The sequence below is a fragment of the Xyrauchen texanus genome, chromosome 11, assembly GCF_025860055.1.
Source record: "Xyrauchen texanus isolate HMW12.3.18 chromosome 11, RBS_HiC_50CHRs, whole genome shotgun sequence".
Taxonomy (NCBI): domain Eukaryota; kingdom Metazoa; phylum Chordata; class Actinopteri; order Cypriniformes; family Catostomidae; genus Xyrauchen; species Xyrauchen texanus.
In genome coordinates, this window is record NC_068286.1 from 18,653,259 (window position 1) to 19,229,974 (window position 576,716).

A 576,716-nucleotide genomic window follows, 5' to 3' on the forward strand; every position below is an offset into this window, starting at 1 on the left:
CCAAACCTGCATAAATAATAAATGAATAAATGTAATAATAAAAAAATAAATAAAGGAATAAATGTCTTGATAAAACAAATATAATTAGTTTTTAATTAAATTTATTCCTGAATTTATTATTGTATGACTTTATTCCTTTATTATTTTCTATATTTATTTGTAACTTTATTTTTATTCTTTTTAACTTCTAATTATTTATTCATTTATTTTGCATATTTTTTAATTATGTGTTGATTTATTTTTTATATTTATTTATTCCCACAAATATTTATTTCCATATTTATATATTCCCATATATATTTATTTATTTATACATGTATTTATTTTGACTTTTCTGTGTGCAACATGGAAATGAGGGAGGCGGTCCTTGCGGAGCTCAATAAAGCAGATGGACGTCCCACCTTAGCACCCTCTGACTCGCACATATTTTGAATATGCAGGGAACGTTTTGCAGAGAGTTTAACAATCCAGAATGTGCTACGACATTCATACCAGCATACAGCTCTCCCAAAACATCAGTAAGCACCTCTACTCTAAATGAAACATAGTTATTTGATGCGTGGTTATCGACTTCATTATAAAGTTGCGCAACTCTCTAGAGTAGATATATGTGCAGAGTCAGCTATAGATTTTTTTAATTTTTTATTGCAGAACGTATATATACATACATAAACGATCAGGGAAATGAAGCATGGTTGTATCTTTTACAATGAACAATCATAACAACAGAAAACAATACTATGGATTTGCAGACATCAAAATATGAGAAAAAAAAATCATTTTGTGGTTTTGTTGAAGCAACAGCTCCCCATTTATTTTGTGATTGTAGTATAATCAATAAATCTTGAATTGACTTAAGCTCTTTTGTTTTTAGCCCCACAAATAGCTATAGTTCACACGATATGGCTATGACCTAACATCACATCAAAACAAGTCAAGCGTAATCGAGCACAGGCTTCAATACAATAAGCAGGACCCGCCCACATCATTATCAAGACACAGAAATGTAAGTATAAATACAAAAATAACTAAATGTGGGAATATTTAAATATCTAAATAAATACATGTGGGAATAAATAAATATAAAAATAAATGAATGCATAAATAAATAATAAAAAAATTAAAAAAACAATTGATAGAATATAAAATGTTTTAAAGAATAGAAATAAAAAGAGAAAATAATAAATAAAAAGACAAAATAATAAATAAAGGAAAAAAAGTAATACAAAAATAAATTCAGGAATAACTTTCATTAAAAACGAATTATATTTGTTTTATCAAGACATTTATTCCTTTATTTATTGTCTTATTATTACATTTATTTATGTATTTATTTATTATTTTTGCATGTTTTGTCCTCCATATGAGTGCAGCTGTGACATGGTCTGTTTCTGCAACTTTAGCGCTATTTTGAGTCTTATGCAACTAAATGTACAGAAACTTCTTTACTGCTAATAATTGCACTGTTCAGAAAGCCTAGTCAAATGTTAATGTCATTTCCAACTACACATTTTCAGAAGACAGCAACCAACAAGTTTGTATTTTATAACAAAATAAAGCTGTTTCATTTACAAATTGTTAATTATTAGTAGGCTATGGAAACACTGTGCTTTTTCTCTCTAGAAGAAACGGAAACTATTATTCATCTCTTTTGATTGTTTTCTTACTACTTTTGTTCTCGCTTCTGTACTTCTTGCATTTTACCACATTGTTAATTTTTCTGTCACCAGTTAAAATCCATGATCCCGGTTCCGGGATTTAAAATTACGTCAGTAATAATAACTTCCAATTTTAAATGTATGCGGAGGAGTTATGAGCTCATATCTGGTACCATTTGAAAGCTTAGAATGTCTACTTTCTTGAGATATGCATCACTTTGGCATTTGTTTTACACTAAGTAACTTATAAATTAATAAATTACATAGTTCCACCCATCAAAAGTCGTGTCATAATTATGTGCGTTTTTGAATACATATGTCTTCATATCGCTCAAATATGACGCACATACAAACCATGTATCAAATGAAAGCTCTCATTGCCAGTAAGAAGTTCCAATAAGTCTTTTTATTGAGGTATAATCACATATCTAAAACACTTCGAATGAATCATGAAGTATACATTCAACATTTGTAAACGTACAAGTGAAATTATTGAATATTTGCCGTGCTACTCGCACTAGACAGCACAGTTAGCCAGAAATGCTACATAATCCTTTACCTTAGGTTATTCTCTGCAAAATGAGCCGTTTTTCAGTGTTTTCTGTGGTTGTGTGCCCAAGTAATCCCTCGATATGTCACACGAGTGCAGAAACACCACAAAGTAATGTTATATGATATTCAACAATCCAGGAAAATATGTAAACATCCGATCCGGATAAAGCATATATTGCCGTAAAGCTTAGACCCTCCGCTTTCCGGCAATGTCTCTCAAGATCAAATAGACCAATCAGGGGCTGTGATATTGCATCCAGACTGTGAAGTGATCACTGGGTAGTTTACGTGCCCAAAACACAAAGACGCGTCTCACCAGACATCTGAGCGCATATTTACCACTTTCAACAGTGTTTTATGTAATGACAAAGGGTTTTCTGTAAAATTACACTGGGATTTTGCATTTATAGCACTGTATATGGGTATGGGGAGACTTTAGATTTGGGTAGGCGTAAAGTACACCAAAAAAAGGTAATATTCCTCCCTTCAAATAAATTGAAATAGATATTAAATAAAACATGATACAGACAAAATTCCTTTTTCAGGTATTTGCTGACATCTAGTGGAAACAGCCAAAACTATCTGCTTGCTGCTAGGGTTTACAGGGCTTGAGTTTATACACTTTCAAAAATGAATTTATATAAAAAAATCAAAAAGCGCCTCTTTTTTTAGGAGGGTTATTACTGTTCAGACAACATATATTATTATTTTTTTTAATTTTTAGCAGTGTTTTATGCAACTTCAAAGGGTTTCCTGTAAAATGACACCAAAACTGTGTATTTAGGCCAAAGTATGTGGGAATGGGAAGCTTTTTAATTTGGGTAGGCCAAATCCAGGCGGAAATCCCCAAAAATGGCAAGGATCTTAAGAAAAAAAAAAATACGAATCTGGTAATTATGGGTTAAATAATGTGTTAGCCTAAATTTTTATGATAGGTAAATAAATATGCATATTCATAAGGCAAGGTATCTTAAATTCAAATAAATTCCTAACATTCTTGCAATTGTTTATTGTCTTCACTTCGGAAAATCTAAGGAAAGAGAACATCCATTATTTTTTTAATTAATTTTATATGCATTTTACTTTTACATTTACTTTCGTTATATCCTGTTGTTAAAATAAGCAATAAAATACATTTAAAAAAAAAACTAGCGACCTGCTGTGCAAGGTGATTACACGAGGTAACCGCTAGAGCGCAGTGGTTAGAGGTTTGGTAGTGAGGGCTGTCGGAAGCAGACTGCAACATTATCTCATTCATATTCAGAAGCCAGGCCTTCATCACTGGAAGGATACTAAGCAATGTCAGCATTTCTCAATTAACATTCATGAGCTTATACTTCGCCATAGTAGGAAAGGATCGACCAAATTCGCAATAGCATACTACCATTTACTTACTATTTCTGCCAAACTCGCAAGAGGGCGCCAAATTTCCCGCCAAGTAATGGTTTGGTCATGGTGGTCACTGAACTTGAACCACCTATTTATATAGATGGTGAGCATTGCCTGTTTCTGATGGTCTTTGTCGCAAGCGTGGTTGACGTATTAATTCATTATTAGACATTACAACTGGACTTTTGTTTTTACCTATTTATTTATTAAATGGACGGTGTGTTCAGTTGTGATAAATAATTTAAAGAAAATATATATACATATATTTAATATATATATATATATATATATATATATATATATATATATATATATATATATATATATATATATATATATATATATTATTATTATTATTATTATTATTATTATTATTATTAAGACATTTGTAAAAGTAGGCCTATTTTGTAATTTTTGGGGGTTTTAAATGTGGTTCAGGGTCAAAGATCTTTATAATCCTTTGGAATAATAATAATAATCATCATTTCGCGGAGTGAGAAAGCCTACATAAATACATTATTTAGTGTAAATCAGTGTTAGGAAGACAGGCTATAAAGCAAGGCAATTCAGTGGTATAAACTTTATGAAGAATAATCAGACTTTTATCCCTCTTTTATCAGTGCGACTATATTGCATATTTATCCAGTTTAATTTTAGTATTTTACCCCAAACAGTGCTTTGACTATTGGTTTATTTCCCGAAAAATATTTATAGAGAAAACTGTATTGTAAAGGACAAAACTGTTTAGCTAAATAGACAACACCAGGTGTGCCAGGCACTGTTTTCAACACAGGCTCCGTTAGGGGGCAGTATTTGAAACAATTTCTGTTAATTTCAGTTAAAGTTGTCCTTTTATTATTTTGAAAATTGTAAGAAATTTTTATCAAGTAGTGAAATAAAAAAAAAAGTCAAGGTTTTTGTTGTGTTAATTATTTGCATTAATATAACTCTTGCTTTTGATCTATCTACAGGATTCTGCAGATGTATGTCAAACAGGACATCACAAGATTCACAATCTGTCAGAAAGTGCACTTCTCACTATGATGTAGAGGCCTACAGCTTGAGTTTTAAGAGATGTTTTGGTAGCTAATAAGGAAATAAGAATAGTTATAAATTGTGTAAATGAGCTTAGCAATCCATGTAATGGATTTGCATCATTGCAACAACATTCTGAATGAACAAAATAATTAATCTTGCAAAGAGGCACTGCTACTGAGCTTGCTGTTCAGACATCCTGAACTAATTATAGCACTCATCGCATTTCCCTCCATTGCTAACCGATAAGAGTATCACTTTTGGTTTGTATCAGCATGTCTGCTCTTGCCAGATCTTGAGTACTCATAGTGCTGCACCACACATTAACAGGATGTGCTTCATGTAGAAATCTGAAAAGAAGAGCATGATACAAAAGCCTAAAAGAAAGAACGGAGAACATGTTAGGCCTGTAAATTAAAAAAGAAACTGCTCTTTTTTTTTTAGACAATTATCTGGTTGGTAATACTTTGAAAGTCTGAAGGATGCACAATTTATATTATTATTAGCCAATTTGGATAAATTTTATGCTGAATAATGCAACAGACCAATGTTTTGCCAGTTTATTTAGCCAGGTGGTGTGTTGTTAAATGTCATCCCCTGACTATTTTTTTTTTTAAATAATTAATGTTATAATGCTCAAAATTTTCTGTTGTGCCATTTATATCAAGCTCAGTCATTCCAATTACAAGGAATCATCTATTTTCCCATTAAAAATGTTGTGTTCTCTTTGTTGTTCCAGTTTCTAAACAAGATTAGGGAAACTCAAGAACAAACATCAATACTTCACTCCTGATTAGAAAGAAAGAAATAAAGAACTTAAACAGCTTGACGACATCTGAAAAGTATTAAAGGTATATATCACATAGTAAGTTGGTATGTCTTATTCTCTAGACCAGGGGTTTTCAAACTGGGGCCCAGGGACCTCCAGGAGGGTGCTTGGGGGTCCAAGGAACATTTGAAAGAAAATAAGATATTTCACAAAATGTATTTTTTGTTGTTGTATATTTTTATTAATTTTTTAGACATCACTTCAGTCCATTACAATGGACTTCAGGGGATGAACAGATGTCAATTCCAACCATAAAACATTGGATGCTTCATATGCCACTGACTGAACCCTGGACTGAAATTACCTGCTGGTTGAACTGCGATGCACTTCATCATCTTGATCTAATGATGGACTACAATGGCATACATAGATTTCAATTATTTGCCAACAAAAGACTTTATCGGCCAACTAACAAAGGACAATGCATCAATGTGAACTTCTGCAGTTAATCCAGGATGGACTTCAAAGACATTATAACTTACTACAAAATCTTTGTATAAACACTGGCCCATAACACTTAAAAATGATGACTTTAGGGCTGTTAAAGTTAACTTAAGATATTACTCAAATTTGTTAGATTTTAACAGTTTTTAAATATATATAGCTTTTTTTTAACAGTGTTCTCAATTAAATATTGGCTATCCATTTCCTTTATCTTTCTAAACACTGTTTCCAAATCACAGTCTTAATGATTCACTGTCAATTTAATACAAAATAAATATTTTCCAGATAATATTCCAATTTAACACATTTTGGCTTTAGTACAATGACAATACAAAATCCACGCAAACTATATTTCTGACACATGAAATGGCTCTTTATACATGAAAATGTATATGAAATTATATTTTTGGAAGAGGGTCCCTGCAAGGGGATAATCTTATTTAGAGTTTCTTAGCATCAAAAAGTATGAAACCCCCTGCAAGACTGGCCTACTCTTCCAATTCAGACATTGAGTCAGCTCCTCCAATCACGCCTTTTGTGCTCAAACATACTGTGTTCAGGGCACTTAAAGAACCATTTGGCCAATTCTACAGAATTGTTTGTCACCTCTGATTGTCTTTGCTCTTATCCTTCCCTATTAAAATCCAATAGCAAATTGTGGAGCATGGGGATACAGGAGAATGGGAGGTGTTGATATCTTCAAATAGAGATTGGTAACAGTGTAATGCTAATGTGTGCTACTGTTTTCATTAAGTCATCCATTTTACATCAAAATTACATATTGTTTGCACCAATGATATATATACAGTATATGTAAAAATATTTAGACATTTTAACGGTAAAAGACTGTAAAAATGCTACAGTAAAACAAAATGTTAATTGGTTAACGGGTAGTTACCTTAAAATATACGGTACATTTTTAAAAATATATTTTAAAAGACAATTCATGTAGTTTTACGGTAAATTTTTGCACAAATATTTTATGTAAAAAGTAGGATTTTCGTAATAAATAACAGTAAAAATTATGTTAAACAAGAGAGTACATGTACTTTTTACAGTAAACTATTGTTAAAATTATAATACAAAATAATAATTGGGTATTATATTTTATAGGAATAGTTATGTTTCTTCTTGTTATTAATATCAGTTATGTACATTGGGGTGTTCTGTGTTATATTTGATGTAGTTTAGTTAATGTTTATTACATTATGTGTAACCCTGATGGTGTTTATTTTTTGTGTGAGTGACACTGAGCACTGTCTCTACATGTTTATTGCTCATTGCTCCACAAATTGCCTCTATTGATGAATGTCATCATGTGCCCTTTTGTAATTGCTACAGTGATTAACAATACATTATAAAGTGAAAAGCAGATTTTTAAATTTCTAGAAGGTTAATATATCAAGTTTATTATTTAATAATATAAACAACGGTAATGCACCGTAAAATATGCAGGTAAAAGAATGTCAAAGTCAAAATGACATCCCGTAAAGCCTGAAACCCAGTTACCATATTTTTTACGTTGAATTTTTGGCAACCACAGCTGCCAGTTTTTTACCATAAATTTAACAGGATTTTTTTTTTTTTACAGTGTATATATACACTCACCTAAAGGATTATTAGGAACACCATACTAATACTGTGTTTGACCCCCTTTCGCCTTCAGAACTGCCTTAATTCTACGTGGCATTGATTCAACAAGGTGCTGAAAGCATTTTTTTGAAACGTTGGCCCATATTGATAGGATAGCATCTTGCAGTTGATGGAGATTTGTGGGATGCACATCCAGGGCACGAAGCTCCCGTTCCACCACATCCCAAAGATGCTCTATTGGGTTGAGATCTGGTGACTGTGGGGGCCATTTTAGTACAGTGAACTCATTGTCATGTTCAAGACACCAATTTGAAATGATTCGAGCTTTGTGACATGGTGCATTATCCTGCTGGAAGTAGCCATCAGAGGATGGGTACATGGTGGCCATAAAGGGATGGACATGGTCAGAAACAATGCTCAGGTAGGCCGTGGCATTTAAACAATGCCCAACTGGCACTAAGGGGCCTAAAGTGTGCCAAGAAATCATCCCCCACACCATTACACCACCACCAGCAGCCTGCACAGTGGTAACAAGGCATGATGGATCCATGTTCTCATTCTGTTTACGCCAAATTCTGACTCTACCATCTGAATGTCTCAACAGAAATCGAGACTCATCAGACCAGGCAACATTTTTCCAGTCTTCAACTGTCCAATTTTGGTGAGCTCTTGCAAATTGTAGCCTCTTTTTCCTATTTGTAGTGGAGATGAGTGGTACCCGGTGGGGTCTTCTGCTGTTGTAGCCCATCCGCCTCAAGGTTGTGCATGTTGTGGCTTCACAAATGCTTTGCTGCATACCTCGGTTCTAACGAGTGGTTATTTCAGGCAAAGTTGCTCTTCTATCAGCTTGAATCAGTCGGCCCATTCTCCTCTGACCTCTAGCATCAACAAGGCATTTTCGCCCACAGGACTGCCGGATACTGGATGTTTTTCCCTTTTCATAGCATTCTTTGTAAACCCTAGAAATGGTTGTGCGTGAAAATCCCAGTAACTGAGCAGATTGTGAAATACTCAGACCGGCCCGTCTGGCACCAACAACCATGCCACGCTCAAAATTGCTTAAATCACCTTTCTTTCCCATTCTGACATTAAGTTTGGAGTTCAGGAGATTGTCTTGACCAGGACCACACCCCTAAATGCATTGAAGCAACTGCCATGTGATTGGTTGATTAGATAATTGCATTAATGAGAAATTGAACAGGTGTTCCTAATAATCCTTTAGGTGAGTGTATATATATATATATATATATATATATATATATATATATATATATATATATATATATATATATGACAGTTAAGAAATATTTGAAAGCTTGTATACATATATACAATTAATTTCAAATAAAAGGTTTGTATGTGTGCTATCTTCAAATACTTTCCAACTACTGCATTGCTCTAGGCATTTCAGCAGAAACCCAGTTGTCAACCCCCATTGACCTTTCAGTTGTCTGAACAGAACAGCTGAGAAAGTTTTTCACAATGAATCTTGAAGGCCACAATGTTTTATGGTGGAACTGGCTTGAACTGCCCTACTCCAGACTAAGGCCAAACAACTGAAGGAAAAGCCCAAATATGTGAGCTTATTTTCATGCACACTGGCACATAAACTTACGTATATTTAGTGGCACCATTGCAAGTTTTCTGCATTCACTAAGTGATCAATGTCCAGAAGATTTCATGACAAACAGCAGAAAAAACAACAGCATATGTTGTAGCTTATTGTGCTGTTACAATTCAGATTCTAATGGATATCCCAAAAGTTTTCAGCGTTTATGTATTAGTCTAAGAATGTTAAGAAATTTTATCAGCTTTAAATATTCATAGTTGGTGCATAATGCCTATAAGTCTTCTGTGAATCTATATGGATATTTACTAACATTTAGTGTCATTTTGTACCTCACAAAAGGTCAGAGTATCACTTGATCATGTACGTTTACAGCAACAAACACGTCACTAGCTGTGTAGATTGCATTTGGTAGCTATACTTCAATAAACTGAGGGTAGATTTATGGAGATAAAACAGTATCAAAACATCTCACAAATGCACATGACAATCCACAAATAAAGGCAACAGATCCACATACGCTCAGACAATCCACAAATGCATGCAGCAGATCCACACACATACCTGACAATCTACAAATGCATGCAACAGATCCACAAATGCACAAGGCAATCCACAAATACTCGCAACAGATCCACACACAGACAAGGCAAACCACAAATGCACTCAACTTATCCATACATACATATCAATCCACAAATACAAGCAACAGGTCCATGCATCTGCTCAACCCACAAATGCACACAAGAGGTCCACACATGCACAAGGCAATCAACAAATGCACGCAACTGGTCCACACATACACAGCAATCCACAAATACACACAAGGCAATCTACAAGTGTACACAATAGATCCGCACATAGGCTTAATTCACAAATGCATGCAGAATGCACAAATAGAAGAATACACATATATAAGCTATACAATGATGTATTTGCTAACCTTACAGCCCTCAAATGTGCACACAAATACGGAGACCTATACCACTGATATTCTGCCTCAAGGATACCCATGAACGTGCTTTTGAATTTGTGGATTGTTTTGAGACTCTAGTTCCACTGCCTTGATTCACAAATACAAGCAAGCTGATCTAAACCATCTACCGTTCATTTGGCGCTAAATGATGATGTAACCCGTGTTCTTCAAGTTGTCACCAAAGTACCACGATAACAGTTCATAGCTTGTATATGCACAGCCATCATATCTAAACGCGATATGCATGCAGCCAAGTCTGCTTATTAGATGCCAATGCATTTTTCATTCACACAAACAGCAACTCAAACAGTCTTTGAAGGCACATAATATGTTCTAAAACAGAGCCAAACTATCACAAAAGCACAGTTTTAAACTTGTATACTCACAGTGAAAACATGCTGATCAAGCGTGATTATCCGATGCATGCAGCCAAGTCTTTTCTACATTGTACTTACATGTCACACACGTGCACACACGTGCACACACACACACACACACACACACACACACACACACACACACACACACACACAATGTATGAGAAGTCACATACAAGCAAATCGGACTGCTGATATTATTTGTTCATTTGCCTTTTACAGCTATGAAAACTAAATAAATAAAACAAATACAGTACAGCAGACATAACACATTTGTTCACATGTTTACTATATTATATATAGTATTTTATTTGATTTATAACAAGAAATCAAATATTATTATTATAATTTTTTAAATACTCATCACTCTTCCCCCCTCTACAGTGTGCAGTGTCACGTTCCAAAAATAACTCACTCCAGAGGGAATTTAGACCCTACTCATGAAAATATTACATTAATTATAAATGATTAAATTGTGTATCCTAATCTTTTTCTAGACTCCTCCCTCATAAACATGAGGAACATTTGCAAGGATGCTATGCAAATGCAGAATCAAAGAAATCAAAGCAGTCCATTTGTAAAATGGAATATCTTTGCTCACTCAATTGTTACTTCTAAGTCAATCACTGATTTTGCGCATAATGTATTACCCCTGTACTTTAAGGGATCTGCCATGATGCTGTTTGAACTTTAAGATATTCCTTATACATCTTTATTAAAAAAGATGCAATTTTGAAGTATGTTGTAATGTAACTTCAGAGACTTAAAATAAGTTAGAGAGCGAGAGAGACGCTCGTATCCCTGTTGTGTGTGTCTGTTTGTCTTATTGTTTATGTTTGTTTTATGTTGAGTTTTGCATGAAAACTTTATGTTGACTGTTAAGCTGGTTCCTGCTTCCTCCTTGCCTGTCCTTTGCCTGTTACACTGGTGTCAAAACCCAGGAGGGAGTAGGGATGTGCTGTTGTGGAGTCCTCGCCACTGCCATCTGCCAGGGGAGCAGACTGGTGGCGCCCCGGCCTAAATCGGGTGGGGGAGGAGAGTGAAGAGGAGGAGGCGTGGCCGGGCCGTGATGGAGCATGGTCGGCGCTGAATCAGCTGATCAGTGGGAGAGCAAGTTAAGGGGCAGCGGGATATGCCGGTTCAAGAGAGACGCTCGTGGCCATGTTGTATGTGTCTGTTTGTCTTATGCTTTATTTTTGTTTTTTGTTGAGTTTTGCATTAAAACTTTATGTTGACTGTTCAGCTAGTTCCAGCCTTCTCCTCGCCTGTCCTTTGCCTGTTACACATACATTTGTGAATCAAGGCCACGGAGCAAGAGTCTCAAAACAATCCACAAATACAAAAGCACATTCATGGACATCCATGAGGCACAATACCAATGGTAAAGGTTTCAGTATTTGTGTGCATATTTGAAGACTAAGTTAGCTTTTATTTGCACATTCTGATGCATGCATTTGTGAATTGAGCTGATGAGCAGATCTGCTGCGTGCACTTGTGGATTGTCTTGTGCGTGTGCTGATCTGTTATGTGTGTATGTAGATTGCAGTGTGTTTGGATCTGTTGCATGATTGTTTTGTGTGTAGGCTATGGTTAAGTTGAATGCATTTGTGGATTTCCTTGTGCTTGTGTGGATCTGTTGCATGTATTTGTGAGATGTTTTGATACTGTTTTATCTCCATAGCTTTTATGTTCTTAGAAATCAAACACTAAAATGTATTGGTATACACTTAGAAATCAATTTGACTTTTGTTATGTAAATTGACTTAAGTGACATAATAGGTAAAAAGCAGGGGACTTAAAAAAAAAGATAAAAAAAAATAAAATAAATGTCGTGGTTTGTTTTTATATTAAGATTCAAAATATGAGGCGATTGCATCATGGCTTTCAGCTTCACTTCCATAAATGCTAACCATCTCTAAATCGCTTCAGCCGTCAGCTTTGGTCCCACTGTAATGTTAGGTTGTGGCCACTCTATTTCTGCCCCCTTAAACTTTAATACCTTCAAATTCTCTCTCTCTCTCTCTCTCTCTCTCTCTCTCTCTCTCACTCACACTCTCTTTTATATAAAATGTTCATGGAGAGCATAGCTAAGACAAACTGTGCCTTCTCTCAGTGACATCGCCATATGTCTCAGAGCTATTTCAATATGAAAATAAAACCGACATATTTTCATTGATTCAAAAGACTTACCCGCTCACTATTTTAAATCCCCCTTGGAACCAATAGCTGGTGAGATCAGAGGCGTCGTCATCAGGATCTCATGTCCTAAGAAACGCGACTGTTGTCAAGAACAGCCAATAGGAATTCGATACTGAACCAAGATAGTTGCTGGCATAGACATAATAAATACATAGACGCCCTATTGGCCGCTGGAGCGTACGTCAACGGGCCGCCATATTGCGGAGGGCAACATTCCCATTTCTCTCATAACGGGAGTTGAATAATTTACTATTTTTATTATTGTCTATATTATTCTGCAATTAATATTACATTGTATTTGCTATTATTATATTATACCACTTGCGATTTATCAATCTATTATAGTTACGGTGTTAAATTATTGTACTAGTCACTATTTAACTTATTAATTTTTGTTGACTATATTCTGTAATTAATATTTCATATTCTATTGCTATTATTATAGTATTATACATAAAATATATGCTATTACCTATAATTATTATATTATTGTACATATGATATTATATAATTATACTATTCATTACTATTTTATTTGCTGTCTACTGTTTGTTTATTTTATTGACTATACACTAAACTATTTACTATTACTTCTCACTTTATCTTATATTTACTATTTGCATTGCACTGTAGTTGGACCGTCCATATAATATGTATTATCATAAAGGACCCATCAGTTATCTTTGTTATTGTATATTTGGAGTATCTATCTGTAAATATCCAATATTTTAGTGCTATAAAAATACAGAAAGCACCTGCATGTGTGATTTGCTGATTTGTTTTATTTTCTCAATGGCTCAATTGTAAGCACAAGAGAAGCTAAAATCGGATTAAAGACAGAAAATGTTTTTTCCACAATAAGAAAACTTTATTTCATTTAATATGAAAATTAAATTATATCTCAGTATGGGGGTCTTCACAATTCTTATCCAAGAATAAAAAGCCAAATACATGACAAGCCTGAGCTTTGACAATTCCTTATTTAAAAAATAAAATGTTATAAGTCTAACTATCGAGATTTTAAATAACTAGAGATGGAACTTTCTGTACACCATGTACGAACCACTGAAATCGGTTGATAAATGTAAACGTTATTTTTGTTTTTATCCAGAAAAACCGCAACTCCCCCCTTTTACTTGCATTTGATTACAGCGCAGTCTTGCCCTCCGCAAAATGGCGGACGCGTTGACGTATCGCAGCAACGTTCCAAAGCGGCCAATAGGGCGTCTATGTATTTATTATGTCTATGGTTGCTGGTTCAAATTTGAATGTGTCCTAACCAATCAGAAATGCACTCTGAGGGTGGAGTCTATGGGCATTTAAACATGTTTGTGCGCCCTGAAGCACAGCGACAAGCAGTTTACAGCGAGATCACGTACATTCTGTCGAGTAGTTGAGGTTGGTTACAGGTAAGCGTTTCTTAACGTATTCGTTGTTTTAAATAAATATCTTAGATGTTTTGGGGAAGCCTCTAACCAGTATGAATAAAAAGATGACATGCTTTAATCAAGACTTTAATATACTCTTATAATCTTGCGGAAAATAGTATTCAAGGAAATCCTAACATGTTTTTAACGGTTTCCCCACCTCCTTGAGAATCTTTTTTCAGACATACTTGTATTTGTTTTTGCCAGCTTGGTGATCTTGTTAAGCGTGTAAGCAGCCATGACTGGCTGTTAGGTTTAGGTCGCAACGGAGTGTTGAAGAGGCTAAAACACTGAAGGAAGAAACAAAAGTTCTATAACTTCGTTGGAATATTTTCTACATGACTAAGAATTAAATGAGGTGTACTCGAAAGAAGTATAACATATATTTCCTGCAGTTTAGGCGGGAAAACAAAATGGAGTGACGCTTATTGTTCTAGTTGTGACCGGTTGGAAAGGAAGCAGGAACTTGATCGGATTAACGCGTTTAGTGAGCCATCATTTCTACATTGCTTACTAACGCGTGCGCATAGGGGAATATCGTGCTAATTGTTTTTTTTATTTTTACTGTGGTTTTTTTTTTTATTTTTATCACTTTTAGGGTGTTGCAGCCATGGGTAAAGATCCTAATAAGCCCAGAGGGAAGACGTCCTCTTATGCTTTCTTCGTGCAAACCTGCCGGGAGGAACATAAAAGGAAAAATCCAGGGACTTCGGTGAACTTCTCAGAGTTTTCCAAGAAGTGCTCTGAAAGATGGAAGGTGAGTTGAACAGAAGTTCTGTAATGGTTTTCTGGGGGTTGGTAGTAGTAGTAGTAGTAGTAGTAGTAGTAGTTGTTGTTGTTGTTAGGGAGGGGGTGGAGCAGAATAACCCTGTGCATCTGTTACACAAGTGACTGAGACATATGTGGGGCGGGAGGATAAAGAGCCACACGCTGCTTCTGGCAGCATCTAATCGGTCTAATGTTTTTCAGACCGTGTCCTCTAAAGAGAAAGGGAAGTTTGAGGAAATGGCCAAAAACGACAAGGTCCGCTATGACCGGGAGATGAAAACTTACGTACCTCCTAAAGGTGCAACAGGAGGCAAAAAGAAGAAAGACCCAAATGCTCCAAAGAGACCACCGTAAGCAGCACACAATATACACCACTTTTAGCAGTTGCTTTTAATCTGATGTTTTGTTGTAATAGTTTAACAAACCCCCTTCATCAGATCCGCTTTCTTCGTATTCTGCTCTGATCATCGCCCAAAGGTGAAGAATGACAACCCTGGCATTTCTATTGGTGACATTGCAAAAAAACTTGGGGAGAAATGGTCTAAGCTTTCACCAAAGGAAAAGTCTCCATATGAGCAGAAGGCCATGAAGCTCAAGGAGAAGTATGAAAAGGTAACCGCTGCCCTTATCCTAGTTTTCAGTTTTTGATGACTTTTGCTGTTTTGGGGTTTTTGCTTAAACAAGTGTTTGTGTACCAGGATGTCGCTGTATATCGTGCTAAAGAAGGAAATGCAGATGGTGGCAAAAAGGGTGGCCCAGGCCGGTCGGCAGTGAAGAAGGCTGTGGTTATGGATGATGATGATGAGGAAGAGGAGGAGGACGAAGAAGAGGAGGAGGAGGAGGAAGATGATGATGAGGATGACGATTAAACTATCAGGAATGCTTGAGCTGAGTTATTTGCAAAACAATGTGAATGCATTTTTTAGCATTTAAATGTTTTGAAACATGTACAAAAATGTGTGTAATTTAATACATATTGAGGTCATGTGCTGTTTTGTAAATGCAACAGCTTTTTTTTTTTTTTTTTTTTGTTTAAAAGTACTGCTTTTTGTCTGATAGCTGTGGTTGCTTTTGCTTTATCGTTCCCTGTTTGATGTTTCTACTGCTGTTTTATGAAATGAGGAACAATTTAACTTATGTAGTGTCTCAATTTTTAAACTTTGAGCTTTAAAAGTTTTGTAGACTGAAGATAAATTTTTTTGTTTATGTAATTTTTGTATATTATGACCAATTCCCCTTTTCATTGAGTGCAATTTTGACTTCATTTGAAATTATTAAAAGAATTTTGCAGAATCTGTTCCATATTGTGTCCAACTGCATGGTTATTAAATATCACTTTGTTTGAGATGTGAACACCATGATTAAATAATTGAGTTTGCACAAGCTATACTGGCTTACATGGTATAAAACTTGCCTCACTCTCAATGACAAGTTAAGGGCTTAGCAAGTACGTTAACATGCTAAAAGTAATAAACTTATGCGTGCAAGACCTATGCTCCTAAAACTTTTACTTTTGTACCAAGAACCTAGGTTCTGAGTTGGCCACAAAATAAGTGTGAGGTCGTCAAACTATGGTGTGAAAGTTGAGGACCAAGGTACTATTTTATTATTGGGTTGATGAGCTTTTGCATGAGGAAGAATTTAATCTTTCCACTTGAGTGGAGAACCTAATCTATAACAAATGCACAAGTAACCTCACCGGGGACAAGATTTAGGCTTAAATGCACTAATGATTGACGTTAAGTTGTTTTGAACTGGCTTATCTTTTTTTCCAATATCATGAGGCCTTGTGAAAACGCAGGACATTTAGTGTAGTCCTGCATATAGGTCATGCCCTGTGCACTTACAATAAATTGTAAAACCGACCTTTGCTCACCTAGCATCAACTCCCATTGCATTTAAGATCTTGCATCATTACTGTACCGGTTGTTATTCTTTTTGTTCAATTGTGTGGGTGCGCGGAGGTTCAAATGAAGGGTGGAAAAATGGCAAATAAAAAGCTTAACTTTAGAATTTTTTTTTTTCATCAGAGGGTGGGAGCAAGAATGCAAACTTAAAGAATCCCTATGTTCTTTTAAAAGGTCTGCATGTCAGTAAATATTAAGTGCTTCAACCTGCCAAAGGCTGATATTTACAATCCAGTAAAACTAAATACAACAAATGGTAAAAATTTTCCATTTATTTGAGAAAACATCTGTTATAAGTTAGATATTTACACCTTCATTGGGAAGCCCACAGTATCTCAATTTTGAAATATTTACATTGTACAAAAACAAAAAAATATACACGATGCAATTCTTTTAAGACATAATTTTTTTTTGGCCATGGTTGGTAACATGTCCATTAATTATAGCAAATCAATCCTTGTTTGTGAAAATCAAGTCAACATCCATTCCCTCCCAACCAAGCAGACATCTATGCAGTAGACAAAAATATATGTATATCACTTTTTTTTCCTTTGTCACAATTTTCATTTTGACTCCACTCCCATGCTTTACCTAGATAACATGGTAAGAAAATATGCCACTGTGCCAAAAACCAACATTTTTCAAGTGGCAGGATGTCTTGTCAAACATAATGCAGGTCCAGTGTAAAAAAAAAACCAAAGAAACAAATGCATTCTAGTAGTTTCCGGACAAACTGTTCTTTATACTGGAGCAGCAACAAGTGGTTTTAGATCATTCATTTTTGCACATGTTCATCTTTGAAATAGAAAAAACATTGTTAGATACATTAGACCCCTCCAATCCACAGATTCCAAAGAAAGCCCATGCAATGGGGATAAACCGATGTAAACATTGTCTTCAATGGAGAATAAAAAAGTTAATGATCAGAGTTATTCTGATGATGACTAAAACTGCATGTTCCTCCATTAGTCATATGTCTACTGGTAAATCCTGTTGCTGTAGACAAGTCAGTTTTTATTCCTTGAAGCACAGTTGAGACAGTAAAGCCTGGTTCTCAAACAGCCACAATATTGTTCATCTCCCACTTCTGGGAGCTCTTGCCGTTGTCACAGCCAGCGATATAAACCTTGTGCAAGACATCAGAGCGATCCAAGCATTTCCCCGTAGGAATGTGTGTGAATCGATGTAGATCCTGGAAGAAATCGGGGGAATTGAAGAATGGAAAACGCAAGGTAAAAATAAAGCGACGATTAAACTGATGATTATTGACTGACTGATGGTTTTGTGGAACACTGACAAAATGAAAATGACTGATTTGTGGTAAAATTATTGGTGCGATATACAATATATTACACCAAGGCTGCATTACAAAAGTTGTTCAGTACCCGCTGTCACATACCTTAAAATACCTCCACTCAGTGTGCTCATTCAAATTGCAGTGTGTTATGATGACAGCAGATCCATCTTCACCTTTTGTCAGGCACTGGTCATACTGCATAAGCTGGTTGGCTTCATTAATTCTAAAGAGCTGGTGCGGCAACAAAAATGGGCATAAGACATGAAATAAGGAAACTATCAAAGCAAAACTGTTAAATCCCTTTACCTGATTGCCTCCCATTCTATGACAAGGCCCAATCTCGACATTGCCACCATTGGTGTGGCCCATGCTGTCTATGCAGTAGCTGGTCTCATACCCACGTATCTATTGAAAGAGAATGTAATAGAACGATGATTAACACCATAGATTGCACTGCAATCTTTTTGTTGGATTTTAATTTATATATCACCTCTCCCCATTCTACATTCTTTGGAGGCAGTGGGTAGTATAAGGGGATGTCATAAGCGATCTCTTCCATGAACCACTTGAAGCTCTTGCAGCGATGCTCCTCTCTGAACTTTTTCAAGATGCTGATGTCCCCATAGGCCAGCGTGAGAGTCTCAGGCCGACTGGCATAGAAATAGTCCTTATAGTCATCCCACCATACCTCTACCACCCGCACATAGTTCTAAACACAGCCAATAAGGAGAAGGCAGGTTAGAGACTGGATCTAAAGTGTATCACCATTGCAGATTACAGAGAAAAATCGTAGTTTTCAAATTCAACAGAGTGTGATCATAGATTAAAAGGGTTTGAGCTGACCTTAAGTGTGGGGGAAGAGCCTACATGAGCAGGAGGTGGGTTTCCCTGCCAGCCCTGCAGACGGTAGATGTGCCCCACCCGAGAACAAGGCACAAACAGAAGCTGCCCACCACATTGCCAAATCTGCAAAGGACACACAGCATGGCAGGGATTCAGTAAGTGTGCGCACACAAGCACGCACAGACTATTTAAATGAATAGTTCAACCACAAATGATGCCCTTTTCCATACAAAGGGACTGGTCACCCGGGGCTGGTAAGCTAAAAAAGTTCTCTTAAGCCATATGATAGCTTAGCGTGAGGAAAAGACTAAACATTTAAATCAATATACACTGAAAATCTAAAGTATAAAGAAAATCTTCCCCTCCATAGAAGCTCTCAAAGTTGATTTGCAGGGGTGTAACAATTCATCGATCTGGATCAATGCATTGGAGTGGGCGGTCGCTCTGAGGCATGTTTTGTGGTGTGATGGGAAAAAGGTGCTGTAAGATGTTCCTGGCAGGCTACTCTGCCTTACAGGCTTCTTATGGATCAGATTAGGGTGGGCTTAGGGCGTCTGCTGCCTGCCAGGAACAACTCTAGTCTCCTTTGTACAATAGACGTTTTGTGTGCTTCCATGGCCGCGGTTCAATGACTGGTGAAGCTTTCTATGCTGGACCATGGGTACTGCTGTTTTTACCATTAATTCCACTATCAAAGATGATTTTTAAACAACAAAGTTGAAATAATGGGGACGGATGGTTTCAATGAAAGCATATACCACAGGTGAACAACCTCATAGCTTGCAGTAAGTCTGCCTCTAAAGGTTTATAAGTTATCATTGAAAATCGATTTGTCTAAGGCAGGTCTGCCCAGTACGTCGATCGCGATCTACCAGTCGATCGCAAAGGCAATGCTGGTAGATCGCACAAAATTTAAATGTACTTTCTTTAAATTTGAATAAAAATAAATATAATGTCTTTCCTTCTTTTAGTTTCTGTCTGACTTGCACTTGACGAGTAAATATTGACCAGGTGAGGTTTTGTTTATTCAGTTGCCATGACAACTAGGTTTGCGCATACGCGCCTTCCAAGGACTTCTGAGAACATAGCGCGAAATTGCGATACTATTAGGATTAGGCAAAACTGAATGGAATCAGACAGTTTTGCCTAATCCGGGCAGTAGCATCGCAATTTCACGCTCTGTTCTCAGAAGTCCTTGGAAGGCGCGTATGCGCAAACCTAGTTGTCATGGCAACTGAATAAACAAAACCTCGCCTGGTCAACATTTACTCATCATCAGAATAAGGTAAATACCCTGGCTATTGTAATCTATTGTGCTGTAGGTGTTTTGGGTTTAGTTTTAAAACTGAATGATATCAACATTGAACATTATTATATATTTTTTTTATTAATTAGAAGATTAATTCCATTTAGGGATACATGCAGTAGTCCCAACAAGCATTTTCTTATTTTAAATGAAACTGTGTTTTTTTAGTTGGTAGATCTTAGTGAGTTGGTCATTTAAAAGAAGATCATCACACAAAAAAGTGTGGGCACCCCTGGTCTAAGGGATAAATAAATGTGATTTTCACTTGTGGAACCAGACTGTTGAGCTCTATTTTGGTTTTATGCAAGCTGGTCACCATCCACTTATATTGTATGGCAAAGTAAACATGAACCTTCTAATGAACATTGTGCTCCACAAAATAAAGAAGCTCATACTGGTGTGGATTGAGGGTGATTAAAGACGGAATTTTCATATTTAGGTGAAAAATAAGGTACTTGTGAACTCAAAATTTCCTTGTACGCAAGCTCTCATGAAAAAACATCAACCTATATTTACAATTGAAAGACTATTACCAATTTGACTTAAACTTTTACCTTGTAAGATATCTCAAAGTTTTCACCTCCCCAGATCTGAAGGCCTGGATCATAGAGACCCAGCTCAAAGAAGAAATCTCTCTCTATTGCAAACAGTCCACCAGCCATGGCAGGAGACCTGAAACACAAATGTACCTGTCAGGAATGTGCCCTTTTTACTTATCAAACACACGTACACACGCTATGTTAGAGCATGAAGACACAAAGAGATGGCAAAATAATATTAATAATAAAAAGGTAGTGAAAAGCTTACAATCTTCACAATATTAAGACATTCTATGCTTTAAAATGGACATTGTCCTGCACAGACAACAGTACAGCATAGTGTAACAAAAATGACATTTTACAATTTAAGCAGCATACAGGTTTTACCGTTTTATGACTGCCTGAAAACTGCAGTACACTTTACAAAAGACAAAACACATTAACTACACGTTATCAAAACATAGTGAGTGAAATTGGTTTCTTAGGCTAAGATCCATCCTGCGACAGTTGGGTTTGATGCAATTATGCTCAGATACAGATAAAACAGTGTTGAAATAACAGTAACTACAAAATTCAGGTTTAAGCCTGAATTATCCTAGCCTGAAATTGAACCTAGTAATTTCTTTACCTTCAGTCTTGCTGTAGTTACTGCATTTTGCCTTTGTGAGGTAGTTATGCAAAGTCATTACCACAAAGACAATGGAGATTATTTATTAGACGACAACAGATTTGAAATGACTGCATGCAAAGAGAGGCAGGAACAAGGATTGTATGATTCTAAATTCTAGTAGTGCGTAAGTAGCTGAGGGAACAGAAGAGCCATAGTGGAGTCATAGATAATGAAGTATTTTATTACAATCACTTCATTGTTTTATGACCCCTTCATAGCAGTTAGTATAAAGTTCTTGCAGTTTAGAGTAAGTATATTTAAAGAGCTGATCTGATAAAGAAGCAAAGGTAAGCAGACCACCACTAATCTTTGTAAGAAAGAGAGACAATCATTGCCCAGTCTTTGCCCTTTGTCTTGCAATTATGCTCTAAATTACCGATAGGGCTCAGTTTTAGTTATTCTCTTCTGCTTCTCCTTGCTACCCAGAGGCACGCGTTTCCACAGCATGCTCCAGTCCCATGCTCCTCTGGCAAAGCCATCCTCATCCCCGCCTCCCTGGGGCTCGATGGAGAAGGTCTTGCCGTTAATGGAGTCTATGAGAGGCACTGTGCACACCGTTCTGAGCATAGCCACAGAGGATGGACGAGGGGGCAAGGGGGAGGTCCATGCAAGCAAACACAAGCATACATATATACAAAAACACCACATTCTCGCACACACGGGAGGGGGAGGGGGTTGAGACAAAACAGGAGAGAGACAGAATGGGTTTAATGATCATGCTTCAGGGAGGGTGGAGTCAGCGTTTACCGATAAGGCTCGGTCTTATGCTTTCTCTTTGCTTTCTCCCTGCTGCTGAGAGGGACCCTTTTCCACAGGAGGCTCCAGTCCCAGGCGCCTCGCGCCAGGCCGTCCTCGTCCCCGCCCTGCTGGGGCTCTATGGTATAATCATTGCCGTCTATGTAATCTATCAACGGTACTGTGCAGACCGTTCTGCAACATTAACACAACATAATATTAACAGTATACTTCAGGGTAAGATCAATTACAATTCACTTTACCTGTGTAGCATAATACTGTACAAAAAAAAAAATAACAATAAAAAAAAAAAAATATATATATATATATATATATATATATATATATATATATATATATATAGATGAATTAACTAGTTGATTACCCATTGAAGGGATAGTTCACCCAAAAATGAATTCTCTCATTATTTACTCTCATGCCATCCCAGATATGTGACTTATTTTCTTCTGCTGAACACAATCGAAGATTTTTAGAAGAATTTCTCAGCTTTTTAGGTCCATACAAAGTGAACGGGTACCAAAAGTTTGAAGCTCCAAAATCCACATAAGGCAAAATAAAAGTACTCCAGATGACTCTGGTGGTTAAATCCATATATTCTGAAGCAATTTGATAAGTGTGGGTGAGAAAGAGATCAATATTCAAGTCCTTTTTTACTATACATTCGCCGCCTCTTCTCATTTTCCTCCTCCTGTTTTTGGTGATTCACATAATTCTTGCATATTGCCCCCTAATGGGAAGGGAGGACAATTTATGACAAAAAATTACTTCAATATTTTCTCACCAATCATATCACTTACAAGACCTGAAGACATGAATTTAACCACTGGAGTTATATGGATTACTTTTATGCTCCCTTTATGTGGATTTTGGAGTTTAAATATGTTGGCACACATTCACTTATTATGAGGACCTACAGAGCTGAAATATTCTTCTAAATATCTTAATTTGTGTTTTTCAGAAGAATGTCATACACATCTGAGATGGCATGAGGATGAGTAAATCATGAGAGAATTGTCATTCTTGGGTGAACTATTCCATTAAGTATTAAAAAAATAAAAAATAATATTGATTGTGCACTCTATGAAGAGCAATTTCAAGCTAATAAAATATTGTAGGACAGAAAGAAAAAAATATATTCAATATAGAAATTTCCATTAAAAGGTTTTTTATTTTGCCTTAAAGTTCAACCAAAAATGAAAATTCTGACATTATTTACTCTCCCTCATGTTATTTCAAACTTGTATGTCTGTCTTTCTTTTACACAAAAGTGATGTTAGGCAGAATGTTAGCCTCAGTCACCCGATCACTTTCATTGCAACTTTTTTCCGTAAAATTAAAGTGAATGATGACTAAAGTGAATTTGTTTTTAGCATCTCCTTTTGTATTACATGGAAGAAAAAAAAGCTCATACTAGTGACATGACAGTGAGTAAATGCTGATATAATTTTCATTTAATAAATTTTCATGACTGGCAATCACAACAATTTCAAAGTTCCATGATTTTGCAAGGTTTTCCCATGACTTTGGGAACCCTGTATCCATGTATATACCGGAGTATACCAAAATAAAACTTTACTCCAAGTTTCAGTGGGCATAAAATCAGATCAACAAGGCATACCTGTCCTTAGAAATGGGGGCCACCAGTGGGGCGTACCAGTTCAACCCAACTTCACAATGAGCATCCAGGTAGATTAGCACCTGAGGACAGAACCACTGTGTGAGACAAACCAAGACATACATTCATATAGAACCTTTAAACAGTGTGTAGACTATGGGGTCCAAACCTGTCCCAGAGTGGCTTTGCGGGCTCCTATGCTCCTGGCCTGAATCAGACCCTCTCTCTTCTCATTGCGGAAAAGTTTGACAAGTCCATTCCATTGTTTTATGTACTCTTCCAACCTCTCTTTAAGATGAACTAAACAAAGAACACATACAAAATAACCTTAGGCTTTGTTCACACAAAGTATATTTAAATGTAGTCATTTTAGTCAATCCGAATGAATACTATCCGACTGCAGTATTGTTTATGTGTACTCTGAACTTTGAAATCATTTACAAATATTTGTATTCTGAACAAAATTTCTGCATGTGCAGAGTTGTCATGTTTTGAAGAAGCAGAGCAAGCCACCAAAGTCAGTAATGTAAAATCCTGCCTGGCTTACCAATATTAGCCTTATGCCCATTCCTCCTCCAATAAAGAGGCATCTCTGGATGAGAGTACGTCAGCTGTCCTGAAGAGTATACTTCATCTGAGCGTCTGTGTACAGAATATGTGACGCAAATCTAGTCATCAGCAGAGTGCTCGAGCACTGAATGGGTCATCTCTAGAAGGGATTACTCTTTCATCAATCTCGCGAGATTCTATAATTCTACAGATTATACACAGCGTTTGAAGTTGCAGAGCAATGATGAGCACTAGTAAAATATTGTTTTAAACTGTCGGTTTTGATAAATATTCGTTCTTGATGATCAGTTCAAGCTCTAAAATAATATTTCACATTAGTAATTTGCTAACTTCATATATGTGTGCTACTGTTGATCATGCGATATTGTATGTCAATGGAGAAGTACATCAATCAGTGCCAGAAGTAGGAGCCTGACTGGGTGGTCTAGTGGTAACTAATTCGCCCAGTGCATAAGAAGCTTAGGGTTCTAATCCACCGATATGCAACTTTATATTTTAATTATCAAAGATTGCATCCACCCCTCAGTGGACCTATATCTTGAGTGGGGACACATTTGTTTGCATTTTTCTATGGGATTCGACTGGAAAAGCGCATGAGCTGCGGAACTCGCAGCAATGAGGAAAGCTTGCTGCCCATTCTTGATTCCTCAAGTACATCACTGTGGCACATGTTGTACTTTTGATAAACATAGTTAGCTGATGAATGGAGTTACACATACTTAGACTATACATAATAGACTGTGCATGTGTGAGAAGCTGACCAAAGACACGACCCACTGAACAAGTGCAGCTCGATTTTTAAAACCGCCGTCTTTGTACGTGCATGCCCCTGGAATTATTTGCACGAATTAGAGCGTCCACAAGGTGGCAACACTCACATTTGAGCCATTGTTGTCACTAAGAAGCACTAGAAGATGATGTAATCACTGGTTTACAAAAGGAGACAAAGGTCAGGAGACATGTGCAATTGTATAACTCGAGTCTGAAGGACTATAAAGATATTAGGGATGCTCCGATCAGGATTTTTACAGCAGATACCGATCACCGATCTTCTTGTCACCTGATTGGTCGATACAGATTCTGTATGGCAAGCCGTTTTTACTTTTATTCATATCCAGGATATGAATTCTTGATATCAACAGTTCAATTTTCACTAGTTAAAATTATAGTTATTGATATCAGGAATTCGATATCTACTGGTAACAATGGCAATTTTTGATATCAGAAATTACATTTCCACTAGTAACAATGCTAATTCTTGATATCAACAATTACATTTTTACTAGTTAAAATGCTCATTCTAGATATCAAGAATTGTATTTCAACTAGTAAATGGCAGCCTTTTGAAAGCTAAACTGTTTTCAAAATCAATTGTTGATATCAAGAATTGATTTCTTAATTGTTGAAATTCCAATTTCACATATCAGAAATACAATTCGTACTAGAAAAAAACTTTATTTTTGATATCAAGAATTCAATTGTCATTAGTTGAAATGTCTATACTTGATATCAACATTTTAATTGCTACTAGTAACACTGCTCATTTTTTATATCAATAATTCCATTTTCACTAGTGACATATGACATAGATATTGTTACTAGTAAGAAAGCCATTTTAGATATCTGAAATTATATTGATATCATAAATACATTTTCAGATATCAAAAATAAAATTTTTTACTAGTAGCAATTCAATTGTTGATATCTAGAATAGACATTTTTACTAGTAACCACGTAATTCTTGATATCAATAATTCACATTTTTACTAGTAACAATGTAATTATTGATATCAAAAATGATATTTCTACTAGTAAGAAATACAAAGCTGATATGTGTTTTCGGAATTATAACTAGTAAGAAATCAATTCTTGATATCAACAATTAATTTTGAATGGCAGCCTATGGTGACATTTCACTAGTGAAAATACAATTACAGATATCAAGAATTATAGTTTTTACTAGTTGAAATTCAATTCTTGATATCTAGAATGAGCATTTTAACTAGTGAAAATGTAAATGTTGATATCAAGAATTAGCATTGTTACTAGTGGAAATGTAATTTCTGATATAAAAAATTGCCATTGTTACTAGTAGATATCGAATTCCTGGTATCAATAACTATCATTTTAACTAGTGATAATTGAATTGTTGATATCAAGGACTCATGTCCTGGAAATGAATAAAAGTTAAAACGGCTTGCCATAATTCTGATCATTTCACCTTTTATCAGGATCTCTGTCATAAATGGCTATATGTAAGCTTTCTGCACAGTCACTGTTAACTGAATGTTCCTCTTCCCAGTAATATCACTTTGCCTAGCTTTTGCTGACAAAAATCTTTATTTAAAATAAGACTTAAAAACAAGTATAGGCTAATAAAATATTCTGTATATTAAGCTAGATAACCCTATAAAATAAAAATGAAGCTTATTGTCAAACTGAAGACAAACTGATAGCCCACAAGCGCAATTAAAGTTAAAGTAAACCTATTATGGTTCTTAAATGTGCCTAATTTTGTTTACATGCATCCAAGGTCAAAAAACACATGCTCATAATTTAATTCGCAGCACTAATTTTTTTTCCCAGAGCAAAAATGACTCGTTCAATGGTCCGTTCTAAAGCATTCATTCTAAACTCCTTTCATAGAGCCTACTCTGCTCTGATTGGTCAGATGACCCAGCCTGTTGTGATTGGTTTACTGCTTAGTGTAGTGTTTGAGGGCAGATCAAAGCTGTTCGCGAGCAGCTAATGAAGACCAGAGGTGGGTTTTTTGTTACCAAATTACGTAGGTTAGTACAGGAAGTAAGTCTGGAATTACTAACGACTCGTTTCAGATGTTGGGAGTCAATAACTCCACTTGTCATGCACTTTGATTTTTGAAACTTTGCAGACTTTTTTACATCCACAAACAGCTATATAACACACTACATGAAAGGTAATATTTGAAAAACATAATAGGTGCTCTTTAATGTGATTTTTTTTGGTTATTGATTCATTGTCATTAATTCATATAATTATTATTATTCCTTATTTAATTTTGCATTATATTTAATACATAATATTATGGCATCTTAATATTGTATAAAGAATTATTATATTTATAAATTCCTTCCCTGACTTTTCATTTAGTTGAATTATTGCATTAATAGTTCATATTTCACTTTTTGCTGCTTGAACTTTAATGAAGTTAACACACAATCTTTCATGAGGGCATGAGTTGAAAGGAAAGCGAAGAGAGTGCACGTTTCTGGACTCTATAGGTGCTACTATTGTTAATGCTGTTAAATCTGGATATGTAATGAAGATGTTTGAATTACACCACATCTTGTAACTCACGTTTTTACTGAGATGCTTTTGACCAGTGGAGATTGAGAAGCTGCTGGTGTTATGGATCAACTAGGGATCTGTTAACTGTGGATTCGGTTAATGTCAATTGTCAAGGAGCAAAGAAAAGATGTTTTGCACATTATAAAACATTTTTGGTATCATTAAACCAAGTTTTTTCATCAATGTCTGTTCTAATGAATTTCACATAATTTTTTAACCGTTTCACAGTGTACCATGGTTGCCCATGTTAACTTGGGACATTGGTTTGAATGGGAATGGGCAATTACATTTGTCAGAGCAGTAAACCGCATGTTGAATTAATTTATTTGTAACACTAAAGCCTCGTATGGTGATATTTGTTAATAATATACTTTCAATTCTTTATAATGAATAATGGCTTAATTAACTAATAGGTTGAGTAACTTCTCTGACAAAGTGAATGTGTATAGTAATTTTAGATGGGACACTGGTCCAGTGGTAAGTCATATTGGCAGTAAACATAGCGATCCGGATTCAAATCCCGATCAATCAGGACAAATTTGAAGCATTGCTGCAGATTATGATGTATTTTTAACAAGTCTATTGAAAACTATTTTGTAAATCACATAGACAGACATAATTTATTATATTGTTTTAAATCAATCAAAATTGCAACTGAATCTAATGCCGAGTTTACACTTCATGATTTTAAGGCCGATTTTCGATCGCCGACAGTTTTGTGGAGATCGTCAACAAAAGCCTGAAATCGTATGCAAATCGGAGCTTACTCCCGTGAGCGACGATATCAAAGTATGCACTATCAAAGACGTGATTTGAGAGAAACGCAGAGGCATCGCCGATGTCAGCAAAATATCTAGGATGTTAAATATCTGGACCTGTCTGTGATTCCAAATCGAGCAATGTGAAATATGTTTTGACTGAAATCTACAGCCAATGAGAGAGCAAGAAATGGGTCACGGGCAGTTTCAGTGGGAGGAGTCCTGATGTAAGGACATCAACTAGCATTGCTGCGGTATAAAGAAAGTCTCATTGGACTGAAGAAATGGAGGAAAAATTTGTGGAACATTGGCAGGAGCACAGCGCATATTTGATGTTTCATCTGAACTGTACCACAACCGGGTGGGGAAAGAGAGGAGTTGGAGAGAAATTGCCAATTCTATTGGACAGTCAGGTAAGCAAATAGGTCGATTTTTCAGTAGGAGGTACTTTTTCATATTGTATTTCATATTTAGGTGATTAAAAAAATACACATCATATTCTGAAATGCATAACATATGATCATGTATTTGTTTTCATATCACTTCTCGTGTGTACTGTTGTGAAACGTAATTGGAGTCCAGGCAGAGTTGTCGTGGATTCGTCAATAGTGAAATGTGTTCACACCTGTCGCCGATTCATAGTGTAATTTGAAAACGCTACAACTTCCATGACAAGACAGACAGTTGTGTAATATGAACGGTCCCACTATTCAACGTCTTTTAAAGTCCTGTAGTGTGTAGAAGGTATAACAGATAGTAATTGCAGTATACTCTCCTAAATTTTCTGAGAATGGTTACTGAGAAGAAAAATGTGAACTACATTTTCTAAAGTTTACAGGCTTTTTAAAATTGTCAAACAATTTTACAACATAGTTGTAAAAATATGTCAATATGTTTCTGAAGAACTTTCTCAGAATACAGTTTATTCTTTCCCAATGTTCAATTTGGCCTTTGTGCTTGCTCTCCACCAAAAATATTGCACTGTTCTGAAAGATCATCTTTTGGCAGTGTCATGGGTAGTCAAACATACAACATTGTCATGCACAGAACCTTTGAAAAGTAAAAGATGCTATAAAAGATTCTAACACACTACCCCTGGACCAACACACCTTATCATGTGACCATACAGCCACAATAAAACCCAGTATTCTCTGAAATGACTTCAGTAATGTTTTCCCAGTTTGAACTGAGACAGACACCGAGTAATGGTCTGTACTCACTCTTTCGTGAGGTGCATGCCTTTTTGCATGAGTCTAAAAAGGAGATTTACTGGCTTTTTGCCCAGCTGACATTCAGACCCAGATTTTTCAGAAGGCAAAGCAGCAAGACTCTGTGTTTGCTCAGTAGTCCCTCCGATTGGCTAGTGATAACAATCGTCAAGGTAATTCAAACACGCACACCATTCATTTTCAAAGAGGTGAGCACCGCATCTAGGGCTGGGTATTGAGCTCGATACATTTTAGGCACTAACCGAATTGCCTCGAGTATCAAAAAAATATCTTGTCGTTCATTACCAAATTTCAATACCTAAGGGATTAATCTAGTCAACATCAGTGATAAACATATAACATGCTAGATGTGCCAAATCTAAAAGTGCCGGTGATTGGCTGTGTTTAGGCATCAATGAAAAACACTAGTTTACGCCAGTTACACCCAGAGATGCAGCTCACACGTGAAATGTGGCTACATTTCACCAGGCTCGATGCCAACAGCACGTGATGCAATATTTGCGAAAAGATAATTGCTGCCAAAACCGGCAGCATGACAAATCTGATGAAGCACTTGACAGTGCACGAATAAACTTAAGAGCAGAAAGTTGCTCCGTCTTTGACTGCAAGAAGACCGAGCCGGTGCAGTCATCCTCTCAGCATCCTCCTGCCACAGAGCTTCCTTGAACATGCCCACCACACGAGTCCTCCTCCAAAACTACTGATGAATGCAGCGGCGCCATGACTGGGACTCCGACAGGTAAGGTTAACATTTTGCAAACAAACCAACAAACAGAATCGGCTAACTTGTAGTGGTAATGCTTGTGTACATGTTAAATTAATGTTTCTGTGCGTGGTGATATAGTCCTATAAACTGGGACCTACATTACATTAGATATTGTTTGGATGTATGGCTAAAGATAGCTAGCTAAATCGATGCTAAAAATGCTTTAAGATTGACAGTAACTGATCAAGTTTAACTCACATTAAAGTAGTTATTTTGTTAAACCATACTTATCCTTAGGTTTGGCTGAATTAACAGTCTTCACATTAATGTTATACCCTCTGCCCCTGCCGACCCTGGCATGAGGAGGACCAGAAGGCTCAGGAGAGGAGTCTTTGAGTCTGTAAAAAAAGTAAACAAACTAAAAAAATAAAACCAAAGTTTTTTTTTTGGTAATGTTTTTAATCTAGTTAAAACAGATTTCATAAAATTGGTATCGGAAAAGTATCATTTAGGAACCGGGCAAGATATCGGTATCTCAATTTTTTGAACGATACCCAGCCCTAGCCACATCTATACATATGTGTATGTGCGGGGAGACAGAGACAGACTGAAAGGACTTTAAATTGATACGCATTTCCCTCGAACGTGAATCTCAAAAACCGCCTATGACACAGTGCAACTGCTACATGTAGTACAGGTCCTTCAGATCTATTGCCGCAAACCAGTGCTGAGGATGGATGTGCGATAAGATCTGTTTCTGAGTTAAAATTTTTAATGGCCGTGTCGAGAGCATGCGATTCAAGCATCTCAGAACTACAATGGGCTGAAGCCCGCAGTCCTTTTCCAGAATGAGGAATAACGGTTGTAAAACCTGCTGTGTGTCTCGCAGTCTGGAACAGTCTCCATCATATTATTATTAGATAAATTAAAATAATTTGGCCCACATAAGATGGCATTTATTCCAAACATGGCCAAGCAGTGTGTGCATGCATGCAGGAGAGAGAGATTTTGGCTATTAAATGTATTTTTTAAACATTTAAAATATTTTTGGGGATATATTTAATATTCATAATTGTTTTTGAAAAGACGTTATTTTATATTGGCTACTTTATACTTCACTTGTAATAATGTTTGGTTAGACTTTATTTAAATGTGTCCTAGTTACAGTGTAATTACATAAGTAATTGCTTATTATTACTAATTAACAACTTGTACTTACTAAAGGTTTAGGGTAAGGGTTTGGTTCAGGGTTAGTTGAGTGGTGGTGGCGTAGTGGGCTAAAGCACTAAACTGTTAAGCAGAAGGTTGTCGGTTCGATCCCCACAGCCACCATCATTGTGTCCTTGAGCAAGGCACTTAACTCCAGGTTGCTCCAGGGGGATTGTCCCTGTAATAACTGCTCTGTAAGTCGCTTTGGATAAAAGCGTCTGCCAAATGCATAAATGTAAATGTAAATGTAGTTTTAGGGATGCACCGAAATTTCGGCCGAGAAAAAAGGCCGAAAATATATACCTCCTCGCCCCGCCCCTCAGTGCTCAGATTTCAATCTGGATCGATCTAGCCCTTATCACAGCGCTACCAAACAAAGGCCGATCATGTCAGCGGTGTGGAAATTCTTCAAAGTTTCTGATAAGGACATCAAATTTGCGATCTGCAGTGTTTATTCAGCAGAACTTTCAAGATATACAGTGAGGAAAATAAGTATTTGAACACCCTGCTATTTTGCAAGTTCTCCCACTTGGAAATCATGGAGGGGTCTGAAATTGTCATCGTAGGTGCATGTCCACTGTGAGAGACATAATCTAAAAAGAAAAATCCAGAAATCACAATGTATGATTTTTTAACTATTTATTTGTATGATACAGCTGCAAATAAGTATTTGAACACCTGTCTATCAGCTAGAATTCTGACCCTCAAAGACCTGTTAGTCTGCCTTTAAAATGTCCACCTCCACTCCATTTATTATCCTAAATTAGATGCACCTGTTTGAGGTCATAAAGACACCTGTCCACCCCATACAATCAGTAAGAATCCAACTACTAACATGGCCAAGACCAAAGAGCTGTCCAAAGACACTAGAGACAAAATTGTACACCTCCACAAGGCTGGAAAGGGCTACGGGAAATTGCCAAGCAGCTTGGTGAAAAAAGGTCCACTGTTGGAGCAATCATTAGAAAATGGAAGGAGCTAAACATGACTGTCAATCTCCCTCGGACTGGGGCTCCATGCAAGATCTCACCTCGTGGGGTCTCAATGATCCTAAGAAAGGTGAGAAATCAGCCCAGAACTACACGGGAGAAGCTGGTCAATGACCTGAAAAGAGCTGGGACCACCGTTTCCAAGGTTACTGTTGGTAATACACTAAGACGTCATGGTTTGAAATCATGCATGGCACGGAAGGTTCCCCTGCTTAAACCAGCACATGTCAAAGCCCGTCTTAAGTTTGCCAATGACCATTTGGATGATCCAGAGGAGTCATGGGAGAAAGTCATGTGGTCAGATGAGACCAAAATAGAACTTTTTGGTCATAATTCCACTAACCGTGTTTGGAGGAAGAAGAATGATGAGTACCATCCCAAGAACACCATCCCTACTGTGAAGCATGGGGGTGGTAGCATCATGCTTTGGGGGTGTTTTTCTGCACATGGGAGAGGGCTGACTGCACTGTATTAAGGAGAGGATGACCGGGGCCATGTATTGCGAGATTTTGGGGAACAACCTCCTTCCCTCAGTTAGAGCATTGAAGATGGGTCGAGGCTTGGTCTTCCAACATGACAATGACCGAAGCACACAGCCAGGATAACCAAGGAGTGGCTCTGTAAGAAGCATATCAAGGTTCTGGCGTGGCCTAGCCAGTCTCCAGACCTAAACCCAATAGAGAATCTTTGGAGGGAGCTCAAACTCCGTGTTTCTCAGCGACAGCCCAGAAACCTGACTGATCTAGAGAAGATCTGTGTGGAGGAGTGTGCCAAAATCCCTCCTGCAGTGTGTGCAAACCTGGTGAAAAACTACAGGAAACGTTTGACCTCTGTAATTGCAAACAAAGGCTACTGTACCAAATATTAACATTGATTTTCTCAGGTGTTCAAATACTTATTTGCAGCTGTATCATACAAATAAATAGTTAAAAAATCATACATTGTGATTTCTGGATTTTTTTTTAGATTATGTCTCTCACAGTGGACATGCACCTACGATGACAATTTCAGACCCCTCCATGATTTCTAAGTGGGAGAACTTGCAAAATAGCAGGGTGTTCAAATACTTATTTTCCTCACTGTATATATACAGAATACAGCAAGAGAGTTCTACTGGAAAATGTCACAACTAGCACAGCTACAACACAACTTGAGACGTATAGCTGAACTACGCCAGAAGCGACAATCCCCTTGACTATGGTCGCATTTAAAGACGGCTTTCCATTGCTTGCGCGGATTGCGCACAGGTATTTATCTGCCCAAGCAGCACAGAGTGAGAAACTGTTCAGTGCAGCATCTCATGTTCTTGATGAGCTTTCTGACAGGAGAGACTGTCAGAACGTTTAGCAACTTTTGTTCTTGAAGAGAAACCTGTCACTTGTACTTAAATAGAAAGCGGTCCAATTTGATGTGAATAGCAATTACATTACACTTGTTCTTCACTTGAGGATACATCTGTCGTTTACAGCTGAGGTTGGATTTAGTTCAATTACTGCTGTTTTGCACAATCATTTTCACTTAAATTGCACATACGTTTACATAAACAGAATAGAGCACTGATCTATATATATATATATATATATATATATATATATATATATATATATATATATATATATATATATATATATATATATATATATATATATATATAAATAATAGATATATATATAGATCAGTGGAATAGAGGCCCTCTGCCATTCTGTGTTCTGCCTGTTGTTTTAATTAAAATTACTGTTGCATATTTAAACTTTTTGAAAGATGTTAGCTAAGTTCATTTCTTGACTCTTGTTTTGCATATAATAGTTTTCTAAAACTTTACATTATTTGGATAATTGTTAATAAAATCTGTAAAATTAGATTTTTACAGAACTGAAAGAAGAATAATATTTAATATAGTTTTAATATATTTTTTGTCCAATTTTGGTGTGCTACTTTCAATAAAAGTGTGATTTATTTTATTGGTTTGTAGTTTTTCAATTCAGATTAATTAAATTCATGAAATTAATGAAAAAGTATAAAATTAATACAATTATACACAACATTTTTTTTTTTTTAAATAGGTAAAAATTTCGGTTTCGGTTTTCGGCCAAGTGCATCCTGGATTTTCGGTTTCGGCCCAGAATTTTCATTTCGGTGCATCCCTAGTTAGTTGCTTGTAATTAAACATAATTGACTGTAATTAATTTTAGTAATTAAAGCATAAAAATGAACAGATATAGTAAATGCAGCACATTACACGGTTTTGCAAGTGTGGGTCACCAGTCAAATCTGTTATTTCTTGCCCTGGACCAAGAAGGTTTAAACCAATACTCCGGGTTCAAAACAAGTTCAGCTCAATCGACAGCATTTTTGGCATAAAGTTGATTACTACAAAAACTTATTTCGGATCGTCCCTCCTTTTCTTTAAAAAAAAAAGCAAAAATCTGAGGCACAATGAAAGTGAAAGGGACCAATCCATACACTTTAAAATACTCACTGTTTCAAAATTATAGCCACAAGATGTAAAAAAATATGGGTCTTAGTGTGATAAAATCACTTATTATTATTCTGTGTTAAACTGAATCAAATTTTACAGCTTTGTTGCCATGAGGACGTAAACCCTAAAACCTCAGTAAAAATTATGATTTAATCAACTTAACAGACCAAGTTTTTTTTAGAGAAGAATTAATGTAAGTGCTTTTAAAAATTACACACTTCAAATTTCTTCTTTTAAACCCTACAAAAATTGGTCACTTTCATTTCCATTGTAAGTGCCCCAACTAAAACCAAGATTTTAGTTTTTTAATGAAAAGGAGGGAAGGGTCAAAATTGCTGTGGTAATCAACATTAAGCCACAAATGCTGTCGACTGAGCTTAGCTTGTTTTGAACCTGGAACATTCCTTTAAGAACCCTTGTTGCATTACATTGCAAAGGACACAGATTATCCCTCAAAATCAGAAAATGAAAAAGTCTTCCATATGGGCTTATATGTCCCATATGTTTAGCAACAGTTATACCAGATATTGAACAAATCGATCTGATTTGAGTGAAATAAATAAATAAATAAATAACAGTGCAGAGCAGACAATCCTAAAGATCAGATTTGAGGGGGAAAAAAGCACAAATCATAATTGTATGTGGTGTGAACAAAGCCTAACTGGCCTTAACTACCCAGAGCTTGAAACATTTTATCCAATGACATACATAAAATCTACATATCCTTTATTGATTCTGCAGCACTGGATTCATTCATAAATCCCCTGCGAAAGATCTCTCAACGATTAATGATCCCCAATCCACACAGCCTGCATGCCCCATAATAATGAAAAAGAGCTCAGCATTCATCTTCAGTCAGACTGCCTACAGGTTGTAGCAACTGGAAGACTCTTTCACTTAAAAATGCAGTGCAGAGTCACTAGAAATTGATTTCTAATAAGTCATTAATCACTTCCCAAAACCTGAAAAACCAGTATCTGCTTAAAAAGACAGTGACAACACAAAACAACAAGCACATGAAAATCACACGTAGCACTGGGAACTTTATCAAATGATCAAAGAGGTTTTTAGAGGACTGAAGGGTATTAAAAAAGCAAACATAAAGGCGCTAAGGGGGGCATTTGATGCCATGCAAGAAGCAGACGTGTGAGCGACGAGCTCTGCGCACTTTGCTAAATTTTTTATTATTCTCATGTTATAATCTGGTGAAATTCGATACACTCAGTTACACATATGCTCTTTGAGGTAAACATGGCAAAGAAGTCAAAATCCTCAGGCTCTGGAGACATTAAAAGACACAAACGTGTTCAGGCCTACAGGGGACTCGATTTGGATGGTGCGGCGGGAGAGGAGATCCAGTGTCAACTTTCCAATATGTCGGTGATGCTGATGAAGGTTTTTGCTGACTTGGAGAATCTAGCTGTATTACGGCGATGGAAATACAATTCTCCGAGTTGGTTACAAGAGTGGCAGATGTTGAGAAATGAATCGATTATCTGGAGTCATTGGAGTGAGATTTATGCGCTATTCCGCCAGCGACCAAAGTTGATTTGGAACACGTTCTTGGAATGCTTGATGATCTTGAGAATCGGAGCCACAGGAATAATGTCCGAATTGTTGGAATTCCTGAGCATGAGGAGGGGGTGAAAGAGATATGGTAAAATTCCTAGATGAGCTTTTCCCGAGTCTGCTTGACATAACAGGCCATAAACTGGAAATCGAGCGAGCTCACAGAGCTTGATTGTTTCACTAACGGGGAATGTGGTCTTTATCATTTCTGACACACAATACATTTTTCTAATATGACAATGTAGAGCGGAGGAGGGCAGGGCCGGGATGGAACAATGCACACCGGTCCCCAATCAGCCTGATGGGGGCGCGCGAGGGATAAAGGCGGACGGTGACAACAATTCAAGACAGAGAGAGAATTACAGGCAGCTGCTCTGTGTGTTTATATGTTTGTGTGTTTTTTGTTCATTTCTTCATGAAACTATTATTTATATTGTCAAGCTGGTTCTCGCCTCCTCCTTTCCCTAAATCGCTTTTCAGACAAAATGTCAAATGTTATTATGAGTGGATTGTCTCTCTCCATGTGGAATGTGAATGGGTTGGGGCACGCTATAAAAAGAAGGAAGGTTATTACTTTTCTTAAACATAAGAAATATTATATAGTGTTTCTTCAAGAAACTTTTCTCTGCAGTAAGCTGAAACATTTGGGAAGATATGGGGTGGACATGTTTTCTTTAGTGCTGGCACAAGTAAGAGCAAGGGAGTCATTATACTGGTAAATAAACATCTACAATTCAAATGTCTCAAACAGTTAAAGATAAATTAGGGAGAGTAATTATTGTTTTAGCTGAAATGGTTGATTTCGAACATTGATAATCTGGGCTTTTTTATAGATCTTGAAGGGATGTTGCAAGCCGCTGGCACCACTCATGATATAATATTGGGAGGAGACTTTAATCTGTTGATGGATTCAGTCCTTGATCATAGTGAAGCAAAAATATGTAAGCCTCCTAGAGCAGAATTGACGCTTCACAGGATGTGTAAAAATCTTGGTCTTGCATATTTTTGGAACCCATCTGGTAGGGATGTATCCCTTTTGCAAAATCCTGATTTCCAACAAATGTTAAAGACTGAAATATATGTTTATATGAAGACCAACTGGTCCTCAGTATCCTCTGTGGGCGTGGCTTGAGAGGCACGTAAGGGGTCGGATCATACAGTATGCCTCATTCATCAAAAAATCCAAAGCTCGAGAACTTGTTGAGTTGGAAGGAAATATTAAAAGTGCAGAGGCAGAGATGAAGCGTCGTATGTCATCTGATGTCCTCAGAGAATTGACCCGATTGAAATATAGATATAATACTATTTTGTTGTGGAAAGTGGAGTTTTGGTTATTCAGGGCAAGACAGTCATAATTTGAGTCGGGGGACAAAGGAGGATAACTTTTGGCTAGATATATAAATAAGAGAGAGTTTTTTCTACCATTCCTTCAGTGAAATCTGCTGATGGTGAAATTCTATTTTGATCTCTATATTTCCACATCTTCATCTACTGATGAAGATATCAGAAACTTTGTGGAACCATTAGTACTTCCTAAACTGATGACTGAGAAAAAAAAATATCTTGATTCTGAAATAACCTTGGAGGAGCTTGATGAGGTAATTAAGGCCCTGCCTACAGGCAAGGGAGAGTAAGCTTTGCCGCTGCGTTTTTCAAATCTTATGCTACAGAACTGGCTCCACTTTTGTTAGAAATTTATATGAAATCATTAAAGAATGGAAAGCTTCCGCCAACAATGACACAGGCCCGGATCAGTCCGATTCTTAAAAAGGACAAAGATCCAAGTGAGTGTAAAAGTTACCATCCAATTTCCCTGATCCAGTTAGATGTAAACATTTTGTTAAAAGTTTTGGCTAACAGATTAAGAAAAGTTATGACATCACTTAAACATATAGATCAGGTGGGGTCTACTTGAATTAGGTGACTTATCAATATCATGTGGTCAGTATCAAATGATCAATCTCCAGTCGCTGCTATCACACTTGATGCCGAAAAGGCATTTGATATGGTAGAATGGGATTATCTTTTTAAGATTTTGGAAATGTATGGGTTCGGGAGTACTTTTATTGGTTGGATTAAGTTAGAGACACCCTGTAGCAGAGGTACTAACAAATGGACTAATTTCAGATTATTTTACTCTGGATAGGGGTACCCAGCAGGGTTGCCCTCTTTCCCTATTATTGTTCTGTCTTGCCCTTGAACCATTAGCAGACGCAATAAGAAAGGAGGATGATTTTCTAGGGGTGATTGCGGGAGGTGTGGCGCATAAACTTCTGCTTTATGCAGATTATATTTTATTATTCGTCTCCGGCCCTACTAGATCTATGCCTTGCCTCCACAGAATTATTAATTCCTTTTCCAAGTTCTCAGGATACAAATTCAATTAGTCTAAATCTGAAGCATTGGCTTTGACAGCGCACTGTCCAGTAATGGCCTTCCAGTCGGGCACCTTCCAGTGGCCCAAACAGGGCATTAAATATTTGGGAATTTTATTCACAACAAATTTGTCTGATTTAGTCAGAGTTGATCCCTTAATAAAAAGGTTTTCGAATTATGTGAACAGGTGGGCTTCATTACATTTATAGATGATTGGGAAGGTTAATGTTATTAAAATGAATTTTATTCCAAAATTCATCTACCTGTTACAGTCTCTCCCTATAGATGTCCCCCTTTCTTATCTCAAGCAATTTGATAGGATAGCGAAGTCCATAGTGATGTTAAGCATCCCAGGTTAAATTTCAATAAGTAGCATAAGCTGAGTGACAAAGGTGGGTTAGGCCTACCCAAGATTTTTTTTTTATTATTATGCATTCGGTCTCAGACATTTCGCTCATTGGTTGCTTCCAGCTGAGAGAGCCCCTCCCTGATTTTGAATTGAAAAGGAAGTTCTTGCCCCTATCTACCCACTGCAAAAACTTTGAATAAAACTAATCGGAGAAGAAGTCACACCCTGTTATCTTGCATTTACACTCGATATGGACAAGTGTCCGGACTGTTAATTCAGATATTTATTTAAACGTAGCCTTGATCATATCAACCATAGACTATGTATTAATAAGTCCCCTTTCTGTTGGTCAGATTGGATTGTAATGGGGTTAACACTCTGTGACCTATTTGAGAGTATTGAGACCTTTTGAAAATTTGGTTCAACATTTTGGGATTCCCAGATCTTAATTTTATAAGTATTTACAGCTGCGTCACCTACTCTGCACTGTTTTTGGGAGTGGCACGCACCCCCCTAGAGTGGCAGATACTCTGGGGGCTAGGATTCTACAAAACATCAAGGGTGCACCTTATGCAATTTAAGATTCTACATAGATTTTATTGGACCCCTTTTAAATTGTATAGACTTGATCTTAAGGACACGCCCACCTGCTGGCGATGCCATTCAGAAGATGGAGACACCACCCATGATTTTTGGGGGTGTGGTAAGATACAGTAGTTCTGGTTGAGGATCCAGAATTTTATGGGTGACATATTGGGTACTCTGATCTTGTTTTGCACCAGGCTCTGTATTTTGGGTGACGAGGCAGTCATTGATGTAGGAGATAAGTACATGAAGAATTGGATCCTGGCCAGTGTTATGGTGGGCAGACAGTTTATCCTTTGAGGGTGGAAGTCAGCTGGAGCCCCCTCGTTTCGTAAGTGGTGGGACGAGATGGCAGGGTGGCAGCTTGGGAAGAGCTGTCATATAGAAGGCTAGGCAACATGGATATGTTCATCAGGAGGTGGGGCAGCTATTTGGCCTTTTTGGAGGGCTCTCAGGGAGGGGCAGTGGAGGGAGATGTGTTGTTTTAAATGTGTGTTTTGTAGCCTTTTTGTTTTTGAACATATACTTTTTAAAAATGTATTTCTAAATATTTTCTACTGTTTTATTGTGTGTTTGTGTGTCTTTGTCAATTTTATTTGACCCCTGGGGTATCAGTTTGTGTTGGGTGGTGGGGTGGGATAGTTAATGTTCGGGAGGAAGGGTTGTAAATAATATAATGTGATTTATTATTATTATTTTATATATGTTATATGGAATCAATAAAAAAAATGAAGAAATTATATATATGAGAAATAAATAATGGTGCTAAAGTCATATTTTGAGGAATGAGGTGAAGCTTATCCAGGTTTTTGCTTTCTGACAAGTTAAACTGATCTTGTCCTCTGCCGGTTTTGCATGAGAATCAGCATTCTAGCACATTCTGCACTGTTTCCTGTGATTGTGATAGTTGTAAATACATGTATACCTCCTCATGTACCCCACACATTTTTTGTATGGTGTACAAAATACAGCTTTAATTGTCTTATCAGACAACCTCAACATTTAAATTTGTCTGTTGTTGTCCCAAACATGCTCAGACTTTAAATAAAACAAACAAACATTGACCTCATCCTATCGGTTTAGATGTATAGCATATATAATATTATGAGAATGCTTTTTTGATTTTGCTCTACCTTCAATGAGATGACGTTAAGAAGACCCAAACATCAAGATGATCCCCTGATTAATTACACTGAGGGTGGGAATTTGATTATCATGGGTCAGAAAGCTAGCAAAGTAGAGCTGAACTTATTTTATTGTTTTCTTTTTACTTTTAATCTGCTACCATGGTCAACCAATAGGTTGAGAAAACAGTAAAAAAAAAAAAAAGAAGTAAAGAGTACACGCATGCTATTTAATTAATAAATTAAAACATGGTCGGTTTTACCTTTGTTGCTAAAGTCATCAATCATGACAATCTCAGCCAGGTATCGCCTGGGAGTTCGTTTGATGACACTGTGCACTGTTCTCATCAGGGTGGACCAGCCCTCATTATGGAAAACAATGATCACACTGGAGGTGAGGAGGTTGTCATCATAATGCCAGTATTTACACCTGAGGAAAACATGCAGGAAAATGCACTCTTTACTGGAAGTGAATTGTGATGTGGCATACAAGAGTGTGGTCAGGGTGCGCACACTCACTTACAAACACACACACACAGCTTATAGGTATTATTCACCAATAAATGAAAACTCTTATCATTTATTCACCCCCATGCCATCCCAGAGGTTTTTGACTTTCTTCTGTAGAACACAAATTAAGATTTTAAGAAAATTATCTCAGCTCTGTAGGTCCATACAATGCAAGTGAATGATTGTCAGATCTTTGTAGCTCAAAAAAATAAAAATAAAATAAAAATCATATAAAAGGACAAAAGACTACAGTGGTTAAATCCAAGTCATTATAATAGGTGCGGGTGAGAAACAAATAAAAATTTAAATTCTTTTTACCCTAAATCTCCACTTTAACTTTCAGATGTGAAAGTGAAACAGGCACCACAATGTGACTTTCAGAAGTAAAAGTGAAAGTGGTGATTTAGGGTAAAAAGGATTTACATTTTGATCTGTTTCTCACCCAATCCTTTTATATATACTTTTTGTGTCCTTTATATGATTTTTGATACAACAAGTCAGTAAATGACAAAAGATTTTATATTTAAGGGGGTGAGCTATTCGTTTGTATCAGCAGTAAATTCTTACACACATCTCTCCATGCAGTGGAAGTATTTTTTTAGACAGGAAACAGCAACCCTGCATACAGCTTCCTCTGCACATGGGTGAGCAATGCACAGCAACACTTCCTCATTCTCCCTTTCTAAGCTAAGCTCTAAGCAAAAGTGTAGCCTCATCCAGTTGAATCCAGTTCCAGAAAGTATTTATACAGTTGCATGCAAGACTGGCAGAAAGATGGTACTTAAACTATGAATTGCACCAGCTTGATGCTATTCTTAGGAGGTTTGAGCTCACAGACACATCTCATACATTAGAAACATAGAGAGAGACAGTGAAAACAACACACACAGAGAGAACTGCTTGAGCTATGGAACCTAAAGGATATACAAAATTGTAATGGCATAATGAAATAGAAAGACACTGCCTTTGTTTGTTTGTAGGTTCCAGGTGGGTTATTTGCATTAGGGCTCAATGCAGCACTTGTATGTGCAAGTTCTTCAAAAAAGGGCTTGAGCAGGTTGAAAAATGTGTTTAAACGAACTCCGGCTACCTTCACCAAATATGACATAGGCATTTTGCATAAAAAACACACTCATTTCCCTCCCAATACCATAAAGATTTCCTTGCACAAACCTGCAACACACTAAGCCAGAGTAATGCTTTCTTGTTTAGTTTTTCTTTGTCGGATTTAGGTTTCAATGTTCTCGCGTAAGCAGTGTCATAAAGGCCTAAATGTTACATGGAGCAGTAAAGCTATACTCAACTGGAAGAGCAATTCACTCCCTTGACGTTCAGTCACACTAGAGATGAAGGGTGTGCTGCACTATTCATAAACATGTTGATGACTGCACCATGCTACTGCCATCTAATGTTAACTGTTCTTCTAAACCTTAAAATAAAGATGCTATTTATTCTTATGTGTTAATTACTTTTAGTACCGAATATCTGTGCAAGAAAAAAGCTGGTTTGGACACTTATCTGAATGTTTCTCATGATCCTAAAATCTTTACAACTAAAGGTTCATGCTTCAACACTTAAAATATTCTACACAAATATAAATTGTGCCTCTGTATGAATTTCTTTACAAACCAACATTTTAATAATTTGTTCGTTTTAAATGGATGAGTTGAATTGGAAAAGCAGCCAAAAAGTCAAATTTCAAATTGGGTGAAAGTGTGCCTCCCCCTATAGAGAACTTGAAGACAGCCCCCCCCCCAGCACTAATTAGGCTATTATTATTGGTACTACTAGGCTGCTGCTACTACTACAAAACTACTTTTTTTTTTCTTTTTTTTTATTAAGATAAACTTTTTTTTATTAAGCTATCAACATTCCATTTTAAATTCAGTTTCATTTTGAAATAAGTCATATTTTTTCAAAATATTTCAAACACTTTTGTCTTTCTTTTTAAAACATATTGTGAACACACTTTGCAAACACATTTTTACCACATTCAAGCAATTGGGAAACAGTTAAAATTAGCCTTCTAAACAGAATCCTCCACAGTCAAAAAACTAAACTAATATTCTCAACAGGCCTATAACCAAAGAGCCAACAAAATCAGACATAGAACCAGATCAGCAGGATGGACAGCTCTATTTTCTGATCATTGAACAGATAAACCTTGACGGTCAAATAACTAAACTGGAAACATGTTCATTAACAGCCACAGGCGACTAACGTTCTCAGTTGAATAAGAGATATTTTGGAGTTCTCTTACGAGAGGTTCTCTCGTATTGCGTAAGCTAGCTTACGCTACGGGAAAGATTAATCTTTTCTGAGATATTGAAGCCAAAAAATTATCCTTAATTTTGTATCCATTGTCAACGCAGTGCAGCAACTGCATACCTTGAGCGGGCTAGCTAGGTTGCTCTGTGGCAACTGCCGCAGCCTATAGACGAACTTGAGTGAACTTGTGTCCAATGACAGGCGCCCGCGCCGTCACTGTACCAAAGCCCGCCAAAATGGGCGTGGCTAGAGTGCATATAAGCGTAAGTTCGTAGGCTGGAACCCTGATTTTCATCTACTCAGCGAAGCTCTTCGCATCTCTGAACTGCAGAAGCCGCGTCGCCGTTCCAGGGGCATCTAGCAAGCTTGGACAGCGCTCGAAGAAGCCGGCCGTCTTCGCCACCTTCAGCCGTCCTGCGAGCTACGCCATCCGGCGACGTATCCTTTATAGAGCAAGCTAGTTCCTCAGCGAACTTCACAAAAAGAGCAACGAGCGTCTTTTTAAAGATGCCTCGCACCACCTGCGCCTCATGCTGCGCCCCTCTCAGCGCCAGAGACCGCCACCTCATATGCGCTCTCTGCCTGGGACTGGAACATGAAGAGCTCGCCCTCGCTGACGGCGGATGCGACCTCTGCGAGGAGCTTCCGACCCTGCGGGCTCGACTCGAAGCACTCAAAACCGAAGCCGCCGCGCCGCCTTACGTTTCGCCACGCAGAAAGAAGCACCGCTCCCAAAGGCTGCCGGAAGCAGTGTTAGAAGCGACTACCTCGCCGGAGCCTCTCCCTCGAGCCTCGCTTTCACCCTCCCCGCCCCCCCCGGGACGCGCAGTTGCCGCCGAGCGGCCGCACTGTTGCCATCTCGGATGACGAGGCGGAGGATAAGGGCTGCTGTTCCATCATGGCTTCGGACAGCGAGGAGTGGTCAGGCTCCCAAGCCTCCTCCTCGGCCCAGGAATCCAGCAGGACCTGCGCCGGAGTCGAGGAAGAACTAACGCGCCTCCTCACACAGGCTGTCGACCGCCTCGGGCTCGAGTGGTCACCGCCCTCTGAGCAGGCTCCCAACAGACTCAACGGCTGCTTTCTTCAGAGCCGTCGCCGCGCGGCGCCCTGCCGGAACTCCACGCCAAGCTCTCTAAATTGTGGAACGCGCCTCTCTCGGCCAGGAACCGATCCCATGTCTCCACCTCTCTTGCTTCGGTGGACGGCGCCACCGAGAGGGGCAACTCTTCCATCCCCCCGGTCGAGGATTCGGTAGCAGCACACCTTTGCCCGCCCTCCGCGAGATGGCGGTCTAAGCCAGTGCTCCCGTCTAAGGCCTGCAGAACTACTTCCGCCTGTGTTGGCCGCGCCTTTGCCGCCGCCGGCCAAGCCGCATCTGCTCTGCATTCCATGGCCGTTTTACAGATCCTCCAAGCGGACCTTCTCCTAGAATGGGATGAGAAAGGCAGGCACCCAGAGGCTGTTTCAGATCTAAGGAGCACGACGGATCTCGCCCTTCGCGCCACCAAAGCTGCAGCCCAAGCCCTAGAAAAGTGCATGGCCGTGCTGACTGTGACCGAGAGACACCTATGGCTAACGCTAGCCGATATGGGAGAAGCTGAGCGCTCCACGTTCCTCAACGCGCCGCTCTCTCCGTCCGGTCTCTTCGGTTCCGCGGTGAGTGGCATTGTTGACCGTTTCTCGGAAGTCCAGAAAGCCACCCAAGCCATGAATCTCTTCCTGCCTCGTCGCGCTAGCTCCTCTGCAGGCCGCCCACGTGACCAGCCTCCTGCACAAGCCTCTTCACAGCGCCCAGCTCAGCAAAGCCAGACTTCTCAGCGTCGACAGGGCGGCCGCCCTAGAACGCGCTCAGACAGCCGTCGCAGACCGCCGCCCCCCCGCGGGCCTCGGCCTAAGATTGCGCTGAAACCTGAGCAACCGAAGTCCTCTTAGCTTTGTTAAGGAAACGACGGCTCAGTCCCGCCACGGCCGGACCACCGTCAAAGCTTCGCCCCCTGTCAGTCCCCTTCTCTCAGGCTACTGCAGTGGTGGATTCAGCAGCCAACAAGCCGGTGATACTGCCCGCTTGCCTGCACTCAAATGCCGTTTTCACGGCGAACAAAATAAATTTTGTGAAAAGCAAACATGCCTTATGTGTAGAAAATGTGCCCACAATCCAGTGTTCACCCCTACACACAAGCATTACACATCCCGTGTCCCTATCAGAGCCCACGCACATAAAGCAGGCACAGCTAGCTCGAGTGTTAGTCAACAAACGCACCCACGAATCCGTGCACGCGCCCCTTCTCTGCCCGCTCTGTCACACGGCCAGCAAACACCTCTCTGTATTTAAGTCCCATGCCCGTGACTATGCTCGCGCATCACTTCACAGATGTAACTCTTTCCCCATTCACCTCAATCGGGAAGTCACTCACAGAACAGCCCGTCCCTGCTGTCTGCGAGCAGTCATGCATAAGCACAGTAAGCGCGCTCACACAACTCTTCCCAGGGATATCCAAATGGGTGTTAAGCACAATAAAACAGGGCTATTTGCTACAGTTCGATCGCCGCCCTCCCCGCTTCAGAGCGCGGCTCGAAACTACTGTGAACACGGAAGCAGCCTGCATGCTTCGTTCAGAAATAGCAAACCTTCTGTGCAAAAGGTCCATAGAGAGAGTGCCACCTTCTCTGAGCGAGTCGGGGTTTTACAGCCGTTATTTTCTTGTCCCCAAGAAAGACGGCGGCCTCAGACCAATATTAGATCTCAGGGTTTTGAACAAGGTGCTCGCAAAAAGACCGTTCAAAATGCTTACAATCAGGAAACTCCTCGCGCATGATGCGCCAGGGGACTGGTTTATTTCTCTCGATCTGAAAGATGCCTATTTTCAGATTCAGATAAATCCCGTCACAGGCCATTCTTGAGATTCGCCGACGGCCAGGTTTATCAATACACCGTCCTTCCGTTCGGCCTGTCTTTAGCACCCCGTACTTTCACGAAGTGCCTGGATGCGGCTTCGCACCCCTGCGGAGTCAGGGCTTGCGAATTCTGAACTATTTGGACGATTGGCTAATTTTGGCACAGTCACATACGGAGCTTCTGTCTCACAGGACAGTTCTCCTCAGTCATCTGAACAGTTTGGGTCTTGCAGTCAATTGGACCAAGAGCTCACTACAGCCCAGTCAGGCAATTTCCTTCCTTGGAATAGAACTAGACTCCATGGCGATGACGGCTCGCTTATCTACACAGCGCGCGCGCCGTGTTCAGCGACTAGCCGTGTCCTTTCAGATGAACAGCCTCACGCCTCTGAAAAAATTTCAGAGAATGCTAGGTTACATGGCTTCAGTCGCAGCAGTACTTCAGCTGGGTTTACTGTGCATGCACCCGCTTCAGCATTGGCTGAACACCCGCGCGTCTCGCCGGGCTTGGGCCACGGGCCGCCAGCCGATCAGAGTGACTCAGACCTGTATCTCAGCTCTGCAGCCCTGGGCAGTGGCTGAATTGTATCAGTGGGGAGTGACGATGGGAGCTGTATCTCGTCGAAAAGTCATCTCGACAGACGCGTCCATCACGGGTTGGGGCGCGGTCTGCGAGGGCTCTCCGGTTTTTGGCCTATGGTCAGTTCAGGAAAAGCTCCTTCACATAAATTGTCTGGAAATGATAGCGGTCGAGTACGCCGCGTGCGCTTCCTCCCGGTCATTCAGGGTCACCACTTCCTGGTCCGTTCGGACAACAGATCGGTGGTATCCTATCTAAACTGTCAGGGCGGTGTCAGATCCAGGAACCTCTTCCATCTGACAAAACGCATACTGAGTTGGTCCCAGTGCCACCTGCGCTCGCTGAGGGCGACGCACGTGCCAGGCCACCTGAACGACGGCCCAGACAGACTGTCCAGAGACAATATTTCCCCAGGGGAATGGTCCCTGCACGGTCAAACAGTCCAGAAGTTATGGAGCATATTCGGCAGAGCAGAGATAGACCTCTTTGCGTCAGAAGAGAACTCTCACTGCCCAGTATTTTTCTCGAAAAGCGAGGACGCGCTGGCCCAGGACTGGCCCAACCGCCCGCTTTATGCCTTCCCTCCCGTCTCGTTATTGCCACAGGTAATGCAGAGGATCAGGGAAACGCGTCACTCAGTGCTCCTCATAGCCCCGCGCTGGGGGAATCAGACATGGTTCCCGGAGCTTACGCAGCTGCCCCGTGGCCCATTCCAGTGAGAGCAGATCTCCTCTCTCAAGCTCGCGGCACGATCTGGCATCCCCACCCAGAGCGCTGGGCGCTGCACGCGTGGGTGATCAACGACTACCCGTCGCTTTGCCAGAAGGAGTAATAAACACTATCATACACGCTAGAGCCCCTTCCACGAGAAGACTCTATGCGTCCAAATGGTCTGTGTTTTCAAAATGGTGCACCGACAGAGACCTGGACCCACGGACATGTGGGGTGTCGTCGCTGCTCGTGTTTTTACAAGAGCTGCTGGATAAGGGCAGATCCCCATCCACGCTCAAAGTGTACATGGCGGCCATCGCGGCGTTCGCTGAACCCCTGCACGGCCAGTCACTGGGAAAAAACGAGCTGGTCATCCGCTTCCTCAGGGGAGCTAGAAGGATGAACCCCGCGCCCCCATCGGTTCCTATCTGGGATCTTTCTGTAGTTCTCGAAGCTATGAAAGCCCCCTTTCGAACCGCTTCAATCCGTGGATTTGAAATACCTTTCACTCAAAACCGTTTTCTGACTGCCCTGTCATCAGTTAAACGTGTGGGAGACCTTCACGCGCTGTCTGTCAGCGCTGCGTGTCTTGAGTTTGGACCAAGTGACTCCAAGGTCATTTTAAAGCCTAGACACGGCTATGTCCCCAAGGTGATCGGTACTCCTTTCAGAGCACAAATCATTTCCCTATCGGCGCTGCCAGCATCCGATAGCGAACGCGACGCCAATCTCCTTTGCCCAGTCAGAGCACTGAGATTGTATACTGCGCGCTCCGCCTCTTTCAGACGCTCTGAGCAGCTTTTCGTTTCGTTCGGAAGGTGCACCAAGGGTTTCGCCGCCTCGAAACAGACACTGTCTAGGTGGATAGTGGACGCTATTGCTGCCGCGTACGCGTCAAAAGACCTACCATGCCCGTTAGGCATTAGGGCTCACTCCACCTCTAGTGGAGTGAGCCCTAATCGTGGGCATGGTCCAGCGGGATTTCCATTAACGACATATGTGTGGCAGCGGGCTGGGCTTCCCCCTCCACCTTTGTCAGATTTTACAATCTGGAAGTGCCCGCTCTGCAGGCAAAACTACTAGCGGTTTAATACGCTACAACTCCCCTGGTAAGCTGCACTGATGGGACACATTCCACACAGACCGGCACCGCCGCTCTGTCTTTTCCTTCCCACTATGTGCTTATGTATTACACACACACTGGCCCGCACTCTTGCCGGCCAAATATTATTTCCCCACTCACAAGGGCTCCCCCGGGTCCCCCCACCCCCGGGGCTCATGCAGTGGATGCTTGGCGCGCACAGCGTTGACAATGGGTTCCCGTAGCGTAAGCTAGCTTACGCAATACGAGAGAACCTCTCGTAAGAGAACGAATCGGTTACCTTACGTAACCTCGGTTCTCTCTAGAAGAGGGAATGAGTATTGCGTAGCCGGCCGTGCTCGCGCCACGAGCGATTTTCGCTTCATTCAATGAAAACCAGGGTTCCAGCCTACGAACTTACGCTTATATGCACTCTAGCCACGCCCATTTTGGCGGGCTTTGATACAGTGACGGCGTGGGCGCCTGTCATTGGACGCAAGTTCACTCAAGTTCGTCTATAGGCTGCAGCAGTTGCCGCAGAGCAACCTATGAGCTCGCTAGCTAGCCCGCTCAAGGTATGCAGTTGCTGCACTGCGTTGACAATGGATACAAAATTAAGGATAATTTTTTGGCTTCAATATCTCAGAAAAGATGAATCTTTCCCGTAGCGTAAGCTAGCTTACGCAATACTCGTTCCCTCTTCTAGAGAGAACCGAGGTTACGTAAGGTAACCGATTCGATTTTAGGCTACATAAGCCAGTGTTTCCCATCCTTTTTTCTTCCATGCCACACGTTTTACGCCTACAATTTTTTACAGCACACCACTATGCCACATAGGCTAACCATCGTCAATATTTTTCCTTTTCAAGAACTTGTCCATGTTGTCGTCTTAGTAGCGTGTTTACTTGTAATGTTTGAAATTCGGCTATTAAAAAAATAAATAAAAAAAACAACAAGATGTATACAGTGCTTTCTCTGGGTCATACAAATTCCATCATAATATATTACCCGTCATATTAATTGTCATATTTTAATGATAATAAGTCATTTAATAGCTTTTATTTTCATTCACATTTTCATTCTTAATCATGAATTTACAGGACGAGCATATAGCAGATTATCATTTATTTATTTATGAAGAGAACAGATGATTAACAAAGACACAAACCAGATTAAAGTTTTTTCCCTGCAGTGATAGTGGAGACCACTAAAACACGACCTATGAACAACACAATATTACAAAAAACAATAACGATTAAAATATGAACAAAGCACATAAAAAATGAACTGAACAGAACTCAATCAACAACTCAAACCTTCCTCCTGGTCCGCATCGACTTAAACTTGCCTGTGCGTAATCAAACGCATCAAGGGAGACTGATGCTGAGGCAATTGTCATTTGCCTCGGACAGACCACTTCTTGTGGCAGTTTTAATTTGGTTCTGGAGGCTGAACCCAGCGTCAAGTTCCGCATCGCCATCCACATGACAAGAGTTGCAGAAAGCGTCACAGAGTGGCGAATTTACCAGTTTGCCACGTAAAAAATCATAAGAAGTGCACAGTAAACATTGAAAACATGTATCTGGAAGAGAGAGAAAAAGCTTGCATTTGCTTTGAGAGCAGAAAATGATAAAATGACTAGTTTAGGTCCAAGCGTTTTCTTGGTGAATTTAAATTAGTTCAATAACTGGGGTCTCTGATATTCGTAAACGATAAGGTCATATTTATTTAAAATTATGAGACATTCAATGTCTCTTCACAAATTTGGACAGTTATTAAATATTTGTTGTTGCTTAGTACTCTCAAAAACATTATTGGTGAAGAAAAACTTGCGTGTGAAAAACACTTTGGTGTGACGTCACTTCATAGAATTCAATGTATTCTGCATCGCTGACGTGAGTCATGTGAAAAATTCTTAACGCGCATAATTATCACTTATGTCACATTTGCACATTAATCATTGCTCTTCACAATCACAAAAGTGAACGATTGTGGTTTCAAAACGGCGGATTTCTCCGAAAGGAGATTTATTATTATTTTCATGCATTTATTTATTTTGTGGAATTTGATAATTTTCCAGGGCACACCTGACAATCTTTCACGGCACGTGGCACAGTGGTTGGGAAACACTGACTTAAGCCAACTCATCTTTGAAAACATCAACATCAAACATCAACCAACATGGACAGCGCTGTTTTGTCACAGTATAAAATGTGTAAAAATCTCTTCCATATAGGCTTATGTTAAGCAAAAAAATTATAATTTTCATCACCCCTACATCAGTGGGAACAATGAGTACGACTTTTTGATGCGCACAGGTGATCGATGCGGGGCTGCGCGGTAGAAAGGAATAAACGTAAATCGTCCTCCACCTGCAGTCTTGATCGGCATTTGCATTTAAGCAGGGTCAAAGCAGAAAACCCGCACTTGCATAGCCTTTCAAGAGAGGTGGGGAAACACAGTCACTACAAAGAGATCCATTTTGCTACATGTACATGCATAACATGCAAGCTAGCAGGACAGATGTGTGCAGACGTGAAGCGTTTTTTCCCCCCACGCTGCGCCTCCCTGGGGCTCTGTGGCGCCCCCCCCAGGGGAGGCACGCCTCACCAATTGAAAACCTCTACTCTACATAAATAAGCCTTCTAACTTATTTCTATATTATAAGAAACTGACAAACAAAAGATTTCAGAATATTTCAGAACATGCACATTAGAAACAAGCCTGCACATCCCGTTTGAGAAATGCATGCCCATGTCATTTGCTGTTCTTAAAACTTTTAACTAAGGGCCACAGGCAAGTCCTTAACTTTATTAATTGACATGCTGTGACTCACACGAAAATAAGCACATATTACATAGAAGTCCTCAGAGAAAACTGGCCTTGCCCCTTGAAAGATTCAATTCAACAATTGACCGATATCATATTTTGAGAGTTTGTTTTGTGTTAATGGCATGACTGGATAATAAACTGAAGCAAACACAGCACAGGTTAAGAAACCACTGAAGTGTGAACAGTGACATCTTTTGACAAATTTGGAATCACTGCACAGTATAGTCACCAACTACACATGCCCAATAACAAAGCTCCGCCCACCACTGGAATACTGTTGCTCACTCAGGCAAGCTTTAAGGAACATCTCATATAAATAAATTGCAGATTTCTATAAACAGCAAAAATTATTAGTAAAATGTGCTCATAAAGAGGCAATTAAATCTGCCATTTGTCAAGATAGAAATTGTTAAATTACACAGCAGCAGGGTTAAAAACTGTAGCGACTGTGAAATAAAATAAAAAAAAATGAAAATTACAGCCAAAGAGAAATTATAGCCTACTAAAAAGTGAAAATGTTCACGTTTCCTAACATTCCTATAGCCTACTCACTATGGTACTTTCAACACTTTATACCCTCTGCAATAGCCTGAATCAGTACATAAATGGATTAACATGAAGTTATTTGTGTTAATTGATCTTGGAGAAAATGTAGGTGTCCTTATTGAAGCTGCAGCCTACATATTAATTTGTGAATGAGAGATGACAGTTTAATTTAGAGCATGCACCTCATAACATTAAAGCCTTTTAATGTAGATGGCCTTCATGCCATCCCAGATCAATATGACTTTCTGTCTTCTGTAGAACACAAATAAATATTTTAGAAGAATATCTCAGCTCTGTAGAACCAGGATCCAAGTGAATGATGGCCAGAACTTTGAATCTCCAAAAATTTAAACAGGGTTCCCAATCTTTTCAACGCACAATCTACCAGGACATTTCCAGGATATTTTATGTGCCACACAGTTGTAATATTAAAGCAAAAACACACAAAAGGCCATTCAAATTGTGGTTAATGTAAGGTAATTTTTTATATTTATATTTGTCAGTTTAATTAAATTTCATCATCAAAATGGTGTCTAATAAAATACATTTGCTAAAACTTTAATCAAAAGGAAAATAAAATTATTTTTATTCATAACATTTTCAACATAACATTATTTTAAGTGCTTTGCTTCAATGCTGCACAACATAACTTCACAGATGTGCAATATCGCTCTAAAACATTATTGTTATTTATTTGCATTATATATGATCTTTTACCCATTTCATGGATCCATTTAAATCAAGCGTTTATTTAGTAGTTTCTGTGTTTTTGTAACAGTAGTTTCTCACCTCCAGATAAGCAGTTTGCTATATGTTCCAGTGTGTTTTTTGAACCCTAAAAAGTTGATTTCATTAAAATAAAACAGGATAAACTGAATGTGCTGCACGCTTCAGAGCACTCTGCTCACTGTCATCTACTTCAAACATACACACACCAAAAGCATGCGTGATGCTCATGAGAGGTGTTTTCATCGTACAAGCGGCAGGCTTCTCACAGTCATTTTGAAACACGCAGCACATGCAAAGTATATATTTATGTAATTAAATCACAAACGTTTGCAGTTTAATAATCGCACTAGGATATACTTGATTTATTTTGTATTAAAAAAAATATGTCCCCCATATGACAAATATTTAGAATTTCAACCCTAAATTCAGTGACATTCTGCATTTTATAGCTGATGCAATTTGTATGACTGGATTCAGTGATTCCATCCATGTTTACATATCGCAGAAATCATAAAGCCCTACAAGTGGTAACGGCCATACAAGACTCTGATAATTGAATACTGAAAATGAATTTACATACAAAGGTGTAAAGGCCAGTGTTTCCCAATAATGACATATACTGTTATTTTTTGTCAATATCAGAAAAAACAAAACAGCTATATCTGTGATAGCCTAAGCATTGTTAGCACTTGTTAGACACTTATTCATATTCTTATTCTGCTGTTGAAAGTAATGAAGAGCATGTGATTTTATCATTCGCAAGTGATCTAGTAAAAGCTGCACCATATTTGATTGACAGGTGGTGTATGTGTGCTAAATATGCGCATGTGTTCCGAAAAATGCTCATGCTAATGCGCACCAGAACAGTCATATTCACAATTCTTGGTGAGGTATTCACAGAAAGTGATGTCTAAAGTGAACAAAAACAGGAGAGAAGAGCAGATTTGTATTAAAATGCCAGACTTGTAAGTAATGAAAGATAATAGACCTGCTGCTATATATAGTGTGTCATTATAATAATTAATCAACCATAACAACAAAACGAGAAATCACTCACTGCTCTTGACTGTATAACTTTAGCTTTAAAAATTATTAATGTATTATAATCATACAGCGAAGACCAGTAGTAGTTTTATGTTGCATTTCATTCTAAATCTTTCCTTGAATACTTGATAGCCTACTGCTGTTAAAAACTTTTAAAAGTTTTTTTTTTTTTAAGGTTTTCTGCATTTTATTAATTTGTATTTTTTGTTCTTTTATTTTTAATCTATTTCTATTCATTGCTGTTTTTATTGTTTTTATTGCTTTGACTTCCATACGTAACATAATATAATGACCATATGACAATAGCCTCCTCCCCTACCCAGTGCAGTGTAAATTTCTGTCACAGAGAATTGAGTTGATTGCATAGGTACACTTTAAGAAAACATGTAACTTAAATGTACTTTTTTAAGCAAATGACTGATTTATTTGTCAGGAGGACAAACACATGATAATGCTTAATGTTGAGCCCTGGCTCAAATGTATGCGCTAGTCAATTTTGTGTTTGACCATTTGTTAACTGCGTTTAACTCGGTCTCATTTATGCTTTGTGGGTGTGACTTTATTGCAGTGTCATCACCATTCATATCTATACAACCAGTGTGTTTATGATTAAATTACTACTATAGCACAACATTGTTTACGAGAGCACAAAGTTCTTCATAGGTTTAGCCTCTTAATTTTGCTGTCAAAGTGCATCAGATTAATGCATTTTACTTTAAAATGTACAACACTTTCTTATGGGAGAGGGGGTGTGGGTGGGGGGCATGCACCAGACCCCCTAGAGGGTCTGAGGTCCACCCACCACAGTCTCACAAAATCCTGTGGGAAACACTTAAGGCCACATCACCATGCTACCAACTCGGGGTGTGAATTTTCAAAAAAAATCTGTGGTCCGACCATCATTGTTGTCTAAAGTTTACAACTAAAGTTTACCAAAAAATGCACTATATCAATACATTTAACAAAAACCTTGTAAACGACACAATCATATTAAAAAAGTAATTAAAAAAAGTTTAAAAAAATTCCAGCAAATATTTTCCAGGACAAATCATTCTTTTCCAGGACAATTAGTTTTTTTTTTAAATTTTCAATAATTTTCCATGACTGGAAAAATGTACTGCGAAATGCCAGGTTTTCCATGATTTCCAAGACGTGTGATAACCCTGTTCCATTGTTTACCATATATAGTAAAAGTTTAAAAAAAAAAGGACTTAAAAAAGTGAAACCAGTATTTGTTCTTTTTAAGTGTGTCAAAGAATGGCTTACACTGACACCTAGTGGCATGATGTTGCATAATTCAAAACAGTAGCTTTCAGTTACCCTTGTAGGTAGGATTCATTTAATCCATGAATGAAAGTGTCCAATAACAGGGCAGTTACTGAGATTAAGCTAGCTGTATTCAGCTCATGTGATCCTAACATGGCTGGCCACTGATGGGACACTGCCCCATGTAGAATAAAAGAGCTTTATAAAGTTAATGATTTGACTGAACTCTTCATCACACATGAGTTGTCATGATTTTATAAATATGTTTCAAACTGACTATTAAATTATTTAAAAGTAAAAATTTTAAATGGGGAAAAATTTTTTTACTGGGTGCACCAATTAATATTTATCTGTTTCTCACCGTGACCTATAATATAGTTTGAGAAGACATGGAATAAACCACTGGAGTCGTATGGATTACTTTTTTTGCTGACCTTATGACTTTTGAAGATTCAAAGTTCTAGCCACCATTCACTTGTATTGTATGGAGCAGAGATATTCTTCTATAAATCTTAATTTAAGTTCTGCAGAACAAAAGTAAAACACATTTGGCATGAGGGCGAGTACACTATGAGTGAACTATACCTTTAAGTTGAAGATTCAGAAGAAAAAAAACGAAAAAAAAAAACTTTATACTCTTCATAAGTGTTCCAGAAAATGCATTTTACCATATTTTTGCATAAAGTATGTAAAATTATGTTTAAAACTAGACTATTCAGACAAACATCCATAGACTTGCATTAAAGAGCAAAAGCTTGTCTGATAATATAGCGGACAGGTATGATTGGTCAGTAATGTTTTAAGGCAGGTATTAGCAAAGGGTTTACTAAATTACGGAGCTTGTCAAAACCAAAACAACCTGACACATTAGGGCTGCCAAATAAAAATTTGAATATTTGTCGAATTTAAGAAGAAAAAAAAAAATGCACATTCAAATGCTAAAACTGTGGATTAGAATTTTGCATGTGTGCCAAGAACTGACGATGACCTCAGATCAATCGCATTCTTGCGCTAAAAAAGGCTAGACAAATACAGTTTAATAGAAGCAGGAGTCTCAAGATGCTTTTTAAAGTTCTTTTTAATTAGACACAGCCTCTAAAAAACAGCACTCTTGCACAAGATGCTGAGTAAACAAAAACAAAGGGAAACAAAGACTTTCGTCTAGCATGCGTTTACATAGAAAGCATTTGGTGTGAACAGCCCCTTACAGTAGGTGGAGGTCTTTGGCCATTGCGTCTTGCTCTCTTATAAGCATTTCTCAGATTAAGCAATGGGTTTTTATATGCTTTGTCAGGAAAGGAGTTCATAGTCTGAGCCGCCTCACCACAGAGTTTAAACGAATTCCACTACTATCTGGGAATATTGCTACCCTACATACAACTGTAATGAATAAAAAAAGAATTGGTATTTTGCAGTTATTATGGATCTAGAGTATGAGGTAGTAAACTGTGGCATCGGTGCAAGTGTAACCAACGTGTATACCAACGACAGTAATAATGTCACAAAGAGAATGCTGGGAGTGTGTGGTCTCTTTTTCCAACTAACGTTTAGTGTCAATACTCACATGTTTACACCCCTGCTTTTAAAATAAAAAAAGATAAAAACTTCATTCAACAGAGGTGCCCATTTTTTCAGCACTGGCCTGGATCCAGACACTATATAGATTGCTCTATTAGAAAAGTATTTGTTTTGTTGGATAAGGTGAGTGTTATTGATTTTGAGTATTAAAAGCATTCTGACACCTCCAGATCAAAACAAGAGACAACCAAATAACAATACATCTTTGACATGTAAAGTTTGACAAGTGAATTCGTTTCTACTTAAAAGTTCATATAATGATCGTTAAACAGTTATCAAAGCCAACCATTCAGGCTCCTCTAGCCAATGCCCTGAAATGATATCAACATTAACAAAGGTACTATAAAACTACAACAATGATCAAGTTGCTGTTTTTATCACTCTCCTTGGTACTTTTACCATCTGCTATTGCACAATACAAAGTGCTCAATGCTTGCCTTGAAGGTAGGCAGGGACTAAAAACGGTTCAAGGAAAGAAAAAAACGAAAGCTAATTAAATTTTGTATTCTGCCAAACGTTATTGTGGCAGGGCGGAGGGCGGGGCCGGGTAGTGATTATACACACCCGGTCCCTTATCAGGCTAATTAAGTCTCCGAGAATGATAAAGGCCGATGGCAGATGGTGGTGCGACGAGAGAGAGATAGTTTACGGACATGTCCGTCATGTGTGTTTGTCTTTATGTTTAAGTTATTCTTTAAAATATTTTTTATATTGCCAAGCCGGTTGTCACCTCTTCCTTCCCATGGAACTCCTTTACACTGGTGCCGAAGCCCGGGAAGGAGGAGGGATGCCCGTTGCGGAGTCCTTGACACTGCAGTCCACCCAGGGGAGTGCCGCTGCCATCCACCGGGGGAGGGAGTAGAAAAAACGCCCGGACGTGGTGAACGGCCGCCGTCCGCGAGGCGAGTGGTGACTGGACTCCCCGACCACCTGGAGAGATGGAGCCCTGCCATCCCCCAGAAATGCATAGGGGGTTGTAGGAAGACCGCCGTCCACGAGGGGAGGAGGGAAGTGTTTCCCTAACACATGGAGCAGTAGGGTTGCTGCCAGGGGCAGAGGAGTGTCCCCATGAGTCGCCGAGAATGCGGAGGGGCGTTCTGACCGCCGGGGGTCGTGAGTCTGACTCGGTCCATCTGGGAAGAGCGGCTGACGTCTGCCTGAGAGGGTGGAGAAGTGATCGAGGACCATGCGACGGTGTATCGGAGAACCGGCGAGCAGTTTTTTTAGTTTTTTTTGTCATCTCTCTCTCTCTCACTGCCGCTGTGTGTTGGCCTTTTCCCTCTCATTTAAATGTTTGTGTTTTTTTTTTATTATTTCTGTTTCCCTCCCCTTGTCCCCTCCCTCGTCCAGGTAGATGGAGATGACCTGCCGGCAGACCAGGCTTAAAGCACGCCCTCCCCCAGGGAAAGATGGGTTGGGGGGGGTGGTGGGGGGGGGTGTATACGTCAGGCCTGGGGCTCACCAGCCTGAGAGAACGAGGGAGGAATGTGGCAGGGCGGAGGGCGGGGCGGGTTGTGATTATACACACCAGGTCCCTTATCAGGCTAATTAAGCCTCCGAGAGGGTTAAAGGCCAATGGCAGATGGTGATGCAACGAGAGAGAGAGATAGATAGTTTACGGACATGTTGGTCATGTGTGTGTTTGTCTTTTGGTTATTCATTAAAATATTATTTATACTGCCAAGCCGGTTCTCGCTGCCTCCTTCCCATGGAACTCCTTTACAGTTATCATACATTTAAAAATGGAATCACAAGTCCCATATTTTTAGCTAGTTTTTTAGACCACTTGTTTCTCTTGTGATATCACTGCAACTATGCCGCTAACCAACCAACCACCCTTAACACAGTGATTTGGTTAATAATAAGGTTATTTTTCATACTTTTATTTCATTTGAACAGGTTCCCAATAGGGGTGTGCATTGTAACTGTTTGTAATATTTTGTTAACCACGAGGTAATCTGGTGATGTGTTGGGAGTCGGGAATAAAGATAATTTATTTCAATGGAAATGGGTAAAACACTACTCAAAATAGCAGGGAATAAAGTGCACAGTGAGCTATGATCTTAAATGGCACAGTACCACCATCCCTTTCAAGGCAAGTCCGTCCACTCAGCAGCCATCTTTGGAATGCTCCCAGGCAGCTATTTCTATACAAGTGGAGAGATGGAGCTGTGCAGCTCCTATCTACTTGTATGGAGAAAGACTGAAATCTCCAGAACGGTTGGTCAAGATTATGATCAAAGAACATATTTCAACTCAACAGTAAAATCTGACAACAATTGACTGATAAATTGAGCTTCTTTAGCTCATATCATGCAAAAAAAATAAGAACGCCATTTTACAGGCTGGTTCGCTGGTTCAGAGTTCTTGAGTTAACTCTGTATCTAAAAGGTGATTTGACTCTTTTACCTATGGCATGGGACCTGTGGTCCGTCTTTGCTAAACTGTCTCTGACAATACATACAGTAGATTTTCAAATGATAAAATCACTCACATTCAAAAGAACATTTCACAGCCTGCATATTATTCTTAACCAACGGAAAATACACCATTTAAAAGAATATTCTGTGTTTAACATAAATTAAGCTCATTCAACAGAATTTGTGACAATGTTGATTACCACAAAAAATTATTTCAACTCGTTATTTTTCTTAAAAAATCTAGGTTACATTGAGGCACTTTCAATGGAAGTGAATGAAAGCCAATTTTATAATGTTAAAATACTTGCTGTTTCAAAAGTATGGCAACAAGACATAAAAGGATATGCATGTAAACATGATTTTAGTGTGATAAAATCACGTACAAACCTTTTCTGGGTAAAGTTATAGCCAATTTTACAACTTCATTACCATGACGATGTAATGTCAACAAACTCTAAAATGACTGTAAAAATGTATATTTAAACAACATTACAGCTCAAATAATCCACAAGTTAACAGAATAATTAATCCAAGTGCTTTTATAAAATTAGAAGATTCACATTTCTGTGTTTAAACCCTCAAAAAACTGGCCACATTCAATTCCATTGTAAGTGGCTCACTAAAACCTTGATTTTTGCTTCTTTTTTTTTAAGAAATACATTTTTGTGGTAATCAACATTATGCCACAAATGCTGTTGATTGAGCTTAACTTGAATTGAACCTGGAACATTCCTTTAAGTGCCAAACTGTGCTCAGCCTGTACAGGTTCCATGAGGCAGCAATGCTAGTATTGCCATGTGCATGGATTTACACTGCTGAAAGCAGTTCAGAAAAAAAGAGCGCAGGTGTCTTGAGATGCATTTATAAAAGTTATTTTTAAGTTGATATGGTGCCTAAAAATGTGGCAGCACGAGATGCTGAAAAAGACATTACGGCATAATAAAAGTGCTATACAAATAAAAACCAAGACATGAAATAAAAAAGTGAGATGCAGTGCAATGGTCAAAGGTGACTGTTCAGCATGTTCAGATTAAAACATTTAGTTCTTTGACCCTGCTTAGGTGATTTTTTTTTTTAATACAATGCAAAAAATTCCATTAATAGCTGACACATTTAAATAGGTGTCCTGAAATCACACCTGTCTTTGTGATAGCTCTAGCCTAAAAATTATTATTATTATTAATAATAATAATAATAATAATAATGATAATAAAAAGAGTAAGGGGATTCACTTGCACTATTTTAACTAATCAGAAAACTAGAAAAACTTCCTGCCTCTGAATGATTTTAAGCATTTGGTTTAGCAGACATATCTGTGGGGGGTGGGGTTTTGGAGAGAGGGTATGTGGTTGAAGGGATCAGGCTTTCTACCTGTCTGGCATGAGGCCATAGAATATAACTCTACCATGTTGTAATTAAGTCATAAAGGAACCATTACAAAGCAATGGAATAAGTGCCCAAACTGGATGCCCTAGTCAAATATGAAGTTGGACCTGTTGATAATACATCAGGTAGTTTGAGCCAGATAATCCAGCCTTCCGGCTGGGAGGGAATGAATGAGGGACTGTGGCTTATCATTCACATGTGACGTGGCCAAATAGCATTTGTGTGGCTGAATTATGGCAATAATGCTGCTGATCCTATTTAATATCTGGAACGTTAGTTATCAAGTATAGCTCACTGAATACACCTTGTACTGAACTGACATATACATAAAGCACAGTATTTTATATGGTATACCAAGGAGCTCCAAAAACTAAAATTAGAAATAGTTCATCTGTTTTAGCCATTCAAATTTTTTCGTTTTATCTGTGTAGGTGTGACCACACAAACACAAAGAAAACCAACATGTTAAACCTGACTGTCTATATTATGCGAGTTCTGAGCAGCATAAAAAGCATTTTTAAATTGAGAGGCATTCAAATCCATCAGTCCAACACATCCTAAAGCAAAATAATATAATGTGGTGAATACTTCATGAAGCAAAAAGCTTTTTAAAACAATTCAAAACAAACAAATGAGGCTCAGTTGTCTTACACACTTGTTACCGCCACACCCACATGCATTCACATTTAGAGTGACTTGCGTCCTTGTACTTACTCTTCATGCCTCAAGTCGCCCACCGTTCGATCCAGAGAGATCATGTCGCTGACTACCATGTTAAAGCCAAATTCCCTGATGCTGGCCTGGACAGCATCTTTGTACTCTGGTCCAAGCACGAACGATTTGCTGCCCTCCCCTGGTCCACCCTGAACCCCCTGAGGCTCAGGTTCTTTGAGCTCAAAGTTGCCAAGAATCCCCGTCTTCAACACAGGTTCAATGTACACATTGGTGTGGGGCTTGAAGGTGATGTATTGCTTCTGGATGACATTCTGCTGGTTCTGGACTTTGAATCCGGGGTTTGGCTTGTCACCATTTTTCTGACGAATGGACTCTAGGTCGACCTCAACTCCTTCGACGTGGGGCCATGGAACGACCGGCTTGAACTGGTCAGCCATGTTATTATTAGGAGGGTTTGGCTGCAAGGGTTTACCTACATCTCTTCCTGCCTGTAATGATATGACAAAATGATGAGACACAGAGGAAACTGTGGTGGTAGCATTTGCTAGTAGTTCTCAATTATACAAAGTCCATCCATATACAAACATTAAAAGAAGCAGTTTGAACAATTTCACAAGTAAACATTGATAAGCACTAAATATGCAAAAAGCAAACAAATTTTTCCTACTGTAATGAGTAAACAAAGACGAGATTATTCACAAGATGTTGAAAGTTGATAACCACTAGTGACAGACCAATATATCAGCCAGGCTTATAAATCCGCCGATATTTGGCCATTTTGCGATTATCTGCATCGGTCGGTAACCGTGTTAAGCTAATAGAAGTGCTATCTTTCCCTTATGTCAATTCCAAAATCTACTGAAAAATGTGTCAATGAATTGTCAACACTTTCTGTATTCAAGTTTTTTTCTTATTTTTAAGTTTTGGCGAATTTGAGTAGACATTCCTATAAATATGTATTTGTTTAATTTTAGAAATTTTGTTATTAGATTGCATTACATATATCAGCATTTATATCAGCCATCCTGCTCTCTTGATATTGGTATCAGTCCCATACCCATATTGGCGGACCACTAATTACCACAAAAACTAAAATGAATGAGGCCGGTTCATAAATATTAAAATACACACTATTTAACAAGTATAGCCACAAGACATACACTTTATATGTGTTAACATTATTTTAATGCTATAATACCTTATTTGTATAAAGTTATACCCAATTTTACAAATTCCTTGATATGACAACTTAATGCCACTAAATTCTAAAATCAAGTAAATCCCTTTTTATATGACACTAAAATTATAGTAACACTTAAAAAGCATGCTTCTTGTGGCTGTACTTTAAAAACAGTGTGTATTTTAATGTTCACTTCCATTGAAAGTGCATTACAGTTAGCTGTCATTTGGGTTTAAAGGAATATTCTGTATTCAAAACGAGTTAAGGTCAATCAACAGCATTTGTGGTATAATATTATCACAAAAATGTACTTTGACTTGTCCACCCTTTTCTTTTAAAAAAAAATAAAATAAAAAATTACAGTGAGGCACTTTCAATTGAGGCGAATGGGGTCAATTATTTTTACTTTAACTTATCTCTAACTAACAGTAGTCTTTTAATTCATGCTTGCAGAAATATAAGTATATTGACCCCCAAATAAATACGAAGACCTATTTTTGAGTGACTCATATCTATATTTGATACAATAAATACAGCTGGATTTACAGACACTGAAAGATCAGACCAAAAAAAAAAAAATCGGAGATAACTTCTTTCACATAATAATACTTGATAAGCAAATAGTAACTACAGTAACGGCCTTCCGGGTTAGTGATACATTTGTTGCCAATGAGGATGTAAAGAGACATTAAGCTATATGTTAGTAGCTTACCTTTAGATCTGTCTTTAATGTTTGATTAAAATGGAAACGTCTCTGTGTGACATATATAAATTAATTCTGGGCTGTAAAAATGCAGCGGTCAGTCTATCTAGCTGCTCATCTCCATGACAACCACAGCAGTTAGCATGCTAATCATCATGCTAGCCGAGTGTTCCTGAATACTAACACAGTAATTCATTATCAACACGACAATCGTAGTGCAAACAAACACGTTTCACGATAACTGACAATCATTAAAGCAGTACTTTACCAGTCCGCCTGCAAACGGGTGATCGTCGCCGGTTTTCGGTGTCAAGGAAGACCAAAGCAAAACCAGCCCCAAAAATGTGCCGATGACCAGTAAACTTCGAAGGAGAAATCCAACTTTTAACCTCATTTTGGATAAATCAGTTGAAAAATAAGCAGAAAAGAAAGCAAAGGGGGCTAGCTACCAGAGCTAGCGCCGCTCGCTCGCTCGCTCTCTCTCTCTCTCTCTCTCTCTCTCTCTCTCTCTCTCTCTCTCTCTCTCTCTCTCTCTCTCTCTCTCTCTGACTACCCCCTTATTTAATTCAGTTAAACTCTCACCGTCCTCTGTTTCTGCTAGTAAAGAAAGATGTTAAAGGACAGCCCGACAAAAATTACGGGCGTGTGTGTGTGCGCGCGCGCCATGAGGTCAAAGCACACACGGATATGTGAATGAACACACACGGACGTGCAGCATGATTGATTAGCAAATAAAAATGCCATGATGCAAGACACGCGATTGGTTGTGGTGACGTGTAAAGTAGACTTCCACAAGTGCATAGACAGACATTTACGTGAACAGTTATTTCAAATGAGTTCATTAGACTGCCACTCTTCAGCAAGCCATGCTCGAAGACTTGCAAATAACTATTCCCGATGTTCTTCTTAACCCAGATGAACAAGGGTCAAATATCAGTGTCTTTGCATGACCTTGATTCTGGTGTTAAATTTCCTAATACATAAGGCGCATAGCTGTTCAGACCCTTCATATTTATAGTGTTATAAAAGCACTTAAATATTTAGTTAAAACTCATGTATTATTTGAGCTGTAAAGTTGTTTAAATCGTCATTTCACAGTCATTTTAGGGTTTTAGAATTTGTTGACAAAAAGTGTGTAGCTATTTTATTGTTCAAAAATTGGCCCCCATTCACTTCTATTGTAAGTGCCTCGCTGTTACCCCGATTTTTGCGTCTTTTTTTAGTTTTTTAGCTTAATTTCTATTGAACCTGGAATATTCCTTTAAGGCTGAGGTGGCATTTTTCTGAGTGTGCACACTGTGTGTGTATGTGAGAGAGCAGGATTATGTGCAGTGCTAGGTGGATTACTTGTCAATTGTAATCCTGTACTGATAACAAAATACATGACCACAATGCAGTCAGTAACGTAATCTCGTACATTAAATTTTTGGGGTAATCTAATCTGATTACTTTTGAATTACTTTCAACCTAATTCTGTTTTATTCTGTTACATGCACTTGAGTATGATACTCCTTTTAACATAAATGTACAAAGAGGAAGAACATTTATCTTTTATCTTAGTTCTGCCGAGTCACACAATGAACAATTGTGTGAAGTTATACGTTTCATGCAGTGGACTGGATTGCATCAGCAGCAACAGTTGAGCAATAGGTTTTGTTACATATTGCTGCACATTTTGCAGTTGAACTACTGTGTACACTAAGGGCAGGACCGTTAGAGTTGGCATACACTAGATCCTTAGAAGCAATTAAGTGCAATGTGTGAGCTGCACACCATTGGTGTAATTTCATTCTTAAAAATGAAGATCCAGTGGTTAAATGCTGACGTAGACTGCTCCATCTTCACCTGGCTGGCTAGTAGCGAGTATCATTTCTGAGTGCAATACACACAACCCTCCCCCAACCCCTCTCTTCCGAAAACACTCTATTTTACTGAACGTATGCGGTGTGCTGATTTAGAATGAAAAATATAAAAGACTGAAAAAGAGAATGATTAGGATGATCAATAAATTATTAACAATTAACTGCCGTTGCCCTGTTAATATGTAATCATGTAATCTAAAATAAAGTGGTCTGTGTTCTGATTATAAGTATTTAAAAGTGTAATCAAATTACAAGTTGTAGAGACTTCAAGGAGGACACAGGAAAACAGGTTCATTCAACCCAGGTAAGTGTTAATTGCCCCTGTGTGTGGAGTTTTACTCTAAGATCAAGAATGTACTGAATTTCATTCTTGCTATCTGAAGGTCCCTCCTCCCAAGCTTCACGGATGATGTCGATCACCCCGCGTGGGCGCCGCCCATACAGCAGCTCGAACGTGGAAAAGCCGGTAGAGGCTTGCGGGACCTCTCTTACTGCAAATAACAGGGGGTTGAGCCATTTGTCCCAATTCCTAGCATCATCTTGCACAAATTTACAAATCATGTTCTTAAGGTTTTTTTAAATAGCTACACCAGTCCATCTGTCTGCGGATAGTAAATGCTGGTGCAAATCGATTTAATACCCAATAATTCATAGAGCTTGTGTAGTGTCCGTGACATGAAAGTTGTGTCCTGATCGGTGAGAATTTCTTTTGTAATCCCCACCCGAGAGATTATTTTGAAGAGTGCCTCCGCAACACTACGTGCTGAGATGTTGAGTAGAGGCACCGCTTCCGGATATCCCGTTGCATAATCCATTAGGGACAAATACAAAGTGATGTCCACGTGCTGTCTGCTCTATCGGTCTGACAAGGTCCATGCCAATTCTTTCGAAGGGGACCTCGATCAGTGCAAGGGGGCGCAATGGCACTTTTGGGGTGGCCGGTGGATTCATCAGTTGACCTTCACGGCAAGCCTCACACTACCTGCGGACATCGCCGCCAATGCCCGGCCAATAAAAAGGGGCTATTAATCAGTTCAGTGTCTTTATTTCCCCTGACCTGCCATCGGATTATAATGATTATACCTGAAAAAACATTTCCCGGCGGTTCCGCAGTATTAAGAGCTGGGTTGTATCTTCATTTGTTTGAGTGTCCTGCATTACTCTATACAACCGCTCATTTATAATTGCAAAATAGGGATATGAAAGTGCGACATTTGGCCAGAGTTGTTGACCATCAATTACTCTCACTTGGTCTTAGGCATGCGTGAGTGTTTCATCTTGCAACTGCTCCAAAGCTAAATCCCCTTCGGGAATTCACCTGAGGATGGGAGGGGCCACAGCCTCTCCCTCCCTCACATCATCATAACATGGAGCTGAAGAAGATGGCCCCGGCTCCGCCTCCCCCGCCAGAGCATCGCACATATCACATCTCATCGCTGTTATGCAGGACCCATCCGCACACATTCCCTTTAATAAATTCCTAAATTCTGGCCAATTAGTCCCCAAAATCAGTGTATGGGTGAGGTGGGAACTAACTGCGGCCTCCACCCTATGTTTTGTTCCCTAAAATTTAAAAACAAAGGTCACCGCATGGTATTTGTGAATATCCCTATGCACACACTTCCCCCTCAACATTTTAGCTGTGCCCAATGCCTCGGGTTGAACCAAGCATTATCTGGTACTCTCTGGCTTGATCGGGGGCAGCCTGCGGGGTGTCAGGGATCCGGGCCACAGTTCCCACCTCCATCACAGCACATTCCCACCTGTGTCGGCGGACACTTCAATCTGAGGGGGAGAGCGGCAGGGCACTGTCGAGGCGGGGAGGTGTGTCCACCACCTTACTAGGGGAATTGGTCGCAGTGGCAGAGCTACTTGCCTCCGCGGGGCAGGAATGGGCTCTGGGGAGAGAGCAGAGTGAGAGGGAGGAGGGGAACACACAGGGGGAGGGGGAAGAGAGAGAGAGAGAGAGAGGGAGAAGAGGGCTCTTCTGCCCTTGGGTACGCCACCATATGGTCCTCTGCATTGTCTTCCGCCCCCATTTTTAGGTTTTGGCACCAGTATATAGACTTCAAGAAGGACACAGGAAAACAGGTTCCTTCAACCCAGGTAAGCAGGCTTTTATTGGCTTAAACAAGGGCTCACAACACTCCAGCTTCACAGTAAACTTCAGCTTCACACTAAACTTAAAGCTAAACTAAGCTTGTACTTTATATCTTATATCACACTTCAGCTTCAAAATAGGCTTCCAGACTCTCTCTCCCCTGCTGGCGGTGTGGCTCTTATAATGCCACTCTCCCCGTGCTCACTGTAATTAGAGACAGGTGTTAGTCATAATTTAGCTCAGGTTTACCACTTCTCTCTCTCCGGATGGGCACTTGACCACATCCCCGCTGCCACACAAGTACTTAATTTTTGTAATAATATGATGTAATCCATGTTACATTTAATCTGTTACTACCCTGATTATGTGTAACACTGTCCTCTAGTTATGACGTACCATAATGATATTGCACACACACAAACATTATTAGATCATAATTGATAGCTGTTTGTCTAGTTACACTTGCTAAACCATTGTTCACGCTAGTGTTGTCAAAAATACCGGTACCAAGTCGGTACTGAAACAAAAACATTTTTATGATACCAGAATTTCTGAAGGTACCAGAGTACCGAGTACCGGGTCTACCCGGTACCCATGCAGAGTCGGGAACTTTTGAACTCTCACAACAAGCAAAAGATGGCGTCAAGCAAAGCTGCAGCGGAGTCTCAACTGAATCTTGTCAAAAAGAAAAGTGGGAAAAGCCAGGTTTGGAAAAGGGAAATAGATCAGAAAAAACCTATTTGTAACGCTGCTTTCGCAATTTTCTGACAAAAGGAGGAAACACATCAAACTTAATAAAGCACCTGAAAGACAAGACACCTGGATTAATTCAAGCAACCAAAGCAGGTTAGTTTAAAAGCATATTATCATTTGCATTAGGGCTGAAACGATTAGTCGACATTTAAAATTACGAGAAAAATCTTCATTGTCGAATAGTCGTTTGATCTAATTTAACGTAAAAGGAAATCATATTAAACTAATGACGCGTGAGAGCAGCACTGCAGTTCACGCCTGACGGAGGAGAGGAATAATTACACAGATCAAAGTCCAGATGCACTCTAAACTTTCACAGCTTCATCTTATGTAGATCCCAAAGTATTAGGGAATTATAAAGTAAATTCTGAAGCAGTCTCGTTGTGGAATAAGCGGAGCCGGAGCTCTTTAAAGGAAACATCCCGGCGTTACATGCAGTTATATTTAATGTGTTATAGCTTTATGTATTATTATAGTTCAAATAATACAGAATGTTAATAACTTTAAACTCAGAAACTGGCATTTCTCTGTGTGGTAAGTGCCTCTTCAATGAGTTGCGCAAATGTCCCGATCTAAGGGGAGAGATTGAAACTGCACCCAGCTGAGAGAGACTCTGCCTCTGGGACACTCATCCCTCGAGCGCACACACTTAATGCAGCTAAATTAGAACGCGATTGCTCACGACTTATTTAATCATAATATATGTCACTGTGCATTTCTTATGCAAAAAATGGCAAAATGTAGCATTATTAATACGAGAGCAGTTTGCACATTGTTTTTTATTCATTCTATTGTATGCTTGTTTATTTATAAAAAATTTAGTACTTGGTAAAAACTTAAAGTAAAAGTTGCAAAAGTTGAAGCAAATCTTATATAAGTGTTCAAAAATACTTTAAGCATACATTGTACAGTTTTGTTATAATTCAAAAATAATATATTTAAATTAAAGTGTTGCTCAATGGCATATTTCTGTTCTTCGTTCTGCTGCTAATGTTTTGTTAACTTTGTTAATAAAAGAGTGTTGTTTAGTAACCTGTTCTTGCTTTGGTACCAAAAATGGTATAGAGTACCGTGAAATTTCAATGGTATTGGTACCGACTACTGAAATTTTGTTCCGTGACAACACTAGTTCACGCTGAAGGTAATTGAAAGCAAATATGAACTGAAAATGTGAGATCTGTTTTATACGATCTTATGAATCAAGATCATGTCAATCAATTTTATGTAGTCCAGTGTGCAAAAGTACAGAGCTCAAGTATATAGTTCTCACCTGTGTGCATTGGACACATACAGTACATATTACCAGCAACATAGGCTACTCTATTAATTCCTCAAAATCTCCTCTTGGGGGGGTTGCAAAATGGGATTAACCACCTTGTGTATGTAAACACACGTGCTCTCTCCCACACTTTTAATGGGATAGTTCCCTCAAAAATAAACAGTCTCTCATCATTTACTCACCCTTATGTTATCCCAGATGTGTATGACTTTCCTTCTTCTGCAGAACACAAATTAGGATTTTTTTGAAGAATATATAATCTCTGTAATTCCATACAATACAGATGAATGGTGGTCAAAAATTTGAATCACCAAAAATCACATAAAGTCAGCATGAAAGTAATCCATAAAACTCCAGTGGTTAAATTTATGTCTTCAGAAGACGTGTGGTTGAGAAACATCAATATTTTTTTTATTTTTTATTTAATTACATTTGTAACTATAAATCTCCACCTTTGACCAGCCCTGACCAATAAATAGGTGGTGATATGCATTAAGAATGCAAATTGCCAAAAAAAAAAAAAAAGGAGTAGAAGAAGAATGTGGAAGTGAAAGTGGAGATTTATTTGAAAAAAGACTGATGTGTTCCTTACCCACACCTATTGCTTCTGAAGACTGGTTTAACCACTAGATTTAACAACTTGAGCAGGGGTCGGGAACTTTTGTTCACTAAGAAGTTGTAAAGGGATCAATGGAAAGGAGGAGGAGAGAACCGGCTTGACAATATACATTTTAATGAGAAACTTAAAACAAGGACACAAACACACACACAAGACGGTCATGTCCGTAAACTATCTCTCCCGCACGATCCTCTGCAGTCGACCTTTATCCCTCTCGGAAGGCTTGATTAGCCTAATACAGGACCGGGTGTGTAGGATCACGACCCGGCCCCGCCCTCCGCCCTGCCACAGAAGTAAATTCTTTTTATTTTTGGTTGATGCATTTCTTTTTTTGAAAGAGCCATAGCACAAACTAATACTTTACTATTTTCAAAACCAAAGTTTTTCAATAAAATTAAATATTTATATTTCACATAGACTACTCAAAAACACACAAAAAAACAAATATGCAAAAATGAATAGGTAACATGTTGCAATTTGGAACTGAGTACACGTGTTTGTGCGGGTCTCCATAAAATTACTTCATTTTACAATTGTTCATGAAAAATGTTGCTTTCCTTTTGGGCTAGGCGATATTCTAAATTCAAAATGCACTTAAAATAACAAAGTAATTAAAATATCTTATGTATAACCACCTCCCCAAATCCAAACATTTACCATCTCCAAGGGCCCCACTTGCTTTCATGCAAGCATCCATCAACCACACCAGGTGACAAATTACTAATAGCCTACAAATTAAGAACTAAAGACAATTATAAATGTATAGATAATTATAATAATCATCATAATAAATAAGCCTAATAAATTCCCTTGTATTCCCAAAATAATGCTGCCAAATGTATGTTCTTATCGAATGTGTTTGTATTGCGTTTTGGTAATACATTTTATGCTGCCTAAAGGAAATAAGTTCTTAAAATAGAACTTAAAGAAATGTATTTAATTATTTAAAGAAATAATTGTTTATTTAATTTAGAAATAATTTAAATTTATTTAAGAAAACATCCAGAAATGTAATCCAGCAAACATCAATTCATGTTTTGCCTCTGCAACATCTGCCCCTGCTTAACTGTAAGGAGATATACCTCCAATATACCTCCACTGCAAACAAGCCTCTATTTGCTCATCTTCTTTGACTTACTGATCACCATGGTGGCTGCTTTATGCAGATTTTGTTACACAATTGTATTAAATGTTCTACTCCTACTACAGCCAGCAGGCCTTTGAGGCTCGCTTTATTTACTACTCCTAAATAAGCAGACAGTAAACTGATCAATTTCCTCTCCCTATCAATGCAACACAAGTGCCATACAACGTCAATACTGTTTGAAGAGGTTTAATTCATTTTAGGTTCCTTATGACTATGTCCTTCAATGGTGCATTGAGCCTTTACTTCACTTTCTGTTTGCTGCTGGTACTGAAATATAAACATTAAACTCAATTCACTAAAATGTTCTACTTTTCTCTCTGATTTGTTAGAAGCCATATCACCCAATAGCTCTTGCCTGGTTGCCCACTAATGCTAAGCAGGGTTGAATTTGGCCAGTACCTGGATGGGAGACCTCCTGCTGGAAAATTAAGTTTGCTGCTGGAAGTGGTATTAGGGAGGCCAGCAAGGGGTGCTCACCCTCTGGTTTGTGTGGGTCCTAATGTCCCAGAATAGTGACAGAGACAGTCAAAAAGTACTATCTTTCTGATGAGATGGTAAACTGAGATCCTGACACTCTGTGGTCATTAGAAATCCCTTGGTACTTCTCCTAAAGAGCAGAGGTGTACCCTGCTGTCCTGGCCAAATTCCCCCCTTTGGTCATTATATATCACGGCCTCCTATAATCCCCATCCCTGAACTGGCTACATCACTCTACTCTCCACCAATAGCTAGTGTGTGGTGAGCGTTCTGGCGCACTATGGCTGCCGTCGCATCATCCAGATGGATGCTGCACATTGGTGGTGGTTGAGGAGATTCCCCTAAACAATGTAAAGTGCTTTGAGTGCCTAGAAATATGCTATATAAATTTAAGGCATTATCAGATGTTCATGCAGCCATCTTTACAGCTTCAGCTGGGTATAAAGTAATCTTGTTTTGTTAATATTTATTCGATTATGCCTGTTCAGAATTTTCCAGTGGTTCAGAGGGCACGCAGAGAGCTGCTCAGATAATACAGTGAAGACAGAGTCTCTGTATTATATACATATATAATATGTATTTTGGGGAAATAATGTGACAAATATGGTTCAGAAATTACAGATGAGTGTTTAAAGTGTTGAGTTTATAAAAGTGAGTTTCATATACATCCTGTAACGTTACAGAGCAGGCAGGACAGGCTAAAGGCAGGACAAGACAAAGATGTATGAGAACAAAAGTGCAATTTTATTTTCAGTGCTGGTATCCAAAAAAAAACGTGAAATAAACAGGAACAGATTATGACTTGACTGAACATGACAAATGAAAACAAAGACTATAACACAACATTACAGGATAATACAATCACAATACTCAACAAAGGACAAAGGCAAACATGAGGGTTTAGACTAGGGTTCACAAGATAACAAAACCACTAATGAAAGAACTGATGAACTGTGAACTGATAAACAAAATAAAGACTAATAAACCAATAACCAATAAGAACAAGACACATAAAACATGAGGGATTTAGAAAACCACATAACTAACAAGCATGACCAGAAACAGGAGGTAATATAATTTCAAAATAAAGACATAAAAAAAAATGCTCAAAAACACACTTAAACATTACACATCCCTGTATAAAGATATAGCTAGTGACAAATTGGAGTAATAAGTTAAAAATACATCTATTAAAATGTATGTATTTGTTTACAAAGTAAAAGTGAAGAACAGGCCAAATATGTATGTAATATTTTGTCATTCTAATGTTGTCATGTAAGTTAAAAGTAATACTCTGTCACTCATGTTTCACCAATATTGAACCATGTAAACCAAAAGAATATTTAAAATTATTTTAATGATTTTGAGACATTACAGAGACTCATAAATTCAGCCTAAAACTCATCTTAGGAGAGCGGCAGAGTGAGAGCATCCATTGCCATGTTGTGCAAGGGAGAAAAGTGCATGCAATCTGAGGTTGATCATTGATACCAGGAGCACTGCAACATCCCAACCAGCTAAAGACATTTTCGGTATCACACTGCGCACATCCAAAGTCTGAGTAAACCATGGATCAATTAAAGGAGTTGAAACTGAGGTGATTGGAGCATTGTATGCTCTGTGAAAAGAAAATCTTGTGGAATTGTGTGAATTTCTAAGTATTGTAGAGTTTGAAAATGTAATCAGCAAATGCCGCTCATTTATTATTTTTGCGATTGTGAGACATCTAAAGAGAGAGGTGCTAGTCTAGCACTGCTAGAAAACTTGAAGAATGAGGGTATGTCAGAACTTGTCTAAAAGACTAAATCTGTGAAATTCAGCAGACACATAAAAAATGGTTCAGAAAAACACAGCACAGACCCTTAAGTAGGTGACTGTAGATTCAGTAGCAAAGGCCGCGGAGCAGGAGAAACTGCAAAAAGAAATGTATATGTTACAGTTAGCCCTGAACAAGCTGATTGAGCAAAAACAGAATGCAGTGAATAGCACGCAGCAAGACACCAGTTTAAATCTGCATCCAGCACCAGCCCAACCAGTCATGCCAACATGGAACAAAGAGTTCAAAATATCAGGCCAGATTGGTGATCCTGGACAAAAAGACAAACTCGCCTTCTCAAGTTTAGCTCATCAGTTTGAATATGGACTGAGCAGAGGGTTTTATGAGTTTGAAATAGTAGATGCGGTAATATGAGCAATAGTACCAGGCATGCAGCTGCATAGTTACTTGGAAGGAAAAACAAACCTTACACTGCCTATGCTGAGATGCATACTATGAGCTCATTATCAAGAAAGGGGTGCAACTGAATTGTTTAAGAATCTTAACTCATATTAGGTTAGGGTAGGGTATGTGCCTCGCACCGTTTACGTTCATTCCCAATGACGGTGGCTCCGGCTCCCGGGCATGCTGAAATGAGACTTTATCCCAAAAAGCTCAAACCCGATCATCAAACATGTGGGAATTATTTAAACAGAGACCAAATAAAATGGTGCTCTGCATGCTTTGTAAAATACCACAGCAGCACAAATGCTATGCATGAGCATCTCAAAAGAAAATATCCTGGGGTTCCCCGAACTCAAAATGATGAGACAGCAGCGTAAGTATTTGGACTATTACAGTGAGTTTTGTCAGATTGTTGGTTGTTACCCAGTGCCTGGGAGTCGTCGTTGCCTCCTTATCTGTCATGTTTCACACAAAAACTCTACGAAGACTCCATAGAGCAGATGCTAATAGCTAGTATGGCAATGCCGCTTTCCAGTGCATTTGCAAGTTGTAAGCTGTTTCTTTATGTGCACATAGATCTATGAATCGAAATGATGTATATTTACATTAACGTTACGCTCTATGTCGGCGTAAGCAACATTTTGCCAATAAATAATACAAAGCATTTCCGATTACAATTGGCAATAGCCATTGAAGTAAATCATACTCAACACTATTCACGGTAACTCATGGCAGAATATGGTAAACAACACCTTTCCTAATTAAGCCTGCACTGCATAAATCATATCTTTTGTGATGAATATTATCATTAGATAAAAGTTAATACATAGATTTCAGGTAAAAAATGTATTTTTGTGTCTTTTTGTGTCTCAGGAAGAGGCAAAGCTGTGTGCAAGATTTTCTTTTTTCCATAAAAAAGGATGCCACTGTATGCTGAGTGAATGATACCCTAAATCTTTTTTTTTTTTTTTTTTGCACTATTTATGTTGGACTCATTGATAGATGCCTTTTAATTCTTGGCACTTTATTTATTTATGTTGGGAATTTTTTAGTATTAAAAATTATTTTTTAAGTATTTTCAAGATTAATGAATGATTAATGGCAAAAGTTACAGTTATTAATTATTAGTAAGTTAACTAAAGGATTAATCAAATAATCAGAAAATAATCAATAGATTTCTAAAAAATAAATAATCGTTAGATCAATCGACTAATTGGAAAAACAATCAATAGATTAATTGATTGAAAAAAATAATCTTTAGTTGCAGCCTTAAAGTGAAAGCCAGAGAACTCATCATACTCATGTTAGTGATGAGAGGCAGACATTTTTATCATTGGATTCAACATTGGAGAACATTTCCTAGTGTTGAAAGTGAAAAGGTTCCAGCATTTATTGAGTGTTCATGCAGAAATGTCATATGAGTATCTAGTCAAAACAACAAAGGAAAAAGTTAATGTGCCTAAACACACATCAGTACAAACTGAATGAAGAGTGCAGACATGCCCATCAAAAGAAGAGACTGTTTATATTTGAGCCTGACCTACAGTGGACTGAGGGATTGGAGTTCTGTGAGACTCTTATGAAACTGCTGCAACAAACCTAATCACACATCATTGTCATTGTCCAAAACCCCACTTACCATGACATAATGTTAGCAGGCAAAACCGTCATAGGCACAGTGCACCCAGTACATTCTGTGTATCCAACTACTGCTTGTGAGGAAACATACCTCACACCTGTAAAAATCAATAAAATTACAAATGAATCCAACAAAACCCAGGACACAGCTTGGGATCCGCCAGAGAACTTGAACCATCTCAGTGAGTCTGAAAAACAAATTGTACAACAAATGCTGGAAGAGAAAGCAGCTCCATTCTCAAAATCTCAAAAGATGATGCCATTGGTTGCATAGATAAACTGCAGTTGACCATTTCACTAAAAGACAATACTCCTGTTGCGCGCATGTACCAGTCAGTACTTAATCCCCTTTACAAAGAAATTAAGGACTACCTGCATGATCTCATTGCACAAGGATGGGTGAAAAAGTCAAACTCACCTTATGCCTCACCTGTGGTATGTATAAAAAGAATGGCAGTTTGCGACTGTGCATCATCTACAGAGAACTGAACCGGAAAACAAATCCTGACCAGCAACCCATTCCCCTTGTACAAGATATTATGGACAGTCATGGAGACAACCAAGGAAAAGCATACCATCAGGGTTTCATTGCCAAAGAGAATAGACCCTTGTCAGCCTTTGTAACACCATGGAAATTATATGAGTGGATTCACATACCCTGTGGATTAATGAATGCTCCTGCAGCCTTTCAAAACTGTATGGAAGTACCTGGAGGATCTCAGAGACTATATCTGTGTCCCACACCTTGATGACACTTTTGTTTTTAGTAAGTCTTTTGAAGATCACGTCAATAATGTAAGAAAGGTGCTGCAACATATGAGATGATATGGAATCAAACAAAAAGTAAATCTAGTAAATGTGAGCTGTTTAAAAGTGAAGTGCGTTACCTGGGAAGGATTGCGTCTACCGATTCGTGCTGAATTAAGTAAGATAAACACTGCCAATACTGCTACAGTAATAGCTCTGAAAGACAAAAGACCATGCACTGTTGGACCGTTGAGAGCAATCCTCGGACTATTAAGTTACTACCAACAATACATCAAAGATTTATCATGTATTGCTGGTCCGCTTTATAACCTGCTGAAAAGGACAGCTGAGATTGAGGATTTAAGGAGACTAGAGACAGACACTCTAAAAGGAAGAATAAAGGAGTGCTTTCTCACAAGTCGATATTCTGGACAGACAAGCACCAAAGGATACTGGAGAGAATGATCAACTGTTTGGTAGAGCCACCAGTACTTGGGTCCCCAGACTTTTCTTAGCCTTTTATACTTCACGAGGATGTATCAAACCAGGGACTTGGCACTGTGTTGTACCAGAAACAGGATAGAAAACTCAGAGTAATCGCCTAAGGTTCTCGAACACTGACAGCTTCTGAAAAGAATTATCATCTCCACTCAGGGAAATTAGAGATTTTAGCCTTGAAGTGGGCTGTCACGAAAAGATTCCATGATTATCTGTACTATGCACCTACATTCACTGTATACAGTGACAACAACCCGCTCACCTACGTCTTGACAAGTGCCAAGCTTAACCTGACTGGATATAGATGGGAAGCAGAACTTGCAGGCTTTCATTTCACCATCAGATACCGCCCTGGTAAGGAAAATGTAGATGTAGATAGTCTATTCAGAATGCCCATGGACTTTGAGGCAATAACGAAGCAGTGTACAGAAGAACTGTTGTCTGATTGTGTTAAAGTGACCATCCAGGCCGTTTAAGCTCAAGACTTGAATGTGTCATGACAGCAATGATCTTTCTCTATGACTCAACAGAGTGTGCAAGAGTTATGTGAGTAATTTTCTGTCAACGAAATACAACAAGCCGAAAGTGATGATGCCCACACTGGACCAGTAGTACAATGCAAGCTGACAGACACAAAACCCACTGGGCACCTGCTAAAGACATTCAGTGAACATAAGTAAATGTTTACTGTGCAACTGGGATAAGCTTTGTCTGGGAGAAGATGGTTTTCTTCGCAGAAAGACATAACTTGTGTTCCCAGAGAAATACAAACAACGCGTCTTGAAAGAGTTACACAATGACATGGGACATCGAGGTGTGGATAGGACATTGTCATTGATCAGAGATAGATTTTTATGGTCACAAATGCAACGTGAAATTTAACATTATGTAACAAAGAGTTGCAATTGTCTGAAACAAAAGAAACCAGAGCACCATTCACAAACATTGTCACTACTCACCCATTCAAACTTATTACCATTGACTTCTTACATCTGGATAAATGTAAAGGAGGGTACAAATATACCTTAGGCATATTTGATCACTTCACGAGATTTGCACAAGTTTATGCCAGCACACCAAAATCTGCCAAAACAGTTAATGATTGAATATTCAATGACTGTACGCTAAAATTCGGATTCCCCCAAAGATCTGATCACGATCAGGGAGCGGAGTTTGAAAGCCAGCTATTCACCCAGTTGAAGAAGAGTTGTGGAATTACTGGATCAAGAACAACAACATACCATCCCCAAGGAAAAAGACAACTTGTATGTTTCAAAAGGACTTTACTCCAGATGTTAAAGACCTTGACTGAAAAACAGAAAAGAAACTGGAAAGAGTTACTGAATAAGCGTACCTTTGCATTTAACAGCATGTGAAGTTACAGGATTTTCAGCGAAGATCACCAATATTACCCTTTGACTTGCTCTTTGGCTTGACTGCAGCAACAGGAACTACTGACCACAAGGATTATGTAAAGAGATGGAGGCAAGAAATGCAGGGAGTACTGTATATGAAATCACTAAGAGAGAACGCTAACAAGTCAGCAGAAAGGAATAAGAGAAACTATGATGGAAAAGTGAGGAGCTCATGAATTTCAACATGAAGAGAATGAAACTGAGGAGGAACAACCTGCAGAAGTACCTGATGGTATAGCAGATGTGCACGCAATCCCGGGTGAAGATAACAGGTAAATTAGAACAGGCGTACAGATGGCCTAAATGAGAAAGAAGACCGCCAAAGACATCCACTTATTTATTTATTTTTTGACAGAAAATAAATAAATAAAGACATTCACTTATGACTATCTGGGCATGCTACAGTATAGAGCACCCAAACACAATGTCGTAACAGTATGAGCACATAGTCTATGGAATGCATGACTCAATGTACCTACCCAGTACAACAGTATCAGCCAGTATGCCTACACACATACTGAAGAGACCTTGGATGTATCTCAAAGTAAAGAGACTAATGTCTTCTACACACTACACGACTTTCAAAGATGTCGGATTGTGGTACCGTTCATATTACACAACTGTCTGTCTTGTTACTGAAATCGTAGAGTTTTGAAATTTCACGAGGATTCAGCGATATTACAAAACATTTCACTATTAACGAATCCCAGACAACTCTGCCTGGACTCCAAATTATGTTTCACAACAGAGTACATTCGAGAAGTGATACAAGATATGAAAACAAATGCATGATCTTATGTTATGCATTTCAGAATATGATGTGTATGTATTTAATCACCTAAAGGCATCATATATGTTATTGGTTTCAACTCCTACAGAAAAATCTACATATTTGCTTACCTGAATGTTCAAGAAAACGGGCAATTTCTCCACCTGGTGGTGGTACAGTTCAGATGAAACATCAAATGTGTGCTGATGCTCCTGCCAATGTTCCACAAATTTCCCATCCATTTCTTCGGTCCAGTGAGACTTTCTTGATACCGTCACCATGGTAGTTGATGTTCTATCGCAGGAACATCAGGACTCCTCCCACTGAAACTTCCCGTGCCCCGTTTCTTGCTCTCTCATTTGCTGTAGGTCAACGCTGCAGTTGTATTCTGTCAATACACGTCACATTGTGCGATTTGGAATCGCAGATAGGTCCAGATATTTAAAATTCTAGATATCTCGCTGACATCGGCAACGTGTTGGTGCTTCTCTCAAATTGCATCTTTGATTATTCATACATTGTGATCGTCACTGTTACAGGAAGTACCCCCCATTTTAATTATTTCTGTTTCCCTCCCCTTGTCCTCTCCCTCGTCCAGGTAGATGGGGATGACCTGCTGGCAGACTAGACGTAAAGCACGCCCTCCCCCAGGGAAAGGGGGGTGGGGTGTACGTCAGGCCAGGGGCTCCCCAGCCTGAGAGAACGAGGGAGGAATGTGGCAGGGCCTACACACCCGGTCCCGTATTAGGCTAATTATGCCTCTGTGAGGGATAAGGGTCGACTGCAGAGGATCGTGCGGGAGAGAGAGATCGTTTACGGACATGTCCGTCGTGTGTGTTTATGTTGTCTTTTAAGTTTATCATTAAAACTATTATTTATATCGTCATGCCGGTTCTCGCCTCCTCCTTTCCATTGATCCCTTTACAACAGCATTACATGAAATGCACTGCAGAAAACAAAACAAAGGACAATCCTTCTTTTAAGCACACAGTGTAAGTGGAATTTATCTCATTAAGTTATGAAGTTAGATCTGTGTTAAATGTGTAAAGCTATTTTTAATATCAGCTCCGTTTTTTTGAACTACTGTATGTTGGTGTGCTGTTGACAAACTGTAAGAAAAAAGACAGATCTGCTGTATTCTTAGAACACAGGCATTTTACTGAAGTGAATAGATGACACGCTATTTATACATAAAAACTTTCTGACATTAATGAAACTCATAAATATTTTAAGACTAGTATAATTGTCTTTTGATAAAAGTCATGCTCAAGAGCTCAAACTGTAGGGAAAATATACAGTAGATTTGCTTTGTTCTTGTAATGCATAAAAGCTCTAACAAAGTCTCTTTGTAGGTCTGTACAATTTTCTTTTGTGTTTACATATTCTGACGGCCCGTACTCAGCGTTGTGGAATGCTCAGCATACTTCCGTCCCGCTGTGGTCAGCACAAGGGATGTCACTGACATATGGCTTTCAAATACTGAAACAGCAGTGTTGCATTTATTACACCCGTGGTCCAATTTCTGCTGCAGCCATGTCATACCCAGCTCGCAACTCAATGAATGACGGGGGTTCTCCGCCCCCCACAGGCTGTGGTGTGATGGCAGTCACAGTCCTTGTAGTGCGACTGCCTCCTGCTCGGCATTGTAGGGTGTGGGGTACACTTCTGTCCTACCATGGCTAGCTTGTGGGAGGTCTATCCAATGCTGCCGTTGCAATGGCGCACCTATCATACCCAAAGCTCTGCTCTATCGCCGCATAAATTCAATACTAAGCTACTGCTATAGCCACGGAAGACCCCTCTGTCAGCTAATACTGCCGCAGCAGTATTTTACCATGCTTCTGCAGAAGCCCTTTGTCTTTGCTTCACCGCAGCTGTAATGTGCCCAGGCTTTCGCTTCACTTACACATATGTTCAACTCTAGTACCAACTGCGGAATCCTATCCTCGAGCAGTGTGTATAAGACTCGTGACACCACAACTGGGGTGCTCCTTGAATTAACTCAATACATCTAAGCAGTGCAAAAATGCTAAGCCTCATCACACCACAACGGTGATGCAGCTGCTGTCGGCTCAATACATCCAAGCAGCACAAATGTGCTATCCAGGTGGTGTGCTCCGGGCCGTACGACTAAGCCTCCCTTGACAATGCAACTTTGGTGAGCTTTAGGCTGAACTGATCAATATTAAGCCACCCCTTATACCATTACAGCTGCGGTCCTTATCTCCTACAGTCCATTTCAGTCTCCCATTTATTTCTGTTCCTGGGCAGACCCTAGCTCGAAGCTGCCTCTGCAAGCGGCAACCGCCCAGTCTATCCCCAGCTCCTTGCCATTTTAAAGGTGCTCCCTGAGCAGGCTTTTTGTCCGTGGTCTCTCAGAGCTTGCATGGGTAGTCATCACAGCCTCTACTTAATCGAAGCCATGTGTGGTGCACTCTCCATAAGTTATTTTAAGGACACAATGGTGGTGGCTGTGGGGATTGAACCACCAACCTTCTGATTACCAGTTTACCTGTTATGTGCATTAGACCACTACACCACCACCACTCCAAGCATAATTTATAGACATAAAACCAGGCTGGTTGAAACCAGGCTAGTTGTCACATGGTTTACTGCTGTCAATATTTCTCAGGATGGGGTTAGTTTTTAAAGTCAGTTTCTGTAGAGAAACATACCTTGAACGTGAGTGAACATTTCCACTATTTATGCCCAGATATAATATAAATTTAACATTTTAACATTTTGTAAAAACTTGCTTCTATAATGAAGGAAAATGTATACAGTAAACAGTGTTGGGTATTATTAAAAAAAGTGATCAACTCCAAATAATTTCTCTAAAAGTGTAACTTTAATTGTGTAAAAAGTCTAAGTTTAATTACTTCATCAAAAAAAGTAAACAAATTACTAATTTCTATTAAGTTACTTTCTAAAAACCTTTTTGACAGTAAAGTTTTCAAAATAATGTATATATTACCTCCTTGTTCATAATCACAAGCAAGTCATACACCACGTACTTCTCCCTTACAATCACTTTTTATATGGTGCACACCCTTTGGCTGTCACAGAAACACAAATGGATGCACATGTGAACAGAATTCAAGTATTCTACATAAATACAATTATTTTCTAAATATATGTAACCAAAGTAATGTGCTTATTAACTTACTTAAAAGTCAGTAACTTTAATCAGATTACACATATTTTAAATGTAATGTGTTGCACTACTTACTTATTTTGCAATTAGATTAAACCCAACAATAAAAATGCATAAAAAATAATCAGTAAAACAATCAATTAATAAGTAATTTATAAAAAATATATATATACCCTCGCCCTGAGAAGACATTTGAATCTTTTGGTTTTAATATAGTTGAACCTTGCTATAATATATGCCAATGTGGGTTTATTGCATTTACTCAAACATGATGATGATACTGAATTTAAGCTTGGAGGAAACACTTGTTATATGTTATAATTTATAGTAAAACATGTCTTTAAAACTAATTCTGATAACCACTATTAAAGAAAGCAAAGCATTTGTATTATTTGTATTACTATTCAGTATGACACCTATCCTGTCTACCTGTCTAAAAAAAATTATCATCATTAACTCCCATCCCAGATGTGTATGACTTTTTTCTTCTGCACACAAAGATTTTTAGAAAAATATTTCTGCTCTGTTGGTCCTCACAGTGCAAGTGACTTGACTCCAGTGGTTAAATCAATCTTCAGAAGCAATTTGACAGAGTGAAACAAATCGATATTTAAATGTTTTTTTTTTTTTACTATAAATCTCCACCTTTGACCAGCCCTAACCAGTGGGTGGCTGAATGTGAAAGTCACTTCCACACCAGAATGTGGAAGTGTGTAGAATTACAATAAAACTTAAATATTGATCTGTTTCTCACCCACACATATCACTTCTGAAGACATGGATTTAACCACTGGAGTTTTATGGATTACTTTTTCCTGCCTTTATGTCCTTTTTGGACCTTCTAATTTCTGGTCACCATTCACTTGCATTGTAAGGACCTACAGAGCTGAGCTATTCTTCTAAAAACCTTTTTGTGTCAGCATAAGAAAGAAAGTCATACACATCTGGGATGGGAATTAAATTTTTTGGGTGAATTATCCCTTTAAACCAATCCATAAAAAATGACAGATTTTATTATATTTTTTTCCACTATCTAAACATACTATACATATAATTGGCAGGTCAAGATTAAGTTAAGAGCAAATTTATGGAGTTCAAGTATTAGGCTATTTAATTATTCTGTATGACTACATTCAAGAAATATAAGAATAAGCATATGTACAGTATATATATATATAGCTTGTGTTGTTCAAATTGTATATGCAAATATTAACATGGAGTATTACAGTATTTGTAATATGGATAATAGCCTGCTGCCTCTGTTCTTGTAAAGCTCAAGTTACTGAAAGCACCGTCATTCTCATTCATTTGTGCAGCACATTTGATTGAGTGGGTAAGACAGGCTGCCATATTCCATAAAGACAACACAATCTATAATAAACTATCCTTTATTCATTGTGATAAGGCAATAAAACATATCTAGTTTTAAAGAAAGACATTTCAAATATTCATAGTTGCTCTGTCACTAAAGAAGTCACTAAAGAATTTTAACATAAAGGTATAGGCAGATAACAAAATGAAATGTCAACCTGCTTTTCGTTATCCAAGAGTGGATTATTAAAACTATGGAAGTGACTCTGGGGTAAGTTAATTGAAAGAAGAAACATTAGATTATACTTTTAAATCAAGTGCAATTATCTGACACCAATTGTACAGTATAATGTGTGACACTCTCTATGGTGTTGAACAGAGCTGTAATGCAGATAACTGAACACCAGAGAGAGCCAAACCACCACTTTTAAGACTTTTTGTAACGAGCTGTGTATCAGCATCACTTTATCAGTGTAAAGACAGACCACAGTGGCAAAAAAACAACACGTCTACTCATTTTCTGCTTTATTTATAGACGAGAAACTCTGTAACAAGATACATCCCATTGAAAAAAGTGTATGAATGAAATGAATCTCATTTCATTAGGTCACTACCTCACCCCAATTTTGAATACCAGGTATAAGAGTTGATAAAATCAAGGAAATTCACAAAATGTAAATTTGGAAAAGGCAGCAAATAAATAAAAAATAAATATACAGTAAAACAATCCTAGAGAAAAAAAAATAAATAGTAATAAAAAAAAAAACTAGAGCAAATTCTTTCCAGTGTCTAGTATTGAACAAATCCACCATGCAATCTTTAATGACTGATACAGAACATTCTTTCAATGGACTCCACTTTTAAAGTTCTAAAGTTGCTCTGTGTTCCAATGTATAGGAAGCGACCGCGGCAAAGTTTAACCCCGCAGGATAGACAGAGAGAGTCAGGGCTGCCCATTTTCCCCTCGACCAGCAAGGTGCTCTGTGTGGAAGCGTTCCTCCCACCAGCCTTATGTCTCTCTGTTTCTAGTCCTCTCATTAAAGGGCCTGCATTCATTCAGTGTGCTGCAGAACCTTGAGAGGAGCCCAGGGCCAGACTTTAAGAATGTCCAGGCCCACACAAAGGTTTGTGAGAGGTGTGTGTGGGAGCCAGCTGATTGGCTGACCACAACTCCAGGTCCTAAGAGCTGGCAGCGCTGTTGAATTTGTCCAGAACAGTGGCATTGACCCTCTGGAAGATCCACTGCTGAGTTTCAGACTGAGGGTCACACTTGTTCATGAAAATCTGTTTTTCACCAGGGCTACAGTCCATGCAACCACTGCTCACCAGGTGGTACAAAGACTTATCCTGCAGCAAGGTGAAGATGGGTGAGAGAGAGAGAGAGAGAGAGAGAGAGAGAGAGAGAGTTTAACAACAAAATTTATTCAGTCATCATAAAAAAAGCATAAATATTAAACCTATTTCAAGTTCACACATGATCAAAAAAGACGTTTCTATTGACTGCTAGTTATGACAGCAGGCCCCACCAATGCAAAAATTGTCATAACTTTAAAACATATAAAACCACTGTAAATGTGATGTGTGGATTTTTAAGAGAAGGCACTACAGCGCTTTATAGCTCATAAAAATAAAATGTCTGGAACCCCCCAAAAAAAAAACCATACAGATGTTAAGATAAAATGTACATGAAAGTACAAGGGAAAGTTTGTATTTTAGGTGCTGTGCCAAGTCAGCATTTCTTCAAAGTTTTTAAATATCTTAATCACCAAATATGTTGTGAAAACAACAAGTATAATAATAATTAGGGCTGTTGATTTAATGCGTTAATTCTGTATGATTAATTTGACAAAAAATAACATGTTAAAAAATGAACACAATTAATCGCACCATAATAAGGAAGATACCTGAGAAATGCAAGCTTGTAGTACCACCTGTTTACTCCAGAGGGCAGTAAGTGAAATTTCAGCTGTATGAGCAACACACAGTTTATACAGTGAAGAAAACAACCCACAGCACAGACGATGTGTTACGTTCTTGCGTTCAAAACACTTGGAGTGCAAATGCGAACTAAGGGATCTCAAGCTGTATTTAAAGATTGAGTATTAAACTATATTGAACTAAACATTTTATGTTTATGATGCAACGCACCCGAGACACTACACAAGCATGTCTGACGCTTGATGAAATTGACGGGCTCTTAAACAAGCCTCATAATAAATCTCCAACTGATTGACAAATTCACTTGTGAAAAGGATTGCTGTGAACTGTATGTCAATGATTGACTTATGATCAATAATATGGTAGTAAACAATACATTGTATTCTAAAGCCACTTTTTGTATTGTCTTATTAATGATTATTTCTTCTGCCACAAGAATGTAATGCATTTTAATTATCTGAATATTTTTTATTATATATACTGTATATATATATATATATATATATATATATATATATATATATATATATATATATAATTTTTAAATATTTAAAGATAACTATGTATAATTATATATTGATATAAATATGTATAATTTTTATATATTGAATTATTGTTATATATGGGGCTTTTTTAGCAAATATTTGTATATGCGATTAATCACGATTTATTAATCGGGACACCATGTGATTAATTCGATTAAAAATTTGAATCGATTAACAGCCCTAATAATAATATATTATGTATGTATATATAGCTGACTGTGCTAGATTATAAAATGTTCTTAGATAGTAGTGAGATGAAGAAAGTGTCACGCAATGCTTAAAATTTCATTTTAACTATGTGTAAATGTTTATATAAAAAAAAAAACATCAATGAAAACATTTGCCAGAATATGTACATATATAAATTTAATACATAAATATAAATAGATGTAAAAAATAAACATACCTCTTAAAGTGTAGATCTTTGCAGATTAATTTATCATATTTTCACTCTATGTGAGTTTGTTGCATCTTTATATCTGCAGTGTTTTAATTCCTTCCCCAGATTATTGTTGAGCAAAAGTGAAAAGCATTATGCTTTGACAAGCACCATTTCTGCTATCCTTTAAACAGAGTAAGACTCAAATAGCCACAAAGTAATATTTTTCATGACTTATTTTATGCATTTTTATCAACTGTGATCATTATTCAGCAGGCCGCACTTCAGCTCCCACTAATGCTTTATGATACAGTGAGGAAAATAAGTATTTGAACACCCTGCTATTTTGCATGTTCTCCCACTTGGAAATCATGGAGGGGTCTGAAATTGTCATCGTAGGTGCATGTCCACTGTGAGAGACATAATCTAAAAAAAAATCCAGAAATCACAATGTATGATTTTTTAACTATTTATTTGTATGATACAGCTGCAAATAAGTATTTGAACACCTGTCTATCAGCTAGAATTCTGACCCTCAAAGACCTGTTAGTCTGCCTTTAAAATGTCCACCTCCACTCCATTTATTATCCTAAATTAGATGCACCTGTTTGAGGTCGTTAGCTGCATAAAGACACCTGTCCACCCCATACAATCAGTAAGAATCCAACTACTAACATGGCCAAGACCAAAGAGCTGTCCAAAAACACTAGAGACAAAATTGTACACCTCCACAAGGCTGGAAAGGGCTACGGGGAAATTGCCAAGCAGCTTGGTGAAAAAAGGTCCACTGTTGGAGCAATCATTAGAAAATGGAAGAAGCTAAACATGACTGTCAATCTCCCTCGGACTGGGGCTCCATGCAAGATCTCACCTCGTGGGGTCTCAATGATCCTAAGAAAGGTGAGAAATCAGCCCAGAACTACACGGGAGGAGCTGGTCAATGACCTGAAAAGAGCTGGGACCACCGTTTCCAAGGTTACTGTTGGTAATACACTAAGACGTCACGGTTTGAAATCATGCATGGCACGGAAGGTTCCCCTGCTTAAACCAGCACATGTCAAGGCCCGTCTTAAGTTTGCCAATGACCATTTGGATGATCCAGAGGAGTCATGGGAGAAAGTCATGTGGTCAGATGAGACCAAAATAGAACTTTTTGGTCATAATTCCACTAACCGTGTTTGGAGGAAGAAGAATGATGAGTACCATCCCAAGAACACCATCCCTACTGTGAAGCATGGGGGTGGTAGCATCATGCTTTGGGGGTGTTTTTCTGCACATGGGACAGGGCTGACTGCACTGTATTAAGGAGAGGGTGACCGGGGCCATGTATTGCGAGATTTTGGGGAACAACCTCCTTCCCTCAGTTAGAGCATTGAAGATGGGTCGAGGCTGGGTCTTCCAACATGACAATGACCCGAAGCACACAGCCAAGATAACCAAGGAGTGGCTCTGTAAGAAGCATATCAAGGTTCTGGCGTGGCCTAGCCAGTCTCCAGACCTAAACCCAATAGAGAATCTTTGGAGGGAGCTCAAACTCCGTGTTTCTCAGCGACAGCCCAGAAACCTGACTGATCTAGAGAAGATCTGTGTGGAGGAGTGGGCCAAAATCCCTCCTGCAGTGTGTGCAAACCTGGTGAAAAACTACAGGAAACGTTTGACCTCTGTAATTGCAAACAAAGGCTACTGTACCAAATATTAACATTGATTTTCTCAGGTGTTCAAATACTTATTTGCAGCTGTATCATACAAATAAATAGTTAAAAAAATCATACATTGTGATTTCTGGATTTTTTTTTTAGATTATGTCTCTCACAGTGGACATGCACCTACGATGACAATTTCAGACCCCTCCATGATTTCTAAGTGGGAGAACTTGCAAAATAGCAGGGTGTTCAAATACTTATTTTCCTCACTGTATGTATAAATTATGCAAATATACTGCTCATAGGTTTACTATTTGCTGATTTTGTTTATGCTGGTGTTATTGTATTTGTTGTAACTTGCAGTTATTTGTCATTTTGTGATTATTCAGAGCTCATCTTATACTTAATATGTTGTTTTTGGTTATCACCATTATTAATGATTTGTATGTCAAATAATGAGGTCCACTGGAGTTACACAGATAACTCATACTGAAACCATGCCACTGTATAATTACAAAATAAAAGCCATGATAATGTTAAAAATAAAAGCTATTGTATTGGCTTGGCTTCCCTTACAGTGTTTATAAAATTCTTCCCTGCAATGGGGTCCACACGTGCATGTTAGAACCCAGGGCGGCTGCCTATATCGTCTGTAGGTCAGAACGGTACTTGTGCAGCAGCGGGCCGCCTAAATTACCCTGTGGCCCACTGGGAAAACGCCGGTGCTCCCGATGACCTGTCCGCCCCTGTCTACCACAACTCTGCAGTCAGATTACAGGAGTGCAACTGAAAAACCAAACACAGAGTATGTTTTCTCCCTTTACCTAACCAGAAAAGCTGACTTAATTTCATGGCTCAAATGTACAAAATCAAGGAAGCGTGTTGGAGAGAGTGAGTGAGAGTATTAATGAGTCAGTACGTTATCATTTACATTCACTTTAAAAGTTTGATTTCAGTCAAATTAAAACTAAAATGTGTCTTTTCAAAATGTATTATAAATGCTTTAGATCAACTGAAATCAAACCAGTGCGTTTATTGTGAAGTCTGTCTTAAGGCTTATTCAACAGTGGCCTAGATGTGCAGAACACAATGAAATTTACAAAGCAAAAAGAAGTTCACAAGACAAAGGCAACATTCAAACCACAGCTGTTAATTGGATGACAATGTGAACAGCCAAAGTGCTTTGAATCTGACATTTTCAAATCCGATCTGGGCCACTTTCAAGTGTGGAAATAAATTGGCTACATATTCTATTTTTTCTAATGTGCCTTATTTACATAAATCTGACTCAACTTTCATTATTTGTGCACTAAATGTACCATATAGTATGCCTGCTATGGTTTAAAACTTTTTTATTTCAAGTCATATTTTTCTAGTTATTGCATTCTGTTCCTTTTTAAAACAAGAAAGGAACATTATAGGCTTCAAATGTTGGGTTCAGTGGATCATTTGAATTTCACATGGTAAAATATGTGCATGAAAAGATGCTTCTATATTTCTCAAACTTTATCAAAAGTCAATGGAAATATGAAATAATTACAAAAAACAACTCACCTTACATATATTGTATAGAATTCCATTCAACATTGTATTATATTACATTCTTGGGCTTCAAAATTCCATGATACGACTGCAAATCACTTTATTTAAATTACTTTATCCATCTGGTCTTCCCTCACTTGCTGATATTTTATTAGATAGTCATTTAGTGTCCTATTCGGTTTAAAATTATGGCTAATAACAATTTTAATTACTTAGTTAATTAAGTTAATTAATTACACATAGGCTTGCTAAAATAATGAACATGTCTGGGTTTGTTATATGCATGCTCAGTGAGTGTTATATGCATGCGGGTCAGTTAATGAGCGTCGGCTGTTCAGACCAGTGTCTGATATTGGCTGCATTTAAAATGCCATGTAAACAAACCTTATTAAAAAAATCTGATTTCAGCCACATTCAGCCGTGGTGTAAATGTACCCAAATAAATTAAGCCACAACACAAAGAAATGAAGTCACAACACAATGAAATTAAGCAACAACACAAGAAATTAAGTCACAACACAAATTAAGACACAGCACAAATCAATAAATAGTCACAACACAAAAATATTCAGCCACAACACAAATAAATTATGCCACAACATAAAGAAATACAGCCATAGCACAATGAAATCAAGACACAACGCAAATAAATTCAGCCACAAGACAAATAAATTCAGCCACAACACAACAAAATGAAGGTACAAAACAATGAAAATTCTCCCAGCCACTAGGGGGCAACGTTGATCTGATGAATAATGTTTAGATTTTTTACATTTTGGGTGCTTCTCAATCCGAAGGCTGCAGCCTAGTTTGGCTGGATATCTCGGCTGCCACTTCATTTAGCACAGGCCCTCTCAATTGTGATGACCCTTGGAAGGCAGCCTCATATTGCTGTGTTTGTTCATCACCTTCAATCTCCAAAAATCCCTTGCACATTTCCCAATTTATTAATAACATTTTTAGAAAATGAGTCCTTCTCCGTGCTATTGCACGACTGAACACTGTCCTGGTTCATTCCTCCATATCTAAAAAGAACTTGTAGAGGAAAATCATAATATCCACATCTGTCATCTTCAGTGCTGCCTCTCTTCAAAACTTTCATGCCGTGACCGCAGAGGTGGAAACCTTTATGGCATAGCCATGTGCACTTACTAGAACATCAACAGTCTTGTGCTATTGTAGTTTAATTTTGTTGTGGTGTGGCTTAATTTCATTGTGTTGTGGCTTAATTTATTTGTGTTGTGGTTACATTTATTTGTGATGTGGCTTAATTTATTTCTGTTGTAGCTTAATTTCGTTGAGTTGTGGCTTAATTTATTTGTGTTGTGGTTACATTTATTTGTGTTGTGGCTTAATTTATTTGTGTTGTGGTTACATTTATTTGTGATGCGGCTTAATTTATTTGTGTTGTAGCTTAATTTCGATGTGTTGGCCATCATTTTGTTGTGTTGTGGTTTAATTTATCTGTGTTGTGGCTTGATTTTTTGTGTTGTGAACTTTTGTTTGCTTTGTAAATGTAGTTGTGTTGTGCACCTCTGGACCACGTACTATTCACAACAAATCTGAGACAAATTTTCTTGGGCTACATTAAAAGAAAATTCACTCCCAAACAATGGGAGGCGCTTAAATGTGGAGTAAGTCATTTAAATCCAATACACCTTTTGACAAATTCTGCGAATATCTCTTCATGGCCCACTAGTTGTCTATTCTGTGTCTGCGCTGAAAAAAAAAACTGGTGTTTGTACACAGCCCTGGCTCTGTAAATGGGAAAATAAACAAAGTGGATCAGACCGATCCACACAACACTATAGGGAGGGGTATATTTGATTGATAGCAAATCGCTTACTCCACCTTTACCAGGGTTCCCACAGATCCTTAAAAATATTTTAAGTTTTCTGAAATTTAAGGTCTTAAAAAAATCTTAAATATATTAAATAATACAACAAAAGTGTTAGCTATAATTTAAAGAGGCCTTAAATTTGGGAGCCGAATGACAGGAATTGTGATATTTACTCATCTGATTATCAAACTTCAAAAGAATACGATTTAAATAAATAAATGCAAGTGCTGCATTCTTCAAAGTGAAAACGTGGCGCAGTTGTATTTTGTTCAAGAACACAGGGGCTTGTCAGTGTTTCCAGCTGTTGCAAAACAGTTCGTAATAATTAGGCCATATCAGAAATTTATGACAAGCGATCACTAATGATCACATTTTGATGATGATATAGCATTGATGAAATATGACCATGTTTATGACAATGTCTTTTAATTGTTTATATTGTAATACATTATAGATAATTGTAGGAGTGCACATTTTATTTCCTTATCTGTTTGAATGAGCAGTTGGATGCAGCGAAGTGCAAAAATTTCAAAATAAGAGTTCCCGGTGTATTTCAGCCTTTAAAAATTGTTCCACGCTGTGAATCTTTTTTTTCTTTTTTCTGGTTAAAAACTGCATCTGGAATTTAATTCAGTTTGGCCTCTGTCTGGACTTCCCTATCACAGGAAGACTAAGAACATTTCAATTTTAAAAACTACCAGCAGATTACGTCTTTCAACACATTATCATATCAGCAAAATCCAATATTGGATGACCTCTAATTTGCATTTATTTATATAATGTACATAAACAAATTTTAAATTGATACTGTATATGTGGAAAACTTGTCTTGAGTATTTAAACTTGAATATAGCCTACCCAGTTTTAATGATAAACAATGTTAAGGCCATGTTGAATGTGTGCCCCTGCCTGTTTAAAGGTGCAGCATGTAAGATTTAAAAACCCTTATTATTAATGACACCTATGGCCGTTAAGTGAACAGCAGCCAGCTGCCTGTTGCTCACGATCGTGCGCACACACTCCATAGGGACACGAGCGAGCATCGACCAAAACTGACTGAACGTGATTCACCAGCATCATGCTGACAGATGAGGCAGCATAATTAAAATTACACAGTTATGGTTGACAGCCTTCTTGCTCATTGGTAGTCGCTTCCGAATGTCGTTTGTCAATTGCATAAAGTAAACTTTTATCAACTTTGTTGTGTTGCTCGCCACGGCCATATCTTATCGCCAACAGTCATTTGTTGAAGTCGCTGTGCTCTCATTGAAAATGAATGGTTGCTTTGTCGCTGTGTTGCTTGCGGTGTGAATGGGACTTAAGTAACTGTTGGTGTATTGCAGCAATTGTAGCTTCAGTGGCTCCGGATGCGTGACGCGATACTTATCTCATAATCGGTCAGTTTTCTTCGCAGTTCGAAAAAACTAAAATAGGACTGTTCTCCATAAAAAAACCTTTGGACTGTGTGAACAGCACCACAGGAATCCATAGATCCTTTTCAAAAGATTGTTCGCAAAAAACATTCACACAGAGAAATTCAGGCTTGGTTTGAATCCACTTTTACAGACCTAGATAATGTGATTGTAGATCAGCTTCTTCCAGCACATACATTATACACGATAGTCGGACCACAATTGGCCTCCGCATTGTGCATGCATTACATGTATAACCTGCACTTCATCAGCTGACGTCCTTTCCTTCAAATATTTAATTATGCATTGTGTAATTTATATTTGAACAGACAGATAAAGACTAGAGGTTGAGCGATAGCTCTGCTGATAGTTCTGTTTTTTAAATACCGGCTATCAGAAAAAATCAACGCCGATTTTTATTAAGAGGGATTTCTTGTTCCGGGGTCAGCGCTAGAGGGTTCTACAGTTGGAACGCCTTGGTTCTACAGTGTAATAGTGTCCTCTAGTTAAATAAAAAACTGACTCCTCATGGAGTTTATTGGGTCACCTGACTAGGCTATGCAGAGAACACTTCAGAAGCAGATTAAAAACATTGACAGAGAAAAGCCAAGATATAATACACATTAATATTACAGTAATAGTATAGTAAATTAATTATTTATGATAATCAAAATGTAATAGTTAGGTGGTTTGATTATTCATTTGTTTATATCTAATAGCTGCAATAAAGAAATGCTTTGCCTGACAAGATGGAGAGGTTGCTAACATTAGCTGTTCGAATGGTTAGAACAATATTACAAAGTGAAGGATGTAAACGGCTTTCCTTTTGTAATTATTTTTTATAGTTTTTAATAATAATATAAAAACATTTTACTTGTGAATTGTAGCAGATCCGAAGAGTTAATATTTTTGGGAGGTTGAGGGACATCCAGTTTGTAACAGTCAGATTATAAACATGAGTGTGCCGAAGAGGTTTTGTTGCTATGTAGAAAAATAAGTGAATCATCAGTAGCAAATCAGAATTAAATTGTTCCTTATGTGAAAATGCTGCCCGAGTTTTTGTATTTGTTTGACCGATCACTTGCTTCAGAAGACAAAGTGCAAGCACAGTACATTGCATGAATGCACATGCACAGGAACAGTCCATTTCTATTTAAAAAAAATTTGACAATAAGGTTTTTCAATCTTTTTTCCATCTGACAAAATTAACATCTGTCCAAGCTTCCTGTGCTATGACTTTGTTATGTGCAAAATAAACATAAGAGCATGGTAAAATATATACATTTGAAATCTAAAGCAAGAGAGAGAGATGGAGAGGGTGGTAAATTAAAGAGAAAGAATGCAAAATAACTACATAATCAATCTCCTATCAAAAACTTTGCATACGAAAAATGAATTGGAGAAAACAAAGAGTCTCTGCTTGAAAGAGTTTTCTACAGCACATAGGCCATGTATATTTTGCACTAGAAAACACTGAGTATGCCAAACAGACCCAGTGAAAAAATAGGGGATGTGTCCCCAAGGGAGTGATCAAGCTGAGCAGAGGAGGGACATGCCTTCGGGCTTTCGGGCTGCAGTTCTGTGTTGCTCTCCCCTGGGTTGATTTACTGTTCTCTGCGCCTCAGGCAGCTCCACTGCCAGGTACCACCTCTTCCTTTCAACTACATATTTCCTCTCTCTATAGTACCGTCACTGACCTATCTTACAATGACAGTGATTTCTTTGCTTGGCACCTTAATGCCCTTTTGTTAGAGGGAAAATCTGATTTTAGGCTCATAGTACTGTTGCTACAGGGCTAGACAAACTGTGCGAGCTGTGTGCTCAGTCCTATTGCTGATCTGTTGCTATAGTAAAGTAAGATATACTGTATCAATGGCTTAGGGGAGATGTGGAAAGGAAGAAAAGAGGAACAGATAGGAGCGGTTTCCCTTCAGTTTTCCCTTAGAGATGGCATACATGAACATGTATGATGCTGTATGAAAATGTAACACCTAGGTGTGAAACAATGCTCATTTTATACAAGTATATGTAATTTACTTTAGTTTACTGTAATGCAATTTCTTGTAATTAACTGTGATGCATTTTATCTCAATAAATCCCTCCACTCCTAATCATTGATTCAGCAGTCTGTGTTTTAACCTGGAGATAAATATGCAAGTACACTACCAGTCAAAATTTTGGACACACTTGACTGAATTGGTTTCTTATGATCTTAAAAACCTTCTGATCCAAAAGCGTATGCAGTAAAATCAGCCAACAAGTGCAAAGCAAAAATGGGAACTCATTTAATACTGTTTAAAAAAGCATCACAGGTGGACACTTCACAAAGTGGGTTGAGAGAATGCCCAGGCAAAAAGGCGTCACCTTAATAATGAATCTACTTTCTTTTATCTGAATTCTAATATAGCTTTGATTTGTTTTACGATTTGTTAACCATATAATTTCCATATACAGTATTTGTTATTTCATCATTTTTACAACTATTATTCTAAAAAGTGGAAAATAGTAATAATAAAGAATGGGCAACTTTGGACTGGTAGTGTATGTGTATTGCTGTATTACCTTTCTGTAGCTCCAGTGCTGGTTGCCTTTCATACCATGGCAGTCATACAGGGTGACAGGGCTGTTCTGACTAATGGCATCAAAGCAGAATTTTCTGGTGTGTAGAGGATCTCCAGGCCTAATGTCTTCTCTCCAGCCAAACGTGAAAATCTAACCACCCAAGAGAACAGCAGTACTCTCAATTTCAAAAAACATGTCAAGGAATGATCTTTATGTCAATTGTCATCAAAGGATCAGTCACTTAACCACAATTTATGGTGTTAATAAACTACTTTAAAAGTCAGACATCTAGGCTGTTCACACCATTCAAATTTCTGTTACAAATATGCACTAAGCAAAGTGGAATGATCAGGGTTGAAACACCTTATGCAGATCTTACAAACACAAAAAAAAGAACTTTCACTGGCGTCAGTTTTACTGAATCCTATCTTGTTCACATTACTCAAAAACACATGTAACTGGGAGTTGGGTAGCTCAGCGAATATTGACACAGACTACCACTTCTGGAGTTCACGAGTTCGAATTTCAGGGCATGCTGAGTGACTCCAGCCAGGTCTCCTTAGCAACCAAATTGGCCCGGTTGCTAGGGAGGGCAGAGTCACATGGGGTAACCTCCTCGTGGTCGCATAATGTGGTTCGCTCTTGGTGGGGCGCTTGTTGAGTTGTGAGTGGATGCCACCACGAGGACTTAGATCGCATTGGGAATTGTGCATTCCAAATTGGGGAGAAAAACAAAACAAAAACACATGTAACTGCATAAACTTCAACAAAAAACGTGTCTTGTCATCTGTACTTAAGTTTTTGTTCAGTCAACATATCATTGTTGAGTGAAACACACAAATTAAGAAAAACATTAAAGGATGGCCCTTTGTGCACAACATAGGTGAGGAGATTATGTAGGTGGCTTTGTCAGGTATGAATAGTTTGGTGAAACATGTGATCCTCAACTGGAAGCTCTCCTCGTTCTAGAAGGAGGATTCTAATGGCCGGTAAATCCATCTTTAGGTCAGTCCTTCTGTAATGCTGGGTTCAAGGAGAGGAATAGAGGAGACGCAGGAGTAGATAAAGTCTTTTAATCATAAATACTGGAGTGGAACAAACACTGGAGTGGATCAAAACAATAAAGGAAAACATAATAACACAATGTAACACTTCAAGGACTGACAGGGCATGAACAAAATATTTATACAAACAAAGGCCGATGATGAAATGGAGGACAGGTGAGGATGATAGGGAACAGATGGAAGTGATGAGGGCTGTGAATTCTGGGAAATTAAGTCTGGGGGGAGACTTCAAAATAAGTCTCCCCCCAACGAATGAAACATGAGGGAGAGAGACTGTGACAGTCATAAGTGTTCCTTTAATTAAATGCTGAAAAACCTGTTGAGTTATGTAGCATAGCTTTCAAACAAAATACAGGTTCTTAAAAACAAACTTTTGGAATAAATAATTGCATGTTCAGCTCTCATACAGAACAATGCAGCTGCTTATATTGTTGTTTTTATTTATTTTTCCGAACTGTGAATGTTTTTTTTTTTTTTTTGTTATTGATCAAAAATATGGACCAGTCATTAGTGTTCCCTTTATTAAAGGTTGAAAAACCTATTGAGTTATGTAGTATTTCAGGCTATGATGCCAATCCTGAGCTGAAGCCATTCACAATTTCTTCAAGGCTCGAAATCTATGGGTCAGTTGTATTGCAAGGCCTATTAAATAAAAGCAATTTGTTTCTGAAAATATCTGTGTGATTACTGAATGGTTTTCTTGTACACTTGTATGGCAAATTAAAGTAAAATTAATATAATAATAAGGTAACTAGGATCCATAACAAAAAGTTTATTGCATATTGAATTTTTGTAAATTAAGCATAACATTAATTAAACCATAAATATATATACTATGCAATAGTGACATGCAAATGGTGTGTACAGAGATCAAATTTACTAAGATACCTTTAGTTCACACAACAAATGTAAATAAGTTTTGTCAACTTAACATACATTTCTTTTGTACATGCAACACATTTTTGTTTGCTGAGATTACTTAAGCTTTTTTTTTAGGTAAATCCAACATCAAATTTTTTTTGAGTGAAGTGCAATACACTGAGACAACACTTTTACAGTCCCACACCAGTGTGCAAAGCCATATAAAATGTTATACCTGCTCATGTGCCCATGTTCGCTCTGCACCCTCTTTCAGACATGTGTCCAGGCGGAGTTCGGTGCCTGTAGAGCCGTGCTTTGAGTCGACGCACAAATCAGATGCAGCATTACGAATCTATGGACAGAAAAATGTATCTGTTGAGGATTAAAAAAGGTTAACCTTATCGGATTGTCATTTTATTTATCCCAATATAGTAAATTGAAAGGTTTTAAGTAGGGCTGTCGATTTAACGCGTTAATTTAGTGCGATTAATTTGACAAAAATAACGCATAAAACAAAATTAACGCCATTAATCGCAATGCCCCCGGACTGTAATATGGAAGATTCCTGAGAAATGCAAGCTTGTAGTACCACCTGTTTACTCCATAGGGAAGTAAGTGAAACTTCAGCTGTGTGGCAATGCGCAGTTTATACAGTGATGAAAAACACCCTTGAGCAGCAGAACTACACAAACATGCGTTATGTTCTTGCGTTCAAAACACTTGATGGAGCGCAAATCAGAACTAAGGGATCTCAATATGTTTTCTAAGTATTAAACTATATTTAACTTGACATAGTGACCTAAAAATGTTATGTTTATGGTGCAATGCATCCAAGACGCTACACAAGCATGTCTGACGCTTGTTGAAATTGACGGCCCTTAAATAAGCCCTGATAATAATTCTCGAACTGATTGACAAATTCACTTGTGAAATGGATTGCTGTGAACTGTATGTCAATGATTAACTTATGAACAATAATATGGTAGTAAACAATACATTGTATTCTAAAGCCACTTTTTGTATTGTCTTATTAATGATTAATTCTTCTGCCACAAGAATTTATATATATGTATCATTTTTCAATATTTAAAGATAACTATGTATAATTATTTCATCATTATATATTGAATTATTGTTATATGAGGGGCTTTCTCAGCAAATATTTGTATATGCGATTAATTAATCGGGACACCATGTAATTCATTAGATTAAACATTTTAATTATGACAGCCCTAGTTTTAAGATATAAAGTGGGGTCCAAAAGTCTTTGAGACTAATAAAAATTCTTCTAATTATTATTAGTATTATTCAAATTATATTATCAGCATAACACATTGAGTGAAAAGGTTAATTAAAATATGGATGCATTTTTTAATTTCTAAGTAATTGATTTGTCCACATTTTGCTTTAATACACTCAAGATGGCATGGACTCATACATAAATATGTACAAAACCTGATGTTCTATATTTTTCCAGCATAATTTGAGAAAGTTCCAAACAGCACCTATGTGCTTTAATATAAGCAAGGAAATCTGACAGTGCTAACATGGTCAATGTAAGAAATTTGCTTTTTTTCATTAGTGACCAAAAAAAAAATGCAGAATCTTAAAAATGTCTTTTTGACATTTTTAAAAATGTCTATTTATTTTGTATAACAAAATTTTTTGGGGTTTATTTTTTCAAAATTCTAAACCTTTGTTTATTTACTGGTTGAAATTGTATTTAAAATCCCAGATGATGTTTTTAATCTAGTCTCAGATTTTGAACTCGACTGTACAGCATATTATTCACATGTGGCTGAACAACCCGCACCTCCCTCGACCTTGTTTGGGCAGCGAATGATGTGGTGCACCTGCTCCTTAAGAGTTCCATTAATTCAAAACAGCTGTCAGTTAAAACAGCTGTCATCCATTAACTTATTAGGCAGCAAGGCAGCAAGTCAGCTGCCTACTTTTTCTGATGCAGCAGCAAATTGTACCTCTCTTCAGGAAGCCAGCTTCTATTATTATACTGTATGAACTATAGATTCCATCCCCTACTCCTAAACCTACCCCTAAACTTAACCCTCACAAAAAACTTTCTGCATTTTTACAATAAAAAAAACAAAACATAGTTTAGTATGTTTTGGGGGGGACACTAGAAATATCCTCATAAACCACATTTATAGCATAATACCCTTGTACTTACAAGTCTGTAACATAAATAAATGTCCTCGTAAACCACTTAAACCTACACACACACACACACGCACGCACGCACGCACACACACACACACAAAGAGCCGTAACTAAGAGGATAAACTGTGGTGGAACATATTATGCTGTGGAAGCTTATGCATGTAATGCATAAGCTTCCACTGCTAAAATACTGCACTGCATACCAAGTCCATCTAGCAGGCTGTTTCGTCAAATATGTTTTTCTCACACTCATGCATCTTGAACAATCGATGTGAGGGATTTAGGGGTTTTGAGCTCTTGGCATAGCATGACTGTTGAATGTAATTGGAAATCAGTTGGTAGGCTGCTCAATCAACTTGAAGTTCAGCTCAATGCGTGGGTGAATGTGTGACATACGGCAGATGCTAAATCAGTTTGGCATTTTTTTTCTCACTGTTGACTGGATGCATTTGTTGTTAATTGCACTTAAAACACTTTTAGGTTAATATCAGTTTAAACCAAAGCTGAAAACAAAATCTAATGGAATCAATTCAGTTTCAATGGCAAATGGACACAAAAAGTTTTTTTTTTTTTTGGTGAATGTAATGTAATAACCCAGACAGATGCCTTCTTAAAGTTCAGGTCGCCCTTTTATTGCTGATAATTAATGAGAAGGAAGACACTGCACCCGATTTAAGCTGTGATGTCTTTTAAACTGAGTTGAATACATTTAAAATAAAAAAAACATAAAACAGCAAACTTGAAAAATACAAGAAAATGAAAGTGAAAACCAAGGTCACCCAACGCTCTCCCTTGCCAGTTTATTCTTAAAAGCTTATTTTCATTCCTGAGGTTATAAAAAGGAAACATGTATAATTCATTTTCTTGTCTATTAGCAGTCTCTCTCTCTCGTTTGGACCTTCCTTGTACCTGCTGTCGAGTGATGTTTTCAGGACAAGTTATATGACTTTTTCAACGCAGTAACAAAGACATCCATTACACTCTGATTTATTGCTCGATGCATCCAATTTACTTCAAAACCTATTTCAGAGCAGCTACAAATGTGTTCAAATATTTTTCATGAAGCTCTGTGCCAGGCATATTACAGCTTTTCAATGTCAAAACATTATTCGCTCTGTTCCCTTGCATTCATTTCTGTTTTAAATAGAAACTTTTCCAGAATTTGGCAAGAGTTTGTGCAGATCAGAAAGCAACAGCAAGAACTTTTCCTCTCTCATTATTTTTAAGGGCTGCAAAACAGGTCTATCAACTAACTACCAGTTCATACATAGATGAAAATAAAATAAAATGAAATAAACCCTTAGGAGTTTACACTGGAAGAGGAAAAAAGTAAATCCCACAGAATCAGCCCAAATCAGTGCGGGTCTCTCCTCTCTTCTCCCTCTAAAGCCACATGGGGGTACTCTAAAATGGGCCTAAAAACTGTATTTACCCCATAACAGCCTTTGGCAGAGATCGCTGTGGGATGAAAGTCAAGCAGCTGCCTGAAAATTCTGATTACATTTTTTAAAGTGATTTCAGTGCATTGAAGAGGCAGCAATGAAACAGCTGTGGGGGAGAGTATATGTGAATGTGTGTGCAGGTGGACTGGTGGGATAAGATTTGGTTGCATATGGTCGACAGGCTATTTACCTATCTCACCACCCTGTCAGGCGGGGGTCATGGGGAAATTGACCCCTGTCCTCTGCTAAAGATGTGGACAAGAACCTGATTCACTCTCTATCTCTCTCTCTCTCTCTCTCTCTCTCTCTCTCTCTCTCTGTCAGAGCCTGTAGGGGAGGCTAAGAAAGTCCAATGAGGCTCTTTTATTGTGCAATACATAAGGCAGCATGACAGACGGCCAGCACGGGCAGACCAGCTTCAGAGCGTGCCGTATGAAGCCATCAGCCTGATGTCAGCCTGAAATTACTATCATTTTGCCTCAGGAAAGAAGATATTTACCATGCATAAATTTCCCCAGAGCAGGCTCCCCAGCCACATGCCGCACAGACCTTTTTTTGCAATCATTTTACGGTGCTAATGCAGAGTGAGCCAGTAAGTGAAAGGGATGACATGTTGGTAGCTAATGGACTTGTTGGGCCGGCTCGTCTGAAACTATTGAAACCTAAAGGGCTGTTTCCATTTTCACCATCTGTTTGTTCATTTTGCTGTGGACACATACAAACACTTCACTTTACGGCAAGCGTCAGCCCCGCAATTAATTCTGATGTGAAATAAATTACATTTGTAAATTATTACTAGCCATTTCTGACACATCACAGCAGCGAATTGAGAAAAAGAGGAGATGGTATTTCCTTGTGGGGAATTCATTACGGCATGATGTCTGTGAGGTATGTCTATGAGGTATGTCAGCTGTGATTAAAAGGGCCAGCCAAAAGCACAAGATAGGAAATAAGTCCATGTTTATTAAATGCCCCCACCCCACTGTGACAGACAGAGCAGAACTGTTTAAGGAGAGAATTGGCAAGCCAACCTCTCTATGCGTGTTCCCAAGAAATGCTGTTCTTTTACAGGAAACCCAAATGATAATGAATAGCCTGAATAGCCTGTCTGTCTGGATCAGCTTGATTAATACATGTATAACACAGCTTCTGTTTATTAATGGATTAGGAATCAATGATACAAACAATGGTTATGCTGTGATGTCGCTACATATTAGGGAGCACGGTTTTAAATGAGGGCTGGCCGTCTGCCTGTCTTCAGTGAAAAATATGCTACATCTTACCCGGCAGTGCATCTCATTAATCAATGAAGATTTCTGCATAGCTTCTGTGTCATATGCACATACATACACACACAAACACCTGTTCTGTTTTAAGTGCGTAACTAAAACTTAAAAGGCGATGCAAATCAGGTTGTCTATTTAGCACCAGGTTCTCCAAAAACATGCGGTGCCTGATGGGAGAGGGGCGGCACTCATCCGGCCTTGACCCGGCCCCGGCTATCCTGGGTCAATCGGAGACCAGCGGCGCTGTGGTATCGTTACGTTCAGGGGGATTCAGTCATAATCCCACAGATGGTAGCTTTGCACCAGTGGCTCCTCAGCCAAGCACATGCAGCAAATGTCTGAACCTGCGGTTCCTCTCGTACTGAGCAAGATTACTATTGAAACAACACATCATCAATAGGGTAAAACTAACCTGTCTCACGATGGTCTAACCCCAGCTCACGTTCCCTATTAGTGGGTGAACAATTCAACACTTTGTGAATTCTGCTTCACAATGATAGTTAGAACCGACATTGAAGGATCAAAAAGCGACGTCACTATGACCGCTTGCGCCGCCACAAGCCAACTTTTCTGACACCTCCTGCTTAAATCCCCAAAAACCAGACGGATCACGAGGCCCCGCTTTCATTGTCTGTTTTCATACTGAAATTCAAGGTCAAGCGATCTTTTGCCGTTATGCTCCACGGGATGTTTCTATTCTCCCTGAGCTCGCCTTAGAAACTAAAAGTGTGGAAAAGTTATGCAACCACATATTGGTGAACAAAGAGATGTGAGGTTTAACTAATTAAAGTAGCAAGGATGTCCAAAATGAAAACATTCCTAACAATGTATGTTGATGACTGCAAGGCTATAATCTGAAATGCGCGAGCTGCAAAGTGATCGTCTGTGTTCTGCGACTGCTATCGGGTCCTTGAATAGTGTATAACTTGCGAGAAAGGGTATCTGGTGGAGTTTCTGATGCCCCCGTAGGGAGTTGGTGCCCTACACTGACTGTGTAACATGCATGGAGTGGAGGTACTGTTTCTAATTACGTGTTTTCTGTTGCACAAGGCTCACAAGATGACTCGAAATTATTTAAAGTAAGCTATATTAAAATATATTTTATTAAAATGATAAAAGTTGCTAAGATAGAGGTCTACATCTTATAAATTCACAGTTCCTAAAACTTATGGAAACGCGCAATTATCTGTGATTAAATATTTGAATCTGTGTCCGGGAGGAGGGGGCCTTAAAATATTATAATAGAGAGTGGGTGGGGCCTTGGAGTCAAAAACGCTGAGAACCACTGTTCCATGACACATTTTTTATCAAGTGAACAATTGAAACAAAAATATTACATAGTACAACCCATTAAACCTTCAAGGAAAAATTTAATGGTATCTGCCTTGTCTAAGGTCCATAGGGAACCCATTCACCCACCTCTCCCCAGGCAGCTGGCAGTGGCTCCACGGGTGGGTAATATCTGGCCAGGTCCCAAGCCACAGTTTGCATGTACCATTTGAAATCTTTACACTTCAGGTGTTTGCGTAGTTGCTTCTGAGCGGTCAGGTCGCCGGTGGAGAGGTGGCGGTACTCGGGCCGTCGCTGGTAGATGTATTCTGTGTACTCATCCATCCAAGTCTCTGCCACTCGCTTCAGGTTCTGATCAATGTACAGATGGAACAGCATTAATTTCAACTCTACATATTCATTACAGCTGATATTTGCCCTGAAAATCTCTCTCTCTCTCTCTGATATACAGTATCTCATATACTGTGTGTGTAAGGGATTATCCATCCATCCATGTAAATGGAAATCTACATAGACATCACAAAGATACCAGCATATTGTTTGATCAGCGTGTGCTTTGATTCCTAAAGACATGACTGAGAATAATGCACTAGACTTCTGATTATCCAATGTGATTCCTGTATTCTCCCTAGTAGGCGTCTTTTATTAATATCCATGCAGAATATGAATTAGAGTGTCTCAGGTACACTAGGAATGTAGAACACTATAAACTAGCAAAACTGGGCCACTGTAGAGAAAGTCTCTATCCTTTTGCATTTGATGAAATTAGGAAGTTCTACTCACTCTTGCCAGGCTTGTCCCTGAGGGCACTTTGTAGGGGACATACTTTCTGTAGATGTGGCCCACCCTTGAGCAAGGCACGTCATACATGCTGCCTCCGCACATCCACACCTGGAAAACCATTCACACACACACACACACACACACACACACACACACACACACACACACACACACACACACACACTCACGTAGTGTTTCCATGTTTTATGGGGACTTTCCATAGACATAATGGTTTTTATACTGTACAAACTTTATATTCTATCCCCTAAACCTAACCCTACCCCTAAACCTAACCCTCACAGAAAACTTTCTGCATTTTTACATTTTCAAAAAACATAATTTAGTATGATTTATAAGCTGTTTTCCTCATGGGGACCGACAAAATGTCCCCACAAGGCCAAAAATTTCGGGTTTTACTATCCTTATGGGGACATTTGGTCCCCACAAAGTGATAAATACACGCTCACACACACACAAACACACATTTTATTTTATTATGTTTTCATGGTGGAACTTCAATTGTTTTTATACTGAGCTACCCCTACCCATAAACCTTTGTGAAACCTTTGTGAATGTTTTACATTTTCATAAAGGCTTTTAGTATGCTTATTAAAGGAATAGTTCAACCAAAAATAATTTCATTAAACACAAAAATAGGTTTTAGGCAAAATAACAACCAGTCATTGTTCCCTTTCAAAAAATGCAATGAAAGTCAATGGTACTATGGCAATTTGCCTACCATCTCCTCCTTTGTTACACAGATTAAATTTTTTTTTAATTGTTTTGGAAAAACATCAGGGTTAGTAAATGATGACATAATTTTCTTTTTTGGGAGAGTTATCCCTTTAAGCCACTTTAGGATATTTCAACTGTTGCATGGTCCCCACAATGTACACAAAACCTGACTCCCACACACATATACAAGCATTTATACTACTTCACAGTATATACAGAGATGTTTCTGTCCTGCATTCAGTGAGACATTTGAAAAGGAGATACAGTAATGTGCATAAAAAGCATCACACATCACATCTTTGTAAGCTCCTATACAGGCAGATTGGGTATGTCTCAGTGGGAATATGTGGACAGACTACCAAGAAATACTGCTGTGTTTCAACATCGTGTTCAAACCAGAAACAAGCAATGTCCTCGCTGTGGGCTCCAATTATGAATTGACTGGCGCGTTCACTGAAGAAAAGAAGCAAAACATAGAAAGACTTCCAACTGCCTCTCGCTCCAAACTCAACTTTTTCTCTCTTAACCAAAAGAACAGAGAGATAAAGAAATAAAGCGAGGTTTTCAACTCTGCTTCCTTTCTGCCATCTACAGTCAGTCTATCTCTTCCTGTTGCACTAAAGGCAAGACTTTGATGTGCCTGTTCGTATTGAGTATTGGCTCAAGCATGGTGCAGTGTGGGCTCAGCTAAGGCCACTGACACACAGAGGGAGGTGAGACAGCTAAGGGGAGGGGGATTTATATAGCCTCTAGTCTGACGAGTTCTGGCTTCTCACTTCTTCTCCTCATCTCTAGTCACCCGCTGGGCCTGAGAGAGCTGTCTGTGTGCCGATATTAAACCACACAGACCTATCTCTCCAGCCAGCAGAGGGTTAGCGGTCAAGCTAACTTCACAGGGACTATTGTTATGGGTAGAGAATAATTTGAAACATCAGTGCGCAAAGTGAGTGAGAAAAAGCCTCTCATCTGAGGATAAATGAGAAAGCCATGTAACAAATGAAGGTTTAGGAATAATTTTCAAATTTTGTTCACAGGCACTTTCATCATAAAACATGGAGAGATTACTTTAGATATTAAGAGCACTTGTATTGCATTTAGAAAGCTGTCAAAGTCAAACAGATGGATGAAACTTGGACAGAGCGTGGCAGAAAACCAATCGATGGCATGAAGCCAGGCCTAATCTGCCCATATTTTTACTTCAGGTCGTAGATGCATGTTGGATCCTGATGGAGACACTGTATTACAATACCAGATTTCTCAAACAGTCTGAACAGAGTCTAGCTGTGTTTTTACATTTTATAACTACAACAATATTTAAGGTCAGCTGTTAATCGTACAACTTACTGATCAGACAAATACATGCATACAAAATGAGAGGAAAATTATTTTGCTCAGAGTTGCTTTTTCAAAGCTCAGAAGAATTATTGGACCTTGTTTATCTTTCATTTAAGTAACAACTTTGTCGTTGATGTTCCTTCTAAAGTCCCTCAGAAAAAAACAAATAAGAAAGAAAAAATAGAAAATTCTTTATATTCAGTAATCATATTGCACTATACATTGAATGTGAAACTCAGGTATTTTGAGTCTGGAAAGTTTTTGATGAGAAATGCTTGAATTCATATTGAAATCTCTCAATTTCGATTGAAAACTCGATTGAAAAGGCCAATCTAAGCATAGTTTGAGACATGGTTGAGATCACTTCTGAACCTCTAGGGGAGAAACATGCAAAACTACTTGGGTCCTTTTCTTCAGAGAAAAAATCTTGAAGCAGGAAGCTTAAGCAAAAGTCTGAATTTAATCTCAGTTTATTCTTACTGTTGTCTAAAAACAACTGAGATATTAATGGGATTTCATTTGTGATTTTTCTATCTTATGTGAGGGGGAAAAACATTCTGTCATAGGAGAATTATTAAAATAACACTTGAACAGTTTAGCTTCTAAACTATTTTTGCGGTTGCCATGGTTTTCAGGAGAGCCAGAGAGAACAGTGTTCCAATAACTAAGTTCAGTGCCAGCACAATTGAGAGCATAATGAAAAAGAGTGGTGTGGCAGGTATGTCAGAACAGATAAAAAAAACACTTACCACCTGCCGTATCACCATGTAGCTCAAGACCAGTTGCTCACTGAAGCTAAGCGGGGTTGAGCCTGTTCAGTACCTGGATGGGAGAACTCCTAGAGAAAACTAATGTTGCTGTTGGAAGAGGTATTAGGGAGGCCAGCAGGGGGTGCTCACCCTGTGGTCTGTATGGGTCCCAATGCCCCAATACAGTGATGGGGACACTATACTGTAAAAAGGCACCATCCTTCAGATGAGATGTTCAGTAGCTCAGTGGTAAAGATGCTGGCTACCACCCCTGGAGTTCGCTAGTTCAAACCCCAGGGCATGCTGAGTGACTCCAGCCAGGTCTCCTAAGCAACCAAACTGGCCCGGTTGCTAGGGAGGGTAGAATCACATGGGGCAACCTCCTTGTGGTCGCTATAATGCGGTTTGTTCTTGGTAGTTGCACGTGGATGACGTGGTGGATGGCGTGAAGCCTCCACACGTGCTATGTGTCCGTGGTAACGCGCTCAACAAGCCATGTGATAAGATGCATGGGTTGACAGTCTTAGATGTGGAGGCAGCTGGGAATCATCCTCTGCCACCTAGAATGAGGCGAGTCACTACGTGACCACGAGGACTTAAAAGTGCACTGGGAATTGGGCATTCCAAATTGGGTGAGAAACGGGAAATGTCCACAGTGTGATGCTAAAAGCGAATGATTTGTTTTTCTCAAAGACAGATGAGGTTTTTAAGGTTAATACTCTAGCCTAGCAAGTTTTAAATCACCAAAACCTACCTCTCTACTCTAAACCTTGAGCCTAAACCAACCTATAGTGTCATTTAAAGCAAAAATGAGATCAAAAACAGAGGGGATTTTAAGGTTAATGCTCTATTTAGTTGTAAACGAATAAAACCTACCAGCCTTTCCAAAACCTTTAACCTAAACATAACCGATAGTGTCATAAAAAGCAAAAGTGATATGAAAAATGTTATTGCTGAAACAACCACATACTTTTGTGGTGCTTTTATGACATTTTCGGTTCATGTGTCGGCTCGTGTGCTCTTCAAGACTTTCTGGTGAAGGTGGTCGACCAAAGAAATTTAGCTGGTTAAGATAGTTTGGCAGCTTACATGGTGGCAACCAGCATCCAAAAGACAACATACTGGTCTGTTTAACAGGGTTGTAAACATGTTTGAGAAATAATTAATTATTTGTGAATTGCAGGACAGATTAATTAACTCACCTTGAAGGATATTTCAAACTGCTCGCCTCCCCAGATCTCAAGGCCTGTGTCATAACCTCCCAACTCCCAGAACCACTGGCGGTTTACAGCAAACAAGCCTCCGGCCATCACAGGAGACCTGCAGGAAGGAGGAAAGGCCAACATGCTCTATTTTGGACTGATTCTTCATTAAACCTGGAGAACAGTGTGTAGAAGGTCAAAAAAACCACAGGAGAATCTCATAAAGTAACTTCATATTAATTGCAGTGTATTAAAAAAAAGAAAAATTATGAATTAGTTGTGTTGTATTATCTCTCACTTATAAGTCACTTTGGGTAAAAATGAATAAATCAATAAATGTAAATGTATTGATGATATTGTCTTGGTTACATACCTAACCTTGGTTCCTTGAGTGTGAATGAGACCCTGCATATGATTGCTATGGGACACCATCAGAGTGTCATGTGGTCTGAAGCCCTTATACAATCATGCCAATTTACTGGCTGATGGCCCTTATGCGATGCCCCTAGGGAGCTACGCCACAGACTCCATAAATGAGTGCACTAACGAAAGTGTATGACAAGCTATGCAGTGTTTCGTTCTCACTCAGGGAACCATGGTTACGTATGTAACCAAGACGTTCCCTCTCATATGAACTCTATGCTGCGTCTGAACATAATGGGACAGATATAAATTCATGCCATGAGAACAGTAGCTACCAACTTTGCTACCTACAAAGACCATGTGGCAAGCATACATAAGCAAGCTAAATTATCTGAATAAAATAAATTATGGATTTAATTCTGTTCCAATAGAGAGAACCTGGAAAGCAGGAGTCAAACCCTCGTCCAGGTTATAAAATCAAATAAACAAATGTCTGTGGAGAGGAACACCTTGCCGCCACACAAATGTACTCCAAAGATGCACCTCTAGCCAAAGCCCATGAGGATGCCATGCCCCTGGGCTCGAATACCTGAAGGTGAAGGTAATGTGCTTCATAATCACTCGAAATTACATCAATGAACCAATGAGACAGTCTCTGCTTGGACACTGAAACACCTCTGTTGTGGCCACCAAAGCAGACAAACAACTGCTCTGACTTATGCCATTGGCTAGTACGGTCAACATAAACTCACAGGGCCCGAACTGAGAAAAGCATATGTAACCTTTCATGCTCCTCTGAATCAAATGGGGGAGGAGAGAAGGACTGTAAATGAATGGTCTGCGAGCAAAATGTCATAGGAATAACCTTGGGCAAATAGCCCAAACATGGTCCACATCCTTCAAACACCCTGGTGCAAATTGATAAGCACATGTTCAGCCATTATAGTGGCAACATAGATTTTAAGCATTGCCAGGGTAAACCCGGCCCCGAAATGCTCCTGCAAACTCTCTGTACTCCGAGAATGTGCCGGGGCGTTCTGTCTGCCAGGGGCTGGATGACTGCCTCCGATCTGCCCGGGGAGGCACGGCTGTCATCCGTTAGAGGGTGGAGGAGTGGCTGAGGACCAAGCTACTGTGTATCGGAGAGCTGGCGAGTAAGTGTTTTTTTTTCTCTCTCTCTCTCACTGCCGATCCACGTTGGCCTTTTCCCTCTCTTTTAAATTTTACAGAGTTTTTTTGGGGGGGTACTACACTGTTACAGGAAGTACCCCCGATTTACCCCCTATTTTACTCCCCCTGTCCCCTCCCAGATTCAGGAAGGTGGGGATGACCTGCCGGCAGACGGGGCTTAGGGCACGCCCTCCCCCAGAGAAAAGGGGGGGGGGGTGTACATCATGCCAGGGGCTCCCCGGCCTGAGAGAACAAGGGAGGAATGTGACAGGGCAGACTGCGGATGGTGGTTCGAGAGAGAACGTTTACGGGCAGCTGACTGTATGTGTGCATTTGTGTCTTTTGGTTTATTTCTTAATTAAACTGTTATATACATTATTGAGTCGGTTCTCGCCTCCTCCTTTCCCTTAATCCCCTTTACACCAACGTTTGTTATTTACACGGGGAGTACGTTGCGGTGGAGAAAGCTGTTTACTGACAGCAAAAAGATGCTAACACAGCTCATGTAAAGGCATACACTGATTTCAAGCCTTAACCCTCTGGGGGTATTTTGGGCCCTGGAGAAGTTTTTGACATGCCTTGACATTTGTGCTTTTTTCAGTTGCTTAAAAACATATTAATGGCTAAAGTCTGATAACACTGTATTCAGCACAAACTGGGCTACAATAATATGTGAGCAACATGTGTTGCTATATAAATAACGTTTGTGCATGGTTTTTGAAAAAACTAAAATGTTAAGTCACTGAAATTAGGCCATATAACACATACTAAACATTTGTCCACAAGCCTTTTGATAATTGGATCTTGTAGCCTAGAGTTTTTGCTACAAAATGATGTGAAAACCATCCTGATCACTCATTCATACAAAACAATATAGTAATTTAACTTTTGTAAGACAATTTTATTTTTGTTAAGGTAATATGCGAGGAGGCGTGAATGATCATGAATATGGATTGTAATTCACACCTGAGAGACAAAAGACCCTCCCCTGGGCCTATCAATGAGGAATAGAGAATGAATGTGAGGAGACTTGATCAAAAGTTTTAAGTTAAAATAAGAAATCTGACTATACAGTTTCTTTACATAAAGACTTTACTTAATTTTAGACCTACACTACCATTTAAAAGAAGTCTCTTCTGCTCACCAAGACTGGATTTATTTGATCCAAAATACAGAAACAACATTGATATTATGAACTCTTTTTACAATTTAAAAGAACAGTTTTCTTTTTAAATATATTGTAAAAGGCAATTTGTGATAAAAGCTGAATTTTCAACATCATTACTGCAGTCTTCAGTGTCACATGATCCTTCAGAAATCATTATGATATGCTGATTTTCTAATATGGGCATATTTAAAGTGCATTTTACTAATTTAACCTGAACACATATTTGCAAGCAAAAGCTTTGTTGATGATAATGAAGCATTTTAAACACTAGATAAAATATAATCTAAACGTTCATATTATTTTTATATCATATCATATTACATACCATATTTATATTATACAGCATACAATTTAAATACCTGCTTTAGCCAAAACAGCATTTAAATGGAACTAAAACTTGCTTTTTAGGATATATTTCAAATGTCAATACTCGGAATCCTGGCTGGCAAGTCTGTAAACAGTCCCACTAGTAAAATATGTACATGTTTATATAAAATAGCATGTAAACTAATGAAAATTAAATGACTTACTCGTCCGAAATTGTATCCCCGGCTGGATCAAGTCTCTCTTCAAAATACAAACATTCATCGGAGTCCCGCTCTTCTTCTGAGGAAAATGTTGACTCTTCCTTAATATCCTGGAGTTTCCTCGCATGTGTATCATCACAAACGCACAGAAAAAATTATGAAATATGTTTTAATCAAACCTTACAGTCGGAGGCGTGTACATTTGCGTTGATCGTCTCAGCACATTAGCGTATGAATGGCACGCTCTGCTGGTGGGTGGGATCACATTACAGATAATTAAATGGACCGGTAAAAAACTGTACATCGCTTTGTTTCAAACAGATTGCATTGCAGGTGAATATTTGTTTTAAATTTAAATTGTTTTATTTTAAAGTAGACATTTTAAGCTTTGTTTAGACATATGTTTCATGTTTGTGTGATAAGTATTCGCGGAGTTTCAGTTAATTTTTGTGACGTGTTTCAGAAATATGCTCGTGAACACAGAGACTGCTGAAACCTCACCCTTTTTATTTTCTTTATTTTACAAAAGCACAAGATTTTGTTGTTATTTTGAGTGTACACAAATAAAAGTAGACCATTTATAGTCTCTAATGATGTCTAACACTTATCTGTATCCCCAAAATATATATTATATTTTGTATTTTAAATGGTTTCCGCTGTAATGACGAAAATATCCAACAGGACGCGCCTGCGTTTCCGTCGACCCCAGAGGGTTAAGCAGCTTTCTTGCAATAAATGGTGTCCATGTAAACAAGCTCAGTGTCCTCAGTGTCCTTAAATATTGATACAGTTTGTGGACAGTTTTTGAAGAAAGCCTTAAGCAGCTTTCTTGCAATAAATGGTGTCCATGTAAAAAAGCTTAGTGTCTTCAGTGTCCTTAAATATGGATACAGTTTGTGGACAGTTTTTGGCATGCAGTTTATTCTAATGTCATCATGTTTAGAACAAGTGCGACTGCAGTCAAGTGATCCAGAACTCAACAAAGACCCAATACATTGACTAGAGGCAAAACTGATTGAAGAGTCGACGCAAACCCTACTATACACATTACGTATTGAATAAGGATTTACATATATTTTGCCTTACTGGACATTAGAGAGCAGTGTGGAAGACAAGTAGGGGATCAGGATGGAAGCCGGATTCAAACCAGCTTTCCCATGATGAAAACAAGTATTAAATGCATTTAAAATCATACAATCACTGTATTAATGTTACAATCGTATTGTCAACGGTCGAATTGTTTGTGCGTATGGGCACAAGGGCATCCCTGTTGCACATCACAGTGCACAAAATGTGAGAGAATGTAGTAATGTGAATCACAAATTAATAAACAAATTTTACATTCATGCCTCTCCTCAGGCTTCTTTGTTTTGAAAGGTGAATCGTATTCTCCATTTTACAACATTCCCTGATGGTAGAATCAGATTTAAGCTCTAAACCAAATTCTACCCATTATCATGCACATGGTCCAGTCAAGGTTTGGTGGCCGATTCAAGGGACAGCAAAGCATGAGAGGATTGCTGCTAAGCAGATGTCAACCCAACATTCAGATGAGCTGTTATCCCATCTTCATGATTTTTTCAATTTTCATTGATGCTTATTGTGCTCCCAAACATTTATTCAGCTGTTAAATCACATGTACTTATGGGGCTTAAGGCTGCCAATGGGGTTTGAGTGTTGGACACTGGCGGGTTTAATGGTTCTCACCAGTTGCTCACTGGCTTTTGAACCCCAAGACTTGGCTAAAGCAGACATGAAGCAGGTACAAATTGTCTGTTGGTGTAAGTAGTGCAATCTTTTAATAGAGCATGTGGGATGAAATATGGTAACAGTGAGGGAGGAACAACAGCCTGTTTTGGGATTATGTTTCTGCATATAGTGCACTTACACACTACACAGATGAGAGAGGACAGAGAGCTCTGGGTTGAGGGAGGATTTGTGGTGGATTTATTTATTCGGTGTTTTAAGCATTAATGGGGGCATAAAAATAGATGATCTTTAGGTGGAGCCAGGGCTGGACTGGTAATCTGTCATACCGGGCATTTTCCAGGTGGGCCGACGCACTTTTGGGCTGATAATGGGCGGAATGTCCATCGGGAGAACCGAGCGTGCCGGTGGTTTGGCTGCAAAACGTGCCAAATGGGCTGCGATAAGCAACAATGAGTCGCCGCACTACGCATTATGCACTATCGCTCACCACCCCGCAAAACTCAACAACATTAGGCTCACCTTGATATCATTCAAATATGTTTACCACTTTTATATTTTCTATCTAGTATTACCTAGTGGAATTGTCATGTTTAATGAAGGTTTTTAAAATTTGAGATAATACATTGTCTATCAAAAACTAAAATATATTAATTTGTGGTCATTTTTTATTTACTTCATTTTTATTTGAACAATTTAGATGTATTTCAGTTCTTTTTCGTATTTCAGAAGATTTATGTCAGTTAACGAAAACATTAAAAACTTCATGGCACAAGCTGATAGGTTATTAGAACTTAATTTGTTAGTTTGTAATTTGTTAGCCAATCGACTTGATCCCCCTTTGACATATAATGATTTGAGTAAATCAGCTCACATTCTGTAAGCTGATAGGTACAGTTTCACTGCAGGGCGGCCTTTGACATGTAATCTATTAGCCAATCAACTCAAGTTCTCTCTTTGTCTAACATTTACATTGCTTAATTTTGCAGATAAGCTAGTTTCACTGCAGGGTGCTGCGAGAGTTTTACTCTGAAACCCACCTCCTCACCAGCACCACTTGTCTAGATCTGCTACATGGGAATTGTATGTATGTTTATCTGTGCAGCACCAGCATGTCCTACATACTTGATGCAGCTTGCTTAAGTGTGCAGCAGCGTATCCATATGCTTAAACACAGTATGTCTGTGTATGTTCTAGCAGTAGCAAGTCTTCATTCCTGCATACCAGCAGCAAAGCAAATCTCGACTGCCAAGACCAAATCCTATCTACGGTACATCGCCATACATACATAACTTGTCATGACTGAAATTATTTTATAACCTTCATAGACATAACCCCCCCAAAAAAAAAATTAAATAAAACTAAAACAAAACAAAAACATACAAACAAACAAAAATAACAACACACTTGCATTACAGAAGATTTATTTCCTATAAAAAATATAGTGATGTGATTATTGAGTGAACTGTGTTTGAAGAAAGTTCATGGTCAGCATTTAACAATGAACAGAAATGTAAAGTGTTGCTGGGTTGGTGCCCTCGGAGAAGACTAAATGGACTTAAGTTAAACTGAGCCAAAACATTATATATGGTTCATGTGAGAACGAAAGAACAGAGAAGAAAAAGAGTGATAATAGCAAGAAAACCGAGGAGAGAAAGAAAAGAAAAGAGGCAAGCCATAAACAATAATTAGAGGAAAAGGTTTGTGTACAGGTGGCCAAACTAGATGAGCAGCAAGGTGCCAAAATCAATTTACTCTCATGTAATACTCTCTGGCCTCCTTCCTTTCGATTTAATAAGGTGCTGAAATATAACAGTTTACTCAATTAAGGCAGATAATGGAGGAACAAGCACTTCACTGGTGAAATTACCATGTTGTTTTTGTCCCCTCCAACATGCCCACCAATAACAGCAGCTCTAGTAGATAGTGTGGTTTGGTACATGCTGTCATGGAATGGATGCTTGTGTCTTGGCTCTCGCAGACAATAGACTGTGTGGGTGCCTTGCCAGCTTATTGGATGTGTGGGTTTTGTCAGTGGATTGTGGGCTTATTTGATCAGCTGGGCACTCAGCTAGGAGACTTGGAAATAAATAAATAAAGTCGTTTAGACCTAGAAAATGGGGGAATCAGTGATGGGGATGATTGGAGCACCTGATCAACAGACTCCATGAAGCTTTGATGACATGACAAGTTTCCATGACAGCTCGAGCCACAGCTAGGGGTCTTTATTGTATTTGCACGCTCTTGTCTCCCAGTGCGATCATGCATGCACAATGATATGGCACATTTAGGATGTGTCTGTTTGCAGCGATCGTCTGTATCGTATTCAGACAGAGAGGGGAAAACGGATTACTTCATGGGCCGTTCTTGCATGCAAGGTTGGCCTAGAGGGAAAGGTGCTGGGCAAGGTAAATATGTGTAAGTATGAGCAGCTGGTGCTGGATGTATTGATTAGTTATTAAGGCACAGATCTAAGGAGAGAGTGTAGTGTAGAGAGTGAAGAAAAGGCTCTCATCAGGAGTGCTATGCACCACTGAAACATATGACCAGATCAAATACTTGACTAGAGAGGAAAAGAGTGATAAGAAGAGAGAGAGAAAGAGAGAGAGAGAAGGAGGAAGAAAGAGGGGCACCCACATAGATGTAAAACTTCTTGTTAATTATGAGGCCTGTTTCACACTGTACATGAAAGCAGCATGCATTTTTTAAAGCAATCATCAACCACCTAAGCAGAACTGTGTTGTGAAGAATAATATGTACAAGTTTGTTGCATTTAGTGCCTTGAATTCAGCAGAAAACATGTTGAAAATGTACTACACACCTATTTATCAACACAATATTTTGCAATATAGTCTTTTATGAAGCAACATAAAATAATGAAGTGAACTATTCACTAATTGTTTGAAAAAAATTAGTCTGTTGAGCTTGATGCAAGTTCCACACAAAGTGACAGGCAAACCAACAGCACTTTCTATTCAGTAACTCTGGCTGAATAAAGACAATGTAAGCAGCTTGCAGATTCAGATATAATATTGTGGGAATCTTTCAATCCACATTAGTCTGGACAATAAAAAAAACTTTTTTCAGTTTCAGGGTTGGCGTACAAAATGTAGTAAATAAGAAATCACTTTATTGTCTGTACAGATCCACCACTCTGTTATGGCACAAAAAAATGCTGTCAGTGTGAAAGCACAATGCCTATCTGCTTCTGTAGTTTCACTGCTGCGCTTACACACATTGCTTGTGCGTTTGGTGTGAAACAGGCCTGAATATGACAAGATGAGCCAATCCTGTGAGAAACCTGCCCCAAACAGCAGGTCTAAACAAGCACACAGACACGCACCCACCCACGCACGCACGCGCACACACACGCACACACACACACACACACACACACACACACACACACACAGAACCTTGCTCTCTGTCTGTATGTAGGACACACTCTTGGGCAGTTTTCTATCCAGGTCAGGACTCTATGGGGTCACGACCTCTAAGCCCTGTTCAAGCTCATTCATTCCCCTATCACAAATGGCATATTGGCAACTCCACTACTCTCATTTCCATTACCATTCAGCATGGCAACCTAAATACACAAGCATCTCCATACACACACATTATCGCAGAATGCCTCCCTAAGGACTTGCAACCCTGATGTCGACAAGCCCTCTTGGTAGTCTGCTGATCCCACAGAGGGCTTTTTTAAAATAAAAAAAACTACAGTAGGGTAATTGGTGATACTATATACTCTGTATAATAGCATTTATGGGGAGAGTGCTGTTTTGTGACTACAGGCTCTTTTTGGTCTTTTGAGTCAATTCAAGTTCTTTTTTCCTCCATTAAAGTAATTTTTCCCTCATTAAAAAGTTTAAATTTTTTTTTACACAAAGGAATATTACCTCTACAGAATATGCTTAAAATCGTGTTTTAGTAGTTCGCAAGTAAATGTAATCCTGCATTAAGGATAGTGTAAACATGTGGGTTTCTCTCCTGGGCGAAAGGGGCTCGAGGCTTGAGACTCGACCCGAGCTCGAATACCCACCCAAACTTAGATTAGATATTGATGGATAGATAGGAGAAGAAGGGGAGGGGGAGGGATGCCAGAAGGCCTCGATGCCATGTAGAGGTAAGCAGCTGTTTATATACTCTTACTCTGGCAGTGTGATTTGTTGGATTAAATGACTTGCTCCTCCCTAATCTTGCTAATTAAAACTGCATTTTAGATGGCATGATTGTGAGTAAATTATAAGACTGTGAATAGTGCATTTCTACTATGGCATTGGTAACTCAAAACGTATTCTTTTGCATGATGCTACATCCACATAAGTAAAAAATATAGAGTATTAAGTCCAAAATGCTTAAATCTTATCATCCAGCACACAATTGTTATTGTTGTTATTTTTTCCTCCTGTCACTGTTAAAGTGTGTATTGATGCTTTGAAAATATTTTATTTAAAACAAGTATTTCAATCAAGTACTTTGAACATTTTATTGAGAGGTATTTACAATATTAGAGAGAGTGAGAGGGAAAGGCAAAGGAGCAAAGATATTTTGGTCTAGCTAAATGAGCTGCCAGTCTGTGTGGCTCTGCATGTTTGTCCTTTGCAGATAGGCTCTAAGTTTAAGGATCTCCTTTTCTCACTCTAATATAAATAAACATTTGTTCAGGCTGGTTGGAGACAGCACTTTGAAGAAGGCCCCTAATCACAGCTGCCATCGATTCTCATCTCTCCTGACATACATTCAAAGCATCCTTGACAAAAAATAAAGAATACAAGGCATAATTTTTGCATCGTCTTCATTCTAGGCCATCCTTCCCCATTCAATAATGGAAAAAGTGCCTGCCAAGCAGATGCCAATCACAATTTGCATTCAAGGCCTGAGCAACATAAATCCAATTAAGTTCCCCCAAATACAACATTTATGAAGCTTAAATGTCTTTGTGGAGCAAGGAGGACACAGGCTGGGGAGCTCATCAGCTTTTTCTTTCTCTATTTTCCACCATCCCACTGTCCCTGTGATTTCCATAAATAAAAATTCACTATTTATTCCTGTCCCCGGCAAATTCAGCGGGAAGATTTTAATTCTCAGGAGATAAGACCTCCATTTGGAAATGTCCAATTTTGCCTGAATGGGCGGTGAAGAGAGAGAGAGAGAGATACAAAAAGAAACAGAGACAGTAAAGCAGAGAAAGTATGCAGTTAATTGTCATCTATCATACTTTCCAGGGAACCCACTATACCTGGAGAGAGAACTTCATGCATTTTTGTGTGTTCAAGGTATGGTACACACCAAGCAAGTGCATATGTATGAAAGGCAAGGACTGTGAATCACTATTAAAGCATTTGTCCACCATGAATCCATTATGCATTGCTTCCTCAGAGAAAGGCAGGAGATAGGGGACAATGTGACCCCATTATAGAAAACCATCTCTAATGAATAAAAGGCCAATAAGTCTGTAATATATGGAAATGGGCCTGTGCTGTTATCCTCTTCTGCCAATGACTGTGACCAGCTGGCATGGTTAGAGTTGAGTGCTTTCTCATCCTGGCTAGTAGGGGGCGATGTGAGGACAAGGATTTCAGTAGTTCACAAGTTAATGTAATCCTACCGTAAGAACAGTGTAAACATGTTTGCCTCGCTGTCCCTGGAGAAGGGCTCAAGGCTCAAGACTTGACACAAGCTCGAATACACCCCCCCACCCCGGACTTGTTGAATTATTAATGAATAGACATGATGAGTTGGGGTGGTGGAGGTATGCTGGAGGAATCGCAGCATGGATGTAAGCACCTGTTTATATACGCTTACTCTGAAAATGTGATTAGTCAGATTAAATGAACATGCTCCTCCCAAGCTTTGTTATGAAACTCCATTTCAGTAGTTTGCAAGTTAATACTGCCATGAGGATAGTGTAAAAGTGTTTGCTCGCTGTCCCTGGAGGAGGGCTTGAGGCTTGAGACTCAAGCTTGAATACCCCCCAAAAGTAGCCAAGACTTGTCTGTGAGTCGCTAGTGGTGGAGCAACTCGCCCCCAAAAAATGAATGACACCTGAAACGGCGTGTGGGTGAATGTAGGCTTTCAGTGGGGGTCTGCTGTGTGAGAGAGGCAGAAGTGCCTCAGATGATAAAAGAAGCAGTTGCTGCTTGCGGAGGCAGCCTCACACTATGGTCTGCTTAGGGAATAGGAAACTGAGAGCTACAGGATAGATAGAGAATAAGTAGAGTGAAAATAGGTGGAAACACTGAAGAAACAGTGGCGGTTGCTGTCGAATGGAAATGAGCTCTCACAGGAGCTACTGTTGCGCTGGAGGACTCCGCAATGCTCATGACTGGAAGGCCAACCCCCAGCCCCTCTGGAGGAAGGGGTGTAAACCTCCCATTGCCCGGGCAGGTGTTTCCGTGGTGAGAGTGGGCCCCAGCCGCCTTAGACAGGCCCGCCCCGTCCCGGACTTGACCTTATACCACCTCCAGACGCAAGTCATTAAACGGGAGGGGCCCGCGCAGCAAAAGGGCTAACCCCACGGGTATTGGGCTTGGATGCTGCTCGTACTGATGAGCCCATCCTGCGATCAAATGGTGGCCCTCACTGCATTCGAATGAGAGAGTCCTCACAGCGGTATGAATGGTAGAGCCCTTGTATTCATGTAAGAGGGAGGGGCTTAACAGCAGTAAGAACAGGAGGGCTTCCAGTCTAGCGGGGAGGGGCCTTGCAGCATCCAAGGCTGTTTGGAGCAAGCCCCCCGGGACCCTTAAAAAGTTTATTTAACCCACTGGGGTCGACGGACGCGGATTTTTCCATCATTACAGCGGAAAAAAACATAAATACTCCATCATTTTGGGACATACAGATAAGTGTAAGACATCATTAGAGACTATGAAGGGTCTACTTTTATTTGTGTACCCTCACAATAACAACAAAACCTTGAGCTTTCAGCAGTCTCTATGTTTGTGAGCATATCTGAAACACGTAACAAAAATTAACTGAAACTCTGCGAATACTTATCACACAGACATGAAACATATGTCTAAAGAAAGTGTTCATTCTACACTTTACAACACATATAACCTAATTTTAATATGCTAAGATGCATCACATTATGCCTAACTGTGGCTCAATTATAAAATGTATAATAATGTATATTCAAATGTGACTGTGTTGTGAAGTAACCATAAAGAGAAAGTATGTCATGTTTCATATGTAAATGCTTGCATGTTTATGTAAAGAATGTTGATGTTAACAGATGTCATGTCTCTTGCACAAATTTCATTATATAAAAGTCAGGATAAAAGTTTGTTCACTTTTGAGTGGGAAAACTGACAAATCTTAAGAACAATGACTCATTAATCACCTTCAGAATGAAGCATAGAGAGATGATCACATGGTTGTAGCGTATTTAGGGGTTTCAATGAAAGTTCTGTACTGTGTTTACAATATGGCGTCAGCAGGTTGCGCATATGTGGTTAGTTGGCTGGAAGAGTCTCTTTAGGACTTCCTGTAAACTTTTGTAGCCATAGTAACCAACACCAGTGATTTGTGATCTGGGTCAACACTAATGAAATCAGTTTCATCGATGCATATGAACGTCAGCATGTTTCACAATGCACAAATAAACAGTAATTGTCACAGTTTGTCTCCACCATGTTCAAGGACTCTTATTTGAAAGTTTTCTCCTGCACTACGTTTCCCAGAATCCACTGCCCTAATCACTTCCTCTTTATCCCCACCTGTATGCCATTCCCTTATTAAGTTCCCTGTGTATATATACCTTCTAGTTTTGTGTATCAGTTTTGATCATTGGTTGTCAGTCCTTGAACGGTAATGTTTGTACATTAATGTTTGATGTTAGGATTTATTGGTTGTTTCCACTCCAGTGTTTGTTTCCACTCCAGTGTTTTTTCTACTCCAGTTAATATAATGAAAGTATTTAAAGTTTCCACTCCTCCTCTGTTCCACTCAAGGACACCAAACTTTACAAAAGTCACAAGGAATACGGATTCAGTCACTTCATCCATACCCACATGAGCATGGAGCCAACAGCTTTATTCATGGAGCTTTTCAGACAGGATCTTCCTCTCCTGGATTATTCTACGAAATTCTACCAACTCGCTGCTACAAACTCTATATCATATTTATACCTCAAGCCCATTTACGGTATGGGTTTAAATTTTCACAGACCCATAGCACCAGAAGTGAGGACGGCGGTACCACGGTTACTCCTCTCCCAGCTTGCCCTATGCTTTCCACGACTACTCCTTCCTCGCCCTCTGTCTCCAAGGTAACTCCACTCCATTCAACTACCCTAAATAATTTTCTTGGGGGGCTCGTCCTATCCTGTTTCCAGTGGTCGATTCACTGCCACAGTCAGCAGCAGCGGCCATGGTCAGCGAGCCAGAGCACATGCCAGCCACGGTCAGCGAGCCAGAGCCCATGCCTGCCATGTTCAGCGAGCCAGAGCCAACGCCTGTAGTCTCGACTGTCCCAGAGCCAGCGCCTGTAGCCTCGACCGTCATTGTAACAATGCTCACTGCTGACCGAAGGAGAAAGAGAAGGAAGAGGGCACCTTCTCCCCAGTCTTCCTCTTCTTCTGCATTTCCCTACCACCATCTGTCTTGGGGTGCCAGGATTTGGCCATTAAAGGGGGTAAATGTCACAGTTTGTCTCCACCATGTTCAAAGACTCTTATTCTGAAATTTTCTCCTGCACTAGGTTTCCCAGAATCCACTGCCCTAATCACTTCCTTGTTATCCCCAGCTGTATGCCATTCCCTCATTAAGTTCCCTGTTTATATACCTTCTAGTTTTGATCATTGGTTGTTAGTCCTTGAACGGTAATGTTTGTATGTTTGATGTTAGGATTTATTGTTTGTTTCCACTCCAGTGTTTGTTCTACTCCAGTTAATACAATTAAAGGATTTAAAGTTTCTACTACTGTGTTACCTCTGTTCCACTCTAGGACACCAAACGTTACAGTAATGAGTTAAAGTGCACAAATTCTCACACCAATATGTGTAGCGAATTTTGTATGATTAATGTACACTGCAGGGGTTAAAGTGTCATGTATATTATGATTATTTGTAAGAGAAACAGTATGTGTGAGCTAGGAATTAAATTAAACTGTCCTATTTCTACATTACTATGTAAGGAAATTTATAGTGGAGTCAGTCGTGTTTGACAACTGTTATAATTTAGATAAATGACAAATAAAAAGATTATTTGTCTGAATAAAATTCTCCACCATTAAAATCGTAATACAACGTCTCGTTGTATCAACTCACAATTTCTACTGTAGGGAATTAGCTTTAATGAGACAATTATGATTAATTCTCTTATTGGAGTAATATTATTCTCATGGCTTATTGACAATAATATTACAGATAGGTATAGCTTTGAAGCAAAATCTTTTAGAAACAGGGATGAGAGTCAAAATATCTTTAAAATAGAAACATGATTAATTAATCATAACTCTTTATAATTAATTATGAACATTTGGATCGGTTAATTTGAGGTAGCTGAATTAATATTACAATCAATTTATCTGTTCGTCCAGCGAACACTCAGTATTGATCGTCTATCAATTCTCAGAAAGGATATTTCGTGGCCACACAAAAATAACACTTTCTTAGCACGAAGCTGAGATCGAATCGTTAAATTTACATTGATTTACAAGCAGACCAGAATCAACTTGCAAGAATGTAAACAAAGGTTTATTTAACTAAAATACGAACACATAACTAATCTAAACAAAAACATACACACGAAACACTCACACATGGGAAAGGGAAAAGTGAAAATAAAATTAAACCGGAGCAGAATAGGGGAAATGCAGTTATGAAAAGTATCATTTGACCATTTGATAGGACCATCAAGTTCTTAATTAAAAAGCAGCTTTTGTTACAAAGGGGTTTACCTCTTATACTAAACAGGTTCAGTTAGCTACTGGTACAATACTTGCAATTGCCTTGGCTGTTGAGAGAGCTCAGATGCAGTCGCAGGAAAACGTCTTGATGTTTCCTTGAGTCGATGGTGTTCAAGTTGCAATCAACTTATTCTGTGCTGAATGAAGAAATTAGGATGAATGTGGTGTTCATTGACTTTATGGTCAAGGTAGTTGCACATGGCTTGAGGTGTTGAGGCCTTCTGGCCTGCGACCTCGGACCGCATTGTCCCGGTCCCACACGAACAGCAGCAGAGGGAAGAGCGTCAGGGGAAAATAGAATGAGTAAGAATGAGGTGGGACGTGTCTTTTAAATTTTGCTGGATATCCCTCCTCTCTTGTCTGGCTTGACCAATGAGAAAGGTGCAATTTCCAAGTGGGAAATGTTCCTTTGTTTGGAAGCTGACTAATTTGTATGATTGGGGTTAGTTTTTAATGTATGCCCCTTTATGCTCTCATTAAAATAGCAAGCATGCTACATTTTATATTTTAATAATGCATGCTATCAGAATTATATATTTACCACTTTTCAGTGTGTCACACAAGGATTCATTTGGCGGGAAACATGGCAAAACTAATTGTACATTATCTGGTAGTTCTGTCATAAGGCATGCATAAAAAACGTATACAGTCAAATAAAAGATACTATACAAGACAGTAATGATCCTATACACAATGTCCTGTGTATATACATGTTCATTTATAGTTTGTTTATAAATGAACAAAGAAAAGTCTGTGTTCTGGGCTGTATGTCCATTTTCTATGGGGGAAAGTAGTGAATCAATCTTTCTGCATTCCTTGCTTTAGCATGCAGCTTACCTCCCCCCACTTGGAATGTCACTGGTGGTCCACTATTTGCTGGCACAGTGTCAGCAAAGACAGTGTAAAGGCTTGATAATGATCAGTGAGGGAGCAGATATAATGGAGTCTGCTTGGCCCTACTTGGACCTTTGCTTGTTACAGTCTGTAATCTGTTGGCTTATTCATTAAATAATGAATAATTTTGTGTCTAATTGGTCCAGATGCTACATTGTATCTGAAAATCTGCTTCTGATTGGCTTAGAGTCTCTTTGGGGTGTGACCAGATAGAAAGGGCTAAAAAGACCAGCCAAACCCCTCATCGTATAAGTTCTTTTCTCTGCTCTATGACTCACACAATTAATGGGGAGTTGCAAGTCTCCCTTGCAGGAGGCCTCGCTTCAAATCCCCGCCTTATTGTTACCAAACTATCTGGCATCAAAAACATAGACGGAGAACAATTAGTTCTTTCTACGGACCCAGGCAAAGAAGGAAAGCAATGCAAAGAAATAAAACTAAATGCTAGTACACCTCCAGACTTTTGCTAGAAAGTGCTGGTGTTTATTTAAATCCATCAGGTAACCCGACTGCATATTGAAGTATGCAAATTGAGGTATACTAAATGAAGTATCGAGGGTTCAGGGCATGGTCCATAGAGCACATATAGTTCAATTTTCTCTGTTAGAGATAATTTCAATTCACCTTCTGTCACAGCTCACTCAGCAACCTGTTTATGTTTATGTGTGTTAGTTAATGTTGTGGATTAGAAATAAAGTCTTGTTTGTATTCAAAGAGGACTGTGGTATATTTTGATAATCTATTCAATTGATTCTTACAGGTCTATGCTAGGTACTCGAACAATATTCCAACATGTTTTTATATTATTTTCAATGGCCATGAGAATAGTATTACTCTAAAGAGTTAACAGATGTGTCATATAAACTCTGCGTGGTCGAGTGATCAGACGTACAACTTAATTCTTTAATTATTCCCCGAATTTATCATAATTCCCTTCTTGAACTAATATTCCTTACATATAAATTGTAAGTAGTTACAACAAGCCTGTAGTATTACTTATTTAATGGTGGATAATTTTTATACAGATTTCTAATCTGATCATTTGTCACTTATCTTTTATACAATGGTGGTCGAACGTGGCAAATATTCCTAAACTAATTTAATTATACAATTCTTACAGATTGTTGGTGATGAAGTCTGGCAGTTGTAAATATACCCTGCCACAAAGTCGCTAATTTCCTATAAGCTTGTTAAGTGTTTGTAATCCAATATTTCAGGCAAAAGTAGAAAAAACTTAAAATTAAAATGATGGATTTATTTCACCAGCGTGAAACACTTGTCCTGGATGGGAGGAGAGAAAGTCATGTTATAGTCTAGATATAAATTGAAGTTTGTAGAAGCGCTTGCTTCATAGTTATTGGAGCTGCAAGGCGAGGTGAGCTCAAATGCAGTTGAAACACGTTTGAGGAATGATTCATGAACAAGCTGTGATGCAGAGCATGACCCGCTGCTTGCAGAGCCGAATTCGGCTCGTGTCTGTTCGGAAGCAGTATATAGCCTTAGTGAGCTGTGGCATGGTCAGAGTGGATGCTGCTGTGGCAGCGAGCTCGTGTTAAAATGTCTGCACTGATTTGGAAAGATGTTTGTAATTAGAGTAGCAGTCACTTGAAAGGAAGTTTGCTTGTTGCATGCATTTCCTCTGTGTTCCAAATGGAATAAATCATGATAGTCAGGTACGAAGATAACTTCAAATGGAATTTCTGATAATAAAGGCTTAAAAGTGAGTTCCAAATTTTTTGAGCACCCTACTTCTTAGGCCTCCAAATTTCTGATGGTTGGTGGTAAAAACTTTGAAGAGAATAGGGCATGGGAATGATCACAGAATGGAACATGCCCTAGATGAGCTGCATGGCAAGGTAATCAGGCTGACAGGAATAACCTGTGCAGGAGAACCTAAAACGCTGGAGTGTGTTGGAATAATGTTTGAATTAAATGGTTAAACTTTTGATTATCTTGCATTATATTAAAGCTGTAATAGAGCTCAAGTGGTATGAAGCCAGTGCAGTGCCCATTCGCGGAGGCAGCCTCATACTATAGGGACCGCTCCGGATATAAAAATAGGATAAGAAGACCTGTGTACAAATAGCTGTATGACGGGTATACAGTGAAGCAGAGGTGCCATGTCTGCTTCAGTGAGGAAAGATGAGAATAAAAACAAAAACAGTGCAAAAACAACAGTTAAATTGGCAGCCAGCATTGCAACGAAATATGAATAGTGGCTGCTGCGGCAGCTTAGTGAATAACGTAACGATTGTGATGGAAGAGCTTATCTGATGAGAGCAAATGCTTTGCGCAGAGTAGTGTGACATCCAAAACTGTCGCATGGATCTGTTGTGGGTAAGTGGGCAGAGCCAAATGCTGGAGGAATCGTCACAGCATGGATGTAAGCACCTGTTTATATACGCTTACTTTGGTGATGTGATTTGTTGGATTACATGAACATGCTCCTCCCGAACTTTGTTATAAGACTCCACTTGGAGTCTTCATTTGGAGGTTGGAGTTCCCTCAAGGTCAGGATATATTAACAGGTTTGGTTATAATGCAATAGGCGTGTCGTAAAGAAGCAAAGTGAATCATGCACCTCACTTACATTCATGCTGATACATTGGGTTTACAACTCTTTCTTCTTCTCTCAATCAATCTGAAAGAAGTGGGGAAAGAAAGCGCTGACTTCTCAGCAGATCAGTCATTGCACAAACGAGCTGTGATACACATAGATGGGCCCCTTTCATCGTATAACAGCCGGTAAGATCTATATTAAGGCTTCTTAGCTGCTTATTCTTCACACATGAGAATGCGCCAAGCTATGTTGCTCAGCCAGCAGTTGAGTTGAGAGGTAATAAAGAATTAAAATAAAAGGATGGTGGATATTGAAAGCCAGCTGATTTCTGTTCTGTGTTTGAGGGCGGCTGACGGGAGATGCTCATTATGTATCCGTCATCTCGATGCATAGTTTTTTGCATCCCTTTTCAGTGCTGCTGTCTCACAGAGAGCAAAGGGTTCATGGAGACTGAACGGATGCATTTTGTCTTCCTGTCCTATGCTTTTTTTAACCTTCATAAAAATGCCTGTTCCTTTTCCTTCAGAAGTAAAGTTAGCAAACTGGCGAAGGAGATGTTACCCCTCTAGCATCAGGGCTCTGATGGAGGAGTCTTGCACCCACGCAAGATGCTGGAGAGAGAGAAAGGGAGAGACGTCAGCTTAACTTTGGATTGTTAACAGCTTTAGAGGGATGTTATGAAGGGGAGTTTTCACTGAGAATTGAAAGAAAAACTGAATACATGGGGACTTAGTGCTGCCTGATATACTTTGCAACTGTTCATGACAGTTCAGATGTGTTGAATGGAAAACAACAAATCTCTGAGTGGTTTGTGACTGGCATCAAAACAAGGCCTGGGTCTGCAGAATGGAGGGTTTGGTGTCATATTCATGAGCCATGTTTTTCAGGAGCCATGTTTTTCAGGTATATTCAAAAACTTTTCACTGGCTTTCCTGTGAGAGAGACAAAGAGAGTGAGAATCGTAGAACAGATAATAAGGTTAGAATATGATATGAGCAGCTAGGTGTAGTATTTTACTAGTATTATAGTCTAAAAGAAAACACTGGAAGTAGGGGAGCATTTTTCTCCCATTCTTGCTCACTTTTTCTTGCTTAAACCTGAACTCCGATAGAGCTCCAGAAAGATCTATGCCTTTGCATTCTGAGGTCCAACTATCCTTCTTAATACCCCTCTGAGACTGCCATGTATTGATAAATGTCTCAAACTATTCAAACTGTATTACAGAATATATGAAGAATATAACTCCATGTATTGAGTTTCCCCACTTTGTTTTTTCAAAAGTATTTTCGCCAGATGACAAATCACTAAATGATTAAAACTTTAGAAGCTAGTGAAAACAGATCCTTAGCTCTGATGCTCAGATTTTGTTGGTTATTACTTTTTTTAATCAAATGAACAAACCCCTTGAATTATGTAGAAAGCACATTTTAATTAATATTAATTTCTGTAGGGTATGGACGGAGAATCATGAAGTCATTGATTCTGAATGCAATGCACACATTCTTGCGAAGGGTCATAAAACCCCCACTCATGTGACTCGCCCCGCACCCCCCTCCTTAGATGAGTAAGGAATGTGAAAAGTTGAGAGACACACACGTTTCTCACATTTAAAGCCCAGAAGGGCTTATGTTTAAGGAAATATGTTTTTATCCCCGTAGGCTTTGGTATTTCTGCTGTATATCAAACTAGTAAGACTGTTTAGTTGTGTAGTAAAACTCTGAGGATATATATATAGAGTCTAAGAGTGTATATTCACTTTTAAGTGTACCAAATACATGTTTCTTGGTATCAAATTAAACCTTACGACTTGCCCTAGCTGAATATAAATATATGGTTACGTTAAAAATGTATTCTGCTATGTTTTTACTGTCTTTTGAGTGATTAAACCCAAAATCCTGACCCGGTCATAAATTATGCAAATGACATGTAAATGAGCCTTGACAGGACAAAGAAACAATCTCGCGCCCAAAACGGAGGAGTCTCATTGGGCCAGTCCTCCCAGAGGAGGTGTGACCTCCCTGCCTTAAAAGTTAGGCTCCGGCATTGAATCTCTCTCTTGGCTTCTTCCCTCTTATCTCTTCAAGCTCTTCAAGCTTTCTTTACTTTTCTTTTGTGTTACTTTCGTCAGACATGTCTTTTATTTTATTTGCCGTTTATCTCAGTCTTTTATTTGTCTTCGGACAAAGCTCAACACTTTACATTTCTAGAGCAATCCGATACCCTCCGGTGAAAGGACTCTCTCTCAGCAACAACAACCGTTCCTCCTAAGATGCTTTGAACTCCCCATGAGCAACCCATGCTCGGGAACACCTAACAGAAATCCTCCATCTCACGGACCTAACGAGGGCAAAATAAACACGCAGTCTTGTTCAGCCACAGAAAGGTCCATTGTGCAAGTATTATTTCATCTAAATTCAAATGCGTTAAAGTGTGTAACTTCCGTAATGGCTCTTAAGGTTTAACTGTTGTAACAAGTTTGCTACCCCTCTCTTTACTTTCCTTACTGTTTTTACTTTGTTTATTTTATGTTTATTCTATGTTAAATGTTTGTTTGTTAAGTGTAGTGATATATCCTAGTTCCTTGTATTAAACTCAATTATACGCGTGATTGCCTGTGTGTGTTGGTTACAAAACAAAGCCTCTTTAATGTGCGATTTTAAGCTACTGAGCTGATATTATCAAAGTAAGTTAACGTGCTTTTGATGAGTAAGCTTATAACTAGGAATAACCCCTCTGGAGAATTGGATAAAGTAGGTTCCAAATAAAGTGGTTCGGTGGATCGAACTGACTGGTTCGTGTAGCCTACGGTCAATTCCATTACGGGGTTATTAAAATTAATATAGCCTGTCTGCATAAAGTATATATTCCTAATTAATTATAATTCGTTGTGTTTAATTATCTATATATTCTTGAAGCAGAATAAAGGACTATATAAGCCTTCCTTTTAAGGTTTAAGGCGTTTTTACATGTATGGGTGTTCAGGTCACACGGTATGATTAATCATTGATTTCGATCAGTAATATTAATTGTACATTCCCCAAACCTGACCTGTTCACACGCTACATTTCTTTACTGGGTTTGTTTCAAACTGAGGTTTACTTTTTCATTTTCATGTCCATTTGGAAGTCTCATATTCTCATGTTCTTCCAGGAATCCAATATGTAGTGCTGCAATATCATCTGTTCTCTTACCTTCAGTCAAATAAGCAACATCTCTCCCTTACATCCTTGTATTTTTATGTTAGGAAGAGTCAATGACAGTTGTGCTGCATTACACACATTAGCTTAATTCACCATCACTGCCTCAAATGGTGCTTTCTTAATTTCCTCCATAATTCAGGCTCTGATCACTAGATGTAACAGCACTAACTAAAACAGTCTGTATCTTGCCGGTGTACCAGTGAACACTTTGTTAGAAGTGAGGAGAAAAAGTCTTTTTCATATACAGTATTTAGCTAAAACTGAGAAAAGCACCACAAAATTATTCTCTCAATTTATTAGGAATGTTTAGTAAATAGCCTTTGAGCTAGCTATCGGTCTCTCATGCTCTTCACTCTCTAATTAAGGACATCATTTTGTGTTTAATTGTGCAACTCTAGGCCAGTTAGAATTCCTTGGCAAAGACATATGCAAAAAATTGCACCCACCGTGTTAAAAAAAAACCAATCGGTTACTAACGTAACCTCGGTTCTCTCTAGATGAGGGAACGAGTATTGCGTAAGCTAGCTTACGCTATGGGAAAGATTCATCTTTTCTGAGATATTGAAGCCAAAAAATTATCCTTAATTTTGTATCCATTGTCAACGCAGTGCGGCAGCTGCAGACCTTGAGCGGGCTAGCTAGCGAGCTCATTGGTTGCTCTGCGGCAACTGCTGCAGCCTATAGACGAGCTTGGGCGAACTCGCATCCAATGAGAGGCGTCCGCGCGCTCACTGCATCAAAGCCCGCCAAAAAGGGCGTGACTAGAGTGCATATAAGCGTAGTTCGTAGGCTGGAACAATGGTTTTCATTGAATGAAGCGAAAAATCGCTCGTGGTGCGAGCACGGCCGGTTACGCAATACTGCTCCTCATCTAGAGAGAACCGAGGTTACGTTAGTAACCGATTCGTTCTCTTACGAGAGGTTCTCTCGTATTGCGTAAGCTAGCTTACGCTACGGGAACCCTTTGTCAAAGCCGTGCGAGCCAAGCATCCACTGCATGAGCCCCAGGGATTTAAGGGGGACCCGGGGGAGCGCTTGTGAGTGGGGAATTAATATTTGGCCGGCAAGAGTGCGGGCCAGTGTGTGTGTAGTACATAAGCACATAGACAGAGTGGCGGTGCCGGTCTGTGTGGACTGTGTCCCATTAATGCAGCTCACCAGGGGAGCTGTAGCGTATTAAACTGCTAGCAGTTTAGCCTGCAGAGCGGGTACTTCCAGATTGTAAAATCTGACAAAGGTGGAGGGGGAAGCCCAGCCCGCTGCCACACATATGTCGTGAATGGAAATCCTGCTGGACCATGCCCACGAGGAGGCCATGCCTCTAGTGGAGTGAGCCTTAATGCCTAGCGGGCATGGTAGGTCTTTGACGCCGTGACGCGGCAGCAATAGCGTCCACTATCCATCTGGACAGTGTCTGTTTCGAGGCGGCGAGACCTTTGGTGCGCCCTCGAACTAAACGAAAAGCTGCTCGGAGCTTCTGAAAGATGCGAGCGCGCAGTATACAATCTCAGTGCTCTGACTGGGCAAAGGAGATTGGCGCCGTGTTCGCTATCAGATACTGGTAGCGCCGACAAGGAAATGATCTGTGCTCTGAAAGGAGTACCGACCACCTTGGGGACGTAGCCGTGTCTAGGCTTTAAAATGACCTTGGAGTCACTTGGTCCAAACTCAAGACACGCAGCGCTGACAGATAGCGCGTGAAGGTCTCCCACCCGTTTAACTGATGATAGGGCAGTTAGAAAAACGGTTTTAATTGAGAGGTGTTTCACATCCACGGATTGAAGCGGTTCGAAAGGGGGGGCTTTCATAGCTTCGAGAACTATAGAAAGGTCCCAGATAGGAACCGATGGGGGGCGCCGAGGGTTCATCCTTCTAGCTCCCCTGAGGAAGCGGATGACCAGCTAGTTTTTACCCTGTGACTGGCCGTGCAGGGGTTCAGCGGATGCCGCGACAGCCGCCACGTACACTTTGAGCGTGGATGGGGATCTGCCCTTATCCAGCAGCTCTTGTAAAAACACGAGCAGCGGTGACACCCCACATGTCCGTGGGTCCAGGTCTCTGTCGGTGCACCATTTTGAAAACACAGACCATTTTGACGCATAGAGTCTTCTCGTGGAGGGGGCTCTAGCGTGTATGATGGTGTTTATTACTCCTTCTGGCAAAGCGACGGGTAGTCGTTGATCACCCACGTGTGTAGCGCCCAGCGCTCTGGGTGGGGATGCCAGATCGTTCCGCGAGCTTGCGAGAGGAGATCTGCTCACACTGGGATGGGCCACGGCGCTGTCAGTGACAGCTGCGTAAGCTCCGGGAACCATGTTTGATTCTCCCAGCGTGGGCTATGAGGAGCACCGAGTGGCGCTGCTTCCTGATCCTCTGCATTACCTGTGGCAATAGCGAGACGGGAGGGAAGGCATAAAGCGGGCGGTTGGGCCAGTCCTGGGCCAGTGCGTCCTCGCTTTTCGAGAAAAATATTGGGCAGTGAGAGTTCTCTTCTGACGCAAAGAGGTCTATCTCTGCTCTGCCGAATATGCGCCATAATGTCTGGACTGTTTGAGTGTGCAGGGACCATTCCCCTGGGGGAATATTGTCTCTGGACAGTCTGTCTGGGCCGTCGTTCAGGTGGCCTGGCATGTGCGTCGCCCTCAGCGACCAACTCAGTATGCGTTTCGTCAGATGGAAGAGGTTCCTGGATCTGACACCGCCCTGACGGTTTAGATAGGATACCACAGACCAGTTGTCCGAGCGGACCAGGACGTGGTGACCCTGAATGATCGGGAGGAAGCGCACGCAGCGTGCATCGACCGCTATCATTTCCAGACAATTTATGTGAAGGAGCTTTTCCTGAACTGACCATAGGCCAAAAACCGGAGAGCCCTCGCGAGACCGCGCCCCAACCCGTGTTGGACGCTGCCTGTCGAGATGACTTTTCAGCGAGATACAGCTCCCATCATCACTCCCCGCTGATACCACTCGGCCACTGTCCAGGGCTGCAGAGCTGAAATACAGGTCTGAGTCACTCTGATTGGCTGGCGGCCTGTGGCCCAAGCCTGGCGAGACGCGCGGGTGTTTAGCCAATGCTGAAGCGGGCGCATGCGCAGTAAACCCAGTTGAAGTACTGCTGCGGCTGAGGCCATGTAGCCTAGCACTCTCTGAAACTTCTTCAGAGGTGTGAGGCTGTTCATCTGAAATGACGCTGCTAGTCGCTGCACACGGCGCCGCTGTGTAGATAAGCGAGCCGTCATTGCCACTGAGTCTAGTTCTATTCCAAGGAAGGAAATTGTCTGACTGGGCTGTAGTGAGCTCTTGGTCCAATTGACTGCAAGGCCCAAACTGTTGACTGAGGAGAACTGTCCTGTGAGACAGAAGCTCCGTATGTGATTGTGCCAAAATCAGCCAATCGTCCAAATAGTTCAGAATTCGTAAACCCTGACTCCGCAGGGGTGCGAAGCGCCAGCGTCCATGCACTTCGTGAAAGTACGGGGTGCTAAGGACAGGCCGAACGGAAGGACGGTGTATTGATAAACCTGGCCGTCGGGCTGAATCTCAAGAATGGCCTGTGACGGGATTTATCTGAATCTGAAAGTATGCATCTTTCAGATCGAGAGAAATAAACCAGTCCCCTGGCGCACATGCGCGAGGAGTTTGCTGGTTGTAAGCATTTTGAACGGTCTTTTTGCAAGCGCTTTGTTCAAAACCCTGAGATCTAATATTGGTCTGAGGCCGCCGTCTTTCTTGGGGTCAAGAAAATAACGGCTGTAAAACCCCGACTCGCTCAGGGAGGCGGCACTCTCTATGGCCCTTTTGCACAGAAGGTTTGCTATTTCTGAACGAAGCATGCACGCTGCTTCCGTGTTCACAGTAGTTTCGAGCCGCGCTCTGAAGCGAGGAGGACGGCGATCGAACTGTAGCAAATAGCCCTGTTTTATTGTGCTTAACACCCATTCGGATATCCCTGGAATATCTTCCCACGCTTTGAAGCGTAATGTTAGAGGGTGAGTGGCCAAATCGCTCTGATTGCCGCACACAGCGCGCTGAACAGAATGTGTGAGCGCGCTTACTGTGCTTATGCTGGACTGCTCGCAGATAGCATGGACAGGCTGTTCTGTGAGTGACTTCCCGATTGAGGTTAATGGGGAAAGAGTCACGTCTGTTAAGTGATATGCAAGCATAGTCACGGGCACGGGACTTACATACAGAGAAGTGTTTGCTGGCCGTGTGACAGAGCGGGCAGAGAATGGGCGTGCGCACGTATTCGTGAGCGCATTTATTGACTCTAACACTCAAGTGGTTCGTAACCGCTTTTGAGTGTGCTCTGATGGGGACACGGAACGTGTAATGCTTGTGTGTAGAGGTGAACACTGGATTGTGGGCACATTTTCTACACATAAGGCTGGTCGTGTGACAGAGCGGCCAGAGAATGGGCGCCGCGACGGATTCGTGGGTGAGTTTATTAACCCTAACACTCGAGCGGTTCGTAACCGCTTTATGTGAGTGTGTCGTGATAGGGCCACAGGATGTGTAATGCTTGTGTGTAGGGGTGAACACTGGATTGTGGGCACATTTTCTACACATAAGACATGTTTGCTCTCTGGTATGGACACGGGATGTGTAATGCTTGTGTGTAGAGGTGAACACTGGGTTGTGGGCACATTTTCTACACATATGGCATGTTTGCTCTTTACCAGATTTATTTGGGTCGCCGTGAAAACGGCGTTTGAGCGCAGGCAAGCGGGCGTTAACACCGGCTTGTTGGCTGCTGAATTTACCACTGTAGTAGCCTGAAGGAAGGGGACTGACAGGGGGCAAAGCTTTGACGGTGGTCCGGCCGCAGCGGGACTGATCCGTCGTTTTGTCAACAAAGCTAGGAGGACTTCGGTTGTTCAGGTTTCAGCGCAATTCTAGTCCGAGGCCCGCGGGGGAGCGGCGGTCTGCGGCGGCTGTCTGAGCGCAATCGAGGGCGGCCGCCCTGTCGACGCTGAGAAGTCTGGCTTTGTTGAGCTGGGCGCTGTGAAGGGTGCAGGAGGCTCACATGGGCGGCCTGCAGAGGAGCTAGCGCGACGAGGCAGAAAGAGATTCATGGCTTGTGTGGCTTTTTGGACCTCTGAAAACCGGTCAATGATACCACTCACCGCGGAGCCGAAGAGACTGGATGGAGAGAGCGGTGCAATGAGGAACGTAGAGCGCTCTGCTTCTCCCATGTCGGCTAGCGTTAGCCACAGCTGTCTCTCGGTCACAGTCAGCGCGGCCATGCACTTCCCTATAGCTTGGGCTGCAGCTTTGGTAGCGCGGAGGGCGAGGTCCGTAGCACTCCGTATGTCTGCAACTGCCTCTGGATGCCTGCTTTCCTCATCCCACTCCCGCAGAAGGTCCGCTTGGAGGATCTGTAGGACGGCCATAGAGTGCAGAGCAGATGCAGCTTGGCCGGCGGCGGAATAGGTGCGGCCAACACAGGCGGAAGTTGTTCTGCAGGCCTTAGACGGGAGCACTGGTTTAGACCGCCATCTCGCGGAGGGCGGGCAAAGGTGTGCTGCTACCGTATCCTCGACCGGAGGGATGGAAGCGTAGCCCTTCTCAGTGGCGCCGTCCACCGAAGCAAGAGAGGTGGAGACGTGGGATCGGACCCTGGTCGGAAAGGCGCATTCCATGATTTGGAAAGCTCGGCGTGGAGTTCCGGCAGGAAGGAGCGGCCCGGGTAGCAGGTGCTGCTGGCGGCGGCTCTGTAGAAAGCAGCCGCCAAGTCTGTTGGGTGCCTGTTCAAGGGCGGTGACCACTCGAGCCTGAGGCGGTCGACGGCCTGTGTGAGGAGGCGTGTTAGTTCCCCTTCGACTCGGCGCGGGTCCTGCTGGATTCCTGGGCCGAGGAGGAGGCGTGTGAGCCTGACCACTCCTCGCTGTCCGAGCCATGATGGAACAGCCCTTATCCTCCGCTTCTCGTCCGAGATGGCAGCAGAGCAGCCGCTCGGCGGCAACTGCGCGTCCCGGGTGGGCGGGGAGGGTGAAGGCGATGCTCGAGGGATGGGCTCCGGCGAGGCAATCGCTTCTACCACTGTTTCCGGCAGCCTTTGAGTGCGGTGCTTTTTCCTGCGCGGCTGAACGGAAGGCGGCGTGGTGGCTTCGGTCCTGAGCGCTTGAAGTCGAGCCCGCAGGGTCGACATCGGCAGCTCCTCGCAGAGATCGCATCCGCCTTCGGCGAGGGCGAGCTCTGCATGCCCCAGTCCCAGGCAGAGAGCGCAGATGATGTGGCGGTCTCCGGTGCTGAGAAGAGCGCGGCATGAGGCGCAAGTGGAGCGAGGCATCTTAAAAAAGACGCTCGTACTCTTTTGTGAAGTTCTTTAAGAACTAGCTTGCTTTTAAAAAGGATACGTCACCGGATGGCGTAGCTCGCAGGACGGCTGAAGGTGGCGAAGACGGCCGGCTTCTTCGAGCGCTGTCCACGCTTGCTTGATGCCCCTCGAACGGCGACGCGGCTTCCGGTTCAGTGATGCAAAGAGCTTCGCTGAAGAGATGAAAATCAGGGTTCCAGCCTACGAACTACGCTTATATGCACTCTAGTCACACCCTTTTTGGCGGGCTTTGATGCAGTGAGCGCGTGGACGCCTCTCATTGGATGCGAGTTCGCCCAAGCTCGTCTATAGGCTGCAGCAGTTGCCGCAGAGCAACCAATGAGCTCGCTAGCTAGCCCGCTCAAGGTCTGCAGCTGCCGCACTGTGTTGACAATGGATACAAAATTAAGGATAATTTTATGGCTCCAATATCTCAGAAAAGATGAATCTTTCCCGTAGCGTAAGCTAGCTTACGCAATACAAGAGAACCTCTCGTAAGAGAACCTATATTTTATTTGCAACTATTGCACTGCTGAGGGATTCATTGGGAATATTTTAAAAGGTGAATATATGTTTAATGTATTTAATGTATTCTTTTCTATAAAAAGAGGTCTTTTAGTTTGGTAATTTGGGTGTAATATTAATAGGCTTTTACATTTACAATTTAGTGTAATAAAAAATGATAAGTAGAATAGAAACTCATACTTGACATTGATTTTAGTTCTTTAAATTGCCTTATTGTAGACAATGCTATAACTTGTAGCCATTATAAACCTACAGTAGGTCTCAAACATTTTATAATCACAAAATATATTCCAAAAATATATAATAATTTAAAAAAAAACAGGACCACATTGTGTGATTCTAAGTACACGACTTTACAGCGTGGTAGGCAAACCCTAAAAAAAATTAAACTTGGGCTATTCGGTCTCTCAAAAGTCACGGAGGATAGGCTACAATACACATGTAAGATATAATAGGCCTATGAACTGTCATTTTTTTACATTTTGAAAGCAAAACACCATCAAATATATATAGTGGCAGCTGGTGCTTTTTAAAAGTGGGGAAGCACACACTAGTTTTTGGTGTCTGGAATGTTTCTCCCAAAACTGCTTAAACTACAACTCATTCAGTGAAATTGCTCAACAACAATAATTAACTAAAAAAGCCAAACGTGATAGACAAGAAAATTTGACAATATTACAATCCTTCCTGCTTGCATCTCTAAATTTTCTAAGAATATGTTCATCAAATGGAACATATATGTTCATCATATGGTCTGTAGTCAGTAGGAGAAGTTTGTCTTGAGACAATTTTTTTTAAATCGTCTCCCTAAATGTAATAAAAATTCTTATTTAGCTTCATATTGTCACAAATCTACTGGACACTCCCAGCACTAATACTCTACAATCTCTCTCCCCTGAGTACTGATCATCTGCACCTGTCCCTCATAACTGCATCAATCAGCTCTGCGACATAAAAGCCCAATCCTTCTTTCACTCTTTGTCTGGTCTTGACTAAGAATACAGACTTACATCTGCTGGTCAACACATGACATCCTGAAGTGGGGATTAAAATGCTTTCCAAACTGTTTCCCTAACTTGCCTACTCATAACCACCTTTATTTAGTCAAGGATCCTCTTCCCCTCAATCTCAATACCACCACAATTGAAAGCCCAACCAGCTCCCATCCTGTTGAAATCCCTTCATGTTACTCCCACTTCCAAGACGTTTTCTGCCCCCTACGTGCCTCACAGTTACCACCTCACTGACCATGGAACTACACAATTGACATTCTTCCTGGTGAGCCAGTGCCCAAAGGTAAAATATACCCTCTCTCCATTCCTGAACAAAGGGCCATGGAGGAGTACATTGAGGAGGCCCTTTCCCAGGGTTACATCCGTCCGTCCACTTCCCCTGCTGCTTCTACCTTTTTCTTTGTAGCGAAGAAGGATGGAGGCCTCCGTCCCTGCATAGATTACCGCTCCCTCAACAAAATAATCGTGAAGTTCTGGTATCCTCTCCCCCTCATTCCTGCTGCCATAGAATTGTTGAGAGGAGCAACTATTTTCACCAAGCTTGACCTGTGCAGCGCCTATAACCTCATTCGAATCCGGAGGGGAGACGGATGGAAGACAGACTTTGTGACACCTACAGGCCACTACGAATACAGGGTGATGCTGTATGGCCTGGTCAATGCCCCCTCTGTGTTCCAGGGCTTCATGAATGAGGTTTTCTTTGAGTACCTCCATCGATTCTTCATCGTATATATAGACAACATTCTGGTGTAATCCCTGAATGAGACTGACTATCGTCAACATGTCAAGCTTGTGTTGGAGAAGTTGAGGGTATACCACCTATTCCTCAAGGTAGAGAAATTTTCATTTCACCAGATGACCCTCCAGTTCCTCGGATATAATATTAGCCCAGAAGGTATCCAAATGGATGAAGGGAAGGTAGAAGCTGTACGAGCCTGGCCCACTCCAACCACGATTAAGGAACTCCAGCGCTTTCTTGGTTTCACCAACTTCTACCGCCCGTTTATCAAGAACTTCAGCTCCCTCACTTCTCCACTTACCTCACTTGTAAAATCTAAGCCCAAGTCCCTATCCTGGACTCCCGCGGCCTCCTACGCTTTCCATCACCTTAAGGATGCCTTCACTACAGCATCCCTTTTCAACCATCCTAATAACATCAAACCTTTCGTGATCGAGGTAGATGCCTAAACTACAGGCGTATGAGCCGTCCTTTCACAGCAGCAGGGAAAACCATCCAGACTCCACCCTTGTGCCTACTTTTCTAATAAACTTTCCTCAGCTGAACAAAATTACGATATCGGTAACAGGGAACTCTTGGCTATCAAACTGGCACTAGAAGAGTGGCAACATTGGCTTGAGGGAGCCCAATATCCTTTCCTGGTACTCACAGACTATAAAAACCTAGAATATCTCTGGGAAGCTCGTCACTTAAACCCCCGCCAAGCCCGATGGGCACTCTTCTTCACGTGCTTCAAATTTACCATCTCCTATCATCTTGGTGATAAGAATATCAAGGCAGATGCCCTTTCCCGTCTCTACACTCCAGAAGAAACTCATGAGAAACCAGATACTATTCTTCCTCCTTGCGTTATAGTAAGCCCAATTCAATGGTCCCTGGACGATGACATTGCTGAAGCCTCTGCCACTGAGCCAGCTCTGCCAAACTGTCCTGCCGATAAAACCTATGTACCCTCTTCCCTATGACTAAATCTCATAGATTCTTTACACTCCTCCTTGGGCACTGGCCACCCAGGGACCAATAGGACCCTCTCACTCCTTCTCGGTTCTGGTGGACATGTATGGACAGAGATGTCCGAAGGTTCGTCCAGGGATGTATCGAATGTGCTGTCTCCCAAACTCCACACCATCTTCCAGCTGGCAAACTCCTTCCTCTGCCCATCCCTTAACGGCCCTGATCACACCTAGGGATTGATTTTATCACAGATTTACCATCCTTCGAGGGATTTACATGCATTCTGGTGGCAGTAGATTGTTTTTCTAAGGCCTGCAAGTTACTTCCCGTCAAGGGACTTCCCACTGCCCTAGAAACTGTGGAAACTCTTTTTAATCATGTTTTCCAAAATTACGGAATCCTTGAGGATATCGTCTCCGACTCAATAAATTAATTAAAATATTCTAATTCAAAATCAACAGGTTGAAGTGCGTGCCAAAACAATCACTGTTAATACTAGCCATGATTTGTGTCAGCATTTGAAAATTATTAATAAAACTTACCTGTATAATTGAACAGAGAGTACATCCAAATCTTTATAAGAATCACATTTTCCATGCATATGAAAGGATTATGTCACTTTCAGAGATATATGCCTCACATTCAACTAGGATGCAGTTAATGCACAAACTAACATAAGTAAAGTTTCTATTCTTTTAATGAATTGGATACAGCTAATTTTCTGTAACAACTTCTTAGGAATGTGCTGTCTTTGTTGATATTACTGGTGCTTAACAGGGAATATACTATATAATAGGATGCGCAGGGTGGGGGGAGCTGGAGTCCACAGACAGTAGCAGTGTTCTGTGGATATAGCCTTGCAGCATCTTTCTAGTGTTAACATTATAATCAGCAAGTGTGCAGCAGCAGTCAAGAAAGTGTGCATGTAAGACTGTGTAAATGTGTGTCTTTGTGTGTCTGTACATGAGAGAATGAGTGAGGGAGTGGGAGAGTAAGTATAAGCACTTCTGCAGAGGTGATGCAGTGCGCCTGAACATATAAACACACTCTCCGACACACTCAGGAAAGCTGATTTTCTCAAGACCTCATATCCACCCCATAAATTAATCCTCAGCTTAATGCCTGGTGTGGCTAGTCTGGGGCAAACTGTGCTGATAGGGCACTAGTGAAGCCGAAAGTTACAGAGCTTGGTAACTTGGTAAGAACAGCAGTGGAGTGGCTGGGAAAACAAAAGCCTGAACACACACACAAACACACACATACACACACACACACACACACACACACACACACACACACACACACACACACACACACACACACACACACACAATGAGGGAGTCTGTAAATGAAAATGGATCATGTGAATATGGCTCCTGAAATTCCACTGATGGTTCTACACTAGCAGATATTATTAGATATTATTTAGTGATAATAATGGGAGAACAATGGATTTAGCTATATTAATATGTAATAAACAATTTTCTGCCATTTTGGGCTTTTATACAATTTCTGAAGCTTGCACCTTTCTGTCTTCCACAACATAGTGAGCTCCCTACAGAGGCAGAATTTTAAAGGGCTGTGAAACTATAAACTACCTTTTATGAGATGTTATGTGAGAAGCTTTTATTATGTGAGAGATTTGAGATAATGGAGAGGTGGACTGGGGCTCATTTGAGATGCGGTTTGACACCGATAGTCTCAGCTAACTCTATCCATTAATCCTTAATGTAAGTGTTTTATCTGATCAAAGCACTTATATATGTGAATCAACATTGTGGAATAACAGTCTCAATAGTGCAAATGCAAAAGCGCATTCAAGTAGATTCTCATTCGAGAGTTCAATGGCTTGGTATTTATTTGTGCATTAAATTACAGATATAAAATGACCAGTATGTTTCTGTGTAATGTATTGTGAGTTTACAAAACAATGTGCAATATACTTGTGCATTGCATGCTGTTGTGAGAAATTTTGATGCTGTTAACTGCATTCGTGAAATAAAGCTGAGTGAAACAGAATGAGAGTTTCTTTTCCCTCCACATTAATTAATCTGTCTGTTGTGTCTCTCAGCTGTGATGAGCTATAATGCTGAAGTTGTTAATTTAAAGCCGTTTAAAGATATTTTCTAGCGAGCAGCACCACGGTTTATGTCCGTCTCAGGCTGGTGTTCTCCCGCCTGTTTGGTCAGTTCCTTTGTGTGCCTGCTTATTTCCACCCCCACGTTGATTAGCTCCATCACCTGGATCTGATCCAGTCATCTTTCTTTCCCTCCACATTCAAATAATCGTTGGCTCCACCCTTTACGGTCTAATCCTCCATTTTGAAACTAGTTTCCATTTTGAATTCAGTTCACCATTTTGAACCTAGTTTTCAATGTTGAAACCGATTCTCCATTTTGAAACTAGTTCCCCACATGAAGTTTAATCAGCCATTTTGTTTCCTTTGTTACCGAATCTAGACACACACCCACATACATCCATACACTAGCATATAGCTCCACTATATAGTTAGGACTTATTTTATGTTTTTGTGTTATATTCATACAGTATTGGCGGTGTTCATTGCTGTTTGATTATAATACATCTTGTTATATTATAATAAGAAGTACTCCTGGTTGTTTGTTTGAATATTGTGTTGAAGCCAGTCTCTGCCACGTCAAGAACTCCCTTATTACTTCAGTATTATTAAATTGTTGTTGTTAGAAGATTACTATTGGATTTGTATGGCAATAATTTGACTAGTTTCTTTGCTTTTGATTATTAATCACAATACTCAACCTTCAGGGTAGATTTTAATCTATTTTTATCAGGTATTTATTTTTAAAAGACTTGATCAGTAACTTACTATCATTTTTCTCTTGTCAAAGAGTGGTGCCCCGAGGATAGAATTTGATGAATTCAATTCTATTATTTAATTTAATTAATGATTGATAATTATTAATTATTAGTCATTTCTGATAGTAAAATTGATCTAAACAACCAGTAGCACCCTACAGCTTCCTGCAGGGCGCTCGACGCTGGGGCTGAGAGCAGGGCCCAGGTTGAGGCGGAGCTGACTGGTGTTTGGGAGCCGCAGGGGGACGCCCTCAGCGAGCAGACGGAGCACGGCCCGCGCTGGATCGGCGGCAGGGCATGATGTGGGAAATGGCCTCTGTCTGTTTCTTCACCGCCGAGAACTGCTGGGCGAAGTTGTCAACGGTGTCACCGTAGACAAGCTGGGAGACAGGGGCATTGAGAAAACAAGCTTTGTCTTCTTCCCGCATCTTGAATAGGTTCAGCCATAAGTGACGTTCCTGGACCACAAGGGTAGCCATTGCCTGCCCGAGTGTCCGTGCTGTGACCTTCGTGGCCAGGAGGGCGAGGTCAGTCGCCAAGCGCAGTTCCTGCAACACATCAGGGTCAGGACTACCCAAGTGCATATCATTGAGTGCCATGGCCTGTTGAACCTGCAGGAGGCCATAAAATGCAGGGTGGAGGTGGTCCATCCGGTGACGCTGTAGGCTTTGGTGGTCAGTGACGACGTCATCCTACATGCCTTGGAGGGGAGCACTGGGCAATCCCGCTGGGTGGCGGCATTTTTGGGACACAGGTGGATTCTAACCATTCTGTCCACCTGGGGGACGCCCGAGTACCCGTGGTCCGCACCGTCGTCGAGGGTAGTAAGAACGGATGAGCGAGAAGGTCAGTTGTGGTCAGTGAAAGGTGCCCTCCATGACCTCGTCAGCTCATCATACACCTCCAGGAAGAAAGGGACTGGGGGAGAGCGTGGCTGTGAGCGGCGCCCGGACTCAAGAAATCAATCGTCTAGCCGCGAGGGCTGCGGGGATGATGGAGGGTTCCAGTCCAACCCCACGCTGATGGTGGCCCAGGCTAGCATGTCAGCCTCAGACTTGGCGTTCCAACCCGAAGTTGGCAGTCCAGTCGAGTCTTCCACGTCAGACACCAGAACGCTCTCCGATGCAGAGGTGAATTCATCATCCAGCTCGGGCGAGCCGCTCTCACCTCGAGCCCGGACGGAAGTCAACCGAAACCGAGCATGCTGCCATCCCCAAATCACCTTAATTGCCAGCCATGTCGTCCTTAATCCCGCAGGAAGGAGCGATGAGGGAGGCGGCTGGAGTGGCATTCCTCTTTATGAAGGAAAGCCGCGACCGCAATGTTGCCATGGACAAGTTCTCGCAGTGAGAACATGAACCATCCACAAATGCCACCTCATTGTGATCGCAGCCCAGACAGCGTCTATGACCATCATGAGCAGAGAGAAATCGACTGCATCCAGGAACTACACATGGACGGAAGGGAATCTTTACAAAGTCCTGTCCCCTGTCTGGGGGAGGGACATGCAATTTCGTCTGCCAAATTCTCATTGGCCTTTTCTCAAGTTCAGAGGTAACTGAGGCCTTCAAGAAAGTCCCCTAGTGTCCCTTCACTCGACACAACGTCGAAGTGAGTGACAGACGGGAACTAGAGATGCTACTCTTTACAACCAAACAGGTTTCAATAAAATAACTTAGAGGTTTCTTACCAGAGGCACTTTTGATGCCGCTGCACCAGTAGCAGCGTTTCCTGGAAATCAACGTCATATTGTTATGTCTTGTGAACATTATTCTGTTGGTTTTAATTTGTTAAAATTATGGGTTGCATGTAGCGAAGCCAAAATACAATGTCCACACATGTGGATGCAGGGTTGCACGAGGTAAAAGATAAATGCTACTTTGTACAACCTTCACATTGGATTCCTTTAAATGCAGTGGCGTGCCGTGCATTAAAATTCTAGGCCTTCAGTATGATTCATGCCATTAAGAAAACACAGTTTCACAATGAATAAGACACCCTATGGCTTTGGGTATCATACATTATGTCACAGCTAACTAATAATACCAATTGACATTTTAAAAACACATCCACACATGAGAGCCAGAACTTGAAATGACACTTAATGCTCAAGCATGCCTAATTTGAACTAGATCGGAATATAACAGCCCGCAGGCGGGCCTGTGAATGTTACAAAAACAACTATGTGATGTACATAACTGATGTGTGTACATGGGTACACATGCCACATATCTTTGGAAAGCTAAAATTCTTGTGATTCTATTGATATAAACCGTTTTAAGATACAATCACAACAACAGGTACAATCTACATCTTTGTCAGACCACCAACATATAAACAAACAATAAAAAAAATTATGCAACTCACCTATGAAGCCTCACAGTAGTCCACTGATTCATAACATCCCGACAAAAGCGGTCTTGTTACATTGGCAAATGTCCAAACGATCCAATCAATTAAAATATTTAGTCCAAATCACATTATTAAATCAATAAATAACCATGGACTCTTGTTGCATCATTTCAAAGTACCCACCAGCTGTGCCTAATCTTTCACATATTCTCGTCATATCTTCAGTTCAGATGTAAACATTTACTATATCCAGTATCAAAATGGATGCTGCACTCTGACCGTTCAATTGACACCTCATTTGACCCAATAGGAGCTTCCATGTCCTGTCAATAGCCTTCAATAGCCAACCAGAGTCTGTGACGAATGTAAGTGCCTCCCCCTTTCCTTTGTGTAAAGATCGAGCCAATTGCAGCCGAGTGTGTGGATGACTGGTGCATCATATAGCCAATGAAATTCTGAAAACAATGATATGCGGCTTTTGTGGGAAGTTTTGAAGATGCATCGAAGAAGTCCGTGCGCAAAATTGGCTTGCCATTACCAAGTATTTGGGGGGCCGTGCGTAAAAGCTGAAGAGTATAGTTTTGGAACTGTTGACTCTTTTGGAGCTTGAAATATGGCAAAACGAATGATGAAAATAAGGATGTGGTAGAAATTTGCACTCGGCATGAAAATGACAAGTCTGGACATTAAGTATCTGAAAAAAAATATGGATGATTCATCATATATTGACTCCGAGGCAGAGGAAATGTTTCTGGATGGAGGAGACATTACTCAGGACAAGTAAGTGTTTTCTTGTATTTTATAACAAATATTACTGTATATTCTGCATAAATAAGCTTTAGTTTGAATAATGAATACACATTTTGTAAAATAGTTGTGTGTTTCCCCAATGAGTGTCTTGAACTGTTTGTGGGAGTTGTTTGTATTTGTTTGTGCGTGTGTGAAGCTTTAGTTTATTGTTTGTTTCAGATCTAGCTCTATTGGCATGGTAAAAATATGTTTTACATTGCCAAAGTATACGGTATTTACAGTAAATATACATACATGAATACATATTTACATACTTGAAAAGAAAAACGATATATACAAGTTGAATATAAGTTGTGTTTGTGCATGTGTGAAGTTTTATTACGCCTTTATTTCATTGTTTGTTTCAGATCTAGCTCTATTGGCATGGTATACAGATGTTTTACATTGCCAAAACATACAGTATTTACAGTAAATATGCATACATGAATACATATTTACACACTCGAAAAGAAAAACTATTTATATATATATAAGTTGTGTTTGTTTTTTGTTTGTTTGTGTGTGTGTGTGTGTGTGTGTCTTGTTTTACTGCTGACCTTTGGGGGAGGTGTGTGTGTCTTTGTTTCATTGTGTGAATTGCTGAGATGTGAGGACGCAAGCTGTAAAAAGGTAGAATACAGAAAAGATGGTGTGTATTTGACTGTACGTTGAAGTGTTCAAAAGTAGTAGCCTTTTTATCCTAGGCATATGGCTATGGTTACCAAGGGTCCTTTGGAGTATCCAAAAGGCCCTTTTGTAAAACGCCTGTTTGTACCCTTAGAAAAACATGTGTAAAATAATTTTTTTTTTTTGTGGTATTTTTACCACAAAAAAGGCTGTGGTCCCATTGTGTTTTCAAGCGAATAGCTAAAAGATAGTCATCTGCAGGCATCTGTATGCAAAAAAAAAATAAAAAAATTCTGGCAGAAAAACAAACTTCTATTTCATTGTGTTCAAACGTCTATTACTCAAAATCAGTAGCACTTACAGAAATTATGACTGCTGGGGAAAAAACTTTACTTTGGGTATGCCTTGATTAGGCATTTTAGGCTAATTTTACAGGATTGGGAAGAGCGCAGCATGACAATGAACATCTCCTGAACCGACATTCAAAAATCTTAATTTTTCATATGAATCTACCAAGGAGGTCTATAATACCTGAAAAAAATCGATCTAATAATATTTGCGATTTAAATGTTGCTTGCAATAAATTTTGTTTCGTAAGGGTACATGGTTATGCTGCATTCCATGCAAGTTGGATGTGGGATATGCCTTCTTGATATCTCCGAGCATAAATGCATTCCATTCCACAATATTCGGAACTGCAACACTCCCGTTAGCTTAGCAGGGATTTGACACTCATTAGAGATGTCTCCTAGCAACCCAACTAATAAACAATGCTGCAGCGCTAGAATTTGTGCTTCAGGTGTATGATTATCAAAAGAGATTATAATATTTTTTTCACCTGTCGCTGCAAGCTTTTGTTAAACAAGCTTTAATATAATTTATATCGATATTACTTAATAAAGTGAATGTTTATCACTTTGTTTATCTCCCATGAGTGTTGACATGTTTGTGTGACATCACAACAATTTCGTTGTTGCCACTACATCTCAGCGAAATCGGAGTTGAGAATTTCTGCATGAGAAGAGTTGTAATAACTTGTAAAATCCGACTTTCCAAGTTGAATGGAATGCAGCACTTCTTTTCAAAACTTGATCTCTATAGCAACTGATGTTGCTATAACAATGCAAAAAGCACTTGCCAATTTGCTTGAAGTTAAAATCAGTCCCCCTTTAATGATTAATAAATTAAGCAATCACACGGTCATGCAGAACTCAGGTTTGTAAATCCATAGGGATCTCTTTCTCAATGGTGATAGCGGAAGTAATGACAGTCGACTGGTCAGCAAGATCTCGCGCTCTTCGATTTCAAATTGTCACTGCATGTATGTCTCTTAAAGTGTGATTGTGTCACTCAAGGCAAGCTAGAAGGCCTGGACCGGGACATATCCTAAAGATCACACCCACCAAGAACAAATAAATCAATCTGATTGGCTAATGAATCTGACAATCTGACTTTAGTTGCCCATTCATTTGTACTGTTGAGGAATTCTGTGGAAATTCTGAAGGCCTGAGGGGGTGGAGCTCAAACTCACACACTGCTTTGGCTAACAAGCTTGGCTTTGGGCATGTGATTTGTGAAACAGTTGTCATGTTTCACTTGTAAGAATCAAGGTATACATTCTGACTGGGTAAACTTTTTGTTTTTCTCTATTTGTTTGTAGATTAATTAAGAGTGGACAGCGAATACATAGGCAAAAAGGTGATTGAGAATGAAAGAATGAAACCAATTCACTACTGTTTAAACGTGATGGAAGTTTACATGGAGTTGGTGTCCTGCGATGGAACACAAGGACAATTACATTTCAGATCGTACATGCTACGGCAATTTTTTTGCATGAGGAGTAGGGGATTTAAGCATTTTCATATGTTTCAGTGTGGACGAGCCACTTTTGGAAAATGCTTATAAAAGGCAGTGTTGATGGAAAGCGTTTCAAAAATGAAAACGGCATTTTCAGATTTATCCAGATTAATATAGATGTCGTTTTTCAAATTATCTTTTATCATTAAAATTTTCAGCATTTGAGTTATTTTTGTTGTTTATATGCATAATTAGTACTATATATATATGTATTTGCATTGATACATTGAACAAGTTCTAAAACTGTACTGTTTTTATAAGACTATCCACAGATCAGCATTTTGTTTTTGTTAATTATACTGTATAATAGAGATATTAACGTATATTAACGAAAGTCTCACACAGCTTCTTTAATCTAATGAATTTTTTTTTGATCAACAACTGACTGTAACAAACAAAAATGGTGTTAAAACATTATCAATGGCAAATGGATTGTGTGGATCCGTCTATTGACACGCATTAAACTGAAAGAGTCAAACCAAAATTTTACTCTCAACACAGTGAAAGGATCTCGGTTCCAATCTGGAAAATCTATATTTTTAACCAGCCCTAATCCCTATTATTTTATTTTAAGTCATACATCTTGTTTTATAGGTTTAACAAAGCAAAAGGGCAGTAGGCAGCGAGACAGCTCCCTAGGTTTTGGTTTAGAGCTAGTGTCTTACATGCTGGTTAATGGACATGTAAGACACATAATCGTCTTATATGTAACATAAGACAAAGAGTGCATCCTCTATTTATACACATCAATAATAGTTAAAGAAGGTCAATCTCAATATCTCACTGCAGCAGACAGAAATTAGATTTTGAAACAGACTGACAGATCAAAAGTTAGAGCAAATTGGGGATGGAACAATGAAGCGTACAAGAAAAAAGAAAAACAAAAGCAGACATTTCATGGAACACAAGAAGCAGTTAATTGAAAGTGGAGCTCATATCTTTTTAAATTACTGAATGTGATAAAACTCTCCACTGCTTCTCCAGTCAGAGGGACAGAGAACATATTTCTCTACTGTATAACTGTAGATGGTCATAATAATGATTAATATTTAATACATGATAATTTTATCTCTATAAATATTTTAAAGAGCAACTACTAGATTTCTAGGTAACTGTTGTGATTTTCATCATAAAATGTTGTATATTGGGCATGTAGCAAATGTGACATAAAAGTGTCTGTTTGAATGCACTCACTCATACGGGTTGCTTGGGTCTGGTCCCTGTAGCTCAGGTGGGATGGGAATGCGTTTGTAGTACATCTCCCAGTCAAAGGCTCCCCGCATGGCATCCCCCGCCTGTGCCTCGTACCCAAAGTGGTTATGGTCAATCACGTCTATCATGGGACACACAATGGTTTTGGGGTTCTGGGCAATCTGGTCTGCAGGCAGAATACAAGGAGAAGAAAGGAAGGAAAATTAGAAAGGCCACATCCATCATCCACTTCTATTCGCTACGCTCCGTGGAGAGGAGGAGTGAAGAAAAGAGGAGGACTGCAGGGCATCTCAGGAGTTTCCCTCCTCTCCTGGATCGCTTGCTCTCTATCGCTCTGCTCAGCTGAGTGTGGCGACCCTGTGAAATTTAAAGCTGCCACAGCCACCCGGCGATTAGAAACAATTACAGCACTTCAAAGTAGGTTTGCTCCATGGAGGGTCGAGCAGAAAGGACCCACGGACCTTAGCTCTATCTCTGTCAGTCAGCAGCCACTAAGCCGTCCCAGATCTGTCACCCATACTCTCCCTCAACAGCACTGCTCTACTGGACCATGGAGATCTCAGGGACAGAGAGAAAGATAGAGCGAGATTACTTGGAACACCACATATCTTAAACAAATACATCTGTCTAAAACTTGAGGTTAGATATATAGGTGAAACTCGAAAAATTTGAATATCGTGCAAAAGTTCATTTATTTCAGTAATTCAACTTAAAAGGTGAAACTAATATATTATATAGACTCATTACAAGCAAAGTAAGATATTTCAAGCCTTTATTTGATATAATTTTGATGATTATGGCTTACAGCTTATGAAAACCCCAAATTCAGAATCTCAGAAAATTAGAATATTACATGAAATCAATAAAAAAAAGGATTTTAAATACAGAAATGTCGGCCCTCTGAAAAGTATAATCATGCATATGTACTCAGTACTTGGTTTGGGCCCCTTTGCATTAATTACTGCCTCAATGCGGCGTGGCATGGATGCTATCAGCCTGTGGCACTGCTGAGGTGTTATGGAAGACCAAGATGCTTCAATAGCGGCCTTCAGCTCTCTGCATTGTTTGGTCTCATGTCTCTCATCTTTCTCTTGGCAATGCCCCATAGATTCTCTATGGGGTTCAGGTCAGGCGAGTTTGCTGGCCAATCAAGCACAGTAATACCATGGTCATTGAACCAGGTTTTGGTACTTTTGGCAGTGTGGGCAGGTGCCAAGTCCTGCTGGAAAATGAAGTCAGCATCTCCATAAAGCTTGTCTGCTGAAGGAAGCATGAAGTGCGCTAAAATGTCCTGGTAGATGGCTGCGTTGACTCTGGACTTAATAAAGCACAGTGGACCAACACCAGCCGATGACATGGCTCCCCAAACCAACACAGACTGTGGAAACTTCACACTGGACTTCAAGCATCTTGGACTGTGTGCCTCTCCATTCTTCCTCCAGACTCTGGGACCTTGGTTTCCAAATGAGATGCAAAATTTGCTCTCATCAGAAAAGAGGACTTTGGACCACTGAGCAACAGACCAGTTCTTTTTCTTTAGCCCAGGTAAGACGTTTGACATTTGAAGCCCATGTCCAGGACCCGTCTGTGTGTGGTGGCTCTTGATGCAGTAACTCCAGCCTCAGTCCACTCCTTGTGAAGCTCCCCACACATTTGAATGGCCTTTTCCTGACAATCCTCTCCAGGCTACAGTCATCCCTGCTGCTTGTGCACCTTTTTCTTCCACACTTTTCCCTTCCAATTAACTTTCTATTAATGTGCTTTGATACAGCACTTTGAGAACATCCAACTTTTTGCAATTACCTTTTGAGGCTTTCCCTCCTTGTGGAGGGTGTCAATGATGGTTTTCTGCACAACTGTCAGGTCAGCAGTCTTCCCCATGATTGTGAATTCAACTGAACCAGACTGAGAGACCATTTAAAGGCTCAGGAACCCTTTGCAGGTGTATAGCTGATTAGAGTGTGACACTTTGAGCCTACAATACTGAACCTTTTCACAATATTCTAATTTTCTGAGATTCTGAATTTGGGGTTTTCATAAGCTGTAAGCCATAATCATCAAAATTATATCAAATAAAGGCTTGAAATATCGTACTTTGCTTGTAATGAGTCTATATAATATATCAGTTTCACCTTTTAAGTTGAATTACTGAAATTAATGAACTTTTGCACGATATTATAATTTTTCGAGTTTCACCTGTATACTGAATCATCTTTGCAAATAATAATTTCTTACATATAGCTCTTTTTTTTGGAAAATTCCACTCAAAGCATTTTACAGAAAGTGGGGATCTCCTTAATCATTATCAGACCACAGCTTTCACAACTGGATGATGTCAAATTAATAAATTAAATGAAATGGCCATATATATATATATATATATATATATATATATATATATATATATATATATATATAACGGCCAATGTACAGATTTTGCTCTTATGGAAAGAAATTGGTACTTTTATTCACCAAAGTGGCATTCAACTGATCACAATGTATAGTCAAGACATTAATAACACGAAAAATTACTACTACATTTTGAAAAATCCTCCACGTGCAGCAATGACAGCTTTACAGATCCTTGGCATTCTAGCTGTCAGTTTGTCCAGATACTCAGGTGACATTTCAACCCACACTTCCTGTAGCACTTAACAGTGCCATAGATGATGCTGTCTTGTCAGGCACTTCTCACACACCTTACAGTCTAGCTGATCCCACAAAAGCTCAATGGGATTAAGATCCATAACCCTCTTTTAACATAAAAAATGTACTTTTAACACTCACTAACATTTTGTTTTTCGGTTTCAAAAGTGGCTTTTTCTTTGCAATTATTCCCATAAGGCCTGCACCCCTGAGCCTTCTCTTTACTGTTGTACATGAAACTGGTGTTGAACGGGTAGAATTCAATTAAGCTGTCAATTGAGGACATGTGAGGTGTCTGTTTCTCAAACTAGAGACACTGATGTACTTATCCTCTTGTTTAGTTGTATCTGGGCCTACCAAATCTCTTTCTGTCATTGTTAGAGCCAGTTGTCATATGTCTTTGAAGACTGTAGTGTACACCTTTGGATAAAATTTCAAGCATTGTATAGCCTTCATTCCACAAAACAATGATTGACTGATGAGTTTCTAGAGAAAGCTTTTTCTTTTTTGAATATTGCATACTGTGGTAACTAAAAACACAAAACACAAAGACAATGTTAAGCTTAATTTAATGAACCAAATAGCTTTCAACTGTGTTTGATATAATGACAAGTTATTTTCTAGTACCTAATTAGCAATTTACCATGATTACTCTGCTGGAAATGGGGCCTGTCTAGATTTGATCAAAAATTACTTTTTTTTTAAATAGTGATGGTGCTGTTTTTTACATCAGTAATATTTTGTGATCAGTTGAATACCACTTTGGTGAATTAAATACCAATTTACTTCTGAAACAACAAAATCTGTACATGCTAATGTTTATATATACAGGTTTTTACACAAAACAAGATAATTTGGTTGTATAGCCTAATTACAAGAATTACAAGAATAAATATGTATTATGGCACAAATGACGGGCTTGGTTACATGAAGAGTTTACTGTTGGCTTTATGTCATTAGCTCAGCTAGAGAACATTTTCTGTCGAGAGTTGTGGGCTTTGCATTTGTTTACGAATACTGTGTGTGTATATGTGTGCTTGTGCAAGCTGCATGTCAGTTCAAGAAAAGGCCTTCCTCAAAAGCGAGTACACAAACAACCACCTGCGTTCTCCTGCCAACACTCACATATCAAGCTTTTGTTTTCTCTCTGGCACTGAGTATCCACTTCCCAATCGAATCCAAGAACCCGCTTTGCTGTTGTGCTTACTGGAGCAGAATCCTTTTTTTTTTATTCTTTCCTCTATTGCAGATGCATCTAGTAAGTAGTCTAAATCTGAAAACCCAAGAACTCATCTGATGTTTGCCCAGTTGTGAACGGAGAAGCAAAGAAGAATTAAGAAGAAACAGAGTAAATAACTGAGTACTAGGGTACAGATTTAATGTTAATGTAGCATATTAGACCCCGTTTACACCTGGTATTAATATGTGTTTCAGGTGATACGATCACATGCGGTCAGCGCAAAATACATGACTAAACGGGTTCTGAAACAATTTGCAATCGGATCACATAACCCACATATAAATGTGGTCAAAAACAGCTGTGACCACATCACATTTAAGGGGTAAACAGTAATGAGTCCTGAATGTGTCCCAGACAGCAGTGAAGCACCACCCTTTACCTGTCAATCAACCGCTGTGCTAAAACAAGAGTTTAAACTTTGCCGGTTAGCTTTGGCTTTTAAAGGAAATAACCATCTGATCGGAAAATAAAAAAGTGGGTACATAAACAAACTCGAGAACTTCACGGATCTTCTTCAATGTTTAATATCAACACAGACGGGAAGCATTAACATCTGAAGCTCCTTTATTACAAGTAATCCACTAAAATAAGGGATAATTCTGCTCGAAATACTGCGTTTGTGCTTAGATTAAATTTCAGATGCATCTGAGAGAAACAGTGCACCATTTTTTTTGTGCTTTCTTTGTTATGTACAGTATGTCGCCATCAAACAGTGATCCTCCCCTGAAATCCGAACACAAGTGGTCACAGGAGACACATTTAAGTGGCCAGGTGTAAACGGGTCTTGGACTGGTTTCAGAATAATGCTTGAAGTATAAGGCTTAAAGAATTCAACTTGGCTAAACATTTCCAGCACCACTTGAGCTTGTGTGCAGCTTGTTTGTTGTCTTTTTTTTATAATAAATTACTTTTTATTATTATTTTATATGATATAAAGTCAGCAATGAAACACATACCCCGATTTCTTTGCTCCAACAGAACCCCGAAACCCAAAGTGTTTTGGCATCTTTGATACTGATAAATAGACAAAGGTGTTACGATCCTTCATGCCTGCCTTGGTCAAGAAGACAGTACTGCCAGCTTCGTCCGCCCGGAGGAGGAGGAGGAGAAAGGCTTCCGCTCCCCAGTTGACGCCTGCCACGGTCAGCGAGCCAGCGCCTACGCCTGCCACGGTCAGCGAGCCAGCGCCTGTAGCCTCGACCATCCCTGAGCCAGCGCCTGTAGCCTCGACCGTCCCTGAGCCAGGACCTGTAGCCTCGACTGTCCCTGAGCCAGCGCCAGTAGCCAAGACCGTCCAAGAGCCAGCGCCCCCCGAGCCTTCCAGGGCTCTGCCTCTCAAGTCTCTCGAGCCTCTCAGGGCTCCTCTCGAGCCTTCCAGGGCTCCGCCTCTCAAGCCTTCCAGGGCTCCGCCTCTCAAGCCTCTCGAGCCACCCAGGGCTCCGCCTCTCAAGCCTTCCAGGGCTCCACCTCCCGAGCCTTCCAGGGCTCCGCCTCCCGAGCCTCCTACGGCTCCGCCTCCAGGGCCTTCCAGGGCTCTGCCTCCCGAGCCTCCTACGGCTCAGCCTCCCGAGCCTTCCAGGGCTCCGCCTCCCGAGCCTCCTACGGCTCTGCCCCCAGAGACTCCAGAGCCTTCTAGGGCGCCTCTAGAGCCTCCCACGGCGCCACCTCCATCGGCTCCGCCTCCAGAGCCTTCCAGGCCTCCGCCTCTAGAGCCTCCTACGGCGTCACCTCCATCGGCTCCGCCTCCAGAGCCTTCCAGGCCTCCGCCTCTAGAGCCTCCTACGGCGCCTCCCGAGCCTCCTACGGCCCGCCTCCAGAGCCTTTCAGGACTCCGCCTCTAGAGCTTTCTAAGGCTCCACCTCCCTCGGCACCGCCTCCCGAGCCTTACGCGGCTTCGCCTTCCACGGCTCTGCATCCTGAGCCTTCCTCGGCTCCGCCTCCTGAGCCTCCCTCAGCTCTGCCTCCTGAGCCTCCCTCAGCTCCGCCTCCTGAGCCTCCAGAGCCTCCCTCAGCTCCGTCTCCAGAGCCTCCCTCAGCTCCGCCTCCTGAGCCTCCCACGTCTCTGAATCCAGAGCCTTCTACGGTTCCACCTCCTGAGCCACCCATGACTCTGCCACCTGGGTCTTCCACGGCTCTGCCCTCCATGGCTCCGCTACCAGAGACTTCCTTGGCTCCGCCCTCGGAGTTCCCCATGGCTGTCCTATGGCCGCCTCCCAGGCCTCCTGAACCTGTCCTTGCCCTGTGGCTGCCTCCCAGGCCTCCTGAACCTGTGCTTGCCCTGTGGCTGCCTCCCAGGCCTCCTGAATCTGTCCTTGCCCTGTGGCCAGCTCCCAGGCCTCCTGAACCTGTCCTTGCCCCGTGGCCAGCTCCAAGGCATCCTGAACCTGTCCTTGCCCCGTGGCCAGCTCTCAGGCCACCTGACCCAGTCCCCGTTGTGTGCTCCCCGTGGACTGCCTGCCTACCCTCTGTACCCCCTTGGACTGTCTGTCTGCCCTCTGTGCCCCCTTGGACTGCCCGTCTGCCCTCTGTGCCCCCCGGGTCTGCCTGTCTGACCTCTGTGCCCCCTTGGACTGTCTGGTTTCCCCGTGTGTTCTCCGTGGTCTGCCAGTCCCCCCCTCATTCCTTGGACGATTTTGTTTTGTTTTTTTGTGTATGTTTTGTTTTATTTAGAATCGTCTGGAGTCCGATCGTTTGAGGGGGGGTTAAGTTACGATCCCTGGTTGTCTGCCCCGTGTTTTTTGTGTCACCGTCACCATGTTCCAGTCTGTCATTGTTCGCACCTGTTTATCGTTTGTAATCATCCTGTCCTTGTGTATTTAAACCCTGCTGTTCCTCCATTCCCTTGTCGTTCGTTGTCTCAACTGTTGTGATGTCGCTGATGTTCCCGTGTTCCGATGTTCGCTCCCATGCCTGTCTTCCCGTGTTCATTCCTGCCGCGTTTTCCCAGTTTGTGTGCCCGTGAATGTTTCATGTTTTAGTTTCTGTTTGCCCATCGTGGTTATTTCCTTTGTTCCAGTCTTGCTTGTTTTACTTTGTCTTCATTAAAACCCGCACGTAGATCCAAACTCCTTGTCTGCCTCATCCTGCACTCATAACAAAAGGTGAGCAATGCGGTGAAGGTGAAAGATGGCAATTGTTATCAACTGATATTTCTAATAATGTGTTCAGTGTTTCTCCTAGATTTTTTTATCAGCAGTGGTGCTGTTGTGCACGTATGTCCAGGAGCATGCGACAATGGCCTGTATTCACGTGCCTCAGAATAGCTTAAAATTAATAAAATGACCTCATGTTCATAATAGATAGAATTATTCATGTTTGCCTTTTCTGTCTTAATTAATTAATTTAGAGCTTTTGACATTTATCTGTAGAAATCTTTATCAAAGAATGAAATGCCACAACACAGAACATTATTTACACCATTTATTTAAAATAAAGTAAAATGTTAACAATGGCTTCTGCATCGAGATACAGACATTTTCTCAAGATAAAACTTGGTGACATAGGCTAAATCCTGCCTGTGAGCATGTTATTTTTCTGGGCCTTTTGTAGAAAAGCTTTAGGGCTCTTCTATAGGGGAATTGGGTGGTGGGAGGCCCATAGATGCACACACGTATGCAGGTGGCCAGATGCTCTCCCTGTAGTCTGTGAAAACTGAAATATAATTTAACTATCAAGATGTATGTGTACAGGACAAAGTTGTGCACCATTTTAGTCTAAACTTGTACCTGAAATTCCTAACACTGGACAAGTAGGTAGTAATATGATGCAGCTAAGTCAAGTAAATAACATTGCTTCCTATAAATGTAAACGTAATATTACTGTTAGCCTTTCCTGCTCAGCTTCCAGACCGTAGTCAGAAGAACTGGGAAGATGTTTGCTAGGGCTGACCCCCTTCACTTTTCAACACTCATTAGAACTGAATTTCTGGTTGAGGTTTTGCATTGTGTCTGTGCATATGCTGGTGTGTGTGAATGGAATACAGAGTATTTAAAAATAAGTATTTGTTTTGTGATTTCAGGTCATGTGGAAAGACTGTGCTTGTGGAGATCTACTGTATACAGCAGATGACTATGGCAATCCAGGTGTGGAAAGAGTGGACTATTTTTCATTTGAAATCTGCATAGTCAAAGATGGACAAGTCTTCTGATGCCATCAATCAAAATACAACAATCTATTATGTATATCCATTATTCAATAATATCCATTTTTATTTATTCATTTGATCCTTGTGGGGCCACTGTGGCTGCACAATGTTTGGTATTGCAACAGTGAGACCTCCATCTTGTGAGGTTTGGTTATAAGGAAGTAAACACTGTACAATTCAAATCAACTCGATTTTCATTAATTAGTGGATCATATGTATTTATTTTTTCTACTCACAGAGTGAATATAGTGTCAGAAGACTTGGATTATACTACACGAGCTGTATAGTCATTTTATGGACATCTGTTGTTCTTTTTTAAGCTGAATGGCTGGACTCTATTTACTGCAATTTCTTGGAAGAAAGCTCCCCTGGCAGTAATGTTTAGGTGAACTATTCCTTTAATCACAGTCATAGCCCCTGTCACTTTCCTGATAGTAAAATTGTATCTTGTGACTGAATGCAAAGATTGCTGAAATCGAACAGTCTGATCCTATCTTCATTACCTTGTCTTCAGGCTTTTTAACTGTGACCTGCACTCATTGCAGGGCACAGCCTCATACCTTTGGTTTATTAACATCAGGACTGGGCCACGTCCTTTGAATTGATAATTAACTTTGCTGAAGTTTGGGTTGTGGAGTTTAGTGGCCATGACTTGAGTCCAAATATTGCTGATCATCTTCATCAGCTGCTCCTGTGCTTCACAAGTGTGGAACTCCCAACACACATTCATTGCATTGGGGGAAAAGGTCTAAATATTACTCTTATTGCACATAAACAGGCAAAAGGCAGATTCTGCTAGTATATGTTACAAAGACTCATGTAATCATGTCAAATTTGTCCACCTTTTGAATTGTGACATGCCTCCTGCTAGAGCAGGGGTGCACAATACGTCGATCGCGATCTACTAGTTGATCGCAAAGGCAATGCTGGTAGATCGCACAAATTTTTATACAAATAAATATAATGTCTTTCCTTCTTTTAGTTTCTGTCTGACTTGCACTTGAGGAGTAAATATTGACCAGGCGAGGTTTTGTTTATTCAGTTGCCATGACAACTAGGTTTGCGCATTCCCGCCTTCCAAGGACTTCTGAGAACAGAGCGCGAAATTGCAATGCTACTGCCTGGATTAGGCAAAACTGAATGAAATCAGACAGTTTTGCCTAATCCGGGCAGTAGCATCGCAATTTTGCGCTTTGTTTCAGAAGTCCTTGGAAGGTGCGTATGCGCAAACCTAGTTGTCATGGCAACTGAATAAACAAAACCTAGCCTGGTCAATATTTACTCGTCATCAGAATAAGGTAAATACCCTGGCTATTGTAATCTATTGTGCTGTAGGTGTTTTGGGTTTAGTGTTAAAACTGAATGATATCAACATTGAACATTATTATATATTTTATATAATATAATTATTATATAAGATGAATTCCATGTAGGGATACATGCAGTAGTCCCAACAAGCATTTTCTTATTTTAAATGAAACTGTGTTTTTTTTAGTTGGTAGATCTTATTGAGTTGGTCATTTAAAAGTAGATCATCACACAAAAAAGTGTGGGCACCCCTGTGCTAGAGCAAAGACATTACTGACTCACACAGACAGGAAATGGTAAGCTAATCTTATCACTTATAGGTGAAAAAAGTTTGCAATCGGATACTTTTAACAGAATCCACTTGGTCTGAGTGAATTTGAACAAAATCCACTCAGTTTCTGTTTCCAGTTTTACCATGCAATGAATGTGTATGGAGGGTTATTCAACGTTACCTACTTGTGGAGCATAGGAGCAGCTGCTGGAGAAGATTAATATTTTGGACTTACAGCATGGACAACACAAAATTCTAACAAGATTCAATATCACTTTAAAGGATAAAGCCGGTGTAATTTAGTATTTTACTTATTGTAAACATGGCCTGTGAAAAGAGCAAAAACTGCATTTCTTTTCTGTTACTAACAACTATTGTCCATCTCGCCACAACCAGAAATACTTAATATCATGTAACTAATTGAACTCCATGGTATTCTAAAATTAAAACAAGTCACAAACTTGCAATTTTGCTTTGGTCTGCATAATTTATTGTTATGATTATACTTCATTAAGTTGTTTCCAAGAAAAAGTTAATGATGAATTATGCTGATCAAATATAGGTCTGTGACTTGTTTTCACCTTTTTTTTGGAATACAGTATAGTTCAATCAGTTACATTATATAAGGTCTTTCTGATGGTGGCTATATGGGCCATAGCTGAAATGCACTGTAGGTTTTGCTCTTTTCATATGTGATTTGTTAATTCTCTTGAACTTTTATTTAACGTACAAAAGTACAAAGAAATGATTTCCAATATTTTTACTGACTGTATTTTGTAAATATAAACACATTTTGAATGTAATGCCTGCAGCACACTAACATTTTTTGGGACAGAGGCATGTTTATCACTGTGTTACATCACTGTAAGCAGTTCAATGGAAGGAGGAAGCGAGAACCGGCTTGACAATATAAATAATATTTTTAATAAAGAACTACAACCAAAAGACACAAACACACACAAAGGACGGACAGCTGCCCATAAACGTTCTCTCTCTGTCGCATCACCGTCCAAGACAAGACTTCAGCTGCTCAACAGTCCGTGATTGTTGTTGTCTGATTCTTCTCTTCATGATGCGCCATACATTTTCGATAGGAGACAGATCTGGACTGCAGGCAGGCCAGTTAAGCACACATGCTCTGTGTCTACAAATGCAAAATGAGGCCTGGCATTGTATTGCTGTAATAACCATTGACTTCCCGGGAAAAGACGTCATCTTGATGGCAGCATGTGTCTCTCTAAAATCCCCATATATGCCTCTGCATCAATGGTACCTTCACACGTATGCAAATCACCCATGACGTGTGCACTGATGCACCCCATACCATGACAGATGTTGGATTTTGCACTTTTTGCTGATAAAAGTCAGGTTGGATCTATGGCTTTCTTCTTTGGCACGGAGAACTCGACATCCGTTTTTCTCAAAAACTATCTGAAACGTGGACTTATCTGACCACAGCACACATTTCCACTGTCTTTCAGACTGTCTGAGATGAGCTCGGGCCCAGAGAACTTGGCTGCATTTCTGCATAGAATTTATGTATGGCTTTCTCCTTGCATAAGAGAGTTTGAGGTTGCATTTCCTGATGCAGCGGTGCACTGGGTTAAGTGACAACCATTCCCTGTCTGTTGCTCACTTGACGTTGTGTCAAATGAAGTGACACTATGGGACTTTCTTGAAGGCCTCGGTTACCTCTGAACTTGAGAATTTCTTCTTCGGAGCCGAGCGGTTGTGCGATCAGTGAGCTGAGATCACTTCTGTTCCACTCACCTCTGTAGAGTGTCTGCTGTTGGATCTATGGTGCACATCAGCGGTTTTCCCTTCTCTGCACGGCAGTGCCGCTTTGCCCCTGGGCACTTCGACAGCGTGTCTAAGAATATTTCTTAAAAGAGTTTATTTTCTCTAAAAGAGCAAACACACAGCTGGTGTTGGACATCCTTTTCAGGACGCGACTTTGTAAAGATGCCCTTCCGCCCCTGTGTAGTTCCTGGATGCAGTCGATTTCTCTCCGCTCCTGATGGTCATAGATGCTGCCTCGTGTGTCTGGGCCGTGATCACACTGAGGTGGCGTTTGTGGATGGTTCATGTTCTCACTGTGAGAACTTAACCATGGCAACGTTGCAGCCTCTCCAGCTGAGATGAAGAAGGGTTTATACAGCTCTTACTTCATCATACCCATGAAATGCGGTGGCTTACGACTGATCTTGGACTTTTCAACCGGGCCTTACACAAACTCCCATTCAAAATTCTCAAGCAAAGACACATTCTAACTTGCGTCCGGCATCAAGATTGGTTCGCAGCGGTAGACCTGAAGGACGCGTACTTCCACGGCTCTATCTTGCCTTGACACCGACCCTTCCTACGGGTCGCTTTCGAATGCCAGGCGTACTAGTACAAGGTGCACCCCTTCGGCATGTTTGCAGAGGCAGACCTTGCCCCAGTAAGGGAAGTGGCATCCACATACTCAATTACCTTGATGACTGGCTCATCCCAGCCCACTGTGCGCCCACAGGAACCAGGTGCTCAGGCACCTCAGCCGTCTAGGGCTTAAGGTCAACTGGGAAAAAAGCAAGATCGCCCAAGTTCAGAGCATCTCTTTTCTCGGCATGGAGTTAGACTCAGTCTCAATGACAGCGCGCCTCACCAACGAGCACACAAATCGGTGCTGAAATGCCTCACCTTATTCAAGCCAGGCATAGCGGTTCCTCTAAAACAATTCCAGAGGCTCCTGGGGCATCCTCTGGGGTTGATACATATGAGACCGCTTCAGCACTGGCTTCAGACTCGTGTCCTGAGATGGGCATGGCATGTTTATCACCTCCGCCTGCCACCAGAATTTCAACCCCTGGACAGACCTCAGTTTTCCGCGAACAGGAGTCCCCCTACAGCATCTGTCCCGATGCGTTCTGGTCACCACAGATGCCTCCAAACAGAGTTGTGGCGCCATATGCAATGGGCACGCAGCCGCCGGCTCCTGGATGGGGCCCTGGCTGGGTTGGCACATCAACTGCCTAGAGTTGCCTAGGCTGTAATCCTTGCCCTGCAGAGTTTTCTCCCACTTCGAGGCAAGCACGTCTTGATTCACTTAGACAGCACCACCATGATAGCATACATAAATCGCCAAGGTGGCATGCACTCTCGTCACATGTCGCAACTCGCCCGACATCACCTCCTTTGGAGCCAGCAGCGACACAGGTCATTGCGTGCCACTCATATCCCGGGCAACCTCAACATGGCAGCGGATGCGCTGTCACGACAGGGCACGCTCAGCGGAGAGTGGAGGCTCCACCCCCAGGCGGTCCAGCTAATTTGGATAGCGATTCGACAAAGCACAGGTAGACCTGTTCGCTTCCCAAGAGACCTCCCACTGCTGCTCTGGTACTCCCTCGGGATAGACACGCTGGCACACAGCTGGCCCCGGGAGCTGATCTAGTATGCATTTCCCCCAGTGAGTCTACTACATAGCAAGGGTGCTATGCAAGGTCAGGGAGGATGAGGAACAAGTCACTCTAGTAGCCACCCTTTTCACTCCTATTTTGTCCCTGTCCCAACTTTTTTTTTGTGTTGCAGGCAAATAATTGTTTTTTATATATTTACAAAATACAATATAGTTGGTCAGCCCAAACTTTAAAGGTCTTTTATTTGTACTTTTGTCAGTTAAATAAATGATCACAGATTATTGTATTTTATTTGCATTTTACACAACTTTTCTGGGAATGGGGTTTGTATACTGGCCTTATCCTTTAAAGTGCCTCACCACTCTGCCATGAAATCAATTAAAATAACACCCCCTGAGTTTAAACCGTCTGATATATGTGATGTGTGGTTTAGCATGTACTAAAATAATACAAAAAAATTATTCTTTAAAATAGTCTGCACTTATATAAATGGTCTGCACTTATATAGCACCTTTTTAACCTTAGCGGTATTCAAAGCACTTTACACTGCATCTCATTCACCCATTCACACACATATTAACACACCAATGATGGCAGAGCTGCCATGCACGGTGCTAGCCTGTCATTGAGAGCAACTTGGGATTCAGTGTACTGTCCAAGGACACTTCGGCATGTAGAGTCATGTGGGCCGGGAATTGAACCACCAACCCTGCAATTAGTGGCCGACCCACTCTACCACCTGAGCCACAACCGCTCCATGACTAATATTGAACTATTCCTTTAAGTATTTATATTTATATCCTAAATCTCATAAAAAATATATATTTTGGCAGTAAAACACTTTATCGGACAATTGTATAATATAACTACTGAATATCTTACATTTACGCAGATTGCCTTTTAATGTGGCTATTTTTCATGTGTTCTGACATACTAAGCTTGTTTTTCCAATGTCAAATATACATTTATAACAATAAACATTTGTTCGCAATTCACAAAAATGACTTTTTAAAGCCAGATATCTATAATAGTACATAAAAGTACATATTCTGTGCTTATATATTTTGTTGTATACATACATGCCAGGCCGCATCCCAGCATGCCTTTCAAAGACCATACACAGCACACTGGAACCAATTAGAACTTGCCTTGCTGTACCCACGTATCTGGGATGACCGCCTGATGTTCAACCCAGAGAAAAACAGATGGATCAGACCCAAAGACTAAAAACTGAGGTGTTATTAAATCAACAACTGTGATCTGTGCAGAACATAGTAGGCATTCTAAAATAGGTTATAACAGCGTTACATACACCAAAAGTAGTCCACATTTGGAATGCTTAAGTGGCACAGTGGAGGTGCACTATAGATTATATCCTCAATGATTCTGAGAAGAAGAAAAGCTTTCTGTGATAAAATTAAACAACCCATAGACAAGAAACGGGGAGACAGATGATTCTTTTTGTTTTTTAATCAGCCATCTGCAGAGGGAAGGGCTTTGAATGGGAAAAGCAATTGCATTTTGAAATGGCTAGATTCAAAAGAGAAAGATAAGTGCAAAGAACATTCTTTGGAACACTCAGTGGCTTGTGTTTTCTCACAGTCATTGGCATAAAAAATAGTGAAATCTGTGGGTACATGTGGCCAACAGGGAAAGCCGTTTTTATTTGGACTTACCGAGTAGGGGTGGCAGCCAGTTGATGTTGGCTTCACAGTGCGAGTCCAGGAAGGTAAGGACCTCTCCTTTAGCCACCATTGCTCCTAGTAACCGCGTACGGATAAGTCCTTCTCGCTTTTTAGTGCGCATGATACGCACCTTAGGAAACTTGGACATGTACTCCTCTAGATTCGCCTTTAGGTGATCTGTTAAAGAAGAAGAGAGAATAATACAAAAGAGAAATTACTTGAAAGGCTTCACATAATGAACCATCTTTAACATTATACTGTATTATACCTGCTGCATATCTCATTTAAACATGAATAACATACACTGTCACAACAATAACATTGTAACAACATAAAAGGTGCACTCAGGAATCTCTTCCTCCTGAAATCTTTTACCTCTGAGAAATATGTTACGATTCATGTAAATTCACTCACATGAGATGAATTCAGTAGCATTACAAAAGTTTCTAGGCATAGGAGAACTAGGCGATTTCCTACAAGCTTTCGGGAGTGCCAATAACGAGATTGCTGTGCAAGTCGGCAATACTGTAGAGCACCATGCAAGTTGACCCCCCCCAACCCATCAACAATAGCGATCTCACCAAGGGCGCCAAAATGGTCATAAACCACGCTGTCCCACCTTTCAGGTAGAAGAGCCAATCACCTTTTTATATATATATTGTACAGTATATCGCCTGTTAGAATGGATGTGATGATACAGTATATAAGGAATTAAATTATTTACACTTTGAGCATTTAAACTGTGTATTAAAAACCTTTAATTTGATATGATATTAATTGATTAATGGCCCTGCGATAGACTGGCGACCTGTCCAGGGTGTCCCCCGCCTTTCGCCCAATGTTAGCTGGGATAGGCTCCAGCCCCCCGCGACCCTGTACACAGGATAAGCGGTTGACGATGGATGGATGGATGGATTAATTGATAATTTTGCTTGTAAATTTTGTGCAAGCAAAAAAAAAATCTTCTGCCATACTTTGTCATTTAAGTGTTATTATATTGAATCGAGATAATATTGAATCGCGCATCTCATATTGTATATCGAACCGAATCGTGAGATAACCATATCATCTGTTAGTCCCTATCTATTCGTCAACTTGAGAATGCGCATGCGCATTAGCTGAATTTTTAGCGTGATCTGAGCTAAAGCACAATTTATGATACTATTGTCAGATTTGACTGCTTATAAATATGTTCTTTGATCATAATCCTGACCAACCATTTTAGAGATTTCATTCTTTCCGGATAAAAGTAGATAGGAGCTGTACATTTATGGGAGCATTCCAAAGGTGGTCACCGATTGGACTGACTTCCCTTGACAGGGATTTTGATACAACTTATTTTATCTTGGTATCCCCTTGGTATTTTATGGTCAACACGTTGCTCAAAGGATTAAACCTTTAATGTGCTGTTTTTTTTTTTTTTTTCAGTGCACAAACATCTTAAATTATACTAATATGTGAGGTAAACACAAACGAGAAGAGAAACAGATGGAAAAAGTTGGAAATGCACTTGACCCCTTTCAGTGCCAGCGCAAAGAAACAGCAAAGGCAGTCATTTCAAAAGCAAAAAAATTTTAAATGCAGGGAAGCCTTATCTTTCCACACTTTACTGTTTGTTCAATTTCAGAAGCAGCATGAGTTTGCTGCAGCTTGTTGACCATTTGTGCATTATTCAAATCGAAAGCATTAATACCTGCATAAACTCAATCACTGCTTCCCAGCTGCTGTGTCTGTGTGTGAGAGTATGCAAGTGACAGCATGTGATTAGACGCTTCGGAGGTACCAAGTATATAGGCTTTGGATTACCACCAATAACATAAATCCATTAGATGCAGCCATGATTTTGAAGGAAGGTTTGAACTGAGAGGACCTGTACATTTCTTCATTGCATTTGAAAGCTGAAGAGCAGACAATATTAAAGTGATGTTCATGAAAGTGATGTATCTACTGCTGTGGATGCCAATCAATTGTTTCTCGTTTCCTGATTGTTTCCCCAGGTGTTCCTTGTTTTCCCTTGTGTATTTAAGCCCTTGTTTCCCCCAGTTAATTTGTCAGTTCTTGCATATTTTGTTATGCTCTGTGATAGGTTCCCTGTGTTTTTCTTTATTCTGAGTTTTCTTGTTTATTTTAATAAAGCTGCACTTAGATCCTCATTCTTTGCCTGCCTTGTCACAGAAGAACTGACCCAAGATAGATCTAGCAGTGGTCTTCCTTCAGTTGAGCCAAGCGAACCTCCCTTTAATTGAATACTCACGTCTGTTCAGCATCATTGCCAGATGCACTGGATAATTTGTTGATAGTCACTTGAAGTCCATTTACCAGATTGGCCTCCTTGCCCATGAATGGAAGGAATTGCCGGAGACCGGTGTTTACACATGGGAGGAGTACGTGGATTTAATTTTAGAGATGTTTACTTCTGAGAGTACTCATAAAGAGCCAACGCCCATGCCTACCACGGCCAACGAGCCAACGCCCACGCCTGCCACGGCCAACGAGCCAACGGCCTCCTGACCCAGTTCCTGTCCTGTGGCTTCCTCCCAGGCCCCCTGACCCTGTCCCCATCCTGTGGCTTCCTCCCAGGCCTCCTGACCCAGTCCCCATCCTGTGGCCGCCTCCCAGGTCTCCTGACCCGGTCCCCGTCCTGTGGCCGCCTTCCAGGCCTCCTTACCCGGTCCCCGTCCTGTGGCCGCCTCACAGGCCTCCTGACCCAGTCCCCGTCCTGTGGCCGCCTCCCAGGCCTCCTGACCCAGTTCTAGGTTCCCTGTGTTTTTCTTTATTCTGAGTTTTCTTGTTTATTTTAATAAAGCTGCACTTAGATCCTCATTTTTTGCCTGCCTCGTCACAACTACAGTTACAATTTAAATAATTGGTAATTAGAAAACAGTTACATTAAAAAAAGTATTTTGATTACTGAAGAGATTAGTTTGCATTTTATTGTAATTTTTTTACATTTAATATTTAGTCCTTTCAGATGGAAAACATTTATACATATAAATGATGTGATCCAAAGTCCATTTGAATAGCACTGAAACACTTTCTTATGATGTTTTACATTCATACGAGCAGACACAGAAGTAAGTTTGGAGCAGAAGAAAGAGAAATAAACCTTGTGTAAATTGTCATCTTTTCTCTAACCTAAAATGCTATTTCAAGCCATTTTACATGCACATGTTACCAGGCACGATCATATTTTTTATCCATAAAATTCATGCTGGATCATAATTTTCTTTGACCTTTGATATTAGGGCAAAAATCGTATTCTTGATAATACGTTTTGTATTGTTTTCCTGTAAAAATATCTAAAAATACTTAAAACAAGATCAATTTGATATATCTTGTATTAGAAACAACACTGCATAAGATATTTAGGTTTTTTAGAGAACGTATGTTTAACATGTATTTTGTCTTACTGTACTGGCAGAGTTTTTATAGTCAAAACAAGTGAAAAAATCTACCAGTGTTGAAGAAGTAATCCAAAGTATTTAGAATATGTTACTGACCTTGAGTAATCTAACACTCATTACACTTTACATTTTACTGCATGTTTTCTGTAATCTGTTAAGGAATACATTTCAATAGTAACCCTCCCAACCCTGTGTATATATATATATATATAATATATTTAAGCAATATCACACGATCAATAGTACGATAAGGCCCTACATCAGCGCTGCTGTGATTCGGCCGCAGGTCAAGTGCCATAGGTAATTACAGCAGTTCTGATGTAGGGCCATATAGCACAATTGCAAGTGTGATATTGCTTATATACAACAGTTCAATGAACAAGTACATTTTAAAAAATTTGGAAAAACTGAGTACAGTCATAAAAACGCATTTGTGCATGGAACTACTTAATTACGTGACCGATCAGCATCTGCCGTTGCTGGTTCAAAACAAATGATGTGTCCAAGCCTCCGTTAGTAATTCAAAATGTTCACTTCAGAAATAGTATCACGGCTTGTGCTGTTTATAACAAGTCATTGGATAAACAAGCATAGACGGGCTAGCCAGTTCGCAAATGTCATTCACTATAGAAACAGCGATGTCATCCGCCATTTTAAACAGTATGTATACAATGTGGAAACTCACAGAGCACAGTTCTATGTAAACAATGACTAACGGATTCACTTTACTTCACCAACTGGCTCATATTACACACAAAAATGATCTTTTGCCACCACCTGCTGGCTAACATATGTAATTTCAAAAATAAAGACAGTAACTCCTAACACATATGCAATACGCTTACACTTTAGTTTAGAACAGCATGAACACAAGCGGAGTGATACACACAGTGAAGCGTCTGAGTGCTGATGCTGTCACACCATCAGTGCTCATGGAACATCTCTCGCCCAATCATATTTGAGGACCGGAACTAACTATGTATATACAGTTGAAGTCAGACGCGTACATACACCTTAGCCAGATACATTTAAACTCAGTTTTTCTCAATTCCTGACATTTAATCGTAAAAAGATTTCTCTGTCTTAGGTCAGTTAGGATCTCTATTTTAAGAATGTAAAATATCAGAATAATAGTAGAGAGAATTATTTATTTAAGATTTTATTTCTTTTATCACATTCCCAATGGGTCAGAAGTTTACATACAATTTGTTAGTATTTGGTAGCATTGCCTTTATATTTTTTTTACTTGGGTCAAACGTTTTCGGTAGCCTTCCACAAGCTTCTCACAATAAGTTGCTGGAATTTTGGCACATTACTCCAGACAGAACTGTTGTAACTGAGTCAGGTTTGTATGCTTCCTTGCTCACACATGCATTTTCAGTTCTACCCACAAATTTTCTATCAGATTGAGGTCAGGGCTTTGTGCTGGCTACTCCAATACCTTGACATTTTTGTCCTTAAGCCATTTTGCCACAACTTTGGAGGTATGCTTGGGGTCATTGTCCATTTGGAAGACCCATTTGCGACCAAGCTTTAACTTCATGGCTGATGTCTTGAGATTTTGATTCAATATATCCACATCATTTTCTTCCTCATGATGCCACCTTTTTTGTGAAGTGCACCAGTCCCTCCTGCAGCAAATCACCACCATAACATGATGCTTCCACCCCCATGCTTCACGGTTGGGATGATGTTCTTCGGCTTGCAAGCCTCACCCTTTTTCCTCCAAGTATAATGATGGTCATTATGGCCAAACACCTCCATTTTTGTTTCATCAGACCAGAGGACATTTCTCCAAAAAGTAAGATCTTTGTCCCCATGTGCACTTGCAAACTGTAGTCTGGCTTTTTTATAGTGGTTTTGGAGCAGTGGCTTCTTTCTTGCTGAGCAGCCTTTCAGGTTATGTCGATATAGGACTCGTTTTTACTGTGGATATAGATACTTGTCTAGCTGTTTCCTCCAGCGTATTCACAAGGTCCTTTGCTGTTGTTCTGGGATTGATTTGCACTTTTCGCACCAAACTAAGTTCATCTCTAGGAGACAGAATGCGTCTCCTTCCTGAGTGGTATGATGGTTGGGTGGTCCCATGCTGATATACTTGCGTACTATTGTTTGTACAGATGAACGTGGTACTGTCAGATGTTTGAAATTGCTCCCAAGGATGAACTAGACTTGTGGAGGTCCACAATTTCTTTTTATTTTCCATGATGTTAAGCAAGGAGGCACTGAGTTTGAAGGTAGGCCTTAAAATGCATCCACAGGTATACATCCAAATCCATACACCTCCTATCAGATGCTATGTGGCTAATTGTCTAAAGGCTTGACATCATTTTCTGGAATTTTCCAAGTTGCTTAAAGGCACAGCTAACTTAGTATATGTACATTTCTGACCCACTGGAATTGTGATATAGTCAATTAAAAGTGAAACTATTGTCTGTAAACAATTGTTGACAAATTACATGTGTCAAGCAAAAAGCAGATGTCCTAAACGACTTGTCAAAACTATAGTTTGCTCATATTATATCTGTGGAGTGGCTAAAAAATTAGTTTAATTGACTTCAACCCAAGTGTATGTAAACTTCAACTGTATATACTCTACATAAAAAGCATTAGATGCTACATCTCATTTGTATTCACACATAAAGTATATAAATTATATATATATACTGTGTTTGTGCGCGTGTGTGTGTGTGTGTGTATAAACTCAGCAAAAAAGAAACGTACCTTTTTCAGGACACTACATTTCAAAGACAATTTTGTAAAAATACAAATAACTTTACAGTTCTTTATTATAAAGTGTAAAAACAATGTTTTCCATGCTTGTTTAATGAACCATAAACAATTAATGAACATACACCTGTGGAAAATTCATTAATATTTACATTTACGCATTTGGCAGACGCTTTTATCCAAAGCGACTTACAGTGCACTTATTACAGGGACAATCCCTCCAGAACAACCTGGAGTTACGGGCCTTGCTCAAGGGCCCAACAGTGGCATCTTGGTGGTGCTGGGGCTTGAACCCCTGACCTTCTGGTCACTAACCCTGAGCCTCAACCACTGAGCCACCACTGCCCCCACTGCCTCCTCATTAAGACGCTATCAGCTTACATACGGTAGGCAATTAAGGTCACAGTTATAAAAACGTAGGACACTAAAGAGACCTTTTTACTGACTCTGAAAAACACCAAAAGAGAGTTGCCCAGGGTCCCTGCTCATCTCTGTGAACATTCATACTGCATGGAGGCATGAGGGCTGCAGATGTGGCCAGGGCAATAAATTGCAATGTCCGTCTGTCCGCACACACACACACACACACACACACACACACACACACACACACACACACACACACACACACACACACACACACACACACACACACATATATATATATATAAAGCAGTAGATGCAACATCTCATTTGTATTTGTGCATTCATACATAAAGTGTAAACATACATCTACACACACCTAAAGGATTATTAGGAACACCATACTAATACAGTGTTTGACCCCCTTTCGCCTTCAGAACTGCCTTAATTCTACGTGGCATTGATTCAACAAGGTGCTGAAAGCATTCTTTAGAAATGTTGGCCCATATTGATAGGATAGCATCTTGCAGTTGATGGAAATTTGTGGGATGCACATCCAGGGCACGAAGCTCCCGTTCCACCACATCCCACAGATGCTCTATTGGGTTGAGATCTAGTGACTGTGGGGGCCATTTTAGTACAGTGAACTCATTGTCATGTTGAAGAAACCAATTTGAAATGATTCGAGCTTTGTGACATGGTGCATTATCCTGCTGGAAGTAGCCATCAGAGGATGGGTACATAGTGGCCATAAAGGGATGGACATGGTCAGAAACAATGTTCAGGTAGGCCGTGGCATTTAAATGATGCCCAATTGGCTCTAAGGGGCCTAAAGATTGCCAAGAAAACATCCCCCAAACCATTACACCACCACCACCAGCCTGCACAGTGGTAACAAGGCATGATGGATCCATGTTCTCATTCTGTTTACGTCAAATTCTGACTCTACCATCTGAATGTCTCAACAGAAATCGAGACTCATCAGACCAGGCAACATTTTTCCAGTTTTCAACTGTCCAATTTTGGTGAGCTCTTGCAAATTGTAGCCTCTTTTTCCTATTTGTAGTGGAGATGAGTGGTACCCAGTGGGGTCTTCTGCTGTTGTAGCCCATCCGCCTCAAGGTTGTGCGTGTTGTGGCTTCACAAATGCTTTCTGCTGCATACCTCGGTTGTAACGAGTGGTTATTTCAGGCAAAGTTGCTCTTCTATCAGCTTGAATCAGTCGGCCCATTCTCCTCTGACCTCTAGCATCAACAAGGCATTTTCGCCCACAGGACTGCCGCATACTGGATGTTTTTCCCTTTTCACACCATTCTTTGTAAACCCTAGAAATGGTTGTGCATGAAAATCCCAGTAACTGAGCAGATTGTGAAATACTCAGACCGGCCCGTCTGGCACCAACAACCATGCCACGCTCAAAATTGCTTAAATCACCTTTCTTTCCCATTCTGACATTCAGTTTGGAGTTCAGGAGATTGTCTTGACCAGGACCACACCCCTAAATGCATTGAAGCAACTGCCATGTGATTGGTTGATTAGATAATTGCATTAATGAGAAATTGAACAGGTGTTCCTAATAATCCTTTAGGTGAGTGTATTTGATAGTGGATAAATGGTGGCAACTATCAGCTGAATGACATCCACAACAGCTGTGCTGTGCTTAATCCTGAAAATATAATACATTTCCCTTTGAAAAAAATGCATAGTGCATTCAGAACGTTCAGAAACTGAACGTGATTTATGACAACATTTTCATTTTGGGGTGAACTATCTCTCTTAACAATACCTAATGTTCACAGAATGGCCATTTTGGCCAGTCCGAAATGGAGTATCGACCAATTTATTTTTAATATAGTTCCAGAAAGATTGGCAACTTAATAACAGTAGCACTTCAGAGCCCTCAGAGAGTTTGCTGTATATGTACTAAGAGCTCTCTGCAGGCCCCCAATGCAATTATAAACAACCCAAACAGAGCAGGACATCTGTGATGAAAAATAAAAGAGTATATTAGTCGATGGGGAGACAGTATGTGGGTCGTTCCTCTGGTGGATGTCAAACAGCATGGTTGTGTGTGTGCTTGTTCCTCTTGTTCAGTTCTCTCAGGCCAGGGGCCAAACTCACTTCAGGGACTCCACAATCACATCCTCACTGTCTACTAAACTCCAGCAAAGTCACCTGACAATGCAAACTTGCATTCTGCACATTTTTCAGTCTCTCTCTCTCTCTCATTCAATTTCTCCTTTCTTCTAAACTCCCAGGGTGTTTGGCCTTGAAACAAATGGCCCCAATAAAAGTGACAGGCTCAATATGAGTTGCCACTGCACTCTGATCCCACTGAGCTGAGGTGGGGAGAATCACAAAACTTTTCTGTGCTAGTATTGTTCATGTAACTTGCTCACAGAACTCAAAGAGTGGGGTGGATTTTCTTTCTGTCTCATTCCATGTCCTATGAGTGCTTGATTAAAACGAGGTCATAAATCATTGGTATTGATGCGTGGCAGGCCGAGCGGTGGGGAAGGAAGTGACAAATAAACAAATATGAGGAAAAGGCAAAGTTCCGTATCCCACTGGCATATGGCTGACAAGCCATGATGAAGGGCAGGCACATTCCCTGCTTTGACGGTTCGCAGACAGACTCTGGGCCAGTACCTTCCCAACCTGCATAGAAAATTTCATTTTTCTCTCTCCCCGGTGGCCTGCCATTAAGACAGAAAGAGTTTTTTCACTGCCCCATTCAAGGTTTTGATGGTTTTCAGACAGACATATGCCTTTCTGCACCATCCCCTTCACACCAGATTAAATTCAACATTAGGAAATGCGAGACCCTCCTAACAGTACTTCATTAGAGCTTGTTTCTTTGATATGAGAGCTTCAGAGGGGCTAAAATTACCATTGTCTCTGCAGTTTAAACTTAACGAGCAAAAGATTCACACCAGTGAGTTACTAGGTTTAATTGTTGCTGCTTTAGTGGATGGGCTTGCTTTGAACTGAATTGTTTTATTGGTGTGGTTGGAATTAGGCAGACAAAGAATATCCCTATTATAATATGAAAGGCATAAAAGATAATAATTTCAGTTCTGAACATATGGTTTCCTCTGGTATCCTTTTTAGTAAAGTGTCTGAGCTGCAAAGTTAGTACAATGGTTATGGGCACAGCATCGTCACTGCACTATGAAAAAAAACATCTTCACTTTTGGACATTTTGACTTTTTACCATAGATGTGCCAAATTACCTCTTCCTACTGTATGAATTGTGTATCGAAATGATCAATGAAAAGAGGTTTAATCGGTTTAACAATTATCTCCAAGTGTCCATCAAAACAGCTTATGTCTTGCCCTTATGTTTTGAAGATTGTCATCTAATTTACCTCATTGCATACATCGTGCTGGCACTGTGATGTCACTAATAACCAAAGACATTCATGCATGCACAATGTCAGGTGGCTTTAAACAGTAGACTATACTAGCCAAATAAGGTTGCCAGATTACCATCTTTGCAAAACCGTGAGTGAAAGCCAATTCCAATAATTTATGCATTGGACCCGGGAAATGAGCCTCGGAATTGAACTGTCCACACAACATCCGGACAAATAAACCCTAGTCCTAGTAAAATGGAAAGAGAAAGTTCAGATTATATCCAAAAATACATTCTCTAGCAATCGATAACCTACCATCTGAGTTCTGGGAACAGGAACAGTTAGATTCTAGTCTGTAACTGAACATGCGGCATTGTAACCCATGATAATTAAACCGTGCATGTCCACGTTCGCTAACAAAAATCCAACAAGTCCAAATGAAATATCGAACAGTTCACTAACAGATGTGTAATGATAGAATTCTATTTATGGCGCTAAAGGTGACTAATTATGTTATTTTCTATTAATTTTGTAAGAAAAATATTTTTCCATGCTCTTTAAAAATATTTTTTTTGGAGATACATGCTTTTCATCAGACTACAGAATATCTAAAAGGGTCAGTACACAAAGTAGACACAGCCAGTACAAACAAACATCCATGTGAAACTGCTACTTTTCATTAAACCACAAAGGCTCAAAAACCTGTGTGGATTTTCAAGTAAATTAAGAGCATAAACATGACAACTGTAAGCAAGGCGTGAACAGCTAGATGCAAAGGGCTTTGTGTGCCTGTGTTTGTGAATGTATGTTTGTTATTTGAAATTAAAGACATAAAAGACATTGCAAAAATGCATTAGAGAAGCAGGATTTTCAACCAGGGGTCCATGAAGGTACTGTGGGTGTTTAAGAAAGAAACAAATTTGTTTGCTCATTTGCTCATTCCATATTTATTTGTGCATACAAATGACTGATGTATGTCAATAACCTGTAATATGCTTCCTTTTCTGGTTCCAAACCCTTATGCTTTGTTAGTAATGGTTATTTTCTAATTAAAATCATGGACTTTATGGTTAGGTTTACATTTTGGTTAGGTTCAAACTAAGTTTGACATAAGAATATATATACAATGGTTAGTTCCAGTCCTCAAATCTGATTGGACGAGAAACATTATATGAGTACTGAAGGTCAGACACCATCAGCTCTCGGACGCTTCACTGTGTGATTCACTCCGCTTGTGTTCGTCATCCTTAAATAAAGTTTAAGAGCAGTGCATATGTGTTAAGAGCTAATGTAGGCTATGTTTCTATATTATTTTTTTATAATACATATGTTAGCCAGCAGGTGGTGGCAAAAGATAATTTTTTTTTGTACTATGAGCCAGTTGGTTACCTGAAGTGAATCCGTTAGTCATTGTTTACATTGAACAGTGCTCCATGATCGCTCGTATTACTACTACATTACTAAAGCTAGGAGGAAACGGCTTTAAACAAACAACTTCAGCATTAAGGCTCATCACAGCTGAGATACACAACAGACTGATTGATTGCAGAACTCAAAGTGCTTACCTCTTACCGCAGTTTCCACATTGGATACATACTGTATAAAATGGCAGAGTACATTGCGGTTTCTATAAGGAATGACACCGGCTACCGCGAAATAGAGGAATACCTGGACGGCTATTTTACCACTGAGGAAGCTGACCTTCAGAAAGCTGACAGCATCTCTGCTTGGGTTTGACAACAGATGATTGCACTGGCAATCTCTCTCTCTGTCTCTCTCTCTCTCTCACACTCTCACTCTCATACACACACACACACACATACTCAGTTTTTCCTATTTTTATTTTTATTTACATGTTATATAAGCAATATCACACTCGCAATCATGCTATATGACCCTAAATCAGCACTGCTGTGATTACCTATGGCACTCGTCCTGTGGCCGAATCACAGGAGTGCTGATATAGGACCATATCACACTCTTGTGCTCTCTCTCTCTCTCTCTCTCTCTCTCTCTCTCTCTCTCTATATATATATATATATATATATATATATTTTAATTAAGATATATATATATATATATATATATATATATATATATATATATATATATATATATATATACCTTAATTAAATGATAACATCTGTAATTTCATCTATGTTCAGGTAGGGGTTCAATTGGGATTTTTAAGGTGGGGGAACACAGACCTTAAATTTGGTAGGGGTCCCATCAGAAAATGTTGAGAAACTCTGCTTTACAACATTTAATACAATTAACAACTGCTTTTCTCTGGATTAAAGCAGGTTTATCTTTGCTTTAGAAACAATTTATACTTTTACAAAGAGTGTCTCTGTGTGTGGCCAAGTGGCTATTCCAATCAAGTGCCCTGTTTAACAGTCATCAACATGATGCACTACTGAGTCATCTGTCTTGGCATGGTGCATCATTCAACAAGTATTTCTACCTCACTAGCTGTGATTTAACTAGTGCAGGCTTGCCTTAATGAACTCGTTAATGTTGGTGAATAAGATGCTTTCTCATTGCATGTGTGCCATTCAGTTCGAGAAAGGCTAATGTCATTGTAGTCAGTGTTCGGATTTTGTCCCCAGTGAACAGGCACAGAGAATAAAATATCCGTTAAGTGCAGGCACCTTAAGCAATATTTAGCAAATGCCTTTCCCTGTCTGTCGCTCACTTCGATGTTGTGTCGAATAAGCGACACTAGGGGTCTCTCTTGAGAGCCTTTCGCATCACTGATCTATGAGAAAAGGCCAATGAGAAATTGCCAGACATAATTTCCATGTCCCGCCCCTGGACATACGGGTATAAAGGGAGGCAAATGTGTCTGTTTCATTCAGAAATTTTCTTCGGAGCCGACTGGTTGTGTATGCAGCAAGCTGCGAGTCACACACTATTCCTCCCATCTCTGAATATGATTGCTATTGGATCTATGGCGCATATCAGCGGCTTTCTCACTTCTCTGCACAGCAGTGCAGCTTTGCCCCTAGGTGCTTTGACAGTGCAGTAAAAGTGTTATTTTCTCTAAAAAACATATACATCTGGCGTTGAACGTCCTTTAGAGGACGCGTATTTATAAAGATGCCCTTCCACCCCTGTGTAGTTCCTGGATGCGGTAGAGTGCTCTGACGGCCACAGGCACATGTCACACCGAGGCAGCGTTTGTGGATAGCTCATGTTCTCAATGCGAGAACATGACCATGGCAATGTTGCGGTCGCGGCTTTCCTTCCTCCTGCGTCGCTTCTTCCCACGGGATTGAGGACGAACCGGCTTGCGATGAAGGCGATTTGGGGATACTCCGCCCCTCTGCAAAGCCCCGTCGGGTATGTAAAAAATAATCGTCCCCTTCGTGCCCCTAGCACGGAGCTTGCACGCATGGCTCTCGCTTCCCAATCAGTCATGGTGGCTGGCCAGGACCATTCGACTTGGTTATGCAATTCAGTTTGCCAGGACCCCCCATCTGCTTTACCGCAGTACACAGCGAAGATGCCAAATCCCTGACTCTCTTACTCAAAAAGGCGATAGAGCCTGTCCATCCAACCGAGATGAAGAAGGGTTTCTACAGCCCTTACTTCATTGTATCCAAGAAAGGCGGCATCTTATGACCGTTCTTGGACTTGCAAGTTTTCAACCGGGCTTTGCACAAATTCCCGTTCAAAATGCTCATGCAAAGACACATTCTAACTTGCGTCCGGCATCTAGATTAGTTCGCAACGTTAGACCTGAAGGACGCGTACTTCCATTTCTCAATATTGCCTCGACATCGACCCTTTCTACGGTTCGCGTTCGACGGCCAGGCATATCAGTACAAGGTCCTCCCCTTCGGCATGTCCCTGTCCCCTTGCTTCTTCACGTAGGTCACAGAGGCAGCTCTTGGCCCACTTCAGGAAGCAGGCATCCGCATTGTCAACTACCTCGACGACTGGCTCATCCTGGCCCACTCCTGAGAGTTACTATGAGCCCACAGGGACCATGCACAAGCACCTCAGCTGTTTAGGGCTTCAGGTCAACTGGGAAAAGAGCAAGCTCACCCCGGTCCGAGCATACTCAACAAGAAGTGTTGCATGTCATGAACACTGGCCAGGGGCACCTCCCTAGCAGACATATGCAGATCAGCGGGTTGGGCAACACCCAATACCTTTGTGAGATTTCGTACCGTGTTTTCTCAGGTCCGAGCCTGTAGAACTCGGTACACGCTGACAAACTGACCCGGTGGATCGCTTGCACCTAGCGCCCTTTCCCTCCACTGAGGTGATACTGTGCGCTTTTACCCCACAAACTCAGCTCCCTGGATGACTCCTCCTAAGCCCTCTTGTTTGCGAATTCAGCAGAGGAATTCGCCGACCAAGACCAATGCGGGTACTCAATTTACCCTGTACTGGAATAGGTGCTCCACAGGATGGGCTCCCACATGGACTTTTCCCTGTGTGTATTTTCTGCGGTACGGTCCCCTTGCGAACGGACCCGCGTCTCCCTTGGGCAGTCCTCACGGACCCCCGGTTGCCGTGTTTGTAGTAACTCCTACCTAGGATCTACCACTACACCATTCTCCACATGTGCCCTAAAAGCCCATGTGATGTATTTCACCACTCTTTACCTCCCCAAGCCTGGGCAGGTGTATCTCAGCAGGGTCTTTCCCCCTTGAAAGAACAGGAAAACTGGGAAAAATCGCCTTCCCCGATGCGTATGATAGCGTTAAGATGGCCCCAGCCGATTTAACTCTATGCGAGAAACGCATGCTTGGCATGTTGCCTTGATCCCCCTTTCGGGGGTAAAGAACCAGAAGGCTTTGACGATTTTATGTGGCATTGGGGAAGTGTACGTGCAGCCTGGCACAGCCGGTCGCTTTGGCATGTAAAATAGCTTCCCGCTCCTGTGTCAGCAGTACACGTACATGGCTCAGCGCATAGCATGATTTAAATTGTACCCCTAGTCGACAACGTCGAAGTGAGCAACAAACAGGGAATGTCTAGGATATTCCCTGATGGAGGGAACGAGACGTTGTGTCCTCCCGGCCACATCGCTGAACCGAGCCACTGTTGCGGCCGAACCTCACTGTCGACTCCTCAGAAAAATCCTGAATGAAACAGATGCATTTCCCTCCCTTCATACCCATATGTCCGGGGGTGGGACATGCAAATTCTGTCTGGCAATTTCTCATTGGCCTTTTCTCACAGATCAGAGATGCAAAAGGCTCTCAAGAGACACCCCTAGTGTCACTTCTTTGACACAACGTCTCGTTCACCTCCATCAGGGAACAGAGGTTACATCTGTAACCTAGATGTTATTTATAATACACTGTGTTTTTGAAGCCTGCCATTGACCAGTGTGTGAATAAAATAACCCCTCCCCCCCCATTGCCCTGCCTGTTGGCTCCAATTTATTCAACCACCGTTTTCCTCCGGGGGGAGATACGCATGCCCTTGGACCGTTCATAAATCTGTCTCTGCATCAATGTTCAGACTCAATCCCAATTTATTACATTGCCATCATAAAAAGGATGAGAAAACAAGGCCTGTACAGAAAACCCAAAGGGATTCTGAATGCTGAGCAAGGGAATGTCTAACATTGCTTGACAATGTGGCAAATGATTTTGTTGAAGCACTACTCCCCTCTCAAATGATGGGATATGCATACTTTGTTCAGTGTGGTCATCAAAGTAACAATTACAAGGCTCCGAATATATAATAATTCAATGCAAAAAAAAAAAAAAATGAACTTTTAGGTGCTAACTCAAGCACAAATGTCTTTAAATGAATTTCAAGGTGCTGTTAACATAGTCAAATTATTGTGAGTCTATCGTCAATGAAAATTTTAATGGCTATTGAACACGAAGTACATAAGATAAGATTTGTAACATTTCAGGAAAAAAATTAAGCAAGAAAACATCCTGGTTACTTTTGTAACCTCTGTTCCCTGATGGAGGGAACGAGACAATGTGTCGATGTTGTGACATTAGGGGTCACTCTTGAGAGCCCGGAAACATCTCTGATCTTTGATAAAAGGCCAATGGGAATTGATGAGTGGTTTTTGCATGTCCCTCGCCTGAATATACGGGTATAAAAGGGTGCATACCACTCATTAGGTTTTGTGCTGAGGAGCTGAGAATAAGTACCTGGCCATTTCAGCGGTAGTTCAGCAGTGTGGCAGGAGGGACACAACGTCTCATTCCCTCCCTGACCGTAGAAATGCGAGGTCATTCCAAGGGCTGAAGAGATGGTGACAGATCGGCGTGATGGCCATGCGATGTGTGCCATGGCGCAATGCCCATCTCGGCACTCGATTCCTGAGCCAGTGCTGAAGTGGTCTCATATACATCAACCTGAGTGGTGTGACCACCGCCGAGGATGCTATATGCCCCAGAAGCATCTGAAATAGTTTCAGTGGAACTACGGTGGCCTTCAGACAGGCTAGCACTGTCTGGGAGCGCTCGTCCGTGAGGTGCGCCGTCATCGAGACTGAGTCCAACTCTAAACCGAAAAAGAGATGCTCTGAACCGGGAGGAGCTTGCTCTTTTCCAAGTTCACCCGAAGCCCTACCTGGCTGAGGTGCATGAGTACAAGGTCCCTGTGTGCACACAACACATCCCGAGAGTAAGCTATGATTAGTCAGTCATTGAGGTAATTGAGAATGCAGACGCCCACTTCCCAAAACGGAACAAGGGCAGCCTCTGCAACCTTTTTGAAGACGTGAGGGGACAAGGACAGACCCTCAAATGCAAACCGCAGTAAGGGTCTGTCGAGATACCCTAGTGCAGTTCTTTCAGCACCTTGGCTTGGTGGACCTGCAGGAGAGCCATGGCGTGCAGGGTGGAGGAGGCTTGTCTGGCAGCACTGTAGGCTCTAGCTGTCAGGCCATGGATGATAGCTTTGGGTGCCTGTGCCAGGTTGCGGCACTACGCGGGCACAGGTGCACCGCGAGCACCTTATCCACTGGGGGCATCGACGAGTAGCCCCTGGCCACCCCGCCATCAACGTTATTAAGAGCGGGGGAGCCGAGAGTCAGGACCGGGCTGAGAAAGGTGCCACCCATGAACTTGTCAGCTCCTTGTGCACTTGTGAGCACCGCCGCGAGCCCAGATACCAATCATCCAGCCGCGAGGTTTCAGGGGGGAGCAGATGTTCCACTCTAGCCCGTTGCTCGCGACAGCCCGGGAAAGCATGTCTGTCATTTCGGCGTTGGCCTGAGACTGGACTGTCCACTCTCCGATGCTGCGCTCAAAACCTTATCACCTTGACAGGCCCCGAACAAGAAGTCGAACTTCTTACGAAAGTGAGCCGCGACCGCAACGTTGTCATGGTCAGGTCCTCGCATCCACGAAAGATGTCTCCATGTGAGCAGCGCCCAGAAACGAAAGACAGCGATCGTGGCCATCAGAAGGCGAGAGATAATGACCGCAACCAGGAATAACACACAAGTGGAAAGGCATCTTTAAAAAGACGTGTCCGTGTGTGCCTCTCTTTTAGAATATACTCTTTTAGGGAAAATACACTTTTAGAATATACGCTTTCAGATCCGTTCTGCCGAAGCACCCAGTGGCGATCTCTGCAGTGCACCAGTGCAGAGGGGGGAGAAAGCCGCCGTAATGTGCCATCAGGTATCCAGCAGACATGAATGGGAAGCCGTGGGAAATTCAGCTCAGTGAACATCGATCGCTCGGCTCCGAAGAGAAAATCTTGCACGCCAGCTCCCTAATACTCCCATGTCCGGGGTAGTGGCATGCAAATATCACTCGCCAATTCCCATTGGCTTTTTATCAAAGATCAGAGGCGTCTCGGGCTCCCAAGAGTGACCCCTAGTGTCACTTTACTGATACAACATCAAGTGAGTGACAGAAAATAAGCCATACAACACTCTGAAGAAGCAGAATTAAATTGGAGGCATTATCTGGATTTCCTTCTCAGTCAGATGAGTGGGTGATGCCAGTTAAAGATGAGGCCTGTTACTGATGTGCAAGGACAGTATTCATCCTGCTAAACTGCTAAAGTTTGCTGCGTAGGGTGTATGATAATCCAGCCTGCATGCGTTCTGTACAACATTTGCTATAGAAGTAGAACAAAGCCCTGGCCTTGAGTCCTATTGATTGAGCAACTTCATCTGCTTGTGGACAAGAGCAGCAGGAATAACTACAGATAAAGGGAGGCGTGACTTCTCTATTGTGATGACTGGCACCTCTTTCAAGCACTCACAGCGGCAACTGCCTAATCAAAGGGCATGTGGGTAATTGGCCAGGCTATTGTTGGTGAGGATAGACAGAGGCGGTGAGCAGCAAGGTGAGGCCCCTCCATTAGCCTCCCTCCGGTCCTCTCACAGAGCCCACATCACAGCAATGGTTTGTATATTGCTGAGGGGGAAATGTGGCCTTGCTCTTGCTCTCATTTATGGAGAGACAGGGTCCAAACAAGGCAGGTTTTGTTTGAAAGATCCTCCGGTTGCTCAGTGCGGCTCCATTAAAAGAGACACAATCATTCATCTTGGTGTGGATCGGAAAGCAGATTGAGCAACAATGAAGCACCACACATGCTGATTACTAGCCAAATAAGGCACTCCATTCTCTGCGGCAGATATACAGAGAACGAGAAACACATAAATATAGACTTTGTGACACTCTTCCCCATTAGTATTGTGTACAATGCATATTTTCAAGAAAACCAGACAATGATATTCTTTCTTCTGCATTATCAGTGACAGCATGAACAAACAGCAAACAAACTATGGCTTGTTGTATGTTATACTCAGTTTGCATGCTGAATCTGAAAACTATGAACATGTGCTTTCTCTCCATTTCAAAAGGTGTAGCTGAAAAAGTAATTGTATATTTGAGATTATCGACCTCCGGTGCAATATTATGCTAAAAAAGAAAAAAAAAGAAAAAAGAAAAGGTTTTAATATAGCGTCTGTGTTCACTCACAAGGTAGCTGGTGTTGTTTAGTGCTACTTACACCTGCTAGAAATCCACTTCAACGATGAACTTTACAAAATCCCAAAAAAATCTCTACTATATTACTGACACTTTTAACGAATCACCACCGTAAACTTCGCCATTGCCATGACAATTTTTGATCACCTGTGCACAAGAATCATTAATCAGTTTCTGAGTGTGTGACACATTTTGATTCCTGTATAATATGCCACATTAAAGTTTTGTGAAAATAAAAACGAATTTTTATCGGAAAATATCAACTATTCCTTTGTATTATACAGTATTTCAGTTTTCGAGAGGCTAAGCCTCACGTTTTACCGGTTTATCTTCCTTACTTTATCAGTCTAAATGTATTAATTTGAAAAAGAAACTCAACAGGGAATCTGATGCCTGGTTTGGAAAATGATCTACCTTTGTAGAGAAACAATTGCTGAGAGGTACCATAATCACAGATGCACTTGACAAAATTGTCATGTGTAAGAAAATCATGTCTAAGAATGAACACACAAATGTTTCTGGGCTTCAAAGAAACAAGAACCAATTAAAGCAAAACATCTCAAAAGGAATTACAGTATACTATGTAGCCCCTTATGTACTATAGCCTAATGTGGTCTATGTGCCAAAAACATTATCCACTCCTGCTCTAGATGGAACATCTGAGATATAGAGCAGAAGAGAAGTGGCCTTATGTTTGGGTGGTGGTTGTAGGTGTGGAGGGAAATAATAAAAAATAACACAAATAAAAATCAGAAGTCTGGGGAGGCAATCAACGACAGCTCCTGCCAACAATCCTTTCATTGACATCTTCTTGAGAGAGACAAGCAAGCACTGCATGCATAAAATATCCTGCAATAGCTGTCATTTTCTTGAGAGGGAACGCTAAATGTAAAAATAATTGCACTAACAAGTTTGTTTTGAAATGCTGTGGCACACATTGAAGCTCATCATTACAGAACAAAGCTTGATGTGAGATTTTAATACAGATAAACATTTACTGTACTCAGCTAATGCATATCTATAATACATTAGCTGGAACATATCTGGTTTAATTAATCAACAAAAGAAACGAAAGAAAAAAGGTAATTTAATTTCTTTGTCGTACACTCTGATGTGGAGATTGCTCATTCTGCCATATAAGCAAGTGTTGGCAATCCACTGAAGTGTGACAGGTTTGAGCCTGGCCTGTTCTTGGACAGGAGACCCTCTGCTTGCTGAGGGAAATGGTGTTAATGGGGCCAGCAGGGGACATTCTCTCTCTCTCTCTCTCTATGGAGCATTCTGGGAGTTTAGGGAATGTGAGCATCTCACGGGTGAGAAGAGCGTTTCAGGGGATAGTTTTCGTTACTATTCTCGGTTATTTATATATATATATATATATATATATATATATATATATATATATATATATATATATATATATGTTTTTCCCTTTTCTTCTTTCTAAATATTTATGCTTAGTTCTAGTATTTAATTAGTTTTTTTTTTAAATAATCAGAAGAGTAATAGGCATCAGGTGAAAGTTTTTCGGCCTCATGGTGGAGGGCTGGAACGGAGTTTTCCTCCCTGTCTCTCCGCCATGAAGTCAGGTGTGTACCTGACGCCGGAGCGGCAGTTGAAGATGTGCTCGTGGCAATTGGAGAACAAATTGGATTTGATAACATTGTATCTGCATCCAGAATGAACAAGGCCGTTGTGGTTTTTCTAAAGGAACAAAGCTTTGTAAGTAAACTCATCCTAAGTGGCGTTTGGGTAAGTGAAGCTTTTGTTACTGTTTCACCGCAAGTTTCACAGTCAACTAGGGTAACGATATCGAATATTCCACCGTTTATACCTAATGCATGCATTAAAAATGAACTACAGAGGTTCAGGAAAGTGGCAAGCGAAATTAAACTGATTCCGCTGGGTTGTAAATACGAAGTGCTAAAACACGTATTGTATTTCAGATGGCAGGTGCTTATATTTTTAGAATCGCTGACGCTTGATATCTCGTTCGGTGTCAAACACTAAGATAAATCGTACACGATTTATGCGAGTACCAATAATCTGAAATGCTTTGAGTGTGGTAATTTCGGGCATTAGAAAATGGCATGCCCTCTTAAAATGCAAACAGAAGACAATACAAACAAAACGAATGTTGTTGAAGAGGCGGACGCCGGCGAAACGGGGGATGTAAATAAAAGTTAAAAAACCAAGACAGACAATGAAACTGAAAAAGATGAAAATGTAAACAACGAACAGAGCACTCATGAACAAAGTGATTCCACTGAAGATCGAGGACAGAAGGTATCGATTGAAAAAACGTCAGGGAATAAAAGGAGGATTTGTGAAGAGGCTGAGACAAGTGATGCGAAAAAAATCTCATCTTGAGGTTTCTGCTGGTACTGATACAGTTGAAGATCTACCTGTAAACATATCTCTATCTCAGCTCTCTGAAAGCACTGATGTGACTGAAGAGGTGGCTGACCTCATTTTACTTTAGATCGAAATGGAGAAGAACCTCACCCCTCTTCTGCCAATGTTTTACATAATGTCATTAGTAATTTTAATTTGGTTGATGTATGGAGACTAAAACACCCAACAGTTAAGCAGTACACATGGGTAAAGATTTCTCATGGTCATATTTGTACTGCCAGGTTAGACCGTTTTTATATTAATAAGAATAATAGTAGAATTTTTAAATCTACAATTTGTCCAAATGGTTCTCTGATCATCATTTATGTATAATTTAAATAAATGTAAATAAGTCACAAAGTCATAGCTATTATTGGCATTTTAATGTGAAACTGTTACAAGATGTACTCTTTCGTGAAAAATTTGATTTATTTTAGGTTGAGTGGAAAAAACAAAAAAATTCTTATGATGACATTGTTCAGAGGTAGGATGGATGTAAGACTAAAATTATACATATAATACAAATGGTATGATCACAAAAACGTCTTTGAACTTGAAAAAGAGATAAAACAGACTGAAAGCGAGTTAATTGTTGTGACAGTTGGGAAGTTGGAAAAAAAAAGGCTTTAGCCTCTTTGTTCCATGAGAAAGCAAAAGGAGCTTTAATTAGAGCTTGGATTTCTTCTTTAAGAGAATTTATAAGAGATGCGCCAAGCTCCTTTTTCTTTAATCTGGAAAAGAAAAAAAATTATGTTACATTTGAAAGATGTAAATGGGAATTTGACGTCAGATCCTAATGACGTTTGATTTTAATATGGACTTATTTGTAAAAGGACACTGTGATGTCAGATGCAGGGAGGATTTACATACAGACTTGTCAAAACTTTCTAATGAACAGAGTAAAAAGCTTGACTCTGCCCTCCAGCCTAAAGTACTTTCTGAAACAGTTAAAAAACGTTCAACTGGAAAAGCACCTGGATTAGATGGACTTCCGGTGGAATTTTACAAACAATTCTGGAACTTACTGAAAGATGACCTTTATGACGTTTTTAATTACTGCTATCGACAAAACGAATTGCCTACTAGTTGTAAAAGAGCGATTTTATCCTTATTACCCCAAAAAGGTGATCTTGGAATGCTGTAAAACTGGAGACCTGTGGCTGTTTTATGCACGGACTATAACATTTTGGCAAAGTGTCTTTCAAATTGATTGAAACCTTTTTTAGAATATATTGTCAATGAAAATCAAACATTTTGTATTCCTAACAGAACCATAATGGACAATTTGTTTCTTGTAAGAGACATAATAGAAATTTCAAGAAAGAACAGTGAAAGTGTGGGAATTTTTGCAGTTGATCAAGAGTTGGTCATTTTTATTTGTTTAAAATGCTTGAAGCTTTTGGGTTTGGTCAAAGTTTTATTTCATGGATTAAAATGTTATTCAATGATGCATCTGCAATGCTGAAAGTTGGTAGAGGACTTCATCAGGAATCAGACAAGGGTGCCCATTATTTGGGATGTTGTCTATAGAACCCTTACTTTGTAAATTAGGAAAAACACTACAAGGGCCTTCAGTTGAACAAAATGTGGAAAGGCCTATTAAGTTTGTTGCCTATGCTGATGACGTTACAAATTTTATTAAGTATGAGAGAGCTGTGTCTGTTTTAAAAGAAACATTGAATGTTAATGAAAATGCTTCATCAGCTAAAGTGAACTGGGAAAGTGTGAAGGCTTTTTTTCTGGAGAAATTATAAAAAAAAACCACCAGTACTTCCAGGTGGTGTTAAGTGGAGTCAAGAGGGTCTGAAAGTTTTAGGAGTTTTTTTAGGAACTGAAACATTTAAGATGAAAAATTGGGAATGAATGGTGGAGAAGATGTGTAGCCGGTTGTCTAAATGGTCATGGGTGCTACCACAGCTTTCCTATAGGGGAAGAGTTTTGGTTGCAAATAATCTAGCAGCTTCGGCACTGTGGCACAAAATGAATGTCCTGGATCCTCCAAATAATATTGTTCATGAACTACAGAAACTTAGGTTCTTTAGGTTTGGACAACACTGGACTAAAGCTGCCATTTTTTTCTTACCAATAAATGAAGGTGGACAAGGACTAATTGACATCAAAAGCAGAATAAAAGACTTTCAGGCTGCAGGCAGCACAAAAGTTGCTGTACTCATATGGAAGATGTTGGACATACACAAAGTTGATGTTTTTGAATATGATTTGCATTTGTTTTTAATTAATCTAACAGAAAGGACTGAAAAGACACATCTGATTTTTATAGAACAATTTTAAGTACATGGACTTCAAACTTTCACGTGAATAGAGAGACCTGTCTAACTCTGAGCCCTGGAAAAACAATGAACCACTTTTTAATAATCCTGTACTTCAAGCAAAGGTTCTCAATACTAATAGCCTTCAGAAAATCATAGCAAGATCTGGATGCACAAGGATAATGGACTTAAAAAATGATGATGAGTGGAAAAGCCCTGAGGAAATGTGCAATCTGACAGGAATAAAGTCTGTAATTTATGACACATGTAATGGATGAGATATTCTCTTTTTTTCCTTCTGTCTATCGACAAATGTCAGGAGAGGAGGACTTGAATAAAGAAGAGAATGAGATACAGGAGGATAACTTTCCTGAACTCAATATTTCAGCTTTGGTTGAAGAAGAGCCACAAGAGGAATCAATCCTTTCTTTCTGGACTCCAGAGCTACATCGCTTCAAAGAGACTTCAAAGAAAGCATTATATCTGACATGTGTAAAAGTTGCTCATCAATCGGTTTTGAAGGACTGTAAAGAAACAAAGTGGTTAGATATGTTAGGGCCAAACTCTTCTCCTAAAAGGTGCTGCAGGTCATTGTATAAATCTCCCATTGAAAAACGAACTGCAGATCTACAGTGGCGAGTTTTACATTGGGCAATAGCTACAAACAGATCGACCTCACTGTAGAAAAGAAATGTCCATTTTGTGATCGAGAGGAATCAATTGATCATCTTTTTTATATTGTTCAGGACTGAGAGGTGTATTTCAGATTGAAAAAAACTTGGTGAAGATTTTAAAGAAAATGAATATGTGTCTCGGGTTACTTAAATGTAACCCTTGTTCCCTGATAAAAGCGGAACGAGATGATGCGCTGGAAGTGCTTTGGGGAACATCTTCATGTGCGTGACCAGCTGTGAATATGTGTGTAATACGTCAATGAACATTGACCGGAATTTATAGCCTCTGCCGGTGTAATCATTGGATGCACCTGGGGCTGGGCTATAAATAGATGTGTCACCGGAGCATCGTCAGGTATTTTGTCTGAAGAGCAGTCCCGGGGCATCCCAGTGCGGCAGAGAAGAGCAGCATCTCGTTCCGCTTTTATCAGGGAACAAGGGTTACATTTAGGTAACCCGAGACATTCCCTTTACAAAAAGCTACACTTCTGATGCAGCGCTGGAAGCGCTTTGTGAACGAGAATACCCACGCCGCCGCACTGAGGCTGTCCGGACCCCCTACGGTTGTGTAGTGTGCTCACAAGAACGTGAGAGGTCTCAGACACAAGCTTGAGATGTCGACTCGAGGGCATAAGAGCCCGGAGTGGCATGAACATCTTAACTATAGAATCTAATGAATGTGTGCGGAAAGGACCAAACGGCCTCATCACAAACTTGCTGCAGAGGGAGACCTCTAGCCAGGGCTTTAGAGGAGGCGAGCCCTCTGGTAGAGTGAGCCCTGATACTTACTGGCGAAGCTTGACCATGTGCCTTGTACGCCAGGGCAGTAGCGTCCCTCACACAATGCGACATAGTCTGCTTGGAGGTGGCCGCTCCGAATAGTTGTCCCGACTTACGCTACTGGCTAGTGCGGTGGACATAAGTCTAAAGGGCACAGACTGGACACAGTCTGTGAAGACTTTGCTGCTCCGGCATTGCAAACGGCGGGGAGCAGAAGGCTTAGAGAGTGACCAGATGTAGCGTCGCGTAAGGCACCTTAGGCAGGTAGTCAGGAAGAGGGTGCAAAATTGCTTTGGTCATTCCTGGGGCAAACTCTAAACAGGCTGGCAAAACAGACAGAGCCTGTAGGTCCCCAATTCTCTTTAGATAGGTAATCGCCATAAGAAAAACCATCTTGAGAGTCAGAAGTCTGTCAGACGCTGACTCTAGAGGATCAAAGGGGGTCTCAACCAGACCCTCAAGGACTATTGCTAAGTCCTATGAAGAGGTCCTGGTCCTAGCAGGAAGCCACAGTCGCATGGCTCCATGAATGAAGCAAGCGAGTAGAGGATGCCTCCCAAAGGGTACCCTGTCCTTCAAGGTGTGGCAAGCCGAAATGGCGGCCACATAGACCCTGAGAGTGGCGGGGCATGTGCCTGCTGACAGTTCTTCCTGCAGAAAGTCCAGAACTGAAGCAATCTGGCAGTTAACTGGATCTGCATTATGAACTTTTAGTGGAGGAAAACCCATACAGGCGCATTCTGGGCCATCCACGTCCAGCCCCAGGGGGGCACTGGGTGACTCAGGGAGAAGTAGTGGAGACATTGCGCTGTTCATAGAGGTGAAGAGGTCCTCTTCTGCCCTGTAAAATCTCACCCAGATTTGTTCCAAGTGGAGGGAGCCCTAGCACTTAAAATGATCTCGATAACCTCAGGAGAAAGCCCTGTGTACCTCAGTTGGTACCCTTCAGGGGTCAAGCATGAAAGGTTCCACAATTCAGGCCAGGGATGCAATATTGTTCCCTGTGCCTGAGAAAGAAGGTCCTTCCTGTTTGGAATCGCCCAAGGCGAGCCATCGAGGAGAGATATTAACTCCGAGAACCATACCCTGTTCGGCTATCAGTAAGAGGCAAGACCCTTGCTGGCAAACTTTGGCCAAGACTCCCGGGAGCAGAGAAACTGGGGGAAAACGCATACAGATGCATTCCGGGCCATGTATGCGCCATCGTGTCCAGACCCAGGGGGGGCTGGGTGACTCAGGGAGAAGAAGAGGAGACATTGCGCATAGGCATCCTCTACTCGCTCGCTTCATTCGTGGAGCCATGCGACTGTGGCCTCCTGCTAGGACCAGGACCTAGAGGCAAAGAGGTCCTCTTCTGCCCTGTAAAATCTCACCCAGATTTGTTCCACTACCTCGGGGTGGAGTTTCCACTCCCCCGTCGGTATTTTCTGTCTGGACAGTAAATCTGCTCCCACATACTGGCATCCAGGGATATAAACTGCCCTGAGTGACAGGAGCTTGCCCTGGGCCCCAAGGAGAATCCGATGTGCCAGAAATTCAGCTGACGTGAACATGGACCTCCTTGATGGTTTATGTAAGAGACTAACACTGCATTGCTCACTCGCATCAAGACATGGCAGCCTCTGGAGGAAGTATTTCAGGGCCAGAAATACAGCCATCAACTCGAGACAGTTACTGTGACAACCTTGTTACTGTGTCTGTTGTTAGCCGCTTTATTATTGTGCGTGGAATGTACAGAGATTCAGCATCCCCCTCGTGAACTGAAGAGGTGCCAAGGCATGTTTCAAGCTTACGAGAAGGATCAGCTGGATCTGGGGAGAGAGCGAGGGAAAGGGACGAACCCGTCTCTCGCTCCTCAGCCAGATCCATAAGAGAGCCCCACGAATGAAGTGTGGGCGCTGACTCCCGGATGTAAGCAAGGTGAGCGCGAGGCATTTTGCCCGAAAGCAGATCGCAATGCTCGCACCCGCCCCACTCCAACATGAGAGCAGCATGCTCTTCCCCCAAACAAACAAAGCAAAACTGATGCTTGTCCCTCTCGGCCATAGAGCGTAAAAAAGGGAACACGCGTTGTTTGCTCTGACTTTCAGTCATTCTCTCTCTTTTTTTTCTGAAAGTGAAAGGAGAAAAGGTTCACTGCACACTGCCTAACCAATTCTAACTCCTAACAGAGGCAAGAAAGTTTGACAGGCTCGTATAAACACACACACAGAATGATCTCTGAAGACAAAGAATCTGATGATGCTCCGGTGGCGCATCTATTTATAGCCCAGCCCCAGGTGCATCCAATGATTACACTGGCAGAGGCTATAAATTCCGGTCAATATTCATTGACGTGTGACGTGTTGCGCTGCATCAGAAGTGTAGCTTTTTGTAAAGGGAACATTTTAGTTTTGGACCAAACTATAAGGCTTCAGACAGGTGAAGATTTGGTTTAATTAACTATCTAATAGGTGAAAACAAAATTGGCAATATGGGTAACAAGGAAAAAAATGTTAAAAGAAAATGTTTTCGTAGATCCAGAGGGAATTTTAAGAGCTTTTGTGGCTTCAAGGATCAGAGCGGAGTTTGTCTATTTTAAACTGACAACAAATCTGGTTTGTTTTATGGAAACTTGGGGTTTTAGTGAAGTTTTGTGTACTATAGATTATGAGGAAAACCTAATTCTTTAATTTTTATAAATTATTTATGTATTTGTAATTGCATTGTGGTTAGTGTTTTTTTTAACTTGCGTAGTTTTAAGTTATTAAATTTGTATTTTTATTTTTATATATTGATATAGTTTTGTATGTGATGGTGTTTGTTAATTTCAAAATAATATTTTAGAAGGAAAACAAATTGTATAAATAAAGAGGTATATACGTCAATGTCTCTCTCTCTCACTCTCTCTCTCACTCTCTCTGTCTCTCTCAATCTCTCTCTTTCACTCAATCATTCACTCACTCACTCACTCACTCAATCAAAGCTTTGGTTTTCCTAATCTCAGAGCTGCGAAAAGTTGTCATTCGGACAGGGTGTGAAAATGAGTTCTGAACTCTCCCATTGCCAAAACTCTTATTCTTTATGAGTATCTTTGTCCTGCTTTCCACTAAAATATCTAAACAAACTCAAGGAGTATAATTTTTGAGCCATTTGCGTCATCAAATAGATAAGAATATTATGTATTAATATCAAATAGCAGAAATTATGACTTTTTCAAACAGGTTTCAGTAAGATAACGATAACCCGTCTAAAACTTAGGCAGACACTGTATATGTAAAGCTTTTTGAGGTCCAACAAAAGTGTAAAGTAAAAGACATAGTTTATTAATTCCTTCAAAATGTGCTGTCAACTTTCCAATTTAATGATGAGAGCAAGTGTCTGCCATTGACAGGAGGTGACAGAGCACCATGGGAGCTGGTGGAAAATAAAATACTGATGAGGGACAATTAATTGTGCAGAGAAACAGTACAGAATTTATTTATCTATTATTTTTACTGCCTATCCTTCTCTATGTGCAATAGTGTCACAGATGTCAGAAAAATAGGGGGAAAAAAATATAGCATGAAATACAATTGATCTTTTTCAAAGTGGATCAGAGCAGCTGCCATTAGGAACCTGTGATGAGGTGACAGCAGAGACGTCAGGCAGACAGCTCATTCTGATTGGATGAGGGACAGTGAGTCTCACTAGCAATCAGAGAAGATGTTTAAAGCTTAATATGATCGGCTGGAGGATAATGACCTTGTGAATCTCGCTCTTTAATGGTCATTTGATTTGCACATCATGTTAAAACACTCTTAATGTCAGCAGAGCTCTATATTGCCATTTGTTAGATGACATTGAGAACTGTTGTTTGATGAACACTTACAGAACGTTCATGGAGAGGAATAGATACACTAAATCAATGAGCAGCCACAATGAGGATAACATTTTTGTTTTCTTTTTTGTCTGAGTATTTATAGGTCTTCCTTTGTAAAGTGTGGTTCTAGCACATATGCATTTTGTACATTTGGAATTACAGTAGCCTAAAATGTACAATATCAATATATTGACAGCTTCTAAAACATTAACAAATGTTAATGGAGTGGTGGTGGCGTAGTGGGCTAAGTGCATAACTTGTAATCAGAAGGTCGCTTGTTCGATCCCCACAGCCACCACCATTGTGTCCTTGAGCAAGGCACTTAACTCCAGGTTAAAAAAGGGGATTGTCCCTGTAATAAAGGCTCTGTAAGTCGCTTTAGATAAAAGCATCTGCCAAATGCATAAATGTAAATGTAAATGTAAATTAACAAACAGTATATGAAAATCAGTATGAAAATGTTTATAAATGGTTTGAGGTTTATTGAATATTTATTTTCATTGTATTTATAAAAACAAAAATATAATTAAATGATTAAAATAATTAAATAAGTTAAATGCCATTGCATTTACAATATTTAAAAAAAATTATAATGGTTTCTGTTCTTTGCGATGATATAGAATTTCAAAGGCATGCAATTTTAGTTTTGTCCAGGATTCGTAAAGAATTGTACACCTATAAAGTTGAACATGTGCAGGCATTATGCTTTAGACGTACATTGTACATTTCAGCATCTATACAAATCTAAAAAAAAACAAGTATGTTAAATTATATGTGAAAACCAAAAATTACAGTTAATGCTCCATTGATTTTTAAATCAACAAAACCGACCTTCCTAGCCTAAACCTGAACCTACGCCTAACCTAGAGAACCCAAAACCTCATGTTCACTTAAATCATTATCATTATTATTTACAGTCTGCTCTTGAGTGCAAAAATAATTTGTTTAAAAAAGAAAAGAAAGAAAAACAGCTACACTTTTGTCCCTAAAGGCAGCTTTGAGGTGCTTACACACTCCAGGTATCCTGACTTACACATTCAATGCACTTTGTTTGACGGAGACTCCTGTGCCAAATTCAATATGGAAAGCTTTGTCCTTCCATCATAATTAGCAGACAGCCTGGATTGAACAATAGTGAAGCCAATGATTGGGAGGCACAATGGAAACATAAACAAGCGGTGCCATTTTAAGGGTAATTCATCTGAAATAATAAGTCATTTAAATTATTTGAAGCCACACAGCATCAAGAAGACAATTTGAGTGGAACCCCATTATCTGTCCATTAAAAACAATCTGCTTTAGAATCAAATTTTCATTTAGTAATATTCTGTTTGTTTGAAAAGGTAATGTCCCAGACAAACAGCAATTTACACAGTTTAAACATTGTTTTGGTGGCAAGACAATAATATGCACTGAGAAGGCAATACAACAAAATGACATGCCTTGTAGAGCAATTTACAGATTAGCTCCACACAATTTTACCAGGATAAAGGGTCATTTAATAGGATTTTAAAGGTTATTCAGAGAATTCAACCTTGACAGTACTGGTAAATGAACTGCTAATAATGTAAACACATTATTACAATATCAAAAGTGAACATATATAAATATATCGTTTTTTTATAATAGGTTTCTGTAGTCTATTTGCTGTGAAATTAGTTTCTGCAGTCTATTTGTTTTAGAATTGTGTTTGTTCCTTGTAATTTGGCTCAGTTGAAACTTGGACGTCTAACAAAATCATGTTCACCAACACCAACTGTCTCAACTTTAAAGTTCTGTAGAAGTTTTGATCTTTTGTTGTTGTTGTTGTTTGCCAAATCAACACTACTGTTTTAATCCTCAAGCAAAGTCCAAAGAGAGCAACCACAACTTCAGGCCTGGCATGCTTCACAGCAGCAATTAATGATCCCTTACGACATGTAACAACAATAATTTGCACAAAACTTTCAAAGCAGACTCTTGAGCATACTCTGTTCATTCACTGTGAAAAGTGATTCTAGGGTCGAGTGAATAAAGCCAAAAACAACAACAACAAAAACAACAACAAAAAAAAGTGAGATAGAGAGATTAAAGATTTACTTTGTGGTAAACAAAACCAAAGTTCACATTTTTTGCAAGGTGGGTACTTTATATTTACTTTCAGGAACACAAGTAATGCATCTTGAAGCAACTTTTCCAAAACAATATATCATTTCTATAAATGTCTGTGAAACTTGTTAAATAGTATAGCTATACCATTAGCTAGCAATACTATGTACATTTATAGCTAATATCAATAACTTTTTTGGCCAATTTTGTCGCTTCTGATTGTGTCTAGTAACATGTGCATGTTAGCTTTTTTTTTTAGCTTAAAGCTAAAAAGGTTTATTTCTGTTTCTTCTGCTACAAGCTACAAACTTACTTCAGACTTACTTCTGTGTCTGCTCGTATGAATGTAACATATCTTAAGAAAGTGTTTCACCACTGTTCAAATGCACTTTTTTATCGCATCATTTATATGTATAATTTTTTTTCTATTTGAAAGGACTAAATATTAAATGAAACAAATGAAAATACAAAGTAATCTCTTCAATAATCAAAATACTTTTTGAATGTAACTATATTGTAATTACCAATTATTTAAATTGTAACTGTAATTATATAAAATTATATATATATATATATATATATATATATATATATATATATATATAATTTTAATTAGTATTCCCGTTACATGTATTCCGTTACTCCCCAACCCTGCACCACGTCACATAATGATCAAATAATTTTCATGAGCTAAGGCTTGGTTCAGTCCTGTTCGCTCTCAGTATTCCACCCCCCCACACACACACAGCTGTTGTTAAAGTCTTCTGTCATGTTTAAGAATGTGTTGTCTCATGATATCAGGATGAGTTTGTTCCTCAACTGAAAATTATTAGTTAGTTTATTGTTAGACTGGATTTAATTTTTTTTAACATTGTGCAACAGCTCCCTAAGTAATAATTGCAGGTTACCACTTTTTACAGTATCGAGGTCTGTGTGTAATGTGTGACATCAGATTAGATAAGACATTTACTTACAACAATTAACTGCACACCTCAACTCAAAAAATCCATGCAAACGGTTGCCTTGAAAATGCTAATTTCTGCCTTCACTTTTTACAAAAAGTTTGACAGTGTGAAGTCATAGAGTAAGTGTATTGTCATAAGTACAATTTTGTTTAAGAAAAGCCCCAACCACTCCAAGAGACAATAACCAACATTGGAGGCAGCATTGCACATCCAATTAAGTCCCTTGTCCTCAACAAAGCGTGTGACACACACAAAAAAAAAAACTGAAAATAAAAGAGCAATACGAATTCCACTGTCAGAAAACCTTGAAATCCCGTTGTTCCGCTCTGCTGATAAACAAGTGTGGGATGAGCACAAACATTAATTTCAGGCTTTCGAATCCTGGCGACAGAGAATTACATAAAAGACTTAAACAGAGCCTGAGAAAAACACTGTTGATATAATAAAAAAAAGAAAAGATATCAAGTCCAAAGTCTGAGCAATAGGGCTTCCTTATCTACCACCAACCAGGTTATACTTTAAAAGGGTATTAAAAAGAAGTCTCATAATGGACTGTCTCTTTAAATAATGACTTAATTAGCAAGTAGCTCCATGGCAATGCCAGCAAAGAACAGATGGAGCTGGAACAGGACAAATAGTAGTCATCTGGAAAGCAGAATATAGAAAGCACATCCAAGAATTAAATCTTTCTTTCTTCAAGCTAAAAGAGCATTCAGAGCATGAGGCACTACATTAAAAGTCAAGCAGTTTGGAGGAAGAGAGAGGTCAGTGGAGAGTTGCCATTGCTGGGGTTAGTGCCAGAGAGCTTGACCTTTTTACACTAGCAAAATATTCCCATTTAGAGGGGTGCTGTGTACCAGCTTTAGACCATTTCCACTCTGATGAACTCTGATACATACAGATGAACGATGGGGGCTTAAAAAAAAGGAATGGAGTTTGAGGATCAATCTGTTTAGAAAATAAATTCCACAAAGCATCTTCTGCACATTGATTAGGGATTGGAAGCCTGAACATTTGTCATACCATTAGAAGCAGTATTCATCTTTCACTAATTATGACATTATCATAAATGCATAAATGGTTCATTAATGTGCCTGGGTGACAATGCATAATGTTAGAAAACGTCAACTGCTACAGTAGACCTGATAAAACACACCCCACTACAATTCATGTTTCAAATAGAGATGGCTGGATAGACATAAATATACCCCACTATCACCCCTCCCAATCCTCAACCACACCCTGGCCCCCAACAACATCCAGTGGTCGTAAATAATTATAGACAGATTTTTTTTATAATAATCACACATCCAGCAATGTCAGATATCCATCCCATTTCTCCACAAACAAGTTTAAATTCCCCAGTCTTCTTAATGACCCTTCTTCAATGGCCAACACCCTCCCCATCTCTGAGCACCATTCTTGAATTGAGTGCGCTCCAGCCAACCTCCATTGCATTAAAACTATCTGGTGATCATGACACTGGTTAGGACCCAACCCTTTATGTGTCTATTCCCAATATCGATGACCGCCCCATCACCCGAAACACAGAATCTGGGGTAAAATGAAACCCGAGTACCCAATACATCACACACAAAACTCTGATCCTTCAACCAAAACTCCTGGATCTTAACACACCCCCAAAAGACATGGGTTATGTCTCCATCCTCTGACTGGCATTGCAAGGGGTGGGTGTGTCTTTAAGACCAAGCCTATACAATCTAGAGGGTGTCCAACAGAATCTATGTAAAATCTTAAATTGCATAAGGCGCAGCCTTGCATCTCTAGATACAGACTTGACGTTTTTTGAATCCTAAACCACTCTACCTCCACCAACACCAAGTTTAAATCTTTCTCCCATAATCTCTTGAGAGAAATTGAAGCTCTGTCACCCAGACTCTGAATTAGCAAGGAGTAATACACTGATGCCTCATGACCTTTTCCAAAAGCAGTAATTACCACTCCCAGAGTATCTGCCGCTTTATGGGGGTGTCTGCTACTCCCAAAAATAGTACAAAGCAGGTGCCGCAGCTGTGAATGTCTAAAGAACTGAGATCTCAGAATCCCAAAATGTTGATCTCAACACTCTTCTCTCATATACACAGAGTGTAGTACCCCCCCTCACAATCCACTCTTACCAGCAGATAGGGGACTTATTAATAATTTGGGGTTCATCCATAAGCTCGAGGCAACATTTAAATAAATGTTAAATTTAAATAAATAAATAAATAAATTGAACACTCTGGACACTTTTTTCCATACCGAGTGCAAATGCGAGATAACGGGGTGTAATTTAACTTTTCCAGTTAGATTGATGACGGCTTTGTAATGGCGAAATAGTGGCAAGAACATCCTGTTAAATACAAAACCAGTGAGGGGTTCACTCAGGTGGAAGCGACCAATGAGCCCAATATCTGAGACAGAATGCATAATAATAAAACTAAATATTGGGTAGACCTAGCCCACCTTTGTCAATCAGCTCACTGAATTACAATCTGGGACGTTCCCCATTCCAAATGAAGGATTTCACTATGCGATCAAATTGCTTGAAATAAGAGAGGGGGATATCTATAGGGAGAGACTGTAGCAGGTAGTTGAATTTCGGAATACAAAAACATTAACCTTCCCAATCATCGATAAATGTGTAGTGAATTTAGGGGTTTCAATAAAAGTTTGCTAACTGGATAGTATAGCAGTGTTGTGTTCTGCTATTAGCTTAGCTGTACTGTGTTTACAACATGGCATCGGCAGATTTGTGATCTTGGAGAATAATGAAAACAGTTTCATTGATGCATATGAACATCAGCATGTTCCACAATGCACAAATAAACAGTAATCCGTTAATGTGCCCAGATTCTCACACCAATATATGTGGCGAATTTAGTATGATAAATGTACACTGCAAGGGTTAAAGTGTTGTGTACCTTACCATTAGTTTTAAGGGGAACAGTATGTGTACGGTCCTATTTCTACATTACTATGTAAGGAAATTTATAATGGAATCAGTCATGTTTGACAACTGTTATAATTTAGATAAATGACAAATAACTATATTATTAAAATCATAATACAATGTCTCGTTGCATCAGCTCACAATTTCTACTGTAGGGAATTAGCTTTAATAAGATAATTATGATTAATTCTCTTATTGGAGTAATATTATTCTCATGGCTTATAGACAATAATATTACACATATAGGTATAGCTTTGAAGTGAAATCTATTAGAAACAGGGATGAGATAATTTATCAAAATATATCACAGTCCAAAAATATCCTTAAAAGGGAAACATGAATAATTAATCATAACTCGTTATAATTAAATATGAACATTTGGATCGATTAATAGATTTAACTTGATCTAGCTGAATTAATGTTACAATCAATTTATCTGTTCGTCCTCAGTATTGATCGTCTATCAATTCTCAGAGAGAATATATTTCGTGGTCACACAAAATAACTCTTTCTTAGCATGTAGCTGAGATCGAATCGTTACATTTACGTTGATTTACAAGCAGACCACAAGTTCTTGTGCATTGGATTTTTGATGAATGAGGCAGTGTGATCCAACCCCTAAGAACTGTGCCTCCTAACCCACGCCCACAGAGGATACTGAAGACCAGTTGGTCTCCATATAAACATTGATTTCTGCCTTAAATATTTGTTGGAAATCAGGATTTTGCAAAAGGGATATATAAAGTGCCAACTATAGGATTTCTTTTTCTCCATATGTGGCAAAACCTCTAAAATCACCAGGGTGTGATCTGAGACTAAAATGTTTCAAATTGAGCAGTCAACAACAGATGAAATGAGGGACTCATAGATTTCTAGAAAATCTATTCTAGAATAAATCTTACGGACTGATGAAAAAATTTTATAGTCCCTAACACATGGGTTCAAAATTCTTCAGATATCTGTAAGACCAAGATTTTTACACACATTTGCTTCACTATGATCAAGGACTGAGTCCATCTAAATATAATTATACCCAATATTATATCATGAGGGGTGCCAGCAGCTTGCAACATCCCTACAAGATCTATAAAAAAGCCCTGATCATCAGCGTTACATGTGTAAATATTAGCCAAAATCAACACATGCACCTGAATTTCTGCTAAAACAATAATGACTCTTCCTAATTTATCTTTAATCTCTTTGAGACATTTGAATTGTAGATGCTTACTTATCAATGTAATAACTCCCCTGCTCTTACTTGAGACAGCAGTAAAGAAAACATGTTCACCCCATATCTTCCCAAATTTTTCATCTTCCTGCAGGGAAAGATGTGCTTCTTGAAGAAACAATATATCATATTTCTTATGTTTAAGAAAATAAATAACTTCCCTTCTTTTTATAGGATGTCCCAACCCATTCACATGGAGAGAGACAATCCACTCATATTAACATTTGACATTATGATATATATATAAAAAAAATTGATTGTTTGTCAAAACTAAAATTATAACGACAGTAGTACATCAGTCAAACCCCAAACTTTCCCCAGAATGAAACCCCACAAACAGATTGCTCAAGTCTGGCGATTCTATACAAATTTTGTGAGACAGAAATACACAACAGAAAATAAACTATAAAACAAAAACAAGCCAATAGGAGGCATAAGCACAAAGAATATGTAGATTCAACCACATAACTGTTCCGAAGGTTTGTTCCTACACAAAACAAACTCCAGCTGCTAGGCGAAACAGCACAAAAAGACACAAAAAAGGTGCCCAGTTTCCTCGGACAGACAAGTGAATGTTCAGTGAGTCAGGAATGGAACAGATGCCCTAATCACTCCATAGTTTTGCAAGAAATATTCCACAGAACAAACTCCAACTGATAGGAGGCATAAGCACAAAGAACATGCAGATTCATCCACAAACTGTCGAAGGAGTGTTATTCCAGAAAACAAACTTCAGCCGCTAGGCGGAACCAGCACAAAAATAAACAAAGAAGGTGCTCAGTCAAGTGAATATTCAGTGGGTCAGGCCCAATCGGCTGCATTGAGAGCATCACACAATGACTTACTCATTCCATTGACTTTCTGAAGTACATTGCTTGCTGTGGGCATCTAAATATTTTGCTGACATCCTTAGTATCTATTTTCAACTTGTCTGTGAACATCATTGCAAAAGCAACCTTCCGCTGATGTAAGTGTTTCTTACATTCTTGAATCGATCACGTTTCTCTCTTGTCGAATTCGCAAAGTCTGGGAACAAGAAAATTTTATGGTTCTTCCAAGAAATCCTTCATTTACTCCTCGCCTCACGTAACACCAGATCTTTATCGGATGATGTCAGAAATTTGGCCACAATTAATTGGGGCCTGTCTCCCTCTGAGGATCTCTGAGCTGGAACCCTGTGAGCTTACATGATTTCCAGCTTATGGCCTGTTATGTCGAGTAGACTCGGAAGAGCCCATCTAGGAATTTCACCATGTCTCTGCCTTCCTCGACCTCAGGAATCCCAACAATTTGGACGTTTTTCACAAGGTCTTCCAACTTTTCCCAAACATGCACCAAGTCTATCTTGGTTGCTAGCGGATTAGCAGCAAATTCCCTCTCTGATGACTCCGGATAATCAATCAGTTTCTGAACATCAAACACACTTGTAACCATCTCAGTGAATTTTGTCTCCATGGCAGTATTACAGCAAGATCTTCCAAGCCACCAACGACCTTCACCAGCATTGCCAACATGTTCAAGATTTGACGCTAAATCGTTTTCACCGCAAAGTCCAAATTGAGTCTCTGGTCTGTGAAATTGTCAGGGGTATCTGCTTGAGCATGTAAGTGTCTATTATTGCATCCAGTGCCCGAGGATTTTTGTAATATTTTATTTTTCATTTTGAAATATTGTCTTAGAACAGTGAAGAATCAGAGTGTATCGAATCTCACCGGTTTGTGACATAAAAAGTATTAAAACCAGCAAAGTGCGCAGAGCTCACCATTCACACGTCCGACCCTCACATGGCGCCATGCAACTCCTTCAAAAGTTAAATGATTAGTCATGTACTGCAGATGTTAATACATGATAAAACAGAAGTCTGATCATTTGCAGTTTAGGTATTTAATGTTAACAATTTTAAATGGCTATAATTACCAAGTTAAGCCTTAGATATAACAAACAAATGATCATCAGTGTTGGTATCATAATGTTGGCTTTGATAACAGAAATCAGAAAAAAACAAAAACAAGTTGTATCACTTTTGCGTGTGCACAAGAAACTTTCCACGTGCGCACGAGAAACATTCATATACGTTCACGTTACAGTTTCCGTTTGTGTATAGCTCTTTTCCGATTGCGTCATTGCCACAGAGGATGAGATAGGGATGAGAACGTTCATCACTGATCTATAATAGTAATGTACATTTTGAATCTAACCACACAACGCATTCTGGAAGCTTATAATTCAAAAAAAGCTACAAACAAGAAAGTTGCACAAATGATTAAGCCATCAAAAAAATGTCTGAACCAGCAGGAGCAACTGACACTTAATCGTTTGCAACGCAATGTAAGAAGCCTAGAACAAAGAAAGCTTGAGACCTTCTTACAGTTCTGTACAGGATCTACTGTCATGTGTAAAGCCAAAATTGAATTCATGTTTAATGGATTATGTGGTCTTGGATGGAGGCCTGTTGCACACACATGCAGAGCTGTTCTCGAATTACCGTTTACCTAAAACTCATACCCAGAATTTTGTGCAGAGTTTGACCAAGTGCTAACTGGAGATTGCTTTGCAATGGACATACTCTAATTGAAGAAAATCAATGACTGGATCTCATTTTGTTGGTTAAGCTTATTGACGTATTGTAAATTTATGCTTTTATTTTAACTACCTTTTATTATTTGTTAGTCATGCTTTCATTTAAAAAAGAGTTTCCATTTCCTGTCATGTCTTGTCCTGTCCAGTCATTATATGTTTTGTTCTTGTTCTTTCCTTCTACTCTTTCGCCATCTACTGGCCCTCTCTGTTACTTCTCCTCCTTCCTCTCATTCTCCAGCTGCTTCTCATCTCTCCTTAACTCTCCGTCAATTCCCTTCCCACCTGTTCCCGTTTTCCCGCTGATTAGATCTCTACTTCTTTCCCTACTTTTGCTGCTTTCGTTGTCTGAGTCTCACTTGAGTTTCACATACTGAAACAATCCACTGTCTACTTGTCGCTGTCCAGTCCAGTCCAGTCCAGTCCAGTCCAGTCCTATTGGCACCCGCCTCTCTACACTCTCTTTTCTGTTAATTACCTGGATATTTGTGTTCTGTTCAGTTCGCCCCGTGCTGCCAGAAGTCTGGTCCCCACGGTCTCGCCTCAATCCCTGTCTACCCCAGGGGAGTCTACAGCCTGACGGCGCAACACTGCAACCCCCGGCTGCCGCCTAAGGGACGCTCGCTAGAGCTCAAAAGAAGCCTCCTTTATTCATCGCCCACTCTGCGGGTTGTTTGTGTTAACCTTTTGCCTCTCAAGGAGAAGATTTTGTGTTCATTTTTGTGTTGCTAAGAACTTTCATTAAAGACTACATTTCTGTTACATCGCTCTTGGGTCCTCACTTACCTCACAACATTTCCATCCTAAGGTTACGGGATCAAAATGTGGCCTGTTTATATTAAACCTGAAATTCAAATGAATGTTTTTCTAGACAGTACTTCTGTGTTTGAAATGAGTACAGTTACATATGTTTTGTGAATCAATGTTTATTGGTTACAAGTCAGAATCATATAAAATACTCACATCTGTTGGAGAGTTTTGTTTTTATACTTAGACATGCAGAGTATTGTAACAATCATTTTGTTTCACCTCTGAATGAAGTTGATGAGATGAAGTTGTATTTAAGTCTGCTGTTTTGCAGAAGTGTTTTATAAATCAAACATTTTTAAAGTTTTAGCCAAACAGTTCAGCTGTGAAAAGCTATGCCTGTTCAATTATAATGCAAATTAAGACTTAGACAAGTTTTTTATGCACTTTGATTTTAATTCCTACTGTGTCTTTGTCATTTATTTTATTTTATTACAATTTACTGTAATGCAGCAAACACATGGTCAGGTCTGAGTAGCTATGTTTTTAAACGCTGTCAGTTAATGCCAGCAGTGTATTGTCTGTGTTAACAGTATACCGGTCAATAAAATGCATAATCCAAAAATCCATTACTGTTTTCACATGGCATTTGAAACATATTATTAAATAGCCTACATCCAAGGAAAACACACTATACAGAAATTAAAATGCTGCTATTTACTCACCACCATGTTGTTCCTAAATCACATGAATTTCTTTATTGTGTAGGGCACAAAAGGATATGTAAGGTAGAATGTTAGGGATACCTGTCAACACTCTCCAGCCCCCCTCCCATTTTGTTATTTCTCCCATGAAACTTCCATAATTTGTGTGGCCCAAACCTTGTTATATGAATAATCACATCAATATATTATTAAACGGTTGTCCAGTTGACAGATCTTGTATGAAACGCATCCTACTCACACAATCGACAAATTTCAACCCATTTATGACCTCAACCTGGCAACCTACAACCCATTTGTGCTGTTGGTATCTGCGCAGGTAGTAGATGGCACGGTAAGTTCAATCAAGCATCACTGGTAGATGGAAGGAGAAGACATAGGTAGCCTGTAACATTCTGCCTTATATATCCTTTTGTGCCCTACACAATAAATAAATGCATGTGATTTAGGAACAACGTGAGGGTGAGTAAATCACATAATTTAGATATTTGGGTGAACTATTCATTTAATAGATTACAACTGTTTAAGTAACAAATAAGGGGCATTGCTTACAGGTACAATGTAATATGTAAATATTCACAAAATGCAAATGTGTTTTCTTCACTTTTAAACTTTGAAATACACTTTGACAATAATATTACAGAAGTATGAATATATATATTTTGTATCTGGATCTCAGATAAAAGAAACATGCTAAGCACAGGTTATATTGAGGTTAATATCGCACTCCTTAAATGCAAATACAAGTATATTGCTTGATAAGAGTCCTTTGGAAGATCAAAGCATGTCTCAGCCATGACAGTATTACAAATGTCATAGACATCACTGTCACATGGTATTAATGATCGAAAGGTGCATTCTGTCTTGCACAGCTGTAGGTCACTACTCTCCACCAGCGACAGGTATTATTCTGCTCCGTGCAGTTCTGGGAACAAGTACATTAAATATTAGGTCTACCGCATGGCACTCCATTGTACTTGGAAGGTCTAATTACATTTGCATCCCACACATGTGCAGTCTTGTCCAATTCATCCTGTAAAGAAAAATACATAGGTTGGTTTAGTTAAAACGTTCTCTTAAAAAAAAACCTGTCTTACATTATGAAACCGAGAGTGTCAAGATTGTCTGTAATCGAATTTCACTAGAAAATAAATTGGTTCTATTAAATTTCATAATCTGCAAAACAGTTAATAGGTCAGACCCACCCATAGCCATAGGTTGAGTTACAGTTTGTCTCTTGGGTTGGTAAGGGGCACATCAACCAACTGGGCACAGTTTTCTTTGCACATTAAGCTATAGAAAATATTTTATCAAAGACAAAAACAAGGCTACACACTTCACATTTAACTATAAAAAGAACACGCTTACCTGAATGATTCCCATATAAAAGAAACGGATGAGATTTGTATCCAAAATCCCCCGTCGAACAATCATCTGTGCTTAAGGTCAACATACAAAGTGATGAAAAATTCCAAGCACTCTTTTCTCATGAATCCCCACCATCTTTCTATTCGTTGATTAGCCGTGCTTGCACCTTCCAGGTAGCTGTCAATGTTGAAATCCTGCTGAATGTTGTTGCGTTGGAGGAAGCGCTGGAAGTCCATCACGTGTCCATTCTCTGTTCCACAATCCTCTAACAATTCTAGAACAGCCACCTAAGCCATCCACTGTTTCAATGTAGTATCCTCCGATGACCTTTGGGTCTCTGCTTGTTTTGTATTCATTCAGCCAAATGTTCTTTCTTGAAAAGCCATCAATACAGCCGTTTATGCAAATACCATATGGCTTCAGTTTGTCATAAGAACCAATGTGCTTTTCTGTGTTCTATCTACACCCCTAGGATCTAATAAACTAAAAATTAAACGTACATCTTCTTTTTGAACATGCAAGTTGTTTTCTTTACATTTTGTATACATCAACCTGTATCCATGGAGCTGGCCTAACGTTTGGAGTTGATGCTGAATAAATTAGATGGCTTCTTCAATGCGTGAGTGTTCCTTTTGGTGAAAGAGACCTCTTGACCGCAAAATGCGTTTTAAATGTCTCTGTGATTATATACCTATGTCGGGAAGCAAGAACAGAAGTAATGTCTTTGTATTGAAGGCCAAGTTTAAAATATATCTCTATAAATTAATGTGCATCAATGCTCTTGGTTTCTTTATGTGTAAATAAATGATAGCAATGACACAATCAGAAAAGAGCTATACACACACCGGAAACTGTAACACATGCGCACATGAAACTTTTTGCATTCGTATGCGAAAAATGTTTCTCGTGCTCACACGAGAAGATTTACGTGCGCACGCGAAAAGTTTTATGTGAGCACTGGAAAGTTTCTCGTGAGCACGCAAAGTCTCTGTGATTTTTTTTTTTCTCACACAGGTCACATCAGGGGCTCTGTACCCATCCCTAGTTCCAAAGCAAGCCATGCAAACAAAAGAGAGAGAAAAAAAATGGAAAGTAAAAGGATCACAATTACAATGTATATACATGTTTTGTTTTATTCTGTAATTGATGAGAATGAGTGACTGTTTTAAACATTTACATTCAAACCCTATGAATCACTTATTATATTATACAGTATTTTAAATCCTTTGGCTTTTTCGCAAAACCACACTACAATAGAAACATTAACTTTCAGCTGTCTCTGAAATTAATGCACTAAAATAGAGCAGATGCTCAGCTGCCGAATGCATTAAAATAGCATGAGTTAATTTAGTAATGATGATATGTAATATAAATGCCACAGGAAAACCTCTATGCCCAGAGTTTTACCTGCCCTGAAGATACATGAAACAGACCTCATTGGTGAACTATGCTTTATTTTAGCATAGAGTAAAAAAATTATGATTAATCAATGGAGCATCAGCTGAATGTGTTTCTTTAGAGATAAGTGAGGGCATGAGGGGGAGGCGAGACAAAGAGAAAAGAGAGAGAAAAATATAGAGGCGTACAGTAGGATTACATACTGTAGTATCCTCATGTACTGTAGCACAGTGAGAATTTATAACAGACAGGAATTATTTGCTAGTGCAAATTCAAATTGTAATTAATTTATTACTATGTGTTGTAGGGGATGGAAAGCAGAACATTCCCTGTTCCAGTTGCCATGAATTGAACTGCCATTTAAATGGGATGGCAACCAGTCATGCTCATTAGGCAGGAAGAAAAGAAAAAAGAAAAGAAAAACAAGAACCACTTTTATGCCAAATTGTAATGTGGGTTCATTTTCAACTCAACTTGCAAATTATTTTCACTCTCCTTAAACAAAGAACCCTGAAAAAAAAGTTACAATAACCACATTCAAAGTCTTTTTTACCTCTACAGGACTAACACAAAAATGTTCCTTCACAATCCTTAATTATAATTTCTCATCATAATGCAAAGTTGTTTATGTTAAGCCTTTGGAAAGGCTTCTGATGACGCATGTTTTGATAATATCAACTCCTTATAGGCTGCCGTGGGATTGGAAGTCTGTCTACTAGGACTCGGCCTGGACGCTGGCAAAATCCTCGGAATCCGACGCAGCCAAATACCCATGTGTAAATTCCATTGGTGAACACCGCGGCGAGTCCAGGGAGAGGGACAGAGAGAGCCGAAGGCCGGCCTGCTGCTCACCTCCCTCCTCTGTGTCCGCATCGGCCTTCCACGAGTCAAGGCGAGCCTCGTGCAGAGGGTCCTGATGTTCAGCAACATGCACTGTTGGCAGTCTGAATCCTCTAATGCAGCCTCCACATGGCGAAAGCCCAAAGAGCTCACAAACTTGTAGTGGGGATCCTCACCAACGATGAACCGCATACATGGAGGTAAGCACTTCCTTAAAGACATCCTGTGTTGCAACTCAGAAGGGACAATATTTATGTAATCCTCGCTTCGACGTGAGTCATTGGTAACAAACTCTGGCTTAGACAACTTGTGCACTGAAGAAAGAATATCTGGTTTAATGGCATCAAAGCAGCCTACTATATGGGTTCAGTGACGTGGATCCCTATGGACATCTCTTAAGCGCCATCAGCCAATTAATTGGCTTGATTGTATACAGGCTACAGACTACGTGACTCACTGATGTAGTAACAATTGCGTCACTACGCAAAGTAAATGTTTCTTAGGTACAGTTAAGGTTAGGTTTAGGGGTTTAGGGGTTAATGTAGTGTGTCTATGGGACTCTAAATAAACACAAATAACTGATATTATATTAACTGATGCTCTTAGTGCTCTCCGATTGCTCCATAGCACTCGAAAATCTACATGCATTTTCAAGTACTACTTAAGTTTAGTTGCTTTTGGGAGACAGCCTTTGGCAGACAGCTGAGGTTGGCACAGTGTGAAAAAAGAAATATTATCTGTTGTTCTCAACACCTCACCACTAATAGTGCCTTCTATTGCAGCTTTCCTGTTACTGTTCAAAATTTGAACCTGAAATTGTTACACTAATGAGCTATTTACCTAATATATTGAGGTGGATTCAGTGATGTTAAATTATATTTATGAATAAAAAAAATGAATAAAAAAAATTGTACAGTAAAGCATCTATTTCAGATTTTTATATTTTTACAGATTAATAATATTTCATGATTGCAACAAAAGGTGGCTGTAAAACAGTTAAAGGATGGGCAAGGAGGAGGCGAGAACCGGCTTGTCAACATAAATGATATTTTAATGAGAAACTTAAACCAAAAGCACAAACATAAACACACATGATGGACATGCCCGTAATTCTCTCTCTCTCGAACCATCGTCACCGACCGCCTTTATCCCGCGCGATATTCCGACCCCGCCCCATCCCCCTCCGCTCCACATTCCTCCCCGCGTTATCTCAGGCCGGGGTGCCACCGGCATGACGTACACCCCCCCCCCATCCCTGGGACGGGGTGTATCTTGCGTCCTGCGTGGTCATCCCCGCCTTCCTCGCCCTGGGAGGAGACAGGAGGGAAAAAAATAAAATAAAATAGGCGAGGAAAAAGGCCAACACGGTGCAAAAGGGAGAGAGAGAGGAGAGAGAGAAAAAGCTCACTCACCGGTTCTCTGATGTACCGTCGCATGGTCCTCGAACACTCCTCCACACTCAGGCGGACGACAGCCGCTCCAACTCCGGGCGAACCGGAGTGAAACCGTCGACCCCCAGCGGGTAGAACGTGCCTCCGCTTTTCTGGCGGCAAATGGGGACACTCCTCCGCCCCTGGCAGCGGCTCTACCGCTCCGGGTGGTCGGATGGTTTCTTCCCTCCTCCCCTCGTGGACGGCGGTCTTCCCTCGACCCCTCCGCGTCTCTGGGGACGGCAGGGCACTCCTCCGCCCCCGGCAGTGGCACCCTCGCTCCAGGCGGTCGGGGTATCCAGTCCCCACTTGCCCCGTGGATGACGGCTGTACCCCGCATCCGGGCGGTCGGGCTATTCCGTCACCCGGCAGATGGCAGCGGCGCTCCCCTGGGTGGACGGCAGTGTCGAGGACTCTGCGAAGGGCATCCCTCCTCCCTTCCGGGTTTCAGCACCAATGTAAAACTTTCCAGTAAGGAAGAGACAGGACACGGCATCAAAGGTAAGGTTTTCCTTTTAATATGTATTTTTTGACAGTCTTTACATGCTCTGTACAGCTCTACACAGTCATAGGTGTCGGGCTCTCCCCCCGAGGCTCTCAGTCTGCTGCTTTTTATGCCGCTCTCCTCATGCTACTGCAATTAGACACAGGTGTTAGACATAATCTAGCTCAGGTGTAAGCGCCCTTACCGCTTTTCTCTCCGGACGGGGCTTGACCACGCCCCCGCTGCCACAGTGGCTCTCAATGAGGCAGGTGACAGAGGGCCTCACATGACCACAATCCATCCATTAATGAGATAAAACAGGTGTCAAGCATTTGGAAAATACAAAGTGTCAAAGATATGAATGTGAGTGTCAATGCAGGGTCAAAACTTAAAAAATGCAAGGACACACCACAAAAGATCCAAAGATCAATTCACAAAGGCAAAACAGGTACATGTCGGCAATGTCCGTGCAAAATTAACAGCAGCTGAGGACTGAAATTTGTCTTAATCACAGACCAACAGCCCGTGAAAATCGCGCTTGGTGCCAAGTCTGATAAACATCTGTTGAAACTGAATAAATTTCTGGGAAAGAGAAAAAAGAATTCCAACTACATGCTTGTCTAATTTTCCTCCTTTTAATTTGAGAGCAATCTCTGACCTCTGCGACAAGTAGGCAAGAATCCAAAGCAGTCGTGGAATGTTACACATGGTTGCTGTCAAAAAACAGCATTTGGCACTGCACACGCTAGAGACAGTTAGATATGAGGCAACAGACTGCCAAATAAAGCCCCCAGGGTATAAAACTCTGTCAGCATCTTAGCAAAGCAGCCTTGCCTTAATCATGTCACTGTAGCGATGGCTCCGTTATAACAGAGAGAAAGAAAGAGAGAGAGACTGCAGGGCCTGCATCCCTTAAGTAATGAGGTCACATCTGCCTGTTTTGCCCCAATCAAATCTTCTTTATGGGGGGATTATGACATAATTAAAAAATAATCCTCAATGGCATGGGACAGATAAGTATGGCATGGAAAACATATTCTCTATAATGCGAGGTGGTATAGGATCACAATTCACATTATAGAGTCTGTGAATGATCAAGTATACGTAGGTACCAGTGTTGTAGTAAAGACCAGCTCATCTGAGTCCAAGTCAAAACCAAGACCAGAGAGGGTCGAGTTCGAGTCAAAACTGACCAAAAGAGGCAGAGTCTTAGACAAGACTCATATATGCATTTGCAATCTTATTGAATGTGTTAAATGTACAGTGTAAACAATTACAACTACCTGTCAAAACTTTTGAAACACTTGACTGAAATGTTTCTCATGATCTTAAAAATCTTTTGATCTGAGGGCGTATGCTTACATTTTTTAAATTAGTTTTGGAGACAAAAATATAATTGTGCCACCATATTAAATTATTTCATTATAAAACATGAAATAATTTTTTTTTGTAATTGTACCAAATAATAAAGAAAAGCAGCCAATAAGTGCCCAAAATAGATGGGAACTCCTTCAATACTGTTAATTTAGTGACACTAGGGGTTCGATCTTGAGCATCCCAATCACCTTTGCTTAAAGTAGAATTGGCGTGCAAAAATCGGGCTAAAGTGGAACCCTCCAACTTACCCTGAGCATTCAAGGCTAGTTGATTGGTTTCTGGGCTCGGAGCGTGACTAACGGCCACGCCCCGCCCCGGTGCCTTTCTTCCCGGAAGTGCATGAGGAGCTAAAGAATTCGTACCTTTTTCTGCCGTACATGCTTCACGGGCTCATCCACTCTGACTACCCTCGACGGCGGAGCGGCTAAGGGATATGTCGAGCTTCCTCAGGCAGAGCATGCCGTAGCGGTGCATTTATGCCCGCAGGGCACAGCCACCTGTTGCGACCGACCAAAGCTCACTTCCAAGGCCTTTAAGTTCTCTTCCTCTTGCGCTGAAAGATCTGTACGAGGGTAGGACCGACCCGGGGCTGATGCAGGAACTGCATACTGTGACCGACTTCACCTTATGTGTGATGAAGGTTTCCTCATTCCTTGGGCCAGTGCACCCACGGCGGCTAGGTGCTGAAAGTCATTCCGGTCAATCAGGCGAACGCGAGTACCTCCCATTCCCTTGTTCTCTGTCGAGAGACAGCCGGCAAACAGGTAAGTGTGCTGTTCTCTGGGGTCACTCGCCTGCCCCAGTCACCGGCCACCGTTGCAGGCTTGCGAATCTGTCCGCATCCCCTAGGCTGTCTTCTAGGAGGGGTGCCTGATCTGCCATGCCGTGAACCACCCTGCCCAGACACGGTAAGTCCAGTCTTCCCCTTGGTGCCACTGTTGCAGAGGCTTGAGGCCTGGTTAGCACTCTCCAGCCCCTCGCAGTGACTCATCAGGACGATTCGCTTCGGTTACGTGATCCAGTTCTCCAGATGCCTGCCCAGTTTCAGTGGCATCCTCTCCACAACGGTGTGGGGTGAGGGTTCCACTGTCCTCCAGCGAAGGGAGCAATAGAGCCTGTCTCAGTAGATCTGTTGCGCAAGGGCTTTTACAGCCCTTATTTTATCATGCCCGAGAGAGGGGGAGTTTCGCGCCCAATCTTGAATCTGCATGCCTTGAACAAAGCCTTACACAGGCTTCCATTCAGGATGTTAATGCAGAAGTGCATCCTGGCATCAGTACAACATCAAGATTGGCCATCGACCTGAAGGACGTGTAATTTCAACTAATGATCTTTCCTCGACCCAGACCCTTTTTCGGTTTGCCTTCGAGGGACAAGTATACCAGTACAAGGTCCTCCCATGTCCCCTTGCATCAAGATCGCAGAGGCTGCCCTGGCCCTGCTGAGGGAAAAGGGCATGCACATTCTCAATTATCTCGATGACTGGCTAATCCTAGCTCACTTGTGAGATCTATTGTGTGCACACAGGGACCTTATGCTTCAGCACCTCTACCAACTCAGGCTTCAGGTCATCTGGGCGGGTCTTCCACCAGCGGTAGAAAATACAATCACTCAGGCCAGACCCTCTACGAGGCGGCTGTATGCCTTGAAGTGGCATCTTTGCAAACTGGTGTTCTTCCCATGGGGAAGACCCACAGAGATGAGCCTTTGGGTCTGTGCCGTCTTTCCTTTAGGAATGACTGGAGAGACGGCTGTCTCCCTCAACCCTGAAAGTATATGTGGCTGCCATAGCAGCATACCATGATACACTGGACAGGAGACCCTCACAAAAGCGCAACCTGATCAACAGGTTTCTCAAGGGCACGAGGAGGTTGAATCCTCCTAGACCGTGCCTGATTCCCTCTTGGGATCTCTCTGTGGTCCTACCTGCCCTACAGAGAGCCCCCTTTGAGCCCCTAGAGCAGGCCGAGCTCGGCTCACTTCCATCAAGAGGGTGGGGGACCTGCAGGTGCTCTCCGTCACCAGCGAATGCCTGGAGTTCGGGCTGGCACACTCTCAAGTGATCTTGAGACCCCGGTCTGGTTACGTGCCCAAAGATTCCACCACTATTTGGGACCAGGTGGTGAACCTGCAAGCACTCTATTTAAGAGGAGGAAGGCCTGGCCTTGTCGTTGCTGTGTCCAGTTCACGCCCTGTGCATCTATCTGAACAGCACCCAGAGGTTTAGATGCTCAGAGCAGCTCTTTGTCTGTTTTGGAGGGCAGCAGAAGGGGAAAGCTGTCTCCAAGCAGAGGATGGCCCATTGGATTGTGGATGCCATTTTCCTCACATACCAATGGCAGGACTTGCTGTGCTCCTTGGGAGTCCCGGCACACTCCATTAGAGGTGTTGCATCCTCCTGGGCACTAGCAAGGGGGGCCACTCCAGAAGACATATGCAGAGCTGCGGGTTGGGCTACACCCAATAACTTTGTTACCCTTGGTAATCCCGTATGATGAGTTTCCACTGGTTATCCCTTAGGTGAACCCTGTGTTTCCCCTAACCAGAGGGATCTCTGCCTTGGCCACTGTTGCAGCGTACCCTCTCTGTGGATAGCGTAATCTGGTGGTATCATTCCATATGTGAACTTCCCCATTGGTCCATAAGTCCATGTGAAGTATTCTCCACATGTTAACCTCCCTTTGGTAGGATGTAGTCTCCATAGTGCTCTCCCTCCTGGAGCACTATTCTATATACAGTGCTCGGCAGGAAATTGCTTAAAAGCAAACCAGGAAAGGCTCCACCGGTAGCCTACTTGGGTAAGTGCCTCCTCCCCCTTTAACAGTACTAGGGAGATGCCTTACCTAACTCACTGAACGGTCACGATGTGGTTGAGCACTCGTTGCTAGGCATGCAGCAGCTTGCCAGTGTCCACTCTTCCGTACCTAGTTACAAGGTACAGCACCAACAGTGCTTCCTATAATAACCCCTAGTGAAACAACATCGACACAATGTCGAATGAGTGACAGACAGGGAACATCTTTGTTACTGATGTAACCTCTGTTCACTGATATAGGGAACAAGACGTTGTGTCCCTCTTGAACCGGCTGCGGACATGAACAGGACTCTATATCGGCTCCTCAGCATAAATCTGAATGAGTGGTGCATGCCATCTACTTTTATACCCGTATGTCCGGGGCGGAGAGTGGCATGCAAATTCCACACGCCAATTCTCATTGGCCTTTTTTATTTTAAGCAATGGTGATTGGAGCTCACCATTTTATTTAAATATTTTTTTTTATATTTTTCTAATATATATATATATATATATATATATATATATATATATATAATAAATAATGATTTAATGTTTCAAAACTTTTGACCGGTAGTGTACATTGAACATTGCTCAATTATTAGTTTAAGCTTTTGTTGGTTAAACAATACTACTAGTCATGAATTAAGTGCACACAATTTCATTATGTCAGCTTTAAAAATAAAAAATTGAATTATTTATAAATTCTAAACTTCTCTTCTCTATATACACAACATCACTGGGACCCATCATTCAGGCACGTGGTTTCTTATTCCACTGCTACGCCGATGACACACAACTCTACTTGTCTTTCCAGCCCAACGACACCACCGTGACTGCTCGAATCTCTGCCTGCCTGGCAGACATCATGGCCTGGATGAAGGAACACCCAAAATATTTGGGACAGTCAAGTGTTTGCCACTGTGAAACATCACCATTTCTTCTAATAATAATTAAGGATTTAGGCAATGAAGACACAAGTTTGTTAAGTTTAAAAAGTGACATTTTCCCCCATTCATCCAATATGCAGGTCTTCACTCAGGGACGTCCCTGGAAAAGAGGAGGCAAGAACCGGCTTGTCAACATAAATAATATTTAATGAAAACTTAAACCAAAAGCACAAACATAAACACACATGACGGACATGCCCGTAATTCTCTCTCTCTCGAACCATCGTCACCGGCCGCCTTTATCCCTCGCGTCTATTCCGACCCGGCCCCGCCCCCCTCCGCTCCACAGTGCCCTTACAGATGTGCGAGTTACCCATGCCATGGGCACTGACACACCCCTGGCCCATACAGACAGTGGCTTTTGGACCTGACGCTGATAACAGCTTGGATGGTCCTTTTCCTCTTTGGCGTGGAGAACATGACGGCTGTGTTTTTAAAAAAACTATTTGAAATGTGGACTCAGCAGACCAAAAAACATGGTTCCACTGGTCTACTTTCCATCTACAGAGCCCAGAGAATTTGACAGTGCTTCTGGGCAGTGTTGATATAGGGCATCTGATTTGCATCTGTGGATGCAGCGGCGAAAGGTGTTAACTATCAAAGGTTTAATAATGTAATCCCAAATCCATGTACATGACATCCTTTACAGGGACCAGAGATCATGCGCTTCCAGAAGTGGCTTTCATCTTGCCCTTTGCGCACCGAGATTTGACCATATTCCTTGAATCATTAACTGTATTGTGCACTGTAGAGGGTGAAATGCCCCAAATTCTTCCAATTTGTCTTTGGGGAACACTGTTCTCAAAGTGCTGGATTATTTGCTTAAGCATCTGTTGGCAAATTGACAAGTCTCGGAGGATCCTTGCTCTTGAAGAACTAGGCTGTTTTGGAACAAATGTTGGAAAACATCAACTTGTTATTTTAACTCATCAAATTGTTATTAGTCTTAAATTGAGTGTATCAACCTTTTTGGAGCATGCTGCAATCATCTGATTTGAACTTACTGTACATAATTAAAAAACAAAAAAAAAAAGAAATTGTTTTTTAGTTTCCTCTCCAGTTTTTCTCTCTGTTTCTTTTGTTTTATTACCATTTTTCATACGGCCCCAGAATTGGGGTTATATAATAGTAGGTAAATATCCACTTCATACAGCAGTGTTCTTCAACATCCTGATACTGTTTCACTGAGTGAGAAACCGCTGCAAATGAATCGATGATGTAGTGGTCCGAATGAATCAGACTCAATTGACTGAATTCACTGAAATGAATCAACTCGAAAGAATGATTCACTCCTGCATCGGGCATCACTGTTTCTGATTCTATACAGCCAACAGAAATACAGAAAACACATAAGATTGCTGATATTTTCAGTCAGAGAAATTATTTTCAGGTAAGCAGGAGTGTTCATGATACATTTTATGAAGGGACTCGACTGGTCTCTGGGAAATGTCCACTTCCACACTTGTTTGAGTCCAAATAATCCAGAGTTTATAAAAAGGCCAAGACCATCAAAACATGGTCATTAGACTAAGTCTGGTCTTGAGTACTACAACGCTGATTGGTACGCAGATTATTAGGCAAGGTACAAGTTGCAAAGAGGCACATATGTTGCATGATCTTTTGTGATTGTGTTTGCATATTTATTTATATGTGCATCAGATATAAAAATTATATATATATATATATATATATAGAGAGAGAGAGAGAGTGAGAGAGAGAGAGAGAGAGAGAGAGAGAGAATTTAAAATAAACAAGAGCTAGACATAGGTGCAAAAAAAAAGAATAAAAGAGGCCATGTTTCTCAACGCCCTATTTAGGCCTGCTGCGAGGCTTTGTGAGTGGGAGAGATGCTGCTCATGCTCTATTGGTTGGACCAGACAGGTTTTATGCCAGGCCCATGGCAGTTCTGAAAAAACAACAGCAATGATGACACACAGATGTACTCTAGGCAATACACAGCCTACTGTGACAACTTCAGGACTTGTGTTACGCTCCAGTTTCCCACCACTGTCAGCAAAAATATACCTGCCACACTCAATCACAATCCAGTGTTTGTGCGTTAGTGCGGCATGTGTACAAAACATAGTCTGTTCACTGTATGCCTTACAGAGCAACAGTTTAGAGGACTACATCTATGATTCCCAATAAGGGTAAGTGTACCCCAGTGGGTACTTAACTCTTCTGTGTTGGAGAAAGGACTGTTCAGGGTTGTGTTTACCAAAAGCATCATTAGCCAACTATGGAGTTCCACTGTTCCATTGTTCCATTGTTGCCAACATAGTTCATATTTTGATAGAATGCGGTGTGGATGTACAGTAATTGACTTTGCTGAGGCTTTTGTATCATTCATTCCATTTATAACTTTCAATCTATATCTTTCATTTCGTCAAGACTGACCCCATTTGAACTTAAATAAAACTGCTTATTCTGGGTTTTATTGCAGAAAGTGGTACTTTGAAACATCATGAAAACGCAAATGTCGTTTCCGTTAAGCTGCTAAATTAAGAGAACACAGTTTAACACATCTAGGTTTCTGACTTTTTTAACTAAAGTTATAACACATGTAAAGCTGATCACATGTAAATATATATACTGTATATATATATATATATATATATATATATATATATATATATATATATATATATATATACTGTATACACTATCGGTCAAAAGATTTGAAACACTTACTCGTTCTTTATTATATATTTTTTAGATAGATATATTTTTTCACATTTTATAATAATAGTAAAGTCACAGAACTATGGAATAACATAAATGGAATTATGGGAATTATGTTGTGACTAAACAAAATTCAAAATAAATCAAAACTGTGTTATATTTTAGCACCTTCAAAGTAGTCACCCTTTGTCTAGAATTTGCAGACATGTACTCTTGGCATTTTCTCAACCAACTTCATGAGGTATCACCCTTGGATGATTTTTAAACAGTAATGAAGAATTTCCCATCTATGTTGGGCACTTATTGGCTTCTTTTCTTTATAATTTGGTCCAAGTCATCAGGAGAAACATTTCGGTAAAGTTTTTCACAAGTTTTGACCGGAAGTGTACTCCAGATCGATGTACATCTACAGCAGTGCTCATTACACTCACTTGCAGTTCTCCAAAAAAATACAACGCTTATGCCTATTTTCACCCCATCAAATGTCTCAGCCAATCACACCAATATCAACATAACTACAGTTAAAAAAATACCAGATTCTATATTTTACAAACTGCTTCAGTTTGAGAGGAATCTTCTAGGTGAGTCTGTTTTTCATATATAATGTTGATGTTTTTAGTTCAAAAGAGAATCATTGTTATAATGGCTGCTTTAATTATTTTTTATTAATAATGCTAAATTATATTAAAGTCTCTTCAAGACAATCAGGTCACCCAGTGGCTATATTCGTAATGCCTCCAGGCTGCTATTTTCTAGTCATGTCTCTGTTGATATTCAGTGTGTCGATGAAGAAATACTTGAGGCCTACTAGATGGTGCTGTAAGGGTACATGAGGCAAAAATGTTTGGAAACACTGGATTATGACTACATCTGTATCATTAAAATAAAAATAAAAACAATGTAAACTCAAGGGTGTATCCGCATATGAGGAACTCATCAATTTGCATGAAGATCCTCATGCACTCACACAATTATCCTTGACATACATTGGGGTAAAACAAACCTTTCGAGGTCTGTATAAGTACAATCACTACACCTAATTGAATATGTCAAGACTGACTGATGGCAGTCTGTAGATGAATGGAAAACATGGGGGAGTCACCCCAGACAATGTGACTCCTCAAGCCTCCTTGTGCATTGACACAGGAGTGCAACGCATTTTCCTTCAGTTCAATCAGCCTCAATGGCAGTGATAGTTGACTTAGTTATTGCTGCACATATATAGTATAATAAATTTGCCGTACTGTTTATGCTGATTATTGGTGTAGAGGCTGCTTTGCTATGGGCAAAACATTCAACATTATTAATATTGTCAGCTTCAGATATAGCGTTTATTTTAGCTGGATAATTATTTGTTGATAATACTCATAAATTAATTGCCAAATATATCTGGGGTGCAACATCATTGTGAAATCCTTGTACTCTGTAAAGAGACTGTGTAACAATTATAATGAAATTATGTCAACTATAAAGACTGATTGGAGAGAGAGAAAATGAATCTATATGACCTTACCAAATGCTATGATCTTAAAAATTTGAAGGACTATGTGTGATTCCCATTGCAATTTGTTGGCGAAAAACTAAATTACTGTAAATATGCCAGACAGAGCTGCTTCTTTGCAGACCTCTAAATTGCAATGCCATTTTCTTTCCAGACCTTGTTGCTGGAAAGAATACTCCTTTAGGTATCTTGTTTGCCTCCTGTTGTGAACATGCCAGCATTTATGCTGAGATTACAAAGGCAGTAGGAGATCCTAGCTGTGGGGTTTGGAGCAGAATAGCTGCAGAAGATTGTTCTGTGGATTGTTCGCAAGCAACAATGCTGCAATTCCCATGGTGTAACGGCAACAATCTGCAAATATCTTTGAAGTTTTTCAATGCTTCTGTCTTGATCTTGTGTGTAAGAGGATCCAAACAATATAACAACAGTCACTTAGAAAGCAATATGTTTTACCATTTGTCATATGCATTCAGACCAATCTATCCTATTTCTTGGACCAGACAGAAACTTTTTATGGGGAAAATCTGCACAAATTTGTATTTTAAGGATAATTTTAAGGTTTTTAAACATTGCATGAATTTAAACATAGTACATTTTACAACAAAGTTGTCTGTTAACGTATTAGGTAGAAACTAACATTTATACAGAAACCACATGCTGTTTAAGTATTGATCTTTGTAAGTTCATGTTCATCCAACTATTTCTTTAACTACTGTTAGCATATACACCCTTATTGTAAAGTGTTATAAATGTTTTAAAAGGAGCTGAGAGTACCACACTTTTACTGATAGTTAAAAGCACAATCAAATTAGCCAAAATATTTACAGCTGAAATTGAATGATTTTTGTTCTATGTTAAAATTGTTTGTCCTAATCCTCTGTTTATTTGAGCAGCCCATTAAGCATGGCATAGTAACATGGACTCAATCAATGGTGGGATTTTGGGCATGACTATCTGTTTCTTCAACTAAAAGAAGACTGGGGTTAGGACCAAAGAAATCACAAGGAGTGATCACACTAGGAAGCAGGAATGGTGTTACAAAGATATTGTTTCATTCATAAGAGGTGCAAAATATTCTAATAAAAACAGTACTTAAGAGCATACATAAAACAATTTAAAAAAAGAAAAGAAAAACAGTCTAAAAGCTAGAACCATTATTGGTACAAAGAGTAGTACCTACTCTGCTCAGTCATCAACAGAGGCCTAAGTATATCGCACTCAAGCAGCACCAAAAAACCTTGTCAATGTGCTCAAGAGTAACCATCCATTTAGTCTCTCCTTCTAGTGGCAGCTGGGTGAAACATATTAATTTTCAGCCGTTTCTAATTGGACCGGATAATTTAAGTAAAATCATCCTTGGCCTTCATTCATATTATACAGAAAATGATTAAGAATAATAGTTAAAATTATTAAAAAGTCAATAAACAAATTCACTAAATTGGACAGATAAAAACATTTACACAATAAAAACCCAATAAATATTAAACAACGGTGAATAAAATAATAAATAAGTCCTTGGACACATTAAAATCCAATGATGGAGACTGACTCACAGGCTCTCCATCACAAAGACAGAGGGTGTATTCGGAAAGCTGTTTGAAAACAATGTTTATTATTGCAATTCCATTTGGTGATGCTAATGTCACAAATAACTTCATTCATTTCGTATTCACTGAACATGCAAGTGGTGGGGATGTATAGAACTTTGCTTATGACAAGTGTTCCAATTCTGACGAAATCTGTGGGGATTTGCCTATTGCCATATGCATCCACAGATTTTAGAATTTGGCAAGTTTCACTTGTTCATTTGTGGTTCTCGGAGAACCAGAAATTAATGCAAAGTCGATTGTTGCAATGTGTAATAAAGAGCAGTGTCTTAAAGTTTCCCTCTTTAATCTTTGTATTTGGCCCCAGGACTCAGACAACCATCAGCCCACGCTGGTACCAGATTAAATTAAATTTGTCATTTTACAGACAGTTTTATCCAAAGAGACAGTAAGCCAATTGTAGAGATTTTCCTTTAGGAGCAATTTGAAGCAAAGTGCTTTGCTAAAAAGCACTACAGTGACAGAAGCAAATCTTTGACCTCACTAATCCCCCTGCCACTGACCCAAACCATTATCAGTTTAAAATATTACTGGCTGCAGAAAGAAACAAAATGATTGGTTGACTTTAGCTAATCCTAAAATAAAAATGACTAACAAATTATTAAAATGAGTATAACAAAAAGTTAGCTTTCTAACTTTTACAAACTTTTAATAAAGCATCTTCTAAAAAAATTAAACATAATATCACTTTCCTTTACTCTTGCTTTTACCCAACTTGTTTAATTCACAGACATGCTAAATAAACATGTGAACCAATGCTTTGATACTGGCCAGTGATTCAGTGAGGGAACTTTGTGAACATGTCTAAATAGAGCCCAATAATTTTCTTATTCATCTAAAGTATTTAGTACAGCAGCATTATCATCATCATGAATGAAGGACTGATCTTGATTAGATCTTGCACAGGCAATAATCTGTGGTTGAAGGACTCAGCATTAGTGAATAACAGCATTAACAAAAATATAAAAGACCAACCTTCTTTTCAGTGTTTACATTGTAGTTAATGCAGTCTTATGATTGATGAAACCGATGAGCAGGCTGATATATGAGAAATGGTGAATTAACACTTTCTCACGGTATACCCACATCCACAAATCAATACAAATGTAGCCTAGCTATAACAGCTACATCACAATGAATTACCAATTCCACTTGGTAACAATTACCACTATTTTTCCTGCAATCTGAACACGTTCTGACAAATTGGTCCTCTAAATTGCAATAAAATATTTATGAAATTTGTATAAATGCAGGTATAAATGGAAACAAGACATCTAATGAGCCTGTCAATATGTTAAATAATAATCTGTCGCTCACTTCGACGTTGTGTCCGGGGGTCCGGTCCAGGGGACTGTTGAGGTCTGGCGGCAGAGTGCCGTGAAAATGGCATTTGCTGGCCAGGTGACCCAGAGACAAAGGAAATAGCTCTTTTGTTGAGAATGTGAGTACCGCAGCCCCGGAGGGGTGCGGTAAATGAAATAAATTCAAATAAGGATTCTCCTCTGGCCCTCCACCAGGGGACGGAGTGGTCTGCTTACCAGCTCCGGAGCAAACGTCTGGGTCAATCATCTCAGGAGTGCCTGGGAGCCTTCCGAGAGGCCGAACTGGGAGACAGGGGCATCGAGGAAGCGTGTCTTGTCTGTCTCGCGCATCTCGACCAAGTTCAGCCACAAATGACGTTCCTGAACCATAAGTGTGGCCATTGCCTGCCCAAGTGACTGTGCTGTGGCCTTTGTGGCCCTGAGGGCGAGGTTGGTTGCTGAGCGCAGTTCCTGCAGCACATCGGGCTCAGGACTACCCTTGTGCAGATCTTTAAGTGCCTTGGCCTGCAGGAGGGCCATGGCATGCAGGGCGGAAGCAGCCTGTCCGGTGGCGCTGTAGGCTTTGGTGGTCAATGATGATGTTGTCCTACAGGCCTTGGAGGGGAGCACAGAGTGACCCCACCAGGTGGCGGCGTTCTGGGGGCATAGGTGGATTGCAACCGCCCTATCCACCTGGGGAATCACCGTGTACCTGTGGGCAGCTCCGCCGTCGAGGGTAGTGAGAGTGGATGAACGAGGGGCTTTGTGACAAGCAGAGAGGGGTGCTCTCCATGCAGTTGTCAGCTCATCATGGGGGGGCGTGGCTGTGAGCAGTGCGCAGACCCCAGGAACCAATCATCCAGCCACTACTGCTGTGGGGAGGACGGAGGGTTCCTGTCCAGCCCCAAGCTGGCGGCAGCCCGGGCAAGCATGTCGGACATCTGGGCGTCAGCCTCAGCCTGGGCGTGCTGGCCCGAAGGTGGCAGCCCAGACGAGTCATCCGCGTCAGATGCCGGACCGCTCTCCGATGCAGCGGTGAGCTCATCCAACTCGGGGGGCTCAAGAGGATAGGTAGGCTGGCTGTGAGGTGAGCCGTTGTTGCCTCGAGCCCGGACGGAAGTCAGTGAGCGTGCCGGGGGCGGGAAGTTCGCAGGGATGTACCTGGCAAAACCACGCACATAGCCATCTCCGGATCGCCTCCATCATCAGCCGCGTCATCCTCAATCCTGTGGGAAGAAGAAGCGACGTGGGGTCAGCTGGAGTGGCGTTCCTTTGGTTGAAGGAACGTTGCCATGGTCATGTTCTCGCAGTGAGAACATGAACCATCCACAAACGCTGCCTCGGTGGGTTCAGAGGTTTAATGTAAACACAACACAGCTCAACTTTTCTGCGTGTTTGTAACGATACACATGCAATCAAACTCCTGGATATTAAGAAAGACTTAACATTTTCCTCAGAAGAAGGGCGGGACTCCGATGAACGTTTGTATTTTGAATAGAGACTTGATCCAGCCGAAGATACAATTTCAGACGAGTAAGTCCTTTAGTTTTCATTAGCTGACATGCTATTTTATATTAAACATGTTCATATTTTACTAGTGGGACTGTTTCCAGACTTGCCAGACAGGATTCAGAGTATTGACATTTGAAATATGACTCCTAATAAGCAAGTTTTAGTTACATTTAAATGCTGTTTTGGCTAAAGTGGATATTTCAACTGTATGCTGTATGATATGATATGTAATATGATATAAAAATAATATGAAGATTATAGATTATAGATTTAGATTATATTTTAATCTAAAAATAGATTAGATTATATTTTAACCAGCGTTTATGCCGCCTCATTATCATCAACAAAGCTTGAGCTTACAATATGTGTTCAGGTGTAAATGAGTAAAATGCACTTTAAATATGCCCATATTAGGAAATCAGCATATTATAATGATTTCTGAAGTATCATGTGACACTGAAGACTGCAGAAATGATGCTGAAAATTCAGCTTTGATCACAAATTGCATTTTACAATATATTCAAATAGAAAACTGTTCTTTTAAATTATAAAAAGAGTCCACACAATGTTTTTACTATAAAAACTGTTTTACTTTTACTGTATCAAATAAATGCAGCCTTGGTGAGCAGAAGAGACTTATTTTAATGGTAGTGTAGGTCTAAAATTAAGTCAAGTCTTTATGTAAAGAAAATGTATAGTCAGATTACTTCTTTTAACTTAAAACTTGATTTTGATAATTAAGTCTCCTCACATTCATTTTCTATCCCTCATTGATAGGCCCAGGGGAGGCATCTTTTGTTTCTTCAGGTGTAAATTACCTTAATATTCATGATCGTTCACGCCTCCTCGCAGATTACCTTTCAACACTAAAATTGTCTTACAAAAGTTCAATTACTACTTTATTTTGTATGAATGAGTGATCAGGATGATTTTCACATCATTTTGTAGCAAAAACTCTAGGCTACAAGATCCAGTTTTCAAAAGTCTTGTGGACAAATATTTATTATGTGTTTTATGGCCTTATTTCAATTACTTAAAAATTTTGTTTTTTCAAAAACCATGCACAAATGTTATTTTCTCAAAAATACAAACCTGTACATACATGTTGCTCACATATTATTGTAGCCCAGTTTGTGCTGAATACAGTGTAATCAGACTTTAGCCATTAATATGTTTTTAAGCAACTGAAAAAAGCACAAATGTCAAGGCATGTCAAAACTTCTCCAGGGCTCAAAACACCCTCAGACCCCAGAGGGTTAAGGAAAAAAGTCCCTAGGGGAAATTATGTGTTGTCACCCTAAAACAAGCAATTACTACAGCTTTCCGTACTTACATTACAACTTGTGGACAGTTTTGCCACATCCCTTGATGAACTTTGTGCTGCACTGATAAGCTGCGCAGGTGGATGCTCTGACATAGCGATCCATGTATATCTTCTCCCTCGTAACAAATATTATCCATAATCAGCTAATTAAACATTAATCATGAATGCAACTACAGGCCGAAATGCGACTATCTTATCTGGAGGTCAGAGATGGTGAAACTGGGGCATTTCCGCCTGTCAGCCATTGAGGCTCTATGGGAATTAAATGGCTGCTTGAATGGCTGGCACTTAACCATTGCATCAGCTATCCAGTTCTATATACTGTATTAAGTATATCAGTGATTAGAACTAGGACTGGGAACTGAGATCAGTTCTTAACTGGTTCAAAAATACCAGAACCAAATTATTTTCATGACATTCCAGGCATTGTAGTCTGTTTTGCGACTGAATGACTCTTATGAGCTGGGATCATTAAAATCCTTATAATTCCTCATGATTCATGCAGCTATCCTTATGAGGACTCTCCATAGACATAATGATTTTTATACTGTACAAACTATAGATTCTATCCCCTAACCTTACCCCTTAACTTAACTTTAAAAAAAATTATAAAGCTTTCTGCATTATTACATTTTCAAAAAAACATTGTTTAGTATATTTTTTAAGCAATCGAATTATATTAGAAATGAATCAGAGATGTCCACATAAACCACATTTATAGCATAATACCCGTGAAATTACCAGTTTGTAACCTAAAAATTGTCCTCGTAAACCACATAAACATGCACACACACACACACACACACACACACACACACACACACACACACACACACACACACACACACACACACACACACACACACAATTTGTTGTACCTTTGTTTTCTTTACATGTTTTGACACATAACAAATTATCTCTTCCTAATGGTGAAATGAGATACAAAAATTGAATCAAATAACCACATTGACGTCCTGTGAAACAAACACATCAATCAGAAGGATCTGGAATTACTAAGTAACTGGTGCTACAATATAATATCGATATTTAGGTCATGATACAATATTATTGTGATTCTTTATTTTTGGTGTATTGCATTTCAAATCTACAATAAATTGCAATATTTCACTCAATGTTTCTCATTCGTCTTCATCTGACTTAAGATAACTGTTTCCAAATCACCAAATCCATTGTTAAATTATAGAAAAGCGGCAGTATTTCCTAATATCTATGTACAATGCAAAGCCATAAGCATACTGTAAGACCATAATGGCACCATATTTCTGTTGTTAGGTCAATGTAGCTAGTCTAAAATAAATTATAGTATTTATGAATACAATAGTAGACTAAACACTTCAAAAACATTATTTACTACAACAAAGTTTCAATACACAAAAGTATAATTGATTTCACCTAAAAGGTTAGCCTATTTTATATGATACTAAAATGTTTGTCCAAATACCTCAGTTAATGTTACTACTGTAAAATTGTGTAATATGGATGAATCATTAGTTCAAAATAGAGTATGTCAAAGCACTTGAGTTGCAGGTAAATGCCATTTATTGAGGCTAATTAAGATGAATTGCTCACACATTAGACCATCATGGTGTGCATGAACACGGTGATAAAGAAAGCTTTGTAGCATTATCTCCTATACATGTAATGCTGAAATAATCTACTTCAAATTATACCTGTCCTTGTAGACAAAGACCTGCTATTATCTTATATTACTCAAAGATCCTCAATGCACACTTAATGTGTCTTGAAAGTGTAAAACTTATGAGGTAGTAAGGGGTTATTAGATGGTATGAGAATTAATTAAACTTCCTTTATGTGCAATGAATGTTGTCATTTAAAATTTTAAATATCAGAAATACAGTGGCTATAAGTGGTAGATGAAGCATGCAAGGCATTACTGTAAATCATTAAGAAACAGAGAATCTGTGCTCTTATTAATAATGTAGCAAGATAAATAAAATATTAATGCCTGCGTGATTCAGAAAAATAAATATTTACGTTTCCTATTAAAGGCAGGGCAGTTTAAACCTTTAAGCAGGATTTGATTGAATGCTTTTCATAGCTGACTAAAAGATGTTGTTATGCACCAAGCTATAATAGATGTGAAAACATTCAATCTTGCACCTTTCATGTGTCTTTCACACATCTGAATGCATGAAACAATTATAAAAGCTCTAAATAAAAACATCAACACTTGATCAAATCTTGTGGAAGCTCATCGTGTAAAGCAATTTGACTGACATACTCTCAATTCTTTTACTAGAGCTTTCTAACTATAAACCAACACAATGTGACAGCACATCTGACTCCCCAGAAGACTGTTCTGACTGTTGCTGCTGCTTTTACACTATTATTAGCATAAAAACAAATTATCACAGATGACAACTTTCTTCATGTAGGCTTCTTCCTCGTCTTAATTACATAAATCCATAAGCAGTTTTTAAACCACAGGTAAGTGGGCATTCTTAGGCATGACACAAAGCACAAAGCAGATCTGATAAAAATATTCAACAATACAACAATATTCAATAAAGTAAAATGTATCATTAATAATCAGAATAAATACTTATTCTGCCAAGTAATGAAGATCTTTGTCCTAACTGTAAGAGTTTGCAGTTTTGAATCAATGTTCTGTAGTAACATAGGTCATTAAAGGGATAGTTCATCCAAAAATGAAAATTCTCCCATAATTTACTCACCCTCATGCCATCACAGATATGTTTGAATTTATTTCTTCTAAAGAACCCAAATTATGATTTTTAGAAGAATATCTCAGCTCTGTAGGTCCATAAAATGCAAGTGAATGGGTGCCAATATTTTGACTCTCAAAAACGCACATAAAGGCATCATAAAAGTAATCCATACATATACAGTGTTTTAATCAATATCTTCATAAGTTATATGATAGGTATGGTTGAGGAACAGATCAATATTTAAGTCTTTTTTGCTTGAAATTCTTCACAGCAGTGTCTAACAATGCCAAATGTAACAAACTTTAGCTTTCCATTTAAGCAAGCTTGACATTGTTTGTAAGGAGGCTGTGCTGCTTTTTACAAGATTCACACCCACGTGCATGCACACACATGAAATCAGAAAAAAATAAATGTGTTCACTTGAGAGAAGACGGGCGGCTCAGATCTGCTTCATCTTTTTGCTGCACAGTAAATGTTTTGTTGCACAGTTAATGTTGTTTGATCCTATTTTAGTGTGGTGCTCCCCAGCTTCACATAGACTTAAGTTATATGTACAATTAAAGTCAGAAGTTTACATACACTTAGGTTGAAATCATTAAAACAAATTTTTTAACCACATTTTTACACACTAAGTTAACTGTGCCTATAAGCAGCTTGGAAAATCCAAGAAAATTATGTCAAGCCTTTAGGCAATTAGCTTCTGATAGGCTAATTGTCTAATTTGAGTCATTTGGAGGTGTACCTGTGGATGTACGTATCTTAAGGCCTAACTTCAAACTCAGTGCCTCTTTACTTGACATCATGTGAAAATCAAAAGAAATCATCCAATTCCTCAGAAAAAAAGATTTGTGGACCTCCACAAGTCTGGTTCATCCTTGGGAGCAATTTCAAAATGCTTGAAGGTACCATGTTCATCTGTGCAAACAATAGTATGCCAGTGCTGTATATACACCGTGGGACAACACAGCCATCATACCACTTAGGAAGGAGACGCATTCTGTCTCCAAGAGATAAATGTAGTTTGGTGCAAAAAGTGCAAATCAATCCCAGAACAACAGCAAATTATCTTGTGAAGGTGCTGGAGGAATCAGGTAGACAAGTATCTATATCCACCTTGAAATGAGTCCTATATCGACATAACCTGAAAGGCTGCTCAGCACGGAAGAAGCCACTACTCCAAAACCACCATAAAAAAAGACAGACTACAGTTTGCAAGTGCACATGGGGACAAAGATTAAACTTTTTGGAGAAATGTCCTCTGGTTTGATGAAACAAAAATTGAACTGTTTGGCCATAATGACCATCCTCGCCGAAGATCACTATCCCAACTGTGAAAGATGGGGGTGGCAGCGTCATTTTGTGGGGGTGTTTTGCTGCAGGAGGGACTAGTGTGCTTCACAAAATAGATGGCATCATGATGAAGGAAATTATGTGGAAATATTGAAGCAACATCTCAAGACATCAGCCAAGAAGTTAAAGCTCGGTCACAAATGGGTCTCAAGCATACCTCCAAAGTTGTGGCAAAATGGCTTAACAATGTCAAGGTATTGGAGTGGCCATCACAAAGCCCTGACCTCAATCCGATAGAAAAGTTGTTGGCAGAACTGAAAAAGCATGTGCAAGCAAGGTGGCCTACAAACCTGACACTGTTACACCAGTTCTGTCGGGAGGAATGGACCAAAATTCCAGCAACTTATTGTGAGAAGTTTATGGAAGGCTACCCAAAATGTTTGACCCAAGTTAAACAATTTAAAGGCAATGCTACCAAATACTAACAAAGTGTATGTAAACTTCTGTCCCACTGGGAATGTGATAAAAGCTGAAATAAATAATTCTCTCTACTATTAATTTGACATTTCACATTCTTAAAATAAAGTAGTGATCCTAACTGACCTAATGCAGGGAATATTTACTATGAATAAATGTCAGGAATTGTGAAAAACGTATGTATTTTGAATGAGTTTAAATGTATTTGGCTGTGTATGTAAACTTCTGACTTCAACTGTAACGATATATGAAAATCATTGCATTAGATGCAAAATATCAAGCCAATTGGCATATGCAATCAAATGATGCTAAACCTTTTCTCAAAACTAACTTACACTTGAATGTAACTAAAATGAAAGTTTTTACAAACTAGTTCCAAGGTGATTATTAATGGATGTATGAAGTCAGTTTTCCTAAAGTTCACCCATGTAGTTTATCACATTAAACATGTATGTGTTCAACTCATATCTTAATTTTCCCTGTGTTCCAAATGAGATAAATCAGCATCTGACTGGCACTTTAAAGGGAGGACAATCATGATACACATGCTGTAAGATCGCTTCAAACAGAATTCCCAATGAAAATTACTTAATAAGTGAGTTCCTGAATTACCTTTATTTTCTACTTTTAGTCCTCCAAAGCTCTTACAGTGGATGGTAAAGTCTTCGAAGGGAATTAGGCATGGGAATGATCACTTCTGAATGGAATGCACCCTTTGAATCCATTCATTATAAACTAGCACACTTCTTTAGTTAATTTGTTGCTTGAAAATTGTACTTCTGGCATCTACTGCAATGATATTCAAATATTTTATGTGTGGCTTTATTGACCAAATACTGATTTTGTTACCCTTTTTTCAGGTTTTATTTTTTAACTTATCTTGGCTCCAACTTGCAAAGCAACAAAATAAAGGAGATCTTCACAGCTAATAAAAACATCACTATTGCAGCTGAAAATTGATTTTTCTGAATATAGAGTATTCTGTTGAGTCAGTCTGAGCAGTGAAGGTGATCTATGTGGAAGGATCAATATCAACTGCTGTCTACATACAATTTATTTTGAGTATTTAAACTATGATTTGTATATTTATGATCATTACTGCATGGCTCGCGTGGGCAAAAGTTGTCTTAAAGTAAAACAGAGACTCCCTCTCTTTCTCAATCTCTCTCCCCTTTCCTTATTTCTTTGCCTCTGTAAGCTCATTTCAGAGAAATATGTGAACTCTAACAGTTATTGGTTTGCTGGGAACCAAAAGATGTGAAGGACCACCATAATGCCTGCAATCCAAAGTGAATCAGTAGTGCATTCTCAAGTGCTAGGAATGTAAGCAGGTGATCTTATATCTCATCTATGAGGCCATTTGTATACTATTCACTGTACCATCATGGCAATTTAACCTGTGATGAATCTTAATTCATTATGGCCCTCAATTACACAGTGAGGAGCGGCCATCACTTCATTGGAGAAGAGTCTGAAATTACATCTCTGATTGAATGCTCTGATTACTACCTCTTTGAATAGTTTTTTTTCTTCTCCAGCCTATTATGTTTAAATACAATTTCCAGATGGATGTTAGACCTGGAGATGCGATAACAACATTTCACATTTCCACTGAGTGCGACTGCAGGCAAAACACACACATATTTTGCCACATGAGCAAACGCATAGACGAACTGATTAAAACAGTGCTATAAAAAAATGAATCATCTTCGCCGGCCGGCAGAGATGAGAATGTTTGCATACATTTGCCTAAATGGTGTGAATGCAAGCATGTGAGTGTCAGTATTTGGGGGAAAAATGGGAGGGCGTGTTTGCTGTGTGTTTTTGCTTATGAATGTGTGTGCACCCTTACGTGGATCAGCAAGCAGTTGTGCTATCATCAAAGGCAATCATCTAATGCCCACAGGTCAATGAGGCTTTATAGGATTAACTACCCCAGATTAGACCTCATGCTTGCCCATCTAAAACCATTCGCTGGTGTCAGCTAATTAAATATGGTGGAGCTGATAAGGTCATTCAAAGGCATATTCCATCCTTCCTGCTTTGGGTAACATTAATTACCCCTACCATTGCACCACTCTCTCTACGAAGCCCTTAGCTTTAATTGCACATTGCTGAACAGATGGCGGTAATTGTGGTGTATAAGTGTGCATCTCTTACATTTTTGTTAGTGAGCAAAGTCAGTCTTTAGCATCACATGATTTAGAATGAAAGGTTAGAGTGGTAGAAAAGAAGTCGGTGAATAAATTGAAAGAGAGAGTGTGAGAGAGAGAGAGAAGGGTTTGTGATCTACAGTGTTCCTACACTTAGTGCTCAGAAGTAATGATGCTAAAATAGCAGCAATTTTCAAGTTCACACAGCAGATTGAAACTGGGAAATGGGAAAGGAGAGAGGCTGTGGTTGTACGTGAGAGTATGCGAGTATGAGCACAGGAGAAAGAGATGGCATTCATAAGAAAGATTTCTCCACCATACAGAAATCCAACCATCTCCTCGAGCATTGCCAAGATATTTGCAGCCAAAGGAACATGGAAACCACTTAGGTTCTGCCAGCTGAACCTGATCCAATTAAAGGAAAAACTTATCCGAGGAACCTCCTACACCTAAGGCCACAGTCCTAGCATTAATGGAAGATCTGAAATTCAAACTCAAACATGCTGTTCACATTCAAATCCACATTCAAATCCCAGAAGTTCAACTGTCCCTTATAGTTTTCGGTTGGCTTCTGTGAGACAGCACCTACAGAACTGTCGACTCAAACTAGAGATTCCAAGACTGACTTCCTGTGTGCCCACCTCCTGTCCTTTTAAGAAACTCTGTATCTGTATCTCTCTCTCTGTAGTAGGGTTGTCAGGATCCCTTAATAATGGCTTATGGTACAATAACAGAACAAGTATCAAAAGACTGAGCATTGTACATTGGTCCGGTTAAACCACAGAAACATTACGAATATGTGTTATTAAATTGAATCGGTACTGTTTTTTTTTTTATTCTTGGTCTACATGTATGTTCACGTGTGTCAGATGGAGGTCTTTGGCCATTGTGTCAGATAGAGGTTTTTGGCCATTGTGTCTTGCTCTCTCATAAGTGTCTTGAACCATAAAATGCATTGTTGAAAGGAGTTACATTTCAAAAAGCACATCTTAAAATCCCTATGTTCTGTCCCCATTCTGTTGCACTCCATCTAGATCAGTCCATATTAAGGCACCGGGCTTAGATACATGTCGTTACCACCAGGGGTTAAACTGGGCCAGAACAGTCCCAGCATCTTTGGTTGAAAATAAATAAATAACAACAATGGCAGCTTATTTGTCAATCCATTTAATGTCTTCTAGGTGAGAAGAATAGCATCTCAGAATGCTATTCTGAGATGCGGGTTGGCGCTGTTTTGGCGGCACAAGGGGGACCTACACAATTTTAATCAGGTGGTTTTAATATATTTTAATATATATTAATATATATGTCAGCCACAACAAATCTGATATGTTATTCTTCTCACCACAATTGTTCATAGTGGTCTGGGTTACCATAGACTTTGTCAGTTCAAACCAGTCTGGCCATTCTCTGTAGATATCTCTCTTCAACAAAGAAGAATAACTTCCACTCACTGGATGTTTTTTGTTTTTGGCACCATTCTGAGTAAATTCTATAGACTGTTGTGTGTGAAAATTACAGGGGCTCAGCAGTTACAGAAATACCACAATATGTAACACAATTTTTGTTCCTGGGTAATTTTTGTTCCTGGGTAAACATTTGGAAGGTTCCGCCATACAAAAGTAGCAGTTGCTTCAGTGGTCAATGGGTTCCCACAAAATTCTTGGGATATCAAATCAAATCAAATCACTTTATTGTCACACTACTGTGTACACAAGTGCAACAGTAGGTGAAAGTCTTGTGTGCAGTTCTGAATAACATAGCAGTACCAATTACAATAAACAACACATTTACACAACACAATTTACATAACAAATGTACACATACTTACACAACACAATATACAATGTACAGTAAACAATACATACAATATAGAATACACATACAATAAAAATAAAAAATAAGAGTAAGGGTATATCAAATATATATATATATAATATATAAATTATTGGGGAGAATATATTTGACAGTCCAGTGTGTGATATAAGAAGATATCGCTGATGATCCTCCAAGCTTTTTTCACACACCGACTGTTATAGATGTCCTGGAGGGAGGGAAGCTCACCTCTGATGATGTTTCTGGAAGTTCGCACCACCCTTTGCAGGTCTTTGCGGTTGTGGGCGGTGCTATTGCTGTACCAGGCAGTGATGCAGCCAGTCAGGATGCTCTCTACAGTGCTGGTGTAGAACCGTGTGAGGATGTGGTGGTTCATTCCAAACTTCCTCAGCCATCGCAGGAAGAAGAGGCGCTGGTGAGCCTTCTTCACAACAGTCTCAGTGTGGACGGACCATGTGAGTTCCTCAGTAATGTGGGCACCGAGGAACTTGAAACTGTTGACTCTCTCCACCGGTGCTCCATTGATGGTGATGGGGCTGTGTTCTCTGTCTTTCCTCCTGAAGTCCAACACAAGCTCCTTGGTCTTGCTGACGTTGAGGGAGAGGTTGTGCTCCTGACACCAGTGTGTCAGAGTGTGCAACTCCTCTCTGTAGGCTGTTTCATCATTGTCAGTGATCAGACCTACCAACGTCGTATCGTCAGCAAACTTAATGATGGCATTGGAGCTATGTGTTAACACACAGACATGTGTGTATAGGAAATACAGGAGTGGGCTGAGAACACAGCCCTGCGGGGCTCCAGTGTTGAGGGTCAGTGATGACGAGGTGTTGCTGCCCATTCTAACCACCTGACGTCTGCCTGACAGGAAATCCAGGATCCAGCTGCACAGCGAGCTGTTTAAGCCCAGAGCACGGAGTTTCTCATCAAGCTTGGAGGGCACTATGGTGTTGAATGCTGAGCTGTAGTCTACAAACAGCATTCTCACATACAGTGAGGAAAATAAGTATTTGAACACCCTGCTATTTTGCAAGTTCTCCCACTTGGAAATCATGGAGGGGTCTGAAATTGTCATCGTAGGTGCATGTCCACTGTGAGAGACATAATCTAAAAAAAAAAAATCCAGAAATCACAATATATGATTTTTTAACTATTTATTTGTATGATACAGCTGCAAATAAATATTTGAACACCTGTATATCAGCTAGAATTCTGACCCTCAAAGACCTGTTAGTCTGCCTTTAAAATGTCCACCTCCACTCCATTTATTATCCTAAATTAGATGCACCTGTTTGAGGTCGATAGCTGCATAAAGACACCTGTCCACCCCATACAATCAGTAAGAATCCAACTACTAACATGGCCAAGACCAAAGAGCTGTCCAAAGACACTAGAGACAAAATTGTACACCTCCACAAGGCTGGAAAGGGCTACGAGGAAATTGCCAAGCAGCTTGGTGAAAAAAGGTCCACTGTTGGAGCAATCATTAGAAAATGGAAGAAGCTAAACATGACTGTCAATCTCCCTCAGACTGGGGCTCCATGCAAGATCTCACCTCGTGGGGTCTCAATGATCCTAAGAAAGGTGAGAAATCAGCCCAGAACTACACGGGAGGAGCTGGTCAATGACCTGAAAAGAGCTGGGACCACCGTTTCCAAGGTTACTGTTGGTAATACACTAAGACGTCATGGTTTGAAATCATGCATGGCATGGAAGGTTCCCCTGCTTAAACCAGCACATGTCAAGGCCCGTCTTAAGTTTGCCAATGACCATTTGGATGATCCAGAGGAGTCATGAGAGAAAGTCATGTGGTCAGATGAGACCAAAATAGAACTTTTTGGTCATAATTCCACTAACCGTGTTTGGAGGAAGAAGAATGATGAGTACCATCCCAAGAACACCATCCCTACTGTGAAGCATGGGGGTGGTAGCATCATGCTTTGGGGGTGTTTTTCTGCACATGGGACAGGGCGACTGCACTGTATTAAGGAGAGGATGACCGGGGCCATGTATTGCGAGATTTTGGGGAACAACCTCCTTCCCTCAGTTAGAGCATTGAAGATGGGTCGAGGCTGGGTCTTCCAACATGACAATGACCCGAAGCACACAGCCAGGATAACCAAGGAGTGGCTCTGTAAGAAGCATATCAAGGTTCTGGCGTGGCCTAGCCAGTCTCCAGACCTAAACCCAATAGAGAATCTTTGGAGGGAGCTCAAACTCCGTGTTTCTCAGCGACAGCCCCGAAACCTGACTGATCTAGAGAAGATCTGTGTGGAGGAGTGGGCCAAAATCCCTCCTGCAGTGTGTGCAAACCTGGTGAAAAACTACAGGAAACGTTTGACCTCTGTAATTGCAAACAAAGGCTACTGTACCAAATATTAACATTGATTTTCTCAGGTGTTCAAATACTTATTTGCAGCTGTATCATACAAATAAATAGTTAAAAAATCATACATTGTGATTTCTGGATTTTTTTTTTTAGATTATGTCTCTCACAGTGGACATGCACCTACGATGACAATTTCAGACCCCTCCATGATTTCTAAGTGGGAGAACTTGCAAAATAGCAGGGTGTTCAAATACTTATTTTCCTCACTGTATGTGTTCCTTTTTCCAGGTGGGAGAGACCAGTGTGTATTGTAGATGCAATGGCATCATCAGTGGAGCAGTTGTTGCGGTAGGCAAACTGCAATGGGTCCAAAGAGGTGGGCAGAACAGAGCAGATGTAATCTCTGATTATCCTCTCAAAGCATTTGCTAATGGTGGGGGTCAGAGCAACAGGACGCCAGTCATTTAAGCAAGTGATTTTGGCTTGCTTCGGTACAGGCACAATGGTTGATGTTTTAAAGCATGTGGGGACTACAGACAGGGAGAGGGACAGGTTGAAAATGTCCATAAAAACACCAGCCAGTTGGTTCGCACACGTTCTGATGACGCGGCCCGGAATGCCGTCTGGACCCCCAGCTTTACGGATGTTCACCCGTCGGAAGGAACGGGTTACATTTGCAACAGAGACGGAGAGTGAACCATCCTCTGTAGCGTCGGCCGCGAATACTCTCTCCGCGAGGGCGGTGTTATTGTCCTCAAAAGGAGCATTAAATGTATTGAGCTCATCCGGGAGAGAGGGAGCGGTGTTCATGGCGGAGTTTTTATTCCGTTTATAGTCCGTGATGATGTTAATTCCCTGCCACATACTTCTAGAGTCTGTGGTGTTGAACTGTCCTTCAATTTTGTGCCTGTACTGGCGTTTGGCTGCACTGATAGAGTTACGGAGGGCATAACTGGCTTGTTTATGCTCAGTGCCGTGCGAACATCGCAGTTAACCCATGGTTTCTGGTTGGGGTAGATCCGTAATGTTTTGGTTGGCACAACGTCCTCTAAACACTTCCTGATGAAACACGTTGCGCTATCAGCGTAAACCTCGATGTCGTCATCAGAGTCTGATTGGTCCGACCAGCACTGGATCGTTCTGAGGGTGGGTGCTTCCCGTTTCAGTTTTTGCCTGTAAGCGGGCAGAAGCAGAACGGAAGAGTGGTCCAATTTGCCAAATGGTTGGCGGGGGAGGGATTTGTAGCCATCCCGGAAAGGAGAATAGCAGTGGTCCAAGACCCGGCCTCCTCGTGTGTTGAAGCTGATATGTTGGTGGTATTTTGGTGCTATGGTTTTAAAATTGGCTTGTTGAAGTCACCGGCAACAATGAATGCAACCTCAGGGTGCGTGGTTTCCTGCTCACTTATACTCCCATACAGTTCCTTGAGTGCCCGGTCTGTGTCGGCTTGTGGGGGGATGTACACAGCTGTGATAATGACTACTGTGAATTCCCTTGGTAGCCAGAATGGTCGACACAGAAGCATGAGATATTTCAGATCAGGAGAGCAGAAAGACCTGTAAAATGTACGTTCCTCTGATCACACCATGATTTGTTGATCATAAAACATACACCACCACCTCTGCTTTTCCTGAGAGGTATTTCGCTCTATCCGCTCGGTGCACGGAGAACCCCGCGGGTTCGATGGCCGAGTCTGGAATCTCCGCAGCCAGCCAGGTTTCTGTAAGGCATATAACGCAGCAATCCCTCGTCTCTCGTTGGAAAGAGATCCGCACTCTCAGCCCGCAGAGCTTGTTGTCCAGAGACTGAACATTTGCAAGTAGAATACTGGGTAGCGGGGGTCGATTTGAGCGATGTCTTACTCTGATGAGAACGCCGGCTCTTTTTCCCCTTTTCCTTCTGCGTTTCCGCGGCCGGGCAGCCCAGACAAAGGGCTCCGCTGGCGTGTTTGTAAACAGCGGGTCGGCGTTGAGGAATTTGAAGTCCGGTTTTCTGTGTGAAATTGCCGAACCAATGTCCAAAAGCGTTTGTCTGTCGTACACAATAAGGCAGACAACATCCAAGACAAAAAAACACAAAACTGTAAACAAAACAAACAATAAACTGCAGTGTTTTGACGGAGCCCGCGACGCAGCAGCCATACTCGGAGCCATCTTTGAGTGAACTTCATGGCTCTTTTTTCCCCTCTGTACCATCCAACAAAAATACATTTATTTCACCCATGACTAATGTGTAAGAGATTCTCACAACATTTTTCATATATTTTTTCAATAACATTGAAAATTGTAAAACATTTTAAAATTAAAAAAGTGTACAATTTAAAAAATTAACACATTTTATAACAAAATTCCGAGCAACAATTGTCCATCTTACCTTCCAGAGTTTTTTTGTAGTGCTCGCAGGAGAAATGAGGTGACCAGGGTTTGTCTTGATCCAACAGTCATGCCGAAATATGTCTTGTAGGCCGCACACATGTAAGCAAATGCTTCCTAGGAGTACAATTTTGCACTTATCTTGATAAATTGGACACAGAGCATAATGCGTCTGCCGGATGCTTGCAGCCTCTTGATGCCCTCTCAGAAATATGCAGATACGTATCCACTTAGGCAACTGGAACTAAACTGAACTGGTGGGCTTAAGGCCCCTGTATTTATACTACTATTTATATTACTGGAAAGTTCTAGAAAGTTCTGGAAGTTACTCCAAGTTTACTCAGCACTGAATCTATCTGGAATGTTCTGGAAAATAGGTAAATTTCAAAATAACACTGTCCTGGCCACAAAAGCAAAGTTTGTGGGGAATAATACCCATTGTCTATACTTTTGAGGCATAAGCAATTAGGAAATAACACTTACTACCAGGAACCAAAAAAAATAAATAATAAATCTGTTACACGGTGTATACAAACCAGCCCATCTGGCACCAAAAATCATGCCACAATCCAAATAACTGAGATCACATTTTTCCCCAATGTGAACATTAACTGAAGCTCCTGACCCATATCTGATAATTTTATGCACTGCGCTGCTGCCACATGTTTGGCTGATAAGATAATCGCATGGATGATTGTTGATGCACTTTTCATCAGACAATGACAATATGTATATATATATATATATATTAGTATATTCAGCCCCTCCAGAAGACCCAGAAACATCACGTTTAAATTTCTCTTTGTTTCCCTCTCTCTCAACAGAAGCTGTGGTATTGTATATGATGCATTTTTCTGAGGAAAAACAAGATACAAGGTTTCAAGATAGACCACTCATTACTGTAATAGGAATCGGAGTGCTTCGGTCTAATCAAATCAGACTTATTGCTGTCACTGATTTCACTAAAAGCTATAATAAATTCTCTGTGCTTTGTAGTGCAGACTCAAAGACCATGAATCAATTATGCATATTTGTAACTTATTTAGAAATAAGGTATTATGGATCCACTTAAACTGCACTAGGAGATCAAAGGCACACACCAAAACACACATGGAGAAACTCATATTATACCAAGCAGTTGTGTGAAGTCACACATGCACACACACAACCTCTCGGTATCAAACCACTCGGAGACCAAAGAGGGATTTGCCTGGCCCTTCTAACATAGCTCCTCTTCACGGCTGACCTCGGCTGTTGTTTAGGGCATAATAACAATTAATCAGACTCCTGTCCCTTGGGCTGGGTAATGATCTCCTCTGGACCTTGTTGAAGAGCATGAGTCAAGGACACATAATCTTAACTCTGTTTATGGCCAGCGAGCATCTCCTTAACCCAGGACTGAAGATGCTCTTTAATGTTGATCTAAAAGAAGATGTTGTGACCAGAAAATCTTAATCAAAGCTACTATGTGAAAATGTGCAATACGGAGTGTAAAAGGACAGGCTCCCAGAAAGCCACCTCCCTGAACTCATCGTCTTCACTGAGCAATACCCAGATATTATGAAATACTGTAAGATGAATGAAATTAATTATTACCAATTAGTCAGCTGGACTAGAGGCAAGTCCAATCTACAGCACCTCTCATGTTGGTTGCTTTTGCCAAGTCCAAGTTGGTGTATCACCTGTAATTCTCCTATTACAACAGATTCATAGTTCGCCTATATCTGACAATTCTGTCATTATTTGCCCACTGTAATTTTATTTCAAAGTTAAATTACTTTATTTCTTCCATGGATAACAAAAGGAGATGTTAGACAGAATGTTAGCCTCAGTCAGCCTCACTTACATTGCATATGTTTTAACATCCAATGAAAGCGAATGGTGACTGAGGCTAAAATTCTGTCTAACATATTTTGTGTCCCTGGCCCAAAATGTATATTAGATTGAAAAGTTTTGAAAAGAAAGTCAAATTGTAAAATATTGAGCTGTTTTCCCAATACAGTATATCCAGCATTTTGAGGTATCTCCTGCAATGACTCATTCAAACAGCCGTTTCAACTTTTAAGCTAAATTTGAAGGCTAGCCCTGGAAAAGGGGCTCTGATGTACCATCAATAAACTTTGATAATATTAAATCAACATTTCCTGTTAAAATAAATATTGTGTTGATAGAAAACAAATATAATATTGCATTATTTGTATTCCATGTTGCCCCATAAAAAATTTGCGATTGGCATGTCTCACTTCCCTGCTTGGTATTGCCCAGATCAAACTGTTGGTGAGCTTGTATTGTTGATTATCCAGAAGCTGCTATTTGCTGTCGCACAGCAAACAAACAAGAATGTGATGAAGTATTTAAACATATATTTGTCTATTCATTTCATCCAGACATGTTTGTTTATTCATGCTCCATCTGATCAGCGAAAGCATAAAAATTGAGACCTTTGTCTTGGGATTACTTCCCATTTAAATCAGTTTCACTCATTTGAATTTGCTTTCTGTTAATTTCATTTGCTGGCTCATTGTGCAAATAACCACCAAGAGAATGATACTGATGATATTGCTTCCAGACAAAGACACCAATTTGTCACATTATCAAATATGTCAAGGTGTTTTGAATGGAAATCTGACCCACTGAAAACTAAGAGAATGATCCATTAAGTTGTCAAGAAGGCTGGGTGAGATGTTCATCTCTGCTGGGGTAGATGGAATCCAAATTCAAACCACGTACAAGAGTGGCATCAATCTGCGCTGTTTTTTTTTTCTGCAGGGAAAACATGCAGGAGAGAGAGGGAGAGAACAAACAGAAGAAAAAAAAAACAAATGAGGCATGATACAGGTTTGATGATTCCAGGTTGCATGAACTGGCAGTGCTCAGTCCAGCATGGCAGGGCAGACCACATGGGTTGCAGGTGTATAAGAGTCCTCTGCACCTGTACAAGAGTAGTGCAATGCATCTTTACTGTAAACAACTACAACTATCAGAATGGAATATATTTGACATATTAGATGGAAGCTAATTACTTACAGATTTTTGTAGCTCAACTAGTAGAGTCATGGGTTTGTTTCCAAGGGAACAAATATACTGATCAAATACATACTTTCAATGCAACGTAAACCCAGGTGCAATTTTTTTCGTTCCATTATGATTGTTGCTTGACAGATTGTATAAAATGACATGATGTGACACTAGTGAGATCTTACGTAAAAGCCAAGGCAGACTGAGCAAAATAAATTTTTCATGTCAGATGCTACGATATACCTCTTAGGACTTTGGTGATGATTGACAGTGAGCCCTTTTACAAGCACATTCTTACACTGATTCTGCTTAGTAAGCAGACTATGTGTGTGGTCCATAGACTGTAAAAAAAGATGGACGAGGCCCCTTCACTCTTTTCCATTGGTGAGAAGTGAAGCCGCCAGTGTCCTGATATGGCGCTGACATCTTGGGACTTGAGTCTGCGCAGTTGCGATTTCGGGACCAGACCTGTGCAGTAGTGAGCAGGAAGTAAAGCCGCGAAATCAAGGCCCCGCCCTCACTCTCGCTGAATCAATCACAAGCACATGCCCCTGCACTTTTGACTTTTGACGGTGTGAAATAATTAATTATAGAAATTTAGATATAAAATTTAAAGCTCCAATCTCCTCAGACCTCCGAAGATCCCAAAAAAAAGTCAGTTAGTGCTTCAGTGACAACTTCGCTCAGAGAACCTGTCAATCACAGCTGTCAATCATGATGTCACAGCACCGTTTTTATAGCATCAAATAACTAAAATCAAACTTATTTTGAAAACAAACACTTGAAATTACATCAACGTGATAGAAACTACAGTAAATGACAGAAACTATCTTTGGAAAAAAGATATGTGAAGTGTAATTTAATTATTTAGTTGGTCTCACGTCCCATTGAATAACATGGGGAGGCGGGGTTTATGACCTATACTAGGACCAGTCACCGGGGGGCGATCGAGACGTTTTGGCTTCACTTTTGAGGGCTTGTGCGGCACACTTGGTGTGGTCATGTAAAAGCATTTAATGACATTCCTATATCAGTGTAAGGTCATTAATGGCTTAAAAATGAACAAATTGACACAGAAAGGTTTTGCCCATTACCCCAGTTTTGGATTGCATGTAAACACTTGTATTGGCATTCTTATCGGCTTTTCCAATATGCGCATGTTTTGTGTGCATGCCTCTTCATGTTTTGATGTCAAAAGCAGAACAACTTAAAATTTTATGTAAATGCAGTTTTCTTGCTTTGTCAGATTTTTTTTTTAAATAAGCTGATTTTTGGGAGTTCAGTGTATTGGTGGGCATGTAAAAGTGCTCAGTGTTGACTGACAAACCCAAACAAGCCAAAGTATGCCTTAGCCTTTATTGTTCAAAGATGGCAGATTTGGCACTAGGATGAAAGGAATATGTTAGGATTCCTGAAATTTGTCTCAGGATACAAAACTTCAGCCAAATAGATAAATATGAATGCACAGTTAATAAACAGTTTGCAGTCCACCAAAGCTTTTCATATAATACAATTATTTAAAATATTAAGTGATATACAATGCAGTTATCTAAATCAGAAATAATATTTGCACAGAATGGAAGCCAATGACGCATAACGATATTGCCAAAGATTTTCAGTGTTAGATTGTGAGATTTAAAAAAAAAAAATTTTCTATCATTCTGTACACAATTCATCTTGGCATATGAAACAGTTTTTTCACATGTTGCTTGTTCCTTGAGCCCAGAAATGGCAACTCGCATCAAGCTTGGTGTGGTTTGAGTGGCAAGCAGTGAATCTTTATGCTAAGCACATCGGTGAGGCTTATAAGTCTGTCTGCGGCAGTAGGAGGGCAGAGATCAAGAAGTGAGATTTTCTGGTCTGGATATTGACAGTTGTGAGCGGCTCGGTGCTCGTAGATGACTGTAACACTGAGGGATTAGGGAATGAGAGGAAGAGAGCACAGCCGACAGAGACAGCAACAAGCCCTATCCCCTATCTCGTTGCACACACACACACACACACACACACACACACACACACACACACACACACACACACACACACACACACACACACACACACACACATGTTGGTCTACCTATCATTATGAGGACTTTCCATAGACATAATGACTTTTATACTGTAAAAACTATAGATTCTATCCCCTAACCCTAACCCTACCCCTAAACCTAACCCTCACAGAAAACTTTCTGCATTTTTACATTTTCAATAAAACATTGTTTAGTATGTTTTTTAAGCTATCTGAAATATGGGGACACTCGTAATGTCCTCAAATCACATTTATAGCATAATAACCTTGTAATTACCAGTTTGTAACTTAAAAAATTGTCCTCGTAAATCACAAAAACACGCACACACACACACACACACACACACACACACACACACACACACACACACACACACACACATCCTAACATTCACAAACACAAATGCACAGTGCAAAACATCTCAGCCTTCTCTAACTTGGTTAACTGCTCAAGCATAAACACACACACACACACACACACACACACACAAACACACGCGCACGCATCTGACCGCTGGATGGCCCATTGACCAATCAGACTCGAGAATTCCAGAGAGATGTGTAATAAACAGTATTAACACTATATTACAGTATTAACACCATGGTTAATTGAATTAAAACTATGGCTTCCACCATATTACATACTGTACATAAACTATAGAAAAACGTATTGGTTAAGACTGTAACCATGGTTCCCTGAGAGGGAATGAGATGTGGCATAATGACGCAATTAGGACTATGTCAGTGGTCTCAAATGGTCTGAAGCCTGAATACAATCATACCCATTTATTGTTTCATGGTGCTTAAGTGATGCACATAGTGAGTCATATCAAGGGCTCTATATAGGTGAGTGTTTCGCGCCATCTCGCCAGATTTGCTCTAAAAGGCACAAGACTATGCAGCAACTAGAGAGTATAGCCTGCTACGCAACATCTCTTTCCCTCTCAGGGAACCAAGGTTAAATTCGTAACCGAGATGTTCCCTATAAAGGAAACATCAACATTGCGTAATGATGTAATTAGGATGAGAGACCATCACGCCATGCAAACAGTAGCTGCCAACGCCCCTGAGTGGCAAGCTTACAGTGGTGCACAAGCAAACTAAAGAAATAAAAATCTCCGAAATGTATTCCTGATCCAACAGAGAGAACTTGGGAAGCAGGAGACAAACTGACATCCAAATAAAATCTAACAAAAGTATATGTAGAGGACAATCTGCCGCCAAACAAATATTTTCCAAAGACATACCTCTAGCCAATACCCATAGGGAAGCATACTCCTCATAGAATGGGCTCAAATAACCAGAGGTTATTCGCCTCATAATAAATCGAGATTGCTTCTACAACCCAATGAGACAGTTTCTGCTTCGACATCAAACCACCCCTGTTGTGGCCACCAAAGCACACAAACAACTGCTCTGACTTACGCCACTGGCTAGTAAGGTCAAAATAAACCTGCAGAGCTGTACAGGGCATAGCATATGTAGCCCCTTAAGCTCCTCTGAATCAAATTGTGGAGAGAAAAGGACTGCAAATTAATAATCTGTGAGTGAAAGGAAACAGATGTGCCTTTAGGCAAATTACATAAACAAGGTCTCAACACGACCTTAGATAACCCTGGCACAAAATCCATGCACAAGGGATTGATTGACATGGTATGCAAATTACCAACCCTCTTAACCCTCTGGGGACAACGGACGCGCCAGCGCGTCCTGCTGGATTTATTTCGTCATTACAGCGGAAACAACATAAAATTCTCTGTCGTTTTGGGGCATACAGTTAAGTGTAAGACATCATTAGAAACTATAAAGTGTCTACTTTTATTTGTGTACATTCACAATAACAACAAAACCTTGTGCTTTTGTAAAATAAAGAAAATAAAAAGGGTGAGCTTTCAGCAGTCTCTGTGTTCGCGAGCATATTTCTGAAACACGTCACAAAAATTAAGTGAAACTCTGTGAATACTTATCACACAAACATGAAACATATGTCTAAAGAAAGCTACTTTTAAATAAAACAATTCAAATTTAAAACAAATATTCTCCTACAATGTAATCTGTATGAAACAAAGCGATGTACAGTTTCTCCTGGCTCAGCTAATTATCCCTAATGTTATCACACCCACGGGCAGAGGGCGCTATTTATACGGTAATGTGCTGAGGTGATCAATGCAAATGGTAAACACCCCTGACTGTGCCTTAAAAACATCTAGTTCATTTACTTTTCAGCACATTTGAAAAATAGCACGATATACAGGTGAGGAAGCTCCTGAATAGTGTTGAAGAGTTAACATTTTCCTCAGAAGAAGAGCGGGACTCCGATGAACGTTTGCATTTTGAAGTGAGTCTTGATTCAGCCGAGGATACAATTTTGGATGAGTAAGTCTTTTAGTTTTACTTACATATTAGTTGACATGCTATTTTATATAAACATGTACATATTTTACTAGTGGGACTGTTTTCCAGAGTTTTGAAATATGTTTGATACATTTAAATGCTGTTTCGGCTAAAGCAGGCATTTAAATTGAATGCTGTATGATAAAAATATGATATGTAATATGATATAAAAATAATATGAATGTTTAGATTCCATTTTAACTAGTGTTTATGCTGCCTCATTATCATCAGCAAAGCTTGTGCTTGCAAATATGTGTTCAAGTGTAAATGTGTCAAATGTGATGTAAATATGCCCATATTAGAAAATCAGCATATTATAATGATTTATGAAGGATCGTGTGACATTGAAGACTGCAGTAATGATGGTGAAAATTCTCTATATAAAAATGTATAGTCAGATTACTTCTTTTAACTTAAAACTTGATTTTGATCATTAAGTCACCTCACATTCATTCTCTTTCTTTCACATTCCTCAGTGATAGGCCCAGGGAAGGGGTCTTTGTTTCCTTAGGTGTGAATCACATTATTGTTGATTATAGTTCACGCCTCTTCGCATATGACCTTTCAAACACTAAAAGCGTCTTACAAAAGTTAAATGACTATATTGTTTTGTATGAATGAGTGATCAGGATGGTTTTAACATAATTTTGTAGCTAAAACTCTAGGCTGCAAGATCCAGTTCTCAAAAGTTGGTTGAGAACATGTGTGAACAAATGTTGAGTATGTGTTATATGGCCTTATTTAAATTACTTAAAATGTTTGTTTTTTCAAAAAACATGCATAAAAGTTATTTTCTCAAAAATACAATCATGTACACACATTGCTCAAATATTATTGTAGCCCAGTTTGTGCTGAATACAATGTTATCAGACTTTAGCCATTAATATGTTATTAAGCAACTGAAAAAAACAAAATGTCAAGGCATGTCAAAACTTCTGATACAGAAATGTATCAGATATTGATGTTAATGTTAATGGCTCAAACAGAGCAGCTGAGAGTGACTCTAATGGCACATAAATATCCCATAAAGGGACGTAGATGGGACGAAAAGGTCTAACCCTGTGTGCTCCATGCATACAACGAGAGACAAGAGAATGTCTTCCAGTAGAAACTCCATTCACCAGCGCATGCTCAGCCTCCATAGTGGCCACGTACACTTTAAGTGTTGCTGGGGTAACCCCAGCCCCAAAACTCTCTTGCAAAACAATCCAGCACTGAACCAACCAGGCAGTGGACTGGATCCTCACTCCGTGCTGCACACCAAGAGGCAAAAATATGCCATTTAAATGTATATAACCTTCTCATTGACAGACTTCTAGCATTTAAGATGGTATCGACCAACAATTTCCATAACTCGGTTCGGGGTGCCAAATTCTGCCCAGCACCTGAAACAACATGTGCATTCTGACTGGAATCTCCCAAGGTTTTCTCTCCAGCAGAAAGTCCAGAGTCAAAAAACATAAATGAAATGGCCAATATGGTGAACTATTAACAGATGGCGAACACGATCCTCCCGACCCTCTGCAGAACCAAGTGCAGCAGGTTGATCGGTAAACATGCACTGTCAGCCACTGACGTGTCAGAGCATCGATGCCCAGTGGTGCCGGGGGAGAGAGAGAAAACCAGAGGGGACAGTATGATGACTCACTTGACCCAAACAGGTCTACTTCTACTTTGTCGATCCTCATCCAGATTTGTTCTACAATCTGTGGATGTAATGTCCATTCTCCAGGCATCAAAACCTATCTGGACAGGAGATCCTCCCACAAATTCAACCTACCTGAAAGATGTACTGCTTTTAGAAACAACAAATTGTCCTGTGCCCACATAAGAATGCAACGTGGCAGCCATAACATGGCACGAGAGTACACCCCTCCCTGACAGTTGATGTAAGCCACAAATGACCTGTTGTTCAATTGGATGATGATATGACTGCCCTGAATATCCGGAAGGAAAAACCTCAAAGCCAAAGCACTGCTAGCATTTCCAGACAGTTTGTGTGCCAATTCAGCAGCTGACCTATCCATACTCCTTGAGCAGGTTGGTTATTGTACACAGCACCCCAATCCATAGAGGAGGCATCTGTCATCATCACCTTGTGGCGACACACCTGTCCCAACAGAACACCAGTCCGCAGAAAGCAGTTCTATGGTAACAGAGCTTGGTAGCAAACACACATCATTCTGATGGGACAAAACGCATGCGTCAGTGGTTGAAGTCCTTTATTGAGTTTATCCAACACTGAAAAGGTCTTGCATGCAACATGCTCAGGGGAAAGACAGCGGATGCCATGATCAAAAGTCCCCAAAAAGCCTGTGAAACGTTCTTGCAGTGTCCTACTTTGAACATTACTAGACACTGGCGAAATGACAGAACGCGAGTTGGAGACAGGCACGTTTGATCTAATAACTGGTTTGATCCCCACAGCCATCACCATTGTGTCCTTGGGCAAGAAACTTAGCTCCGGGGGAATTGTCCCTTTAATAAGTGCACTGTAAGTCGCTTTGGATAAAAGCATCTGCCAAATGCATAAATGTAAATGTAAGTCTAGCTCCACTTCTAGAAACAGCTTTTGTTGCCTCTGCAACAAACAGCTCTTGTCTAGGTGGACTCGCAGCCCTAGATTGTTCAAGTGACTGAAAACAACCTCACAGTGTTGGTCAGCCAAACTCTCTGAGTGAGCTAACCCCAATCAATCATTGAGATACAGTAATTACAAATGTGATTGCTCTAAAGCCAAAAGTGTGTCAGTGTTGCATCCATGCATCTTGTGAACATACAAGGTTCTAATGCAAGTCCGCAAAAAAGGATGCAAAATTAGTTCACTTTGCCTCCAAAAGTGATCATGATAAAACGCTTGTGCCTTGGCGTAATTTGAATGTGCAAATACGTATCCTTCAAATCTATTGCCACAAACCAAGTCCCCAGGCTGCACTTGTGACATTATGCTGTAAAACAAAAATGCATTATCTCTCGTACAGATTACCTAATTTGGAACGCCTTGTAACGCCTTGTAACTGCTACCAAGCGTCACACAGGCAGACAGAGGAATAATGCATGATTAATTGTTCTCTATTGCAGCGCAATATGTAACCACTAGATGGCGGTCTTGGCTTGCCTTTGGCGGCCATCTTGCAATCATTGGCACAGTGGAGGGAAGCCCTTGCACCTCCATCATTGTGACTGATTGAATGGGTTTTAACAATGTTTGCTTCATTAAATTTAGGCATAATGACTGTCGTTCCGATGTATGCTTACAACAGAAATGTTTACAGAAAAAAACTATATCTTTCCTGGTGTTTTGAAAGGAAAGTGTGTTGAACCTTGGGGAAGAGCACTTGTGCTTATTGTACATTGAATTCTGTTATGTCTGACCTGAAACCATTGGCCAAGGGGACAGGTAAATTCGATCAGGCAATTATAAAAAGAGGTTACTGAATGGATACCAGATAAACCATCTTCCCTATCATTGAATGAGGAAGAATGTGTGAACATGGAGGCAATTGTGAGCAAGCAGGTTTGCCACAATGGCCCCAGCCTTATTATCAACAGTAGAGAATAAACCATCTTACCAAGCATTATAACGGGGAAAAATGTATGAAAGTGTGATTTGTGAACACTTAAGCTTATTATTAGGGCTGTCGATTTAACGCGTTAATAACGTGCGATTAATTTTTATAAAAAATAACGCGTTAAAAAATGTACGCAATTAATCGCAATGCCTGTTTGCACATGACGTCACGTCACTGCGTTGCTGTGGCGCGAAATGCAGATGGAGGGCAGGATTTGATTTTCTACATTGGATTATTAGCATACAAGCACTATCACAAACTCAAAATGCCTAAGTTTTGCATAGTTTACGGTTGCGCAAATCGACCAAACCAAGAAACCACAAGGAACTTTTTATCGTGTACCAAATCTTGTTGTTCATAAGGGGGAAAATGCAAGAAATTTACTGAAAAAAGCTGGACAACCTGCGTCTGTGGTTTAGAGGAGCCAAGTCGGATAATGCTCATGTGTGCAGTGAGCACTTCGTCAACGGTAAGTTAATACAACTTATGTGGCTATGTTTATGTAAAGTTAGCTGTTTCTGTACTTTGTAAAGTTAAAGAAATATATTTTATTTTTTTTGTTTGTTTGAGTTTGTACCCATGTAACTGAACAATGTAACGATAGAAAAGAGAATTACAAAGCCTTTACAGGCGAATGTAAATAACTTACCCTGCCATTTAATTGCAATGAGCTGCAATGACTTCTACGTCTTGTTTCGCGATGATCCATGTCTTTAGTGGCGTTTCGGCGGACCTTTGAGAGTGGTTAACCTAATCACGTAATCAACCGCAACGCTAACATCGAGAGGCACTGCAGTGTTTAATATTTGTTGCTAGGTTAATCCACAGGACAAAAAAGTTGTATACCTCCATACTTGTATATGCTTTCATTTGTTTTCTGGAGTAGAAGGACATCTGGAGGACAAAGCAGTTTCTTATATCTACTGCCACGATGGCAGGCAAGTATTCAGTTGAAATTCCAAATCCGCTTTTTGTATTGTCTTATCAATGATTAACTCTTCTGCCACAAGAATGTAATGCATTTTAATTATCTGAATATTTTATATATATATATATATATATATATATATATATATATATATATATATATATATATATATATACAGTGAGGAAAATAAGTATTTGAACACCCTGCTATTTTGCAAGTTCTCCCACTTGGAAATCATGGAGGGGTCTGAAATTGTCATCGTAGGTGCATGTCCACTGTGAGAGACATAATCTAAAAAAAAAATCCAGAAATCACAATGTATGATTTTTTAACTATTTATTTGTATGATACAGCTGCAAATAAGTATTTGAACCCCTGTCTATCAGCTAGAATTCTCACCCTCAAAGACCTGTTAGTCTGCCTTTAAAATGTCCACCTCCACTCCATTTATTATCCTAAATTAGATGCACCTGTTTGAGGTCGTTAGCTGCATAAAGACACCTGTCCACCCCATACAATCAGTAAGAATCCAACTACTAACATGGCCAAGACCAAAGAGCTGTCCAAAGACTCTAGAGACAAAATTGTACACCTCCACAAGGCTGGAAAGGGCTACGGGGAAATTGCCAAGCAGCTTGGTGAAAAAAGGTCCACTGTTAGAGCAATCATTAGAAAATGGAAGAAGCTAAACATGACTGTCAATCTCCCTCGGACTGGGGCTCCATGCAAGATCTCACCTCGTGGGGTCTCAATGATCCTAAGAAAGGTGAGAAATCAGCCCAGAACTACATGGGAGGAGCTGGTCAATGACCTGAAAAGAGCTGGGACCACCGTTTCCAAGGTTACTGTTGGTAATACACTAAGACGTCATGGTTTGAAATCATGTATGGCACGGAAGGTTCCCCTGCTTAAACCAGCACATGTCAAGGCCCGTCTTAAGTTTGCCAATGACCATTTGGATGACCCAGAGGAGTCATGGGAGAAAGTCATGTGGTCAGATGAGACCAAAATAGAACTTTTTGGTCATAATTCCACTAACCGTGTTTGGAGGAAGAAGAATGATGAGTACCATCCCAAGAACACCATCCCTACTGTGAAGTATGGGGGTGGTAGCCTCATGCTTTGGGGGTGTTTTTCTGCACATGGGACAGGGCGACTGCACTGTATTAAGGAGAGGATGACCGGGGCCATGTATTGCGAGATTTTGGGGAACAACCTCCTTCCCTCAGTTAGAGCATTGAAGATGGGTCGAGGGTGGGTCTTCCAACATGACAATGACCCGAAGCACACAGCCAGGATAACCAAGGAATGGCTCTGTAAGAAGCATATCAAGGTTCTGGCGTGGCCTAGCCAGACTCCAGACCTAAACCCAATAGAGAATCTTTGGAGGGAGCTCAAACTCCGTGTTTCTCAGTGACAGCCCAGAAACCTGACTGATCTAGAGAAGATCTGTGTGGAGGAGTGGGCCAAAATCCCTCCTGCAGTGTGTGCAAACCTGGTGAAAAACTACAGGAAACGTTTAATTAGCCTTCAAACAAAGGCTACTGTACCAAATATTAACATTGATTTTCTCAGGTGTTCAAATACTTATTTGCAGCTGTATCATACAAATAAATAGTTAAAAAAATCATACATTGTGATTTCTGGATTTTTTTTTTAGATTATGTCTCTAACAGTGGACATGCACCTACGATGACAATTTCAGACCCCTCCATGATTTCTAAGTGGGAGAACTTGCAAAATAGCAGGGTGTTCAAGTACTTATTTTCCTCACTGTATATATATATATATATATATATTTGTTTAATATTTAAAGATAACTATAATTATTTCATCATTATATATTGAATTATTGTTATATGATGGGCTTTCTCAGCCAATATTTGTTTATGCGATTTAAATGCGATTAATCATGATTAATGAATCGGGACACCATGTAATTAATTCGATTAAAATTTGTAATCGACTGACAGCCCTACTTATTATTCCGTTATGCCTGTACCAAGACCCTTGTTTATGGGGACAGAGGCCGAATTTGATCGAGGAAGTACAATAAGAGGTCACTCTGAATGTATCAACAGCAGAGGATGCCAGATAAACCGTGTGTGACATTTATGAGAGCGTGATTCATGAATACATGAACAATATATTGAATTCCGTTATGCCTGTCACGAGACACTTGGCCATGGGAACATATTCTGAATTTGATCAGGTAAATATAAAAAAATGGGTCACTCTGAATGTATTTACTAGGGGTCTGCATTAAAAATAAATGAAATGCCCATTTTTAAATGTTACTCTTAAATTTATAGTTTCTATTAATAAAATATGCCTTGTGTATGCATTTTCATAATAATAGCCTATAATAATAAAAACAATTATTATTATGTTGGCTTGAGAAAGCCAACATATTGTAATACTATCTTTAAAATAAAATAAACTTATAATTATTATTATTATTATTATTATTATATATTATTCTTATTCTTCTGAGACAAAATATATTATATGCCACTCCTCCTAAAATTTTAATGCTACAAGCACCAAACGCCACTGACCTGGGGACAGTTCTGAAGTTTGTTGCTATTTCTTTTTACCTGATCAGCCTTTTATATAAATGACGATCAAATATAAAAAAGAAAATCTCATTCACTTACATTGGCTGAGCAAATATGCGCCCTTTTACTGGAGGGTGGAGCTCCAGGACTTTCACTTTCCATCTGTTGAAAATGACAAATACATGCATGCTCTGAGAGCGCTGTTTTGTGTGACACAGATAGCCATGCCAAGAACATTCAAGTGATTTTACACCATTCAAGCCCAAGCCCAAGAACACGAAACGATTCAATTCATTGCATGCAAGCTTTTTTGGCATGACAGAGAGAGCCGCGTTGCGTCGTGTCTCTGACAATGTGCGACCCCGAAGCCAGATGACTTTCGCTTGCATCTTCACGAAGGTTTGTCAATTGTATGTTTTTTTTAAGGCTTGCCAGTTTGAACATTCAAACGATTGTATGGCATTCAATTGCAACAAAAGGCAAAACAACTCAAATCAGTGCTCGCAAGCTGTTTTGTGTGACACAGAGAGATGCGTCGTGACACGGAGATCGCTTTAGCTTCTTCTTGCATTTTAACAGACAAATACATACAACAAAATGTCAAAATACATGATATCTTGGCGAGTCTGTTATGTCTCAAGTGAACATAAACAGTTGAGAAAGAAATCGGTATCATTATATTGAATTCTGGCATTATGTTAGGGCTTGATGGGTGATAGGTGTATGATAGGTGTGTATGAGAAACAGATCAATATAACATTTTTATTACTATAAATTGTCCTCCCTTCCCAGTAGGGGAGATATGATTATGTAAATCACCAAAAACAGAAGAAGAACTCTGAAGAGAGAAGAGCGATTATAAAAGTGAAAGTGGAGATTTATAGTAAAAAATGACTTAATTGATCTGTTTCTCACCACTTATCATTTACTTGCATTGGATGGATTAACAGAGCTGAGATATTCTTCTAAACATCTTCACTGAAGTTCTGCAGAAGAAAGTCATACTCATCTGGGATGGCATGAGGGTGAGGAAATTATCAAATATCCCTTTAACATTCACTTATTTTTACAAAACATACAATGAAGTCTTATGACAAAGTGAAAATCTTAGTGAATGTCGTATGTGGTATAATGACATGGAGAGCTTAAATTATTTTTAAGTAATTGCATATATTTCATATTTTTGACGTGATCTTGTTTTATTGTTATTATCGAGTTCCAGTCCTGGTTCAAGGTTAGGGCATTCTCAAGCCAACATCAAAGTTTGTTCACAAACTTTAGCTTCCAGTTATATTATTATTATTATTATTATTATTATTATTTAATTAATAAATGTATTTATTTTTCATACCAGATGAAGCTGAATTTGTTTTCCACATTAACTGTGGAATATGTTAACTTTGGTTTCTCCTAGTATTTCTGAAAATAATAGCTGCCTGAAACTATTTTGGTTCATCTGTTCAGGTATAACAACATTATTCTGGAGACAGGAGGTGTCAAGCAATATGTGAAATGTCAAGCACACATTTTATAGTTAATAATAAATACAAATCCAAGCATTAAAATAAATATAATAAACCAATATTGCCTACAAACAGGTGAAAGTCCCATAAGTCTTTCCCAAAAAAGGAAACTATTATTACGATAGGACACTATTATTTAGTTAAATAATAATAATACATTTATTCAGCACATTCTCAAAGCTCAAGAACACTTAACATTCTCAAATTTAAAAGAAGAACAAGAAGAAAAAAGACAGAGCATGTTTCAGTTTCTTTGATTTACACAAGCAGGAATAATCTGAATAGATGAATACTATATGGAGCATTTAAACCTTTATGGAGCATTTTATCTGTTTTTCAGAATAATTACTTTAATCGCTGATGTGAATATAAATGTGATCAATTATAAGAGATGGCTAGACGAGCCCCGACGTGAAATCATCACTTCAGGTAAGGAATTTAACATCATGCTCAGGTTTAGGCTATAAATAAATGCATGAGAATCATGTGTGAATTGTGTGATAAATTAACATTGACATTTCAAGAAGTGGAAAGTGTACATGATGTTGTATCTTAGATAATATTACATTTGACAAGCTCCAAACGCACACAATTTACAGAGACTGCAGTCATCTGATCTGAAATCACAACATGTGCATTTTTATTCATAATGTTTACACTTTAGAAATTGGCTGTACAGATTTATAAATTTATAATTTATAATGTACATTTTTTATTAATGTTTATACTTGTGTTTCTTGGATTATCAGACAAACAATTTATTCATTTGAAGTCATTATTTGTGCCTTTCTGAATAGGGTATTCGGCTTTGGGCACATCCCTAGTATTTACAGCAGATAACGCCATATATCCCTTCTTCCCTAGCATTAGAACGGGGAAGAATGTGTGAACATGGGAAAGAAATTAACATTAATTTAACTTTTTTAAACTGTTGATACCAATTGGCCTCCATAGGAAAATGTTGATACCAATTGGCCTCCATAGAAAAGCAGAACCTATAATCCAATCCATACATAAATGATTACATGTTTGGGCCTCCATACACAAATCATGACCTACCCAATTATCCATACACGCTAAACCTGAAATGCAAGATGCGTATCAAATGGCGGACTAGCACGAGGAGAAGCAAGAGCATGAACAACGGAGAACTCAAAATACTCAACAATGGAGATACTGCAAAATCAGTGAATACAGAACTAACACATCTTAAAAGGAGTGATGTGCGCGAAGTACCAGCTGCCATTGAACAGGGACAGAGATTGTATTAGCATCACTTCAACAATCAAAGAAAGTACAGCTGCCCAACATTTGAGTTTCACACATTCACCATCTCCTGATGGAACCCAGGAAGAATACTAACACAGACGAAGCATCCCTCACGTCAGTTCACAGTATTGTATTGGAGAAAAATGCTCTTTTTTTTCTTATGTCCCCGGGCCTGAGCACAGATCACGTGGTCAATAGCGCTCCAAAAATTGGAGGGAAAGAAAGAGACGCTGATAACATAGGGAGAACAAAGGGAGAACAGTCTTCACTTAAGCGTGAGTCGCTAGTAACCAAAACGGGCTTAGACAAATTTGTCCACTGAAGTACGAAAATATAGCGAGATGAGGACAAGTGCTTGCCTATATACAGCCTATGACATGGCTCCCTATGGGCATCACTTAAGTGCCATGAACCAATGAATTGGCATGATTGTCTACAGGCTTCAAACCATGTGAGACCCCTGACTTAGCCCCAATTGTGTCACTATGCAATGTTGATGTTTCCTTGAAAGGGAAACCAGGTTTATTTTCCTTGGATCAAACCTTTCTCTCAACTCCTCAACCCTCACTGTGACCAAATCACTGTGAGAAAATCAACCTTTATTAAATAGTATTTATTATTTTAAGCAGCATTAAAGGAAATATCAAGAGTGGAGACAGGAAACAAGATGGGAAAAAGTGGGATAAAGGGTGCAATCGTAACCAGGTCTTATGGATGAGTAAAAACCCCACATCCATCCATCCTCACACATCATGCCAACGCAGTGGCACTTGGTGGTGCAATTTGTCTTTGATTTCTAAATATCAACCAGACGATTTGAGTGCAAATAGACGCACTGTATGGCAGGTGCTATTTACACCTAGTGCAAATAGTTACTCCAATGATTTTATAGCTCTATTTATTTACTGTTTATCAACAATGTTATGATTTGTTTCTATATTTATTTTTGCTGAGAAATTTTAGGAGAAACATTTGAGACAAGGACGATAATCAAATGAAACACAACTGATATTTCTAACATATCATCTGAGCTATGAAAGAGCTACCTCTGATCTCTATTCTTGTCTTTTGTATTTAGGCTAGAGTGAATAAAATGCAGACACGAGCATGGCTCTGCTAACTGCAGAGCTCTTCATTCAACCTTTAAGTGTGTCAATTACTGATGTTTGATTAGTGCTAATTAGTCACCTTGCTTGCCATTACTGGCCTTGAGGAACAAATAGGCATGTTGTGAATCTACTAGTGGAATGTGACTGTTCATTTCAACACAAATGTGAATGTGGAAGATATGTAATCTTTGTCTCTCAGCAGCACAGTTTCATCAGGAAGACGAATACCTAGGTTCTCGGAGACAATTGGATAAACTTAGTTCATTAACACCGACTGACATTTACAGCCCTCCTCTATTTAAACCAATTCTATTGGATGCCAGAAGCCACTTTGTGTATGAAAAAGAAAGGTTTCATTTACACATTTCAACAACACATTTCCTGTGCTGTTAATGTGTCCACAAATCTGAGATGTCAATCAAGTAATCTTAAGTAATCTTTCAAATAATATTCATGAGGAGCAAGACATATTTGAGGTTTTGTTATAATTTATTTAAGGGTGCACATTTTCTCACCAGTGTTTAAATAGCTAGTGTCACATGTAAACAAAAGCAGAAAACAAGATTTGCTAATTAACATGTCAACCTGCATAACAATTAACATCTGGTTGCTATATTTAAAACTTAATGGTGTATTTATTTTCAATTTTAAAATGCTTTCTCCTATCCAACCTTAATATTCCAATTTGATTACATCTATAATGTGGTAATCTATCTTATATTTGTTTTTCCAACCAATGGAAGATGGGGGAGTGTTTGGAAACCTATTTGATGTTTATTACTAATATTTATTTTGGTGATGCTAATGATGCATAAACGACACACTTTACATTTAAGAAGAAAGTAGACTTCAGATAAAACTACTCAACATCAAGGGACTACATTGATACCAAAAGTTCACCAAATCGATTGCAGACAGTGATTCATGAAAGAACCCCCCTAAAGCCCATAGGAACTGCAGAAGATGATGGGATAGAGAACCATCACAATTTTTTTATTATTTAACCACACCAATATCTACAAAGCTAATAGCCCAGAGATAAGCTATTCCTGATCAGACTTCCATTTGGAAAAGCAAACACTGCCATGACTCTCTGAGACCTGCCTAATGGAAGACATCACTCTCTTAGAAAGTCATAATGAAATTAATATTCTCAAATCATCCAAGGAGATGATCAATGCAAGCACATTTACATTTTTATGTCAACAGCCTATTTCCATGCATGACGAGCTGTCACTGTCTACAAATTTTAACTACGGTTACTAAATGAGACAATAAAGCAGTCCCATATATATATATATATATATATATATGTATATATATATATTTTTTTTTCCCATACCTTAAATTATAATGTAACAAGATTTGTACATTTTCTGAAGACAATTTAAATGGTATTTGCCTGTTCAAAACTAGCCACAAAGCTAACTACTTTGACCGCTGTGCCATCTCGCTGTTTTTTTAGCATCTTGCACATGAGTGTCACATCTTTAAGACAGTGTTTAAAGCCAAAATAACTGTTTGTGCAAAAATGCGTTTGCTGTGAACAGGCCTTTACTGAGATAGTTCTAGGGAGTGCTTGAATCAGTGCCTCACCATCAAGCAATTCCATATTTTTCAAATTTTCTCATTACATATTTTTTTCTTTTCTTTGTTCATGCACACCTGTGTCCCTCAACAGATGGCGACCGCACCCATCTGCACTCATCTGACAGCAGAAGATGAGAAGATCGTGAGAAAGAATGAGACACCGTCCAGCTCCACCCGCACACATGCACACACACACACAGTCTTGCTAATTACTTTCATAATGACTTCAGACTTAATTCACACCATGCAGCCATTCACACTGGTTGCCATGGAGCCAGCAGAGTGTGGTTATATAAAGAAATGGAAAGGACAATGCAGGGGAAAAGTTCACAGTAAGGATTTATATGTGCAAAAATACTTGCTTCTAGTCATAATGTTTCAATAGTCTTGTTTATAAGCCTTGAGTTGTCTTAATTTCATATTCTCTTATCTAACTAACAAAAGAAAAATACTAGGCTATTCAAAAGTACAATTCCACTGTACTATTTATATGTAAGTCTAGTAATTAGCAAAAGAATATTGAGGTCATATAATATTGAGGACCGTTCTAAACATATTGTTCACATATTAGTGTATATAATAAAAACACTTTTTCTGAATTTGTGTGGTTTAGTTTATTTCATAATTTTAGCTGAAATGTGCAGGCAGTATTAAAGGGATATACACTTTTTGTCAATTTCTGCAAATATCTCCTTACAGTCTGCTAGTTTTCCATTCTATGGGTGGGCTGAAAATAAATCTAATATTTGTACACAGCCCTGCCTCTGTAAATGGGACGAGTGATGGCAAATCTGGCTGATGCGACCTTTCTAAACTCCAAGGAGGACAAATGGCTGAGAAACAGACCAAGAGAAAAAGGTCAGATGAATATAAACTAAAAAAAAGGATTATGATAAGTCGAGGGCTAGGAGCCGCATCAACATCAACAAGGCTTAGGAATGAATTTGCGTGCATGAATTTGGGGGGCAGAGCTTCTAAAGGAGCACTGAAAAGAGGTGTGTGTTTGTTTTGTCAGCTGAGTTTGAATATCAACAGTCTTTCTCAGGAATTGCTGAGTGCAGCTTTTTGCTCAATCGATAGCATCTGTGGCATAATTTGCTTTTGTATTTAGAATCCTTTTCTTTAAAAAGCTCAAATCAAGGTCAAAATGAGGCACTTACAGTGGAACTGAATGGGGGCCAATTTTTGAAAGGTAAAATACTCCCTTTATCAAAAGTATAGTCACAAGACAAAAACAGTATGCATGCATGGTTTATGTGTGAACAAATCACTTACTAACTTACACTTTGTAACGTTATAGCCAATTTTTCAACTTTGTTGCCATGATGTTGTAATGTCATTAAACCCTAAAACCCCAAAATTACAGTAAAATGGACAATTGAAACAACTTTAAAGCTCAAATAATACATGCGTTTTAACAGAAGAATTCATGTAAATGCCTTTATAAAATTATAAGCTTCACCTTTCTGCCTTTAAACCCACCAAAAATTGGCCCCATACACTTCCAAAGTAAGTGCCTCATTTTAACCTTGCAAAGGAAATGAGGGACCGGTCTAAATAAAAAAATTGTGGTAATAAACATTATGCCAGAAATGCGGTCAGCTGAGCTTAAATTGTATTGAATGTCAAATTGAAGTTGCTATGTTGCTTGGCAACCATAAACATCTTACATAAAACTATATAATTATATAACTTGGTGGAATAATTCACCACAATAATTATTAATGTTAAATTTGTGTTAATGTTAAAAGTGTTTAACAAACATTATAATACTTCTATAAATGTTCATATTCAACCGAGTCACTTACAGCAGAGCAGGCTTATTACTTTATTGTATACAACTAAATAGATCAGTACTCCTTGCACATATAAATATGGAGATATTTGAAAGTATATTAACTAATGATCTTTGCTATGATGTTACTAAGGTGTTCTGAGTGGTTTTCAATGTGTTGCTATGTATTGTTTTGTGTTGTGCTTTTTTGTTGTTTTTTGTATCCAGTATTTTTTGGTCCCTAGATGTGGCTCTCCTCAACAAGCCACACGATTTGTCGAATCAGTCATGTCCGATGCAGAATGAGTTATACATCAAAGTTTAATATTTAGAATTAAGGGGTTTGAAAAATCCTAATTATAAGGTGTTAATAACAAACTAAATGCTGTAGTTAAAATAGTGAATTCAACTTTTTCATAAAGGAAGTAACTGTAATATAATAATTTGTTTCAATTGCGGTTAGTTTTGCTGCATGCTTTCACAGGTGTTTTGTAAGTAAACCCGCAGGAGACTGCCTGTCTGTGAACTCTGTCTGCACTTCTGAAGTGACTTCAGGTTTCAAAATCACAAGAAAATGTTCTTAATGAGGTTCAGGATATGGTATAAAACACTCCTTTGGGAATGCCGGGAGTGTTGTCCTGACCCAGTGACTCAATGCACTTTGTACCAACCCACCTACTCAACCACCTAACACACAATAAGTCTGAATGCCAGACAGGATGCATTTCTGCCTTCAGCACAGTCATAATGAGTGTCTGTTGCTTAAGAGTGAGTATAATTCCCCCTCAGTACCATCCTCAGTTGCACTCATTGTCTCTCATGACTCTCTCTCAGGAAGAGTCCTTCATCACGAGTCATTCAACTGAAGACATGCCTCACCTTTTTCACACAACTCTGTCATGGCTGGAATGTAAAGGAGGGTGCCGTACCCTAATCCAGCATATCAAATGCAAAAGCAAGTACTGTAGCAGTGCTGTACCTATCCTGATATCAACAGGGTAGGATAGGATAGGATAGGATAGTTTATTCATGTCCTGGGGTAAATTAATGTTTTTTTACGACACTGTCATTAAAACACTAATGTTATGATGCAATTAGCACATGAAGTATTGAAAGACATCTTCTTGCAGTATGGCTAATTTTGAATGTGGCGTGTCAGTCTTCCTCTCTGTTCAACTTATCTGAATTTCAGAGGCATTTCACAGGAGTCTAATGTCAAGTAACAGCAGTTTGTGATAGATAGATCTATCTATCTATCTATCTATCTATCTATCTATCTATCTATCTATCTATCTATCTATCTATCTATCTATCTATCTATAAAATGATGGTCTGTGAATAAGAAAAGAAAACCTCACCTCTGCCCCCACTAGAAATCCTCACACCAAGAAAGTGCAACATAAATCTACCAAATACAAACAGAGAACATACAGACCCCCAGGGATGAGACCCAGTGAACAAACTGCAAGTTCTCTTCCTCTCTTCCTCTTCATCTCTTTGAGGAGTGAGTGACAGCGATCTGAGCCGGCTGACAGATCTACGCTGATAGGAAGAACAGTAGCTCATTTTGTCCCCTATGGAGAAGCAACAACTGCTATTTTTTCCTGGATATACACTTGTCCACCGCTGTCTTGGCAGAGGGCAACTGTTGAGGTTCAAAAGGCTGTTAAAATGAACATCAAATCAAATGATACAGACTAGATATTATTTCTTAATACAATGACTGTACCATACAAGCAAGTACTTTATGTGTACAGACACATTGCAAATGGCACATGTGCATTATTTAATCAAAGTAAAGGAGTGTTGTGGACAATGTAACCCAAACCAAAAGCTCAGACACACACACACACACACACACACACACACACACACATGCATGTTGGTGCGGTTATCCTTATGAGGACTCACCATAGACACAATGATTGTACTGTACTTTAAATTTTTAAATAGTTTAGTAAGTTTTTAAGCGATTTGAATTATGGGGACACTAGAAATGTCCTCATAAACCACATTTCTAGCATAATACCCTTGTAATTACCAGTTTGTTTGTTACAATGAGCTCAAGCTATAAGTAATTAAGCAGAGCCACTAAAGAACAATACTGTTATTTTTAATTTAGCACATACCTTTTGCCACGCACACAAATTTGAAAAAGTTTTATTGTTTTAAAGTGTTTTTAATCTTAAAGCAATTATAGATATAATAACTGATTTTACTAAAAGGATACCAAATGCTTGACATATGCATACTTCTCAAATCTTTTGATTATGATTACTTTGCTGTTAAAGGCAACGTAACCTGGTCATTTGGCAGGTACTTTGATTTAACATGGCTTATAATAAACTAAATGCAGGGAAAGTTCCCTTAAAACATTCAGAGGTCAACTGGGTGAACACATCGACCCATTCATGTTGCTGTTTCAACCAATAGCAATTTACATTACAATATTATTGTGTAAGAACAATTAACTAATCTGGCATGGGATCAAATAAAAAAAAATATTATATATATAATACCTTTGATAATAACAAATATGAAGTGCAGGTATAAGGTGCCAATGTTTTTCTAATGACTTTCTACATAGATTTCCCTGTAAGGCTGTCCACCAGCCTGACAAGTTGGAGTGAAAAATTGGGTAACAACTGGCCACTCTGTGAGAGACTGCAGGGGTGATGCCAAGAGCTAAAAAGGACCAACAACTGAATGCTGTATGCAACATGGATGGATACAACAGCATGTAAGACCCGATTACCCACTCCAAAGATTTAAAGTCAATGCTCGTCAATGCAGTTCCGAGCAGTCAGATGTAAAAGAGAGATTAGGAGAAATAGAGGAAGGATGACAGAGAGAGAAAGAGAAGAGAGAGGAACAAGAGTGATAAAAAGAGAGAAACATGGAGAGACAAATTGAGTGCAGCAGGCCAGTTTAACTTAAAAGCCTACTGGCTGTTAAGACACAGCATGTTGTAGTTAGGACAGCGAATAGGCCAGTTATATGTTAGAATCAGACAGTTACATCACTGAGCAGGTCATTTAACAGAGTGAATGTGGCTGTTATGGCAGAGAAAAAGCTCTGAGAGAGATTGATTATTTCTGCAGAGAGTCCTGCAGTGATTTCTCCCACTGAGACACTCTCGGTTCACACTCCTGCAATGACTGATCTCAATCCAGGTGAGGACCAGTTTGATTTGTTTGAAAAAGGAAGACAAAAAAAGAACTGGGTAGCACACTAATAAGGCATATGGCCATGTTCTTGACTCATTACCTTGTGATACGAAACTCACTGTGAAACATATGTACAGTATGTCACAAATCAATACAGTGCATTACAATATGAACATTTTATCATAATTGAAACTGTGACAAATTCACAAGAGAGACCAAGTGTGTCTGAGAAAGATAGTGAATCCTATCGTACATGTAAAAAAAAAAAAAAAAAAAAAAACATATTAGTACCATTAACAGTTTGTGAACGAAATCCTGGTTTCACAGTTTGTGCTTATTTGGGCAATCTGCTTCTTTGATTATTTAACTGTAGAAATTGATATGATTGAACACATATAAAAATATATCAATACAAGGGCCTGAAGTGTTGATACAATTTTGTGAGAAAATTAATTGTAATACATTGATATATGATTGTTTCGGCATAGCCCTACTACATAATGCTTTTTTGTGGAGTTTGGACACAGTAAACAGTCTCTGCCATTTTTTGATGGATGCTCAGTTTGATCAGGACCATCTCTCTCGTAGGATGATGAAGTAAAATGGCTGCATCCCTGTTATCATTTGGAGTGCAGAGTGAGCTGTTCCAGTGGCCAGCAGAAAATGTAGACCCTGACAGGTTTACTGACAAACCTCGTCAATTCACAGGCTGTGTACAGGATGAGTTGGATGCTCAATAAAAAGCACATTCACGCACACAGAGACAGATGTAAATCTCCTCGGCCTGTGTAATGGATTCTCAATGTTGATGTCAGCCGCTGATGTATAGGCTTGCAAGCTCAGCTAGATGCCCATAGTTACTGCCTTTGTGCTGCACACGCAGATGTATACAGTCTAAGTATTATGCTCTCAAATGGAAATTTATTATGTGCATCTCACTGGTTTAAATACCCTCAATTAGTTTTTCTTAATTTTTTCCTGTTTAAAAGGGTAGACAACTAGCCAGATCAATCAAGGTGTAGATGGAGGATCACCAGATCAAGACCCTGACATGGCCAGCCCACGCTCCAGACCTGAATCCCATTGAAAACCTCTGGAATGTGAACAAGAGGAAGATGGATGGCAACAAGGATCAGAATTGGGAGAAATGTTTTGAGTACTTTATAGAAAAAAAAATAATAATTTACATTTTACTCCAACACATACAGTACCTATAAATAGTAAAAAATAATTAAGTATGTCAATACAATAACCTACCAGTGTGCAGGTTTGGAGAGTAACGGAATACATGTAATAGGAATATGTATTTAAAATACAAAATATAAGTAACTGTATTCCACTACAGTTACAATTTAAATAATAGGTAATTAGAATACAGTTACGTTCTAAAAGTATTTCGATTTCTGAAGAGATTACATTTGCATTTTACATTCATGTTTCCAGGCAAAATCATATTTTTTTGTAAAGAAAATTCAAGTTGGACCTTAATTATTTTTTTTTATAGTTTCTTGATATTAGGGCAACAATGCTTTAGAAACAACACTGCATAAGATATTTCGGTTTTTCAGAGAATGTGTTTTTAACATGTGTATTTTGTCTTACTGTACTGGCAGAGCTAGTTATTATTCAAAACAAGCAAAAAAATCTACCAGTGCTGAAGAAGTAATCCAAAGTATTTAGAATATTTTACTGACTTATAGTAATATAATGGAATACGTTACAAATTAAATTCTACAGCATGTATTCTATATTCTGTAGTGGAATACCTTTCAAAAGTAACCCTCCCAACCCTGCCAGTGTGTGAGTTCTAGTATGAAAAATAAGTGTTTATAAAGTCATAAGCAGCCACTGTACATGTGATTTGTGTAACCTTTAAGAAAACACAGTTGTTGCAACATTCACCAGAAATCTGCGGCAAAACGTAGAGTGTGGCACGTAAAAGTCAGTTTACAAAAATGTAGTTAGAGTAACGTTTATTCTATGACACTAGGTTACAGTATACATAGTAAGCAAGCATACATACTAAGCAGCCTAGAGCTCTTGGTCTTTCAGTAACTTTTGATCTATACTGTTATGATCCTTGCAATTGTAGATACCAATATCAGTGTGGTGCTGTATTAGCCTTGTGCCTTACTACGCGCAGCAACAAACAACATTTACAAAAATCTCCTTACTGGTAATCTACTGTATACTGACATGTAAGAAATACAACTGATTTATTGATGTTTTGAAGCAAAAAACTAACTTTCCTCCAATAATCACATGCAAAATAACATTACCTTGCAAGCTAAGCCACAAGCCAAGTTCGGGAAACCTCATATTTGTCTAACTCTCAGTTCCATGAAATGAATAGAACATTTTTGCCAAACATTGAAATACCTACATTTCTAAATCTTTTGAAATATACAGTTTCATAGACTCTCCAGTGTCCAAAACAAGAGCTAAAGCTATAGGTGGTGGCCTGGCCGAAGTGCTCTGGGTGAGAGAGAACATTTCAGATATCTCTGAGTTTGCTGTCGGACTGAAGCAGTTGAATGTTAGAAATTCTCTTTGTCCAGCACACAGTAGTGCATTAGTAATAGATGATTTGAGTTCTCTCTCCTGTTTTACAGAGATATTCACTGTGGATACACTGTAGCTTTATACAAGGGGTCTCATTAATATTCATCAGGTGAAAGGTACTTTATGGAGTCCAACAAGACATGTCACTTTAACTCTATGTCACACACCATCCCAGTATGCCAGGATACCTGCACAATCAAATGTTTCCAAGGAAACAAGAATTGCAATAGAATTCTTATTGGATGCTAGCCCTGACAGCACTTTCCTATTTAAGTGACTGCTGTCTCCCCCTATTAACTGCATTTTCAGGTGGGAACAGTATCTGTTATGGGTAACAGTTATACTGCACAGTTCTTGAATTATTATCTGAACTCTGTGTCAGCCTCTAAGAAGCACAGCACCGTGACAAATCCTGTGAGTAAAAAGTGAAGACCTAGCGTAGGTCACGAGAGCGACAGGGCTCCTTGGAGTTGGCAAAGTCAGACTCCCTGTCAGAGGAGATAAGGATTTGGCCCCTTAGCAGTGGCAGGAGATTTCAGGTGATATCACTACTATATTATATCAACGAGAAAAGCCTCCCTGAAGTTGGACCAGGGCAAAATCAATAGACTACTGCTGTGGGGAGAAGATAGCTAAGCTCCTCTCTGGGAGGATTTTAAAAGGGAATAGGATTAGAGCAACTTCACTAAATTCATAGATGAATGCAAAAACATACTTAAATTCTAGGAAACTAGGTATAGGATAATGTTTCAGAAAGTGTAAAATATATAAATTATAAAACTGATAGTTCAGGTTCTACAATCTGATTGGAATTTCCACAAGTTTTAAATATGAAAAAGTGTCTACCCATCAGTTGAATTTTATACCAATGGGCTACACTTGCTACAAGCCATTAAAATGGTAACACTGCATGGTAACTTGTTTATTAGTTTCTTGGTTACTAATAAAATATATACGTTGAGGAAGAATTGTTTATTGTGATTATATAAATTGAAATGTAATTCTTAATTAACCATTGGTGTTGAATTTTAACATATTGCTGTTGTATCTGTTCAATAACATCATAAATATTCTACTGAGGCATTACTTTGTCCTATGTTATTGCGTTAGTAATTGAAAACTTTACTGAATAAATAATAGGCTTTACAGAAAAAAATATTCTGTTCTGAACTGCACATCAATATTAAGAAACAACATCTTTACTATTTATACTTTATATATACATATATATATAAAAAATTCAAAAAAATTCCAGCAACTTTTTGTGAGAGGCTTGTGGAAGGCTACCCAAAACATTTGACCCAAGTTAAACAATTTAGTAAAGTAGACTAAATACTACCAAATACTAACAAAGTGTATGTAAACTTCTGACCCACTGAGAATGTGATTAAAGAAATAAACGTTGGAATAAATAATTATCTCTACCATTATTCTGACATTTTACAATCTTTAAAAAAAAAGGAATTGTGAAAATATAATATAAAAATATTGTAAATTATAAGTTTAAATGTATTTGGCTAAGGTGTATGTAAACTTCTGACTTCAAATGTACATTGAAGAACAGACTGCATCCTGGAAACTTCCACATTTCTGCTGTTTTGAAGTGACTGTCTGAAAATGTCCACAATGTAATGATTAACAGACCTTTTTCATCCATTCCGGTACAGAACCACAGAGTGGAGAAAAACCACTGTGAAAGGTATTTCTCAGAGGACTTCCTATCTGCACTCCTCACGTGACATAATGGCTGCACATTTCCTTTTGGAGAGGGTCTTTCCAGTGTGTTCACCAACAAAAGCTCAGCATGATTCTCTTGTCAATTTTACAAATACTTCCCCTCAAGCATTGTGGAGGTATCGATGGTTCAACCTTAAGGGAAAAAGTAAAAAAATAAATAAAAAAGAACTACGTTCTCATGACAGTAGAGTAGAGATAAATAGAATAAAGAATGTAACACAGAGTCATGCTTTTTCACATCGCAGCATGTTGGACAGCACTTCAAATTGAGAGGAACAAAGCAAGGAAGGCTTTCCTCTTGCAACATTAGGAAAGATAAAGGAAAAAAAGAGAAATAGTTTAAAAGTTCTATAGTTTTACCGATCTTGATTAAAAAAAAAATGAGTAGTAAAAAGTAATAGACCTTCACAAGAAAACAAATCCCCTACAATAATTAAGCAATATCAAATGGTCAAGTGTGCTTTTTTGCTGAAAATCAGCAAGTCTGTTATCCGGCCACAGGTAATCATAGCCGTGATGATATTCAGTAAACCAGCATTATTTTATACAACAGTCCTATAAACAAGTTTTATTGTTATTGAGTAAATTACATTTTAGACCCGTTAAGGCAGACACATGTGAAGTGAAAATTTTTGTCACAGCGCTGCTACACTAAATATCAGCACTCATGGAGTGGCACTTGTCCAATCAAATTAGAGGACCAGAACTTAATGTTGTATAAATAAAAATATAAGTGATAGTAGGGCTGGGCAATAAAATAATATCGATATATATCACGATAAAGAAAATCCACGATAAGCTTTTGAGGAATTTTCAGTATTTACTGAATGTCACTAAAACACAAGCAGTTCGGCTTTCTCAGGCTGCGTTTCCACTGGGGTGGACGAAATCCGCTCAAAAGCACTCACAGCGCTAGGAGAGAGCTTGCTCCGCACCTCTGCCAATCCTGTGTCCATCTTGCGAGCATGATGCTCGGCTTTCATAGGAATGAATTGAAAACGCTCTCAGCTTCACTCACAACGTGCCAGTGGTAACGTAGGGTCAGACTGGATGAACTTGCTAATGCTAGCTGCCTTGCTAACAATTAGGCTACGTCGGACACCGGATTGATTCGTCCGCACCGCAAGACTTCATGACATTGGTTGTAACCTCTCATCATCTCTAGTGAAGAGCACGACAGCAAAACAGTGATGTGGACAACAGCTCTGATCTTTCTGCACTGTAATCTTGAATATTATTCTCTAGCAACAAACATGCATCATTGCTATCCTGTCCCGCTCCGCATACGTTTTTCCTGCATGTGTGTAGACATGAAGCGCCGCATGATATAACATGGTTTCAAAGCACCTTTTAGACCATAATGTTTTTTCCTTCTAAATGTATCTTTATTAATCGGCATGTTATGAGCCTTTAATAATAAACAGATCGAATAAACTAATCGATTTCTGTTCTAATTTTGTGAAAATTATTATATAGATGTCTGGAATGTATAAGGAAAGACTAAAATTACTAGTTGGTAGACTAGTCTCTCACTTTAATGAAAATATAATTTTTTTTTATATATATGTCTCCGGACAACCCTGAACCCACATTCGGCATCATTCCACAGTCACAAGGGCTTCTATGCCCCATATTTGGGTATCTGAATCTAAAATTAAATATTTTTTATATTTATTTAATGTAAAAATATTCCAACAAATACTGGACTGCTGTCACTATGCTTCAAAACAAACAGATGATCTTTTAACATTCATTTTCAATTGATAAACTGTAAAAAACGGTAGAATTGGCCGTCTCTGCACCCCAGTGCAGTTTTTTAGAGACTATTTTGACTGTTTACAATTTATTTTTTCTTCTTTTCTTCTGTAAACTTTGAAATAAAAAAAGAAAGTGCAATTTGTAAATGTATATCGTGATAAATATTGATATCGAACAATATGAAAAAGATTATCGTGATAACAATTTTGGCCATATCGCCCAGCCCAGTGATAGAGTAAAAAAATCTCTGTTACAAAACAAAAAGAAAAAAAAGACCTTTAAACTAATCCCCCAAAATAATATAGATGTTTGTGCATGCCAGGACACAACATAAAAAAACATCTCTGCTACTGCGCTGACTAAGTCCGCTTTCCTGAAATTGCATCCCGCAGGTGAGGGATCAATAAGAGCCCTGTCACAATGCATTAATAATTAGGTTTGAATCCCCAGTGCTGTTGTGCTCCTTGGAGGCTGAACCCTATCATAGGCTGGACAGCACCTGCAAAGGACACATCCACTGGCCACGTCCCAGAGAGCTCAATTTTGCTGTTTTATAGGAAATCAATAACAGCAGAATCTCAGTGGACTGTTCTGGGAGCAGTAGCAAAGCTGACTGTATGTCAGTTTAGACAATGTATTGCTGCACTTTCTACATTAAAAGACCAAGCAATGGGTAAATTAATACAGCCTTATGAGATTGTTTTCAAACAGGTTTCTATAACCCTTGTCTGCTATTGGTTTGACTCAAAATAGTCCCAACCCACACTGATGAAATTAGTTAAACCAATGTCCACATGTCTTGCTAGGGTGTGTAGGATCGGCGCAGCAAGGCAGAAGGAAATTATGAAGAATTAAGTCAGAATTACACCAAGATGGCCTATAATTCTGGGAAATTCCTCTAAGCCTTATGAAGCCAGGAATTCAGACTGGCGCCAAGGAGTCTGAGCTGACCTGCATCTGGCTAATGTAACTGTCACCAAACAAAGAAAACTTGTCAAATCAAGTCTTTTTTATTTGTATAGAGCCTTTCACAACATACATGGTTTCAAAGCAGCTTTAGAGAAAATCATGCATTAACAGAAATTTTAACCGTAATATCTATGAAGTCTTAGAGTCAACATTGTGTAGTTGATTAAATATGATTATGAAGCGTGTATAAAAATAAATTATAAAAAAAATACTAGTATTTAGAAACCCAGTGAGCAAGCCAAAGGCGACAGTTGCAAGGAACACAAAACTCCATAAGATGTTGGGTAATGGAGAAAAATAACCTTGGGAGAAACCAGGCTCACTGTGGGGGCCAGTTCCCCTCTGGCTAAACAGCATGAATATTATGCCAATATTACTTATTTAAGTGCAGTGCAAGACATAGTTTAAAATTATTAAACTAAGTAAGAATTAAGGGCCAGTGTTTAAACAAATATTCTGGATTAACTGCAGAAGTTCATATAGATGCATTGTCCTTTGTTAGTTGGCTGATGAAAGCTTTTGTTGGAAGTTTATTGATAGTATATCTATTCCATTTTAAGAGTGTTGTCCATCATTAGACCAAGGTGATGCTGCCCGAGATCAGTTAGGTGCTTCGCAGTTCAACCAGCCGGTCAGTTAGGTGAAGTCTACCCTAAGTCCAAGGTTCAGGCAATGGCATATGAAGTAACCCATGTCTTCTGGTTGGAGTTGTCATCAGTTCATCCACTGAGGTCCATTTTAATAGACTGAAGTGATGTCTGGCTGGCACTGACTGCATTTAAGAGACACGTAACAGTGGAATCTGATACCAAGCAGGAATGGAGCTGGATCCGGCCAGTTCTGATGACCTCGGAAAAGGACTTCCAAGGTTGAGACATAGACACAAATAGAATAATATTAGCGTAGATGCATTATAGATCATCATTAGGTGTTTCAAGTTCCAAGAAGATCTAAGTAAAGCAGCCTTGTGTGATGAAGAATGAATTAGGTGTATGCCTAACTAAAGAGATGAGTCTTTAGTCTAGACTTAAACTGAGTGAGTGTGTCTGTGTCCCAAACAGTGTTAGGGAGACTATTCACATAGTGTAAAATGATCTACCTCCTTTTGTGAATTTTGAAATTAGGAACTATTAACAGGCCATAGTTTTGCGATAGTAATGAACATGATGGAATATAGCATGGTAGAAAGTCACTTAAGTACTCTGGAGCTAGACCATTCAAAGCTTTGTATGTAGTTAACATCATTTTTAAATTAATACAAAATTTAACAGGTAGCCAATGTAATGATGATAAAATGGGGCTAATATGTCCATATTTCTTGGTTCTAGTCAGCACTCTGGATGCTGCATTGTGAACCAACTGAACTTGGGCATCCTCCCAGTAACGCATTACAATAATCTAGTCTTGAGGTCATGAACGCATGAAATAGATTTTTGGCATCAGCAACAGAGAGCATGTGTTGTAACTTAGAAATATTTCTTAGGTGGAAGAATGCTGTTCTACAAACATTGGAAATGTTATTTTCAAATTACATATCGGTATCAAATATAACACCTAAGTTCTTCGCTGTTGAACGCGATGTAACAGTACATAAATCGAGAGTCAAATTATATTTTAGCGGTTTTTGGTCCAATAAATCGTACCTCTGTTTTGTCAGAATTGCGTAGAAGGACATTTCTGGCCATCCAATCTTTGATTTCATTGATACACTCTGCTAATTTGGAGAAATATGAAATTTTGTTGGATTTCAAAGAAATATACAGTTGGATATTGTCGGCAAAACAGTGGAAACGTCTTCCATGATTACTGATAATATCTCCCAGGGGAAGCATATATAAGGAGAAAAGCAGAGGCCCTAAAACTGATCCCTGCGGCTCTTTATTTTTAACTTTTGTTTGATTTGACAATTCCTCGATTACACAGACAAAGTGGTAGCGGTCTGCTAAATAGGACCTAAACCATGCTAATGCAAGTCCACAAATGCCAACATAATTCTCTTCCCTATTCAAGAGAATATCTTGATCTATCGTGTGGAAGGCAGCACTTAGATCTATAAGCAATAGAAAAGAAATGCAGCCACGATCAGATGATAAGAGCAAGTAATTAGTAACTCTGATAAGTGTCTCTGTACTGTGGTGTGTCCAAAATCCTGACTGAAATTGTTCATATATACTATTTCTCTGTAGAAATGAACATAATTGGGAGGACACAACATTTCTAGTATTTTCAACATAAACAGGTGATTTGAAATAGGTCTATAATAAGTCAATTTTTCAGGATCAAGTTGTGGCTTCTTAATAAGTGGTTCGATAACTGCCATTTTAAAATGTCTTGGGACATGTCCGAAAGATAGAGAGGAGTTAATAATATTAAAAAGAGGTTCTGAGATTACAGGGAGTACCTCTTTTAAGAGCTTAGTTGGTATTGGATCTAACATCCATGTTGTGGCTTTTGATGTTTTGACAAGTTTTGTTAGCACTCCGTGACCTATTACAGCGAAGGATTGAAGTTTCACATGTGGAAAACTATGAGACACTGTTTTCTGAGGTACTGTGACAGATGATTGCATAATTCCAAATTTATTTCTGATTATTTCAATTTTATCAGAAAATAAATTAATTAATTTATTACTATTGTGCTGTGATGGAATATCTGGTTCAGTTGAGGCTTAATCCTAACCAATTTAGCCACAGAACTGAATAAACACCTAGGATTGTTGTGGTTATTTTCTATGAGTTTGCTAAAATATACTGATCTGACAGTTTTTAGTGCCTGTCTGTAGCTACAGACACTATCCTTCCATGCACCGCAAAATACCTCTAATTTTGTATTCTTCCACTTGCGCTCCATTTTCCGAGCTGCTCTCTTGAGAGCACGTGATCATTGTACCATGGTGTGGGGCTTTTTTCTTTAATTTTCTTTAATCGAAAGGGGGCGACACTATTAAGAGTGCTAAAGAAGACTATATTTATATTTACTGTTATTTCATCAAGTTCTTCTAGACTTTGGGCCTAGAAGTGTATGAGATCGATCTGGAAGATTATAAGTGAAGCTATGGTGGTCAAAAGAATTGTTCTTCCTGAAAGATAGCATGGTGTAGATTGAGTGACATTAGCTGATCGCAGCATACAAGAGATGAGGTTATGATCTGAGATGTCATTGCTCTGTGGTCTAATTTCTATAGTATCAACATCAACTTTATAATACAGACTTAAATCTAGTATATGATCAATGGTGATGTGTTGGTCCTGTCACATTTTGTCTGACTCCAAACGAGGTGAGAATATTGATAAATGCTAATCTTAATGTGTAATTTTCATTATCTATGTGAATGTTGAAGTCACCAACAATTAATGCTCTATCTACAGTAACTACTACTTTTCTGATATACTTTTTTTTATAACAATTACCTGGGGGAGTAGATTAAATTAAACTAATATATTCATCCAGTTTAAGCCTGGTTTCAGTCAAACAGAGCACATCCAAACTATGATCTGTAATAATTTCATTTATAATTAGTGCTTTGATTTAGCGAGATCTAATGTTTAGTTGCCCTATCTTTATATGATGTTAAGGATAAATGTATTTTTATTTATTTGAAGTTTGACCATATACATTTTTTTTCTAAATGATTTAGTGAGGTGTTTGTGTTTGGTAGTTCAGGGAACAGACACAGTCTCTATATGATATCTTGGTGATACAGTCACTATGTTTTGTAGTTTATGTGACCTGTGCAACTTGTCCAGGGTAGCAAAAAGATGCCTTTTACACCCTGTGAACTGGTTTGATTGGAGCGATGGAGGAGTCAGGAGACAACGAGGCAGGTTCAAGGTCAGTCCTTTTTATTATTCCTTTTCCAATCACACAGAATTGACGGTAACCGTCGATAACAACTAAAAATCAACAACTCATATTTGTAAACAGATCTATATATATGTGAGCAATCCTGTAACACACTCTCTCTGCCATCGGGCTTTCTGGCCACTCTCTCTCGCTCTCGACACTTGGCGTTCCTTAAATGTCTCTCTCCGTATCACTATAATAAGACACAGGTGTTAGAGGTAATTACAAACCAGGTGACAAGCCTTACCGCTCTCTCTCTCTCCCGCAGACCGACACATGATTACGACCCCCATGCCACACACCCCTTTCTATTTCCTGTGGTAATAGAGACACAGTAAGAAACTTTTCAACATTGTGTTTCCTGTACTCAGTGGATTCGATAAAGTCATAGGCCAAGTCTATACTGCAAAGATAACTCTTTATGTAAATCATGATCCATCCATTATGTTCCCTTTCAAAAAGCTACACTTATGATGCTGCGCTGAGTTAGTGCTTTTGGAACAACTTTAGGTGTGACCAGCTGTGAATATGTGTGCAATGCGTCAATGAACATTGACTGGAATTTATAGCCTCTGCTGGTGACATCATTGGATGCACCTGTAGCAGGGCTATAAATAGATGCATCACAACTGCATCGTCAGGTATTTTGTCTGAAGAGCAGTCCTGGGGCATCCCAGTGCAGCAATGAAGCGCAGCATCTCGTTTCCGCTTTTATCAGGGAACAAGGATACGTTCCCTTTCAAAAAGCTACACTTATGATGCTGTGCTGAGTTAGCGCTTTGGGAACGAGAATACCCATGCGAATACCAATACTAATGCGGTGGACATAAGTCTGAAGGGCACAGACTGGACAAAGTCTATGAAGTATTTCCTGCTCCAGCGTTGTAAACGGCGGGGAGAAGAAGGCTTCGAGAGTGGCCGAATGTAAGGTCCAGAAAGAAACCTTAGGCAGGTAGTCAGTAGGGATGGGCGATACCAGTTATTTTCCTTTCGATCCGATACCAAGTACTTTGAAGACAAGTATCGCCGATTCCGATACCGATACTTTTATGAATAATTTATATGTAAGTGATTTTATAGAGTATTGTGATTGCAACATTATTAATAATAAATAACATGGACATGACAACGTCCTATGCCTCTTGTAATTTCTGATGCTCTCTGCAAGTCATCTATAAAATATAATACATATATTATGTTCTTAAAGCTGTGTTACAGGCATTAAGAATTTATAATGATAGTAAATCTCTCCCGTGTTACTTGACACAAACTATGTCATTTGTTTAATAAACTTTTTTTTTTTAAATGTTAAAAATAATATATAAATGATTTAACTCAAAATATCCACCAGATAGCCTATCAGGTAACAGAAATAGATATATATAATGAAAAAATGTTTAAAGCAAAATATCCAGTTTAATATTCTGCTCCAAATAAAATACTGTAATAGCTTCATATCTGAAACAGTATATATTGTACAAATAATAGCTATAAATAATGTGACTTTTTGTATTCAAATAATCTAACCACCACTTTATACCTGGATAACGTTTTTGACCTCTCTGAAAGCATTCTGCTAGTGAACTCTGCCTCGAGCTAGAAGATGTGGGTCGTGTCTGTGTTGACTCCTCTGCTAGTTTCAGCTGCACCTCGTCGTGCTCTGTAGGGTGTTTTGCTTTCAGATGTTTGGTCAGATTTGTGGTATTACCACAGTGGCGTATGTTTTTTTTACAAATGTCACACGAGGCTTCGTCAGTATTTACTGGAGTGAAATAGCTCCAAATAACACTTCTTTTTCGTTCACTCATTACAGTCATGCACTCGAACACCTGTCTGCGCTAACTGACCGTACGTTCTGCTTCATTAATTCCTAGTGATGATCGCCAGAGTGTTTATATGCCTACTGCCTCTGGCGGTCAGTAGGAATTCACAGAACATGTACTAATTGTCGCAAGCCCGTCACAATTTGCTCTGGCCAACCTGTCAACAGCGCTATCGACAATTTGTGGACGCACTGACATATCTGAAATAGGCAGCTAAACAAACAGATAGTATCGATATTTTTATTTGAGAATCGATCCTTTTGATACAAAGGCAGTATCGAAAATATCGATACTTAAGGATTGATCCGCCCATCCCTAGTAGTCAGGGTGAGGGTGCAAAATAGAGGAGGGTGCTTTAGCCATTCCTGGGGAAATATCTAAGCAGGCTGACAAGACAGACAGAGCCTGTAGATACCCAATTATTTTTAGAGAGGGGATTGCCAGAAGAAAAACCATCCTGAGAGTCAGAAGTTTATCAGACACTGATTCTAGAGGTTTGAAGGGGGTCTCAACCAGACCCTCAAGGACTATTGCTAAGTCCCATGAAGGGGTCCTGGTCCTAGCAGGAGGCCTCAGTCGCATAGCTCCACGAATGAAGCGAGCAAGTAGAGGATGTCCAACCAACAGCACCCCGTCAATCAAGGCGTGGCAAGCCGAAGTGGCGGCCACATAGACCCTGAGAGTGCCTACTGACAATTCTTCCTGCAGAAAGTCCAGAACTGAAGCAATCTGGCAGTTAACTGTATCTGCATTATGTGCACTGCACAATCTTTCAAAGACACTCCATTTATTGGTGTAACTTCTTCTGGTAGAGGGAGCCCTAGCACTTAAAATGGTCTCGATAAGTTCAGGTGAAAACCCAGTGTCCCTCAGTTGGTACCCTTCAGGGGCCAAACATGTAGGTTCCACAGATTGAGCCGGGGATGAAATATTGTCCCCTGCGCCTGAGACAGAAGGTCCCTCCTGTCTGGATTCGCCCAAGGCGAGCCGTCGAGGAGAGACATTATCTCCGAGAACCATACCCTGTTCGGCCAGCGTGGCACTATCAGTAAGAGGCAGGACACTTGCTGGCGAACTCTGGCCAAGACTCCCAGGAGCAGAGAAACCTGGAGGAAAGCATACAGGCGCATTCTGGGCCATGTATGTGCCATCATGTCCAGACCCAGGGAGGGCTGGGTGACTCAGAGAGAAGTAGAGGGAACATTGCACTGTCTGTTGTGAGGCGAAGAGGTCCACTTCTGCTCTTGTAAAATCTCAACCAGATTTGTTCCACTACCTCAGGGTGGAGTTTCCACTCCCACGTCTGTATTTTCTGTCTGGACAGTAAATCTGCTCCCATTTAGGCATCTAGGGATACAAGCTGCTCTGATTAACAGGAGCTTGCCCTGGGCCCAAAGGAGATTCTGCCATGCCAGTCTGTTCAGCTGGCGTGAATGTAGACCTCCTTGATGGTTTATGTAAGAGACTACCGCTGTGTTGTCCACCTGCACCAAGACATGGCAGCCTCTGCAGGAAGTATTTCTGGGCCAGAAATACGGCCATCAATTCGAGACAGTTAATGTGACAATCGAGCTGACGACCCTCCCATTCCCCTTGAGCTGGACGACCACTTAAGACCGCTACCCTGCCCATCAGGGAGGCGTCTGTCATTAGCAACCTGTGACGGCAAGACGTACCTAGAGTGGGACCCAGAATGAGACACCGGGGTCTGAACCACATAGAAAGGGTACGTAGCACGCAGCACGTAACCCTTATTAGCCTAGGGGATTAGCCCTTGGATGAAATCCCCTGGCTTTGAGCCACAACTGAAATGGTCTCATGTCTCATGACATAGTAGTCATTGATACTGACGAACAGTGCAACCTTGGCCTAGCCTGACTTTGCTCAGGGTGTTCTGAATGGACTTGATCAGAGCGGGAGACAAATGTGCCCGCATTGTGATAGAATTCCATACGATCCCCAGATAGATAGTTTTCTGAGTGGGAGAGAGGACACTTTTCTTGGCGTTGAGCCTCAACCCCAGAGAAACCAGATGAGCTAAGATGATATCCCTGTGCTGTAATGTCAGTTCTTGTGACTGTGCTAGTATGAACCAGTTGTCTATGTAATTCAGAATGCGGATGCCCCGGAGTCGCAAAGGAGCCAGTGCTGCATACATGCATTCCATGAATGTGCGGGGTGATAAGGCTAGACTGAATGGAAGAACCCGAAATTGGAAAGCCTCGCCCCTGAAAGCGAACCTAAGTAACTTCCTGTGTTGTGGCAGACTTTCTATATGAAAGTACACATCCATGAGATCGATTGTGACCAACCAATCGCGATGTTGGATTTGAGAAACGACCGTCTTGATGGTTAGCATCTTGAACTTGAACGCCCTCGGAGCGATTCAAGCCTCAAAGGCCTCAAAGATCAAACAAACCACCCCATCCTTCTTGGCAACCAGGAAGTATCTGCTGTAGTAACCTGACTCTATCTCTGGAAGGGGAACATGTTCTATGGCCCCTTTAACCAAGAGATTTTGCAGTTCTTTCCACAGTAAACATGGTTGCTCCGGTTTTACGGTAGTGGGAACCAAGGGGCGAACAATTAAAAGATGACGAACAATTAAAATTCTGGAGCCTTTTTCTACTGTTCTCATAACCCACATAGAACCACCTGGCAGTAGTTTCCACGCTGCCAGGTTCTCTGAGATGGGTATCGATTCTGACACTTCCTGTTGAGTGGATGTCGAGTGTCCCATGTCCTGGACTAAGGCAGCAAGCAACGGAACACCCAACATTTCGCTGGAAACCGCTAGCTCCCAAAACACCAGAGGCGGCAGGAATGGAGCGGTTTCATGGGGTTATCGGGAGGATACAGGTGGATGTTTCACGTGACCTGTCCCAAGGGGGGGCTACCCCCACAAGGCTTGGTGCAAAACCGTCAGGGTTTTTTTTTTTTTTCTTTTTGGAAATAACTTCCCTGAGGTCTTGCTTTGGGGGCTGCTGATGGCAACGAACCGGCCGCCAGTCTTTACGAGGGGGAGCACGATTCGTCACGCTTTGTTTTTGAGCCTCCTGTTGAGCCTACTGACTAAAGCACGGTAATACACCGGCCAATGGCGTGGGCCGTCTGCTTGATCTGGCAGTGTCCCTTCTACCGGCGGCATCACCAAAAACCCCTGAGCCTCAGCACCCACGATAGTCGAATATGTCAACGTCGAGGGCACGAAGACACAGGAAGTATAAGGATTCCTCCATGAATGAGAATGCTCGTTATGGAGGTCAAAGAAGAAAGGAAAGGACTGATATAGCGTTCCCTTCCCTTTTTTTATTTATTTATTTAATTGTTTTAATTTATTTATTTTTGGCCACCAGACAGAAATCTGTCTGCTAGTTTGGAGTGTTTGGGGGGTCTCTTGTTCGCGTGGCCAGTCTAATTATAGTCTGGCCACAGCCCGAGTAACCACCTTGAGTAATTCCTCAGCCGCTTTATTATTGTGCGTGGAATGTACAGAGGTTCAGCGTCCCCCTCGTGAACCAAAGAGGCGCCGAGGCGCCCTTCAGGCTTACGAGAAAGATCAGCTGTATCTGGGAAGAGAGCGAGCGATAGGGACAGACCCGTCTCTCGCTCCTCAGCCAGATCTATGCGAGAGCCCCACAACGAAAGCGTGGGCGCTGGCTCTAGGAAGTAAGCAAGATGAGTGTGAAGCATTTTGACTGTAAACAGATCGCAATGCCTGCACCCGCCCTGCCACAACACAAGAGGAGTATGCTCTTCCCCCAAAAACACAAAACAAAACTGGTGTGTGTCCATTTCAGCCATAGAGCATAAACATGAGAACACACACCTCTTGCTTTGTTTATCAGTCATTCTTTTTCTATTTTTTTTAATAGAATGGTTTCTGTGCACTGCCTAACAATTCTAACTCCTAACAGAGGAAAGTAGAAAGTTTCTGACAGGCTCATGAAGCACACACACACACACACACACACACACACACACACACACACACACACACACACACACACACACACACACACACACACACACACACACAGAGTGATCTGAAGACAAAAGATCTGACAATGCACCTGTGACGCATCTATTTATAGCCTTGCAACAGGTGCATCCAATGATGTCACCAGCAGAGGCTATGAATTCCGGTCAATGTTCATTGATGTGTTGCACACATATTCACAGCTGGTCACACCTAAAGTTGTTCCCAAAGCGCTAACTCAGCGCAGCATCATAAGTGTAGCTTTTTGAAAGGGAGCATAATGGATGGATCTAAGAGTTATCTTTGCAGTATAGACTTGGCCTATGACTTTATCGAATCCACTGAGTACAGGAAACACAATGTTGAAAAGTTTCTTACTGTGTCTTAGAACAAGGAGCTCCCCAGAAAGCATATAATAAGAACAAAGAAATGTGCGTACTGAATGCAAACACAGAACTCTCAAGCATTCCATACTTTTCTTACTTTCTGTGTGAAACATTCTGAAGATAACAGCTGACAGGAAATATTTCAAGCACAAGATAAATGCAAGTTAGTTGACTGAACTGTAACTCTCTTTATGCCTCAATCGATAAAAAAGCAACTCCACATGAAACTTGGTGTATCTTCAGAAATACTTAAGGGAGGCTGATATTTCTGCATATTTACTTTAAAATTTAGGCACAAGGGAGTGGAGTGGATTGTCTTTGATGCAGTTTGAGACTGAATTGTGTGACTGTATTTAATTACAGTGCCTTGTTATCCCTATCGCTAACAATATGCCCAAAAAAGGCACTGCAGCTGAGCTGAGAGTGAACTTTTTTATTCATCTAATCCCCTTAGAGTTTGCCTGTGAAATCTTTATGAGTCTGTATGAGCTGGATACATCTGCCCCCTCCCCTGGCAGTGAAATCGTCCAGTGCGTGAGATGCAAAGCTAATGTTAATTCTCACTTGCTTACAAAAGCAGAGAAATTAGAAAATCAGGGAGCGAAAATCCGATTTGTTGGCATCTGACTTAAATCCGTTTGTAGTCTTAACAGCAAAAACAAATGCAATCCGATTTTCACAAACCTTATTCAAACCATATCCATCTGTGGTTAAAACCTGATTAAAATCTTTTTTATTTTGTATTTTTTTTGCATCTCAGTCTGAACAGTCAGATTGAACAGTGAAGTTGTTTTTTTTTCGTCATTCGGGCACAAGATGTATGAACTGTAATGTTATACAAAGTACACACTATTGTATGGAATTTTTGCGAAATTACACACATTTTTAATCATTCTTTTCTCAATATAACTATGTGACATTCACTGTTTGGTGAATTGCAAATGATACCATAGTTTTAATGCAATTAACCATGGTGTTACTAAATATACACGTTGTTAATATAGTAACCATGTTTTTTTTTTTTGTGATTACTATGATTTTACAAATAAATACCATGGTGATACTGTGGCTAGGGGTTAGGGGTAGGTTTAGGGGTACGGTTTGGTGTAGGGTGTCTGTAGGACTCGAAGTAAACACAATAAACATGCTGTAGTGCTGCCCCTTTACTGTATGTAAATATTTAATTAGGGGTGAAAATATAATGTGCCACTATTTCTAACGAGGTGCAAAAAGCATCTAACACTATTTGCAATTAGTGCAAAGATACTTTCGGTTGCTATTTACACTTACACAATATAAATGATGACTAAGATGGTGGCGCGAACGCATCGCGATGCTCAGTGTCTCTCCAGATTCTGCAAATTAGTGGTAATATGCTTGTTTATCTCAAGTATTTTCGGCAAAAACAGTTTAGCGTACATATTGTACACCCGACAGGAACTCTTGGACATCGGTTCCTGCAATTCTGACATCGTAATTAGCGTACTTCCAGAGATCGCTAAACCAACGGGACCTCTGAACATCCTCACACCGACTGGAGGGCTCTTCAGACAGCGCTGCAGGGGGTCATGCTTTGGAATTCGAGGGAGGCTAAAGCTAACTCCACATCGACTCGCTCTTCCAAGCCTTTTCCTCGCCAATGTTCGCTCGCTGGTGAACAAAATGGATGAACTGCGGCTGCGGATAACCACTCAAAGTATGATTATGGACTGCAATATCATGATTTTCACAGAAACTTGGTTTAACAGTGTAATACCCAACAGCGCTATCGAGCTAGCTGGACGCTGCCTCCTCTGTGTGGACAGAATAGCTGATGACTGCGGTAAGACACGAGGTGGGGGTTTGTGCATTTATGTTAACAAAACATGGTGCATGGACACCACCATCACCGAGAGTCACTGCTCAGCTAACCTTGCGTATCTCATGGTTAAGTGTAGACCTTTCTATTTGCCTAGAGTTTACATCAACTGTAGTAACAGCAACCTACATACCACTGGATGCTACTGCTAAGATTGCCATGAAAGAACTGCATTAAACAACAAACTCTGCATCCCGAGGCAGCCTACATTGTCGCAGGTGACTTCAACCACTCGAATTTAAAGACTGTACTGTCTAAATTCCATCAAAATATATCATGCCCCACAAGAGGAGGAAATATTTTAGACCAAGTCTACACAAATATAGCTGATGCATACAAAGCTGCTCCCCTCCCCCATCCAGGACACTCAGATCACCTCTCTTTTTTCTACTGCCCATGTATTTACTCATGTACTCATCAAACGTGTGAAACCAACAGTAAGGACAGTCAAAGTGTGGCCAGAGGGAGCTGACTCGGCACTTCAGCAGCATTTTGGAAATACTGACTGGAGAGTTTTCGCAACTCAGGCCACCCACGACTCCCACACGGTCATTGATTCATATGCCTCCTCCGTTCTGGACTGTATCAACTCAAACATCAACAGTGTCACTACCCTCAAACGGATTACCAGTTTCCCTAATCAGAAGCACTCACCCCCATCATTATGAAGTGCTTCGAGAGGCTGGTCCGGGCCCACCTCAAGACCTGCTTACCACCCTCACTGGACCCCTTCCAATTTTCCTACCATCAGAAAAGGAGCACAGAGGATGCCATCTCTACGACACATCACTCTGCCCTATCCCACCTTGACAATAGAAAAACCTATGTGAGAATGCTGTTCATTGACTTTAGTTCAGCATTCAACACCATCATCCCCTCCAAACTGATCACCAAACTCAGTGAACTGGGCATCAATTCCTCCCTCTGTAACTGGATTCTGGACTTCCTAACCAACAGACCTCAGTCTGTTAGGTTAGATAATCACACCTCATCAAACATCACCCTGAAGACCGGCGTACCACAGGGATGTGTGCTGAACCCTCTCCTTTACTCACTCTTCACCTACGACTGCACACCTGTGCATGGCTCTAAACCCATTGTCAAGTTTTCAGACGACACTATGGGGATTGGTCTCGTCAGCAACAACCATGAGACGGCCTACATGGAGGAGGTCCAGCACCTATCATCATGGTGCACTGATAACAACCTGGCTCTCGACACTAAGAAGACCAAAGAGCTCAGTGTGGACTTCAGGAAGTCTAAAGCTGGCACACACACACCCATTCTCATCAACGGGACTGAGGTGGAGCGTGTCACCAGCTTCAAGTTTCTGGGTGTCCACATCTCTGAGGACCTCTCTTGGACCCTCAACACCTCTACCCTGATCAAGAAGGCTCACCAGCGTCTCTTCTTTCTGAGGAGAATCAAGAAGGTCCACCTGTCTCCTCAGATCCTGGTGAACTTCTACCGCTGCACCATCGAGAGCATCCTCACCAACTGTGTCACAGTTTGGTATAGCAACTACTCTGCTCATGACCGGAAAGCACTGCAGAGAGTGGTGAAAACTGCCCAACGCATCACCGGTTCCTCACTCCCCTTCACCGAGGCCATCCAGGGCAAACGATGCTTGCGTAAGGCGTGCAGCATCATCAAAGTCTGTTCCCACCCCAACCACAGACTCTTCACCCCACTCCCCTCCGGGAGGTGTTTCAGGTCTCTCCACACCCGAACCAGCAGGTTCAGGAGAAGCTTCTTTCCTACGGCTGTCACCCTACTGAACTCTAGCTCTGCATCCCGGTGACAACTGACAATTGACCACCCCCTAACCTATCCCACCCATTCTGTTTTATTTATTTATTTAAAAATTTACATTTGTTGTCTTTGTACTTGTACTCTGCACAAAGAAAATAAAGTTGAATTTAATCTACACTTACACAAATAGCCTCTGCCAAATCTAAATATAATTTTTACGGCAAAATGTTTTGGTTGTGCAAGAGTATCTCGGAATGCTTGCAGCCTCTCTTATTGGCATGCAGTCTCAAGCGTCAGTGCGCATTCAAACAGTATAATTTGAAACCTTTAAAGCATGTCACGTTGCTCTGTAAGGATCATTTCTACATCTAAGCATCGTTTAGGTTGTTTTTATGCATCGTGTTAGGTTGTTTTACCACTCATTTTAATCAGGATCATCTTCTCAAAGTAATGATATGCCATGTTCCATATTCTGTTTCTGTTTAATAAAGCAATTACATGCAACAAAAAAACATGTATGTATGTATGTTACTTAGAGGCAATAATTTTTCGCTTATTATGTCATAAGCGGAACATGGCAAAAAAAACAACAAAAAAAACAAGCCTAAACAAAATGTAGCATGGTGCATATATATTGGCTAAGCTAACTTATTAACACTACATTGATACTAATGTGCATCATTTTCATAATGATTAATTTGAACATATTTTTTAAATGATGAAATAGAACACAAATGTGTAAATGCAATACTTTAAATTCTGTACAGTACAAGTTCAGCACCAAAGAAAGACATCATGAGCAACAATTACTAGTTTTCCATTTTCTTTCCACATTGACAGCTACTCTCAGTTGTCGTATGATAAAGCGTCTCTGCATCGTGCTGATGACAGTGGAAACAGTAAGTCCTAGATTCTAAGTCCTAAGATCAGATTTAAAAAAAAAAGAGTTGTGTACTGCAAGAATAAAGCTTTAAATACAGTAGTAACTGTTCAAATTCAAGCTCAAAGTTAATTCAAGAGTTTTACTGTAATATTTCATATGTCAGCACAAATGGCCAGTTTGTCAAAATGGAATACTGTTAAGAATAGGTTGATGCACTGATGTCTCAGTTCCATTATAACATATTGGCTGCTTTCATTTTATTGTATCTGAAAAAAATATATTTCCCAGAGAAAATATTATTTATTTAGCTTCTTTCAGCTCTGAGCAGAAGTATTTATATTCTAAGGGCAGTGACTTTTGCATATTTACATTACCCTTTACTTTGGGCAGACCTCTTTCAGAATCTCAGGTTTCTGAATAAATCACGAGGGGTCTAAAACTTGTCATCAGTCTAGGAGTGGAAAGGGATTAAGCATCTAGCAAAGGCAGGAAGTCTTAACGTGGCTTCGCTCTGTGTGGCACTCCTGTCCCTGTCTGCGAGACCTGCTGAACTCTATTCATTATTCAGGCCTGCAGTAACGGGCCACACCATGCAGCCACTTTCCTGGGTCCATCACTCTTGACAGAGGAGCTCAATACACAAGTGTTCAGCGTTCATCTGTCTCAGCTGGAAGGTGGCCAGGGTGTGCAATCTGCATTTGAATGGAAGGAGTGTAGCTAACTGGTCTCCATCAATGTCAGAGTGTGTTTGTGTGTTTAGGAGGTATATGGATGTACAGTATATCGTCAGTGGCACTTAAAGGTGATGATCATTTGGCTACATTCACACAGCATTGTGTAAGTGACATTCTATAAGAGAACCAACTCTATCACGTGGTACAGTGTGATGCCAGTCTGTCAGTTGTCTGTCACGTTATACTTCACTGCTGCACACACTGTCTCATGTGTGTTGCATTTTTTTTATCTAGGACATTGGTAACTCACATAGACTGAGATATGAGAAATGTGCCATCTGAAGGTTTTAGATCCAGTCTCTGTCTTCCACCAGAGCTGCTTCCATCATTTTTGTGGTTTGGTGTATTTCTGCAAATGCTGCACTCCACTCAGTTAAAAACAAATGGCAATAAAAAATATTGTTGGTTAATTCATATTTCATGGATTAAATTGTGCCTCGACTGGACTAATATATTAAATAACATTGTGTAATTTGTGATAAGACTTTCCAGTCTTTTCCGATTCCAGCCTTACTGAAGCACCCCCATTTCATCAAAATCATCCACCAAGTTTCACAGTGGGTGCGAGACACAGTGGCTTGAAGGACTCTCCAGGTCTCCATTAACCATTGGACGATCAGGTGGAGGATTGGTGATGATCTGGGGGTGCTTCAGCAAGGCTGGAAAAGGGCAGATTCGTCTTTGTGAAGGATGCATTAATCAAGCCATGTAAAAGGTTATCCTGGAAGAAAACTTGCTTCCTTTTGCTCTGACAATGTTCCCCAAATCTGAGGATTGTTTTTTCCAGCAGGAGAATCGTGCTAAGAGGTGTGGATGTAGAACCACCTGATCAAGACCCTGTCATGGCCCACTCTTCAGACCTTAACCCCATTGAAAACCTCTGGAATGTGATCAAGATGAATATGGATTCATCAAACAAAGCAGAGCTGCTTGAATTTTTGTGCCAGGTGTGGCATAAAGTCACCCAACTGCAATGTGAAAGACTGGCAGAGAGCATGCCAAGATGCATGAAAGCTGTGATTGAAAATCAGGGATATTCCACCAAATAATGATTTCTGAACTCTTCCTAAGTTAAAACATTAATATTGTTTTCTTTGCATTAATCGAGGTCTGAAAACACTACATCTTTTTGTTATTTTGACCAGTTGACATTTTCTGCAAATAAATGCACTAAATTACAATATTTTGTATTTGGAAATTGGGAGAAATGTTTCAGTATTTTATAGAATAAAACACAAATGTTAATTTTACTCAAACACATACCTATAAATAGTAAATCCAGGGAAACTCTCTCTCTCTCTCTCTCTCTCTCTCTCTCTATATATATATATATATTAGTGCTGATGAAGTTAAAACTTTAATGCCACAATTCTTTTTTATGGCATTAATGCTAAATGACACTTTGAATTAACCATAGTTCATGAGAAGCGAATCAATTCGCGCTACTGTCACATGCATTGACCATCGGGAAAACAGATGGTGGGAGACATTATGCTGATACCTGTGCCAAGTGTTTTATCAGTATAGAATAGCAGTAGAATATGCCCACAAAGCACAGATAGAGCTCGGAACTTTGTAACATGATTGCAGCGGCAAGACAGCTGCCATTTGAACACCTGCCTTGCACTGCAAGGCGTGGTACGAAAGTTGCGGGGCGCAGTGTGAGCGCGAAGTTAACGTGTGATCACGAGGCTGTCCGCAACTGCTACAGGGTCCCTGAATAAAGTACAACGTGCCAGTAATGGCAGCCAGTGGAGATTCTGATGCCCCCCTAGGGAGTTTGTGCCCTATGCAGACTGCGTAATATGCGTATAGGGAGAGGCGGTACTGATTATCGGCTAACAGAAACCCTGTTGCTGTCTTCAAGGTTCTGTCACAGTGTCTCTGTTTTATAGTGCACTAGCCAATGCAGAAGTTGCTGTAACCCTGCAGGTAATCTACACTGGTTACAATTGTGACCGGGGTACAAAAGGAGTTTCTGATGTATTTTGTTGTCAATTGCAAATGAGAGTGCAGACTTTTTTGCATGAGTGGTGCAAAAATTCACATGACCAGAGCTATTTAATTCCACTGTGCTCTTGGAAAGATTATGTCTGTCAAATCTCCAAAAAAAGAAGTTAATAAATCCTGTCATAATACACTTACAACTACCATATTTTGTACATAATTTGAATTGAGTTGTGTTGTGTTAATTTCCTGTTGTTCAACTCTGTTGGTGGGGTAGGTTTTGTGTGGATGATTGAAAAATCTAGATGAAGCATATTTTGTCCACTCATGTTTATAAAGACATTGCAATTAATCACGTTTAACTACAAAATATGATGTGATTAATCGTGATTAAATATTTATTTGTCTAATAGACACAGAAAGCCAAAAGTTTGGAATAATGTACAGATTTAGCTGTTTTGGAAGGAAATTGATACTTTAATTCACCAAAGTAGCATTCAACTGATCACAAAGTATAGTCAGGACATTACTGATGTAAAAAACAACACCATCACTATTTGAATAAAGTAATTTTTGATCAAATCTAGACAGGCCCCATTTCCAGCAGCCATCACTCAAGCGCCTTATTCTTGAGTAATCATGCTAAATTGCTAATTTGGTACTAGAACATCACTTGCCATTATATCAAACAAAGCTCTTTGGTTCATTAAATGAAGATTAACAGTAAAAGAGAAATCTCAGGGGTGCAGGCCTTATAGGAAGAATTGCAAAGAAAATGGCACTTTTGAAACAGAAAATCAAAAAGAAAAGGCTAGTTTGGGCAAAGAAACACAGAAATTGGACAACAAATAATTGGAAAAGAGTGCTATAGTAATACTAACCCCATATATTAACCCCATTGAGATTTTGTGGGATCAGCTAGACTGTAAGGTGAGTGTGAAGTGCCCGACTTGACTTGACTACATCTATGGCAAGTGATACAGAAAACATGGGGTAAATTTCACCTGAGTATCTGGACAAACTGACAGCTTGTCTTTCATATATTACCTAAATTGTTATTTGTGTCTTCATAATTTAATGTACAATTGAATAAATCTTCCAATTCACTCAAATACAGTAATGCCTGAGAATTGTTTGTATTCTTAAGAGGCCATGTTTCTCAAAAATGGTTTGGGATAGAAACTTATATACAGTACTGGGCAAAAGTTTTAGACACTTCTGAAAATTTTTTTCAGAAGTGAAACACTTTTTAAATTCAAATGTATTATTATATGTATTTGTTTATTTGCCATTTAACCCCCAGTGAGTAAACTAAAGGCAACAGTAACAAGGAAGAAATCTCTATAAATACACAACACAAGTACACACCATTCTTAAAAGTTATACTGTATGCAGATTTGAATAAAATTCTTAATTTTAAAAACTAAGAATGCAAAAAGAATATAACACAACTTTCCCCGCTTTTTTAATTTCACAAAGTTTTCTCTATCATTTTCTACAGACCCCATAGCACTCATTTGCAGCCCCTTTGGGGGTATTCATACCCCAGTTTGAAAGCTCCAGTTGTCAATCCCAAACACTGACTGTATGTAGGCAGCCTTTGTTAACTGGTGGGTTTTAAGAAAACATCTGTGTCTTAAGAAAGATTAATTTGCACCATGTGTAATTCCACTGAAAGATGCTAAAATGGCAAAAGTATTAAGCAAATGCTTGCTTGTACATAATGAAAAGACCAAGGACGACAAGTGGAAAGTCCTGTAAAAGAAGTGTATCCCAACCTAACTGCTTATATTAGCCTCTAATCTCGTTTAATAAAAAGTTCCAGGCATGTAACTTTCGACCTTATATCCCTCCATGACACTTCTACTACAATCAGATTAGAATGCGAGATGCCATGCTTCAATAATGACATTTTAAACCACCCAGCATTGAACTGGACCGAATTAACCTGATTATACAAGGAGGTGGAAGCAGCATGTGTAGGATTACATTTTTGAGTGGGAGTTCTTCATTTTGGGAAATAAGATGATTAGAGCCAGAGTGTCCATTCTTCTTTCCTGTAATAGCGAATTACACATATTCCTTCAGGTCATTGATGTGTCTGGCAGGATGAGTTTGAAAAATTATCAGATAAGACAAAATTATTTCCAGCTGTGATTCGCAAACCAAGTGAGAGGTGAGAGCTTTTCCAATACACTCTGGCACGACTGGCATTTAACCTGAGAATGGAGAGGATGAGCACTGAAGACTCTATTATGAGAGGGCAGAAGTTACAACAAGAGACTATTTGGATGCATGTTATTGAACCCAAGAGGCTGAACTTAGCCTAAGAATGTAGAAGGGAAGCCTTGCATGTCATGTCATCAAGAAAGTGTAAACTAATTATATGAGCAACATCCTCTATGTGGGACCGTCTTTGGTAATAACTTCTTAATGTCAATAAATGTTTTGGTTTATTACATAAATAAGCCACGAGATCGATAGAGAGAGAGAGAGAGAGAGAGAGAGAGAGAGAGAGAGAGAGAGAGAAAGAGAGAGACTATGCATGAAAAAACCCTTAAATGTGGTAAAATAATGCACATAAATGCCATGCTTGGCCTCAAGTGACATGTTACCAACTAAATGATGGAAACAGCAATATGATAAAAGACAAATATTTACTGAATTGTGTAACATTTATGAGCATTAGCATCACCAAATGGAACTGCAAAAATTATGAAAACAGTTTTAAACAGGTTTCCCAAACTCTCCAATCTTCTGCCATTGATAGACAGATAGACCGGTCTTAAAAAAATGCTACTGGTTGAGCCAATGTTGTTCCACATTTTACAATAGCTTGAATTGACTCATCCAATCAGAATTTAAAGGTCGAATTATCTTTAATAACAAAGCAATAAGCCATGAGCGGTTGAGCATTAGCATGATTTTCCAATGGATACAGACTCCATTGGCTTATTGCTTGTATAAAACGGCAGCAACAGCAGCATGATGAAAGACACCAAATTGTAATAATCAGTTCAATGTAATAATCTGAAAAAACAATATGTAAAGAATTAGTGGATTCAGATGTGGCTCATCCAATCAGAATCCATTTTATAATGTATCTTTTATGACATGTCTTTAAAAAGAGAATAAAAATCCAACTTAATTGATGTAGAAATGTTTTTTCTGTTGTTGTGCAGCATCAACAGCACACCTCTGCAATTGTAATGATGGTGTGGAAAGGCAGGAGAAGGCAGACGGGAGGTTTGGATCCAAACGCGGTTTATTGAACAAGCAAAAGAAAAGAATACAAATAAACAAACACTGGAACAAATGAAAAGTCTGCGATGGGAAAATCAAACTGAAACACAAAATAACATCCAGGAGTAAAATGGGTTGATAAAACATCCACGAAGGGCAAACATCAAGGAACGTAGCAAACATAGGTACGAACATGAAACGTCAATGAACGACAAAGGAAAGGGAAAACAACAGGGTTTAAATAGACAGACACGGTAATAACAAAATCACGAACAGGTGCGGACAATAACGCTGTGACAGCGGTGATGAGGGCCGGGAATGACGGGAAGTGTAGTTTATACAAGGACAGTGAAACATGGGGCGGACAACAAGGAAAACGTGACATGGAACGTGATCAGTGGTGAGTGAAACGGAAAACACGGGGCAGACAACAAGGGATCGTTACAGCAATGCAGTCAAAATACTGTATGCTTAAGCATTCACTGCAAAAATAATTTTCTTAATAAGAATTTGTGTCTTATTTTCCAGTACAAATTTTTAAATATTCAAAAAACTAGATATATTTATTTGACAAAATGTAGTATACTTTATACTTGAAACAAAAAAAGGACAACCAAATCTGCCAATGGGTTAAGACAAGTAATCTTGTTTTCAAGTTTTTATTTATTTACCCCATTAGCAAAAAATTGTTTTTCTTGTTTTAAGGATAAACCTAATTATATTTAATTAGGTTTCTTAGGAAACCAGAGAAAATATATTATGACAATCTACTTAGCAAATGTATCATATTTTAAGAATGTTTAGATATACTTAAAAACAAGACAAGTAATACTAATTAAGACAATTATTATTTGTGTTGCAGTAGCCTATATTTTCTTTTGTCATATGTTACTTGTTACAAGGTAAGTTGGATAACACTATTTTTGGTATATTCATTTTTTCCAGAAATGTCTGTGTTTTACATGGAGAACCTGATAAAGCAATCTGTGATCACAGTTACAGAGAAAGCATTGCTAACTCCTATGGCAACTTTGAAGATACACACAAGCTATGTTCTAGCCAAATGTAAATAAACAATCTCAAAAATGATGATCTGTGATCATAATGAGCTGCTGTGGGAGTGGTAAACTTAGTTAATATCTCCTCTTCTTCATATAAAATAGCAAGAGAGTCAGATTTTCATTTAAGGCATACACACTTCCCTGGCTTTAAGTGGAACTGTATGGAGCAGTTGTCTCAAGTGATATAGTGAACATCATGCAATTAATGCAAACATCTCCCCAGATATTGTACTGGATGGGACACGAACGATAGCCATGCTTTAAAACAACAGCTTATCGCCATGTCCCTCGTGTTTTCCAACTAATGGAAATGCTGTGATCCAGAAACCACTGAGGAGGAAACTATACATAGCCTGGACCTGTGTCATCATAGTTAATGAATTAAATAACGCACAGGTTCCTCCTTTGATCTTTCCTCTTCCAATAAAGCCAGGGGGGCAAAACTCACAAGCATCCCAGATGCTTGCACACCGTGTTAAAAAATCAATTTGGCCTCTACTAGCATGGGACACAAATACCTCTTTGTTTCTGCAGATTAAACAGCATGGGGGAAATAAACCAAAGGCTATTACTCAAAGGCTGCAGGCACCTTCTATTAATGAGTGCCATCTATCAAATCTGAGTATTTACACCAGCAACCGCCTTGCATTGGAGTGTAAAATGAATTTGAGAACAGGCTTGGGACTGTTTCAAGAGAATGCAAGTACAAGCAATGGGATTTTGAATTCTTTATATTGGATCTAAAATGTTTAAAGTGAGAAAGAAAGGAAGAGAGAACACACCAAAAGGGAGCAAATTGCTCAGACATCATGATACATGGGGTGGCTGTGAATTTTTATCCATGGACATAGCATTATGGACACTGAAATTAATATGAGCACTATAGAGGGGTTGTGACGAGCTTTCAGAAAAGGAAAAGATAATCCTCAAGTTCTCAGTGTTCCAAATGCAAATCTTATGCAGAAGAAATGGGGCTTGAGTACAGAACTCATAGCAGAAAAAAAATTAATATCACTATCAGTGCAGAAACTGGGTAATGTAATAACTGCTGGCTCTACTGTCTACTTAAGATGGCAAGAGAATTTCCCACTGGACTGAAGTAGAACAGCGGTGGAAGGAACCAGAATTGGGTTTAATTCTCTCAATGCCCTTCAAAAACTGCATTTGTTAAACCAAATTACAAATAGTTACAGCCTCCACCTCCCTGAAAAGGACTGAAATAGTTTTTAGGCCAAAACAGTTTAGGAGATATATATGAGACACTTGCATTTAGCTCCTATTTTTTTCTTTTAATTACAGAAGTAAATCTAGTTAGTGTGTTGTTGTGTTGGGCAGAGGCTCTCCCATATGGGCAATGTTTTGCATTTTACTGCTCCTTACGTCTGTGGAGCTTTCAGGCTTTTAAGAAAAAAAACATGTTTTAGCTCAGACCCTGTGGATATCTCCGAGCAGGAGACCTTAGCATTGAAAATCAGCTAATACACCAGTCAAACTTATTTATTTCCAGCTAATGAAGACCTAAAGCTACCATATCAATTCCCGCATTACAAACTCATCCATTCACACTCATTGGAAATGTCCAAAAAGAAATGTGCTGCTTTCATCAATACCTCAGGGAGCTGAAGCAAGACTTTTTAGTGGAAAGGGGTGGCTGAAAATACATATAAAGAGAAAATAAACAGCAATCTTCTCTATTTAACTGGACAGGAGTGGGACATATATTTTCTCATTCCTCTGGATATAATGCTACACTCTAGGATTTTTCTTCTCTCCAGAGCCCAGGCCGCACACAGGACATGGCTGCTTTTACATCCAGCAAACATACAGGTCTTTTTAATTGTACAGGACATGGGCCGCCATCTGCCGAGCCACAACAGGCACTGTGGGACCATCCATGCCTGACCTCACTTCCCACTTTAACAAATGGATCACCTCAGTGGGTGCCAGGGACTTGGGAGAGGAATTTATTTTGGTCATTTGCCTCCGGTTTCTTAGCTTAGTCATTTATTTTCCTGGACCTCCAGAACATGTCAGGGTTAGGCCAGCCATCATATAGCTGGCATAAATCAGTCAGTTCCTTGATAACAATGACATTGAAGTGTTATAAGGCCGTATTTGTCATTCGTAAGGATTTTAATGGAGTAAATCAAACCCATTAAGGTCTAACATCTGCATGGGCACAGACTGCCACCAGATCTACCCTCCACTGAGCTTTGTGATACAATTCACAGAGCCAAAGAGCCCCCATATGATACTCTCACACTAATTGTAATCATATGTTGAACTATTTGTACTTTAGTACAAACCTTTTATGATCATTTAACATATCCCTGCTGACAAAGATGCAGGTGTGCTGATTTACATGGCAGACATTTTAAATAGGTTAACCAGAAAAAAAGCCTTGGTGAACCAAAAGATATGCTATGCTAGACCAGTTTGTCTGGCACCAAACAAGAACTAACTAATACAAAGCATGCAAATTCACGCTGTTCTGAGCTGGTCTTTTCAGCAGGGATAGCCAGCTTTGCTGGATCAGCACCAAACCAGCACATACCAGCATTCTGGACCAGCCTGGAAATTAATGCTGGTCTAAGCTAGTCTTAAATGAAAATAGACTTTTAATTAAGACTTTTTTATATTGCTAAAATCAACTTGCTAATTCATAAAATCCATGCTTAATTATAACTGAAAAAAATACATTTCCAACATTTCCTTGAACCTGTGAATTGCAGCATACAGCAAAAAAGCATTTCCCCTTCTGTCGCTCTCTCCACGTTGTGTCGGAGAAGCGACACTAGGGGTCTCTCTTGAGCACCGATATTCACCTCTGATCTATTGAAAAGGGCCAATGGGAGTTGGCAGTCAGTATTTGCATACCCCGCCCCCGGACATACGGGTATTTAAGCGGGGCAAATACGGGAGTTCATTCAGAAAATTTCTTCGGAGCCGATGGTCTGTCAGCAGTTGCTGCGAGTTTACACACCACTATAAAACGTTCCTGTTTTCTCTGACGATCTGCATGCTGTTGGATCTTGACGGCGACAACAGCGGCTTTCTCCTTCACTTTGCACGGCGTGCATTGTTGCCCCTGAGCGCTCGACAGCGCAGACACACATACACACTGTGTATATTAAAAGAGTTATTTTCCTTAAAAGAGTAAATTTCTCTAAAAGAGCAAACACAGCGGCGTTGAACGTCCTTTTCAGGACGCGTCTTTCTGAAGATGCCTTTCCGCCCCTGTGTAGTTTTTGGAGGCGGTGATTTCTCCCCACCTCTGACGGTCAGAAAAACCACCTGGCATACCTGGGTTGCGAAAAACGCAGGCAGCGTTTTTTTATGAATGGTCTATGTTTTCAGTACGAAAAAATTTCTCTAAAGTACAAAAACATATAGCCATGACAGCATTGTGGTCGTAGGCTTTCTCTTGTAGTGAGAGAGAGCCGCTTCAGCCGCCCCCCGCACCTCGCCTCCTTCCCACGGGATTGAGGCAGGCGCCGCGGGCGATGAAAACGATCTGGGGTCAATGACGGGCTGCGTTTCACCGGGTGAACCCCCTTGAAACCCCCCGCCTCCCCGGCACGCTTGCTGTTCTCCGTCCGGGCTCGGGATGAGCATGCTCTCCAATGGGTTATGTTTTCAGCCTGAGAACATAGCTGCAGCAGCGTTGCGATCTCTGCTTTCTTGTGAGGAAGAAAGCCACTTCAGCCGCCCTCCGCTCCTCGCCTCCTTCCTACGGGATTGACGCAGGCGCCGCGAGCGATGAAGATGATACCGGGATAATGGCGGGCTGCGTTTCGCCGGGTAAAAAACCCTCGGAGAGCGTCACAGCGGCATCGGATGAGGATAACTCGCCTGGGCCGCCACCTACGGGTCTGCTTGCCCAGTCTGAGCCTGACGCACGGAGATCCGCTATGCTTCCCCGGGCTTGATGATTCACGGGCTGGTGCGCCGCCCACAGCCGCGCCCCCCCCGTTCCTTCCCGGACGTGCACGATGAGCTGAGCGAGCCATGCTTCCTCGCTCCTCCGCTCTCACTACCCTCAGCGGTAGAACGGTCCCAGAACGCTCCCCCCTGCATGCCATGGCCTCTCCCTGCAAGTCCACCGGGCCAAGGCACTTCAAGATTTGCACTTGGGTAGTCCTGTTCTTGACGTGCTGCAGGAACTGCACTCGGACAGGCGATGTCCACCCTCGTGGTCCAGAAACATAACAAATGGACTGGATCTGGTCGTAGTACAGGAGGTAGACAAAGCACGCTTTCTCAAAACTCTCCAGTCTCCCAGCTCCATTCGGCGACACCATCTGATGACTCCACCCAGCAGTCCTCAGTGGTGAAGAAACAGACGGAGGCCAGGTCACACGTCCTGCCCCGCTGCTAACCTGCCGCCAGGGGCCATACCCTGTCTGCTCGCTGAGGGTGTCCTCCTGCGGCTTTCAAGGAAGAAAGGAAGTGGTGCTCCGCCTCAACGAACGAGAGCGGGCCTAGCTCTCAGCCCCGCGTTGAGCTCCCCGCAGAAAGAGGACGCCCCCTCGTCTCACGGACCCCCTCGAGGACCCGGAAGGCTCCCAGGCGCTCCTGAGACGACCGACCCAGAGACCGAGACGTTAGCTCCGGAGGTGGTAAGACCTCTCCGTTCCCCGGTGGAGGGCCGGGAGGAGAAACCTTTGTTTTTACATTTTCCACATTCTCAATAATAGAGCTATTTCCTTTGCCTCTGGGTCACCTGGCCCGCAAATGCCGTTCTCACGGCAATCTGCTTTCAGATTACGACAGTCCCGGTACACCGGACAGCCCACGACTGTCCCCCGGCCGGCCGGTTCAGACGAGTCCAGAGGACGCCAGCATCAGACCTCCTCCTCAGTCACGAACCCGCCCCCTGCCGGGTGCGCGGAGCAAGGTAAGTGCTTTGAGTCTATTCTCAGCACCTCAGCCTCAGGCCGCAACGAAGCCGCCCGACACTGCATTACCTGTTCTGCCCCGCTGCGAGGCCCCGCCGGGTACATCCAAAATACTCGTCCCTTTGGTGCCCCAGCGTAGAGCTGGGAAGCGTGGCTTTCGCTTCCCAACGCATCACGCTGGCTGCACCGGACCATTCGACTCGGTTATGCAATTCAGTTTGCCCGGCTCCCACCCCCTTCAGGGGCATCCGCGGAAATCACGACCCTGTTAGCCAAGGGCGCGGTAGAGCCCATCCCTCCAACCGAAATGAGGAAGGGTTTCTACAGCCCTTACTTCATTGTACCCAAGAAAGGCGGCAGCTTACGACCAATCCTGGACTTGCAAGTTTTCAATCGGGCCTTGTTAAAACTCCCGTTCAAAATGCTCACGCAGAGAAATATTCTGGCTGGCGTTCAGCATCTAGATTGGTTCGCAGCGGTAGACCTGACACAATTCTGCCACGACACTGACCCTTCTTACGGTTCGCGTTCGACGGCCGTAAGGCCTGTCTCTGTCCCCTCGCGTCTTTACGAAAGTCGCAGAGGCGGCCCTTGCCCCGCTACGAGTAGCCAGCATCCACATTTCACAACTACCTCGACGACTGGCTCATCCTAGCACACAGAGACCAGATGCTCCGGCACCTCAGCCGCTTGGGGCTTCAGGTAAACTGGGAAAAGAGCAAGCTCACTCCGGTTCAGAGCATCTCTTTTCTCGGGTTGGAGTTAGACTCAGTCTCAATGACAGCACGTCTCACGAGCGAGCGTGCTCAGTCGGTGCTGGACTGCCTCGCTTCCTTCAAGCCAGGCACAGTGGTCCCTCTAAAACTTTTCCAGAGGCTCCTGGGGCATATGGCGTCCTTGGTGTCCTCGGCTGGGATTGATGCATGTGAGACCACTCCAGCACTGGCTCCAGACTCGAGTCCCGAGACAAGCATGGCACCACGGCACACATCGGGTAAGGATCACCCCCACCTGCCTCAAAACACTCCGACCCTGGACAGACCTCTGCTTTCTACGGGCAGGAGTGCCCCTGCAGCAGGTGTCCCGACGCGTCCTGGTCACAACCGACGCCTCCCGGTCCGGGTGGTGTGCCATGTGCAGCGGGCACACAGCAACGGGCCGTTGGAAAGGGGCCCCGCTGCGTTGGCACATCAATTGCCTGGAGTTGTTGACCGTCCTTCTTTCTCTCAGGAAGTTCCTCCCATTAGTTCGGGACAAACATGTCCTCGTGAGATCGGACAGCACCACAGTGGGGGCGTACATAAATCGCCAAGGCGGCGTACGCTCCCACCATATGTCGACTCAAGTCGCTGCGCGCCACTCACATCCCCGGCAAGCTCAACGTCGTAGCGGACACGCTATCACGACAACGCCTGCCCGGCGGGGAGTGGAGGCTTCAACCCAAGTCGGTCCAGCTGATTTGGGAATGGTTCGGCAAGGCCCAGGTAGACCTGTTTGCCTCCCAGGAAACCTCCCACTGCCCGCTCTGGTACGCCCTAACAGAGGCTCCCCTCGGGACAGACGCGCTGGCACACAGCTGGCCCTCGGGGCTGCGCAAGTACGCATTTCCCCCAGTGAGCCTTCTTGCAGCGGTGCTGTGCAAGGTCAGGGAGGACGAGGAGCAAGTCACGTTAGTGGCCCCCTACTGGCCCACTCGGACTTGGTTCTCGGAACTCAGGCTTCTCGCGACAGCTCCTCCCTGGCGAATTCCCCTGAGAAAGGACCTCCTCTCTCAGGGACGGGGCACGCTCTGGCACCCGCACCCAGACCTCTGGAACCTCCACGTCTGGTCCCTGGATGGGACGCGGAAGAGCTAGCCGGCTTACCGGCGACCGTTGTGAATACAATCAACCAAGCCAGAGCCCCTTCTACCAGGCACCTTCTCGCCCTAAAGTGGCGCTTGTTCGCAAATTGGTGTTCTTCCCGAACTGAAGACCCACAGAGATGCGCTATCAAGTCAGTGCTCCTGTTCCTACAGGAGAGGTGTATGTTGCCGCCATTGCCGCCCACCACAATCCTGTAGACGACAAGTCTTTGGGCAAGCACGACCTGATCCTCAGGTTCCTGAGAGCCCTCCGGGTCCGCGGTTCAGCGGAGGAACTCGCCGACCCAAGCCACTGCGGGTACCCTGATGGCTACCCTGTACTGGTATAGGTGCTCCACAGGTAAGGCCTCCTGCTCGGACTCCCCCTGTGTGTAATTCCACAGTTCTGTCCCCTTACGTGCGAACCCCCATGTCTCCCTTAGGCAGTTAGAGTTGCCCCGGTCACCGTGCTGTAGCAACTCCCCCCTTTCGAGGCTGGATCTACCACCGCACCATACTTTCCACACGAGCCCTAAGACGGCCGTGTGACGTGTCTACCACTTTTCCACCCCAAGAAAAAGGGCAGGTGTGGTCTCCGCAGGGTCTGGGTAAGACCCCCTTCCCTTGATTGCTCTATGCGAGAAACATAGAGAGAAAAGAGGCCCAGCCAGGCTGGCCCGTTCCCATGTTGGCAAACATCGCCTTGTTCCCCTCCCAGGGTAACTAGAAGGATTCCGATGTTCTTATGGGGCATTGGGGAAGGGTACGTGCAGCCAGGTACAGACGATGCGCGGCACTGGATGAAATCCCTGCCTGCCTCTGTATCGGCGGTTCACGTACACGGTTCAGCACATGGCAAGATTGGAATGGGTCCCCTAGTGTCGCTTCTCCGACACAACGAGGAGAGAGCGACAGAAGGGGAACGTTTGGTTACGTATGTAACCTCCGTTCCCCGAGGGAGGGAACGACACGTTGTGTCTTTCCTCCGCCATGTCGCTGAACCGAGCCACTGTTGTGGCCGGACCATTTCCGGCTCCTCAGAAAAATCCTGAATGAACTCCCGTATTTGCCCCGCTTAAATACCCGTATGTCCGGGGGCGGGGTATGCAAATACTGACTGCCAACTCCCATTGGCCCTTTTCAATAGATCAGAGGTGAATATTGGCGCTCAAGAGAGACCCCTAGTGTCGTTCCCTCCCTCGGGGAACGGAGGTTACATACGTAACCAAACGTTACCGTAACAAGTACATTTTCTCTTTCTACAAATCTTTCTGTTGTTTTCTCTGTGTGAAACCTGAGTCATGGCTTACTTCTTTTAAATTCTTCATCAACTCTTCACACTTACAGCAACAGTATAGCAGCTCAGCACCATCAATTGTGCATAAACGTGCTCCTGTCAACTGGTGTCAAAGGCAGAGAGAGCTTATTGTGAGAAAACAATGTTTTCCGTTTACATGCACTGTGTAAGCTGCATTCTCTTTACTCCCATATGCATGCGGCTCGGTCAGTAAGCAGCGTTCTTCACAGCAACGTAATTTCCCTGTGGTGCTTTTGTAAATAACAACCATTGAATCTGAGGAAGTTCAGATTCCTCTATTTTATTCTCTATTGATTTGCTTTATTTACAAATATTCCAGAGTTGTTGGTGTTTGTTTTCTTAACTTATTATAGGGACCTGCAGCTGAAATGCGATACAATATTTTTGCAGACTATCTCACTCAACTTGTCACAACTCTAATGTGAGACATCATCAAGGACAAGAAGGTTCTGGAGCTGCAACTCAGCTGCGTATGAAGAGAAATAAGCACATCTTAAAAGAAGCCATGTTCAAGAAGATGTGGTTGGATGAAGTGCAGAGCAGTGCCTTTTTGTCCAGTGAGACCGTAGGACTGAGTCTGTCTGTAATGTTTGAAGACTTCTGTTTGAAGAAGACTCGGTAGAGGCACCGGACTCAGCAGGGCTTTGTTGGAAAGATCCCAGCACTAGAAGATTTGGTGACTATATAATAAAATAACACCTTTTGTCATATGGTTTGGACGAAATGAGAATGAGTGAATAAAGACAGAACTTTAATTTTGGGCTGAAATTCCTTTAATGCCAATGGTTTTGAAATCAAATGCTCAACAACCACATATGTGTGTGATGTTTGAGTGTCCACATACTTTTGTCCCTTTACTGTATAAATAATTTAAAAAAGCACAAGGGTTGCAGAGCTGAGGTTATCTGAAGTGGCCCAGAGGGTTAGTGTGGCTTCAAATGCAGGGCTTCCATAGTCTCTATCTCTCATCTGCATACAGCTTTTTCTGCCAACAGGTCATGTAATGCCATTGCCCCAGAGCTCTGCAGCAAAATCTGTGAACCGCTACTGTTTTCATGGATGACTGGCTGCTGCCACTGCTGTAATCACTTTGCATGTAAGATATGCAATGCTAGCAGACTCACCGACCCTATTACAGTGAAATGGACATGCAAGACAAAGGCTACATCCAGACAGTAGGGAACATCAGGAAAATTGTATCGCATAGTTGATATTTTCAGCATAAGTTGCATGTCTTTTAGAGGCTGCGCCTATGTCAGTTGAAATTGATAAATCTTTACGATGAAACCGCAAGGATCAGTGATGTTTGGACTGATCGTGAACAAAGGAATTTAAGCACATGTATTTTATCTACACTCCATACATCCAGGTACTATAGCTACAATGCAGATAGTCCTATCAACCATTGATCATGACGAGGAAGCACCAATCATAATAACTACATGGCAGTGCTACTAGAATGGGGTGGGTATTTTGACAATTATACACATTACATGGGCATAGTCAGCTCAAGTTAAGTTTCAAAAATGACAACAAATATATTCAAGGTGTTCTAGGGTTCTAATGTCAGTGCTTAGGAATGACTAATGCACTTCATGCGTGATATTCACCAGCTACATGATAAATCGATAAGGAGTGATAGATTTTCAGCAGTGCAAAAAAGTAATTCTCTCATCCCGCCCCTCAGTGTGTAATTTGTTTATAGCTCTCATATAAAAAAGTTATATTACATTTTCTCTTAAACCAGCATCAGCATGAGGACTACCTCACTGTGTAAACCAATCTCAGAATCCAATATTAATGAGAACTTGCTTACAACTTCTAAAGAGAGAATATTTCTTCAGTCAAAATGAATATATAAATCACAATACTACTGTATAATTCATTATTAAAATGAATTGTTTTCATCTTACTGAGCAATGTCTTGGAATATGCCATTGATTGCATAAGATAAAAGCTTATTTTACTTGTTAAGAGTGCTAAGGAAGTTAATAATGGATTATTTATGTGTGTGGGTTTTTTTTTTTAAAGAATAATACAAAAACTTCTCCATCTAAAATATATATGTATAAAGTTATCCATAAAATTAGTGACAACAATTGTGCAGAACATAAGGGTGCAGAGAAGCTTTCTTCTCCAAGTTAATTTAATTGATCTGTCTAGTTAGAGACAATGAATCGTATTATCATTCTGGAGTGTATAAAGAAAATAAAAAAACAGAGAGAAAAACCCCACATGCCTACATGCACACACTTTGGCCTAATTTTAGCATCCCAAATGGTTGGTTGTTCTTTCTGAATACCATAACACACTACTATGGTAACAGTGAGTTTATTTAGCATCTTTAAGCAAAACAAGCAAAGTTCTTCAGAAAACAGTCACAAGGTCTTGAATTCAATGTGTGAGGAAGGAAAGTGCAGACAAATATCTCCACACAGATCAATGACAGACATAAGTAGCTTTTCTTGCATTTAACAATAAGAGGTCATTGCGAGCCTGGGTAAAACACATAGGGGAATAATCACTACAGAGTTACACACTTTTGCGCACAGTCTTTGCGTAAAAACCTCTCATTGATGTTGGATTATATTTGCAGAAGAATTCCACCAACATATGAATCTATGAAAAAAACCCAGCCTTTCAGTTTGGAATGTGTCAACGTCGTAAATCACCGGCCTTCACAAGAACCCCCACCCAGTTAAAGCAGACTTTTCTTCTGTGCAAGGTTACCATCAGATTTGCAAAACTCTAATACATTTTCCTCCTAATCCAGGAACATTTTACACAAAGTCACAGTACTTTGCTGAATCAACCTTCTAACTTGTATATCTGACAAATTAATGAATACAGACTGATGGAACTCTTTAAAATGTGTGTAGCGTTGTGCAATCACCTATAATTGATAATTATAATCTTTAATTCTGTATGATTTATCTCATTCTACTAAGAATGGTAACAATAAGGTTTAACTTGATAAAATACAATGATGTGTAAAACCAATATGATTTTGTAACCAGAAATGTTCATGTTTTATTACCTACATGTATAACATGTCATGTTTGGTATGTAAACATTTGTTTGTGTATGAAGAAAAATCTGATGACAATGAATATCATGTATCTTGTACCATTCTCAAGATAGAAAGCTCATGATTAAATATGCACTATTATTGAGTGGGAAATTCTTAAGAGTCTGATAAAAAGGACCATAACTGAACCGTCGGAAAAGTCACTTCTGATTGGCGCAGGACACCTTTGGGGGATGCGGCCAATATCAGTTCAAATAGTTCCAAACAGGAAGAACATGCTCTCTTGGCTCTTGACTCTTCGTTCTCTTGCTCTTGCTTCTTCATCTCGGCACTTCGCTCTTCTGACTCCATGCCATGTGAGATCCATGAAAGCTCAGGACTCGATGTCCCGAGAAGGAGTGAGAAGGCCTCGCTTCACAATCAACCTAATTCATACAGACAATAAACTTCGACCATACAGAGACCAAATCATTGACGGAACAAACTTTCGACCAAGAACCGAGCAACATAAAGGATGCCAGGACACGCAAGTAACACCTCCAATATTGTGCTCAAAGTGCTGGTGAATTGAATATTTAAGGTAATCCGAGAGCAAATTGGCATAGACTTAAAGAAGGATGAAATGGTTCTTAAGGCATTGTCGATAGACTCCATAGAGTTCATATTCACTGTACTGATCAGTTATTTCACATTCTGTCACTACACACAAACCTGTCTCATGTATATATATATATGTTAGATTAGATTTATGTTTAGAATAGTAATAAAGTTTGTCTGTGTTCAAAGATGATTTGACTGTGATATATTTTGATAAATAATCTCATCCCTGTTTCTGAAAGATTTCGCTTCAAAGCTGTACCTAAATACATGTGATATTATTTCCAATAAGCCATGAGAAAAATATCACTCCAATAAGTGAATTAATCATAATTAACTTATTAAAGCTAATTCCTTACAGTAGAAATTGTGAGCTAGAATTCGACGTTGTATTATGTTGTATTATGTTTACAATGGTGGAGAATCTATTAAGACAAATAATCAAATTATTTGTCATTTATCTAATTTATAATGGTTGTCGAACGCGACTTATCCCGTTATACATTTCCTTACCTAATAAGGACAGTTTATTTAGTTCATAGCTTACATATTTCGAGACCCTAAATTCCCTCATAATTTTAGCATGAGTGCAAATTACTCTATATATTATGATGGTAAAATGCGTGCAAAATACCCATTTTAACTGATTGAGTCCACATCTCTAAATTATATATGTAATTACCCTACATTGACTAACCACCCACAATCCAGTTTAATCAAGTGCTAAATGCGCTTAAATAGTGCTGCGCAGTGGGTCTCTAAAATAAGTCAGTGTCATTCTCTTCAGCGCAAACACGCCTCCTTTCTATAAAGTCTTATTATAGTTTGTGTATTATTCACAAATCCAAATCTCAACACGCAAGGTCAAGAATTGTGCCATACAAATTGCGTTCAGCACTAAATGTTTGGATAGCGCAGTTACCTGAATTTAATTGGGCACTAAAACAGTGCACACAGCACATGAAAATACTGTATGCCACGCTATCAGTGGGTGCAATCTATTCTTAGTGAATTGCCTCTAGAATCTTAGAGTAAGGAAAAGCATCACAGATTTCAGGCCCATGGCTCCTGATTTATACCATTGCCTTCCTTTGTTTGCTTGATGAAAATTACAGGGACTGTTTTGTACTGCTTCTAATGAGATGAACATGCAATGAAAGCTCTCTGAGTGGGGTAAAAAAAAAAACGCATGTTGGAGATTATTGAGAGCTGGGTGGGTTTGGGTCATTTCCCATGTTTACTGTAACAATCATTGTGCATCAAATGCATTGGAATTAAAAGGTTGTTTCCACAACAGTGATTTTCCATAAGCGGTGTATGGGGAGTTGTGAAATGAATAGAAATAAGAGTGATAGAGAAACAAAAAAAAAACTGAAAATCTTTTTTTTTTTGGGGCCAAGGAACTGCGGGGTCTCAGAGCCTTTGCGTTTTAATCACAACGAGTCACCGGTTCACTGATATGCAAAGACAGTATCGACTGTGTGTGTAATATGTAACATAGAATGACACAGGATTTCAAAACAATTTCCAAATCCTCTGGCCCACAAAACACAATCTGACTGCATAAAATCAAGACTCTAAAGAGCTTAAAAGAGTTTTAAATTATGAACAAAGATGCTGCTAGTAGAAACTCTGAAAATGCACATGATCTCCGGTGAATGGTAATGATGGTCTCCTCTGATTTTTTTGATTTCCATGTACAACATACAAACATTTATATACCGTTTTGGTTGTTAAAAGCCTCTTGTACAGTCTATCTGAACTGTAGAGCTCTTTTCTGTAGCCTTGACCTCATTTTCCAATATAATTTGCTGATGATATTTCACATAAAGCCTGACTTAAGGGAATTTAAAACATAAATTTTTCAGCATCCACAGCGGCTAATTGTGAACTGTCACAAGGACTGTCTGGCATTAAATATGACAGGCCCCTCTGTAGTGCTGCCACAAAACCAAGATAAATGCCATTTGCCATCACGCTGCATTAGTGATGCCACATTACACCAGGTATGACATGAATATTTTACTACTCCAGGTTGGCATATTTGCTGCTCTTGCAGTTCACTGACTCAATGAACAATTATTTGGTAGACACGACCATGGAGACACTCTGTGCTTATGCACAAAAATGTTTTGCTTCAAAATTGTAGTTCACGCTTACAGTTTTGCTAACTGAAGGATGAAACTCAATGTTATTTTTCCCTATGTATAATCAAAAAGAAAAATGAATGGAAATTAAGGCATGTTAGTAATAGCCACTGTCTTACACATTGCCCTAACCAGGAGCAACGCAACACAAGTCCAGCGACAAGCAATTTGTCCAGACTCAATGATTTTGGACCAATGACATTTCACTTTGGGAGGGACTCCTTGTGTGATGCATAAGAAAACAAAAAAGACAAACTCTAATGATTGGGAGTAGGACACTGTGTTAGTATCAGTGAAAACACAGTGTCAATAGAGAAATTTAGCAGTAAACACACCAGTTTGGTCACCTCAGCTTCCTATCTGGTGATTAAGCTAAAACAAAGAGTTGTTTCCCCCGTCACCTCTGTCATGTGCTGGCCAAGCAGAGGCTAGTAAAGACCAGTGTTTTATTAGCCTGCATCTGCTGTGCAGCTGCTCTCTTCCCATCAGGACATTCTCTTTTTGGCAGGTGTCAGTAGCCACCAGATGCATCAGCCACCTTCCTGAGACCTGTCGCATCATTAAGCCATCAGCACATCTCTGTGGACAGAGAGAAAACAGGCCATGGCAGGGTCTAATCCAGCTGCAAACCTGTCCACATGAATAATACATCGTCCTGCCAGACAAATGTTCAACTAAGCAGGAGTGGACCACAGCACCCTGCCGGAGAGGGTCCAGAGATTGACTTCTCCACATCGGGTTTAGTAAGCAGAAAACACTTGTCTTTTGTGCTGAGCTTCAGCATGTTTGTATAGAGAGGGAGATTCTCATGGGTGACTCCTCCTGTCTGTTTGAGCTGCTGTGCAGTCGATTTTATCCTCCTCGCTCAGACACTGTTGTTTTTCTCCTCTCTACGTTGAATTGCTCTTAAGCCCAGAGCACACTTTATGATTTTGACCAATATTTTGCCATCTGAGACAAATTTTGTGAATCATAAAATATGTCTTTGGTTGTAGGGCAAAAAAGTCAGTCTTTGATCCCTTAGTGTGACATGTTTGCAAACAGCTGATTAATTGCCTTTGCAAAGAAACTTAGCCTTCAACAAATTCTGGCAATGTCAGAAAGTATAATAATTAGAGATGAGAATTTGTTTGTTCATGTTTATAGTTATTCTTGTCTATACAAACATAAATCATTAGATTAAAAAAAAAAAACAATATTGGTATTCCCTTCAATTTATAATTGTAATGTCCAAATTACCTCAAGTTCTGAAGAATGTGAAGTCCATTATTACGCCCAGCCATTACTTCAGACACTGAATTTATTTTTCATTCAAAAATGGCCAACATTATCACAAGGTCTTGAAAGACTTAAAAAACACAACATGTGCACCAGTTTTAGCTAGCTACAAATCTAACAGCTAAAGGAATAAAAAAGAACTGACAACAGACAGAAAAAGGAAAGGAACGAAAAGAAAAGAAAAAAAAGTGAAATTTGTATTCATTACATAGAATCTAAAAATACAAGGGTGATTACAACGCACTAGGCCAGTGGTTCCCAAACTTTTAATAGTGACGTACCCCTCCAAATATTCAACATCTTTTCTTGTACCCCCCCTCTGAGGCATAGCTGACTTTCACACAAGGTATTTTGAAAATAAGTATATCTTTGTAAAACAACTGCCTTATATTTGTATGTTTTGTACATAATGAATAAATGGCTCACTGATTGAGATGGGTATGCTAGATATGATATAACTGCATAACTTGAAAACTTCATCATGTCACGGTATGCAAGAATAGCGGTCAGTTCTGTGGCTGGAATTGTACATCATTGCATGTATGTCACTGCTGGCAGACTTCGAGCATTTCTGGTAAGTATCTGTGCAATTGCGTGATCAGCTCCAGGTGCTTTTTTAAAAACATCATGCAACAATGTAAAAACAGGTCTCTAGCGTCCAAACAAATGTGAGCGAAAATTATTGCGTGTGAAAGTGGAAAGTTATTTGGCCACACCTGCTGTCTGACACCTGTCAAAGCTTATGAACTTATACAATCAGAATCAAAACTCCCTATGCAACTAAACTTAAATACAAATAATTTTTTAAACTGTAAAAAACAAAAACATGACTGACAAGTGTGAGTCTGATAAAAGAGTGAATTATCAAGTGTACTTGCTATCACTAAGCTATGTCACCTAGCAGTTTGCTGGGCTGGCGAAAAAAGATACTTGTGTGATGCACGACGCATGAATAGATGCATTTTTTTAACCACAAAAGATAAGGTTATTTGATTACATATTTATCTGACCTTTATAACACAACTATTATGGTGTTTCTACACTAGATGCCACACAAAATTATTTTTGCCAGTGAGAAATACATGAACTGGGTTTGAATGTATTTTAGACTGATGAAATAAAAAAAAACAGTAAATCTCCAAATTTAATTCACGTACCCCCATTGTCACCTCACGTACCCCAGTTTGGGAAACACTGCACCAGGCTTTGCTCATGACTCAAATCGAATTAACAAATTCATGCTTGAGTAGCAACAACAGTCACCTACACTTTTATCATGACCATCATTTGCCGAAGGAATTAATTGAAAATACAATTAGCTGTACTTGTAAGCACACAGTCATTTCTCAATGGCAACACAGCCTATCCAAAAAATTGTGCAGATATGCTTCACCAGTGACCCACCTTGTCGCATGTGGAGCGCGCCCTGTTGAGCATGACCTCACTATATGAGAAAAGAAACACAATCTGTTTAATGAAAATGGACATCAAAGCTCAGATCAGCAGGGAGCAAGCTTGAAAAAAAAAACATCAGATCAAATGGCTGTACGTGGAGAGGATAATTCTAAGAGGTGCTATATTCAGAAGTATTAGGGAATAAAAAACAGAACATATCGCAGGTTTGATCCTGTTCATAGAAATCACACCCTTATGAAATGTAGACTATATGGATGGCATGTAACGATCTCCTTCAAGAACAAAGTGTTTAATTTTTCAGTTCTTGCTATCCTTGTCTCTTATTCCCCATATTATGTAGTGTGAGCAATGGGGATCAAATGCACCATCGTTGGTTGAAGAACTGCAGGGTGCCATCCCTTAAATAAAACCCTTACTTATAACTTAATGATGCGGATACTTGTTGGGTTATAAAATAAATATCACATTTGCACATACTGGCCATTAGAACTACCAATAGCTTTGTTGTGGTGTGGTTATAGGGTGCACAAACTGGCACTGTATCCTTGTGCAATGATTTTTCATGTCAGACGGTAACAAATGGACCCATCTCGGCAGAACGGCGCATTCATCAGTCTCAGTGCCGGGGTTCATGGCAATCTAGTCCAGCCTGTCTGCTTCAAACTGCCACGCAACATAGCTCACAATATCTGGTTTTACTCTTACTCTCATTGGCTGCCCTGATGTTAAAATTACAACATGCTACAGGCGGACATTTGTTGGCATTCTGCACCAGGGTCACACGCTCTCCTGATGCTCACTGGTCTTCTCTGGCAGATGGAATTACATTTAAGGCTCCTCTTATTCAGCTAATGGAATTGCCAGTACTGATATAGTGTCCAACTATTCTAGCCTTATTCTACTCTGTTTCATTTGGCTGGTCGTACAGTCCTGACTAGACTAGCCATGCTGATCTGTCTTGGTCTGTGATGTTCCCTGTTTTGATCTCCAGTACTACTGAGCCAGACTGAACCCTGACATGACAAGCAAGAAGCAAAACTGCCTACTGCCTGCCTGGTGTTCATATTGATTGAAATTATACGAAATACTTTAAATCGTACATTCGTGTTTACATTTAAGGATTTGCAAAGGAATATTGGCCATAAAAATAAATTGCATGCACTATATCTGCTGCTCCACAATCACCAAGAATATGAAAGCTGGAAAGCATAGTGAATGGGATACAGCCATGGCTCTCTGATGTGTAGTTTTCTATAATTTATTGGCAATGTGAAATGCAGTCGTACAGATTACTTAACAACTGTGTATAAATAAACCTTGGTGACCAGGAATTGAAATTTTATGAATATGGTTCCTCTTAGTGATTCTAGTTCCTGATTGATCCCATTAACGATTATAGGGGACTAATATTAATGAATATTTAGAAATAAAAAAATTTAATTTGTTTTTCTTTTACTGCCCTCGTTGTCTCTTGCCAAATTATGAGATCATTTCAGATTTTAACAGAACAGATGTAATATAATTCATGTAAACATTAACTTGTTTGTTCTTTTCAAAGGGAGTCAGACCGATTCAGTAATCCCTCCGACTGATTCATAAATGTTTTTGGTTCACTAGTTCTGGAATTGGAATTCATTGGTCACACTGTATGTTTTGATTTTTGAGTGTTTTACTATGGTGTTCAATCCATATCAGCCGAAGAATGCACATTCAGAAACTGTTAACGGAAACAAAGTCATGAAACTTAAGGGGGTTGCACACCGAACGCATCTGGCGGATGATGTGGCGCGTTCTAAAAATTTGACCAAAATGATTATCAAAGGACATAGATTATTTATTCTAATGTTGTTCATTCTTTAATAATGGAAAAATCTTGGTAACTTTAGTGTTTACTGTATACCATCTGAACTGCATCGATGTGAACTGTGTTTGATAACTGTACCGTGTCCTAGCCACGACATGGTGTGGTGCTTCTCATCCTGTGTGCAGCCACCTTGATTAATTTCTATTTTTTTTTTTTTTTTAATGGAACCAGTTCAAAGAAAACCAATTATCATATCCCAATGTATTAGTGACTGATATATGATACAGTATTTACAAAGAACAAATCTACATTGATAAAATTAATACCATTATATCCATGGAAGTAAACATGAAAAACATCAAGTACTACGTGGTCTAATGCCATTACTGTACTACTATTGTTTGTGACTCCTATGAGGCTCTGCATTATACACTCTGCCAGACTGGCATTAGCAGCAAGACAATATTCACCACAGCATGGAGTCGTGCTCTTTGTAATTAGCTGATCATTACACAATCAGAGCCATTCAGGACAACTCCTAATCAGCTTGGAGACATGAGGCTGATTGTGCTCAAATAGTATTGATAATTACTGCCATTTTTCAAATCCACTAGCAAAAATTGCAATGGTGGCATTGTGGCAGTTCTGCTGGCCACTGCCATATTTCATAACAATATTCAATGTGTGAGTTCCTTTGAGGGGTCCACATGTGCGAGGCAATTTATTTCCCAGCTCGATTTCAGTTCACTATGCCAAGAGAAAACCAGCCAATAACCATCCTCCACACAAAGGTCTTTGCCTCCTCCTCCTCTGCCGAGCGGGCTACAAGTTCAGTCATTACATTTGAACAACATCCATCACAGTTGCATTAACACTCCCACGTGATGGCGGTCACTCCTCTACAGAGATGTTACTTAATATATCAAGGATAATAATCGCTTTGTATTGAGCAGCAGCACAATTGCTCTAAACGGAGAATAAATTCCACCCATCTCTCAGTTGCGCAAGGCAACATGGTAAATGACAGGAGAAATAATTTTTGTTTAGTGACTGATGTTTTTTTGATACCCCCTTTTTAATATGAGGGGAAATCGATAGCCGACAGTGATATGATAATTGCAATGGTTTCCCTCCAGTTGACTGCTCTTTGAGATAACCTTTATGATTCAGCAATACAAAATAAATTAATCTTGTTATTGGGTCTCTATAAAGCCTGATAAAAGTGATAAAGATGGGACAGTCATGGCACTGTTATCGGCCTGTTAGATCTCTATGACTAGAGATGTGCTTCTCTAATAACTTCAGGATTGATCCTTAGAAATGTACAATTGATTCAGTCTTAGTAACTTTATGAATGCTTGCATGCAGAACATGCTTTGTAAAACTTCAATTAAGTTCAACTGAAGTCTTAAGCCTTGAATTTACCTTTTAGAAGCATGCGTGGTGACACAATTAATTAATCCTGAAAAGGGTACACAATAACCTTTTCCCAAAAATAGGAGTGGTGGTGGCGTAGTGGGCTAAAGCACATAACTGTTAATCAGAAGGTCGCTGGTTCAAGCCCCACTGCCACCACCATTGTGTCCTTGAGCAAGACACTTAACTCCAGGTTGCTCCGGGGGGATTGTCCCTGTAATAAGTACACTGTAAGGTACTTTGGATAATAGCGTCTGCCAAATGCATAAATGTAAATGCAATACAACACTCTGACTTCATGCTGTAGGTTAAATGGTGGCCATGAGGGTTTGGAAATTATCTCCAACAATGGACTTCAAGAACTCAAACAATGACAGGAAAATGGCATTAGTTGCTGTATTAGATTCAATTCATTCACGCAGAATGGTGGTTGCCAGAGGAAGAGCTTTGGTAATGAAGAAAATAATAAAGCCAATGTTCTGGTAATGATTGATTAATGGCTGCACCTTTAAGGAGAGTAGCCGCTGATTTCAATAATAGGAGTAATGATGCATGCTCCTGAATATTTCACAACCTCCCACAGCCAAGGAAATGGACTACCTGAGAAGGCTGATTGAACAGCGTGGGGTGTAGATGTATCTCATTTTAAAAGGCTGTGCCTGTCAAGGTGCCAGGGTTATTTTGGCAGACTCCGGACATGGCAAAAGAGAGAAATCTCAAAATCTTGTAATAAAGTGCTACCCACAAATCTGTGTCCATAATGCCCAATGATTGTTCTAAGCATTGAAATACGTAAGCAGTGGTAAATATGTAGAACATATGCAGAGCAAAAGGTGCCTGCTGACAAAAAATAAAGATGATATATTGATGTGAGTAGTAGAGGAAGGATGCACTATGGCTTTGCCCAATCATACTGTGTTATGGCTAACCTTGCAGAAAAGACCAGATAAGACTAGCAAGAATTCCATGAAATTCCATTCCAAGTTGGTCCGGACTGGTTATGCTGCATTGTGCTGGTTTGGTTGGATCAATATAACCAGCAAAGTAGCAAAGCATGTCAAATAGCATGGTTAAGCTAGACAAGATTCATTTTTGGTATACCTCCAAACCAGCATCCCATGATGGGCATTAGCAACCAAAATACATAATTTACTATTTTGTCAGTGGGGAATTATGTGGTAGTCTCTATTGATCCAATGCCAAACACCAATTCACTTCTGTAAAACAACTATTCAATTAAAAGACACAATTGCATTATAAACATTTCATCCAAATCAAATTTCACTAAATGAAATACCTAGTCTGTTGCTGTATTCAGACTACTGAAACCATAGTATCAGTACATTAACTTTAGATAGCACCTGAAATCAGAGCCAAGACGATATTTAAGTCTCATGGAAACAAAATTGGAGTTTTGTTCCTTTTTGCAGACTGATCTCAAAGTGAGATCAGAAAGAGTAGGTCTACTTTTCTTAAGCGAAAATCAATGTATACTTATCGAAAATTCATAACACTGCCCTGCCAAAGCCAGAAAATACACACATCAATATCTCAAGGGGGGAATTAAAGAAACACCCTCACCTTTTCTTACATAATCCCTAAATAAAGCCCTTAAATAAACAACATCTAGAAGGCAGTAGATGTAGGTCTAAATTAGGAGATACCGATGAAGTTAGAGAGATAAATATACTTCGGGCAACATCAAATACCTATTTTTAGAATGAACAGGCTTCATGAAGCTTCTACATTATCTCTAAACTATAAGTAGTTGTGATATTCATATTTAAATACTCCTTTTGAGCATTCAGGCTTACTATAAGTAGCTTGAAATGTAGCTCATCACAGCAAGGATTAAGGTCACTCCATGTAGGAGATAGCAAGGCTAAAAAACAAGAGGTTGACAGAGCTGCTAGTCTCATCAGTGGTGCAGTGCCTGAGAAACAGGAATATAGACCCTTAGCGGTGACATTTCAAACTGGGGAAGAGAACAATTTTCTTAGCAGGAACCAGTTCTGAGAATCATACTTTTAAGTAGTAGAGAGATTTGGTGTAGTAGAGAAGTCTGAAGAAGCAACACCAATTACCATCCTTATGCATAACCAACTGTAGTAGCTACATGTTCAGTGAAGGTCATAAGGTCTTTTGGGGAGTATACCACATATTACAGTATGCAACTTAAAGTAACTTTACATCTGGATTGTGCAACCAGGGAATTGTTAATGCTGATTAAGTCAATTAACTTTGACTTTGTACTTTTGCAGATTGCAGTCATCATAAATAGTTGGGTCAAAATACAAATTAAACATGGAAATAAATAGAAAGTTTTAACGTTTTAAAACAAAGAAATGTTATGATGTATAAATGTTCTAGGTATCTAATAAAATTTGTGACAGTAATATAAATGGCTATGTTAAATACATTTTTAATTAAAGAGAAAAAAAACCCGTATTAAATTAGAAAAATTAGATGCATTTTCACTATTTTATTTTAGGCAGAGGTTGAAGCACATATAGTTTTTAACATTCAAATAGCAAATTCCTGTTGAACATCTGCCACTGGCTGTGGTGTTATACCTTTATTAACACTAAAGCTAATCTGAAAAAGAAATGTCACCATGACAATCCCTCTTTCTGTACTGTCTGAGTTGGCACAGGATTGATGGATGCAGCTTTCCAACCAATATCTGCCAGAGACTTTAAGTTTGATGAGGGGCACAAACTTTTATGAGAAGGTCAACCACTTATGACTATTGACAGCCTCCATGAGGCAGCCAACGAGAGAATTGATTCTTGCTTTAAACTTTCACGCTGTGGGGGAGTGGCAGTGACAAAGAGTACATCACTGTCTCTTTTGCCCGCTCCAATCAATTGCATCTAAGGCCACTCCAGAGAGATGCTGCCATTTCACCCTCTGCAGAACCCATGCCGATGCAGCAAAATGTCCAAGGGCATATGGGCAGGTCTTGTCTCTTCTTCTTGCGGTCTCTTGGCCATCTCCTCACATCACACTGTGGCTCAATCACTGGAACACCAGAACCCAGTGGACCAGCCTTATCATCCAGTGAGAAGACTGGAGGTTGTGTGTGGCTGTTCTATTGTTAATGAATAGCTAAGGACTGTATGTGATTAACTGTAATATTTTGCAAAACACATTGCCTGATTTAGATATTTGTGGGTTTAAATCAGACACCGTGGGTCCATTTATGTGAAATATGCACAAGCAATGATTTTATGGCAATGACTTTAAGGCGAATGCAGAGTAAATGTTAAATTAACAAGCACCCCTGGATAAAAGAAGTCAGCATAATCTTGAAAGCAAGGGAACACATTTACTCTGTGGGTCAATCTTATTAGGGGTAAACTTTGCACTTTTTAGTCTGAGCAATTAGTCAAGCCAAATAATGCAATGGAATTGCTTTGATTGGACTTAAGAACATTGATCCCTGAGGCTGATCCTGAGCCCGACCAGCTTAGGGCACATTAGTTGCTCCTGTGCAGCAAAAGCTATTAGACAATGGATTTTCTCTTCACCTCAATTCATTTATTGCTTAGATAATCCTTGTATTTTGGGGTGATTTACCCCACCATTCTCTAGTTGTAATGGTTTTAATTAATAGCTAACAAATGCAATTAAATCATGACTTAAGTGGTCCCTACTGGAGAAACAAAACTCTTTGCCATGTATTTTCAAGGCAAAGAATCCAAAGACTGAATACACATCTAAATTCCCTGCAAATAATTAAAAAAAAATTAATAAATCAATTTCCAGGTTTGTGCTGTTTTTTGGAGCATTGCACACTGGGTGAACTTGCTAAAGCATTAGGCAAATCAGAGATAAGAGCACACACTTTATCTCTTTAAGTAACATCCTTGCCATGTGAAGTGGTTCAAGGTGTGCAGGTGTTTGCTCTCAAAAAGAGGTGAGGTGATTGTAAAAATGATGCTGTCTTAGCAGAAGACTTTATGAGGTGTGCCTAACAAAGTGCCCAATATCCCATCATCTGCTTCCCAAATCACATGCCTGAAAAGGGTCCAGCCTGAACACCTTGTTACTAAAACATTTGTATTATTCGGTTCTTTACATCAATTTGTGGAAGATCTCAAGGACGTCCTCTTCGAGGGGAACACATTCGGCTTGCAGGAGTCGTTCCTCATCATTCGAAAAACACAAGAGCATAGCAATCATTCACTGTCAAGGTGTGCCAGCAAAACTGAGCTTGTTTTTGTCTCTGTGCATGTGTTTATGTGCTTCTACATGTATGTGTGTGTGCATCCAGGAGTGGCCAGAGAATCCTTTATTCCATACTATTTGTGTCAGCTGTAGCTTGGCAGGGTAAACAGAGGCTAGACAGTAATTACCACAAATTCAGCTCACTGCATTTAAAAACAAAAACCGAAGGGTACTGATGTTGAGGCAGGAAAGTCTGCTATTAGTCCTCTTAGCTAGATGTGCTTTTCCATGTGCTCACATAAGGCAGAACATAAATGTGTTTCTGTGACACTCTACTGCCCTTAAGCGCACTTTTTATCTTCCGCTTCTGTGCAAACACGAACAGTAGTCATGTACAGGGTTGATGCATGCATTAAGCATACTGTATATTTAAAACTAAAATGGTTATATTTGCTGGATTCACTCACATACCCATACAACGTTGACGGTGGTTTAATGAGCCTTTAGAAAGAATGAAAAAATGTTGATTTGCTTGTGTGTATTCCTTTACACGAACGTCATCTTTCATGCTAGCAATGTAGTTCATTAGAAAGCCCTATGAAGTTAAAGCTTTAATTACATGGTCTAATTGAATGCTATCAATTAGTGAGAATATGAATGGCTTTTAATCATCACTTAGTTGACTGAACAGCTTAACTAAACACACAAGCAAAAATACTTATTTTAGAGGCTTAATGAGTCATCTGGGCCAAGGAAAAAACAACAATAAAAGCATGCAATGCCACTGTAAGCTGCCTTGATGAGGACATTTCTCAATTAATTAAATGCATGGCGTGACACCCAGCAAGGCCTTTTTTGCAATGAGTGAGATGTGGTTGAAATGCTTATCTCTAAGAAGAGCCAGGCTGGCAGCAATAAAGGGGCTGATTTTTAGAGGGTTTAAAGGCAGAAATGTTAAGCTTAAAATGTTAAACTTTGCCGGTTAAAAGCTGCTTTAAAAGGAAATAACTAGGGCTGTCGATTTAACGCGTTAATTCAGTGCGATTAATTTGACAAAAATAACGTGTTCAATTTTTTTAACGCATTTAATCGCACTTCCCCCAGACCATAATTAGGAAGATTCCTGAAAAATGCAAGCTTGTAGTACCACCTGTTTACTCCAGAGGGTAGTAAGTGAAACTTCATTGTATGAGCAACGCGCAGTTTATTACAGTGAAGAAAACACTTCAGTAGGCGTTCTTGCGTTCAAAACACACAAAGGGATCTCAAGATGCATTTAAAGATTGAGTATTAAACTATATTTAACTTGACACAGTGACCTAAACATTTTATGTTTATGATGCAACACACTCGAGACGCTACACAAGCATGTCTGACGCAGGGTGTGGCTGGATTGAAATGGTGCAAAATTCTGAAATTACCCCATAAATATCTAATCACAATTAAAATCAAAGAAATTTCCTTCAAACTTATTTATAAGTACTAACTCACTAATTATTTTCTTGTAGATAGATTTAATTGTGATGTCAATATATTCTGTACATTTTGTGGTCTGCAGGCAGACACATTTTTTCATTTATTTTGGAGTTGTCCGTACTCGACTTGTTTTTGGTCTGATTTCTACAAGATTGTTAGAGATCATATTATTCCCAGCTTTCAACTTTGTTTTGAAAATGTTTTATTCGGGTTTGTTTAGCTATGACATGTCTCTTCATAAGGAATATTATTTGATTAATGTTCTGCTTTTGTTGGCAAAGTTTAGTATTCATAAAAGTATGGTGGTTATAAACCATTAGTTTAAATTTTTAATTCAGAGTTTAGCAATACCTAAGAACAATTTCCAATTTGAGTAACAAAAAAGCTGTAAAGTGTATTGAAATATGTAAACAATTTAATATTTTTATTTAAACTGTTTATTTATTTTCCTTTTTGATGTTGTTTGTTTTAATATTCTCTTGGCTCTAGATGTAAAAGTTTTGTATGCATTCATTTAAAGAAATCATAATAAATCTCCAACTGATTGACAAATTCACTTGTGAAATGGATTGCTGTGAACTATGCCAATGATTGGCTTATGTTCAATAATATGGTCGTAAACAATACATTGTATTCTAAAGCCACTTTTTGTATTGTCTTATTAATGATTAACTCTTCTGCCACAAGAATGTAATGCATTTTAATTATCAGAATGTTATATATATATATATATATATATATATATATATATATATATATATATATATATATATATATATAATTTTAAAATATTTAAAGATAACTATGTATAATCATTATATATTGAATTATTGTTATATGAGGGGCTTTCTCAGCAAATATTTGTATATGCGATTAATTGCGATTAATTAATCGGGAGACCATGTAATTAATTCGATTAAAAATTGTAATCGATTGACAGCCCTAGAAATAACCATTCGATCTGAAAATATACACAAGCATGAGAACTTCATGGATGTTCTTCAGTGTGTCTGATATCAACTTGCAGGGACATTTATAAGAAGCACAAACATCTGCCGTTAAAGTTAATACAGGTAATCCACTAAAATAACGGACAATTCTGCTCCTAATTTTGCTTTTATGTTTTGTGCGCACGCTTTCACACTTTCTTTGTCTTTTCTATGTTGCAGTTTATTATCATGCAGTAACATACTGACATAGTGATTGATGTATGTCGTTATGAAACAGAGTCCCTCGCCTCCAAATCTGATCAAAAGTAGTCACAGGAGACACATTTAAATGACCAGGTGAAAACAGTGATGTGTCTCATCTAAGATCTCATCTGATTGGACAGTAGAAGTTCAAGTACCAAGTCTCACATGTAGAGACTTTTGCAATGCCAAGTTTGGAATCCCTGTACCAGGGAGATAACTATGCAACAAAGTTTAGCTCTGGCGAGCAAACCTTCTCTTCAAGTTTCGTGCATCTGCATGATCCAGAATATAGAAATGTGCACCAACATAAGGGCTATATCTGCGTGTTCTAGATGACAAGAACCCTCTCTGTGCTTCCAGGAGATCAGCATTCCTCAGCTCCTTCAAGTCCAAGGCTGTTTAAATGTAATCCAGCTCATCCTCACTGTAACCCTGGCCCTGAGTCCCAGTGGATGACATTGTCATCACCATCATAATCATTAGTAGTAAACAGTTGGCATATTTGAGAGGTCTAAAGCAGCTAAAGTACAAATCCAATTACAGTCCTTATGTGTAACCAACTGCAGCACATGGTAAATGAAGGTCAATGGTCTGTTCTGGAAGATACCAAAAAATGTATTTGATATTATGATAATTGTGTCTTTATAAGAGCATACATGTAAGGGACAATCTACAGTCAATCAGTCATTGCAAAAAAACCCAGACAGGGTGGCCAGGATCACCCTAAAGGGGAATATTTTGCAATAATAACCATCTGACTATAGATTATCCTGCTTATTTCATGGCTAATTAACAAAAAATTTATTAAATGGAGATTAAATAATAATCTGAGTTGAAATTGAGACTGTGGAGTCTCCATAAACAGCTGAATTCCATCTAAGGTTTCTGTCAAAGTTCTGTTGGTGCTTATATTGCTAAAATGACCATCTTACTGCTAATTACCCTACATATTACATGACTACTTGCCAAAGAAATTGTTCAAGTAATTTTATTATCTTAATTTTAGAGTTTACAAAGTGCTACAAGAATCAAGAAAGATGACTCTCAATGCCCAGATGAGTGGTGAAATATTAAATATACGCCATCATTATTAAAACTATTTTAATATTGGATGGTACGATTGACCAGAATAGAGTATTTCAGAAAGCCATGTAATAAGCCTTGATAGTTTAGAACAAACAGCATGGATATTGTGCTGTTTAATAGAAACTTAGAAGAAGGGGGAATCGATAAATCAATCCACTTTATATCCACTTCATATTTGGTTGTTTTTAAAGTCTGTGACTATGAGAAGCAGCTGTATGGAAGTCTGTGACTATGAGAAGCAGCTGTATGGTAGTCTGTCAGTCACTCTGGATTGTGCTACTCTCTATGCTAGATCTCTGTTGTTTTTTGGCTGTTGTGATTGATGGTGCTGGGCAGTTTCAAAAGCATCTGTCTAGATAAAAAAGAAGGCAATGGCCACCATCAGTGCATAACTTTCTGTGAATGCTGTTAAAGGGATTGACAGGTGTTTATTTCCACTGAAAGAGAGTAGACCATTATTGGTTAAGCTTTAAACTGAGTGAAATGTCACTAACAAAATATATTTGTGGTCCTAGAAAGTTCATTCATTCTTTCTGAAAATGGGAAGACGAAATTGCCACTCATTGCGAAAGGTTTCAATAAGCCTATTTGTGATAGAGAAAAAAAAATCAAAAAAAAAAAAATAAATAAATAAAAATAATATATATATATATAATTTTTTTTTAAACCAGTTAAACCATTACTTTTATGACTCATAAAAGCACTGGGTGGATAAACAGGAGATTTAGTGCTCTTGTCAGTGAAGGATAGATTTGCAAATGAAAACTGCAATGAGACATCAGAATGCCAGAAGACCAACATTTTGTATATTTTGAGAGTTCATAGCAACTCTTGCTCTAGGTCAAAAATCTGTTCAGAGACAATCTGTGTCTCAAATGTGCTCATCATCAATCCAACACAGAAGTGTCCAATGATCTAGCATTGATTAGCATAGTCAAATCTCTCTCTCTCTCTCTCTCTCTCTCTCTCTCTCTCTCTCTCTCTCTCTCTCTCTCTCTCTCTCTCTCTCTCTCTCTCTATATATATATATATAAACTGTACATATAAATAATACAAATAAAAAAAACCTCTTGTATATCCTGAATAGCCAAACAATGTGAGATGTCTCTCAGTCTAAAAGCAGCTCATTTCAGCTGGACATGATTATTGTAATAAAAACAGAGCAGTCCAGTGCAGAGTACACACTCACACTGTTATTCCTCTACAGGAGTGCTGAGTGCCCAGCTTTGAGCTGCAATGCTATTGGCTGAGATATCGTGTAGTACAGAGAGGCATTGTGGGGTGTGATGTTTATATTGATTTGTGTGTGTGTGTGTGGGAGAGAGAGAGAGAGAGAAATAGAGAGAGAGAGTGTGCGTGGGCGGGTTTGGGTGGTTTACGAGGACATTTTGTAGGTTACAAACTGGTAATTACAAGGCTATTAGGCAAAAATATGGTTTATGAGGACATTTGTATTGTCCCCATTATTCAAATCGCTTAAATACATACTATGTTTTGTACTAAACTAAAAATGCAGAACATTTTTTTAGTGAGGGTTAGGTTTAGGGGTAGGGTTAGGGGATAGAATCTATAGTTCGTAAAGTAAAAAAATAATTATGTCTATGGAGAGTCCTCATAAGGATAGCTGCACCAACATGAGTGTGTGTGTGTGTGAGAGAGAGAGGTATTGGGATGCCACTTCAAAAGGTAGAATAGTGTTAGTAGTGTACAACAGAGTGTTATATGTGTCTCCAACCCAAGACACAATGACAAAGGATCAACCATATCTTGCAATTTGTGGAATGAGTTCTAGTTTACATGGCCTACAACCAATTTTTTTCATAAGCAATTTGCCCAAAAGACCAAATTGCACAGCTTTATAATACACATTAATGGGGAGGAACTAAATGTAAATTGATTGTACCTGCTGATAGCATTGTTTATTTGTACACACTGTCTGTGTTTTTTTTTAACTGGAATTATGGAAATCAGGTAATGCCACAAATACAGCTAGAATATTAGTGCTGAACACAATTTGCATGGTGGAATTTCCCATGTTGCAGGCCGGTTCTGGAGGATGCAGCAGATTACCACGATCTAACCAAGTTTACTGGAACTGTTCAAATCCGCTCTGCCACTACAATACAGGCACCTGAATCAGTTCTTTAAAATGCTGAAAGCATGCTCGACTGCACAGCATGTCTGGATGTACAGTATGTCCAGTTATAATGCTCTTCTCCATCATTTGATTATCATTTGATGAATTAATGTTGCTCTAATCACTAGATAATGTAAACAAACATCTCTTTAATTCAAAATTCTGTATACCGCCTGTTCTCAGCAGTATGGTCTCAATGGCTGAGTCCGAAACCAGGAAAATGCTGCCTTCGGAGGCTCTATATGGAGGTAGGAAGGGATCAAGGTACGTCGAAATCCGATGATATTACCTTCATCTGATAAAATTTTGGAAGCAGCATAGATTAATCATTCGCTGCCTTTGAAATCCCAAAATCCTGTGTGCGCGGTTCCACAATAGTTGAGCTGAAGAAAAAGAAAATGGCGGCAAAAGAGGCAGTTGATAGCCAATTTGCTTATTACTATACGTTTTTTCCACTTTTTGGGAAATAGGTATTGTAGTTATGAAATATACTCTCTTGATTTAGTTCTAGATTAAGACCATTGTGGTTCCGAATGAAGCAGATACGTTACCATTAATAGACACCAGATGGTAATAATCAGTTGCTGGTATGCTAGCAACGATGTTGCCTTAGTAGACTGTCCAAAACCAGTTTCTGGAGTTCCCTTTATATGCAAATGCTGTCTGTTGAGTAATTGACTGAAAGGACAGCAAGGAAACAAGACAGCTACCTTTGCTTTGGGATGCAGCCAATGTTAAACTTGCACTCAGTAATTTAGCTGGCTCTTACTCTTACTCCTATTGGTGGCTGTAGTGGTTTTACACTATACTGACACCCATCATCCTGGATACTGGAAGTTTGTTTACTAAGTGTTGCCACGGGCAACCGAAAATTCTTGTTTATATTTCGTTTTGTTACTTTTCTTCTGTCATTTTTCTTCATCTCTTATTACATACATCCCTTTAATATAAATTATTGGATTTAATCCAAATGATTTCTTGTGCAACTCAAGAGCTCTCTGCTGGCTGAACACTGACTTGTTCTCGCACTTGGCATTTGATGTTGCACCATTTATCCATGAGCCGTGCCGCGAGAGCTGCAGGTGGTAGCGGTTTGTTTCATCACTCCAGTAGGGATCTCTTGTTTGGACATTTTATCTTTAAACTTGCACTCACTCTGTTCGGACTTTCTGGTGGATCACACTCCTGTTTATCAATACCATATCATCACTCTGGACTATACTGTTGACTTGGGCTCTGTTTTTGTTTGTAGTAAATATATTGTGTTTGTTCTTACATTGTTTGGTTTGATTGTTTTGTTTACAATAACTTTTATGTTTGAGCATTGGCTGAAAGCACTGGTAACATGCTTGTGTAGCGTCTCGGGTGCATTGCATCATAAACATAAATTTTTTATGTCAAATTAAATAAAGTTTAATACTTAGAACACATCTTGAGATCCCTTTCCCTTTTATCCCTTTTTTCGAATTTGCGCTCCATCAAGTGTATTGACCGCAAGAACGTAACGCATGTTTGTGTTATGCTGCCTGCTGAAGGGTTGTTTTGTTCACTGTATAAACTGCGTGTTGCCATACAACTTAAGTTTGACAGAAAATTACACAGGTATAAGCTACGTATAATAAAGTGTGTCAAGACTGTACTTAAGTGGACTTCATGTGTATCTACATACCTTGTCCATATGTACCTTAGTTTGAATTAACTCACTAGTTTACAGCTTAAATACATGCATTAGCTTCTTTATTACATTAAAATTACAGAAAATTACACAGGTATAAGCCACGTAAAATAAAGTGTATCAAGACTGTACTTAAGTGGACTTCATGTGTATCTACATACCTTGTCCATATGTACCTTAGTTTGAATTAACTCTCTAGTTCACAGCTTAAATACATGCATTAGCTTCCTAATTACATTGCTAATTATATGTTGTATTTGAAGGGGGAAAATAAATTTACAATTTGACTTGTCATTTTGATAATGTCACCTTTTGTGTGCAGGCAGGTGGATGGAAAGGGTAACCACATCAATTCAACTCTACACTATTGAGTTAAAATACAGTATTCTGTAATTGTAATGTAGTTGGGAAGCTACTGCTTGTATTTATGCTGTGAACTAGTGAGTTTACCCAAACTAAGGTACATATGGACAAGGTATGTAGATACACATGAAGTCCACTTAAGTACAGTCTTGATACACTTTATTTTACGTAGCTTATACCTGTGTAATATTCTGTAGTTGCAATGTAATTAAGAAGCTAATGCATGTATTTATGCTGTGAACTAGTGAGTTTACCCAAACTAAGGCACATATGAATAAGGTAAGATAGAAATGAAGTCCACTTAAGTACAGTCTTGATACACTTTATTTTACGTAGCTTATACCTGCGTAATATTCTGTAGTTGCAATGTAATTAGGAAGCTAATGCGTGTATTTAAGCTGTGAACTAGAGAGTTAATTCAAACTAAGGTACATATGGATAAGGTATGTAGATACACATGAAGTCCACTTAAGTACAGTTTTGATACACTTTATTTTACGTAGCTTATACCTGTGTAATATTCTGTAGTTGCAATGTAATTAGGAAGCTAATGCATGTATTTAAGCTGTAAACTTTGAGTTAATTCAAACTAAGGTACATATGGACAAGGTATGTAGATACACATGAAGTCCACTTAAGTACAGTCTTGATACACTTTATTTTACGTAGCTTATACCTGCGTAATATTCTGTAGTTGCAATGTAATTAGGAAGCTAATGCATGTATTTAAGCTGTAAACTAGTGAGTTAATTCATACTAAGGTACATATGGACAAGGTATGTAGCTACACATGAAGTCCACTTAAGTACAGTCTTGATACACTTTATTTTACGTAGCTTATACCTGTGTAAGTTTCTGTAATTTTAATGTAATAAAGAAGCTAATGCATGTATTTCAGCGGTGAACTAGTGGGTTATTTAAGATGGATAAGTTATGTAGATACACATGAATTGCACTCAAGTACAATCTTGATACACTTTATTTTATGTTACATACATGTAATGCTACAAAACGTACACATTTGCCATGCGTAACTGCAGACCTTAGTAGCCTAATATATTTAAGTACTTCTTGTTACATTGTGTGGTACTAAGTACTTTCTTACATAATTACAGTGTACCAAGTTTGTAACACGTATGTAACAGACCCGGCTTGTTACAAATGTGTAACAGTAGCTGCCTATTACATGTGTGCAATTACAATCTGTAAGTACAGGCTGTACCATAACTTAGTTACATGTTAATTACATTTTGGTACATGTAATTACAACGTGTATTACTAAGTAATTAACTAAGTAATTACTCTGTATCAAGGACTACGTAAAATAAAGTGTTACCGAAGTTTTTTATTTAATTAGCAAAAACTTACTGAGTGCACCTTTAATTGCATCAGGCAAATAGTGCTGACATCTGTAAATAAGGCACAATCTATAATCAGCCTAATTTACATAAAAAGAAGGCGGTTTAACCCTGAAAAGACAATTGACAATAACTTAATTTGAATATGCCTGGCATAGTGCTATAGTAGCATGGATAGGGCCTAGTTAAACTGAATTGTAGGTAGTTAGTGATAAAAGACGCAGGTGTTTGAACTAAAATACAGCACTCAAAAGTAGCAGAACTTTTTAGTGAATTTGCCCCCGAGAATACTTTTTAGGAGCAACAAGGTATCCCAATGGCCCAGTGGTTAGCACTGTCATCTCACAGCATGAAGGTCCTGGGTTCAAGTACTGGATGAAACTGGGCCTATCTGTGTGAAGTTTGAATGTTTTCCCCCATTTTGCATGGGTTTTCATAGGGTGATCAGGTTTCCACCACTGTCCACAAACATATTTGACATTTACACTATGTTGAAAACTTCCCCCTGTGGGGCATTTGGTGCATTTGTAAAAATAATTACTCACCTTTGTTTCCTACAATGAAAAAAACTTGAATTTCTCTAACCAGGTTGCCTTGTATTCAAATAAAGAACATACAATTTGAATAATGTTGGAGTACATTTATAAGTTGAAAGAATCAAATCATGAATCGTCCATAAGTTTGATAAATATCGAGATTTTATTTTAATGCCATATCGGCCAGCAGGTTAGGTGAATTGGAAACTGTAAATTGGCCATAGGTGTGATGGAGAGTGTGAATGTGTTTGTTTGTCTATATGAGATATCCCACTGATGGACTTGCCACCTGTTTAAGGTGTTTCCCTGCTTTCAGCCCAAGGTAGCTGGGAGAGGCTCCAGAACCACTGTTACCCTACATTGGATAAGCAGTTTCACACAATGGATGGACAACATTTTTTAACAAAACCCAATCTTGCCATTCTAAGAGTCACTCAATAGTCTCCTGTAAATAACAAAGCCCGTCCTCCCTCTCCAACCGACCAACCAAAAAATTTCACACAAGAATCCAGCCAAAAAGCACTGTTGAAAGTCCATTCAAAGGTAATTTTCTGAAGCTAATGCAGATACAAAGCACAACTTTAAAAAAGCAGCTATGCTCATAGAAAAAGAACAAGGGGACACCAGCTCTGCCACTTACCTCTGTCACTGTAGTCGTCTACAAGTATGATCTCAGCAATCAGGTGGTCGGGTGTGCGGTTGGTGATGCTGTGTATGGTTCTGAGCAGAGAGGACCATCCTTCATTATGGAAGGGGATGATTATACTGGTGTTTGGGAGCTTTTCAAGATACAGCTTCTGCTTACAGCTAAAGAGAAAAAAAGACAGAGTGATACACAGTAAGAGAGAGGCAGCCAAATTTTACCAGTCCTTTTATGCATTACATCAAATGATTCATCAGGCCAGCAACGTATAATCCACATATTGTGAGACACTTAACAAACACCTCTTCAGAACAAAAATGAGTAAAATATAAAGATTATTGCTTATTGTGCAAGATCTTGCCAAACTGTAAAAACATTATTTGAAAACAAAGGGTCTGGTGAGGGCCGCCCTAATGCCGTGGGCAATGACGATTAAGCTCAGATCATAAATCAATGTTTTGAGAGGTCCTTCACTCCCAGCGCTCCCATGAAGCATTTAGAAATCTGCATGCTAATTGAGCTCCAACAAAGCCGGCACTGACAGATGAAGTGGCACTTTATGACTCTCACTGCTCTCTCTAATTCAGCACCCTGACAAACTTGACAAGCCTGCCCAAATTTATACACCCCCATATAATAATTATTCACAAGGCGCTGTGTGGTTTATTAACATTGACTTACAGTAGATGGGGATGGTAAAAAAAAAAAAAAACAACAACACAAAACATGTAAAAATGGTATAGAGATATACTGTAGGCAGAACTAAAGCATGGTGAACAAATGCATGCTGGAGAGGAGCCAGCATCTATAAAAGGCCTGTCTGACCGGTCAGATCATTCTACATTATAAAATACAGCTCAAGAAGAAAGAGGCAACCATTTGTATAGCAGCCAGATGTCATGTGCATTACTAGAACATGCAACTGTCACATACGCCACATGCTCAGAATAGGTAGAGTATATACAAAAAAATTTGATTTGCATGAGAACACGCAGTTCAGGATTTACTGTGTGGGCTACTGGCAACAGAAATGTGCTGAGAAATAAAATGCTTTCCCAGCGATGCATACGTCTGAATGTCAGATCCAGTCACCATTAGGATTGTGGTTTTCAATTCCTCTACTTGAGGCCATCAAATAGACACTTTTTGCTTTAGCGTTAAACCAGCCAACCAAATTTGTCTGCTGCACTTATCAGATTCCACATGATTAATTGAACTCTGTGCACTCAGTGTAAAAACTACAGCATGCTGTTGAGAGGTTTTCAATGGCTGTCCTTAAATAAAAATTAAAAAAACACACATTTACATGCACTTTTGAAGTTTGATTTCAGTAGGGGCCTGGGTAGCGCAGCAAGCAAAGATGCTGACTAACACTACTGGAGTCGTGAGTTCGAATCCAGTGTGCTGAAAGACTCCAGCCAGACTTCCTAAGCAACTAAATGGCCCGGTTGCTGGGGTGGGTAGAGTTATATTGTGGTTCTCCATTTATATAAAAAAACAAATTATTTATTGCATGATATGACCATTCAATTTGTATTAAATCTTGACAAACTAATCATTCTTAGAAAGGTCTATAACATAAGCTTCAACATTTGAGACTTTGTTTTAAATCTTTTAGTGACAGTCATTTCTTAATTTGTGTCTGGAGAAAAATGCTAATTTAAACATACATGTATAATGTTAGAACGAGACACTGGTTATAGTATAATATGCTGGATAAAGCACAATAAAATTATAATTAAAAGATCATTTACAGTACGATCGAATCATCAACGATGAAAGGTTATCGATTTAATGGGTAAACATTGATGTGTATTTTTTTTAAGATGTACATTATTTTTATATTTTCATGCCAGACACATCCGTGCGTATTTCTGTGAGACGATGCTACAACCTTATGATATTCTACTCGTTTTATAAGCACTAAATATGCTTTTCGTGAGGGATACAGATGTGCATGTAGTGAATGAAGCCTGAAGATGTGTGGCTCACTTTCTTGATTAAATCGAGCTTCCCTCAATATCATGGCACATACGATCCATCTGAATTCTAAATAAGATTTTTTTTTCAAAGCGCTGTGGGGCAATTCAACCATGTCAAACGGCCAAACAGCCCAGATATTCTGAACAGCTCAATAAAATATTCAGAATATATTTTGTTTGCATTTGTGAAATATTAAATGTAATTGATTGTGTTAAATAGGCACATAATTTTGTAAGATCGATCGTGAGCCCCTGAATTGATTCAAAACAGCATCGTGATGGACTTTAACATATCAGCAAACATTGGTTTGCTGGCTTAGAGAATCGATACAAGATCGTATCATGATGAAACTTTGATTTACACCCATAGTATCTAACATGAGGACCACAGCTTAATACGTGTGCATTTAATATTACTATTTAACTGAACTTGAGCTACTGTACAAATTAGGGATATTCTTGACATTGCTATTTTGAAATACAGTAAAAAGTGCAAAGATGTAACCTTTGTTGTGTCAAATACATATTATTCATTATATAAAAGTTTACAGTACACCGTTGCATGCATGCAAAAAGCTAGGCCATGGTGCTATCAACCTCTAACTTTCATTTCTTTGTTTTATTGTATTTTTAGTAGCATATTGTTTTTGTTTTGTTTTTTATCATAGGGGGTTATGCAGTATGTTTACAAAACTTTAAAGCAGGCAAGCTGGCTTTCGTTCTGAGACACTTATTCACAATCAGTATGTTGGCAGGTTCCACACTGAGCACCACAGGCTTTTATAGGGGATGTAAATGAAAGCTCCACACCAGGCACTTCACTGGAATACTGTCTGCTGCACTAGAAGGGGGTTTAAAAACTTTACAGCAAACAGAAAGAGTTCCAAAAACAAACTTTTTCATCAGGATGACATAGGGATGATTATCTCACATTGTTACAGCACTCAAAATGTTTTCAAAAGAAACATGTCAAGATTTAACATTCATTCACTGTCTAAAATCCTGGAAGCATGGCAAGCCAGCTGCAGATGCTTAAAATGGACCTATCGCCAGTTCGGGTAGAATAAATTATATTTTAGTCATCAACAACTCAGTAACAAAAAGGCCCACCTCCAGCTATTGTCTCTTTGGTGTAAGAGTTATACAGAGATTTGTTTTTGCCAAGGGATAATCTATGGTAGCCAAGATGGACATTTTAGTTTGAGGCAAGATTTCAAAGCATTAGGCTAAATATTTTATGAAATATGAGCAAAATACAGTGCTACAATTATCCCTGCTCTTGTCATTTGACAGCAAATGGTAAACAAACACAAACAAAAATGTATATACCTCAAAACCATTAGGCTGATTTAGAGGCTAAAATCATTCATTAAAACATTGGTTAAGTATGTCCTGCCAAGAGTCGTTAAAACGCTGATGTCTAGCTCAAGCTGTGCAGCTTTGCAGGGTGGACTCTGTGAACATGCTGTGAGAATCAGCTCAACTCACTTTGGATGTCTGATGTCAGGAAGGGAGCGGTCCAGAGCAATATTGTTGCTGATGTAGATGTTGAAGCCATTTTCTTTGTACACTGAATCATCACACTCGTCCTCTGTGAGCGGGAATGGTTTCCCATGCTCCCCTTTTCCTGAAACAGATCCGGTCAGACATCAGTAACCATGCTGGGAACAGATGTTGGCAAGGAGAGCAAATGTGTACTAACAATGACACATATCACCGTTCCACAGACAGAAAGTACTGCTGTGAGAGCTGACAGTTTATTTTTTTCATGACTGAACAGCTGAAACAGCTTAACCGAGGAATCTGGCCCTTCCTTGACCAACACTACTCCTGGATGAAGTCTCAAAATGTTATTGTTATTGTTAAATGTTATAGTTATTGGCTCATAAAATGCACATTATGGTCTCAGCTACTGTCCAGTAGGCATCACAAGCACACTTCACCTGCATGTCTACCATAGTTGATGGAAAGACCACCTCTCATTATTTAAAGGAATTGTTCACTCAAAAATGTCAATTCTGTCATAGTTTTCACCCTCATGTTGTTCAAAACCCATATTACTTTCTCTCTTCTGTGGAACACAAAAGGAGATGTTAGGCATAAAGATAGTCACCATTCACTTTCATTATATGAAAAATTAAATGGTGTCTGGAAGAGATGAGTCTTAAGTCTGAGAGCATCTAAGATACTTGCATTGCCTTTGCATTCGTTTTTATTGTGTATCTGTATTAGGTTAATTTGCAATTGTTAGCACTGTGTACTGCATAAGCAAGAGGCACTTCTTTCCTAGCTCACATGAGAAAATGCATGAGAAAATGCATGAGAAAAATATTGGCACTTGTGTTGTTGTTAGCGCTAAACGTGAGCACATGTGAGGAAGCTTCTCTCATAGTGCTAGTGTACGCACAACTATCAAATGAAAAATGACTTCAATTTCAGGTTTCTCAACAAAAGCTTCAGATGACTTGGAATATGACTCATAAGTTGCATGGAATAGTTTTATGATGCTTTTGGGAGCTTTAAAGTGAGGCACAATCCACTGCCATTGTACTGAAAACACCAATATATTCATTCATTCATACATACATATAAATATGTGTGTATATATATATATATATATATATATATATATATACATACACACACACACACACTGGCGATCAAAAGTTTGGAAGGAAATTGGTACTTTAATTAACCAAAGTGGCATTCTACTGATGTAAAAAAAATTGCACCATCACTATTTGTAAAAAAGTTATTTTTGATCAAATCTAGAAACACTTTCAGCAGCCATCACTCAAACACCTTATCCTTTAGTAATCATGCTAAATTGCTAATTTGGTACTATAAAATCTCTTGCCATTACATCAAATAGCTATTTAGTTCATTAAATGAAGCTTAACATTGTCTTTGTGTTTGTTTTGAGTTGACACAGTATGCAATAGACTGACATGTCTTCAGGTCAAAATTAGGTAAAAAAAGAAAAAGCTTTCTCTAGAAACTCGTCAGTCAGTCATTGTTTTGAGGAATGAAGGCTATATATACAATGCTTGAAATTGCCAAACAATTGAAGATTTCATTCAAAGTTGTACACTACAGTCTTCAAAGACAAAGCAAATCAGCCTCTAACAAGGACAGAAAGAGATGTGGAAGGCCACATGTACAGCTAAACAAGTGGGTAAGTACATCAGATTCTCTAGTTTGAGAAATAGATGCCTCACATGTCCTCAGCTGACGGCTTCATTGAATTCTACCCGCTATACACCAGTTTCATGTACAACAGTAAAGAGAAGTCTCAGGGGTGCAGGCCTTATGGGAACAATTGCAAAGAAAAAGCCACTTTTGAAACAGAAAATCAAAAAGAAAAGGTATGAGTGGGCAAAGAAACACAGACATTGGACAACAAATAATTAAAAAAAGAGTGTTGTGGATCGTAACCCCATTGAGCTTTTGTGGGATCAGCTAGATTGTAAGGTGTGTGAGAAGTGCCTGACAAGACAGCATCATCTATGGCAAGTGCTACAGGAAGCGTGGTCTGCACTGCAAAAAAATATTTTCAGGACAAGTATTTTTGTCTTGTTTTCCTGTAAAATTATCTAAATATTCTTAAAACATGATTTATTTACTTGTCAAGCAAAATGGGATAAGATATTAAGTCTTGTTTTAAGATAAATCTGACAAAATTTTGTGAACTTTAGACTAAAAACAAGAAACAAAATCTGCAGTAAGCAAAATAAACTTGATTTAGAAAAATGGATTGGAAAATGAGTTTCAGTAAATAATGACAGAATTAACATTTTTGGGTGAAATATTCCTTTATATTTTAGTCTGTTCCTCACACAAAACTGTTACTATGTATGACTTCAGAAGACTTGTAATATGTAAATTGAGTTACAGTATATGGACTACTTTTATGATATATTTTTTTGGAGCCATAGTTACCCCTAAAATGGTTTTGGAGGATACAAACATTTAAGAGGATGGGGAAAGGTGCAATGAATCAGGTCAAATTTATATGAAAAAAAATACAATTGTAAAGGGGGTCCGTGCAAATTCTGAGGATATGCAAGCAACTCAACAATCTTTATATAAAAGTAAAAAGGCAGACTTTTAAAAGCTAAATATAAGCACAGACTGAAATGTTGTGCACAGTATTCATTTTCAGATGAGATTTTGATGACACACAAGAATTAGCAACGTAGTAGCAATTTCACTTTGAATGGTTTTCTAGTGCAGTGAAACTGGCTCCTTGAGAACATCTGCTCAAATCATTAAATATTATTTGTAAACATTTTATTCTCTCCCATTTGATGTTTAAATGCCAAATGGATATTTAAATATAGCGTGCATCCCTACAGCGATCCAACTTCTAAGTGCATGCACATATGTTCAAAACATAGCATTCCCAGACAATGTTTTGTTTTGTTTTTTCATTTTTTATTTATTTTTTAATAACAGTAAAGGCCTTCAAAACATTGTTGACATCTGCTGGAACATCGTTATGACTACTTCCCTTGCTGTACAGTTCCAAAAATAAAAAAGTTTATGTGATTCAAAAATTGCTCAAAATGAGATGGCAAAGTCTGTAATGCTTGTTATTCTTTATAGCCTAGAGGTAATGCAGTTTTTAATTGACTAGGAGTTAATGGACTCATTAATATTACTGATATAAACCAATATTTCACATCTGATCCAAACAGCCTTACCGCAGAGAGCTGGTAGCAACACTCAATCGTTTACCTGCACAGGATATTCAAAAACTGATCAAAATGTTAATTACATCTCGTGCTGGTTTTTTAAAGTACATTTTCAGACTGAAACTATGATTTTTATACAGAGGGTAGCAATTTTTAAAAAATTCTACCTTCTTTAATTTTGTTTTGTATTATCCTATGTGGAATTTCTCAATGACAGGCTAAATCTCAAAACCAAGTCACAATCCTACAAATGTAATTAATGCATTCTGACTGATTTATTTTTTCTGGTGTACAAAAACACTCTTGCTGAGAACACAAAATTCTGGCATTTTGCATTCTGTTTGATTTGCAAAAAAAAAAAAAAAAAAGATTTGCCTTTGTATTATTTAAACTACAGTATGTAATTCCACCAAAATTAGTGACAACACAATATATCTTCAAATGGCTTTTTAAGTGAGAATAATTTATTTGGGTATGCGATACAACGTTTTAAAATGAAGTCATCATTTACATGCATGCCTTTGCCAGCTCTGCCAATTAGGACCATTCAAACAATAATCCAAACAGAGATAACTGTGGTTCTTTGTGTGTGTGCCTGTGTGTTGTATGTGTAAGCCTTATTGTTAAATACACCCATTAAGGCATTTTAGCGCAAAGTCATCTCTCCATATGCATGATTATGTTAACCTCACACCCACTCCTGAGGCATTTTCTGGCATGATAACAGTTACAGATAGCATTTTAATCATAATGCAAAATTACAGTTTTTAATACTCCCACACAACAGCCCTCAGTGCAACCGTGTACATATTGTTGCCTCTTAAAAGCACTGTAAAACAGCTTTATGATTGTTCAGAACTTTTGGGGCAAATTTTCAGAAAGCATTGGAGATCTGATCATTGATAGGCAGTGTGTATAAAATATTAATTAAGAATTAAGCAAGTGAAATAATGTTATCATAACCAGATGTCTAAAAAAGTTTTTAAAGACAAATGTTATATAGATGTTATAATGAGCAAAACGTAGCTGCCTAACCTAAAAATTTAACCTAAACCTAACCAATAGTGTCCTAAAACAAAATGCGACATGAATAGCACAACACTAAGAAGACCAAAGAGCTCATTGTGGACTTCAGGAAGTCTAAAGCTGGCACACACACACCCATTTCGATCAACGGGACTGAGGTGGAGCGTGTAAACAGCTTCAAGTTTCTGGGTGTCCACATCTCTGAGGACCTCTCTTGGACCCTCAACACCTCTACCCTGATCAAGAAGTCTCACCAGCGTCTCTTCTTTCTGAGGAGACTGAAGAAGGTCCACCAGTCTCCTGAAGGATGACTTCTGAACTTCTACCGCTGCACCATCGAGAGCATCCTCACCAACTGTGTCACAGTTTGGTATAGCAGCTGCTCTGCCCATGACCGGAAAGCAAGTCAAGTCAAGTCAAGTGGTTTTTATTGTCGTTTCAACCATATACAGTTAGTACAGTACACAGCAAAACGAGACAACGTTCCTCCAGGACCATGGTGCTACATAAAAACAACAAAGGACCAACATAGGACCACATGAGACTACACAACGAAATAAAATACCTATATAAACTACCTATATAAAGTGCACGTGCAAACATGTGCAAAAAGTACAGGACAGTACAACAAATTACTGACAATGAACAGGACAATAGACAGTGCAGCACCGACCAGTACTCAGTAGTGCAAAAAGATGACAGTTTCTAAAAATGTAAACATAACATACTATGAGATAATGTTCTATGCACATAGCAGTTATTGAGGTAGCAGACAGTTATAAAGTGACAGTAATTAAAGTGCAACTCAGGACACGTGTGTGTCAAACCAGTCTCTGAGTATTGAGGAGTCTGATGGCTTGGGGGAAGAAGCTGTTACACAGTCTGGCCGCTCGGGCCCGAATGCTTCGGTACCTCTTGCCAGACGGGAGGAGGGTAAAGAGTTTGTGTGAGGGGTGTGTGGGGTCGTCCACAATGCTGGTTGCTTTGCGGATACAGTGTTTTTTGTAAATGTCTTTGATGGAGGGAAGAGAGACCCCAATGATCTTCTCAGCTGTCCTCACTATCCTCTGCAGGGCTTTGCGGTCCGAAGCGGTGCAAGTCCCAAACCAGGCAGTGATGCAGCTGCTCAGGATGCTCTCAATAGTCCCTCTATAGAATGTAGTGAGGATGGGGGTTGGGAGATGTGCTTTCCTCAGCCTTCGAAGAAAGTAGAGACGCTGCTGGGCTTTCTTGGTGATAGAGCTGGTGTTGAGGGACCAGGTGAGGTTCTCCGCCAGGTGAACACCAAGAAATTTGGTGCTCTTGACAATCTCCACAGAGGAGCCGTCAATGTTCAGCGGAGTGTGTTCACCTTGTGCTCTCCTAAAGTCAACAACCATCTCTTTTGTTTTGTCGACATTCAGGGACAGGTTGTTGGCTCTACACCAGTTCGTCAGCCGCTGCACCTCCTCTCTGTATGCTGACTCGTTGTTCTTGCTGATGAGACCCACCACGGTCGTGTCATCGGCGAACTTGATGATGTGATTCGAGCTGTGCATTGCTGCACAGTCGTGAGTCAGCAGAGTGAACAGCAGTGGACTGAGCACACAGCCCTGGGGGCCCCAGTGCTCAGTGTGGTGGTGGTGGAGATGCTGTTCCCGATCCGGACTGACTGAGGTCTCCCAGTCAGGAAGTCCAGGATCCAGTTGCAGAGGGAGGTGTCCAGGCCCAGCAGGTTCAGCTTTCCAATCAGGTGCTGGGGAATGATTGTGTTGAATGCTGAGCTGAAATCTATGAACAGCATTCGAACGTATGAGTCCTTATTGTCTAGGTGGGTGAGGGCCAGATGGAGGGTTGTGGTGATGGCATCGTCCGTTGAACGGTTTGAACGATACGCAAACTGCAGTGGGTCTAGTGAGGGGGACAGCTGGGTCTTAATCTGCCTCATGACGAGCCTCTCGAAGCACTTCATGATGATGGGTGTAAGTCGCGACGGGACGGTAGTCGTTGAGGCAGGACACTGAAGACTTCTTTGGCATGGGGATGATGGTGGTGGCCTTGAAGCACGTTGGAACAACGGCGCTGCTCAGAGAGATGTTGAAGATGTCGGTAAGAACATCTGCTAGCTGGTCTGCACATCCTCTGAGCACTCTGCCAGGAATGTTGTCTGGTCCAGCAGCCTTCCGTGGGTTGACTCTACGTAGAGTTTTCCTCACATCTGCCGTGGTAAGACAGAGCACCTGGTCGTTGGGAGGAGGGGTGGACTTCCTCGCCATCACGTCGTTCTGCACTTCAAACCGAGCGTAGAAGTCGTTCAGCGCATCTGGAAGGGAGGCATCTTTGTCACAGGCAACTGATGTTGTCCTGTAGTTGGTGATGGCCTGGATGCCCTGCCACAAGCACTGCAGAGGGTGGTGAAAACTGCCCAACGCATCACCGGTTCCTCGCTCCACTCCATCGAGGCCATCCAGGGTAAGCGATGCTTGCGTAAGGTGCGCAGCATCATCATCAAAGACTGTTCCCACCCCAACCACAGACTGTTCACCCCACTCCCCTCCGGGAGGCATTTAAGGTCTCTCTGCACCCGTACCAGCAGGTTCAGAGGAAGCTTCTTTCCTGCAGCTGTCACCCTACTGAACTCTAGCTCCACATCCCGGTAACAATTGACTAACCAATGTATTTACTTTCATTGAATAAACATTCAATGAAAGTAAATAGTGACTCAAGAAAACATTCTGTCTAATATCTTATTGCATGGAAGAAAGAAAGTTATACTGGTTTGGAAGAACATGATGGTGAATGATGACAGAATTTCCATTAACCCTCTGGGGTCTGAGGGTGTTTTGGGCCCTGGAGAATTTTTGACATACCTTGACATTTGTGATTTTTCAGTTGCTTAAAAACATATTAATGTGAAAATGGCAGCAGAGACACCATGGCCCTTTGTTCTATGATCAAAGGTGAGACATTGAACTCGATTTCCCAGAATGCATCGCAGTCGGACGGAAGTCCCGTCCATGGACTCAATCTCAGACGTCATGGGTCAAAAGCGGCCTATGACCGATGACGTCATCTTCTTAACAAAACTAGCGCGCTCATTTGAGATCTCTCTCTCTGCATCCAGCCTGACTGTTACACCTACAGCTTCGCTGTGCTCTAAAGAGACATATCTACACCAAGGAATTTCCCTCCTTCTGGACAAAGAAAGACCACGTTTTTCTAAACCTCACCATTTGGCCACGGTAGAGTAAGATTAACTTTGTTCCAGTCGTGTAGTGTACAACCGGTTCATTTCATCTTCACTGTGAAACAACAGTGAATTTATATAGAAAATGGAAAAGGCGACCAGCTTCCCTTCTCAATCGTTTTCCCTCAACGTTGACTACCTCTCGCGTTTCTCGTGATCAACGGACCCGAGAAACAACGCAGAGACGTGTCTTTTCGCTGACGAGCTTTGAGACCATGGACCGAATCCAGATTGTTTTCTCCTGACCGCTCAATGCAACAGGAATCCAACAGACAACCCTGCTGAAATCACACAGGATTTCACAAGTAAGGCTTGATATCTGGGCAGATTTAGTTTAGAAACTGTGACTTTTCTTATAAACCTAAATCATATATATTTGATTGCTGAATGTTTGATGTTTTGTTTACATTTGTATGTTAACTACGATCGCTGATTGCTGTTTGGAGTTATGATATCGTAATTTTTGAGGAAATGATAATTTATTGAGTGATCTGAATCAACGATCCTTTGTGTGTATGCTCATTACCACCCGCACGTGGTATTAGCTCTGTTGTGCTGGATCTGATCCAGCCATCTTGCTTTCCCTACACCTTCACATAATCGTTGGCTCCGCCCTTTCCGGTCTAGCCCTCCATTTTGACTAGTTCCTCACGAGGAGTTTAGTCCGCCATTTTGTGTCTTGGTTACTGATTCGAGACACACACACATACACTAGCATATAGCTCCACCATTTAGTTAGGATTTCCACCTTATGTTTTTGTGTTATATTCATTTAGTATTGGCAGTGTTCATTACTGTTTGATTATAATAAATCTTGTTATATTATAATAAGTATTCCTGGTTTGTTTGTTTGAATATTGTGTTGAAGCCAGCCTCTGCCACGTCAAGAACTCCTGTATTACTTCAGTATTGTTCAATTGTTGTTGTTAGAAGCCAGCCGTAACCAGATTACTATTGGGTTCATATGGCAACAATTTGACTAACTTCTTCCCCTTTTGATTATTTTTATTCTCAATCAGAATACTCAATCTGCAGGGTAGAATTTTATGAGACTTGATCAGTCACTTACTATCATTGTTCTCTTGTCAAAGAGTGGTGCCCCGAGGATAGAATTTAACGAACTAAATTCTATTATTTAATTTAATTATTAATTAATAATTAATAAACATTAATTATTAATTTATATCTGATAGTAAAACTGATCTAACCAACCTGTGAGCCTACATAAATTGGTGCCCGTGCAACATTGATTCTAATCAATGTTTTATTAATTAATAATTGATGGTTGTCTATGATAATTATTAATTATTGCTAATAAACACACCCGCTCCAAAACTTGTGAGCCCTACATTAATGTCTAATATCTGATAACACTGCATTCAGCACAAACTGGTTTACAATAATATGTGAGCGACATGTATGTACAAGTTTGTATTTTTGAGAAAATAATGTTTATGCGTGGGTTAAAAAATAATAATAGAAATGTCATAGAAATAAGGCCATATAACACATACAGTACTAAACATTTGTCCACAAGACTTTTGAGAACTGGATCTTGCAGCTTAGAGTTTTTCCTACAAAATGATGTGAAAACCATCCTGATCACTCATTCATACAAAACAAGATAGTATTTACACTTTTGTATCCCTCCCCTCGGCCTATCAATGAGGAATGTGACAAAAACAGAATAAATGTGAGGAGACTTAATGATCAAAATCAAGTTTTAAGTTAAAAGAAGTAATCTGACAACACATTTTCTTTAGATAAAGACTTTACTTAAAACATTTAGACCTACACTACCATTTAAAAGTTTTAGAAGAAGTCTCTTCTGCTCACCAAGGCTGCATTTATTTTGATCCAAAATACATTAAAACAGTGGTATTGTGAACTCTTTTTACAATTTAAAAGAACATTTTCTATTTGAATATATTGTAAAATGCAATTTGTGATCAAAGATGAAATTTCAGCATCATTACTGCAGTCTTCAGTGTCACATGGTCCTTCAGAAATCATTATAATATGCTGATTTTCCAATATGGGCATATTTAAAGTGCATTTTACTCATTTACACCTGAAATGATTTTTGCAAGCACAAGCTTTGTTGATGATAACGAGGCAGCATAAACACTAATTAAAATATAATCTAAACATGCATATTATTTTTATACTATATTACATATCATATTTATATCATACAGCTTACAATTTAAATGCCTGCTTTAGCCGAAACAAAATTTAAATGTAACTAAAACTTGCTTATTAGGACATATTTAAAATTTCAATACTCTGAATCATTTCTGGCAAGTCTGGAAACAGTCCCACTAGTAAAATATGTACATGTTTATATAAAATGTGAACTAATGTAAGTAAAACGTCTAGGTTACGGATGTAACCTCCCTTCCCCGATGGAGGGAACGAGACGTTGTGTTGAAGAGTGATGGAGGGAACGAGACGTTGTGTCAAAGAAGCAACACTAGGGGTCTCTTGAGCGTCGAATATGCCTCTGATCTATGAAAAAATGCCAATGGGAATTAGCCCCAGGACCTACGGGTAAAAAATCGGGGAAATACATCGATTTCATTCAGGATTTTTCTGAGGAGCCAGAAATAGTCCGGCCACTACAGTGGCTCGGCTCAGCTACGTGGCCGGGGAGGACACAACGTCTCGTTCCCTCCATCAGGCAATGGAGGTTACATCTGTAAACTAGACGTTCCCCGTCTGTCTCTCACTTCGACGTTGTGTCGAAGAAGCGACACTAGGAGTCCAATTCAAATCACGCCATCTGCTGAGCCATGTACGTGTACTGCTGACACAAGAGCTGGCAAGTATTTCACGTGCAAAGGTGACCAGTTGTGTCAGACTGCACGTACCCTTCCCCAATTCCTAATAAAAAGTCGTCGGAATCCTTTTGATTACCCTAAGCAGGGGAACAAGGCGACGCTTGCCAACCTGGGAACGGGCAGAGCCTAGCCTTGCCTCTTTTCTCTCTATGTTTCCCGCATACAGCCAAACGGCTGGGGCCCTTACACGCATCGTGGGAAGGGGGTCTTCCCCAGTTTCCTATTATTACAGGGGAAAAAGATCCTGCAGAGAACACACCTGCCCAGGAACGGGGAGGTAAAGTGGCGAAATACATCACATGGGCCACTCAGGTCACATGTGGAAAAAATGGCACGGTGGTAGATCCAGCCTCAAGGAGGGGGGAGTTGCTACAGCACAGCGACTGGAGGGCATCTGGAACCTCCTAAGGGAGACGTGGGTCCACTCGCAAGGGGACTGTATTGTGGAAAATACACACAGGTGGAGTCCACGCAGGAGTACCGACCTGTGGAGCACCTATTCCAGTACAGGGTAGATTTGAGTACCTGCAGTGGATTGGGTCAGCGAATTCCTCCGCCGAATTGTGGACCCATAGGGCTAGTAGGGAGCCACTAGGGTGACTTGTTCCTCGTCCTCCCTGACCTTGCACAGCACCTGTGCAAGAAGGCTCACTGGGGGAAATGCGTACTTGTGCAGCCCTGAGGGCCAGCTGTGTGTCAGTGCATCTGCCCCGAGGGGAGCCTCTGTTCGGGCTTACCAAAGCGGACAGTGGGAGGTCTCTCAGGAGGAAAACAGGTCTACCTGAGCCTTGCCGAATCGTTCCCGAATCAGCTGAACCGACTGGGGGTGAAGTCTCCACTCTCCACCGGGCCAGCGGTGTCGTGACAGCGCATCCGCTACCACATTGAGGTTGCCGGGGATGTGAGTGGCGCGCAGCAACTTGAGTTGCTGCTGGCTCGAAAGGAGGAGACGACGGGCGAGTCACGACATGTGGCGGGAGCATACGCCGCCATGGCGATTTATGTACACTACCGCGGTGGTGCTGTTTGACCTGACTAGGACATGTTTGTCTCGAACTAACGGGAGAAACGTCCGCAGGGCAAAGACAACAGTCAGGAACTCTAGGCAATTGATGTGCCAGCGCAGCGGGGCCCCTTTCCAACGGCCCATGGCTGTGTGCCCGTTGCACACGGTGCCCCAACCTGATCTGGAGGTGTCGGTCATGACCAGGACAGGTCAGGACACCTGCAGCAAGAGCACTCCTGCCCGCAAAAAGCAGAGATCTGTCCAGGGTTTGAATGTTTGGCAGCAGGCAGGGGTGATCATCACCCGGTGTCGTGGCGCCATGCTCGTCTCGGGACTCGAGTCTGAAGCCAGTGCTGAAGCGGTCTCATATGCATCAACCCCAGCGGCGCGACCGCTGCAGAGGATGCCATATGCCCCAGAAGCCTCTGGAAAAGTTTTAAAGGGACCATTGTGCCTGGCCTGAAGGTGGCGAGGTATTCCAGCACGCTCGTTGGTGAGACCTGCTAACATTGAGTCTAACTCCATGCCGAGAAAAGAGATGCTATGAACCGGGGCGAGCTTGTTCTTTTCTCGGTTGACCTGAAGCCCCAAATGGCTGAGGTTCCTGAGCACCTGGTCTCTGTGAGTGCATAGTAACTCTAAGAATTGGGCCAGAATGAGCCAGTCGTGGGGCTGAGGGTGGGGGGTCCACGTCCAATGTGCCGGGACTGTTGAGGTGTGGCGGCAGAGTGTCGTGAGAACGGCATTTGCGGGCCAGGTGACCCAGAAAGAGGACATTGCTCTATTATTGAAAAACTTGCAAAAAATACCTTTAACTGAAGGTTGTCTTCCCGGCCCTCCACCGGGGGACAGAGTGGTCTATTTACCAACTCCGGAGCAAACGTCTCGATGAGATGGTTTTTTTTAAGCCACAGGAGGACGCCCTCGGCGAGCAAACGGGCATGGCCCCTGGCGGCAGGTTTGTGGCGGGGCAGGATGTGTGAAATGGCCTCCGTCTGCTACTTCACCGCTGAGGTCTGCTGGGCGGAGTCGTCAACGGTGCCGCCGAATGGAAAAAGCAGGGAGACAGGGGCGTTCGAGAAAGCGTGCTTTGTCTACCTCCCATATTTCGACCAGGTCCAGTCAATAGATTACATTTCTGGACCACAAGGGTGGCCATCGCCCGTAACGCTCTCTGATGCAGCGGTGATGTTGTCATCCAATTCCGGGAGCTCAAGGGACCGGCCGGCCGTGAAGCGGGCTGTACTCATACCGAGCTCGGACGGAAGCAAGCAAGCGTGCCGGGGAGGCAGGTGGTTCGTGGGGATTTACCCGGCGAATGGAGCCCGTCATTGTTCCCAAATCGCCTTCATCGCCCGCGGCGCCTGCCCCAATCCCATAGGAAGGAGGCGAGGCGCGAGGGGGCGGCTGAAGTGGCTTTCTCTCATGACAAAAGAAAGCCACGACCACAATATTGCCTTGGCTATATTCTCACACTGAGAACATAAACCATTCATAAAATGCTGCCTGCGTTTAATCGCAGCCCAGGCATGCAAGGCAGCTTTTATGACCGTCAGAGGTGGGGAGAAATCAACCGCATCCAGAAACTACACAAGAGGCGGAAAGACGTCTATAAAAAGTCACTCTTCAAAATGCAAACGTTCATTGGAGTCTCACTGTTCTTCTGAAGAAAATGTTAAATCTTCATCACTATCCAGGAGCTTCCTCACCTGTGTATCGTGCCATCTTCCAAACATGCAGAAAAGTGAATGAACTTGATGCGTTTTAAGATGCTGGGCGTTTACCATTTGCATTGATCGCCTCAGCACATTACCGTATGAATAGCGCTCTCTGCCCGTGGGTGTGATCACATCAGGGATAATTAGCTGAGCCAGGAGAAACACGACTTCGCTTTGTTTCATACAGATTAAATGGCAGGATAATATTTGTTTTAAATTTGAATTATTATATTTAAAACTATAGATTTTAAGCTTTCTTTAGACACATGTTTCATGTTTGTGTGATAAGTATTCGTGGAGTTTCAGTTCATTTTTATGACACGTTTCAGAAATATGCTCGTGGACACAGAAACTGCTTAAAGCGCACCATTTAATTTAAAGCACAAGGTTTTGTTGTTATTGTGAGTGTACACAACTAAGTCTTACACTTATCTGTATGTGTAATAAGTATTGTTTTCACTGTAATGCCGAAAAAATCCAGCAGGACACGCCGGCGTGTTCATCGACCCCAAAGGGTTAATAATAATACAAATTTGAATAATCCTTTAATACATGTTAAATGTGTTTTAAGTAATGGAATGTAGGGTAGATAACATCCATTATGTCATTTGTGAAACTGATGAGTTACTCACTACTTGAGTACTCTTTTAATTGGATACTTTCTTACTCTTACTCAAGTAAATATTTGTGTTAGTACATTTACTTCTACTTGAGTAATACTTTTTTGGAAGTAACTGTCCTTTTACTTGAGTACAGTTTTTGGCTACTCTACCCACCTCTGATTATAAGTCATCAATAGCGGTTCACTTCCGTGATTTAGTATGAATGCATTCATATTAGCAGCGAACCGCACCAGAGATCAAAATATCAGTACCCCAGACCAACTTTTCAAGTTGCGGTTCATGGGTGCACACCCGAGATCTGAAAACAGCGTTCACGAACTAACTGAACTTTGATGTCATACGAACTTGTGTGCGCACCAAAATTGCTAGTGTGAAAGCGTCCTTATTTTTAAAGTAAATTATGAATCAGGACTTATTATTCTGATACCCAGGGGTGGAAAGAAAAATTACTGAAAATGTATACTCAAGTAAAAGTACTGATACATCTTAAAAGATGTAGTAGGTGGAAAGTAAAATTACCTGTCCTAAAATCTACTCAAGTAAGAGTAAAAGTGTAGCTCATTTAAAAGTAATCATGAGTAGTGAGTATTGAGTACTGAGTTGTGAAAACTATGCCCCTTTATAATAAAAACACAATTTAAAAATTTAGCACACATACCATCATTTACATTCCCTTTTATGGCTGTTTCAAAATATACAGTGAGGAAAATAAGTATTTGAACACCCTGCTATTTTGCAAGTTCTCCCACTTGGAAATCATGCAGGGGTCTGAAATTGTCATCGTAGGTGCATGTCCACTGTGAGAGACATAATCTAAAAAAAAAAATCCAGAAATCACAATGTATGATTTTTTAACTATTTATTTGTATGATACAGCTGCAAATAAGTATTTGAACACCTGTCTATCAGCTAGAATTCTGACCCTCAAAGACCTGTTAGTCTGCCTTTAAAATGTCCACCTCCACTCCATTTATTATCCTAAATTAGATGCACCTGTTTGAGGTCGTTAGCTGCATAAAGACACCGGTCCACCCCATACAATCAGTAAGAATCCAACTACTAACATGGCCAAGACCAAAGAGCTGTCCAAAGACACTAGAGACAAAATTGTACACCTCCACAAGGCTGGAAAGGGCTACGGGAAATTGCCAAGCAGCTTGGTGAAAAAAGGTCCACTGTTGGAGCAATCATTAGAAAATGGAAGAAGCTAAACATGACTGTCAATCTCCCTCGGACTGGGGCTCCATGCAAGATCTCACCTCGTGGGGTCTCAATGATCCTAAGAAAGGTGAGAAATCAGCCCAGAACTACACGGGAGGAGCTGGTCAATGACCTGAAAAGAGCTGGGACCACCGTTTCCAAGGTTACTGTTGGTAATACACTAAGACGTCATGGTTTGAAATCATGCATGGCACGGAAGGTTCCCCTGCTTAAACCAGCACATGTCAAGGCCCGTCTTAAGTTTGCCAATGACCATTTGGATGATCCAGAGGAGTCATGGGAGAAAGTCATGTGGTCAGATGAGACCAAAATAGAACTTTTTGGTCATAATTCCACTAACCGTGTTTGGAGGAAGAAGAATGATGAGTACCATCCCAAGAACACCATCCCTACTGTGAAGCATGGGGGTGGTAGCATCATGCTTTGGGGGTGTTTTTCTGCACATGGGACAGGGCTGACTGCACTGTATTAAGGAGAGGATGACCGGGGCCATGTATTGCGAGATTTTGGGGAACAACCTCCTTCCCTCAGTTAGAGCATTGAAGATGGGTCGAGGCTGGGTCTTCCAACATGACAATGACCCGAAGCACACAGCCAGGATAACCAAGGAGTGGCTCTGTAAGAAGCATATCAAGGTTCTGGCGTGGCCTAGCCAGTCTCCAGACCTATACCCAATAGAGAATCTTTGGAGGGAGCTCAAACTCCGTGTTTCTCAGCGACAGCCCAGAAACCTGACTGATCTAGAGAAGATCTGTGTGGAGGAGTGGGCCAAAATCCCTCCTGCAGTGTGTGCAAACCTGGTGAAAAACTACAGGAAACGTTTGACCTCTGTAATTGCAAACAAAGGCTACTGTACCAAATATTAACATTGATTTTCTCAGGTGTTCAAATACTTATTTGCAGCTGTATCATACAAATAAATAGTTAAAAAATCATACATTGTGATTTCTGGATTTTTTTTTTTATATTATGTCTCTCACAGTGGACATGCACCTACGATGACAATTTCAGACCCCTCCATGATTTCCAAGTGGGAGAACTTGCAAAATAGCAGGGTGTTCAAATACTTATTTTCCTCACTGTAGGTATTTTATAGGTGTTTGCGATTGACAACTTTTAAAATACATGACTTATCTATCTATGATACTGTAAACACTACATGAATCTGATTTTAAAAAATATAAAAAAGGGTGACATGATTACAGAAATTAGAAGACGAAAGTTATTTTCAATATCATAATGTATGAAATAATTACATTAAAATCAGTTTGTGTAGGGTCTAAATTTCCTTAATGCCGACAAGAGTTACTATTGCAAATAAAACATGTTCAAAACAATGCAAGGAATGCAAAAGAAATATACAAATTATGAAAACCCACTGTGGCAGCGGGGGCGTGGTCAAGCGTTGTCTTCATTCCCTCCTTATTGTCAGACCTCCTCACACCCACTAATAAAGCAGGGTCACTTGGTGCATTATGTTCCACACAATAGAGCAGTGGTTTGGTACAGAGGCCACATCAGGCTTCAAAGGAATAATTCACACATAAATGAAAATTATCTCATCATATACTCACCCTCATGCCATCCCAGATGTGTATGACATTCTTTCTTCTGCTGAACACAAATTAAGATTTTTAGTAGAATATCTCAGCTCTTTTAGTCCATACAATGCAAGTAAATAGGTGCCAAAATTTTAAAGCTCCAAAAATCACATAAATCAGCAATAGAAGTAGCCTAATCCATGTGACTCCAGTGGTTAAATCCATGTTTCAGAAGTATATGAAAGGCTGGGTGAGAAAAAGATCAATATTTAAAGTAACTTTTTACTATAAATTCTCCTCCCTGCTCAGTCAATCTCCACATTAACTTTAACATTCTTCTTATTTTATTTTTGGTGATTCACATTCTTCATGATTATCGCCATCTACTGGGCAGGGTGAAGAATTTCTATCAATAATTTAGTTAAATATTGATCTATTTTTCACCCACACCTATCATATATCTTCTGAAGACATGGATTTAACCACTGGAGTCATATGAATTACTTTTATGCTGCATTTATGTGCTTTTTGGAGCGTCAAAATGTTGGCATCCATTCACTTGTATTGTATGGGCCTACAGGGCTGAAATATTCTTCTAAAAATCTTAATTTGCGTTCTTCTGAAGAAAGAAGGTCATACACATCTCGTATGGCATGTGGGTGAGTAAATGTTGAGAGAATTAACATTTTTGAGTGAAATATTTCTTTAAGTAGCACATGGGGGCCACATTGTCCAACTTTTGAGATACTATGATCCACATTGATTTAGATCTTCTATCTTTTAAGCCCCTCTCCGGGAACCAGCACCTTATCATGGTGGAGAGGTTTGTGTGCCCTTATGATCCTGAGGGCTGTGTTGTCTGGAGCCAGGTGCTCCTGGTAGGGTCTCCCAAGGCAAATTGGTCTCAGATGAGGGGCCAGACTAAGAATGGTTCACACAGACTCCATGGAAAAAACGGCAAGAAGAGGAGTTACCCTGCCCGGAGGAAGCCCGGGGCCCCCGTCTGGAGCCAGACCCAGATGGAGTGCTCGTCGGCGAGCGCCTGGTGGCTGGGCTTGTCACGGAGCCTGGCCGAGGCACAGCCGAAGAAGCGACGTGAAACCCCACTCTACATCCCTTGGGCCCACCACCCATTGGAGAAACCGCAGGAGTCGGGTGCGCTGCCATATGGGTGGCAGTGAAGTCCGTGAGCCTCGACGGACCAGACCCGGGCAGCAAAGGCTAAATCTAGGGACGTGGAATGTCACCTCACTGGGGGGGAAGGAGCCGGAACTGGTGAGGGAGGTGGAGCGTTACCAGCTGGATCTGGAGGGGCTTACTTCGATGCTCTGGATCTGTACTCCTGAATAGGGGATGGACTCTATTCTTCTCTGGAGTTTCCCAGGTTGTGAGGCGACTGGCGGGTGTGGGGATACTCACGAGCCCCCGGCTGAGCGCCGCTACGTTGGAGTTTACCCCGGTGTCACGGAGGTCACAGAGGGCCGCCTCCCTACGCCTACGGGTTGTGGGGGAAACTCTGACTGTTGTCTGTGCATATGCACCGAACAGCAGTTCAGAGTATTCGGCCTTCTTGGAGACCCTGAATGGAGTCCTGAATTGGGCCCCAGTAGGGGACTCCATAGTGATGCTGGGTGACTTCAACGCACACGTGGGAAATGACAGAGACACCTGGAAAGGCGTGATTGGGAGGAACGGCCTCCCCGATCTGAACTCAAGTGGATGTTTGTTATTAGACTTCTGTGCTAGTCATGGATTATCTATAACAAACACCATGTTCGAACATAAGGATGCTCATAAGTGTACGTGGTGCCAGAGGGTCGATGATAGATTTTGTAATCGTGTCGTCGGATCTGAGGCGATATGTTTTGGACACTCAGGTGAAGAGAGGGGCAGAGCTGTCAACCGATCACCATCTGGTGATGAGTTGGGTCAGGGGGTGGGGAAAGACCTTGGACAGACCTGGGAAGCCCAAGCGAGTAGTGCGGGTGAACTGGGAACGTTTGGAGGAGGTCCCTGTCCACGAGATCTTCAACTCACACATCCAGCTGAGCTTTTCAGGCATCCCTGCGGAGACTGGGGACATTGAACCGGAGTGGGCAATGTTCAAAGCTTCCATTGCCGAAGCCGTGGTGGAGAGCTGCGGCCTCAAGGTTTTAGGTGCCGCAAGGGGTGGTAACCCTCAAACACCATGGTGGACACTGGTGGTCAGTGAAGCCGTCCGACTGAAGAAAGAGGCCTTCCGGGATTTGTTGTCCTGGAGGTCTCCGGAGGCAGTTGCAAGGTACCGACAGGCCCGAAGGGCTGCGGCCTCGGCTGTGAGGGAGGCAAAGCAGTGGGTGTGGGAAAAGTTTGGAGAAGCCATGGAGAAGGAATTTCAGTCCGCACCAAAGTGCTTCTGGAAAACCGTCCACCACCTTAGGAGGGGGAAATGGGGAACCATCCAAGCTGTATACAGCAAAGATGGGACGCTGTTGACCTCAACCGAGGAGGTTATTGGGCGGTGGAAGGAACACTTTGAAGAACTCCTAAATCCCAACATGCCCTCTATGCTAGAGGCAGAGCTGGAGACTGATGGGGGATCAGATTATATTTCCCTGGGGGAGGTCACTGAGGTAGTCAAACAACTACGTAGTGGCAAAGCCCCGGGGATTGATGAGATCCAACCAGAAATGCTGAAACCTTTGGATGTGGAGGGGGTGTCATGGATGACACGCCTCTTCAACATTGCGTGGAAATCTGGGACAGTGGCAGAACGGGGTGGTGGTTCCCCTCTTCAAAAAGGGGGATCAGAGAGTGTGTGCCAACTACAGGGGTATCACACTTCTCTGCCTCCCTGGTAAAGTTTACTCCAAGGTGCTGGTGAAGAGTGTTTGGCCGATTGTCAAACCTCGGATTGAAGAGGAACAATGCGGTTTTTGTCCTGTCCCTGGAACGACGGACCAGACCTTTACTCTCGCAAGGATCCTGGAGGGGGCCTGGAAGTATGCCCATCCAGTCTACATGTGTTTTTTGGATCTGGAGAAGGCGTATCTCGATCTACCAGTCATTTTTTGTTCCTACCCTCACCTATGGTCATGAAGGCTGGGTCATGACCGAAAGAACTAGGTCGTGAGTACAAGCGGCCGAAATGGGCTTCCTCAGAAGGGTGGCGGGCTTCTCCCTTAGAGATAGGGTGAGGAGCTCAGTCATCCGTGAGGAGCTCGGAGTAGAGCCGCTGCTCCTTTGCGTCGAAAGGAGTCAGTTGAGGTGGTTTGGGCATCTGGCAAGGATGCCCCCTGGCCACCTCCCTATGGAGGTGTTTTAGGCACGTCCAGCTGGGAGGAGGCCTCGGGAAGACCCAGGATTAGGTGGAGAGATTACATCTCCACACTGGCCTGGGAATGCCTTGGGGTCCCCCAGTCAGAGCTGGTTAATGTGGCTCGGGATAGGGAAGTTTGGGGCCCCTGATGGAGCAGCTGCCCCCGCGACCCTAATTCGGATGAGCGGTTGAAAATGGATGGATGGATGGATGGATCTTTTAAGCCCAGAAATAGTTGTGTTCTCATTCTAAAGCATCATGCACAATCTTCTGAAGTTTGTGACAGGTGGAATGTTCTGCCTGAAGTATTGCTCTGCAAAGGTTGATACTTTTCTCTCAGGCTTTAGAAGAAACATGATAAAGGCTGAGCATAATTATAGATTATTTTATCATCTCTGCTTTCCTAGTAATTTATTATACAAATTAACACACTCTCTATTTCAGGGGTCAGTATTATTTAAAAACCTAACAATATTATTAAACCATATCACTGTTTTATTCTATTACATTAATACTTTTAAAGCTACTCAAGTTATTCAACCAAAAGTAGTGAGTGGTTTTCTCGTTTCCTTGTTGTTTGAATAATATCCTTTATCTGACAGAGTCTACTAGATAGTGCTCAATTCGGTTACATGTACACTTTAAGTCCAACATTTTGATGCAAATATGTTTTTTTTTCTCCCACTGTTTATGCTCACTGTAGACCAAACCGACTGCATTTACATTAATGCTTCATCAAGACGGGCATTGGCGGAATTATAAAGTGTATGTGATCGTTTAGGTGCGAACCCGCAATAGCGCTCAAACATTAGCTGGCAGCCACCTGTCAATCAAACAGCACGCAGCTACAGACGTCAGGAAATAAAAAGTAAATCTTTTATATTTCATATAGATCAACCAACCAGTGGTTGTTTTGCTATCGTGATCGATGTAATGAACACACCTGTTCTAGATGTAGAACATAGGCTAAGTATAGAAAATCACTCAAAAATGTATCATCGATATCAACCTCTCTTTTGTATTTTTCAGATAAACTTAAATATTTTTTTTTTATTGCCCAGCGCTATTGATAACATTGCCTTAATCTCTCACATCAACCCAATAATCTCAGTGATAGATAGCTAATTTCCCCACTACATTATAGAAACACAGAATCTAGTAAACAGAAATATGAAATTTACCTCGATATGTTTCTTCAAATTAGAGGCAGTATTAATGCTGATATCGGGCTTTAGCAAGTTAAACTAACATGACAAATGGCCTTTTTCCCTGCGAAAAGCCCTTTCAGGTGTTGAACTGTGGTTGAGGCATCCTCCACAGTTGCCGCTAGATCTACAGCTGCCGTTCAAGTTTGTGATTTCATTTGATGGGTGTCATGAGACTCTCTCTAGCCAATCATGTTGATAGATAGAAATAAAATCAGGACGGGGAAGTAGCGAATACAGATGGTGGGAAAATAGCGCAGTAAAAGTACAGTTACAGTACAAGGAACTCAAGTAAAAGTATACAAATTTTTAACTACTTACAAAAGTACAATTCCTGAGAAAAACTACATAATTACAGTAACGTGAGTATTTGTAATTTGTTACTTTACACCCCTGCTGATACCACATTTGATTGGCTCTAATTGTATGCTTCAGCAGTAATTAAAATCAAAAACTGAGATTGCCCACACCTATTTGCAGTGCAATTTGTTGTTCCTGTCAGAATGGATCTGGGCTGATCCATAACTCTTCCCTGGGATTCATGTACAAGAACCTCCAAAGAACAAGGCTCATGAAAAATTAATAGGAGGCTTTTTTAAAATGGAGACTGCTATCATACATTTTTCACCAACAGATGGTGCCCACTGAAATTCATCAGATAGAATAGTGGAGCATGCTCCAGTGTGATGGGTCAAAATGGAACAGTTGGGCAGAGGGGGCCACATGCATAAGGACGTGGTCCTGCATTCAGGCGCCAGCAAAGCCATCCTCCCTCTAATCTGACAAATAACTCTACTTAATACAGTGAGTTCATTTCAATCCAAAGGGCCATAAAACAGGCCTTCTTATGGGTGCCTCTTCCTGATTAACATGAAAGACACATTTGTTTGCTTCCCTGAGTACATGCATTTAGCTCTGGGGATTTAAGATATCCTTCATGTGTGTCAGTGGTTAAATATCATTTTCAGTGTAGAAGCAGAACAATGTCAAAATGTACTCACCCAAAAGCAATACAGGAACATAGAAGATGCATTTAGAAAATAGAGTTTATGTGCAGCTCTTCTAAGGCAGCACAATAACATTTATATCGAGAAAAAAAAAACATGTGGATTTCATCGGATTGCTACATCTGTGACATAATCACATGGAGAGATGAGACATGTTGTTATTGTTTGCACAATACTAACAGTGTTTCTTTAGGTCCTTAAGTGGTGACAATCTATCAATTTCACTTATTGACTTAAACTGTCATTTATTTTGAAACCAAGTCTATGAATTTGGCATAATGTGATAGGACACTGGGCATCCTTGAAAACTGGACAAAAAAAAAATTGTGGATAAAAAAATAATTCAAAAATTCAAAATACCTTGACAGCCATTTATCTCTTTAACTGTTGAGTACCTAATGCAGCTAAAATTTAATGCTGCAAAAAGACACCCTTACATTATTAACCAACCATAAATTCAACTGGATCAATAAAGTCTCTTTAGTCACAGGGGCAACCAGTTGATTTACAGAGACGGCTTGGCAGGGATTCTAAAATAATGTCCTACTGCAAATGAAAGCCATAAAGAAAATGACATCATCATCAAATCACACCTCTTTACCCAGGATTTTTTTCCTTTACGCTGTGATAATATGTTTCCATATGCTTTAAGTGGAACAAGAATTCGCTATCAGAATGAGGATTGTATTTTTTACTTATTTCTGAAATATTCTGTAATGTCAGTAAATTTAGTGCCCATACCAACACGTTGTTCATCTCGCCGAATGCTCTCGTTATCATGCCAGTCTCTTCTTCTCAAACCGTCTGTCCAGGTATAAATGTGACCATCATTTAAGCCCAGTGGGAAGCCCTGTGGAAACAGAGACACTTTGTAAAGTGAGATATTATGTGCAGTGGGTCCAATAGACTGAGATGCCATTGAAAATATGGATATTTTTATTTATTTTTGCTATGTATACATGAAACTAAACAAAGTTTTATGATATTTAACAATTTATGATGATTCTGCTCATTTTCATGGTCATTAATCAAACTCGAGGCATTGGCCATGTTAACGCATCTGTACAAAAGCTTTCCTTGCTTCCACTGAAGCACACAAGATGATTTTTAGAACATCATTCTTGGATCAAGCGGATCATGTTTTGCACAAATGTGTGGAGTCTATGCCAGCCCAAGTGCCTTTGCATTGAAGCAAAAAGAAGACACCAAATACTAAAAAACTCTGAAATTCATGTACATTTATTTATTAAACTTTTCATTCCAGTTGTGTTGCTTTCAAGTATAGATATAAATTTCTTATCTAGACTTCCATTAAACTTTAAAATACATACAAAAACAACAACAACAAACTAAATAATTATTAGAGTTAACTTTAAATCACTTGAAACATCACATATTAAAGAACTCTTTGAGGTAACTTTTTCATGCTTAAATTGTCCTATAATTAAATTATTAAGACTTCAATCAAAGGTGTGGTTTGAACAGACATTAATTTAGCTGAAATCACTTTAGGCGCAACTTCATCAAAAATATCCTGTAAAAACACAGAATATTTCAACTTGAGGCAAAATATTCCTTTAGATTTGATCACCTAAGTGATGATAATTTACTCATGTTTACTTTGTTCATGCGTGTTGTGTGAGGTGCGACCCATAATCCTTTTATCACTCGCTCATACACGGTGCATATTTGCCTTCCTGGACAGATATCCATTGAGAAGTTTTGAAAATTCATGAGAGAGAAATAGTGACTTTGTGCCAACCATCAATTCCACCATGCCAGCAGCACAGCATACATTCTTTCCTGGTGGATTGAACAAATTTGGAATCAAAAAGCATCTCAAAAGATGAGGCAGAGCAAAAAGAGCTTTGCCGTGGACAGAGACTGTTTAAGTACGGCAATATGGTCCTCCGTTGTTCTCACGCCTCTTTTGTTTGTGCAATAGACATTTTTCTGGAATGTAAAAAGTGGAGTACTAGAAGGTCTAAAAGGCCCATTTGATCCACAATTTACCCATTCTCACAGACAGAACCCTGATAACAGCTCTCTTCAGAAGTGACAGGTGCTAATGCAGTGAGAAGCAGCGATGGTTTGATGGAGGTGAAATGCTCTGAGAGAGAAGGATTCATAGGATGTCATGCTACAGACATACATGCAAAACAAGTCTGTGTGCTTTTAAATGCTGTCTTTCAACAAGTATTGTCATGGAGATGAATCTGGTGAGTAAATTGGAACTGATAGACGTTATTCACTAAACAGTTAATCCAGCAAAAAAAATACACAGATATATTTTAAAGAAATTATTTAGAGTGATACTTAGCATTAAGTGATTCATAAACACATTCAGAATTTTTGTGAAGAATCAAAAACTAAAGCATCCCTTTATTAACCCTTTTGCAATGTTCATCATTAAATAACATTCCAGTTGTTCCCGGTCAAAAATTACCAGAAACTATAAACATGTCATTCTTATAAATGTTATATAATGACAACGTGAAAGAAGTTTGTTGAAATCTTTGCAAATTTATTACAAATAAAAAACGAAAAAATCACATGTACATAAGAATTCACAGCCTTTGCTCAATACTTTGTTGAAGCACCTTTGGCACCAATTACAGCCTCAAGTCTTTTTGTGTATGATGCTACAAGCTTGGCACACCTGGGCAGTTTCTCCCATTCAATATCCAAATCTGAATGACAGAAGCATATTTCCCTCCCTTTATACCCATATGTCCAGGGGAGGGACATACAAATTCTGTCTGCCAATTTCTCATTGGCCTTTTCTCAAGTTCAGAGATGCGCGAGGCTCTCAAGAGAGACCCTTAGTGTTGCTTCTTCGACACAACATCAGAGTGAGTGACAGACTGGTAACTGAAAAACAAAAGACATTAAGAGTTTAAAATTGTTTGATTAACAATGTAGATTTATGCAAAAAAAAAAAAAAAAAACATTACATTTATACAAATAAAAACATTTATCTTATGAATCTAGTCTGGTTAAGCGGGAACTTGATCGTGGCCGAACGAAAACTAGAGTGAACATCAGCAGGGCATTTGATTCCTGGAGGGATCTTTGTTTGGTTTTGGGGATCAAAACCGACCCTGAATTGGTATTCTTCTTATTGGACAGGTAAGCTTACAGAACAGCAAAGCTTGTGAAATATAGTGCCATAAGGAGTGATTTGTGTAATTTTAGCTAACTTCATATTGCCTGCCAACGCTGAGGAATTGCAAGCTACCTTTATTCGTAACTTTCAAATAATTTAAACGATCTTCTCTTTATACTAAAAGTCAGGTATACAGAATAAAGTTAAGCAAATACACTGGTTTCTTGATCGTTGTACAACATATCACATACAAATCATACAATAGTGCAACATAACAGTGCAGAGCAACAGTAAACTGTCTGGTATAGTTTGGTAGTATGTAGCTGTATGTGTGTATCAGTATGCTATGTTAGCCGATAAGTGGTTTTAGTTTAGTCTCAAAGTTTGTAGTAAAACAATCATAAATGTGTAATTTTAATTATGCTACCTCATCTATCAGCATGATGCCGGTGAATCATGGCATTGTTATGTCATTGTTCTCTATGGAGTGTGTGCACGAGCGTGAGCATGAGCAAAAGGTAGCTGTCTGTAGTTCACTTAATGGCCACAGGTGCCATTAATAACAAGGGTTTCTGAATCTTACATACTGCACCTTTAAAGCACTGTTACAAACAGCACAGGCCTTTTTTCAGTGCTTTGCACATGCGTCAAGCACGAAGAAGTGTAATTAAGTTTCAAATCATGATTGCGCCAAGGAGACTGCAATGTCTATGTTTATAGTGAAAAAGGAGTTATATTTTGTCTGCTTCTCACCCAAAACTGATTGTGTCATTTCAGAAGACATATATTAAACCACTCGATTTGTATGGATTACCTTTATGTGGACCCCTAGAAAGTGTCTAACAGAAACACTACTGGAGTAAAACCACATTGGAAGATGGTTCAAGAATGATTCTGAAATTGGCTATAAAATAGCAAACATGTGCTCCATGTTCTCTGTCTTTTTAAATAAATCTGTATAAAAAAAAATACTGTTTGAATTTGAACAAATTCAATGTCTTTACTTCAGCAGAAATGCTACATATAAACCCTCACTAGTGTGCAATTTAAAGGCCAACAACTGCAAATGTGGCACACTTGTTCTCCCTGCAATTCTCAGCTGTTTTTCTCCACAATTTTCTCATAATATTTCTTTTCTAATCTCATAATATAATCTTTTGTAGATTTTCTTTTTCTACAGATAAGCAAGCAGATGCTTCATATGCTGCCAGAACCATTATCTAATTACGTCGTTTAGCAGTGCTGTCCAAAATCCCCATTGCCACACATCCCCCATTCACAACTTCCTCCTCACAGCTGGTTTTGAATGTGTTGAGTCCTGTCTATCAGCCGTAGGTTCTCTGCTGGCATTGTGATGGCCTGTGGTGGCTGAGCTTTGTTTGATAAAAAATCAGCCTCTGAATGGCCTAAAGTAGGTGTAAGCAGAGGTGAGACTAAACTACACAAGACACCATTCACAAGGACAAGGATAAGCTATGTGCAACTGTCAGGAACTATTCCATCAAGCTGGCCGAAGTTTGTGAGTGAATGAATGTTTGTCTTGTTGTGGAAAGAGTGATCTATCTAAACATAAACAATCAAGACATGAGTCTAAATATTGGGTTACTCAACACTAGAGGTAGACCAATAGTGGGTTTTGCCTATACGATAACTAAGTTGGGAAAATAGATGATTAACCAGCCAATCGTTTTTAAAATGTATCATTTGAATAAAAACTATACTCAATGTACAACTGTGCAGAACTTTAGTATTACTTTCCATGGTGATACTTTAATACATTACTCTCACACTGGTACCTTCTTCAAAGTCTTTGCCATCTGAAATGAATGAAAATATGTGTTTGTGTTTCAATGTGTTTGTTGTTCATTAGTAACACAAAACACTGTTTTATAAAGCAAAATAGCGACTGTATGCTTCATCACTACTGACAATATTTATTATTTTATTTTAAATTTATAAAAGAAAGGGAGTGAGAAAAATGGGTAGAAAAAAAATAACTCAAGTCTTGTCTTTTTAAAGGTAATTTTAGAATGGCATTGTCTATATTAAATATCCATCCTCCCTGATGGAGGGAATGAGATGTTGTGTCCCTCTTGCCACAACACTGTACTAGACGCTGAACTGGACGGACCTTGTCCTGGCTCCTCAGCATAAAACCTGAATTGGTGGCATTCCAGCTTCTTTTATACCCCTATGAATGCAAATTCCACTCGCCAATTCTCATCAGCCTTTTCTCAAGAATAGGAGATGTTCGGGGCTCTCAAGAGCGACCCCTAGTGTCACTACATCGACACAACATCTCGTTCCCTCCATCAGGGAATGGAGGTTATGACAGTAACCATGACGATTCCACACCATTATTTGATCAGTTATTCAATAAGCAAATTTGTGATATGTTAACTAAAGGACAGGTTTTCTTTCATTAAAGCCCTTTAAATGCTCTGAAAATGCACATGCATGATCATGATTATGATATAATCATGATTATATCATAATCATCGGGTTTTGCATAAAATTGGGAGCGAGGGGGTTGGGTAAAAATATTGATTTTCCAATGCATCCCAATCTTCATTTGAACTATACTGATATTGATTGTTTAATCCCAAGAGCGATCTTTTACTCAATGCTCAACACTAAACTACAATGGGAGGAAATCCCTAATTTGCAACCACATTTTGCATTATGCAACAAAGAATGTCTCTAATTACCCACTGGCTGGTAATGCTCAGATTTCACTCACCAGTGATTGTGTAGTATAGTGGTGAAGATCTTCAGCAACGAGGTCCTTTCAATACGTGTTGAGAGTAAAATTTGGTTTGACTTGTTTTGTGTAATAATGTGTTTTCAAAGATGAGATCTGCACAATACATTTGTCATTGAATAATGTCTCTTTTAATACCCTTTCCATTCTTTACAGTCAGTTGTTGATCAAAAACAACAAAATAAACATCTGTGCAACTCACGCAAAGCACCAATGAGGTAAAGCCATTCGATTCCTCTAATGTTAAGATGCACTCTTTTACAGATGCGTTTTACAGAACAACCGACAGTAGCCTACTGATTTTTAGCATGTGTTCAACAAATCAATTTACAAATTATGCATGTAAACAATAAATATGTAACACAATATTTTATATGCAATAATATCATAATTATTAATGGAATATATAGATTTGTACAATTTTAAAAAGCTAAAATGTGACCAAAATAATGAAAAACTAATAAAATATAATTAGAAACATTAATATTTTCATATTGTGCCTAGTCTGGTCCACTTTATAATTAATAGCTTAGAGAATTTATTTAAAAATATAAGCAAGATGGACATCATAACTGAACAATACCCATATGTATTGATAATGAATCGAATCAGAAATCTGTATCTACCCAGTCCTAATCAGCACAATGTCAAAATAACATGCTTGCTCACACTCTATTGTGTGACATGAATTAGGTTCTCCATGGTTGTATCTAGGGGATACGAAATAATAAGACAGGTAACAAAAAATGAACAACTAAGATATTCCAGTAGATTTGCAAGCACTGGATGTGGATTGCAGGATACATCATTATCCAAGAATAAATGGTCATCTGAAGTAGGAGCAGCTAATGAGAGCATCTGAACATCAGAGCATCACAGACGGATCATTGACTCGGCTGCGACCATTTGACTCATGATAAGTTCAAATGACAGCAGGAAAGATATTTCCAGTGAAGAGAAACCATTGAGTTCTGATCAACCACATAATTTGTCCTGTTTCTGGTGCAGAACAGCCTATCTCTTTCACCTGTGAACTAAGCAGTGCCTACCCTAATGGAAATGTTGGTTGAATCTGTCATCACTTCTGTTTACAGCCATACATAGGTCATGAACAGTAAAGCAGGTTGAATGGTTTCAGTTTGAAAGAGCCAGAGCTGAACACATTGTTTGTGTGAGACAAGCAGTTCTCAATACATGGGTCGTAGGCCTTTTCTTAGAGGTTCAAAGACAGCAGTGAAAAAAACAATGCTATGTGCAAACATACCATCTATAGAATAGCAAAAAAATAGGCTCATAAAATGGTAGAGAGAACCATAGGCCACTTGTCACTCAAACTGCACTCTATTTTGGCACAAATTCCTCTTTTGCTTATTAGAAGCAAGCCAAATGGGGTAGTGTAGATGCCAACATGGACAGGTTGTTTGGCATTCCCTCTTCCTCAAAAAACATGAACAGAACTACAGTATGTAAGATTAAAGAAACCAGATTACATTAAATGTATGCTCATTTTCTATAAGAATAAACATGGTTTGTGCTAATCACTATATTGTACTGTGATTTAGTCACTTAAAGCTGAAGAGAGTAACTGCTTTTCGAATACACTCGGTATTCTGTTGATCAAAAAGATAGTCTTGCCCCAAATTCATAACATTGGTTGAGTCAAATATGTTGTTTCGGGCTGGAGGAGTCGCTCAAAACAAACAGAACATTTTAAAGCATCACAGAGTCCAGTCTTTACAGTTTTCGAGAAAATTAACCAAAAAATATCTTAATTATTTGTCTTTGTATATTACGCTGAGAGAAAGTATTTTAACATCTTTAACAGCTTTAATAGAATAAAGAAATAAAACATTTCAATGTTTGATTATAAGGACATTTTTGTTTACTTTTGTACAATAAAATAATTTGCTGCTGTGTTGGGTCACACTTGATGGCAAAGCAGTCTGAATTGGTTCACATTTCAATCTGAATGACTCAGAAAGCTCACACATGTGCTGCTGAATCAGTTGGTGTGCTCTCTCACTTGCCAAAATTCTCTTAAAAAAAAATTATTTAAAACATGGAAAATAAAGATAACGCTGTTGCAGTGGATCTACAGTCAATGGAAATAAAATGTGCAAATGTGATGAAGATTTATTGATTTTTATTAAGTTCAACATGTGTGCAGCTTGTAAACGGCACTGCAGTTAAAGACATTTTACCACCAAAAGAGTATCAAAACATTTAGTAGCCTACACGAAAACATGTAAAAAAAAATAAGTGCCATGGCATTACAATGTTTTTTGACATATTCCATTACCTGGGGGCACAATGGTATATGAATAAGTTAATAATTTAGTAATGTACCGTAGTAGTACCATAGTATTCTTTGAATGACCGTGAAGCACCATTTAAATTTAGTACAGTATTTTAATATGGTAATCATATATCAAATTGCCAGTACTTTCAAGCACCATGTTAATACAGAATAGTACAGATATACGGTAACTGTATCTCAAAGTACCATGGTATTACCATCTGATACCATCAGATTTCACATTGTTATTGTCTAGATGTGCTCAGACACACACAAATAATTTGGCCTCTGATCAGAAGCATCTTGTACAAACAGAAATAAAACAGCAAGACAGAATTACAGGATAAAATGAATAGTTTGAATATTTATACAGGAATGTACAAAGGAAATTATGTTTAAATGGTCATGGGTTTATAAAGGAAATAGTATAAATATTAAAAACAAATTGTAAAAATAGTGATTTTTCATTTTGACTATATGGGTTTGTATAGGTTGCCTGCATAAATATGAATTGACATGTTTTTTTGTTTTGTTTTTAGATGCTGTATTGCACTATACTCCACCATGGCTTAGATAAACATCATGTGATAAGTATTTTAAATGCTTTGTCTATGACAGTTTGCTCTGTCCATCTGGTTGAAAAAAAAAAAATGAAGTAGCTTATATAGCTAGCTACTTTTGGCATGTAGCTTGTAGTCCAACTACTTCCTCTGAGGTTTAGCTTTATTCTTAGCTGAACAAATGTTTTTTTTTTTTTGAGTAGTTGGAAGCTTAGCTAGCTACAATTTTTGAGTAGCTTGCCCAAAACTGCTGTGAAGTACAGCTATGCTTTGTGCATCACATGCTGCTGAGTTTGATTTTTACTTAACCTCCAGTACCCCTGTGGGGAGAGGGATTCCAGATCTGATCCTGTTCAGCATGAGCAACATCCACCTCCTCTGGAGAGAGATTAAGCATCTGCTGAAATTACAGGAGAGCATAGAGCCACCCACTGTGATATTTACACACACACACACACACACACACACACACACACACACACACACACACACACACACACACACACACACACACACACACACACACACACCTAAAGCACATTATTTAATTCCTGAAACTTTCCTGATGGTCACAGCATGTCTGTAATTTGATTAATGTCTAGGCTTTTAAACTTTACTTCTATATGACTATTAATTTGTGAAGGACTTATTTATCCTGGATCATCCTCATGAAATTAAAAACTTCAAATTTCTCTTTTGCTCCTCTGTGGCATCTCTTTTAATCTCACTCTCTTTGTCACTGTCTCTTTGAAGAGCTTCCACTTTACTTTCAAATACTGTTCTAAAACTATAAAAGTAAGAGATTAGAAACAGAAATATCTATTCTGTAGAACTTGTGTAGAAAAAGAAGAATTTTATGAATTAAGAAAACAGATAACAGGATCTGTTTTAAGAATATTATAAAAGTATAGAATTTAGTACTTTCAGCCTCAGACGGCACATCCACTCACTGCGCATGAACAGTTTACAAACCCTCTAATGCACACAGCATGCAAAAATGGCAAGTGTTGGCTTAAATCAGCAGTACAAATCTGATTAGCTGGCCTTAAACAATTTCCCAGGGGACAAGGTCAGGAAACGAAGTGTCTAGGATTTAAAAGTTATATAGGAGATACACTGATGAGACACCACAATATACAGTATTACTGTTATTTAAAAATGATACATTTACAAAGGAATATGCATATCGCAAGGCATGCATATTGCGATAATAAAAGTAATGTTGATTGCTCAGAATAGACTGGGCGCACAATTGTCACTTGATATGTGTGCGAGCAGTGTGCAGGTGCAGATCCAAAGCACAAGATATTCCCCATTAAATTTCTCCATGTAATTTCAAGATTAACAGATTACCTGAGAGTTGACACATTTTACTAAATTATATTTTATCTATCAACATACCCTCTGATGTTCATTCTTGTTTATAATCTGTGGGATATAATTTTTTTTTTATTATTTGAAACGAGGTAATATAAAAAAATAAAAAATCTGAACCAACAAAACATCAGCAGATGTTGTTCTAAATAATCACATATTGATATCTGCACACAAATGTTATATCAATTCATCCCTACATTTTACATTTATTTGGAATTATTTCTGAAACATTCAGCAGAGACTACTGCGGAATTATATGAATATTAAAAAAAAATTGGATGACAAAAATTTGTTAAAATTCTTTAGTTAGTCAAATTACATCCTTCCCATCTATGTGGGCAGTTCTACGTCTGCGATATACTGCAATGATGACCAGACTGAATGTCAATACTCAAAAATCTAACCATATGAGACTAAGAATTTTGTCATGCTAATACATATTTGCCTCATCTAAGACCAACACTGACATTTCTTTTCCAGTTATAAAGGCTACAACTTGACAAAACAGCCTTTTATAGTCTTTAAATGAGCATTTTGATGCAATGCAAGCGATATTCTTGGATAAAAACGGCATCCATGCAGTTTCTCTGCCTCTACTGTGATCACATCATTACTTCTGACAGTAATGGCTGTTGCATAGAATATCAACACAGAGAGATATGTTTAATGATTTTGATTAGAGGCAAATATACCACACTGTGAGCTTTGAAAATCTAATTAGCCAAAGTGAACGTGGAGATCAACAACAGCTGAAAAGATTTTTCCCGGCGCATTTAAACATGCTGTGCTCAGCCTCTTCTCATTTTGAAGTTTTCGTTTATTTTTTTTATTTTTTTCAAGTGTCTCGCTGTTCCAACTTGGCTTCAAGCTGCACTGCATCTGTGATGTGAGTGCATGGCCCATAATATGCAGCTTTCTCATTATTATCGAGCACTTTATTACTTTCTGCTGCTTGATTTTTATTTCCAAAAAGCCTTTCCCCACAAATAAAACAGCTTTGCGGCAGGAACACCTTTGGCAACTCATGAATGAAAGCACATTCATTACATCTTAACAGTGTTTTTTTACTAAATAAAACCAGCTTATAATTGCTTTTCTTTTTACTGCATAATTCATGTTCATAATTAAAAAAATACAATAAACAAATAACGCATTTTTATGCACACACAAATACACTGCCGCACGTATATATGCATGCATTTGGATACAGAGAAAAACAGGCACACATAGAGAAGAGTATAATCACCTTGAAACCATGGACCAGGTGAAATAGACCAGGGAATGAGAGAAATGTGAGGCTGAATTCTAGAGATAAATCCCAAACTAATCTGATTAAGAGGGCTATGTTTGTATTTGAGCAAGGGTTTCTGGTGCACTCAAAGGCATGTATATGTCCTTGGGTGAACAGAGCAGCTCAGCAGGAGCTCAGCACAAGGACCAGTGCCGCTTTGTTCTTGCTGAGAGAGAGAAAAGCCCAACACACAGCCTCCTCAGAGTCATCTCATAGCACGCTTAGTAATGAGCACATTTTGTAGTGCCTTTGTGCAACCTTTGGAGTATCCGTGTGTAACTACAGGACCTACAGGACCTAACAGTTCAAGAGTGCTCAGCAGATCACCGCTTCAATATTAAAATCAGATTCAGAATGAGCATTAATGCCAAGTGTGCTCACGTTCACGAGGAATTTTTTCTTTGGTGATAGGAGAAACATGTGCACGCAGAACATTACAGTGAGACAGAATACAAAAAAAAGATAAGAGTATAATTATATATAATATTTTTTTTTTTACAATTAAATAGGACATATAACATACAGTAGAATGGTGTATGTACATGTGCAAGTGAAAATACAAAGTCTGGGCAAAGTAAAATTTGAGTGCCCAAAACGTCACACAAATAATTCTGAACCTTTAACCAAAAATCTTGGATCTTAACACATCCCCAAAATACATGGGTTGTGTCTACGACTTCTGATTGGCATCACCAGCAGGTAGGAGTGTCTTTAGGATAAAGCCTATATAATCTAGAGGGGGTCCAATACAATCTATGTAAAATCTTAAATTGCATAAGGGGAACATTGCACCTTTAGATGCAGACTTCAATTTTTTTAGAATCTTAGTCAACACTCCTTCCTCCAATACCAATGTGGAGCGGAGGGGGGGCAGGGCCGGGCTGGAATGTCGCACGCCCGGTCCCCTATCAGCCTGATGGGGTGCGTCAGGGATAAAGGCGGCCGGTGACGATGGTTCGAGAGAGAGAGAATTACGGACATGTCCGTCATGTGTGTGTTTATGTTTGTGTGTTTTGGTTTAAGTTTTCATTAAATTAATATTTATATTGACAAGCCGGTTCTCGCCTCCTCCTGGCCCATCTTAACTCCCTTACAACCAAGTTCAAATTTTTCTCCTATAATCTCTTTATAGAAGTTAAATCTCCATCCCCCAGACTCTGAATTAGCAGGGAGTAATACACTGATGCCTCATGACCTTTCCCAAAAGCAGTAATCACCTCACCCAAAGTATCTGCTGCTTTGGGGTGGGGGTGGGGGTGGGGGTGGGGGGGGTTGCTACTCCTAAAAACAGTACAGAGCATGTGGTGCAGCTCTATATAACTATAAAACTGAGATCTGGGAATCCCAAAATCATAACCCAAATTCTCAAAACATCTCAACACTCCACTCTCATACAGGTTGCCGAATATAGTAACCCTCCTCACAATCCACTCTGACCAACAGAAAGGGGACATTTTGATAAATAATTTTGGGTTAAGCAATATGCTTGAGGCAACATTTAAATAAATATCCAAATTAAATACTCTGGCCACTCTTGTCCAAATCACATGCAAATTTAAAATAACTTAACTTGTGACTTAACTTCTCCAGTTAGTTTGATAGGAATGCTTTGCAATGGCGAAATAGGGGCAAGGGCTTCTTGTTCAATATTAAACCAGGGATAGGCTCTTTCAGGTGGAAGCGTCCAATGAATGCCTGAGACGAACGCATAATAATAAATAAAAATCATGGGTAGGCCTAGCCCACCTTTGTCAATTGGCCTATGTAATTTGTTGAAATGTAGCTTTGAAATAAGAAAGGGAACATCTATAGGGAGTGACTGTTGCAGGAAGTTGAATTTTGGGATACAGTCCATTTTATTAACATTAACCATCCCAGTCATCGATAAATGTAATGAAGCCCACCTGTCCACATCGATCGAAATTATTTTTATTAAAGGGTCAAAATTAACTAAATAACACAAATTTGCTGGGAATAAAATACCCAAATACTTAATGCCCTGTTTGGGCCACTGGAATGCTACCGGCTGGAAGACCGTTACTGGACAGTAACGGCAAGGCATAGATTTGGTAGTGTCAAAGACAAATAATAAAATATAATCTGCTCTATAAAGTAACTCAATCCAACCAATAAATATACTCCTGATCCTATACATTTCCAAAATCTTAAAAAGATAATCCCATTCTACCATATCCAATGCCTTTTCGGCCTCAAGTGAGATGGAAGCGACCGGAGACTGATCATTCGCTACTGACCACATGATACTAATGAAACGCCTAATGTAATAAGAAGAGCTACGGCCTGAATGAACCCCACCTGATCTATGTATAAGAGATGTCATAACTTTATTTAACAGGTTAGCCATAATTTTTAACAAAAGTTTTACATCTAGCTGGATCAGGGAAATTGGATGGTAACTTTTACACTCGCTTGGATCTTTGTCCTTTTTAAGAATCAGACTTGGATTGTGTCATGGTTGATGGAAGCGTTCCATTCTTTAAGGAATCTGTATAAACTTCTAACAAAATTGGCACTAATTCTGTTGCATAAGATCTAAATAATGCAGCGGAAAAACCATCTGGCCCCGGTGCCTTCCCTGTATGTAAGGCCTTAATTACCTCGTCAAGCTCGTCCAAGGTAATCTCAGAATCCAGATTTTTTTTTTTGCTCAAGTTGTCAATTTAGGGAGATCAAATCTTCATCAGAAGACAAAAACGTGAAACTATAAAGATCAAGATTCTTTAAAGACATTATAAATATCAATGGCAGAGGTAAAGATTTCACCACCAGCAGATTTCACTGAGGGAATGGTAGAAAAATACACCCTCTGCTTTATATATCAAGCCAAAAGCTTCCCTGCTTTGTCCCCATACTCAAAGTATGACTGTCTTGCCCTAATTAACCAAAACTCCACTTTATGCGACAAAATAGTATTATATCTGTATTTCAATCGGGTCACATCTCTGAGGCCATCAGATGAAATTCGCCACTTCAGCTCTGACTTCAGCTCTGCCTCAACACTTTTAATATTCCATTTCAACTCTACGAGTTCTCATGCTTTGGATTTTTGGGTAAATGAGGCATATTGTATGATCTGACCCCTAAGAACCGCTCACAGAAGATACTAGAAGAACCGCTCACAGAAGGACCAGTTGGTCTCCATATAAACATTGATTTCAGTCTTTAAAATTTTTTGGAAATAAGGATTTTGCAACATGAATACATTAAAGTGCCAACTATATGATTTATTTTTCTCCATAATGTGGCAACATCTCAAAACTCACCAGGTCATGATCTGAGACTAAGATGTTTCCAATTGAGCAATCAAAAACACATGAAATGAGGGACTTAGATATATATATAAAAAAAATCTAAGCATCAATGTTGCTCTAGGGGGCTTACATACTTTTGCTGAGTCCATCAAAAGATTAAAGCCTCCTCACAATATCATATTATGAGGGGTGTCAGCGGCTTGCAATATCCCTTCAAGATCAATATAAAAGCCCTGATCATCAACGTTAGGTGTGTAAATATTAGCCAAAACCAAATGTTGCCCCTGATTTTCAGCTAAAACAATAATGATTCTCCCTAATTTATCTTTAATCTGTTTGAGAGATTTGAATTGAATGTTTACTCATCATTGTAATGACACCCCTACTCTTACTTGATCCAGCACTAAAGAAAACATTCCCACCCAATATATTACCAATTTTTTCAGCTTCCTGCAAGGAAAGATGTGTTTTTTGAAAAAAACACTATCACATTAATTTATGCTTAAGAAATAACCTTCCTTCTTTTTATGGGATGGCCCAATCCATTCACATTCCACGTGGAGAAAAATAACCCACGCATATTAACATTTGATATGTTGATATAATAGAAAAAAATAATTGTTTGTCAAAAACAAGATTATACAGACCACATTCCCCATTAGTGCAACAATCAAACCCTGAACTCCCCCAAAACCAAACAAACAGAAAAAAAGAAAAACTTGCACATTAACCTTGTGCACAACAGCGCCAATTGGCATCAATCCCTCTAAACTCAAAAGGTCCATGTACGCCTACGAGAGCCCCTGCGACAAATTTAGCATCGGATTGATCAATTTTGCCTCACAAATTTGCGAGGCAAAATTACATAACAGAAAATATTTTGTAAAACAGACTCCAGCCAATAGCAGAATAAACACAAAGAATGTGTAGATTTATTCACAGAACTCTCTTGAAGGTGTGTTTCTCTACAAAACAAATTCCGGCCGATATAAAGCTGTTCAGTTTCCTTGAACAGACAAACAAGTGTTCAGTGAGCCGGCTGTTATGAGTGCAGCAAATTATGTAATCATTCAAATGTCCCACAAAATACTCCACAAAAACAAACTCCAGCCAACAGATGGCACAAGCGCAAAACATTTACAGATTCATCCTCAACTGTCCTGAAGCAGTGTTATTCAACAAAATAGCTCCAGCCAGGCAGAACCAACACAAAAAGAAACAAAACAGGCATCCTGGATCCTCGGATGGTCAAGAGTCAAATTCACTTGGAGGCCACATAAAAAAAATACACCATGACTTACTCAGTCCGTCAACTTTAAAAAAGACATCCTTTGTGTGGGCATGTGGATATTTTGCAGTCATCCATAGTATCTATTCTCAATCTGGCTGGGAACTTCAGTGTAAAAGAGTTCATCCGTCAATGCAAAGGTTTATTGAAGGCTTTATTCCACAAAACAAACTCCAGCCGCAAGGTGGAGCCAACACAAAAAGAAACAAAAATGGCGAGTCAATGTACAGCGAGTCAATCCACACAAATGAGAAACACCCAATGGTTTACTCACCCATTGTTTCTATGAAGGACAGTACTTGTTTTGGGCATAAAAATACTTTGCAGCCATTCTTGGTGTCTATTCTCAATTTGGCCGGAAACAAAAGTGATCTTCCTTTTATGTAATATATTCTTACATTCCTTAAACCGATCGCATTTCTCATTCTGGGAACAAGAAAATATTGTAATTCTACCAATAAAGCCATAATTTTGCCATAATTGATTGTGGCCTGTCTCCCTCAACAGATCCACGGGACTATGTGAGATCCATATTTTTTCGATCCGTTTCTCAAAATCTGCCACTATTGTAGAAGTGAACTTGTGTCTCTTTCGCCATAATCAATCGACGTTTTACAGCAAGATCCTCCAAGTCAGCAAAGACTTTCGTCAGCATCACAGTTGATGCTAAATTTCCAAGGCTGCACCATCCAAATCAAGTCCCCGGTCTGCAGGCCTGTCAGAGGTTTCGGCTTGAGCACGTAAGTGTCTTTTAATGTCTCCAGAGCTCGGGGATTATGACTTATTTGCCATGTTTACCTCAATGAGCAAATGTGTAACTGGGTGTATCGAATTTCACCGGATTATAACATGAAAATAATAAAAAAAATTTGCCAAAGTGCGCAGAGCTCACCGTTTACACGCCTGCTCCTCGCATGGGGTCACGTGACCACCCCAAAAGGTTAAACTTAAGATGCACAGAGTCATGTGGCAAAACAGTATTGTGTCGATCACAGCAGAGTTTGTCTTTGGGAGAAATGCCAACAAAACTACAGCTTATAAGAAGCCTAATTAAGTTTTTACATGAAACATGATTGAGTCTCTAGTTTCATCCGATATGCCATTTACAGAATCAGAATCAGAATCAGAATCAGCTTTATTGCCAAGTATGCTTACACATACAAGGAATTTGTCTAGGTGACAGGAGCTTCCAGTCAACAACAATACAAACAATACCAAAAACAGCAGCAAGACATAGGTAATAAAAACAAAAAAGAACACAAAATAAATAATTATACATATACGTACATACACTCACCTTCATACATACCCACATACACACGTAGTGCAAATCTAATACAATCTGTTATATAAAGAACAAAAACATGTATATTACGTACAGAGCAATGTAAGTAATGGCAGAAGTGGATATGTTGGATAATATAAATTAAAATTAAAATTAAATTTGTGTATTGCACATAATTATTGCTCAATGGGGCAATTTAATTGTTCATTAGATGGATGGCCTGAGGGAAAAAACTGTTCCTGTGTCTGACGGTTCTGGTGTTCAGAGCTCTGAAGCGCCGGCCAGAAGGCAACAGTTCAAAAAGGTAGTGGGCTGGGTGAGTGGGGTCCAGAGTGATTTTACCAGCCTTTTTCCTCACTCTGGAAGTGTATAGTTCTTGAAGGGGGGGCAGGGGGCAACCAATAATCCTCTCAGCAGACCGAACTGTCCTTTGTAGTCTTCTGATGTCTGATTTCGTAGCTGCACCAAACCAGACAGTTATTGAAGTGCAGAGGACAGACTCAATGACTGCTGAGTAGAACTGTTTCAGCAGCACTGGTGGCAGGTTGAACTTCCTCAGCTGGCGAAGGAAGTACAACCTCTGCTGGGCCTTTTTCACAATGGAGTCGATGTGTATCTCCCACTTCAGGTCCTGTGAGATGGTAGTGCCCAGGAACCTGAATGATTCCACTGCTGCCACAGTGCTGTTTAGAATGGTGAGGGGGGACAATGTTGGGGTGTTCCTCCTAAAGTCCACAATCATCTCCACTGTTTTGACCGTGTTCAGCTCCAGGTTGTTTTGACTGCACCAGAAAGCCAGCTGTTCAACCTCCTTTCTATATGCAGACTCATCATCATCTCGGATGAGGCTGATGACAGTGGTGTCGTCTGCAAACTTCAGGAGCCTGACAGAGGGGTCCTTGGTGGTGCAGTCATTGGTGTACAGGGAGATGAGAAGTGGGGAGAGCACACATCCCTGGGGGGCACCAGTGCTGATGGTACAGGTGGTGGAAGTGAATTTTCCCTGCCTCACAAGCTGCTGCCTGTCTGTCAGAAAGCTGGTAATCCACTGACAGGTAGAGGTGGGAACAGGAAGTTGGTTTAACTTAGTCCGGAGTATATCTGGTATGATTGTGTTGAAAGCCGAGCTGAAGTCCACAAAAAGGATCCTTACGTATGTCCCCGGTCTGTCCAGATGTTGCAGGATATGATGCAAACCCATGTTGACTGCATCATCCACAGACCTGTTTGCTCGATAAGCAAATTGAAGGGGGTCCAGAAAGGGTCCAGTGATGTCCTTCGGGTGGGCCAACACCAGTCTCGCAAATGACTTCATGACCACAGATGTCAGGGCGACAGGTCTGTAGTCATTAAGTCCTGTGATTTTAGGTTTCTTAGGGACGGGGATAATAACTGAGCGTTTGAAGCAGCATGGGACTTCACACTGCTCCAGTGATCTATTGAAGATCTGAGTGAAGATGGGGCCAGTTGGTTAGCACAGGAAAGAAGGCAAGCTGGTGAGATGCCATCTGGTCCTGGAGCCTTCCTTGTCCTTTGCTTCCGAAAGACACGGCACACATCGTCCTCACAGATCTTGAGTGCAGGTAGTGTAGCAGGAGGGGGGAGGAGGGGGGTTGCAGGAGGTATTAATGGTTGTGTGAAATGAAGGTCCGAGTGCATGTGGGGTGTGAAATCGGGCCTTTCAAATCTGCAGTAAAACACATTCAGGTCGTCAGCCAGTCGTTGGTCTGCCACAGGGTTGGGGGTAGGAGTCCTGTAATTAGTAAGTTGTTTCAGGCCACTCCACACTGATGCAGGGTCGTTAGCTGAAAACTTACTTTTCAGCTTCTCAGAGTAGCTTCTTTTAGCCACTCTGATTTCCTTATTCAGTGTGTTCCTGGCCTGATTATACAAGACTCTATCCCCACCCCTGTAAGCCTCCTCTTTGGCATGACGAAGCTGTCTGAGTTTCCCTGTGAACCATGGTTTATCATTGTTGAATGACAAAAATGTCCTAGTAGGGATGCACATATCCTCACAGAAACTGATGTATGATGTAACAGTATCTGTGAGCTCGTCCAGGTCTGTAGCTGCAGCTTCAAAAACACTCCAATCAGTGTAGTCAAAGCAAGCATGTAGTTCCAGCTCTGCTTCAATAGTCCATCTCCTTATAGTCCTTACAACTGGCTTTGTTGATTTTAATTTCTGCCTGTAGGTCGGGAGAAGATGAACCAGACAGTGATCAGAGAGTCCCAAAGCTGCACGTGGGACAGAGCGATATGCATCCTTTAATGTTGTATAGCAGTGATCCAATATATTCCTGTCTCTGGTGGGGCTGTCTGTATTTCGGCAGTTCGCGTGTGAGATTTGTTTTGTTAAAGTCCCCAAGAATAATAATGACTGAGTCCGGGTATTGTTGTTCTGTGTCTGAGATTTGATCAGCCAGCTGTTGCAGCGCTAAGTTCCCAGACGCGTTAGGAGGAATGTAAACACTCACCAGAATAAACGAAGAAAACTCCTGCGGCGAGTAGAACGGCTTACAGTTAATAAAGAGCGCTTCCAGATTAGGACAGCACATCCTCTTTAGTGTTGTTACATCTGTACACCAACTTTCGTTGATGTAAAAGCATGTTCCACCGCCTCTCGTTTTCCCCGTTAACTCCGCGAAATTGTCGTGAAATGACACGATGTTAAACACAATTGCCACTGACGTGGACTATAGGCATTTTTTTTTTAGAAATCCTGTATTTACAGAGCATTTTCACATTGAGGAAAACAAATATTTCAGAGGCTTTATATGGAGTTAGGAAAAAATAAGGTGTATTTCGAACTGTTATGAAACCAGTGAAGACAGCACGCTGAAAGTTTAGTAATTCACTAAATAGGGAGCAAGGGATCCTGCAACCAAGTGCATTCACAACTAACATCCCACCAAAAGTTCAATTTCAGGCTCCAGATGATGTTTGCACTACTCAACATGGCTGGCAGACATGGGACAATGGTAATCAGTATTAGATTCAGAATGTATAATGTTTAGTTTTATTTTAACATGCTGATTGGATGATGCTGGCCATTACTTTGAGTCAGAATTATTTATGCTCATTTCTGATTGGTAAAATGTTTCAGCACTGGCTATCACTTGTTTGTTTGACAGTGCAAAGAGGGAACATTGAGATTTTGTTGCAAAAGTAGAAGAAAACTTTGTAACATAAAAGTAAAATCAGGTCAAATAATTTTTATTTGTAAAGTCTTTTTTTTTTTACTTTTCCCAATACACATTGTTCCAAACCAGCTGTACAGAAAATCAGCTGTAATGACTGTAATGTCTTAAAAGCACAAACCAAAACACTCCTGGAAACATCATAAACAATTTGATAAAAAAAAACAATCTGACTTTCCATGGCTTGGTATTATTTGAACTTTCAAAGCACATGAGGAAATCCATTTTTAGGAAAACCATTTGCTCTATTTTCTATCATTAATATTTGTATGTTTATTAGGGGTTACTAGTTACAAATAAAAAAGGGAAATAAAAAATGCACACAGCAGTCATGCTCGGGTCTCAGTAGATTAATGTTGAACAATAGGCAATATATGTTGTTTTATATTTTGAAACCTTCTAAACAACTTTTTGTGAAATGTTTGCTTATAAAGTGCGTTTTTAAAATATTTCTTTTAAAATAAATGCAACTTTGTTTGATATTATATCAATGCATTCCTACATTTTTAAATGAGGTTTAAGTGTCTAAATAGAATATAATATTTAAGCAATACCGCATGAGCAAAGAGTGCTTGTGGCAGCGGGGGCGTGGTCAAGCGCCCGTCTGGGAGAGAAAAGCGGTAAGGGCGCTTACACCTGAGCTAGATTATGTCTAACACCTGTGTCTAATTGCAGTAGCGTGAGGAGAGCGGCATAAAAAGCAGCAAACGGAGAGCCTCGGGGGGGGGAGAGCCCGACACCAAGCCAAGAGAAGCGAGTTGTGTGATAATATTGTGTGAAAGTAAAAAAAGATTAAAGAAGCCTTACCTTTGATGCTGTTTCCTGTCCCTTCCTTAGTGGAAAGTTAGACACAGGTGTTAGACATGATCTAGCTCAGGTGTAAGGGCCCTTACCGCTTTTCTCTCCCAGACGGGCGCTTGACCACGCCCCCGCTGCCACAGTGCTGTTGTTAAATATCATCATGGTTAATATATATATATATATATATATATATATATATATATATATATATATATATATATATATATATATATGTATTTTTCAATCAAACAAAACAAATCATTTGAGTGCTTGTGATTAAATGACTCAATCGTAACATAAAATAGCTAATTTGTCTTCACTTACTGGTGTACATATGCAGAAACAAACTCCGAACAAATCAGGGAAAGAACTCAAAATGAAAAATGAATCAAAATCCCACCACTATCTAGAAAGCCACAAACACAGAGAAGTGGAGTACTACAAATTGTTAAGCATCCATATATAATGTAATATATAATATAATATAATATAATATATACAGACATAGGCTATTTATATACACCAGTATAAAGCCTTTGTTCCTGTGCAATGGAACAGTGAGAGGACAAGTGAAGGTTATTAAAGGGAGATCAAAGCAACATTTGCAGAGACACTTTGTCTCAGTTTTAGCTGCTTCCTGTTTGCTCTGACACTTTGTTTCAGAATTACTGCAAATACTCCAACCGTGTGAAAAAAGGAGCACACCGTGTTGGCTTTTGATGTTTCAAAGCACTGGATGTAAGAAAAAAAACTTTGTCAATCAAGCATCATACAACAAACAGAAGAGGTTTGTTTGTGTTTTTGTTTGCTTTATTCATTATTGAACAGGAATGTAAGAATGTCTTATGCAAGTGTGGAAGAACCTTACCTCAAATGAAAACAGCTTCCACTGTCTAATATTAAGCATTTGTAAGAGAAGCCTTTGTTATATGTATAAAAGTGGATCGAGGGAGCCTGCACATAGAATAAACTATGGTTTTCCAATAGCGACAGGACGAAATATAGAAATAATTAAATAAAAATGACAAACCATATCAAAGCAAAACTCTATATTTTGTAATTACCAATGTTGTTTTCTGTCCATTTGATCATAAATTACTGTTACAGGATTTGCAAAATGTCCTTAAAGTGCTTGTAAAAACCCTTGAGCGTCAGTTCCTTAGAACACAAAAATGCCATTTGACATATCCCAGACTGTGATACATATACATTACATCTGACATCCATACCAACACACCCAAACAATATTAGCTGCATAATTTATTCAAATGGCCTGCAGTGCTCTATTATACAGCACACAGAAAATAGGAAAAAAGCATGTATTTGCTCCATAGGCTAAACATGAGAAAAATGGCACCATCTGGTGGACAATATAAAAAGCCAGGGCTCTGGAATGAAAGCATAATATCATAGAATTCATGATTTTATGCTTTAATGGCATGGGGATCAAATATTGCAGTTTCAATGGGGGACATTTCTGTCCTTAAGGTCCTGAGTGTAGCTGTTTTGTGTACACAGTGTATTATAGTAACTGAGGTTGAAATACCAAAATTCCATAAAAAATGCACACCTTTGGCAAAAATATTGCAGCTGGCATTAACAAGGTCAAAATGATAATAAAAAAAATAATAACAAAAAGTAATAAATAAAAAGACAATAATGTCCCAAATGTCGCACAAGAGTTAAGTACTGGAATCCCTGAAAAATTTTCACTCTCCACTTTCATTGAAAAATGTGTCTTTTGACATCCTTCCTGTTCTTTACAGTCAACAAATATTAAATTAAAACAAGAAATGTAATGAACCGGAATACCTGTGCAACTCTTAAAGTGACAGTAACCTTTTTAGTGCTTGTTATACAAATTGATGTAAACTCAATGTTATTGCTTGTAAGTTGTACACATTAATTCAAACATTGATAGCGCATATCAGTATTACATATACAATTTCACTATATAATATTAATTGATGGAATGTAGATTTTGGTTTATTTGTTTTTTAAGTTACAATGTGATTATAATTATGATGACAAACAAATTATTTAAAAGTAAATATACACTTTTTCAGGTCAGGTTCTGTTCAGTTCTATTGCTTGTTCTGCACCTGATCAGCCTAAAAGTAGCCCACTATTTCTGAAGGTTTATTTGTTTGTGATCTTTTCTTCAGGGAAAGGTGTATGAGAAACTCATTTTATTTAAACTTTGAGCATTTATCTTGTATATTAAATAACTTTATTTTAAAAGTAATTATAATTTAAAAAAAATAAACACAATTGTCTGTCATACTTTGTAATATAAGTGTTATTATATTGAATCGAGATTACTGTATATAGAATTATGAACCTCACATCATGTATTGAATCGAATCGTGAGATAACCATATCATCCCATCCTTATTTACCAATAGACTGCACTATAAATGCTAGTCTGACTTGGACATTTTTTATGATGGATTTCAACCAATTTTTCAGCTTTCCCCCCACACTGATTCACAGCATGTCCATCAGTATCTGTGAGAGGTGCTAGTTTCTGTTCCTGAGTCCACAGTAAAAACGCTTTATTTTAACATCTTGTTGTCTTGTGACACAGCTCTCTGTGCTGTTGGCAAGGTTGTAGCAGTAAAAGTCCATAAAGGTTAGTGAGGATACACACTAATTAATTCAGAGGTGTTATAGCAATTCAAAAAGAAAAGATAAATATTACCTTGCCTTCTTCAGCAAAGTAACTACATTTCTTGCCTTAAAATATGGGTGATTCTTCAATTAGGAGATATTTTCTGTGCCCTAGGATGATAAAAAAAAATAAAAATACAAAATCTAGCTTCATTCTAGCCTGAAAGTATAGATTATAATACATTTAAAAATGTCTCTTTAATCCCCGACATTTGCAAACATTTCTCAATCTACCCAGATATCTTTACTTCCCCCTCTAGATTTAATTTATATAAAAAAAGATAAAACAGATGTAAGATATTGCTTAAATATAATACAATTACTCTTGATGTATTATTAGTATTATTATTACCAGTAGTAGTAGTATTACAGTTGATATTATATAACTGTACAGTAGTGATCAGGGACTTAATACTGCAAGGAACAAAAAGCAAAAACATATATTTTTTTTTTTTTGTAAAACATATCTGAAATCGGGAATGAAATCTCTTTCAATTGTTCTGTGAAAACATCATTTTTTTATGTTTTTGCACTTTTTACAACAAACTACAAATATGTATTCATAGTTCCATGTAATTGCATATGTATATGTACATAATTTATGATAAAGAACTGCTGCCTCAAAACTACTTTTATAGTCATCATGCCAAGGATTTCCTGTTTGGTTATTATGGAAATGATGAGAGATATGGAAGTATATCTACCAGGACAGAAGGGTGACAGTTTAAAGATTGGAAATGTAATTAATCTTAATATTTTAACAATATTTTCTAAGAGTATGTTTCTTACAGAAGGTGTCAAGTTTACTAAATCAGTTAGTACTAACAAATATTTTCTTCTTATTTTTCTAAATTGATGGTTTATTGACTGCTACAGTTGAAGTCAGAAGTTTACATACATTAAAACTCATTTTTTAACAACTCCACATATTTAATATTAGAAAAACATAGTTTTGGCAAGTCATTTAGGACATCAACTTTGTGCATGACACAAGTAATTTTTCCAACAATTGTTTACAGACACATAGTTTCACTTTTAATTAACTATATCACAATTTCATTGGGTCAGAGTGACAAGGCAGGCAAAGAATGAGGATCTAAATGCAGCTTTATTAACAAAAGAATAAACAAACCAACTCAGAATAAAATGCAGAACAAAACACGGGGAACCAAGCACAATACAATACATGCAAAAACTGACAAACTAACCAGGAGAAACAAGGGCTTAAATACACAAGGGAAAAGAAGAAAAACCTGGGGAAACAATCAGGGAATGAGGAACACCTGGGGAAACAATCAAGGGAAAACAATCATAAAATGAAACTACAAAGGACTACAAAAATTTACAGGAAACAGGAACTAAACAAGAATTACAACATAAAAGACAAGACCAAAAACAACAGGGAATATGACAGTCAGAAGTTTACATACACTAAGTTAACTGTGCCTTTAAGCAGCTTGGAAAATTCCAGAAAATTATGTCAAGCCTTTAGGTAAATTGTAGGTGTACCTGTGGATGTAATTTAAGGCCTACCTTCAAACTCAGTGCCTCTTTGCTTGACAATAAAAAAAAAAAAAGAAATCAGCCAAGACCTCTGAAAAATTTGTGGACCTCCAGAAGTCTGGTTCATCCTTGGGTGTAATTTCCAAATGCTTGAAGGTACCACATTCATCTGTACAAACAATAGTACGCAAGTATAAACACCACAGGACCACGCAGCCATCATACCACTCAGGAAGGAGACGTATTCTGTCTCCTAGAGATGAGCGTAGTTTGGTGTGAAAAGTGCAAATCAATCCCAGAAAAACAGAAAAGGACCTTGTGAAGATGCTGGAGGAAACAAGTAGACAAGTATCTCTATCCACAGTAAAACGAGTCATACATCGACATAACCTGAAAGGCTGCTCAGCAAAGCCACTGCTGCAAAACCACCATAAAAAGCCAGACTACAGATTGGAAGTGCACATGAGAACAAAAATCTTACTTTCTGGAGAAATTTTCTCTGGCCTGATGAAACAATAATGTCACTGTTTGGCCAAAATAACCATCATTATGTTTGGAGAAAAAAGGGTGAGGCTTGCAAGACGAAGAACATAATCCTAACCATGAAGCATGGGAGTGGCAGCATCATGTTGTGGGGGTGCTTTGCTCCAGGAGGGACTAGTACACTTCACAAATAGATGGCATCATGAGGAAGGAAAATGATGTGGATATATTGAAGCAACATCTTAAGACATCAGCCAGGAAGTTAAAATTCGGTCGCAAAATCGGATGCAAGCATAACTCCAAAGTTGTGGAGAAATGGCTTAAGGACAACAAAGTCAAGGTATTGGAGTGGCCAACAATAAGCCCTGACCTCAATACAATAGAAAATTTGTGGGCAGGACTGAATATAGGTGTGCGAGCAAGGAGACATACAAACCTGACTCAGTTACACAAGTTCAGTCTGGATGAATGGGCCAAAATTCCAGCAACAGATTGTGAGAAGCTTGTGGAATGCTACCCAAAATGTTAAACACTTTAAAGGCAATGCTACCAAATACTGACAAAGTGTATGAAAACGTCTGACCCACTGGGAATGTGACGAAAGAAATAAAAGCTGAAATAAATAATTATCTATAGTGTTTTTCCTTGACGCCTAAACGCAGCCAATCACCGGCACTTTTATATTTGGGCACATCTAGCATGCTACATGTTTGTCACTGACGTTGACGAGATTAACCCCTTAGGTATCGAAATTTGGTACCGAACAAGAAGACATTTTTTGATACTCGATAGTTTAGAGGCAATTCGGTCAGTGCCTAAAATGTATCAATCTCGATATCCAGACTTAACCCTCATATAACAATAATTAAATATATAATGATGAAATAATTATACATAGTTATATTTAAATATTTAAAAATGTGTATATATATATATATATATATATATATATATATATATATATATATATATATATATATATATATACAGTATCTCACAAAAGTGAGTACACCCCTCACATTTTTGTAAATATTTGATTATATCTTTTCATGTGACAACACTGAAGAAATGACACATTGATACAATGTAATGTAGTGAGTGTACAGCTTGTATAATAGTGTAAATTTGCTGTCCCCTCAAAATAACTCAACACACAGCCATTAATTTCTAAACCTCTGGCAACAAAATTTAGTACACCCCTAAGTGAAAATGTCCAAATTGGGCCCAGTTAGCCATTTTCCCTCCCCGGTGTTATGTGACTCGTTAGTGTTACAAGGTCTTAGGTGTGAATGGGGAGCAGGTGTGTTAAATTTGGTGTCATCGCTCTCACATTCCCTCACACTGGTCACTGGAAGTTCAACATGGCACCTCATGGCAAAGAACTCTCTGAGGATCTGAAAAAAAGAATTGTTGCTCTACATAAAGATGGCCAAGGCTATAAGAAGATTGCCAAGACCCCGACACTGAGCTGCAGCACGGTGGCCAAGACCATACAGCGGTTTAACAGGACAGGTTCCAATTCGAACAGGCCTTGCCTTGGTTGAACAAAGAAGTTGAGTGCACATGCTCAGCGTCATATCCAGAGGTTGTCTTTGGGAAATAGACATATGAGTGCTGCCAGCATTGCTGCAGAGGTTGAAGGGGTGGGGGGTCAGCCTGTCAGTGCTCAGACCATACGCCGCACACTTCATCAAATTAGTCTGCATGGCTGTCGTCCCAGAAGGATGCCTCTTCTAAAGATGATGCACAAGAAAGCCCACAAACAGTTTGCTGAAGACAAGCAGACTAAGGACATGGATTACTGGAACCATGTCCTGTGGTCTGATGAGACCAAGATACATTTATTTGGTTCAGATGGTGTCAAGGGTGTGTGGCGGAAACCAGGTGAGGAGTACAAAGAAAAGTGTGTCTTGCCTACAGTCAAGCATGGTGGTGGGAGTGTCATGTCTTGGGCTGCATGAGTGCTGCTGACACTGGGGAGCTACAGTTCATTGAGGGAACCATGAATGCCAACATGTACTGTGACATATTGAAGCAGAGCATGATCCCCTCCCTTCGGAGACTGGGCCGCAGGGCAGTATTCCAGCATGATAATGACCCAAACTACACCTCTAAGTCGACCACTGCTGAACTGGCCAAGCATGTCTCCAGACCTAAACCCTATTGAGCATCTGTGGGGCATCCTCAAACGGAAGGTGGAGGAGCACAAGATCTCTAACATCCACCAGCTCTGTGATGTCACCATGGAGGAGTGGAAGAGAACTCCAGTTGCAACCTGTGAAGCTCTGGTTAACTCCATGCCCAAGAGGGTTAAAGCAGTGCAGGAAAATAATGGTGGCCACAAAAAATATTGACACTTTGGGCCCAATTTGGACATTTTCACTTAGGGATGTACTCACTTTTGTTGCCAGTGGTTTAGACATTAATGGCTGTGTGTTGAGTTATTTTGAGGAGACAGCAAATTTACACTGTTATACAAGCTGTACACTCACTACTTAACACTGAAGAAATGACACTTTGCTACAATGTAGTCACATGAAAACATATAATCAAATATTTACAAAAATATGAGGGATGTACTCACTTTTGTGAGATACTGTGTATATATATATATCATATAAAAAATATATTTATATAAAATAAAAAATATTCAGATTATTGAAATGCATTACATTCTTGTGGCAGAAAAGTGAATCATTGATAAGACAATACAAAAAGGGGCTTTAGAATACAATGTATTGTTTACTACCATATTATTGAACATAAGCCAATCATTGGCATACAGTTCACAGCAATCCATTTCACAAGTGAATTTTTCAATCAGTTCGAGATTTATTATGAGGGCTTGTTTAAGGGTCCGTCAATGTACTCCTTCATCAGACAAGCTTGTATAGCATCTCGGGTGTGTTGCATCATAAACTTAACATTTTTAGGTCATTGTGTCAAGTTAAATATAGTTTAATACTTAGAACACATCTTGAGAACCCTTAGTTCGAATTGTTTAGAACTCAAGAACATAATGCATGTTTGTGTTGTGCTGCCTCCTGAAGGGTTGTGTTCACTGTATAAAATATTTGTTGCCCATACAGCAGAAGTTTCACTTACTGCTCCTGGAGTAAACAGGTGGAACTACAAGCTTGCATTTCTCAGGAATCTTCCTTATTACGGTCCGAGGGTGTTGCGGTTAATTGCTTTAATTTTTTTAACACGTTATTTGCAATAAAATTAATCGCACTGAATTAACACGTTAAATGGACAGCCCTAATATATATATATATATATATATAGAAGAAACATTCAAAATATCAAGTACACAAAATGCCCCAAATTTCAGAATCCCGTGTGTACACAAATGTTATACCATATTACAAAAGAGCTTTCTCTTAATTATAATTATAACATCTCACTCGCTTAAAAACCCACAATCAATAAATTTTTCTGCCGTATTTTATCATGTGCTTGCTTACCTTAGTAAATATTATACTGTAATAACACCATTAAAAACATCCTTTTAGTGAAGTTGTACTGTAGCCATTTGTTAGAGTGAATCTGAGGACAATCTGACAGTGTGAAAGCTCCTACCCAGTTTAAATGGTTATTAACACCATGGGTGACAGACTATGAGTGATATGGTATATACAGGTCAGCTAGAAAATCATGGCATCATGCCCTACTTATGACTCAGGATCATCAGCAGTCCTGGGCTGTGGAAGGGAACCATCAAATCCACCTGAGAAAATTACTAGTGTCTAAAATGCTTTGAACTTGTCTGGCATACTCAAGAAAGCCATGACATACAAGAAGGACATGACAACGGGTTGAGAATTCAATATCAAAACAAATGATGGAGTAGGGAGCTGATAAATTGATAAAGGGAAGTGATATTTTACAATGCTTAACACTGAAGAATAACTTATTGTGCTGTATGGTTAACTATATAGTGCTGTGGAACTTAGCTGCACACTAATGTTTGTATGCAGAGTCAACAATTGGTTTTGGTGGCTAAATAAAATGTCAGTTGGCCGGTGACTTTATTAGGAATGGCAATATACTGCATTGCTTATATCAAACTGCAACAATAATAATCTGACCCTGAGTGATTTGCACGTCTACTGAAGATGTCATGACTTTCCCTCAGTAGAAAATGTACCATCAGAAGTTTATCTGGGATGCCAGATATTTGTTTCCTCCAGCAGAAATAGCAAACAGGCTTTGTGTACCAGCTGCACAGTAGCGGTTTTAACCACCACGTAAACCACACAATTGCGTAGGGCCCCACACATCGAGAGGGCCCCCACCCCGGTAGGAAATCTATGCAAAAACCACTTGAGGTGACATGTCGTTCTGGGTACATGTGCGAACACGCCATTGTCAGCGCTCTCAGAGTGGTTCACATTAGAAGCTGCCGGGTTTGGGTCAGTAGGACTTTGGGTTTGTAATTTATGAAAATATATATAGGCCTTCCAAACTTGTTTCACTCACACGCTCAGATACATGCAAACGGATGAGTTTGGGGCCTATCACACCAAACATGTTTTTGTGTACGTCTAACGTTCTGAACCAGTTCAAGTTGCAAAGAGGTGACTGTTACAATGTTTAACATTTTTACAGATTGTTCTGCACCAAGCAAAGTTTCAGTGCTTGATAAATGGCAATGTTTGTTCCCCTTCTGCTCTAGCATGGGGCTACCGTGCCTTGAGTGTTTACTGTTATGAATGTTGCCTATGATTATTACAAAATATACAGCCTTTTGCAACATGGCGAACCATACACTGCAGCGTCAGAATATAAGCTCCAGGTGAAAGTAAATAAGACAGGAATATTATACTATTGTATACAACAAATACTCAAAAGTAATAAATAATACTTTAATACTATTGTATACAACAAATCCTCAATGTAATAATAATAATACTATAAAACTATTGTATACAACAAATCCTCAAAGTAATAATAATACTGTCTCATGTTATAATGACAACCTGGACAACAATAAATAATTGATGGGTTATAATATGAATAAATACCCAAAATTCCCAAATGTTACTGGGTATAGTAGCTTTTGCACACCCTGTTCACAAAAAAAAGTGTTTTATACAAATATATGTAGGTAAATATTGCTTTAATTAATAACATATAATATAGGCCTAGTCCAAATACACACATTGCATTATTCATGGAAATTTTCACTAAACTATTTGTTTCATGCTGTCTGTTTTGCAGATGTTGCAGAGTCAGTGGCTGACGCTCATGCCATAAATGCGAACAGACTGGCACTCTGCTTCTCACACTCCACATCAGTTCGGTATCATGCTCACAAGCTAAATTACGTGACGTTCGGACCATTTATTAAAAAATATACTGTCCTAGTGAGTAACACTTTCGCTCCCTGTGCTACTTCCCTGCCATCAGCTCATCTCACGTATCTGACTGTTTGAAAAGTTTCATCACCAGCTAGAAGCCAAAAGTGCGGGAAGTATGGATGTTATACTGTATATAAACACAAAAACAAATGTAAACAAATGCTACAATCTAGTTAACAATAATATTAACAAAAATTATATCTGGATAAATAGCCTTGATGTTAACTAAAACATTATTAATGTAATGATCAAAATTTTTACTGTTTCTCCCCAAACATATTATATTACTTCTGAAGATATAGATTTAACAACTGGAGTCATATGGATTACTTTTATGTTTCCTTTATTTGATTTTTGGATCTACAAATTTCTGATCACTACAGAGCTGAGAAATTCATCTAAAAAACTTAATTTGTGTTCTGCAGATGAAAGAAATTCATACACATCTAGGATGGCATGAGGGGAAAAAATGTCTATTGAAGAACAGTTTTGTCTGAAATGACAATTGTTTCACTCTGTAATTGGTAAAAAAGGTAGGGATAACTTTTACCTGGAAACTACCCATTTAAACCTACCAATCGACTAGCTGGTGCAATGTCTGAGCTTTTAGTCGACTAATCTGTGTTAAAGATGTATAATTAGGCTGCACCCAATCAGATGTCTTTCATAGAGATGTATGCATGCTAAGTACAGCCCTTTAACAGGGTAAATAACAGATATTCAACAAATAGGGTAAATAATTATTACCACTTACCTCACAAAACTATTAAAGTAAGAAAAGTAGGAGACACAAATAGCTCAAATACAGTGCCCACAAACCACTTATGTGCATATCAGACACAAAATTATGCACTTCAGTGTGCTTGTGCACCCCCAACACAGACGACGCGCTTCAAGTAATGCATTCAGAAATGCATAGCTGTTAGATTATAAATATTGTGGGGGTGCAACATGAAGTTCACAACATCCAACTGTTTCCTAAACCTTTTTACAGATAAACTATTTATTAAAGCAGTGTCAGACATAATCTGCTGAATGACTCTGGTCAAATACTCTCCACAACACTTCATAAATAAACCTGTAGAATATGCATAGTAACCGGAACAATGATCACAGCAGTGGATTTGACGTCCGACAGTCAACATGCAGCGCTTTGAAGGCTTGAGCAGTGATGCATTAAAGTGTAAAGAATTGAAGACAAAACTTCTCAAAGAAAGGCTGTTCGTGTGGAACTCTGCACAAATATAGCTTCCTAAATTAACCTATCAATCATTGTATTAGCATTAAGCTAAACATGTAATATTTTAATTTAAATATACATTTTTATCAGGGAGACACATTTAAAATAATTTGTCTCAAGAATCGTGATTTGTAATACACTCGATTTTTTTCCTCCAACCCTAATTATCAACAGTAGCAGTATTACAGTGAGTATTACATAACTATACAGTAGTGATATATTTCTTTCATTCTTTTTCCATTTAAATTGAGCTTTTGAGTTTTGGCAAAGTGTTTATTTTGAAGCCCTTTCCGTTTCTGTTTTTGACAGCAGCATCTCACTTCTGGAAAAGCAGATTGCAACGTGACCTAATTTGATTATTAAACCACAAAAGGCTGCTATTTAATTAAACAAATATGTAGACTATACAGTCTCTCTCCTTTCTCTCTCTCTGTGCCTTCTTCTCTCCCTCGCCTCATCTCTCCCCAGGTTAGAAGGAGGCAGGGTGGACCATCGGCTGGTGGAATGGCTGGAAGAGCAGCGTCTCCTCTCCAGAGATGTGGAGGGAGAAGGTCAGTCTGGATGGCACTCGGCTTGAATCGGGCGGGGGAGGAGTGTGAATAGGAGGAGGGCATGGCCAGGCCGTGAGTGGGCACAGCCAATGCCTAGTCAACTAATCAGTGGGAGAGGGAGATAAAGGGGAGCCGGAGACACCAGTTCGAGAGAGAGAAAGACAGAGAGAGAGAAACACACGGCTGAGCTGTGTGTTTTTGTTTTATGTTGCTTTAAGTTCAATTATGACATTAAAATGTATGATTACTGTTCAGCCTGTTCCCGCCTCCTCCTTGCCCACTTTACCCCATCAGATAGTATCACTTTTTGGTATCGTATCATTTTTACAAGCAGGAGTACAAGTACATGTACATCTCTACAAGTACATCGGGACATCCCTAGAAAATATAAGGAACAAATTCTCACAATCTTCATGTTGATGCGCAGTTTCACTGGGAGACGGTCTCATATTCGTATGACGTTACACAATATAACACACAAATTTAAATAAAACAGCAAATAAAACCATTGTAATGGGGACATCTTTTTGAAATATAAACAATGCAAAATACAATTACTAGTACCATAACTGGTTCATTTTCTCAGTTCATCTACCTCTGACAGAAAGAGAAACAGAGGTGAAGCAAAGTGTTCTGTGACATTATATAATAATAATAAAATTCTTAAAGGTTCTCTGCAGTTTATAACAATATGTTGCGTGTCAACTGACAAGACTGATTCCTTGATGATTATTGCTTGAAAAATATTTCCTCCATTTGTTCAAAGTTTATAGATTGAAGGCATGTAAGAAATTTAGCCAATTCAACTCTGTAACATTCATGGTGCAGTCTTACATTTATCTGAAAGAATACATCTGCATAAAATACAGTGATACAATTTTCTCAATTTCCCCATTAATCAACATCAGCCAACAATTAACCATTCCATTACAGTATGCAATCACTAATAGAGGTTTTTGTCACAATCATGATGCATTCTGTTCAATGATTATAGGAAGGCATATCATATTATTTCAATTTAAATGTTATTTATGCAATTTGAATTTTAGCAATCATAACTTTAGGTAGTGCAATTAGACTAGGACTTCCATTAATGTCAGGGAAATTCTATCATCATAAATCCATATTTCTGTATTAAACTGAAAGTGGGAATTTAAAATCCAAAAATAGGACAAAAGCCTGAGGTAGAGAAAGCACTCACCCCTCTTATCTTCTTTAATAACTCACCCTGAGAAATACACAAAGCTTGCAGGGCCCCAGACCTTGTGATTAATGACACCTTGCTTGCCCTTTGTATAACTATATCCTATCTTCAGGTATTAAAAGTCATTTCCAAGGTTATTGTTCCTTTACTGAATAACTTCATCAGAGAGCATTGCCCTTTTTAGATACCTCAAAACTCATTCCTTAAAAAAAATAGGATCACATTCATATTTACAGACATGTGGATCCAGATTTATAAACAGTTTTTTTAAAGCAAAAAAATTAACAAGGTCAACAAAAATGTATTTAATGTTTTTAATTCAGGTTCAGGTATTCACTCTACTCATGAAAAAACATTGCCAAGGGCACCATTTTACTTGTGATATATATGTTGAGGATAAAACTGTAGTTTCTTTGCAATTACATTTCTCCTAAAGCTTTACAATGTCTATAAACAATGAATACAAATTACACACTTTTCAATTATCTTTGTTCACAAATTATAAGATTTCTCACCAACTTCCAGCCACAAATAATTTACTGCAATGACAATTTGTGTGCGCATATTCTGTGCATTCAAAATAAAGTTTTTAATCAATATAATAATAACACAAAAAAAAGAAAGTGTAAAAAAAATTGCAATAGACCAATATATCAGCCAGGGGTGCTTTTCCATTACAAAAACTCACTGCTAAACCATTACTGTGTAATGCATCATTAGAGAAACTAACTAGCTATTCACGACTGTTTCCCGAAACCCAAGTTACTATGTCGCACATACATTCAAACCACATTGGAGTTGACATTAATAACATTACTCATGGGATGGAGTAATAAATTCTGCAGAGATGGGATGGAGTAATAAATTCTGCAGAGATTGAATGGATATCAAATTATAAGAGCACATTTACATGGACAGAAATCCGTTTATTGTGGAAAAAACTACTAAAGACATGAAACAGACATTTACATTTATATGCACTTTATAAGTGCCATACTCTTTACAACAGTATACAAGCAGTTCAGTCAGTAAGCAGCTCCACAACGTTATTTCCTTGTGATGATGCTGTAAATAATGAACATGGCATCTGTGGACTACTTCTGTTATTATCTTTTCTCCATTGTTTTGATTTATATTCACATGCCCATCTGTTGCTGGTGTGTTGTGTTTGTCGGAGCATTGAGCTGCAAGCATTACCTCACTTTACCGAACTTGAGCACATACATATGAACAATATTCAAAAAACAATAAGAAAGACAGTTTTATTCTTGACACAATGAAAGATATAGAATTAAATATATATGGAGTGTAAGATACAGAATGAGTCTGGCAAATGGGGCTCTGATGAAGCTGTGTGGTGCTGAATGGCAACAAACATATGATTTTCAACTTGCATTTCAGTGACGGAGAAGTTAAAACCCTTCACAATCAGAATTTAAATACAAAATATAATATTCCATTTGATGAGCAAAAATACACACATGTCATTTGTAACATGTGTTTTGAGTTAGTGCTTTTCTAATACACTGAGAATTCATCCAGTAGTTTAACAGGTAGAAAAGAGCACATAATAGGTGGTACTTGTGAATTGGTGCATCACAGAATGCCAGATCAAATGCAAGAAATTATTGTGTGAATCGTGTAACGTCATTACTTCATTATCAACTTCCAGAATACTGTCATTAATAAATTATATACTGTAAGGGTGATTAAGAATCCTATGCATGGAAGGAAATAAAAACCTTTATTTTTTTGCAGTGGTGATGACCCACCATCACATACAATACAACAGTAAAGTAACTAAAACTGGCTATGTAAAGATATTCATAATACACAAAATAATAGCCATGAATGACACAAAACACATCCTTAATTTAAATCCTCAGACAATTCTAAAGAGAGGCACTCTCATTTTTCCCAAGCCACAGCATGAAAACTATGAAAAAAGGAAAGAAAAATGCATGAAAGCAGCCTATTTAAAAACCAAAAACCCCTTAACAGACGAATACAATAATTTTATAATCAAATTAAGCTGTGCCCTATTACTGTCACAAATCATTGATGAAACGCAAATTTAGCTAGTTAATTTAGATGATTATTAGCAACCAAGGTGTCTCTATCCATTCCTCAGGTGCATCAGTAGCAGGTGTATTAATGACTCTCCTAATAAATACAGGATCTTTGTGTGTATCAAACACTCAAAAATGGCATGTTTACAAAGAATCCTACAACTTGAGCACAGAAGGTGACACAGAAGTCAGGTAGTGTATATAAATTCCTACATATAAATTTAATTTAAATAAGAACAAATTTCTCCCCACTTGATTCTTTATCTAATTCATAATTCAATACATCATAAGAAAATTCAGCATTCCGAGGACCAAGATCCTTGAATTGCTGCAGGTTGTGAAAACCACACCTTCAGAGGGCCACAAGAAAAAAAAACACCTTAAGTCCAGCAGTGCAGTTCTTAGCTGCACTGCATTATTTTCCTGTAGGAATTTTTATGGAGGTGGTTGATGATGGCCTGTGGCTCAGCAAGTCTTAGGTCAGGAAGGCTGTGAAAGCAGTAACACCTTTGCTTTTACAGCTTATGTACACCATGTTGACTTTCCCCAAATCTCCTCAAAAAATCCAGTAACAACAGAGGAGGAAGAGGGTGTCATGCTGCTGCTGATGATGATGAAGATGCTGCTGCTAATGATGATCCACTGAACTCACATCGAGGCAGAATGCATCCTGCAGGAGCAGAAGTTAGAGAAAATGTAATTCAATACATGCTTGGGTACTTTTTAATTTTTAAAACAGTCTGGTTACTATTATTATTTAATCTGACTGATATAACTTGTGTTAATAAACATTTTGTTTAATTTCCTACCTTGGTCTATGTTTTTCCCCCTGCAAACATTAATTGAAAGACTAATGCAAACAATAGGTATACATTTTGTTTTCTATAACAAAGCCTATTGTGAATATTCCATATTCTATTATTTTCTACTTCTGTGAACACCTCACAATAAACAAAAAATCACATACACAAGACATGTTATCCCAAACAGAAATCAGATATATAGACATGCACGTATATTTCTACAATTATTGTTAATTTATTTGGGCATATTGGCTATATAAAATTACACTGATTTGGGAAATGATGTTCTAAATATAAGAAAGTTTAATATTTTGAAATATGTAAATGAATGAATTTTACACTTACATAGTGCTTTATTGACACTACACTGAAAGTACTGCAGATATGTTGCATATACTATATGTACAGTACAGATAACTTTTTATATAATTGAAAACCATTCATGTGCATATTGTATTTTACATATATTGCCATATGAGAAATTTTTCTTTGGAAAATGTTGTAACAAAGATATTCGCTTGTAAATAATAAAATAACTCACCTTTTCTCTGTGAAAACGAAGCCAATCCTGTGTTCCAAATGTTAGAAATAATGCCTTCGGAGGGCATTTCGAAGGGAGAACAATTGTGACAGTCATGCTGGAAGATTTTTTCAAACAGAATTTCCAATAAAAATAACTTTGAGCACCACAACTTCAAGCCTTTCAAAGCTCTCAGAGTGGATGGTGAAGTCTTTGAAAGCAATAGGGCATAGGTGTGATAAATCTTAATAGAAAACATTCCAGCTGCGGTGAAATCAATGACGTCGACAATGCAAACTAACAAGGAGCTATGCTTATAACCATAAGCTGTAGTTCCAACTACACAACTGTGCGAGCTAGTATTTCACCATTTTGACATTATAGGACTGGCCGATACAGTGTCCAATTGGCCGATGACAAACGTGTACGTTTCTTGTGTAAGATCCCACATTTTTGTTTTCAGATTATTTAGTCACTTTGCAAAGTCACATGCCTTAAAATCTTGGCTACAAAAAAAAGCTATTTAAAATGTACACTGCTATTGTCCAAGAAAAAGTATACAGGTGAAACTCGAAAAATTAGAATATCGTGCAAAAGTTCATTAATTTTAGTAATTCAACTTAAAAGGTGAAACCAATATATTATATAGACTCATTACAAGCAAAGTAAGATATTTCAAGCCTTTATTTGATATCATTTTTATGATTATGGCTTACAGCTTATGAAAACCCCAAATTCAGAATCTCAGAAAATTAGAATATTACATGAAATCAATTAAAAAAAAAGGATTTTAAATACAGAAATGTCGGCCCTCTGAAAAGTGTAATCATGCATATGTACTCAGTACTTGGTTTGGGCCCCTTTTGCATTAATTACTGCCTCAATGCGGCGTGGCATGGATGCTATAAGCCTGTGGCACTGCTGAGGTGTTATGGAAGACCAAGATGCTTCAATAGCAGCCTTCAGCTCTTCTGCATTGTTTTGTCTCATGTCTCTCATCTTTCTCTTGGCAATGCCCCATAGATTCTCTATGGGGTTCAGGTCAGGCGAGTTTGCTGGCCAATCAAGCATAGTAATACCATGGTCATTGAACCAGGTTTTGGTACTTTTGGCAGTGTGGGCAGGTGCCAAGTCCTGCTGGAAAATGAAGTCAGCATCTCCATAAAGCTTGTCTGCTGAAGGAAGCATGAAGTGCTCTAAAATGTCCCGGTAGACGGCTGCGTTGACTTTGGACTTAATGAAGCACAGTGGACCAACACCAGCCGATGACATGGCTCCCCAAACCAACACAGGCTGTGGAAACTTCACACTGGACTTCAAGCATCTTGGATTGTGTGCCTCTCCATTCTTCCTCCAGACTCTGGGACCTTGGTTTCCAAATGAGATGCAAAATTTGCTCTCATCAGAAAAGAGGACTTTGGACCACTGAGCAACAGACCAGTTCGTTTTTTCTTTAGCCCAGGTAAGATGCTTCTGACGTTGTTTGTTGTTCAGGAGCGGCTTGACAAGAGGAATACAACATTTGAAGCCTCAGTCCACTCCTTGTGAAGCTCCCCCACACATTTGAATGGCCTTTTCCTGACAATCCTCTCCAGGCTACGGTCATCCCTGCTGCTTGTGCACCTTTTTCTTCCACACTTTTCCCTTCCACTTAACTTTCTATTAATGTGCTTTGATACAGCACTTTGAGAACATCCAACTTCTTTTGCAATTACCTTTTGAGGCTTTCCCTCCTTGTGGAGGGTGTCAATGATGGTTTTCTGCACAACTGTCAGGTCAGCAGTCTTCCCCATGATTGTGAATTCAACTGAACCAGACTGAGAGACCATTTAAAGGCTCAGGAACCCTTTGCAGGTGTATAGCTGATTAGAGTGTGACACTTTGAGCCTACAATACTGAACCTTTTCACAATATTCTAATTTTCTGAGATTCTGAATTTGGGGTTTTCATAAGCTGTAAGCCATAATCATCAAAATTATATCAAATAAAGGCTTGAAATATCTTACTTTGCTTGTAATGAGTCTATATAATATATTAGTTTCACCTTTTAAGTTGAATTACTGAAATTAATGAACTTTTGCACGATATTCTAATTTTTCGAGTTTCACCTGTACAGTTCAGTGAAGCTGACCTTTTGTGAAAACTTGCTCCAATAGCTGTGGCATAGGTTTCATGTCAATAACAACCAAAACAAAATCTATAACTAGGTTTATATTCTAGGTTTAATACAAGTTAAGCTCAACAAACAGAATTTGTGGCATAATGTTGTCAAAAAAAAAAAAAAAATCACCTTGTCCCTCCTTTAAAATAAATAAATAACTGGGTTACAGTGAGGCACTTACAATAGAAGTAAATGGAAGAGTCCGACCAATATGGGATTTTTGAGACTGTTACCGATTTTACTGGGATAATTTTTTAGCTGGAATAAACAGACCTTTTCTATATGGATTGTGCACCGATTTTGCACTAATATGACTATGGAAAGGTCCTCAGAAGGCTGCTTTCTTAAAAGAATATTTGTATCAAAGATTATTTGATATTATTATTATACATTGTTAACCAATTCTAGAAATGAACACTGAGAAAATAAAGAATAAATAAAAATGCAATAAATAGCTGAATAAACATAAGTAATGTATGTTCAGTATCAGTCAGTTGCTGACCATTTCAATAATGAATAAATTTAAATTATAGCTAAATAAAAATCAGTACTGTATGTTTAGTATCAGTCAATGGCTGACCATTTTAACCCTCTGGGGTCTGAGGGTGTTTTGGGCCCTGAAGAATTTTGACATGCCTTGACATTTGTGCTTTTTTCAGTTGCTTAAAAACACATTAATGGCTAAAGTCTGATGACACTGATTTCAGCACAAACTGGGCTACAATAATATGTGAGCAACATGTCTGAAAAAACAAAAAACTTTTTTTAAGTCATTGAAATAAGGCCATATAACACATACTAAACATTTGTCCACAAGCTTTGTGAGAACTGGATCTTGTAGCCTAGAGTTTTTGCTACACAATTATGTGAAAACCATCCTGATCACTAATTCATACAAAACAATATATTAATTTAACTTTTGTAAGACACTTTTAGTGTTAGAAAGGTCATATGCGAGGAGGCGTGAACTATAATGAACAATGATGTGATTCACACCTGAGGAGACAAAGACCCCTCCCCTGGGCCTATCAATGAGGAATGTGATAGAAAGAGAATGAATGTGAGGAGACTTAATGATTAAAATCAAGTTTTACATTAAAAGAAGTAATCTGACTATACATTTTCTTTACATAAAGACTTTACTTAATTTTAGACCTACACTATCATTTAAAAGAAGTCTCTTCTGCTCACCAAGACTGCATTTGATCCAAAATAGAGTAAAAACAATTATATTGTGAGCTCTTTTTACAATTTAAAAAACAGTTTTCTATTTGAATATATTGTAAAATATAATTTGTGATCAAAGCTGAATTTTCAGCATTATTTCTGCAGTCTTCAGTGTCACATGATCCTTCAGAAATCATTATAATATGCTGATTTTTTAATATGGGCATATTTACATCACATTTGACACATTTACACTTGAACACATATTTACAAGCACAAGCTTCGTTGGTGATAATGAGGCAGCATAAACACTAGTTAAAATATATATCTAAAAATTCATATTATTTTTATATCATATTACATATCATACAACATACAATTTAAATGCCTGCTTTAGCCGAAACAGTATTTAAATGTAACAAAAACTTGCCTATTAGGACAGATTTCAAATTTCAATACTCTGAATCCTGGCTGGCAAGTCTGGAAACAGTTCCACTAGTAAAATATGTACATGTTTATATAAAATAGCATGATAACTAATATGTAAGTAAAACGTCTCCGTTACGTATGTAACACTTGTTCCCTGAAAAAAGCTGAACGAGATGCTGCGCTTTGCTAAGCGCTTTGGGAACAATCCTAGTTGTGACCGAGCTGTGAATATGTGTGTAACACGTCAATGAACATCGCCTGGAATTTATAGCCTCGACTGATGTAATCATTAGGTGCACCTGTGGCCAGGCTATAAATGGATGCGTCATTAGGTGTCGTCAGATACTTCATTTTGAAGAGAAGTCCTGGGGCATCCCAGTGCGGCAAAACAGCGCAGCATCTCGTTCCGCATTTTTCAGGGAACAACGGTTACATACGTAACCCGAGACGTTCCCTTTACAAAAACCTCCACTTGCTGCGCTTTGCTAAGTGCTTTGGGAATGCAATACCCACGCCACCGCACTGGGGCTGTCCGGACCCCTACGAATGTGAAGTCTGCTCACAAGAACGCGAGAGGTCTCAGACATGAGCTTGAGATGTCGACTCAAGGGCGTAAGAGCCCGGAGTAGCATAAACATCTAATCCATAAATATTGATGAATGTGTGCGGAGAGGACCAGCCTGCCGCATCACAAACTTGTTCAGACATGAGCTTGAGATGTCGACTCAAGGGCATAAGAGCCCGGAGTGGCAAGAAGATCCAAACTATAAAAGTCTAATGAATGTGTGCGGAGAGGACCAACCTGCCGCATCACAAATGCAGAGGGAGACCTCTAGCCAAGGCTTTAGAAGAGGAGAGCCCTCTGGTAGAGTGCACCCTAAAACCTACTGGCGAAGCTTGACCACGCGCCTCATAGGCCCGGGCAGTACTGTCCCTCACCCAAAGTGACATAGTCTGCCAGGAGGTGACCGCCACCCGGTCACAGCTTCCAAGTGAAGAATTGCTGGTCTGACTTTACGCCACTAGCAAATGCGGTGGACATAAGTCTGAAGGGTACAGACTGGACAAAGTCTGAGAAGTCTTAGCTGCTCCGGCGTTACAAACGGCAGGGAGCAGAAGGCTTAGAGAATAACCGGTCGCGAAAGGCACCTTGGGCAGGTAGTCAGGGTGAGGGTTCAAAGAATGCTTTTGGTCATACCTGGGGCAAACTCAAAACAGGCCGGCAAAAGAGACCCAAGTCTCTTTAGAGACATAATTGCCATAAGAAAAACCATCTTGAGAGTCAGAAGTCTACCAAACGCTGACTCTAGTGGTTTAAAAGGGGGAGCTTACCCTATGAAGAGGTCCTAGCAAGGATGCCTCTTAGAGGGCACCCCACCCACCAAGGCGTGGCAAACCGAAGTGGAGGCCACATAGAACCTGGCAGTGGTGAGGCAAGTGCCCGCTGACAGTTATTTCTACAGAAAATCCAGAACTGAAGCAAAATGGCAGTTAGCTGGTTCTGTAATATAAACTTATTAGAAGGAAATGCATGCAGGCACATTTTTGCCATGTATGCGCCACCACGATCAGTTCTGGGTGACTCGGGGAGAAGTAGAGGAGACATTGCGCTATCAACAGAGGCGAAGAGGTCCTGTTCTGCCCTGTCAAATCTACCCAGATCAGTTCCAAGTGGAGGGAGCCCTAGCACTTGAAATGGTCTCGATAACCTCAGGAGAAAGCCCTGTGAACCTCAGTTGGTACTCTACAGGGGCCAAGCATGAAAGGTTTCACAATTTGGGCAAGGGATGACTATGTCCCCTGAGCCTGAGAAAGAAGGTCCTCCCTGTTTGGAATCACCCGAGGCAAACTGTCGAGGAGAGATATTAACTCTGAGAACCATATCCTGTTCGGCCAGCGCAGCGCCATTAGTAGGAGGCAAGACCCTTGCTGGTGAACATTGGCCAAGACTCACGGGAGCAGAGAAACATACAGGCGCATTCTGGGTCATGTATGTGTCTTAACGTCCAGACCCAAGTGGGCCAGGTGACTCAGGGAGAAGTAGAAGAGACATTGTGCTGTTCATAGAGGTGAAGAGGTCCTCTTCTGCCCTATACGATCTCACCCAAACTTGTTCCAAGTGGAAAAAGCCTGCATTTAAAATGGTCACGATAAGCTCACGAGAAAGCCCTGTGTCCCTCAGTTGGTACCCTTAGTGGCCAAGCATGAAAGATTCCACAATTCGGGGCAGCGATTAAATATTGTCCCCTGTGCCTGAGATAGAAGATCCTTCCTGTTCAGAATCGCCCAAGGCGAGCCATCGAGGAAAGAAATGAGCTCTGAGAACCAAACCCTGTTCGGCCCGCGCGGTGCTATCAGTAAGAAGCAAGACCCTTGCTGGTGAACTCTGGCCAACCACTACCTTAGGGTGGAGTTTTCACTCCCCCGTTGGTATTTTCTGTCTAGACAGTAAATCTGCTCCCACATACGGGCATCCAGGGATATAACTGCCCTGAGTGACAGGAGCTTGCCCTGGGCCCTGAGAATCCGATGCATCAGAAAAACAGCTGACAAGAACGTGGATCTCCCTGATGATTTATGAGACAGGCTACCGCTGTATTGCCCACCCAGACCAAGACGTGGCAGCCTCAGGAGGAAGTATTTCAGGGCCAGAAATACAGCCATCAACTTGAGTTAGTGACTGTGAAAACCGAGCTGACAACCCTTCTATCCCCTTAAGCTGGACGACCACTTAAGGCTGCTACCCAGACCGTCAGGGAGGTGTCTGTCGTTAGCAGCATGCGACAACAAGACGCACCTAGAGTGGGACCCAAGGCAAAAAAAACGGGGTCTGAACCACATAAAAAGGAAACGAAGCCTGAGGCGCGTAATCCTTATTAGCCTAGCAGTTTTGGCCCTTGAAAGTAATCCCCTGGCTTTGAGCCACAACAAAAACGGTCTCATGAGCAGAAGGTCCAGAGGAATCACCGAGGATGCGGTCGCACTGAGACCTGGAAATCGTTGATACTGATAACAGTGCAACCTTGACCTAGCCTGACTTTGCTCAGGGTGATCTGAATGGACTCAATTCTAGCGGGAGACAGTTGTGCCCGCATTGTGACTGAACTCCATACGATGCCCGATAGACAGTGTTCTGAGTGGGAGAGAGTACACTTTTCTTGGCGTTGAGCCTCAACCTCAGAGAAACCAGATGAACTAAGACGATATCCCTGTGCTGAACTACCAGTTCCTGGAACTGCACTAGGATCAGCCAGTCGTCTATATAATTCAGAATGCAGATGCCCCGGAGTCGCAAAGGAGCCAGCGCTACATCATGCATTTGTGAATGTGCGGGTAAAAAGGGCTAGGCCGAATGGAAGAACCTGACACTGAAAGACTTCGCCCCCAAAACCGAACCTGAGGAACTTCCTGTGTTGTTGCAGAACTTCTAAATGAAGTAAAGAAGTGTGTCATAAGATCGATGGTGACCAGCCAAACGAGACGTAGGGCTTGAGACACGATCGTCTTGATAGGCAGCATCTAGGACTTGAACACCCAGACTTGCAGCTCAAGCTTTAAAATCTAAGCCAAACACCACCCCTCACCCTCCATGGGAACCAGGAAGTACTTAGCGTAATAACCTAACTCTCTCTCTCTGGAAGGGGAACACATTCCATGGCCCCTTTAACCAGGAGATTTGCTTTTCACAGTAGACATAAAAAAGAAATCCGGTTTACGGTAGTGAGAACCACACCGTTGAAACACGGAAGGCAGTGGAGAATTAAATCCTGACACCCTTTCCTACTGTTCTTAAGACCCACAGAAAAAGTATATATCTGGCAGAAGTTTGTACGCTGCCAGGATCTCTGAGATGGGTATTAGATTTTAACACTTCCTGTTGAGGGGCTGTCGAGTGTTTTGCGTCCTGAATAAATGCAGAGAACAGCGAAAACACCCAACTTTTGATGGGAGCCTCTGCCACCCGAAACACCAAGAGGTGGCGGGAATGGAGAGGCTTCGAGGGGGTACCAGGGGGGGTGAAGTGAAGTAGGCGCCCAGTCCCGAGGGGAGCTACCCCCTAAATCTAGGCGCAAGACCATCAGGGTCCTGAGGTCTTGCTTCGGGGGCTGCCGAGGGCGATGAGACTGTCCCCAATCCCTGGGAGGAGGAGCACGACTCGCCATGCTTTGCTTTTGAGCCTCCCTTCTAACAGGACCGAGGTGGGTCTGGGGGGCCGAAGGGCCCGCCCCCTGAGTGCGGTGAGGGAGGAACTGCTCGAAGGCTTCCTCATGGCTTTTCGTCTCCTGGAACCTGGATATAACCGTGGTCATGGCGTCTCCGAATAGGCCAGTGGGCAAAACCGGGGCATCAAGGAGGAAAACTTTGTCCTTGTCCTTGATGCCCGAAAGGTTGAGCAAAAGGTGCCTCTCTGCAGTGACCAAGGCAGACATAGACCGACCAATAGCACGGGCTGTTTGCTTGATCGCGCGGAGAGAAATATCTGTGGCTTGGCGAAGCTCAGAGAAGGCTTGCTCGTCGAGCGCAGCACCCACACTCACAGGTCAGCCTGGTATGCCTGTAATACAGCCATAGTGTGCAGAGCAGCACCAGCCTAACCTGCTGCTTGATAAGCCCTTCCCACTAAGTGGAGGTTGTCCTACAAGGCTTTGAGGGGAGAGAGGGATTTTTGAGCCCGGCGAGAGATAGCCTGCAAGCGTCTCTTCGACAGGCGGCATCACTGAATATGCCCATGCCTCAGCACCCACGATAGTCAAATATAATGAACACGGGAAGAATAGGGGTTCCTCCATGAGCGAGAAAGCTCTTCATGGAGGTTATCAAAGAAGGGAAGGGACTGATGAGGCGGTCCCTTCCCCAGATTGCTAGATAAAAATCTATCCCCTAACTTGGAGGGTTTGGGAGTCTCTTTATGGTGTGGCCAGTCCACCTTGAGTCTGGCAACCGCATGAGTAACCAATCGAGCAATTCCTCCGCTGATTTTTTATTGCCTATGGAAAGTTCGGAGGCGGGAAGAGAATCGCGGTCCTCCTTATGAACCGAAGAGCCATCGGAACGCGCTCATGTGAAGGACCAGCTGGGTTTGAGATCATGTGAAGGACCAGCTGGGTTTGGGGAGAGAGCGAGAGAAAGGGATAAACCCGTCTCTTGCTCCTCTGCCAAATTCATGCGAGAGCCCCACGAACTAAGCGTGGATGCTGACTCCCGGAAGCAAGTGAGGCGAGCGCGAAGCACTTTGCCAGAAAGCAAATCGCAGTGCTTGCACCCGACCTGCCGCAACGTGAGAGCAGCGTGCTCTTCCCCCAAACAAACAGAGCAAAACTGATGTGTGTCCTCTTCAGCTATAGAGGGAGAACAGGGGAACACGCATCATTTGCCCCGGCTTTCAGTCATTCTCTCTTTTAAAAATATATATATTATTTTCTTAGAAAGAAGATAAAAGGAGAAAAGGTTCACTGCACACTGCCTAACAAATTCTAACTCCTAGCAGAGGAAAGAAAGTTTTGACAGGGTTGTAAACACACACACACACACACACAGAATCGCTCTGAAAAAAGAGGATCTGACGACACCCGGTGACGCATCCATTTATAGCCTTGCCACAGGTGCACCTAATGATTACATCAGCCGAGGCTATAAATTCCGGTCAATGTTCATTGACGTGTTACACACATATTCACAGCTCGGTCACAACTAGGATTGTTCCCAAAGCGCTTAGCAAAGCGCAGCATCAAGTGAAGCTTTTTGTAAAGGGAACTAAATGTCTTACTCATCCGAAATTGTATCCTTGGCTGGATCAAGTAACTCTTCAAAATAAAACATTCATCGGAGTCCCGCTCTTCTTCTGGCAAGTCAGTCGACCCCATAGGGTTAAAAAGACGTTCAACGTCACTGTGCCTGTTCTAATAGAGGAAACACACTATTTTAGAGGAAAAGCTCTTTAAAGAGCTGTCGAAGCACCCATGGGTGTAGTCTGCTGTGGAGTGAAGAGTGGAATGTGCCGTATATCCAACAGCAATGCTTCGCAGAGAGTTGAATGGAACTGCAGCGGTATTCAGCTTGCTGTCAATACAACCGCTTGGCTCCGAAGAAAAAGTCTGACTGAATCCGCAAACCGGTCTCCCTTTTATACCCGTATATTGAGGGGAGTAGCATGCAAATTCAACTCGCCAATTTCTCATCCTTTTCTCAAAGATCTAAATGTGAATCGGGCTCCCAAGAGCGACCCCTAGTGTCACTACATCGACACAACATCGAGTGAGTGACAGAAGGGGAACGATATTCCTACACACTCCTACATGAGAAATGTATTTTGTGGATTTTGCACAGTTTTCAAGATATTATTGATATTAACAGAAAAGAAAGTATTCCACAAATTCTATGCTGGTACACAAACGCTTATTAATGTCCATTCACAAGTGTGGCCATGGCGCGATCCACAGCCCTGCACTGAACCAGTGCACCATTAATAAAGAGAGACGAGGCTGCTTCTAGCTGCTGTAGGGCTCATTTCCTGATCATATTATAATGGCATCACTTTGTCTCAATGGCTTTGACTCAGCACAATTCTAAATATATTCTCTCACACAGAGGCAAAAATATTACCCCAGGCTCAGGGTGATCACTCATACAACCAGTTAGAGGACTGCAGAGCTTTAATGAGGGCCTTTAATTAATGGTTGGCAAGCTTCCAGCAGAGAGGTGGAGAACAGCAGGTTAAAAGGCCGGAAAGGGGTCGACACCTAAGGACATTGATGCTCACTACTGAGATTACACCCTCCGATACAATGTGAGAAGCATTCAAAATGATAGGGTGGTAAATGAAAACAGCAAACACAAACACAACACTTGGCTTTACAAAGGGCGTTTATGGACCTTAATATACAGTACATTCCACTAGGCAAACGTGAACCAACATCCATATAATTTTTCACCCTAATCATGGATAGCAATGTTTTCTAATGGGGCTGCAGTCACTCTGTAAGAGTCACTTATCTGGCTCTCTGTTTAAATCAGAGACACACACACGATAAACCACCGGGGCCAATTAGTTATGATGTTAAACCACAGACACTTAGGACTCATCCAATTTAAGAAACAAATACATTCCGAGGGCACTTACTTTGGTAGAGTGCTCTCAGCAGCCTGTTGATGCTGATTAAATATCTGCGCATGGCGAGGAAGGAACGCCACATTTATTACCCAGCCTTTGAGTCCCTCTGTTTAGAGGATACATTTTTAAAGTAAATTACTCTATGCTCAAGGGACTTCTCTGTTGCCTTGAAACATTAGAACCAACAACTGCCTTTATACAAGTACATGGGCTCTGCATGCTACAAAAACAGAGAAATGGAAATGAGAAAGATGAATCTGGGTCATACACTTTTAGGAAACAGGGCTCTTGTTCAAAGAGGGGAATGGAGGGGGGTGGCTAGATGTTTCTTCAAATGACAATGGATCATAAAGTGCACAGAAGAAAGTTGTACTGAATCATACGGGGAAAGAATTAGTGGTAGTTGAAGCAGATGAGTGGATTCCTAGGGCAGCTTGGGTAATGTTTTCATCGTAACCTAAATATAACTTTCAAAGTGAACAAGGAATTCTGCTGCAAAACCTGTAACAGATTGAGGGTGATAATTACGAAGTGATTCAAGCGTTTCAGATGTTTTGTTCCCAATTAATATCACGAGTGGTCTCACAAAGCCAGACATTTCAAATTATTATTATTATTTTTTATTTATTTTTTGGCAAAGAAGCGAACAGGAAAGTTTGGTCTGGCAAAAGTTAAAAGTGACGAATCACAGTTTGTTCTCTTTTTACGTGCTGTTAAGGGGTGTTTTTTTATTTATTTATCGAAAATATATTAAAAAATACAATAATAAATTAGCTGATGGACAGTATCAGAGGCTGTAGAGAAAACACTGAAGAAATAGAAATGTAAACGTGTGGAGACAAAATATCTGTCTATCCATAAGTAATAAGTACAGATAATTTAAAGGCAGAATACACAACTCTGACTGTGGATATCCCCTTTACATGATACAAACCACAAGGAAATCTCTGAATGTAGCACAACAGTGCCTACCCACTTTATCAGCTGTCTTGGTTCTAGAAGTATTTTTATTTTATTAAAAAACAAGAAATGTCAGTATTTTTTTCCACAAGGATTTAATTAAATTCTTCATTTTTTTTTCTCTTGTTTTCTGTCTTTATATTGTTCAACATAAAAACGTGTGGAGAGAGAAGCGGGCCGAGCGGCGACTGCACAGAGCGAGGCCAGGTTGGACACCTGCAGCAGATTATCTCGCCCAGCTGTGGCTGATTACAGCATTAACGGGCAAGAGATAAAGCTGCGGCGAGAGCTGAAGTTGGGGAGAGACACGGGGAGAGAGAGAGAGACACAACAAAGCTGTTTATGTGTAGTGTTGAGCTGAAAAGCTATTAGAGTTTTTTTTTGTATAATGCTGAAAACTGGCCTTATTGTGTGCAACTGAAAAGTGCAACAATAAATGTCTAGGTGTTTCTCAAGCTGGCTCCACCATCCTCCTTTTCCAAGAACTTCCTTACACTGGTGCTGAAACCCGGGAAAATTGGACGAAGATCATGCTGTCCTGGAGTCCTCGCAGCTGGCTCAAGAATGCGGAGCCATGGATACACGATCTGGTGAGATGCAACGTGTTCTTCAGTAGGCTACTGAAAGGGACGGCTGAGCAAGACCACTGCCTTCACTGGGCATAGCAGACAGAGGTGGACCAGCTTGCTGAGGACCGAGTGGGTGGCGTGTCTGGGAGCAGACATTTTTTTTTCTTTCTCTCTCTCTCTCTCTCTCTCTCTCTCTCTCTCTCGCTTTTTCTCACTCTCTTTCTCTCTCACTCCTCCCTCCCCCTGTACTTTCCCAAGAGCTGTTCCAGATTAAAAGAGGCGGGGAAAACCATCTAGTGCTGGGTCGGCCGAAAGGGCAGCGGCTCCTCAAGAAATGGGGGGGAGTAAGGCTCAGGCCTGAGTTGGGCGTTGGGGGTATGTGGAGAGCGGGGCAGGCCGAGTGGCGACAGCACGGAGCGAGGCCAGATTGGACACCTGCAGTGGATTATCTCGCCCAGTTGTGGCTGATTACAGCATTAACGGGTGAGAGATAAAGCTGCGGTGAGAGCTGCAGTCGGGGAGAGACACAGGGAGAGAGACTCAAAAAAAGCTGTTTATATGTAGGGTTGAGCTGAAAAACCAATAGAGTTTATGTGTAGTGTTGATCTGAAAAGCCAACAAAGTTTATTTGTAGTGAAGCGGAAAAGCAAACCTTTTGTGTACTACTGAAAAGTGGCCTTATTGTGTGTGACTGAAAAGTACAACAATAAATGTCTACATGTTTGTCAAGCTGGCTCCAGCAGCCTCCTTTTCCAAGAACTTCCTTATAAACAGTAAGTGAGATTATGGTACATGGGCTTAATAGAATACCCTCTTCTATAGTAGGGTGCTCACCATACCTGCCAACACTCCCATCATATGCAGTCCAATCAAGAAATCTGTATTACTGTTATTAAATTATAAACAATATAACTCAAACTACAGAGCAGATGCTGCTCAACATTTTCCAACATATTCAAGTTTCTATAATATGATAAATGTACACTGTTTACACTGGGCTTACATATTTGGTGAAAAGCCTGAAGATAATCTTAGCTTGTTCATTATGCTATCAGCAACTAAAAATTACAAATATGTAACAGCCTTAGCCATAATTACATTTCTAAACCCTGTGCAAGAAATGTTCTGCATCTGTATTAATATAGCTACTGGGGGAGTCATCCATAAGAGAGCTCTGTAGCGGTTCTAGCTTGTATGGTGCCCTGTGCAACCCCCCACCAACAAAAGTTGGAGATGAGATGGCTTTTGGACTTCAGGGCAACCACTTGTTTGTATGGGTGCCTAGAACATCACAAACGTGCAAATCTGAGGTAATTTGTGACTTTTGATGATTTGAGATCATTTGAATCTTCTGTGCATTACAACTCCTCTGGCAATAGGCTCCCTCTTACGGAGTAGATCTGCGATATACTGTGAATGCAGTCCTGCTGCTTTGAAATGTCTACCAGTGAGAGCTGGTAGACCTGATAAAAGAGGGAGTGCATTTTGTTTAGTTTTATTTTGAGAAAAAAATATATATATATTAAAAACACAACATTGCCTTGATGTTCAGCATGGGCTTGTTGTATAATTCAACACTCTAAAAAGTAGGTAAAGTTTCCTAGTTTGACTTATGGTGCTGGGCAATTCTCTGCAGACCTGGAAACAACTGAGCAAGGGAGCTATCTATCAAACTGCGAAACACAGAGGGACATGTCACTACAAAGAGACAGCTGTGCCAGTCTCATCTTTGAATGTCAGTGATTGGAATCTCAAGGCTCACAAAAAAGCAACCAAATGAGGCTTCTCTGCAAAATCTACCTCCATTGTCATTCCCAGTGATATGCGGTTCTAAGGAGGTGCGCTGCTCTGGGTCTCTGATTGTCAGCCACGTGCATCACAATTTCTGTTTCTTACTTTGTGAGTCTGAGCAAAAGGGTAGGTGGCAGAATTTCTCCTATAAACACCATATTTGGGGCAAAAAACTTACCAAAGAGAAACTAAGAAAAGTATCTTATCTAAAGCATCTTATTCAGGAGAGGATTCTCTAGATTGAATAAAGGCGTTCATGCTTGGTGGAACATCAAGCCGACTGTATGCTTGAGATGTGTTGCACCAGTTAGTGAAGTGAAACATAAGTACACACAGCAGTGGTACTCAGAGGTCCATTGCCTCTTAACAAACCACAAAAGTTACTGTGTTTCAGCCCACATGAGTGCTCACATTATATGTTAGCTCTGAAATGTGTCACTCATAATTTTGTGATCTGACATGAGACATCAGGGATATGGCAGCGGTCTTGAAAGAGGCACTCAATGTACTGGATACTTAGGTGTGTTTGCATTTGTGTCACTTACAGAGTATGCCTGGAAATTTGCAGAACACAACACAAATAACATCACAGACAAGAAGAGAAACAATAAACCATGTACACAAATCAGTTGAAAAGTGGCTGTCACTGGTTGCATCAAGAGCTGGTGTCATGCTGATTTGAGGAAAGGATGACAGGATCCGTTCGGGCTCGAGGTGAGAGAACTTTGCTTCACGGCCAGTCTATTTACTCCCTCTGAACCCGCGAGCTCGATGATGATTTCACTTTTGCATCGGAGAGTGTCACAGCGGCATCTGATGCTGATGACTTGACTGGGCTGCTATCTTCAGGTCTGCTCGTCCAGTCTGAGCCTGACGTGCAGATATCCGCTATGCTTGCCCGGGTCACCGTGAGCGCACGGCTGGACTACAACCCTCCATCCCTCCCTCACGGCTAGACAATTGGTTCCTCAGGTCAGGGCGCCGCTCACGGCCATGCCCCCCCCCCCCCCCTCCCCGGTTCCTTTCTTCACGGAGGTGCATGATGAGTTGATGAAGCCGTAGAGGGCACCTTTTACTGGCCGAAACCTGCAAGAGACCTCCCACTGCCCGCTCTGGTCCTCCCTAGCAGAGGCTCCCCTTGGGATAGATGTGCTTGCACACAGCTGGCCCTGGGGGCTGCGCAAGTACGCATTTCCCCCAGTGAGCCTACTTGTTACACTGGTGCTGTGCAAGGTCAGGGAGGATGAGGAACAAGTCAATCTGGTGGCCCCCTATTGGCCCACACGGTCTTGGTTCTCGGATCTCACGCTCCTTGTCACAGCCCCTCCCTGGCGAATTCCCCTGAAGAAGGACCTTCTTTCTCTGTTTCTGCAAGAGGGGCTGGAGGGGAGGATGTCCCCCTCCAACTTGGAGGTGTATGTAGCCACTATCACAGCCCATGTAAAACAATGGATGGCAAGTCCTTGGGTAATCACGACTTGATTATCAGGTTTCTTAGAGGTGCCCGGAGGCTGAATCCTCGCCGGCCAAGCCTGTTCCCCTCCTGGGATCTCTCAGTGGTCCTCTCGGGCTTTCAGAGACCACCCTTTGAGCCGCTTGACTCAGTTGAGCTCAAGACCCTCTCCATGAAGATGGCCCTCCAGATTGTGCTAGCTTCCATCAAGAGGGTTGGGGACCTGCAAATGTTCTCTGTCAGCAACACTTCCCTGGAGTTCGGTCCGGTACATTATCATGTTATCCTGAGAACACGACCGGCTGTGTGCCCAAGGTTCCTACGACCCCCCTTCAGGGACCAAGTAGTGAACCTGCAAGCGATGCTGCCCCTGGAGGAGGCTGACCCAGCCTTTTCATTGCTTTGTTCAGTGTGTGCTTTGCATACCTATGTGGACTGTACACATAGCTTTAAATGTTCTGAGCAGCTCTTTGTCTGCTTTGGCGGACAGCGGAAAGGGAACACTGTCTCCAAACAGAGGCTTTCCCACTGGGTCGTTGACGCCATCGTTTTGGCCTATGATGCTATGTGTACTCAAATTACTCTGTACTGGAATAGGTGCTCCACGGGATGGGTCTTTGTGGACTAATCCCCATGTGTGTAATTTCCATGGCACGGTCCCCCTACTGGCGGGCCCGCGTCTCCCTTGTGCAATCTCTGCTGTCCCCTGGTCGCTGTGTTTGTAGCAACTCCTCCCTCACAGCAGGTAGGATCTACCCCCCGCACCATTTCCACATGTGGCCTGAAAACCCATGTGACTTATTTCTTCAAACTTTACCTCCCACCATCCTGGGCAGGTGGTGGTCTCTGTGGGGTCCCTGAAAAAATAGGAGTTGGATAAGAACGTCTTCCCCGATGCGTGTGATAGCATTAATATGGCCCCAGCCACTTTAACTCTATGCGAGGATCAGAGAGAGAGAAAAGGCACGGCTGGCGTGGACTGTTCCCATGATTGGCACGTCGCTTTGTTCCCCCAATGCCGATGCTGATGCCGGGAACCTAAAAAGTTTATGAGATTTATGGGGCATTGGGGAAGGGTACGTGCAGTCTGTTGCTTTGGCACGCACCTGTCTGCCCACACCTGCGTCAGCAGCTCATGTACACGGTTCAGCACATGGAGTGATTGAATAGGGACCCCTAGTGTCGCTTCATTCGACACAATGTCGAAGTGAACGACAGACAGGGAACGTCTAGGTTACTGTTGTAACCTCCATTCCCTGATGGAGGGAACGAGATATCGTGTCCCCCCCAATGGCCAAACATTATTCTCAGCTCCTCAGTGCAAAACCTGAATGAACAGATGCATGATTCCCTCCCTTTGTACCAATATGTCCGGGGGAGGGACATGCAAATTCTGTCTGACAAATTCTCATTGGCCTTTTCTCAAGTTCAGAGGTAACAGAGGCCTTCAAGAAAGTCCCCTAGTGTCACTTCATTCGAAACCACGTCTCGCTCCCTCCATCAGGGAACGGAGGTTACATTCAGTAACCTAGTCTTTATTATGGTTTTAGATTCAAGATCTCATGGACACGAGTGTTTCGTGAGATTAAAAGAGGAACCATCAGGTATCAAAAGCTTTACAGAGATGACATGAATGGGTAATTGTTGAATAAAAACAACTTTGTATAATATCAATAGATCTGTCAAGACAACTGCTTAGAGGACACTGTCCACCTGCGTTAATGTCTATGTTCAGATAACTGCACTCAGTGCCACTATGCACAGCAGAGCTGAGAGCAATGATTGAGCAAAATGTGCATAACTGGATGATTATTTCTCTTAGATAACTCGATACTATGAATAACATGAGTTAGTTATAGATTAGTTTAATTTGGCATAAGCACTGTCCTACGGTTCAGCGTCAGGATTTTCGCTTGAACCATCAGAATCTGCTGGTAGGCAATGGCGGCAGGGTAGAGGAGCAACTCCCCACAACAGGACAGGACCTAAACTGGTGGTGGTGGGTGAAGCAACGCGGCATGCGAGCAATGAGACACAGCTGTGGGACCTTATAAGGCATAGACTAGATAAAGATTGGATGAGATTCCGGAATTGAATGAATGAATGACGTAATGCTACTACGAGTCCTCTGTGAGAATTATTGCTTAGGCTTCCATTTCTGTGGAGCAGGTTGGATGTTACCTGTGAGGGGGGAAAATAAATATGACTTGAAGATCAAACGGCAGTCTTTTAAGGATGTGTGGGGGTAGATGGTAAGAAAAACACACAGACAGTCATTGCAAAGAGGATCCATCTACAAAAAAAAAAAAACTAAACTGATAGAAACATCTAACATCATTCCTCCTCTCTTAAGTGTATTGTTACAGCCATTTATGGAAAGGCAGATTGAGGTGCAGCCTTGCAACCGAGTTATTAAAAAGTTTTTATTTATTATTTATGGTCTCCATTTCTTAGGTCATACACAATTCAATGATTTCCTGGACAAGCATAAAATATGAGGGAAAATAAGTTATTTGGGTATTTTATGAGAGCTGGACTTTGGGCAACAACAAAGAATTATATAAATAAATCTGCAACATCAAAGCTATACAACCAAAACAGACAAGGATAGAAAGAAACGGGGGTATGCTAATCATAATCGTAGCAATAAATGGGCCGAAAGGCTACTTCAAGAGAACATTAAAGACTTTCATCAAGCAATTATCAGCTCTTGTAACTATTAGCACTGAAAGAGGCCTGTAAGTTTAAGAGATGATGCTCACTCAAAGCATCAAGTTCTTCACCCAGGCACAGTTTAACAACCCCCTTTAGACATAACCTTTAAGGCGAGGTCCATTCAAATCTCTCTTTAAGGTAATTATCCTGCATTAGCAATGGCTTGAAAGGCATGAGAAATATCCTCTAAATGCAGAGTTAAAAGGAGGCAACTACTATTTCTTTGAAAAGGCAATGGAACAGACAATGCTCATCATGGGAGAACATATAGAAATGAAATTAATTCTGGACAAAAAGGTGAGACAAATCATTCTGACTTAAGGCAAGAAATTGTTTTCAAGTAGGTCTGTTCATGTTGTGCAGGCTGAGTGAGGCACCAGTTCCAATTCTTTGGCTAATAATCTTCCATTCAGTAACAAGGAATCTTGAGAAGCCACAGAAACATTCCTCAATCGGGTGGGAAATGTTAACTTGGCAGATGCACCTGGCAGAATGCCCCCATTAATTTTAAGAGTGAATTCTAATAAGGATGAGCTGTATAAGTTCACATTATACCATAAGTTACATGAAAGAAGAGGGGCAGCAGCCTGAAGAAAGAAGAGTGTGTCTTCTAATGACCCTCGGATGTTGTGAGAACAGCCAGGTGTCAACAAGGACTTAGATGTATGTGTCTGCTGTATTTTATGTCTACATAATGAACAGTTGACAACATGGCATATGTAGACCTGCAGAGGGCTTCTGTGACTAAATATTCATGCATAAGCTACTGAATAAAGGAAAGGTCATTTAAGTGTTCGGCTCACTTAATTCAACTTTCTTCTCAGCGATTCTGAGGATAAATTAGCTAAATAACAACACTACACTACACACAAGGCTGCAGCCAACATTCCGATCAATAGAGAGCTGAAGTGTAATTTGAGTAACACAAAGCCATGTTTTCAAAAGGATCAATTACTGGTGCTGCATGAAGCTTCAAGGTAGTTACAGTATGCAGGCGGAGAACCGCTGCACCAACAGACCAGCAAGTGATACTGAAAAAACATCAAGTGTAAGACTGATTAAAGACAACATAAAATTGCAATAGCAATGCATTTAACAAACAAAATGTGATGCATTTCACAGTGAAACACAATATTAAGTGGGAAATAATGTTGGGATGGATTTTTTTATCGATGAATATTTGATTGGATTATGAAAAGTAATGATATGACTAGGGATGCTTATTTTGCAAGAATGCGTCCTACATTTACACTGTCAAATCCTTTCCATACAGTGTTGAGCGCTGTTTCTGCACCTGATTCAATGTTAACGTGTACAGTAAAGAGTACAACTCTTAGCAGTGGATAACTCGGCTCGTGCATTGACGAAGAACACAGCTAGCTGCGAGAACTAATGTGAATTGCAGCACACATTGATCATCGATACTTTGAATGCACATTGCGCACACGCATGTCTGAGGGTCACTTTCCCATCGATCGGACCCCTCGCCTCATCCCCACAGGGCGAATGTGGGGGGTGACAGTGGCTGGAGGCTCACAGGCAGCCACTGGTGCTTCATCGTCCTCCTAAACGCAGATGGATGCAAATGGTCTTTCCAAACTATCCGATCGAAACACAAGGTACTGCTCAGTATAGCATTATATCAAATCTAAATCAAACAAAAAATGAGGCCCCATTTTGTGACATTTGCATATAGTTGTTCCTAGACTTTCACACTATAATCAGTGTGAAATGTTTTGAAGAAAATAATCACGCAATTTTTCTAATGTACCAGTAATTCAGTATCAAGTCAATTCTAATTTATGTTCCCCCATGTCATGTATTTAAGCCCTCATGTTTGCCAATGTCCATTGCAGAGTATTGTTGATGTAATGTTGTGTCATGGTTCAGTCAAGGTCAAGTCAAGGTCAAGTCAAGGTCAAGTCACGGTATTGTCAAGTCATGTTATGTCATGTCTAGTTCATGTTTTTAGTTAGGGTTTTTAGAGTACACTTATGTAAATAAACTGCTCTTGGCTTCGTCATCACATCATCGTCTGCTCCGGTTTCATTGCCTGCCAGATACATTACACCGAAAGTGCTGGAACCCTATTGTATCTGTTAGGATTTTCTTATTATTAGGGGGCCAAGCACCAAAGGCATCAAAATAATTTTTTCCTCTGATTCCTTGAGTCAAGCCCTACAAATCACATATCTCCGATTTCATTTCAGTCTATTTTTTCTAACTCCTAGACCATTAGCCCATTCGATATGAAATTTGGTATACATCATTTACAGACCCCCCCTGAAAAAATTTAGCAAATTAATTTCGATACGTCAAAACGTTCCAAAGATATGAATGATACAATTCCTTCAGTTTAACATGATTTGAGTAATTGACCAATATTTACTCAAAGCAAACTCCAAACGTAACCAAACTCAGTACACATAGTTAGCAGGATGTTAAGAAGATGTCTAAAACATTTTGAACAATTCCACCTCTAGGGGCCGCTACAACTAAAATACTGTGATAAATCTATTGCCATTTGATTGACAAAGTTCAAATTAAATATGTATCTTCTTTGGTTCAAATGCTAACATATTCTTAAAAATTTTATTTGACAAATTAACAAAAATGGCTGCCAATGGCCAATCAAATTTCAGCACCTTATAAATCGTATTGGGAATGGCAAAGTGTTATGTAAATTACTATACCCAAGCAGGATATCTATATGAAGCTGCATATCAAATTTTGAGACAATTGGCCACATTGTGGAGCAATAATTAAATAATATTTTATTTTTTGCTAATAACTCCAGAACCGTATAAGCTAAAATAATTTTATTTTGTTTCTCTGAATCCATCAGTGCCTCCAAATCATACGGTAGCATGAATTTCCATTTCTGCAAAAAAACATTTGTACCATTTAGATTTTTTTGAAAAACATACTTTTTCAAACTCATCCTTGGCTTATATCAAATGTATGTAACCTCCATTCCCTGATGGAGGGAACAAGATGTTGTGTCGGAGAAGCTACATTGGTGTCTCTCGAGAGCCGAATATGCCTCTGATCTATGAAAAAATGCCAATGAGAAGTTGACAGACAGTATTTGCATACCCCGCCCCCGGACATATGGGTATAAAGGCGAGTTCATTCAGGATTTTTCTGAGGAGCCAGAAATGGTCCGGCCCAGCGACGTGGCCGGGAGGACACAACGTCTCATTCTAGACCTAGACGTTCCCCGTCTGTCGCTCTCTTGACGTTGAGTCGGAGAAGAGACACTAGGGGTCCAATTTAAATCACGCCATACGCTGAGCCGTGTACATGTTCTGCTGATACAGGAGCGGGCAGGTGCACAGGCGACCAGCTGTGTCAGACTGCACGTACCCTTCCCCAATGCCCCAAAAAAGTTGTCGGAAACAAGGCGACGCTTGCCAACCTGGGAATGGGCTGAGCCTGACTGGGCCTCTTTTCTCTCTATGTTTCTCCACATTGAGCAATAAACGGCCGGGGCCCTTACATGTATCGAGGGAAGGGGGTCTTACCCAGTTTCCTATTCTTTCAGGGGGAGAAGACCCTGCGGAGACCACACCTGCCTGGAAGGGGAGGTAAGAGTGGTGAATACATCACATGGGTTTTTAGGTGACATGTGGAAAGTGGCGCAGTGCTAGATCCTGCCTCAAGGAGGGGGGAGTTGCGACAGGAGGGCAGCTGGGACTGCCTAAGGGAGACGCGGGTCCACTTTTGTAAGAGGGGGAGTCTGCGTAGGAGTCCTTGACCTGTGGAGCACCTATTCCAGTACAGGGTAGATTAAGTACCCGTAGTGGACTGGGTCGGCGAGTTCTTCCGCTGAACTGCAGACCCAAAAGGGCTAGGGAGGAATCATCCAGGGATCCTAATGAATGGGATCTCTTGGGAGAGAATGCGCACAGTTTTACCTCTGCCAAGGGAAAGGGCGCTGGGAGCAAGCGATCCACCCGGCCAGTTCGTCAGCGTGCCACCGAGTTCTACCGGCTTGGACCTGAGAAGACACGGGACGACACTGACTCAACCAGGAGATTGTAAAATCTCTCAAAGATATTAGGTGTTGCCCAACCCACAGCTCTGAATATGTCCACCAGGGAGGTACCCCTGGCCAGTGCCCAAGAGGACACAACACTTCTTGTTGAGTGTGCTCGGACCCGCAAGCGGGGCACGGCCTGGGTGTGATAGGCCAATGAAGTGGGGTCCACGACCCAGTGGGAAAGCCTCTGTTTGGAGACAGCATTCTCTTTCCGCTGTCCACCAAAGCAGACAAAGAGCTGTTCAGAACGTCTAAAGCTCTAAATGCGGTCCAAGTAGATACGCAAAGCACGTACGGACACAGCAACGAAGGGGCAGGTTCACTACCTGGTCTCTAAAGGGTGTGGTATGAATCTTGGGCACGTAGCCCGGTCGCGGTCTTAGGATCACATATGTGTCAGAAGCTGAACATGATCCTCCTGAACCCTCTGCAGAACCTATGGGAGCAGGTTGATCGGTGTCAATGTGTAAAGACACGCAATCGGCCACTGATGTGCATCGATGCCATCGATGCCCAGCCATGTCAGGGGGAGAGAGAAAACCAGAGGGTACAGTGTGACATCTCACTTGGCGCAAACAGGTCCACTTCCGCTGTAATGTCCATTCTCCAGGCATCAGAACCTGTCTGGACAAGAGATCCACTCCCAAATTCAACCGGCCTGGAACATGTACTGCTCATAGAGACAGCCCACCTCTCCCTGACAGTTAATGTAAGCCACCACATCCTTTCGTCGGATTGGATGAGGACAATAACACAAATGCCCATGTGCGAATTCAATGGGAGAACATCATGCCAAGTACAGGGAACGGGACAGACAGAGCCAAGGTCGGACTGCTTCATATAGTCATATCCTGCTGGAGATAGGCGGCAGGGGCGAGGAGCCTACCCACGTGAAGGTGGTGTTGGTGGTGTGGTGGAGGTTGCCGTGTTATCACACTGAAACAGCAATGTGATAGATTGTGAGCAGACTTATAAAGCAATGGCTTACATGTGATTGGCTGGTAAATACCCAGCTAATGGTGCGATGATGTACAGCTGCTAGTCTTCCCGCGAGAACTACGCTGCGCTTACATTTACTTGAGAAGCAACATATAAAATATTTAGACTTGCTTAAGAGACAAATATAAGTGTTTTATTATATGTGTATTTTTTCACTTACACTTCTGTAAGTGCAGTAAAGACAAATATACTTATGTTCAAGATCTATTCTCTAAAAGCAAGTCTAAATATCTTGTGCTTCTCAGGACTTATTCTTATTATACTCAACATTCTCAAATAAAAAAAAATTCTTCTGCAGTAAGGCTGCTAAATTAAATGTACATTGTTTTAAATGAGTTTTAGATATTTATATTGGAAAACAAGACAAAAAAAAATTAAATCTAAAACTTATTTTGTTGCAGTGTATAATGGGGCGATGACTACCCTCTCTTGCCTTTTTGTTCACTTCAATCCATCTTCAACTCATAAAAACATCCTGTATTATGATAAAATTATTTGCAAGCCATCACGTTATAATCAAGCTGCTGAAAGCGCGTGAACTCGAGGGACAAGCATCCCCACGCCAGAGTGTGCTCTCTCCCCCTTGGATCTGGACACTTCAAGAAAATCATAGAAGAGGCGCTGACTGCACAGAGAAATGCCAGTTTGTAGTTATTTACATGACCTGCTTCCTTATTATTTCAACTTTAATAAAGCTATAATGCATTAAATATAACTACATTAAAGATGTAACTCTGGGGTGTTTCCTTTAAAGACACTTGACACACAAGTTATGCTTCAGTGGAGCGGCAGCTCCAGCTCCACCTATTCTACAACGAGAGTTTCTGTAATTACTTATTTGGTATTTTTGTATAAATCAATAATACATTGCGATCTACATCACCTGAAGCTGTGAAAGTTTAAAGTGTATCTGGACTGTGAGCTGTGTTTTCTTCCTCTCGGTCAGGCGCGAGCAGCAGTGCTGATCATTAGAGTTTTGTATGATCTCATGTTACGTAAAATTACATCAAATGAATATTCAACAACAAAAATGTTTGTCAACAATATTGTCAATAACGTCAACGAATCATTTTAGCTCTAACTTCAGGTCAATGCAACTCATCACTCTGAGGTTGGTGAAGCCACTAATGGCAGTTTGCTCTTTTCCCCTGTTATCACATATCATGCTGTATACCTCTCCCCCATGCATTTCTCTATGGCACATACATTGGCTTAAATTTATGATAAATTGTTGCTCTGAGCAGCCATTTGCATCCCAACTTTACCGACTAATATCTGTCTCAGTTTCCCCTACAGTGGGGTGATTGGTCTCAAGCTGTTCCCCCAGTCCTATCATCTTTCTGGCTGAGCAGTATGGATGCTGAACCTACACTTACCCGTCTGATAAATCCAGCTAAATCTGGACATTTCTTTCAGGCTATAGAAAACAGGAAAACATGCAGCCCCTAATAAAAATTAATTGACAACACCTAGCAAACATTCATCACAGTCAGTACCTATTTTCCCATTAAGAGATCAAAGATGTTCTGTGGGGCATTAATTAAATGGGATAATGTTTAAAAATGACTTAAAAATATCCTAATAAGCATCAAGGACTTTCTTGTTAGTGGACTCAGCTGACTTCATTCAGTCTTTTTTAAAAGTCCATGTGCAATAAATTAAAGGGAGAAATGTATAGAGAGAGAGAGAGAGAGAGAGAGAGAGAGAGAGAGAGAGAGAGAGAGAGAATTTTAATTTAATTTTAAAATGCCTTTTATTCCTATAAATCACTCTTAATTAAACGTTTGTTCCAAACAAATTACAAAGTTACCTTATAACTAATAAGTACCAACAGGAAATACAAACATATAAATAAAAATAAACATATAAATAAAAATAAATTACACCAAAAAAGAAAAAAATAAGTCATCCTCAACAACAGAGCACAGAGCTCCATTACAACACCACTTAATTTCAAATGTTAATAGATCCTTTGTAGATTTATAAAAACAAAAATCTATCAATACTCATGATCTGATTAGATTTGAAAACAGTATAACTACATCTTCACCAGACACCCCATCCACCATATTTTTCCTGCTCATGTAAATGGCCAGTTTTGCTTGCCCTAAAACAAAATTCAAGAGCTGAGAAGTAAAACTTTTACTTCGAACATATTTAAAACCAAAAATAAATATCCTCATGGAAAACAATTTGCTAAAAGAAATAAACACATTTTCCAATATTGAAAATAAAGGTTTCAGTCTGTCACATTCCATAAAAGCATGAAAGATAGTTTCTCTTTTTGAACAGAAAGGACAATCAGCAATAACTTCAAGATTAAGAACTGAAATAAAAGCATTAACAGCAATGGCACAGTGAAGAAGCCTACACTGTATATCCCCTGCCCTTTTAGATAACGGTGGCTTATACAGTGACCTCCACTCATGCTTTACATTCTCTTCAACACCCAATAATCTGCGCCACTGCGTGTCAACTTTATCATTTAATACCTTTTTATTAAAAACTTTAACAGATATTTGATAAAAAGCTTTGCCAGGTGCTGTACACAAGTCTCTAAACACAAAGGTCTTTCAGCATCTAAAAAAGGTCAACTGCATCCATCCGATTTAGGCAACATGATAAAACCAGGAAAAGTGTCTTCTGTACTGGAGGTGTTTACTCCTCCACGACTGTCCATCAGTAAATGTTTTTCTTCATTACTGACCAAAGATTTCCAGTTCTTTACCACCTGTTCAACAGTCCGTAAAGACCTGACCTTTAGACAAGAGGCTACTTCTGTTCTTTCAAAATCCAGTCCAGCTACATGAATCAAATGTCCAAGTGTGAAGATCCGTGAGTCCTGCAAAAGTACTTTAAGTCCATGAAAGGAGCAACTCTCATTTGATAAATCGAATCGAGCTCCGTTTAATAGCGGCTCCTCCAGAAGCCAATGAACAGAAAGTGTTGTCTCATCTCTCTGTGAGTCAAAGAGACTCCAAACCTTAAAAAGATTTTGATAAAACACTGGCAGTCCATTCACATTCACTTTAAAAGGGTCCATTAGAAACATAGATTTGTCCAACCCCAGTCCTTCAGTTCTGTGCAAAATGGTGCATGCAACAGCCCGCCACCCATTCACTGATGATTTATACAGAAAACGTTGTAAAAATTGCAAACGAAAAGCTGCTATTCTGCTTTTCAAATGTATCAGACCATGACCACCCTCCTCTTTAGGTAAATGCAACACACTCTGAGGGACCCAGTGTAATTTATCCCAAAAAAAATCCACCAAAATCCCTTGAATTTTTGCTAGAAGTAGTGTGGGAGGATCCAAACATGCTAGCCTATGCCAAAGGCAGGAAGCTACTAAATTATTCACAATTAAAGTCCTCCCTTTATATGACAACTTTGGTATTAACCATTTCCATTTGTCAAGCCTGCCTTTCACCTTATCATCAACCCCTTCCCAATTTTTCTGAACGGACATTTCATCTCCCAAATACACTCCTAAATACTTAAACCCTCCCGTTCCCCAGGTTAAACCATCAGGAAGACTTGGTCTCCCTTTTGACCAATTTCCAATTAAACGTGCTTCACTCTTGTTCCAATTAACTTTTGCTGATGACAAAACTCTGAAATCTTCTAAAACTTTCATTAAAACCTGCACATCGTTTTGTCCGTTGATTAAAACTACAACATCATCCGCATAGGCAGACAAAGAAATGCTGCTTTTACAAATAGGTGGAATCAAACCACAAATATGTTCTCTTAATTGTTGCAACAAAGGTTCTATAGCAAGTGCATATAACATCCCCGACAATGAACAGCCCTGTCTAATACCCCTATTGAACTTGAAAGGCATGCACAAGCCACCGTTTATCTTAAGAACACTCTCAACGTCACCATAGAGCACTTTAACTTTGTCAATAAAATCCTGACAGAATCCAAAATCTTCTAAAGTTCTCCACAAATAAAGGTGTTCGACCCTATCAAAAGCCTTTTCTTGATCTAACGAAATAAGTCCAATATTAAGGTTGAGCAACTTGGAGACATCAAAAATATCCCTAATGAGGGTAAATATTGTCAACAATTGACCGACCAGGGACACAATAGGTCTGATCTGGATGTACCACCTGATCTATAATTTTAGATAACCTAATAGCTAAAGCCTTTGAGAGTATTTTATAATCTGAGCAAAGGAGCGAAACAGGACGCCAGTTCTTAATTTCTAAAAGATTGCCTTTTTTGGGATGGAGAGTGATGACCGCTCTACGGCAACTCAAAGGCAACCTACCTGAGCCCAAACTATCATTAAGCACCAACAAAAGCTCCTACCCTACCTCTGTCCAAAAGAATTTATAAAAATCAACAGGAAGGCCGTCAATTCCTGGCACTTTCCCAGAATTCATGCCTTGAAGGGCCTTATGCAACTCCCCCAGGCTTAATGCTCCTGAGAGCTCTGCATTGGCACCGTCTGACACTTGGGTCAATCCTTTAAAAAAACACTTTCAGAATCCCATCCTGTTCCCAGCTCATTCTTATACAAATTTTCATAAAACCCGCAAGCTCTAGCTCGTATTTCTGCATGACTAGATAAAATCACTCCTGCCTCAGACCGCAAAGCATGCAAAAAAATGTTTTTGCCCATTTTTCTTTTCAAGGCTAAAAAAATATTTCGATGGTACATCCATCTGTTCAATACTTAAAAACGAGAACGAACCAGAGCTCCTTGTGTTTTCACCCCCAGAAGGTCAGCTAACTGAGTTTTCTTATTTGAGATTATCTCTGTATAACTTTGATTATTTGTTGAATCAGCTAAACTCTGTAATTTAATTATTTCTGCCTCCAAGACCCTCATAGAACTATTTAACTCTTTGGTGACATTACGAGTGTACTGTTGGCAAAATTGTTTTATTTGGACCTTTCCAAAATCCCACCATTGCTGTATGTCTTGAAAAGAATCTTTAGTCTTTTAAAATCTTCCCAAAACACTTTAAATACATCCTTAAAATCCTTACTACACAATAAATTAGTATTGAAGTGCCAGTATGCACTGTGGGGTTTAATTTGATTTAAAAATAAAAACCCCAATAACATGTGATGATCAGAAAAACTGACCAGTGAAATGACACAACTTTTAAAAATACCCAACTGATGTTTGAAATCATAAAAACGATCTAATCTGGCAAGAGATATAACATTGTCACGAACATGAGCCCATGTATACTGTCTCTGACCATCATGAAAATGCCTCCAAATGTCACATAGATCATTCACATTTATCATCTTAGTGAGATGTTCACGTGAAGGCATATGGGGCTCAATGTGATTTCTATCAATATTATTCTCAGTAGGGTTGGGCGATGTCCCCTAAATTGGCAGTTGACGATGTTGACAGTAAAACATCGCGATGGACGATGATATCGTCGGTGGGGGTGGGTGGGGGGGTTATATAATTTCATATAATTTTCAAAAATTATATGAAAAATTATAATTTCGTTATTTTACTAACCCAACTAATGACTCGTCGGCGCTTTATCAGTAGGTTGCACGACACGTGAAGCATTTTTTATTTTTAGCTTTCACTTAAGAAGAGTTGTGCACTGTTTATTTTAATATATCTCTTTACATAAATATATTTTCCACTTAAAAACTATAATTTTGTTATTTTACTCACTGATGAGCAAAAGGTCGAGGCAGAAATGACCATGTACCTGCAGGAAATGGCCATTGATGGGGAAGAGGACCCGCTGACTTGGTGGAAAACGAACCACAAAAGGTTTCCGTTCATGGCAAGATTAGCACGGAAATATCTGTGCATATGTGCTACCAGTACTCCATCAGAGTGGGTCTTCAGCACAGCGGGTAGTGTAGTTACTCCAATCTGCAGCTTATCAAAACCAGATAAAGTGAATATGTTGGTATTTCTGACCAGAAACATCGAAATTTAAACATGGTCTATGGTGAAAGATATTAGACTTCTTTACGCATTTTTCGCCATCCGTTGCGGAGCTATTCGATTTTGCATATAATTTTTTAAACGTTCATTTGTGTAGTTCATATGACCACTTTACAATATTTCAATAACATAATTTATTTTGTAGCCTGTTGTCACGAACCCCTTTCCTCTGCCCCATCTCCGCTTCCTCGAGCACGCACCCATACACTCCGCGAGCATGCTCGCTTCCCGCTCCCTCGCTCCGCCCCTTGAGCTGCAGACGCTCTTTTTCCTCCCTCGAGCACTCACGCTCCTTTTGCTATTACGAGCTCTCGCCAGTAAACTCTCTCCCCTCTGACTCATGCTCGCTTCTCACGCCAGCACCAGCCTGAACATTATGACCACTTGCACTCACGCGCTTCCTATCCCCACACATTAGATTCACCTGCACTCGTCTCGTCATCTTCATTGTTCACACCTGCACCTTCCCCTATAAATACCCAGCACTTCCGCTTTCACGGGTGTTGGTTATTGTATGTATTTAGATTCCCGTGTTTATGCCCCCGCTAGTCTCGTCTAGTTTTGACCTCCCTACTTGTTACCTCTTAGCTTGCCAACTCCCCATCCCTCTAGTCCCCTCTTGCTACGTGTTTGTTTCATCCTGTTTACCCCGACATTGACCCTCGTTCCCCTCGACTACTCTCCCGGATTTGCCCCTTGTTTGTACTTTTGCCCGGACTGCTTTAATTTAATAAAGCAGTTTTCATCCGTCATTGTGACTGTCTCTACTTGTGTGTGTGTGTGTCGGGTTACACCTGTGCTGAAGTTAATTGTGCTGCTAATTATAAGTGAAATGTTAATGCCGAGTTTCGGTCTGAGTGTTGTACCCGTTTCATTTGTTGTTCTTCTATGTTTTAATAAATGTGTGTTATTCATATTCACCTTGTTTCTTTCATTTGATTTGACATTATGGATTTATGGCCAAGGAAATTTTTCTTTAAAAGTATTAACCAGACAAAAGTTATTTGACGTTCGCTGGTCTGGGTTAATCTTAAACTGCCGCTTCAGTGTATATAAGAGCTATGTGACAATGAGCAAGATTTTCTGAGACACTACAACTACTAATAATTAATTAATAAAGGCTATTTTCTTGTAGCCTACAACATAAAATATTTTAATCTAAATGTACAGTGTAAGACATGTAAAAAAAAGACAAGAAGCTAACAATGTCAAGATATTTGTGCAGCCTGCCTGACACAGTATTTTCACAGACTAACACGTCACGTCTCTGGCATATACCACAGTATTTAAAATAGCATATATGCATCAGTTATATTCTCAATTTAATTTACAGAGCAATCCCTGCAAAGTTTTTAGGTTAACTATAGAAGAGACTAGGATTAGTGAGTCACACTAGCAAGACTCGCAAAAGGGGGCGTGGCATCACGATGGTGGCTCTACATCGTGATGTTGGTCAGCCATCACGATGGACGATGATATCCCTAATTCTCAGTACAATTAAAATCTCCTCCTAAAAAAAAATATTCTTCTGTACTGCATCTTTGTAACATGGAACTGATGTAGAGTATGAAGGAGAATCATGGAGTCATTGATTCTGAATGCAATGCACACATTCTTGCAAAGGGTCATAAAACCCCCCACACATCCTTGTGCCTTCTAAAACCCCCTTCTGAGATGGGAAAGGAATGTGAGACTTTGAATGGCACAATGTGTTCCTTTCATTTAAAACCCAGAAATGTCTTAATTTTAAGGAAATATGTTTTATCCCCGTATGCTTGTGTATTTTTGTTGTTAGATCAAACTAGTTAAAATTGTAAGTTGTGTTAGTTAAACTCTGATGGCTTAAATAAAGAGCCTAAGTATCTATATTCACCTTTTAAGTGCACCAAATACACGCTTCTTGGTATCAAATTAAACCTTACGACTTGTTCTAGCTGAATATAAATATAAGGTTACATTAAAATTGTATTCTGCTATGTGTTACCATCTTTTGAGTGATTCAACCCAAAATCCTGACCCGGTCATAAATTATGCAATTGAAGAGCCTTGGCAGGACAAAGAAACCATCTCGTGCCCAAAACAAAGGAGCCTCATTGGGCCATTTCTCCCAAAGGAGGTGTGACCTCCCTGCCTTAAAAGTCAGGCTTCGGCATTGAATCTCTCTCTTTTGCTGCTCCCACTTCAACTCTCCTCTTCCGTCCTGCTCCCTCACCCGGCTCTCTCTCCTCCCTCGGACTCCCCTGAACACTCTCTCTCTCAGCAACAACAACAGCCACTCCTAAGATGCTTTGAACTTCCCGCGAGCGATCCGCACTCGGGAAACACCAAGAGAAACCCTCCAGCTCATGGATGCAACGAGGACATTCACGCACACACGCAGTCTTGTTCAGCGACACAAAGGTCCATTTTGCAAGTATTATTCCATCTAAATTCAAATGCGTTAAAGTGTGTAATTCCCTTGCTGGCTCTTAAGGTTTAACTGTTGTAACAAGTATGAACCCTGTAATCTCTTTTATTTTCCTTACTGTTTTTACTTTGTTTATTTTATGTTTGTTCTATGTTAAATGTTTGTTTGTTAAGTGTAGTGATATATCCTAGTTCCTTGTATTAAACCCAATTATATGCTTGATTGTCTGTGTTTGTTGGTCATAAAACAAAGCCTCTTTAATGTGCGATCTAAAGCTACGAGCTGATATTATCAAAGTAAGTTAGCGTGCTTTGATTAAGTAAGCTTATTCTAAGAATAAACCTTCTGGAGAATTGATCAAGAGTATCGAGCAAAGTGGTTCGGCGGACGAACTGGTTGGTCTCGATACGGGTTAATTCCATTAAGGTGTTCTGAAAATTAATATAGCCTGTCTGCATATGACGTATATTCCTAATTAAATATAATTCGTTGTGTTTAATTATATATATATATATATATATATATATATATATATATATATATATATATATATATATATATATATATATCTGAAGCAGACTCTTGGACTATATAAGCCCTTTTTGGGGCGATTTAGTATGTATTGTCATCTAGTTCAAACCGTATGATTAATCATTGATTACGATCATTAAAATTAATTGTACATTCCCCAAACCTGAACCTAGATACCCTACACTGAGTACATCTAAAAACACCAATTTGACGTTGGAGCATAAACACAACCAAAAACTAAGGCATATTCTTCAAAAATAGCTCTTATTTTTAAAAGTCTTCCTTTCACAATCTCATCAACTTGATAAGAGACTGGACTAAAACTCTTAGTAAATAAAATACCCACACCACCACTAAGTCTGGTATTGTGACTGAGAACAGAAATGCCATCCCACTCCTGCATCCAATCAGTAGCATTTTTAACATCACTGTGTGTCTCTTGAATAAAAATAACATCTATTTTTTTCTGTTTAATAACTTCAAACAATTCAGCTCTTTTTTTGCTATTTCTAGCACCATTCACATTCAATGATGCAATGCACACTTCAATCATGCTTAAAAATAAGAATAAAATCAAACTATGATTCATAATCATAGATTTAAACTTTTTGACTGCCATCAAAGTGCAAAGTGAGTTTTTGCAACATTTTCTTTAAACGGTACACCTCGTTGTTTGTAAAACAGCTTTCAGTCATAAAATTCTTTGTTTTTTCTACAAACTGTGCTACATCTGGAAAATACTCACTGACTAACACCCCCCTCTTATTCTTCGTAGATTTAAGGAACAGTTTAATGTCATCTACATCATAATTGCGGCTGGAAAACTCACTTTGTGACAAAGTAACACTCGAGTCAGATAACTCACTGTCACTCTCTGAATCGGCCTGATCAGCAACATCTTCAAGATCTAATTTCTTTTGTTGTCTATGAGCTGTATCTGACTTCTTCCTTTTTAATGGCACTTTAAATACTGTTTGTTCTGAAACAAAATCATTAGGCCTACCGTCACCCTCACCAACATCCCACATAACAAAGTCTGATTCTGTTTTATCGCTTGACTCACCTCTGTCTTCCTCGTTTACAACATCTTGTTCAATTTCGATTTCCTCCTCCACTGAAACCACATCATCCTTCGAAGTCCCAGCGCGTTGAGCTCCATCAGGATCACTCACCCACGCCACTGCTGAATCCGCCTCGGCTCAGGCTTCACCGGCCTCACCGTCTCACCAGCCGGCTGCACAGTGACGTTAGCTACACCTTCAGTGTCAGCTGAACGATTGTCGTCTTCTTGTTTGCTAGGACAAGTTCGAACCAAATGGCCGAATTTACCACAGCCGAAGCATTTGATTTTGTCAGTGGAGATGAAAACCACATAATCAAAATCATCCACTCGAAAATTCAACGCAAGCTCTAGATCAGCGTCGTTGTTTACAATCATGTAAACTGAGCGTCTGAAAGACACAACATGTTTCAGTAAAGGAGAAACGGAATTTCTTTAATCGAGGAGACCAATTTTCCATAGCGAGATAAAGCTTGTGTTAAAACAACATCACTAATAAATGGCGGGACATTCGAAAGGGTGACTCTTTCAGACGGTAATGAAAGTGGCAAGACAGGGGTGAGAATAATTCCCCTCTGAACTACTTCATTTGCCTTTTCTATTGTATTGAAAAAATAACAATAGTGCTGTTCATTCTTGAGGCAGACATTATGTTTTCCTGTCCCACAAGTTCCCCCACAGCCGAACAACAACTCTACACACTCACGGTAGACGCCACTTTTACCCCGTGACGACGTGTGAGGGAACTCAACGCCTGTGCACCTGGAACCGCCATGTTCCTCACACACCAAAAAAAACACCCCCCTACAAAACTAAATCCCCCCAAAATTGCCTACACCTACCCCCCAAAAAAGAAAAAGGAAAAACTAAAAAAGAATAGAAAAAAAGATAGAAGAAAAGAGAAACAAGCACGAGTCACCACTCACGCTCACACTCACAAACGCTCCACTCCCAACATGCACTTCGACAGAAAGAGAGAGAGAGAGAGAGAGAGAGAGAGAGAGAGAGAGAACACAGAAAGAGTTCATTTTTAAAGGAGAATACATTTATTTGAAAACGTATTTTTGAGACCCTCTAACAAGCCTGGAGGATTTCTTTGAATATTAGGAGATACTAATCAAGTTCATTTGAAATGGTAAGAAGGTAAAACATTCACTGGAGTTCATGAAATCCCACTGTTGAAATAAGCTTTGGAAACAGCAATTACTCTTAAAATTACTCTTAAAATACTGAACTGTTTCTCCACAGTAATGTTATATTCTTATATTGTGCCAGTTGCACTGAAAGATATGACCAATAAGCATTTTTGCAAACAACAGTAGTCTATTTAAAACATGCACTGAAAAAAGTGCACAAGGCATGTCATTACTCTAAAGAAGATTTTATACTTGATGTAACTCAAAACATTAAATTTTCTGTCTAGCCATCAGTGTTACGTAAAAGGTTTGGTTGATTTAAATTAAAAGTAAGTCTTGTTAGTGTAAAGTAAATACATTTATTTAAATTAGAGTAAAAATATTGGTTTCCATTGTCACGTGACTTCTAACGTCATCCGTGGTCGTGCGTGAGGACTTTCAGCTTTCCGGCATCTTGTTACACCGCATGGATGAACTCAACATGGGAAAACGGGAATCAAGAAAATTGGTAAGTAATTTTAAACATACGTTTGGGCATATTATTAACATTATACATCAGGGCTTGACATTAACACCCACCATTCGCGGGTGGGTTTCAACTGTGGCGTGTAACACAGTCACTCCCACTAGCCACTTTGGCAGGTTGAGTCTTCTCAAAAGGCATCTCTTATACGGTAGCAAATCGCGTTGCACATTAGATGCATTAGAAAAGAAACAATGCATTGACAATCAGAGAAAAAATGACAAAGACATTTGCCTTTCGCAGACAAGAGATTGTGGAAAACCAACCTAGTGTTCAAGACCTGCAAGAAAGATGGCCAGCTCTGTTTCAACAAGAGGAGGTAAAAGCATTTATTTGTATTGAAAAATTTTAAAATGTAAGTGACTAATCCTTAATTTACCATAGTTTTTACAATGGTATTTTAGTATGTAGTGTTTTTGAAAATGTTTTAGATGCCCTAATTATACCTTTTGTTGTTTAATGCTTTGTGTGTCTAAGTATTTTTACTAGTTCTCAAAGAAAAATTTATATTTTTCAGAAGTCTAATTTATGTTTCTCTTTCTTATAGATTAATGCCGAATTTTTTCGCATCACGACCTTACCTTTACAATCAAGATTTATGGCCTCTTTGGACAGACAGAGCTCTCAGCTTCTCCAGGTTATTAGGAGCAAAGGTGGTGCCCTCCGTGAAAAAACTAAGGATACTATTAAACTTATGTATCAGGTATTGTTGCATGTGAACAAAATTGCTTGTGGCAATCAATTTAGTAGTGTTTTGGTCTAATAAAAACAATACATCTTGAACATTTTGTAGAGTCTGGACATAGACATCAGAAGAGAGTGCCTGTTGAAGTGCCTTGGCGAAGAAGCAAGCTGTCTGATCAAAGAATACCAGACAATGCAAACTACTGAAATTTTCTCCAACCATGTTTGCCTTAAAGTTATATTTCACTACCAAGTCAATATTTCCCCATGTTTTACTCGCCCTCAAGGCATCATAACTGAATATGGTTACAGTTAATGTCATGGAAAAGTTCATTTATTTCAGTAATTCAACTCAGATTGTGAAACTCGTGTATTAAATAAATTCAGTGCACAAAGACTGATGTAGTTTAAGTCTTGATTCTTTTAAGTGTTATGATTTAGGCTCAAATTTAACAAAAAAACACCAATTCACTATCTCAACAAATTAGAATACTTCATAAGACCAATACAAAAAACATTTTTAGTGAATTGTTGGCCTTCTGGAAAGTATTTTAATTTACTGTATATGTACTCAATACTTGGTAGGGGCTTCTTTTGCTTTAATTATTGCCTCAATTTGGCATGGCATGGAGGTGATTTGTGGCACTGCTGAGGTAGTATGGAAGCCCAGGTTGCTTTGATAGCGGCCTTCAGGCCATCTGCATTGTTGGGTCTGGTGTCTCATCTTTCTCTTGACAATACTGAACGCCAAGATTCTCTATGGGGTTCAGGTCAGGCGAGTTTGCTGGCCAATCAAGCACAGTAACACCATGGTCATTGAACCAGCTTTTGGTACCTTTGGCAGTGTTGGCAGGTGCCAAGTTCTGCCGGAAAATGAAATCAGCATCTCCAAAAAGCTTGTTAGCAGAAGGAAGCATGAAGTGCTCTAAAATGTCCTGCAGATGGCTGCGTTGACTGTGGACTTCAGAATACACAGTGGACCAACACCACCAGATGACATGGCAGCCGAAATCATCACTGACTGTGGAAACTTCACACTCGACTTCAAGCAACATGGATTCTGTGCCTCTCCACTCTTCCTCCAGACTCTGGGACCTTGATTTCCAAATGAAATGCAAAATGTACTTTCATCTGAAAAGAGGACTTTGGACCACTGAGCAACAGTCCACTTCTTTTTCTCCACAGCCCAGGTAAGATGCTTCTGACGTTGTCTCTGGTTCAGAAGTGGCTTGATAGCCCTTTTCCTGAAGACGTCTGAGCGTGGTGACTCTTGATACACTGACTCCAGCTTCAGTCTACTCCTTGTGAAGCTCTCACAAGTGTTTGAATCAGCTTTGCTTGACAGTATTCTCAAGCTTGAAGTCATCCCCGTTGCTTGTGCACCTTTTCCTATTTAATGTCTTCCTTACAGTCAACTTTGCATTTAATATGCTTTGATACAGCATTCTGTAAATAGCCACACCTTTCAGTAATGACCCTCTGTGACTTACCCTCTTTGTGGAGGGTGTCAATGTTCGACTTCTGGATCATTGCCAAGTCAGCAGTCTTCTCCATTATTGTTGTTTCAAAGAACAAGAGATACCCGGAATTTATACTGTAGGGATGGTCATTAATTGAACTCAAATGTAAATATTCTAATGTTTTGAGATACTGATTTTTGACTTTCATGAGCTGTAAGTTCTAATCATCTAAATTAAAACAAAAAAAACTTTTGAAATGTTTTACTTTACATGCAATGAATCAAAAATATATGAATGTTTCACTTTTTGAAATAACTTACAAGAAAAAATTAACTTTTTCACGACATTCTAATTTATTGAGATGCACCTGTATATTCTTGATGAACAAAACAGGCAAAGTTATAATCCTACATCTTTTTTTTACTTCCAAGCGGTAGAATGGGAGTGAATTGTTGAATTTTGAAGCTTCAAATAGTGCATCCATTGATTAAAAAACTAATCGATACGGCTCTGTGGTCTTAACAAAGGTCTTCTCAAGCCTTCAGGGTGAGTAAAACATGGGGAAATTTTGATTTGGTAGTGAAATATCGCTTTAAAGTAGTTCAAGTAATTGTGTTATCATTTACACATCAGCCTGTGTGAACACATAAGAATATATTTGTGTTCATACAATAATAGTGAATGGGGGCTGTGCTGTTCTGTTACCAACATTGTTCAAAATTCTGCAGAGGACAGTAATTCTTACAGGTTTGAAATGACAAGAGACATTTAAATGATGACAGAATTTTGATTGTGAATTACTAATTTAATAGGGGTTGGTTCACCCAAAAATGCATTTTGAACACTGTTGAGTAGATTGATAAATGCCTCTGATTGGCCATTGTGGTACTGCACTCAACAAATATGTCTGTGATTGTCTACAATGGTCAACACATGGGAGCGTTTAATTGTACAAGTGTTTAAAAGCATTTTCAAAGCCAAAGAAAGGGTAAAAGTACGTCTTAACCCAAAAATGAAAAGTTTGTCATCACTTACTCTACTCTTGTAATAAACCGTACAAATTACATTTTTACACTGAACACAAATGAAGATATTTTAATGAAAGTTAGCAACAGACGTTTGGGCTCTACATTGATCTTCACTGACCACAAAATTTTGTAATACATTTTCAGATGAAGGGGTGTTTTTTTTTTTTCTTCCACAGTCCCTCAATTACTATCTGTTCTTGTATGTTTTTAGGCTGACCAGAGGGAGGAAACGGAGAGAGAATTTGAAAAGACCACTATGGCATTTTTTGTGATCCGCGAAAGTGATGCTCTTAGTCGTGCACTGGACACTTCCATTGTCATTGAAGGTGTGGAAGTACTAAAGGAGTTGCCCTCTGTTGCATGTGCCTGTGCCATGATGTTTGGACTCATTTATGCACTGAACTTAAAATATCCTGAAGGACTCAAATATACCTTTGAGGCCTTTCTGAAAATAATCATGGACATAGAAAGCAGATGAGCCGAAGGGTGCAGAACCTCTCTTCAAAGCTGCAGGAATAAATTTGTTTCCTTTGACCCAGCTACAATGTTCTGTTGATGGTAAATTTCTTTGAAGATGTTGGACTGTATAAAGCCTTTTAAACAAATTTAACTGTACTACTGTTTACTAAACCGGATTTGTTTTATCTAGGGTTAGTTAAACAGTTTACCCAAAAATGACAATTCTTACGTTGTTTACTTATCCTTAAGCTATTCAAATATGTAACTTGAATTAAATTAGGTTCAGAGACATTTTATGACAATTATGAGAGAAGTTTCATTTTTGGGTAAACTATTCCATGAAGGTGAAAATACTTATTTCTTTTTTTTTTTCTACCATTGGCTAATTTGGTAGGTGTTTTATTAAGTGTTTGGTTTTACACTGCCCATTTTAAACCAGTTTTTGGGCCAAACTTGTTTTAACTTCAGAAGAATTCTAAAGGTTTGATTGTGTAGTCAGTTCTAAGTGACTGTTCATAGAAATATTACAGAATTCTAAAGGATTGATTTTGTAGTCAGTTCTAGGTGACTGTTAATGGAAAGATTGCATGTTTCTCTTCGAAACCATAACTGATTCTTATGGTGAATATACATTGTATCCAATGTGTCTATGTATATGGATACTAAAACAATACTATACACATTGTAGAAATGTTTTATGACAAAAATTGTCAAGTTTATGATGTGTTTACATTGTTAGACAGTGTGTATTTGTATGAGGATACTGTATACATTGTAAAAACTTTTGTATTATGACAAAATAAATTGTTTGTACAGTATATACTTTAAGAGAGTTTAAAGCAATTAGTCTTAGAGCAATTATAAAGGGGCTGTAAGAACATAATGACAGCAGTTTTAAGACTTTTCTATTTTATTTTATATTACTATTGAGAAATGTTTTAATCAACACCCACACAAACATATTTTCACAAAATTTCCTTCAGATCACTGTACTCTTGGAAAATAGTTCTAAAGGGACCTCACAATTTAGAAACAAATGTGTTGTGCTGGTAAATAGATTTTTTTTATTTATTTATATTAAATTATAAATTATATTTACAAAGTTATACTTAACTCATTTTAATCATTGTACAAGCGGAGGTTGTACTCTACTAAATATTGCAAGGTTGCTACTGATAGCCTTGTTCTAGCTAAAAGATACCAACTTTTCTCTCTGCTTACTATGTAAAAAGTACTAAATATTGATCTATTTTCAAAGGAGACAGTGTTCAGTTCATGATCAAAACCTTCCATGGGTTTTGTTCATATAAGACCATCGCTAAAGCAGTTGACATTTGTGGGTCAGTTGGGTCTAATAGAGCAGACAAAATAACATCGATGGTGATACTTGAATGATTATGATTTATGTAAATCATGATCTGAGAGTTTTTCCTCATCAAAGGATCCCGGTGGAAATTTAAAGAAGCCCAATTCAACAATAATATGTAGGAAACGGTGTATTTCCCCATTGAACGCAGCTCTTTTCTGGGCTTTCAAATGAACTTGGAAGTGGAGGAGCAATGCATTTGTTTTTAAACAGTACCCTAACTTCATCTATTGAGTCAAATAGCTCAGAATTCTATAGCTCATTGTAGGAACAAGGGGTACATAGACAGTTAGATAGTTATACTTTAATGATAGTAAATTCTACCTTTCACACTGGCTAAGCAGCCTAAAATAATTTACCAACAACAAAATAAAAAGCATACCAAACGGTATCTTGATAACAGCAACAGATATTACAGGTAAACACAATAGCTGCAAAAAATATTATATAGGGCAGACTATCATTATGTCAATATGTATACCAATGCAGTTTTACATTATGTAAGTGTCTGCATGCAGTAGTGAGTTAATCTTCTCTTTATTTATCAGGAAGAGCTCTGCTTGAATTACGGCAGTTTGAACTGGCAGTTTTTACTGACTCCTACACCCGGGTGATTATTATCTAAGGAGAGTGAGGTCTCTAGTGTTTTATGGCTCCTCTCAGAGTACGTGGAGATTTATGGCATTAAAATCTGCCGTGCAAGGTGATATTTGTCATTGGCAAAAAATACCAACAGAACAAAATGGGTGTTATCATTAGACCAGGGGAAAATGGGTGATTATGCAAAATGTGTGACTAATGTGCAATCAGAAATACGTTTTTCACAGCCTTTCCACAACTAGGTTGTTTATTTAAACCACGTATTCACTGACCACAAATAAAGGTGTCATCACACTAGACATTGCACTCCATTTACTTCCATTCATAGCAGAAATGCAAGCACATGCAAATACATTTTTCTTTTTTCTGTGAACCAAATTCAGGTTTGGGCAGCTAGTCAGACCTGCAACATTGCAAAACACAAAGACAACCAATAAAGGTACTAAACTTCACAGATTGACCATTTGGCTGTATACACAGAATGCAAACTTCAAAGCTGAATGATTTGCAGTGTTGCGAGATAGTGGAGTAGATTGTAAAGTGTTACATTTCCTAAATGCTGTGTTAGTTTGCATTGTAATGAAATGCCCTAATTATGGGGGACCATGAAGAACAAGACTATCGACAAAGTTTTGATGAGCATAAGAAATTTAAAACAGATTTTGTTTCCGCTTAAATGCTTTGGCAGCAGATCTTGTGTAAAGCAGAAATCCACCAGTTACATTTACAGATAGAAAATTAAATGCTTTTCGTTGCTGCAGTGGTATATTGGGAATCATGTTTATGTCATTTCTTAAATGATTTGTGCCCATATTGTGCATTCATCAAGTAGGAAAGGTGAAAAATGTCATGTGAAGCAGTGCAGTTCCTCTATTGTTAGAGGTGATGTTTTACAGTCATCTCTTGTCTGTGTACTTAATCAACTTACATGCTCTCTTAAGCTTATATTTTTGTGGAGTAAATCATATCACTCCTGTGTTTTCTCATCTCATAATCGAATAGAGTATGATTGATTCTCAACTACAGTGTCTCACACTGTCTCAGTAAAATTTGTTCATGAGTCAATAACAAAAATTTAAATGAGAATGGCCTTATATTGTCTATCTGACTGTGGACATTGATCATCTAGCATACTGTACCTGTGTTAATTGATGGTTATCTTTGATAATTATTAATATTATATTGAATTTGATAATTGATGGTTGTCTTTGATGATTGAGGATTTAAAGGATTAAAAAGCTAACATTTATTTAATCAATTTTCCATTAATTTTAATAATTAATAATTATCTTTTGATTGCTGCCCATATCCAGCATTTAAATCTGCTGCTCAAAAGAACCTGGAAGTGCAGTTGCCTGCAGTGTGATGTCAGAGTTATTTAATCTATACCAGGGGTTTTCAAAGTGTTGGGCGCACCTCCCCAGGTGGCGCTGGAGCATGTAGAGTAGGGCTGCACCACTTGGGGAAAATGTCATATTGCGATTATTGAGGCTAATATTGGTATATGCAATTGCGATATAATAAAAAAATGGTATCATGTGTCAACTTGCTTGGTTATCAAGGAAAATGCCCAAATAGATTACTGATAGTGCTGAAATGTTTATTTTTCAATTAGCAAAAACAACAACTATAAATGCACAGTGTTTTCAAATTAAAATATTTTTACAAAATGAAATAATAACATCTTTGCATTACTGCAAACTTGTTATTTTCTCAAAATTACACCTAAATAAAATGGAACAATAAATAAGAACATACAAATTTTCATGAAAATAAGATTGTCCAAACAAACATTGTGTGGATCATTTTCTGAAATCCCACTTTGCTAACGGTGCATCATGTCTCTTTATATCTCTGTGAAGACTTGTCATATGGCGTGACAATCGCAAACACATCTGTAATTGTGCTTTGTTTTGTTTACTGAGCTTTTTAATGTAGTTTTAGTCAATTAAAACTGTTGACATATTAGTCATATTTTATTAACATTTTGTCATATTAATATTTTAGCCACTGAACACTGTAAACATTGTAGCGTCTGGAGGAATCAATGGACTAATCATTCTGAATAACAAAGAACCCACTGTTAAAACTCCCCTAATCACTGAAATAGCGCCAACTAGTCTCCACAGCACAATGCGCTATTGACAAAGAGACACTCCAGCTATTGACAAGCCCCTTTCCCATGTGACTCGCCTCACACCGCGTGCTTTACCATGTGAGAAAAGCCATGTGAGACTTTGAACGTAAAAATGTGTGTGTGTGTGTGTGTGTGTGTGTGTCTTTCAGTTAAAACCTAGAAATGTTTATTCTTAAGGAAATATGCGTAATCCCTGTACGTTGTGTATTTCTGATGATAGATCAAAACTAGTTGAAATTTGTTTAGTTGTGTAGTAAAACTCTGAGGCCGTATATTTAATAGCCTAAGAGTGTATATCCACTTTTAAGTGTACCAAATACACGTTTCTTGGTATCAAATTAAACCTTACGACTTGTCCTAGCTGAATATGAATATAAGATCAACTTAGAATTGTGTTCTGCTATGTTTTACCATCTTTTGAGTTATTCAAGCCAAAGCCGGACCCGGTCATGCAAATGAGCCTTGACGGGACAAAGGGACATCTCATGCCCAAAATAAGGGAGACTTTTACGACCTCCAAAGGAATGTGCAGAGATTGCTGATTCTCACTTAATTCTTACTGAGAAGGAGAAATGAACCCTTTTAATCCTATATATTCTATATATATATATATATATCCATGTGATAAATGTATTGACATGTATCTAATGTTCCATCTCATGATTTCCCTTTATGTTGTTTGGTCTATGTTTTCTTGTAAACTCTAATGGGTTAATGTTTCAGACTTTGCATACTATGGTTAACCGAAATCATATGTGTGGCACATTTGGTCTCTATAACTTGGTATTTTGAAGATCGAAATGACTGTGTACATGATATGTCGATAACAACAACATATTAGTATTACAAGAATATCTCCTAGTTTCTTCATTGGCTACCACCCCTCCAGGGTGCACACCAAGGAGCACCCTTAGAACAAAGAGCAATAAACCAAATTCCCGCCTGGAACTTCCACTCTTCTTATTGATCGAGCCAATGAGAGGTGGGACACGTTTTCTAAGGTTATAAATTGCATCCACACTGGCCCTTCACTCTCTTATCTTCTCCTCTTCTTGGCTGCTCCCAACTCACCTCATCTCTCCTCCCTTCCCCTTGGATTCTCCCCCCCCCGGCACCCCTCTCTCTTCTCTTCTGCTGAACGTCGAACTTCTCGGAACAACCCTTCAACTCTCTCTCCAAGTGAGTTTCAAATCCACGCTCTGGAAACACAGACAGAAAAGCCCATCTCAAGGACGCCACGGAGATGCGACATCCACGCAGCCTTGCTCAGCCACACATAGGTCCATTTTTGCAAGTATTATTCCATTGAAATTCAAATGCATCACAGTGTGTAATTTCCTTGCTGGCTCCAAAGGGTTAATTGTTGAAATAAGTTTGCCATACCTCTAATAATTCTTTACTTTCCCTTACTGTGTTTATTTTGTTTATTTTATGTTTATTATATGTTAAATGTTTGTTAAGTTTGTGATATATCCTAGTTCTTTGTATTAAACCCAATTATACGCTTGGTTGTCTGTGTGTGTTGGTCATAAAACAAAGCCTCTTTAATGTGCGATTTTAAGCTATGAGCTGATATTATCAAAGTAAGTTAACGTGCTTTGATGAGTAAGCTTATAACTAAGAATAAACCTTCTGGAGAACTGATCAAGATTATTTAGCAAAGTGGTTCGCTGGACGAACTGACTGGTTGCGGTAGCCTACGGGTCAATTCCATTGAGGGTTTATTAAAAATAATATAGCCTGTCTGCATATAATGTATATTCCTAATTAATTATAATTCGTTGTGTTTAATTATCTATATATATTTGAAGCAGACTCTTGGACTATATAAGCCCTTCTTGGGGCGTTTTTGTATGTATTGGTATCTAGGTCAACCCGTATGATTAATCATTGATTACGATCATTAATTAATTGTACATTCCCCAAACCTGACCTGGATACTCTACAACATTTTAGCCATAAGAGTATTATTGATAAGCATTTGTCAATCTTGTCTATCCAAAACCAATAATATATGGTCAACTTTTTATTAGCGGTGTAGAAAATGGACAAACAGCTCTCAGAGAGAATACACTGTCACTTCCACACATGCACTTATTTATTTAATATAATCGCAGCATTTCGCAATCATATAATCGCACAGGCTGACATCGCAATTGCGATTGATGATTTATCATGCAGCACTAATGTAGAGCAACACAGTGGGTTGGCACATCTCTGATATGGCACAGGAAGTGAAGGAGCAATTATTCAGCATCAGGCACAGCCCATTTTTTGCACTCCAGATCGACAAATCCACTGGTGTGGTACAGCTGTTAACATACGTGAGGTACGTGAAAAACATGGACATTCAAGAGGAGTTTGCTAAAAACATTTCTCAACCATTGTAAAAATGTTATAATATAAAAAGTTTCATATAAAAAGTTGTATAATCAATGTCATAATTAAGTTAATAACTTCTGCACTTGATTAAATAAACTCAAATAATTGTCTGACAATCTGTTCAGATGTGTTTGTGTTTTGCGCGTGTGTGTGTGGGGGGCAACATGTGCGTTGTGTTACAAGGGAGGCCCACTTTCTTTGACTTTAAAAACTCCTGATCTATACAATTAAAATAAGGACTGAATACATGTGTGCAGCTAAAGCCTAGGCCTGAATACAGCATTGGCTAGACAATGCTAAATAATTACAAATAAATAATAATGAACATTTTCAAAGTATTACAACATTTTATCTCATGATACAGCATCACTTCAAGAACAACAAAGAGTTCCGTAAGTTCCGTTTTTTTTTACCAAAAAAAATTTTTTTTGATGGAAAAAACAAGACAAATATTAGGTCAACAAATATTAAATTACTTCTATTCAACCAAAATGCAAACTCAGAACAAGCTTAGAATACACAGTATGTCTATATCTTGTTGCAGTTTTAAGGATGTACATACAGATCCTCTGAACAGCTTGACTTCAATGGTTTTTGTGTAATAACAAATATATTGGAACTAAGGTACACTATTTCCTCAAATAATTTTTTCTGACACTGATGTGCCTATGCTCTACACTATTTCTATAGCATATCATTGTCCATATATGGATACATTATAGCCTGGTCCCTGTTAAATTGTTGCCATAATAAATAATTGTATGCATTGATTCTTTTCAAACCAATAGCGTTTGATAAATGATGGCTTTTATTTATTAATCTGTGCATAAAACATGGGCCTACAGTACATTCAAAGGACCTTTCTGGATGAATATGAGCAATAGAATTCTGAGCTACTTGATTCTACAGAATTAAATAGTGTAGATCTGAATACATTTGTGCAGCTAGTCCAGGCCTGAGTATTACAGTATTGGTCAGCAGGGACGTGCACAGACATTTTTGGGGGCAGGGGCTCAAGTGGAAAAAAAGGGCACTTTGCATAATTATTTAGTTAAAAAAATTGTTTTAAACAAAACATACAAAATATTATCACAACTCTGACTTCCTTACCAATTTATTGGAATTCCCTCACACTCACGCAATATATATTAACAGATTTAGTTTGACTTGGTGGCTGCATAGATTACTAAAATACTGGTTAAATGCTGTTTAAACAAGGCTAATATCATTAATAATTTAACAATTACATTTACCAATTAAATCCAATTAGAATAGAAAAACCAACATACACGTTCAGTAAGACACTGACTAATTGTGATATTACAAGTGACCTTAATATAGTAGGCTAATATATTGCCATTGATTACTGCAAGTAAATCAACGTGTTACTATATAAAACTAAATAGGCTATGTATTTTTTTTAAAAAACATCCTCACCATCAGCATTGGTGTGTTCCACCTCAACATGTCCGACGAGGATGTTTGTGGGCTGTCCATCAAGCAGGATGCGGACATACACCATCACACACTACTTGACAGGCATTTCGGTGTCTCCATCATTGATGATTGAGATGTGCTGAGCTGACGATACTTTTATCTGCGGTGTTCTCGCGGATGGTATCTGATATCATGCCGATGATGTTGGCACATGACTTGTCATTTGCATACATCATGTTGATTTCAACACCGTTCATTTTCATGAGCTGCAACATGGGTTTAAATTTAGTAAAGGTGAGCTCTTCTATGGCGGTGTTAAATTTCACGTTCAGCTCTGCCAATTGAGCGGAATGTCCGGCAGCATCCTGGTGATTAACCTGTTAAGCTGCAACCCCACTTTTGAAAAATCCCCAGAAATGGCATACCCAAACTGAAACAGATACAGTTCATAAACCATTTGTTCTAAAAGCACAAGTATGATCCCATTTGAAAGCTGACACCTGGCAGTTTATTGTAAATGTAGAATTAATTATTGTCATAATGAAAAAAAATAGTTATAAATAGCTTCAAAGTTTTGTCAAGTTATTAGAAATTTATTTTTATGAAATATTTTCATGAAAATAAAATTGAAGTTGGCATTGCAGCAATCTAGAAATGCACTGCAGCTAAAGCCACATGTCTGGCCATGTTATATTTAAAATCTGAAGATGACAAGTCTAAAACTCTGTATTTAGTTAAATGTTTTTCAAGATCATGTCATACCACTTTATTTTGATTAGACTCTAAAATGCAAACTGATGTTTATTGTCATGTTCTAAGCATCTATTCAGTCTATTGTCTCTGTTTATTTATGTGGTGTAAACGATCTCCATTCAGTCTCAGTCTCCCCTGCACACATTCACACCTCTCCAGCCTGGTTATGGCTCTAAATATGCTTTTCTTTTGTCTGCATTATAATTACTAACGACTGGCTATTCACACTGTTTCAATCCCTAATCTCTTTTAGGGAAAGTTCTCAAAGTTCTCACCTTACATTTTAAACTATATAAAATGACCTTCTTGAAAAAGAAACATTTCAGCAAGCAGTCCTATTTAAAAATATTCATAAAAATAACAGCTAGGTAGCAGGTGCACCAAGCTAGCTAGCATATTAGCTTAGCACACCATCAATACACGACAATTTATGAGATTAAAACCATGTTTGTGCTCTAAAACTTACTTTATAGCACAAGTCGAGTGTTTTAAATAACCTTTTGTGCTCTGATTTGGTTTCAGATAAAAAAATCAGACAGAAAATATATTATTTTATAGTATTCTGCACGATGATAAAGTCTATATCGATTAGCATTACATTATCAATATAATCTATTATTATGAAAATACCTGACATGGCTCAAAGAACACAGATAAATCAAATATCATTGCAATCATGTTTATTGTCTTCAAAACATCTTTATCTGCAGTTACAGCGATCTCTGATAGCTTTGTTGTGTCAGGGACTTCCTGGAATGTCAAATGATTATGGCACTTCTTCGTGTGTTCCATATATGGAGTTCCATATACTGTGCACAGAGCGCCGGCGCCCTCAGGCTGCCAGTATGGATTGATAACACAATACATCAGAGTCTCAAGCGCTCATAATGATTACATCGACGCATTTGGGTATATATTCAATAAATATGATTCCTGTCTATATAAATCTGATGTAAACCTATGAGAATCTATCAATATTTCTCCAAATCTGCACATTTTTGAGCTAAAAGCCCTGAGGGACGTTGTTTTGTCAAGCTGTCATGACGATCTCACAGGAGTTTTTTTCTGAATGAGAGCGGCTGACGCTCATAATTCATATTAAAGGTATCGACTCATTTTTGTGATTACATAACTCCAGACACAAATTAAGACATAACTGTCACTATAAGTTTCTCAGAATACAATAGTGGTCAAATACTGAACCTTGAGTCTTATATCTTTTTAATGATGTATAGTTTGTCAAGGTAATAACATTAAATCTGATAGTAACTTTGAACTATTTAAAAAAAAAAAACGCTTCAGAGCGCCAGCGCTCTGGCAACGGTTAACAGGTTAAAAGCTTCAACAATCGAACCTGATCCTGAATTCTTTGGCACACACTTATTTTGCCATTTCTTGTGCTTGGCACTCTCCCCGTGTTTAATTAAGCTCTTGCGCTTAAAATGTGTGGATTCAGTGGCGAAGGCAGTGTTACCTTCAACCTCTGTCACACAGACTTTACAGTGAGCCTTTTTTATAGCGGAGCCACTCGAAGTCTTTCAGCCACTCACTCCGAAAACTGTAAGCCTTCTTTTCTGCTGGTGGATCCAGATTCACCACATGATCGCCATCACCAACTTCAGGAGTTACTGTACATTAGCTGTAACTTTAGGCGGCATACAAAAGAAATCTCTGTGTTCTTTTCATCTTCTCTCTTCAGCTCTTTACATTTTGCATGCTAGTTAGCTCCCTGTCACGTGACATGGAGCACAGTGAAAAGGAGTGATTGACGGCTAATATTAACCAATCCAAAATCTGCATTAGATTTAAGAATGTAAAGATCAAAAATGTAAAGTTAAATTGGTTATGTAATGTTGAATGTAGCGGATGACTGGTCACTGTATCAGCTCACAGCAGGCACATAGTGCAGTAATTAGCGAATATTTTGTAGAGAAATGAAAACCGGTTGTGTCCCAACAATTATTTGCTTTCGCACAGATGCTCCCAAATATATTTTGAGGATGCCCAGATGACATTTCGGGAGCATATGCGACCAAAATGGTTGCAATTTCGAGACTTGTATCCTATTCACCTGCAGTGTCTTGACAAATAAAGCAAATTATCTAATTTTAATTAGTTAACACCTAATTTGCATATCAATGTGGCGATTGTGATGACGTTATTAAACACAAATTTGACTGTATTCACCTGTAATGTCTCCGATAAGTACAGTATATTGGCCTGTATGGCCATGATATATTGCCTTAGCTAGACTTTAGCTAACCTATTACATTAGCTAGTAGCTCATGAGTCATGAATGTTAGCAAGACACAAGTTAACTATATTTGCTTTTGGCTAATTAGCTGTAAAGTCGAGGCACTGTACACGACGCGGCGGGAGGGTGGGCATCGACAAAATCTCATCTACCGACCTGATCTTTTGATTTTTTTATTCAATAAATATATTTGTTTGACAGGGAAGCTGTGCGCAAACAGGAATATATATATTAATTTATTTATAAAAATAAAATAAAAAACACCCCAGAAAAAAGGGCACATTCTCTCGAGGAAGAAAAAGGGTAGGTGCTCAAGCCCCCTTTGATGTCTATGTGTGCACGTGCCTGTTGGTCAGATAATGCTAAATATCTATAAAAAATTTATAAAATCTATGCATAAATTATTTTCAAACCAACCAGAGTTTATAGGTGAATGCTATTTCACAGCAGATAATCACTATGATCTATAACCATGGAAATGTACATTTATATAGTTAAATTTAGGTTCACAATAATCAGTACACATTGAGCAATCAAGCATATGACCATTAAAAGCATGAATGTTTGTGTCACTCTCTAGGCTAAAAATCAAAAGAGAAGTAAGAGCCCTTCAAAGGCTTTCAATCTCTTGCAATAGTGTTATTATCTTAATGGAGGTGCCAAAAACACAAAACTGAAAAGGTCCATGTCCCTTAGTTTTGTGAGCCTGGTAGTAAGTGGTTTTATATTAACCTGCTCTGCTATATGGCTGAAGCTCCATATGAAATGTGCATTACTCTCGGGAGCCACAGCAACCAGCCCAAGACATTGTTCCATCCTCACCTCATGAGGCACATCAGAGTAATCAAGTTTAAATTGCCTCTTTCACAAAAGGGTCATGCCGCTGTTCATTTTAAGGGCACAGGGCTTCAAGTGTGACAGCATGTGGTAATGATGGAGAGCAAAATGTTTGACACAAATGCAAAGTATGAGTGTATGAAGGCAGTTGAATTTGGGCATGTTTCTGCCTGCATTCATACAGTATGTTTATCCTTAAGCTGGTCCACATAACCCATTTTTTCACATGAACGGAAAATAAAACAGCCTGGCATCAAATGCTGAGATCATTTGTTTTCTTCATATACAAAGAAATCCAATTATCTTTACCCTTTTTCTGGGGAGAGCGCATTTACAGGAAACAATGTGACATTGATGACTTTCGATAGCTGAATGCCATGGGATCATCGAGAAAGGATACTTGAACGATTAGATATGAACATTGGACATTATTATTGCAAAGTGAGATATTCAATTACATTACTCCCCCAGAGACTGATCACTGACTAACACTGAATGGATGCCTCCTGGCGTCCCCAGCAGAATTACCTTGCTGGAGGTGGAACTGATCTATGAGCGTGCGGTCCAGGATGTCCCGAGCCAGGACCCAACATTTCTCCTCAGGTCTATAACCCTCCCAGTCAACCTGGAACCCTCTGCCCCTCCACCTGATGTCGATCAACCTCTTGACCGTATATGCCAGAGAGCCCTCAACTAGATGCAGAGGAGACGAGACAGTGGTGAAGGGATGCAAATTGGTACATAAAACCGGTTTGATCTTGGAAACATAAAAAATGGAGTGGATACGTTTGAGGTCAGGAGGTAATTTGAGATGGACAGACACCGGAATAACGACCTCGGTGATGGGAAACAGCCTAATAAACTTAGGACACAGCTTACGTGAGGGGAGTCAGAGTGGAATGTCCTTAGAGGACAACAAAATATTCTGACCAAACACCTAAGCTGAGGGCTTAGACCGGTGCCAGTCTGACCTCTTAACATGAGCAATAGTCTGTATGAGGGCTTATTTGGCTGGTTTCCAGTTGCGTGGCACCTCTAAATAAAAGTGTGAATGGACGGGACCTAAACGTTGAGCTCTTAGGCAGGGAACAGAGGGGGCTGTTAACCGAGGCTACACTGGAAGGGTGATAGCCCCGTAGACGACAACTGCAAGGATTTGTGTGCATACTCGACCCAGACTAAATGATTGCTCCAAAAAGATGGATTACAGGAGCCCACACAGCTCAGGGTCTTCTCAATTTCCTGATTCGCCTGCTCTGCCTGCCCATCTGTCTGGGGTGGAACCAAGTGGACAAACTCACAGTAGCCCCCAGCTGTTGGCAGAATTCTACCCAAAAAAGTGACTCAAATTGGGGGCATCTATCAGAAACCACATCAACCGGGAGGACATGTATACGGAAGACATGGTTAGTGACTGCCACCACTGTCTACCTCACTGTTGGTAATTTGGGGAGTGGAATGATATGTGCTGCCTTTGTGAACCAGTCCACAACAGTAAAAATGACTGTGTTGCCATGGGAAGTTGGGAGTCCAGTTAAAAAATCCATGGCTATGTGTGACCAGGGTCTTGGTTGGGGGAGCTTTGCCGGGGGGTTACAGGAGGTCTTATTAGTCGCGCAAACGGGGCAAGTAGCTAAGAACCGGTGTACATCCTGGATGACAAGCAAAATTGGATGAGTGGCACCATTGTTGGACGTGAGTCCAAACTGATCATGGAACAACCAACCAACTCACTGGACATGTAGTGGGAGACGGGGTGTTTCATAGCGCAGCAAGGACTTTAGCCTCCACTTCCAAGGATCCCATGCCCAACAACCAACCTTTAGATGTTTTTAGAGACCGGGTGATATGAAAGGACAAAATTAAAACGGGTGGAAAACAGTGCCCAGCTTGCCTGTCTAGAGCAGCTATGAATGTACACTACATTTTATGATCAGTCCAGACCAGGAAAGGTACCACCGAACCCTTTAAAGCAGTGGTTCCCGCAGTGAGGGGCACGGCGAGGCCAAATATAAATTGTGCATGGTTCTGCACTAAGCATCAAAACTTTGTGAAAGGACAGGTAAACGTAAAGCACACAATGAATCTACACCAAACATTACAACAATCAAAACAAAGACAATAAAATATGATGAGGCATATCTCGAACTCGGCATCTCCAGTACAACGGTGGTTAATGAAGAGAGACCATTGTGTGTTGTGTGCCTCAAAATATTAGCTTCTGACAGTATGAAGCCGAACAAGTTAAGACGCCACTTGAAGAATTCACATCCCGAACACAAAGAGAAGCCAGTGGATTCTTCAGGACAAAACTACTCAACTGTCATGCACAACAGAGTCACTTTACTAAAGCAGCATCTGTGCCCTCAAATGCTCAACTCGTCTCCTACAAAGTAGCCTACAGAGTTGCTCAGGGTAAAAAACAGCACACCATAGGTGAGGAATTAATATTTCCTTTCACTATTGATATGGTTTCAACTATGACTGATGAAGCAACAGCCAGTAAACTAAAGGCTATTCATCTGTCAAACAATATTATCTTGAGGTGCATTTACATTTGAAGTCAGAAGATTCCAGACAATTATGTCAAGCCTTTAGACAATTAGCCAATTAGCTTCTGATAGGAGGTGTACAGAATTGGAGGTGTACCTGTGGATGTATTTTATGGACTGCCTTCAAACTCAGTGCCTTGGGAGCAATTTTAACAACACATTCTCACACCCCAACTCGTCACATACGGACGCTAGGGCAGGACCCCTTGGCGTCGCTTATTGACGCGCCGGGTGTACCTTTGGCGTCATTTTACGACGCGTCCGGTTTTGAAACATCAAAAAACAGTTGGAGGGCCATTGTAGCCTATTCCTTTTGATTGTTATTTATCGCGGTCTCGACTCTCCACCCATTCGCGGCGTGAGCTTACCCGAGACGTGACATTTCAACGCTACACGCTCCGGTTCGCGGAGATACATAGAAGTCTATCGGACTACCCTGCGCGTTGAAAAATGACGCCAAAGGTATACCCGGCGCGTCGATATGTGACGAAACTGCCCGAAGCCTCCGGATGTGACGAGTCGGGGTAAGAATGTGTTGATTTTAAACATCTGAAGATACCAAGTTCATCTGTACAAACAATAGCACACAAGTATAAACACCATGGGACCACACAACGATCATACCACACAGGAAAGAGACGCATTCTGTCTCCTAGAGATGAACATATTTTGGTGTGAAAATGCAAATCAATCCCAGAACAACAATGGACCTTGTGAAGATGCTGGAGGAAACAGGTATCTCTATACACAAGTATCTATATACACAATAAAACAAGTCCTATATCAAAATAACCTGAAAGGCTGCTCATCAAGGAAGAAGCCACTGCTCCAAAACTGCCACAAAAAATCCAGACTACAGTTTGCAAGTGCACATGGGAACAAAGATCTTACTTTTTGAAGAAACTTCCTCTGGTCTGATAAAACAAAAATGGAACTTTTTGGCCATATTGACCATCGTTATGCTTAGAGGAAAAAGGGTGAGGCTTGCAAGCCGAAGAACACCATCCCAATCGTGAAGCATGGGGGTGGCAGCATCATGTTGTGGGGGTGCTTTGCTGCAGGAGGGACTGGTGCACTTCACAGAATAGATGGCATCATGAGGAAGGAAAATTATGTGGATATATTGACACAAAATCTCAAGACATCAGCCAAGAAGTTAAAGCTTGGTCACAAATTGGTCTTCCAAATGGACAATGACCCCCAATCATACTTAAAACTTGTGGTAAAATGGCTTAAGGACAACAAAGTCAAGGTATTGGAATGGTCATCACAAAGCCCTGACCTCAATATGATAGGAGCCCTATAAACCTGACTCAATAACACCAGGTCTGTCTGGAGGAATGGGCCCGGATAGGTGGAGAATGGCGGTGGTGGCATAGGGTCAAACGTTGATACACGTGGATGGCCAGGTCCACCAAGTCGTCAAAGCGGGAAGGCAGATCCAAGGGATAGATTTCATCCTGGATGTCGTCAGAAAGCCCATGCAGAAACCGGTCCCACATGGCGTGATTGTTCCACTCACAAGATGTAGCAAGTTTGTGTAATTCGAGGTCATAATCTTCGACCCACCGATCTCCCTGAGACCGTCCGGATAAAACCCTTGCTGCCTCACGACCTTGAGCAGAGTGATCAAACACCAAGCGGAGCTCTGTGGCCAATGCTTGAAATTAAGCACAACAGGGATGTCTGTTGTCCCAAATGGTGGTTCCCCATTCACCGGCCCTTCCGTTGAGCAGCGTGATAACGCATGCCACCTTAATTGTCTCCGATGGTAAAGCAGAGGGCTGCAACGTGAAGAGCAAGGAACATTGTGAAAGGAAAGAGCAGAGGTGATGATCTGGGGGTGCTACAGCAAGGCTTGGATCTGGCAGATTCGTCTTTGTGAAAGACGTATGATTCAAGCCATTTACAAGGTTATCCTGGAAGAAAAGTTGCTTCATTCTGCTCTGACAATGTTCCCCAACGCTGAGGACTGATTTTTCAAGCAGGACAATGCTCCATACCACACAGTCAGATCAATCAAGGTGTGGATGGAGGACCTGCCATGGCCAGCCCACACTCCAGACCTGAACCCCATTGAAAACCTCTGAAATGTGATTAATTGGAAGATGGATCGCAACAAGCCATCGAACAAAGCCGAGCTGCTTGAATTTTTGCACCAGGAGTGGCATAAAGTCACTCAACAGCAATGTGAAAGACTAGTAGAGAGCATGCAAAAAACGCATGAAAGCTGTGAATGAAAATCAGGGTAATTCCACCAAATGTTGATTTCTGAAGTTAATACATTAGTACTGTGTTGTTTAAAAATGAATATGAAAACACTGCATCTTTTTTGTTATTTTGACCAGATGTCATTTTCAGCAAATAAATGCTCTAAATGACAATATATTTATTTGGAATTTGGGAGAAATGTTGTCAGTACTTTATAGAATAAAACAAAAATTTAAATTTTACTCAAACACATACCTACCTATAAAGAGTAAATCCAGAGAAGCTAATCATTTTAATTTTTTCCAGAGCTATATTCAATATTCCGAAGCTATACATCACTATAAAAGGAATAACCATGCTATTAAAATGGATATGATAAGGGATGTTGTGATAATGCAGCTCAAGTATTTTAATCATATGTGGAAATCCCACATGAACACCCCAAGCACTTTAGTTATTGTTTCATGTCTGTCTGAATTAGCCTTAAAGAGTGCCTGCTTAAAAATGGAAAGGAGTGTGTGCAGTTTCGGCTCACCTGCAGCTCTTTCCCTGGGTGATGTCAGCGTAAATGATTAATCATGTATCAATATAGTACTATAATGGCATTTTAATGCCATTAATCAAATTGCATTATTGACGCTCACTATAGATTACAGCCACGCAAGGAAACAGGAAGAACTCGCATGCACGTTTTAATCCCTTGTGCGCATTATTGACATACAGTATATTACCAGTATACGGCACTCGTGCTTAGCGATGTCTGCAAACAGAGCCTGTTTTGTAAATGTTTTTTATCCATCGCTGTTGTAATTGACTGCAAAAAGAAAATTTTCTCAGAAAACAGAAACACAGTCAATGTTTATCTATCAATGGCTCGATTTCTCCGCTTGCCATTTTCAACTAGACACAACGTGTGCAGAACAATGATGTCATCAAGTTGACCCACGTGAACACAGGCAGATTGTCCATGTTCAAAGCCATACAGGTGCATTAGCAGAGGGTGTAACAGTGCCTGTCTGTTCTAGATGCGTCATTAAACTTGAGGTGAACTGCAGTGCCAATGCTTACTGAACTGCGGGTGGCAACAACACGGTTCGTTTTTTTACAGAGAACCGTTACACCCCTAACTTGTATAACATCCAACGTATTTTGGCTGCAAAAGAACCTTACCCATGTGTCACATCAAATACAAAAGCTTTTAATGCATCGTGACAAGAACTAACATGTTTTTTCATTCCTTGGTAATTCTAGCCGCTCTCAGATATTCTAATCTAAACCCTATTTGTGTGATCCTTGAGTGTGCACAGACCACTATTCAGTTCAAATCATCTGGTACACTCTTCACCCATGCTCTCACTGTCAGCATGACGTTGCCATTACCGTAATGTATCTCTCCAGTATGAAACTCAATTGCAATTACTACATCTCTCTTCCCCTTGTCACTTTACTTGCAAATGGAAACCGACAATAAATTCCTTCGTCTCTAGTGACAAATATGGTCGGCTTAAAGCCTGATCCAGGGAAGCTTAAAGAGTCTGAGGTCACCTTGCCCTCTGCTCCATTGTGCATCCACCCCAGTAAGTTAACAACAGCAAACCTCTCGTTATCCACTGTGCTATCGGTGACAGTATTGCACACCCCACTGTTGTCAACACACAGAGGAGCAGTGGTGCAGAGAGATAGGACTGTGTAGACAGCCTCTTCATAATGCTTGTGGGCCTTTGAAATGTCACGCTCAATGCTGAGGCCTTGTTAGAAGCTAGGGCTGCACAATTAATCGAATTTCTAATCGCGATCACGATTATGGATGCCACGATTACGTAATCGTCCAAAGCCACGATTACAAGAAAAAAAAAAAATCTGCGTGCTTAAGGGGCGTGTTTAGATCGTGTCACGTTGTGACAGACAGGCAAATCAACACTTTTAATACTAGTCTGTAGGCGTGTCCTTACACTATCACATCTGTATCTCCATGAACATGTCTGCAGATAAAGAAACATCTGATTCCGATAACTTACAAAGTGTTGCTCAGAATCCCCCACTTGAACCGAAAAGAAAAGCTACATCTGTGGTCTGGAATTATTTCGGATTCACTAGAGATGACGTCGAGCAGCGTGTTATACTATGTAAGTTGTGTCGAACAACTGTTTCTGCTCCATCAAGCAACACCACAAATTTATTCAACCATTTAAAATTCAAACACAGAGTGCAATATGAGTCAGCGTAAAAAAAAAAGCACCAAGTGACGCGAGAACTGCAACACAGACACCCATAACGAAATCGATGTTTTGTACCCGTACCCGGCAGGTTCCCAAAAGCAGATCGAGGTAACTGAAGCGATCGCGCATTTTATAGCAAAAGACATGGTACCAATTAATAGAGTTTGCAGCGCGGGGTTCAAAAAACTCATAAGCACACTGGACAAGAGATATGTCATCCCCTCCCGCAATTATTTTTCTCAAGTTGCGCTACCTTCACTTTATGCAAAATGCCGCGAAAGCATTGAATCAGATCTGCAGAAAATTGAGTTCTATTCTACCACGACTGATTTATGGTCAAGTAGAACTATGGAACCATATATGAGCTTAACAGTTCATTACATTGACGACGAGTTTCAACTCAAAAGCAGATGCTTGCAAACGTCCTATTTTCCGCAAGATCATACCGGGATGCGATTTCTCAAGGTTTGAAAGAGATGTTGGATGACTGGAATTTAAAGGAGGAGCAACAAGTCTGTGTCACAACAGACAACGCAGCAAATATAGTGAAAGCTGTTGCTATAAATAAGTGGAGCAGACTTCAGTGTTTTGGACACAGGCTGCACCTAGCAATTGGTGAGTAGCCTGTTATTACTTAATATTTTATTAATTAAGCTAAAAATGTAAACATGATAATACCATTATTATTTCATTGCAATATCATATGTACTTGGCTAATCATATGTAGACCAGGGTTTTTTAAATCCATTCTTGGATTATAATGCATGCAGTGATTTAACAGTTTAGCATACAACAACTTCAGTGTTTATATATATATACTGTATTAATATAATGTTATAAATATAAAGTGAACTATATAGATAAGTTAATTTTGTCTGTTTAATTGTAATTAAAATGTATAGCATTAGTAAACTGTTTGTGTGTGTGTGTGTGTGTGTGTGTGTGTGTGTGTGTGTGTGTGTGTGTGTGTGTGTGTGTGTGTGTGTGTGTGTGTGTGTTTAGAACATTCTTTGAAAGATGGACGGATTGACCGTGCATTAAATGTCTGCAAAAAGGTGGTAGGGTGCTTCTCCTACAGCTGGAGACGAAGGAGGGAGTTGTCCGAGGCCCAGAAAGAGCTCAAGTTACCTCAACACAAGCTCAAGACTGAGTGTCCGACATGATGGGGCTCAAAACAAGCAATGATTGCCAGGGTATTGGAACAACAGAGTGCCATTTCTTTTGTTCTCTCTGCGGACAGAACAGCTAGACACCTTGTCCCCACATGGCAGGATGTAGAAGTCCTTGAGGTGGTCAACAACTCCCTTTCTCCACTTGCTGAATTCACTGATGCTCTTTCAGGAGAGCAATATGTAAGTGTGTCATATGTGAAGCCTGTTCTTCATTTGTTCAACAACAAAATCTTGGCAGAGAAAGTCGGAGAAACAGAACTGTCAAAATGCATCAAGAAAAATATCCTGGACTACCTGAATGAGAAATTCGATGATCCACTGACTCAAGAGTTGCTTGACCTGGCTTCTGCAGTTGATCCCAGATTCAAGCTCAAGTACGTCAATGAAAACAGAGTTGAAGCTGTCAACATTCGTTTGAGAACTGAAATGGCATCAGTATCTACAGTAAAGGTAATAATCTTGTTTCATTCTCAGTATTAATTTAAAATTAATAAATAGTCCTTACTATACTAGAATACAACATTATATTTTATTAGTTAAACTAAATTTTTGTCTTTGTGTTTAATTAAAAGCCTCCACCATCTGTGACTGTTAGAGTTGAAGCAGATGACCAAAATGCACCAGCACTAAAGAAGACCAAAAAAACTCTGGGCAGCTTCTTTAAAGTGGATGAGGACCAGAGGCCAGCATCGCCATCTCTCTCCAATGTCCAAGACATGACCATTACTGCTGAGCTACAGTCTTATTTTCTCTCTGCTGCTGTTGATAGTGAGAAGGATCCGTTGGTCTGGTGGAAGGAACATGCAAAACAATTCCCAGCACTATCCAAGTTGGCACAAAAGTATTTGTGCATTCCTGCCACAAGCTCTCCCTCGGAAAGAGTATTCAGCACTGGAGGAAACATTGTGAATTGTTTGCGTGCATCCCTAAAACCTGAAAGTGTGGACAGGCTTGTGTTCCTTGCCAAAAATCTTTAAAATTCTAACTTAATGTTGTTCATTCCTGAAAACTCGAAGTATTTTTATGGCTTGTGTTCTAGGCCAAAATACTTAAGGCAATCTCAGTTTTTTTCTTTCTACAGGTTATCTTGAGTTTTTCCATTGTTTTAATTTTAGTTTTAGTATAACAATTATACCATGCATGCTATTGCATATTTGTACTTTTTTTATTTAAAGAAACCAAACTAATGTATCGGTTACATTTGTGGCAATGAGAAAAGCAATAAAAGTTTTTCAGGAAGAGTATTTTCAGCTTGTTTGTTATTTTTATGTAAAAATATGGCATGATGTTGCTTTATACATGGTATAAAGCTATTTAAAACATCTGTCAATGTAATGTATGATAATCGTAATTAATAATCGCAATTACAATTTCAAAGGAATAATCGACAATTATGATTTTTGTCATAATCGTGCAGCCCTATTAGAAGCTGAGGGAAGGTTATCAGTCCTGACACAAGCTTATCAACACACGTTCATCTCATAGCACCAGCTCTGTGTGCGCCACCCACTGAAGTACACAGATGCTGTTTACCCGTGCCAGGCGTGGGCCACCACAGCTAATTCAACATGATTGTCTCCCAAGAGGGAGAGAACAGAGATTTTGAAGGGAAGGAGGGACAGAGCTCAACATTGTTTCCTCTCAGCAAAGCAGACAATGTCTTCCCAGAAAAAAAGGACCCTGTGCATCAAGTCTACTCTCATTCAGTGTGTTTTTTATGGGATGAATATAGTATCAAAACTATTCACAAATGCGTAAACACTTATCCATAAATTTGATAAATATCATACATGAATCTTACTATCCACAAACAAATGCCTTTCAAATTGTGTCTGTGAAAATCCGAAATAAATGTATGTGCAGGGAACAAATAGAGACATATTTGTGAATACAAATATTTCCTTTAGTATAAATGTAACACAATTTGCTTGTCTAACCTACATTCCAAATTAAACACAAAATGGCCTTGTGAAGCATTGAATGTGCATTTGTGGATAAGTGACGCATGCATTCATTGACATCTTTTAGTGTCTATTCTGTTTCATTTTACCATAGCTGACGCACACACAAACTACCAAGTCCTAAATTCATCCAGAAGTAATCTACCCAACAATTTGGGAAAAATTCACAAATGCATGTTATTAGCCTTATACAAATGTATTTTTACTTGTGTCTGTGTAATTTATTATTTAATGAATGTGCTCTTATTTGTATAAATAGTAAATATAGAATATAGAAAATGTGTGACTATAAATGTTCCCTTTTGTTCAAATAAATCAGTTTGTGTAGGCAACCAAATTAAGATGTTCCAAATGAAATACAAAATGGTCTTGTGAAGTATTGAATGTGCATTTGTGGTTTGAGTGACATGTGTGCATTCATTGACGTCTTTTTGAGTATCTTTGTTTGATTCATTTTAATTTTGAGACTTCCTTTCTGCTGGTTTTGCCTTGGACAATCCACATGAAACTGTGTGTAATAAAACCAGCTACCACTAGATGGTAGTCTAATTTAACAGATGTAGTTTCCCAGTTTTCCTATTCTTTCAGGGGGGGAAAGACCCTGCAGAGACCAAACCTGCCCAGACAGGGGGAGGTAAAGGGTGGTGAAATACATCACACTGGCTTTTAGGTCACATGTGGAGAATGGTGCGGTGGTAGATCCTTTCTCATTGGGAGGGAGAAATTGCTACAAAGCAGTCCACCTGGTCAGTTTGTCAGCGTGTACCGAGTTCTACCGGCTCGTACCTGAGAAAACACAGGACGAAAATTGACTCGACCCTGAGATTGTAAAATCTCGCAAAGGTATTGGGTGTTGCCCAACCCGCTGCTCTGCAAATGTCTGCTAGGGAGGTGCCCCTTGCCAGTACGCAACACTTCTCGTTGAGTGTGCTCGGACAAGGGGGGGGGGGGGGACGGCTTGGGTGCGATAGGCCAACATAATGACGTCCACTACCCAGTGGGAAAGCCTCTGTTTGGAGACAGCATTCTCTTTCCGCTGTCCACCAAAGCAGACAAAGAGCTGTTCAGAACGTCTGAAGCTCTAAATGCGGTCCAAGTAGAAAGCAAAGCACGTACCGGACACAGCAACGAAGGGGCTGGGCCTGCCTCCTCCCGGGGCAGCACTTGCAGGTTCAGTACCTGGTCCCTGAAGGGAGTGGTAGGAACCTTGGGCACGTAGACCGGTCACGGTCTTAGGTCCAAGTAGATACACAAAGCCCGTACAGGACACAGCAACGAAGGGGCTGTGCCTGCCTCCTCTCAGGACAGTGCTTGCAGGTTCAATACCTGGTCCCTGAGGGGAGTGGTAGGAATCTTGAGCATGTAGCCCAGTCACGGTCTTAGGATCACGTGAGTTCCCTTTCCACTGTCCACCAAAGCAGACAAAGAGCTGCTTAGAACGTCTAAAGCTCTGCATGTGGTCCAAGTATATACGCAAAGCACGTACTGGACATAGCAACGAAGGGGCTGGGTCTGCCTCCTACCAGGGCGGCACTTGCAGGTTCACTACCTGGTCCCTGAAGGGAGTGGTAGGAACCTTGGGCACGTAGCCTGGTCACGGTCTTAGGATCACGTGAGTGTCTGCCAGACCGAACACCAGAGAGCTGTCATTGACAGAGAACACTTGCAGGTCCCCGACCCTTTTTATGGAGGCGAGTGCATTCAGGAGGGCCATCTTCAAAGAGTGGGCCCTGAGTCCGACTGATTCTAGCAGCTCGAAAGGGGGTCTATGAAAGCCCGAGGGGACCACTGAGAGATCCCAGGAGGGGAACAGGCTCAGCCGGGAGGGATTTAACCTCCGGGCGAATGACTTGTTCCCCGTCCTCCCTGACCTTGCAAAGCACCTGTGCAAGCAGGCTCACTGAGGGAAATGCATACTTGCACAACCCCGCGGGCCAGCTGTGTGCCAGAACGTCAGAACCCGCTGAGAAGTGCCGGGCGAAGTCCTCTACGGTGTCGCCGAAAAGGCCGAACTGGGAGACAGGTGCGTCGAGGAAGCGTGTTTTGTCCACTTCGCGCATCTTGACCATGTTCAGCCACAGATGTCATTCCTGAACCACGAGAGTGGCCATCACCTGCCCAAGTGACCGCTCTGTGACCTTCGAGGCCCTGAACGCTGAACGCAGTTCCAGCAGCACGTTGGGATCAGGACTACCCAAGTGCAGATCTTTAAGAGCCTTTGCCTGGTGGACTTGCATGAGGGCCATGACATGCAGGGCGGAAATTGCCTGTCCGGTGGCGCTGTAGGCTTTGGAGGTCAGTGAAGACGTCATCCTACAGGCCTTGGAGGGGAGCACAGGTTCTCGGGGGCAGTGGTGGATCGCAACCGAGCTGTCCACATGAGGAACCGGTATGTAGCCGTGGACCGCTCCGCCGTCGAGGGTAGTGAGAGTGGATGAGTGAGAGGCACGGTGACGGGTGGAGAAGGGTGTCCTCCACGAACTCATCAACTCATCATGCACTTCCGGCAAGAAAGGAACTGGGGGGGGGGGGCGGCTGTGAGCGACGCGCAGACCCGAGGAACCAATCATCCAGCCGCGACGGCTGTGGGGAGGACGGAGTGTTCCAGCCCAGCCCCACGCTAACGGCGGTCCGGGCAAGCATGTCGGAGATCTGGGCGTCAGCCTCAGTCGAGTCATCCGCCCAGACCACTCTCCGATGCAGCGGTGAGCTCATCCGGCTCGGGGGCTCAAGAGGATAGACCGGCTGGCCGTGAGCCCAGACAGAAGTCAACGAGCGTGTCGGGGGGCGGTTGGTTCGTGGGGACGTACCCGGCGAAACCGCGGCCGCTGCCATACCCAAATCGCCTGCATCGCCAGCTGGGTTGTCCTCAATCCCGTGGGAAGAAGGAGCGACGCAGGGGGAGGCTAGAGTGCCGTTCCTTCTGAGGAACGTTGTAATGGTCACGTTCTCGCAGTGAGAGCATGAGCCATCCACAAACGCTGCCTTGGTGTGATAGCTGCCCAGACACACGAGACAGCGCCTCGTGCGGAGAGCACTCTACCGCCTCCAGGAACTACACAGGGGCGGAAGGGCATCTTTATAAAGACGCGTCCTGAAAAGGACGATCAACGCCACTGTGTATTGCTCTTTTAGAGAAAATACACTTTTAATGAAAATTTCTCTTTTACTAGAGCTGTCTGCCGTGCAGAGAAGGAGAAAGCCGCTGATATGCGCCCTAGATCCAACAGCATACGCTGGTCAGAGATGAGAGGAGAGGAAAACCAATTGGGACTTGCAGCTCGCTGCTCACACAACCGGTCGGCTCCTTCAGAAAATTTCTGAATGAAACAGATGCATTTCCGTCCCTTTATACAAGTTATGTCCAGGGGTGGGACATGCTAATTCTTTCTGCCAATTTCTCATTGGCCTTTTCTCATAGATCAGAGATGCAAAAGGCTCTCAAGAGAGACCCCCTAGCATCACTTCTTCGACACAACGTCGAAGTGACGACAGACGGGAAGCTTATATTCAAATAGAAAAGCCTATTTGTGCTTGTATTGAAAAGCGATGCAGAGTAGATAAAACAGATCAAATATTATTTTTAATATTTACTTATTGATAGTAATAAAATAAAAAAAGGAACTTATTATTTTTTCCAAAGTTTTTTAATCACTTCCATCAAAATGTGTAGGCTATATTCCATATCATACATATCATTATTGAACAAAAAATATAATTACCATATACTTTGTTGCTTATATCGCCCACCCCATATCACATTGTTATTTAACTTTTCTCCAGGACAAAATATTAAATTGGGACAGCTCTGGAAAACATTAAGAGACCACTGCAAAATTATCAGTTTCTCTGGATTTACTATATATAGCAGGAGTATTCAATTAAAATTCTAAGAGGTCCAGTTAGAGAAAATTTCATCAACCAAAGGTCCGCAACATCACAATGACTAACTTGCGTTATCATTCAGTGCCACAGCCTAGTAGTTGTATGAAAATATGTAAGTAGCCTAGTCAACAGACGACTGTCAAATAAAATAAAAGTACAATTCAATAATATTTCAACAATATTTATTGTCAGTTTATATATTGAGCTGTAGGGATCATAAATAATAAGTACTCATATCAATTTAAATAAAATAAAGGCTGCATTTAAAAATAAATTATAAATAAATAAAACACAACAGAGAGCTTTTGAAAAATGTGCATCTCAAAATAAAGTGCTTAAATTTAGAAAAATGAAAAGTATAGCTTGAGTTTCCCTTTTACTTTTTAGTTAACTCCTTCACATCTTAAGTTTAAACACATTTTATAATAAACAATCTCAACACATATTAACAATTGAACAGCTTTAACACCTCCTTTTCTCTTTCTTTCCCTTTTATATCCCATTTCAACACTTTCTCTTGCTTAGTGAGAAAAGTGAGCCCTTGCTTGTCCTGCCAGGATTTTAAATCTGGGCTGGAATGGTGTCAGTGCCATTCTCATACACATGTGTAGGTACTCGTTGGTGATCCTGGATAGATATTTGCTTTTAATAATGTTCATTGTGGAGAAAGCTGCCTCACAGTTGTATGTGGAGCCAAACATGGTAAAGATGTTCAAGGCTACTTTCCTCAGACCTGGGAAAGAGGTCTCTGAGACCATTTTAAGCCAGAAAGTGGCAGGATCAGTTTTTCCAAAATGCTCTTTCAAGGCCATATCTGCTTGGAGATCGGCCAGTTGCATCTGGAGAGGCCCAGCATTTGCCCACTTGAAGAGCAGTGTGACTTCCTTTGAGAACCCCCTGACATCTGTGATGAGGAATGGGTTCTGAATAAACAGGGTGAGCTGCTGTCCAAGGCTGAAGTTGTCAAAACGCTTGCTGAAGTTTACAATCAGCTTGTCAACAAAGTCAACAAAAGACACATATCTCTCACCCTGAACCTGTTCCTTCACAGTTGGGAAGTGTGCACAGTCTCCCTGCATGTCTTCCCTAAACAACACAAGTTTCCTCTGAAAGAAGCGGAAAGCTATCATCAGATCACAAACTGAATTGTCCTTTTCCCTGTAGCTTTAAATTCAGTTCATTCAGGTGTGAAGTGATATCAACCAAAATAGCCACAATATCCATCTTCTTGTCATCCTCCAAAAAGAGAGAAAATGTTGTTGCCTTCTGGCTCTTCAGCTGTGTCAAGAAAGCTACGATTTCCCCTCGGATGGACCAAAAGCACTCCAACACCCTACCTTTGCTGAGCCATCTTAAATTGTTGTGTAGCAGAAGGTCATCAGCATTTGCATCAACATCTCTGAGGAATTCCCTGAGCATGCAATGCTGATGGGAAGAGGAAGCTCTGAGAAAGTTTATCATTCTCATCATTGTGTTCATCACCACAGCATACTCGTCCGACAGGGTGGAGCACAGGACTGACTGATGAATTATGCAATGGTAAGAGATGAGTTTAGGATTGTCCTCTTTCATTCTTGCCACAGCTCCTCTCTCTCCCTACCATGGCAGGGGCTCCATCTGTGGTTATTGAAACCACTTGTTTCAGCTCTATTGCCCTCTTCGTTAACATCTCCCTTATGGCCAGGTAGATGTCCTCTCCTCTTGTACTGGTCTGAAGGAGTGTGACACCTAACAGGTCTTCACAGAACTCTTCCTTGTCTGAGCATTGTCAGACACATCAGTGGACTCATCTACAGCTAAGCCTATGCATGGTGCCTTGTGAATTGCTTCATATAGCTGAGCTAGCACATCATGGGTTAATATTTCTGTTTTCTTTGTGGCTGATGACGCTGACATAGGTATTTGCTTGATTTTTACACACATGTCGTCTTTTTGCTTTCCCTCAAATAAGGTTTCAGCTAAGTGCACTCATGCACTCCTTGACAACCCCTCCATCAGTAAATGGTTTTTTATGTTTGCCCAAAATCCAAGCAACTTTAAGGGAACATTCATTAGCACATTGTTGGGCAGTGAATGAATGTGTTAGGATTCTGCTGGATCAATCATATTGGGCTTTTAGATCGTTTATTTTCTGTGCCCTCAATTCGGATTTAAGTGGGTATGTTTGGTCAAAAGATTTGTGCTTTGTCTCATAGTGGCGCTTCACATTGCCGCTTTTAATAATCGCGATAGTCTCTGAACATATGAGACATACCGGTCTTGAACTGCCTGTGGGATGAATGAACATGTAAAAATCTGTCCATTCTTGATTAAAAGCTCTGTTTTCGCTGTCCACTTTTCTTTTTTTAGAGCACACCATATGAAAAGTCATCTATCTTTCGTCTCGTCTCTCCCTGTGTGTGTATCTCTCGCTGACTCGAGTAGCATCACATGACATGATTTACAACGCATGCTATTGGTCTGTGAGTTTCCTGGGCCGTGCTAAACCACTACCATAAATGCTAGAAAAGATGCGTGGATTAAAATAGAAACGCTCCATCAAAAGTCAATAATTCTCAATAATTTATGGGTTATTGGTCCGGGTCCGGACAGAACAACGGCTGGGTCCAGATCCGGACCGCGGTCCGCCTATTAGTGACCTCTGATATATAGGTATGGTTTCAGTAAAATGGAAATGTCTGTTTTATTCTCTAAAGTGCTGACAACATTTTTCCAAAATTCCAAATAAAAATATTGTAATTTAGAGCATTCATTTGCAGAAAATGACAACTGGTCAAAATATCTTTAAAGATGCAGTGTTTTCCGACCTCGAGTTATGCAAAGAAAACTAGTTCATATAAATTTTTAAACAACACAATACTAATGTTTTAACTTAGGAAGAGTTCAGAAATCAATATTTGGTGGAATAACCCTGATTTTCAGTCACAGCTTTCATGTGTCTTGGCATGCCCTCTACCAGTCTTTCACATTGCTGTCGGGTGACTTTATGGCACTCCTGTTGCAAAAATTCAAGAAGTTCGGCTTTTTTTAATGGCTTGTGGCCATCAATTTTTATCTTGATCACATTTCAAAGGTTTTCAATGGGGTACCGGTCTGGTGACTGGGCTGGCCATGACAGGGTCTTGATCAAGTGGTCCTCCATCCACACATTAATTGACCTGGCTGTGTGGCATGGAGCATTGTGCTACTGGAAAAAACAATCCGCAGAGTTGGGGGACATTGTCAGAGCAGAAGGAAGCATGTTTTCTTCCAGGATAACTTATTAACTTAAAATGTTGAGAAATGTTGTCAGAACAATTTTTAATTTTACTCATATATATAAATATTAAATACAGAGAAATTTATAATTTTGCAGTATCATTTATTTTTTTGAAAAAGAGAGAGAAATCAAAAGCTTTAATGCAGAAGAACAGCAGCACAGCTAGAAGTGCCTTTACATAACATGAATCATGACAACAGACATACCATAAATACCTTTATATTAAAGTTTGTACAATATTTAAAAAAAAATATGTTATGTTATGTAAATGTATTTAATGAAAACTATTTTCCAATAAGGCTATACAAATGAATTTCAAATGCATTCTTTAACACTTTTGTACCCCCCTATTTAATTATTTCTGTTTCCCTCCCCTTGTCCCCTCCCTCGTCCAGGTAGACGGGGATGACCTGCCGGCAGACGGGGCAAGAGGCACGCCCCTCCCCAGGGAAAGGGGGTGTACGTCATGCTCCCCTGCCTGAGAGAATGAGGGAGGAATGTGGCAGGGCGGAGGGCGGGGCTGGGTCGTGATCATACACACCCGGTCCCTTATCAGGCTAATCAAGCCTCCGAGAGGGATAAAGGCCGACTGTGGAGGATTGTGTGGGAGAGAGAGATAGTTTATGGACATGTCCGTCGTGTGTGTGTTTTGTCTTTAAAGTTTATCATTAAAATATTATTTATATTGACAAGCTGGTTCTCGCCTCCTCCTTTCATTGACTGCTTTACAGATATGTATTGCCATTCCATCCATCCATCTTCATCCAAAGTCGGGTCGCGGGGGCAGCAGGGGGCCCCAAACTTTCCTATCCCGAGCCACATTAACCAGCTCTGACTGGGGGACCCCGAGGCATTCCCAGGCCAGTGTGGAGATGTAATTTCTCCACCTTGTCCTGGGTCTTCCCCGAGGCTTCCTCCCAGCTGGACGTGCCTGAAACACCTCCCTTGGGAGGTGCCCCGGGGGCATCCTTACCAGATGCCCAAATCACCTCAACTGGCTCCTTTCGACGCAAAGGAGCAGCGGCTCTACTCCGAGCTCCTCATGGATGACTGAGCTCCTCACCCTATCTCTAAGGGAGAAGCCCACCACCCTTCCAGCACTTTGGAGTAAGCTTTACCAGGGAGGCTGAGAAGTGTGACACCCCTGTAGTTGACACACAATATCCGGTCCCCCTTTTTGAAGAGGGGAACCACCACCCTGTTCTACCACTCCTTGGGCACTGTCCCAGACTTCCACGCAATGTTGAAGAGGAGTGTCATCCATGACACCCCCTCCACATCCAGAGCTTTCAGCATTTCTGGTCGAATCTCATCAATCTCCGGGGCTTTGCCACTGCAGATTTGTTTGACTACCTCAGTGACATCCCCCAGGGAAATTGAATCTGATCCCCCATTAGCCTCCGTCTCTGCCTCTAGCATAGAGGGCGTGTTGGGATTTAGGAGTTCTTCAAAGTGTTCCTTCCACCACCCAATAACCTCCTCGGTTCAGATCAACAGCGTCCCATCTTTACTGTATCAGCTTGGATGGTTTTCCTGAAGCACTTTGGTGCGGACCAAAAGTCCTTCTCCATGGCTTCTCCGAACTTTTGCCACACCCACTGCTTTGCCTCCCTCACTGCAGAGGTCGCAGCCCTTCAGGCCTGTCGGTACCTTGCAACTGCCTCCAGAGACCTCCGGGACAACATATCCCGGAAGGCGTCTTTCTTCAGTCGGATGGCTTCCCTGACCACCAGTGTCCAGCATGGTGTCCGAGGGTTACCGCCACTCTAACGCTGACCTGGATCAAAGATCCGGTTGGCCAGGTGTTGGAATCCTATTAACTAGAAAGCTTCTGACATGGAACACAAACATATTGTCACCAGGACTTGCACTGTAAAATAGGCTTTATACGCATTTTACAATCTGAAAGTATATTATCCTTGGTTATATATGAGAAAAACATTTGTTTCTTTCTGCTGATCTCAGACGCTGTTTGTTTGAAGTGGTGCTTGTAAACTGCACATGCGGAGTGACCTTGTAAATAAACCACACCCACCATCTAATGGCAGCTGCTTTTATTAAACAAGGTTACGTGTGGATTGTGCAAGGCAAACCCAGTGGAAAGGAAGTCTTAAAATTCAAATGAACAAAACATAAAACACACAAATATGTAAATGAATGCATGTGTGTCACTTGATCCACAAATGCACATTCAATACTTCACAAGACCATTTTGTGTTTCATTTGGAACACCTTCATTTGGTTGCATCCAAAAACGGAATTATTTGCACAAAAGGGAACATTTATATTCACACAAGTAAAAAGACATTTGTTTAAGGCTAATAACACACATTTGTGAAGTTTTCCCAAATTAGTGGGTAGATGTGATCACACTTCTGGACAAATTTAGAACTTATTCATTGGTAGTTGTATGTGTGTGGGTCGGCCATGGTAAAAACTGTTAAAAAAAAGTCTCAAAATTCAAATAAATAAAACAAAATAGACACAAAATTATGTCAATGGATGCATGCATGTCATTGATCCACAAATGCATGTTCAATGCTTCACAAATATTGATACAAAAGGGAACATTTGTGTTCCCAAATATGTCTCTATTTGTACAAATCATGGCATATTCATTTAATTCTGAATTTCACAGACACCATTTGAAAGGCATTTGTGTGTGGAAAATTACATGCATGTATAACATTTATCGAATTGATGAATAGGTGTTTGCATTTGTGATTAATTTTAATACTATATTCATCCCATACAACCATCAGTTTAGGCTTGCTATTTTTGTTAAGCCTTACTTAAAATCACTGATGGAGGATTTTCAGGATTCGAGGGAGCTGATTCAATCATGGGTAATTTCTATCGGATAGTAAAAGGAGGCTACACAAGGCGGGCTTATTCACCAGTATTCTTGGGGGCTTAATGGCACAATTTCTCTGTTGTCAATTATCTCTCCCTCTCTGACAGGTGCACAATAAAAGGCACAGAGTTCTTTCAATTCAGCTGGTTAACTCAAGCTCCTTTCGAGTCAGGAAAGTGTATGACTGACATGAGGGGATTGAGTCTGATCCTAGAGACTGCTTATAGAGATCCATCCTTTTGCCCCACGGAAAGCTTTTACAATCCACTAATCATATTCTCTTTAAAAATGCTGGAGAATCAATAGGATGCCGACTCTGATTTACTTCATTATATGACATTAAATATTCAGACAAGAGAGTCTAAATATTGAGTGCTATACGGGGCACTACTGAATGATGCACTGAGTGTATAGAGCCAATTTTATGTGGCTAGCAATTAGGCTTGGCTGATATATTTCGAATGTTCATGATTTATTTGCAATTTTAGCTATAAAAAATTAAGCAATAACATGAATACTGCAAATTGTAGCCACATTTTCCCCCTTATTATATACACAAGTAGAGAGACCTTGGAAATGGACCTCAAGCAGGGACTCAAGCTCATGTCACGCATGATGCTATGGCCCCATATGTATGATCAATGCCCACAAGGCTACCAAGCTCTGATACTGCATTTGTTTTAATTGTACTTTTTATTTGTCCATTAATGTTTCTAAAGACAGTGTTATTGGATTAGAGAGCAATTAAGCCAAAATAATTCAAAGTCAAAGCTCAAACGATTTGTTTGTGTAATGACCAGAGGTGGGTAGAATAGTCAAAAACTGTACTCAAATAAAAGTACAATTACTTTCAAAATTCTACTCAAGTAGTTGTAAATGTAATTGTGTTACTTATTACTTGAGTAAGAGTAAAAAAGTATACATTTAAAAGACTACTCAAGAAGCAGGTAAATAGTGTGGTGATGGGGGCGTGGTTATGTGACTGTCTATGGGTTAGAGCTAGCAGTAAGGCTTGTCACCCGGGTTGTAATTATCTCTAACACCTGTTTCTTGTTATAGTGATGGCGGAGGGAGTACGAGTCGTCAGTGTACCAGAGAGAAAAACTGTACCTGTGTGTGATCAATAGAAGCCTTTACTCGTTTGTTTGTGTGACTACTTGGCTACTGAGTGCCATTTGTTTGTTTTATGAACGACGCTGAAAAGTAATAAAAATACTCACATTGAGAGTTCGCTGTCTACAATAGTTACTTTCATATGTACATAATGGACATTAAATCTCCAATATTCCATAACATAATACACATTTAACATGCCTTAGAGAATAATTATTATTATTCGCCAACATGTTGTTCCAATCCTGTATGACTTTCTTTCTTCAATTCAACACAAATTTCAGACAGAATATTAGCCTTATAGTCACCATTTACTTTGACTGCATGTGGTGACTAAAACTGTGAATCCCTAACATTCTGTCTAACATCTTTTAGGTTCCACAAAATACAGAAAGTCACACAGGTTTGTAACAACATGAGGATGAGGAAATGATGACGACAGAACATCAATTTATGGCTGAAATATCACTTTAAGGATGCTTGTCAGATTTGGACAAATTTGTCAACTAGAAAAGAAGTTTGGAAACCAATTTCTAGAAATTATTATGGTGACAAATGTGAACAATATCCCACAGGCTCAATCATATATAATGCTGAAAAAAGCAGCAAGATCATGCTTTTATTAATGGCTACCTTGACTATTTCACAGCGTTTTAAAGTCCTGAATGGATTCTTAGTTCAGTTACAGTATTTTCAGTGTAGAAAGAATTTAGATAATTAGTTCAGTACATTAAGTGTAAACTGCATCTTATCTATGTATTTGGAAGCATGTTAGGCTTATTTTAGTTCAGAACTTGTTCTCTGTTGTCCATGAGAAAAACGTGCCGCATCTGTCAAACGCAGAGTTGCTGTGCAGTGTGCTAGCGCAGAGATGCGCTCCAGAAAACACACATGCACACGATCGGCATAGCAAAAGACATTTACACTTACACGCAGATGTTTACATGGATTTATCCAGTAGGCACTGATATATTTCAGCATTAATAGCCTATAAAAAGAAACTGATGTCATAAGAGCCCATAGTTACAGAATTACTCTGAAAATGACACCACAACAAACAAGCTCACGTTATCACAATCGTCAAAACTCAACGCAATTCCATAAATTGGAGCTGCAATTCTAATCTTGAAATATCCGCTTGTCTTGGTGTAAAATGAAGGCATTGCGTGACAAAAGAAAGTGTTTGTTTTGAGCGCTTGCTGCTGCTGCAGTGATGAACTCGATTCGAGTGACAAAAGCGCAACTGTGAAGTTCCAATGTCGGAAATGTCCCATTCAAAAATATCTCAATAAATTACACATTTATTAAAACTTATCTAATTAAAACCCATTGTAACAAAGTAAAAAACAAATCATTAGAAATGTAATTGAGTAAGATTAAAAAGCACCCACTATTAAACCTAAACTTAAAAGTACATTTTCTGCATATATTTTGTATTAAAACATTTTATGTGGTGTAACCATCAAGAAAGGGGTATTAAAATACTTTCCTTGAACCTTCCATACATGTTACAAATATTAATTTTTGAGTAAAGTATATCAAGAAACTTCCTCAGGGTTACACCAAATGACTTGCACAAAATGTTACACAATTTTTTTCAAATATTACTACCACCCCTGGAGTCGCGAGTTCGAATCCAGGGTGTACTGAGTGACTTCAGCCAGGTCTCCTAAGCAACCAAAATGGCCCAGTTGCTAGGGAGGATCACATGGGGTAACCTCCTCATGGTTGCGATTAAGTGGATCTCGCTCTCAATGGGGCGCGTGGTAAGTTATGCGTGGATCGCGAAGAGTAACATGAGCCTCCATATGCTGTGAGTCTCCACGGTTTCATGCACAGCAAGCCACATGATAAGATGTGAGGATTGATGTTCTCAAAGCGGAGGCAACTGAGACTTGTCCTCCGCCACCCGGTGAGTAACCACGCCACCACGAGGACCTAGTAAGTAAGTAGTGGGAACTGGGCATTCCACAATTGGGGAGAAAAGGGGTAGAAAATTTATTAATAAATACATTTTTCGAATATTAATAATATGTCAATATAAAATATTTTCACTGCTTATATTTTTAAATGAATATTAATAAAAGATTATTTTGCACAACTCATACCTGTCACGAACCCTGCTCCCTCGCTCCGCCCTCTCGAGCTTCCACGCTCGTTCCGCCCCCTCGAGCTCCCACGCTCGTTCCGCCCCCTCGAGCTCGCACGCTCTTTTTGCTCGCTCGAGCCCTCACGCCTACTTTGCTCCTACTCGCTTACATGCTCGTAGGCAATCTCCCTTCCTCGAGTTTCTCACGTGTTTCCAATCCCCCAGAACATTATGACCACCTGCACTCGCGTCATCTGCACTCCTGCACATTAGTTTCACCTGCACTCGTCTCATCACCTGTCATGGTTTACACCGGCACTCGCCCCTATATATATCACTACCCTTTAGATCTCACGGTTGTTGGTTATTGTATTTAGTTTCCGTGTCTTTGCCCCGCTAGTCTCGTCTAGTTTTGCTCACCTCTTGAACTCCTCTTGATTACCCCCTTAGCTTGCCAGCTCCTCGTTCCCCTAGTACCCCTGTCTACTCCCTTTGTTAGTCTACCGCCTCTCGATCCTGTTTACCCGGCTTTGACCCTCGCTCCCTCGACTACTCTCCCGGATTTGCCCCCTTTACTCTCTTTGATTCCCCGGCTTTTGACCCTAAGCTTCCCTCGACAACTCTTCACTGGATTTGCCCGTTTGTACTTTTGCCTGCTTTTATTGTTTCAATAAAAGCAGTTTTTTGACTTACATTGTGACTGTCTCATCTTGTGTGTGTGTGTCCGGGTTACAGAATAACCAACCCCACCGAAGCCAGTCACAATGCATCACGCGGAGAATTCGCGCAGCTCACTAGAGCGGAGGTTTTCAGCGCACTCTGCCCCAGGATCTACCGGTGGGAGTCATGATCGCACGCTCACAGCCCAGGGCCAGCAGGTACGTGCGATTTTTGATTTTTGTCACCCTGCTTCACCTGTGTTTGCCCCTGAGCCCGTTGATGCTTTCCACGCAACCGCGAGCGCCGTATGCTCTCCATCCCCGGAGAGGTTTTATGGCTCATCGGACGCGAACCAAGGGTTTTCCGTGCAAGGCAGTGGTTATGTAACTCATAACCCCGTCCTTGACATTATGGAGCCAGCGGCCCGACTCTTGGGTTTCGCCAGAGAGCCAACCCTTGGAGGCTTATATTATGGATTTTTGTGCCCTGGCGTACCAGGTGAATTTTGATGAGGTGGCTCTGAAAGACATTTTTCAATTTGGACTGAATGAGCCAGCCTCATCATTCATGCCTGGTGGTCACTGCTCTCTCAACCTGGCTCAGTTTATTGACCTCGCCCTACTGTACGCTGGTTCCTCGTTTACTGTGGGGGAGGCAGAAACTGAACCAGCGTTCCATACCACGGCCCCCGTCTTGAAGCCTACCACGGCCCCCTTCTTGAAGCCTTACACGGCCCTAGTCCCGAAGCCTGTCGCGGCCCTAGTCCCGAAGCCTGTCGCGGCCCTAGTCCCGAAGCCTGACCCGGCCCTAGCCCCGAAGCCTGACACGGCCCTAGCCCCGAAGCCTTACACGGCCCTAGCCCCGAAGCCTTACAAGGCCCTAGCCCCGAAGCCTGACACGGCCCCAGTCCCGAGGCCTGTCACGGCCCCAGTCCCGAAGCCTGTCACGGCCCCAGTCCCGAAGCCTGTCACGGCCCCAGTCCCGAAGCCTGACACGGCCCCAGCCCCGATGCCTTACACGGCCCTAGCCCCGAAGCCTGACGCGGCCCCAGTCCCGAAGCCTGACACGGCCCCAGTCCCGAGGCCTGTCACGGCCCCAGTCCCGAGGCCTGTCACGGCCCCAGTCTCGAAGCCTGGCACGGCCAGCGAGTCAACGCCCATGCCTGCCACGGCCAGAGAGTCAGCGCCCATGCCCGCCACGGCCAACGAGCCAGCGCCCATGCCCGCCACGGCCAACGAGCCAGCGCCCATGCCCGCCACAGCTCTGCCGGGTTCTGCTCCGCCCTCAGAGTCTTCCACGGCTCTGCCGGGTTCTGCTCTGCCCCCAGAGTCTTCCACGGCTCTGCCGGGTTCTGCTCCGCCCTCAGTCTTCCACGGCTCTGCCGGGTTCTGCTCCGCCCCCAGTCTTCCACGGCTCTGCCAGCCTCTGCTCGCCCCTCAGAGCCCTCGCGGCCTCCGCCTCTCGAGTCTCCCAAGGCTCCTCCTCCCAAGCCTCCCAGGGCTCCTCTCAAGCCTCCCAGGGCTCTTCCTCTAGAGCCTCCTATGGCTCCTCCTCTCGAGCCTCCCAGAGCTCTACCTCCCAAGCCCCCCAGGGTTCTGCCTTTCAAGTTTCTCGAGCCTTCCAAGGCTCCTCCTCCCAAGCCTCCCAGGGCTCCTCCTCTCGAGCCTCTCAGGGCTTCTCCTCTCGAGTCTTTCAGGGCTCCCCCTCCCAAGCCTCTCAGGGCTTCTCCTCTCGAGTCTCTCAGGGCTCCTCCCCCCCTCAAGCCTCTCAGGGCTTCCCCTCTCGAGTCTCTCAGGGCTCCTCCTCCCCTCAAGCCTCTCAGGGCTTCTCCTCTCGAGTCTTTCAGGGCTCCACCCCCTTCCAAGCCTCTCAGGGCTTCGTCTCTCGAGCCTTCCAGGGCCCCACCTCTAGAGCCTCTCGAGTCTTCCACGACCTTTTTCCCCCGAGCCTCTCACGGCTCTACTCCCAGAGACTCCAGAGCTTCCTAGGGCTCCGCCTCTCGAGCCTCCCACGGCTCCACCTCCCGAGCCCCTCACGGCTCTGCTCCCAAAGACTCCAGAGCTTTCTATGGCTCCGCCTCTCGGGCCTCCTACGGCTCTACCCCCCGAGATTACAGAGCCTGCCAGGTCGTCGCCTCGGGGACCTCCCACGGCGCCACCTCCATTGGCTCCACCTCCTGAGACTTCCAGGCCTTCCCCCCTAAAGCCTCCTTCGGCTCCACCTCCAGAGCCTTCCAGAACCCCACCTCCAGAGCCGCCTACAGTGCCGCCTCTGACGGCACCGCCTTTCACGGCTCAGCCCGGACTTCCTGACCCTCTCCCTGTCCTGTGGCCTCTTCCCTGGCCTCCGGACCCTATTCCTGTCCGGTGGTCACCTTCCACACCCCCGGACCCAGTCCCTGTCCTCCAGTCGCCTTCCAGACCCCCTGACCCTGTCTCTGCCCTCACGGCTGCCCCTAGATCTCCCGACCACCCGCCTGTCCGCTATGTTCCCCCAGACCTTGCCTTGATACTGCCCATTGACCCCATGGACTGTCTCATTTCCCTCTGTGCCCCTTGGACTGCCCTCAATTTTGTTTGTGTGTTTTGTGGGTTGTCTGTTCAGGGTTTTTTGTTTGTTGGGTTCCTCCAGCACCACTTCCTCGCAACCCGGCGTGGCCGTCAGGAGCCGTCCGTTTTAGAGGGGAGTACTGTCACGAACCCGGCTCCCTCGCTCCGCCCCTCGAGCTTCCACGCTCGTTCCGCCCCTCGAGCTCCCACGCTCGTTCCGCCCTCGAGCTCGCCGCGCTCTTTTTGCTCGCTCGAGCCCTCATGCCCACTTTGCTCCTACTCGCTCACATGCTCGTAGGCAATCTCCCTTCCTCGAGTTTCTCACGCGTTTCCAATCCCCCAGAACATTATGACCACCTGCACTCGCGTCATCTGCACTCCTGCACATTAGTTTCACCTGCACTCGTCTCATCACCTGTCATGGTTTACACCTGCACTCGCCCCTATATATATCACTACCCTTTCGTCTCACAGTTGTTGGTTATTGTATTTAGTTTCCCGTGTCTTTGCCCCCGCTAGTCTCGTCTAGTTTTGCTCACCTCTTGAACTCCTCTTGATTACCCCCTTAGCTTGCCAGCTCCTCGTTCCCCTGGTACCCCTGTCTACTCCCTTTGTTAGTCTACCCGCCTCTCGATCCTGTTTACCCCGGCTTTGACCCTTGCTCCCCTCGACTACGCTCCCGGATTTGCCCCCTTTACTCTCTTTGATTCCCCGGCTTTTGACCCTACGCTTCCCTCGACAACTCTACACTGGATTTGCCCGTTTGTACTTTTGCCTGCTTTTATTGTTTCAATAAAAGCAGTTTTTTGACTTACATTGTGACTGTCTCATCTTGTGTGTGTGTGTCCGGGTTACAATACCAAAATTTTTTTTGACCTGCCGGTCAAAACAATTTATTATTTATTTATTTATTTATTTATTTATTATTTATTTATTTATTAAGAATTTTAGTTTTTAATGACACTTTAATGAGATCTTGTTTACTGTCTCCAGAAAGTTACACTGCATAATATTTTTTTTTACTTTTAGAAAAAATATAAGAATTACTTATTACTTATTGAAGAGGTGTGTATTCAAGTAATTGTAATGTGTGAACTGCATTTGTAATATATTTTCATATAATTTAATTAGAGATGTCCGGATCGATCGGCCGGCGATCAAAAAATCTGAAATCTGTGATCGGCCAATCATGCCTAGATTTAGGGCCGATCTTTTTTGCAGCATGCAGGCAATCACACATACACTTCTCTAATGAATGAGTGCTTTATCAGCTATTGAAGAATGACAGAATGGCCTATGGAGGGTAAGTTGTTGACAATTCTAAGCATTCATGAATTTAAACTTTCAAATATGATGTAATTGAGATGAATATGCCGGTTTGTTTTTAAAAATGTGTAAGGATTACATGTGTATGACTATTAATTTTCCATTTTCTATAGTCCTTATGGTAGTTATTCGGACTCATTGCACAGTGAACAGGAAGAGGATATAGAGGCTGCTAACAGGTTTAAAAACAAATTAAACAACAAATAAACATGCAAATACATGATACATGACGTGAGTTGTGACAATCAGATGTTGTGTTGTGTGATAGAGACTGTTTGAGCAATCATGAGCGCTTTTTGCTTTACTCTCTTTAACTTGAGAGCTGTCAATCAAAGATGTGCACTCTTCAGGTGTTCTCAATATCTTATCATCAGTCACTCATCCCAATTGAAATTAGATTTAAACCTTCCATAACGACACCGCGTCTTCAAGTATTTGCTTAATAATTAGTGATTTGTGTAACAGCAAATCTCAAAGACAGTAAACAGACAATAGATATTAATGATTTCTCACTTGAGCAGTTTTAGAGCTTGTTATGAATATTTTTTTCTTATTTTTGAATGCATCTCTGCAGTGTGTGATGCTTTCATGTTTTTTTACTGGTTGTCAGTATGACACAATGGCATTTTGATGTTTCATAATTGTTGAACTTGGGCCTGTTCACGTGTAACTGTTTACGCCACTTTTACATGGAATTGCGAAATTTGTAATTCGTTTTTATAGAATACATTTTTTGTTGTGACTATTCAAGTCAAGCTGTTTACACCATTTTTAAGTGTGTAAGATTTCTATTCATCCATACAGAACTCAGTGGATTTGCAATTTATTTTTGTACCTGAATATTAAAAGTTAAAATAAGCTATTACACCATTCTAAGTAGAAATTGATTTTATATGTGAGTTTTATAAAAATGCTAGCTGCATCAAGTTAAATGCATTAAGCTGAAGACATCTTTTAGTTACTTTGTTAACTTACGGCCGTTTCACACATACTCCGTTTGCAGTGCGTATGCGGTGCGTATTTTTTTCCGTATCCATGTTAACAGGTTAGAACTTTCAAACTGCACGTGGATGCAGTCCGTCGATCCGTTCCAGTTGCGGTGCATATACAGCAGTGCAGCGATCGTTTCTGCACCGAGTCTATTTTTGCTGTGCTGCACCGTACTGAATTAAAGTGGCAGCGCATTGTTCACATTAAAATAGACATAGATTGACAAGAAACTGTAATAATTTCATCATATACGCATAATTACAGTTAATGTGTTCTACAGTTTCTAAATTACAGGGTCAAGAAAAACAAAAAAGTATGATTATAGTCCTAAAAGTTGCAAAATGCCATCATATATTATTTTTTTACCCTAAAAAAAGACAGAGTGAACCCAAATGCGTCTCATTCTTCTCCTTATTATCAACAGATATAGCGCAATAGCTTTTCTTCTGTCAACAACTCGAACTACATGTAAAACAAAGAATCACAATGATTAAAAATAATTTTCATACTGTTTCAATGTCTTTAAACAATGTCAAATTTAACGTTTGGATTTAAAATCAAAATTACTTTTTGATTTTGTGGCACACAGAAACTGCGGATCAGTAGCGCACTGCAAACGCAGCATATGTGAAAGCACTATAGAGTGTGCTGCTCCTGTACCATATACGCACCGCAATACGCACCGCATGCGCACTGCACACGGAGTATGTGTGAAACGGGCATTAGTTATTTTTGTAAACAAAAACAAAAAAACAGTCTGCAGCTCATTTATCTAGGTATTGGATTGGGACTCGGTATCGGCAGATATTTAATATTTAAATATCGGACTGGGATCGGGGCCAAAAAAGCTGATCGGGACATCCCTAAATTGAATATATAAGGGCAAAAAAAATTGTGTTACATCATAGAACCAATACATACAGTACATATCAAGATACTGTAAATATTGAATAGCATCAAAAGACTAAAAAGTATCAAGAATATTACCATTTTTAACTATATCAAACAAAATTTTATAAAATTAAAGCATGTGTGAAATTTAGACTGAGGCAGGTGAAGTTGTTTTGCATCCAGAATGCCTTTTGAGGAAATTATAAGGAAAGGTCAGTAGAGACAGAAAGTACAACACCCTGCATGAGGTCTTAGGATAGTTTTGTCCCTGTCAACACTGCAGTGCCTGCTCACTGATTTGGCTTTAATGAAGAGACTTTTTTGCAGTTGCGCTCGCCTAAGGCTAAAGCCACACAACCACGGAAAAAACAATTGAGAATGGAGCAATTACAAGATGCAATAAACATATTCAGCATTTTTTTGCCTTGAGCAGAAGAACTACATCACAGTTGCAGAAACCAAAAGCAAGCAGGTACCCAAGAACAAATGAGCCAACAACACTCCTCAGCAGCTGGTGAGCGATGCACATGTACAGCTTAGAGAGTGGGAAAGCAGAGGGGATTCAGTAGACTCTAACACTAGTCCTGATTTCACCTGCCTGGTTGACAGTGCGGAAAGAAGAAGGAAGAAGTGTGATCTACTAATGATGATCTATGTAGGGAACTACAACCAGTATTTCAACAAGAGCAATGGTAAGTGAGATGCATCCAACCCAGCCCTAGTGCAAGATGCTTTCAGGGGACTAAATATACCACACTGACAGCTGGCTGAGAGAATCACTGATTGCACTCTCATCACAAGCAGCAGCCAGCTGTGGTGCAAATGAGCTTATACATGTTGTTCTCTGAGAGCTGGAGTTGAGCATGATTAAGGAATTCAAACCTATGAAAATGATGTTATTATCGTGAATCTCTTAAAGATCAATTAGTATTATATTACTGGCTCCTACTCTTTGAGAGCATTAGAGAGATCACCAATAAATATTCAATATTATCATCAGATCATGATAGCGTAATCCTTTTCATTTTTGCATGCTGTGCAAGTAAATCTCCTATAATTTTTGATTGGTGATTTATGTTTCCCTGAAGGCAAAACTGTTGCCTTCCTAAGTGCTCCTAAATGCATAATCTTGTGGGAGGCAAACGCACAATAATGTATGGTTAACTATTCATTAACAACTAAGCAAGGCACATAAAGATGTTTTGTTGTATCTTAAAAGTTTAAATGGAGTACTGCTGCTGATGTCAAATATCTTAAATATCTCAGTTTGTTAAAGGAATTTTACGGGTCCAATATAAGTTAAGCTCAATCGACAGCATTTGTGGCATAATGTTGATTACCTCAAAAATGATTTTTGACTTGTTCCTCATTTTCTTTAAAAAATAAAATAAAAAATAAAGCAAAAATCAAGAGGGTTTAATGGCAGAAATGTGAATCTGAAGGTGCGTACACACTGCCAGCGACTTTATCGCTGCAGGTCGCCAGTGGCTGGCGGTGAAGTCGCTAGTGGGTGTTCCCACTACTGGTTGCCTAGTAACGTTTATAAATGACATTCACGGATGTCATTCCATTGCTGTTGACAGCGAATCTCTTTTCTTGCCACTAAACACAAACATTTTGGAGGGAAAAGACTAAATATAAATGGAATCAGTACATAAAATGCTTTATATCAAAGATGAATGAGAAACCAGGCGTGCTGTTTGCCAGAGCGGCTGTTTATCTGCGGCTGAAAATGCAAATGCCGTTCTGTCTGGGTCCATAAAATCCCCGCGATCTCAGATACACCTTTCCACGCAGTATTTTTCTTAAAAATGTCCTTGTACGTGGGAAGAGACATATCATAGAGCACTGGAAAATTTCTAACAGCAAGAATTAGCCTTTCATCCATCTTTCCGTTACTGCAGGAGCTGAGAGAGAGAAGGATCACGTGAGCTCTCCCGTCGTCTCTCCTATTGGCTGTCGCTTCCGTTAGTCACTCCAAAGTTGAACTTTTCTCAACTTTGTCGCGTCGCTGGACACGCCCACATCTAGCGCCAACGGTCACGACAGCTCGTGTCGCCGGAAGTCGCTGTGCTCGCATTGAAAATGAATGATATTGAGTCGCTGTCGCGCGCGATGTCGCTGGCAGTGTGTACGCATCTTTAGAATTTTATAAAAGCACTTGCATTAACTATTCCGTTAACTTGTGGATTATTTGAGCTGTAAAGTTGTTTAAAATGTCATTGTTACAGTCATTTTAGGGTTTGGTGACATCACATCGTCATGGCAACAAAGTTATAAAATTGGCAATAACTTTATGCAGAAAAGGTTAGTAAGTGATTTTACCACACTAAAATCATGTTTACACGAATATTGTTTGTCATGTGGCTATACTTTTGAAAAAGTGAGTATTTTAAAGTTCAATATTTGGCTCCCATTTACTTCCATTGTAAGTGCCTCCCTGTAACCAGATTTTTGCTTTTTTAAAGAAAAGTAGGGGCAAGTCAAAATTCATTTTTTGTGGTAATCTATATTATGCCACAATTGTTGATACTGTTGATTGAGCTTAACTTGTTTTGAACCCGGAATATTTCTTTAATGAGGGAAAAATCTGTCCTTTGATTCGAAATATAATTATTGCTAATATAAATGGTAAAACACACTATTGGAGAAAAGTGGTTGACTGTTTTACTATCCTTAGTTTGAATAATGTTAAAAAACTAATGTGAAATAGAACTCAGGTAAGATATGCAAAGCAATTATAAGACATTAGTGATGGTATGTAAATTATACATTACAACAGTTCCTAAAATGCATTCAAAGATCAAAGTCAACTACCTCATACACAAACAGCAAATACAGTACTCAAAGAGAAAAGTCTGGAGTTGTAGCGGTTCAAAAGAAGTTTGTTTTAAAAACTCACGTGAACAAACTTCTGAGACTAGGCAATATGTGAAGTGCATATCTTTCAAAAGCGCACTAGTGCAGTACCTGCATTGAGGCTTATCAATGCTTACCAAGCTTGTCATTCACAGATGATTTAACCAGATCTGATTGTCAGCAACTCGTAAATTATGTTACATAAATAGAGTCACAGAGATGTCAAAGGTGTTTACTCACCTGTTCTCCAGGCTCACGCGACTTCATGAGGCTCTTCTCTCTATACATTGACCAAAGGCCGACATTTGGCAGAAAAATTAAAGCCACCATGAACAAAAATGCCATCTGCAGAACGCGCTTTTGCCTCCTCTTCATTTTGAAGACGCAAATGAGTCACAATCCAACTCAAGATAGACGCGAGTCTGCCGTGTGTTAAACTCAAGCTCCGTACACTCCCTCGCAAAAGACGACAAACTTTCACCTGCAAGGAAGAAACAGAAGTCACGTCAAGCAGCATAAAACCATATTAACAAAATGAAGCACAGAGGCAACGACACTGTTTTATTACGTGTAGTTTCGGGCTCGCGAGCAGTGCTGTCCATTCTCTTCACTGGCATACACATTTAACCAAACATTAATTGAGCACTCTACAGCATAGCACATCAATAGTTGACAGTATTCAGGATAGCTAAGACAATACACACGAGGATGAGACCATTTTAATTCAACAGACACGCGAGTGTCTATCACGCAGCCGGAATTTAAGAGAAAGCGAGCAATAGTATGAAAACGACATACAGTAGAGGGTTATTCCATGTTGAGGCATGAACGTTACACGGTAATCCCATCTTCTTTGTTGAGGATGTACAACTGATAAAAGATCATTGCAAAACAACGACGAGCGGCGTTTTCATACGTGTCAATGCGCTCGTGATGCAATTTGAAATCGACTCGTGCTCTTCATTAAGACACTCTTGCCCGTTCTACCTACTCAAGGTTTAAGGATTCTTTCTTTATTCTCCTTGGGAGACGTCTCATCGCCCTCGAGTTTTTAGATATTGCGGTTAAACCACGTGTGCTGCGCATCAGTATGAAAACATCCTTGCAGCTGAGCAATGCTTTCCAATATGTGGGAAAACACAGTGTAGCCTACCGCCCTGACTCATTCATCAGCTTACAAAAAACAAGCTCGGAGAGTGAGAGGTGGCAAAATCAAACATGTAGCTGGGTCATTATACGAAAACGTGCCATTTCCCACTTTTAATGTTTGATTTTCAAAGTACTGTTTTGAAAATCTTTAAGCCCCTTTTTGGATGAAGTAGATCCTTACCTCTCGGGAAAATGTGCCGTGCCATCCCAGGCTATCTTATTTTTTTTTAACTTTTTTCATATAACCAACGTAAATGTGTGTGTTTGGTCAACCCTGTTACCAACATATTATTTACTTTTTGAAAAGGTTTTAAATACATGTATAGTTCAAATATGATATACTGTGAAAAATAACCCCCTCCTTGTTACATTAAGAGTGTTTGTGAATTGAGAATATTGAAAGTTTGATTTTTTTTAGTGGATGAATACGTTCAATTGCAAATGACACTCTCCCAGCATCTTCTGTTTTAAGAAAAATGTATGGAAACAAAAATAAAACACCTAAATTCAACTTTGAGTGGATTATTAGCCTCTCTTACTAAACATATACAATTAGTTGATTACTTTTTTATGTTCATTTTTTAAATGATATTAGAATATTATACAAGTAACAGGGTTGACACATCAGTAACAGGGTTGACAACAGTTACCGTATTGGTTATACTGCTTGTTTGAGTAAAAGTTATGGGTGTAATGGAGTCTTAATTGGACATTCATAAACCTTTAATTCAACATGACTAATCAGCATATTTTGGAGACAGCTCTTTTGAGATATTTTAGCATAAAAATTATGAAAAACGATGATGATTCTGCGGATGTAAATGTAAACCAATTGTTTTATTAAAACACTTACATTGCAATTAAATGATCAATTGAACATGTTTGGCAATGTTGAGTTAGCCCCACCCATGTGCATGCTGTATCAGGGGACCTCACACAAAGTCACCTCAAAACTTTGGTGTTTCAGGACCCTTCAGAAATCAACACATTTCTGCAATTTTCAGCCATTTCTTTGGTAACTACATTGATATTATGTCAAATAAGAGTTAAATGTATTGTTTTTTGTGTATGAACAAATAATACTTTATCATTTTCCTTTAAATGGAAAGATGAGTTTTATTAGCTTGCTTCAAAGCTAATCTCTAGGTCAAACCATTAGCCTTACAGAAAGATGGACTTTTCTTTAAAGATGGGCTTAAATGGTACAGTGCCACAAAACTCATGCAAACTATAGCCAATACAAGCTAAGCTTGAATGAAAAAAAACTTAACATTTCTCAATGTGGGCACAATAAAAAGTACTAAATCAATTAATTTTTACATTTTGTGAATCAATGAGGATGTGGGCTTATTTGGAACACATGCAGCCTTAAATGGTGCCAAAGTACCAATTAAGCCCATGCCAGACTTCTGACTTTATTCCTAAATTATCTTAATTTTATATTCTAAATTGTACATTAACTAATTAATACATTTTCAAATGAGAGATAAATCTTGCATTTTAACAAATGAATTTTCTTATAAACTATGTCGATATCTATGAAAAAAAACCTAGACTTAGATTTTGGTGGGCTTAATAGGTACACTTGGCACTCCCCATCAGTCATTTAGAACTGAAGAAACCTCTTGGATGAGAGGCAAAACATCTTCAAATATGGAAGTACCAAGTCCAGTTGCCCTTGATTTAACCCTTCTTGGGTATAAAACATGGGTAAGACACACAAAATCATACTTTAGATCAACCCTGTTACCCTGGAATGGTAACAGGGTTGACGACTAACTAGGGTTGACGAAAAATGTTATTGGCGGCCATTACTAACCATGAGGTATAGGTAATGACACCACATTATGTGCCTTAATGAGAGGCTTAAATGTTGTTATATATGTACATTTTTAAATATGTACAAATAACTTTTTAACGTATGCTTTTCTGGTAACAGGGCTGACACAATGAGCGTGTCCCCGTCTTTCAGACATTACATAAACTCAAATAAAATTCATAAAAATAAGAGAACACTTACTTGTCTTCTACCATCAACTTCATGAAAGGCAGATGATGTCACTTCCTGGAACTGATGCAACTTTTGGAACAGTCCATTATCTTTAAAGAGGTGTATTCATAAAAAGTAACAGGGTTGACGAGAACCTAGGTACCCGACTAAATTGTGTTTTTTTTTCACAATTTGACATGTTAAGAATAAAATCCATTCATGACTAATGAACTGACACTTAAGGCTTTATACAAGTATATGTTTTTTTTATGATAGTTTGACTTTAAGTCTATTAGTACATTTTAATAAACAATGAACAACACTTTTACAGCATTTATTAATCTTGGTTATTGTTAATTTCATCGTAAATTAATATTTTTTTATTAAAAGTTGAATATGTTATTCAATAGTTAAATCTACCCTATGTAACTTTTTTTTTAATTATTATTAGAGCGTATTAATGAGAGAGTGCAACAAAACCGACATTCCAAACCATGTCTTTACCCAAATACACTTTGATAAACCTATAATAATACTTTATATTTTAGAGCTGTCTGGACGGATTTCGCAGGAAATTGCATAAGTCATTCGCCCGTGCTTGATGTCATATCTTTACACAGAGCAAATAAACTCAGCTACTGTAGCGCGTGTATGGCGTGGGAGTAGCTGAAGCTGAAAGTTTGTTGTCACAAGAAAGGAGAAATTGACCATGGATCATTCAAAATGGCATACCTCCTGGGAATCTCCATTTGTAAAAATGAAGACACCCAGAACAGAGCAGAGTCAAACAAAAAGGGAAAGGGACAGAGTCCATAATAAATCCTGAATCAACATCGGTTTGGCTTTTCAAAGGTGGCAACAACTCCAAGATCTGAAAGGATTTAAAAGCAACTCAGAGATGGCTTTTTTCATTCTCAACAGGTAAGTATTTTATTAATATGGTTTAGAATAATTGTGCAATCACTCACCCTGTGTGTGTGTGTGTGTGTGTGTGTGTAGTGAAATACAATAATTATAGGCCTACTGTAATCGGTGCAGAACTTTTCACTTGCTAGCACATGTGTGTATTTTTCTTTATAATGGCAATAATTTATATAAATAAATAATGTAGTCCTAGGCTTGCCAAGGATATGTGAGTCTTGAATTGTTGTTGACCACTGGTTGGTAACAATGACCATCTATAAATTAGTTACTACCGTGGTCTATTTGGACAGAGTATCCTGCAGTTATAAAAACTTTACATTGTTTGACCATATCAGATTAGCAATTGATATGTCTAATGATAACGAACGTTGCCTACATCATTTATTTCAAAACATCAATGTTTCCAATAAGTCAACACAACAGCATTATATATGGTACTTATCTGCTCAGATGACATGTTTTCAGATATCCTGACAAAATATCCTGAAATATCCTATATTTCAGATATTCAGATATCATTATTTATTTATCCGTTCGCTCTGATAAGATCACCTGTATCCATGTGTACACCGATGCCTCGAACCAGATTCATCCACACAGAGGAGTAGAACCAAAGCACAACCAAAACAATGTTCTTCTGCAAGACGCATGCAGTTTTATTTTTTAACCACTAGAAGGCCAAACGTTACATGAGTAACTTGAGTGAATTATGAACTAATATTAAAAATGAACAATTAAACTACACAAATAAGCTAACATTAACCAAGATGAACGTGGTATAAAGTAGTAGTATATATTTCATTGTTCATATCTTTAATTGTACACATTAGAATGTCTGTCAATAAGTCAGAATAAAGCACTCAACAGACCCGTGTTATGACTAATATAATCGTATTGTAAATTTTTACCAACTCACCTCTGCTGCTGTGCACTAAGAATGCATTCTTTCTTTCTCTTTCTTTCTTTATTTATTTCTTTCTCTCTCTCTCTCACTCTTTAGGAAAGAGCTCATACTCTTAAGAGGCACACATTTCTTTGAAGTTGTTTATTTATTATTGAATGCTGCTAAGGGAGACAGATGGGGGCGGGGATGCTTATGCCAAAGGCAACTGCAGAACAGCATATGGAGATAGCATACACAAGGGATAACCTGATGTTTATAAGTGAATTGCAGATCTTCATAAATTTTGTCAATACCAGATTGGACCTGATACACAATCTAACCAAGATATTTTCTCTTGCTATTGTTAATAACTTTGTGCTTTATATGGTTTGAATTTCCCACGTCACCAACAGAGGGAGCTATTAGGCATGGCTTGCTCTGCAATATTTGTCTGCAAAATTACAAAACACAAGTGATGGTGCCCAAGGCACACCATTACAATGACCCATTAGTTAGAAGTCCTATTAATGTTAATAGTGTTTTAATAAAATACAATTCTGTCCACTCATACAAATTCTTTCAATTAAATCTTAGACTTGAAAGTGTAAGGAAAAGAATAGAAAAATGTTAGAGTGTAAGAATATAACATATATGGTACTGCTGTCCCAAAATTATGAGGTGATTTGCACCACTCAATTCAAACAAAGCTAAAGCCTATTTTTCTTCAGCACCATGGAAAGCAATTTTCACAAGCACAGTTAGTCCCTAACTGAGTTGGATCCTGTAAATTTGCTTTGAAATCATAGCTTTCTTTTTGAGTTGACATATTTTCTATTGAAACAGGAAGTTGGGGGCGAAGCACAACAAAGGGCTTGTTCCTTTATTTTCATAGTCAGTACCCTTTAGTTTGCATTGCACCCATGAACATGTATTGCTACAGGTATTTGCTATTAACAGAGGCTTGTGGTATTAGGAGGAGGGACATTCTTGTTCTAGAGATCATTTGATATTTTTTTGGAAAAGAGAGATTGTACATTTTAAATGTGTAATTACATGACATGAGGAATCACATTTTCCTTGATCTTTTGTCTAGGGTGGCCAGACGTCCCGTTTGTCTTGGGATAGTGCCGTTTTTAAGCACTTTTTCTAGTGTCCCGACTTATTCCCGACATAAAAAATGTTTGTTTTGTCCCACATGTAGCTTTCTAAGTTGCATGAGTATTCTAATCAAAGGTAGCCAACGATACGGCTTGTAAAATCAATAAAATCACACCGTGTTATTTGAAGTACATGATTGGATTAAACTATCCAATCACAATCCCATATCAATAGACGTCCAGTTAGTGAACTGATTGAAGAGTCCGTTTGAAAAAGCACACAGAAGAAATTGCGGCTGGACAATGTCAAGGAAATGTGCATGTACATTTAATGAGGATCTTCAAAAAGAGTTTACATTTCTAAAAAAGGAGTTAAAGACAGAGTTTCATTTCTTTTGTTCCTATTATTATTTCTTTTGTGCAGTCGGAGAATTACCTCCAAAACTGGAGCTCATTAGAGAACACAGAAAAATTTGAGTGGGCCCTAGTGAGAGACATCCCAGAGTGGAAAGACATTCAGAGCAGCCTCGAACACTTCTACTCCAGAATTCCCTCTCACTGTTTGATTAACGAAACCATGGTTACTTCAAATGTTTCCTACCAAGGAAGAAATCTCTCGGTCTCCTCTTCTCTCTCGGTCTTCTCTCTTCTTCGGCTCTCTTGCTCTTCACTTCCTCTGGAGCTCCTCATTCACAGCTTCCATGCCATGTAGACTTCAAGGAATCTCGGGACCCAAAGTCCCGCGGAAGCCTCTAACTCTCTGCTCTACGGTTCACACACACATAATCGGAGTCGCGAGTCCTCCTTGCTGAAGGCCTCGCTACAAAGACCACCTCATTATCCATCGAGACAACAACTATCAACGATCATTACAAAGTCCAAGACATCGACAGAACAAACTTTCTACAAAGAGCCAAAGAACCAAGCCATGCAAGGAAAAGCAACGAAAGGAAACGCAACGACATGCAAGTACATCTCCAGACTTTTGCTCACAGTGCTGGTGTAGTAGTTAAATACTTTGGGTAATCAGATTGCAACTCACTTTACTCACCAACCTGTTTCATGTTTTATGTGTTAGATTAGTATATGTTTAGAATAGCTTTAGAATGTTTAGAATTATTTCTAGAATAGAAATAATCTCATCCCTGTTTTTAAAAGATTTAGCTTCAAATCTATACCTACATATGTGTGATATAATTATAATAATAATATTATATCACACATATGTAGGTATAGTGGCATTCAGCTGATAATAATATTACTCCAATAAGTGAATGAATCATAATTCCCTTATTAAAGCTAATTCCTTTCAATACAAATTGAGAGCGGATACAACGAGACGTTGTATTATGACATTAATGGTGGAGAATTTTATTCAGATAAATAATCTAGTTATTTGTCATTTATTTAATTTATAGTGGTTGTTGAATGCTACTAATTCCATTATAAATTGCCTTACAGAATAATGTAGAATAAGGACAGTTTAATTTAATTCCTAGCTCACATACTGTTCCTACAAATGTAAAGTTTGTTCATTTCTTTTGATTGAGGTTCAAATATATCTGTATTTGAGGTACTGCTTGAAGTCAGCCAATCAGAACAGTGGCCATTTACAATGAAGTCTTAAAGGGCCAGAAAGATTTAAAAGGAGCTTTCATAAAGAGGGCCAAAGATAGGGTGGAAAATAACAATATATTATTAAAATAAAACTGTTTTGGTCCAAAAAAAAATAAAACTTGATACTGACATGATAAGTGGACCTTGGGGAAGATAATAAAATTATAAAAAGTAGTATGTCATGATCCCTTTCAGTACACATATGGATTCAAATTATTAGACATGAACAAAAAGCCACAAGACTTTATGCAAGCAACTGAGGCCACATCCACACTAATCCGTTTTCATTTGAAAACTCAGTTTTCAGTTTCTAAATGTTATTGTTTTCCAAAGTATGCTGAAATGGACAGCGGAGAAAAAACCTGTTCTAGTGTACAGGAGAAGCCTAAATGTAGCAAATGAAAATGTATGTGTGTGGACGTGGCCTAAGAGGTACTATGAACATATACTGGCTCTTTGTTTGACAACATGTCCACCTTATTTTTCAGCGTGACTAGGACGCTGCAATTATCCATGTTTAATGTGGACCTCTTCTGTTATAAGCCACCTCTGGCTTCTTTAGCGATACAAAATGCTACATTATGTCACTTTATATTGCAAGCTGGCATTGTATGTCATCATATTATTATAATTTATTATAATTTTCATAAACACATTGGTTTGTCTCATTTTGCCATCGTTTCATCACACACTGTTACATACTGGGACTAAAAACTAAATGTTTTTCATTTGGGGTTTGTTCTGAGCAAAAACTGTATTTTTTTATTCCGGTTAAAAGTTCTGCAGCAAACTTCCAAAAGGTTACCGGTTAGAACAAAATAAAAAAATGTTTAATAACGTTCTTTTAAAAATGACAGTACTCTGTGCTAAAGGGAGGGTGAAATACCAATCGCAGTGTTGCCAGATCTCACAAGAGAAACAAGCGACCTGGTCCAGAAAAGCCCAAAATAAGCCACTTGCCTCACCAAAATAAACAAAAATACATTTCGGTTTTTAGTCCCTGGTTGCATATGCAGAAAAAATGAGAGATCATGTGCTGATCGCTTTTTGAAAACAAATTGAGGCAACATCTGAGGTTTTGCAGAAAAAAAAAGGATGTAGGATTTGATGAAGACTGCATTGTCACACTTTCTGTAAAGAAAGAAGCAGATTTTATTATCACTTTTCAATACAACACACATCAACAAGTGAATGATCTACTACATTTACTATAAATGCTGGCGTTAGAAAATTATCCGACATTGGCATAATATTCTGCTGTACATTTTGTGGTTGTTTAATAGTTTAAAAGCCAATTTCTCTAAATGCTGGTCTTTTTATCCTTCTAGTTATTTACATTGTGGTCAGTAACAGTGGAACTCTGTCAAACTTGCTTGCTTGCTTCTGTGTTGCAAAATAAGGTGGCTAGGAGGGGGTTATCATAGATGTGTATTGAAGAGTTGTTATCATTTGTCAAATTAGACATTTTCATGTTCTCAGAATGTAGCCAGACAATGTGAAAATGTAAAATCTATCTGAAAGTCGTAGTGGCACACATCTTCCTGAGGCATGTTAGACAGACTGTTAGTTTGAGGCATTTAAATGTCTTCTCTGCTTTATCTTAATTATTACAGTGCAGCACATCAGTCAAATGATTTGATATAGCCTACTGGATTTGACTACTGGATTTGACAGCCATCTCAATCTCCCATTTAACTCTGCCAATGACGTTGAGAGAGAGAGAGAGAATAAGAAAGGAGGATTTATGATGATCACAAGGTGAGAAGTGTAATATCAGCACCACACTGTTGTTCTGATAGAAAACAAAAATGCAATTACCTGTTTCATATCGTTTCAGCAGATAAAAAGAATACTTTGTAATAAAAAAGTATTTTTTTATTGTATGAACTATGAAACAACACAGTCCCTCCATTTACAGAATCCACATTATGACTGACTACACATTACATATGTACATATCCCTACCCTTTTCCACAAGGGTACATTTAGTAGCAGATCCTGCTGTGTTAATTCAGTTGGACCTCAGTGATTAACAGCCTTACAGGTTTATATATTCACTCCAAGGCTGTGAAGACTTATGTAAGATCTGAACCAATTGAAAACAGAAATGTGTTGAGGGATCAACATACAAGCCGTGGCCAAAAGTATTGGCAGTGACATAAATGTTGTGTTTTCTGTTTTCTGCTTCAGTTGTTGTGGTATTGATTCACATTGTGTCTAGATTATTGTGCAGAGTGATCAGATGCATTTTAAATAATTGCAAAAAGCTTCATTGGCTGAAAAAACTTAATCACAAAAACCCTAATTTCACAGTTTTTTGGCCCTGGCACAAAATGACCAGCTAACATCATTTCACTAATCATATCAGCAGCACCTGGAAAAGTGTGAACGAGTACTAGTCAGGTGAAATCACTCTATCATTCTGATTGGAATATAAGAGCAGACTGATTGCTATAAAAGGAGGGAAGAAGTGCTTCCAATCATTGTGTTCTTGTAGCAATGGCTACCTGTAAAGAAAGACATGCAGCCATCATCGCTTTGCATCAAAATGGCCTAACATGCAAGAAAATTGCGGCAAAGAATATTGCACCTGAAAGAACCATTTACCGGATCAGCAAGAACTTCAAGGAGAGAGGTTCAACTGCAGTGAAGAAGGCTTCAGGACGTCCCAGAGTGTCCAGCAAGCACCAGGACTGTCTCTTCCTGAGGAGTCAGCTACTGAATCATGTCACCACCAGTGCAGAGCTTGCTCAATATTGGCAGCAGGTTGGTGTGAGTGCGTCTGCACGCACAGTGAGGCGAAGACTTTTGGACAATGGCTTGGTGTCAAGAAGGGCAGAAAAGAAGCCACTTCTCTCCAAGAAAAACATCAAGGACAGACTGAAATTCTGCAGGAAGTACGAGGATTGGACTGCAGAAGTTTGGTGCAAAGTTATTTTCTCTGAAGAAGCCCCCTTCTGACTGTTTGGGACATCTGGAAAATCGATAGTCCAGAGAAGAAAAGGTGAACACTACCATGAGTCCTGTGTCGTGCCAACAGTGAAGCACCCAGATACCATCCATGTGTGGGGCTACTTTTCATCCAAGTGGGTTCGCTCACAATTCTGCACAAAATCACTGCCATGAATAAAGAATGGTATTAAAAACGATCCAGGAGTAATTTTGTGATGATCTGTGCATTTTTCAGCATTATGGAGCACCAAGTCACAAGGGAAGAGTGATAATGAAGTGGCTCGGAGATCATTACATTGAAATTTTGGATCCATGGCCAGGCAATTCCCCGTATCTTAATCCCATTGAGAACCTGTGGTCAATCCTCAAAAGGCGAGTGGACAAGCAGAAGCACAAAAAAATGGTGATCAACTCCAAGCACTAATAAGGCAAGAATGGATCGCCATCAGTCAGGATTTGGACCAGAAACTGATATCCAGCAAGCCAGAGCGAATTACAGAAGTTATGAAGAACAAAGGTCAACACTGTCAATATTGACTCTTAGCATATATTGAATGTTTTTGCCAATAAGAGCCTTTCAAACTTGTGAAATGCTTATCATTGTTTTCCAGTGTACATTATAAACATGTTAAATAATCTACAAATACTGAAGCAGCAAACTTTGCAAAACACAAAATTGATGTCACTGCCAATACTTTTGGCCACGGCTGTACAACATACAATTTGACTGTTTTGTTATTGCTGGTGATTTCAACATTCATATAGATCAGGGGTCGGCAACTTTTTTAACATGGTGCCATTTTGTTTTATTTTACTGGTCAATGGCTGTGCCTCAACCCCCAAACAAACAAACAATTAAGAAAATGGAAAATTTTTCTAGTTTGCATTTTTCTAATTTAATAGTTTCTTTCTTGTTTAATTAAAAATTGTGAAAGTGCTTTAATGAAAGAAAACCTGTCCTTTTGTAAAAAAAAATGAGTAACACGGTTAATGTCACAAATTTGCTTATTTGACTACTGATCATGACTGTGTGGAATCTTTCATATTTGTTTGATTATGTCAAGCAAGCAACAGCAAGAGTGTAGCAGGCTATTTTATTTATATGAAGTTTTTCGTACCTGCATTCCAATCTACACTGGCAGCCAAAAGTTTGGAATAATGTACAGATTTTGCTGTTTCGGAAGGGAATTACTTTAATTCACCAAAGTGGCATTCAGCTGATCACAAATTATAGTTAGGACATTACTGATGTTAAAACAGCACCACCACTATTTGGAAAAAAGTCATTTTTGATCAAACCTAGACATGGCCCATTTCCAACAGCCATCACTCCAACACCTTATCCTTGAGTAATCAAGCTAAATTGCTAATTTGGTACTAGAAAATCACTTGCAATTATATCAAACACAGTTGAAAGCTATTTGTTCATTAAATGAAGCTTAACATTGTCTTTTTGTGTGTTTTTGAGCTGTCACAGTATGCAATAGACTGGCATGTCTTAAGGTCAATATTAGGTCATAAATGGCAAAAAAGAAACTGCTTTCTCTAGAAACTCAACAGTCAATCACTGTTTTGAGAAATGAAGGCTATAGAAAGATTTAATTCAAAGGTGTACACAACAGTCTTCAAAGACAAAGGACAGCTGGCTCTAACAAGGCCAGAAAGAGATGTGGAAGGCCCGATGTGCAACTAAACAAGATGATAAGTACATCAGAGTCTCTAGTTTGAGAAATAGATGCCTCACATGTCCTCAGCTGACAGCTTCATTAAATTCTACCTGCTCAACACCAGTTTCATGTACAACAGTTAAGAGAAGACTTAGGGGCACATGCCTTATGGGAAGAATTGCTAAGAAATAGCCACTTTTGAAACAGAAAAACAAAAAGAAAAGGTTAGAGTGGGCAAAAAAAACACTGGACAACAGATAATTGGAAAAGAGTGTTATGGATCTTAGGTCCATTGAGCTTTTGTGGGATCAGACAGACTGTATAGTGCGTGAGAAGTGCCCAACAAGACAGCGACATTTATGGCAAGTCAACAGGAAGGGTGGGGTGAAATGTCACCTGAGTATCTGGACATTCTAACAGCTAGAATGCCAAGGATCTGCAAAGCTGTCATTGCTGCACGTGGAGGACTTTTTGATGATAACTTTTTGAAGTAGTTTAAGAATTTCTGAAAAAAAAAAAAAATCAAATTGTAATAGTAATTGTTCACGTCATTAATGTCCTGTCTATACATTGTGATCAGATGAATGCCACTTTTGTGAATAAAAGTAACAATTTCTTTCCATATGAGCAAAATCTGTACATTATTCCAAACTTTTGGCCACCAGTGTACATCTTGATGTAATCCTTCCTTATGATCATGAGTTCATCAACTGAATGGGAGGCTAAACACTATTAAAGTGTAATGAGACTCGCAAGGCACATGCAAGCCATTTGTGCATCACAAGCCAATCAACTATTTAGCCCTTTTAGGTGAATCACACCTGCAAAATCCTAAAACTTTATTTCCAGGTTTTATTTAGATATTGAATAGACTTGAAAATAGTTTTGAACCCCACAATGTGGGTTTATGTTTTCTCCTTTAATCATTTATTGTAATTTTGAGTGTGACCATGGTTTAGGAATGGTGTACCTGTATGCTGGGTTGGAAATCTCAAGGATTAATAGTGATGTTTTGAAGGCAAAAGAAACAAATGAAACACGGAATCGTAGGCTGTCATCCGCACAGCCTGACCGAAGCAAAACAGGTGCATTTACACGTGTGATTAACCGAAAGTGACACACTGCCGGCACGTGATGCACGAATGGCTTGCACACTTTGCACGATTCTGTTGGGTATAGGCTACTACAGACTCATCATATTTTAACTTTTTGCTTAGCCTCCCATCCAGCTCATGAAAACACGCAGCGTGATCATGAGGAAGGATTAAATAAAAATGCAGATTGGGATGCAGGTGCAGAATTTAGAAAAATAAAATAGTCTACTCCTCTCTCGCCATTGCTGGCGTGCCAGCATTGGCACACGTGCCATAGGTTGCCGACCCCTTATATAGATAATCCTGAACACAACACTGCCAAATAACTCATAACAGTTTTGATTTGATTCCTCATGTAGATGAATCCACACACAATCACGGACACATTCTTGATCTGCTCATTAGTAAATGAGAACACTAGTGTGCAATTTATCAAGGTTATACCTTTGAAACCAAGTATATGTTGAGTGTTGATGTTCTCCTCGATAACTTTAACTCAAAAGTTAAAAATGCATTTGATAGCATTGCTCCCGTAAAGGTCAGGATGATCACTGGCAGGCGTTAAGCACATTGGAGAAACACAACAGCAGTGAAAAACATGAAAAGAAATTCAGGAATGTAGAACAAATGTGGCAGAAAACACAACTTGAATTCCATTATAATATCTATAAAGACAGCCTTCATGCTTTCAATTTGGAACTAGGCACAGCTAGGCAGAACTTCTTCTCAAACATTTTTAACAGCAATATAAACAACACTCACTCTTTTTGTTTTGTAGAGAGACTAACAAACCCCCAACACAGGTCACCTGTGAAATGCTCTCTGACAGCATATGCAATGAGTTTGGATACTTTTTGATGAAGAAGATAAACTATATTAGAATGGTGATCAGCTCGTCCTCATGTTGTACTGAGGTCAGACAGCACCCACCACAAAAACATCTTAAAAATGAAACTATCTAAATAACTCAATATTGGACAACTACAGACCAATTTCAAATCTTCATTTCATAGGCAAAATCATCGAAAAGCTTGTTTTCAATCATTTTAACAAATGCTTAATCTCGAATGTCTACTTGGACAATTTCTGACCGCATCATAGCACAGAGATGGTACACAGAAACATCCTTAATGATATTCTGCTAAATATTAATTCAGGCAAAATATCAATGCTGGTATTATTAGATCTATAATAGATATATTAGATCTAAGTAGGGCTCTCTGGGACAGTCCTCAGCTGGTTCAGGTCTTATCTAGAACGGAGGGGTTTCTATGTGAACATAAGCAACTATGAATCTGAATTGACATCCATGACATGTGCAGTCCCACAAGGCTCAATTTTTGCACCGGACAGATTCAGGCCAAATTATGAAAAAGAACCAAATTGCATACCATAGCTATGCAGGTGACACCAAGGTTTATATAGCACTATCACCAAATTACTGCAGCCCCTTAGACTCTCTGTGCCAGTGCATTGATGAAATTAACAGTTAGATGTGCCAAAACTTCCTTCAGTTTAACAACGACATATTGAATACATACCTTGACTCTAAGGGTCTAAAGACAAACAAAAAAAAGGAATCTCAGTGTAATTTTGGAGTTAGACCTTAGTTTAAGTTGTCACATCAAAGCATAACTAAATCAGCCAACTATCATCTAAAAATATAGCCAGAATTAGACTTTTTTTTATTCAGTCAAGACTTAGAGAAACTTCTTCATGCATTCATCATCAGCAGGGTGGACTACTGCAATGGACTCCTCACTGGAGCTCATTTAGAATGATGCTGTCAGGATTCTCACTCAAACCAAAAAATCAGAGCATATTACTCCAGTCCTCGGATCTTTTCTCTGGCTTCCAGCTACATTTAGAATTAATTTTAAAGTACTATTAATCATTTATAAATTGCTCAAGAGCCTAGAACCTAAATACATTTCAGATATGCTGGTTGAATATAAACCTAACAGACCTCCCAGATCATTAGGATCAAGTCAGTTAGATATACAGAGGGTTTACTCAAAACAAGGTGAGACAGTGTACAGCTATTATGCCACTTGCAGCTGGAACCAGCTTCGAGAAGAGGTCAGATGTGCTCCAACAGTAGCCACATTCAAATCCAGACTGAAAACACATCTGTTTAACTGTGCATTTACTGACTGATCACAGTGCTGGGCTTACTGATTGCTCTGCATCATTTTATTTCTGAATTATTTTTCTTATTTATTTATTTTAATAATTTGTACTTATTTTTTTAATTAATTGTATTACTTTTTAATCTAATTTCTTCTTTAAAATTAATTGTCATTGTGTATGAAATGTGCTAAATACAGTCAGGTCCATAAATATTGGGACATCGACACAATTCTAATCTTTTTGGCTCTATACACCACCACAATGGATTTGAAATTAAACGAACAAGATGTGCTTTAATTTGAGGGTATTTACATCCAAATCAGGTGAACGGTGTAGGAATTACAACAGTTTGTGTATGTGCCTCCCACTTTTTAAGGGAACAAAAGTAATGGGACAATTGGCTGCTCAGCTGTTCCATGGCCAGGTGTGTGTTATTCCCCCATTATCCCATTTACAAGGAGCAGATAAAAGGTCCAGAGTTCATTTCAAGTGTGCTATTTGCATTTGGAATCTGTTGCTGTCAACTCTCAATATGAGATCCAAAGAGCTGTCACTATATGAGCCATCATTAGGCTGAAAAATCAAAACAAACCCATCAGAGAGATAGCAAAAACATTAGGTGTGGCCAAATCAACTGTTTGGAACATTCTTAAAAAGAAAGAACGCACCGGTGAGCTCAGCAACACCAAAAGACCCTGAAGACCACGGAAAACAACTGTGGTGGATGACCGAAGAATTCTTTCCCTGGTGAAGAAAACACACTTCACAACAGTTGGCCAGATCAAGAACACTCTCCAGGAGGTAGGTGTATGTGTGTCAAGTCAACAATCAAGAGAAGACTTCACCAGAGTGAATACAGAGGGTTCACCACAAGATGTAAACCATTGGTGAGCCTCAAAAACAGGAAGGCCAGATTAGAGTTTGCCAAACAACATCTAAAAAAGCCTTCACAGTTCTGGAACAACATCCTATGGACAGATGAGACAAAGATCAACTTGTACCAGAGTGATGGGAAGAGAAGAGTATGGAGAAGGAAAGGAACTGCTCATGATCCAAAGCATACCACCTCATCAGTGAAGCATGGTGGTGGTAGTGTCATGGCGTGGGCATGTATGGCTGCCAATGGAACTGGTTCTCTTGTATTTATTGATGATGTGACTGCTGCAGCAGGGTGAATTCTGAAGTGTTTCGGGCAATATTATCTGCTCATATTCAGCCAAATGCTTCAGAACTCATTGGACGGCGCTTCACAGTACAGATGGACAATGACCCGAAGCATACTGCGAAAGCAACCAAAGAGTTTTTAAGGGAAAGAAGTGGCATGTTATGCAATGGCCAAGTCAATCACCTGACCTGAATCCTATTGAGCATGCATTTCACTTGCTGAAGACAAAAATGAAGGGAAATGCCCCAAGAACAAGCAGGAACTGAAGACAGTTACAGTAGAGGCCTGGCAGAGCATCACCAGGGATGAAACCCAGCGTCTGGTGATGTCTATGCATTCCAGACTTCAGGCTGTAATTGACTGTAAAGGATTTGCAACCAAGTATTAAAAAGTGAAAGTTTGATTTATGATTGTTAATTTGTCCCATTACTTTAACAGATTGTTAATTTGTCCCTTAAAAAGTGGGAGGCACATATACAAACTGTTGTAATTCCTACACCATTCACCTGATTTGGATGTAAATACCCTAAAATTAAAGCTGAAAGTCTGCAGTTAAAGCACATCTTGTTCGTTTCATTTCAAATCCATTGTGGTGGTGTATAGAGCCAAAAATATTTGAATTGTGTCGATGTCCCAATATTTATGGACCTGACTGTAAATAAACTTGCCTTGCCTTACAGTATGAATGTGTGAAAGACGCTTCAGTTGGACTTGATCATTTACATATGAGTATTTTTTCTCCATTGGATATGTGACAAGTTGCTATTATATGTGACATTGGCTTTAGTCAGCACCCACAAATACATGTTCACAGGGAGCGTTGTTAACTCTAAGGTCAAACCAAAGGGTCGGCTACCACATTACCCCTGGAGAAAATTGCGGGGTCAAATGCCAAGGTCTTACATTCAGTTTATGCTGTAACTGTCATGCTACAGGATTTGACTTTACAGCCTTCAGGTTACAAGGCTTGTATTATTATTATTATTTTTTTTTTCTGCTGAATTTGACTGCTAAATTTAAGGGGAGTAGTGTAGATTTGTGGCTGTTTATTTTATAACCTGCAAAAATGTTTAAGTCATTAAACAATTAAAATACTCGTGGGACTGAATCCTTAACATTGGAGAGGAACAGAAGGATGTCATCTGCATAAAGAGAAATGGAATGTTTGGAGCCATGAACAACAATTGGGTATATAGATTTATGCTCTCTTATGGCTTGCGCAAGTGGCTCTAATGATAATACAAATAATAATGGTGATAGAGGACAGCCTTGTCTTGAAGACTGACAGATACCTGTGATCACAGAAGCCAGAGGAGCTTCGTATAAGGTTTGTATCATAGACATACATTTTGATCTTAAATGTTCCATTACTGCCCATAAGTATGGCCACTCCAATCTGTCAAAAGCCTTTTCAGCATCTTACGAGAGTACTGTGCAGTCTTCTGAAAACTATTCTGCCATATCAAAAATATGCAACAATCTTACATTATATGCAGCCAATCGCCCCCTAATAAACCCTGTCTGTTCGTAATGGAATAATTTATAAATTACATTATCCAATCATATTGCAAGAGCTTTGGTTTATAATTTAGCAAGCCCACAGATCAATGAAATGGGGCGGTAACTGGAACACTCCAAGGGATCCTTTCCATCTTTTAGCAATAACGTTATAAGAGCAGTCTTCTGATCCCTATGAAGAGTATTATTCTCTGAAGTGCAATTAATAGACTCTAAAATGAAATATCCTACAATGCTAAATAAAGCTCAGGTGGAATTCCATCAGAGCCAGGAATTTTACCCCTTTGAAGAGATTCTACTGCTGTCTTTAGCTCATCAAGCGTTTAATTAAGAAATGTTTGGCATTCATGTAAATCCAGAACATTATCAGAAGTATACAAATTATTGTAAAAAATTACAGAATACCTGATTTCTTTTGACTATTTCTTTGGGGTCTGTTATCATTTCACCCACACTATTTCTAATGGCATTTATTGAAGATTTTGCTTAATTTTGTTTTAATTTATATGCTAACAATCGGATAGGCCTGTCTCCCTGAAAATAATATTTCTGTTTTGTTCTATGTAAATTTAATTCAGCCTTTTGCATAGACAGAGAATTGTATTCTCTCCTTAAAGCTGATAAGACATTAGCTCTTTGATCTGTGAACTGTTCCTTCTGTCCCCTCCAAAGCTTCACTCTCTTGTGTAATCTCTGCCAATCTCCTAGTTCTTGAAGCTTTTAGGTTTAAGAAAAGAGCAATAAAGACCCCTCTTATAAAACATTTGCATGTCTCCCAAAATATTTGCAGATTTTTACATTGTGAACTATTGATCTCCAAGAATTCTTTAATCTGTTGTTTAATTTGCATCATAAATTCTGAGTTCATCAGGAGACTATCATTAAATTGCCATCTGTGTTGTTGGAGGCAGGGGCAAAAGGAATAATATTGCTAAATATCAGGGAGTTGTCTGAAATAAATAAGGGCAACATTTTTGTATAATGGATATTGTTAATCAGAAATGGTGAGACAAATATATAATCAATCATAGAAGATGTATGTGTCGGACAAATAAAAAGAAAAGTCTTTAACATTATTGTTTCTAATGCGCCATAAATCCACTATATTTAAATTTGATATAAATGTTTTCAGCGCAATAGAAGATGCTAGTAATGACGAGTCAAATTCATTTGGGGCATAGACAGAAGCCAAAAGCAACTTTGTGTTGTTAATGTTAATAATAACAAATACACTCCATGTAATCACTAGACATCTGTAAATCAAAATTCCTTTTGTTTTAGTATCTGCACATGAGTATGCCTACACTTTGAAATGTCTGTTTTGAAAGCGATGAATGTCAAATGGACTTTAAATGCATTTCTTGGATTAATGCTACAGATCCACTTTTACGATGTAAAAATTCCAAGCATCTAGTGCATTTGATAGGGGAATTCAACCCTCATACATTCCAGCAAATTACATAGAGCCCCACCATACAAATAGTTAGGATTTGGACATCATAACGAATGGGATATTATATGAAAGTTTCATCTCCATGCAAGAAGACATTGTATGCAGTATTTAACATCCTAGTCAAATTAACAAATGTGGTGACAGTTATAACTATATACACAAAATTAACCAGCCACCACGGCATGTTACACGACCCTAAGAATAATAAAAAAAAAAATGATTACGAGTCGTGACTCAGTTCAGATGGCGATGCAATCAACAAAAGTTCCTCATTCCCCAACATCTTAAAATGTCATACCTCGCAATACATAAGCACATGTAATGTAAAACAACTTAGTCAAATAAATTGTAAAACCTTTATGGCATACAAGCAGTCTGTGTCAATATGTGACCGCAGCAAATCTTCAGTCCTAGGGAACAGAAGTGATCATCTCAGGCCCAGCGTATTCCCAGGAGTTGCGCTGAGTTCCGTCAGCGATGCAGCTCCTGAAGGCTTCATTAATGGAGTTGCCGGTGTCTCCATAATGTTGAGGAACTTCTCTGCTTCTTGTGGAGACTTGAAGTTGAAAGTGTTACCTCAATTACAAAACCTGTCAGTTTGAGCTCAGCTGGATAAATGAGAAACGGCTTGAGACCAAGGGCGATCATCTACTTCCTTTTCCGGTTTGTACTGGTTGAATATCATCCACATTCTTGCCGCCTCATTACTGCAATCGGGAAAAAGGACAGGATCTGCTCTTTGTGCTTCACAGAATAAGTATCCCTTGCACCATTCAGAATGGCCAGATGATCCATGTAGTCAAGAAGCTTAAAAATCAAGGAACGTGAACGAGAAGTGTTGTACAGGTGATGTGCTCTCTCAATTCTAATCTTCCGGCCAACCAGAGTTGGGATCCAACTAGGTAGGCACACCTTGAGAAACCTAATCGGATCCGAGCCCTCTTCGCATTCTGGTAAACCTACCAACCTCAAGTTTGAATGACGGCTCCTATTTTCCATACCTGTTATTTTTGTGGAGAGAGATAAGAAATATCATTCGTGATCTCTGATATCTTGCTGATGAGCCCGTACCATTGCATGAAAAGTATCACATTGGGAGTTCAAACTGTTCAAACATGTGCAAGACCATTGACAGTTTCATTAGCTTGCTTGATTTGGAATTTCAAATCCGACAATTGCAATATAACCAAGCTATCCACAGCCCCTTTAACCACCACTAAGATTGCTGTATCGTAGTACTGCTGTTGCTCTGTCAGGGCATCTTTCACTGCTCTCAAGATGGCTTTGTCGACTCCTTTGGTTAGTGCGGTCTTAATTTCCTTCGGTTTTTTCTTAACCTGAGAATTTGCACATTCCCTTTTTGTTGAGGATTTGTTAGATGACATTTGATGTGCTAAGTTGACAAAACGTTTAGCATGGTCTTCCTTAATTTATGGACTTTATAGGGGTTTGAGGACGAGCCTAAAAACCTACACCTGCATCGCTGAACGAGGTCACCGCGCATGCACGTTTTTGCATCAACACCGGGCCAACCGCCAGTGGATGTGTCGCTAGAAAAAGGTATGAATCAATTTATTTTTATTAATCATTTACACTATTTTTTGTCAGTCTATCATTGAATATCACTTTAGATTTGAATTATTTTATCCTTCAGTATTTAAAAAAATTCCCGTTTTGTAATTTTGTAAATAAAAGCCGTATTTGCACACTGCCCAGTTTTCCGTGAGGCAGCCGGTAACTGAGGTACATTTTGATAATTAACCATGTTGGACTCATTTAAGTTGTTGTAGATGGTCAACTTCAACATGATCAGTTTCACTTATATTTAACTTTTACTTTAATTCATTTATGTATCTGTCTACCGCTCGTGAATGTCCTAAGATGAACGCACAAGCCTGCAGTGGTTCAGCACGCACCAAACTGTCAATAATACACAAGGTGAATAAATGTTAGAACTGTGATTACTTTCTCAAAGACTGTGTTTTCATTTTAGGGACAAACCTTGTATCATTTTCTGCACTAATGCTCATAGAGGTCCAAATGAACATGGCAAATGTAGACATCTCAAGTTATCTTTATTATATTACAGTTGTATGTCTCACAACAATAAAACATACACTTAAATACATTTTAATCTGCTGTACCTATAAATTGTACTGGGAAACAGTTGGTTTCTTTTGTGTTTTACCTAAAGGATTAAATATGATGTTTTGATGATAATGATTAATAGTAGGACTGTTAATAATGCTGCTTAATAATGACACTTGTACATATTTTTCTATTTCAGAGAGACATCCAGTGCCTTACCACTGTTTCATTAGCTTCATGATTCAGAAGGTAATAGTTTTAGACAAAAATATTTGTTGCATTTTTGAAACTTTTCAGCTGCATTTTTATTTTTTTTTAGGGATTGTCTTAGCAGTAAATCCACCCAAAAGAGGCTCAGATACAGAAGAGAGTTGAGTATTTGAGTTGAGTTTTGAGTATTGTATTGTAGTGCCAAATATCTCAAGATAATGTTTGATATACTCTAGGGTGGAGTTCAAATAGAATAACCTGTTATTTCTTTATAATTCTAGAATTTACGTACATTCATAAGACTTGTTTATTATGGAATGACCTACTGTTGAAATGCAGTTTCACTGTGATTGACGCCTTTTCTTTTACTTTTAGGGAGGACCTTCTCAACAGAGCCGCATCACAGCATATCACTGAATTGTAAAGGCTTTCTCATCATTAATTACAATTTTCCACCTTTGCAAGCTTACACAGTGCAGACCAAAAAACAGATGTCAATGGAAATAATTCAACATGAACCTAAGCTCCATTCAATATAAAATTGTATTTATATTGCCAAGCCGGTTCTAGTGTAACGCAGTTCAATGGAAAGGAGGAGGCGAGAACTGGCTTATATTTTAACGATTAACCTAAACAAAAGATACAAACACATGATGGACAGCTGGCCGTAAACTATCTCTCTCTCGTCGTACCACCTTCCGCCGTCAGCCTTTATCCCTCTCTGAGTCTTAATTAGCCTGATAAGGGACCGGGTGTATATAATCAAGACCTGGCCCGCCCTCCACCGTGTCACACAGACCCACAGCGCTGAGATATTTGTCTAAAAATATTCCTTTGAGTTCTGCAGATAAAGTAGTCGTACACATCTAGGATGACATGAGGGTGACTAAATGATGAGAATTTTTTTTTTGGGTTAAACTAACCCTTCAAGTAAACCTGTAGATAAAATTGTAAGCATATTGTCACTAAAGGTTTGCTTAACTTAAAGGGAAAGTTCTCCCAAAAATGAAAATTATCGAATTATTTACCTACCCACATATATGCCAGGTGCATATTATCACATTTAAATGTGTTTTTGATCATGTTTTGTGTTCATGTCTTTTATTTTGGAGGTTTAGTCTGTCATGTGTTTCCCCTGTTCATGTGTCTTGTTTTCATTGGTTCATTGTTTGATTAAATCGTTACCAGTCTTGCCATGTCATTGGTTCATGTTTCAGAATCTAGTTATCTTGTTATTAGTTTAGTCTTGTTATTGGTTATCATTGTCATGTGTCACGTATTGTTGATGTAATGTCGTGTCAAGTCAAGTCGTTTGTCTGTTTTGTTTTCACTTTGGATTTATGTTTTTTGGATTTCACGTTGTAAATAACCTGCACTTGGGTTTTCACACGTCATTGTCTTCATCTGCCTGTCATTTCCAGCCAATGTTACATGTATGACTTTCTTTATTCACCAGAACACATTTGAAGAAAAATAGAAATATATCTCAGGTCCAGTGGTTAAATTAATGTCTTCTAAAGTGGTACAATTGCTTTTGTTGCAAAAAAGGTAAATATTTAAGTACTTTTTTAACTCATAAACCATCACTTTCGGTAAGCAGTCTCACATTTTTCTCTTGGTTGAGACATCCAGGTTAAGCACACAAACACACCATTGTGAGTAAACATACAGATAAATACAGATCAGTTTCAGTACACAGTTCCTTCTTTTCAGCTGTAAACAGCGCGGCTCTTCCAGCTGTGACTCACGTGTTCTCATGTGTTTCAAATGCCAATTCGATTATGTCACGAATGCGTACCATTACCAAATGGAAGCATGATTTAGAGTTTCAGTTTTGGGGGAACTATTCCTTTATTATTTATATCTCGCAATAATTTAACCATGGCTTTCCTTTAGTAAAATTGTAGCAAACCATTGTAATGGTTTTTGGTTAAACAATGGTTTCTGTAGTAAAACAATGTTTAATTTTCATAATGGTTAAATATTTTTTCCAGCAATAACAATAGTTTAAATATAGCTGCAAGCAGCAATGCAATTCCTCCTCAAAATGGCAAATCATTCAAAATTGATCAGTAGAGGGTTGGGGTTAAACCCTCCCAAAGGAGGAATCCAAAAAACATATCTTTCTAAACGAAAGATTTTCAGTGTACTGGAAAATCCATCATGCCAGACCTTATGGATCCTTGAGGATTTTTGTTCCCAATGAGAAATGAGGTATGTACATTAGGTTTCAGAAGAATTGAATAAATGGGGTGGAAATGTCATCACATTCTTTGCATAGTACTTCAGAGTGATGTCATCTTGAAGAATGTTAGGTTTGAAAAACACTCAGTCAAAATTACATTTGATTTATTGACACATATATATTAAGGCAATGTGGACATTAACATAAATATGCCCCTTTCAGCCATTTTGTGTTTTCTAAATTTTTGCTAAGTAACAAATTGCTAAGTAACATCAGTTATACACATGGGTACCAAATTTCAAGTCAATTGGAGCTACGGTTTAGGAGAAGATTTTTGTAGGTTTTTCCAAATTTTCAATGTACAGGAAAATCTGTCATGGTGGAAACTATGGGTCCTTGAGGCATTTTGTTCCCCATGAGAAATGAGGCATGTACACCAAGTTTCAGAAGAAGTGGACAAATGGGGTGGAAATGACATTACTTTGAAAATGGGACATTTGGACATGGTCTGTAGTGCCCCCTAAGGGAGAATGTGGACCATTCTTGGTTTGTGGGTTCCTGTTTGCCTGTAGTATCAATGTACCAAATTAGAAAATGTTTGACGAGAAAATGGGATTTTTGGGTGTGGCCTGTAGGCAAATGTGGGCCATTCTTTGTACAGTACTTCTGTTACGATTCCCTGTTGTCTGCCCGCGTTTCACATGTCACTGTCATGCACTACATTTCCCATAGTTCCCTGCCCTCACCACTGCCAGCATTCACTCATTGTTTTCACCTGATTGTCGTTTGTGATCATCCTGTGTCTGTGTATATAAACCCTGTTTATTCTCCATTCCCTTGTCGATCGTTGTACGTTGATGAATGTTATGGATGTTTTTCTCGTGATTAATGTTTCGCTGTTCATGTTTACGCCGTTACCCTTCCAGCTGTGTTCATCCTGCCGTGTTTCCCCTGTCCGTGTTCCTTCGAGGTTTTCTTGTTTTAGTTTCAGTTTTCCCATCGTGGATGTTTCTTTTGTTCCTGTTTGTTTGTTTTCACTCTGTTCTCAATAAAACCTGCATTTAGATCCCACTCCTAGTCTGCCCTCGTCTGCATCATAACAACTTCAGAGTGATGTCATCTTGAAGTATGTTAGGTTTGAAAAACCATCAGTCAAAATTACATTTTATTTATTGACACATATATATTGATAAAATGTGGACATTTACATAAACATGGCCCTTTCAGCCATTTTGTATCGTATTCATTTTTTCTAAGAAGTTTTTTCAAAGACATCAATTCTACACATGTGATCCAACTTCAAGTCAATTGGAGCTACGGTTCAGGAGAAGAAGTGTTTTGTAGGTTTTCCCAAATTTTCACTGTACAGGAAAATCCATCATGGCAGAAGTTATGGGTCCTTGAGGCTTTTTTGTTCCCCATGAGAAATGAGGCATGTACACCAAGTTTTAGAAGAATTGGACAAATGGGGTGGAATTCCCATCACTTTGAAAATATTTTGTGGGGGCGTGGCCTGTAGCGCCACCTATGGGCGAATGTGGGCCATTCTTGGTGTGGGGGTACCTGTTGGCATGAAGTATCAATGTGCCAATTTAGAACAGTTTTGACCAGGGACTTTTTGAGATATTTGGGCTCAAGGAGAATAATAATAATAATAATAATAATATAATAATACTGTCAATAACAATAGATTTCCTCCTACCGGAGGAATCTAATTATGCCAGTAAAACCAGGGGAACCACAAAATTAAAATGTTTACTTTTCGTTGTCCTGTGTTATTACAATGGTTTCACTACAAGCATCGCGGTCAATATATGGTTAATACTAAAATTGGGGGGGCAGAATGGGCATATCCTACTCTGTAACATGGAGGACAGAACGCTGTTGAAGCGAGGTAGCCGCATCGCGAACCAGAATATATAACCACACAGTAACACACTGAGAAATGCTCTGTAACGCATGCCACGTGACCACGTAATGCGCGGGTGGGCGCCAAGTTTTGCGCATGTGTTGAGGGGAGCTGCTGTTTATAAGACAGGAGCATTTTGTGTGGAGTTTTAATTGATTTTTCTCTGAAATGCCCGGAAGCACGGATAATGGGCACAGATAGCTGCCATTTGTCAGACGTCAGTTTATCACTCACGCATCAAGCATCCGTGCACAGCGCTAATAGTGTAAAGGCTTGATTGATCTAACAATAGACACCAATCACCCGTGTTTATCATGGTGAGTGAGTTTGGTGGAGAGTAAGAAAGAGCCTTTTCAGCCTTCAGTGTGCGTCAACCAGCCGCTACGAGGTACACGTGCAATTCAAGGAAAGAGTTGCAATAAAAACTGACTCATTCCCTTTGAGAACAGCGAGGAAGGGCGAGTCAAAACATTATAGGTAAAGGCAGGAGCTCTAGATTCCTATAAACACTATACTTCCAGGTGGATTCTTCCCATTGGTGACTGACAGCGCAATTTTCATCACAGTACAAAGATGCTAAAATATACCTCAGGACGACAGCCGCTCATTTCTGGGATAGGTCTCAGTAAGCTCTGTGTGAAACTCAGCAAAGAATGACACTGCTTTCCAAACCACTAGGTCATTGAAAACTGATTTTCCCCATAGCGTTCAAATACAGTGTCGAGTGAATTGAATCAATAGGGAACTTATTCATTATCATGGCATGATAGCAAATGTTTTTAAAATATAAAACCTGTAAATAGCACCTTTCCATTATTTATTTTTAAGGAGGTGTGTGAGGCAAAGGTTGACATGATTATTTGTTCGCTTAAAGGCTATAGGGATAGAGATAGCCATGTTATTTATTCCCATTTCCTTGCAGCTCATAAAAAAACAATTATATGTCTGTTAACTCAGGTTATTAACATGTCCATAAAACAAGTTTTTTTTCCCGCTGCATGGATATATTCAGTTATTACACCAATTCATAAATAAGGGAGTTTTAAAGACATCAACAACTACAGACCAATAAGTATTCTTACATGTATGTCTAAAGTTGCTGAGAAATGGGTACCAGGACAGTTAGTAACACATCTTAATAATAGTCCAGTTACTCTTCATCCTATGCAATTTATCTTTAGAAAAACCCATTCCATTGAATCTGCTAACTGTTTATTTTTGGGAAATATAAAGACAAAAATGAACTGAGGGGTTTTTGTTGGTGCATTATTTCTTGATTTAAAAAAAGTTTTTGACACAGTAAATCATGATATTTTACTTGCTAGGCTATCACATTTTAATTTTCCTTCTGATGCCATTGAGTGGTTTAAATCTTATCTAGAACATAGAAAACAGTGTGTAAAAGTGGGAAACTCAACATATGAATATTTATATTATGAGATTAGAGTTCCACAAGGATCCATTTTGGGACCATTGTTGTTTAGTTTATATGTAAATTATCTCTCCGATGTCTGTCCTCCTGGTGTTTATTGTCAAATGTATGCAATGATGCTGCATGAATTTGATGATTCTTCCTCATATTACATATTGTATGACCACCTGGACATGTAAATCTGTTCTGAAGCCTGTTGAAACAGTGTACAAGCAGGCTCTTATGGTACTAGACAAGATATCTAATGGGTTTCATCACTTGAATATTTTAATTAAGCATAATTTCTTGAGTAGTACTAAATTTGTAGGTGTATTGTTGACTTTAAAAATTTGTATTGGTCTTGCCCCACCCATATTTAAACAGTACATTTATAAAATTACAGGAAATGTAACTAGGGCTGATGTTAGGGGTGATTGTAAAATACCAATAATGTTTTTGGTCAGTTATTTTTTGCTTTTAGAGCAACCCATGACTGGAATGGTTACTGTCAAACCAGAACTGCCAACATGGTATTTACTGTTAGTGTTGACTTTTATATTGTGTGTTTGTGTTTCATGTTTTATTAAGATATGTTATTGGTTGGTTTTGATTGTTATGGTAATTTTAATTTTTTTAATTTTAAATAATAATATTTAAAATTATGAAAATTGAGCCATTGGCTAAATCTGACAATGAGATGTTTGATTAATGTGTATTGTCCCTGACACATAAATAAATAAAAAATAAGTGAAAATGTAGTGGTTAATCTTCTTCACACACACTTCAGGAGCTGCTCTGAGTCCGGTCCATGGTGTGGGTCAATGTGATGCTCTGAGTTCATTTGGAGTGCTAACATAATGCAAAAACATTGCAAAAAGGAAACACAAATGCACCGTTCATGGCATTTACTGTATAAATTGGCTGAAATTCCCATTATTTGGATGGTGAAATGTGTTTGAAATTTGAAGTGCACAATAATCGCGGACCAAATAAGTAATCAAATGATTATTTAATTATCACGTTAGGCCTAATGGGCACTGTTTTTATTTGTTAAATATATAAATTATATTGTAAAGGGATTAATGGAAAGGAGGAGGCAAGAACTGTCTTGATAATATAAATAATATTTTAATGTAGAACTAAACAAAAAGACAAACACACCTGCAGTCTCCAGTCTGCCTTTATCCCTCTCTGAGGCTTGATTAGCCTGATTAGGGGCCAGCTTTGCGGAATCATGACCCGGCCCTGCCCTCCGCCCTGTCACATTCCTCCCTCGTTCTGTCAGGCCGGGGAGCTCCCGGCATGACGTACACCCCCCCCGCACCCGGGAAGGGGCGTGTCTAACGCCCTGTCTGCCGGCAGGTCATCCCCGTCTACCTGGATGAGGGAGGGAAACAAAAACACACATGGAGCAGCAATGGGAGAGAGAGAGGAGAGAGAGAAAAAAAACACTTACTCGCTGGTTCTCCGATACGCCGTAGCTTGGTCCTCATCCACTCCTCCAACCTCCAACCTAATATATATATATATATATATATATATATATATATATATATATATATATAATTTTAAGTATTTACACATACAGCTTAAGATCACAATGTACGGAAGCGGATTAGGGCCAAGCAATAATAAAGTCGTTGTGTTTCGAGAAAAAACTCGCTAAATTTAATCTCGCATTATAATGACTTTATTCTCGATATTTAATGAGTTTATTCTCAAGATTGTATTTCGACTTTTTATCTCAAAATTTAACGAGTTTAATCTCGCATTATAATGACTTTATTCTCGATATTTAATGAGTTTATTCTCAAGATTGTATTTTGACTTTTTTCTCGAAATTTAACGAGTTTAATCTCGCATTATAATGACTTTAATCTCGATATTTAATGAGTTTATTCTCAAGATTGTATTTCAACTTTTTTCTCGAAATTTAACGAGTTTAATCTCGCATTATAATGACTTTAATCTCGAGATGGTTTTATTTTTTTATTATTGCTTGGCCCTAATCCTCTTCCGTACACAATGCATGTAAGATCATGAGAAGCATTTTGGCTGTTAGTATAAACATTTGGTTGGTAGTATAAATTGAGCTCCCAGTGTCTGTGCATGTGTCAAACTTTCTATGACCCCTTCGGTGAAGAATGCCCATGGATGTGGATATAAATCTCACTGGAGCATGAAACAGACACTGAAGATGTCACTAGAGGTATTGAGCAGTGCTGTGAACATCATGAGTACATCTCTCTCCCTAAACCTGTCACGGAATCACAGCTACAGCACACACACACACACACACACACACACACACACACACACACACACACACACACACACACACACACACACACACAATCTTACCTTGCTGCAGGCTGGTCTTTTCCTGAGACTCTTCCATCCTTATGTTGTGAGACGTAAAGAGATCGAGAGGTGTGTGTATGTGTAAGTGTGTTTCCAAGACTCTGCATACACATGTCCCCAGGCTGTGCTCTTGTTCTCATCTTACTGTCTGTTGGACTGCAGAGGAGAGATGAATCACACTGTCAGATGCTCTGAAAATAAACAGCATCAAGCTCAAGCCCTGCTGACTTACAGCCACACCAGAGCATCATGGCAGACCTTTTGTCACATTCTGGGCTGGACAGTCCCTCCTGTCTGCCTATTTTGTCATGTTTTGGTGTTTGTGTCTGTGTTCCACTCTCTCCCCCTCTTGTGTTTTGCAGGTGCCATGTGGAGAATGCCAGCTCTGTAGCAGGACGACTGATTGTTTCTCTTCCCAGCTCGTCACCAGCTGCACCTGCTTCAAAATACCAGCTCCTATATATTCTCTCCTTTGTTGTTCTTGGTTGGATTGTTTTGCTGTGTTGCATCTCTGTTAGTGTGTTCTGGTCTGTTCCCTGTTTCCTGTCTCTAGTTCGGTCAGTCTAGTTTCTGTTTTTGATTGTTTATTCCTCTACCTTGTGAGAGTTTTGATTTGTATTATATTGGTTTATTTAATAAAATCCCTATTCTGCCTTCCGGCATTTGGGTCCTTCTCTCAGCACCATGTACAGTGACAGAACAATCCAACCAATTCAGAACACAGAAGAGGGAAGTATGGGCATTTTCCTTTTCTCATATCCCAACCCCTGTGGTTCCCTCCAGAGCCCAGCTCCAATGACTCCAATGACCAGATTTCCAATGACTTTGAAGTGGAGGAGAAGGAAGAATGGTTCAGCTGCAGCCCCCCTTGTTGAGCCTGTTCCTGACCACCAGGAGGCAGAGGAGGCCCCTGCTGATTCTCAGGAAGTAGCGGTGGCCCCTGCCGACCGCCATGTTGCTCAGTCCAATGGCCAGCACCTGTCAGACACTAGCCACCAGTCTGTTGCACAGCCCAGAAACCATCACCTGTCAGACACTAGTTACCAATCTGTTGCTTAGTCTCTTCAGTGCCCATCAGCCATCCATTTCTAGTCTGACCTTTGCCCAGCGGACGCCCATGTCCATTCTGACCCCTGTCTATCGGCCATCCATGGTGAGGCTGATCCTTCGCCAGCAGCCACTGCCCAACTTGACCCTTCACCTTCAGGCGCTGCCCAAAATGATCCCAGTCCTGCAGCCATGTCTGACCTCACCCTCTTTCCTGCAGCCATGCTTGACCGTAACCTCTGCCCAGACCTTTCCCTTTGCCCAGCAGCCATCATTGATATCACCCACTACACATTTAGCCAGGCTCACACTGCCTTTATCAAGTCAAATCAAACTTTATTTATTAAGCACATTTAAAAACAGAGGTTGATCCAAAGTGCTGTACAATTTACAAATAAAGCATCTAAAAACAAGCTTACAATATATAGTAAAAATGAAACCTTTACATTAAAATTAAACTGATCAGCAAACAGTACATGTAATAGTATCAAAAGACAATTAATAAAAATTAGACTTAAGGGCAGGTATGAAAATAGCTAAAGATGGTGCAGACCTTACGTGAAAGGGCAGGCTATTCCAAAGTTTTGGAGCAATAACAGAATAGGCCCAATCACCCATTGACTTGCAGCGCAAACATGGGACAGATAAAATAACCTGAATACCTGATATAAGCATTTTTGGAGGAGAATAAGAATGCAGAAGGTCACTAATATATATAGGTGCAAGGCCAGAAAGGGCCTTGGACACAAAGACAGACATTTTAAAATATATTTTGAACTTAACGGGAAGCCAGTGTAGAGAAGCTAATACAGGGGAAATGTGATCCCTATTTTTAATCCCAGTTAAATATCTAGTTGATTCATTTTGAACAATCCATAGATGAGTTATAGCAGAATGAGTCAGACCTATATATAGTGAATTGCATGAATCCAGCCGTGATGTAATAAAAGCATGGATCACAATTTATAGGTCTTTTTGACAGAGAAACCGTTTTAGTTTATAATAGACCTTAGATGAAAGAAACTTCCCTTAACAATGGCTCGGATTTGTTTGTCAAAAATTAAAGATGTGTCAAAATAACCCCAATATTTTTTACATGCTTTTGAATGTTGGAGGAAAGAGAACCTGACTGTGCTCAAGTGGGGGCCTGGAAGAGCCAAAAATAATAACTTCAGTTTTGTCTTCATTTAACTGCAAAAAAAATAGTTTGCCATCCAACATTTGATGTCCTCAAGACATTTTAAAAGCACGTCTCATCTGACTGGTAAATAAAATTGTGACTCGTCAGCATAGCAATGATAAGAGATATTATATTATAAGGACCTTTCTCTCAAGTAAGCAGGGCCACACCCTGAATGCTGACCACACTCTCTAAACGATTTAACAGAATATTATGATAAATTGTTTCGAATGCAGAGATTAGATCCAATAAAACCAAAACTGCATATGATCCAGAGTCCCGTGAAAGTAAAATATAATTAGTGACCTTCAACAGCACAGATTTATGTAAAGTTCTGAAACCGGACTGGAAAATGTCTAAAATAATAAAAGAATCCAAATGAGAATGTAGCTGGGAATACACAACTCTCTCCAAGAGCTTTGAAATGAAAGGCAATTTGGAAATAGGCCTGTAGTTATTGAGCACAGTTGGATCAAGATGAGGTTTCTTAAGCAGAGGGTGCACAACTGCATGTTTAAAACTAGTAGGTACTGGTCCATTTACTAGAAATCTATTAATGATAGCTGTCAAATTTCAGCTAACACTAAAAGACATTTTTTAAAAGATGTGCAGGAATAACACTTACACTTCCCCTTAGTACTAGAAATAAATCAATTAGCTGGGCTGAAGAGACTGGTTGAAAGCAAGTTAAATAACTGAATTGAGGATATACCAGCTGTGGATTAAATTAAGGGCTGAATGGATGACTTAATCTTGGATTTAAACTGAAGAAAATTCTCACAGGTCTCAAAAGATGGATTAGGACAGGCAACTGAAGAAGGGTTTAACACCAAATCAATAGATTTAAACGGTACTTTAGGCCTATTCGAATTTTCGGAAATTAATTCAGAGAGGAACTTTGATTTAGCCTCTTTCACTGATCTTTGATAACTGATTAGACATTCCTTTAATAAATCATATGAAATCATGAGTTTATCTTTCTTCCACTAACGCTCTGCCTTTTCTGCACTCTAGTCTGAGAGAGCATGTGGAGTCATTTATCCAAGGCGGAGCAACACCCCAACACTTAATTTTCCTGGGCTTAAGAGGGGCAACAGAGACAAGAACAAAACCTCAACCAGCTCTTATTTAAGTGAACCAGATAAAAATCTGAAAATAGACTGACAGTAGAGGAGTGAATAGAACGAGAGTAGCTTAGAGGCTGAGAATTAGTAGGTGAAGAACATGAAAAAACTGATTTAAACCACAATTGGAATATGGTCTGAAATAGCAGCATCAAACGTCTCCAGATTGGTTACAGAAAAACCAGAAGACATCAAGTGTATGACCCAAATTATGATAGGGCCAGAGACTGATTGTGTGAGACTCTGGGTTTCCAAAAGGCATAAAAAACCATTTAACCAAAGGTTTAGATTGACAACAAAGGTGGATATTGTAATCCCCAAGAATCAACAGTCTATCACCCTCACTACCAACCTCATCCTCTTCCAAGTTCCCACTTGCCCTGCCACTTTCCCTGACCTCAGCCCCAGTCTAGTTCCATCCTGCACCACACTCTTTTCTGGTCCCTTACTGCTAAAACCATACTGTTTCCCTTAGTTTCCATCCAGTCTGTCCTGTTTCCCGGGATGTCCTCCTGTCCTATCCTGGCTCCTCAGTTGTCTGCCCTGGTTCCCTGGTCATCTGCCTGACCTATCCTGGCTCCCTCAGAGTCCACACAGTCTGCCCTGGTGCCCTGGCCACCTTCCTAGTGCCCCCACCCTTGGTCGTTCAATCCCGTCCTGTGCTGTCCTGGGCTGGACAGTCCCGTCTGTCTTGTCGTGAGTTGGTGTGTGTCTGATTCCCTCTCTCTCCCTCTTATGTTTTGTAGATGCCTTGTGGAGAACCTCAGCTCTGTTGCCAGGATGACTGATTATTTCTCCAACCAGCTCATCACCAGTGGCACCTGCCTCCTATTACCAGCACCTCTATATTCTCTCCTTTGTTGTTCTGTCTTGGTTGGATTGTTTTGCTGTGTTGCAAGTCTGTTTGCATGTTCTGGTCTGTTCCCTGTTTCCTGTCTCCAGTTTCGGTCGGTCTAGTTTCTTTTTTGTTTTCTGTTGTTTATTCCTCTCCCTCATCAGAGATTTGGTTTGTAATTTGTATCAAAAAATTTTTTTTAATAAAAGCCTTATACAATCCCAGGTCATGCTGAGTGTCTCCAGCCAGGTCTCCTAAGCAACCAAATTGGCCTGGTTGCTATGGAGGGTAGAGTCACATGGGGTAACCTCCTTGTGGTCACTATAATGTGGTTTGTTCTTAGTGGGGCGGTGGTGAGTTGAGCATGGATGCTGCGGTGGATGGCATGAAGCCTCCACACATGCTGTGTCTCCGTTGCAATGTGCTCAACAATCCACGTGATAAGGTGCGTGGGTTGACAGTCTCAGATGTGGAAGCAACTGGGATTCTTCCTGTGCCACCCGGATTGAGGCGAATCACTACGCAACCACAATGACTTAAAAGCACATTGGGAATTGGGTATTCCAAAAAAAAAGACACCAAACCTGGTGTAAGAGAGTTAAAGATGCCTGAAATGAGTCCATAAAAGCTGCTCTGTTGAGTGTCAATTTTTTTTTTTTAGATAAAAGAGAGTTCAAGACCCCTCCTCGTCCATGTGGTAAATCAGAAATGCCCTAAATATTAATGGTCATCACATGACTGACCATTCACTGAGGAATTACTCTTCTATGAAACTCATGGAAGTCCTTTGTCTTTCGATATAACCATTTTACACTTAAAAATAGACTAATAAGGCAGCATGAGACATTCTCTGTGGAAGCACGACCATCACATGCTAAAACTCATTATTCAAGACAGAGATTGAAGAGACACGCACTGGATATGAACCATTTCTGTTTTTCTTATTTCCTCAAAAGACACGTTTTTACATATAATATGAACTCTAAAGACTCCATTGGATCATCATTCTACAATGCACATAACCTAATTTTAATATGCTAAGATGCATCACATGTTGATGTAGTATCTCATAGGCCGAAGAATCATTAATTACCATGCTCAGAGGCCCTTGGAAATTCATCAAAAGCCATAAACTAAGAAATTGACAAAATTGCTCCTTTAAGTCTGGCATGACCCAGCTAAATGAGATAAGGATGACCATCTGCGTAACTTGATCATTTTGAGAAACAAGGGCAGATCTGTCCGAACACACACTTGGAAACCCCCCACCACTGGAAATTACATTCCAAGAGAGAGTTAAAAACGGTCACCCTGGAAACCAATGAAAAGCTAAGATACTCTATTCTGGACAATAACCAATTTGACATACTTAAAACGAGACATTTCCTGGGGAACGCCTGACCTTCATATGCTTAAACTTACCCAAGACAAAAAGAGCTTGCTGACTTGAAGAAAGCAGGCTTTCTTTGAAAGGATTCTTGGGTATTAACCAATGTGGCAGAGTAAACCGATGCTCATAACTTCAAATGTATAAATTAACTTTTCAAGTGTAAAATTCACTGTGCCTAGAATGATCATTCAAGGTTTAACCTGATCATAATCATGACAATTCTGTTTTTCATAATGTGTAATGTATTTTTCATGTTAAAACTAACAAACTAATTAGTAGGAAGTTTTATCATGCATTATAACTAAATGATAATTAAAATTTAACAAGAAAGTATGTCATATTTAATATGGAAATGTTTTCCTGTTTATGCAGAGAATGTTGATAACAACAAATGTCATGTCTCTTGCACTGTTGAAGATATAAAAGTTCATGATTAAACATGCATTATTTTGAGCGGTAAATTTGTGAGAATCCTTCACACAAAAGATTGTAAATCAACAGACCAGTTGACATTTGACTCTGAAAAGCCACTTCTGATTGTCTCAGGACACCTTTGGGTAACTGGATCCTGCACTTCCTGACTGGGAGACCTCAGTCAGTCTGGATCGGGAACAGCATCTCCACCACCACCACACTGAGCCCTTGGTCCCCACAGGGCTGTGTGCTCAGTCCACTGCTGTTCACTCTGCTGACTCACAACTGTGCAGCAATGCACAGCTGGAACCACATCATTACAGAGAGGAGGTGCAGTGGCTAACGGACTGGTGTAAAGCTAACAACCTGTCTCTGAATGTGGACAAAACAAAAGAGATGTTATTGACTTTAGGAGCGCACAGAGTGACCACTCTCCGCTGAACATCGACGGCTCCTCTGTGGAGATTGTCAAGAGCATTGTCAAGAGTATGTTATTCCTTGGTGTTCACCTGGGAGAGAAACTCACCTGGTCCCTTAACACCAGCTCTATTGCCAAAAAAGCCCAGCAGTGTCTCTACTTTCTTAGAAGGCTGAGGAAAGCACATCTCCCACCCTCCATCCTCACTACATTCTATAGAGAGACTATTGAGAGCATCCTGATCAGCTGCATCACTGCCTGGTTTGGGACGCAAAGCCCTGCCTTGTGGAAGACACCTGAGAAGATCATCAGGGTCTCTCTTCCCTCCATCAAAGGCATTTACAAAAAACACTGCATCCGCAAAGCAACCAGAATTGTGGATGACCCCATACACCCCTCACACAAACTCTTCACCCTCCTGTTATCTGGTTAAGAGGTACCGAAGCATTCGGGCCCTCATGGCCAGACTGTGTAACAGCTTCTTACCCCAAGCCATCAGACTCCTCAATACTCAGAGACTGGTCTGACACACACACACACACATGTGTCCTGAGTTGCACTTTAATTATTGTCACTTTATACCTGGCTGCTACCTCAATAAATGCTATGTCCATAGAACACTATCTCATAGTATGTTATGTTTACATTTGGCATTTTCAGAAACTGTCATCTTTTTGCACTACTGTGTACTGGTCTCTCACTGTGCCTATTGTCCTGTTAATTTTTAGTAATACTGTCCTGTACTTTTTGCACGTTTGCACGTGCACTTTATATAGGTATGTTATTTAGTCTGTGTAGTCTCATGTGGTTCTGTGTTTGTCCTATGTTGTTCCCCATCAGTTGCTCACTTCGACGTTGTGTCGAAGAAGCGAGTCTCTCTTGAGAGCCTTTTGCATCTCTGATCTATGAGAAAAGGCCAATGAGAAATTGGCAGACAGAATTTGCATGTCCCTCCCCAGACATATGGGTATAAAGGGAGGGAAATGCATCTGGTTGTGTATGCAGCGAGCTGCGAGTCACACACTGTTCCTCCCATCTCTGAGCGATTGCTGTTGGATCTATGGCGCATATCAGCACATTTCTCCTTCTCTGCACGGCAGTGCAGCTTTGCCCCTGGGCGCTTCGACAGCGCAGTAAAAGCGTTTATTTCTCTAAAAGAGTTATTTTTCTAAAAGAGCATATACACAGCTGGCGTTGAACGTCCTTTTAAGGATGCGTCTTTATAAAGATGCCCTTCCACCCCTGTGTAGTTCCTGTATGCGGTAGAGTGCTCTCCGCTCCTGACGGCCACAGGCGCTGTCTCGTGTGTCTGGGCAGCGATCACACCGAGGCAGTGTTTGTGGATGGCTCATGTTCTCACATGGCAACGTTGTGGTCACGGCTTTCCTTCCTCAGAAGGAATGCTTCTCCAGCCACCCCCCGTGTCGCTCCTTTTTCCCACGGGATTGAGGACGACCTGGCTGGCGATGGAGGTGATACAGGTATGTCCCCGCGAACCACCCACCCCCCAACATGCTCGTTGACTTCCGTCCAGACTCGAGCCTACGGCGGCTCGCCTCACGGCCAGCTTGCCTATCCTCTTGAGCCCCCCGAGCCAGATGAGCTCGCGGCTGCATCAAAGAGTGGTCCGGCATCTGACGCGAATGACCCTTCGGGCCAGTGCGCCCAGTCTGAGGCTGACGCCCAGATGTCTGACATGCTTGCCTGGACCGCCGTCAGCGTGGGGTTGGACTGGAACCCTCCGTCCTCCCCACAGCCTTCGCGGCTGGATGATTGGTTCCTCGGGTCTGCACACCGCTCACAGCCCAGTTACTTTCTTCTCGGAAGTGCATGATGAGCTGACGAGTTCGTGGAGGACACCCTTCTCCACCTGTCACCGTGCCTCTCGCTCATCCACTCTCACTGCCCTCGATGGCGGAGTGGCCCACGGGTACACGGCAGTCCCCCAGGTGGACAGAGCGGTTGTGATCCACCTGTGCCCCGAGAATGCCGCCACCTGGCGGGGTCGCCCTGTTCTCCCCTCCAAGGCCTGTAGGATGATGTCTTCACTGACCTCCAAAGCCTACAGCGCCACCGGACAGGCCTCTTCCGCCCTGCATGCCTTGGCCCTCCTGCAAGTCCACCAGGCCAAGGCTCTTAAAGATCTGCACTTGGGTAGTCCTGATCCCGACGTGCTGCAGGAACTGCACTCAGCGACCGACCTCGCCCTCAGGACCACGGAGGTCACATCGCAGTCACTCGGGCAGGTGATGGCCACTCTCGTGGTTCAGGAATGTCATCTGTGGCCGAACATGGTTCTCACGGCACTCTGCCACCACACCTCAACAATCCGGACCACATTGGACGCAGACCTCTCGTCTCCAGCCCCACGACTGTTGTCCCCCGGCTGGCCGGTTCAGACGAGTCTAGAGTACGCCTCCTCAGGACCTCCTCCTCAGTCACTAACCCGCCCCCCACCGGGTGTGCATAGCAAGGTAAGTGCTTTGAGTCTTCTCTCAGCACCAGAGCCTCGGGATACGTTTTTGCTGCCACATTACCAACCCTGCCCCACAGGGAATCCCTGCCGGTATGTCAAAAATAATCGGCCCCTTAGTGCCCCTAGCACGGAGCTTGGACGCGTGGCCCTCGCTTCCCAATCCGTCATGCTGGCTGGCCAGAACCATTCGACACGGTTATGCAATTCAGTTTGCCACAACCCCCCTTCCCCATCGGGGGCATCCGCTTTACCTCAGTACACGGCGAAGATGCCTAATCCCTGCATGCGGAAATCATGACTCTCTTACTCAAAAACGCAATGTCCCTGTCCCCACGCGTCTTCACGAAGCTTGCAGATGCAGCCCTGGCCCCGCTTCGGGAAGCAGGAATCCGCATTCTCAACTACTTCGATGACTGGCTCATTCTGGCCCACTCCCGAGAGTTACTATGTGCCCACAGGGACCAGGTGCTCAGGGACCTCAGCCGTTTTGGGATCCCGTCACATGTCACAACTCGCCCATCGTCTCCTCCTTTGGAGCCAGCAGCAACTCAAATCGCTGTGTGCCATTCACATCCCAGGCAACCTCAACTTGGTAGCGGACGTGCCATCAAGACAACGCTTGCCTAGTGGAGAGTGGAGGCTTCACCCCCAATCGGTCCAGCTGTAGATCTGTTCGCCTCCCGAGAGACCTCCCACTGCCCGCTCTGGTAAGCCTGAACAGAGGCCCCGGCTCCTCTCGGGGCAGACATGCTGGCACACAGCTGGCCCGCGGGTTTGCGCAGGTACGCATTTCCCCTAGTGAGCCTTCTTGCACAGGTGCTGTGCAAGGTCAGGGAGGATGGGGAACAAGTCATTCTAATGGCTCCCTATTGGCCCACTCGGACTTGGTTCTCGGCTCTCATACTCCTCGCGACAGCCCCTCCCTGGCAAATCCCCTTGAGGAAGGATCTTTTTTGTCAGGGATGGGGCACGCTCTGGCATCTGCACCCAGACCTCTGAAACCTCCATGAAGATCTAGCTGATCTACCACCTGCTGTAGTAGACACGATCAACCAAGACAGAGCCCCTTCTACCAGGAAACTTTACGCCCTTTACACGCAAATTGGTGTTCTTCCCAGGCTGAAGACCCACAGAGGTGCGCAGTTAGGTCAGTACTTTCATTCCTGCAGGAGAGGGGGGAGGCTGTCCCCCTCCACCTTGAAGGTGTATGAAGCTGCTATTGCGGCCCACCAGTAGACGGCAAGTCTTTGGGTAAGCATGACTTAATTATCAGGTTTCCAAGAGGCGGCTGGAGGTTAAATCCCTCCCGGCCGAGCCTGTTCCCCTCCTGGGATCTCTCAGTGGTCCTATCAGGCCTTCAGAGAACCCCCTTTAAGCAGCTAGAATCAGTCGGACTCATGGCTCTCTCCTTGAAGACGGCCCTCCTGATCACGCTCGCTTCCATCAATAAGGTCGGGGACCTGCAAGCGGTCTCTGTCAGTGACACCTGCCTGGAGTTCGGTCTGGCAGACACTCACATGATCCTGAGACCGTGACCGGGCTATGTGCCCAAGGTTCCTACCACTCCCTTCAGGGACCAGGTAGTGAACCTGAAAGCGCTGCCCTGGGAGGAGGCAGGCCCAGCCCCTTCGTTGCTGTGTCCAGTACGTGCTTTGCGTATCTACTTGGACCACACGCAGAGCTTTAGACGTTCTGAGCAGCTCTTTGTCTGCTTTGTTGAACAACAGAAAGGGAACGCTATCTCCAAACAGGGGCTTTACCACTGAGTAGTGGATGCCATTACATTGGCCTATCGCAACCAAGCCGTGCCCCCCTCCTTGAGGGTCCGAGCACACTCAACAAGAAGTGTTGCATCCTCATGGGCACTGGCCAGGGACACCTCCCTAGCAGACATTGCGTTGGCCTATCGCAACCAAGCCGTGCCCCCCTCCTTGAGGGTCCGAGCACACTCAACAAGAAGTGTTGCGTCCTCATGGGCACTGGCCAGGGGCACCTCCCTAGCAGACATATGCAGAGCAGCGGGTTGGGCAACACCCAATACCTTTGCAAGATTTTACAATCTCAGGATTGATTTGGTTTCATCCCATGTTTTCTCAGGTCCAAGCCGGTAGAACTCTGTACACGCTGACAAACTGACCAGGTGGACCACTTGCACATAGCGCCCTTTCCCTCCGCTGAGGTAATACGTGCACCTTTACCCCAGGAGATCCCACAAACTCGGCTCCCTGGATTACTCCTCCCTAGCCCTCTGGTCCGCAAATTCAGCCGAGGAATTCGCCGACCAAGACCAATGCGGGTACTCAGTTTACCCCGTATTGGAATAGGTGCTCCACAGGACGTGCTCCCACGTGGACTTTTCCCCCTGTGTGTATTTTCCGCGGTACGGTCCCCTTGCGAGTGGACCCGCGTCTCTTTTGGGGAGTCCTCACGGACCCCCGGTCGCCATGTTTGTAACAACTTCTCCCTCCCAATGAGGTAGGATCTACCACCGCGCCATTCTCCACATGTGACCTAAAAGCCCATGTGATATATTTCACCACTCTTTACATCCCCCAGTCTGGGCATGTGTGGTCTCCACAGGGTCCTTCCCCCCTGAAAGAATAGAAAAACTGGGAAAGATCGCCTTCCCCAATGCATATGATAGCGTTAAGATTTAACTCTATGCGAGAAACATAGAGAGAGAAAAGGCGTGGCTGGCACGGCCTGCTCCCATGCTTGGCACGTCGCCTTGTTCCCTGCTGTCGGGGGTAAAGAACCAGAAGGCTTTGATGATTTTATGGGGTGTTGGGGAAGGGCACATGCAGCCTGGCACAGCTGGTCGCTTTGGCATATAAAATACCTGCCCGCTCCAGTTTCAGCAGTACACGTACACGGCTCAACGCATGGCGTGATGTAAATTGGACCCCTAGTGTCGCTTCTTCGACACAATGTCGAAGTGAGCGACAGACGGGGAATGTCTAGGTTACAGATGTAACCTCTGTTCCCTGATGGAGGGAACGAGACGTTGTGTCTTGCCGGCCACGTCACTGAACCGAGCCACTGTTGCCGAACCTCATTGTCGGCTCCTCAGATAAATCCTGAATGAAACAGATACATTTCCCTCCCTTAATACCCATATGTCCGGGGGTGGAAAATGTAAATTCTCTCTAAATTCCTTTTCTCATAGATCAGAGATGCAAAAGGCTCTCAAGAGAGACCCCTAGTGTCGCTTCTTTGACACAACATCTCATTCCCTCCATCAGGGAACGGAGGTTACATCCGTAACCTAGACGTTTTATGTAGCACCATGGTCCTGGAGGAACATTGTCTCGTTTCACTGTGTACTGTACTAGCTGTATATGTACGGTACAACAATAAAAACCATTTGACTTGACTTGACTTCAGTGGCCAATTTCAGCTCAAAACTTTCCAATCAAGGAAGAAGTCTTAAGTGGTCTTTACTCTTCTTGCTTCTTCCACTTCCTCTGTAGCTCCTCATTCCTCCACACTCTTGCCCTCATGTCTTGCAGCCTCTGTGCCATGTAAAGTCCAAGGAAGCTGAGGACACAAAGTCTTGATGAAGCCTCTTACTCTCTGCTATATGGTTCACACACATAATTTGAGTCACGAGTTTTCCTTGCGGAAGGCCTCATTTCAAAGCCACGCCTCATCATCTATCGACGCAACAGTCAACATACATCCACGATCAAGACACCGACAGAACAAACTTTCTACAATGAGCCAAAGAACCAAGCAACACAAGCAAACGCAACGACACGCATGTACATTTTCAGACTTATGCTGAAAGTGCTTGGGTAATGTCTAAAGTTTATTATCTCTGTATTAATCATTTCTTTCACATTCTGTCACTTAACTCACCAACCTGTTTCATGTTTTTATGTGTTAACTTTCATGTTTAGATTAGCAATGAAGACTTGTTTGTATTAAAAGATCATTTGATTGTGGTATATTTTGATAAATAATCTTGTCACTTGATTTTAAAAGATCATGCTTCAAAGCTCATACCTAGAATATATGTGCGATATAATTTTCAATAAGCCATGAGAATAATATTACTCGAATATTTGAGTTAATCATAATACCATTATTAACTCTAATTCCTTTCAATAGAAATAGTGATCGGATACAACAAGACATTGTAATACGATTTTAATTATTGAGAATTTTATTCAGACAAATAATCTAATTATTTGTAATTAATCTTTCTTATAATGGTTGTTGAAACATTATACCATTATACTATTCCATGATGCTCAATTTTACAATGTATAATAATGTATATTCAAATGTTAATGTGTAGTTGTTACAAACTCACTTTAACCCTCTGGGGTCTGAGGCTATTTTGGGCCCTGGAGAAGTTTTGACATGCCTTGACATTTGTGCTTTTTTCAGTTGCTTAAAAACATATTAATGGCTAAAGTCTGATAACACTGTATTCAGCACAATCTGGGCTACAATATTATGTGAGCAACATGTGCGTAGACTTAATGATCAAAATCAAGTTTGAAGTTAAAAGAAGAAATCTGACTATACATTTTCTTTACATAAAGACTACCATTTAAAAGAAGTCTCTTCTGCTCACCAAGACTGGATTTATTTGATCCAAAATACAGAAACAACATTGATATTCTGAAATCTTTTTACAATTTAAACAGTTTTCTATTTGAATATATTGTAAAAGGCAATTTGTGATCAAAGGTGAATTTTATATAATAACTAGAAAAAATATAATCTAAACATTCATATTTTTTATCATATATTACAATCCATATTTATATTATACAGCTGTAGGGTTTCTTGGTTCAGGTTTGGGGAATGTACTCAGTTTTGGCGCGAGATGGTTCCCTTTGTCTTGTCAAGGCTCGTCATTTGCCTAATTTACAACAGGGTCCGGATGTGGTTTGAATCACTCAAAAGATGGTAAACATAGCAGAATACATTTTAATGTAACCATATATATATATTCAGCAAGGGCGAGTCAAAAGGTTTAATTTGATACCAAGAAACTTGTATTTGGTACACTTAAAAGTGAATATATACTCTTAGACTCTTTATATAAGCCCTCAGAGTTTAACTACACACTAACAATCTTAACTAGTTTGATACCACAGCAGAAATACCCAAGCATACAGGAATAAGTCTTTATTTATTCCTAATATCAACCATTTCTGGGTTTAAATGGTAGGAACGTGTTGGTGTATAGATTTCATCATCTGGCATTCCTTTCTCATCTAAGGGGGGGGGGGGGGTGGGAAGCGTAACAGCCCCCTTTGATGTTGTAAAGCGAGACTGGATAGCGATGTCACGAGAGGATCTCTGGAGAGGCTTTTTGTGTCGTAAAAGTGTCAAGAAAGCACTCTATTCCCCGACTCGCTGGCACTACCCGGTGATTTAGATGGGGAGGATCAGAGTGTGGGTTTTTAGGACCCTTATAAAAATGTGTGCATTGCATTCAGAATTAATGAGTTCATGATTTTCCGTTCATACTCTACACAGCATACAATTTAAATACCTGCTTCAGCCTAAACAGCATTTCAATTGAACTAAAACTTGCTTAGGAGTCATATTTCAAATGTCAGTACTCTGAATCCTGTCTGGCAAGTCTGGAAACAGTCCCACTAGTAAAATATGTGCATGTTTATATAAAATAGCATGTCAGCTAATGAAAACTAATTGACTTACTCGTCCGAAATTGTATCCTCGACTGGATCAAGTCTCTCTTCAAAATACAAAATATTTTCTGAGGAAAATGTTAACGCTTCCTTCATATCCAGGAGATTCCTCGAATGTGTATCGTTACAAACATGCAGAAAAGTTGAGTTGTGTTTACATCAAACCTCTGAACACTGTCGGGGGCGTGTACATTTGCGTTGATAGTCTCAGCACATTAGCGTATGAATGGCGCGATCTGCTGGTGGGTGGTATCACATTACAGATAATGAGATGGACTGTTAAAAACTGTACATCGCTTTGTTTCAAACAGATTTCATTGCAGGAGGATATTGGTTTTAAATCTGACATAGGTTTAATTTTTGTGTGTTAAGTATTCGCTTAGTTTGTTCATTTTTGTGACGCGTTTCTGAAATATGCTCGTGAACAGACTGCTGAAAGCTCACCCATTTTATTTTCTTTATTTTACAAAAGCACAAGGTTTTGTTATTGTGAGTGTACACAAATAAAAGTAGACCATTTATAGACTCTAATGAGGTCTTACACTTATCTGTATACCCAAAAATGACGGAGTATTTTAAATTGTTTCGGCTGTAATGATGAAAATATCCAGCATGATGCGCCGGCGCGTCTGTCGACCCCAGAGGGTTAGATTCTAGGGCCGTGAGTCTGTAACAAGAGTTTTGTGGGCACAATTCCAGCCCGTACCAGCTCTCTACAATAAACACACCAAGTTTAGAAGATAAATTTCATTTTATTTTGGAAAATAATTGTAAAAGGAAGTAGAATTTCAGGAGAGGATATATGCCAAAATAACAAACAAAACAACTTTAATTTTGAAGGGATCTTTCTTACCTATCAAAAGAAAAGAAACTTAAACAGTTCTTACCCAACTACCTTACGGTCCAAAAAACATAACCCAAACAGTGTTCCAAAGAAAAGAGCATCCAAGTCCCTACTAATTCCATAAAAATTAATTAACAAGCCAAACTCATGAAGTTTAAATTAAGTCACAGGTTACCTTCTACAACTTAAGATAACACAAGTCAACAGCATCACAATATACGTACATGCTGCACCACACTACATGTCTGGAACGGGCAGTAGAGAGGGACTTCTCATTGGCCTTCCTGCTTAAGAAACCAGGCACACCCACCCATTAACCAGTCTACTTCCACTCCTCATCATTGATGACATCTGGTTAAAATTAGTGGGAAAACACCGAAGAGAGAGATGGAAACAAAATACAGGCATAAGCACAAGCACTCACAGAGTCAACATAAATAAACAAAAACAAAAAAATATTTACATCTGCAAAGTAACACCACCACCATTAACTTTACAAATGTATCCTTTTTATACCATGGATGGTTTTGTAAAGAATAGTGTAACATCCTTACCACATTTCAGCACTATACACTCTAGATGGTGCATCTGCTACCACATTATCTTACCCTTTCTTATAACAAATGTCTATGTTAACTCTTGGACAATAAGAGACCATACAAATATGTCATGTTTCATATTTAAGTTCTTGCCTGTTTATGTAGAGAATGTTGATGTTATCAGATGTCATGTCTCTTGCACCAATTTTATTACCTAAAAGTCAGCATACGAGTATGTTAACTTTTGAGCAGGAAAACTGACAAATCTTAAGAACAAAGATTCATTGATCAATTTCAGAATAAGGGATAGAGAGTTTATCACATGGTATCTGAAAAGACACTTCTGATTGGCTCAAGGCACCCTTTGCCTCAACTCAACAAAACCTCCCCGCCTAGGATGAACACTCTCTTCCTCTCTTCTCTTCCCTCTTGGCTCTTAGCCCTTCTCTGGCTGGCTTTGCTTCGGTGCCCCTCTGCCCAGGTTCTACACAATGTAGAGTCCAGGAGAGCTCGGAACGCAAAGTTCTGAAAAGCAACAAAATGCAAGTAAACCTCCAGACCTTTGCTAGAAAGTGCCACTTACAGACCATTTCATTCACCTTCTGTTACAGCTCACACACCATCCTGTTTTAGATTTGTCTATGTGTGTTAGTTTATTTTTTACATTGTAGATTAGAAATAAAGACTGTGGTATATTTTGATAAATAATCTCGTCAATTGATTTTTAAGAGATCTGAACTCTGTGCTCAAACAAAATTTCAACATATGTGATATTATTTTAGATGGCCTTGAGATCAGTATTACTGTAAAGAGTCAACAGATTCGTCAGTGATCATAAGTACACTTTATTTCTTTCAATGTTCACCAAATTAATCATAATTCCCCTCTTGAGATAAAATCCCTTACATGTCAATTGTGAGCAGATACAACAAGCCTGTGCATTACATATTTAATGGTGGAAATATTTAATTTTATTCAGATTTCTAATCTGATCATTTGCCATTGATCCTTCATATAATGGTGGACGAATGCGGCAAAGATTCCAAAATGAATTCACATATAAATTATTATATATTATTGGTGCTGAAAGCTAGAAGTTGTAAATATACCATGCCACAAAGTTGCTCATTTCCTACACACCTCTCCTCTGAAAACCCCTCGCCTCTTCACCTTCACTGGTGGCAGGTGTGAACTGGCCCAGTTTGCTTACCACTGTGCAGCATGCTGGCAGTGTGACCTGAAAAAAATCAAAACAGGAAGAATAATTGAAATAGGAAGCAAGTGGAGTGTTGGACAGAATATGTTGCTTAATTGATGTGCTGTTGTGTAGGTGATCAAGATGGTAGAGAGAATCAGAAATGTAGAAGAGCTCTGAATGGAAGTGCCCTGGGACTAGCTGAGTGATGCAAAACATGTTTGAATTAGATGCACAATGTGTTCCTGAGCATCATGATTTTGAAGTATAATTTATATGAATGTATAAGGGAAAGTATATTTTTTAGATGCTGATACTAGTCACACTTTTGGTTGATCGTTTCACCTTTTTTAGTCTTCTCTTTACCTTTGCAATTTTGTTTTGTGAAAATGTCTTTAAAATCTAGAAAGCATACTAGCGCTAAAAAGCAACCAAAAAAACCAAAAACAAAAACATAAAACAACAACAAAAAACTTCTGCACAATTAATAGAGCAGAACACAGGTGTCCCAAGACAAAAAGCTTATAAAAGCTTATTTAAACCTGATATTCATAATTTCACCTGATAGTTATATATTTCATCAGGGTGACATTCTATTATGGAAATTAATCATGGCTTTACTACAGTCAGTAACTACAGTTTGACCATATTTGTATTAAAACCATAGTAACCACAAAATTTATGTTTACTACAATATTATTATAGTAAAACCATTGTTATATTATTGACATAATTGTATCAAAACCATGGTTTCCACAAAACAAAATAAATAAATAAACGGTTATTGCAGTCAGGTGGCTATAACATAACTATAGTATAACCATGGTTGCTGTATGTATATAATTGTATCAAGACCATGGTTTCCACCAACAAAGAATTTTTACGACAGTCATGATAATACAATGTTACAATAATAAACATTTGCTCTAAAAAGGAAACTCATTTGCATGTGAAAATAATGAGTGGAGAATTTGCGGCAATATTGCAAGAAGTTTGCCAGAACTCAAAAAAATTTTAAGGGCTGGTTTAAACAAATGGGATGATAATATATATATATATATATAAAAAAAGATTATTTACAGCAGAAGTGTGTAATTTCTGTGCCATTTGTGCCACCAGATGGAACTGCAAAAGTAAACATTGTTTTATTTTGTGAATAAAGTTGAAAATTTTTTATGTTGAAAGTACCACTGAGGCACAATGTTTACTTGTTTCGGGGAAAACAACTTACAAATGGTTTACTTATTAAGATGGGGAAAAAATTGCATCAGCTTTAATGTATTTCTTGTCAACTGTCCATATGCAGACACAAGCTATCCTGCAATGTACATTCTCTCTCTCAAGCACATACATACACACATTCTTTCTTTGTGTTGTAGGATTCTCTTTGGAGCACTGTGAGGGTTACATATTTTCGAGGGGAAACACATCCTACTGAAGGTTGTGTCCTCAGTCATTCGACACTGGCTGGTATTTAGGGCCAAGTTGAGCATGGAATGGAAAGAAGCAGACATGAGGGACTACAGGAGGAAGGGAAGCATGCAGAACTCTCTCAGACAGGACCTTACCTGCCCCTCTCATTCTTGATGAATGTTCCCTGAGTGGGAAAAGCGGTACCCTGCTCAAGATAACAAGCATTCCACCTGCGTCCTCACTTCAACGGCACAACTCCATAAGCAACAGCGTAAAAACAAGGTGACTTGCGAGCACTGAGATATTAAGTAAACAAATAAATAACCTCTTTCAGCCTTAGAAAGTTAACATACATTTCACCTCTCATTCGTTGGGGCTCATCTTCCCAGTTCATGGTACAGTGAAGGACTCTTGTCTCCTGACTCTCCTAGCTTTAAACATCATGTGTGAACTACAGTTGTGAAATACTCTGATTTCCACTTTTTTGATCTCTTTTCCATTATGCATGAAGGTAATTGTGGCTGAGGCCCACAGAGTGATACAGTCCACTTTAGTTATTTGTCAATTTACCAGATTTGGTTTAAAGATGTCTGTAAGTTGCACTCATATATCCAGACACTGCAGGGCTGGGTTGCACTGCATTGATTTTGTTACTCTGACAGCATTTCTGATATTCAGCACTTTATTTAATGAACATTTAATAGTAATTTAATGAATTTCTATTTTCATAATTTGAAAATGGAACAAAATAAAAAAATAACAGAAAAACCTATAGGCAACAGATACAAGAAAATGACTCCACAAAGGTGGAGTTTCAATTGGCCCCATACAATATAAAGCTATTTTTGAATCTCTTGGATTGATAGTTCAACTGAGCTCTTATCCCAACAGCTCAATGTTCTGACTCTTTTTAATCCCTTGATGAAGAGACAGAAAGTGATGGAATTCAAAGATCAAGATATTAACTACCTCGCTGAAGCACTGTTTGATCAGCTGTTAGAATCTGCACTTCACAACACCATCACTAATGAAATAAATTATTTGCAGCTAAAAATGTACCACATTAGGAATCATATTAGATTAAGCATGACACCAAAAGTGTAACAATTACATAATATTTTAATATTACATTGTAGAAATCAGAATTACAAAAATATAAAATGGGTATTTTCTTTCCAGCTTAAGATATAGAGAAATCAATAAGTAAGCAATGTCAAAAGAATATCAAAGTGAAGGAAGGTGTAAAAGAAAGAGGTGGCACATCACAGAGGCAGACTGATAAAAAGTGATTAAGTTCTGTCCTAGCAGCTGCCAACTGGGGGTAATCGGACTTGTCCAGATCAAGCAATGGATAAAGAATAGATTAAAATTGCAGTGCCACTTTTACTAGGGTAATATCACATAAATGATCTAATGTGCAAAACAAGGCAAATAGGTTATAAAAACTATTATTAAAGATTGGTTCTCCTGTAAATTTAAGGGGGGTTATTAAACGGCACAACAGTATCATACTCCAGGTGCCCAAAATCTTGATGTCCATTTAAGGTTCACAGTGACATATATTCAGGTGAGAACTCACATTAATTTTGTTCATAAACAATGTACATTCTATTGTCATAACGGGAGCCATGATTCTCTGAAAGTGCCCATGAACGCACTGTAGGAAATTATCGACATTGCGGCAGGGTATATACACAACTGCCAGCATTCATTACCAATAATAAGTACGAATTGTATAATGGAATTAGTTTAGGAAACTTAGCCGGGTTTGACCACCATTATTTGAAGGATAAATGACAAGTGATCATTGAAATCTGAATACAAATTCTCCACCATTCAATATGTAACACAACAGGCTCATTGTATCTGCTCACTATTTCTGTGTAAGGAATATTAGCTCAAGAAGGTAATTATGATTAATTCGGGAATATTGAAAGCATTAAGGTGTAAGGTGTATCACTCGGCCATGCAGAATTGATATGACACATTTATTAACTCTTTAGAGTAATACTGTCCTCATTGAAAATAATATCACAAATATGTTGGAATATTGTTCGAGCACATAGCGTCCACCTTTAAGGATCAATTAATGAGATTGTTTATCAAAATAATCTGCAGTCAAATCCTCTTTTAATACAAACAATACTTTATTTTTAATCTACAACATCAGCTAACACACATCGACAAACAAAAAACAGGTTGGTGAGTGAGCTGTGACAGAAGATGAATGGAAATTATTTGTAACAATGAAAATGGAACTGTATGTGTTCTACAGACCATGCCCTAAAACATCGATATTTAATTTAGTATACCTCAATTTGCAGTCGGGTTACCCAAATAATTTAAGTTAAACACCAGCACTTTATAGCAAAAGTTTGAAGGTGTTCTTGCGTTTCATTGAACTGGTTTAGTTCTGTGTGGGGTTTTGGAAGAAGGTTGTTCCTTCATCTGAGATGGTTAAAATCATTCTTTTGTTATGGAATGTGCATGCCAGTTGTGGGGGTTTTGGTAAAAAAAAAAAAATATGGACATGCTCCCTTATTTTGTGATAGATACATTAGCTAGATACAGGTCAGCTCAGACTCCTTGGCACCAGTCTGAATTTCTAGCTTCATAATGCTTAGAGGAATTTTCTGGAATTATAGGCTATATTGGTCTTAATTCTTCTTAATTTGGCTACTTTGATCCTAGAGCACACAGTGGACAGCAATATTTCGAATAAAAAAATCGATAAAGTTTCAGATTGCTTCTCACTCATCGTATGTCTTCAGAAGACTTGGAATATGACACACAAGTTGGAAGAACTACTTTATGATTCTTTTGGGTGCTTTTTGAGCTTTAATGTGAGTCACTATCAACTGCCATTTTTTTGAAATACACATCCCAATGTGTATTATAATAATATCCCAATATTCATTAAAATATTAAATAAAGACGAAAAATATGTGTTTCCATTTTGAGTCCCGCATAAGAAAGTTATACAGGTTGGTACAACATTAGGGTAAATTGTGACTGAATTTTCATTTTGAAAAACTGTTCCTTCAATGAAAGGTCAGCAGGATGGAGTAACATTAATCATACACATTTTGTGCATGTTTTGCATGCAAAACACATAAAATGTTTATTGGTAATGAGTTTTTTGCAGCTGCCACTTCCTCTTAATGTTCAGTTTGCTCTGGTGCCTCATCCTGCAGTTATGCTGCACATGTGGCTGCATCTCATTCGAAAGCACTTGCTGATGTTTCACATTGATTGTGACTTATGAAGGTGATTCAGCATGACAGACAGGGCAGAGAGTTACAGGAGGGTTGATGTCCAATTAGTGCCATCTCCTCTGCTTTAATGTGTGGTGGTAAATTTCAGCTCCATCTCCCTGGCATAGTTTAATTAGCTGTAATTACACATGGCTTGACCTTTTGCAGAACCCTGTCCTGTTGATTTACAGGGCTGGAGGTCTCTTGATTTATACCCCTGGGAGGCAGAGGGAAGGCCAGAATATGTGAGTGACAAGAGAGTTCAGCGTGATGGAGTTCTTGAGGTTGATCTTATATGAGCTGGTTTATCGAATATGGGAATGACACTTAGGATATTTAACTGATTAAAGGTGCACTCAGTAATTTGTTCCCATTAAAAAGTTTTAGTCCTAAATAAATTAATTGTTATTTTGAAACATATGAATACAATCTTGACTACACACACACAAGCAAAATGTTAACTAGTGCACCTCTGGAAATGTTCGACAGAATGACACAGGGTACATTCTAATCCAAAGGGCTCATCCCTATGCCCTAATACCTTCAGAGGGTTTATCCAGAGTGAGATCTTCGGAGGGTTGAAGGGTGTAGGGCTCAAAAACAGTGTCATCCATCCAAGCCAAAGGAGCCACTGTCGTCGCACAAAGGCTGATGCTAATGACCATCACCTGCACCCAATCTAAATATTTATACATGATTTTGCCTCACTATTAACTATTTTCAGAATGCAAACCTAAACAAAATACTTTAAAACATTTAGGCTTTATGAAGAAATTTAAGCTTTATGTTTAAATATTTATTTTATTTAGTAAAAAAATATGGACCAAATATTTAACCAGTAGGCCTATACAAATGTACAGTAAATGTTACATTACCAAATAAATTAAATGTCACTGTGCATATTTAAACTACTTTATTAGAATAACAGATCAAGCGAATTTACAGGAAAAGAATACAAGCATTAACCAGTTCCAAACAGAAAGCCAGGGGTTTCAATGTTTTAAAAAGTACATTAAAATAGTTAAAAGCCTTTATAAACCACAGATTTTTTGTTTATAGAACAGAGTGTGCATTAAGGTGCAGCTGGTTTAATTTACAACAAACCTGCAGTTCCCTGTCAAAAAGCTATACTTTGATGCTATGGAACTTTGGGAAAAACTTTAGGTGTGACCAGCTGTGAATATGTGTGCAACACGTCAATAAAATTGACCATAATTTATAGCCTCTGCTGGTGACATCATTGGATGCACCTGTAGCAGGGCTATAAATAGATGCGTCACAGGTGCATCCTCAGATTTTTGTCTTTAGATCACTCTGTGTGTGTGTGTGCTTCATGAGCCTGTCAGAAACGTTCTACTTTCCTCTGTTAGGAGTTAGATTTTGTTAGGCAGTGCGCAGAAACCTTTACCTAGAAACCTCTATTTTCTCTAAAAAAAGAAAAGAAAAGAAAATGACTGAATGACAGAGCAAGCAGTGTGTGTTCCCTTGTTTACGATCTATGGCTGAGAGGGACACACATCAGTGTTGTTTTGTATGTTTGGGGGAAGAGCATGCTTCTCTTGCGGTGGGGCGGGGCGGGTGCGAGCATTGTGATCTGTTCTCAGTCAAAATGCACTCGTCTCGCTTACTTCCAAGAGCCAGCACCCACTTTTGGAAGTAGCCAAGAGAGTGGGGCTCTCGCATTGATCTGGCTGAGGATCGAGAGACGGGTCCATCCCTATCGCTGGCTCTCTCCCCAGATCCAGCTGATCTTTCTCATAAGCCTGAAGTGCACCTTTGAGCACCCACCTCTGAACATTCCACACACAATAATAAAGCGTCTGGAATTACTCGAGGTAGTTACTCTGGTTGTGACCAGGCTACAGTTAGACTGGCCACGTGAAAAAGAGACACCCAAACGCTCCAGACTAGAAGACAGATTTCTGTCTGGTGGCCAAAAAAAATTAATAAAAGAAAAAGGGGAACACTATATCAGTCCCTTCCTTGCTTTGATGACCTCGATTATGAGCTTTCTAGTTCAGGAGGAATCCTTATACTTCTTCTGTCTTCATGCCCTCGATGTCAACATATTCGACTATCATGGGTGCTGAGACACAGGGGTATTCGGTGATGCCGCCATTAGAAGAGACACTTGCGGGTTATCTCTCGCCTGGCTTGGCATCATCGCTAAAGAGACCCACTCTCCCCAGAAAGCCATGCAGGACCACCTCCACACTTGTGGGGAAGGCTTTTCAGACAGCAGGTCAGGCTGGTGCTGCCCTGCACACTATGGCAGTGTTACAGGCATACCAGGCTTATCTGTTGAAGGACCTGAGTGCGGGCAACACGGTCAACGAAGAGGCTTTATCTGAGCTTTGTCAATCCACGGATCGGTCTCTCAGCATGACCAAGCAGATGGCTGGCACCATTGGTAAGTCTATGTCTGCTTTAGTCAGCACTGAGAGACACTTATGGATCAACCTGTCGGGCATCAGAGATAAGGACAAATTTTTCCTTCTCGATGCCCCAGTTTCACCTACTGGCTTATTTGGTGACACTATGAATGTAGTTATCACCAGGTTCCAGGAGGCAAAAAGCCATGAGGAAGCCTTCGGGCAATTCCTTCCTCGCCACACTCAGGGGGAGGGGCCGTCGGCCACCCATCCCATCCCCGCCCGGTCCTTCTAGATGGGAGGCTCAAAAACAAAGCGTGGCGAATCGTGCTCCCCCTCGTAAAGTCTGGGGGCTGGTTCATCACCCACAGCAGCCCCCAAAGCAAGACATCATGGCAGTTATTTCTAAAAAGGGAAAAACCCCGACGGAATGGATGCAGCACTGGCTCCTTTGCATCCACATTCTAAATTACATAGATGACTGGCTGATACTAACACAGTCACAAGGACTGGCATTACAGCACAGGGATATCGTCTTGGCTCATCTGGTTTCTCTGGGTCTGAGACTCGACGTCAAAAAGAGCATTCTCTCTCCCACTCAGGGAATTACCTATCTGGACGTTGTATGGAATTCGATCACGATGTGGGCACAATTGTCTCCCGCTCGAATCATGTCCATTCAGAACACACTGAGCTAAGTCAGGCTAGGCCAAGGTTGCACTGTCCGTCAGTACCAACGAATACTAGGTCTCATGGCATCTGTGTCCTCGGTGATCGCTTTGGTCCTCCTGCACATGAGACCATTTCAGTTGTGGCTCAAAGCCAGGGGATTTCGTCCAAGGGCCAAACCCCTAGGCTGATAAGGGTTATGCGCCATGTGCCCCAGAATGTGAATGTATGCTTTTCCCGGTTTCTCTGCTCAGCAAGGGTCCTGCCTCTTACTGATAGCACCGCGTAGGCCGAACAGGGTATGGTTCTCGGAGATAATGTCTGAGGGACCTTCTGTCTCAAGCGCAGGGGACAATAGCTGTGGAACCTTCATGTTTGGCCCCTGAAGGGTACCAACTGAGGGACACTGGGCTTTCACCTGAAGTTATCGTGACCATTCTAAGTGCTAGGGCTCCCTCTACTAGAAGTTACGCCAATAAATGGGGTGTCTTTGAAAGATGGTGCAGTGCACATAATGCAGATCCAGTTAACTGCCAGATTGCTTCAGTTCTGGACTGCAGGAAAAATTATCAGCAGGCACATGCCCCGCCACTCTCAGGGTTTAAGTGGCCGCTCTATTGGCTTGCCACAGCTTGATTGACGGGGTGCCGTTGGGGAGACATCCTCTGCTCGCTCGCTTCGTTCATGGAGCGATGCAACTGAGACCTCCTGCTAGGACCAGGATCCCTTCATGGGACTTAGCAATAGTCCTTGAACCAGCGTCTGATAAATTTCTGACTCTCAAGATGGTTTTTTTCTTATGGCATTTACTTCTCTAAAAAGAATTGGGGATCTACAGGCTCTGTCTGGCTTGCCAGCCTGCTTAGATTTTGCCCCAGGAATGTCTAAAGAAATTCTGCACCCTCATCCTGAATACCTGCGTACGGTTCCTTTCTCGACTGTATATCCGGTCACTCTCGAATCCTTCTGCTCCCCGCCGTTTACAATGCCGGAGCAGGAAAGACTTCACGTACTTTGTCCAGTCCGTGCCCTTCAGACTTATGTCCACCGCATTAGCCAGTGGCGTAAGTCAGGGCAACTATTATTTTGCCATGGGGGCCGCAACAGGGGGGTAGCCGCCACCAAGCAGACTATGTCGCATTGGGTGAGGGACGCTATTGCCCTGATCCACGAGGCGTGGTCAAACTTCGCCAGTAGGTATCAGGGCTCATTCTACCAGAGGGGTCGCCTCCTCTAAAGCCGTGACTAGAGGTGTCCCTCTGCAGCATGTTTGTGATGCGGCAGGCTGGTCCTCTCTGCACACATTCATAAGATTTTATAGTTTGGATGTTCATGCCACTCCGGGCTCTTATGTCCTTGAGTCAACATCACAAGCTCATGTCTGAGACCTCTCGCGCTCTTGTGAGCACACTACACAACCGTAAGTGGTCCGGACATCCACAGTGCGGTGGCGTGGGTATTCTCATTCTCAAAGCGCCAAGTCAGTGCAGCATCAAAGTGTAGCTTTTTAACAGGGAATGTCTCGGGTTACTTAACTGTAACCCCTGTTCCTTGATAAAAGCGGAACGAGATGCTTCGCTTCATTGCCACACTGGGATGCCCCACGACTGCTCTTCAGACAAAATACCTGACGATGCACCTGTGATGCATCTATTTATAGCCCTGCGACAGGTGCATCCAATGATGTCACCAGCAGAGGCTATAAATTCTGGTCAATTTTATTGATGTGTTTCACACATATTCACAACTTGTCACACCTAAAGTTGTTCCAAAGCACTAAGTCACTGCAGCATCATTACGCTTTTATCAGGGAACAGGGGTTACACTTAAGTAACCCGAGACGAATTATGATGTGTAGTCTGGTTCCGTTCTGCTTGGCAGCAAAGTGTCCATCAGTTGAACCCTATGGAAATGCCCATTTTAAAGGGCCTTTCGGTTTGGAATGACCCTTCAACATGGTGGACTCTGAAATGCCCTTTGGAGACAGATTTATCCCATTTGGAACACAGGGCCTGTCATTATTCACTTTCATTCATATTTCACCAGTTGAGGATTAAAGAAGAATGTGTATTTTAATTCTCAAGATATGAAGTTGGAGATGTATGTAAGTGCTGATGGGGCACTTTCCATATAGTCACATTTTTCCTGTTGCATGTCATCACTTTAGTTTAGAATACTTGATAATGTAATTAAAATAACATAACATGCATTGAAGTGAGTACAAAAATATGGATAAATATTGTCAATGATGCCAAATTTAGAGACCGCAAAACTCACAAGAGGTGTTAGTGATTGTTTTTACTTTTTTCTAGAGGCTGCTGTTATACTGTAAAACCAAGCCGTTTTAACTGTGGTATCCTCCAGTGCTGGCCACAGAGGAACACCAAGAAATAAACGTATTGTCAACTACTATATCAGCATGATTATTCATGATATATCTATGTATACCTCTATTTGAATGCCTTACCATTACTCCACACTATGTGAAAATGTGTGTTATTTGAGAAGAAGTAAGTGTTGAACTGAGTTTGGCTAATGTGCAAAAGCTAGCAGCAACACATTACGTGTGTTTGAAATCTCAATATAAATTCCGTCAGTTGAAAAACGGCATATGGTTCCATGCAGTAAAGTAGTATGTTAGTGTTCAATTTAAAAAAAATATTCTTAATTTTTGTAACATTTCTACACTAGATGGCCAAGCCCATTGTGTATAGTGCACAGTGAACAGTGCACCATTTGAGACACAGCTACAGTATACAGGTATTGAATGTGATGAGGTTGAGTAAATAATGATAGAATTTCCATTTTTTATTTACTATTCCTTTAATCATTTTTACAGAAGCCCCAGACATTATATGGTTAAAAACCATGCACAATTTTGGACATGTAGAGTAATAGATGTAGGCATTTATGGGAATCAGTGAGGCACTACTATTATTGGCTAATTAGCAGTAATTAAAGCTTCCTGTGTAGATCAGTACTCTAGTGTGACTGACATTTGATTGCTCTGGATTTATTTATGTGTGTCATGTCTTTGGAAATAACTAAATTGAGCATGGCATTATGAAGCTTTGCCAACTTTGCTTGTAACATCTGCTTGCAATCAGCTCTCTCTGGATTCCAGCACTAATTTAAAGTCAAAGAGCAGAACTCCTGAGAGGGAGGTGAATGATTAGGAATTATTGGCTTGACTGAGACATACAACTCCAGCATAGTAGGTGCCAAGAGATGTAAAGAGAAGCTTTGTAGACAGGAATGTCAAATAACCACTGAGACGGGAAGGGCCTGAGAATCTGAGGATAGAATGGACAGCACAGTGTGAGCTTCCATGGAGCACAGAGTGGTTCAGCCTCTTTGCAGAGGGAAATGACATCTGTGACCTCTTAATACGGAGTCTGTGATGGGCTCATTATCACACAGAGAGCAGGAAAGCTACGGAACAAATAGAATGCAGCGGCTCCTCAGATCACGACGCACAGCCCCACTGTGGGTTGACATCCAGACTAATGAAGAGTAATGAACAAGAGCAAGCACCTCACCTGGACCACTGCTTTATCCCATGGGTTGGCATAAAGCTTGCCATTCAGCCTTACTCACCAATTGACAACATTACACCTGTTAAAATGGTGGTAATTCATTCTACTAATGGCAGTGGTCAAATGACATAAATTTAATTTCACACCATGTTTGATAACCACATAAAGAATTGAGCATGCACACACACACTCACCAGTTCTTTTGTCGGTCTCACTTTATAGTAGGTGTCTTTGACTACACTGATAGTAAAATAAATTAAGCATTAGAAACAATGTACTAATTGTTTACATAAGTATTGTTCTGCAAAACTCACAAGATTCACATTTGCTCCTACTGAGGTTGAGGTATGGGTATCAAGAGATAGGGTCAGGTTTAGGGTTAAGGGTTAGGTCCACAATGTAATTACAAGTGCAATTTCATGCAAATACTTTAAATGTACAGGTAAGTAGAAATTAAAAAGTATGTACTCAATAATCTTTATCAAATGTTTATTTTTTTCTCAACATAAATTCATAGTTGTTAAGGACACCTAAAAGAAAAAAAGGGCACTTTTTGTCTTGTGCCACAGTAACTAGAATTCATCTCTTTCATCTTCACATGCATGCCAATTGGCTGATACTTAAAGGCTTTTCCGCCGAATATTCTGTAAGCATAAGGAAGCTGCTTTCACCCTGACGTGGCCTCCCTGAATCTGATATAGATATCATTTTATTCAGGTGATGTGGCTGTCAAATATTCTACCTCAGGGATATTCTTTCCCACAGAAGAAGAAATTGAAATTCAATAGATTTCCCACCTCCAAAAGGTTGAACAGAGCATGCAAGAGAGAGAGAGAGAGAGAGAGAGGAGAGAGAGAGAGAGAGAGAGAGAGAGATGCCCAGAGGGAGAACTGTCATGCCAAGAAAGATGGTGCACGACATTTAGTAATTCATTCCTATCTATTTTAACCCACAGAATTACAGCTATTTGCCAGACGCTGTCCATCTCATGTTAAAGAAAGAGACATTTTTTTCTCACCTTTACCTGCTGTCCCTTAAATTCAGCCTATTATCTGCATGTGGTGTTGGTGGAAGGAGCATGTCAAAAGCATCTTTATAGAAAACACCATTTTCTCTCTCTCTCTTGCACTGCAGCTTCCAGTCGGCCTTTATCCCTCTCTGAGGCTTGATTCGCCTGATTAGGGGCCGGGTGTGCGGAATCACGACCCGGCCCCACCCTCTGCACTATGAGATCATGAGATTAATCATGATTGTAAGGTAATATTTTCACTTAAGCTGCTTTGGAACAACATTTTTGTGAAAAGTACAATACAAATTGAGTTGAAAATAGTCTGCACATCTTACTTTTCTCTAGTAATTTGTATAATACATATATAATATAAATAGATTTAAGCTAACATTTTAATTATTAGAGTTTATTACAATAGAACACCTATTATTTAATTTAGCAAACAATATGTTTTCTTTATAATATCACAAGTTCTGCTTGTATAATATCATGCTTACTTCTTATGCAGTAAAAATTAACCATCATATTTTGGGGTTTTATTGTAACATTATAATAAAACTGTATGTGCACGAAGCATGGACCTTTAGGCACAGACAAGACAGACATTTTTCTTAATGAGGAACCAATCAAAACCTCTATTTTAGCTGGCTGTGGGATATTTCTCGAATACACACTACTTTACACATACTTTTTTTTCATTCTTTTGTGAGTGAGTAGCATGGTTGTACAAAAGCAATAACCCTCTCCAAGTTGTGCTATATCATGTTTATATGATTAACTGTGAATGTTGACTTGTGGCCCGGCTACATACCAAAAACACCCGTTTACAATAGCATACCCTTTAATGTATCATGCTTAAATGTTACAGGTGTTTGTCACATAAAATCTCCTGGAAATGTCTTGAACAATAATGTCTTGTAAAGAGTGTGAACCCTGTTATTGCACTATTGCTTTTATATTTATTTTATCATGCTTTGTCTTGCTCTAGACTCATGGGTCACGGTGAAGGGAATACTCTAGTTAAGTGCATTATGTTATACCCAATTGAGCATTTAGTTTGAATGTTTGAAGGACTTTTTGTTCAACATTTGTCATAGTATGAAGACATTTCAGAAATCAAGATGTAACAAAGCCAGCAGCTTGTTTACATTGGTGTTCCTTAACGTTGCACTCTGGACAGACTAATTTGTCATTTCAGACATATTCGGAATAATACAATAGGGTAAATCTTCCTATGGGACAACCTTCAATTACGAAAATCACAATGAGCACAGTTAAATCTTTTTCATGAACTTATAATAAATTATGTTTTATTACTGCCCTATATATTAAGATTATTTATACAGCCATTATGTTGTGAAGGACCAGTCATGAAATCATTTTGACTGCTCTTTAATGCTTTACTTTTTATTGAGTCATTAAAACAAAACTGCATAAACTACTCTGTGCTTTTCAGATAGTGGCACGATCTCTGTTCCAGAGGCATATCTGTCTTTGCACCTAAGAGGTGCATAATTATGGTTATAACAAAAAAACACGCACACATTGATCAAACCCACTTTAATAAGTAGAATGGAGGATAGAATTCTGTAATTTTATGGGATGATCACTTTGATGAAAAGGACAGCATCGTTCTTTCAAGCTTTTATTTGTAATCAAAAGCTATGTGGTAATTTAAGGATGCAATATCTGGCATTATGTCATTGCACAGGGCCTTTCACTTTTAGAGTGTCATAGGCTACAAAACAGGCTGCACATTTTAATTGCAAACTCCCATTTCCTGATTAGGGACCCTCCAAAACTTAACCTCTTGATTTCAGTTGAATGGAAAAGAAGGTTGCTGGTGTCCTCAGGCTAAGCCTGGGGCCAGAGGCACACCTAAACTGAAACACACTCTCCCTGTTTAAAAATGTCATCATCAGCTGAATGAATGTTAATACTGCACTTTAAAGCATTGCAGGGGAAAATGCTCTTTAAATCAGTACTTGTGTGTCTGTGTGGTCACAAAACTAGTGCTCTGACATCCAAATCAATTTGGTCATCTAGGTGTGTAGCAGCATTTTATGTTTTTGTCTCAGGGTCATCAGTAATATTTTGTTTATGTTGTGCTTGCTGATATGGCAATCATCTTGGACTTATTGACACCTAGCGGCGTGAATGAAAGATCATGCAGAAGCAATCATTTTCAGTAACAGATGCCACTATAGATGATATTGGATCCAGTGATCCAATCACAGACAGCCATGAAGGATACAATCACTGTCAGCCATGATTCATTTTTTAACTTGATAATAGGGGGGTTACCAGTGATGGGTAGCGTTACTTTTAAAAGTAAATTGTTCGAATATTGCATTACTCCTTAAAAAAAGTAACTTCATTAATAAGAAAAGTTACTTTTTATTTAAAGCATTGTGTTACTTTTGTGATATTTTTGCGTTATTTTTTTCTTACATGACCGTCATAGGAGCAAGCCCGCCAGCCGCGGCCTTTTCTCTCTCTATGTTTCTCGCATAGAGCGTGAAGCAGCTGGGGCTATCTTAACGCTATGAAATGCATAGGGGAAGGCGATCTTTCCCAGTCCTATTCTTTCAGGGGGAAAAGACCCTGCAGAGACCACATCCTGCCCAGACTAGGGGGAGGTGATATGTAGCAAATACACCACATGGGTTGTCAAGCCAAACGTGGGAGTGGCACAGTGGCAGGTCCTACCAAACACAGCGACCGGGGGCAGAGGGACTAACCAAGGGAGAAGCGGGTCCGCCGACAGGGGGACCGTACCATGGAAAATACTTTAACAGGGAGATGCCTGAAGAAGGAACTAAGCCTGTGGAGCCCTTCCATAGTACAGAGCACTTGTGGCTCGCAGTGGGTCTGGTTGTGAATTCCTCTGCTGAATTTGCAGGCCAGAAGGCTAGGGAGGAAGAACATCCAGGAAGCGAGAGCTTAGTGGCTAACCTGGGAGAAAGAGCACACTGGATCAACTTGGTGAAGGGCGCTAGGTGCAAGTGTATTACCGAGTTCAACCAGCTCGGCGTTCCCTTTCCGCCGTCTGCCGAAGCAGACAAAGAACTGCTCAGAACATCTAAAGCTCTGTGTGCAGTCCAGATAGACACGCAAAGCACATACCGGACAAAGCAACGAAACGACTGGGTCTGCCTCTTCCTGGGGAAGCTTGCTTTTGGGTTCATGACCTGATTCCTTAAGGGGGTAGTAGGAACCTTGGGCACTTAACCCGGTCGTGGTCTTAGAATGATGTGAGTATCTGCCGGACCGAACTCCAGGCAAGTGTCGCTGACAGAGAATGCTTGCAGGTCCCCAACCCTCTGGGAGATCCCAGAAGGGGAACTGGCATGGCTGGGGAGGGTTCAACCTCTGGGCACCTCTAAGGAACCTGATAATCAAGTCATGCTTACACAGGGACTTGCCATCCACTGCGTCATGGTGGGCTGAGATAGCACCTATGTACACCTTTAAGGTGGAGGGGGACAGCCTCCCCTCCAACCTCTCTTGCAGGAATGAACGCACTGACCGAACTGCATATCTCTGCTTGTCTTCAGACCAGGAAGAACACCAATTTGTGAACAGGCACCACTTTAGGGCATACAGCTGCCTGGTAGAGGGAGCTCTGGCTTGGATGATCATGTCTACGACCGCAGGTGGTAGGCACTTAGATCTTCCGTGTCCCGTCCAGGGACCAGACGTGGAGGTTCCAGAGGTCTGGGTGCGGATGCCAGAGGGTGCCCCATCCCTGGGAAAGAAGGTCCTTTCTCAAGGGTATTTACCAGGGAGGTGCTGTCGCGAAGAGCATGAGATCCGAGAACCAAGTCCGAGTGGGCCAGTAAGGAGCCACTAAGGTCACTTGTTTCTCGTCCTCCTTGACATTGCACAGCACCAGTGCAAGAAGGCTCACTGGGGGGAATGCGTACTTGCGCAGCCCCCGGGACCAGCTGTGTGCCAACGTGTCTGTCTCGAGAGGGGCGTCTGTCAGGGAGTACTAGAGCGGGCAGTGAGAATTGTCTTGGGAGGCAAACCTGTGCCATGCTCATCCGGTCCCAAATCAGCTGGACCACATGGGGGTGGAGCCTCCACTCTCCGCTGGACGAAACCAGCAGAGTTGCTGCTGACTCCAAAGGAGTAGATGGTGGGCGAGTTGTGACATATGACAAGAGCACACGGCACCTTGACGATTTATGTACGCTACCATCGTGGTGCTGTCTGAACGGATCAAGACATGCTTGCCCCGGATCAGCGGGAGAAACCTCCGCAGGGCAAGGAATACAGCCAGCAACTTTAGGCAGTTGATGTGCCTAAGCAGCCATGCCCGTTGCACACGGCACCCCAACCCAGTTGAGAGGCATCTGTGGTGACCAAGACACGTCTGGACACCAGCTGTAGGGGGACTCCCGTCTGCAGAAAACAGAGGTCTGTCCAAGGGTTGAAAGTCTGACAGCAAGAAGGGGTGATTAACACATGGTATGTGCCGTGGCACCATGCCCATTTCGGGACTCGAGTCTGAAGCCAGTGCTGAAGCGGTCTCATATGCATCAACCCAAGCGGCGCAACCGCGGCCTAGGATGCCATATGCCCCAGGAGCCTCTGAAATTGTTTTAGAGGAACCACTGTGCCGGGCTCGAAGAGAGCGAGGCACCTTAGCACCAACTGCGTGCGCTCGTTCGTGAGCCATGCTATCATTGAGACTGAGTCTAACTCCATGCCGAGAAAAGATATGCTCTGAACCGGGATGACCTGAAGCCCTAGACGGCCGAGGTGCCTGAGCACCTGGTCCCTGTGAGCGCATAGTAACTCTCGAGAGTGAGCTAGGATGAGACATTCATCAATGTAGTTGAGTATGCGGATACCCACTTCCCATAGTGGGGCAAGGGCTGCCTCTGCGACCTTCGTGAAGACGCGAGGGGACAAGGACAGGCCGAAGGGCAGGACATTGTACTGATTCGCCAGGCCGTCGAATGTGAACTGTAGGAAGGGTCGGTGTCGAGGCGAGATGGAGACGTGGAAGGTACGTGTCCTTCAGGTCTACCACCACGAACCAATCTTGATGCTGAACGCAGGTCAGAATCTGTATCTGCGTGAGCAAAACGGGGAGCTTGTGTAATGCCTGGTTGAGAACTTGCATGTCCAACATTGGGCATGATGAAGATATGTAGAAACCCTGCTTCATCTAGGCTGGAGGGACGGGATCTATCCTGTCCTTGAGTAGCAGGGTTGTAATCTCTGCTTGTAATATGCTGGCGTTCTCGCCACGCATTGAGGTGGAGCGAATACCACAGAAATGAGGCGGGAGCCGGGCAAATTGAATCGCATAGTTGAGTTGGATGATCCTGGCCAACCAACGCGATGGGTTGGGTAGCGAAAGCCATGTGTCCAGACTCCGCAGGAGGGGCACTAGAGGGACGATAATTTTTGACGTACCGGGTGGGGCTTCGTGGCGGGGGGGTGCAGGCAATAGTGCATAGGGAGGTAAAAGTGGTTCCCGAGGTTTGGGTGCTGAGAAAAGGCTCAAAGCACTTACCTCGCTCTGTGCACCCAGCAGGGGGCGGGTTAGAGACTGAGGAAGAGGTCCTGGAAAGGCATCTTTGGAACTCGTCAGCACTGGCCAATTTTAATTGTAAAATTATTCAAAAATGATTCAAGAAATGATTTGGCCAGTGGAAGACTAGTCTTGCAATCCCTCTGCCTAAATCGTTTACAGATTTTTAATGCAGCATGTATTTACACATGAATCAATCACGTTTCACTCAACCAAATGTTGAATGCAAAGGCTTTAACAGAGCAGATTGGATGCAAACTGACCCTCAAGAAGTAGTTACAGGCAGCTTTCAAAATAAAGCAATTCAAATGTACAAACATGATCATTCCACTTTGTATGTAACTATTATCATGCCATGGCCACAGGAAGACTTCTCCAGGCTTATGGCTGTGCTATATTATACCATGAAAATGTGTGTTTACACACTTTAAAATGCAGCCTACATGAATCAATTGTGAGAATCAAAGTTTCACTTAACCGAATGTTACATTTTTGACAAAATTTTGCCTTATGAGGGCTAAAAGAATACTTGTTGTGCTCTGCCCATTGCTGATGAGAATGGCTCTGGAACTACAATACCCATCATGTGCACACTACAATGACCATCATGCACTATGTCTCCAAAGTTTGCACACTTTTATTCCTAATTTATTGCAGTACAGGGAAAGGAGAGGTGTACAAAAGCAACGCGTTACTTATTTAAAAAGTAACTCAGATATTATGGTCTAAAATAAAATAAATATTTATTTACTTTACTTGTTACTCAAAGAAGTAATATGATTACATTACATGTGTTACTTATAAGGCATTACCCCCAACACTTGGAGTTACCAAGAAAAAGATGCTGGTCATGTGATCTCAACTTGGCACCCCCCATAATGTAAACCCAGCTCTATGTAAAATAAAACAGTTTACATGATTTTAAACATGCTTTAAATGTATAATTAAAGCTTTTTTTTTAATGAGGATGATTGAGTGCACCTTTTAAACCATTTAGGCTGATTTACTGTAGGTTTTTACAATTGTTTTTTTCCTTCACCACCAACTCTAAAATAATGGCCTTGCAAAGTCATCATGCAACACAAGAAGCCTAAATGGCTGATCTGACCTTCGCCAAAGCAGAGCTTGAGTTGTTTCAAACTGAGATACTGCATACTGAGAACTTCATTTTTATGCAGGACCTTGAAACAGCATACATTGCTTTACATATTACTGAAGGCTATAAATTATATTTGTTACTGTGTTTCTTCTTTGATGGACAGCTATATTAATGCCTCACCACATATTTCCTATTGTACTCAAGTCTGCTTGTTGACAGCCAAGGACATTTTGTATGATCTTTTTTGGAGCCAGTCTAATACATCTGGTAGTTTCCATGCTGGGGTGGAGGTTTTTCAAAGTTATAAAGCTTTTGAGGACTGAGGCAGACATTGGCTGACTGAGGCCATCTTTTCTCCTTCCTTTTTCTGGATTGACATTTCCTGCTGATTGAAAACATTCCCCTGTTGTACTTTAAAGTCCTGATGTTAAATTGCCTCTCTACTAAAGATGTAATAAATCTGAAAGACCAAAATCTTTGCAACTGATTTCAGGCATGAGTTCCTTACGTTGAGTTTTACAGTACGTAATCCTGCTTTTACAAACCTTTGGTGCCAGTGAGACAGATGCAGTTGCTAGAAATTTCCTTTTTTAATACTCTTAAGGAATATGATTAATTTAACATTGATGCAAAGAGAAGGAAGCAAATGCTTGTGTATGCTTTGTGTAACAAAAATCACAGCGCTGCTTATAATACATACCTCTAGGTACATCTCTGCACTATTACTTTAGTCAAAAATAGTTAACTCCAAATGGGTAAACATATTGACATACATATTCTTGTTTACCGCCACGAGATTGCAAAATGTTATTATAGTTATCACTATGCCTATTTTCACAATATTTGTAATACCGTACACACAGAAGGCTAATTTCAGACCAATCTCACTAATAATTTGGCAACAGTAGGTCAAAAGTTCAGTATCACTTTACAATACGTTTTCTTTTGTTAACATTAGTTAATGCATTAGGTATCACGAAAAACAATGCCAATAAAGGGGAGAGCGGGGCACAAATTAACACTTTTTGGATTTCTTAAGTTTGTGTAAATGTACTTGGGGTTCGATGTATTACATTTTTTTCACATTCATTTCAAATGTGTCTATTACACATATGTGGACTTGTTTCATGAATACAGCATTTCCACCATCTACCTCGAAAATAAGAACGTGAAATGTTACATCGTGCCCCATAGGTGGGACACATTGGAAAAGGTGAGGGTCACATTGGAACAAGACCACACTGTAAACCCTAAAGTTGTCATTACTGTAAAAATTGTCTTAATTAAGTATTACATGAAATGTAAGTTTTGGACTCAAAACTCAAATGTTTAAAAATAAATTCTCATAAAAATCCACAGACTTAAGATTTAAACTGTTAATAACTAAAAATATTGGGTACAAAATTTAAGCTACGGGGAATACCCACAAACCCTTGCTTCTTGAATTATGTTTCCTTGGTCAGAGGGAACAGAATGGGGAATTTAAATAATTTTATTAAGAATTCATAGATGTTTTAGCTATTTTGCTATATAATTAGTATTATTTATGCTTTGTTGCAGATAGTTGTTTGGTGTAATGTCATCATTAGGGTGATCTGTGTCTCTTTGGTCAAGTTGGACCCTGGTCGCACTATCTTAGTTCTCTTTGTGCATGTGCAGCAGAAGTGCATATATGCATTTCTGACCTGGAATCAGTTATCATCTTTATTTGAGCTGTGCTGTTGTTTTATCTAAAATTGAATCAAATCAATTCAAATTTACAATAGTAGAAACAACAATATTTTTATTCAAATCTGAGTTAAGTCTACTTGCATGTCAACTTAAATAGTTAAGTTCACTCTACTTACCTAGATGCCTAATCTAGTTAATTGAACTAAAATACTCAAGGTTTGGGAGACCCCAGAACTCAATGGAATTGAGGTAATGGGTTTACTCAATCAAATGAGTGCAATTAACTTATTAGGGTTTTCAGATAACAGCTTAAAATCCCCCGCTAACAACTTTATCTGATCTAATTAAAAAGCCTAGAATATAAATTAAATTTCCATGTCAATAAAAGCCATTTATTAACTTTGTCATATATAATATAGCAATAATTTTGACACTTGACAATAAATACAAACCAAAGCCACAGCATTGACCGTAGTAATGCATGGATTGTTGACAAAACACAAACACACATGCATTAAGGGGAATTATGTAAATTACATATCTGACTGCATGGAATTGCATATAGTTTTTTTGTAATTGGGGCGCATTGTAATGCAGTGTTACAATGTGTCCCGTCAGTGCAACTGTGATTTAAACCTGGCTGGTCACTTCTGCTGGCTCTCTGAGATTTAAAAGACTATGTTAAATGCTAGTTGTCAGACTGGATGTTAAAATGATACCAAGTTTGCCTTGTTTTAAATAATCAGTAAAAACAGAGATGAAAATTTACTTTCATGTGAATGGTTACTTTTAATATTTTAAAATTAACTTTTGACGATATCTTCCAAAGTTTTTTTTTTTTTTTGCAATTTTCTTTTTACAAAATTTTACAGTAAAGTAAACAATTGAAGTTTTGTCTTACCAGCATGTGTGGAAATGTTTAAATCATGTGTGTTACATCTAACCCTGCATTAGTATGTGCCCCATTAAACTTTGTTAATTTTAGTTAATGATACATAATGATAATACAATTGTTCGTTTCTAGTTCATGTTAGTTCATAGTGCATTAACTAATGTTAACAATTAAAACTATTTTTATTTTAAAATCATATTAGTAATATAAATTATATAACTAATAAACTTTATACATACTGTAAAAGTATTTTTCTTATGTTAGTTCATGTTAAAGGTGCTGTAAGAGATTTTGGAATTCTGAAGCTTTCATATGACTGAGCCAATTAGCCACGCCCCCACATTCCAAAACCTTGTCCTCCAAAGATTAGTTTTAGAGCAAAACCGAGCAAAAGGGTAGCAGTATTCCCTTTACAAAAAGCTTCACTAGGATGCTGCGCTGAGAAAAAGCGCTTTGGGAACAATCCTACATTGTGACCAGCTGTGAATATGTGTGTAACACGTCAATGGCCCCTGTTGGATACCAACTGAGGTACACAGTTGGCGCAAGACCATCAGGGTTTTCTTCTTTTAGAAAATAGGGTCTTGCTTTGGGGGCTGCTGAGGGCGATCCCTGGGAGGAGGAGGACGACTCGCCACGCTTTGCTTTTGAGCCTCCCTTCTAACAGGACCGTGGCGGGTCTGGGTGGCCGACGGACCCGCCCCCTGAGTGCGGTGAGCGAGGAACTGCCTGAAGGCCTCCTTGTGGCTTTTTGCCTCTTGGAACCTGGAGATCACCATGCTCATGGCGTCTCCGAATAGGCCAGTAGTCGAAACCGGGGCATCAAGGAGGAAAACTTTATCCTTGTCCTTGATGCCCTAAAGGTTGAGCCAAGGTGCCTCTCCACGCTGACCAAGGCAGACATAGACCGGCCAATAGCACGGGCTGTTTGCTTGGTCAAACGGAGAGAAAGATCTGTGGCTCGAAGAAGCTCAGAAAAAACTTGCTCGTCGAGCTCAGCACCCACACTCAGGTCATCCAGCAGGTCAGCCTGGTAAAGCCTGTAATACAGCCATTGTGTGCAGAGCAGCACCAGCCTGACCTGCTGCTTTATAAGCCCTCCCCACTAAAGTGGAGGTCATCCTGCAAGGCTTTGTGGGGAGAGAGGGCTTTTTAAATGATGATGCCGAGCCCGGCGAGAGATAGCCTGCAAGCATCTCTTCGACCGGCAGCATCATTGAATACCCCTGTGTCTCAGCACCCATGATAGCCAAATATATCGACATCAAGGGCACGAAGACACAGGAAGTAAAAAGATTCCTCCATGAACAAGAAAGCTCGTCATGGAGGTCATCAAAGAAAGGAAGGGACTAATATAGCATTCACCAGACAGAAATCTGTCTTATAGTTTGGAGCGCTTGGGGGGGTCTCTTGTTTACGTGGCCAGTCTAGCTGTAGTATGGCCACAGCCCGAGTAACCACATCAAGTAATTTCTCAGCCGCTTTATTATTATGCGTGGAATGTACAGAGGTTCAGCGTCCCCCTCGTGAAAAGAGGTGCACTTCAGGCTTACGAGAAGGATCAGCTGGATCTGGGGAGAGAGCGAGCGATAGGGACAGACCCGTCTCTCGCTCCTCAGCCATATATATGCGAGAGCCCCACGATTAAAAAGTGGGCGCTGACTCCCGGAAGTAAGCGAGGCGAGCGCGAAGCATTTCGCCCGAAAGCAGATCGCAATGCTCGCACCCGCCCCGCTCCAATGCGAGAGCAGCATGCCCTTCCCCCAACCAAACAAAACAAAACTGATGCGTGTCCCTCTCGGCCATAGAGCATAAACAAAGGAACACTCATTGTTTGCTCCGACTTTCAGTCATTCTCTGTTTTTTTTTTTTTTTTTTTTAAGAAAGAAGAGAAAGGAGAAAAGGTTAACTGCACACTGCCTAACCAATTCTAACTCCGAACAGAGGAAAGACAGTTTGACAGGCTTGTGAGACACACACACATAATGGCTCTGAAGAAAATAGATCTGACGACACGCTGGTAACGCATCTATTTATAGCCTGGTCACAGGTGCATCCAATGATCTCACCAGCCGAGGCTATAAATTCCGGTCAATGTTCATTGAAGTGTTACACACATATTCACAGCTGGTCACAATGAAGGATTGTTCCCAAAGCACTTTTCTCAGCGTAGAATCTCATTCTGCTTTTTTCAGGGAACAAGGGTTACACCATGTAACCCGAGACGTTTGTTCCTATTGCTGTAAACTTATACAGTGGCACAATAGCGCCCTCAACTGACAAATATTATGAATAATAGCCTCAATGATCCACTTCAAATACAACAGCATGAGAACAAGCTAAATTATTGACATGTGAAAAGTGACAATGTCCGCAGTTCGCAGATATCTTTTTTGTTGTTGTTTACAAAGTCTACAGTTGTCACAGAGAATGGTGAGATATCTCAGGACACTTATTTCATTAATATCTTTAAGGGAGTAGGGACATTATTTGCATACTTTTCCATGAATAAATAGCTTACAGCACCTTTAATTAATGTTGTTAACTAATGTTAACTAATGGAACCTTATTGTGAAGAGTTACCAAAGGTTCTGCTACTGAAATCTACCTGTGCTTACCAAAATTCAAATCCACAGAGTGGCGCCAATGGTGAGTTGTTTTTTTATTTTTATTTTTATTTTTTTTGTAATTTAATCTAATATAGTCCACAGGAATGCACATTTTAATCATTCTACCCCCTAACCCGAACCCCAACCCTAAACCTAACTGTCAGTGGAGTAAAAATGTACAGTAACTGGCTTAGAACAAAAACGCAATCTATGAATCACACACACAATTGATCATGGGAAATTACTTCCTGGTTTCTGTTGAAAAGGTTTACAATTAAATACAAAAATATATTGATGAATGGTAAAAAAACTAAAAAAAACAAAGTTAAAGTTCATAAATCAAATTGCATGGCAGTAACTGAAGAATACACAAGCTGTTGTGACAATTACTATCAGTACATTTACAATCTATTTTGTATAACATTACATTGAGTAAACAGTAATCCAAAGTAAACAATGCATATAACCCAAATTTGCCCTGTTTGGTCTCTGGTCAAATGATGCACACTGTTACTCCTCTTTCCCTCTGTTTGAGGGCATTGCTATCTGAAACCCAGTGAGAAAATTTATTTTCAATTGAAGTTTAACCTGGGTGTTCTTGTCCAGCAGGCTCAGGAGGGCTCTCACACTGTCCTTTTTCTTATCACTGCACATGCAGGTGGATACAGCCTCCATTTGAATGACAACTGCCTGGTTTATCCTCAGCTTTCATCTCTTGTGGTAGACCTGTCTCCTCAAAGAGCTGCAGTATCCTCAGTTCCGCCCACTTGCCTCATCTCAGAAGAATAGCCTGCTTTGCTGTCAGGAAAATAAAATCTTCCTCACATATTGATAATTACATGTACATTTAATTTTGTTTGGTTGATTGGGATTTTTTAATCAGCTAGCCTTGGTGTTCTATAGATCCATGTTAATCCACAGTGTAGCACCATATATCAAGGCCAGTTTTCAAATAGTTAAAATAGTTTTCATTAGGGCATTGAAATCATCACATTATAAAATGCTTAACAGATCATTAGTTAGAAAGTTAGACATTAGTTAATTAGTTAACAGTTACCAATAGAACCAATTACCAGGAAATGTGGTTTCCATGACTTTTGTTTCCATTGATGGTTCTTGAATGTGCATTTTTCCACCATGAGGACAGAAAACTACACTAAAATGCTTTGATGGTGTTTTCTGGTGCACTATTCAGCTGCAGGGCTGTCTCTACTGACTCTACAGCATTCAGCATACAGTGCTATCAGTGTAGTCCATTCCCAAAATAATGACTCTTTTGAGCCGGTTCTTTTTAGTGAATCTGACTTCTGTCCTGTTACTATATAGTGTTATGTAATGTTATACTTCAAGCTCCTGACACTTAAATAAGGCAGTGCATTTACTGACTGGTTGTTCATGTGACATGAATGTATAGTTCTATATAGGCCCACACATTATGAGTTTAGTTGTAATCAGTGGAATATATACAATGAAATAATGTTAGGACATTGTTTGTTAAAAAAAAATTAGAATTCTAATATATTTAAACAAAATCACACAAGCAAGAGTGTGAAATGGCCTACATCAGCACTGCTATGATTCGAATGCAGGCACGAGGCCGCAGGCCAAGTGCTGATGTAGTATAGTATGGAGATACAAAAACAGAAGAAATCAGGATGGGGACAAATTTTTTTCACAACACTGGATATATACTGTATATACAAAAACATTATATATATAATAATATAATAATATAATATTAATAGCTCATGCACAGATCACGCATACCTGGCTATAAAAGGGATCATTGTGCATTTCTTTCTCTTTTGATTCCATGCATTATGGTGCATGTAACTGGTGACTGCAGGTAATCTCTATTATATTATCAACCTTTTTCATTCAATTTGTCGCTTACCTGACTAGTATTTGTTTCTTGCAGGCATTGGTGTGAAACTTCCACTCAATCAAGGGTATTGAGAGCTTGCTAGTTGCAACTCTCCCAGAGACTTTCACTTGCATATAATTATTCATATTTTCTCGCATCTATTCAGTACCGTATCACACAATAACAAGGTGTTAATGCAGTCACAGGGCTGTAGTTCCATATTGCATCTAGTGCTCTAGATTGCTAATATGGATAATATATATTGCGGATGAGTCTAGGTAAGTTGTTGAAACTGACTGTTAGCACGGTGTTAACCAATCCCTCTTGGTGTAACCAAGTCAGGAATATTGGAAGCACTGTATACCTTATTGTACAGTAAAGTGCTAATTCGATTAGCAAGCAGTCAGTGTGCGGTAGGGAGAGCTGAGTGATATCTCTCTGTGGCAGCAGTGGTGTTGTTGTTGAGTGAAAGAACAGCAATCAGTTTGCTGATTGTTTGTGTATATATACACATAAAATATATAAAATCTTATATATATATATATATATATGATTCGTGTTTAAATATAAGTAGACAGTATATACTGTTTATCTGTAACATGTCTAAAATAGTAAGTGGGCATGCCTGTGTTCAGTGCCAAGCCCCCATGCCACCACAAAATTGCCATGAATCCTGTACATCATGCCTTGGTATTGAGCATGCCTGGCTGAGCTGTGAGCAGCTAGAAAGTTGCATTAACTGCTTTATCTTCTCAGTTTATTGGCAGTTTTTTAAGTGCAAATGCACTGATACTTCCACCAGTGCTCTTCAGCCAACGTGTGCCAGGCCAGATGTTGCCGCCACAGTTGCTGCCTTAAGGAACTTGCTTCCTGCCTCGAGAGCTTGAGTTAGGCAGCTGCTGCAGTGCATCATGATAATCCCTACTCTTGCCCAGGGTTATCAGCACTAGATGTGTCTGAAGCTGATTGTGGGTCCATCACTGCTTTGCCAGACATGTTAGAGATTAATGCCACTATTAATTATGCATTATTCTCTTTTTTCAGAGACCATGTCTGAGCAAAGTATTGATCAGCCAGATGATACAGAGGATAATTCAGTGGACTTCGCTCCTCAGCCATAGGACTCCCATCCACTGAGATCCCTGACTGAGAGACCAGTTGAAGCCTTGATTATTCCTCCAGTCTCCATCACATCTGCTGCTCCATCTTGGTTTGACATGGCTGATGAGTCAGTACAGTCTAGACCCTTTTTCTCTCTCCTCCTACCTGATTTTGAGAGGGAGGTTGTGGCTCAGTGTGAGCAACATTCCAAGCCTCCACCATTACCACCAACAGAGTTTAAAACTCTCGTAGCTGTGCATTGTGATGTTGCTAAAACAGCCTAGCTAACATGGGTGCTATACCTCAGCTGTATCTCAATCAGCAGTTGCAAGGTCTCAATGAATCAATGAGCCCAGAGAGAATGAACTACAGCTAGTTTCTTCTACCCTGTTGAAGATTTCAACTGAGCAAGCAAGCACAAATTTCACAAGTGTCGACATAATATTTGTAAATTTAACTCTAGTGTATAAACTCAATGTCAATACTAAATGTCCCAAATAACTGGTTTTGAAAAAAAATTGTCGTGAAAATTGGCATTAACGCAAAAATAAAATGTCATATGGCAGAATTGGGCAGAGGCCTGCTTGTGGACAGCGAAACAACACCTATGGCTCTCTCAGTTCAAGCAGCACCCAGCAGACTGCGTGTCTTTGTTGGAGCTTCCAGTAGTACCTTCAACAATGTTTGGGTGTGTGTGACATAAGTGTCGACATAATATGTTTACATTTAACTCTAGCGTATAAACTCAATGTCGATACTAAATGTCCCAAATAACTGGTTTGGAAAAAAAAATTTGTAGAGAAAATTGGCATTAACGCAAAAATAAAATGTCATATGACAGAATTTACCCCAGTTGTTAGCCTGTGTTAATCATGAAAGCCAATTTATTGTACATAATTATGGATTGATCTTAACGGCATACCTGAACAGATCTGATGCTGCAAACATGACACTTCTAGAAGTGCCAACACAAATATCTCATATAATTTACATTGACAAGTGCACAGAGAACAAATGAATGGCCACTGTTTGTGATTAATAAATAAACGGATGTCTACCCTGATTAAATTAAAGTTTTTTTTCCACACCATTCAAAATAATAGACAGCAGTCATGGAATTAGCCCACAATACAAACAAAATATAATTTCTATGCGCAAAGATGTTTTAAATGAAAAATAAATATACAATACTAGGAGAAAAGCTTCAGTGTGCCTTTTTGGAACACGAACAAAGCCCAATTCTATAAAATTATTGTTCAGCTTACTTTTGAAAAAATGCAGGGGAAATTCCCTGTATTAAATCAAATAAATTATCAAACAAAAAAGCATTACATTTTTAGACCTATATATGCCTTTTCTTTACACAAAATAAATTAGCTTTACCCTGTTTTGTAGACAATACAATTTGTCTGAATGACTGTCAAAGTCTGTCTCTTTCATGTTTCCTAGGACTATTATTTTGAAGTACTTTCCCAGAAAACATTTCCCAACATGCAATGCCCTCATCATTGCAGTCTGTTCCTGAATGTTCTCACCTGTTTTCCATTCCCTCTTCCCAGGCCTCCTGACCCAGTCCCTGCCCTGAGGCCGCCTCCCAGACATCTAGACACAATCCTTACCCTGGGGACTCCTCTCTTGTAATCTTCTTACCATCCGCAGCCATCTTTGGGCTGCCAGGAGTTGCCTCTTAAAGGGGGATTATGTCATAGTCTGTCTCCCTCATGTTTCCTAGGACTCTTATTTTTAAGTGTTTTCCCGGACTACATTTCCCATCACGGCCATCTGTTCCTGATTGTTCTCACCTTTTTTCCATTCCCTCATTAGATTTGTTTGTATAAATACTCTCTAGTTTAATTCCTTCATTGTCAGTTCTTGTTTGTTATTGTTTTGAGTTCCCATTTGTGGTTTGACTGTCATCATTTTTGTTAAAGCCTGCACATAGATGTTACGTCACCTGTCTCATATCAGCAACCATTCGTTACAGAAGAACTGACCCAACATGTATCTAGTGGCTGTCTGTATTTTGCTTCTCAAGCAAGGGGACTGTCCAGTTGAGGATCACGCCTATGAGTTCTTAGAATTAGCGGATTTAGTGCACAATCCAGACTGCTCTCTGGTGGTTTTCATCAGGACCGAATATCCGGTCTGAATAGTGCACTGAAGGAACTGATGCCTCCTGCTGATCCTCACTGGACACTTGGTGAATATGTTGAAAAGGCTCTGGAGCTTTGCGGTTCCCCTTTCACAGTGGATTATGGTGGGAACCCTGGGCCAAAACCTGCATCTACAGCTCCTTGCTGCAAGCCTTCCATTGCTCCTTGCTCCAAGCCTTCCACTGCTCATTGCTCCATGCCTTCTATGGCTCCTTGCTCCAAGCCTTCTATGGCTCCTTGCACCAAGCCTTCCATGGCTCTTTGCTCCAACCCTTCCATGGCTCCTTCATCCAAGCCTTACATGGCTCCTTCGTCCAAGCCTTCCACGGCCAACGAGGCAGTGCCCATGCCTGCCACGGCCAACGAGCCAGCGCCCACACCTGCCACGGCCAATGAGCCAGCGCCGACGCCTGTATCCTCAACCATCCCAGTGCCAATGCCTGTAACCTCGCCCACTCCCGTAACTACGCTCCCAGCTATCCGGAAAAGGAAAAGGACACCTTCTCCCCAGACTCTACCCGAGCTAATGACCACAGAGGTCATTCCCCAGTCTCTGCCCGAGCTCACGACAATAGAGGGCGTTCCCCAGACTTTGGCCATGCTCAGACCACGGAAGGTCGTTCCCCAGTCTCTGCCTCTGCTCACGACCACAGAGGTCGTTCCCCAGTCTCTGCCCGTGCTCATGACCATGGAGGTCGTTCCCCAGTACCTGCAGGTACTCATGAACATGGAGGTCGTTCCCCAGTCGCTGCCAGTCCTCAGGACCAAGGAGATAATTCCCCAGTCTCTGCCAGTGCTCACGGCCACGTAGGTCGTTCCCAAGTCACTGGCAGTGCTCACCACCACGGAGGTCGTTCCTAAGTCACTCCCAGTGCTCAAGACCATGGAGGCCGTTCCTCATTCACTGCCATGCTCACAACCATGGAGGTTGTTCCCCAGTCTCTGCTCGCAGCCAGCTCTTGTTGAGCCTCCCACGGCTCTGCCTTCCATGGCTTTGCCTCTTGAGCCTCCCACGGCTCTGCCTTCCATGGCTTTGCCCCTCGAGCCTCCCACGGCTACACCTTCCATGGCTTTGTCCCTCGAGCCTCCCATGGCTCTGCCTCCCACGACTCCACCATCCATGGCCCCGCCCCTCGAGCCTCTCCAGGCTCCACTTGCCTTTGTTGAGCCTCTCCCGGCTCCGCCCCCTCCCCCAGAGACTCCTCTTCAAGCGGTTCCGCCCGCTCCTCCAGAGACTCCTCTTCAAGGGGCTCCGCCCGCTCCCCCAAAGACTCCTCTTCCAGTGGTTCCACCCGCTCCTCCAGAGACTCCTCTTCCAGCGGTTCCGCCCGCTCCTCCAGAGACTCCTCTTCCAGAAGTTCTGCCCACTCCTCCAGAGATTCCTCATCCAGTGGAGGTCGTTCCCCAGTCGCTGCTAGTACTCACGATCAAGGAGATTGTTCCCCAGTCGCTGCCAGTGCTCACGACCACGGATGTCATCCCAAGTTGCTGCCAGTGCTCACGACAACAGAGGTCGTTCCCCAGTCACTGCCAGTGCTCAAGACCATGGAGACCGTTCCCCAATTGCTGCCCATGCTCAAGACCATGTATGTCGTTCCCCAGTCTCTGCTCACTGGTATGGCTCTGCCTCCCACGGCTCCGCCCCACGAGCCTTTCCAGGCTCCACTTGCCTTTGACGAGCCTCTCCCGGCTCCGCACTCAGAGTCTTCCACGGCTCCACCCGCTCCACCAGAGACTCCTCTTCCAGCGGTTCCGCCCGCTCCTCCAGAGACTTCTCTAGTGGTTTTGGCCGCCCTCCCAGTGACTGCTCTTACAGCGGCTCTGCCCACCCCTCCTCCAGCGGCTCCACCGCCTGACCCAGTCCCTGCTCTGTGGCCACCTTCCAGGCCTCCTGATTCAGTCCCCACCATTTGGCCTCCCCCCAGGCCTCCTGACCCAGTCACTGCCCTGAGGCCGCCTCCCAGACCTCCTGACATAGTCTCTACCCTTAGGCGGCCCCTCAAGTCCTCCAGACCCAATCATTACCCTGGAGTCTCCTCCCTGGTCATCTTCCTGCCTTCTTCAGCCATCTTTGGGGTGCTAGGAATCTCCCCTTAAGGGTTATGTCACAGTCTGTCTCCCTCATGTTTCCTAGGACTCTTTTTTTTAAGTGTTTTCCCGTGCTACATTTCCCATCATGTATTGCCCTCAATCACTGCTATATGTTCTGATTGTTCTCACCTATTTTCCATTCCCTCATTAGCTTCTGTTTATATAAATACCCTCTAGTTTAGTTCCTTCTTTGTCAGTTCTTGATTATTGTTTTGAGTTCCTGTTTGTTGTTTGACTGTCATCATTTTTATTAAAGCCTGCACATAGATCCTACATCTTCTGTCTCATCTCAGCAACCATTCGTTAGAATGAGATTCTCAGAACGTTCTAGACTTTTTTCAAGACAATAAACTATCGGAACTATTTGTACAATGATGAGTTCACTTTCAGAAAACTAGCTTTTGAACATTTTAAAACTTTTAAATATTTTAAATCTAACCCTCTTTACCTCAGATCACATTTGCTGAGCTTCTTCAGAAAATGTAAATTGCATTATGACACAAAAAGTAATTTTAGATGACAATCAAGTTCAGTTGGTTGTTAAAAGTTGCTGGACAAATATGCAGGCCATAATGCAGTTGTGATGGCAATGCTTTAGATTAGATGATTGTTCAAAATAGCCTATTGAATATCTGGAATGTATCATATGTAAACCCTGATATTACAAAGCATAAAATCTTTCTTTAATAGCTTTGCACAGCATATACACATCAATGGATGGTTGTTATACTAAGACCGAAGTTTTCCCCACTACTTGGTGCAGATTGCCAGCGTAAGCAGGGCCATGATGATTAACTTTCATACTGGAACTGGTGGCAAACTGCGATAGGCGCAACATCATGACCAATATTACAGTCCTATCAGAAGGGCAACTGCTCTCTTTTTATTGCAATTCCTCCTCTTCTGATTGCTTTTATTTGTGAAATTATAATGAGAGTAAGCTGGCTAATTTCAATGAATTGTTTCAAGGCTCTCCCAATTTAAGCAAAAAAATTTTTTTGGGACATCTGGTGAATTAGCAATAAACACACATTTCTGTTTGGAAACGGCTTAAGGGCAGATTTCTTTTGCAATAAACCAAAACTTACAAGACAAAGTGTTTTTTTTAGCCATGATGCCATCAACGCACACCATTTTGCGTGTGCAAAAACAAATGGCCTTTTTTTTCGATAAAAGGCCATTTGACTGTAACCAGGCAGAAGCCGGCAAATTTTGCAAAATTTGTTTAACGCACTTTCACTTTGTTGATAACAAAAAAGCGCAAAAAGTGGATGGAAACTAGGCTATAGTCCCTTACGTTTGTATTCTGGTGGAGAGATCTCTCACTCAGAGAACCAAGGTTACAATATAACCATGGCAATATAACTCTACTTTCTAGGGACTTGGCTATCAACAGACCGATTACAATGTGTGTTGTGCGAATGTATTTGTGTGCACAAAACTGCCTGCATCTGATGTTTTGTTAATAAAATTTCTGAATTCTAAATGCACACTAGTCCTCAGGCAAACAATTTGTCTATTTCTCCTCAGATGAATGCTCATTTGTCAAATTTCACAATTAGCTGCAGGGATGGCATTTAGCTCATTGCATTGTGATTATGCTTGTCCTCTTCAGCATCTGCACACATGACTGCGGAATAGAAGCATGCCTATTATTTTGTCACTCAATCAGTTTACACTGATGCTGAGTACATTTGATGGAACCAATATTTGTGCTATGATTTGTGTGTGGCTGTCATCCAATATTCATCCCAACCTTTTTATTTATGTCACTTGCTCTATGGTGCATTAATTTAGCTTGCAAGACAGTTCATTGGGGTATCTTAGGTTGAATTAAGGGGATAGTTCACCTCAAAAAATTTAAATTCTGCCATCATTTACTGACCCCCATGTTGTTCCAAATTTAGATTAATTTATTTTTTAAGCATGGCACACATAAGAATCATTCACATGTATCTTTATTACACACAATAATAAGTGAATGGTGACTGAGACTAACATTTTGCCAAGCAACTTCATACAAACTTCATAAAGGACTTCATACATTTATGAAAACGTGATCGCCAAATGAATCCAGTTCGCCAAACTTGGGTCAATTGTCCATGGCAAGCGTTCACTGAAAAACATCCAATAGCACTTTTTGTCCATAAAAGTGATAAATCTGAGAAATATTGATATATTCTCCATTGTTTACATGAGATATCCCCTGAAAGAATTACCCTTCGTTGTCGTTCGTCAACAAACTATGCAATCTGAGCAGCATTCATGTTGTAAAACTGTATATTATCTTATATATTAGACTCTCGTAAACAAAATGAGCCTGTCTCCAAAGTCTATTTTTAAAAATGCGCCGTTGTTTCATTCATAATAGCCAAGCAGTGCAGTCAGATTTTGTGTCGTCTTGAAAGGCGGAGCCTTAATATCTTAATAAACTCTGTAGGGCTCACAGTTTAGGAGCGGGTTTGGTTATTAGCAATAATTAATAAATATCATAGATAATTATCAATTATTAAAATCAATAGAACATTACCGACTGTATAACAGTCTCAATGTTAGATCATTCTCTTAGGAAAATTGATGTCCATGGATCATCAAGATTAAAAAGTGAACAACGAAGGGTTGAATTCGAGCACTGGCATCCCCTGCCAGCCTTTGACACATGTGTATGCAAAACAAACCAAAACACTTCTCTTTTTTAATGAAGTTATAACGAAGTTCATTACAAATATAATATCAATTAATAATCAATACAAAGCAGTCAATAAACTTCCGACATTCAACTACAAACTATACAGTGACGTGATTAGATATGGTAACCAAAATAAGCCTATAACACATGAGAGGACGGTATGTGTGTGTGTTTGTGTGTGTGTGTGTGTGAGAGGAGGATGTCAGCCAGGAGACTGAATCCTCACCCTTGGGGCTCCTCCAGAAACAACAAAAAGCCACTACGGATGGCCACGTGGAATGTCCGAACACTCACAGCGGAGGAGAGGCTGCCACTCCTCTGTCGGGAGCTGGACCGGTACCGCCTAGATCTCTGTGGTGTTCAGGAGGTCCGGTGGACCGGCTCTGGTTCTTGCCACTATGAGGGGTGGACTGTCCTCTACTCGGGGCAGGCGACTGCCAAACAACAGGGAGTGGCTCTTCTTCTGAACAAGAGAATGAAGGCAGCGTGGGAGCGTGGCGGTGAGGTGTGGGAAGCTGTGAGCCCCAGGTTACTTTGGGTTCGCCTTCCCATCAACCAGAGGCGAGGAGTGGTGGTTGTGATTATTTATGCCCCCACCGAAGACGAACATCCGTGGAGGGATGTGGGAAAGACCGATGAGTCAGATGCCTTCTATGACCTCCTGTCACAGGTGTTGGCTAAAGTGGCCCCTCGGGATAGAATCATCATGTTGGGTGATTTCAATGCCCGAGTTGGTCATGATGCTAGCACCTGGTCAGGAGTGATTGGAAGACATGGGCCTGATCAGCTAAATAACAACGGCAGGAGGCTGCTAGATTTTTGTGCAGCCCATGGGCTTGTAATTACAACACACTGTTCCAGCATCGGCACATCCACACAACATCATGGATGCATGCCGGGTCCAAGCAAGAACATCTGCTGGACTACATAGTGACGGAACAGCGGATGCGGGCCCATGTCCTTGACACCAGTACCTACCGTGGAGCTGATCTGCCCACTGACCATCGACTTGTCATCTGTAAGATGCGCCTGCCATTCTTCCACTCCGGTGGTAGGTGTAAACCCAGGACCCCTTTCAAACCCATAGTGGCCTGGTCTAGGATAGCTGATGAAAGTCGCAAGCGAGAATTTCAGCATCGCTTGCAGCTGGGGTTGGCATCATCCCTCACTCCTCTGGATGTCGAGGGGAAATGGGCGAGGTTTAGGGCTGTAGCTCATGTAACTGCAGTGGCAGTTTTGGGTACATGGTCCAGACCTCCTCAGAAACCCTGGCTGACAGAGGAGGTGTTCAGGCTGGCTGAGAAAAAGCGACAGGCCCACTCTCATCGTCTACAGCATCCCACGTCAGAGAATGAGGAGGCTCACCGCAGCCTTCACTCAGAGGTTCGGAGAGCCGTGAGGCGCTGCAAGGATGGTTGGTGGTCGCGGGTTGCTGAGGAGATGGAGTCTGCCTCGTTGGCCCACGATCACAAATCGCTCTTTAATTCTATCAAAAATGTTACTTGCAGCGCCACACCTATTACCATCATTAGGGGAAAGAATGGTGATCCAATCTCCGACCCCCAGAAACAGGTTTACAGATTTGCTGAGCATTTTTGTGAGGTCTTGGGGGAGGGGAAGTCCCTGAGACTGGAAAACATTGTGGGACAAAGTGGGGATGACCCTGCTGGGGCTGCGGTGCCACAAATATTGAAGGAAGAAGTCGCTCCCTGTGGGTGGCTGGCTGAGGTGCCATCTTTGGAGGAAGTACTGAAGGCGATCCAGAGCCTGAGGCCAGGAAAGGCACCGGGCAGAGATGATCTCCCCAGTGAAATGCTGAAGGAGGGTGGTGTTTGTGCACAGACTGCCCTACATGACATCATAACAACAGTCTGGACCACTGGGCGGGTTCCGCAGGATTGGAAGGATGCCCTGGTGGTCCCTCTCTTTAAAAAGGGGGACCGCTTAGATTGCAATAACTATAGGGGCATCTCACTCAGTGTGCCGGGAAAGGTCCTGGCAAGGATTATTCAACATCGCCTTGCCAGGCACGCTGAGGAGAAACTTGGGGAGCCCCAGTGTGGTTTCAGGAAGGGGCGGTCTTGCACAGATGCCATATTCTCTGTCCGTCTGCTACAGCAGAGGTGTAGGGAATTCCAGCAAGACCTACATCTCTGCTTTATTGACCTGGTCAAGGATTATGATACCATCAGTAGGCCTGGGCTCTGGGTTATTCTTTGTGCTTTCGGAGTCCCAGACCCACTGCTCGTGATCATTAAGGACCTTCATGATGGCGAGCGGGCCCGGGTAAAACTACGTGGTCGGGAGTCGGAGCCATTCCCTGTTCACCTTGGAGTGCGACAGGGATGTCCTCTGGCCCCCACATTATTTAATATCTATTTCGACCATGTGGTTTGTGTAGCCTTCGATGGCTGTACTGGAGGAATTTCCATCTGGTACAGATATAATGGGAGGTTGATCGATGCCCGGGTGCGGTCAAGGGATGGCTCCCTATTGGTCAACCACATTTTGTATGCTGATGATCTGGTGATTGCTGCTCACTCAGAGGAGGCGTTGGAGGCGCTGCTGATGAACCTGGAGCTTGCCACTAAGAGATGGGGCCTTACCATCAGCCCAATCAAAACTAAGCACCTTCCTGGGTATTATGTACCACCGGACACTACACCCCCACAGCTCCCAATTGGTGATGGGGCAGTTGTGGAGAGAGTGGAGTGTTTTCCATACCTGGGAAGTGTGCTTATGACCAGCTCCGGTTTGACAGCAGAGGTCTCACTCCGAATCAGTCGAGCAGCATTATCTTTTCATCGGTTGTGTAACGCTGTGTGGAAGCTACCCGGTTTGTCGCTCCGCACAAAGCTTCAAGTATTCTCGGCCACGGTCATTCCCTCCCTTCTCTATGCTTTGAAACGTGGACCCCCCTAATAGAACATCATTGCCGGCTCAAAACATTTAGGCTGGCCTGCCTAAGATCCATCCTGTGTTTAACCAGGCTGGACAAAGTCCCATCGGTGAGCTCCTCCGGCAGGCAAGGTTGCGTTGGCTGGGTCATGTAGCCCGCATGCCCGGTCACCGCATGCCTAAACAGTTTTTGTTCGGCCAGATAGAGGGGGCTAAGCGGGCGCAGCACGGGCTGGAGAAGAGATGGAGTGATGTGGTACAGGGGGATGTGGAGCTGAGTGGACTTGCCGATGACTGGTACCAGCAGTGTCAAGATCGGCCTCTTTGGAGGAGGCTTGTGAAGGATGCTGTTGGCCAGTTGGAGGCAGTCGCCCTCCAACAACAATGGAGGGCAGAGGAGCGACGCTCACAATAACGAGCAGAGCGCAGGGTGGCTAAAGCACTGCAAGTTGGCACAGTAGGGGGCACAGGTGGTGTATCAGCCAGTCATCTCAGTCATTCGACCCGTGTCACTGGTTGGATCTGTCCCGTGACCTCCTGCCAGCGGGCGTTCGACACTTCACGCGGCCTAAACGTGCACATAGCCTGGCACAAGCGTCGTGGTGACGTCACCGCCACTTAGTGGCGAATGGCGGTTGTTTGTTTGTTTGGAGTGATGTGCACAAAATGGCGGACGTGACTCTCATGGAGAGTATGTCACGTGAGATTTACGGCCAGAGAGTATGGCCGCGAATGTTGGTGGAGAGAAGCCGGTTAATGGCGTCTGCCCTTGTGCGGCATGTCTTCGCTTGTACGACTTGTGTGTGTGTATGTGTGGTTAGTACAACAGAGAGAGAGAGAGAAAGTGGCGGTGCCAAAGCCGGTTGCACGATGGCATAAATACACAAACAGTCCAATGTTGTTGGATTACAACACAGCAAACTCTCTTTTGTGATAACAGTTTGTTACATTAATACCTTGAGTATTATTAGCAACAATGAGCGGACTCGGCAGTCCGTAAACTGTACAAACAATAAACTTAATCCACAACAATAACACACCTAAATATTCTATCTCTGCCCAGACGTTAACCTCTTACTTGTATCGCGTGAGGACACATGTAGAACATTGTTCATCCGTCATTTGACTCTGACTCGGTTCCTCGAGGCTCTGGTGATAACGAGAGGCCATTTTCTTGCTCTGTTGGCGGGCCGAACAGTTCTTGTCCATTCGCAGTAACCTGTGGGTTACACCATCAATGTATTCCTGATAGGGAAGAAAAAGGTTGCACAGTCCATACAGTTCATTAAAGTTCACAGAGGCTTTATCGCCGGGACGTATGTAGGAAAAAAAGCATTAAATGTAACAATCCTTTGTTGTTCTTTGGTCATAACACAAAATCAAGGTAGGACCTGATAATGGTTACTAGGAACAAATTGTTAGAGGAAAGGTGGGTTAAAGGTTAAAAGGCTTTTCCTTGGAAATGGTTGGGGTTAACCTGTGGGATGGGCTCAGACTGTAAAACGCAGCTGTATGCTGAGGGAGTCCAGTCTGGCCTGTAGGTGCTGAATGTACCTGTACATTGTGTGTGCAATTAATGACATGATGATCCAACCACTAAGGAGGATAACCAAACTGATAGGGTGTTCTTGGTAAGATGATGATCTGCTTATGTGACTAGGAAATAAAAGCCAGTCGGTTTGAGACTGAACTTCACTAATTGTGACCGATCACGGAAAGTAGGGACACAAGTCGGTTTTGGGGCATTTTGAGTTATTCACATATTCTGAAAGTGTAGTCTCCAAGCTTTCCAACGATTTGTAACACATGGAAATCTGACAATATTTGGAGAAGTTGTGGCCATTTGAAGGTGGGCACTCAAAAAAGCTAAAAGGGTAGAAAACGGCCTCAAAAGATTGTGCAGTTCTCACCTCTCTGCTGCTGGGAGTGACAATAGGGCTCATTTACATCTCATTTAGATAAGCCATACCCCCTGTAAAGCTCCCCCCTGTAAAGCACAGGGGGGAGCAAAAAGGTCAGGAAAATGTGCCATCAAAGAAAAAAAAAGTTTGCAAACAGGTAATAAATAAATGTCTCTTAGCATCTACCGATAAAACTGTATAGGCTCTTATGTTATGTACACTGAGTGTTTTTCATACAAGAATGTAAAACTAAATTCAGGTGGTTGGTTGATAAAGTGACATTCCACTTTCATCGTCGCTCAGATCGTCTTCAGAATCAGTGAACGCTTGTTCATAAGCATCCGGCTTGTCGAAGAAGTACTTCAAAACATTTTCGTTGTAACGCCACGGTTCAGCTCGCTCTGCGACATTCTTTGCGGCGTCCATCTTCATTGAATTTTGATATCAGATAGAGCCGGCTAGAGCGCTGCATAATAAGTAGCCACGCTGTTGGGGGCGGGGCAAAAGCGCCGGCGGCTATTCAGTACGGAAATACACACAGACAATGATACGCCCCTACTGCATGCTAGAATCTCAGAAAAACAAGCCGATTTCAACCTCAAAATGTACGCTTTTAAATATACCAATACTGTTATCTCAAACATGGAGAGGCTTCTTCATGATCTCAACTAACATATTCTGCAAAAAAGCGGAAATCACCAGTTTTGGAAAAAAACACTTGTTTCTCATTTTGCTCACAAGTTGTGCTACCGACTTGTGTCACTGGTTTCCGTGACGGGTCACAATTTTGTCCCTTCAGCCTGAAGCTGCTGTTGAATGGTATCATGGCGGTCAAATGACAAGGACATCAGTGACTGATGTGTTAATATGCCAGCGATTGCCTGCTCACTCTACCTTCATCCCTGTTCTCCCATCTTAGACAGACATGCTTAGGTTAGGAATAATGGAGAGCGAGGGGTCCCTATCATAGTAGGCGGGTGTTGGCGGTGTTTTGAAGTGAAAGTGTGTGATACCTCTCTGAAAACCAATATTCAATACAGACTTTAGTAGGTATATTCTGCCTTTCTATAATGGGTAGATCGAGAATAAATCCTATTTTGAGGTTCTGAGGATTTACAAGGGTTTGAATTGCACTGCCAAGACTATATGCCAGGTGTATCTGTGAAGGTTGCACAATGGAGGTAGTAGCAGATCTAAGGATTTGTTCGACAAGGTCTAGGGAGACCAGGTAAGCTGGAATCCTTCCACCATTCAGACTGTTGACTGAGGAGCTAATTTCCCTGATGAGGTCCTGCATTAGATCTCTAACAATACGCACGTTATGTCTTCTGACAACCTTTTGCAAAGTCCCTAAAGCATGGAACATTTTTGGAAAAGAGCGGAGTACAAATTTACAGTGACTATAGTACCCTGGAGGGTTTTACCCAGGCACTGTAATTATTCTTGGAGTCTCTGCTGGATTTCTGGATGGCGACTTGTCCACCTGAGGCTGGCAAACTGTTTTCTGGACCAAGTGGTCTGGTGTGTCAACCTGAGCCCATGTGTCCATGACGGCAGTCAATGATAGGAGCCAGTCAATTCAGTAGGTCCTGACCAATTAACAGTGGTTCCTTATTAAAGGAACACAATTAAACAGGGTGTGTTAGCATCATCCCTTGAAAGGTAATGTCGAGCCAGGCCCGTTTGTAAAAGACTATCTAACTTGCGTGACGTCCTAACTTGAGTGTTGCTTGTGATGCTTATGTTTCAGGTCTCTGTCCGTAACGGTTTGCCATGGGAGAGCTTTGCTCCATGCACCACTGCGAAGGTGTTAGAACCCATTATTTCGGAACCAGAGTCAATAAGTGTGCGGGAGCTGATGCACCCCACTACCACTACTGATGTATGTGTGCGTTGGGCGTTTTATGGACAAGGAAGCCCAAGAAGGTCAGAAAACGAAGGTGTGGCATATTAGGAGTGACTGTTTTGGGAAGCAACTTGGGCTCTCCTGTTCACCTTTCCGCAAACTGCAAAGTAAACTTTGGCGTTAGTGGGAGGGGGTACAATCATGCTGACGGGGTTTTAGCGCCGTGTTCCTTTGAGGAGTTGGCGGACCTGGTGAATGACGGATGAGGGTCAAGCTGTTTTTCTAACTCCATCAATTTCCCTTCTCAAATCTCATTCTTTGAGGGGGTTTGAACCCTTGTCTACCCATTCACCTTCTTGTTTGGGTTTTTGTTCGAACCGTACCTTTCCTTTTGGCCGGCGAACATTTCGTCGTTTTGGCTTGGTGTGACCCTGGTGGTATGTTTGGTCACCTGGTCACCACCCCCCTGTTTCTGTTGCCCACCCCGCTGGCAGGGTGATCGACACCTCTGGGGTCTTGTCTTTGCATTCCCCTTAACGCGAGGCATTTCACTACGTCTGCATATTCTGAGGCTTGGATCCCCAGGACTCTGGTATTGCCTTCATGCCCTTGGGCAGGGCGCACACGTGTCTCCCATGCCAGTTGTGTGTACCTTTTGATTTCCTGCATGTTTTCATCATGTGTCTGTGTACTTAAACACCGCTGTTCCTCCATTCCCTTGCCGTTCATTGTTCCCACTGTTTTGATGTTTTTGGAAGGTCCCGATGTCTACTCTGTCTCCTGTCTCAGCCGTGTGCATCCTGCCGTGTTCTTCCAGTCCGTGTTCCTTCTAAGTCTTCATGTTGTAGTTCCCGTTTTCCCATCGTGGTTGTTTGTAGATCCAAACTCCCCATCTGCCTCCGCCTTCTTCTCATAACATAACAGAACGAACGACCCAAAATGGCTCTAGCAGTTCAACGGGCAAACTACGAACTCCTCTGCCTCAAACAAGAGGACCGTCCTGTGGAGGACCACATCCGCGATTTCCTCGAGCTGGCGAGTGTCGTGGACTTCCCGGACTCCTCCCTGGTGGTCTTTTTCGTGGAGGAGACTTTGCTGGCATGCAGCTCGCCGTTCACTGTGGGTGTCGTCGAGGAGACCCCTGCCGGGGGGTCTGCCTCCTGAGCCTTCCACGGCTCCGCCTCTAGAGCCTCCTACAGTGCCACCTCCCTCGGCTCCGACTCCAGAGCCTTCCAGGTCTCTGCCTCTAGAGCCTCCTACGGCACCACCTCCCTCGGCTCTTTCTCCAGAGCCTCCTATGGCTCCGCCTCCAGAGCCTTCCTGGGCTCCGCCTCTAGAGCCTCCTACGGCGCCACCTCCCTCGGCTCCGCCTCCAGAGCCCTCCAGGGCTCCGCCTCCTACAGTGCCACCTCCCTCGGCTCCGCCTCCCGAGCCTTCCGTGGCTCCGCCCTCCTCGGCTCCGCCTCCCAAGCCTTCCCCGGCTCCGCCTCCCTCAGCTCCACCTCTAGAGCCTCCTACGGTGCCACCTCCCTCGGCTCCGCCTCCTGAGCAGTCCACGGCTCCGCTACCAGAAACTTCCATGGCTCCGCCTACCTTGTCTCCGCCCTCGGAGTTCCCCGTGGCTGTGGTCCTGAGGCCGACTCCCAGACCTCCCAAACCTGTCCTGTGGCCGACTCCCAGGCCTCCAGACCCTGTCCCTGTGGCTGCCTCCCAGGACTCCTGAACCTGTCCCTGTCCTCTGGCCACCTCCCAGGCCTCCTGAACCTGTCCCTGTCCTGTGGCCGCCTCCCAGGCCTCCTGAACCTGTCCCTGTCCTGTGGCCGTCTCCCAGGCCTCCTGAACCTGTCCCTGTCCTGTGGCCGCCTCCCAGGCCCTCTGAACCTGTCATTGCCCTGTGGCCAGCTCCCAGGCCACCTGACCCAGTCCCCGTCTTGTGCTCCCCGTGGACTGCCTGTCTGCTCCCTGTGCCCCCTTGGACTGCCTTCTTGCCCTCTGTGCCCCCTTGGACTTCCTGTTTGCCCTCTGTGGCCCCTTGGACTGTCTGTTTGCCCCTTGTGCCCCCTTGGACTGTCTGTTTGCCCCTTGTGCTCCCTTGGACTGTCTGTTTGCCCCTTGTGTCCTCTTTGGTCTGCCTGCCCCCCCTCACTCCTTGGACGATTTTAGTTTTTTGAGTAGTCCTCGTCTGGAAGCCGCTCCTTTGAGGGGGGTTCTGTCACGATCCCCTGTTGTCTTTCCCGTGTTTCGTGTCACTGTCACAAATTACACTTCTCATGTTTCCAGGCCCTCATCATTCTGTCATTGTTCGCACCTGATTGTCGTTTGTTTTCATCATGTGTCTGTGTACTTAAACCCCGCTGTTCCTCCATTCCCTTGTCGTTCGTTGTTCCCACTGTTTTGATGTTTTTGGAAGGTCCCGATGTCTACTCTGTCTCCTGTCTCAGCCGTGTGCATCCTGCTGTGTTCTTCCAGTCCGTGTTCCTTCTATGTCTTCATATTGTAGTTCCCGTTTTCCCATTGTGGTTGTTTACTTTGTTCCTGTCTGTTTATTTTCATTTTCTTCAATAAACCCACATGTAGATCCGAACTCCCCATCTGCCTCCGCCTTCTTCTCATAACATAACAACCGTGGTCTTCCATATGAGCTTGAGTTTGAGGCAAGTCAACCAGACAGAGCTCAACTTCTCTGAGATAATCGTTGATGTTTGAATCTTGATTACTCAGGTCAAAGCTTTCTATGTCCCTTGTGAGGGACTCAAGTTGTCGAATGTGCATGCCTTGGTGTCGGTATGACCATGTGTTGTCAGAGTCATCCGAAGCACCGTAGTCACTCAGATTGCTATGGCGATAAGGACTCCTCCCCTTCGTGGCGGGGGTGGAGTCGAGTCGACGCATGGGGTTGGTCCCGGGTTGTGTACAGCTCCCTGGCTAATGGGATCTTCGAGCTGCTTACACCACTCTGGGCTTGGAAGTAATTTTCCCCCCTCCGTGCTGTGGAATCAGTCGGTTTGAAACGCAAGGTGGTGTGACTGACACCTGACTGTAGGGGGCGACTGTAAGGTGGGGCACCTGCGTCCAACCAGCGGGCCACTGGAGGAGCTTGAAAGATGTCTAGGAGGACAAAGTCAGCGACTGCACCACTAGGGGCAGCTCGGCTCCTAGCATGTGTTGTGCTAAAGAGGGGGCCCTCTTCGATGTCAAATGTTGTGCTGTGCATTTCAGCTGCACTTACCTGATCTGACGCTGCTCTTACCTGGGTGCACCTAATTGCTTGGTGCAGGCTGATATTTTCCCTCTACACCGCTTGGTAGCTGTTCTGCAGCTGGGCAAGCAGGGCTTGGTGCTCTGCCATTTGTAATAAGACATTTTGTTTTCACATTTTGTTATAAAGTATTTTTCACAAGTGTATTTTATCTTACTGTACTGACAGAGTTTTTATAGTTTAAACAAGTGAAAAATATCTACCAGTGCTGAAGAAGTAATCCAAAGTATTTAGAATATGTTACTGACCTAAAATGACATTTTACAGCATGTATTGTGTAATCAGTAGAAAATACATTTCAAAAGTAACCCTCTCAAACCTGTGTGTATATATATGTATATATATAGACTACTGCCATGGTCCCTCCCCCAACTACCTGTGAACTGGGAGATATCAGGGAGATGCTGCACACCCTGTGCACCCGGCTTTTGTTCAGCTAAGATATACTCAGATCACTTTCCCATTTTAAGAAAAATATAAATATAATTTTTTTTAGCAAAAGAACAACACAGGAATATATTATTAGTTAGGAGTAGGCCTAGTAATATTAGCATATGTATTTTTATTTAGTTTTAGTAGTAATATTGATTATATATAGTACATGTATTTATGGAATTAATTTCTCATTATTATTCAGTATTGTAAGGTATAGATAGTTGTGCTAATTTAAAAAGTTTTGTCTCACTATACAGGTTCATTTGATTGTTTATCAATGCGTTCATTTCATATAAGCTGCTGGAATATTCAGGGTCTCCGCTCCTCAACTTTTGAAGAGTAGACACCCTGAATTCATCCAATCTATCAAAGATGTTGATGTAATTGTGCTAGTAGAAACATGGTGTCAAAATGCTCAGCTCACTCACTGTCCCCCAGGGTATAATGAAGTCATGGTGCCCTCTATAAAACAAAATAACATACGTAAGGGCAGAACATCAGGGGGGATCTTGGTGTGGTATAAAGAAGATCTTTGTCATCAGATCTCACCAATAAAAAAGGGTAAATCACACATTTGGCTGAGATTAGATAAAACTCTGGGCATAACTGACAGGGATCTATATCTCTGTGCTATTTATATACCCCAAGTGTAGTCTTCATATTTTGAAAAAGACACTTTTGAAACCCTCCATTCAGAAATAGCATATTACCAGGACCAGGAAAATGTGCTTCTTACTGGAGATCTGAATGGACGAACAGGAATTGAACATGACATCATTGACCCACATGGCAACATTCATGTGTTTGGTCAGTCTCCCCTGTTTACCACACCAACCATCCCCAACCGGAACAACCTTGACTTTGCAGTAAATCAAAGTGGCGGGGAGATGTGCAACTCTGTCGTGCCTTAGGCCTGTATATAGTTAATGGTAGACTCAGAGGTGACTCTTTAGGCAGATTCACATACTCGTCAGCTCTTGGTTCTAGTGTAGTAGACTATGCAATCACTGACATGGACCCCTCCACTATCAGTGCATTCACTGTCAGAAAGCAATCGCCCCTTTCAGACCACAACCAAATAAATGTGTTCTTCAAATTATCAGGTCAAACTAGTGACACAAAAAGGGAACCCAGTAAACTGTATAAAGTACATCCTACTTACAGATGGGCCCCAGACAGTGGAGACAAATTCATCATGGCCTTGAACTCACATGATATAATAAATGACATATCGATATATGACCAAAACCAATATGTCCCAACTAGAGATGGTGTAAACAAGGCCACTGAGGACATTAATATGATATTTCATAAGGCAGCTATTAAAGCTGGCCTTATGAAACAAAAACGGAGGCTTGTTAAAAGGCAAAATGCTGAAAAATGGTTTGATGAAGAATGCAAGACCATCAGAAAAAATCTCAGAAAAATAGCAAATGAAAAACATCGCCAACCAAACAACCCCGCATTACGCATTAGGGACTTGGGAAGAATTAACCACCCATATAAAATGTCTCTGGCCAAAGAAAGCTTGTGGTCCAGACAGCATCAGAAATTAAATGCTCAAATGCAGCACCCCACAGATGCAGAGGGCCGTGTTGAAGATGTTCAACATTGTAATACAGTCAGGATGTTTTCCTGACATCTGGTGCAAAGGACTAATTTCCCCCATTTATAAGAGCAGGGAAAAATTAGACCCTAAAAACTACCGTGGCATCTGTGTCAGCAGTTGTCTAGGTAAGCTATTCGGCAGTATTCTTTACAAAAGAATACTTAATTTCCTTGACAAACACTCAATCAAATTGGATTATGTATATACCCTACACCAGGGGTATCAAACTCCATTCCTGGAGGGCCACAGCCCTGCAGAGTTTAGTTCCAGCCCTGCTCCAAAATGCCTCCTTGTAATCTTCAAGCACTCCTGAAGACCTTGATTAGCTGCTTCAGGTGTGTTTAATTAGGGTTGAAGCTAAACTCTGTTGGACTGTGGCCCTCCAGGAACCGAGTTTGACACCCCTGCCCTACACACTTTAATTAAAAAATGGTAAAATATTTGCTTGTTTTATTGATTTCAAGAAAGCTTTCGATTCTGTTTGGCATGAAGGGCTATATTATAGCATTTGTGGTATAGGTGGCAAAATATATGATCTGATTAAATCAATATATTCGAAAAACAGGTGTGCTGTTAAAATTGGAGACAAACAAACTGAATTCTTCACCCAGAGAAGAGGTGTCCATCAGGGTTGCAATTTAAGTCCAACTTAATTTAATGTATATATAAATTAACTTGCTGTTCAGTTGGATCAATGTGCTTCTCATCCTCTTCCCCTCCTATATGGAGAGGTGAAGTATCTACTTTATGCTGACGACCTTGTTCTACTGTCACCTACTGAACAAGGACTACAGCTGCAGCTGGACATAGTCGAAAAATACTGTCAAGAATTGGCCCTAGCAGTAAACATGAAGAAAATTAATGTCATGATTTTTCAGAAACTGCCCAAGTGTCAAGAAAACAATCACCAGTTTACTAAAAATAATCATATAATTGAACAGAGCATGAGTTATATCTACCTTGGTATAACAATAACAGCATCAGGGAGTTTCAACATGGCAGTGAATGCACTCAAAGAAAAAGCTCGAAGAGCCCTAAACACAATTAAGAGACATTTTTATAATCTCCAAATTCCAATTAAAATCTGGCTGAAAATATTTGATAGTGTCATCCAGCCTATTGCACTATATGTTAGTTAAGTGTGGGGTCCGCTCAGTCATCACAGCTATACACGCTGGGTCAAACACCCAACAGAATCTTTACATGCAGAATTCTGCAGATACATCTTACATGTACACAGAAATACACCAACAAATGCATGTAGAGCAGAATTAGGCAGATACCCAATGATAATTAGCATTCAAAAGAGAGCACTTACACTTTACACTTATTCACCTTAAATCCAGCCCCCGAGACACCCTTCAATCCAAAGCCCTCCAAATCCAAGAGCTGAGCCCAGAAAATAGTTCCCTATATCAGTTGGTGCTGAGACTAATCGTCCCCCCTCAAACACACTTTGACCAGTCTCACATCAACACTGTTTTCCAAACACCAATCAGAGTAAACCAAATTATATCGCAATGCAAAAAAACCTATTTGGAACATAGGAAAGAAGAAACTAAAAGCCAAAATCGATTAGAATGTTATCTGGCCCTAAACAGAGAGTATGAGTTGGCAAAATATCTATTTACTGTCAGAGATAGAAAACAGAGACAGACCCTAACCAAGTACATGCTCAGTGACCACACATTGGCAATTGAAACAGGAAGACACAAAAAATCATGGCAACCAAAAGAAAACAGAATATGTGGTCACTGTTGGACAGGTGAGGTCGAGACAGAAATGCACTTCCTCCTAAAATGTGAAACATTCAGAGAAATAAGGAACGTTTACTTAAACAAGTTTAACTCTGAAACTTCAGAATTTGAAGACCTAAATGACCTCTCAAAATTACAAATACTCCTAGGAGAAGGAGACAGGGCACATTTTGCTGCCCAATATGTATCAGCATGCTACAACCTGAGGGACAGTGAAAGATCTGGACAAACACACACACACACAATGTGATGTGGTCAAATAAATAATATCTCTTGACATATGCACTGCTCTTACACTTTAGTTTAGGATGACGAACACAAGCAGAGTGATACATACACAGTGAAGCGTCCAAGTGCTGATGGTATCAGACATTCAGTGCTCTTGGAACATCTCTCGTCCAATCATTAGAGGACCGTAACTAACTGTTGTAGATACATATACATACATATATATACATATACATACACACACATATAACCTATGCAATTAATCTTTGTGAAAATACAGTATATTATTGCACCCGTGCTAGTTTTTGATGCTCTATGCAGATGCTGGACAACTGTGTCCTGTAATTATATAAAATGTATTTTCTTTTTTTGCCTTTTACTGCTTTCGGTGGTGCCTTTTTCTCGTGATATCAAAAATGACAGTCAAAACAAAGGATGGGTAAAAGAATCAAAAGCACCCAAAATAATAAAAATGTTGATAATAAAAGTGATCGAAAGCTAAATGAATAAATGGCTTAAATATGTAAATATGCAAGCAAGCCAAGTTAAAAATCATTAATATACTACATTGTCAATTGACCTTACTTCTTCATGGCATCCAGTTAGTATTTCAAAAATGTATATGGTTTATTTGCATTTATTATCTAATTTTGTATCAAAATGTATTATTCTTTGTCGGTTCAATCAAATAATGGGTTAAGAAAAAGATTAAAATGTTGTTAAATTATTAAAATATTGTAGTTGACCACAAACTGCCTTCTGCCTTCCATAAAGTAAAGCATAAGTGTCCAACACTAATCTATTCTAAAGAAACAAGCTATTAAGATTCACTTAGATTAGTTAGAAGTGGAGGTGTAGCACTTCAGATAATATAATGACATATCACATGTAATTCTTCCAATTGTGCCTTGCTTTTATAAATACAGTATGCATTCTAAAAGTATTCTTGTACTCTGAATATGTAACATTTTATTTTATGTATTCAGACTACTTTACTGAATACATTTAAGTAAAACATAGCGCATGTTATTACGCATGTTAATACTAGGGAATAAACAGTGGGGGTATGTGTGAAAGAGAAGATGAATAATGTCTGAATCTACCTGAAATAAGTCACAATTAAGGAATAAACATAATTAGTTGATAAATTATGCCTAATACTAAGTCTAACATCAGACAAACAGGACAAATAAACTAAAAACCTTAATGAGGTTGTGACATGACATCACAATGTTTGGTCATGAGATGTCCAAGAAACAATGAGGTTTGATGTTCTCTACGTAGACATCAAATTGGATTTCAGCACTGTTTATGAGCTTCATTAATGATTTGATTTGAGGGTGATTAACGACTGAAATTAAGTTTTATTTGCCATAGAGTGATGTGTCTCAAATTGTCTCTTTACAGTTATTATGTCCATGTAACAAACAAATTCAGTATACTCATAAGCTCTTTTACAAAAAGAAAATGATTTGCCCTTTTCCAGTCTAAATAAATAGTCCAGATAAGTTTACACTAAACAGTACTGATGATTGATAAAACTTATCAAGCTAAAACAATTAGATCACATTATATGGTCTCCATCCCATTAAGAATACCCCTTCTTTCCAAAACCCTGTCTTCCAAAAGTTTTTTGATTGGCTTAAAAAGTGTGGGCTGGCCCCATTACCTTCTTTTTTTACAAGCCTAGGGCTGTCACAGAAAGAGTGATATCTGTCAGCTACTAGGACCATTTTATACATGGTATTCAAAGTAAAATGGGAAACAGCTTTGATCTTGCCTCATTCATGTCCTGATCCCATTTCTCCTTTTTAAACCCAAATAATGTCCTGTTTTACCTCTACTTTTGCTGTTAAAAAGTAGCAATAAAGTCCCAAAATAAAATAAAAGTGGTAATTTGTTGTCCCCCCATTTTAAACTTGAAAATATCCTATTCTCTTATGTGTTGTCCACAGGGCCGGCCCATGGCATAGGAGATTTCCTAGGGCGCAAATGAATAGAGGGGCGATTTATTTAATTTTTTCATCAGAAGTGCACCCTTAATGACGACTGTGCGCCCCTTTACCCATGGGATGAGCTAAATATTCCACTAACATCCTTTCACTACTGATAAATGGTTACACAGATGGCATTTTTTCCAGGACATGTCCTCATTTCTGACCTTTCGGTACAGATGGGATTTCAAAATTGGCTACAAATGTCAAATGTTTTCATATTGATTTGTTCTCTACAGTTACTACCATATCATACAGTATATTTGAAATTGTGCATCAGTTTTCAAGTGTTTGTGTCCTTATTATCATGTAATTCTGGCTGAGAGTGTCTGCGGCAGGGCGTGCACGCTTTCAAAGTAAGTTTTTTTTATGCTTATCTCTCACATGTGTGCCCGCCCGCTCTCTTTGGGCACGCTATACAGTATGTGTGTGAATGTGAAAAAGATCAAGACAACAATCAATAACGTATGTATACTTTTAAACGTACCTTACCAACTTTGCAAATTATTGAATAGAATGCATGTTTTATCAGACTTTCGCTTGACATGCATTGTCCTTTTAAACTGAAAATGGTTACTATATCGATTTGAGACAACATTAAATAGCCTAATATAACTAAATAAATGAAAAGACTGATAAAAAATAGACCTTGACAGAAATTTTACAACTGGGTCCATCAGATAATTGTAATGCAATCTCTTAATGTAACATGTAATGTGTTATCAAAGCACAGACACACAGGTGAGATTTAATCCAAAAAGCAGGGATCTTTATTCAACCACAGGAAAAATAAAGAAAACAGAAGAACTGTTGCAAAAACTGGTAACTGATGATATTTTATGCAGGAGTCTGAAGATGTAGGATAATGCAAATCGAGAATAATACACAACACGAATAGAGAGGTAACAAAACATTGCGGAAAGGCAGCGAAGTACGGATAAACATTAACGGAGACAAGACAAGGTGTGAGGTGAATATGTCTGTAATGCGTGGGGAAAAATGAGTGTCAGGTGTGTGTGTGATTAAATGTCCGGTGACTGAGATCGGAGAGTGAAATGCAGGTAGAGTCTAATGCAGGCATGCCATAAAGCTGGCAGTTGCATGTCAATAGCAAAAAAACAAAAGAAAAAAAAATTAATTCAGAAAATGTCCTACTAAATGTATTAATGTTACAGCATACATCAGCCAAAGTAACGTTTGTTTTTAAAAATTGGACTAAACGGAACTTCGCGGGCATTTTTTTATATTATCAGAAGGTAATTTGGAACAGGTTGTTTGTGAAATGTGTTATTTTTTTATTTATTATAAATGAATGTTAGTTGATGTTATATAATTACTGCTTTGCAGTGATTTCATTTTGTGTGGGTGGGGGTGGGGGTCATCAATCTGAAATCTCGTCTAGGGTGCCAACAGATTCTGGGCTGGCTCTGGTTGTCCATTATGTACTTTGTTTCCATTTTAGTCCAACACTTTATTGTTTTCACCATGAGCGAACCACCTCGCTCCATCAGTTTCCTCATTAGCAATCAGCTGCATGCCGGTGATGTTTAATTGCTGGAATATGCCAGGATGTAATTATTGCAATTATCTCCATTAAAAACGTCTGCCATTCTGAGCAAAAACAGGCCCAGTGACACAGTGATGATTTTAGTTGCCAGATCTCTGATTTCGTTCATTCTCTTTCATTATGTAAGGAATTACAAAGAGGCTATAAGGTTAACCAGATTGGATTTAGCATGCCACCGCAAATCTCCTGAAAACACACATGCTGCATATTGACCAGCCATTAGACGTGCCTACAAGTAATTAATGCTGTGGTCTGGTACATACGGTGAAGTAATAGATTAGTTATTATCCAGGGATTGTACAATGGAAGAGGCACACTGTCTTGAATTCTCCTTATGCTGAGGTCATTTTTAAATACTGCAGTCACTGTCAAATGCGAAACTCAAAAGCACAGCAGAGGCGAAAGTGACAAAGGAAATTGGCTGTTGCAATCTGTCTCATCCAGGTTGAGCGATGTCACCTTTCTCACCCTTATCCATCAGCCAGGCTTTTTGCAAAGGACACAAAGTGGCAGGACAAGAATTATGCTGTAAAGACACATAGGAGAACATTTGCAAATGCATGGGAGATTATACCACCAAAGACCTGTTTTTTGTGACAAAATGTCCTGTGTTATTTCTTTCTTATCATAAGGTTGATAAATGAATCTCTCAAATAATTCTCCCTTTCAGAGTCTTCTGCGTCTTGAAGGATGTTCTCATCCTTCAGTCATCAAAGCCTTAAAAACAGTGGATAAAACAGCATATTGTTATATTATTATGACTTGGAAACTCTTGAAAGTCTTTTGTAGTGTTTAAAAAGTCATTGTTTCTAAATGTATTATCCTGCTTATTGGTAATCATCATAATTTATCATAGAATAACACTTTGGAAATCCCCAAGACAAAAACTAAATGTTGACTTCATTACAGATTTGTGGCTTTAAAAAATTATAAATAAAGTAATTTTGTTTTATAAGTTCAAACTTAAGAAGTTACACATATAGATGTCATTGAAGTAAAAACGTTTTTGTGCAAAGGTTGAGGAAAGAATATGCACATAAAAGTGCAAGTCCTTCTAAAACTAAAGTTTTATGTTCTAAATTTTAAAAGAGGGTCCAATTTGAAAATACACAATTTGAATGTAGGCTGCATATATATATACTGTATGTATATACACTCACCTAAAGGATTATTAGGAACACCATACTAATACTGTGTTTGACCCCCTTTCACCTTCAGAACTGCCTTAATTCTACGTGGCATTGATTCAACAAGGTGCTGAAAGCATTCTTTAGGTGGGGTCTTCTGCTGTTGTAGCCCATCCGCCTCAAGGTTGTGCGTGTTGTGGCTTCACAAATGATTTGCTGCATACCTCGGTTGTAACGAGTGGTTATTTCAGGCAAAGTTGCTCTTCTATCAGCTTGAATCAGTCGGCCCATTCTCCTCTGACCTCTAGCATCAACAAGGCATTTTCACCCACAGGACTGCCGCATACTGGATGTTTTTCCCTTTTCACACCATTCTTTGTAAACCCTAGAAATGGTTGTGCGTAAAAATCCCAGTAACTGCGCAGATTGTGAAACACTCAGACCGGCCTGTCTGGCACCAACAACCATGCCACGCTCAAAATTTCTTAAATCACCTTTCTTTCCCATTCTGACATTCAATTTGGAGTTCAGGAGATTGTCTTGACCAGGACCACACCTCTAAATGCATTGAAGCAACTGCCATGTGATTGGTTGATTAGATAATTGCAATAATGAGAAATTGAACAGGTGTTCCTAATAATCCTTTAGGTGAGTGTATATATACATTATTATTTTTTTTGGTCAAGTGTTGCTTGACATTTCACTGATATATTAGTTTAAATGTATTTTTTAATAAGAGGAAGCAAATACAGATCTTTAATTAAGATGCTATAAATGTTGAGCCATTGATTTGGGTCAGCAGCACTGCTGTAGTGAAATGTATTTTACAGTCAAACAGGCCAATATTTCAAATACAGGTTTGCAGGGTAAGGCTATTTGTAACGCGGACACACACACACAAGATGAGACAGTCACAATGTAAGTCAAAAACTGCTTTTATTGTTAACAATAATAGCAGGCAAATGTACAAACGGGCAAATCCAGTGAAGAGTTGTCGAGGGAAGCGTAGGGTCAAAAGCCGGGGAATCAAAGAGGATCGAGAGGCGGGTAAACTAACAAAGGGAGTAGACAGGGGTACTAGGGGAACGAGGAGCTGGCAAGCTAAGGGGGTAATCAAGAGGAGTTCAAGAGGAGATCAAAACTAGACGAGACTAGCGGGGGCAACGACACAGGAAACTAAATACAATAACCAACCCCCGTGAAACGGATGTGCTGTGGTATTTATAGGGGAAGGTGCAGGTGTAAACAATGAAAGGTGATGAGACGAGTGCAGGTGAAACTAATGTGCAAGAGTGCAGATGACGCGAGTGCAGGTGGTCATAATGTTCTGGGGGATTGGAAACGCGTGAGAAACTCGAGGAAGGGAGATTGCCTACGAGCATGTGAGCGAGTAGGAGCAAAGTGGGCGTGAGGGCTCGAGCGAGCAAAAAGAGCGTGAAAAGCTCGTGGGGGCGGAGCGAGGGAGTGAGGTTCGTGACACTATTCTGCTATTTCAATAGCATTACCTAAAATGTACTTCATGTGGTAACACCTTAATTAACTGGTTTTAGTTAAAGCTGCACAACATAAGATTTCTTGGTTAAAATGAACAAAAGATTATTGAGTAAAAAAAGTAGAAATAGACCCTTAAGGTAACAATTCTACTGTTTACGGTGTATAACGTAGGTCCACACAGAATTTGTAACCCCAGAACTCAGCAAAAATCTCATCAGATTTCCGGAGAATTAAAAAACCTGTTATTCACCTATTCATGCACATCCTTGTTTGTCATTTTGTCAAAGTGATTTTAGCATTCTGAATCTTTCATGTGACTGAGGCATTGAAATGGCCATGCCCCCTCATTCCAAAACTCTGCCCTCCAAAGATAATTTTGAGACAAAAAAACAAGCAAAAGAGCAGCATTGTTTGCTCCAGTGGTGGTCAAATTCAACAGTGGCACAATAGCACCCTCAACTGACAAACATTATGAATCATAGACTCAATGATCCACTTCAAATACAACCACTATGAGAATGAGCAAAATGGAGTTTCATAACAAAGTTTGGTAGGAACATGTTCATTTAATCCTACCAATCACATCGCCAGAATAAGCGTATATAAGCAGTAGTTTACATCCATGCTGCGACGATTCCTCCAGCATTTGGCTCCACCAACTTACCCACGACAGATCCTTGTGGCAGTTTTGGATGACACACAACTCTACATAAAGCATTTGCCTTCATCAGATGAGCTCTTCCATTTCAATCGTTTCGTTATTCGCCAAGCTGCCGCAGCAGCCACATCTCATATTTCGTGGCAAACCTGGCTGGCAATTTAACTGTTCTTGCACTGTCTTTCTTTTATTCTCATCTATCCTCACTGAAGCCCACTATGGCTGTACACAGGTCCTCTCTAGGTCCATCCTATATTTCTGCCCAGATCGGTCCCTATAGTGTGAGGCTGTCTCCGCATATGGGCGCTGCTCCGGCTTCATGCCACTTAAACTCTCTTACAGCTTTAATTTAACAAGAGAGAATCAAAAGATTAACAATTTAATTCAAACATTATCCCAACACACTCCTGCGTTTAAATCCGGTTCTCCTGCACAGGTGGTTCATGTCAGCCTGATTACCTCACTGTGCAGCTTGTTTAGGGCGTGTTCCATTCTGTGAGTGTTCCCATGCCCTATTCTGTTCAAAGACTTATCCATCAACTATGAGATAATTGGAGGTCTAAGAAGTGGGAGGTTCAAAAAATTCTGAACTTACTTTTAAGACTTTATTATCAGAAATTCTGTATGAAGTTATCTTCCAATATGACTATCATGATTTTTCTCCATTCAAAGTGCCCTTCGGAGTGTGATTTATTCCAATTGGAAAACAAGAGCAATCATTCAAAAAGCAAACTTCCTTTCAAACGACTGCTACTCTAATTACAAACATCTTTCCAAATCAGTGCAGACATTTTAGTGCAAGCTCACTGCTACAGCAACATCCGCTCTGACCATGCTACAGCTCACTACGGCTATATAATACTTCTGTCCGAACAGACATGAGCCAAATTCGACTCCGCAAGCAGCGGATTGCACTCTGTCACAGCTTGTTCATTGCTCATTCATTCTCCAAATGTGTCTCGCCTCCTCACAGCATTCGAGCTTGCTGCGCAGCTCAGATAACTATGAAGCAAGACAAACTACAATCTTCTATTCATCTCTAGACTATAATATTACTTTCTCTCCTCCTACCTAGGAGAAACGTTTCACGCATGTGAAATCAATCCTTCATTTTAATTTTACTGACAAGTCTTCTCTACTTTTGCCCAAATCTTTGGATTATATACTCTTAGCAAGCTTGACCATAGAACATAATTGCTTCATGACTTAAAAATTTTTCAACAATCTATCATAATCTTGTGCTCCACTCAAAATTAAAGTAACGGATGATTCAGCATCACATTTGGCTTCATCCTCACAATATTTCATTTTTTTCTATAGAATTTATTACAGGATATCAATTTACATAAGTCGTATTCATTCACAACACTACTAAAAAGATGCCCATATAGTTTCTATTAAAATTCAATTCTCAGGCAAAAATTCCAAATGATTTTGTATGTCCTTGTCAAAATTGAATTAATTGAATTACTCACATTACATAGTTTACAATGCTCAAAACCATATGCTGAATTTAAATAAATATCAGACAACGATATTCATTTTGGTACTTTGTTTCAGGTGCCTTCTAATTGAATGACAAATCATGACATTGTACGTAAGCATATGCAAGCATATCAACATTGCTTCACATATGATCCAGAAATTTATTCTAGCAAACAATTAAGTTTTAGGTGTCTGCAAATGCTACATTTAATTATGTTTCCCTCAACAAGCATTTTATAAGCATGTTTGCAGGTGTCTTGCTACACTTAATCGTGAAAAAAAAAAAAAGAAAATCCAAATATCTTCCTAGAAGTACTTCCTAGGGGATCCCCTTTTACGATCCTGGCTCAACTATTCAGCTGTTACCCCATCACCAGCGGCATTTAATGCTAGGCATTTCTGCAAATGCATGTTTTATATATTACTGTTTACATTATCCATAAATATTATATTATCAATAAACCTATCACTCTTGGAAGCAGCAAGTATTGGTAGCCCTGCATTCAATGTTTCCAACAATGTACACCCACTATCAGTGTGCAGGGCTAGGCCATTATCTAAGGAGAATGCAGATGCCTGCCCAACCTTGAGCCCCAGCTAGCCGCAACATTAGCTGAGGACCAATGCTATCTATGTCCAAACGCTTTATCTTCCTTCAGCCACATTCACTAATGGTTCTAATACCAACCCACTACAGCCACAGCATTTTACAATGCTTCTGCATTTTCGAAGCCCCTTTCGTTTATGCCTCACCGCAGACATAACAAGCCCTGACTTTGCAACTGCAAGACCTTTTCTCCTCTAAATCATACGTACCACCCCGGTACACACAAATCCTCTTCTCGGGCAGTGCGCTCAAGACTGGCGACACAGCAACCACAGTGCACTGGCTATTGGCTCGATACATATCCAAAGCCATTCACTTGCCACAACCGCGGCATGTCTTTCAGGCCATGCGTCCTAAGCTTCCATGCGCTGTAACCATGATGTGATTTTTCTGCTTAATTGTCCCATATTATGCCATGATGATGAACCATTACCCTCCTAGTGAGTGACAACAATAGCACTGTTTAGCTCTTCCCTAATCAGTTCACCATAAGCCTACATCTATGCGTCAATCAATTTTATTTGAATATAGCCTACTATACGCATCGAATCCTGTGCTTGATGACTCAGCCTATTCGTATCGCAAAGTAAGTTTATATGCAGCGTAAACATTTCACACGAAAATGGCTCTTCTTGTTAAATGCCGCTTGGTCCCGTGCTCGAGGATACAGCCGGTTCGTTTTGTATAAGGAGTTCTTTTAAAATACAACATTTATCACTTTCACAAGAATCAAGTGTTCACTCCAAACAGCCTCGTCCGTACACATGGAGGGCCCTCCCGTTCGGATGCTGCGAAGGCCACCCCAGCTAGACTGGAAGCCCTCCCACTTACTTGCATTCAAGGGCTCATCTGTTCGAATCGCAGTGAGGGTTCTCCCATGCGAGTGCTGTGTGAGCTAACTCACATTGATTTGTTTCGTGGGCTCTCACGTTCGCACCGCTGTGAAAACATCCTTGTTTGAATTCAGCGAGGGCCCCCGAGCGGCAGCCTCTCCCCACACCCGTGGTGTAAGCCCATGAATGGTTCTCTCCATGCCTAAGGCGGCAGGGTCCCGCTCTCGCCACGGGCAGACCTGTCCATATCTTTTCATTGCCAAAAGCGAGTGAAATGGTGTTGTAATCAGACAAGGTTTTAAGGTAATTATTATATGGAGGTTTTAATGAGTAAAATGTACTTCCCTAACCTAAAGCTTTAACCTAAACCAAACCAATAGTGTTCTAAATAAAATGAGAGTAACAAAAAGCAGACATTCTTACCCTTAACCAACACCTTAACCTAACCTAACAAAATGAGAAATGAAAAGCACATTTTATAAAGCAAAAACTTCATTTTGTGTTGCTTCAATGACACTATTCACACGTCATTGAAGCTCGAACCAGGGTGTTCTGAGTTTGAAGTCCAATACTCCATCAGATAAGCAACCGTGGAAGCTAATCACATTGGAATAATTGTGTAAATGTAGGTCGGTCTGTAATACAGTACAAGCGTTAAAATTAATAGTTTTTCAAATTATGTGTTAGAGTAATTTTTATATATATCATAAGAGTAGTGTCAGTAATTGTGAAAAATGTAAGTTTATATAGTCAGAATCCGCCATTATACTCGTGATTTGTGTGAAAGTGAATAAAATGCACAATTGTTGTAGCGCCTCATTTTGCAATGAAGCTGCAAGGAAACAGAACGCTTCACGTAAAAGTCT

The 576,716-nt window shown here is 40.2% G+C and overlaps 4 protein-coding genes and 1 pseudogene across 5 annotated transcripts in view; 3 read left to right on the plus strand and 2 right to left on the minus strand.

The window, feature by feature from the left end:
• The window catches only part of LOC127651194 (heart- and neural crest derivatives-expressed protein 2), a 24,566-nt gene extending 17,651 nt beyond the window's left edge, over positions 1 to 6,915 (plus strand). The window contains exons 3-4 of the transcript XR_007971535.1: positions 4,571 to 5,485; positions 5,657 to 6,915. The gene's annotated coding sequence lies outside the window, so the exon portion shown is untranslated. The remainder of the gene's footprint in view (positions 1 to 4,570; positions 5,486 to 5,656) is intronic.
• Positions 6,916 to 13,901: 6,986 nt separating this feature from the next.
• On the plus strand, positions 13,902 to 16,128 carry LOC127651193 (high mobility group protein B2-like). Its single transcript, XM_052136906.1, has 5 exons — positions 13,902 to 14,028; positions 14,645 to 14,803; positions 15,016 to 15,164; positions 15,252 to 15,426; positions 15,513 to 16,128. The coding sequence occupies exons 2-5, from the start codon at positions 14,657 to 14,659 to the stop codon at positions 15,681 to 15,683; spliced, it is 642 nt and encodes a 213-aa protein (XP_051992866.1). The 5' UTR covers positions 13,902 to 14,028; positions 14,645 to 14,656; the 3' UTR covers positions 15,684 to 16,128.
• An 853-nt stretch (positions 16,129 to 16,981) lies between these two features.
• LOC127651187 (N-acetylgalactosaminyltransferase 7-like) lies at positions 16,982 to 64,081 on the minus strand. 2 transcript variants are annotated; one of them, XM_052136899.1, is made up of 12 exons: positions 63,690 to 64,081; positions 61,578 to 62,026; positions 41,281 to 41,447; positions 23,917 to 24,047; positions 23,751 to 23,830; positions 22,124 to 22,306; positions 20,722 to 20,839; positions 18,862 to 18,984; positions 18,509 to 18,727; positions 18,325 to 18,423; positions 18,121 to 18,249; positions 16,982 to 17,913 (listed from the first exon to the last, which is right to left on the minus strand). In XM_052136899.1, exons 1-12 carry the CDS (start codon positions 63,813 to 63,815, stop codon positions 17,776 to 17,778), a joined length of 1,962 nt encoding a protein of 653 aa, XP_051992859.1. In that variant the 5' UTR covers positions 63,816 to 64,081; the 3' UTR covers positions 16,982 to 17,775. The 2 variants fall into 2 exon arrangements, with proteins under 2 accessions (XP_051992859.1, XP_051992858.1); XM_052136898.1 differs by lacking the exon at positions 22,124 to 22,306 and adding an exon at positions 21,753 to 21,935 and having other exon boundaries at positions 63,690 to 64,079.
• A 19,862-nt stretch (positions 64,082 to 83,943) lies between these two features.
• On the minus strand, positions 83,944 to 472,158 carry LOC127651188 (polypeptide N-acetylgalactosaminyltransferase-like 6). The gene is made up of 13 exons (XM_052136900.1): positions 472,044 to 472,158; positions 471,486 to 471,726; positions 351,363 to 351,471; positions 328,705 to 328,843; positions 325,232 to 325,398; positions 163,611 to 163,796; positions 148,910 to 149,093; positions 108,199 to 108,316; positions 104,178 to 104,285; positions 103,524 to 103,745; positions 97,434 to 97,550; positions 95,274 to 95,423; positions 83,944 to 84,759 (listed from the first exon to the last, which is right to left on the minus strand). Exons 2-13 carry the CDS (start codon positions 471,618 to 471,620, stop codon positions 84,592 to 84,594), a joined length of 1,803 nt encoding a protein of 600 aa, XP_051992860.1. The 5' UTR covers positions 471,621 to 471,726; positions 472,044 to 472,158; the 3' UTR covers positions 83,944 to 84,591.
• On the plus strand, positions 407,948 to 408,082 carry LOC127652237 (uncharacterized; annotated as a pseudogene).
• Positions 472,159 to 576,716: the final 104,558 nt, after the last annotated feature.

What these genes read in the sequence shown, in the direction of transcription:
- LOC127651188 (XM_052136900.1), bottom strand. Translation starts at nt 471,620, where the DNA reads ATGAAGAGGAGGCAAAAGCGCGTTCTGCAGATGGCATTTTTGTTCATG. An exon ending in CAGGGACAAGCCTGGCAAGA is followed by an intron (nt 103,746 to 104,177) that starts GTGAGTAGAACT and finishes TACATTGATCAG; the next exon opens with AACCTGAAGCGAGTGGCAGA. An exon ending in TGCCAGCTGCCTGGGGAGAG is followed by an intron (nt 97,551 to 103,523) that starts GTGGGTGAATGG and finishes TTCTGTCCATAG; the next exon opens with ATTCGTAATGCTGCATCTGA.
- LOC127651187 (XM_052136899.1), bottom strand. Translation starts at nt 63,815, where the DNA reads ATGAGGTTAAAAGTTGGATTTCTCCTTCGAAGTTTACTGGTCATCGGC. An exon ending in ACCCGTTTGCAGGCGGACTG is followed by an intron (nt 62,027 to 63,689) that starts GTAAAGTACTGC and finishes ATATCATTACAG; the next exon opens with GCAGGAAGAGATGTAGGTAA. An exon ending in TGATGACTTTAGCAACAAAG is followed by an intron (nt 24,048 to 41,280) that starts GTAAAACCGACC and finishes TTCTTTGTTTAG; the next exon opens with TTCATCTTAAAGAGAGGTTG.
- LOC127651193 (XM_052136906.1), top strand. Translation starts at nt 14,657, where the DNA reads ATGGGTAAAGATCCTAATAAGCCCAGAGGGAAGACGTCCTCTTATGCT. An exon ending in AATGCTCCAAAGAGACCACC is followed by an intron (nt 15,165 to 15,251) that starts GTAAGCAGCACA and finishes CCCCTTCATCAG; the next exon opens with ATCCGCTTTCTTCGTATTCT. An exon ending in TCAAGGAGAAGTATGAAAAG is followed by an intron (nt 15,427 to 15,512) that starts GTAACCGCTGCC and finishes TTTGTGTACCAG; the next exon opens with GATGTCGCTGTATATCGTGC.